The 576,716-nt window shown below is 46.4% G+C and overlaps 2 protein-coding genes, 1 long non-coding RNA gene and 1 pseudogene across 7 annotated transcripts; 2 read left to right on the top strand and 2 right to left on the bottom strand.

Annotated features, from left to right (window-relative positions):
• Window positions 1-20,010: 20,010 nt before the first annotated feature.
• LOC138674076 (uncharacterized) lies at window positions 20,011-45,011 on the top strand. The gene is made up of 4 exons (XR_011320469.1): window positions 20,011-20,056; window positions 30,857-30,878; window positions 32,116-32,134; window positions 44,915-45,011. It is a non-coding gene; the product is annotated as an uncharacterized lncRNA (long non-coding RNA).
• A 56,100-nt stretch (window positions 45,012-101,111) lies between these two features.
• On the top strand, window positions 101,112-400,429 carry RASSF3 (Ras association domain family member 3). 3 transcript variants are annotated; one of them, XM_069764674.1, is made up of 6 exons: window positions 101,112-101,466; window positions 235,287-235,411; window positions 386,401-386,508; window positions 390,020-390,281; window positions 393,013-393,128; window positions 398,452-398,738. In XM_069764674.1, exons 1-6 carry the CDS (start codon window positions 101,184-101,186, stop codon window positions 398,599-398,601), a joined length of 1,044 nt encoding a protein of 347 aa, XP_069620775.1. In that variant the 5' UTR covers window positions 101,112-101,183; the 3' UTR covers window positions 398,602-398,738. The 3 variants fall into 3 exon arrangements, with proteins under 3 accessions (XP_069620775.1, XP_069620772.1, XP_069620773.1); XM_069764671.1 differs by lacking the exon at window positions 101,112-101,466 and adding an exon at window positions 174,617-174,897 and having other exon boundaries at window positions 398,452-400,429; XM_069764672.1 differs by lacking the exons at window positions 101,112-101,466; window positions 235,287-235,411 and adding an exon at window positions 351,481-351,784 and having other exon boundaries at window positions 398,452-400,429.
• Window positions 400,430-430,134: 29,705 nt separating this feature from the next.
• Window positions 430,135-517,125, bottom strand: GNS (glucosamine (N-acetyl)-6-sulfatase). 3 transcript variants are annotated; one of them, XM_069764676.1, is made up of 15 exons: window positions 516,909-517,125; window positions 478,182-478,241; window positions 471,017-471,220; window positions 464,832-464,897; window positions 452,185-452,283; window positions 451,570-451,737; window positions 450,942-451,024; window positions 448,312-448,430; window positions 447,731-447,834; window positions 437,780-437,881; window positions 436,393-436,497; window positions 435,712-435,822; window positions 435,389-435,549; window positions 434,858-434,982; window positions 430,135-430,782 (listed from the first exon to the last, which is right to left on the bottom strand). In XM_069764676.1, the coding sequence occupies exons 1-14, from the start codon at window positions 517,047-517,049 to the stop codon at window positions 434,889-434,891; spliced, it is 1,617 nt and encodes a 538-aa protein (XP_069620777.1). In that variant the 5' UTR covers window positions 517,050-517,125; the 3' UTR covers window positions 430,135-430,782; window positions 434,858-434,888. The 3 variants fall into 3 exon arrangements, with proteins under 3 accessions (XP_069620777.1, XP_069620778.1, XP_069620776.1); XM_069764677.1 differs by having other exon boundaries at window positions 434,886-434,982; window positions 516,909-517,118; XM_069764675.1 differs by having other exon boundaries at window positions 430,135-434,982; window positions 516,909-517,105.
• Window positions 517,126-536,697: 19,572 nt separating this feature from the next.
• On the bottom strand, window positions 536,698-537,834 carry LOC138674492 (uncharacterized; annotated as a pseudogene).
• Window positions 537,835-576,716: the final 38,882 nt, after the last annotated feature.

The raw sequence follows: 576,716 nt of genomic DNA on the forward strand, positions 1-576,716 counted from the left end.
AGGGGTTTCCACTGTTTAGGCACATCAGGGGTCTCCAAACGCAACATGGCACCACCATTGATTCCAGCCAATCTCGTATTCAAAAAGTCAAATGGTGCTCCCTCACTTCCGAGCCCCGACGTGCGCCCAAACAGTGGTTTACCCCCACATATGGGGTACCAGCATACTCAGGATAAATTGCGCAACAATTACTGGGGTCCAATTTCTCCTGTTACCCTTGTTAAAATAAAAAAATGCTTGCTAAAACATCATTTTTGAGGAAAGAAAAATGATTTTTGATTTTCACGGCTCTGCGTTGTAAACGTCTGTGAAGCACTTGGGGGTTCAAAGTGCTCACCACATATCTAGATAAGTTCCTTGGGGGGTCTAGTTTCTAAAATGGGGTCACTTGTGGGGGGTTTCTACTGTTTAGGCACACCAGGGGCTCTGCAAACGCAACGTGACGCCCGCAGAGCATTCCATCAAAGTCTGCATTTCAAAAGTCACTACTTCCCTTCTGAGCCCCGACGTGTGCCCAAACAGTGGTTTACCTCCACACATGGGGTATCAGCGTACTCAGGAGAAACTGGACAACAACTTTTGGGGTCCAATTTCTCCTGTAACCCTTGGGAAAAAAAAAAATTCTGGGCTAAATAATTATTTTTGAGGAAAGAAAACGTATTTATTATTTTCACGGCTCTGCATTATAAACTTCTATGAAGCACATGGGGGTTCAAAGTGCTCACCACACATCTAGATAAGTTCCTTTCAGGGTCTAGTTTCCAAAATGGGGTCACTTGTGGGGGGTTTCTACTGTTTAGCCACATCAGGGGCTCTGCAAACGCAACGTGACGCCCGCAGAGCATTCCATCAAAGTCTGCATTTCAAAACGTCACTACTTCAATTCCGAGCCCCGGCATGTGCTCAAACAGTAGTTTACCCCCACATATGGGGTATCACCGTACTCAGGAGAAACTGGACAACAAATATTGGGGTCAAATTTCTCCTGTTACCCTTGGGAAAATTAAAAAATTCTGGGCTAAATAATTATTTTTGAGGAAAGAAAACGTATTTATTATTTTCACGGCTCTGCATTATAAACTTCTGTGAAGCACTTGGGGGTTCAAAGTGCTCACCACCCATCTAGATAAGTTCCTTTCGGGGTCTAGTTTCCAAAATGGGGTCACTTGTGGGGGGTTTCTACTGTTAAGCCACATCAGGGGCTCTGCAAACGCAACGTGACGCCCACAGAGCATTCCATCAAAGTCTGCATTTCAAAACGTCACTACTTCACTTCCGGGCCCCGGCATGTGCCCAAACAGTGGTTTACCCCCACATATAGGGTATCAGCGTACTCAGGAGAACCTGGACAACAACTTTTGGGGTCAAATTTCTCCTGTTACTTTTGGGAAAATAAAAAATTGCAGGCTAAAAGATCATTTTTGAGAAAATTATTATTTTTTTTTTTTTCATGGCTCTGCGTTATAAACTTCTGTGAAGCACTTGGGGGTTCAAAGTCGTCACCACACATCTAGATTAGTTCCTTTGGGGGTCTAGTTTCCAAAATGGGGTCATTTGTGGGGGATCTCCAATGTTTATGCACACAGGGGCTCTCCAAACGTGACATGGTGTCCGCTAATGATTGGAGCTAATTTTCCATTTAAAAAGCCAAATGGCGTGCCTTCCCTTCCGAGCCCTGCCGTGCGCCCAAACAGTGGTTTACCCCCACATATGGGGTATCAGCGTACTCAGGACAAACTGGACAACGACATTTGGGGTCCAATTTCTCCTATTACCCTTGGCAAAATAGGAAATTCCAGGCTAAAAAATCATTTTTGAGGAAAGAAAAATTATTTTTTATTTTCATGGCTCTGCGTTATAAACTTCTGTGAAGCACCTGGGGGTTTAAAGTGCTTACTAGGCATCTAGATAAGTTCCTTGGGGGGTCTAGTTTCCAAAATGGGGTCACTTGTGGGGGAGCGCCAATGTTTAGGCACACAGGAGCTCTCCAAACGCGACATGGTGTCCGCTAACGATGGAGATAATTTTTCATTCAAAAAGTCAAATGGCGCACCTTCCCTTCCGAGCCTTACCATGTGCCCAAACAGTGGTTTACCCCCACATGTGAGGTATTGGTGTACTCAGGAGAAATTGCCCAACAAATGTTAGGATCCATTTTATCCTGTTGCCCATGTGAAAATGAAAAAATTGAGGCTAAAATAATTTTTTTGTGAAAAAAAGTACTTTTTCATTTTTACGGATCAATTTGTGAAGCACCTGGGGGTTCAAAGTGCTCACTATGCATCTAGATAAGTTCCTTGGGGTGTCTACTTTCCAAAATGGGGTCACTTGTGGGGGAGCTCCAATTTTTAGGCACACGGGGGCTCTCCAAACGTGACATGGTGTCCGCTAAAGAGTGGAGCCAATTTTTCATTCAAAAAGTCAAATGGCGCTCCTTCCCTTCCAAGCCCTGCCGTGCGCCCAAACAGTGGTTTACCCCCACATATGAGGTATCAGCGTACTCAGGACAAATTGGACAACAACTTTCGTGGTTCAGTTTCTCCTTTTACCATTGGGAAAAGAAAAAAATTGTTGCTAAAAGATAATTTTTGTGACTAAAAAGTTAAATGTTCATTTTTTCCTTCCATGTTGCTTCTGCTGCTGTGAAGCACCTGAAGGGTTAATAAACTTATTGAATGTGGTTTTGAGTACCTTGAGGGGTGCAGTTTTTAGAATCGTGTCACTTTTGGGTATTTTCAGCCATATAGACCCCTCAAACTGACTTCAAATGTGAGGTGGTCCCTAAAAAAAATGGTTTTGTAAATTTCGTTGTAAAAATGAGAAATCGCTGGTCAAATTTTAACCCTTATAACTTCCTAGCAAAAAAAAAAATGTTTTTCCAAAATTGTGCTGATGTAAAGTAAACTTGTGGGAAATGTTATTTATTAACTATTTTGTGTCACATAACTCTCTGGTTTAACAGAATAAAAATTCAAAATGTGAAAATTGCGAAATTTTCAAAATTTTCGCCAAATTTCCGTTTTTATCACAAATAAACGCAGAATTTATTGACCTAAATTTACCACTAACATGAAGCCCAATATGTCACGAAAAAACAATCTCAGAACCGCTAGGATCCATTGAAGCGTTCCTGAGTTATTACTGTTGTGAATTCTGTGGCAGAGCTCCCTCCTGTGGTCACAAGTGGTACTGCGGCTTCTGAGTTTCCTTCCTCAGGTGATGTGGTGAAGTCGTTAGGTGCTGCTCTATTTAACTCCACCTAGTGCTTTGCTCCTGGCCTCCAGTCAATGTTCTAGTATTGGTCTTGCTTCCTCCTGGATCGTTCCTGTGGCCTGTCTGCTCTGCATAAGCTAAGTTTTGCTTGTGTTATTTTTGTTTGCTATTTTTTCTGTCCAGCTTGCTTAATTGGTATTTCTTGCTTGCTGGAAGCTCTGGGACGCAGAGGGAGCACCTCCGTACCGTTAGTCGGTGCGGAGGGTCTTTTTGCCCCTCTGCGTGGTTGTTTGTAGGGTTTTGTGTTGACCGCAAAGTTATCTTTCCTATCTTCGATCTGTTCAGTAAGTTGGGCCTCACTTTGCTAAATCTATTTCATCTCTGCGTTTGTATTTTCATCTCTACTCACAGTCATATGTGGGGGGCTGCCTTTTCCTTTGGGGTATTTCTCTGAGGCAAGGTAGGCTTATTTTTCTATCTTAGGCCTAGCTAGTTTCTCAGGCTGTGCCGAGTTGCATAGGGAGCGTTAGGCGCAATCCACGGCTGCCTCTAGTGTGGTTGGATAGGATTAGGGATTGCGGTCAGCAGAGTTTCCACGTCTCAGAGCTCGTCCTATGTTTTTTGGTTATTGTCAGGTCACTTTGTGTGCTCTGAACTTTAAGGTCCATTGTGGTTCTGAATTACCTATTCATAACAGCACTCCTTCTGTCCAAGACTGATAAATTAAAGCGTGATCCTTCCTATCTGCCCTTTAAATTTGTGGGTATAGGCCCATGAGAGGTAAGTGTGGAGACACGGGGGTCGGTGGGCGCCTTTGGTCGCTAGCAGGAACCTCATGGACCATCATCCCGCCGAATGTCCACTGTCATTTTAACGTGGGTATAACACTACTCAGACAACAGAGTGAGAGTTAAACAATGTGACAATGCTTTTTTGAACCACAAAACAGGCAGATAACACGTAGCACAGTCCCAGCAAAATACCCCAAGATGGTGCACATTAGAGTCTTACCCTTCCCCTGACTCCTTGGGATAATGACAGCTGTTACTTCAGCTACCCAACCTGTGGCACGCACAGAGAGGAGGTAACGACAAGCTTAGGAAGATGACAGTCCATTAAGGTACAGAGCCAATTGACCCAAGGGTCACAACCTGGCTTCTCCAAACATCTCCATGGAGCCAGCCGACCGGCGGCTCCCAATCCTGGCTTTCTCCAAACATATCCATGGTTCAGAGATGGTCAATGGAGCAGATCTGTATTATTCCAACCAGGGTCAAAAACCTCTAGGTCAGGGATGTCAAACTGCATTCCTCGAGGGCTGCAAACAGGTCATGTTTTCAGGATTTCTTTGTACTGCACAGGTGATTTAATCACCTACACAAATAATGCGTTGGTGATTAAATTATCACCTGTGCAGTACAAGGAAATCCTGAAAACATGACCTGTTTGCAGCCCCCGAGGAATGCAGTTTGACTCCCCTGCTCTAGGTTGTTTCCTGTAGAGTGATAGAGCCGTGTCCTTCATGATGGAGCCATGATGAATTCGGAGCAGTCCTGTAGGATCCCCTGGATGTTTGGATACAGAGGCATGTAACCAATTTTTATACTTCACAAGTGTCCTTCTTTCAGTATTTACATAAAGGATAAGAATGGAGATGAGATCAAGTAGCATTACTTGATTATTTAAACTATTTGCATAATGTTTCCTATGTTCTAAAAATCAACAAACTACCTGGCCTAGAGAATAATTAATTAAGCATATCAGTAAACATGACAAGTCATCAAGGATAAATGCACAATACAAGTCAATATAACAGGCTTACACCAACAAAAGTCTGTCTTGACCAGCCAGCAAGAAATGCTTAAATTCAAAAGCCAACATACAGATAACAGCCTATTCTTTTTGGTTTGCTAAAATTATGTCAAGTTAACTAAGGTACTACACTGTGTGCAGAATTATTAGGCAAGTTTGTATTTTGATCACATGATACTTTTTAAACATATCCTACTCCAAGCTGTTCAAGCTTGAGAGCCAACTACCAATTAAGTAAATCAGGTGATGTTCATCTCTGTAATGAGGAGGGTGTTGTCTAATGTCATCAAAACCCTATATAAGGTGTGCTTAATGATTAGGCAACTTCCATTCCTTTGGCAAAATGGGTCAGAAGAGAGATTTGACGGGTTCTGAAAAGTCCAAAATGGTGAGATGTCTTGCAGAGGGATGCAGCAGTCTGAAATTGCCAAACTTTAGAAGCATGATCACCGAACAATCAAACGTTTCATGGCAAATAGCCAACAGGGTCGCAAGAAGCATGTTGGGCAAAAAAGGCGCAAAAGAACTGCCCATGAATTGAGGAAAACCAAGCGTGAAGATGCCATTTGCCACCAGTTTTGCCATATTTCAGAGCTGCAACGTTACTGGAATAACAAAAAGCACAAGGTGTGCGATACTCAGGGACATGGCCAAGGTAAGGAAGGCTGAAAAACAACCACCTTTGAACAAGAAACATAAGGTAAAACGTCAAGACCGGGCCAAGAAATATCTTAAGACTGACTTTTCAAAGGTTTTATGGACTGATGAAATGAGTGACTCTTGATGGTCCAGATGGATGGGCCAGAGGCTAGATCAGTAAAGTGCAAAGAGCTCCACTCCGACTCAGACGCCAGCAAGGTGGAGGTGGGGTACTGGTATGGGCTGGTATCATCAAAGATGAACTTTTGGGACCTTTTCGGGTTGAGGATGGAGTGAAGCTCAACTCCCAGACCTACTGCCAGTTTCTGGAAGACAACTTCTTCAAGCAGTGATACAGGAAGAAGTCGGTATCATTCAAGAAAAACATGATTTTCATGCAGGACAATTCTCCATCACATGCCTCCAACTACTCCACAGCGTGGCTGGCCAGTAAAGGTCTCAAAGAAGAAAAAATAATGACATGGACCCCTTGTTCACCTGATTTGAACGCCATAAAGAACCTGTGGTTCCTCATAAAATGTGAGATCTACAGGGAGGGAAAACAGTACACCTCTCGGAACAGTGTCCGGGAGGCTGTGGTGGCTGCTGCACATAGTGTTAATTGTAAACATCAAGCAACTGACAGAATCTATGGATGGAAGGCTGTTGAGTGTCATCATAAAGACAGGTGGCTATATTGGTCACTAATTTTGGGGGGTTTTGTTTTTGCATGTCAGAAATGTTTATTTCCAAATTTTTTGCAGTTATATTGGTTAACCTGGTGAAAATAAACAAGTGAGATGGGAATATATTTGGTTTTTATTAAGTTGCCTAATAATAAGTAATAGTTACCTGCACAAACAGATATCCTAAGATAGCCAAATTAAAAAAAAAAACACTCCAACTTCCAAAAATATTAAGCTTTGATATTTATGAGTCTTTTGGGTTGATTGAGAACATAGTTGTTGATCAATAATAAAAATAATCCTCTAAAATACAACTTGCCTAATAATTCTGCACACAGTGTATGCGGTGTCTCCACATTGCTCCCCCATCTTAATTAGCCAGACTTGATAGGATTACCTCCTCCACTTATGGGAAACAGTTCAACAACATGTCTTTAAGCACAGTCACGAACGTAAGAGGTCTCACCATTATGATGCAAAACTTTGTATCATCCAGTTTCCTCAGCCCATATCCCATGTCCTTCTTGCGAAAATAAACTCCACACTTAATTGATGAGAAACAACTGGTATCTGTTGTGTTCACACATGGCATCCTCCACATTCCGTAGTTCCTGGATTAAATCCCATTCAATCTGTTGATGCTGGCACAGCTCCTGTAGTTTCTGTTGTGGCTATACATCAATTCTGGTCTTCTTCCGAAGGCTGAGTTAGAGGTAGACATAGCGTCGGAAACCAACTGTGCATGCCTCATCAATGGTCTGCTGGGTCTGTATGACTCCCTGGTTGTGGAGCCCTGTACGGTGTGTGAGAGCACCAATCCCCTGCAGCTCCCCTGGCTCCACTGGGCTGAGTAGTATCCCGCTGGTGCCACCATAGTGTGGAGACACCGGGGGGGGGGGGGAATGGTCAGCGGACGCCCAGGTCCGCTAAATGAAACTGCATGGACCATGGATCCTTCTACCGAACGCCCACTGTCCTTTTAACATGGGCATAGCGCTACTCAGACAGTACAGGGTGAGGATAAAACAGTGTGTCAATGCTTTATTGAACCAGAAAACAGGCAGCTAGGACATAGAAGAGTCCCAGCAAAATACCTAAAGATGGTGCACATTACTGAGTCTCACCCTTCCGCTGACTCGCTGGGATAATGGCAGTTGTTACTTCAGAGTTCCCAGGGTCGGCTACCCCACCTGTGGCATGCACACTGGAGGAGGTAATGACAAGCTTAGGAAAATGACAGTCCATTGAGGTACTGAGGGTCAACATCTGACTTCTTCAAACATCTCCATGAAGCCAGGCGACCGGCTGCTCCCAGTCTTGGCTTTCTTGAAACATCCATGGTTCAGCGATGGTCCATGAAGCAGATCTGTATTCTTCCATCTGGGGCTAAAAATCCCTAGGTTGTTTCCTGTAGAATGATAAACGTGTCCCTCGGGATGGAGCCATGATGAACTGGGAGCAATCCTGTAGGATCCCCTGGATGTTTGGATGTCTTAGCAGAATCTTTGGCTGGCTGTCTCTGTCAGACAATACTGAGGCATGTAACCTATTTTCATACTTAACAATTGTCCTTCATTCAGTATTTACATAAAGGATAAGAATGGATATGAGATAAAGTTGCATTACTTGATTATATAATCTATTTCCATAGTTTTTCCTCTTTTCTTGACCAGCCAGAAAGAAATGCTTAAATTCAAAAGCCAACATAGATAAAAGCCTATACTTTTTGGTTTGCTAAAAATATGTCTGGTTAATTAAGATACCATGCTGTGTCTCCACAGCAAGTTTGTTAGTGTAGACTCCCATCTACAGGGGTTACCTTGTCGCTGTCAGATGGGATCAAATTATGAGCTATATGCCTACATTTTAGAAGTATAGTCTTTGTAGCAGTATTGCAGTTCTGCATGCACATATACTTTATCACATGCCCATAGTCCAATTGTATTTGTATGTTAGTGCAATGCAGTCACAGCAAGCTGCATATTTATTTCATTTTCCTATGAGATAGTTGTCAGTTTAGTTTTTGCATTGTGCCTTCTTCATGCTTCAAATCGCTTGCTGTGGAGAGGCATAGTACTGAATTATGCCTTTGCAAATGCCAACAATAAATGTTCTGGTTCTAAATTACAGTAACCACTCCTAAATAAAAACAATCCACTAGGAGCTAGTTATCATAAGCCCTTCGGCCCCCATACACCTTGAACTAAGGTGAGAGATAAGGATCTGGCATGTCTGATTTCCGACAGCTGATCATTTTTGTTCTCTCTGAAATAAGCTGCTTGCCAGCAGTGCTCTCATAGAGAACGCAGGAGTGCTTGGCTTAGCACACCTGTGAATGGGAGAATCTGGCTGGCTGAATGATCAGTCTTACTAACAGCTGCAGACATGGACACATTGTTGAAACTCTTCTGTTTAAAGTAAGAAAACCTTACAATGGTAACTAAAATAACTCTAAATTGACAAAAGTAATTTTCAATTTAAAATAACTTAATCTCATCTAATGAAAATCAGACTTTGCTTCTAATTTGTGGTATAGCAGAAAAATGAAAACTAATAAACCTGGCCTGGACAAAAACGATGGCACCCTTAACTTAATACTTTGTTGTACAACCGTTTTGAGGCAATCACTGCAAACAAATGATTTCTGTAGAGCTCAATGAGACTTGTACTCTTGCATTTTGGCCCACTCATAGCAAAGTGCTCCAGTTGCCTCAGGTGTGAAAGTGCCTTCTCCATACTGCATGTTTTAACTTCTTCCACAGATGATCAATAGGATTTAGATCAGGTCTCCTACAAGGCCACTTCCAAATTGTCTAATGCTTTGCTATTTGGGTCATTAATCTGTTGGAGGATCTATGACAGACTCAAATCAAGCTTTCTGACACTGGGCTTCACATTCTGCTCTAGAATGCCTTGATAGTCTTGAGATTTCATTGTATTCTGCATAGATTCAAGACACAGTGTGCTAAATGTAATTATGCAGCCCTAAAACATAACCAAGCCTTCTTCTTCTTTCACAGTAAGTGCAATGTTCATTTATTTGTATGTTTCATTTCTGCTTCTGAAAACAGAGCTGATGTGAATTGCAACCTCCTACTCTCTGGTCTCCCCTCTAGCAATCTTGCACCACTCCAATCTATCCTAAACACTGCTGCCCGACTAATCCACCTGTCTCCCCATTATTCCCCAGCCTCTTCTCCCTGCCAAGACCTTCACTGGCTTCCTATTGTCCTGAGGCTGCAGTTCAAAATTCTAACTAAGACATACAAAGCCATCCACAACCTGTCTCCATACATCTGTGACATGGTCTCCCAGTACTTACCTACACGTAACCATCGATCCTCTCAAGATCTCCTTCTCTACTCACCTCTTATCTCTTCTTCCCACAATCACATACAAGACTTCTCCCGTGTTTCCCCCATTCTCTGTAACTCTCTGCCCCAACACATCATACTTTCGCCTACCACGGAATCCTTCAAAAGGAACTTGAAGACCCACCTCTTCTGACAAGCCTACAACCTGCAGTGATCCTCAATCTACTGAACTATTGCATGACCAGCTCTACCCTCTCCTAGTGTATCCTCATCCATCCCCTGTAAACTGTGAGCCCTCGCGGGCAGGGTCCTCTCTCCTTCTGTACCTGTGTGTGCTTTGTATTGCTCATGTTTATTGTACTTATCTATGTATTCCCTCTTTTTTCACATGTAAAGCGCCATGAAATAAATGGCGCTATAAAAAATGAATATTAATAATAATTTGCCAAAAAGCTCCAGTTTTGTCTCATCTGTTAAAAGGACATTCTCCCAGAAGCATTGTGGCTTTTGCAATATGCATTTTGGCAAATCCCAGTCTCGCCTTCATGTACTTTCAACAGTGGTTTCCTCCTGTGTTGTCTTCCATGAAGTCCACTTTGGCTAAGGCTGTAACGGATGGTGCGGTCTGACACTACTCATGTACGACACCAGTGACCCTGTCATAACATATTCTGCACAGTACCACTTCTCCTGTCCTGTATATATACACTGCACAGTACCATTTCTCCTGTCCTGTGTGTATGTATGTATATATATAGGATAGTACCACTTCCCCTGTCCTGTATATATACACTGTACAGTACCACTTCTCCTGTCCTGTATATATACACTACACCGTACCACTTGTACTCTATATATACACTGCACAATACAACTTCTTGTGTCCTGTATATATACGCTGCACAGTACCACTTCTCCTGTCCTGTATATATACACTACACCGTACCACTTGTACTCTATATATACACTGCACAATACAACTTCTTGTGTCCTGTATATATACGCTGCACAGTACCACTTTTCCTGTCCTGTATATATTTACTGCACAGTACCACTAATCCTGTCCTGTATATACAGTGCTCAAAAAAATAAAGGGAACACTAAAATCCAACATCCTAGATATCACTGAATGAAATATTCCAGTTGTAAATCTTTATTCATTACATAGTGGAATGTGTTGAGAACAATAAAACCTAAAAATGGTCAACGTAAATCACAATATCCCACAGAGGTCTGGAGTTGGAATGGTGCTCAAAATCAAAGTAGAAAATTAAGTTACAGGCTGATCCAACTTCAGTGGAAATGCCTCAAGACAAGGAAATGATGCTCAGTAGTGTGTGTGCCCTCCTCGTGCCTGTATGACCTCCCAACAACACCTGGGCATGCTCCTGATGAGGCGGAGGATTGTCTCCTGAGTGATCTCCTCTCAGACTTGGACTAAAGCATCCGCCAACTCCTGGTCAGTCTGTGGTGCAACATGACGTTGGTGGATTGTGCGAGACATGATGTCCCAGATGTGTTCAATTGCATTCAGGTCTGTGGAACGGGCGGGCCAGTCCATAGCTTCAATGCCTTCATCTTGCAGGAACTGATGACACACTCCAGCCACATGAGGTCTGGCATTGTCCTGCATTAGGAGGAACCCTGGGTCAACCGTACCAGTATATGGTCTCGCAAGGGGTCTGAGGATCTCATCTCGGTACCTAATGGCAGTCAAGGTACCTCTGGCAAGCGCATGGAGGGCTGTGCGGCCCTCCAAAGAAATACCACCCTACACCATTACTGACCCACTGCCAAATCAGTCATGCTGAATGATGTTGCAGGCAGCAGATCGCTCTCCACGGCATCTCCGACTCTTTCATGTCTGTCACATGTGCTCGGTGTGAACCTGCTTTCAACTGTGAAGAGCACAGGGTGCCAGTGGTGAATTTGCCAATCCTGGTGTTCTGTGGCAAATGCCAAGCATCCTGCACAGTGTTGGGCTGTGAGCACAACCCCCATTTGTGGACATCGGGCACTCAGACCATTCTCATGGAGTCGATTTCTAACTGTTTGTGCAGACATGCACATTTGTGGCCTGCTTGAGGTCATTTTGCAAGGCTCTGGCAGTGCTCCTGTTCCTCCTTGTACAGAGGCTGAGGTAGCGGTCCTGCTGCTGGGTTATTGCCCTCCTAAGGCCCCCTCCCTGTCTCCTGGTGTACTGGCCTGTCTCCTGGTAGCGCCTCCAGCCTCTGGACACTACGCTGACAGGCACAGCAAACCTTGCCACAGCTCGCATTGATGTGCCATCCTAGATGAGCTGCACTACCTGAGCCACTTGTGTGGGTTGTAGAGTCTGTCTCATGCTACCACGAGTGTGAAAGCAGAACCAATATTCAAAAGTGACCAAAACATCAGTCAGAAAGCATTGGTACTGATATGTGGTCTGTGGTCCCCACCTACAGAACCACTCCTTTATTAAGTGTCTCTTGATAATTGCCAATAATTTTCCATCTGTTGTCTATTCCATTTGCACAACAGCATGTGAAATTGATGGTCAAATAGTGTTGCTTCCTAAGTGGACAGTTTGATTTCACAGAAGTTTGATTTACTTGGAGCTATATTCTGTTGTTTAAGCGTTCCCTTTATTTTGTTGAGCTGTGTATATACTGCACAGTACCACTCGTCCTGTCCTGTATATATCCACTGCACAGCACCACTCTTTCTGGGGTTTATTGCCTCATAACCCCCCCCCACCCCCACCCCCCACCCCAAAAAAAAAAAGAAAAAATAGTGACAGAAAAACAGCCTGTCTGCCTCAAATGAAAATGAACAGTTCATACACCGTCCTGCTCAGGTCTTCTGGGACAACACATACGACAGCTCTCGCAGGAGCTGGCAATCAGGAAGCTTACTTTCCTCCACATACATAGAGGGAAAAAAACTGGCTGGACATTTAACTCCCTCCAGCCACACCCTGGAGGTGGAGATATGGTAAGTAGGCATCCTGCCCATCTCTGACCTACCCACCATAAAAGCCATGCCCATATAGCGACTGGATTGCTCTCAGCACATAACATGTTGGAGAAAAACACTTATGGCTTTTACATCACACAGGAAAGCAACCTTTGTGACACATATCTCCACTCATGTACGACACCAGTGACCCTGTCACAATACAGTATATACTGCACAGTACCACTTCTCCTGTCCTGTGTATATACACACTGAACAGCACCACTTCTCCTGTATATCTTCTATTTATTAATAAAAAATCAAAATATCATCTTTAGATATGAGTCCTGGGAAGCGCTGCCGTTCATGGGCTGGATGTGTTCGTTTTGTTTTACTTGTCCTGTGTGAGCCTGTGTTTGGCTCTTTCACTTGGATCCACCCAATGCAAGCTGCAAACCCTGTCCATTTAAAAGTATCCCAGAGGCTACATGATCTAAAGCCATATCAGTCTTCCACCAGGTGAGTGCATGAAGTTAGTGCACCCATCAAAGACTATATTGTGCTTACGCGTTTTGTCTGTTCTTCTCTCCCAAACAGGGTTTCTTTTGTTTATTTGTATATATACATTGCACAGTACCACTCCTGTCCTGTTGTCGGAGAGGCGACATTGGTCTTTGGGAGGGTTAATATTGGAAAAAAATATTGGAAAACCCATTTAAATGGATTATCCCAAGTAGTCCCCTATCTCGAGAACTTTCAAATCGCTGGGGTCCAACCGCTGGGACCTCCATGATCCAAAGAACTGGTACTCAAAAGAGCACCATGTAAATGGACCTATGGTCGATCACACACACTGCGGTTCCATTCACACATGGCTCTTCAAATAACTCCTTTACGAGGAGTGTTCAGGGGCATGACAAAGTATAGCAAAATCCACTGATCGGGTGTGGGGGGAGTGTTATAGTATGTGGGCTTGTGGTAGAGGTGTAGCTAGGGTTTTGGTTCAGGGAGGGCAAACCTTCTGAGTGGGCCCCTAACTAGGTAACCTTGATTACAAGTGGATGCCGCACCCTAATAGTGAATATTTATTATAATATATCAGAATACCTAATAGTGAATGTAGGAGAACCTCAGCAGATGACTGCGCTGTTACTGAAAATAATCTCTATATAAAGACCAACATTGATATTACCACCATGTGATCAGTGGTAGACACCAGTCCTACGGAACAAATAAGTGATTACAGCACAGTTATAGATGGTGACTTACAGTTGATGATCTTTCTGATGACAACTTCTTCTGGCCACTATATAGTATAATGTAGCCCCCCATAGGCAGATTCTATAGTATAGTGAAGCCCCCCCATAGGTGGACTATATAGGATAATGCAGCCCCCATAGGCAGTCTCTATAGTATAATGCAGACCTCCCATAAGCAGACTCTATAATATAATGCACCCCCATAGGCAAACTTTATATAGTATAATGCAGCCCCTCATAGGCAAACTCTATATAGTATAATGCAGCCCCTCATAGGCAGACTCTATACTATAATGCAGCCCCCCATATGCAGATTCTATAGTTTAATACAGCCACATAAACAATAAATAAATACAATACTCACCTCTTTTCCTCCTGGCTCCTCCATTGCTCCGAGCTCCCGCACATCTCTGAACAGCAGTGATGTTATCGACACGCCTGCTGTCAGTGAGTCTCCCTGCTCTGTCACAGAATGTAACTGCACGCCAATACAGTTACAATAGCGTACCTCCGGGTGGGCCCCCTCAGAACGCGGGGCTCGGAGCGACCACCACCTCTACCCACCTAGTAGCTATGCTATTGGCTGGTGAGGTTTGTGTGGCAGGGCTGCTTTTTTCTCCCAGTCTGGCCCTGACTAGAATGGAGATTGTGTGCCAAGACCACCCATCCAGCATCAGTGTCTGACATCACAAATGGTCTTCTGAATGAAGAAGGAAAAATTCCCCAGACTCCCAAATCATGTAGAAAGGGACAAATTCCAAATGAATACCTATGGATTTAGAATGGGATGTCATATAATTATGTATTTCTATACTTATGTCGATAGAGTATATAAGTATAATACCAATATAAGAAAATAATTGGATTATAAGACGCTTCTGCGTATATGTGTCCATGGCTCTGTGTATGTGTTCCTATAATTTCTAACAATTTACTGTCAGATTATTTACATATTTATAAACCCTCCATAGACTTTATTATACATGATTATATTGGATCTCATTGGCTCAGGGCTTGTACTAAGCGCAATTTAGAATGTTGTGACATCACAGGATCGGCGCCATGGTCACCGCTGCCTGGACGTTATGACATCATGAGGAATATATAACCAACCGCTCACCTTTAACTCCTTTGAGGGTTATAGTAGGAGTTGAGAGTGAGTATGCGTTTCTCACACTCTTATTCTGTCCTCATTATTTCCCATCTATAGAAGTTTCTGATTTTTATGACAATCTTCCTTTACGTCCCAATTCTCATGTCCCATACATGTTTCATTAGAAAACCTTATATTTGTTAATTAGCTAGTTATGGCAATATGTACTATTGATACAATTGGTATTTAACATTAGGCTATTTATTATAAGGAAACCTCTCTCTTTTTATTCAATTCAGGATTTTCTTTTCAAACGTTTTTATTGAACATTTTAACAATTTTTTAAGACATCTGCATTTTATTCATATGTGTGATAGTTCGCATTGGTGATGGGGATAGAGGGGGGTGAGGTATTGGGAAAGGGAGGGGAAAGAAGTAACAACTTTATTGGTAATATAGACAGATTTGTAACTATTTGTATAGTTGCTACAGTATTGAACTGTCTTGAGCAGATAAGCTTCCATTAATTTCTATATTCAAAACTATACACATCAAAATAGCGCAACAGCCACCTTTAACCTAAAAATAAAAAGAAATTTAACAAAATAACATTAACTAATCTAAGGCTTGGTGTTTAGTGTTCCAAATGCTCCATTTTTTGTCGTATTTATGCAAACATCCATCAGCTATTGCAAATTTTAAGTCCAGGGTATTATGCGTCTTTAGTCTGTCCACAATGTCAGAGAACCTTGGTATGTCAGTTCTTCGCCAGAAGGCGGCAATCAAGTTTTTGGTTATCAGCAACAGATGTATTATGACCTTTTTAGTTGAATGGAGTACATCTTCCATGTCTAAGAAGAAAAGTGCCGTTTGTGGAGAAAGGATGAAGTTCTTGTCAAGAAGTCCACTGATATATATGGAAATCTTTTCCCAAAGCTCTGTGAGAGCTGGGCATGTCCAAAAAATGTGTTTCAAATCTCCTTTGAGCCCACACCCTCTCCAGCATAGTGGAGATATACCAGATTTGAAATGTGCTACCCTAGACGGAATAAGGTACCATCTTGTTAATAACTTATAGAATGACTCATGTAGCTGTATTGATGTATTTGAAGAATATGAATTTTTTATTGCTCTCTCCCATTGTTCTTTTGTTGCGCAGAACTGGAGGTCCCTCTCCCATTTGACCATATACTTGTTTTTTGTGAAGTCACCATCCTTATTGAAAGAACTGTAGAGAAATTCAGTGCTCCAGAAGATTTTATGATTAGGATTAGTGTTGAGCGATACCGTCCGATACTTGAAAGTATCGGTATCGGATAGTATCGGCCGATACCCGAAAAATATCGGATATCGCCGATACCGATATCCGATACCAATACAAGTCAATGGGACATCAAGTATCAGAATGTATCCTCATGGATCCCAGGGTCTGAAGGAGAGGAAACTCTCCTTCAGGCCCTGGGATCCATATTAAAGTGTAAAATAAAGAATTAAAATAAAAAATATTGTTATATTCACCTCTCCGGTGGCCCCTGGACATCAGCGGGAGGATCCGGCGTCCGGCACGGCTTCTTTCTTCAAAATGCGCGCCTTTAGGACCTGTGGAATGACGTCCCGGCTTCTGATTGGTCGCGTGCCGCCCATGTGACCGCCACGCGACCAATCAGAAGCCGCGACGTCATTCCTCAGGTCCTAAAAGGCGCTCATTCTAGGACTTTAGCTGAGGAATTACGTCGCGGCTTCTGATTGGTCGTGTGGCGTCACATGGGCGGCACGCGACCAATCAGAAGCCGGGACGTCATACCACAGGTCCTAAAGGCGCGCATTTTGAAGAAAGAAGCCGTGCCGGACGCCGGATCCTCCCGCTGATGTCCAGGGGCCGCCGGAGAGGTGAATATAACAATATTTTTTATTTTAATTCTTTATTTTACACTTCCGAAACCGATACCCGATATCACAAAAATATCGGATCTCGGTATCAGAATTCCGATACCGCAAGTATCGGCCGATACCCGATACTTGCGGTATCGGAATGCTCAACACTAATTAGGATTGTTTAGAAGAAGGTGAATTGCTTCTGTTTTCGGAGGAACCATACTAAAGAATTTTTGAAGGTGCTCCTTAATCATGCAGTATTGCATAAAGTCTGAGGATGGTACCTTGAATTTGCTTTTAATTTCAGAAAAACTGAGTATCTTATCAGCTGCGAGAATATCTCCCAACTTACGGATGCCATTTTTTGTCCAAGTTTCAGGTACCGAGAATCCGAAAACAGAAGCAATCAGAGATATTGCGAAATTCTCTTTCAGTGTTGATTTCTCAGCTTTATTCAGTGAGGCAAGATGATCCCAAGACTGGGTAATTGCTAGAAAAATAGGGTGATTGAGTTTATATTTTTTTAAATTAAATATACGGCTGAAGAGGAGGTTTTTAAGGGGACTTGAGATGCTATGATCTCTTTCTAGATCTATCCAAGATGCAATGACAGCTTCAATTAACCAGTATTGGCTTTGTTTGATTAGGTTGGCGTGGAAGTATGCTAGAATGTTTGGAATTCACATTCCTCCGTTATATTTATGTTTATAAAGAATTGTTCTATCTACTCTAGCTCTCTTTTCACCCCAAACAAATGAGATTTTTTTGTTGCAGCTGTTAAAAAATGACATTGGGAAAGTAAGAGGAAGAGCCCTAAAAATGTATAAAAGTTTCGGTAAGATCACTGTCTTTATCGCCAGTACTCTGCCCATCCATGACAGTCCTACAGTGGGGCAAAAAAGTATTTAGTCAGTCAGCAATAGTGCAAGTTCCACCACTTAAAAAGATGAGAGGCGTCTGTAATTTACATCATAGGTAGACCTTAACTATGGTAGACAAACTGAGAAAAAAAAATCCAGAAAATCACATTGTCTGTTTTTTTAACATTTTATTTGCATATTATGGTGGAAAATAAGTATTTGGTCAGAAACAAAATTTCATCTCAATACTTTGTAATATATCCTTTGTTGGCAATGACAGAGGTCAAACGTTTTCTGTAAGTCTTCACAAGGTTGCCACACACTGTTGTTGGTATGTTGGTCCATTCCTCCATGCAGATCTCCTCTAGAGCAGTGATGTTTTTGGCTTTTCGCTTGGCAACATGGACTTTCAACTCCCTCCAAAGGTTTTCTATAGGGTTGAGATCTGGAGACTGGCTAGGCCACTCCAGGACCTTGAAATGCTTCTTACGAAGCCACTCCTTCGTTGCCCTGGCGGTGTGCTTTGGATCATTGTCATGTTGAAAGACCCAGCCACATTTCATCTTCAATGCCCTTGCTGATGGAAGGAGGTTTGCACTCAAAATCTCACGATACATGGCCCCATTCATTCTTTCATGTACCCGGATCAGTCGTGCTGGCCCCTTTGCAGAGAAACAGCCCCAAAGCATGATGTTTCCACCACCATGCTTTAGAGTAGGTATGGTGTTTGATGGATGCAACTCAGTATTCTTTTTCCTCCAAACACGACAAGTTGTGTTTCTACCAAACAGTTCCAGTTTGGTTTCATCAGACCATAGGACATTCTCCCAAAACTCCTCTGGATCATCCAAATGCTCTCTAGCAAACTTCAGACGGGCCCGGACATGTACTGGCTTAAGCAGTGGGACACGTCTGGCACTGCAGGATCTGAGTCCATGGTGGCGTAGTGTGTTACTTATGGTAGGCCTTGTTACATTGGTCCCAGCTCTCTGCAGTTCATTCACTAGGTCCCCCCGCGTGGTTCTGGGATTTTTGCTCACCGTTCTTGTGATCATTCAGACCCCACGGGGTGGGATTTTGCGTGGAGCCCCAGATCGAGGGAGATTATCAGTGGTCTTGTATGTCTTCCATTTTCTAATTATTGCTCCCACTGTTGATTTTTTCACTCCAAGCTGGTTGGCTATTGCAGATTCAGTCTTCCCAGCCTGGTGCAGGGCTACAATTTTGTTTCTGGTGTCCTTTGACAGCTCTTTGGTCTTCACCATAGTGGAGTTTGGAGTCAGACTGTTTGAGGGTGTGCACAGGTGTCTTTTTATACTGATAACAAGTTTAAACAGGTGCCATTACTACAGGTAATGAGTGGAGGAAAGAGGAGACTCTTAACGAAGAAGTTACAGATCTGTGAGAGCCTGAAATCTTGATTGTTTGTTTCTGACCAAATACTTATTTTCCACCATAATATGCAAATAAAATGTTAAAAAAAACAGACAATGTGATTTTCTGGATTTTTTTTTTCTCAGTTTGTCTCCCATAGTTGAGGTCTACCTATGATGTAAATTACAGACGCCTCTCATCTTTTTAAGTGGTGGAACTTGCACTATTGCTGACTGACTAAATACTTTTTTGCCCCACTGTATATTCCCCCATGGTTGGAGATCTTTTATGATAGTGGCCAGAAATGTCTCACAGTTTGCGTGTACTGTGTTACGTATTGTTTTTTTGAATACAATACCTAGATGTGATATTTGTTCCTCTTCCCAGCCAAACTCTGAGATGTTTTTAATAGAGTTTATTGTGGTGTTTGTAAGGAAGAATTGCAAGATTTTCGATTTGCTGTTATTAATTTTAAAGTTTGAAATTTGTGAAAATTCCCCTATTATCTCAAGCAATGTTGCAATGGATTGTGTCGGGTTTGTGAGTGATAGCAGCATATCGTCTGCAAATAGACTTATTTTAAATTGTTTAGACGGTGTATTGATCGCTGTATTTTTTTCGTTTATGCGAATTGCTTCGGCTAATGGTTCTATCGCCAGGGCGAATAGCAGTGGCGAAAGGGGGCATCCCTGTCTTGTTCCGTTATTTATATAGAATGGTTTTGATAAGGTGTTATTTATGTAAATTTTGGCGCTTGGCCGAGAGTACAGAGTGAACACCCTTCTTATCCATTTGTTGTTGAAACCAAAATTTAGAAGAACAATTTTTAAATAGGACCAGTTGACCCTATCGAACGCCTTTTCGGCGTCTAATGTTAGGAGAATTGAGGGGGTTTGAGTGGAATTAATTCTATTGATTATGTTGATAAGCCTCCTAGTACTATCCGAAGTTTGTCTACCTTCTATGAAGCCTGATTGATCGGCATTGATTAGACTTGGTAGGATTCCTTTTAGTCTTGTAGCCAATATTTTGGAAAAAAAATTTAAGTCTGAATTTATCAGGGAAATTGGGCGAAAATTCTTCACTTCCTCTAAGTCACTTGGAGTCTTGGGAATCATAATGAGAGTGGCCTCTAACATTTCCTCCGGCAAGCTCCCACCCCCTGAAACCTGGTTGAAAATTTTTGCCATGTAAGGGGTAAGCACGTCAGCAAAGTTTTTGAAATATTCATTTGTTAGTCCGTCCGGGCCCGGTGATTTTTGTAATTTTAGTGAATTTACAGTTTCTGTGATTTCTGAGATTGATATAGGTGAGTTTAGCTGTGATAATTTTGATGGGCTAATTTTTGGAAGTTGTAATTTATTAATAAACTCTATTATTTTTGGGGGGTCTGGTTGTGGGTTTGCATTTTCTCCGTTTAAATTGTATAGTTTTCTATAATAGGAAGCAAACTCTTCTACAATATCAGTCGGGTGTTGCTTTGTATCTCCGACTGCATTTCTTATTTTGTATACTCTGCTACGAATTCTCTCACTCTTCAGTTTTGACATCATAAATCTCGTTGGTTTGTTTGTCTCAGACTACACTTTAAACTTTGATACCCTAACGATTTTGTCAAAATCATCAATAATAGCCCTGTTTAGTTCCTGTCTCAAATTGAGGATTTCCCTATATGTTTGCTGAGATTTTGTATTTGTTTTAGAGAGATCATTTTCCTTTGTATTTATTTGTTTTTGAATAGATTTAAATTGTTTTCTTTTTTTGGAGTTGTGTCTTGCTGCTATTTGAATCAATTTCCCCCTTATTACCGCTTTATGGGCGCACCACACTGTGAGCGGGTTCATCTCCCCAGTATCATTTTCTCTGAAATATAGTTTTAATGTCGTGACAATTTTGTTTTTGTATTCTGGGATGTTCAATAAGAAATTATTGCACCTCCATAGAGTGGAGTTTTTAAAGAATGGGCCTATCCACATTTCTGATACAATGGGAGAGTGATCCGAAATTGACCTGTCTAGTATGGATGAATTTTTTATTTTAGTGAGGGTGAATACGTCTGTGAGAACCAAGTCAATTCTCGCAGAGGTTTTATGTACCGATGAGAAGTGTGTGTATTTTCTGGATGAAGAATTTAGACATCTGAATGTGTCGTATAGTTCGTTATTCTGAATCCATTTATTAAGGTCATTTGATAGTTGGCGAGTTGGAGAAGTGGAGTCCAAATTTCCGTCAGGCACCATATTAAAGTCTCCTAGAATGAATAAGTTGCCCTTCTTTTTTGGTTGGATTTTCCTCATTACTTTATTGAGAAAACTCAGTTGTTTTGTGTTAGGGCAGTACAAGTTGACAATTGTACATTGAGTCGAGTTAATCTCGCATATCAGAATATGGTACCTGCCGGCAGGGTCTACCACCTCCTCAATAAGTTGGAATGGCACTGTATTTTTTATTAACGTAATTACTCCTGCCTTTTTTTGTGTGATGAAGATGAGAAAGAGTGTAGAAAATCTTTGTGAGTGAAGTTTGGTTGGTTACCTTTCTTAAATTTCGATTCCTGAATGCACACGATATCTGCCTGTGAATGCTTGATTTCTTTCCACAACGTGTAGCTCTTCCATGGGCTGTTAAGCCCTCTGACATTGTAGGACATACATTTTAGCTGCATAACCTGGTATACTAAAGGAGCTGTAGGAACACAAAAAAAAAATAAAGTTAATAATCAAAAACTAACAGTTTAGTCAAATACAAAGCAATATAGCTGGTTTGAACAAGAAATTCAAAAAAACAAAAAAAAAACTGGGTCTTTTCCCTAAGGAAGTTTCGACCTTTTGGGGGAAAAGTTCGTGAAAAATTAGGTCTCCACAATTACCCTGCTATTATTGAGACAGTGATAGCCATAAATTTCCCGAAGTCACTTTAGATCCCTAAAATAAAATCAGGAGTGGGATTTAAAAAGTGTCAAGCCTTCTTCCAGGGTGTTAATCACAACAAATTTGTCTCTGTAGCTGAACATCAACTTAGTAGGGAATCCCCATCTGTACTGGATATTTTCCCTCTTAAAATATCTGTTAAAGGCTTGAAGGACCTGCGGGTGTCCAGAGTGTGTTTTGAGAGATCCGTGAATATCTTTAGTTGGTGGTAAGGTTCCGGGAGTGAACCTTTGGTTTTAACGTAATCCTGTATGTTTTCCTTAGTGCCGAAAAAGTGAAGATGAAGGATCGTGTCCCTTGGTTTGTCTGCTAGGATGCCTTTGGGTTTAGGGAGTCTGTGGATTCTGTCTATGCATAAATCCATGGCATTGAGGCTTGGAATTGTCTTTTTGAAGATAGTTTTGACAAATTCTGGAAGTTCTGATTGCCCTACTTCCTCTGGGATACCTCTAATTTTCAAATTATTTCTCCGACTCCTGTCCTCTAAATCTGCCATTTTGGTTCTGAGGTTATTAATTTCCCTTTTTAACACAATATTTTGGTTGTTTTGTGAATCTGTTTTACTTTCAAGGTCAGTTATTTTGGCTTCATAGAGTTCCAATTTTTGGGTAAAGCCTCTGCAGACCTCCTCAAAAGAGGCATTATGTTTAGCAAAGCCCTTATCCAATTTCTCGTCAATTAGTGAGGTTATTTTTTGATAGAATATTTCCTCGTGACTCATTTTTGGAGTATTTGGTTCTGGTTCTGGTCGGTCTTTATTATCTGTACTTTCAGAGTCTGAATTTCTCTCCTCCGGTGCTCCTCCTCTCTTGGCCGAGACAGTGGTGTCCATCAGCTGACTCGATGTTGAAGAGACAACTGTCGCAGAGGGTGGATTTTTGCTCCTAGTACCTAGATTTGTTTTGATAGGATTAGACCGTTGAGTTGGGGCGGCTTTTTGAGAAGTGGATTTAGCACCGTTTGGTTGCGTTGTTATTTTATGAGTTTTGCAATCGTCAGCTTTTTGGGGAGATCTAAATTTAATTGGGCTCAGCAGGTTAGGAATATCTGTGTATGATCTGGAATAAGATGCAGAGGTTTTCTTTTGGTCTTGTAGTGATTTTTTATTTTCAGACCTTTGTTCCATTTGGGAGTTGTGATGAATAGGCGATTTATTTGGATTAAATCCTCTTTTTTCAGCAGTCAAATTCTCAGCTTTAAGTACTTAAGAAGACAAGAGAAGTAACTTCCGTGTATCTCATATATATCCCAAATTCGGTACTGTCTCTTTAAATGCCAAAACTAAAAAGAAATGGAGCTATTGCCCTCAGATTCTCTGTTGTCACTGAAAAATATTTATTTAGCCACCAGGTGGAGCTGTGGTGCTGAGAGGTCACCAATCCAGGTTTAATTATAGGCACTATGTACTCTAAACTCAATAGGTTATGAAAGATTTATTCTCTGTATCCATCCACAGAGCCTGCTTTACGTTCCAAAGTGTTGCTCCCTGTCCCTCAATAAACGGCGATATCCCCTGCAGCACTTCCCTCCCTCTTTATGTAGAGCGTGTGCTCTGCAGACTACAGTTCCACAGCCTGGCTCCCAGTCCCTTGATTAGAGGGTATATGTTATACTTTGTAATGTTCCACAGCAGGCTTCCCGCCCAAACAGCACCCCTGTCTCCTCAGATATTAGCGCTGAGATGGTGGTTATATAAGCAGAGTTTATATTAACTTCCACAGCTCTGGCTCCCGCTGGCCAGCTTGGGGTAAAACCCCTTCTTTATACTTGGCCACGCCTCAGGTAGCAGTTGATCAGACGTGGGGAGGGAGCCTCAGTTAACGGCGGGGGATCCACTCACCGCTGGTCCTTGTGAGGAGTGCGGTTCCTCCTTCGGTCCCCCAACACGGCCGTCAGTGTCCTTGGCGATGCAGCCACAGGGAAACTCCCCCATTCAGGCGCCGCAGCACAGCGCTCAGCCGAGCGTCGCTGTGTAGTAAGGGAGATCAAGCCTTCACTCCTTGCCAGAGACGGACTACACCTCAACAAACCTGGGAAACACACATTCGCCAGAAGACTCGCTACACTCATCAGGAGGGCGTTAAACTAGAAGAAGAGGGGACGGGAAGAAAAACATTAGACTCGAACAAAGACGACCCAGGAAAACATACTCAGAAGGGAGGTAAGAACATTTCTAAAACAATCCACAGTGAGGAGATTGGAACAAAACAAAATCCTCTAAACTGCATGCTCGCAAACGCCAGAAGCCTGACAAACAAGATGGAAGAACTAGAAGCAGAAATATCTACAGGTAACTTTGACATAGTGGGAATAACCGAGACATGGTTAGATGAAAGCTATGACTGGGCAGTTAACTTACAGGGTTACAGTCTGTTTAGAAAGGATCGTAAAAATCGGAGAGGAGGAGGGGTTTGTCTCTATGTAAAGTCTTGTCTAAAGTCCACTTTAAGGGAGGATATTAGCGAAGGGAATGAGGATGTCGAGTCCATATGGGTTGAAATTCATGGAGGGAAAAATGGTAACAAAATTCTCATTGGGGTCTGTTACAAACCCCCAAATATAACAGAAAGCATGGAAAGTCTACTTCTAAAGCAGATAGATGAAGCTGCAACCCATAATGAGGTCCTGGTTATGGGGGACTTTAACTACCCGGATATTAACTGGGAAACAGAAACCTGTGAAACCCATAAAGGCAACAGGTTTCTGCTAATAACCAAGAAAAATTATCTTTCACAATTGGTGCAGAATCCAACCAGAGGAGCAGCACTTTTAGACCTAATACTATCTAATAGACCTGACAGAATAACAAATCTGCAGGTGGTTGGGCATTTAGGAAATAGCGACCACAATATTGTGCAGTTTCACCTGTCTTTCACTAGGGGGACTTGTCAGGGAGTCACAAAAACATTGAACTTTAGGAAGGCAAAGTTTGAACAGCTTAGAGATGCCCTTAATCTGGTAGACTGGGACAATATCCTCAGAAATGAGAATACAGATAATAAATGGGAAATGTTTAAGAACATCCTAAATAGGCAGTGTAAGCGGTTTATACCTTGTGGGAATAAAAGGACTAGAAATAGGAAAAACCCAATGTGGCTAAACAAAGAAGTAAGACAGGCAATTAACAGTAAAAAGAAAGCATTTGCACTACTAAAGCAGGATGGCACCATTGAAGCTCTAAAAAACTATAGGGAGAAAAATACTTTATCTAAAAAACTAATTAAAGCTGCCAAAAAGGAAACAGAGAAGCACATTGCTAAGGAGAGTAAAACTAATCCCAAACTGTTCTTCAACTATATCAATAGTAAAAGAATAAAAACTGAAAATGTAGGCCCCTTAAAAAATAGTGAGGAAAGAATGGTTGTAGATGACGAGGAAAAAGCTAACATATTAAACACCTTCTTCTCCACGGTATTCACGGTGGAAAATGAAATGCTAGGTGAAATCCCAAGAAACAATGAAAACCCTATATTAAGGGTCACCAATCTAACCCAAGAAGAGGTGCGAAACCGGCTAAATAAGATTAAAATAGATAAATCTCCGGGTCCGGATGGCATACACCCACGAGTACTAAGAGAACTAAGTAATGTAATAGATAAACCATTATTTCTTATTTTTAGTGACTCTATAGCGACAGGGTCTGTTCCGCAGGACTGGCGCATAGCAAATGTGGTGCCAATATTCAAAAAGGGCTCTAAAAGTGAACCTGGAAATTATAGGCCAGTAAGTCTAACCTCTATTGTTGGTAAAATATTTGAAGGGTTTCTGAGGGATGTTATTCTGGATTATCTCAATGAGAATAACTGTTTAACTCCATATCAGCATGGGTTTATGAGAAATCGCTCCTGTCAAACCAATCTAATCAGTTTTTATGAAGAGGTAAGCTATAGACTGGACCACGGTGAGTCATTGGACGTGGTATATCTCGATTTTTCCAAAGCGTTTGATACCGTGCCGCACAAGAGGTTGGTACACAAAATGAGAATGCTTGGTCTGGGGGAAAATGTGTGTAAATGGGTTAGTAACTGGCTTAGTGATAGAAAGCAGAGGGTGGTTATAAATGGTATAGTTTCTAACTGGGTCGCTGTGACCAGTGGGGTACCGCAGGGGTCAGTATTGGGACCTGTTCTCTTCAACATATTCATTAATGATCTGGTAGAAGGTTTACACAGTAAAATATCGATATTTGCAGATGATACAAAACTATGTAAAGCAGTTAATACAAGAGAAGATAGTATTCTGCTACAGATGGATCTGGATAAGTTGGAAACTTGGGCTGAAAGGTGGCAGATGAGGTTTAACAATGATAAATGTAAGGTTATACACATGGGAAGAGGGAATCAATATCACCATTACACACTGAACGGGAAACCACTGGGTAAATCTGACAGGGAGAAGGACTTGGGGATCCTAGTTAATGATAAACTTACCTGGAGCAGCCAGTGCCAGGCAGCAGCTGCCAAGGCAAACAGGATCATGGGGTGCATTAAAAGAGGTCTGGATACACATGATGAGAGCATTATACTGCCTCTGTACAAATCCCTAGTTAGACCGCACATGGAGTACTGTGTCCAGTTTTGGGCACCGGTGCTCAGGAAGGATATAATGGAACTAGAGAGAGTACAAAGGAGGGCAACAAAATTAATAAAGGGGATGGGAGAACTACAATACCCAGATAGATTAGCGAAATTAGGATTATTTAGTCTAGAAAAAAGACGACTGAGGGGCGATCTAATAACCATGTATAAGTATATAAGGGGACAATACAAATATCTCGCTGAGGATCTGTTTATACCAAGGAAGGTGACGGGCACAAGGGGGCATTCTTTGCGTCTGGAGGAGAGAAGGTTTTTCCACCAACATAGAAGAGGATTCTTTACTGTTAGGGCAGTGAGAATCTGGAATTGCTTGCCTGAGGAGGTGGTGATGGCGAACTCAGTCGAGGGGTTCAAGAGAGGCCTGGATGTCTTCCTGGAGCAGAACAATATTGTATCATACAATTATTAGGTTCTGTAGAAGGACGTAGATCTGGGTATTTATTATGATGGAATATAGGCTGAACTGGATGGACAAATGTCTTTTTTCGGCCTTACTAACTATGTTACTATGTTACTATGTTACTCCAGTCTTCACAGTCGGTTGCTTTTGAGGGGATTCACCTCCTCTCTCCTCTATGTCAGACCCCTGGAAGGGGGACTCCTCTCCACAGATGATGAGCTGCGCCTAGTGTTCTGTCAGCATGGAGGAGATTCCGGATCCAAAATGGCGGCCTCACACTTCTCAGACAGAGAAGGGCTTGTGCGATAGACCCGGTTATACTCCTGCTAGAAAGCCGGTTTTAGTCTCTTTTTTGAAGCTGTTGATAAAGGCCGTTGAATGATGTCAAGAGTTTTCAGTTTTGTCTCATTAAGTCGAGTTTTTGCCGCTTAAACTGGAGAACTGTAAGAGAGCTCAAAGCTCCTGCGACTTCACATGGCAGAAGCTAGGCCACGTCCCCCCAATTCAGGATTTTGCGGATTTTGCAGATATTTCTATTAGAGATATGGCGAGCAAAAATCAGAGACCTATGGGTGTAAGTCTCAAATAAGAAAAGCTATGTAATAGTAATGCTGTCTCTATAAGTATATATCTAATATATAATTGCCTAGAATACTACTTCCTGCAATTTGTGCCAACTTCCTGTCCGGAACTAATGTCCGGAGCTAATGTCCGGAGCTAATGTCCGGAGATAAGTGACGTCAACAGTGTCCAGTGTCTGATTGGTTGCCGCCTGCTGCGAGCGACCAATCAGAAACGTGCCGTACTGTGACACACTCCGCCCGCCATTTTGGTGTGATTTTTGAATTTTTACCTCACAGCAAGTTTCTACTGCGTGGAGGCGGGCCCAGTGACGTTGCTCTTCAAGCTCCTGCCGAATTTCGTCAAAAAAATGATAATACCATTTACCAAAACTATATATATTTAGTTGTGAAGTGGTTCAGTGACATTTTCACACCAATTTTGAACTTTTGTTTGGTGTTTTCTCCATATACTGCCTATTATTTTTGTTCTTTCTTACTATTATTTATTAATTGTATTATTCTTACATTTGAATAAATAAAGTATATATGGATTCTAGACTCCCGATTCTTTAGAATCGGGCTGCCATCTAGTATATATATAAATACATTTCTGTTGTCTTTATCTATGGCCAAATGCCTGGACCAATCAGGTCAGTACAATTACGCCGATACCAAACTTGCATTTTTTTAAAAATTTAAGTGTTTAATTGTTTTTTTTTTTTAAATTTTAGAAATTAAAAAAAAAGAACAAAAATTAACTTTGGTCGCCTTAGCTGTAACATTTTTATTTTTTCTCGATGGAGCTGAGCAAGGGCTTGTTTTTTGCATGGTGACCTGATGACCTTGGTATTTTGGGTACTTATGACTCTGATTGTTTTTAATGCATTTTATATGGGATTGTAGCAACCACAAACCTGGAATTTTGGCATTTTGATTTTTTTATTCATTATAGATTGGGTTAATTCATTTTATATTTTCATAGATTGGACTTTTCTGAACACATTGATACGAATTATGTGCATTTTTTATTTTTTATTTTCTTTAATATTAAATGGAGGAAATGTGGTTGATTCAAATTTTTATTTTTTTTTACATTTTTAAGAACTATTTTCTTTACTTTTCACTCTATTAGTTAGTTCCCTTAGGTGACTTGAACCTACAATCGTCTGATCGCTTGTGCTGTATACAACAGTATTGTGATATATAGTAATATTCACTGTCTTCTATAATCCCCAACCACAGCCTGGACTTTATAGGAGAGATTACCTGACAGGCATGAGGGGCATTTAGCTGTCCCCCCCCCCCCAGTTGTTACTGGCTCCCTGTTATCACATCAAGCTTAACTGCCGCTGTCAGCAACTGACCGCAGCTTTAAACAGGACAGCAGCAGTCGGCGGACACGCCAATCACTGCCGATAGCGGATGATGCCATCTATATGATATAGCCAACATCTGCCCAGTGTGGAGTTGGCTCTGCTTCTGAGCCCACTCCAAAGTGTCTGACACGCTCCATGACGAATATAGCAGTCATTGGGCATTAAAGATTTAAATCTATGTGGCATCCAGTACCCTGGAATATTCACAATTCTGTGACATTTAGGCAGACTTAGCAATGCATAAATACATACAAAATGGAGCAACTCATTTATTAATATATTCCAAATATTTTATACTTGAAAAGTGGAAAATAAAGTCAGATTCAGCTCTGAGTTGTCAACAGACGTGGTCCTGAGTTGTCAGGAGACTTGGCCCTGAGTTGTCAGCAGATGTGGCCCTGAGTTGTCAGCAGATGCCGGGTCATATACCAGGCGAGCTGTTTATGAGTTATATCATACCTCACAACTTTTGAAGAAGGCAAAGAGGGACAAAGGTAGCGGCACGCGCAGCACGCCTCTGCAATTTTAGGCCACACCCATGGCCACACCCATTTCATAACTAGTCACACCCATATCCACACCCCAACCACACCCATTTAGCACTGCTGATCACACTGTTCATAAACAATAATTATAAACAAAAAAGAATATGGCCACACAGTGCTCAATGCTGTATAATGGCCACACATGCTCAATACTGTCTAATGGCCACACAGTGCTCCATGCTATATAATGGCCTCACATGATGCTCCATACTGTATAATGGCCCCACATGATGCTCACTACTGTATAATGGCCACACATGATGCTCCATACTGTATATTGGCCACACAGTGCTAGATACTGTATAATGGCCACACATGATGCTCAATACTGTATAATGGCCACACATGATGCTCAATACTGTATAATGGCCACACATGATGCTCCATACTGTATAATGGCCCCACATGATGCTCCACACTGTATAATGGCCACACATGATGCTCAATACTTTATAGTGGCCACACATGATGCTCCATACTGTATAATGGCCCCACACAGTGCTCTATACTGTATAATGGCCACACAGTGCTCAATACTGTATAATGGCCACACATTATGCTGCGTACAGTATAATTGCCACACATGATGCTCAATACTGTATAATGGCACCACATGACAATGCCAGTGTACAGTCGGGGCTGTAGATGTGTCCCAGCAGCTCTGCTAACAACGCAGGCAAAAATTTCACCACCTGTCGCTGTCTACACTGCTGGCTCACAGATCCTGCACATTGCAATGTAGCCCAGCTCTGCGAACTCTGCTTGCACTCAGACAACACCACTATCTACTGGCTCCACTCCATAACTGCTGTAGTATATAAAGGTTACATATATATATGTATATATATATATATATATATACTGTGCCTATGACTAACAGGCTGCACTGGATTGCTCTAACTGCTGCCACTACTCCTGGTTATAATGCCTTGTACTGTAAGCACAGCAGAGGAGGGCCAGCAGCATGTATGTGTGCAGTACATACACACACGTACCTCAGAATGTCCTCTTCCTCTCTGAACCACCGTCCCAGAAGTAGAAGATACGGAGGGAGTGTGGTCTAGTACAAGAGGGCGTGTTGCCTGCTTCTGCTGGCTGTGTGGGAGAAGTAGAGTCTCGTGCAGGACTGCGGGGCACAGCCTCAAAATCGGGACAGTCCCACAGTATGAGGTACGGTTGGGAGCTATGGCTATATGACTGCTGCATGAGGCACGGACTGGCTCTCTGCTCATAGATTGCACTAGTAATAATAAATCTATCTTGTGCGATAATTATAGACCCCATTGATTATCCAGTGAAATAGAAGCCTATGAGTCTGTGATGTACAATGTAAGAAGATGAAATATTTCATGGACTTTATACATTTCTCTGTTTTACTATTACAGCATGCAGACAGCAACATCGGATGTAAGTACTGTCCTTGTCACCGGCATTTATACCTCGCTGTGTCCCCCGCGCCCTGCTCTGGTCTATGCAGCGTGGGGACTGAGGCTGTGCACAGCAGGCGCCATCTATTCACCTAATGGTGCCTGCTGAACTGAGTCTCAGATGCACAATGGCAGTTGAGTGGTGGAACAGGAAGCTGATGATAAAATTATGATGGCGGTTGGGTGATGGGGAACAGGAAGCTGATGATAAAATTGTGATGGCAGTTGTGGTGATGGGGAACAGGAAGCTGATGATAACATTGTGATGGCGGTTGTGACGATGGGGAACAGGAAGCTGATGATAAAATTGTGATGGCGGTTGTGGCGATGGGGAACAGGAAGATGATGATAAAATTGAGATGGCGGTTGTGGCGATAGGGAACAGGAAGATGATGATAAAATTGTGATGGCGGTTGTGGCGATGGGGAACAGGAAGATGATGATAAAATTGTGATGGCGGTTGTGGCGATGGGGAACAGGAAGATGATGATAAAATTGTGATGGCGGTTGTGGTGATGGGGAACAGGAAGCTGATGATAAAATTGTGATGGCGGTTGTGATGATGGGGAACAGGAAGCTGATGATAAAATTGCGATGGTGGTTGTGGCATTGGGGAACAGGAAGCTGATGATAAAATTGTGATGACGGTTGGGTGATGGGGTAACAGAGCCAACACTCCCCAGGACTCTCAGGCCTTGTGGTCCGCCGCTATGGATGTGACACCCCGACACTCCAGTAGTGACAGTATAGCTGAAACTTGATTGCCAGATAAGATTGATTCTAAGGAAGTGTCTGTGCAATCGCGGTGTGAAGCAAGGGCTCATTCACATGGTTGTTTTTGTACCAGGGGTGCTGTCAGTATTTTTCCCTGGCCATTATATTCTATGGGGCTAGTAACATGTCGGCTTTAGGGCGGGTTATGGACCACACTCACCCATTGACCGACTGCTGGGAAAAACGTAGGAATCTTCCATCAGCTTTTTTATTTTTGTGTACAAAATAAATGGATGACACACTAATGGTAAAAATGGACACATGGACTGAAATAAGATGACAATTGGATGCAGCACATTAATGAAAATTAGTTGCATTGGTTTTGTGCAGATGAGAAAAAAAATATGTGTGGATACGGCCTAAGAATAAGTCGTCCACTGCAGCTGAGGGATGGTTATTAAATAGTTCAGGAAATCTAATTGTAAACTGTTGTTGTTTTTCAGCTGCAGGAGGAAATCCCAGGTAAAAGTCTCTCCTCACTATATAGTGGTGCGGTGGGCATTTTTAATTTTTCTCTATTTGTTTAATTGCAGCCATTTGGTAAATTCAAAAAAGTTCATTTGTTCACATTAATGTACACTTTGTGCCCCATCTTGACTGAAAAAAAAAACAGAAATGTAGAAATGTTTGCAAATGTAATAAAAAAGAAAAGCTGAAATGTCACATGGTCATAAATATTCAGACCCTTTGCTCAGACACTCATATTTAAGTCACATGCTGTCCATTTCCTTGTGATCCTCCTTGAGATGGTTATACTCCTTCATTGGAGTCCAGCTTTGTTTAATTAAACTGATAGGACTTGATTTGGAAAGGCGCACACCTGTCTATATAAGACCTCACAGCTCACAGTGTATGTCAGACCAAATGAGAATCATGAGGTCAAAGGAACTGGCCAAGGAGCTCAGAGACAGAGTTGTGGCAAGGCACAGATCTTTCCAAGGTTACAACAGAATTTCTGCAGTACTCAAGGTTCCTAAGAGCACAGTGGCCTCCATAATCCTTAAATGGACGAAGTTTGGGACCACCAGAAGTCTTCCTAAACCTTGCTGTCCAGCCAAACTGAGCAATCGTGGGAGAACAGCCTTGGTGAGAGAGGTAAAGAAGAACCCCAAGATCACTGTGTCTTGAGTTCCAGAGATGCCCTAGGGAGATAGGAGAAAGTTCCACAAAGTCAATTATCACTGCAGTCCTCCATCAGTCGGGCCTTTATGGCAGAGTGGCCCGACAGAAGCCTCTCCTCTGTGCAAGACATATGAAAGCCCACATAGAGTTTGCTAAAAAACACATGAAGGACTCCCAGACGATGAGAAATAAGATTCCCTGGTCTGATGAGATGAAGAAATAACTTTTTGGTGATAATTCTAAGCGGTATGTGTGGAGAAAACCAGGCACTGCTCATCACCAGCCCAACACAATTGTTAAAAATGCTTATTTCGCACATTTATTTAATCAGGACTATTCACCAGGTGCTTACTCTTAAAGAAAAATGTCATGGCATTCTCATAAAAAGTATAGTGGTTTATTGAATTGTCCACAGAAAAACCACATTGCAGCAAAACATAAAAGTAGATGAAATAGTTACGAACAGATTGTCCATGTGTAAATATCAGAGGTTGTCTTGTTACTCATCTTTCCCAAGGTCCTGAATGGTAAAACCGTCTGTCTGTGTGAACGTTGAAGTCATCATGGCATGGAGTAGAATCATGGCATGGCTACCAGCTGTTGTTCCTTGTAACTTTTCTCATGTCCATGGATAATGATCGTTAAGGCAGGAAGAGGCAGCCCCCACGTGACAAAAGCCCCCCACCCTCCTTAGAGATGTTATTTATATGTCCAACACAGATCACGTGTTCCCTGTATATGGTGATAACTTATACTCTGAGCTACATACACAGAAATAGTTTTTGTAATGTCAGCAAGAAGCAATGTGCTCAGTACAGAATAAGAATAATTCAATTAATTAATATTTAACAATTCCCCCTTTTGAGGGTGACAGACATTGATTGGAACCCTCAAATTAAACATATTAATAAGATCTTCTTTTCTTCTTCTTTGGCAAAATAATTTAATAAATAATATCTATAACAATATTGTTATATTAATGATATGTAAATTAATGTTATGGTAAGCCGTGACTAATATTCATATAAAATATATATTATATTAAACTTCCCTATATCTACTTGAAGCATCTCAGGTCTGATGTCATCTGGTCTTCATCTTGGTTCTTCTTCTTGGTTCTTTTAAAACAATCTTTATTATAATTCTTTTGAAATAGATGATAGCATGTAGATATGTAGAGACTGTGTCATGTGTCAATCAAAGTCAATAAAATCAAATGATGATAAAAAAACAATGTTCATAGATTAAATGTAGCTTTAATATCTGTGCAGTGTCACCTTTAGAGACCTGGACTTACATTGGCTCGCCTTGGAAATCATCTGGAATCCTTCCATATCATCCGCATTGTTCTTGGAACAGATGTGACGTCTTTGGTCAGCACAGCAAGGGTTATTGACTCTTCCTTGCTAAACATAGCACCATAACCAGTTTTTAGTGCACAGGACACATGTCAGGGTTGTTGTAGCGTCCTGACAATTACTTGATTGTTCACCAGCTTTCATGGAAGTCTTATAGGTGATAGGATACCACTGGAACGTGATAAAAACGTGATAACACAGTTCATCTTTGATATTGTACTCATAGTTTTCAGTGATGGATGCTGTAGTTGTGAGTGGTGACATGAATTGTATTTAACACAGTCTATTATTATTCAGAAATCATAGCATTGTTACCTTGTGGAACTTCTGGATAACAGCTTTTTCTTTTTGCAACTTTTAAGAATCAATTGAATTTAGAAATATGAAAAGTCTTTATTAACGTAACTTGATTGAAGTCTTCATTCCCTATTCTATACCAAATGTGGTAATTTCCCTAACTTATAATATCACAGCATACCATAGCAGTCAATAATATCCATATAATTATTAAATCATATTAATATGGAATTTATATTTGGAAAAATAAAATAATAATAATAATAATAAATGATAATATATTATTAACCATATTCTTCATGTGATAGGACATTTTTAAATCATAGGTGTAATTTCTTTTTGAACCCATAGATGTCAGTGTGCCTTTTATGTAACAAGTATTTTTTTTCATATTTATTAATATTAAAACTTTATTAATTTATGTTCAGTAGACCAATAATATGTAAGTATGTATAGCCATGAACCAAACTAAGAATATACAGTGGGGCAAAAAAGTATTTAGTCAGTCAGCAATAGTGCAAGTTCCACCACTTAAAAAGATGAGAGGCGTCTGTAATTTACATCATAGGTAGACCTCAACTATGGGAGACAAACTGAGAAAAAAAAATCCAGAAAATCACATTGTCTGTCTTTTATCATTTTTTTTTGCATTTTATGGTGGAAAATAAGTATTTGGTCAGAAACAAACAATCAAGATTTCTGGCTCTCACAGACCTGTAACTTCTTCTTTAAGAGTCTCCTCTTTCCTCCACTCATTACCTGTAGTAATGGCACCTTTTTAAACTTGTTATCAGTATAAAAAGACACCTGTGCACACCCTCAAACAGTCTGACTCCAAACTCCACTATGGTGAAGACCAAAGAGCTGTCAAAGGACACCAGAAACAAAATTGTAGCCCTGCACCAGGCTGGGAAGACTGAATCTGCAATAGCCAACCAGCTTGGAGTGAAGAAATCAACAGTGGGAGCAATAATTAGAAAATGGAAGACATACAAGACCACTGATAATCTCCCTCGATCTGGGGCTCCACGCAAAATCCCACCCCGTGGGGTCAGAATGATCACAAGAACGGTGAGCAAAAATCCCAGAACCACGCGGGGGGAGCTAGTGAATGAACTGCAGAGAGCTGGGACCAATGTAACAAGGCCTACCATAAGTAATACACTACGCCACCATGGACTCAGATCCTGCAGTTCCAGACATGTCCCACTGCTTAAGCCAGTACATGTCCGGGCCCGTCTGAAGTTTGCTAGAGAGCATTTGGATGATCCAGAGGAGTTTTGGGAGAATGTCCTATGGTCTGATGAAACCAAACTGGAACTGTTTGGTAGAAACACAACTTGTCGTGTTTGGAGGAAAAAGAATACTGAGTTGCATCCATCAAACACCATACCTACTGTAAAGCATGGTGGTGGAAACATCATGCTTTGGGGCTGTTTCTCTGCAAAGGGGCCAGGACGACTGATCCGGGTACATGAAAGAATGAATGGGGCCATGTATCGTGAGATTTTGAGTGCAAACCTCCTTCCATCAGCAAGGGCATTGAAGATGAAACGTAGCTGGGTCTTTCAACATGACAATGATCCAAAGCACAACGCCAGGGCAACGAAGGAGTGGCTTCGTAAGAAGCATTTCAAGGTCCTGGAGTGGCCTAGCCAGTCTCCAGATCTCAACCCTATAGAAAACCTTTGGAGGGAGTTGAAAGTCCGTGTTGCCAAGCGAAAAGCCAAAAACATCACTGCTCTAGAGGAGATCTGCAGGGAGGAATGGGCCAACATACCAACAACAGTGTGTGGCAACCTTGTGAAGACTTACAGAAAACGTTTGACCTCTGTCATTGCCAACAAAGGATATATTACAAAGTATTGAGATGAAATTTTGTTTCTGACCAAATACTTATTTTCCACCATAATATGCAAATAAAATGTTAAGAAAACAGACAATGTGATTTTCTGGATTTTTTTTTCTCAGTTTGTCTCCCATAGTTGAGGTCTACCTATGATGTAAATTACAGACGCCTCTCATCTTTTTAAGTGGTGGAACTTGCACTATTGCTGACTGACTAAATACTTTTTTGCCCCACTGTATATGAATAAATGAATGAATGAATGAATAAATGAGTGAAAGAATTGAAACATTTCTTATATAATGAAACCATATGATCATTATATTTAATAAAGTAATATTCTTGTAGACATTACTTTACTAAATATTGATTTTTTCCTTCTTGAGATAAAAAATAAAAATGAAGAAAAAATGAAAAATGAAAAATAAAAATAAAAATAAAAATAAGGCCTTTATATGTTGATGAAAAAATTAAAATGAAAAATAAAAATGAGAATAAAAAATAAGAATAAGGCCTTTATATGTTGATGACAAATGCTGAGGTTATGTCTCAGTAACACATTTCCTTAATATTTTCATAACCTTGGATTACCAAAATATTGAAATTATGCAGCTTTGCATATAATACCCTTCATTAGAGGGGAAAAAAAAGACTTTTATAACACTTAATGTTATTATACCCAATAATACCTTATTAATATTTCTTCTTTATTAAAATGTATGAAGAAGAGGTATTGATGAAATGTGATGATGTGATTAGGATCAAAAACACATTTCCCGCTTTAATATCAAAAAATATTATTTTATGAAAAAATTAACTTGTAAAAACCCAAATTAAAAATGATTTTTTTTATAACTGTCATTTCAGCTTTATGACTTATATTTGTTTGAAGATGTGTACTCATCTATTTACCATAAAAAAAAACCACTGAATATCATAAAACTATCATTAGGAAAAATGTTCTAAATGTAGATTTTCTTGATAAACCATATTGATGTGTGATTGCACTAATCCACTATTAACTAAATCAAGAAATAATAATTACTAAAGAAATATAGAAATATATGTTGAGTAAATAATATTTAAATATATCTTAATATTCTAATAATTTAACTGAATCTTATTTTCTCATTAACACAAGGTTTTTTTTTTCTTTTTCCTAACATACCATAAATCATGAGGCCTGTTTCATACTTGCATATATTCCGTGCTCCACTCTTACGTTACACTTTACAGACAGATCTGGCCCTTCAGCTTTTAACCCTTTCAGAGCAAATTCTTTGATGGACTGAATCTTTTCATAGGGTTTGTAACAAATATGTAAATTTTCTTCGTTCTTCATAGATGTGATTTTGGGTCAGTTTTGGAGATTTTGATTTTAGCTTCTCATAGGATTGAATTCTGCCTGTTTTAAAAAACTTAGTATAATTTGTTTTTCTTTCAAGATTCTCATGTTTTCTAAAAAAAAATCAAGGGATTGCGTACATTCAAATAAAGAATCTTTTTGTGACGCAATAACACGAGATGCAGGATTTAAGAATTTAAATTTGTTTACAAAACAATTTATCATTGATTGTTTATTCAAATTCGTACTGACCATTCTGTACACCCTTTCAAAAATGGACATGAATGTAAAAGTACATTCTTTCCGGCAAATCGTCAATTTTAGAAGAATATCAATATCTGGATAATTTTCTTTTAATCCACAGAATATCAAAATTTTTAATCTTTCTACATCAGTCTTGTCTTCATGGAACTCGTCATTCTGCATTTTTAATGAAAATCTCCTGATAAAAGTTACTGGTAGCCACATTTTAAACAATTTATGTTTCTGCTCATTAGCCAAATCAAACTTATCAGCAAAACTCTCAAATATCTCTGAATTTCTGCACACATGGATTTTGTCATCATATGCAGGAATGATTTTGCATAATTTCAGCAAGATTTTTCTAGATTTAAGTTGGAGTTGTTGGGCCTCTGAGTCGTCTATTTTTAATGGCAATGGTACATCTGTCCCTCGTAGATCATCTTTGTCAGTTGTCATGTCTCCTACGTTCCCTCCATCTTGTTTTTCATCATGAGACACAAAGTCAAGGTCACCTTGAGTGGCCGCCAATACAGACATGTGCGTCACCTCTTGCTCACTCTTCACATTACAGTCAATCTTGGGAACATCATTAATTTCCATTTCCTTAGAAATTCTTTCTACACAGTCTTTTAGTAGTGTCATATGTAAATGAGGATGGACGTGCATGGAGGGCGGGATGATTTTGGTCTAGTGCATATATTCTCTGCACTATTCCCTGCCTAGTGCGGCCATCTTTACTATCAGGCAGGGGTCACCCTCAGCGTATGGAGATACGGTCCATTTTTTACAGGCATAATACGCAGTAATGATCCCAAAACAGTGTTCCGTATGTCATCCGTAGGCAAGGTGTGGCTGCGTATTTTGCGCATGTAAACCTCCATATGTAATCCGTATGGCATCCGTACAGCGAGATTTTCTCGCAGGCTTGCAAAATGGACATGGAATGGATCCGTGGGTTCAAATATTCTTGAAAACATATATTACAGTCTATACATAAAGTATATCTATATATATAATTGTCTAAGGGTTTTTCCGTCTGTCTGTCCTGGAAATCCCGCGTCTCTGATTGGTCGAGGCCACAAGGCCTCGACCAATCAGCGACGGGAACAACATGGCGACGATGATGTCATAAAGGTTGCCTCGACCAATCAGCGACGGGCACAGTCTGCCGCGAATTTGCCTCGACCAATCAGCGACGGGCACAGTATCGACGTAGATGTCATAATGGTTGCCATGGCGACGATGATGTCATAAAGGTTGCCTCGACCAATCAGCGACGGGCACAGTCTGCCGCGAATTCTGGAATCATCATATATATATATACTAGATGGTGGCCCGATTCTAACGCATCGGGTATTCTAGAATATGCATGTCCCCGTAGTATATGGACAATGATAATTCCAGAATTCGCGGCAGACTGTGCCCGTCGCTGATTGGTCGAGGCAACCTTTATGACATCATCGTCGCCATGGCAACCATTATGACATCTCCGTCGATACTGTGCCCGTCGCTGAATCAGAAACGTGGGATTTCTAAGTTCTTTATGACATCATTGTCGCTGTGCCCGTCGCTGATTGGTCGAGGCCTGGCGGCCTCGACCAATCAGAGACGCGGGATTTCTACGTCGATACTGTGCCTGACGCTGATTGGTCGAGGCCTGGCGGCATCGACCAATCAGGGACGTGGGATTTCCAGGACAGACAGACAAACAGACAGACAGACGGAAAAACCCTTAGACAATTATATATATAGATCATCACCATGGCAACCTTTATGACATAATCGTCACCATTGCAACCTATTATGAAATCATCATCACCATGGCAACCTGTTTGACATAACCGTCAGCATTGCAACCTATTATGACATCATCATCACCATGGAAACCATTATGACATAACCGTTACTATGGCAACCATTGACGTAACTATCACCATTGCAACCATTATGACATCATCATCACCATGGCAACCATTATGACATAACCGTCACCATTGCAACCTATTATGACATCATCATCGCCTTGGCAACCTTCATGCCACCATCATCGCCATGGCAACCATTATGACATCATCATCACCATGGCAACCATTATGACATCTGCATCATCACCACGGCAACCTTTATGACATAAACATCACCATTGCAACCTATTATGACATCATCATCGCCATGCCAACCATTATGACATAACCATTACCATTGCAACCTATTATGACATCATCATCACCATGTCAACCATTATGACATCATTGTCACCATGGCAGCCATTATGACATCATCGCCATGGCAACCATTATGACATCATCATCTCCATGGCAACCATTACGACACAATCGTCAAGATGGCAATCATTATGACATCATCGCCATAGCAGCAATTATAACATCATCATCGCCATGGCAACTATCATGACATAATCACCATGGCAACCATTATGACATCATCATCACCATGGCAACCTTTATGACATCATCGCCATGGCAACCATTATGACATCATCACCATGGCAACCATTATTACATCATCATCACCATGGCAACCATTATGACATCATCACCATGGCAACCTTTATGACATCATCATCACCATGGCAACCATTATGACATCATCATCGCCATGTCAACCATTATGACATCACAATTGCAATCATTATGACATCATCATCACCATGGCAACCATTATGACATTATCATCACCATCCAACCATTATGACATCATCGCCTTGGCAACCTATTATGACACCATCGCCATGGCAACCATTATGACATCATCACCATAGGAACCATTATGACATCATCATCACCATGGCAAACATTATGACATCATCATCACCATGGCAACCTTTATGACATCATAATCACCATGGCAACCATTATGACATCATCACCATGGCAATCATTATGACATCACAATTGCAATCATTATGACATCATCATCACCATGTCAACCATTATGACATCATCGCCACCATGGCAACCATTATGACATCATCGCCATGGCAACCATTATGACATCATCATCGCCATGGCAACCATTATGACATTTTCACCATGGCGAACATTATGACATCATCATCACCATGGCAACCATTATGACATCATCATCACCATTGCAACCTTTATAACATCATCATCACCATGGCAACCATTATGACATCATCATCACCATCCAACCATTATGACATCATCATCACCATCCAACCATTATGACATCATCATCACCATGGCAACCGTTATCACATCATCGCCATGGCAACCATTATGACATCATCATCGCCTTGGCAACCATTATGACATCATCAGCACCATGACAACCATTGAGACATCATCATTGCCATGGCAACCATTATGACATCATCATCTCCATGGCAACCATTATGACACAATCGTCAAGATGGCAACCATTATGACATCATCGCCATGGCAACAATTATAACATCATCGTCGCCGTGGCAACAATTATGACATCATCATCACCATGGCAACCTTTATGACATCATCATCACCATGGCAACCATTATGACATCATCACCATGGCAACCATTATGACATCACAATTGCAATCATTATGACATCATCATCACCATGGCAACCATTATGACATCATCATCGACATGCAACCATTATGACATCATCATCGCCTTGGCAACCTATTTTGACACTATCGCCATGGCAACCATTATGACATAATCACCATGTCAACCTTTATGACATCATCATCACCATGGCAACCATTATGACATCATCACCATGGCAACCTTTATGACATCATCATCACCATGGCAACCATTATGACATCATCATCGCCATGGCAACCATTAGGACATCACAATTGCAATCATTATGACATCATCATCACCATGGTGACCATTATGACATCATCATTACCATCCAACCATTATGACATCATCACCATGGCAACCATTATGACATCATCATCACCATGGCAACCTGTTTGACATAACTGTCAGCATTGCAACCTATTATGACATCATCATCGCCATGGCAACCTGTTTGACATAACTGTCAGCATTGCAACCTATTATGACATCATCATCACCATGGCAACCATTATGACATAACTTAATATGGCAACCATTGACGTAACTATCACCATTGCAACCATTATTACATCATCATCACCATGGCAACCATTATGACATAACCGTCACCATTGCAACCTATTATGACATCATCATCGCCTTGGCAACCATTATGATATCATCATCGCTATGGTAACAATCTATATATATAATTGTCTAAGGGTTTTTCCGTCTGTCTGTCTGTCTGTCTTTCTGTCTGTCTGTCTTTCTATCTGTCTGTCTGTCCTGGAAATCCCGCGTCTCTGATTGGTCGAGGCCGCCAGGCCTCGACCAATCAGCAACGGGCACAGTATCGACGTAGAAATCCCGCGTCTCTGATTGGTCGAGGCCGCCAGGCCTCGACCAATCAGCGACCGGCACAGCGACGATGATGTCATAAAGGACGTAGAAATCCCACGTTTCTGATTCAGCGATGGGCACAGTATCGACGTAGATGTCATAATGGTTGCCATGGCGACGATGATGTCATAAAGGTTGCCTCGACCAATCAGCGACGGGCACAGTCTGCCGTGAATTCTGGAATCATCATTGTCCATATACTACAGGGACATGCATATTCTAGAATACCCGATGCGTTAGAATCGGGCCACAATCTAGTTATGACATAATCGTCACCATGGCAACTATTACGACATCATTATCGCCATGGGAACCTTTATGACATCATCATCGCCATGGCAACCATTATGACATCATCACCATGGCAACCATTATGACATCAGCATCACCATGGCAACCATTATGACATCATCACCATGGCAACCTTTATGACATCATCATCGCCATTACAACCATTAAGACATCACAATTGCAATCATTATGACATCATCATCACCATCGCAACCATTATGACATCATCATCACCATCCAACTATTATGACATCATCATCGCCTTGGCAACCATTATGACATCATCGCCATCGCAACCATTATGACATCATCATCACTATGGCAACCATTATGACATCATTATCACCATGGCAACCATTATGCCACCATCATCACCATGGCAACCTTTATGACATCATCATCACCATGGCAACCATTATAACATCATCATCGCCATGACAACCATTATGACATCACAATTGCAATCATTATGACATCATCATCACCATGGCAACCATTATGACATCATCATCACCATCCAACTATTATGACATCATCATCGCCTTGGCAACCATTATGACATCATCACCATGGCAACCATTATGACATCAGCATCACCATGGCAACCATTATGACATCATCATCACCATGGCAACCTTTATGACATCATCCTCACCATGGCAACCATTATGACATTTTCATCGCCATGACAACCATTATGACATCACAATTGCAATCATTATGACATCATCATCACCATGGCAACCATCTATATATATAATTGTCTAAGGGTTTTTCCGTCTGTCTGTCTTTCTGTCTGTCTGTCTTTCTGTCTGTCTGTCTGTCCTGGAAATCTCGCCTCTCTGATTGGTCGAGGCCGCCAGGCCTCGACCAATTAGCGACGGGCACAGCATCGACATAGAAATCCCGCGTCTCTGATTGGTCGAGGCCACCAGGCCTCGACCAATCAGCGACCGGCACAGCGACGATGATGTCATAAAGGACTTAGACATCACGCGTCTCTGATTGGTCGAGGCAGCCAGGCCTCGACCAATCAGCGACGGGCACAGCGACGATGATGTCATAAAGGACGTAGACATCCCGCGTCTCTGATTGGTCGAGGCCGCCAGACCTTGACCAATCAGCAACGGGCACAGCGACGATGATGTCATAATGGTTGCCATGGCGACGATGATGTCATAAAGGTTGCCTCGACCAATCAGCGACGGGCACAGTCTGCCGCGAATTCTGGAATCATCATTGTCCATATACTACGGGGATCAGGCTGGTCAGGTCAGATGGGCGTGGTCACAGCGCTGTTTCTCCCCCACATCTTGCTTATGTTTCCGTTGGTGGCGTAGTGCTTCTCGCATGCGCAAGTGCCGAATGCACTGCGCAGCTGTAGAAAAAGAGCGCGCTCACCGCTATTCAGCGGTTTCTCGGTGGGCGCGGCCATCTTCCTGAGGCCGCGCGTGCGCAGATGGAGTCTCCTGCTTCCCGGGGCTTCGGGAAAATGGCCGCTGGATGCCGCGCGTGCGCAGATGGACATCGCGGCGGCCATTTTCCTGAAGCCGAGATTATTTAACCCCTTCCGTCTGAAGGGGTTAAATAATTTTACAACCAGGAGCCTGCTAATGCAGCTGTTGTTCCTGCTTGTAAAAACTGGGGAATAAATGGAAAGCAGGGGAACATAGCATCGTAGACTTGCGGTGCTGCGCCCCTTGCTGGCATAAACTGATATGAACTCTAGCGTGGGAATTTTTCTGAATATTTTCTCACGCTCGAGTTCATATGAGTTTATGCCAGCAGGGGGCAGATTGCCTTGCGCAGGCGTGTACTACGGAGGACAGAGAATGAACTGCAATCCAATATTGCGGCCAGCATGCAGCCAGTGGGTAAGGAAAGGGTGAATCAAACACCTGAAAACTCCACCCATATGACCGAAAACCAGTCCCGCCAAATTCAGGTGACAGGTTCCCTTTAAACTTACAAACTCTCCCATTGGACCATTAGAACAAGTTGACTGACAGGATTTCAGTTACCTCCTTATGCATCCAGCAATAGATATGGCAACGCAGAAGCTATAGAAAACAAACGGAGCGAACATTTTAATGAAACCCAATGAGAAGATTACTTTTTAGCCAAAAATAGATGTAGTCAAGTAATAAAAAAAATCCTTAATGTGATGTAGATGGAAAATGTGGCAAAGTATTTGGGATGGAGGCCGAGGGGAGAAATTTATTCACTAATGCTCTTCAAATTTCTGATATTTCTATATTTACATATGACTTGATGATCGATGTTAAATGAACAACAGAGTGCTCAGCAGACGAGTAGTAGACAAGAGATTAGAAGGAAAAAAGAAAGAGCTGGGCAAGATAGAGAAAGAACTGGACACGATAGAGGAAGAACTGGACAAGATAGAGAAAGAACTGGACACAATAGAGGAAGATCTGGCCAAGATAGAGGAAGAACTGGACACGATCGAGGAAGATCTGTAAGTGTTTTTCCCCCAGTAGAGATGATTTACAACCTGTCTGTACATCCTATATACCTGTCTATGCTGTCACTCGCTGTGTGACTTTCATTTCTCAGTTTAGGAGGTTTAAAGGACACATGAATAAGATGAATTAGATGAATTCTATTAATCTGACTGTTTGAATTGGGAACCAGGAAAAATATATATAAATAAATATATATATATATAAATAAAATTATTATTATTATTATTTATTATTATTATAAGTATATATACTTTCTACAGAATACCTCCTGTCTAGGATGCCTGATTTAGGAAGCTGTCACAGCCGTCGGCATATGTCCAATTGGTATCCTCATAGATATGGCTGAGTGCGATAGTGGAGCCAGAAGCCATTAGCTCCCCGCACCACCACACAAGCTGTGCTCCCCGCGCTGTCTAAGGTCTGGTGCAGAAGACATAATGATGTCACTAGATCATGCTTGCAACGCCCAGCTACACACAGCCTAGAACGGCGCACGTCTGTGTATTCATGCTTATTATGGGAACAACAATTGGGAGGGGATTTTTAGCCATTGCACTATTCTGAGTGCTGTGAGGTGGGGTATTGGGGAGGGTTTTTGAGATATTGTACTGAGAGTGAAGGAGCAGCTGGGGCATTATACTGTGCGGGAGCATCATAGTGTGAGGAGGATTCCTTGGGACAACATACTGTGTCAGGGTGCAACTTTTTGGGGCACCATGTGTAGGGGCATCGTAATGTGTGTGTTGGGGAATTATCCTTTGGGTGGGTATGCACAGTGGGGCCATCATAGTGTATGGATGTACATTATGGGGGTGTCATACTGGGGAGGGCTTACACATTTGGCGGTATGTAAGGGGGTATTGTACTTTGATGGAACACTAATTGGACCCGCAACATATGACCTTTTGGCATTCACAGTTGTGAAATACGATGTAGGAATGTGATCATAACAAAGCAATGGACCACACATGTAAACGGGAATGCAAATAAAATAGGAAATAATTGCTTAAAACCATTTACATCCCTTCTTTAATTGGTAATATTAAAGTTGAAAAAGAAAACCCAAAATTTAATTTTTATTGTAGGTTTTGAATTTATGCACATTACTCATGTGGCTAAGGTGCATTTTAACCCCTTAATTACGTTTTTAATTTAAACTTTAAGAAAAAGTTAAATTTTTCAATAGAATAAAATACTGAATCAGATTTATATTAATAGAAAAAATAAGGCCCCAATACATCAAGACCAGTGATTTTCTCACCGGTCTAGAGGAGGCATGGTGAAGTCAGACGCTCCTGTTCCATAAGTGGTGTATGCCTCATCATGAGTGAGGAGCATCTGACGGGGGGCGTGCACCCCTGTGTCCTACCCCAGAAATCATACTGGAGGGAGATTTCTGGAGTAGGGAAAAGGCCACAACTTGTCATGAATTATATGAGCTGTGGTGTGACATCCCTCTGCGCCCCTGCCCTACCATTTAGGTAAAGTAACTGATGTGAAAATGACAAAAGTTTCAACATTTTTGTGCAACTACAAGTTGTGCCAAAATTTAGCAACTTTTCAAAGTAATTTCTGGCAGCATTCTGGTTAACTTACTTTAATAAATTTGGGCCTAAAGGTACCGTCACACTAAGCGACGCTGCAGCGATACCGACAACGATCCGGATTGCTGCAGCGTCGCTGTTTGGTCGCTGGAGAGCTGTCACACAGACAGCTCTCCAGCGACCAACGATGCCGGTAACCAGGGTAAACATCGGGTTACTAAGCGCAGGGCCGCGCTTAGTAACCCGATGTTTACCCTGGTTACCATCGTTAAAGTAAAAAAAACAACCACTACATACTTACCTACCGCTGTCTGTCCCCGGCACTCTGCTTCTCTGCTCTGACTATGAGCACAGCGGCCGGAAAGCAGAGAGGTGACGTCACCGCTGTGCTTTCCGGCTGCCCGGCGCTCACAGCCAGAGCAGAGAAGCACAGCGCCGGGGACAGACAGCGGTAGGTAAGTATGTAGTGGTTGTTTCTTTTACTTTAACGATGGTAACCAGGGTAAACATCGGGTTACTAAGCGCGGCCCTGCGCTTAGTAACCCGATGTTTACCCTGGTTACCAGCGAAGACATCGCTGAAACGGCGTCACACACGCCGATTCAGCGATGTCAGCGGGAGAGCCAGCGACGAAATAAAGTTCTGGCCTTTCTGCCCCGACCAGCGACATCACAGCAGGGGCCTCATCGCTGCTGCCTGTCACACTGGACGATATCGCTAGCCAGGACGCTGCAACGTCACGGATCGCTAGCGATATCATCTAGTGTGACGGTACCCTTAGACTGTATCAAAAATTAAAGGTTCCAGGAAAGAAAACATATTACTTATCCCTCCATGATACTGAGCTGATGTAAGAGGTTGTAAGGAGATTAGCTGCTATTAGATAGTGGCACCCCCTGAAGTCACAATGCACCCTGAGTGGTGCGACCTCTCCGATAGGTCACCTTTGTCAGATCATTGTGGGGCTGAGGTCAATTTGATACATTCACTGTTGTGAAATCTTTCTCACTACTTTTCTTCCCTTCTCCAACAGACATATCCGCGACATCCAGATGACACCACTACTTTACAGGCCAAATGGGTTTGGAAAAAGTTTCTGGTGTCCACAACTTAACACCATCCAGTACGTATGTTATTTCTAGAAATATAATACTATGTGACCAGCCTGATATGTTATAGAAGGTTGTGTTTCCGCTGGTGGAGTACAGTCTTTGTAGTGATCTGCTATTTATTGCTCACACCCCGCTGGTTCAGTGCTTTCTAATACTCCCTAGTTATTATCCAGTGGTAGTTTTCCCACCGCAGGCGACCCACCGGGTTATTTCTAGTGACTTAGCTTAATAATAGCATACCTGGTATCTCAGGAATTTATATTAAACCACCTGCTTTGTAAAAACCACTTCCAATTGTGAGTAGAGATGATTGGGATATATCATTCATCTGGAATAGATACTCTTCTATATAAACTCTTCTGGTCTCTCCTGTTTGCTGTGCTCTTCAACAAAGATAAGTCCTGGCTTTGTTTTTGCTGTCCACATGCTGTGGGCCTTATAGTTCAGTGCATTTTCATGTTTTGTCTTGTCCAGCTTGTCTGTGTAAGGATTTTTTGCAGCCAAGCGGTATCTCTGGAGATGCAGATATACCCTCCATGTCTTTAGTCAGATGTGGAGTTTTGTATTTTCTCTGGTGGATATTTTCTAGTGTTTTAATACTGACCGCATAGTTCTCTGTCCTATTCTTTCTTTTTAGCTAGTAAGGCCTCCTTTGCTAATCCTGATTTCAGTCTGCGTTTGTCATTTCCCTCTCCTCTCACAGTCAATATTTGTGGGGGGCTGTCTATCCTTTGGGGATTTTCTCTGAGGCAAGATAGTTTTTCCGTTTCTATCTTTAGGGGTAGTTAGTCCTTAGGCTGTGTCGAGGTGTCTAGGGAGTGTTAGGTACATCCCACGGCTATTTCTAGTTGCGCTGCTAAGTTCAGGGTCTGTGGTCAGTACAGGTACCACCTTCTCCAGAGTACGTCACATGCTGCTCCTAGGCCACCAGATCATAACACCCATACCCCCTACTGCAGGGCTTTTAAACACACACAAACCTGTGGCCTTCAGCCACATGGAAAACCCGGACCGGAGATCCGTGACTCTCATGCACACCTATGGACTTCATCCGTCTGCATGCACATTCTGGGGAGAACAAACAGCGCCCCCTAGCTGTATCAGAGGCCACAGCCTCACAGTATGTATATAGTATGTGTATGTATGCAACCTATAGTGGGTGTTTATGTATGCAGTATGTACAGTATGCAGCCTAAGGCTACGTTCACATTAGCGTTCCGCTAATGTGCGTCGCTGTTGCGTCGGCGACGCAGCGGTGACGCAGCGGCGACGCGCCCCTATGTTTAACATAGGGGATGCGTGCGTTTTTTTGGTTGCGTTTTTCGACACGTGCGTCGTTTCCGACGCTAGCGTCGGACGCAAGAAAATGCAACAAGTTGCATTTTTCGTGCGTCCGATTTTCGTCAAAAAACGACGCACGCGTTGCAAAACGCAGCGTTTTTGCGCGCGTTTTTTGTGCGTCGAGCGTTGCGTCGACGTTGCGTCGCCGACGCACCGGCGCGCAACGCTAATGTGAACGTATATGTATATATTATGTGTATGTATGCAGCCTATAGTGTGTGTATATGTACAGTTTTTTGCAACAGCTATATTTTGCAACAGCTATTTCAGTTTCATATATCTAATAACTGTTGGACACAGTAATGTTTCTGCCTTGAAATGAGGTTTATTGTAATAACAGAAAATGTGCAATCTGCATTCAAACAAAATTTGACAGGTGCATAAGTATGGGCACCCCACCAGAAAAGTGACATTAATATTTAGTAGATCCTCCTTTTGCAAAAATAACAGCCTCTAGTCGCTTCCTGTAGCTTTTAATGAGTTCCTGGATCCTGGATGAAGGTATTTTTGACCATTCCTCTTTACAAAACAATTCCAGTTCAGTTAAGTTTGATGGTCGCCGAGCATGGACAGCCCTCTTCAAATGATCCCACAGATGTTCAATGATATTCCGGTCTGGGGACTGGGATGGCCATTCCAGAACAGTGTAATTGTTCCTCTGCATGAATGCCTGAGTAGATTTGGAGTGGTGCGTAACTTCAACTTTGTCACTGATTCATGAACATTATTGTCAAGAATCTGCTAATACTTAGAGGAATCCATGCGTCCCTCAACTTTAACCCCTCTGTGACCTTAGACGTACTATCCCGTCGAGGTGCCCTGGGCTTATCTGACCCTGGACGGGATAGTACGTCATAGCCGATCGGCCGCGCTCACGGGGGGAGCGCGGCCGATCGCGGCCGGGTGTCAGCTGCTTATCGCAGCTGACATCCGGCACTATGTGCCAGGAGCGGTCACGGACCGCCCCCGGCACATTAACCCCTGGCACACCGCGATCAAAGATGATCGCGATGTGCCGGCGGTACAGGGAAGCACCGCGCAGGGAGGGGGCTCCCTGCGGGCTTCCCTGAGCCCCCCGCAGCAACGCGATGTGATCGCGTTGCTGCGAGGGTCTCCTCACCTCCCTCCCTGCTCGAGCCCCGGATCCAAGATGGCCGCGGATCCGGGTCCTGCAGGGAGGGAGGTGGCTTCACAGAGCCTGCTCAGAGCAGGCACTGTGAAGCAGCCTGCACTCCTATCAGATCAGTGATCTGACAGAGTGCTGTGCAAACTGTCAGATCACTGATCTGTGATGTCCCCCCCTGGGACAAAGTAAAAAAGTAAAAAAAAAAATTTCCAAATGTGTAAAAAAAATAAAAAAAAATATTCCAAAATAATGAAAAAAAAAAAAAATATTATTCCCATAAATACATTTCTTCATCTAAATAAAAAAAAAAAACCAATAAAAGTACACATATTTAGTATCGCCGCGTCCGTAACGGCCCGACCTATAAAACTGGCCCACTAGTTAACCCCTTCAGTAAACACCGTAAGAAAAAAAAAAAAAAAACGAGGCAAAAAACAACGCTTTATTATCATACCGCCGAACAAAAAGTGGAATAACACGCGATCAAAAGGACAGATATAAATAACCATGGTACCGCTGAAAGCGTCATATTGTCCCGCAAAAAAAGAGCCGCCATACAGCATCATCAGCAAAAAAATAAAAAAGTTATAGTCCTGAGAATAAAGCGATGCAAAAATAATTATTTTTTCTGTAAAATAGTTTTTATCGTATAAAAGCACCAAACCATAAAAAAATGATATAAATGAGGTATCGCTGTAATCGTACTGACCCGAAGAATAAAACTGATTTATCAATTTTACCAAACGCGGAACGGTATAAACGCCTCCCCCAATAGAAATTCATGAATAGCTGGCTTTTGGTCATTCTTCCTCACAAAAATCGGAATAAAAAGCGATAAAAAAATGTCACGTGCCCAAAAATGTTTTCAATAAAAACGTCAACTCGTCCCGCAAAAAACAAGACCTCACATGACTCTGTGGACCAAAATATGGAAAAATTATAGCTCTCAAAATGTGGTATTGCAAAAAATATTTTTTGCAATAAAAAGGGTCTTTCAGTGTGTGACGGCTGCCAATCATAAAAATCCGCTAAAAAACTCGCTATAAAAGTAAATCAAACCCCCCTTCATCACCCCCTTAGTTAGGGAAAAATAAAAAAAAATGTATTTATTTCCATTTTCCCATTAGGGCTAGGGTTAGGGCTAGGGTTAGGGCTAGGGCTAGGGTTAGGGCTAGGGTTAGGGCTAGGGTTAGGGCTAGGGTTAGGGTTAGGGCTAGGGTTAGGGCTAGGGTTAGGGCTAGGGTTAGGGCTAGGGTTAGGGCTAGGGCTAGGGCTAGGGTTAGGGCTAGGGTTAGGGCTAGGGTTAGGGCTAGGGTTAGGGCTAGGGTTAGGGTTAGGGCTAGGGTTAGGGCTAGGATTAGGGTTAGGGTTAGGGTTGGGGCTACAGTTAGGGTTGGGGCTAAAGTTAGGGTTAGGGTTTAGATTACATTTACAGTTGGGAATAGGGTTGGGATTAGGGTTAGGGGTGTGTCAGGGTTAGAGGTGTGGTTAGGGTTACCGTTGGAATTAGGGTTAGGGGTGTGTTTAGATTAGGGTTTCAGTTATAATTGGGGGGTTTCCACTGTTTCGGCACATCAGGGGCTCTCCAAACACGACATGGCGTCCGATCTCAATTCCAGCCAATTCTGCGTTGAAAAAGTAAAACAGTGCTCCTTCCCTTCCGAGCTCTCCTGTGTGCCCAAACAGGGGTTTACCCCAACATATGGGGTATCAGCGTACTCAGGACAAATTGGACAACAACTTTTGTGGACCAATTTCTCCTGTTACCCTTGGGAAAATACAAAACTGGGGGCTAAAAAATAATTTTTGTGGGAAAACAAAAAGATTTTTTATTTTCACGGCTCTGCGTTATAAACTGTAGTGAAACACTTGGGGGTTCAAAGTTCTCACAACACATCTAGATAAGTTCATTGAGGGGTCTAGTTTCCAATATGGGGTCACTTGTGGGGGGTTTCTACTGTTTAGGTACATTAGGGGCTCTGCAAACGCAATGTGACGCCTGCAGACCAATCCATCTAAGTCTGCATTCCAAATGATGCTCCTTCCCTTCCGAGCCCTCCCATGCGCCCAAACGGTGGTTCCCCCCCACATATCGGGTATCAGCGTACTCAGGACAAATTGGACAACAACTTTTGTGGACCAATTTCTCCTGTTACCCTTGGGAAAATACAAAACTGGGGGCTAAAAAATAATTTTTGTGGGAAAACAAAAAGATTTTTTATTTTCACGGCTCTGCGTTATAAACTGTAGTGAAACACTTGGGGGTTCAAAGTTCTCACAACACATCTAGATAAGTTCATTGAGGGGTCTAGTTTCCAATATGGGGTCACTTGTGGGGGGTTTCTACTGTTTAGGTACATTAGGGGCTCTGCAAACGCAATGTGACGCCTGCAGACCAATCCATCTAAGTCTGCATTCCAAATGATGCTCCTTCCCTTCCGAGCCCTCCCATGCGCCCAAACGGTGGTTCCCCCCCACATATCGGGTATCAGCGTACTCAGGACAAATTGGACAACAACATTTAGGGTCCAATTTCTCCTGCTAACCTTGGAAAAATACAAAACTGGGGGCTAAAATATAATTTTTGTGGAAAAAAAAATATTTTTTATTTGCATGGCTCTGCGTTATAAACTGTAGTGAAATACTTGGGGGTTCAAAGCTCTCACAACACATCAAGATGAGTTCCTTAGGGGGTCTACTTTCCAAAATGGTGTCAATTGTGGGGGGTTTCTACTGTTTAGGTACATTAGGGGCTCTGCAAACGCAATGTGACGCCTGCAGACCATTCCATCTAAGTCTGCATTCCAAATGGCGCTCCTTCCCTTCCGAACCCTCCCATGCGCCCAAACGGTGGTTCCCCCCCACATATGGGGTATCAGCGTACTCAGGACAAATTGGACAACAACTTTTGTGGTCCAATTTCTTCTCTTACCCTAGGGAAAATACAAAACTGGGGGCTAAAAAATAATTTTTGTGGGAAAAAAATTTTGTTTTATTTTTATGGCTCTGCATTATAAACTTCTGTGAAGCCCTTGGTGGGTCAAAGTGCTCACCACACATCCAGATAAGTTCCTTAGGGGGTCTACTTTCCAAAATGGTGTCACTTGTGGGGGGTTTCAATGTTTAGGCACATCAGTGGCTCTCCAAACGCAACATGGCGTCCCATCTCAATTCCTGTCAATTTTGCATTGAAAAGTCAAACGGCGCTCCTTCCCTTCCGAGCTCTCCCATGCGCCCAAACAGTGGTTTACTGCCACATATGGGGTATCAGCGTACTCGGGACAAATTGGACAACAACTTTTGAGGTCCAATTTCTTCTCTTACCCTTGGAAAAATAAAAAATTGGGGGCAAAAATATAATTTTTGTGAAAAAATATGATTTTTTATTTTTACGGTTCTGCATTATAAACTTCTGTGAAGCACTTGGTGGGTCAAAGTGCTCACCACACCTCTAGATAAGTTCCTTAGGGGGTCTACTTTCCAAAATGGTGTCACTTGTGGGGGGTTTCAATGTTTAGGCACATCAGTGGCTCTCCAAACGCAACATGGCGTCCCATCTCAATTTCTGTCAATTTTGCATTGAAAAGTCAAACTGCGCTCCTTCCCTTCCGAGCTCTCCCATGCGCCCAAACAGTGGTTTACTGCCACATATGGGGTATCAGCGTACTCAGGACAAATTGGACAACAACTTTTGAGGTCCAATTTCTTCTCTTACCCTTGGAAAAATAAAAAATTGGGGGCAAAAATATAATTTTTGTGAAAAAATATGATTTTTTATTTTTACGGTTCTGCATTATAAACTTCTGTGAAGCACTTGGTGGGTCAAAGTGCTCACCACACATCCAGATAAGTTCCTTAGGGGGTCTACTTTCCAAAATGGTGTCACTTGTGGGGGGTTTCAATGTTTAGGCACATCAGTGGCTCTCCAAACGCAACATGGCGTCCCATCTCAATTCCTGTCAAGTTTGCATTGAAAAGTCAAATAGCGCTCCTTCCCTTCCGAGCTCTCCCATGCGCCCAAACAGTGGTTTACTGCCACATATGGGGTATCAGCGTACTCAGGACAAATTGGACAACAACTTTTTGGGTCCAATTTCTCCTGTTACCCTTGGTAAAATAAAACAAATTGGAGCTGAAGTAAATTTTTTGTGTAAAAAAGTTAAATGTTCATTTTTATTTAAACATTCCAAAAATTCCTATTAAACACCTGAAGGGTTAATAAACTTCTTGAATGTGGTTTTGAGCACCTTGAGGGGTGCAGTTTTTAGAATGGTGTCACACTTGGGCATTTTCTATCATATAGACCCCTCAAAATGACTTCAAATGAGACGTGGTCCCTAAAAAAAAATGGTGTTGTAAAAATGAGAAATTGCTGGTCAACTTTTAACCCTTATAACTCCCTAACAAAAAAAAAAATTGGTTCCAAAATTATGCTGATGTAAAGGAGACATGTGGGAAATGTTACTTATTAAGTATTTTGTGTGACATATCTCTGTGATTTAATTGCATAAAAATTCAAAGTTTGAAAATTGCGAAATTTTCAAAATTTTCGCCAAATTTCCGTTTTTTTCACAAATAAACGCAGGTACTATCAAAGAAATTTTACCACTATCATGAAGTACAATATGTCACGAGAAAACAATGTCAGAATCACCAGGATCCGTTGAAGCGTTTCGGAGTTATAACCTCATAAAGGGACAGTGGTCAGAATTGTAAAAATTGGCCTGGTCATTAACGTGCAAACCACCCTTGGGGGTAAAGGGGTTAACAAGATTCCCGGTGCCGGCATTGGCCACACAGCCCCAAAGCATGATGGAACCTCCATCAAATTTTACTGTGGGTAGCAAGTGTTTTTCTTGGAATGCTGTGTTTTTTGGCCGCCATGCATAACGCCTTTTTGTATGACCAAACAACTCAATCTTGGATTCATCAGTCCATAGGACCTTCTTCCAAAAAGAAATTGGCTTCTCCAAATGTGCTTTTGCATACCTCAGCCAACTCTGTTTGTGGCGTGCTTGCAGAAAAGGCTTCTTTTGCATCACTCTCCCATACAGCTTCTCCTTGTGCAAAGTGCGTTGTATAGTTGACCGATGCACCGTGACACCATCTGCAGCAAATTGATGCTGCAGCTCTCTGGAGGTGGTCTGAGGATTGTCCTTGACTGATCTCACCATTCTTCTTCTCTGCCTTTCTGATGTTTTTCTTGGCCTGCCACTTCTGGCCTTAACAAGAACTGTACCTGTGTTCTTCCATTTCCTTACTATGTTCCTCACAGTGGAAATTGACAGGTTAAATCTCTGAGACAGCTTTTTGTATCCTTCCCCTGAACAACTATGTTGAATAATCTTTGTTTTCAGATCATTAGACAGTTGTTTTGAGGAGCCCATGATGCCACTCTTCAGAGGAGATTCAAACAGGAGAACAACTTGCAAGTGGCCACTTTAAGTAGCTTTTCTCATGATTGCATACACCTGGCTATGAAGTTCAAAGCTCAATGAGGTTAGAAAACAAAAAAAAAGTGCTTTAGTAAGTCGGTAAAAAGTAGGTAGGAGTATTTAAATCAAGAAAATGATAAGGGTGTTCATACTTATGCAATACATGAAACTGAAATAGCTGTTGCAAAAAAAAATAATTTTTATAAAAAATTAAGCTTAAGATTAATTGGGGTGCCTAAACTTTTTCATATAACTGTATATAGTATGTGTATGTATGCAGCCTATAGTGTGTATATATGTATATAGTATGTGTATGTATGCAGCCTATAGTGTGTATATGTATATAGTATGTGTATATATGCAGCCTATAGTGTGTGTATATGTATATAGTATGTGTATGTATGCAGCCTACAGTGTGTGTTTATGTATATAGTATGTGTATGTATGCAGCCTATATTGTGTGTATATGTATATAGTATGTGTATGTATGCAGCCTACAGTGTGTGTTTATGTATATAGTATGTGTATGTATGCAGCCTATAGTGTGTGTTTATGTATATAGTATGTGTATGTATGCAGCCTATAGTGTGTGTTCATGTATGCAGTATGTACAGTATGCAGCCTATAGTGTGTGTGTATATGTTCAGTACAGACCAAAAGTTTGGACACACCTCATTTATAGATTTTTCTGCATTTTCATGACTATGAAAATTGTAAATTCACACTGAAGGCATCAAAACTATGAATTAATACATGTATATACTTAACAAAAAAGTGTGAAACAGCTTAAAATATGTTTTATATTCTAGGCTCTTCAAAGTAGCCACCTTTTGCTTTGATGACTGCTTTGCACACTCTTGGCAATCTCTTGATGAGCTTCAAGAGGTAGTCACCGGAAATGGTCTTCCAACAATCTTGAAGGAGTTCCCAGAGATGATTAGCACTTTTTGGCCCTTTTGCCTTCACTCTGTGGTCCAGCTCACCCCAAACTATCAGGTCATCTGGCGTAGCACCCCATCACTCTCCTTCTTGGACAAATAGCCCTTACACAGCCTGGAGGTGTGTTTGGGGTCATTGTCCTGTTGAAAAATAAATGATGGTCCAACTAAACGCAGACCGAATGGAATAGCATGCCGCTGCAAGATGTTGTGGTAGCCATGCTGGTTCAGTATGCCTTCAATTTTGAAAAAATCCCCAACAGTGTCGCCAGCAAAGCACCCCCACACCATCACACCTCCTCCTCCATTCTTCACGGTGGGAACCAGGCATGTAGAGTCCATCCATTCACCTTTTCTGTGTCGCACAAAGACACGGTGGTTGGAACCAAAGATCTCAAAATTGGACTCAAGAGAATGCCAAGAGTGTGCAAAGCAGTCATCAAAGCAAAGGGTGGCTACTTTGAAGAACCTAGAATATAAGACATAATTTCAGTTGTTTCACACTTTTTTGTTAAGTATATAATTCCACATGTGTTAATTCATAGTTTTGATGTCTTCAGTGTGAATGTACAATTTTCATAGTCATGAAAATACAGAAAAATCTTTAAATGAGGTGTGTCCAAACTTTTGGTCTGAACTGTATATTCCATGATAATGTTACTCTACAAGTCAAGTACAATTACACTGACAAGAAGACTTACGGTATTTATTTTTAGATTTACAAACTAAAATACTTTTCTAAGGCCACATGATATGTATTTTTTATCATTTATACAAGACATATACTGTATTTTCTGGACTATAAGATACATTTTTTTTAGCAAGAAAAAGTCATGCTTAATAAAGTGTGTGTGCTTTATAGTCCAGAAGCAGGAGAGCGCTGACACAGCACCATTCCCGGTTACTGGGAAAACTATGCAGCAGCACAGCTCTGTCTCCTCCAGCCCAACACTGAGCAGTCTGATCTGTGCAGGGCAGGAAAGGAAGTTACCAGAGCTGCACATCACTATAGCTGCACAGATGCTGCAGGTCCTTACTAGCTGAAGGTCCTTTCAGGTTACTTATGTGTATAGAAGGAACTTTAAATTGTGCTACCATATACAGTGTGCAGCAGAGGTGTGTCAGGGATGTAGCAGAGCTGTGTGTGTGCTTATGTAGCAGAGCTGTGTGTGTTTGCTGATGTTGCAGAGCTGAGCTGTGTGAGCGTGCGTGTGCATGTAGGAGAGCAGTGTGTCTGTCGGTATTGGAGTTGTGTGTGCAGCAGAGCTGTGTTTGTATGTTGCAGAGCTGTGCATGTGCATATACAGCAGAGCTGAGTGTGCATAAGCCATGCATCCTGCAGTGCTGTGTGTGTGCTGCAGAGAGTGCACATAAAGCTCTATGTGTATAATACACATCCTGCAGAGCAAAACTAAGAATACATCCATCACCTCCTTATTCTGCCCTTATGTATTACAGTTAGTGATATTATTAACCCCTACGCTTCTTTACACCAACAGGGAAGTTTTAATTAATAGGAAATATATATACTTATAGTAATTTCTTTCTATACTCTAAAAATATGTTATTCGTCCTGCCCGAGCACAGGTCTGGGAAAGTAGTTAGTAGAGTAAAAGGCTTTTCATGGACCGCAACATTCATGTCCTATCCCTAGAATACACAAGCATTGTTTAACCCCTTCAGGACATGGCCAATTTCCGTTTTTGTATTTTTCTTCCTTTCTTTCAAGAACCATAACTTTTTTCTGTCCACGTAGACATATGAGGGCTTGTTTCTGTGGGACTAGTTGCACTTTTGAATGATCCAATTTATCTTACCTCAAAGTGTACTGGAAAACAGGAAAAAAAAATCCAAGTGTGGAGAAATTGCAAAAAAATCCACAATTCTGACATTGTTTTTATGGGAAACATTATTTGCCCTGTATTGGTCGAGCTCACCTCATGAGCCCACTCCATACACCCACTACCGACTTGTCCCGCACATGTATAGTGAATGTCGTTAATGAGTTAATCGATGGCAGTATTATTCACTGGAATGGTGCGAGCTGCAGTCAGGGCCGCCATCAGGGCATTACAGCCGTAACTGGCGTATGGGGCCCGGTGAGCAGAGGGGGCCCGCATCGGGCCCCCTCTTACCTGCTCACCGGGCCCCTACCGGCAGCCGCAGGCTGAACCGGGCCCTCAGGGTGGGGGCCCAGGGCAGTAAAGCTGGACACAGGGTGGGGGCCCAGGGCAGTAAAGCTGGACACAGGGTGGGGGCCCAGGGCAGTAAAGCTGGACACAGGGTGGGGGCCGGGGGGCAGTAAAGCTGGACACAGGGTGGGGGCCCAGGGCAGTAAAGCTGGACACAGGGTGGGGGCCCGGGGCAGTAAAGCTGGACACAGGGTGGGGGCCGGGGGGCAGTAAAGCTGGACACAGGGTGGGGGCCCAGGGCAGTAAAGCTGGACACAGGGTGGGGGCCCAGGGCAGTAAAGCTGGACACAGGGTGGGGGCCGGGGGGCAGTAAAGCTGGACACAGGGTGGGGGCCCAGGGCAGTAAAGCTGGACATAGAGTGGGGGCCCGGGGCAGTAAAGCTGGACACAGGGTGGCGGCCGGGGGGCAGTAAAGCTGGACACAGGGTGGGGGCCCAGGGCAGTAAAGCTGGACACAGGGTGGGGGCCCAGGGCAGTAAAGCTGGACACAGGGTGGGGGCCGGGGGGCAGTAAAGCTGGACACAGGGTGGGGGCCGGGGGGCAGTAAAGCTGGACACAGGGTGGGGGCCGGGGGGCAGTAAAGCTGGACACAGGGTGGGGGCCGGGGGGCAGTAAAGCTGGACACGGGGGGGCAGAGTGCTGGGCAGAGTGCTGGACAGAGATGGGGCAGAGTGCTGGACAGAGATGGGGCAGAGTGCTGGACAGAGATGGGGCAGAGTGCTGGACAGAGATGGGGCAGAGTGCTGGACAGAGATGGGGAAGAGTGCTGGACACTGATGGGGCAGAGTGCTGGACAGAGATGGGGCAGAGTGCTGGACAGAGATGGGGCAGAGTGCTGGACAGAGATGGGGCAGAGTGCTGAACAGAGATGGGGCAGAGTGCTGGACAGAGATGGGGCAGAGTGCTGGACAGAGATGGGGCAGAGTGCTGGACAGAGATGGGGCAGAGTGCTGGACAGAGATGGGGCAGAGTGCTGGACAGAGATGGGGCAGAGTGCTGGACACTGATGGGGCAGAGTGCAGGACAGAGATGGGGCAGAGTGCTGGACAGAGATGGGGCAGAGTGCTGGACAGAGATGGGGCAGAGTGCTGGACAGAGATGGGGCAGAGTGCTGGACAGAGATGGGGCAGAGTGCTGGACAGAGATGGGGCAGAGTGCTGGACAGAGATGGGGCAGAGTGCTGGACAGAGATGGGGCAGAGTGCTGGACAGAGATGGGGCAGAGTGCTGGACAGAGATGAGGCAGGATTGGAAACAGATGGGGCAGAGTGCTGGACACAGATGGGGCAGGATTGCACACAGACTGGGCAGAGTGCTGGACACAGATGGGGCAGGATTGGACACAGATGGGGCAGAGTGCTGGACACAGATGGGGCAGGATTGGAAACAGATGGGGCAGAATGGAGACAGATGGGGCAAGATTGGAGACAGATGGGGCAGGATGGATACGATGGAGACAGATGGGGCAGGATGGGGAGATCATATGGGGCAGAATGGATACCCATGAGGGCAGGATGGGAGAACATATGGCTGGAGCCTGGAATGAGACACACGGGGGCTAGGAAGGCGAATATTACCATAGGGGCTAATTAAGGGATATTATTATTGCAGTGATGTATTTATTTTATTTTTTGAGTATACTGTTTTAAATGGGGGGGAGGTCCTGTTACTGTGTAGAGTGATACTATGTTGCCTTCTTCATGTGGTGTAATGTAGAAGTTGGGAAAATTAAGTAATGTGTTCTACAAGCGGAACTCGAGATAACTGTTTTATTTCCTGCAGAGACGAGTCCTGGCTGGATGAAGTGATGGCGGTCTGTGCTGGATGAAAGATGAAGGACTTCACCTAGAGACGTCACTGGTGAGTCAGTGTTACCTATACACTGACACTATACACTGTATACTATATACAGAGGTCCTGTGTACAATGTCACCAGTGATCACTGTATTACCTATACATTATATACAGAGCTCCTGTGTATAATGTCACCGGTGATCACTGTATTACCTGTACACAGACACTGCTTACTAATTACAGATCTCCTGTGTATAATGGCACTGATGGTGATAGTATTGTGGGTTTTTTTTTATTACTGATCAGTATTGTAGTATTCAGTCATTTGTGGTTATATGCGGTCTGGTCATGGTGTAGCGGTATTTGTTCCTTGTATTTTATATTATTCGATTACTGTGGTGGTAATATGTCATCTGGTCATAGTGCGGTGGTATTTGTTCCTTGTATGTAGTATTATAGGTCATTTTAAAAATTGAAAAATAAATAAAAATATACCTAAATTGTATTGCATATTTTAACAAATATTTAGTAGGTTACAGTAGAGTAGGGCCCGGCCAAAAGTGTCTACCGTGTTATGGTGGCGGCTTAAAAAATCTTTTGGCCAAAACAAAAGCTGCCGGCTATATGTGTGATCTGGTGATGGGAACTGTCAATGTGTGATAGGTGAGAAGTGGAGATTTTCCAAGAGAGAGCGGTGGGACTGTGGACAGTTCGTGGGGTGGAGCCTGGAGGCGGGGCTGGGGTGGAGCCTGGGCGGAGTTTCAAGGGGGCCCCGAAAATTTTGCCAGTATGGGGCCCCAAAATTTCTAGTGGCCTCCCTGGCTGCAGTACCAGACACTTCCATTCCTTCAGATGGTGACCGGGCACACTATAAATTGGGCTACTTGCTTACAGTCTCAGGCAGAGGCATAGCTAGGATTTTGGTTCAGGTGGGGCGAAGCTTCTGAGTGGGCCCCTAACCAGGTAACCTTGATTACAACTCAGTGACGCGCCCTAATAGTGGAGGAGAACCTGAGCAGATGACCGCGCTATTACTGAAGATAATCTCTATATAAAGACCAATATAGATATTACCGCCATATGGTCAGTGGTAGATACCAGTCCAACAGAACATATAACAGATCACAGCACAATTACAGAAAATGTCTTACTGCTGACGTCCTTTCTGATGGAATCTATCATTTTTCCAGTCTTTTCCATCTGGCCCAGACCGACAGGACAACTTCCATCCAGGATTCGTCTGCAGAGAATACAACAAAGACACATTTCACTTCTCATATTCCAGCCCCATCACCATCTATTCCCAACCTACACAAACTCCTCATCCTGCTAATATCCCAATACTGAGCCGCTGCTGCCGTATGTGTCCCTATTACTACACCTGATACCCCAATACTGAGCCGATGCTGCCGTATGTGTCCCTATTACTGCACCTGATACCCCAATACTGAGCTGCTGCTGCCATATGTGTCCCTATTACTGCCCCTGATACCCCAATACTGAGCCGCTGCTGCCGTATGTGTCTCTATTACTGGACTTGATACCCCCAATACTGAGCCGCTGCTGCCATATGTGACCCTATTACTGCACCTGATATCCCAATACTGAGCCGCTGCTGCCGTATGTGTCCCTATTACTGCACCTGATACCCCAATACTGAGCCGCTGCTGCCGTATGTGTCCCTATTACTGCACCTGATACCCCAATACTGAGCCGCTGCTGCCGTATGTGTCCCTATTACTGCCCCTGATACCCCAATACTGAGCCGCTGCTGCCGTATGTGTCCCTATTATTGCACCTGATACCCCAATACTGAGCCGCTGCTGCCGTATGTGTCCCTATTACTACACCTGATACCCCAATACTGAGCCGATGCTGCCGTATGTGTCCCTAATACTGCACCTGATACCCCAATACTGAGCTGCTGCTGCCATATGTGTCCCTATTACTGCCCCTGATACCCCAATACTGAGCCGCTGCTGCCGTATGTGTCTCTATTACTGGACTTGATACCCCCAATACTGAGCCGCTGCTGCCATATGTGACCCTATTACTGCACCTGATATCCCAATACTGAGCCGCTGCTGCCGTATGTGTCCCTATTACTGCACCTGATACCCCAATACTGAGCCGCTGCTGCCGTATGTGTCCCTATTACTGCACCTGATACCCCAATACTGAGCCGCTGCTGCCGTATGTGTCCCTATTACTGCCCCTGATACCCCAATACTGAGCCGCTGCTGCCGTATGTGTCCCTATTATTGCACCTGATACCCCAATACTGAGCCGCTGCTGCCGTATGTGTCCCTATTACTGCCCCTGATACCCCAATACTGAGCCGCTGCTGCCATATGTGTCCCTATTACTGCACCTGATACCCCAATACTGAGCTGCTGCTGCCGTATGTGTCCCTATTACTGCCCCTGATACCCCAATACTGAGCCGCTGCTGCCGTATGTGTCCCTATTACTACACCTGATACCCCAATACTGAGCCGCTGCTGCCGTATGTGTCCCTATTACTGCACCTGATACCCCAATACTGAGCTGCTGCTGCCATATGTGTCCCTATTACTGCCCCTGATACCCCAATACTGAGCCGCTGCTGCCGTATGTGTCTCTATTACTGGACTTGATACCCCCAATACTGAGCCGCTGCTGCCATATGTGACCCTATTACTGCACCTGATATCCCAATACTGAGCCGCTGCTGCCGTATGTGTCCCTATTACTGCACCTGATACCCCAATACTGAGCCGCTGCTGCCGTATGTGTCCCTATTACTGCACCTGATACCCCAATACTGAGCCGCTGCTGCCGTATGTGTCCCTATTACTGCCCCTGATACCCCAATACTGAGCCGCTGCTGCCGTATGTGTCCCTATTACTGCCCCTGATACCCCAATACTGAGCCGCTGCTGCCGTATGTGTCCCTATTATTGCACCTGATACCCCAATACTGAGCCGTTGCTGCCGTATGTGTCCCTATTACTGCCCCTGATACCCCAATACTGAGCCGCTGCTGCCATATGTGTCCCTATTACTGCACCTGATACCCCAATACTGAGCTGCTGCTGCCGTATGTGTCCCTATTACTGCCCCTGATACCCCATTACTGAGCCGCTGCTGCCGTATGTATCCCTATTACTGCACCTGATACCCCAATACTGAGCCGCTGCTGCCGTATGTGTCCCTATTACTGCCCCTGATACCCCAATACTGAGCCGCTGCTGCCGTATGTGTCCCTATTACTGCATCTGATACCCCAATACTAAGCCGCTGCTGCCGTATGTGACCCTATTACTGTATCTGATACTCCAATACTGAGCTGCTGCTGCCGTATGTGTCCCTATTACTGCCCCTGATACCCCAATACTGAGCCGCTGCTGCCGTATGTGACCCTATTACTGCCCCTGATACCCCAATACTGAGCCGCTGCTGCCGTATGTGTCCCTATTACTCCACTTGATACCCCAATACTGAGCCGCTGCTGCCGCATGTGACCCTATTACTGCTCCTGATACCCCAATACTGAGCCGCTGCTGCCGTATGTGTCCTTATTACTGCCCCTGATACCCCAATACTGAGCCGCTGTTGCCGTATGTGTCCCTATTACTGCCCCTGATACCCCAATACTGAGCCGCTGCTGCCGTATGTGTCTCTATTACTGCCCCTGCTGTGTGGTTCTCTGTGCCTTCTAAATTCTAAAGCACCCCTCTATAATATAGTAATGCCGGGTGCAAGTACCCTAGAAAACAGTGCCCATATTTTGCCCCCTAGAAAGTAATATTGCCCTGTGTGCTCCTTTGATAGTCACAGTAACCTGAGTTCCCCTATAACAATAATTTCCCACTTTACATTTAATAATGTAACATAGTAACACAGTTATTAAGGTTGAAGGAAGACTTTAAGTCCATCTAGTTCAACCCATAGCCTAATCTAACATGCCCTAACATGTTGATCCAGAGGAAGGCAAAAAAAAACAAGTGGCAAAGAGTAAGCTCCACATTGGGGAAAAAAATTCCTTCCCAACTCCACATACGGCAATCAGACTAGTTCCCTGGATCAATGCCATGTGAAGGTGATCTCTTAAAGGGAGATCAATATGATTGCTTGTACCTGACCAAATATAAGCTGAGTGCTAGCTTAGAGGCCAAGAATGCATCAGATTCACAGAGACGATACACACAGCCTCTCTAAGCGATGGCTTACTCAAAACTGCTTTATTCTGAACAAAGAAAGATACTAAAGACACAGAATAGGGGAGGTCGCACAACTTCTGAATAGTTAGTGTCACTCTGATTGGTTCATTCCAACTTCATTTTCAAATATGGTGTATTCCAGTATTTTCACTGCTGCATTCCAAAGATTCCTTCCAAGACAGTTTCAAGGATCTCCAAGATATCTTCAGACACAATCGCCATCTTGCTACACCATATCTGAACTGACTTATATAAGGTTTAATAATTGATTTCATTAGCCATTTTCTCCTTCACAGCCCTATCAAGGAATCTAGTATATATAACCTGTAACATTATACTTTTCAAAAAAGGCATCCAGTCCCCTCTTAAATTTAAGTAATGAATCACTCATTACGACATCATATGGCAGAGAGTTCCATAGTCTCACTGCTCTTACAGTAAAGAACCCGCGTCTGTTATTATGCTTAAACCTTCTTTCCTCCAGACGTAGAGGATGCCCCCTTGTCCCTGTCTCAGGTCTATGATTAAAAAGATCATCAGAAAGGTCTTCGTACTGTCCCCTCATATATTTATGCTTTAAAATAAGATCACCCCTTAGCCTTCGTTTTTCCAAACTAAATAGCCCTAAGTGTAATAACCTATCTTGGTATTGCAGACCCCCCAGTCCTCTAATAACCTTGGTCGCTCTTCTCTGCACCCACTCTAGTTCAGCTATGTCTTTCTTATACACCGGAGACCAGAACTGTGCACAGTATTCTAAGGGTGGTCGCACTAGTGACTTGTATAGAGGTAAAATTATGTTCTCCTCATGAGCATCTATGCCTCTGTTAATGCATCCCATTATTTTATTTGCCTTTGTAGCAGCTGCCTGACACTGGTCACTGAAGGTGAGTTTGTCATCCACCCATACTCCCAGGTCTTTTTCATTGACGGTTTTGCCCAGAGTTTTAGAATTAAGCACATAATTAAACATCTTATTACTTCTACCCAAGTGCATGACCTTACATTTATCCCCATTAAAACTCATTTGCCATTTATCAGCCCAAGCTTCTAGTTTACATAAATCATCCTGTAATATAAAATTTCCCTCCTCTGTATTGATTACCCTGCAGAGTTTAGCGTCATCTGCAAATATTGAAATTCTGCTCTGTATGCCCCCCTACAAGATCATTAATAAATATGTTAAAAAGAAGAGGGCCCAATACTGACCCCTGTGGTACCCCACTGCTAACCGCGACCCAGTCCGAGTGTGCTCCATGTCCTGAGTCTGCCCCCTGTGCAGCTCCCCTATACGCAGCATGATGCTCTCTTATACACATTATAATGCCCCCTCAATGTATAGTACCACCCACACAGTATACTGACCCCTTAGTAGCCCCCAAACTGATGGCTCCAACACTGTATGATGGCCCCTTCACTGCAATCCCCACACTGTATGATGCTCCCCTAGATAGTCTCCATATAGTATAATGCACCAGATAGTACTAAATGTTTTATAATGCACTCCCCATAAGCCTTCATATAGTATAATGCACTCCCCATAGGCCTACCCTATATTGTATAATGCACCCCCATAGGCAGACTCTATATTGTATAATGCACCCCCATAGGCAGACTCTATAGCACAAGGCAGCACCCATAGGCAGACCCTATAGCACAAGGCAGCACCCATAGTCAGACTCTGTAGTATAAGGCAGCACCCCATAGACAGACCCTGAAGTATAAAACAGCACCACCATAGGCAGACCCTGTAGTATAAGGCAGCACCGCCATAGGCAGACCCTGTAGTATAAGGCAGCACCCCTATAGGCAGACCATGTAGTATAAGGCAGCACCCCATAGGCAGACCCTGTAGTATAAGGCAGCACCCCCATAGGCAGACCCAGTAGTATAAGGCAGCACCCCATTGGCAGACCCTGTAGTATAAGGCAGCACTCCCACAGGCAGACCCTGTAGTATAAGACAGCACGCTGATACAGTTACAGTAGCGTAGCTCCGGGTGGGCCCCCTCAGAGCGCAGGGCCCTTGGCGACCGCCCCCTCTGCCCCTCCGGTAGCTACACTACTGTATCATAGGATTAAATCATAGGAATAATAAAAAAATAATTTTGGTGGGGTCACAGAAGAGTATAACTCAAAACTTTGCTGCCTTGTCAATGTGATTCTACTCCTATTGAAGCCCCTTAGTATTTCCCACACACTATGAGACCCCCTTTATGGCCTCCATAAAGTATGACCCAACACTGTAGGATGGCCCTCACCCACAGTATGCAGGCCCAACACAGTGCTCTCCCACAGCCAGCATAACAGTGTAATGGCACCCACACCTCTCCACACTGTATAATGGCCTGTACACGGTGTAATGGCCCTCACATAGCCCTCCATACAGTGTGATGGCCCCTACAATCCCCCACACACATTATTTTGCGTTCTAAAGCAGCAGGTTCTCCCCGTCTGAACATAGCCATACAGGAATGAGTAGTGTTAGTGCCTATAGGAAGGATCGCATGGGGTCGCCACCCCGGCCTGTAATGTAATGGACGAGGGCACGATGAAACTAAAAGCAGAGCCGGGCACCACACTGCAGTGCGGGCATCCTCTAGCACTGTGTGGCTGTGCCAGAGCTGGGGGAGGGCACGGGGTCGGCACAGCGGCGGTGCTGTGCACTCTGGACGGGTGCGGGAGGGCAAAGGGGGCAGCACAGCGGCGGTGCTGTGTACTCTGAGCGGGTGCGGGAGGGCACAGTGGGCGGCACAGCGGCGGTGCTGTGTACTCTGGGTGGGTGTGGGAGGGCATAGGGGCGGCACTGCGTACTCTGAGCGGGAGTGGGAGGGCACAGGGGCGGTGCTGTGTACTCTGGGCGGGTGTGGGAGGGCACAGGGGCGGCACAGCGGCGGTGCTGTGTTCTCTGGGTGGGTGTGGGAGGGCACAGGGGCGGCACAGCAGCGGTGCTGTGTACTCTGGGCGGGTGTGGGAGGGCACAGGGGCGGCACAGCGGCGGTGCTGTGTACTCTGGGCGGGTGTGGGAGGGCACAGGGGCGGCACAGAGGCGGTGCTGTGTACTCTGGGCGGGTGTGGAGGGCACAGCGGCGGTGCTGTGTACTCTGAGCAGGAGGGTACAGGGGGCGGCACAGTGGCGGTGCTGTGTACTCTGGGCGGGTGTGGGAGGGCACAGGGGCAGCACAGCGGCGGTGCTGTGTACTCTTGGCGGGTGCGGGAGGGCACAGCGGCGGTGCTGTGTACTCTGGGCGGGTGTGGGAGGGCACAGGGCAGCACAGCTGTAAGGAGGTGAAACACCAGAAGAGTCTGGGGGCGGTTACCTTCTCGGCTCTGTGCCTGGAACCATTGAGCTGTGCTGTGGGTTCCCCTGGGGGCAGACTTAGAGACTGGGACAGGAAGGAAGCGGGCAGAGAGCGGGAAAGGCACGGGCGCAAGGGAGAGAGCAGCGTGAGCAGCGGTCAGAGCAGGGTGCTGCTGCACTCTGGGAGAGAGAGAGCTCCCGGTCTGAGGACAAATACAGGGAGACTGCCCAGAAAGACTGCATCTTGTGAGTACTTGAAAGCGAACTCTGCTGTGACTGGAGAGGGGCGCTTTGAGACCCGTGTAGAGACATTGGCTCATGCAGAGACTTCGACTCCCTGGTCCCCGTGGTGTCAGTACAGAGACTGTGATTCCTGGTACAGAGACTTAACAGCGCAGAGCCCCTGATTCCTGGTACAGAGACTTAACAGTGCAGAGCCCCTGATTCCTGGTACAGAGACTTAACAGCGCAGAGCCCCTGATTCCTGGTACAGAGACTTAAAGCGCAGAGCCCCTGATTCCTGGTAGAGACTTAACAGTGCAGAACCCCTGATTCCTGGCTGTGCTGTAAAAGCTAAAGACTCAGAGCCTGTGCATACCACATTAACTCCCGAAACCCCAGGCAGCAGGCTCCTAGAGACTACTCAGCCCACGGACAACAGAGGGACGACAAGTGCCGCTGTTTCTCGGCGCCTACTTTGGAGAAGACGACCCTTCAAGCAAGTCCTCATCAGACTGATAAGTGTTCTTTTATCAAGAAATCTTGCTTACTTCTGTTACACTGTTTGACTTCCATATTTTTGCACTGTTTTATTGCTAGTTATTTCCCACTGCTTCCTCCCCGCGAGGAGAACCTGATTCCTGTTATTAAACCCCTCAACTGTTGGTCTGTCTGTTCCGTGGTGACATACTCAGTACCTGCATACTATTACACAGCGGCGGTGCTGTGTACTCTGGGCGGGTGTGGGAGGGCACAGGGGCAGCACAGCGGCGGTGCTGTGTACTCTGGGCGGGTGTGGGAGGGCACAGGGGCAGCACAGCGGCGGTGCTGTGTACTCTGGGCGGGTGTGGAAGGGTACAGGGACGGCACAGCGGCGGGGCTGTGTACTCTGGGCAGGTGTGGGAGGGTACAGGGGCGGCACAGCGGCGGTGCTGTGTACTCTGGGCGGGTGTGGGAGGGTACAGGGGCGGCACGGCGGCGGTGCTGTGTACTCTGGGCGGGTGTGGGAGGGCACAGGGCAGCACAGCTGTAAGGAGGTGAAACACCAGAAGAGTCTGGGGGCGGTTACCTTCTCGGCTCTGTGCCTGGAACCATTGAGCTGTGCTGTGGGTTCCCCTGGGGGCAGACTTAGAGACTGGGACAGGAAGGAAGCGGGCAGAGAGCGGGAAAGGCACGGGCGCAAGGGATTGAGCAGCGTGAGCAGCGGTCAGAGCAGGGTGCTGCTGCACTCCGGGAGAGAGAGAGCTCCCGGTCTGAGGACAAATACAGGGAGACTGCCCAGAAAGACTGCATCTTGTGAGTACTTGAAAGCGAACTCTGCTGTGACTGGAGAGGGGCGCTTTGAGACCCGTGTAGAGACATTGGCTCATGCAGAGACTTCAACCCCCTGGTCCCCGCGGTATCAGTACAGAGACTGTGATTCCTGGTACAGAGACTTAACAGCGCAGAGCCCCTGATTCCTGGTACAGAGACTTAACAGCGCAGAGCCCCTGATTCCTGGTACAGAGACTTAACAGCGCAGAGCCCCTGATTCCTGGTACAGAGACTTAAAGGGACACTGTCACCTAAATTTGGAGGGAACAATCTTCAGCCATGGAGGCAGGGTTTGGAGTTTTTTGATTCACCCTTTCCTTACCCGCTGGCTGCATGCTGGCTGCAATATTGGATTGAAGTTCATTCTCTGTCCTTCATAGTACACGCCTGCGCAAGGCAAGATTGCCTTGCGCAGGCATGTACTACGGAGGACAGAGAATGAACTTCAATACAATATAATAATAATAATCTTTATTTTTATATAGCGCTAACATATTCCGCAGCGCTTTACAGTTTTGCCCACATTATCATCACTGTCCCCGATGGGGCTCACAATCTATATTCCCTGTCAGTATGTCTTTGGAATGTGGGAGGAAACCGGAGTGCCCGGAGGAAACCCACGCAAACATGGAGAGAGCATACAAACTCTTTGCAGATGTTGTCCTTAGTGGGGTTTGAACCCAGGACTCCAGCACTGCAAGGCTGCAGTGCTAACCACTGCGCCACCGAGCCAGCATGCAGCCAGCGGGTAAGGAAAGGGTGAATCAAAAACCCCAAAACCCCGCCTCCATGGCTGAAGATTGTACCCTCCAAATCCAGGTGACAGTGTCCCTTTAAAGCGCAGAGCCCCTGATTCCTGGTAGAGACTTAACAGTGCAGAACCCCTGATTCCTGGCTGTGCTGTAAAAGCTAAAGACTCAGAGCCTGTGCATACCACATTAACTCCCGAAACCCCAGGCAGCAGGCTCCTAGAGACTACTCAGCCCACGGACAACAGAGGGACGACAAGTGCCGCTGTTTCTCGGCTCCTACTTTGGAGAAGACGACCCTTCAAGCAAGTCCTCATCAGACTGATAAGTGTTCTTTTCTCAAGAAATCTTGCTTACTTCTGTTACACTGTTTGACTTCCATATTTTTGCACTGTTTTATTGCTAGTTATTTCCCACTGCTTCCTCCCCGCGAGGAGAACCTGATTATTAAACCCCTCAACTGTTGGTCTGTCTGTTCCGTGGTGACATACTCAGTACCTGCATACTATTACACAGCGGCGGTGCTGTGTACTCTGGGCGGGTGTGGGAGGGCACAGGGGCAGCACAGCGGCGGTGCTGTGTACTCTGGGCGGGTGTGGGAGGGTACAGGGACGGCACAGCGGCGGGGCTGTGTACTCTGGGCAGGTGTGGGAGGGTACAGGGGCGGCACAGCGGTGGTGCTGTGTACTCTGGGCGGGTGTGGGAGGGCACAGGGGCAGCACAGCGGCGGTGCTGTGTACTCTGGGCGGGTGTGGGAGGGTACAGGGGCGGCACGGCGGCGGTGCTGTTTACTCTGGGAGGGTGTGGGAGGGTACAGGGGCAGCACAGCGGCGGTGCTGTGTACTCTGGGCAGGTGCAGGAGGGCACAGGGGGCAGCACAGTGGCGGTGCTGTGTACTCCGGGCGGGTGTGGGAGGGCACAGGGGCGGCACAGTGGCGGTGCTGTGTACTCTGGGCGGGTGTGGGAGGGCACAGGGGCGGCACAGCAGCGGTGCTGTGTACTCTGGAGGGGTGTGGGAGGGCACAGGGGCGGCACAGTGGCGGTGCTGTGTACTTCGGGCAGGTGTGGGAGGGCACAGGGGCGGCACAGTGGCAGTGCTGTATACCCTGGACGGGTGTGGGAGGGCACAGGGGCGGCATAGTGGCGGTGCTGTGTACTCTGGGCGAGTGTGGGAGGGCACAGGGGCGGCACAGGGGCGGTGCTGTGTACTCTGGGCGGGTGTGGGAGGGCACAGGGGCGGCACAGGGGCGGTGCTGTGTACTCTGGGCGGGTGTGGGAGGGCACAGGGGTGGCACAGCGGCGGTGCTGTGTACTCTGGGCGGGTGTGGGAGGGCACAGGGGCGGCACAGTGGCGGTGCTATGTACTCTGGGCGGGTGTGGGAGGGCACAGGGGCGGCACAGGGGCGGTGCTGTGTACTCTGGGTGGGTGTGGGAGGGCACAGGGGCGGCACAGCGGCGGTGCTGTGTTCTCTGGGCGGGTGTGGGAGGGCACAGGGGGCAGCACAGTGGCGATGCTGTGTACTCTGGGCGGGTGCGGGAGGGCACAGGGGCGGCACAGGGGCGGTGATGTGTACTCTGGGCGGGTGTGGGAGGGCACAGGGGCGGCACAGGGGCGGTGCTGTGTACTCTGGGCGGGTGTGGGAGGGCACAGGGGCGGCACAGCGGCGGTGCTGTGTACTCTGGGCGGGTGTGGGAAGGCACAGGGGCGGCACAGTGGCGGTGCTATGTACTCTGGGCGGGTGTGGGAGGGCACAGGGGCGGCACAGGGGTGGTGCTGTGTACTCTGGGCGGGTGTGGGAGGGCACAGGGGCGGCACAGCGGCGGTGCTGTGTACTCTGGGCGGGTGTGGGAGGGCACAGGGGGCAGCACAGCGGCGATGCTGTGTACTCTGGGCGGGTGCGGGAGGGCACAGGGGCAGCACAACGGCGGTGCTGTGTACTCTGGGCGCCTGGGCGGCTGTGGGAGGACACAGGGGGCAGCACAGCGGCGGTGCTGTGTACTCTGGGCGGGTGTGGGAGGGCACAGGGGCGGCTCAGCGGCAGTGCTGTGTACTCTGGGCGGGTGTGGGAGGGCACAGGGGCAGCACAGCGGTGGTGCTGTGTACTCTGGGCGGATGTGGGAGGGCACAGGGGCGGCAAAGCGGCGATGCTGTGTACTCTGGGCGGGTGTGGGAGGGCACAGGGGGCAGCACAGCGGCGATGCTGTGTACTCTGAGCTGGTGCGGGAGGGCACAGGGGCAGCACAGCGGCGGTGCGGTGTACTCTGGGAAGGTGTGGGAGGGCACAGGGGGCAGCACAGCGGCGGTGCTGTGTACTCTGAGCGCCTGGGCGGGTGTGGAAGGGCACAGGGGGCAGCACAGCGGCGGTGCTGTGTACTCTGGGCGGGTGTGGGAGGGCACAGGGGGCAGCACAGCGGCGGTGCTGTGTACTCTAAGCGGGTGTGGGAGGGCACAGCGGCGGTGCTGTGTACTCTGGGCGGGTGTGGGAGGGCACAGGGGCAGCACAGTTGCGGTGCTGTATACTGTGGGCGGGTGTGGGAGGGCACGGGGGCGGCACAGTGGCGGTGCTGTGTATTCTGGGCGGGTGTGGGAGGGGACAGCAGCGGTGCTGTGTACTCTGGGCGGGTGTGGGATGGCACAGGGGCAGCACAGCGGCGGTGCTGTGTACTCTGGGTGGGTGTGGGAGGGCACGGGGGTGGCACAGTGGCAGTGCTGTGTACTCTGGACGGGTGTGGGAGGGCACAGCGGCAGTGCTGTGTACTCTGGGCGGGTGCGGGAGGGCATAGGGGCAGCAAAGCGGCGATGCTGTGTACTCTGGGTGGCTGTGGGAGGGCACAGGGGGCAGCACAGCGCCGATGCTGTGTACTCTGGGCGGGTGCGGGAGGGCACAGGGGCAGCACAGCGACGGTGCTGTGTACTCTGGGTGGGTGTGGGAGGGCACAGGGGGCAGCACAGCGGCGATGCTGTGTACTCTGGGCGGGTGCGGGAGGGCACAGGGGCAGCACAGCGGCGGTGCTGTGTACTCTGGGCGCCTGGGCGGGTGTGGGAGGGCACAGGGGCAGCACAGCGGCGGTGCTGTATAATCTGGGCGGGTGTGGGAGGGCACAGGGGCGGCAAAGCGGCGATGCTGTGTACTCTGGGCGGGTGTGGGAGGGCACAGGGGGCAGCACAGCGGCGATGCTGTGTACTCTGGGCGGGTGCGGGAGGGCACAGGGGCAGCACAGCGGCGGTGCTGTGTACTCTGGACGGGTGTGGGAGGGCACAGGGGGCAGCACAGCGGCGGTGCTGTGTACTCTGGGCGCCTGGGCGGGTGTGGGAGGGCACAGGGGGCAGCACAGCGGCGGTGCTGTGTACTCTCGGCGGGTGTGGGAGGGCACAGGGGCAGCACAGCGGCGGTGCTGTGTACTCTGGGCGGGTGCGGGAGGGCACAGGGGCAGCACAGCGGCGGTGCTGTTTACTCTGGGCGGGTGTGGGAGGGCACAGGGGGCATCACAGCGGCGGTGCTGTGTACTCTGGGCGCCTGGGCGGGTGTGGGAGGGCACAGGGGGCAGCACAGCGGCAGTGCTGTGTACTCTGGGCGGGTGTGGGAGGGCACAGGGGGCAGCACAGCGGCGGTGCTGTGTACTCTGGGCGGGTGTGGGAGGGCACAGGGGGCAACACAGCGGCGGTGCTGTGTACTCTGGGTGGGTGTGGGAGGGCACAGGGGGCAGCACAGCGGCGGTGCTTTGTACTCTGGGCGGGTGTGGGAGAGCACAGGGGGCAGCACAGCGGCGGTGCTGTGTACTCTGGGCGGGTGTGGGAGGGCACAGCGGCGGTGCTGTGTACTCTGGGCGGGTGTGGGAGGGCACAGGGGCAGCACAGCGGCGGTGCTGTATACTGTGGGCGGGTGTGGGAGGGCACGGGGGCGGCACAGTGGCGGTGCTGTGTACTCTGGGCGGGTGTGGGAGGGCACAGCAGCGGTGCTGTGTACTCTGGGCGGGTGTGGGAGGGCACAGGGGCAGCACAGCGGCGGTGCTGTGTACTCTGGGTGGGTGTGGGAGGGCACGGGTCGGCACAGTGGCAGTGCTGTGTACTCTGGACGGGTGTGGGAGGGCACAGCGGCAGTGCTGTGTACTCTGGGCGGGTGCTGGAGGGCACAGGGGCAGCAAAGCGGCGATGCTGTGTACTCTGGGCGGGTGTGGGAGGGCACAGGGGGCAGCACAGCGGCGATGCTGTGTACTCTGGGCAGGTGCGGGAGGGCACAAGGGCAGCACAGCGACGGTGCTGTGTACTCTGGGCGGGTGTGGGAGGGCACAGGGGGCAGCACAGCGGCGATGCTGTGTACTCTGGGCGGGTGCGGGAGGGCACAGGGGCAGCACAGCGGCGGTGCTGTGTACTCTGGGCGCCTGGGAGGGTGTGGGAGGGCACAGGGGCAGCACAGCGGCGGTGCTGTGTACTGTGGGCGGGTGTGGGAGGGCACAGGGGCGGCAAAGCGGCGATGCTGTGTACTCTGGGCGGGTGTGGGAGGGCACAGGGGGCAGCACAGCGGCGATGCTGTGTACTCTGAGCGGGTGCGGGAGGGCACAGGGGGCAGCACAGCGGCGGTGCTGTGTACTCTGGGCGCCTGGGCAGGTGTGGGAGGGCACAGGGGGCAGCACAGCGGCGGCGCTGTGTACTCTGGGCGGGTGTTGGAGAGCACAGGGGGCAGCACAGCGGCGATGCTGTGTACTCTGGGCGGGTGCGGGAGGGCACAGGGGGCAGCACAGCGGCGGTGCTGTGTACTCTGGGCGCCTGGGCGGGTGTGGGAGGGCACAGGGGGCAGCACAGCGGCGATGCTGTGTACTCTGGGCGGGTGCGGGAGGGCACAAGGGCAGCACAGCGGCGGTGCTGTGTACTCTGGGCGGGTGTGGGAGGGCACAGGGGGCAGCACAGCGGCGGTGCTGTGTACTCTGGGCGCCTGGGCGGGTGTGGGAGGGCACAGGGGGCAGCACAGCGGCGGTGCTGTGTACTCTGGGCGGGTGTGGGAGGGCACAGTGGGCAGCACAGCTGCGGTGCTGTTTACTCTGGGCGGGTGTGGGAGGGCACAGGGGGCAGCACAGCGGCGGTGCTGTATACTGTGGGCGGGTGTGGGAGGGCAAAGGGGGCAGCACAGCGGCGGTGCTGTGTACTCTGGGCGGGTGTGGGAGGGCACAGGGGTAGCACAGCGGCGGTGCTGTATACTGTGGGCGGGTGTGGGAGGGCACGGGGGCGGCACAGTGGCGGTGCTGTGTACTCTGGGCGGGTGTGGGAGGGCACAGGGGGCAGCACAGCGGCGGTGCTGTGTACTCTGGGCGGGTGTGGGAGGGCACGGGGGTAGCACAGCGGCGGTGCTGTATACTGTGGGCGGGTGTGGGAGGGCACGGGGGCGGCACAGTGGCGGTGCTGTGAACTCTGGGTGGGTGTGGGAGGGCACAGGGGGCAGCACAGCGGCGGTGCTGTGTACTCTGGGCGGGTGTGGGAGGGCACGGGGGCAGCACAGCGGCGGTGCTGTATACTGTGGGCGGGTGTGGGAGGGCACGGGGGCGGCACAGTGGCAGTGCTGTGTACTCTGGGCGGGTGTGGGAGGGCACAGGGGGCAGCACAGCGGCGGTGCTGTGTACTCTGGGCGGGTGTGGGAGGGCACGGGGGCAGCACAGCGGCGGTGCTGTATACTGTGGGCGGGTGTGGGAGGGCACGGGGGCGGCACAGTGGCGGTGCTATGTACTCTGGGCGGGTGCGGGAGGGCACGGGGGCGGCACAGCGGCGGTGCTGTGTACTCTGGGCGGGTGTGGGAGGGCACAGGGGGCAGCACAGCGGCGGTGCTGTGTACTCTGGGCGGGTGTGGGAGGGCACGGGGGAAGCACAGCGGTGATGCGGTGTACTCTGGGCAGGTGTGGGAGGGCACAGGGGGCAGCACAGCGGCGGCGCTGTGTACTCTGGGCGGGTGTTGGAGAGCACAGGGGGCAGCACAGCGGCGATGCTGTGTACTCTGGGCGGGTGCGGGAGGGCACAGGGGGCAGCACAGCGGCGGTGCTGTGTACTCTGGGCGCCTGGGCGGGTGTGGGAGGGCACAGGGGGCAGCACAGCGGCGATGCTGTGTACTCTGGGCGGGTGCGGGAGGGCACAAGGGCAGCACAGCGGCGGTGCTGTGTACTCTGGGCGGGTGTGGGAGGGCAAAGGGGGCAGCACAGCGGCGGTGCTGTGTACTCTGGGCGCCTGGGCGGGTGTGGGAGGGCACAGGGGGCAGCACAGCGGCGGTGCTGTGTACTCTGGGCGGGTGTGAGAGGGCACAGTGGGCAGCACAGCGGCGGTGCTGTTTACTATGGGCGGGTGTGGGAGGGCACAGGGGGCAGCACAGCGGCGGTGCTGTATACTGTGGGCGGGTGTGGGAGGGCAAAGGGGGCAGCACAGCGGCGGTGCTGTGTACTCTGGGCGGGTGTGGGAGGGCACAGGGGTAGCACAGCGGCGGTGCTGTATACTGTGGGCGGGTGTGGGAGGGCACGGGGGCGGCACAGTGGCGGTGCTGTGTACTCTGGGCGGGTGTGGGAGGGCACAGGGGGCAGCACAGCGGCGGTGCTGTGTACTCTGGGCGGGTGTGGGAGGGCACGGGGGTAGCACAGCGGCGGTGCTGTATATTGTGGGCGGGTGTGGGAGGGCACGGGGGCGGCACAGTGGCGGTGCTGTGAACTCTGGGCGGGTGTGGGAGGGCACAGGGGGCAGCACAGCGGCGGTGCTGTGTACTCTGGGCGGGTGTGGGAGGGCACGGGGGCAGCACAGCGGCGGTGCTGTATACTGTGGGCGGGTGTGGGAGGGCACGGGGGCGGCACAGTGGCAGTGCTGTGTACTCTGGGCGGGTGTGGGAGGGCACAGGGGGCAGCACAGCGGCGGTGCTGTGTACTCTGGGCGGGTGTGGGAGGGCACGGGGGCAGCACAGCGGCGGTGCTGTATACTGTGTGCGGGTGTGGGAGGGCACGGGGGCGGCACAGTGGCGGTGCTATGTACTCTGGGCGGGTGCGGGAGGGCACGGGGGCGGCACAGCGGCGGTGCTGTGTACTCTGGGCGGGTGTGGGAGGGCACAGGGGGCAGCACAGCGGCGGTGCTGTGTACTCTGGGCGGGTGTGGGAGGGCACGGGGGAAGCACAGCGGTGATGCGGTGTACTCTGGGCAGGTGTGGGAGGGCACAGGGGGCAGCACAGCGGCGGTGCTGTGTACTCTGGGCGGGTGTGGGAGGGCACAGGGGGCAGCACAGCGGCGGTGCTGTGTACTCTGGGCGGGTTTGGGAGGGCACAGCGGCGGTGCTGTGTACTCTGGGCGGGTGTGGGAGGGCACAGGGGCAGCACAGCGGCGGTGCTGTGTACTCTGGGCGGGTGTGGGAGGGCACGGGGGCAGCACAGCGGCGGTGCTGTATACTGTGGGCGGGTTTGGGAGGGCACGGGGGCGGCACAGTGGCAGTGCTGTGTACTCTGGGCGGGTGTGGGAGGGCACAGGGGGCAGCACAGCGGCGGTGCTGTGTACTCTGGGCGGGTGTGGGAGGGCACGGGGGTAGCACAGCGGCGGTGCTGTATACTGTGGTCGGGTGTGGGAGGGCACGGGGGCGGCACAGTGGCGGTGCTATGTACTCTGGGCGGGTGCGGGAGGGCACGGGGGCGGCACAGCGGCGGTGCTGTGTACTCTGGGCGGGTGTGGGAGGGCACAGGGGGCAGCACAGCGGCGATGCTGTGTACTCTGGGCGGGTGTGGGAGGGCACAGGGGGCAGCACAGCGGCGGTGCTGTGTACTCTGGGCGGGTGTGGGAGGGCACGGGGGCAGCACAGCGGCGGTGCGGTGTACTCTGGGCAGGTGTGGGAGGGCACAGGGGGCAGCACAGGGGCGGTGCTGTGTACTCTGGGCGGGTGTGGGAGGGCACAGGGGGCAGCACAGCGGCGGTGCTGTGTACTCTGGGCGGATGTGGGAGGGCACACCGGCGGTGCTGTGTACTCTGGGCGGGTGTGGGAGGGCACAGGGGCAGCACAGCGGCGGTGCTGTATACTGTAGGCGGGTGTGGGAGGCCACGGGAGAGGCACAGTGGTGGTGCTGTGTACTCTGGGCGGGTGTGGGAGGGCACAGCAGCGGTGCTGTGTACTCTGGGCGGGTGTGGGAGGGCACAGGGGCAGCACAGCGGCGGTGCTGTGTACTCTGGGCGGGTGTGGGAGGGCATGGGGGTGGCACAGTGGCAGTGCTGTGTACTCTGGACGGGTGTGGGAGGGCACAGCGGCAGTGCTGTGTACTCTGGGCGGGTGCGGGAGGGCACAGGGGCAGCAAAGCGGCGATGCTGTGTACTCTGGGCGGGTGTGGGAGGGCACAGGGGGCATCACAGCGGCGATGCTGTGTACTCTGGGCGGGTGCGGGAGGGCACAGGGGCAGCACAGCGACGTTGCTGTGTACTCTGGGCGGGTGTGGGAGGGCACAGGGGCAGCACAGCGGCGGTGCTGTGTACTCTGGGCGCCTGGGCGGGTGTGGGAAGGCACAGGGGCAGCACAGCGGCGGTGCTGTGTACTCTGGGCGGGTGTGGGAAGGCACAGGGGCGGCAAAGCGGCGATGCTGTGTACTCTGGGCGGGTGTGGGAGGGCACAGGGGGCAGCACAGCGGCGATGCTGTGTACTCTGGGCGGGTGCGGGAGGGAACATGGGGCAGCACTGCGGCGGTGCTGTGTACTCTGGGCGCCTGGGCGGGTGTGGGAGGGCACAGGGGGCAGCACAGCGGCGGTGTTGTATACTCTGGGCGGGTGTGGGAGGGCACAGGGGCGGCACAGCGGCGGTGCTGTGTAGTCTGGGCGGGTGTGGGAGGGCACAGGGGCAGCACAGCGGCGGTGCTGTGTACTCTGGGCGGGTGTGGGAGGGCACAGGGGCGGCAAAGCGGCGATGCTGTGTACTCTGGGCGGGTGTGGGAGGGCACAGGGGGCAGCACAGCGGCGATGCTGTGTACTCTGGGCGGGTGCGGGAGGGCACGGGGCGGCACAGCGGCGGTGCTGTTTACTCTGGGTGGGTGTGGGAGGGCACAGGGGGCAGCACAGCGGCGGTGCTGTGTACTCTGGGCGGGTGTGGGAGGGCACAGGGGGCAGCACAGCGGCGGTGCTGTGTACTCTGGGCGCCTGGGCGGGTGTGGGAGGGCACAGGGGGCAGCACAGCGGCGGTGCTGTGTACTCTGGGCGGGTGTGGGAGGGCACAGGGGGCAGCACAGCGGCGGTGCTGTGTACTCTGGGCGGGTGTGGGAGGGCACAGGGGGCAGCACAGCGGCGGTGCTGTGTACTCTGGGCGGGTGTGGGAGGGCACAGGGGGCAGCACAGCGGCGGTGCTGTGTACTCTGGGCGAGTGTGGGAGGGCACAGCGGCGGTGCTGTGTACTCTGGGCGGGTGTGGGAGGGCACAGAGCAGCACAGCGGCGGTGCTGTATACTGTGGGCGGGTGTGGGAGGGCACGGGAGCGGCACAGTGGCGGTGCTGTGTACTCTGGGCGGGTGTGGGAGGGCACAGCAGCGGTGCTGTGTACTCTGGGCGGGTGTGGGAGGGCACAGGGGCAGCACAGCGGCGGTGCTGTGTACTCTGGGCGCCTGGGCGGGTGTGGGAGGGCACAGGGGGCAGCACAGCGGCGATGCTGTGTACTCTGGGCGGGTGCGGGAGGGCACAGGGGCAGCACAGCGGCGGTGCTGTGTACTCTGGGCGGGTGTGGGAGGGCACAGGGGGCAGCACAGCGGCGGTGCTGTGTACTCTGGGCGCCTGGGCGGGTGTGGGAGGGCACAGAGGGCAGCACAGCGGCGGTGCTGTGTACTCTGGGCGGGTGTGGGAGGGCACAGTGGGCAGCACAGCGGCGGTGCTGTGTACTCTGGGCGGGTGTGGGAGGGCACAGGGGGCAGCAAAGCGGCGGTGCTGTAAACTGTGGGCGAGTGTGGGAGGGCACAGGGGGCAGCACAGCGGCGGTGCTGTATACTGTGGGCGGGTGTGGGAGGGCACAGGGGGCAGCACAGCGGCGGTGCTGTGTACTCTGGGCGGGTGTGGGAGGGCACAGGGGCAGCACAGCGGCGGTGCTGTATACTGTGGGCGGGTGTGGGAGGGCACGGGGGCGGCACAGTGGCGGTGCTGTCTACTCTGGGCGGGTGTGGGAGGGCACAGGGGGCAGCACAGCGGCGGTGCTCTGTACTCTGGGCGGGTGTGGGAGGGCACAGGGGTCAGCACAGCGGCGGTGCTGTATACTGTGGGCGGGTGTGGGAGGGCACAGGGGGCAGCACAGCGGCGGTGCTGTGTACTCTGTGCGCCTGGGCGGGTGTGGGAGGGCACAGGGGGCAGCACAGCGGCGATGCTGTGTACTCTGGGCGAGTGCGGGAGGGCACAGGGGCAGCACAGCGGCGGTGCTGTGTACTCTGGGCGGGTGTGGGAGGGCACAGGGGGCAGCACAGCGGCGGTGCTGTGTACTCTGGGCGCCTGGGCGGGTGTGGGAGGGCACAGGGGGCAGCACAGCGGCGGTGCTGTGTACTCTGGGCGGGTGTGGGAGGGCACAGTGGGCAGCACAGCGGCGGTGCTGTTTACTCTGGGCGGGTGTGGGAGGGCACAGGGGGCAGCACAGCGGCGGTGCTGTATACTGTGGGCGGGTGTGGGAGGGCACAGGGGGCAGCACAGCGGCGGTGCTGCATACTCTGGGCGGGTGTGGGAGGGCACAGGGGCAGCACAGCGGCGGTGCTGTATACTGTGGGCGGGTGTGGGAGGGTACGGGGGCGGCACAGTGGCGGTGTTGTGTACTCTGGGCGGGTGTGGGAGGGCACAGGGGGCAGCACAGCGGCGGTGCTGTGTACTCTGGGCAGGTGTGGGAGGGCACAGTGGGCAGCACAGCGGCGGTGCTGTTTACTCTGGGCGGGTGTGGGAGGGCACAGGGGGCAGCACAGCGGCGGTGCTGTATACTGTGGGCGGGTGTGGGAGGGCACAGGGGGAAGCACAGCGGCGGTGCTGTGTACTCTGGGCGGGTGTGGGAGGGCACAGGGGCAGCACAGCGGCGGTGCTGTATACTGTGGGCGGGTGTGGGAGGGCACGGGGGCGGCACAGTGGCGGTGCTGTGTACTCTGAGCGGGTGTGGGAGGGCACAGGGGGCAGCACAGCGGCGGTGCTGTGTACTCTGGGCGGGTGTGGGAGGGCACAGGGGGCAGCACAGCGGCGGTGCGGTGTACTCTGGGCAGGTGTGGGAGGGCACAGGGGGCAGCACAGCGGCGGTGCTGTGTACTCTGGGCGGGTGTGGGAGGGCACAGGGGGCAGCACAGCGGCGGTGCTGTGTACTCTGGGCGGGTGTGGGAGGGCACAGCGGCGGTGCTGTGTACTCTGGGCGGGTGTTGGAGGGCACAAGGGCAGCACAGCGGCGGTGCTGTATACTCTGGACGGGTGTGGGAGGGCACGGGGGTGGCACAGTGGCAGTGCTGTGTACTCTGGACGGGTTTGGGAGGGCATAGCGGCAGTGCTGTGTACTCTGGGCGGGTGCAGGAGGGCACAGGGGCAGCAAAGCGGCGATGCTGTGTACTCTGGGCGGGTGCGGGAGGGCACAGGGGCAGCACAGCAACGGTGCTGTGTACTCTGGGCGGCTGTGGGAGAGCACAGGGGGCAGCACAGCGGCGATGCTGTGTAATCTGGGCGGGTGCGGGAGGGCACAGGGGCAGCACAGCGGCAGTGCTGTGTACTCTGGGCGCCTGGGCGGGTGTGGGAGGGCACAGGGGCAGCACAGCGGCGGTGCTGTGTACTCTGGGCGGGTGTGGGAGGGCACAGGGGCGGCAAGGCGGCGATGCTGTGTACTCTGGGCGGGTGTGGGAGGGCACAGGGGGCAGCACAGCAGCGATGCTTTGTACTCTGGGCGGGTGCGGGAGGGCACAGGGGCAGCACAGCGGCGGTGCTGTGTACTCTGGACGGGTGTGGGAGCGCACAGGGGGCAGCACAGCGGCGGTGCTGTGTACTCTGGGCGCCTGCGCGGGTGTGGGAGGGCACAGGGGGCAGCACAGCGGCGGTGCTGTATACTCTGGGCGGGTGTGGGAGGGCACAGGGGCGGCACAGCGGCGGTGCTGTGTACTCTGGGCGGGTGTGGGAGGGCACAGGGGCAGCACAGCGGCGGTGCTGTGTACTCTGGGCGGGTGTGGGAGGGCACAGGGGGCAGCACAGCAGCGGTGCTGTATACTGTGGGCGGGTGTGGGAGGGCACAGGGGGCAGCACAGCGGCGGTGCTGTGTACTCTGGGCGGGTGTGGGAGGGCACAGGGGGCAGCACAGCGGCGATGCTGTGTACTCTGGGCGGGTGCGGGAGGGCACAGGGGGCAGCACAGCGGCGGTGCTGTGTTCTCTGGGCGCCTGGGCGGGTGTGGGAGGGCACAGGGGGCAGCACAGCGGCGGTGCTGCGTACTCTGGGCGGGTGTGGGAGGGCACAGGGGGCAGCACAGCGGCAGTGCTGTGTACTCTGGGCGGGTGTGGGAGGGCACAGGGGCAGCACAGCGGCGTTGCTGTGTACTCTGGGCGGGTGTGGGAGGGCACAGGGGGCAGCACAGCGGCGGTGCTGTGTACTCTGGGCGCCTGGGCGGGTGTGGGAGGGCACAGGAGACAGCACAGCGGCGGTGCTGTGTACTCTGGGCGGGTGTGGGAGGGCACAGGGGGCAGCACAGCGGCGGTGCTGTATACTGTGGGCGGGTGTGGGAGGGCACAGGGGGCAGCACTGCGGCGGTGCTGTGTACTCTGGGCAGGTGTGGGAGGGCACAGGGGCAGCACAGCGGCGGTGCTGTATACTGTGGGCGGGTGTGGGAGGGCACGGAGGCGGCACAGTGGCGGTGCTGTGTACTCTGGGCGGGTGTGGGAGGGCACAGGGGGCAGCACAGTGGCGGTGCTGTGTACTCTGGGCGGGTGTGGGAGGGCACGGGGGCAGCACAGCGGCGGTGCTGTATACTGTGGGCGGGTGTGGGAGGGCACGGGGGCGGCACAGCGGCGGTGCTATGTACTCTGGGCGGGTGCGGGAGGGCACAGGGGCGGCACAGCGGCGGTGCTGTGTACTCTGGGCGGGTGTGGGAGGGCACGGGGGCGGCACAGCGGCGGTGCTGTGTACTCTGGGCGGGTGTGGTCGGGCACGGGGGCGGCACAGCGGCGGTGCTATGTACTCTGGGCGGGTGCGGGAGGGCACGGAGGCGGCACAGCGCCGGTGCTGTATACTCTGGGCGGGTGCGGGAGGGCACGGGGGCGGCATAGCGGCGGTGCTGTGTACTCTGGGCGGGTGTGGGAGGGCACGGGGGCGGCACAGTGGCGGTGCTGTGTACTCTGGGCGGGTGTGGGAGGGCACAGGGGGCAGCACAGCGGCGGTGCTGTGTACTCTGGGCGGGTGTGGGAGGGCACGGGGGCAGCACAGCGGCGGTGCGGTGTACTCTGGGCGGGTGTGGGAGGGCACAGAGCAGCACAGCGGCGGTGCTGTATACTGTGGGCGGGTGTGGGAGGGCACGGGAGCGGCACAGTGGCGGTGCTGTGTACTCTGGGCGGGTGTGGGAGGGCACAGCAGCGGTGCTGTGTACTCTGGGCGGGTGTGGGAGGGCACAGGGGCAGCACAGCGGCGGTGCTGTGTACTCTGGGCGCCTGGGCGGGTGTGGGAGGGCACAGGGGGCAGCACAGCGGCGATGCTGTGTACTCTGGGCGGGTGCGGGAGGGCACAGGGGCAGCACAGCGGCGGTGCTGTGTACTCTGGGCGGGTGTGGGAGGGCACAGGGGGCAGCACAGCGGCGGTGCTGTGTACTCTGGGCGCCTGGGCGGGTGTGGGAGGGCACAGAGGGCAGCACAGCGGCGGTGCTGTGTACTCTGGGCGGGTGTGGGAGGGCACAGTGGGCAGCACAGCGGCGGTGCTGTGTACTCTGGGCGGGTGTGGGAGGGCACAGGGGGCAGCACAGCGGCGGTGCTGTATACTGTGGGCGGGTGTGGGAGGGCACAGGGGGCAGCACAGCGGCGGTGCTGTATACTCTGGGCGGGTGTGGGAGGGCACAGGGGCAGCACAGCGGCGGTGCTGTATACTGTGGGCGGGTGTGGGAGGGAACGGGGGCGGCACAGTGGCGGTGCTGTGTACTCTGGGCGGGTGTGGGAGGGCACAGGGGGCAGCACAGCGGCGGTGCTGTGTACTGTGGGCGGGTGTAGGAGGGCATGGGGGCAGCACAGCGGCGATGCTGTGTACTCTGGGCTCCTGGGCGGGTGTGGGAGGGCACAGGGGGCAGCACAGCGGCGGTGCTGTATACTGTGGGCGGGTGTGGGAGGGCACAGGGGGCAGCACAGCGGCGGTGCTGTGTACTCTGGGCGGGTGTGGGAGGGCACAGGGGCAGCACAGTGGCGGTGCTGTATACTGTGGGCGGGTGTGGGAGGGCACGGGGGCGGCACAGTGGCGGTGCTGTGTACTCTGGGCGGGTGTGGGAGGGCACAGGGGGCAGCACAGCGGCGGTGCTGTGTACTCTGGGCGGGTGTGGGAGGGCACAGGGGTCAGCACAGCGGCGGTGCTGTATACTGTGGGCGGGTGTGGGAGGGCACAGGGGGCAGCACAGCGGCGGTGCTGTGTACTCTGGGCACCTGGGCGGGTGTGGGAGGGCACAGGGGTCAGCACAGCGGCGGTGCTGTATACTGTGGGCGGGTGTGGGAGGGCACAGGGGGCAGCACAGCGGCGATGCTGTGTACTCTGGGCGGGTGCGGGAGGGCACAGGGGCAGCACAGCGGCGGTGCTGTGTACTCTGGGCGGGTGTGGGAGGGCACAGGGGGCAGCACAGCGGCGGTGCTGTGTACTCTGGGCGCCTGGGCGGGTGTGGGAGGGCACAGGGGGCAGCACAGCGGCGGTGCTGTGTACTCTGGGCGGGTGTGGGAGGGCACAGTGGGCAGCACAGCGGCGGTGCTGTTTACTCTGGGCGGGTGTGGGAGGGCACAGGGGGCAGCACAGCGGCGGTGCTGTATACTGTGGGCGGGTGTGGGAGGGCACAGGGGGCAGCACAGCGGCGGTGCTGCATACTCTGGGCGGGTGTGGGAGGGCACAGGGGCAGCACAGCGGCGGTGCTGTATACTGTGGGCGGGTGTGGGAGGGCACGGGGGCGGCACAGTGGCGGTGCTGTGTACTCTGGGCGGGTGTGGGAGGGCACAGGGGGCAGCACAGCGGCGGTGCTGTGTACTCTGGGCAGGTGTGGGAGGGCACAGTGGGCAGCACAGCGGCGGTGCTGTTTACTGTGGGCGGGTGTGGGAGGGCACAGGGGGCAGCACAGCGGCGGTGCTGTATACTGTGGGCGGGTGTGGGAGGGCACAGGGGGAAGCACAGCGGCGGTGCTGTGTACTCTGGGCGGGTGTGGGAGGGCACAGGGGCAGCACAGCGGCGGTGCTGTATACTGTGGGCGGGTGTGGGAGGGCACGGGGGCGGCACAGTGGCGGTGCTGTGTACTCTGAGCGGGTGTGGGAGGGCACAGGGGGCAGCACAGCGGCGGTGCTGTGTACTCTGGGCGGGTGTGGGAGGGCACAGGGGGCAGCACAGCGGCGGTGCGGTGTACTCTGGGCAGGTGTGGGAGGGCACAGGGGGCAGCACAGCGGCGGTGCTGTGTACTCTGGGCGGGTGTGGGAGGGCACAGGGGGCAGCACAGCAGCGGTGCTGTGTACTCTGGGCAGGTGTGGGAGGGCACAGCGGCGGTGCTGTGTACTCTGGGCGGGTGTTGGAGGGCACAGGGGCAGCACAGTGGCGGTGCTTTATACTGTGGGCGGGTGTGGGAGGGCACGGGGGCGGCACAGTGGCGGTGCTGTGTACTCTGGGCGGGTTTGGGAGGGCACAGCAGCGGTGCTGTGTACTCTGGGCGGGTGTGGGAGGGCACAGGACAGCACAGCGGCGGTGCTGTGTACTCTGGGCGGGTGTGGGACGGCACGGAGGTGGCACAGTGGCAGTGCTGTGTACTCTGGACGGGTTTGGGAGGGCATAGCGGCAGTGCTGTGTACTCTGGGCGGGTGCAGGAGGGCACAGGGGCAGCAAAGCGGCGATGCTGTGTACTCTGGGCGGGTGCGGGAGGGCACAGGGGCAGCACAGCGACGGTGCTGTGTACTCTGGGCGGGTGTGGGAGAGCACAGGGGGCAGCACAGCGGTGATGCTGTGTAATCTGGGCGGGTGCGGGAGGGCACAGGGGCAGCACAGCGGCAGTGCTGTGTACTCTGGGCGCCTGGGCGGGTGTGGGAGGGCACAGGGGCAGCACAGCGGCGGTGCTGTGTACTCTGGGCGGGTGTGGGAGGGCACAGGGGCGGCAAAGCGGCGATGCTGTGTACTCTGGGCGGGTGTGGGAGGGCACAGGGGGCAGCACAGCAACGATGCTGTGTACTCTGGGCGGGTGCGGGAGGGCACAGGGGCAGCACAGCGGCGGTGCTGTGTACTCTGGACGGGTGTGGGAGCGCACAGGGGGCAGCACAGCGGCGGTGCTGTGTACTCTGGGCGCCTGGGCGGGTGTGGGAGGGCACAGGGGGCAGCACAGCGGCGGTGCTGTATACTCTGGGCGGGTGTGGGAGGGCACAGGGGCGGCACAGCGGCGGTGATGTGTACTCTGGGCGGGTGTGGGAGGGCACAGGGGCAGCACAGCGGCGGTGCTGTGTACTCTGGGCGGGTGTGGGAGGGCACAGGGGGCAGCACAGCAGCGGTGCTGTATACTGTGGGCGGGTGTGGGAGGGCACAGGGGGCAGCACAGCGGCGGTGCTGTGTACTCTGGGCGGGTGTGGGAGGGCACAGGGGGCAGCACAGCGGCGATGCTGTGTACTCTGGGCGGGTGCGGGAGGGCACAGGGGGCAGCACAGCGGCGGTGCTGTGTTCTCTGGGCGCCTGGGCGGGTGTGGGAGGGCACAGGGGGCAGCACAGCGGCGGTGCTGTGTACTCTGGGCGCGTGTGGGAGGGCACAGGGGGCAGCACAGCGGCAGTGCTGTGTACTCTGGGCGGGTGTGGGAGGGCACAGGGGCAGCACAGCGGCGTTGCTGTGTACTCTGGGCGGGTGTGGGAGGGCACAGGGGGCAGCACAGCGGCGGTGCTGTGTACTCTGGGCGCCTGGGCGGGTGTGGGAGGGCACAGGGGACAGCACAGCGGTGGTGCTGTGTACTCTGGGCGGGTGTGGGAGGGCACAGGGGGCAGCACAGCGGCGGTGCTGTATACTGTGGGCGGGTGTGGGAGGGCACAGGGGGCAGCACTGCGGCGGTGCTGTATACTGTGGGCGGGTGTGGGAGGGCACGGGGGCGGCACAGTGGCGGTGCTGTGCACTCTGGGCGGGTGTGGGAGGGCACAGGGGGCAGCACAGCGGCGGTGCTGTGTACTCTGGGCGGGTGTGGGAGGGCACGGGGGCAGCACAGCGGCGGTGCTGTATACTGTGGGCGGGTGTGGGAGGGCACGGGGCGGCACAGCGGCGGTGCTATGTACTCTGGGCGGGTGCGGGAGGGCACAGGGGCGGCACAGCGGCGGTGCTGTGTACTCTGGGCGGGTGTGGTCGGGCACGGGGGCGGCACAGCGGCGGTGCTATGTACTCTGGGCGGGTGCGGGAGGGCACGGAGGCGGCACAGTGGCGGTGCTGTGTACTCTGGGCGGGTGTGGGAGGGCACAGGGGGCAGCACAGCGGCGGTGCTGTGTACTGTGGGCGGGTGTAGGAGGGCATGGGGGCAGCACAGCGGCGATGCTGTGTACTCTGGGCTCCTGGGCGGGTGTGGGAGGGCACAGGGGGCAGCACAGCGGCGGTGCTGTATACTGTGGGCGGGTGTGGGAGGGCACAGGGGGCAGCACAGCGGCGGTGCTGTGTACTCTGGGCGGGTGTGGGAGGGCACAGGGGCAGCACAGTGGCGGTGCTGTATACTGTGGGCGGGTGTGGGAGGGCACGGGGGCGGCACAGTGGCGGTGCTGTGTACTCTGGGCGGGTGTGGGAGGGCACAGGGGGCAGCACAGCGGCGGTGCTGTGTACTCTGGGCGGGTGTGGGAGGGCACAGGGGTCAGCACAGCGGCGGTGCTGTATACTGTGGGCGGGTGTGGGAGGGCACAGGGGGCAGCACAGCGGCGGTGCTGTGTACTCTGGGCACCTGGGCGGGTGTGGGAGGGCACAGGGGTCAGCACAGCGGCGGTGCTGTATACTGTGGGCGGGTGTGGGAGGGCACAGGGGGCAGCACAGCGGCGATGCTGTGTACTCTGGGCGGGTGCGGGAGGGCACAGGGGCAGCACAGCGGCGGTGCTGTGTACTCTGGGCGAGTGTGGGAGGGCACAGGGGGCAGCACAGCGGCGGTGCTGTGTACTCTGGGCGCCTGGGCGGGTGTGGGAGGGCACAGGGGGCAGCACAGCGGCGGTGCTGTGTACTCTGGGCGGGTGTGGGAGGGCACAGTGGGCAGCACAGCGGCGGTGCTGTTTACTCTGGGCGGGTGTGGGAGGGCACAGGGGGCAGCACAGCGGCGGTGCTGTATACTGTGGGCGGGTGTGGGAGGGCACAGGGGGCAGCACAGCGGCGGTGCTGCATACTCTGGGCGGGTGTGGGAGGGCACAGGGGCAGCACAGCGGCGGTGCTGTATACTGTGGGCGGGTGTGGGAGGGCACGGGGGCGGCACAGTGGCGGTGCTGTGTACTCTGGGCGGGTGTGGGAGGGCACAGGGGGCAGCACAGCGGCGGTGCTGTGTACTCTGGGCAGGTGTGGGAGGGCACAGTGGGCAGCACAGCGGCGGTGCTGTGTACTCTGGGCGGGTGTGGGAGGGCACAGGGGGCAGCACAGCGGCGGTGCTGTGTACTCTGGGCGCCTGGGCGGGTGTGGGAGGGCACAGGGGGCAGCACAGCGGCGGTGCTGTGTACTCTGGGCGGGTGTGGGAGGGCACAGTGGGCAGCACAGCGGCGGTGCTGTTTACTCTGGGCGGGTGTGGGAGGGCACAGGGGGCAGCACAGCGGCGGTGCTGTGTACTCTGGGCGGGTGTGGGAGGGCACAGGGGCAGCACAGCGGCGGTGCTGTATACTGTGGGCGGGTGTGGGAGGGCACGGGGGCGGCACAGTGGCGGTGCTGTGTACTCTGAGCGGGTGTGGGAGGGCACAGGGGGCAGCACAGCGGCGGTGCTGTGTACTCTGGGCGGGTGTGGGAGGGCACAGGGGGCAGCACAGCGGCGGTGCGGTGTACTCTGGGCAGGTGTGGGAGGGCACAGGGGGCAGCACAGCGGCGGTGCTGTGTACTCTGGGCGGGTGTGGGAGGGCACAGGGGGCAGCACAGCGGCGGTGCTGTGTACTCTGGGCAGGTGTGGGAGGGCACAGCGGCGGTGCTGTGTACTCTGGGCGGGTGTTGGAGGGCACAGGGGCAGCACAGTGGCGGTGCTTTATACTGTGGGCGGGTGTGGGAGGGCACGGGGGCGGCACAGTGGCGGTGCTGTGTACTCTGGGCGGGTTTGGGAGGGCACAGCAGCGGTGCTGTGTACTCTGGGCGGGTGTGGGAGGGCACAGGACAGCACAGCGGCGGTGCTGTGTACTCTGGGCGGGTGTGGGACGGCACGGGGGTGGCACAGTGGCAGTGCTGTGTACTCTGGACGGGTTTGGGAGGGCATAGCGGCAGTGCTGTGTACTCTGGGCGGGTGCGGGAGGGCACAGGGGCAGCAAAGCGGCGATGCTGTGTACTCTGGGCGGGTGCGGGAGGGCACAGGGGCAGCACAGCGACGGTGCTGTGTACTCTGGGCGGGTGTGGGAGAGCACAGGGGGCAGCACAGCGGTGATGCTGTGTAATCTGGGCGGGTGCGGGAGGGCACAGGGGCAGCACAGCGGCAGTGCTGTGTACTCTGGGCGCCTGGGCGGGTGTGGGAGGGCACAGGGGCAGCACAGCGGCGGTGCTGTGTACTCTGGGCGGGTGTGGGAGGGCACAGGGGCGGCACAGCGGCGGTGATGTGTACTCTGGGCGGGTGTGGGAGGGCACAGGGGCAGCACAGCGGCGGTGCTGTGTACTCTGGGCGGGTGTGGGAGGGCACAGGGGGCAGCACAGCAGCGGTGCTGTATACTGTGGGCGGGTGTGGGAGGGCACAGGGGGCAGCACAGCGGCGGTGCTGTGTACTCTGGGCGGGTGTGGGAGGGCACAGGGGGCAGCACAGCGGCGATGCTGTGTACTCTGGGCGGGTGCGGGAGGGCACAGGGGGCAGCACAGCGGCGGTGCTGTGTTCTCTGGGCGCCTGGGCGGGTGTGGGAGGGCACAGGGGGCAGCACAGCGGCGGTGCTGTGTACTCTGGGCGGGTGTGGGAGGGCACAGGGGGCAGCACAGCGGCAGTGCTGTGTACTCTGGGCGGGTGTGGGAGGGCACAGGGGCAGCACAGCGGCGTTGCTGTGTACTCTGGGCGGGTGTGGGAGGGCACAGGGGGCAGCACAGCGGCGGTGCTGTGTACTCTGGGCGCCTGGGCGGGTGTGGGAGGGCACAGGGGACAGCACAGCGGTGGTGCTGTGTACTCTGGGCGGGTGTGGGAGGGCACAGGGGGCAGCACAGCGGCGGTGCTGTATACTGTGGGCGGGTGTGGGAGGGCACAGGGGGCAGCACTGCGGCGGTGCTGTATACTGTGGGCGGGTGTGGGAGGGCACGGGGGCGGCACAGTGGCGGTGCTGTGCACTCTGGGCGGGTGTGGGAGGGCACAGGGGGCAGCACAGCGGCGGTGCTGTGTACTCTGGGCGGGTGTGGGAGGGCACGGGGGCAGCACAGCGGCGGTGCTGTATACTGTGGGCGGGTGTGGGAGGGCACGGGGGCGGCACAGCGGCGGTGCTATGTACTCTGGGCGGGTGCGGGAGGGCACAGGGGCGGCACAGCGGCGGTGCTGTGTACTCTGGGCGGGTGTGGTCGGGCACGGGGGCGGCACAGCGGCGGTGCTATGTACTCTGGGCGGGTGCGGGAGGGCACGGAGGCGGCACAGTGGCGGTGCTGTGTACTCTGGGCGGGTGTGGGAGGGCACAGGGGGCAGCACAGCGGCGGTGCTGTGTACTGTGGGCGGGTGTAGGAGGGCATGGGGGCAGCACAGCGGCGATGCTGTGTACTCTGGGCTCCTGGGCGGGTGTGGGAGGGCACAGGGGGCAGCACAGCGGCGGTGCTGTATACTGTGGGCGGGTGTGGGAGGGCACAGGGGGCAGCACAGCGGCGGTGCTGTGTACTCTGGGCGGGTGTGGGAGGGCACAGGGGCAGCACAGTGGCGGTGCTGTATACTGTGGGCGGGTGTGGGAGGGCACGGGGGCGGCACAGTGGCGGTGCTGTGTACTCTGGGCGGGTGTGGGAGGGCACAGGGGGCAGCACAGCGGCGGTGCTGTGTACTCTGGGCGGGTGTGGGAGGGCACAGGGGTCAGCACAGCGGCGGTGCTGTATACTGTGGGCGGGTGTGGGAGGGCACAGGGGGCAGCACAGCGGCGGTGCTGTGTACTCTGGGCACCTGGGCGGGTGTGGGAGGGCACAGGGGTCAGCACAGCGGCGGTGCTGTATACTGTGGGCGGGTGTGGGAGGGCACAGGGGGCAGCACAGCGGCGATGCTGTGTACTCTGGGCGGGTGCGGGAGGGCACAGGGGCAGCACAGCGGCGGTGCTGTGTACTCTGGGCGGGTGTGGGAGGGCACAGGGGGCAGCACAGCGGCGGTGCTGTGTACTCTGGGCGCCTGGGCGGGTGTGGGAGGGCACAGGGGGCAGCACAGCGGCGGTGCTGTGTACTCTGGGCGGGTGTGGGAGGGCACAGTGGGCAGCACAGCGGCGGTGCTGTTTACTCTGGGCGGGTGTGGGAGGGCACAGGGGGCAGCACAGCGGCGGTGCTGTATACTGTGGGCGGGTGTGGGAGGGCACAGGGGGCAGCACAGCGGCGGTGCTGCATACTCTGGGCGGGTGTGGGAGGGCACAGGGGCAGCACAGCGGCGGTGCTGTATACTGTGGGCGGGTGTGGGAGGGCACAGGGGCGGCACAGTGGCGGTGCTGTGTACTCTGGGCGGGTGTGGGAGGGCACAGGGGGCAGCACAGCGGCGGTGCTGTGTACTCTGGGCAGGTGTGGGAGGGCACAGTGGGCAGCACAGCGGCGGTGCTGTGTACTCTGGGCGGGTGTGGGAGGGCACAGGGGGCAGCACAGCGGCGGTGCTGTGTACTCTGGGCGCCTGGGCGGGTGTGGGAGGGCACAGGGGGCAGCACAGCGGCGGTGCTGTGTACTCTGGGCGGGTGTGGGAGGGCACAGTGGGCAGCACAGCGGCGGTGCTGTTTACTCTGGGCGGGTGTGGGAGGGCACAGGGGGCAGCACAGCGGCGGTGCTGTGTACTCTGGGCGGGTGTGGGAGGGCACAGGGGCAGCACAGCGGCGGTGCTGTATACTGTGGGCGGGTGTGGGAGGGCACGGGGGCGGCACAGTGGCGGTGCTGTGTACTCTGAGCGGGTGTGGGAGGGCACAGGGGGCAGCACAGCGGCGGTGCTGTGTACTCTGGGCGGGTGTGGGAGGGCACAGGGGGCAGCACAGCGGCGGTGCGGTGTACTCTGGGCAGGTGTGGGAGGGCACAGGGGGCAGCACAGCGGCGGTGCTGTGTACTCTGGGCGGGTGTGGGAGGGCACAGGGGGCAGCACAGCGGCGGTGCTGTGTACTCTGGGCAGGTGTGGGAGGGCACAGCGGCGGTGCTGTGTACTCTGGGCGGGTGTTGGAGGGCACAGGGGCAGCACAGTGGCGGTGCTTTATACTGTGGGCGGGTGTGGGAGGGCACGGGGGCGGCACAGTGGCGGTGCTGTGTACTCTGGGCGGGTTTGGGAGGGCACAGCAGCGGTGCTGTGTACTCTGGGCGGGTGTGGGAGGGCACAGGACAGCACAGCGGCGGTGCTGTGTACTCTGGGCGGGTGTGGGACGGCACGGGGGTGGCACAGTGGCAGTGCTGTGTACTCTGGACGGGTTTGGGAGGGCATAGCGGCAGTGCTGTGTACTCTGGGCGGGTGCGGGAGGGCACAGGGGCAGCAAAGCGGCGATGCTGTGTACTCTGGGCGGGTGCGGGAGGGCACAGGGGCAGCACAGCGACGGTGCTGTGTACTCTGGGCGGGTGTGGGAGAGCACAGGGGGCAGCACAGCGGTGATGCTGTGTAATCTGGGCGGGTGCGGGAGGGCACAGGGGCAGCACAGCGGCAGTGCTGTGTACTCTGGGCGCCTGGGCGGGTGTGGGAGGGCACAGGGGCAGCACAGCGGCGGTGCTGTGTACTCTGGGCGGGTGTGGGAGGGCACAGGGGCGGCAAAGCGGCGATGCTGTGTACTCTGGGCGGGTGTGGGAGGGCACAGGGGGCAGCACAGCAACGATGCTGTGTACTCTGGGCGGGTGCGGGAGGGCACAGGGGCAGCACAGCGGCGGTGCTGTGTACTCTGGACGGGTGTGGGAGCGCACAGGGGGCAGCACAGCGGCGGTGCTGTGTACTCTGGGCGCCTGGGCGGGTGTGGGAGGGCACAGGGGGCAGCACAGCGGCGGTGCTGTATACTCTGGGCGGGTGTGGGAGGGCACAGGGGCGGCACAGCGGCGGTGATGTGTACTCTGGGCGGGTGTGGGAGGGCACAGGGGCAGCACAGCGGCGGTGCTGTGTACTCTGGGCGGGTGTGGGAGGGCACAGGGGGCAGCACAGCAGCGGTGCTGTATACTGTGGGCGGGTGTGGGAGGGCACAGGGGGCAGCACAGCGGCGGTGCTGTGTACTCTGGGCGGGTGTGGGAGGGCACAGGGGGCAGCACAGCGGCGATGCTGTGTACTCTGGGCGGGTGCGGGAGGGCACAGGGGGCAGCACAGCGGCGGTGCTGTGTTCTCTGGGCGCCTGGGCGGGTGTGGGAGGGCACAGGGGGCAGCACAGCGGCGGTGCTGTGTACTCTGGGCGGGTGTGGGAGGGCACAGGGGGCAGCACAGCGGCAGTGCTGTGTACTCTGGGCGGGTGTGGGAGGGCACAGGGGCAGCACAGCGGCGTTGCTGTGTACTCTGGGCGGGTGTGGGAGGGCACAGGGGGCAGCACAGCGGCGGTGCTGTGTACTCTGGGCGCCTGGGCGGGTGTGGGAGGGCACAGGGGACAGCACAGCGGTGGTGCTGTGTACTCTGGGCGGGTGTGGGAGGGCACAGGGGGCAGCACAGCGGCGGTGCTGTATACTGTGGGCGGGTGTGGGAGGGCACAGGGGGCAGCACTGCGGCGGTGCTGTATACTGTGGGCGGGTGTGGGAGGGCACGGGGGCGGCACAGTGGCGGTGCTGTGCACTCTGGGCGGGTGTGGGAGGGCACAGGGGGCAGCACAGCGGCGGTGCTGTGTACTCTGGGCGGGTGTGGGAGGGCACGGGGGCAGCACAGCGGCGGTGCTGTATACTGTGGGCGGGTGTGGGAGGGCACGGGGGCGGCACAGCGGCGGTGCTATGTACTCTGGGCGGGTGCGGGAGGGCACAGGGGCGGCACAGCGGCGGTGCTGTGTACTCTGGGCGGGTGTGGTCGGGCACGGGGGCGGCACAGCGGCGGTGCTATGTACTCTGGGCGGGTGCGGGAGGGCACGGAGGCGGCACAGTGGCGGTGCTGTGTACTCTGGGCGGGTGTGGGAGGGCACAGGGGGCAGCACAGCGGCGGTGCTGTGTACTGTGGGCGGGTGTAGGAGGGCATGGGGGCAGCACAGCGGCGATGCTGTGTACTCTGGGCTCCTGGGCGGGTGTGGGAGGGCACAGGGGGCAGCACAGCGGCGGTGCTGTATACTGTGGGCGGGTGTGGGAGGGCACAGGGGGCAGCACAGCGGCGGTGCTGTGTACTCTGGGCGGGTGTGGGAGGGCACAGGGGCAGCACAGTGGCGGTGCTGTATACTGTGGGCGGGTGTGGGAGGGTACGGGGGCGGCACAGTGGCGGTGCTGTGTACTCTGGGCGGGTGTGGGAGGGCACAGGGGGCAGCACAGCGGCGGTGCTGTGTACTCTGGGCGGGTGTGGGAGGGCACAGGGGTCAGCACAGCGGCGGTGCTGTATACTGTGGGCGGGTGTGGGAGGGCACAGGGGGCAGCACAGCGGCGGTGCTGTGTACTCTGGGCACCTGGGCGGGTGTGGGAGGGCACAGGGGTCAGCACAGCGGCGGTGCTGTATACTGTGGGCGGGTGTGGGAGGGCACAGGGGGCAGCACAGCGGCGATGCTGTGTACTCTGGGCGGGTGCGGGAGGGCACAGGGGCAGCACAGCGGCGGTGCTGTGTACTCTGGGCGGGTGTGGGAGGGCACAGGGGGCAGCACAGCGGCGGTGCTGTGTACTCTGGGCGCCTGGGCGGGTGTGGGAGGGCACAGGGGGCAGCACAGCGGCGGTGCTGTGTACTCTGGGCGGGTGTGGGAGGGCACAGTGGGCAGCACAGCGGCGGTGCTGTTTACTCTGGGCGGGTGTGGGAGGGCACAGGGGGCAGCACAGCGGCGGTGCTGTATACTGTGGGCGGGTGTGGGAGGGCACAGGGGGCAGCACAGCGGCGGTGCTGCATACTCTGGGCGGGTGTGGGAGGGCACAGGGGCAGCACAGCGGCGGTGCTGTATACTGTGGGCGGGTGTGGGAGGGCACGGGGGCGGCACAGTGGCGGTGCTGTGTACTCTGGGCGGGTGTGGGAGGGCACAGGGGGCAGCACAGCGGCGGTGCTGTGTACTCTGGGCAGGTGTGGGAGGGCACAGTGGGCAGCACAGCGGCGGTGCTGTGTACTCTGGGCGGGTGTGGGAGGGCACAGGGGGCAGCACAGCGGCGGTGCTGTGTACTCTGGGCGCCTGGGCGGGTGTGGGAGGGCACAGGGGGCAGCACAGCGGCGGTGCTGTGTACTCTGGGCGGGTGTGGGAGGGCACAGTGGGCAGCACAGCGGCGGTGCTGTTTACTCTGGGCGGGTGTGGGAGGGCACAGGGGGCAGCACAGCGGCGGTGCTGTATACTGTGGGCGGGTGTGGGAGGGCACAGGGGGCAGCACAGCGGCGGTGCTGCATACTCTGGGCGGGTGTGGGAGGGCACAGGGGCAGCACAGCGGCGGTGCTGTATACTGTGGGCGGGTGTGGGAGGGCACGGGGGCGGCACAGTGGCGGTGCTGTGTACTCTGGGCGGGTGTGGGAGGGCACAGGGGGCAGCACAGCGGCGGTGCTGTGTACTCTGGGCAGGTGTGGGAGGGCACAGTGGGCAGCACAGCGGCGGTGCTGTTTACTGTGGGCGGGTGTGGGAGGGCACAGGGGGCAGCACAGCGGCGGTGCTGTATACTGTGGGCGGGTGTGGGAGGGCACAGGGGGAAGCACAGCGGCGGTGCTGTGTACTCTGGGCGGGTGTGGGAGGGCACAGGGGCAGCACAGCGGCGGTGCTGTATACTGTGGGCGGGTGTGGGAGGGCACGGGGGCGGCACAGTGGCGGTGCTGTGTACTCTGAGCGGGTGTGGGAGGGCACAGGGGGCAGCACAGCGGCGGTGCTGTGTACTCTGGGCGGGTGTGGGAGGGCACAGGGGGCAGCACAGCGGCGGTGCGGTGTACTCTGGGCAGGTGTGGGAGGGCACAGGGGGCAGCACAGCGGCGGTGCTGTGTACTCTGGGCGGGTGTGGGAGGGCACAGGGGGCAGCACAGCGGCGGTGCTGTGTACTCTGGGCAGGTGTGGGAGGGCACAGCGGCGGTGCTGTGTACTCTGGGCGGGTGTTGGAGGGCACAGGGGCAGCACAGTGGCGGTGCTTTATACTGTGGGCGGGTGTGGGAGGGCACGGGGGCGGCACAGTGGCGGTGCTGTGTACTCTGGGCGGGTTTGGGAGGGCACAGCAGCGGTGCTGTGTACTCTGGACGGGTGTGGGAGGGCACAGGACAGCACAGCGGCGGTGCTGTGTACTCTGGGCGGGTGTGGGACGGCACGGGGGTGGCACAGTGGCAGTGCTGTGTACTCTGGACGGATTTGGGAGGGCATAGCGGCAGTGCTGTGTACTCTGGGCGGGTGCGGGAGGGCACAGGGGCAGCAAAGCGGCGATGCTGTGTACTCTGGGCGGGTGCGGGAGGGCACAGGGGCAGCACAGCGACGGTGCTGTGTACTCTGGGCGGGTGTGGGAGAGCACAGGGGGCAGCACAGCGGTGATGCTGTGTAATCTGGGCGGGTGCGGGAGGGCACAGGGGCAGCACAGCGGCAGTGCTGTGTACTCTGGGCGCCTGGGCGGGTGTGGGAGGGCACAGGGGCAGCACAGCGGCGGTGCTGTGTACTCTGGGCGGGTGTGGGAGGGCACAGGGGCGGCAAAGCGGCGATGCTGTGTACTCTGGGCGGGTGTGGGAGGGCACAGGGGGCAGCACAGCAACGATGCTGTGTACTCTGGGCGGGTGCGGGAGGGCACAGGGGCAGCACAGCGGCGGTGCTGTGTACTCTGGACGGGTGTGGGAGCGCACAGGGGGCAGCACAGCGGCGGTGCTGTGTACTCTGGGCGCCTGGGCGGGTGTGGGAGGGCACAGGGGGCAGCACAGCGGCGGTGCTGTATACTCTGGGCGGGTGTGGGAGGGCACAGGGGCGGCACAGCGGCGGTGATGTGTACTCTGGGCGGGTGTGGGAGGGCACAGGGGCAGCACAGCGGCGGTGCTGTGTACTCTGGGCGGGTGTGGGAGGGCACAGGGGGCAGCACAGCAGCGGTGCTGTATACTGTGGGCGGGTGTGGGAGGGCACAGGGGGCAGCACAGCGGCGGTGCTGTGTACTCTGGGCGGGTGTGGGAGGGCACAGGGGGCAGCACAGCGGCGATGCTGTGTACTCTGGGCGGGTGCGGGAGGGCACAGGGGGCAACACAGCGGCGGTGCTGTGTTCTCTGGGCGCCTGGGCGGGTGTGGGAGGGCACAGGGGGCAGCACAGCGGCGGTGCTGTGTACTCTGGGCGGGTGTGGGAGGGCACAGGGGGCAGCACAGCGGCAGTGCTGTGTACTCTGGGCGGGTGTGGGAGGGCACAGGGGCAGCACAGCGGCGTTGCTGTGTACTCTGGGCGGGTGTGGGAGGGCACAGGGGGCAGCACAGCGGCGGTGCTGTGTACTCTGGGCGCCTGGGCGGGTGTGGGAGGGCACAGGGGACAGCACAGCGGTGGTGCTGTGTACTCTGGGCGGGTGTGGGAGGGCACAGGGGGCAGCACAGCGGCGGTGCTGTATACTGTGGGCGGGTGTGGGAGGGCACAGGGGGCAGCACTGCGGCGGTGCTGTATACTGTGGGCGGGTGTGGGAGGGCACGGGGGCGGCACAGTGGCGGTGCTGTGCACTCTGGGCGGGTGTGGGAGGGCACAGGGGGCAGCACAGCGGCGGTGCTGTGTACTCTGGGCGGGTGTGGGAGGGCACGGGGGCAGCACAGCGGCGGTGCTGTATACTGTGGGCGGGTGTGGGAGGGCACGGGGGCGGCACAGCGGCGGTGCTATGTACTCTGGGCGGGTGCGGGAGGGCACAGGGGCGGCACAGCGGCGGTGCTGTGTACTCTGGGCGGGTGTGGTCGGGCACGGGGGCGGCACAGCGGCGGTGCTATGTACTCTGGGCGGGTGCGGGAGGGCACGGAGGCGGCACAGCGGTGGTGCTGTATACTCTGGGCGGGTGCGGGAGGGCACGGGGGCGGCATAGCGGCGGTGCTGTGTACTCTGGGCGGGTGTGGGAGGGCACGGGGGCGGCACAGTGGCGGTGCTGTGTACTCTGGGCGGGTGTGGGAGGGCACAGGGGGCAGCACAGCGGCGGTGCTGTGTACTCTGGGCGGGTGTGGGAGGGCACGGGGGCAGCACAGCGGCGGTGCGGTGTACTCTGGGCAGGTGTGGGAGGGCACAGGGGGCAGCACAGCGGCGGTGCTGTGTACTCTGGGCGCCTGGGCGGGTGTGGGAGGGCACAGGGGGCAGCACAGCGGCGGTGCTGTGTACTCTGGGCGGGTGTGGGAGGGCACAGGGGGCAGCACAGCGGCGGTGCTGTGTACTCTGGGCGCCTGGGCGGGTGTGGGAGGGCACAGGGGACAGCACAGCGGCGGTGCTGTGTACTCTGGGCGGGTGTGGGAGGGCACAGGGGGCAGCACAGCGGCGGTGCTGTATACTGTGGGCGGGTGTGGGAGGGCACGGGGGCGGCACAGTGGCGGTGCTGTGCACTCTGGGCGGGTGTGGGAGGGCACAGGGGGCAGCACAGCGGCGGTGCTGTGTACTCTGGGCGGGTGTGGGAGGGCACGGGGGCAGCACAGCGGCGGTGCTGTATACTGTGGGCGGGTGTGGGAGGGCACGGGGGCGGCACAGCGGCGGTGCTATGTACTCTGGGCGGGTGCGGGAGGGCACAGGGGCGGCACAGCGGCGGTGCTGTGTACTCTGGGCGGGTGTGGTCGGGCACGGGGGCGGCACAGCGGCGGTGCTATGTACTCTGGGCGGGTGCGGGAGGGCACGGAGGCGGCACAGCGGTGGTGCTGTATACTCTGGGCGGGTGCGGGAGGGCACGGGGGCGGCACAGTGGCGGTGCTGTGTACTCTGGGCGGGTGTGGGAGGGCACAGGGGGCAGCACAGCGGCGGTGCTGTGTACTCTGGGCGGGTGTGGGAGGGCACGGGGGCAGCACAGCGGCGGTGCGGTGTACTCTGGGCAGGTGTGGGAGGGCACAGGGGGCAGCACAGCGGCGGTGCTGTGTACTCTGGGCGCCTGGGCGGGTGTGGGAGGGCACAGGGGGCAGCACAGCGGCGGTGCTGTGTACTCTGGGCGGGTGTGGGAGGGCACAGGGGGCAGCACAGCGGCGGTGCTGTGTACTCTGGGCGGGTGTGGGAGGGCACGGGGGCAGCACAGCGGCGGTGCGGTGTACTCTGGGCAGGTGTGGGAGGGCACAGGGGGCAGCACAGCGGCGGTGCTGTGTACTCTGGGCGGGTGTGGGAGGGCACGGGGGCGGCACAGCGGCGGTGCTGTGTACTCTGGGCGGGTGTGGGAGGGCACAGGGGGCAGCACAGCGGCGATGCTGTGTACTCTGGGCGGGTGTGGGAGGGCACGGGGGCAGCACAGCGGCGGTGCTGTATACTGTGGGCGGGTGTGGGAGGGCACGGGGGCGGCACAGCGGCGGTGCTATGTACTCTGGGCGGGTGCGGGAGGGCACAGGGGCGGCACAGCGGCGGTGCTGTGTACTCTGGGCGGGTGTGGTCGGGCACGGGGGCGGCACAGCGGCGGTGCTATGTACTCTGGGCGGGTGCGGGAGGGCACGGAGGCGGCACAGCGGTGGTGCTGTATACTCTGGGCGGGTGCGGGAGGGCACGGGGGCGGCACAGTGGCGGTGCTGTGTACTCTGGGCGGGTGTGGGAGGGCACAGGGGGCAGCACAGCGGCGGTGCTGTGTACTCTGGGCGGGTGTGGGAGGGCACGGGGGCAGCACAGCGGCGGTGCGGTGTACTCTGGGCAGGTGTGGGAGGGCACAGGGGGCAGCACAGCGGCGGTGCTGTGTACTCTGGGCGCCTGGGCGGGTGTGGGAGGGCACAGGGGGCAGCACAGCGGCGGTGCTGTGTACTCTGGGCGGGTGTGGGAGGGCACAGGGGGCAGCACAGCGGCGGTGCTGTGTACTCTGGGCGGGTGTGGGAGGGCACGGGGGCAGCACAGCGGCGGTGCGGTGTACTCTGGGCAGGTGTGGGAGGGCACAGGGGGCAGCACAGCGGCGGTGCTGTGTACTCTGGGCGGGTGTGGGAGGGCACGGGGGCGGCACAGCGGCGGTGCTGTGTACTCTGGGCGGGTGTGGGAGGGCACAGGGGGCAGCACAGCGGCGATGCTGTGTACTCTGGGCGGGTGTGGGAGGGCACGGGGGCGGTGACTGCTCGGAGCTCACTACTGCTCGTGGAACTGGCGCCCAGGTGCTGTCACTACACCCGGCGCCTCTGGAGTTGGCACTGCCACTACACCCGGCGCTTCTGGTCCTTCTGCGATCTGCCATGTCTGCCCTCGCCAGAGTTCCCCCTCCCCGCGTCCTGTTCTCCCCTCTGGGTGACAGGAGGGATTCTTCCAGCAATGGCCCGGGCAGAGCGGGGGCAGTGCCAGGAGTGCCCCCAGGAGTAAGACGGAGGGTCAGAGCTCACAGACCACCGCCAGATGTCCGCTACATCTTCCAGCCTCAGAAGCCGGCAGCAGGGCACAAGTTTGAGGCCGACGCCGCTCTGAATGCCTGGTGCGACTTATGCTGCGGCTTCATCTTCTCCGTGGGCCGGCGCTGTGCAGGTAGGTGGGCGCTGTGCCTGGCAGCAATGTGCAGGACCCTATGGGCACTAATAATAATCCTCTATGGCCATGCCCTGTACTCAGGCTGAGCTCCATAAGAGGCTTACTGCACTGTCCACCATCATCTCCTCCAGTACTGAGCACGAGTCAGCTGTGAGGGGAGGAAGACCCCAATATTTGTTCTGTCTGCCACACTCCCATGGGACAGGCAGAGATGATGGGGGGATGCCACCTCCTGCTGATTGGTTGATGCCACCTCCTGCTAATAGGTTGATGCCACCTCGTGCTGATGGGGGCATGCCACCTCCTGCTGATGGGTTAATGCCACGTTCTGCTGATGGGGGGATGCCACCTCCTGCTGATGGGTTGATGCCACCTCCTGCTAATAGGTTGATGCCACCTCCTGCTGATGGGGGGATGCCACCTCCTGCTGATGGGTTAATGCCACGTCCTGCTGATGGGGGGATGCCACCTCCTGCTGATGGGGGGATGCCACCTCCTGCTGATGGGTTAATGCCACGTCCTGCTGATGGGGGGATGTCACCTCCTGCTGATGGGTTGATGCCACCTCCTGCTGATGGGTTAATGCCACCTCCTGCTGATGGGTTGATGCCACCTCCTGCTGATGGGTTGATGCCACCTCCTGCTGATGGGTTGATGCCACCTCCTGCTGATGGGTTGATGCCACCTCCTGCTGATGGGTTAATGCCACCTCCTGCTGATGGGTTGATGCCACCTCCTGCTGATGGGTTGATGCCACCTCCTGCTGATGGGTTGATGCCACCTCCTGCTGATGGGGGGATGCCACCTCTTGCTGATGGGTTGATGCCACCTCCTGCTGATGGGTTGATGCCACCTCCTGCTGATGGGGGATGCCACCTCCTGCTGATGGGTTAATGCCACCTCCTGCTGATGGGTTGATGCCACCTCCTGCTGATGGGTTGATGCCACCTCCTGCTGATGGGTTGATGCCACCTCCTGCTGATGGGTTGATGCCACCTCCTGCTGATGGGTTGATGCCACCTCCTGCTGATGGGTTGATGCCACCTCCTGCTGATGGGGGGGATGCCACCTCCTGCTGATGGGGGGATACCACCTCCTGCTGATGGGTTAATGCAACGTCTTGCTGATGGGGGGATGCCACCTCCTGCTGATGGGGGGAATGCCACCTCCTGCTGATGGGTTAATGCCACCTGCTGCTGATGGGGGGATGCCACCTCCTACTGATGGGTTGATGCCTCCTGCCGATGGGAAATGGCACCTCCTCCTGATGGGCACCTCCTGCCGATGGATTGATGCCACCTCCTGCCGCATCATTGCTGATTTCAGTACCCACATCACTGGTGATGGTTTGTTTACATGGGCATGGGATGGGTACAGTATATAGACCCACAATTAATATACCCCATACCCATTAAAGAGTGCATCCCCCACATCAGCATTATGGACAGAATTATAGCCCACAGTATCAACCAGCCCCGCAGTGTGGGGTCCTCGAGTTGGGTGTCACTCTCACATTCTGCCTTTAATGATGCCCATGTATTACCAGAGGCGGGCGTGTTTTGCTCATCTAATTTTCGGTGATGTATTGCTGTGAGCTGTATATTTTGATCAGATTGTATGAGCTCACTGGCCATGTCATGGGCAACTCTGTAGTGTAGCCCCCATAGGGCGCAATGTTGCCCTAAGAGAGAAAAGCCACCTAACTGGGCAACATCCATTAGTGTTATTTGTGCATATTTATTCTGAAAGACAATCTGTCATCAGGATTCCCTACCCCACCCTAAGGCCATGTATGTAAGGGCGCTTTACTGCGGAGTAAATCTTTCCCCTGCTTGTAGAAATCTGTTTTGCTGTTTTAGACAAATCCATAGTTGTAATTGTATGCTAATGATATGCAAGTGCAGCGTGGAGGAACAATGCACTTCAATCTCTCCTGCCTCTCACCATATTCCCACCCTTCTGCTGCCTCATGTCGCTGCCTGACAGGTCACTCCAGTCTCAGTGACCTGCCTGCCTCCTGTCACAAACTGACAGGTCACTTCGGTCTCAGTGATCTGTCTGCCTCCTGTCACTGACTGACAGGTCACTCCGGTCTCAGTGACCTGCCTGCCTCCTGTCGCTGACTGACAGATTACTCCGGTCCCAGTGACCTGCCTGCCTCCTGTCGCTGACTGAAAGGTCACTCCGGTCCCAGTGACCTGCCTGCCTCCTGTCACTGACTGACAGGTTACTCCGATCCCAGTGACCTGCCTGCCTCCTGTCACTGACTGACAGGTCACTCCGGTCTCAGTGACCTGCCTGCCTCCTGTCGCTGACTGACAGATTACTCCGGTCCCAGTGACCTGCCTGCCTCCTGTCGCTGAGTGACCGGTCACTCAGGTCCCAGTGACCTGCCTGCCTCCTGTCGCTGACTGACAGATCACTCCGGTCCCAGGGACCTGCCTGCCTCCTGTCGCTGACTGACAGATCACTCCGGCCCCAGTGACCTTCCTGCCTCCTGTTGCTGACTGACACTTCACTTCGGTCTCAGTGATCTTTTTGCCTCTTGTTGCTGACTGACAGATCACTCCAGTCCCAGGGACCTGCCTGTCTCCTGTCGCTGACTGACAGGTCACTCCTTTCTCAGTGACCTGCCTTCCTCCTGTCGCTGACTGACAGATTACTCCGGTCCCAGTGACCCTGCCTCCTGTCGCTGACTGACAGATCACTCTGGTCCCAGTGACCTGCCTGCCTCCTGTCACTAACTGACAAGTCACTTCGGTCTCAGTGATCTGTCTGCCTCCTGTCGCTGACTGACAGGTTACTCCTTTCTCAGTGACCTGCCTGCCTCCTGTCACTGACTGACAGGTTACTCCTTTCTCAGTGACCTGCCTGCCTCCTGTCGCTGACTGACAGGTTACTCCTTTCTCAGTGACCTGCCTGCCTCCTGTCGCTGACTGACAGGTTACTCCTTTCTCAGTGACCTGCCTGCCTCCTGTCGCTGACTGACAGGTTACTCCTTTCTCAGTGACCTGCCTGCCTCCTGTCGCTGACTGACAGGTTACTCCTTTCTCAGTGACCTGCCTGCCTCCTGTCGCTGACTGACAGGTTACTCCTTTCTCAGTGACCTGCCTGCCTCCTGTCGCTGACTGACAGGTTACTCCTTTCTCAGTGACCTGCCTGCCTCCTGTCGCTGACTGACAGGTTACTCCTTTCTCAGTGACCTGCCTGCCTCCTGTCGCTGACTGACAGGTTACTCCTTTCTCAGTGACCTGCCTGCCTCCTGTCGCTGACTGACAGGTTACTCCTTTCTCAGTGACCTGCCTGCCTCCTGTCGCTGACTGACAGGTTACTCCTTTCTCAGTGACCTGCCTGCCTCCTGTCGCTGACTGACAGGTTACTCCTTTCTCAGTGACCTGCCTGCCTCCTGTCGCTGACTGACAGGTTACTCCTTTCTCAGTGACCTGCCTGCCTCCTGTCGCTGACTGACAGGTTACTCCTTTCTCAGTGACCTGCCTGCCTCCTGTCGCTGACTGACAGGTTACTCCTTTCTCAGTGACCTGCCTGCCTCCTGTCGCTGACTGACAGGTTACTCCTTTCTCAGTGACCTGCCTGCCTCCTGTCGCTGACTGACAGGTTACTCCTTTCTCAGTGACCTGCCTAGGCAGTGGGCAGGCAATAAGGAGAGAACCAGGATGGCTAGAAGTGCCTGCTCTCCAACTGCACTTACACCTCATTAGCATACAACTATGGATTTCTCTAAAACATCAAAACAGATTTCTACAAGCAGGGTAAGGATTTACTCCGCAGTAATGCGCCCTTACATACATGCCCTTAGGATGGGGTATAGAATCCGGCTGACAGATTCCCTTTAAGATTACAGACATGCAGCATGTACCATATTAGTTTTGTGATTTTCTATACCAGCATTAAACATACTTTATCAATCTGTCCATGATGTTTAGTCAGGGAGTTATGTGATGGTGCTACTGGATTCCTCATCAGGTCCATAGTTAGTGGTTATCGTTTGGTGTGGGGTTAATGCCCCTATACACATTAGACTAGGGCTGATCTTTTAGCCTGATGTGTGTATGGGGGACTCGCCCTCGATAGGTGATGTCGCTGAAGAGAATGATCCAGAAGGTTGAAGTCTCACTAGAGAGGAATACGGACGAGTGCTATGCGAGAATAAATCGCATAGTTCCCCACCAATGTTAATCTATGAGGCAGCTCCCATCATCCGTTTTTTTTCTCGGCCGTATTATACATGTGAGTGAAATCGCAGCATGCTGCGATTTGCACCGTATAGCGGCCAAGAATCGCCAATGCAAGTCTATGGGTGCGAGAAAAAAATGGAGAACACACGGACCATCAGTGCGACTTGTGAGAAATATGCACCGATGTCCTTCAGAAAAGCTGGCAATTCATGGCGCTGTAATGTAAAATCACACTGACAGGTTAAAATAGAATAGATAAAATAAATGTATACACATAGTATAGGGGTATATATACTGTGTGTGTGTGTATATATATATATATATATATATATATATATATATACAGTTAGGTCCATATATATTTGGACAGGGACAACATTTTTCTAATTTTGGTTATAGACATTACCACAATGAATTTTAAACAAAACAATTCAGATGCAGTTAAAGTTCAGACTTTCAGCTTTCATTTGAGGGTATCCACATTAAAATTGGATGAAGGGTTTAGGAGTTTCAGCTCCTTAACACGTGCCACCCTGTTTTTAAAGGGACCAAAAGTAATTGGACAGATTAAATAATTTTAAATAAAATGTTCATTTTTAGTAATTGGTTGAAAACCCTTTGTTGGCAATGACTTTCTGAAGTCTTGAACTCATAGACATCACCAGACGCTGTGTTTCCTCCTTTTTGATGCTCTGCCAGGCCTTCACTGCGGTGGTTTTCAGTTGCTGTTTGTTTGTGGGCCTTTCTGTCTGAAGTTTAGTCTTTAACAAGTGAAATGCATGCTCAATTGGGTTAAGATCCAGTGACTGACTTGGCCATTCAAAAATATTCCACTTTTTTGCTTTAATAAACTCCTGAGTTGCATTGGCTTTATGTTTTGGGTCATTGTCCATCTGTAGTATGAATTGACGACCAATCAGCTTGGCTGCATTTGGCTGGATCTGAGCACACAGTATGGCTCTGAATACCTCAGAATTCATTCGGCTGCTTCTGTCCTGTGTCACATCATCAATAAACACTAGTGACCCATTGCCACTGGCAGCCATGCATGCCCAAACCATCACACTGCCTCCGCCGTGTTTTACAGATGATGTGGTATGCTTTGGATCATGAGCTGTACCACGCCTTCGCCATACTTTTCTCTTTCCATCATTCTGGTAGAGGTTGATCTTGGTTTCTTCTGTCCAAAGAATGTTCTTCCAGAACTGTGCTGGCTTTTTTAGATGTTTTTAGCAAAGTCCAGTCTAGCCTTTTTATTCTTGATGCTTATGAGTGGCTTGCACCGTGCAGTGATCCCTCTGTATTTACTTTCATGCAGTCTTCTCTTTATAGTAGATTTGGATATTGATACGCCTACTTCCTGGAGAGTGTTGTTCACTTGGTTGGCTGTTGTGAAGGGGTTTCTCTTCCCCATGGAGATTATTCTGCGATCATCCACCACTGTTGTCTTCCGTGGGCGCCCAGGTCTTTTTGCATTGATGAGTTCACCAGTGCTTTCTTTCTTTCTCAGGATGTGCCAAACTGTAGATTTTGCCACTCCTAATATTGTAGCAATTTCTCGGAAGGGTTTTTTCTGTTTTCGTAGCTTAAGGATGGCTTGTTTCACCTGCATGGAGAGCTCCTATGACTGCATGTTTACTTTACAGCAAAACCTTCCAAATGCAAGCACCACACCTCAAATCAACTCCAGGTCTTTTATCTGCTTAATTGAGAATGACATAACGAAGGGATTGCCCACACCTGTCCATGAAATAGCCTTGGAGTCAATTGTCCAATTACTTTTGGTCCCTTTAAAAACAGGGTGGCACATGTTACGGAACTGAAACGCCTAAACCCTTCATCCAATTTTTATGTGGATACCCTCAAATGAAAGATGAAAGTCTGAACTTCAACTGCATCTGAATTGTTTTGTTTAAAATTCATTGTGGTAATATCTATAACAAAAATTAGAAAAATGTTGTCTCTGTCCAAATATATATGGACCTAACTGTATATATGTATGTATATATATATATATATATATATATATATTTATGACATTGACACACGTATATATATATATATTTATATTTCATAGAGAGTTAGGTAGCAGGTGAACTGGCAGCGTCGGAAAAAGTTCCGAAACTTTCCCACGCTACAGAGTTCATGTCTGGTCAGGCGGGGAGGCTGCACAGGCAGCTTTTCATTTATTCCTCTGTGGTTTACAGCCCAGCCGGTAGCATTAGCATGGCTCCCGGTTGTAAACTATTTAACCCCTTGAGATGGATTACAGCGTCGGACTTGACTGTATGGCGATAGGTATGGGATATTGTTGCTTTTTTATTTTGTATTTTTTTACAGGAGAATGAGGGCTTCGCTTGGATTGGGAGTGCAATAAAGATGGAAAACCTGTATGTTTAATTATTTCATTAAAATACTTTATTTTTAATGTGTGTGTATTTTTTTTAACCCTTTCATACTATTGGATTAATAATGGATAGGTGTCTTATTGACACCTCTCCATTATTAACCGGGCTTAATGTCACCTTACAATAGCAAGGTGACATTAACCCCTTATTACCCCATATGCCACTGCTACTCGGCAGTAACATGAGAGAGGCTAAGTGCCAGAATTGGGGCAGCTCGGTGGCTCAGTAGCTAGCACTGCAGCATTGCAGCTCTGGAGTCCTGGGCTCAAATCCCACCAAGGACATCATCTGCAAGGAGCTTGTATGTTCTCCCTGTGTTTGCGTGGGTTTCCTCCGGTTTCCTCCCACATTTCAAAGACATACTGATAGGGAATTTAGATTGTGAGCCCCATCAGGGACAACGATGATAATGTGTGCAAACTGTAAAGCGCTGCGGAATATGTTAGCGCTATATAAAAATAAAGATTATTATTATTATTATTATGCGCCTTTTCTGGGGTGGCTGGGGGCAGGTGTTTTTAGACATGGGGGGGTCAATATCCATGGCCCCTTCCTAGGCTATGAATATCAGCCCGCAGATGTCTGCGTAGCCTTTCTGGCTATTAATTATAGGGGGACCCCCATATCATTTTCTTTGGAGGGGGGGGGGCTATTAGAATAGCCAGTAAAGGCTAAATATAGATCTGTGGGCTGATGTTCATAGACTTGGAAGAACCGTAGGTATTAACCCCTTCCCAGGCTACAAATCTCAGCCCTGGCCGTCGGCTTTCCCTCTCTGGTGAAGAAAATTGCGCTGGAGACCACGCAATTTATTTTTGCTTGTAGGATGTAACTTGTGGAGCCAATAAATAGGCTTCCACATTATTTATTCATGATTTTCTGGGATGGGATCCATTATATGTCCATTTTGCAAGCCGGCAAGAAAATCTTGCCATACGGATGTCACACGGATGCTTAGATGCAAGAAAATCGCATCCTCGCACTGCACACGGATGACATACAGATCACTGTTCAGGGAACATTTCTGCGATTCTCGGCCATGAAATACGGACCGATTTTTTTTTTTATATGGTATGTGTGACGCCAGCCTTAGGGCATGCTGAAGACACTCTGGTAACACTGAGCATGCTCAGATAACACCTTACCCGAGCATTCTCGCTCATCACTAATAGTCATACAAACGTTTCATGTGCAGATAAACATTTGTGATTGTGAGTCAGGACCGACACACACTGTTAGACAAGCGTTCTTTACAGGACGAGAATCATGAATGAAAGGGTTGAATTGTAACACTGATAATGGTGGAGAGTTCTCACAGATGATCAGTAGTGTAGGTGCGCTCAACATGCAGATCTCAAACGTCATACTATTTATTTTGAATACGTGAGTTTCATGTTGTACAAATATTTCTGCTGATACTGTAATTGAATTAGCAATAATAATAATAATCAATTTCACGGTGTTACATGGAGGCCCCAATGTTTCAGAGTCACACATGCCTGGCTGAGATCATACAGCCAGTGCCGGATACATAAAGCCCGAGGTCTGGGCAACATGTGCCAGCTGTCAGGTTCCCTTTAAAGTGCTGCTACACATTTGATGAACGTTATCACAACCTCCCTCTAATTAAGGCATCTCTGCATATCAACATGTCAGATACTTTGGGGCTGATTCACTAAGTTCAGCATCTTGTTCCCCAGTCTTAATAAGGACTAAGCATCAATAAGACGCGGCAAATTTCTAAAGAGGCGCACGCTACATAATGAATTCAACACATCTGTGCCTCGCAAGAAATGTTACGCCAGTCCTGGGACTTTAATAACATTTCTAGCCCACAAAATGCTGACACTTTTGCTCAATTTGACGGGTCCTCCCTAGCTCCGTCCATATTTGTAGAGCAGCTTCAAACTGGCATGAAAATGCTAAAAGTCCCAACATTTTTGTTTGTTTTCGCGTTGCACAAAGAAATTGAGAATTCTGGAGAAAATCATCCACATTGTCCTCAATGTAGAGGAATAGCTAAAAGGATTGTCTTGTGATGGCAATCTTGTATAGAAGTATAAATACACATATATATAATACATATAACAGACATACATATATATATACAGTATACATACACATCCATTTCTGATGGATGAACATAACGGCGTGGATTCACACACTTGGGACCTTGCTCTGTGTGCACCTTCCATAGATATTCATTATTTGAATGGCCACCCTGTAAATCATAGCTAGTTGTGCTTTTTCTTTCCTGGCAATAACTGCTATTTGCCACCTTTTTTTTTCACTCGGGTTGTCTTGGTGCCTTGGCAATATAAGGCTACGTTCCAGTGCTTTTATCGTGTAATGTAATACAGGGGCTGTTAGGCAGGGTATATACATATGCAAACACAACTGCTGATGGTTCTGGGGCACGGGGGACCTTACAGTTTCCCTTTAATAGCTTGATTTCTCCCCACTGGTACATTGGATTACTATAATATTGGATTACTACTAGATGGATATAATTTGCATTGTTGTGCTAGGACCTCTACAGCTAGACGATCTAGACTATGCCATAACAATAACAAGCTATTGTTATAGGGCAGTCCATAGTCTGACTACTCTAACTGTAAAGAACCCTTTCCTACGGTGATATCTAATCTATCTTTCCCCCACGTGTAAGGAATGTCCTTTACCTTAGGAATGGCTTTGGATAGAATAAATCTTGTTCCAGGTCTTTGCACTGACCACACATTCATGCACATCAGGTGACATCCTATTCAATAATCCAGTCTTCCACCATTGAACCTTCTCCCGTTCTATATTGTTCTAACAGTGTGGAACCCAAAACTAAATTCCATATTTGAGGTGTGGCCTTAGAAGGGATTTATAGAGGGGTCATTTTACATCAAGGACACAAGTTTTTATTTTGTAGCCACCCTTATTTGCTTTTGCTGCTGCCTAAGGGTCACTTCCGTCTTTCTGTCCTTCTGTATTTCTGTCACGGATATTCATTGGTCGCGGCCTCTGTCTGTCAAGGAAATGCAAGTCGCTGATTGGTCGTGGCAAAACAGCCATGACCAATCAGCGACGGGCACAGTCCAGAAGAAAATGGCCGCTCCTTACTCCCCGCAGTCACTGCCCAGCCCCCGCATACTCCCCTCCAGCCACCGCTAACACAGGGTTAATGCCGGCGGTAACAGACCGCGTTATGCCGCGGGTAACGCACTCCGTTACCGCCGCTATTAACCCTGTGTGTCCCCAACTTTTTACTATTGATGCTGCCTATGCGGCATCAATAGTAAAAAATGTAATGTTAAAAATAATAAAAAAACAAAAAACCTGCTATACTCACCCTCCGTTGTCCGCCGAGCCGGCCGCCATCTTCCGTTCCCGGCGATGCATTGCGAAATTACCCAGAAGACTTAGCGGCCTCGCAAGACCGCTAAGTCATCTGGGTAATTTCGCAATGCATCTTGGGAACGGAAGATGGTGGCAGCCGCGCGCTACAAGGGGCTCTCGGATCGGAAGGTGAGTATGTTTATTTTTTAACCTGTGACATACGTGGCTGGGCAATATACTACGTAGCTGGGCAATATACTGCGTGTCTGGGCAACATACTACGTAGCTGGGCAATATACTACGTGACTGGGCAATATACTACGTGGCTGGGCAATATACTACGTGTCTGGGCCATATACTACGTAGCTGGGCAATATACTACGTGTCTGGGCAATATACTACGTAGCTGAGCAATATACTACGTGTCTGGGCAATATACTACGTGACTGGGCAATATACTACGTGTCTGGGCAATATACTACGTGACTGGGCAATATACTACGTAGCTGGGCAATATACTACGTGTCTGGGCAATATACTACGTAGCTGGGCAATATACTACGTGTCTGGGCAATATACTACGTAGCTGAGCAATATACTACGTGTCTGGGCAATATACTACGTGACTGGGCAATATACTACGTAGCTGGGCAATATACTACGTGGCTGGGCAATATACTACGTGACTGGGCAATATACTACGTGGCTGGGCAATATACTACATGGCTGGGCAATATACTGCGTGTCTGGGCAATATACTACGTGTCTGGGCAATATACTACGTAGCTGGGCAATATACTACGTGTCTGGGCAATATACTACGTGACTGGGCAATATACTACGTAGCTGGGCAATATACTACGTGGCTGGGCAATATACTACGTGGCTGGGCAATATTTACGTGGCTGGGCAATATACTACGTGGTCGGGCAAAATACTACGTAGCTGGGCAATATACTACGTCGCTGGGCAATATACTACGTCGCTGTGCAATATACTACATCACTGGGCAATATACTACGTCGCTGTGTAATATACTACGTGGCTGGGCAATATACTACGTGGCTGGGCAATATACTACATAGCTGGGCAATATACTACGTGGCTGTGCAATATACTACGTGGCTGTGCAATATACTACGTGGCTGTGCAATATACTACGTCGCTGTGTAATATACTACGTGGCTGGGCAATATACTACGTGGCTGGGCAATATACTACGTGGCTGGGCAATATACTACGTGGCTGGGCAATATACTACGTGGCTGTGCAATATACTACATCGCTGTGTAATATACTACGTGGCTGGGCAATATACTACGTGGCTGGGTAATATACTACATGGCTGGGCAATATACTACGTGGCTCTGTGCTGTATACTACGTCACTGGGCAATATACTACATGGCTGTGCAATATACTACGTCACTGGGCAATATCCTTCAGTGTTCTGTTCTCTGGCTCCACTTCATCTCCTCTTCCTCTCACTGTTGGGGTACCTCAGGGCTCAGTCCTTGGCCCCCTTCTGTTCTCTCTCTACACGGCCCCAATTGGACAGACCATCAGCAGATTTGGCTTTCAGTACCATCTTTATGCCGACGACACACAACTATATACGTCATCCCCTGACCTTACCCCCGCTGTACTACAGAATGCCACTGACTGTCTGTCCGCAGTCTCCAACATCATGTCCGCTCTCTATCTGAAACTCAACCTCTCCAAAACTGAACTTCTTCTGCTCCCACCATCTACTAACCTCCCTAAATCTGACATTTCCCTCTCCGTGGGTGGCACCATAATAACACCCCGGCAGCAGGCGCGCTGTCTGGGTGTTATGTTTGACTCCGATCTCTCCTTCACCTCCCATATACAATCTCTTGCCCGCTCGTGCCGCTTACACCTAAAGAACATCTCTAGAATCCGCCCTTTTCTCACCATGGAGACAGCTAAAACCCTCACGGTCGCCCTGATCCACTCCCGCCTGGACTACTGTAACGCTCTATTAATTGGCCTCCCCCTCACTCGACTTTCCCCTCTCCAGTCCATCCTTAATGCAGCAGCCAGGGTCGTCCATCTGGCTAATCGTTACTCGGACGCATCCGTTCTTCGCCAGTCGTTACACTTGCTACCCATTCATTACAGGATACAATTCAAAGTACTTGTTCTCACCCACAAAGCTCTCCACAGTGCGGCACCCCCTTACATCTCCTCCCTCATTTCTGTCTATCAGCCTAACAGACCACTGCGCTCTGCAAATGACTTTCGGCTAACCTCTGCACTAATCCGTACCTCCCACTCCCGACTCCAAGACTTCTCCCGTGCTGCGCCAATCCTCTGGAATGCTCTACCCCAAGATATTAGGACCATCCATAATTTGCATAGTTTTAGGCGCTCGCTCAAAACACATTTGTTCAGAGCGGCCTATCACGTTCACTAATCAAAGTTATGTTATGTTTGTGTGTGTGTAGCCCATTCACTATCCCCATCTATTCCCCAACCCCTGAAGATGGCTGGACCATGATTGTAAATACATCATTGTAAATACACACCTGTACTTTGTATCTCCCCCACCTCATTGTAGATTGTAAGCTCTCACGAGCAGGGGCGTCTTATTTCGCTTTAATTATTGTATTGTTAACGTTGTTACTTATGACTTTTGTGTTTGAAACTGTTAAACTGTAAAGCGCTGCGGAATATGTTGGCGCTATATAAATAAAGATTATTATTATTATATACTACGTGGCTCTGTGCTGAATACTACGTCGCTGTGCAATATACTATGTCACTGGGCAATATACTACGTAGCTGGGCAATATACTACGTGGCTGTGCAATATACTACGTGGCTGTGCAATATACTACGTCGCTGTGTAATATACTACGTGGCTGGGCAATATACTACGTGGCTGGGCAATATACTACGTGGCTGGGCAATATACTACGTGGCTGTGCAATATACTACGTCACTGTGTAATATACTACGTGGCTGGGCAATATACTACGTGGCTGGGCAATATACTACGTGGCTGGGCAATATACTACGTGGCTCTGTGCTGTATACTACGTCACTGGGCAACATACTACGTGGCTGTGCAATATACTACGTGGCTGTGCAATATACTACGTGGCTGTGCAATATACTACGTGGCTGTGCAATATACTACGTCGCTGTGTAATATACTACGTGGCTGGGCAATATACTACGTGGCTGGGCAATATACTACGTGGCTGGGCAATATACTACATGGCTGGGCAATATACTACGTGGCTGTGCAATATACTACGTCACTGTGTAATATACTACGTGGCTGGGCAATACACTATGTGGCTGGGCAATATACTACGTGGCTGGGCAATATACTACGTGGCTGGGCAATATACTACGTGGCTGGGCAATATACTACGTGGCTCTGTGCTGTATACTACGTCACTGGGCAACATACTACGTGGCTTGGCAATATACTACATGGCTGTGCAATATACTACATGGCTGTGCAATATACTACGTCACTGGGCAATATACTACGTGGCTCTGTGCTGAATACTACGTCGCTGTGCAATATACTATGTCACTGGGCAATATACTACGTAGCTGGGCAATATACTACGTGGCTGGGCAATATACTACGTGGCTGGGCAATATACTACGTGGCTGGGCAATATACTACGTGGCTCTGGGCTGTATACTACGTTACTGGGCAACATACTACGTGGCTGGGCAATATACTACGTGGCTGTGCAATATACTACGTCACTGGGCAATATACTACATGGCTGTGCAATATACTATGTCACTGGGCAATATACTACGTGGCTCTGTGCTGAATACTACGTCGCTGTGCAATATACTACGTCACTGGGCAATATACTACGTAGCTGGGCAATATACTACGTGGCTGGGCAATATACTACGTGGCTGGGCAATATACTACGTGGACATGCATATTCTAGAATACCCGATGAGTTAGAATCGGCCCACCATCTAGTCTTACTTATAACCTCGATACCCAAGTGCAACTTTTAGCTATATTAACATTTATATACCACATTCTTCTCTACTCTGCCAGCTTTTCCAGGTCCTTATGTAATGTTTTATGATCAACCAGAATACCAAGAATCCTACAAAGTTTTGTATCATCATCAAAAACTGTTTGACTTCTGAGATGACTTTGAGGATGTCTTGTACTTTTATATTTGAAGCAAAAAATGTTTTAAAAAGAGACTCTCTTTTATGATACTTCAACACTGCAGACATCACTGGTTAGGTCACAGAGTTAAAGTAGTTTATACATACCTAGGTTAGTGGCCGTGCTAATTGCACCCTCTGCTCCAAACAGTCCCCAGTCCTTCACCTCTGCTTTGAATAGTGTCTCAGGTACTGTGGGGGACATACTGGTGCGATCTGGGCAACCGCACAGGGTTTCCAAGGGTAAGCGGCCATTACCACCTCTAAAGCAGGTGAAATTGTGCATTATGATGAGCTATTGGACTGCAAAGGGCCCATACATTGTTTTTACACAGGGGCCCTCTTCAGTCTGTGTCTGCTCCTCCTCGGCTACCTAACTAGTCGACCGCTAGAGCACAAAAAATGCAGCAGGAACTGATACCTGCGTTTTTGAAGTGTTTTTTTTTTTTTGCACAACCCATTGCTTTCAATGGGTGAAAAACACTGAAAAAACGTTGAAGGAAGTGACATCCTCCATTCTTCAAAACCCAAGGTATTGCACAAAATACTGAGGATAAAAAACCAAGCGGTGTGCATGAGATTTCTGAAATCTCATACACTTTCATGGTACTGTAAAACGCAGCTAGAATTTTCATAAAAAAAGCATAAAAAACGTAACGTGTGAACATAGCCTTACTCTTGGCCAATCAACATCTCATCTAGACCACTTTACATTGCTGAGCGTTGTTATCGGCAGGGATTGTCTTCCACCCTACAGTATGCAGCCCCATAGCTTTCCATAACGTACGAGGCACATCTGTCTGATGGCACATGAATGATCATTCTAAATAAGCAGCTATTTGAAGAAGTCATAACCCACTCCTGCACAATTTAGCTTCAATGAAATGAGATGGGGGAGCAAATTCTTTGTCAGTGCATAAGATTATTATTATTTTTTATTGATAGTAAAGTTGAGAGTAATGGCATAGCAAAGATTAGAGACGTAGCAAATGATGTCCTGTGTGATCATGTTTAGAAACGCCCTGACATAGGTAATTCCTTGTAGCCTGCTTTCTTTTAAAGTTTTGATAGCTAAGTTCATACATGCAGAGAATCGTTTAACTGATGAGTGTTGCGATCGCAACGCATGACCAGCAAACGATGCCAGACAAGTCTTTACACAGGACGAGAATTGTGAATGAATTGGCCGATTAGCGACCGTTACCAGAGGGTTTGTTTACATGTGCCAACTGGTGGCGTTAAATGCTTACTGATCGGTGGTCTTTTAAGAGTTCATTTACACACAATGAAATGATGCATTTTTAATGATCTATAGTAGATTGTTCAATGCACATAGCCTATCATAGTCATTGGTAGTACAAGTCCTGATTACACAGGATGATAACATCACTGAAAAGTATGAACTTTTGCACTGCAAGATCTTATCACCCGATAAATGAACATTTTGCTCGTTCCCTAGGTGATCAACTGACTCTTTACACTGAAATTATTATAGGGGTCTACTCAAGTTATTAAATTGCTTAAGTCAGACAGCATAAAAGTTTGAAATTGACTTGCATTTTCTATCTGTTGTCATTCTCCTGAAATTAAAGCTTTTATCTTTCATAGTGTACAGCTGGTTTCCATGGAGGTCAGCCACTAGTGCCAGCCAAGGAGTGGAATTAACTCCTGTAACTCCTAACATACCAACCATACAGCAATTAGCTGCTCACTTTCCTTCCCCTCCCTCTCATTTCCCGACAAGCTGCTGTTATAAGTTTTGGAAAATCAACAACATCAGCTGCTTTCAAAGCAGATCTCCTAATCATGGCTCTCACTGTCCGGAGTTGTAGATGAAAGAACAAACCACTGATACTGTTAGGCCGGGGTCACACTTGTGAGTGCAATGCGAGAAACTCACACTAGTCTCTCGCATCAATCACCAGCACTGCCGCCGGCACTCGGGACCGGAGCGTTCAGCTGCATAGAAATACATGCAGTCGCACGTTCCGGTCCTGAGTGCCGGTTGCAGTGCCGGGTATTGATGCAAGAGACTAGTGCGAGTTTCTCGCATTGCACTCGCAAGTGTGACTCCGGCTTTACAGCAGAACTTGTCCTGAGCTTTATAGTTCTACTATTCACCAGAGCAGTCACTAAAGTAGGCGTCCACTTTCCCTTGAAGCCAGGAAGTGAAAGAGACTGGATAGAAACAACTTGAAAATAAGCCTTTAAGGATGCGTGTTCACAATTATCTTTCAGTGTAAATGCAACTTAACCCCTTCACCACCGTTAACGAATTTGTACGTCAAAGGTAGTGTCCCTGCCTTTGATGGGCTCAGTTCACATCTTACGCCGCGCTTGATGGCTGATTTAATCAGCCATCATGTGCCTTTAACAGCCATGGATGGATTGGAACTCTACCTGTGGCTGTTATCCAATTATATCCCGCTGTCAATCATTGACATCGGGATTTAACATGTGCCAGGCGGACGTGTCCCACAATTCCTGCCCCTGTGATCACGTGTTCACGGGTCACCAATGGGTTCTCATGACATCCGGGGGTCTGCAGGAGACCCCTGTGCCGATCATAATTATAGGATATCATAATTTATGCTATAGCAGTGCTGAAGCCATGCTATACAAGCTATCAGACAATTGCAGATTAAAGTCTCCTAAGGGGACTATGGAAGACAGTAAAAAAAAGAAAAAAAACACACAAGTTGAAATCACCCCCCTTTTGCCCCACTGAAAATAAAACAAAACAAATACACATATTTGGTATCGCTGCCTTGAGAAATGTCCAATCTATCAAAATATTAAAACAATCCAGGAAAAAGAAACAAAAAGAATTACCTTTTGTTGGCTGCCACAACATTGTAATAAAATGCAATAAGAGGCGATCAAAACGTATGTACCCCAAAATGATATCAATAAAAACATCAGGTCAGGGCGCAAAAAATAAGCCCTCTCCCTACCCGAGATCACGAAAAGTCACATAAGCAATTTCATGCACTATGAATGAGTGTTTTTGGACACGTTTTCAGCCCTTAGAATCTGAAAGATTAGCGGCCAGTGTAAATACCCCTTAAGGCCGGTTTCACACGTCCAGATAATTCCAGTACCGTATAAAATCGGTACTGGAGTTATCCGTGTCCGTGTGCTCACGTGGCACATCAGTGTGGCACACGTGCGGCACACGTGTGCCCACTGGGTACCACACGCACCGTGCAGGAGACAGCGCTAAAGTTTAGCGCTGTCCCCTGCATCGTGCTGAATCCGCGATTCATATCTTCCCTGCAGTAGCGTTTGCTGCGTAGAAGATATGAATAATAGTGTTTAAAATAAAGATCTATGTTCCCCCCGCCCTCACACCCCCTGTGCGCCCCCCCGCTGTTCTGAAAATACTCACACGCCTCCCTCGTTGGCTGTCGCTGCTTCCTGGTCTGGCCGCATCTTCTCCTGTATGCGGTCACGTGGGGCCGCCGATTACAGTCATGAATATGCGGCTCCACCTCCCGCTGCTGCAGGGAAGATATGAATCGCAGATTCAGCACCAGTGGGGGGGACAGCGCTTAATGTAGCGTTGTCCCCTGCACGGTACACGGACAACGTCCGTGTGCCATACGTGTTTTACACGGACCCATTGACTTTAATGGGTCTGTGTAATCCGTGCGCTCCCACGAACACTGACATGTCTCCGTGTTTGGCACACGGAGACACGGTCCGCAAAAAATCACTGACATCTGAACAGATGCAGTGATTTTTATGTGTCTACGTGTGTCAGTGTCTCCGGTACGTGAGGAAACTGTCACCTCACGTACCGAAGACACTCACGTGTGAAACAGGCCTAAGGGGAATCTGTCAGCAGGTTTGTTATGTAATCTGTCAGCAGGTGTGCTGTGTAATCTGACAGAATGCAAATATTTGCAGCTCTTGAGTTATCAGGAGCTGCATATATTTGCTCTATGCGCTCCCTTTTTCTCTGAAGCTGCTCGCTACACTTCCCAGTGTATTAGTGTAGTGAGCAGCATAAGAAGAGAACGAATGCGGCCAGCGAAAGGCAGTGTCGGTGTGCATACGCACATGTGCTGGCAGTACTTGCTCTGGAAAGTGAGCATTGTCAATCAGAAGTGGGGGATGGCCCTAAATATACAAATGACGAGGCATCACGGTGCACCAAACTCTTGGTACTCTATGGGTGCACCGATGACTCTCATTTGCATATGAATTAAACATTATAAGGATTAAGACCCCTACAACATTGTGTAGGACATTCAAAATGCGTTTTTGGGGGTGACGGACTCCCTTTATGGCCGGGATCACACTCGCGAGTGCAATGTGACAAACTTGCATTTGTATTTCTGTGCAGCTGAATGCTCCGGTCCCGAGTGCCGGCGGCAGTGCGGGTATTGATGTGAGAGATTCGCGCGAGTTTGTCGCATTGCACACGCAAGTGTGACCCCGGCCTAAAGGTACCGTCACACATAACGATTTCTTTAACGATATCGTTGCTTTTTGTGACGTAGCAATGATATCGTTAACTAAATCATTATGTGTGACAGCGACCAACGATCAGGCCCCTGCTGGGAGATCGTTGGTCGCTGGGAATGATCAGGACCTTTTTTTTGGTCGCTGATCACCCGCTGTCATCGCTGAATCGGCGTGTGTGACGCTGATCCAGCGATGTGTTCTCTGGTAACCAGGGTAAATATCGGGTTACTAAGCGCAGGGCCACGCTTAGTAACCCGATATTTACCCTGGTTACCATTGTAAAAGGAAAAAAAAAAACAGTACATACATTCCGATGTCTCACGTCCCCCGGCGTCAGCTTCCCGCACTGACTGTGTCAGCGCCGGCCGGCCGTAAAGCAGAGAACTGCGGTGACGTCATGACGTCACCGCTGCTCTCTGCTTTACGGCCGGCCGGCGCTGACAGTCAGTGCGGGAAGGTGACGGCGGGGGACGTAACAGACACCGGAACGTGAGTATGTTGTGTTTTTGTTTTTTTTACATTTACCCTGGTTACCTGGGGACTTCGGCATCGTTGGTCGCTGGAGAACTGTCTGTGTGACAGCTCTCCAGCGACCACACAACAACTTACCAACGATCATGGCCAGGTCGTATCGCTGGTCGTGATCATTGGTAAATCGTTTAGTGTAACGGTACCTTAACACTCAGAAGCATTGGATGAGGATGAGGTCCAGCGAGTCCCTCCAATCCACATAAACAGGAGACGTGCTGCTGAGAACAATGACTGATCCTATTACTGTCTGCTCTGTGCACTTGGGAATTGTGGTCGACCTGTCTAACCAGCCTATTAATCAAGTGCCGATCGGCAGTTGGTTAACGTCTTCCATGGGCCAGTATATGCAGACTCTTATTCTTATGACTGCACAATATATCTAATCATTAATAGCTATGTTGGAGAAATGTCTCATTAAGTCTGATTTGTGGAGTGTTCATAACATTCATGATTGTCCAAAAAAAGGTGAAGACATTGGTGGGTGAATATAAGACCGGGGGCAGGGGGCTTACATCAGAAGCATCCTTTCAGCGCTGAAAAAGGAAAAACACGCTGGAGGGGTGCTTTAATGTTAATTGCACATATGTGATATTATTTTTAAAGGGAATCTGTCACCAGGTTTTTGCTACCTCATCTGAGAGCAGCATAATTTAGAGGAAGTGACCTTGATTCCAGCAATGTATCACTTACTTTAATGGGTGAAGAAGTTGGGATACAATCACAATTTTTTGATGTAGCAGAGCTCAGGAAGCTAGCCCAGCCCACACCCCTGATTAACAACCTTCTGGGTACACTGTATATCGCCAGAAAGCTTCTAATCAGTGGTGGGCGCTTGGTTGGACCACATGGCTCTTGGGAACAAGTCTGGCAGTGATAATCTCTTGCCAATTAAACACTCAATGTATTGAAACAACAGCACCCAGCCTAATAAGCGACACATCACTGGAATAAGTATTTCATGCTGCCCTCGGATTACATAGAAAACATCTGGTGACAGATTCCCGTTATTAGGAGCTAAGCTGCAGTACCAGGCAGCGGCCATTAAATACTGAGCAGAGCTGTGGTGTTCCACTCCAACCACTGTGCACATTCAGCTATTGTTGACTGCTTTGTGTGGTGGTGGGACCCCACTGATCCTAGTAATGGATCATCAATGTGAAAGTACCCTGTAAAGATGTCCCTGTAGTCTGGTTGCTACTTCAGTAACTAGTGTATTTACCACACACTGTACAATGTAATGGACAGTGTTTCCGTTGGTTTTGGGTGCAGAAGCGACCTGCCGTTATGTACACTGTACCTATTGTGTGTAAGAATAGATGAGCCATTGTGTTTTGTGGCTTACACAGACTTTCCTGCACTGAATAAACAATGCTTTTTACCTTCACTGAATACTTATGGCTTTTACAGGGAGTCTGAAAGTAAAACCTAAGCACATGCTTTGTAGGAAATATAGCAGGTTTATTGTTTATGGCCTCCATGCTGCATAAAATGTGCTACTTGATGTGGCCAAGAGGCTCAGTCACTGATCCGCCCACTGGGGCTGTGTGTCCCCGCCCCCTCAGCTGTGATTGACAGCACTGACTGGCTGGAGTGAGCACTATCTGCAGCAGAACCGCTTAGCCAGTGCTGTCAGTCACCAGTGAATAAGGTGGGGACCTGCAGAACGGTGCGCTGAGCCTCTTGGCCACACCAAGGGTGCGCCGGGCACTCTAATTAGCATATCTCATCAAACGCAGTTTTCTGCTAAATGGATGCAGCAATGAGAACACTAAAGCTGCCATTTCTACAGGGGCTATATCCCCTACAACAGGGGTGTCAAACTGCATTCCTCGAGGGCTGCAAACAGGTCATGTTTTCAGGATTTCCTTGTACTGCACAGGTGATAATTTAATCACCTAGACAAATAATGAGTTGGTGATGAAATTATCACCTGTGCAGTACAAGGAAATCCTGAAAACATGACCTGTTTGCAGCCCTCGAGGAATGCAGTTTGACACCCCTGCCCTACAAGGTTAGGTGCTTAGTTTTTGTGATGAGCTTTCCATAAGGATAGAGCGCAGTTCAGACTCATGTTGCCATGCTCGGCAGAATCATTGGCTGAGGATGAGTTATAGTAGATGACTCCAGCCAGGTTCTTGGGATGCAGTCTTTCTGACTCTCCTTGTGCTGAGTAATGGGAAACCTTGGTGATCTCGGCCACAATGAGCACAGTGACTGCGGCAGACAGATAAGTAGATCAGTTAGATGCAGCATCAGCTCCGCTGGGTTATCCTGAAGGTCCTCTGAGCAGGCAGGACAATGGTCGGGAAGATTAGCCATTACTTCTTACTAGGCAGATTTACAGCTGTGCTCGGGGTAATAGGGACGAGTGCGCATCTTCTTAGGGAATGCGGAATGTGTTTTCTATCATAAGTATATTGGTGTGCGGTATATACTATGCTTTTTATATATGTGCTCTAGACTACGAATCATATCTATTACACAGACACGTGACCCAAACGGCACACTATTGTCACACGGTTATTGTCTCTGGCATGTACGGTATGTCACTGCTTGTTTGCGTAAAACCGGTCGAGTTACTTGGGAAGATGTGCTACTTCTACTAGAAATATTTCTCTCCTTAATTCCACCTTGTATTTATGTATAGATCTGTTTCCTTATTTATACGCATCATAATTACCTTACAAATTGCTTGCATTGTATGGAGCTAATTTGATTTGTGTTTGTTCTGCAGTCAGATCCTACAGGAAAGTGTTCGGATTATCGTGGGTACGGTCATTATATGGGCATTGCCACCATTGTTGGTGTCACCATGAATTCATAGAAGATCTTTCATGATGGATTTCCTAGAAGTGACTGCTCATAATCTGCCTTCACAACTTGCCCTCGTTGACACTTGATGTCTTGACGTTCCTATTCTCCACTTATTTCATACAAAAACATTTTCTAAAGAAGACACACCTTTGTTATGGCAGGAAGTTAGCGAGTTTTCTGTTCTCCCATACTTATGTTTTCTGAAAACATGGCAATAGCTTTCTAAGTGTGAGGTGTGGGAGAAATGCCTGTAACAATGGGAAAAGTTACTGTATTGTGCCTGCACACCGTGACTTCTACGTGTTACCCTAGGAGGAAAGTCAGGAGAATCGGTTCCATTACTGTCCTCTGACATCCGGCGTTTCTCTCATATATAATAACAGAGGGAGAATTCACTAATTGCCCTTTTTGATGACAGATAAATTGTAAAACCTGTTTGTGATGAAATGTGTCATATTGCATCTCTCTAAGATCCGTTACTGGAAAGATCCGGAAATCCCAAAATTTTCAGCCATTTCTGAGACTTTATAGCTGTATGTGTGCCGGAAACGCATTCATGCTTCTTATTGACACCTGCCATGAAGATGACCTAAGCTGTGGGAAAAAAAACCTCTAAAATTAGTCTTTATATACTTGGATGAGCCTACAATGTATGTTTGTTGCCATGGGGGTAAGAAGGATAAATCATTTTTTGATGGCTCTGACAGATCTTATCTCATATGGAAAAGATGGGTTGGGTATGTTCTAATTCTGCAGGATTGAGGCTTTCTCCATCTGCTGTTGCAGAACAGTCGGGCGGCCTGGCTCCTGGAACTTTTCAGCTTCTCGCCTCCTCTGAAATGAAGTTTTCCATGTAGCCATGAATAGTCTAAGTCGGTCAGAGTCACAACTTTTAATGCTCCCATACTCTAGATAGCTGTCTGATGAACGTTGGTTCAACCGGCAGTTACGTTGCCCGACTCTATCATAGACAGAAGCACTCGCTCTGCCCGGCACTACTGTGTTCTCTACGAGACAGTCACTGGCAGACATCTCTCTAGGAGAACAAAAGGATCATCAATACGAAATCGGGCATACCGGATCCTTAACTCTACGACAATCATCTGTTGAGGCCACCATACACACTAAACTATTGGCCAAATCCATCAATATCAACGAGCTGGTTTGTTCAAAGTCAAATGTGTAAGGGGGCCTTTAGTGGCTTTCTGCTATGGCTCTGGAGATCAACTACTTTAATTACCGTGCATCTGTATCTAAGGGAACCCATACACTTTAGGAAAAAGTTGAACAAAGTGGTCTACTCTGACCATATCCAATGATCGATGGGCCAGTATGGTGAAATGAATGATAGTTCTTTCTGACCAAGGAACATTTGTAGGTCCTAACACTGATGTGGCTTGTTAGATTTTTTTGATCAATGGTGAGCAATGGCTATAATAATATGTATTGGGGCATTACGGTGCTTGATTTATTACTCTTTTATTTCGCATACCACCCTAGTGTTTGGATGAGTACAAACAAGACAAAAGAGGGGAGACCACGAAATGCGATAATGATAGTTCTAACTATTTTGTTTCTATATGACATTCTCTGTAAAAATATAACAATGAGATAAAGGCAAACTATATAGTCTGAGGTTCAGTAAAATGCTTGTATGATCACGGACATATGGCATATAGTGATGAGCCAGTGTGCTCGTTATTCGAGTTTTCTGAGCATGCTCGGGTGTTCTCCGAGTATTTTGGGTGTGCTCGTAGATTATGTTTGTGTCCCCGCAGCTACATAATTTGCGGCTGTTAGACAAGCTGAAAACATATGGGGATTCCCTAACAAACAGGCAATCCCTGCATGTATTCAGGCTGTCTAGCAGCCTCAAATCATGCAGCTGCGGGGACACAAACATAATCTACAAGCACACCCAAAATACTCGGAGAACACCTGAGCATGTTCGGAAAATCCAAGTAACGAGCACACTCGCTCATCACTAATGGCATACTATAATATCCACATAGAAATCACTAAATACATACGGTAAGTACATTTATACATTCTCTTTATAGATCTTTGTTACTTTACTTTAGAGATCTTGTCGTGGATTTTTAAAAACTTCCCTAACATGCAAATGCATACCTCGCCTACTAAATCCCCTCCAGTCTAGTGCTGCTGCTCGGGTGGTTTCCAAAAGCCTGGGATTTCTCATGACACACACTCCATGTATGTGACCGCTGCTGCCAATCACTGGCCTCATCATTCCTGTATCATACATGCTGGTATCACCTGTGTGGCCAGTGATTGGCTACAGAGGTCTAATGTGCATAGATAGCACCTCGCTGTAGTGCCAGCGCTGGACTGGCTGGGATTTAATAGGTCATTTATCGTAATTTCCTATTTTATTGCATTTGCTGCTTTTTGCGAAGTTTGAGAAATATTGGACAACCCCTCTAAGGCCTATGCTGACTGTTCTAACTGTTCTTTCTGTCTTATAAAATAGGAAAGACAGCCTTATACGTTACACAGAATTTCAGCCCAGTGACTCCTGTGTAGTCACACAATTGCTGGACAAATTAGGATGACCTTTGTATAAATCCTCAGTGTTATACTGGCTTGATATGTAAATGCCAGTGCTGTTATGTAATGGGTGCTCTTTATCATATAAATGCTATGTTTAACCTTTGTTGCCAGAGTCGGCTTCAGCAGATTGGTAAAATACCTGTGTAATGAATTGAAAAGAGTAAAAGAATGTGAAGGTCGGTGTATGTAAATAGACACGCCATACTCTTTTTTGCATATTACTAGAATGCAGGGATTCATTGCATAAAGGGGGAAATTACAAGGAACTTCGCTCCTTCAGAGAATGATAATACTGTTCCGAAGAATCCGGCCATAGAGTTTGGCTCTGAGCACCCCGCTGTTAGAATACTATAATTATTGATGTGGAGTTTCATGTATTTCTGGCTGTGACACGGCTGACTGTGTCATCCAAGCCTATTATCTCAGTATGTGCCACCGCCATATAGTCCAGGAAACCAGCGGGGAAACGTAACCGCATGGCATTTATTTTCCAATGGTAGATATTAAGTAGCTGATTTTGGTAATAATAATCATTGATGGTAAGAGTCTAAATTCAGTATAAACGCATCAGTCGCTTTCTAAACCCGTAGTGTTTCCTTAGTGTTGTATAGCCAGTATATGTATCTGAGGGTTGTCAGTGATAAATAACCCTAAAGGTACCTTCACACATAACGATTTCGTTAACGATATCGTTGCTTTTTGTGACGTAGCAACGATATCGTTAACGAAATCGTTAAGCGTGACAGCGACCAACGATCAGGCCCCTGCTGGGAGATCGTTGGTCGCTGGGAATGATCAGGACCTTTTTTTGGTCGCTGATCACCCGCTGTCATTGCTGAATCGGCGTGTGTGACGCCGATCCAGCGATGTGTTCACTGTAACCAGGGAAAAACATCGGGTTACTAAGCGCAGGGCCACACTTAGTAACCCGATGTTTACCCTGGTTACCATTGTAAATGTAAAAAAAAAAACACAACATACTCACATTCCGGTGTCTGTCACGTCCCCCGGCGTCAGCTTCCCGCACTGACTGTGTCAGCGCCGGCCGGCCGTAAAGCAGAGCACAGCGGTGACGTCATGATGTATCGCTGGTCGTGATCGTTGGTAAATCTTTTAGTGTAACGGTACCTTAAGAGGAAAGTCTTTTTTTCTGGCAATCTTAGTTACATAAGGTTTTGTTTTAAGTAGGACAATTCTTATATTTTAATCATGGTGGGCACTGTGCCCCTTTATAGTCTTTTCCTGCACAGCACCACTAGGCCACCCACTGTGCAAGGAACTAGAGCAGGGGTGGGGAACCTCAGGCCCCAGGGCCATTTACGGCCCTCGATGACCTTTTATCAGGCCCCCGAGCAGATTCTCAGGGACCGCATTCTCGGGCAGGGAGGTGTATTTTGATTACAATCAGCTCATTAATTTCTTCTTGCTCTGTTAGCACACACACAGTGTTCACTACTGAACACTGAAGGGCATGCAATGAAAGATTACGTCCTGACACCAGTGCCAGGGTCAGGCTGTACTTTGTGGGTGGAGTTTGTACAGCCCCCGAAGGATAGTATTAATATCCAAATGGCCCTTGGCAGAAAAAAGATTCCCCGCCCCTGATCTAGAGCATGACCCCCATTCAAGTGCAAGAAGAAAGAGTGAGGGGCCACAGTACTGATTCTGTGATATTGCCCTTTATTCTCACCATACATAAAATGATGGTACATCCTAATGGACTGTGGCCTTGTTGCCGATTGCAACTCTTCCAAGTTCAGGTTCTTGGACTTTTGGAAAAATGAGTGTACTTTGGTTACTATAGATGCCATATTTTTGTTGATCAATGAGATCAAAATATTAGGATATTTAATTATTTGCATTTCTGACCATTCTTTTTACATTATCCAATAGTCTATTACTGCGCAGTAGTGAACCTTCATAGTCTTAGCTTAGTCTGCCTAATTCATCAACGGGGTTGTATGCGGACATAAAATGTAATTTAGCTAATCCAAGCCTGATCCCTTCTCTGTTAAGGTTGATGTAACGACCTAGAAGGGGAATGGCTTAGGCTACGTTCACATTAGCGTTACGCTAATGTTCGTCGCTGTTGCGTCGGCGACGCAGCGGCGACGCAGCGGCGACGCGCCCCTATGTTTAACATAGGGGACGCGTGCGTTTTTTTGTTAGCGTTTTTCGACATGTGCGTCGTTTTCGACGCTAGCGTCGGACGCACGAAAATGCAACAAGTTGCATTTTTCGTGCGTCCGATTTTCGTCAAAAAACGACGCACGTGTCGCAAAACGCAGCGTTTTTGCGCGCGTTTTTGGTGCGTCGCGCGTTGCGTCGCCGTTGCGTCGCCGATGCACCGGCGCGCAACGCTAATGTGAACGTAGCCTTAGCCAATTCTCTGAGCCTGACCATCAGCCCCTTCATCACATAGGAGAAGGGCTCTCAGAGAGTCAGATTGAACGAAGAAGTGGAGCTACCAGAACGCCAATGAGGCATCTAGAATTGGGGCAACTGTTCAGATGTCATAAATAAAGGATTCTTCATGATCTGTTTAAAGGAGTTGTCCAGTCTTAAAGAAGTTGTCCACTACTTTTTCATTGATGACCTTGGAATAGCTCATCAATGTCTGACCGCTTAGGGTCCGATACCCGGAACCCCCATTGATAACAGCTGATTGGCAGGGGTGCCAGGTGTCGGGCCGTGACCGATCAGACATTGATGATCCTAAGGATAGGCTAGTGGGAAAGTAGTGGACAACCTCTTTAGCCTACAAGTCTGCAGTCACTCCTGTCGTTTGCAGACTTGTGAATATTCAGTGAGTGCTGTGAGGATTCTCTAGTGCCGGTGCGAGGAGCGGGGGGCTGTCATGTGACTGCAAATATGCAATATGCATACTGATGGCCATATTCCCAACTAGACTGTTTCCGGCATCGCTATATATACACTTGCATCGCGTGAGGCAGCACCCGTCTAGTCGGAATGTGGCCAGGAGTATACATATCACATACTTGCGGGCATATGACCTGGCATCGGAGAATCCTCATAGTGACCTCAGACTTGTATATTAAGACCAGGCAACCCCTTGAAGGTGCTCTTAGCCCAAGTTATTAATTGCCTTTATGCCCACATCAGAGGTGACCTGTCTCAGCCATGACACAATGCATTGGTCTAGGTTAGCCAGCTCCCCTTCTTCTTCCTTTTCTCAGGATTCACACTTGTTATTTTCGTCTTGTGATCATGAGAAATATTTATAGCCTAAACATTACTTGTCCTTGTTGCTGTGTGCTAGTTGTGCGTTACTATGGGAACCATATCTATGCTAAATAGCGCTCAACTTGGTGACACATACTAATTTACAAAAATTAAGAAAACTGATGATTTCTGGGAGTAGTGAAGATTTCTGCAGATGGGTTTCATAGATTTCCAGGCTTCTTATAACTAATATCATCTGCTGACTAGTCGGTAAAACCAAGGCTTTCTTTCTACAGAATTGCTAATTTGATTCAGTTTTCCACTAATCCTCATCCCGAGAGAAATTAGGATAGAATGCAAAAAAAATGTTCTAAATTCATGTTTCCAAGGGCTCAAATCCCGTGCTCAGGATGTAACGAGAGCTTCATACAATCTGACAGAGTGCTCAGTAGGAAGGTTCCCTAATTCTGATGATTCTCCTGTCCAACAGATTCCACTTCTCTATTTATTTATTTTTTTCTGAAAAGTTGGTGACAACCATGTGGCTTCCAATATGGGGCATTTGGTAGTGGCTCTTCCTGTAGCTTTAAAGAGAACCTGTCAGCACAATTTTGTGATGTAAAGTAAATGGCTGTAATATGGATTATATTGTTACCTTTGGTGAAGAAATCCATTTTGTTGTTCTTCTTTAATCACTATTTCAAATTTTCTGCAACCAAAGAGGGCATAAGTTTGTATCTATATAACCTATCTACTATATAATTGTCTAAGCTTCACTTCCGTCTGTCTGTCTGTCTGTCACGGAAATCCCAAGTCGCTGATTGGTCGCGGTCAAACGGCCATGACCAATCAGCGACAGGCACAGTAAGGCCGCGAAATGGCCCTCCAGTCAGTGCTCGCAGGGTTAATGGCAGCGTTAACGGACCGCGTTATGCCATGGTGTAACGCACTCTGTTAACGCTGCTATTAACCCTGTGTGACCAACTTTTTACTCAGCATCAATAGTAAAAAGATCTAATGTTAAAAATCATTAAAAAAAATAAAAAATCATTATATACTCACCTTCTGTCGGCCCCCGGATCCAGCCCAGGCCTTTCCCGCGCCTCGCGACGGTCCGGTCCATGCATTGCAGTCTCGCGAGATGATGACATAGCGGTCTCGCGAGACCACTACGTCATCATCTCGCGAGACCGCAATGCACTCTTGGGACTGGAGCGTCGGGAGGAGCGGGAAAGGCCTGGGCTGGATCCGGGGGCCGACGGAAGGTGAGTATATAACTATTTTTTATTTTAATTATTTTTTTAACAGGAATATGGTGCCCACATTGCTATATACTACGTGGGCTGTGTTATATACTACATCTCTGTGCTATATACTATATGAGCTGTGCTATATACAACATGGCTGTGGTTTATATTACGTGGCTGGGCAATATACTACATCGCTGTGCTCTATACTACGTGGCCTGGGTTACCATACATACTGCATGGGCAGTGTTATATACTACGTCTCTGTGCTATACACTACGTAGCTGTGCAATATATTACGTAGCTGTGCAATATATTACGTGGCTGTGCAATATACTACGTAGCTGTGCAATATATTACGTGGCTGTGCAATATATTATATGGCTGTGCAATATACTACGTGGCTGTGCAATATATTACGTGACTGGGCAATATACTACGTGTCTGTGCTATATACTACTTGTCTGTGCGATATACTACTTGCTGTGCTATATACTACTTGTCTGTGCTATATACTACTTGTCTGTGCTATATACTACGTGGCTGGGCAATATACTACGTGGCTAGGCAATATACTACGTGGGCTGTTATATACTACGTGGGCTGTGTTACACGCTACTTGGCTGTGCTATATTTCTCTGCTGTATCTGTGCATCATGAATCGTGGTATGTGTTAAAGAGGGGGGTCCACTGAGACTCTTTCGCCCTGGGCCCTCAAAAGCCTGGAGCCGGCCCTGGCTTCACTCATTGGTCACGCCCGGCCGCGAATTGGTGCGGAATTTGAACCACGCTTCGCTAATTGGTCGCGGCCTGCCGAATCCTGTGTATAAATTGCATTATTCTGAAAAATAAACTACATACATATTCTAGAATACCCGATGCGTTAGAATGCGTTAGAATCGGGCCACCATCTAGTAATATATAAACCCTGATAGCAATATGTAGAGAATATTCAAATAAGTAACTTGTCTCATGAGTTAAACAAATGAAGACATATTCTTCCACAACATGTATAATGTGTAATAGTTAAAAAAAAAAAATAATCAAGGTATAGGGAAGTGTATATCTGTGTGGAAGATGGATGTATTGATTGGCAGCAGCTGTGACTCACAGGAAATACAGGGCTTAAGACATGCTGGTATCAAAAATGTATGTCCATCTGGTCAATATGGGACGCACAGCCATACGAAGTTTGACCATATATGCTGCTAAACACCGATATTACTGTGGATATTTTTCCATTTTTGAGTTTCCGTTTTTTTGCTCCCCTTCTTCCCAGAGCCGATTATTGTGAGAGATGTTGAGCAGGCATGGCCAGGCACTTTTGATCACTTTGTTCTACCAAAGATAAGTCACTGGCAGAGATCTCTGTTGATGTATATCTCATAGAGAATAAATTGTTCGGCTGTATCAGCACTCCTGTGTATGGGAGTGTCAGCCAAGATGGCCGAAAGAATGGTTGAAGCATTGATTGACCGACAGCCATATAATGTTTATGAAAGTCTTAAGGGTTATTTCTAATACTGAAATGTACTATCTATTCATAAGATAGGTATTACATAGCTGATCAGTGGGGTCTGATCACTAGCAGTCACATACTGTTATGGCTGGCAATCAGGCAACACAGCGTGCAGTAATCAGCGCACATACAGAGATCTGGCAATAACCAAAAACAATAGGACGAGCTCTGAGACGTGGAATCTCTGTAGACTGCAGTACCTGATCTATCCTCACACAACTATAAGCAGCAGTGGATTGCGCCTATCACTACCTATGCAACTCGGCACTGCCTGAGGAGCTGACTAGCCTGAAGATAGAAATACAAGCCTGACTTACCTCAGAGAAATACCCCAATGGAATAGGCAGCCCCCCACATATAATGACTGTTAGCAAGATGAAAAGACAAACGTAGGAATGAAATAGATTCAGCAAAGTGAGGCCCGATATTCTAGACAGAGCGAGGATAGCAAAGAGAACTATGCAGTCTACAAAAAACCCTAAAACGAAAACCACGCAAAGGGGCAAAAAGACCCACCGTGCCGAACTAACAGCACGGCGGTGCACCCCTTTGCTTCTCAGAGCTTCCAGCAAAAGTTAATAGCAAGCTGGACAGAAAAAACAGAAAACAAACTAGAAGCACTTATCTAGCAGAGCAGCAGGCCCAAGGAAAGATGCAGTAGCTCAGATCCAACACTGGAACATTGACAAGGAGCAAGGAAGACAGACTCAGGTGGAGCTAAATAGCAAGGCAGCCAACGAGCTCACCAAAACACCTGAGGGAGGAAGCCCAGAGACTGCAATACCACTTGTGACCACAGAAGTGAACTCAGCCACAGAATTCACAACAGTACCCCCCCTTGAGGAGGGGTCACCGAACCCTCACCAGAACCCCCAGGCCGACCAGGATGAGCCACATGAAAGGCACGAACAAGATCTGGGGCATGGACATCAGAGGCAAAAACCCAGGAATTATCTTCCTGAGCATAACCCTTCCATTTGACCAGATACTGGAGTTTCCGTCTAGAGACACGAGAATCCAAAATCTTCTCCACAATATACTCCAATTCCCCCTCCACCAAAACAGGGGCAGGAGGCTCCACAGATGGAACCATAGGTGCCACGTATCTCCTCAACAACGACCTATGGAATACATTATGTATGGAAAAGGAGTCTGGGAGGGTCAGACGAAAAGACACCGGATTGAGAATCTCAGAAATCCTATACGGACCAATAAAACGAGGTTTAAATTTAGGAGAGGAAACCTTCATAGGAATATGACGAGAAGATAACCAAACCAGATCCCCAACACGAAGTCGGGGTCCCACACGGCGTCTGCGATTAGCGAAAAGCTGAGCCTTCTCCTGGGACAAGGTCAAATTGTCCACTACCTGAGTCCAGATCTGCTGCAACCTGTCCACCACAGAATCCACACCAGGACAGTCCGAAGACTCAACCTGTCCTGAAGAGAAACGAGGATGGAACCCAGAATTGCAGAAAAATGGAGAGACCAAGGTAGCCGAGCTGGCCCGATTATTAAGGGCGAACTCAGCCAACGGCAAAAATGACACCCAATCATCCTGGTCAGCGGAAACAAAACATCTCAGATATGTTTCCAAGGTCTGATTGGTTCGTTCGGTCTGGCCATTAGTCTGAGGATGGAAGGCCGAGGAGAAAGATAGGTCAATGCCCATCCTACCACAAAAGGCTCGCCAGAACCTCGAGACAAACTGGGAACCTCTGTCAGAAACAATATTCTCAGGAATGCCATGTAAACGAACCACATGCTGGAAGAACAAAGGCACCAAATCAGAGGAGGAAGGCAATTTAACCAAGGGCACCAGATGGACCATTTTAGAAAAGCGATCACAGACCACCCAAATGACCGACATTTTTTGAGAAACGGGAAGGTCAGAAATGAAATCCATCGAAATATGTGTCCAAGGCCTCTTCGGAACCGGCAAGGGCAAAAGCAACCCACTGGCACGTGAACAGCAGGGCTTAGCCCTAGCACAAATTCCACAGGACTGCACAAAAGCACGCACATCCCGTGACAGAGATGGCCACCAGAAGGATCTAGCAACCAACTCCCTGGTACCAAAGATTCCTGGATGACCGGCCAGCACCGAACAATGAAGTTCAGAGATAACTTTACTAGTCCACCTATCAGGGACGAACAGTTTCTCGGCCGGACAACGATCAGGTTTATTAGCCTGAAATTTCTGCAACACTCTCCGCAAATCAGGGGAGATGGCAGACACAATGACTCCTTCCTTGAGGATACTCGCCGGCTCAGATAACCCCGGAGAGTCGGGCACAAAACTCCTAGACAGAGCATCCGCCTTCACATTTTTAGAGCCCGGAAGGTATGAAATCACAAAATCAAAACGAGCAAAAAATAACGACCAACGGGCCTGTCTAGGATTCAAGCGCTTGGCAGACTCAAGATAAGTAAGGTTCTTATGATCAGTCAAAACCACCACGCGATGCTTAGCACCCTCAAGCCAATGACGCCACTCCTCGAATGCCCACTTCATGGCCAGCAACTCTCGGTTGCCCACATCATAATTACGCTCAGCAGCAGAAAATTTCCTGGAAAAGAAAGCACATGGTTTGAACACTGAGCAACCAGAACCTCTCTGTGACAAAACCGCCCCTGCACCAATCTCAGAAGCATCAACCTCGACCTGGAACGGAAGAGAAACATCAGGTTGACACAACACAGGGGCACAGCAAAAACGACGCTTCAACTCCTGAAAAGCTTCCACGGCAGCAGAAGACCAATTAACCAAATCAGCACCCTTCTTGGTCAAATCGGTCAATGGTCTGGCAATGCTAGAAAAATTACAGATGAAGCGACGATAAAAATTAGCAAAGCCCAGGAATTTCTGCAGACTTTTTAGAGATGTCGGCTGAGTCCAATCCTGGATGGCCTGAACCTTAACCGGATCCATCTCGATAGTAGAAGGGGAAAAGATGAACCCCAAAAATGAAACTTTCTGCACACCGAAGAGACACTTTGATCCCTTCACGAACAAGGAATTAGCATGCAGTACCTGGAAAACCATTCTGACTTGCTTCACATGAGACTCCCAATCATCTGAGAAGATCAAAATGTCATCCAAGTAAACAATCAAGAATTTATCCAGATACTCACGGAAAATGTCATGCATAAAAGACTGAAAAACAGATGGAGCATTGGCAAGTCCGAACGGCATCACCAGATACTCAAAATGACCCTCGGGCGTATTAAATGCCGTTTTCCATTCATCTCCCTGCCTGATTCTCACCAGATTATACGCACCACGAAGATCAATCTTAGTAAACCAACTAGCCCCCTTAATCCGAGCAAACAAGTCAGAAATCAATGGCAAGGGATACTGAAACTTAACAGTGATCTTATTAAGAAGGCGGTAATCAATACACGGTCTTAGCGAACCATCCTTCTTGGCTACAAAAAAGAACCCTGCTCCCAATGGTGACGACGATGGACGAATATGTCCCTTCTCCAGGGACTCCTTCACATAACTGCGCATAGCGGTGTGTTCAGGTACGGACAAATTAAATAAACGACCCTTAGGGAATTTACTACCAGGAATCAAATCGATAGCACAATCACAATTCCTATGCGGAGGTAGGGCATCAGACTTGGACTCTTCAAATACATCCTGAAAGTCCGACAAGAACTCTGGGATGTCAGAAGGAATGGATGACGAAATAGACAAAAATGGAACATCACCATGTACTCCCTGACAACCCCAGCTGGTTACCGACATAGAGTTCCAATCCAATACTGGATTATGGGTTTGTAGCCATGGCAACCCCAACACGACCACATTATGCAAATTATGCAGTACCAGAAAGCGAATAACTTCCTGATGTGCAGGAGCCATGCACATGGTCAGCTGGGCCCAGTACTGAGGCTTATTCTTGGCCAAAGGTGTAGCATCAATTCCTCTCAACGGAATAGGACACCGCAAAGGCTCCAAGAAAAATCCACAACGTTTAGCATAATCCAAATCCATCAGATTCAGGGCAGCGCCTGAATCCACAAACGCCATGACAGAATACGATGACAAAGAGCACATTAAGGTAATGGACAAAAGGAATTTGGACTGTACAGTACCAATAACGGCAGAGCTATCGAACCGCCTAGTGCGTTTAGGACAATTAGAAATAGCATGAGTAGAATCACCACAATAGAAACACAGTCTGTTCAGACGTCTGTGTTCTTGCCGTTCTACTTTAGTCATAGTCCTGTCGCACTGCATAGGCTCAGGTTTACTCTCAGACAATACCGCCAGATGGTGCACAGATTTACGCTCGCGCAAGCGACGACCGATCTGAATGGCCAAGGACATAGACTCATTCAAACCAGCAGGCATAGGAAATCCCACCATTACATCCTTAAGAGCTTCAGAGAGACCCTTTCTGAACCAAGCCGCTAGTGCAGATTCATTCCACAGAGTGAGTACTGACCACTTCCTAAATTTCTGACAATATACTTCTACATCATCCTGACCCTGGCATAAAGCCAGCAGATTTTTCTCAGCCTGATCCACTGAATTAGGCTCATCGTAAAGCAATCCCAGCGCCTGGAAAAATGCATCAACATTACTCAATGCAGAATCTCCTGGTGCAAGAGAAAACGCCCAGTCCTGTGGGTCGCCGCGCAAAAAAGAAATAATAATCAAAACCTGTTGAATAGGATTACCAGAAGAATGAGGTTTCAAGGCCAAAAATAGCTTACAATTATTTCTGAAGCTCAGGAACTTAGTTCTGTCACCAAAAAACAAATCAGGAATCGGAATTCTTGGTTCTAGCATCGATTTCTGATCAATAGTATCTTGAATCTTTTGTACATTTACAACGAGATTATCCATTGAGGAGCACAGAGCCTGAATATCCATGTCCACAGCTGTGTCCTGAAGCACTCTAATGTCTAGGGGAAAAAAAAGACTGAAGACAGAGCTAAGAAAAAAAAATGATGTCAGGATTTCTTTTTTCCCTCTATTGGGAATCATTGGGCGTCTCCTTGTACTGTTATGGCTGGCAATCAGGCAACACAGCGTGCAGTAATCAGCGCACATACAGAGATCTGGCAATAACCAAAAACAATAGGACGAGCTCTGAGACGTGGAATCTCTGTAGACTGCAGTACCTGATCTATCCTCACACAACTATAAGCAGCAGTGGATTGCGCCTATCACTACCTATGCAACTCGGCACTGCCTGAGGAGCTGACTAGCCTGAAGATAGAAATACAAGCCTGACTTACCTCAGAGAAATACCCCAAAGGAATAGGCAGCCCCCCACATATAATGACTGTTAGCAAGATGAAAAGACAAACGTAGGAATGAAATAGATTCAGCAAAGTGAGGCCCGATATTCTAGACAGAGCGAGGATAGCAAAGAGAACTATGCAGTCTACAAAAAACCCTAAAACGAAAACCACGCAAAGGGGCAAAAAGACCCACCGTGCCGAACTAACAGCACGGCGGTGCACCCCTTTGCTTCTCAGAGCTTCCAGCAAAAGTTAATAGCAAGCTGGACAGAAAAAACAGAAAACAAACTAGAAGCACTTATCTAGCAGAGCAGCAGGCCCAAGGAAAGATGCAGTAGCTCAGATCCAACACTGGAACATTGACAAGGAGCAAGGAAGACAGACTCAGGTGGAGCTAAATAGCAAGGCAGCCAACGAGCTCACCAAAACACCTGAGGGAGGAAGCCCAGAGACTGCAATACCACTTGTGACCACAGAAGTGAACTCAGCCACAGAATTCACAACAGTACCCCCCCTTGAGGAGGGGTCACCGAACCCTCACCAGAACCCCCAGGCCGACCAGGATGAGCCACATGAAAGGCACGAACAAGATCTGGGGCATGGACATCAGAGGCAAAAACCCAGGAATTATCTTCCTGAGCATAACCCTTCCATTTGACCAGATACTGGAGTTTCCGTCTAGAGACACGAGAATCCAAAATCTTCTCCACAATATACTCCAATTCCCCCTCCACCAAAACAGGGGCAGGAGGCTCCACAGATGGAACCATAGGTGCCACGTATCTCCTCAACAACGACCTATGGAATACATTATGTATGGAAAAGGAGTCTGGGAGGGTCAGACGAAAAGACACCGGATTGAGAATCTCAGAAATCCTATACGGACCAATAAAACGAGGTTTAAATTTAGGAGAGGAAACCTTCATAGGAATATGACGAGAAGATAACCAAACCAGATCCCCAACACGAAGTCGGGGTCCCACACGGCGTCTGCGATTAGCGAAAAGCTGAGCCTTCTCCTGGGACAAGGTCAAATTGTCCACTACCTGAGTCCAGATCTGCTGCAACCTGTCCACCACAGAATCCACACCAGGACAGTCCGAAGACTCAACCTGTCCTGAAGAGAAACGAGGATGGAACCCAGAATTGCAGAAAAATGGAGAGACCAAGGTAGCCGAGCTGGCCCGATTATTAAGGGCGAACTCAGCCAACGGCAAAAATGACACCCAATCATCCTGGTCAGCGGAAACAAAACATCTCAGATATGTTTCCAAGGTCTGATTGGTTCGTTCGGTCTGGCCATTAGTCTGAGGATGGAAGGCCGAGGAGAAAGATAGGTCAATGCCCATCCTACCACAAAAGGCTCGCCAGAACCTCGAGACAAACTGGGAACCTCTGTCAGAAACAATATTCTCAGGAATGCCATGTAAACGAACCACATGCTGGAAGAACAAAGGCACCAAATCAGAGGAGGAAGGCAATTTAACCAAGGGCACCAGATGGACCATTTTAGAAAAGCGATCACAGACCACCCAAATGACCGACATTTTTTGAGAAACGGGAAGGTCAGAAATGAAATCCATCGAAATATGTGTCCAAGGCCTCTTCGGAACCGGCAAGGGCAAAAGCAACCCACTGGCACGTGAACAGCAGGGCTTAGCCCTAGCACAAATTCCACAGGACTGCACAAAAGCACGCACATCCCGTGACAGAGATGGCCACCAGAAGGATCTAGCAACCAACTCCCTGGTACCAAAGATTCCTGGATGACCGGCCAGCACCGAACAATGAAGTTCAGAGATAACTTTACTAGTCCACCTATCAGGGACGAACAGTTTCTCGGCCGGACAACGATCAGGTTTATTAGCCTGAAATTTCTGCAACACTCTCCGCAAATCAGGGGAGATGGCAGACACAATGACTCCTTCCTTGAGGATACTCGCCGGCTCAGATAACCCCGGAGAGTCGGGCACAAAACTCCTAGACAGAGCATCCGCCTTCACATTTTTAGAGCCCGGAAGGTATGAAATCACAAAATCAAAACGAGCAAAAAATAACGACCAACGGGCCTGTCTAGGATTCAAGCGCTTGGCAGACTCAAGATAAGTAAGGTTCTTATGATCAGTCAAAACCACCACGCGATGCTTAGCACCCTCAAGCCAATGACGCCACTCCTCGAATGCCCACTTCATGGCCAGCAACTCTCGGTTGCCCACATCATAATTACGCTCAGCAGCAGAAAATTTCCTGGAAAAGAAAGCACATGGTTTGAACACTGAGCAACCAGAACCTCTCTGTGACAAAACCGCCCCTGCACCAATCTCAGAAGCATCAACCTCGACCTGGAACGGAAGAGAAACATCAGGTTGACACAACACAGGGGCACAGCAAAAACGACGCTTCAACTCCTGAAAAGCTTCCACGGCAGCAGAAGACCAATTAACCAAATCAGCACCCTTCTTGGTCAAATCGGTCAATGGTCTGGCAATGCTAGAAAAATTACAGATGAAGCGACGATAAAAATTAGCAAAGCCCAGGAATTTCTGCAGACTTTTTAGAGATGTCGGCTGAGTCCAATCCTGGATGGCCTGAACCTTAACCGGATCCATCTCGATAGTAGAAGGGGAAAAGATGAACCCCAAAAATGAAACTTTCTGCACACCGAAGAGACACTTTGATCCCTTCACGAACAAGGAATTAGCATGCAGTACCTGGAAAACCATTCTGACTTGCTTCACATGAGACTCCCAATCATCTGAGAAGATCAAAATGTCATCCAAGTAAACAATCAAGAATTTATCCAGATACTCACGGAAAATGTCATGCATAAAAGACTGAAAAACAGATGGAGCATTGGCAAGTCCGAACGGCATCACCAGATACTCAAAATGACCCTCGGGCGTATTAAATGCCGTTTTCCATTCATCTCCCTGCCTGATTCTCACCAGATTATACGCACCACGAAGATCAATCTTAGTAAACCAACTAGCCCCCTTAATCCGAGCAAACAAGTCAGAAATCAATGGCAAGGGATACTGAAACTTAACAGTGATCTTATTAAGAAGGCGGTAATCAATACACGGTCTTAGCGAACCATCCTTCTTGGCTACAAAAAAGAACCCTGCTCCCAATGGTGACGACGATGGACGAATATGTCCCTTCTCCAGGGACTCCTTCACATAACTGCGCATAGCGGTGTGTTCAGGTACGGACAAATTAAATAAACGACCCTTAGGGAATTTACTACCAGGAATCAAATCGATAGCACAATCACAATTCCTATGCGGAGGTAGGGCATCAGACTTGGACTCTTCAAATACATCCTGAAAGTCCGACAAGAACTCTGGGATGTCAGAAGGAATGGATGACGAAATAGACAAAAATGGAACATCACCATGTACTCCCTGACAACCCCAGCTGGTTACCGACATAGAGTTCCAATCCAATACTGGATTATGGGTTTGTAGCCATGGCAACCCCAACACGACCACATTATGCAAATTATGCAGTACCAGAAAGCGAATAACTTCCTGATGTGCAGGAGCCATGCACATGGTCAGCTGGGCCCAGTACTGAGGCTTATTCTTGGCCAAAGGTGTAGCATCAATTCCTCTCAACGGAATAGGACACCGCAAAGGCTCCAAGAAAAATCCACAACGTTTAGCATAATCCAAATCCATCAGATTCAGGGCAGCGCCTGAATCCACAAACGCCATGACAGAATACGATGACAAAGAGCACATTAAGGTAATGGACAAAAGGAATTTGGACTGTACAGTACCAATAACGGCAGAGCTATCGAACCGCCTAGTGCGTTTAGGACAATTAGAAATAGCATGAGTAGAATCACCACAATAGAAACACAGTCTGTTCAGACGTCTGTGTTCTTGCCGTTCTACTTTAGTCATAGTCCTGTCGCACTGCATAGGCTCAGGTTTACTCTCAGACAATACCGCCAGATGGTGCACAGATTTACGCTCGCGCAAGCGACGACCGATCTGAATGGCCAAGGACATAGACTCATTCAAACCAGCAGGCATAGGAAATCCCACCATTACATCCTTAAGAGCTTCAGAGAGACCCTTTCTGAACCAAGCCGCTAGTGCAGATTCATTCCACAGAGTGAGTACTGACCACTTCCTAAATTTCTGACAATATACTTCTACATCATCCTGACCCTGGCATAAAGCCAGCAGATTTTTCTCAGCCTGATCCACTGAATTAGGCTCATCGTAAAGCAATCCCAGCGCCTGGAAAAATGCATCAACATTACTCAATGCAGAATCTCCTGGTGCAAGAGAAAACGCCCAGTCCTGTGGGTCGCCGCGCAAAAAAGAAATAATAATCAAAACCTGTTGAATAGGATTACCAGAAGAATGAGGTTTCAAGGCCAAAAATAGCTTACAATTATTTCTGAAGCTCAGGAACTTAGTTCTGTCACCAAAAAACAAATCAGGAATCGGAATTCTTGGTTCTAGCATCGATTTCTGATCAATAGTATCTTGAATCTTTTGTACATTTACAACGAGATTATCCATTGAGGAGCACAGAGCCTGAATATCCATGTCCACAGCTGTGTCCTGAAGCACTCTAATGTCTAGGGGAAAAAAAAGACTGAAGACAGAGCTAAGAAAAAAAAATGATGTCAGGATTTCTTTTTTCCCTCTATTGGGAATCATTGGGCGTCTCCTTGTACTGTTATGGCTGGCAATCAGGCAACACAGCGTGCAGTAATCAGCGCACATACAGAGATCTGGCAATAACCAAAAACAATAGGACGAGCTCTGAGACGTGGAATCTCTGTAGACTGCAGTACCTGATCTATCCTCACACAACTATAAGCAGCAGTGGATTGCGCCTATCACTACCTATGCAACTCGGCACTGCCTGAGGAGCTGACTAGCCTGAAGATAGAAATACAAGCCTGACTTACCTCAGAGAAATACCCCAAAGGAATAGGCAGCCCCCCACATATAATGACTGTTAGCAAGATGAAAAGACAAACGTAGGAATGAAATAGATTCAGCAAAGTGAGGCCCGATATTCTAGACAGAGCGAGGATAGCAAAGAGAACTATGCAGTCTACAAAAAACCCTAAAACGAAAACCACGCAAAGGGGCAAAAAGACCCACCGTGCCGAACTAACAGCACGGCGGTGCACCCCTTTGCTTCTCAGAGCTTCCAGCAAAAGTTAATAGCAAGCTGGACAGAAAAAACAGAAAACAAACTAGAAGCACTTATCTAGCAGAGCAGCAGGCCCAAGGAAAGATGCAGTAGCTCAGATCCAACACTGGAACATTGACAAGGAGCAAGGAAGACAGACTCAGGTGGAGCTAAATAGCAAGGCAGCCAACGAGCTCACCAAAACACCTGAGGGAGGAAGCCCAGAGACTGCAATACCACTTGTGACCACAGAAGTGAACTCAGCCACAGAATTCACAACAACATACACAACGAATGGAGCTTTTCAGAGATGACATCGGTGGCGGTCCTAGTGATCAGCAGGTTATAACTGTTCTATGAATAGGCGATAACTTACAATTGGGAATAACCCTGTACAAATAGTTTCAGCTCTTAGGTGGTTACTCATTCTCCTGTGATGCCCTGCCCAGGTTTACTTTCTCTAGAATGTGAATTGAGCTGAGTGTTGTTGGCATAACCGGACCGATTCTCATGAGGGAATCCACAGCCATCTGAGGCTTGACCACATATGACCATATGACAATATGTAAACATATTAAATATATATATTTACAAGTATTTGCTGTTACTTAATTGGTATGTGAAAAATGTCATGAATTGTGGGTAAGATTTCCGCAAAGACTTCAAGTACATATGACTGATGGCACTTGCAATTAACAGAACGAGTTTGGCCCGTTCCACCACATTTCCAGTATACATGTCCTCGGAGTGACTTCTATTAAAAAAGGTGGGCTCGTTTCTCCAGTGACCCCAGAGCTTTTACATAGGCCCCTTGTATGATATATACTCCATTGTTAGTGTGCACACTCAGGAAAGCAGGTCATAATATACAATGATTTGGTGACATTATGAATTGAAAGCAATAAAGACATCTATGCAGGTGGAAATCTACATATTAGGGGTGGGGGGCAGTGAAAATGGAGCTGGAGCTCCAATCCACTGTAGCAATACATAGGGATAGGAGAGGTCTGAGTCACCATAGGGTAAGTGCCAGCTGAAATTTGCCAGTTATGTCATGAGTATCATAATTATATTCTGACTGTACCAAAGAATTCAGCCGCAAAGTTAAAAACTATAATTTAATCATCAGCTAGTTACCAATTAAAGGTTATGGGTGACACTAGGGCTCTACGGATTACATCAGCTGACCTGTCTGGAGTATTTATACATTACGGCTTACCCTCAGAGCTGCACTCTTATTACTGCAGCGTGCTACATACCTTATAGATACATGGTGCTAGAGTCCGGGGCGCTGCATTTAAGAGGTTTATTAATAAATATACTAAACTAATTCTTAAAGATAAAATATGTTTAAATTATAGTTTAGCTGGTTTTCTTACATTTCTCCCCTCTATAAAGTGGTCCGTGACTAATGCACGAGAGTTGGAGTACCGCCTCTTACCTAATAGGACCTGCAAAAATCCAGCGCAAGACCAATAAAAAAAATATTAAAATAATATACAGTACAGACCAAAAGTTTGGACACACCTTCTCATTTAAAGACTTTTCTGTATTTTCATGACTATGATAATTGTAAATTCACAGTGAAGACATCAAAACTATGAATTAACACATGTGGAATTATATACTTAACAAAAAAGTGTGAAACAACAGAAAATATGTCTTATATTATAGGTTCTTGAAAGTAACCACCTTTTGCTTTGATGTCTGCTTTGCACACTCTTGGCATTCTCTTGATGAGCTTCAAGAGGTAGTCACTGGGAATGGTCTTCCAACAATCTTGAAGGAGTTCCCAGAGATGCTTAGCACTTGTTGGCCCTTTTGCCTTCACTCTGCGGTCCAGCTCACCCCAAACCATCTCGATTGGGTTCAGGTCTGGTGACTGTGGAGGCCAGGTCATCTGGAGTAGCACCCATCACTCTCCTTCATGGTCATATAGCCCTTACACAGCCTGGAGGTGTGTTTGGGGTCATTGTCCTGTTGAAAAATAAATGATGGGCCAACTAAACGCAAACCGGATGGAATAGCATGCCGCTGCAAGATGCTTTGGTAGTCATGCTGGTTCAGTATGCCTTCAATTTTGAATAAATCCCCAACAGTGTCACCAGCAAAGCACCCCCACACCATCACACCTCCTCTCCTCCATGCTTCATGGTGGGAACCAGGCATGTAGAGTTCATCCATTCACCTTTTCTGCGTCGCACAAAGACACGGTAGTTGGAACCAAAGATGTCAGATTTGGACTCATCAGACCAAAGCACAGATTTCCACTGGTCTAATGTCCATTCCTTGTGTTCTTAAGCCCAAACAAGTCTCTTCTGCTTGTTGCCTGTCTTTAGCAGTGGTTTCCTAGCAGCTATTTTACCATTCAGGCCTGCTGCACAAAGTCTCCTCTTAACAGTTGTTGTAGAGATGTGTCTGCTGCTAGAACTCTGTGTGGCATTGACCTGGTCTCTAATCTGAGCTGCTGTTAACCTGCGATTTCTGAGGCTGGTGACTCGAATAAACTTATCCTCAGAAGCAGAGGTGACTCTTGGTCTTCCTTTCCTGGGGCGGTCCTCATGTGAGCCAGTTTCTTTGTAGCGCTTGATGGTTTCTGCAACTGCACTTGGGGATACTTTCAAAGTTTTCCCAATTTTTCGGACTGACTGACCTTCATTTCTTAAAGTAATGATGGCCACTCGTTTTTCTTTACTTAGCTGCTTTTTTCTTGCCATAAAACAAATTCTAACAGGCTATTCAGTAGGACTATCAGCTGTGTATCCACCGGACTCCTGCTCAACACAACTGATGGTCCCAACCCCATTTATAAGGCAAGAAATCCCACTTGTTAAACCTGACAGGGCACACTTGTGATGTGAAAACCATTTCTGGTGACTATCTCTTCAAGCTCATCAAGAGAATAACAAGAGTGTACAAAGCAGTCATCAAAGCAAAAGGTGGCTACTTTCAAGAACCTAGAATATAAGACATATTTTCTGTTGTTTCACACTTTTTTGTTAAGTATATAATTCCACATGTGTTAATTCATAGTTTTGATGCCTTCAGTGTGAATTTACAATTTTCATAGTCATGAAAATACAGAAAAATCTTTAAATGAGAAGGTGTGTCCAAACGTTTGGTCTGTACTGTATATAGAAAATAAAGCAGACAAGACACATTAATTAAAACCATATAAGCCAGACAAGATAAACTATGGTAAATAAAGGTAGCAGAATAACGTGCAAAAGTTATGATGTAAGGAGTGACTCGGTGATTAGGACAATATACTGTACATAATCAAAAGAAAATTGTACCGTCCTTGTAAATAATCAAAAAGTGCTTGGTTCTTCATATCCCTGCCTATGAATATAAAAATGCAGAGTGCAAAAGTAGGAACATATACAGTTGTGTGAAAAAGTATTTGCCCCCTTCCTGATTTCCTATTCTTTTGCATGTTTGTCACACCTAAATGTTTCAGATCACCAAATTAAATATTAGACAAAGATAACACAAGTAATCACAAATGCAGTTTTTACATGAATGTCTTTATTATTAAGGGAAAAAGAAATCCAAACCTACAGGACCCTGTGTGAATAGGTGATTGCCCCGTAATACCTAATAAATGGTTGGGCCACCCTTTGCAGCAACAGCTGCAATCAAGCGGGGCAAACACTTTTTCACAAAACTGTAAATGCAGCAAAAAAAAGTGCCAGTGCACAATAAAAAATGCAGCTATTACAGTATAATAGAATAAATATCATAGAGTTAAATTCAACACAGTATCAAGAATAAATAACCTAAAGCTATACAAAATTCATGGATAAAAGGGTCACCTCAATGTGACACTAATAACTGGACATAGTATCTGAGTGCACTGCTTGTCCTCCACCCCATCCTCCAACGCACGCTTCCTCAGGTAGAGGTGAGGAGGAGGGGGTAACACACAGGAATACATAAGGTAGAGCAATTACCATAGTGAGGTTTAGATGTGAACAGAACACTGCATCTTACTTACATGGCACCTACCATAGCTGTGTCCATGACCCCTGCCTGGCGTGACATCACCTAGGTCTTGCCACAACATGACATTGGCTGATGGCCTAGGACTTGTGAATAGATTAGCACCAATTCCAGTATTTAGCGTCACATTTAAAAAAAATGATTATCTCTATTTTAGCAAGTTATCAACTATCCACAAGATAACTTGTTGATAACTTGATAAGTGATAACTTGATGATCATTGGGACCCCGTCTGCTTTAGACCCTGACTATCCAGATGAGAGGACAGGTCATTGCTTTTTAGCAAGTTATCACCTAGCCACAGGATAGTGATAACTTGATGATCATTGGGACCCCGTCTGCTTAGACCCTAACTATCCAGATGAGAGGACAGGTCATTGCTTTTTAGCAAGTTATCACCTATCCACAGGATAGTGATAACTTGATGATCATTGGGACACTGTCTGCTTAGACCCTGACTATCCAGATGAGAGGACAGTTCATTGCTTTTTAGCAAGTTATCACCTATCCCCAGGATAGTGATAACTTGATGATCATTGGGACACTGTCTGCTTAGACCCTGACTATCCAGATGAGAGGACAGGTCATTTCTTTATAATTTAACCTGCTTTTTTTAATCTTTGGTGCTCCTTGCTTTGGTGTTACTTTTCCTATCCATTCTGCTCCAGACATGTATGGTTTTGGCATGTAAATACTTGGGAAAGTACAGCTTCATCTCTTCTCCATAGATCTTTGGTTAAAGAGAAATGAGTGGGGATATGGAAACCTTTACATGACGTCAGTGGGAATTGTAGACACTTCAGGATTTAGTCTTTCTTTGCTTTCTGAAGAGGTTTTAGGTCTGTGGATACAGCTCCTATTTGCCCATGGGCATCTTGAATAGAAGCGCGTTTCAGTATCTTATATCTGAGCTGTGATCAAACATTCCCTAAATCCCAAAATGGTTCCCTAAGGTTGACAGCAGTTTTTATTCACAATTATCGCTTTTTAAGGTGAGGTAGAAGCTAAGTAACTTTTGCCTCGGGGTGGAAGGGATGAGTTGAAAGTGACACGGTATTGTTAGTCTTCTCTGGTTATGGAGTGGATGCGTTTCTGCTGTCACTGTACCTCCAGAGGCCTGTTCATCTGTCTGCCAGTAATATGAGATGATGGTACCTCTCACTGCTGGATCACTTGCTGTGGAGACGTCATCTTTCTAAGAGCCTTACAAAACAAAAAGCACAGATACCAGTATTTTTCACATTCATTACAGTTACCTTTCCACCGAGAACCAGAACCCATAATTATCTGGTTGAATCCCGGCTGCCCTGACAGTTTCATCGGAAAGTGAATAAAAAAATAAAAATAAAATATTCAGGATGCTAAAAAATTATATTAAAGGGGTATTCCCATCTCCAATATCCTATCCTAATATGTAGTAGGTATAATAATACGAACAAATTCTTCCAATTAAAAATGTAGATTTTTCTTGGTAAGCTATGTCACTAACCCCATGTGCAGGGCATTGCAGTAGCTTAGGTGTCCATGGTTAAGACCACTGGCAACTAACTGTCACTATATGCCTGGTCGCAACCATGGGTAACTTACCCACATCAATGCCCTTCACATGGGTTAAGTTACATAGTGAATCAGAAGAACTAAACAACATTTTTAATGGTAGGTATTTGGTAATATTATTATTACACCCGCTACCTATTGGGGTAGGATCTTGGAGATGGGAATACTGCTTTAATTTAACATTTTAATTATTATTACAGATAAAATAATCAGCACTATAAACAATATACCCTCCGTTATGCACAGTTAAACAATGGAAGGGTTTTTATGTGTTTTTTTATTTTAACTAAACTACTATAACTGTGCCGTCCTACTAAATGTTACATTGGAAACAGATTTTCTTTATAAATATCGATGTAGTAATTGTATAGTATATTTGCATGTTAGTATATTTAGAATAGCTAAGATAAATGTCTACACATAGTATAGGGGTATATATATACATATATATATATATATACCGTATGTGTGTCAGTGAGACAAATATATGAATATATATTAAGATTTCATACAGCGCTAGATAGCTGAAAAGCCGGTAATTCAATTGCCGGCTTTTGCTATCTCCTTTCCAAACCCGACATGATATGAGACATGGTTTACATACAGTAAACCATCTCATATCCCTTTTTTTTTTTTTGCATATTCCACACTACTAATGTTAGTAGTGTGTATGTGTAAAATTTGGGCGCCCTACCTATTAATTTAAAGGGTTAAATCACGGAAACAATTGGCGTGGGCTCCCGCGCAATTTTCTCCGCCAAAATGGTAAAGCCAGTGACTGAGGGCAGATATTAATAGCCTGGAGAGGGTCCATGGTTATTGCCCCCCCCCCCCCTGGCTAAAAACATCTTCCCCAGCCACCCCAGAAATGGCACATCTGGAAGATGCGCCTATTCTGTCACTTGTCCACTCTCTTCCCATTCCCGTGTAGCGGTGGGATATGGGGTAATGAAGGGTTAATGTCACCTTGCTACTGTAAGGTGACATTAAGCCAGATTAATAATGGAGAGGCGTCAATTATGACACCTATCCATTATTAATCCAATAGTATGAAATGGTTAAAAACACACACTCACATTATTACAAAGTCTTTTAATGAAATAAATACACAGGTTTTTGTAATATTTTATTATACTGGTAATCCACCTGAAGACCCTCGTTCTGTAAAAAAGGTAAAATAAAAAAACAACAATATCCCATACCTTCCATCGTTCTGTCACATCCAACGATGTAAATCCATCTGAAGGGGTTAACTAATTTTACAAGCAGAAGCCTGCTAATGCAGCTGTGCTCCTGCCTGTAAAACCCCAGCGAATGAATGGAATGTAGGTCAATGACCTGTAGTTACCTTCAGTCGAGGTGATGCGCCCTCTGCTGGATGTCCTCATATGAACTCGAGCGTGGGAAAATATTCTGAAAAGTTCCCAGGCTCGAGTTCATATGAGGACATCCAGCAGAGGGTGCATGACCACGACTGAAGGTAACTACAGGTCATTGACCTACATTCCATTAATTTGCTGGGGTTTTACAGGCAGGAGCACAGCTGCATTAGCAGGCTTCTGCCTGTAAAATTAGTTAACCCCTTCAGATGGATTTACATCGTTGGACGTGACAGAACGACGGAAGGTATGGGATATTGTTGTTTTTTTATTTTACCTTTTTTACAGAACGAGGGTCTTCAGGTGGATTACCAGTATAATAAAATATTACAAAAACCTGTGTATTTATTTCATTAAAAGACTTTGTAATAGTGTGTGTGTGTGTGTGTGTGTGTGTGTTTTTAACCATTTCATACTATTGGATTAATAATGGATAGGTGTCATAATTGACGCCTCTCCATTATTAATCTGGCTTAATGTCCCCTTACAATATCAAGGTGACATTAACCCTTCATTACCCCATATCCCACCGCTACACGGTAATGGGAAGTGAGTGGCCAAGTGCCAGAATAGGCGCATCTTCCAGATTTGCCTTTTCTGGGGTGGCTGGGGCTGATGTTTTTAGCCAGGGGGGGGGGGGGCAATAACCATGGACCCTCTCCAGGCTATTAATATCTGCCCTCAGTCACTGGCTTTACCATTCTGGCGGAGAAAATTGCGCGGGAGCTCACGCCAATTGTTTCCGCGATTTAACCCTTTAAATTAATAGCTAGAGCGCCCAAATTTTGCACATACACACTACTAACATTAGTAGTGTGGAATATGCAAAAAAAAAGGGATATGAGATGGTTTACTGTATGTAAACCATGTCTCATATCATGTCAGGTTTGGAAAGGAGATAACAAAAGCCGGCAATTGAATTACCGGCTTTTAAGCTATCTAGCGCTGTATGATATATTAAAAAAAAAATATATATGTGTGTCTCACTGACATATATATTGACAGTATATATGTTTTTCCGATTTTTTGAGAACATGGATCCATTGTATGTCCATATGTCGGTTTTGCAAGCCTGCGAGAAAATCGCGCAGTACGGATGTCATACGGATTACATACGGAGGATGCCATGCGCAAAATACGCTGACACACCCTGGCTACGGATGAGATACGGACCACTATTTTGGGGACTTTTCTGCGTATTATGGCCGTAAATTACGGACCGTATTTTTATACTCTGAGTGTGAGGCCGGCCTAAGGCAAGATAACTAGTAGCCGATGCCTTTCCGTATCATTGCTTCTTATAAAGTTTATGTAGATTATATCCATGCATAAATTATAACATTGTGACATGTTTTTACTTCCACATGAAAACAGTCAAAAGTATTCTTGGAGAGATGCTGTGATTGAATAACCACGAAAGTTCTATTTGTAAGATTCCAGAGCACAGAAGCGTCTTCTTCAGGCATGGATACTAATAGTACAGTATATGAGGTGATAAAGTAGGGTATCATACTACATCATTTGGTTACAGATGGATGCGCAGTAGATGTGATGACCTAGTTGAGAGATCTGGACTTGCTCTGCTACCATTTTGGCTGTACATATTTGAGGCTACGTTCCCATGATGAGCTTTTGGTGAGTTTTTGATGTTGCAGAATTTTTGTACCACTTCTGCACCTATTATTTAAATTTAGTTACTTGCTTATTTTTCTTTGTGTTTTTATCACATTTTTGACTCTGCGTTTCTTTTTGTCTCTTGTTGCCATGTCGTGTTTGAAATAAAGCTGCTTTGTTTTTGATATTTCCTGGTATTTGGCTTTGACATAACTTTACTGATATACTTAGGTGCGGATTAAATGCGATTTTAATGCATTCCAATGCGGAATAGCACTAAAAACACACGTGCGTTTTTTTTATCTGCGGATTTTCCGCAGCTATGCAATTCTGTGGGTAAAATCTGCACAGAAAACTCAGTGTACCCATAACAGAAATTGACATGCTTCGGATGTGAAACCGCTATAAATCCCATCCACTTTGCTGGAACTGTAAGATTCTGCATTTTTGACGCAGATAAAATATGCAGCATCAAAGAAATGCACCAAAAGCTCATTGTGGGAACGTAGCATTATAGCGCATAAACACATCAGTTGTTCACATACCAGGGCTATTTGTGTTTTCTCACAGATAAATAGGAATCTGGAAAGGCAAAAAAGCGCAATAGGGTCTTATACAGAGAATGGTGACATTCAGAGATTTCAGGACCACTTAATGTATATTTTGTCATAATAGGGTTTCTTCAGTCATCTCGATTCCAATTTGAGAAACTCAGGCCGAGAACGTCTATTCAGCGTGCAAACATCTGCACATGGAAAGGATTTTAGAGCTTGGATGATTTCCAAATAGTTGCTCAAATATAATTGCTTCCCACAATATGAGGAATTAACCATTCTCTAACATTCTTATAAATGTATGCAGAAGATGCTGTGGTTCTTAGCATGTGGCAGGTGGGAGAATAAATCACTACTGGGGGCTTGGTTTGGCACATGCAGCAGGAAACACCGATCTTATAGTTTCTAATCTTCATTATTAGAAGTAGTTATAATATATTTTAGTAACTTCTGTATGTAATGGGGGTTAAAGGAGTTTTCCGAGAACTATACTAAATAAAATGCAGTATTATTTTAACAAAGTGATGTAACATCGGCATGGATTGAACATCTTGGCAATCGATAAAATCTGCTATCTTACGTGAGTTGGATGATCTGTTCTATGAGCAGATATTTGCTGCTGGTACATCCCTATATTGATACTGCAGCTTTAAGGCGAGAGCTGCATGGTGACATGTCATGCTAGCAGTTCTCACCAGAAACTTGTTTGCAATTTAATGTCACTCAACTATTTTAGAGCGGTGATCGTTCAGCCAATAAAGCTGCCAAAGCTCCGACAAGTCACCTGCAAGTCGCAGTATCATGCATATTGTATTGATGTCGCTTGGGACATGCAGCCAGTAACAGAAAAGCCAACATAATTAGAAATATTTGCTACTCGGTCGCATAGAAGATCATTAGATCCAATGTCGCAATGCACCACAACTACACATTTCGCAACGTATCCCCATCCTCACTTCCCCTCCTGCAGATTTTGGGTGCTTTCCTTCTTTTCTAATACAGCTTTTTACTTTGTGTAAAATATCTTCTCCTTCCCTGTTATGACCAAAACCCTGCTACTTTGATAGGGGTGAGCGGTGGACCTGAGAGAGACTCAGCCCTTAGCCAATAGCAGCCAGGAGCAGTGTGCTCAGTGTTTGACTGGAGAACACCACCAGAGAACATCATTCTTGGGGCCCACCATCCAGTAATACAGAAACAAAGGACATCACTCTGTATCTTAAAGAAGAACTTCCATCAAAGTTTTAATCCTCTTAATATATTGCAGTCATTATATTATATAGCACTGTGTACTTACAATTGCTCACTTTGCCCTTCTACCCAGTTAATTCTTTTCTTTTATCTGTTCTATGTAGAAAAAGGAAGTCTCTTTTCCCTGCAGAAATCATTCCCCTCTTCAACTCCCGACCCAGCTGCTCCCTCTTTTTCCCATTCCAGAGACTTTTGCAGTGAATCCTGGATCATACGGGGAAAATTGACCTCCTGTTTCTACATAGAACTTACAAGGTTTCAGCTATTCAGTTATTAATCATGTGATGTCATAGCTCTAATGGAAAAGAGAATAACTGAGAAGAGCAAAACGAGTAATTGTAAGTACACAGTGCTATATAATATGATGACTATGACTGCAATAAATTAAGAAAATACACATTTTGATGGGAGTGCTTCTTTATGACTAAGCATGTGAAACTAAATATCCGATTTAATTAATTTTTCCTACCACTATTTGGTCGATGTTGGATCAACGTAGGATCTAATTGGTTAAAATGGTCAAAGGGGGATAGTATTGGGTAGTGTTGTTGTTCTTTTTAGCAAAGTATTTTTGTTTTTTGTAACACTTTATTATGTCATTAGTAATGGATGTACAGTGGGGGAAAAAAGGATTTAGTCAGCCACCAATTGTGCAAGTTCTCCCACTTAAAAAGATGAGAGAGGCCTGTAATTGACATCATAGGTAGACCACAACTATGAGAGTCAAAATTGAGAAAACAAATCCAGAAAATCACCTTGTCTGGTTTGGCAAGATTTATTTTTCAAATTATGGTGGAAAATAAGTATTTGGTCACCTAAAACATGCAAGATTTCTGGCTCTCACAGACCTGTAACTTCTTCTTTAAGAGGCTCCTCTGTCCTCCACTCATTACCTGTAGTAATGGCTCCTGTTTGAATTTATCAGCATAAAAGACACCTGTCCACAGCCTCAAACAGTCACACTCCAAATTTCACTATGGTGAAGACCAATGTTGATGGACACCAGAAAATTGTAGCCCTGCACCAGGCTGGGAAGACTGAATCTGTAATAGGCAAGCAGCTTGGTGTGATGAAATCAACTATGGGAGCAATAATAAGAAAATAAAAGACATACAAGACCACTGATAATCTCCCTCGATCTGTGGCTCCACGCAAGATCTCACCCCGTGTGGTCAAAATGATCACAAGAACGGTGAGCAAAAATCTCAGCCCCACATGCGGGGACCTAGTGAATGACCTGCATAAAGCTGGGACCACCGTAACAAAGGCTGCCATCAGTAACACACTATGCCGCCTGGGACTCAGATCCTGCAGTGCCAAACGTGTCCCCCTGCTTAAGCCAGTACATGTCCCGACCCATCTGAAGTTTGCTAGAGAGCATTTGGATTATCCAGAAGAGCCTTCTGAGAATGTCATATGGTCTGATGAAACCAAAGTAGAACTGTTTTGTAGAAACAAAATTCGTCATGTTTGGAGGAGACAGAATGCTGAATTGCATCCAAAGAACACCATACCTACTGAGGGTGGCAACATCATGCTTTGGGGCTGTTTCTCTGCAAAGGGACCAGGATGACTGATCCATGTGCATGAAAGAATGAATGGGGCCATGTATCGTGAGATTTTGAGTGCAAACCTCCTTCCATAAGCAAGGGCATTGAAGATGAAAGGTGGATGGGTCTTTTAGCATGATAATGATCCCAAGCACACCGCCAGGGCAGTGAAGGAGTGGCTTCATAAGCATATGAAGGCCCTGGAGTGGCCTAGCCAGTTTCTAAATCTCAAGCCCATAGAAAACCTTTGGAGGGAGTCTGTGTTGCCCAGCAACAGGCCCAAAACATCACTGATCTAGAGGAGATCTGCATGGAGGAATGGGCCAACATACCACCAACAGTGTGTGCCAGCCTTGTGAAGACTTACAGAAAACGTATGACCTCTGTCATTGCCAACAAAGGATATGTAGCAAAATATTGAGATGAACTTTTGTTAATGACCAAATACTTATTTTCCACTATAATTTGAAAACTAAATCTTGCCAGATCAGACAATGTGATTTTCTGGATTTGTTTTCTCATTTTGACTCTCATAGTTGTGGTCTACCTATGATGTCAATTACAGGCCTCTCATCTTTTTAAGTGGGAGAACTTGCACAGTTGGTGGCTGACCAAATCCTTTTTTCCCCACTGTATCTGACAGTCACTTTTAAATTATCATTGCTGGGGGTAGTGTCAGTCAATGTTGTTTTCCAAATTGATGCCCCCTTCACTATTAATTCATTGCCTAATGCACCACTGGAATTGGGAAGCCATTGGTTATTCCCCCAGAAATAGACCATCCAATGTGACAGCTTCTGCCTGAGGCTGCTGCAAGCTATTATTTTTAGATTAAGAAGTAACCAGTTCTTTAGGTACCTTCACTTCCCAAGAGGATCAGTTGTCTGTCTGGTGCTGGTTTTGTATTCACTGGTTATGAGAATGTGTGGACCCACAAAAGAAATGTTTCACATGTAAATATTTTATCCTGTGTTAGCTTGAAAACTTAACTAAGGGTTCAAGAAGGCAAAAACTTCCTGCTTCTATTTTAAAGATATAGAAAAAATTGGCCGCGTTATTGTGAAATACAGACTATTCAATTCTGCATAAATGAAGAGTTACAGTAGAAAACAAAGCAACATGGGTTCTTTTCATGTTAAATAACCAACCCTGGTAAAATGACAGCAGCAAACTGATACTATCCGGATAGGAAGATCCATGGATATTGGTCTCTTCACTCCAGTCAGCAGTCACCCTGGAGGTGGCTTGCCACATTGCATGGTCCAATTCTGAGGGTAACCCTGCTCTTCTCAGGTAGTTAAATAAAACTGTGTGTTGGGGGGCTAAAATGGGAGTAGGGAACAGCCATTGGGCAACAAATACAGTGGGGCAAAAAAGTATTTAGTCAGTCAGCAATAGTGCAAGTTCCACCACTTAAAAAGATGAGAGGCGTCTGTAATTTACATCATAGGTAGACCTCAAATATGGGAGACAAACTGAGAAAACAAAATCCAGAAAATCACATTGTCTGTTTTTTTAACATTTTATTTGCATATTATGGTGGAAAATAAGTATTTGGTCAGAAACAAAATTTCATTTCAATACTTTGTAATATATCCTATGTTGGCAATGACAGAGGTCAAACGTTTTCTGTAAGTCTTCACAAGGTTGCCACACACTGTTGTTGGTATGTTGGCCCATTCCTCCATGCAGATCTCCTCTAGAGTAGTGATGTTTTTGGCTTTTTGCTTGGCAACACGGACTTTCAACTCCCTCCAAAGGTTTTCTATAGGGTTGAAATCTGGAGAGTGGCTAGGCCACTCCAGGACCTTGAAATGCTTCTTACGAAGCCACTCCTTCGTTGCCCTGGCGGTGTGCTTTGGATCATTGTCATGTTGAAAGACCCAGCCAAGTTTCATCTTCAATGCCCTTGCTGATGGAAGGAGGTTTGCACTCAAAATCTCACGATACATGGCCCCATTCATTCTTTCATGTACCCGGATCAGTCGTCCTGGCCCCTTTGCAGAGAAACAGCCCCAAAGCATGATGTTTCCACCACCATGCTTTACAGTAGGTATGGTGTTTGATGGATGCAACTCAGTATTCTTTTTCCTCCAAACACGACAAGTTGTGTTTCTACCAAACAGTTCCAGTTTGGTTTCATCAGACCATAGGACATTCTCCCAAAACTCCTCTGGATCATCCAAATGCTCTCTAGCAAACTTCAGACGGGCCTGGACATGTACTGGCTTAAGCAGTGGGACACGTCTGGCACTGCAGGATCTGAGTCCATGGTGGCGTAGTGTGTTACTTATGGTAGGCCTTGTTACATTGGTCCCAGCTCTCTGCAGTTCATTCACTAGGTCCCCCCGCGTGGTTCTGGGATTTTTGCTCACCGTTCTTGTGATCATTCTTACCCCACGGGGTGGGATTTTGCGTGGAGCCCCAGATCGAGGGAGATTATCAGTGGTCTTATATGTCTTCCATTTTCTAATTATTGCTCCCACTGTTGATTTTTTCACTCCAAGCTGGTTGGCTATTGCAGATTCAGTCTTCCCAGCCTGGTGCAGGGTTACAATTTTGTTTCTGGTGTCCTTTGACAGCTGTTTGGTCTTTACCATAGTGGAGTTTGGAGTCAGACTGTTTGAGGGTGTGCACAGGTGTCTTTTTATACTGATAACAAGTTTAAACAGGTGCCATTACTACAGGTAATGAGTGGAGGAAAGAGGAGACTCTTAAAGAAGAAGTTACAGGTCTGTGAGAGCCTGAAATCTTGATTGTTTGTTTCTGACCAAATACTTATTTTCCACCATAATATGCAAATAAAATGTTAAAAAAACAGACAATGTGATTTTCTGGATTTTTTTTTCTCAGTTTGTCTCCCATAGTTGAGGTCTACCTGTGATGTAAATTACAGACGCCTCTCATCTTTTTAAGTGGTGGAACTTGCACTATTGCTGACTGACTAAATACTTTTTTGCCCCACTGTAACTCTAGCTGATACAAACTTCCAGCATTGTAAAATAGTGGAAAGTTGTCTGTCTGATACATTATTAATGCATCACCGGGATATATTGATGCCCTTGCCGACTTTATCAAAGGTCCGACTAGATCCATGGCAGTGTGGTCAAATGGGACCTCTATAATAGGTAAGGGCACTAGGGGATTTCGGAAGTAAGAGACTGCGGTGGTTAGCTAGCAATGATCTCAAACTCACAAGAAAGACATGGGTCCCATATACTGAAGGATAATGTCTAATTGGCCTGGTGTACATACCCATGAAGTAACCGGACATTAAATATATACTCCCGATATTTATAGAACATTAGAAAAATGGAGTTCCAATCATATGATATTGTTTAAAAATTAGTACACTTTATTAACCCCTTAGCGACCGCTGATACGCCTTTTAACGGCGGCCGCTAAGGGTACTTAAACCACAGCGCCGTTAATTAACGGCGCTGTGGAAAAAGTAAATAGCGCCCCCAGAGTCGGATTTTCTCCGGGGTCTCGGCTGCCGGGGGTAGCCGAGACCCCAGAGAACATGATTCGGGTTTTTTTTAACCCACCCCGCATTTGCGATCGCCGGTAATTAACCGTTTACCGGCGATCGCAAAAAAACAAAACCGCAATCTTTTTAATTTCTCTATCCTCCGATGTGATCGCACATCGGAGGATAGAGAAAAGGGGTCCCAGGTAGCCCCCCAATACTTACCTATCTCCCCCGATGCTCCTCGTGGCTCCCGGTGGGCGCCGTCATCTTGAAAATGGCGGGCGCATGCGCAGTGCGCCCGCCGGCTGGCCCCGCGAGGATCTTTGGGGTCTCGGCTGCCGGGGGTAGCCGAGACCCCAAAGAGCATGATCGGGGGTCGGTTTTAGCGACCCCTGTTTTGCGATCGCCGGTAATTAACTGTTTACCGGCCACCGCAAAAAAAAAAAAAAAAAAAGCTAAGTGTAATTCTCTGTCCTCTGATGTGATCGCACATCAGAGGACAGAGAAATAGGGGGATTCGGGGACCCTACAATACTCACCTGTGTCCCTGGATCCTCCTGCTGCTCCTCCTGGCCGCCGGCATCTTCTGGGCAAAAGAAAATGGCGGGCGCATGTGCAGTGCGCCCGCCATCTGTTTCCATCTGCCGGCCGGCAGGAGAAGAGCAGTTGGGGCTAAAATTAGGGGTAGGGTTAGGGGTAGGGTTAGGGTTAGGGTTAGGGGTAGGGTTAGGGGTAGGGTTAGGGTTAGGGGTAGGGTTAGGGGTAAGGGTAGTGGTAGGGTTAGGGTTAGGGGTAAGGTTAGGGGTAGGGTTAGGGGTAGGGTTAGGGATAGGGGTAGGGTTAGGGGTAGGGGTAGGGTTAGGGCTAGGGTTAGGGCTAGGGTTAGGGGTAGGGTTAGGGCTAGGGGTAGGATTAGGGCTAGGGTTAGGGCTAAATTTAGGGTTAGGGTTGGGGCTAAATTTAGAGTTAGGGTTGGCGCTAAATTTAGGGTTAGGCTTCTTTCACACTTACGTCAGTACGGGGCCGTCGCAATGCATCGGCCCGACATACCGACGCACGTTGTGAAAATTGTGCACAACGTGGGCAGCGGATGTAGTTTTTCAACGCATCCGCTGCCCAATCTATGTCCTGGGGAGGAGGGGGCGGAGTTACGGCCACGCATGCGCGGTCAGAAATGGCGGATGCGACGTACAAAAAAACGTTACATTGAACGTTTTTTTGTGCTGACGGTCCGCCAAAACACTGATCAGTGCACTACGGACGCGACGTGTGGCCATCCGTCACGATCCGTCGGCAATACAAGTCTATGGGCAAAAAACGCATCCTGCGGGCACATTTGCAGGATCCGTTTCTTGTCCAAAATGACGGATTGCGACGGATGACAAACGACGCAAGTGTGAAAGTAGCCTTAGGGCTAGGGTTAGGGTTGGGGCTAAAGTTAGGGTTAGAGTTGGGATTAGGGTTAGGGTTTGGATTAGGGTTGGTATTAGGGTTAGGGTTTGGATTAGGGTTAGGGTTGGCATTAGGGTTACGCTTGGGATTAGGGTTAGGTTTGGGATTAAGGTTAAGGTTAGGGTTGTGATTAGGGGTGTATTGGGATTAGGGTTAGGTTTGAGGTTAGTGTTGAGATTAGGATTAGGGGTGTGTTGGATTTAGGGTTTTGATTAGGGTTATGGTTAGGGTTGACATTAGGGTTGTTTTGGGGTAAGGGTTGGGATTATCGTTAGGGTTAGTGATTAGGATTATGGATCGGGTTGGGATTAGGGTTAGGGGTGTGTTGGAGTTGGGTTGGAGCTAGAATTGGGGGGTTTCCACTGTTTAGGTACATCAGGGGGTCTCCAAACACGACAGCCAATTTTGCGCTCAAAAAGTCAAATGGTGCTCCCTCCCTTCTGAGCTCTACCGTGCGCCCAAACAGTGAGTTACCCCCACATATTTAGCATACTCGGGATAAATTGGACAACAACTTCTGGGGTCCAATTTCTCTTGTTACCCTTGTGAAAATAAAAACATGGGGGCTACAAAATCCTTTTTGTGGAAAAATATATATATATATTTTTTATGACTCTGCATTATAAACTTCTGTGAAGCACTTGGGCATTCAAAGTTCTCACCACACATCTATATAAGTTCCTTGGGGGGTCTAGTTTCCAAAACGGGGTCACTTGTGTGGGGGTTACTACTGTTTAGGTACATCAGGGGCTCTGCAAACGCAACATAACGCCCACAGACCGTTCTAACTAAGTCTGCATTCCAAAACGGCGCTCCTTCCCTTCCGAGCTCTGCCGTGCGCCCAAACAGTGGTTTACCCCCACATATGGGGCATCAGCATACTCAGGATAAATTGGACAACAACTTTAGTGGTCCAATTTCTCCTGTTACCCATGTGAAAATAAAAACTTGGGGGCTACAATATCTTTTTTGTGAAAAAAAAAATATTTTTTATTTTCACGACTCTGTATTCTAAACTTCTGTGAAGCACTTGGGCATTCAAAGTTCTCACCACACATCTAGATAAGTTCCTTGGGGGTCTAGTTTCCAAAATGGGGTCACTTGTGGGGGGTTACTACAGTTTAGGTACATCAGGGGCTCTGCAATCGCAACATAATGCCCACAGACCATTCTATCAAAGTCTGCATTCCAAAAAGGCGCTCCTTCCCTTCCGAGCTCTGCCGTGCGCCCAAACAGTGGTTTACCCCCACATATGGTGCATCAGCGTACTCGGGATAAATTGTGCAACGCAACAACTATTGCAGTCCAATTTCTCCTGTTACCCTTGTGAAAATAAAAACTTGGGGGCTACAATATCTTTTTTGTGGAAAAAAAAAATATTTTTTATTTTCACGACTCTGCATTCTAAACTTCTGTGAAGCACTTGGGCATTCAAAGTTCTCACCACACATCTAGATAAGTTCCTTGGGGGGTCTAGTTTCCAAAATGGGGTCACTTGTGGAGGGTTTCTACTGGTTAGGTACATCAGGGGCTCTGCAAACGCAACATAATGCCCGCAGACCATTCTATCAAAGTCTGCATTCCAAAACGGCGCTCCTTCCTTCCGAGCTCTGCCGTGCGCCCAAACAGTGGTTTACCCCCACATATGGGGTACCAGCATACTCAGGACAAATTGGACAACAACTTTTGGGGTCCAATTTCTCTTGTTACCCTTGTGAAAATAAAAACTTGGGGGCTAAAAAATCTTTTTTGTGGAAAAAAAAAATATTTTTTATTTTCACGACTCTGCATTATAAACTTCTGTGAAGCACTTGGGCATTCAAAGTTCTCACCACACATCTAGATAAGTTCCATGGGGGGTCTAGTTTCCAAAATGGGGTCACTTGCGGAGGGATTTCTACTGTTTAGGCACATCAGGGGCTCTCCAAACGAGACATGGCGTCCAATCTCAATTCCAGCCAATTCTACATTGAAAAAGTAAAACGGCACTCCTTCTCTTCCAAGCTCTGCGGTGCGCCCAAACAGTGGTTTACCCCCACATATTGGGTATCAGCGTACTCAGTAGAAATTGCACAACAACTTTTGTGGTCTAATTTCTCCTGTTACCCTTGTGAAAATAAAAATATGTGGGCAAAAAGATCATTTTTGTAGAAAAAATGCGATTTTTTTTTTTTCACGGCTCTACATTATAAACTTCTGTGAAGCACATGGGGGTTCAAAGTGCTCACCACACATCTAGATAAGTTCCTTATGGGGTCTAGTTTCCAAAATGGGGTCACTTGTGGGGGATTTCTACTGTTTAGGCACATCAGGGGCTCTGCAAACGCGACATGGCGTCCAATCTCAATGCCAGCCAATTCTACATTGAAAAAGTAAAACGGCGCTCCTTCACTTCCAAGCTCTGCGGTGCGCCCAAACAGTGGTTTACCCTCACATATGGGGTATCGACGTATTCAGGAGAAATCGCACAACAACTTTTGTGGTCTAATTTCTCCTGTTACCCTTGTGAAAATAAGAATTTGTGGGCGAAAAGATCATTTTTGTGTAAACAAAAGTGATTTTTTATTTTCACGGCTCTACGTTATAAACTTCTGTGAAGCACTTGGGGATTCAAAGTGCTCACCACACATCTAGATAAGTTCCTTAAGGGGTCTAGTTTCCAAAATGGTGTGACTCGTGGGGGGTTTCCACTGTTTAGGCACATCAGGGGCTCTCTAAACGTGACATGGTGTCCGATCTCAATTCCAGCCAATTCTGCATTGAAAAAGTCAAACGGCGCTCCTTCACTTCTAAGTTCTGCGGTGCGCCCAAAAAGTGGTTTACCCCCACATATGGGGTATTGGCGTATTCAGGAGAAATTGCATAAAAAAATTTATGGTTACATTTCTGTTTTTACACTTGTGAAAATAAAAAAAATGGTTCTGAATTAAGATGTTTGCAAAAAAAAGTTAAAGGGACACTGTCACCTGAATTTGGAGGGAACAATCTTCAGCCATGGAGGCGGGGTTTTTGGGTGTTTGATTCACCCTTTCCTTACCCGCTGGCTGCTTGCTGGCTGCAATATTGGATTGAAGTTCATTCTCTGTCCTCCGTAGTACATGCCTGCACCAGGCAATCTTGGTGCAGAGAATTAACTTCAATCCAATATTGCAGCCAGCATGCAGCCAGCGGGTAAGGAAAGGGTGAATCAAACACCCAAAAACCCCGCCTCCATGGCTGAAGATTGTTCCCTCCAAATTCAGGTGATAGTGTCCCTTTAAATGTTCATTTTTTCCTTCCACATTGTTTCAGTTCCTGTGAAGCACGTAAAGGGTTAATAAACTTCTTGAATGTGGTTTTGAGAACCTTGAGGGGTGTAGTTTTTAGAATGGTGTCACACTTCATTATTTTCTATCATATAGACCCCTCAAAATGACTTCAAATGTGATGTGGTCCCTAAAAAAAATGGTGTTGTAAAAATGAGAAATTGCTGGTCAACTTTTAACCCTTATAACTCCCTAACAAAAAAAAATTTTGTTTCCAAAATTGTGCTGATGTAAAGTAGACATGTGGGAAATGTTATTTATTAACTATGTTTCGTGACATATCTCTCTGATTTAAGGGCATAAAAATACAAAGTTTGAAAATTGCAAAATTTTAAAAATTTTCGCCATATTTCCGTTTTTTTCATAAATAATCGCAAGTAATATCGAAGAAATGTTACCACTAACATGAAGTACAATATGTCACGAAAAAACAGTCTCAGAATCAGCGGGATCCATTGAAGCGTTCCAGAGTTATAACCTCATAAAGTGACAGTGGTCAGAATTGCAAAAATTGGCCCGGTCATTAAGTACCAAATTGGCTCTGTCACTAAGGGGTTAAAGATATCAAAAATTACAGACGAGTAACAAAATTAACAAAAAAGACAAAAAACCCTTGTCTAGAAGCTGCTGCATCCCCGGCACAGTAAATGTATCTAGATATGCCCCAAGCATGAAAATAGTCTAGCACAACATAACTGATCCAGACTATTGCCTTACCAATATGCCCACCATAAGTATGAGGCAAAATCCGACCTCTATAAGATAGTACATACCCCAAGGATTGTCATAGTGACAAAAAGTCCATATGGGGAAACATAAGTGCAAAGTGTCAGAGTTAGATAAAAGATTCCTTACCCATGCTGGAAGACAGTTAGGTGCCGGGTTGCTAGTGTGAACCCCCCCTGACGCGCGTTTCGCGTAGGCTTTCTCACAAGAAGGGAATATGTTAAGCTAACAATATGCTGGCACTCTTATAGTGGCATTCATTATGCAGCACGCCTATAGTGCGCGTGCGCGCCGCCGCCACCGCAGGAAACAGTGTCCCCACACACCGGCATTCATCAGGAGCGCACGTCTAGGGGAAATCCCCTTGTGACGTCAATAGACATGCGCAGCTGAGTGCGTGAAGCCGGAGAGCCGGGACTCCTACAGTGGACACAGCGCGCACGCGCTAGACATCCGCCGCCATATTGGATGCTGGCAAAGAAGAGGGAAAGCGCAAGACAGACATTCCTGAGTGTGGTATAGCGCATATGGTGAGTTAAAAAATATATATAACCACTAAATGTGTATGATATTGTGAAGAGTTATATTAATGGGCATTAACAGCAAAACTAGTCCAAAATAGATACAATTGTAGATCGACTGCCCATACATCAAGTGAGACAATATAAAGTGACGGTGTGCTAATCACCAGTACTACTACTATAGCAGAGTGAAAGACTGCCCTCATGGGGAAACCTAATACAAGGAAAGTATACAATACATCTCATACAATATAAATAATAACATGAAACAGTATACATTGAAACAAGTGCAAATACAATATATAACATATTAATTTGTGTCCATAATAAAGTGTCACAGCGCAAAAACGCCACCCCCGCCCAACCAATACATAAGGGATGTATGGATGCACAGTCCTCTTGGATGAAATACGTCATCTTCCAAATTTTGGATATAATTTCCTTGCCACAGTATTGAAAAGCCACCAAAAGAAAAAGAGGCCACTCATTAAAAGCTCAACCTAAGGGTATAAACGCAAAAATGAATAAAGAGAAAAAACAAACAAGTAAAATACATATAACTTAAAATATAATGATAGATCCACCAGGATAATTCGAAACTGCACAGGCTAGGACACGCGTGGATAAGAGCAATCATAAGAATGAAGCGAAACTCAATTTTTCATTGAGTCCCACCGGGGCCATAGAGTTCAGGGTCACTATCCAGCGACACTCTGTTTGTGCCAACAATCGCTTGATGTTACCACCTCTACTACCACAATGTACCTGGTCAATTCCTAAGATTAGCTAGCAAGTAGGACAGGACGTACAATAGTTTGAAATCTCTTGGTGACATCTGGCACAGTGGAATCTTCAAAGAATCCGCTCTTGGGTCTGGGCTACACCTAGATGCCCACCCAAGACATGAGAATGGGCCAGGTTTAATATTGTATGCCAGTAGGGCCCTGGTACTACCAGTTGTTCCAATATGTCTCCCCCTAGCTTAGTCACCCGATATAGCCAATCCCCGTTTACTGCAAAGTGTGGAAACCTGGTGTCAGCCCTCGGCTCTTGTGCAACGCCATTTAACATGGTGACATTATCAAACACCCCTTTTAGTGTAAGGTCCATCAGTTGAGCAGTCCCAAAGTTCTCCCCAGAAGCCCCCAACTCAGGGATGCCGGCCTCAGGGATCGCTGTCTCATCCTCATTGCCCTCAAGCACTCACAGGGAAAATCCACCCGCCTCCTACTATGATGAGGAGTTTTTAAGGGCGACCCTGTTTTTATCTGAGTCACTTGGCACCTTCCATTTCCACCATAAGTCCCAGAATAAGGTAAAGTCCCATCCTATTATGATCGGGTGTATTAGGTCCTTGACCACTCTGACCTCATGATACTCAGTTTGTTTCTATGGTTACTCGAGTGACAGGGTAGTCCTTAGCTTCCCCCGTGTATACAGCGGACAAGCACAATCCTTCCTGGGATCAACTGGGGAGGGAGTGTGACCCTTATGAGTTTCACTAAGCTACCAGTGTCCAAGAGTCCAGACACCAGTTACTCCATTTTTGTCATGGGACATGTCTGTGGCCTCTTCCCGGGTTGACAGTCCACACTGCAGGCCAGATAGGCGTAATACGAACCGCGCCACCCTAGATTGCAGTCCATCGTTGTAGGGGGACATGGGACAATGAGCGGCTATGTGCCCCAGACCTTGACCACTATCCTCAACAACCCCTCAGTGGGTCTTTGGGACGTTGGACGCCCCCCATTTTTTTTTCTCTAGTACCCCTTTTTTTTGTCAGTCTCCTTTTGGGTACCCCAGTATGGCTGGGCGATGGAATATGGTTTCCCTAAAGACTTCTTGACCACCTGGCACCTTTCCTCTAGGCCAACCAGGTTGTCCGCATTCCGAGGATCTCCCGGAACAACCCAGGTCTGGTGAGGGCATGAATAGATTTGTCCATTACTACGTGCTCAACCATCTGGGCTGGGGTGGAGGATCCCATCTGCAATCACTTGTGAACCAGATGCAGCAAATCAAACATGTGGGAGCAGGGGGGTTTGTTGCCAAAATATGCCCAGTGGTGGACCCTTTGTGTCCTGACAGACAAAGTCCCTCCCAAGCATGCCAATATTTCTGTCTTTAGTTTGGTATATTCCTTTGCGTCCTGCAAAAGAGATAGACATATTCAATCTTCTAAAAGCACAAAATATGAACGGCACTAGGTGTTATCGCAGCAGGCGGTGTAGCCGCAGCCTGAGGATTCCACTGCAAGACTCCTATAGCACGTATATAGTCTGCAATGTTCGGGTGGTGCTCAGCATAAAAAGCAGTGAACAAATATCCAAGGAGAAAAAGGAAAATGCGGCACTCACCCAGGTAGATTGCGAATCAAAGTCCTTTATTCATTGTAACGTAACAACGGACATAGTAAGGAGAGGCGGCTGGGAGAGATCAGCGGTGCGGGGAGAAAGAACAGACCCGTGGAAGCGCACACGCGCGAAACGATCGTAGTCCTGTTCTTTCTCCCCGCACCGCTGATCTCTCCCAGTCGCCTCTCCTTACTATGTCCGTTGTTACGTTACGATGAATAAAGGACTTTGATTCGCAATCTACCTGGGTGAGTGCCGCATTTTCCTTTTTTTCCTTGGATATATATTGGATCTTCTTAAATAAAACAGCACTCACTATAGTTCTTATAACTGTGGGCTTCGCCCGCAAAGGAAATTGGATTCAGCTTTGTTTACTAAAGGTACCGTCACACTGAACTATATCGCTAGCGATCCGTGACGTTGCAGCGTCCTGGCTAGAGATATCGTTCAGTTTGACACACAGCAGCGATCAGGATCCTGCTGTGCCATCGTTGGTCGGAGCAGAAAGTCCAGAACTTTATTTCATCGCTGGACTCCCGCAGACATCGCTGAATCGGCGTGTGTGACGCCGATTCAGCGATGTCTTCACTGGTAACCAGGGTAAACATCGGGTTACTAAGCGCAGGGCCGCGCTTAGTAACCCGATTTTTACCCTGGTTACCAGCGAAAACGTAAAAAACCCAAACACTACATACTTACATTCCGGTGTCTGTCCCCCGGCGCTGTGCTTCTCTGCACTGTGTAAGCGCCAGCCGGAAAGCAGAGCACAGCGGTGACGTCACCGCTGTGCTTTCCGGCTGGCGCTCACAGTCAGTGCAGAGAAGCACAGCACCGGGGGACAGACACCGGAATGTAAGTATGTAAGTATGTAGTGTTTGTTTTTTTACATTTACGCTGGTAACCAGGGTAAACATCGGGTTACTAAGTGCGGCCCTGCGCTTAGTAACCCGATGTTTACCCTGGTTACCAGGGGACTTCGCCTAGTTGGTCACTGGAGAGCTGTCTGTGTGACAGCTCTCCAGCGACCACACAGCGACGCTGCAGCGATCGGGATCGTTGTCTAGATCGCTGCAGCGTCGCTAAGTGTGACGGTACCTTAAGACCCCAGTTCTGGAGGTCAGCTCTCCTCCAGAGTACACAGAATAATAATTAAGTTCAAAGGCTTCACTTTTACCTCTTGGATCTGTCCATAGAGTGGACATATGGTCAACAGCTGTCCTGCCCACCTCTTTAGCTGTTCATAATAGACCTTGGCCTTTCATGGCCGATTAACCCATCTTAGCACATAACATGATGGAGCAAAACTTCCAGGTTTATATCACTGAAGCTAATAACCTCAGTGAAACATATCCTCACTCCAGCACATTAACAGTGACCTTCTTGAACTTAGAAATTGTTTATTATTAAACCCTTCTCAACACTTTTTATGTTGGTGAATCCTTTGTTACTTGTTTGTTTTGAAGTTCTTTTCAATAAAAACAGATTAAATAAAAAATTATTAAACCCTTAAAGGGAATCTGTCACCACTTTTTTGGGATATCAGGTAAAAATATCATTCAATTCGGTGTCACCTATGCATTATACAAGTACTTTTGATACCCCTTGACTCCCCACCTATGATCCATAAATAATGTTTTTATTCCTCCCTCAGTATATGTAAATATCCTCGGTCCGGTCCGATGGGTGAGGCTTATTGTCCGTCTCTCCCCCCTTCTCGGCTTGCCGGGAATGATGGTGCCTGAGTGAGATGTCAATCTCTGTGACCTGCTTCCTGGCCTAAGATCTCGCACTTTGGGGCCTAAAAACCTGCTGACAGGTTCCCTTTAAATGTTTTCTCCATGTATTTATAAAAAATGATCACCTTGATGGATTACATAGCAAACGTTCACCTAAATACAAGGGTGAACAGCTTCTGTATGAGGACGAGAAATGCAGGGGTGGTGGGTAACTAAGATAAAAGGAAATTCCTTGATTATTATATCCCCAAATTCCAAGATAGATTTATGTCATGTACAGTACAGACCAAAAGTTTGGACACACCTTCTCATTTAAAGATTTTTCTGAATTTTCATTACTATGAAAATTGTACATTCACACTGAAGGCATCAAAACTATGAATTAACACATGTGGAATTATATACTTAACAAAAAAGTGTGAAACAACTGAAATTATATCTTATATTCTAGGTTCTTCAAAGTAGCCACCTTTTGCTTTGATGACTGCTTTGCACACTCTTGGCATTCTCTTGATGAGCTTCAAGAGGTAGTCACCGGGAATGGTCTTCCAACAATCTTGAAGGAGTTCCCAGAGATGCTGAGCACCAATTGGCCCTTCATTCTAAATGATGGGATGCTTATCGTATGCTGTTTTTTTGGGGTTTTATAGCGTTTTTATCGGGAAAAAACTGCGAAAAACAGCAACGTGTGCACACAGCCAAACCCTCCCTTCTCCATAGATTATTATCAGCACCAACTGTCATGTCCTATCTCAGTAATGGAAAATCTCACTGAATGCAGATTATACATATTTTACCCATGGAGGAGAAAGAAGCAGATTTCTCTGATAAGATTTCTTATTTTCATGTGTACTATTGATTTACTAGATTGTGGCCTGATTCTAACGCATCGGGTTGTGGCATCCGGGATAGGGCATCGGCATTTCCATTCTTGCGACCTGCTCGATACTTGATCTTGAAGTTGTAATTAGATAACCGGGCTATCCATCGCTGTTCTAACGCACCTAATTTGGCTGTGTCCAGGTGGGTCAACGGATTGTTGTCGGTATAGACAATAAATTCTGCAGCGGCCAGATAGTGTTTGAAACGTTCAGTCACAGCCCAAACTACTGCCAGTAGTTCCAATTTGAAGGAGCTATAATTTTCTGGATTTCTTTCAGTAGGCCGGAGCTTTCTACTTGCAAAGGCGATGACTTTCTCCCGACCTTCTTGCTTTTGTGACAGCACCGCTCCTAGTCCCACATTGCTGGCATCGGTGTAGAGGATGAAAGGCTGATGGTAATCTGGGTATGCCAGAACCTCCTCTCCGGTTAGTGCCTTCTTTAGTTGTTCAAAGGAGTCTTCCCTTTCGTCGTTCCACTGGAAAGGAGGGTTTCGGTTTGAAGGTTTCTTCGTCTGCCCTACCAAGGCGTCTTGCAATGGTGCTGCCAACTTGGTAAATCCTTTTATAAATCTGCGATAGTAACCCACCAATTCCAGGAATTGCCTCACTTCTTTTGCGTTGGTAGGTCTTGGCCAATCCCTTATGGCGCTTATTTTCTCGGGATCCGGTGCTACTCCCTCCGAACTCACGATGTGTCCCAGGTACTGTACCTTTGGCTTGAGAAGGTGACATTTGGATGGCTTGATTTTCATACCATACATGGATAAGGCTTCGAACACTTCTGCCAGGTCTTTTAAGTGTTGTTCGTAAGTCTTTGAGTAGACGATCACATCATCTAGGTACGGGAGGACGGTCTCGAAGTTCTTCTGTCCGAGGCAGCATTCCATCAGCCGCTGGAAGGTACCGGATGCGTTGCAGAGTCCGAATGGCATGCGATTAAATTCACATAGACCCATTGGTGTGGTGAATGCCGTCTTTTCCTTATCTCTCTCAGCCACAGGGACTTGCCAATACCCGCTTGTTAAGTCTAAGGTGGAAAAATAATTAGCAGATTTCAAAGCAGTCAAGGACTCTTCTATCCTAGGCAAGGGGTAGGCGTCTTTATGGGTGATGTTATTAATCCGCCGGTAGTCTACGCACATTCTCATGGTTCCGTCCTTTTTTTTGACAATCACTAGAGGGGCCGCTCAGGGGCTACAGCTGTCTCTTATTACCCTGGCTTGTTTCATCTCCCTCAGCATATCTTTTGCACATTGATAGTGAGCGGGCGGTATGGGTCTATATCTTTCTTTTATTGGGGGATGGTCGCTGGTGGGGATTGTGTGTTCTACCCCTTCTATCCGTCCGAAGTCCAATGGGTGTTTACTGAAGACTTGTTCATATTCCGTCACTAGCCTATACACCCCTTGTTTTTGATGGGTAGGTGTTGAATTTATGCCCACGTGTAGGTGTTGGCACCAATCCTCCATTTCTCCATCTGAGCCATTGCCTTTTCACCTGACAGGTTGGTTCTAAGGGCTCAATGGTTGTGATGGCATTGTTGTCAACAGTATATAGCTTTGCCACTGTAGCATACCTTGGCAAAGTGACCTCTTCCTCTCCACAGTTCAAAAGTCGTACCGGCACCCGTCCTCGGTGTACCTCGACTATCCCTCGTGCTGTGAGTATAGTGGGCCTGCTGTCGGTGTACACTGGTTCTGTTAAGGCTTGATAATCTCGTCCCTTAGTACCAATGGCTGCTCTACACCATACCAGCATTTCTGTTTTTGGTGGGATTACAATAGATGTTGGATCACTTACCCTCACACTGCCGATTTCTCCACCTGCAACTTCTACCTGTTGCCTTAACATCAATACTTTTATTTCCCTCCGGAGAACTCTCTGCTGGCAGGATTGGGCAGTTTCAGCAATTTGTTGTAAGACAGAAATAACTTTGGGAAAGCAGTTCTCTAACACATTCATTCCTATCAATACAGTTGGTTCACAGTTCCGCCGGTCAACATCAACAACAATTATACCCTGTTTCTTCAATTCTATTTTACCAATCTTTATGGTCATCTCCCTGAAACCTAGTTTCGGTACCAACTTACCATTACTGGCCCATATATCTAGTTCAACATCAGAGGGCCCTTTATCAATATCTGCATCAGCCCAGTACCTCTTATAAAGGATATACGGTATAGATGAAATCTGGGAACCTGTGTCCAGCAAAGCGTTGAGGGGCATTCCGTCCAGCACGATAGGGATAATGGGTCGTCCTCCGATATACCTGTCGTGCCAGGGTGTTGGGCCTTGAAAGTTCATTCCTGCGAAGCGGCCCGCATTCCCAGGGGATTCCCGTTTAAATCACAATCTCGTGCAAAGTGGCCTGGCTGCTGGCAACGGCGGCAAATGGGCTGTCCATCCGGTTGGTAGCGGTCGCGGGGTCGTCCTCTCCATGTCGGGTATCTCCGGGGGCTCATCCATGGAACATCTTCTCTACGGTTTGCCAACTCCATCTTGGGTCCTCTCATCTCCTGCATGGTTTTAGCCATTGAAGCAACAACATCAGTTAAAGAGTCAAGCTTTTGTTGAAGTGCCTCATTAGTACTGGGCCCCAGGGGCTTAGCAATGGCCCCGGACATAGCTGATGTCACTGGCACTCCCTGTTGTTGAGGAGCCTCTGCCATGGGTTGCGCAGGCTCCTGATCCCGAGGTGCCTCTGCCAGCTGGAGACGTATAGCGCTCTCCTTTAATTGGGCAAATGTCAATTCAGGGTTCTTAAAAACAAGCATGCTCACATGCCCCCGGTGAGAAGGGGTGTAGAGTCCCTCAATAAATTGATCTCTTAGCAGTTTATCCTCTCCGGTGTTAAAAATGGGTTCAGCCAGTGTAAGTGATTTAAGGGCTTCCTGCAGGTTTAAGGCAAAGTCTCTCACGCCCTCATTAACTTTTTGTTTGCAATTAAAGAATCGTACTTTAGCTTTGCTGCTGGCAGTGGTTTCAAATGTAGCTTTTAATCCAGCAAATATGCGTTCAACAGTGCCTTTCAGATCAGCTGCCCATGCTGTGACTTCTCGCTTAGCATGGCCACTTAACTGCATCATCAGGAGACTAACACGCTGAACTTCACCCACGGGGAACATGTCAAAATGGGCCAGCATCTTTTCTCTGAAATCGTCAAGGGTATTAGGCTCACCTTCATACATTGGAAGCCATGGGCCACCCGGGGTATATGGCATCAGCACCGGCATGATGGGCGCCACTCCTTGCACCGCTGGGCTACCGGACTCTCTATCGACACTCTGTCTTTCAGCTGCATTAGCGTCGCCGGGTGCTGCGGCGTCTCCGTGCTGCGACATTCTGTGCCCCCTTAGTTAATCCGGACCCTTCCGGTCCTCCGCTTCCGTCGGGATAGTGTAGATTCGTTCCGCTGTGCAGCAGGATCGGTTTTCCCCTTGCTCTGACGTCAGAGCGCTCAGCTTGGTGCCGCCCACAATGACACGCCCCCTGCTGCTCCCGCCCGCCGCGCGCTCTGTAATGGCGGATTCTGAAGTTTTTCAGTCAGACTGGGGTTCAGGTGATGGCGTAGCTCAATTAACAGTCTCGTGCCTAACGGTTATGAGGTGATTACCTCAGGGGATGGCGGCCATCTTTACTCCATTATAACCAATGGGGAAAAGTCACTTTCAATAGTTTTCAATGGGGAATGGATTTTTCTTTAATAAAGTCAATTTTCAAGATTTTTCATCCAAGTTTTCACAGTTTTGGGCTCCAATCACGGCACACAATACCCGGTATACGGGCTGGCTAGATCCTGTTCGTGACGCCAATTGTGACGCCCAGGAGACCGGGATACCCAGCACCGGACCAATGGGGTCTGTCTCTTGAGGGGGATGTCACGGGTGGCTTGACCCGGTGCTGTGGCCTCAGGCAATGCACAGTGTAAGGGGTATCGTGAGGGAACAGGCACTTACTTGATCAGCAGCAGGTTCTCCCAGCGGTGATGATCCCGATCCTGGATATTGGCTATTGTCCAAATGAAAGACTGAGGCACTGAAACGTTTAACCAATTTACTTCAACATCAAAGGATTTTCAACCTGTCCTGTCACCGGAGTCTGTATGGGAACTCTGAGTTACTTTGACCCTGCCGGGGTCTTCGCCTCTTATTGTACGCAATATCTGTGTGGCCCTGCTGCTGTATGTGAACTGGCTGCCGGCCCAATCTGTCCCCTCCGGGTCCTGGTTCGACGGGCAACCCGAGTCCTTTTATCGGTTTACCCCCTCTGGGAGTACCGCTGAACTCTGTGTCTGTTGCTGCATCCGACCCTAGTGAAGCTGATATCACCTCACGTTTTTCCGGATGCTGTATTATATATAATGAATACAGCCACGGATCCGGTATCCGTCTTTGCGCCTGTTCTGGGTAGTGATTAATGCTACCCGGTTCTCACAATGTCCTTTTTCTCTGTCCCTCTTCTCCTCAGGCCGGTGATTTAGGCCTGGAAACAGTCACAGGACTGTTAGAAATTCAGCTGTATGACCTCTCACTATCAGCTCCTTAGCCCAACTGCCATTTCTTCTCTCAGACCAGAATGGATCAAGGGGAGTCTCTGGAGCTCCCCCTTCTGGCCGGAGGTGGTAGTGCAGTCTTGCTATTTTAGTATTTGTATTTACTGTTAGTAACTATTTTTGTGGCAAATACCCCTAGGGGTGCCACAGGGTATTCTAGAATATGCATGTCCCCGTAGTATTAGAATTAGCGGCAGACTGTGCCCGTCGCTGATTGGTCGAGGCAACCTTTATGACATCATCGTCGCCATGGCAACCATTATGACATCTACGTCGATACTGTGCCCGTCGCTGAATCAGAAACGTGGGATTTCTATGTCCTTTATGACATCATCGTCGCTGTGCCCGTTGCTGATTGGTCGAGGCCTGGCGGCCTCGCATCGGGTATTCTAGAATATGCATGTCCCCGTAGTATATGGACAATGATGATTCCAGAATTCGCGGCAGACTGTGCCCGTCGCTGATTGGTCGAGGCAACCTTTATGACATCATCGTCGCCATGGCAACCATTATGACATCTACGTCGATACTGTGCCCGTCGCTGAATCAGAAACGTGAGATGTCTACGTCCTTTATGACATCATCGTCGCTGTGCCCGTTGCTGATTGGTCGAGGCCTGGCGGCCTCGACCAATCAGAGACGTGGGATTTCTACGTCGATGCTGTGACGGTCTCTGATTGGTCGAGGCCTGGCCTGATTGGCGGCCTCGACCAATCAGACGCGGGATATCTACGTCCTTTATGACATCATCGTCGCTGTGCCAGTCGCTGATCAGAGACGCGGGATTTCTACGTCGATGCTGTGCCCGTCGATTCTAACGCATCGGGTATTCTAGAATATGCATGTCCCTGTAATATATGGACAATGATGATTCCAGAATTCGCGGCAGACTGTGTCCGTCGCTGATTGATCGAGGCAACCTTTATGACATAATCGTCGCCATGGCAACCATTATGACATCATCGTCGCTGTGCCCGTTGCTGACCTCGACCAATCAGAGAGCCGGGATTTCCAGGACAGACAGACAGACAGACAGAAAGACAGACAGAAAGACAGACAGACAGACGGAAAAACCCTTAGGCAATTATATATATAGATGAAATAAATATGGAAACAGGTACTCTAAGTGTATGCCAACATGTAACGCAGGCTTTGCAGGGATTATTCTTCTCTCTGGTCCATGAAATTCAATAGACAGTGAAATTGTATATCTTCGGAAACAATATTATTTTTGTGTGACATTGGGGAAGTTGTCATGTGAGAATTTCAGTGTCGTGTCTGGGTATGGGGGTATTTCGTCATCCTATTAATACATCCTATGTTACAGAAGAGGGCGGTTTGGGAGGAACCAGCTGACTGCTGGCAGAGAAGAAGGAGGAGGATGCTGGACAACAGGTGGTCTTAAGACATGCTGTCTGAGGCATCGCTCGGAGCAAACATGTCACCCATCAGCGTGCAGGCGTTTGCCTTCTTACATATTCAGCTGATCCTTGACACCAGCTTAGCATGCCCATAGCGACAAGCATGGCTGTCAGACACGAGCTTGGCAAAACGATCAGGAGGATAGCACGTCTCTTTTTCTGGTTCCCAAAATCATTGCGAATCACAAGGAGTAGGAAGCTAAAGCTTCTATGGAGAACCTCTGGTAAGATGGCATGATCCCTCTGCGTTTTCAGTGCATGCATTCTGTAAATGCCATACATTGATTTTAGCTCTGCTGCCTTTCGACCATGTTTTCTCACTCCATTGAGTTTTCAGTAAAGCTGTCCTCTCATGGACTAGAGGCAGTGAAAGGGTTAGGCTATTGCTGGTGTGATGTGGGCCTGCAGAGCAGTGCATTGCAGAGCCATGCACACAATGGAGATGACATTTCTGCAGCGGCTCGGTGTCTGCTATAGATAGAATGGATTAATGGATCATCATGATGCTGCTGCTAATTCGGATCCTGTCTAGCACTTGCTATGCCGCCGCTCCAGAATGACAGGTGAATGCTTGTTCTGACTGCATGGTTATACTCTCTCCTCTGTACCGGTCTGTCACTGTAAACCTGTTTACTGTAAACGATATCTATAACCCTGTATGTAACCCCTTTCTCATGTACAGCACCATGGAATTAATGGTGCTATATAAATAAATAATAATAATAATATACCTCTGGATAGATCACCAGCTGGTAGCTTGAAAACTCTGCATCATGCTTCTGCAATCCATTACTGCTCTATATACATGGATGGGGGATTTTACCATTCATACACCCTTTTACCAAGGACACGCGCATGCTGCACCAAGGATCAACTAGGGACAGTGCGCGGTCATTAGTCCAGAGCTACTGCACGATTAATAACCAAACTAATCTAATTGGAAGGTAAATTGTCATTTTATAGGTCAGTTATTGCATGCTTTGCTAAAACATGAGAACCCTATCATCAATGATCATGAGTATGTATTATACCCACCGATACCAATTTTTCTCATTAACCTCTTTGTATAGAAATCACTTTTACATTTTGCCTTTTTACCTTGAAATCATAAAATAATTCCGTTGATAATAAGAGAATATATCAGCTTCTATGATTCTTTTCCCTTGTCAGCTGTTTTATCCAAATTTTTGCTCTCCTTTTGTTACCGTATTGGAACAGTCTGCAGCCAATGTAGTAAGCAAGAAGATTAATTTATCCTGGTGTTAAAAACATAGATCACTCCTGTGAATGCTTTCCCTTGCCTACTATATTGCTGCTTAAAGGGTATCTGTCAATAGGATTACCCCCCCCCCCCAAAGTCGTCTATATGGGCATGTAGGTCATAGGAAGCTGAATAAAATGATACCTTCATTTGAGCTATCCGATGTCATATTCCACAGAAATCCATGTTTTTCTTATGTGTAAATGAGCTGTTCAGAACTATGAGCTGGACATAGATCTCCCTGAGAATCGGCCTCCAGAGCTTACCTTTAATGAAAGGGAGAGTTACCAGTGTGAGGCAGGTAACTAAGGCTGGTTTTACATTTGCGTAGGGCAGAGCTGCAGAGGGTTGCGTACTTCCTCCGTTAAGCCCCACCCACTGCCGCTGCTCTTCCATTCAGCTCCGCCTATGTCTGCATGCATCCTGTGTAGCTATCTTTAACGTTGGGTATGCGGATGCGTCCGCATGTGTCGTTTTGACGCTGCATTGAATGCAACATGTTGCATTTTGTTGCGGTCGGCACAGCGTCAATACGACGCATGCGGAGGCATCTGCATACCCAATGTTAAAGATAGCTACACAGGACGCATGCAGACATAGGCGGAGCTGAATGGAAAAGGTGCGGCAGTGGGCGGGGCTTAACGGAGGAAGTCCGCAGCTCTGCCCAACGCACATGATGCGTGAAAACTTGGTTATTTTGTATTTTGTGCCATGTTTTGTACACAAGTGATTCTTAGTGGTACATGGTATATTTTAAGAATTACAGGTAATGGGTAAAATAGGAAACATTGTGCTATAGTGGTGGCACATATACAAAAATGTGTTTGCAACAATGTTTCTTGGTTCTGGGGATTTCATTCAAACTGACAAATTGTTTTAAAATTCTTGACTTTTAATTCAAGAGTAGAAAATCTTCCGTAACTTGTTGAGATATTAGAGGGGGAGTCTCCACATCCGTCACATTCATTATATAAGAATACCTACAAAGAGCTTCTTTCTCTCTCTCTCTCTCTTTTCGTATTTGATGTAGACAGCTGACTATGATGGACACCCGTAATACTATTCCAATGGTGATCTGTAGCACTTGTAGCCGATTTCCCACAAGACCACAAGTGATTACTGCAGGTCCCAGTTATATTATGACCAGTGAATAAATAATTTTCTATATAGAAGAAGGGACTGCCAAAACTGAACAAGAATTGCTTATGAAAGAAGAATGATATATTGCTAGACCAGTGTGTTTTAACCTTATAAATGCAAGGAAACCTCTGAAAAGTGTTGTACTCCAGAGAAACTCCTTTTCCCAATTGTACCTCAGAGGTTGAAAGGCTTGGCTAATGCAGTCTATGATTCGGCTGCAGTCTCCTCTGCTAAACATCTATGAACAGGTTAGCTGTCTATTTACTGTCTATTAAAAAGTAAGATGTTGTTCCCTGTGTTCTCCTCAATCCTTGATTGAGAAGCAAAGACACCAGAGTTCCTACAAACGCCGATCTAGAGATGGGTCTACTAGACATAGAGGAGAAATTAGTGACACTGAGTACTTTATGTCATTTTGAATTTTGCATATATCTCCAGAGAGTACACTTGGAGCCAATGTCTTCTTTTCCTCTTCCATTGTCAGTCTGTACATCTTAGGGCTTTCATGCACAACAGCCTACAGGCGACTGAACCCACCGATATTGGCGGGATTGCTCGAAAGCCTTATGTGTATGGGAGTCTGAGACGTCATTGTGAAGCTGTAATTAATGCCCGAGGCCACATGACAAATGATTAATTTATGTTGGGGTATACCCACCACTGTTGTCGGCTTTTGTTTAAATAAATTGTTTGAGATGAGAATATCCCCATTGCATGCTTCTATTTAAATGCCCTACTTTCATAATAAAATATCTCTGCAGCGTGAACTTTTTACGTGTCCCATAAATAAATCTTACGCCAGATCACACCATTAGGTGGTGTGCTCCTCTTAATGAATCAGGTGACTCTGACTTGTCCTTTCATTAAGACTAGGTTCTTAATATTGTGGAAATATATGGTGACTTTAGAAAAGGTTGTATTCTAATTCTAATCGACATTTTATTTCAGTCATTGTTATAAATTCTTTAAGCGGAAGAAAAAAATTGATCACTTGAACCCATAATTTAGAAATAACATAACCTAGTACATTACATGTGTGTTCGGAACAATAGTCATTGTTCTGAGCCTGGACGGTTAGGTTGCGCTGTATTTTTTTAATGTTAATAGCTTCTATTTCAAGTTTTATGCCTAAAAAATCTTCCAATGCAAACCTAGTGCCAAATATCAAATTTTGGTAAAAGAAATGGAAAAAGTAAAGAACAATAGCAAAGTACGAGATCATACCCTGCCAAAATCAATATGTCACTAGGGGATATTTATTATGTGAGTTTATTATCATTCCATTTGAAGTCCAGTTTATGGTTTACTAATTGGATTAACAATAGGGGGGCAGTAGAGTTATTTCAGTTATCACACTAGATGTTTTTGAAATCGTAAAGATATTGGGCCTAATTCATCACTTGCAATTTGTTTTTAAGTTACTTTTCTTTTTGAGTCTTACCGTTTTCAGCAATATCATGAAAATAGAACACGAAGTTCATGAATTTGCCAGAAAATTAAAAATGCTCTTTATTTTTGTCTTCTACCATTTTTGCAACTTTTTAGGACAAAAATTCGAATATACCTCTACAATGTCGCACGATAGTCTGCAGCTATGCCAAAAAAAATAAAAACGAAAGAAACCTTACTTTAGGCAGAGGTTGGAATAAGATGCGCCAAAATAATTGGTTTCGGTTCACAGACAACACCAATGGGAACGTGTAACATATAATTATGACCTATTTTTGTTCGGATTGCTGTTTTAATTTATTACTCCAACAAAAAATGTCTGAATGACGTGTGTTGATCAATCAATGCCATCCATGAGCCCAACTGCAAGATTTCCAAAACTCTAAATTTTTTGACACAGTCAAATGGATCATTCATAGTAACATAGTAACATAGTAACATAGTTAGTAAGGCCGAAAAAAGACATTTGTCCATCCAGTTCAGCCTATATTCCATCATAATAAATCCCCAGATCTACGTCCTTCTACAGAACCTAATTGTATGATACAATATTGTTCTGCTCCAGGAAGACATCAGATAAATGGCACCAAATAGTCATTCAGATCCAAGGTACTTTGCTTTCTACGTTGTGTCAGAGGTCTCTGGTAAATTCAGCTAATCCACTGTGCATTCTGAAAAATTATAGTGGTCCCAGTACAAGGATTTCTTGACTGTGATATCTGTCAGATCATTTTTGCCTGGATTTGGAGCAGTGATGCCTGTCTGTGAGGGACTAGGTATAGCTCCAGGAAGCTCTTAGATAAATGAATATAAATGAACAGCACAATGATGTTGAAGGTTACAGGAACTAAGAAAATTACACATTACACTGTGTGCATAATTATTAGGCAAGTTGTATTTTAGAGGATTATTTTTATTATTGATCAACAACTATGTTCTTAATCAACCCAAAAGACTCATAAATATCAAAGCTTAATCTTTTTGGAAGTTGGAGTGGTTATTTTTTAGATTTGGCTATCTTAGGAGGATATCTGTTTGTGCAGGTAACTATTACTGTGCAGAATTATTAGGCAACTTAATAAAAACCAAATATATTCCCATCTGACTTGTTTATTTTCACCAGGTAAACCAATATAACTGCACAAAACTTAGAAATAAACATTTCTGACATGCAAAAACAAAACCCTCAAAAAATTAGTGACCAATATAGCCACCTTTCTTTATGATGACACTCAGCAGCCTTCCATCCATAGATTCTGTCAGTTGCTTCATCTGTTTACGATCAACATTGCGTGCAGCAGCCACCACAGCCTCCCAGACACTGTTCCGAGAGGTGGACTGTTTTCCCTCCCTGTAGATCTCACATTTTATGAGGGACCACAGGTTCTCTATGGGGTTCAGATCAGGTGAACAAGGGGGCCATGTCATTATCTTTTCTTCTTTGAGAACTTTACTGGCCAGCCACGCTGTGGAGTAGTTGGAGGCATGTGATGGAGCATTGTCCTGCATGAAAATCATGTTTTTCTTGAACGATACCGACTTCTTTCTGTACCACTGCTTGAAGAAGTTGTCTTCCAGAAACTGGCAGTAGGTCTGGGAGTTGAGCTTGACAACATCCTCTGTTGTAAATTCAGCTTTTGGGCTCCCTCCGGTGGTTGTAGAGGGTAATGCAGTTGTGCCTGGATTGCAGGAGTGGACATGTGTATCTACTAATTGCAGGACTGATTGGGGTATATAGCTTTGCAGGATCCTTTAGTCAGTGCCAGTTGTCCATTGTTCTTGAAGGATTCACTTCCCTGCTGGTCTCTCCAGTTTGCTGTGTTTTTCTACAAAGATAAGTCCTGGCTTTGTTTTTGCTGTCCACCTGCAGTGTACTTTATAGTTTTGTGCATTTTCATGTTTTTGTCTTGTCCAGCTTGGTCTGTGAAGGATTTTTTGCAGCCTAGCTATTTCTCTGGAGATGCAGATATACCCCCATGTCTTTAGTCAGATGTGGTGATCCGTATTTTCTGCGGTGGATATTTTCTAGTGTTTTATACTGACCGCATAGTACTCTGTTCTATTCTTTCTTTTTAGCTAGTATGGCCTCCTATGCTAAAATCTGATTTCATATCTGCGTATGTTTTTTCCCTCTCCTCTCACAGTCAATATTTGTGGGGGGCTATCTATCCTTTGGGGATTTTCTCTGAGGCAAGATAGGTTTCCTGTTTCTATCTTTAGGGTTAGTTAGATCTTAGGCTGTGCCGAGGGGTCTAGGGAGTGTTAGGTACCCCCCACGGCTACTTCTATTTGCGCTGCTAGGTTCAGGGTTTGCGGTCAGTACAGGGACCACCTTCTCCAGAGTACGTCTCATGCTGCTCCAAGGCCATCAGAACATAACAGTACAACTGGCCAACAATGAGTTAATTGCATCTCAGAAGAAGGGTGGAAAGATTTTGAGCCATTTTTTTTCCTTAGCCTGTTTGGTCTGTTCCTCCCTCTTTACCTCTGGGTGGCTACGGAGTCTAGTATTAACATGAATGTTCAGGAGTTAGTTTCTCGGGTGGATCAGCTTGCTGCTAGGGTACAGGGGATTTCAAATTTCATTGTTCAGACTCCTGCCTTAGAACCTAAGATTCCCACTCCTGATTTATTCTTTGGTGACAGATCCAAATTTTTGAGTTTCAAAAATAACTGTAAACTGTTTTTTGCATTAAGACCCCGGTCTTCTGGTGATCCTATTCAGCAGGTTAAAATCATCATATCTCTGCTGCGTGGTGACCCACAGGATTGGGCATTTTCCCTGGAATCTGGCAATCCTGCTTTGCTTAATGTTGATTCGTTCTTTCAGGCATTGGGGTTGTTGTATGATGAGCCTAATTCTGTGGATCAGGCTGAGAAAATCTTGTTAGCCCTGTGTCAAGGTCAAGAAGTGGCAGAATCGTATTGCCAGAAATTTAGAAAATGGTCTGTACTGACTAAATGGAATGAGGATGCCTTGGCGGCAATTTTCAGAAAGGGTCTTTCTGAATCCATTAAAGATGTTATGGTGGGGTTCCCCACGCCTGCTGGTTTGAGTGATTCTATGTCTCTGGCCATTCAGATTGATCGGCGCTTGCGGGAGCGCAGAACTGTGCGCGCTGTGGCGTTATCCTCAGAGCAAATTTCTGAGCCTATGCAATGTGATAGGATTTTGTCTAGAGCTGAACATCAAACATTCAGGCGTCAGAATAGGTTGTGTTTTTACTGCAGCGATTCTGCTCATGTTATTTCTGATTGCCCTAACCGTACTAAGAGAATCGCTAGTTCTGTTGCCATCAGTACTATACAACCTAAATTTCTGTTATCTGTGACCTTGACCTGCTCATTATCATCATTTTCTGTCATGGCATTTGTGGATTCAGGCGCTGCTCTGAACTTAATGGACTTAGAATATGCCAGACGTTGTGGTTTTCCCTTGCAGCCTTTGCAGAACCCTATTCCTTTGAGGGGCATTGATGCTACACCGTTGGCTAAAAATAAACCTCAGTTTTGGACACAGCTGACCATGCGCATGGCGCCAGCCCATCAGAAAGATTGTCGTTTTCTGGTGTTGCATAATTTGCATGATGATATTGTGCTGGGTTTTCCATGGTTGCAGCTACATAATCCGGTGTTAGATTGGAAATCCATGTCTGTGACTAGTTGGGGTTGTCAGGGGGTTCATGATCAGGTTCCATTGATGTCAATCTCCTCTTCCCCCTCTTCTGAAGTTCCTGAGTTTTTGTCTGAGTTCCAGGATGTATTCGATGAGCCCAAATCCAGTTCCCTTCCACCGCATAGGGACTGTGATTGTGCTATTGATTTGATTCCAGGTTGTAAGTTCCCTAAGGGCCGACTTTTCAACCTGTCTGTGCCTGAACATACCGCCATGCGGAGCTATATTAAGGAGTCTTTGGAGAAGAGGCATATTCGGCCATCCTCTTCACCGTTGGGAGCGGGGTTCTTTTTTGTTGCCAAGGAGGATGGCTCCTTGAGACCCTGTATTGATTATCGCCTCTTGAATAAGATCACGGTCAAATTTCAATACCCCTTGCCTTTGCTTACTGATTTGTTTGCTAGGATTAAGGGGGCTAGCTGGTTTACTAAGATTGACCTTCGAGGGGCATATAATCTTATTCGTATCAAGCAGGGTGATGAATGGAAAACTACATTTAATACGCCTGAAGGCCATTTTGAATACCTTGTGATGCCATTCGGACTCTCTAATGCCCCATCTGTGTTCCAATCCTTCATGCATGATATCTTTCGGAGTTATCTTGATAAATTCATGGTTGTATATTTGGATGATATTTTGATTTTTTCCAATGATTGGGAGTCTCATGTGAAACAGGTCAGGATGGTATTTCAGATCCTCCGTAATAATGCTTTATTTGTGAAGGGGTCAAAGTGCCTCTTTGGAGTGCAGAAGGTTTCTTTTTTGGGTTTCATTTTTTCTCCCTCATCTATAGAAATGGATCCGGTTAAGGTTCAGGCCATTCATGATTGGATTCAGCCCACATCTGTGAAGAGCCTTCAGAAATTCTTGGGCTTTGCTAATTTTTATCGTCGTTTCATTGCCAACTTCTCCAGTGTGGTTAAACCTCTGACCGATTTGACCAAGAAAGGCGCTGATGTGACGAATTGGTCCTCCGCGGCTGTTTCTGCCTTTCAGGAGCTTAAACGCCAATTTACTTCTGCCCCTGTGTTGCGTCAGCCAGATGTTTCTCTTCCATTTTAGGTTGAGGTTGACGCGTCTGAGATTGGGGCAGGGGCCGTTTTGTCTCAGAGGAATTCTGATGGTTCCTTGATGAAACCGTGTGCCTTCTTTTCTCGGAAGTTTTCGCCTGCGGAAAGCAATTATGATGTCGGCAATCAGGAGTTGTTGGCTATGAAGTGGGCATTTGAGGAGTGGCGACATTGGCTTGAGGGGGCCAAGCACCGTATTGTGGTCCTGACCGATCATAAGAATCTGATTTACCTCGAGTCTGCCAAACGGCTGAATCCTAGACAGGCTCGATGGTCCCTGTTTTTCTCCCATTTTGATTTTGTGGTCTCGTACATTCCTGGTACTAAGAATGTTAAGGCGGATGCCCTCTCTAGGAGTTTTTTTCCTGATTCCCCTGGGGTTCTTGAGCCGGTCGGTATTTTGAAGGAAGGGGTGATTCTTTCTGCCATCTCCCCTGATTTGCGACGGGTTCTTCAGGAATTTCAGGCTGATAAGCCTGACCGCTGTCCTGTGGGGGAACTGTTTGTTCCTGATAGATGGACTACTAAAGTGATTTCTGAGGTTCATTGTTCTGTGTTGGCTGGCCATCCTGGGATTTTTGGTACCAGAGATTTGGTTAGTAGGTCCTCTTGGTGGCCTTCTTTGTCGCGGGATGTGCGTCCTTTTGTGCAGTCCTGTGGGATTTGTGCGTGGGCTAAGCCTTGCTGTTCCCGCGCTAGTGGGTTGCTTTTGCTATTACCGGTCCCCGAGAGGCCCTGGACACATATTTCTATGGATTTTATTTCCGATCTTCCTGTTTTCCAAACAATGTCGGTTATCTAGATTGTCTGTGACCGATTTTCTAAGATGGTTCATTTGGTGCCTTTGCCTAAATTGCCTTCTTCTTCTGATTTGATTCCGTTGTTTTTTCAGCATGTGGTGCGTTTGCATGGTATTCCGGAGAATATTGTGTCCGACAGAGGTTCCCAATTTGTTTCTAGGTTTTGGCGGGCCTTTTGTGCCAAGCTGGGCATTGATTTGTCTTTTTCTTCTGCATTTCATCCTCAGACAAATGGCCAGACTGAGCGAACTAATCAGACCTTGGAGACCTATTTGAGATGCTTTGTGTCTGCTGATCAGGATGATTGGGTGGCTTTTTTGCCATTGGCCGAGCTTGCCCTTAATAATCGGGCTAGCTCGCTAGTTCGGCTACTTTGGTTTCGCCTTTTTTTTGTAATTTTGGTTTTTCATCCTCGTTTTTCTTCTGGGCAGGTTGAGCCTTCTGACCTTCCTGGTGTGGATTCTGTGGTCGACAGGTTGCAGCAGATTTGGGCTTATGTGGTGGACAATTTGGTGCTGTCTCAGGAGGAGGCTCAATGTTTTGCTAATCGTCGTCGGTGTGTTGGTTCCCGGCTTCGGATTGGGGATCTGGTTTGGTTATCTTCCCGTCATGTTCCTATGAAGGTTTCTTCCCCTAAGTTTATGCCTCGATTTATTGGTCCTTATAGGATTTCTGAGATTATTAATCCAGTGTCCTTTCGCCTGGCGCTTCCGCCCTCGTTTGCTATTCATAATGTCTTCCATAAATCTTTGTTGCGGAAATATGTGGAGTCCGTTGTTCCCTCTGTTGATCCTCTGGCCCCTGTATTGGTCGATGGGGAGTTGGAATATGTTGTTGAGAAGATTTTGGATTCTCGTTTTTCGAGGCGGAAGCTTCAGTACCTTGTCAAGTGGAAGGGTTATGGCCAGGAGGATAATTCTTGGGTTTCTGCCTCTGATGTCCATGCCATTGATTTGGTTCGTGCCTTTCATCGGGCTCATCCTGATCGGCCTGGGGGCTCTGGTGAGGGTTCGGTGACCCCTCCTCAAGGGGGGGTACTGTTGTGAATTCAGCTTTTGGGCTCCCTCCGGTGGTTGTAGAGGGTAATGCAGTTGTGCCTGGATTGCAGGAGTGGACATGTGTATCTACTAATTGCAGGACTGATTGGGGTATATAGCTTTGCAGGATCCTTTAGTCAGTGCCAGTTGTCCATTGTTCTTGAAGGATTCACTTCCCTGCTGGTCTCTCCAGTTTGCTGTGTTTTTCTACAAAGATAAGTCCTGGCTTTATTTTTGCTGTCCACCTGCAGTGGACTTTATAGTTTTGTGCATTTTCATGTTTTTGTCTTGTCCAGCTTGGTCTGTGAAGGATTTTTTGCAGCCTAGCTATTTCTCTGGAGATGCAGATATACCCCCATGTCTTTAGTCAGATGTGGTGATCCGTATTTTCTGCGGTGGATATTTTCTAGTGTTTTATACTGACCGCATAGTACTCTGTTCTATTCTTTCTTTTTAGCTAGTATGGCCTCCTATGCTAAAATCTGATTTCATATCTGCGTATGTTTTTTCCCTCTCCTCTCACAGTCAATATTTGTGGGGGGCTATCTATCCTTTGGGGATTTTCTCTGAGGCAAGATAGGTTTCCTGTTTCTGTCTTTAGGGGTAGTTAGATCTTAGGCTGTGCCGAGGGGTCTAGGGAGTGTTAGGTACCCCCCACGGCTACTTCTATTTGCGCTGCTAGGTTCAGGGTTTGCGGTCAGTACAAGGACCACCTTCTCCAGAGTACATCTCATGCTGCTCCAAGGCCACCGGAACATAACAATCCTCGACCCCTTAATGGGCCGACAAGTTCATCTTTGATGATACCAGCCCATACCAGTACCCCATCTCCACCTTGCTGGCGTCTGAGTCGGAGTGGAGCTCTCTGCCCTTTACTGATCCAGCCTCTGGCCCATCAAGAGTCACTCTCATTTCATCAGTCCATAAAACCTTTGAAAAGTCAGTCTTAAGATATTTCTCGGCCCAGTCTTGACGTTTTATCTTATGTTTCATGCTCAAAGGTGGTCGTTTTTCAGCCTTCCTTACCTTGACCACCTTGCACACCTTGTGCTTTTTGTTACTCCAGTAACATTGCAGCTCTGAAATATGGCAAAACTGGTTGCAAACGGCATCTTGGCAGCTTCACGCTTGATTTTCCTCAATTTATGGGCAGTTATTTTGCGCCTTTTTTGCCCAACACGTTTCTTGCAACCCTGTTGGCTATTTGCCATGAAACGCTTGATTGTTCAGTGATCATGCTTCAAAAGTTTGGCAATTTCAAGACTGCTGCATCCTTCTGCAAGACATCTCACAATTTTGGACTTTTTAGAGCCCGTCAAATCTCTCTTCTGACCCATTTTGCCAAAGGAAAGGAAGTTGCCTAATAATTAAGCACACCTTATCTAGGGTTTTGATGTAATTAGACAACACCCCTCCTCATTACAGAGATGCACATCACCTGATTTACTTAATTGTTAGATGGCTCTCAAGCCTGAACAGCTTGGAGTAGGACAACATGTATAAAACGTATCATGTGACCAAAATACAACTTGCCTGAGGCTATGTTCACGCGCTGCTGATTTTGCTGCTGATCAACAGCATTTCTCCAGCTGCGGGTCTGCAGCACTTTCCCATGCGTTTACAGTAGAATGTAATCCTATGGGAAACGCAATCTGCATGTGCCCATGCTGCGGAACAAAACACGCGGAAACGCAGCGGTTTACATTTCACAGCATGTCAATTCTTTGTGTGGAATCCGCAGCGGTTTTACACCTGCTCCATAATAGAAAACCGCAGGTGTAAAACTGCAGTGGAATCCGCACAAAAACTGCTGAAAATCCGCTGTAATTCCGCAGGAAATCTGCAGGTAAAACGCAGTGCCTTTTACCTGCGGTTTTCACAAATGCGCTGCGGAAAAATCCGCAGAGCTCAAGAATACGTGTGCACATACCCTAATAATTCTGCACACAATGTAATTGTATTTATTAGGCTTTGGTTATATGCCATCATATTCTGCAGCACTTTGCAGACGTTATCATAACTGTCCCTAGTGGGGTTCACAATCTCAATTATTTAAACTGTTTTACCTATAAATATATTTTAGCTACAGCATATCTTTTCAGCTGAATAACAGGCACAGTATATAGCAGTATATAGTGTTTTTGACAGCTGAATAGTCAAAGCTCCTAGCACTCAATAATTAAATCCTTTATAGACATCTTGATGGCCTTTTTCATCATGCTCCTTCTTCATGACAGTGCTGAAATTTCAAGAGCAGATACAAAATGAACAGATAAAACTATTACACAGAAATCCTAGCACTTCCATGTCACTCATCACAATCAGGTAATGTGTTGGCTCTACATCGGCCTTTGCTGAAGATACAATAAGAAGAAGGAGCAGGGATCTTCTACTTGTAGATGCAGACACATCATATTAAGTGGTTACAGGAATGAGCCTGCAGGCTTTCATTTTTATTGAAGACTCTTCATTGCAGCCACTTAGTAGGACAAGTCTACATCTGCCATGCCTGCTCCACCTATGTATTCTATAGACTATCTCAGCTCCAGGTTTTGAAGGTAGTCCATGTTACATGGTGTTAGCTCATTTAGAATTGTATAAAAGCTATGTAAATAGTATAAAGCAACTAACTGTACTAGTTAATAAAAGGGTGGGCTCAGGATCCTACATTCAGAGGTACACTGCTCCCCAGCCTCCTGGCTTCATGCATGCTAGTGGTGGTGCACTCTTGGACGACAGTTTGAAATGGTGGCATTGCTCCGCTGCCCAAACTGCGCTCACTGATGAAGGTAGGAGAGACAGCCTTCCCTTTTCAGCATCGGATTAATCCAGTGACCTGAATCCCCGTCCATATTCAGAGATCCAGCAAGCTTCAGAATAGCACATGCAAACTGTATAACAAACAGTTTGCAATCAAGCACTCCTTGCCTAGGAGACCGGCCACCAATGTTGGATTGCAGAGGTGGCCGGTAATCTTGACGACAACTAGTATACCTGAGAAATGAATAAACAGCAGGATACTTTCATCTTTGTATTCACACAAGAGGGCAGTTGGTTTGTCACATATATAGAACTTACTAATATCTTAAATCTCTGTTACAAGCCACACGTATCACCACCATATATGCATGTTACAAGCTTCATTTACCACATTTCTGCCCCTGAGGAAGCCACATTTATGGTGGCAATACATGTGGAGTTCTTTCCCCTTTCCCAGCATTATTGAGTGCAGAGGGTTTTTTATCATGTCCAGATATTTATCAATATTGTATTGGAATTTATCATTGGGCTGTGCTGACAGTATACTGTTTCCTATTAGTATATGTTGTAATCATTTGTCATGGCAGGATATTTCCCTTGATTATTACATTGTGAGTGCTAGGTATTCTTGTATTTGTCTGCATACTTGATATATATCCTATCTCTGTCAGGATGAGAATGTGCAATGTAGATCCACAGACTACTAATTATTTATGTGCATAAAGATGTTACAGGTTTAATTTGCAGAATTTGCACACAGATGATGAACTTTAGCCTGCTGAATACCACACACAATAAGATGATTCTGCTGAAGAACACACACAAAAAAGCTGATCTGCTGAAGAACACACATGCTATGATGATTCTGCTGAAGAACACACATGATATGATAATTCTGCTGAAGAACACACACAATATGATGATTCTGCTGAAGAACACACACGATATGATTCTGCTGAAGAACAGACACGATAAGACGATTCTGCTGAAGAACACACACGATAAGACGATTCTACTGAAGAACACACACGATAAGACGATTCTGCTGAAGAACACACGCGATAAGACGATTCTGCTGAAGAACATACACAATAAGATGATTCTGCTGAAGAACACACGCAATATGATTCTGCTGAAGAACACACGCGATAAGACGATTTTGCTGAAGAACACACACGATAAGACGATTCTGCTGAAGAACATACACAATAAGATGATTCTGCTGAAGAACACACGCAATATGATTCTGCTGAAGAACACACGCGATAAGACGATTTTGCTGAAGAACACACACGATAAGACGATTCTGCTGAAGAACACACACGATAAGATGATTCTGCTGAAGAACACACACACGATATGACGGTGCTACTGAAGAACACACACGATAAGATGATTCTGCTGAAGAACACACACAATAAGACGATTCTGCTGAGAACACACACGACAAGACTATTCTGCTGAATAACATACACAATAAGATGATTCTGCTGAAGAACGCACACGATATGATTCTGCTGACGAACACACGCGATATGACGATTCTGCTGAAGAACACACACGATAAGACGATTCTGCTGAAGAACACACACGATAAGATGATTCTGCTGAAGAACACACACGATATGACGGTGCTACTGAAGAACACACACGATAAGATGATTCTGCTGAAGAACACACACAATAAGACGATTCTGCTGAAGAACACACACGATAAGATGATTCTGCTGAAGAGAACACACGATAAGACGATTCTGCAGAGAACACACACGACAAGACTATTCTGCTGAATAACATACACAATAAGATGATTCTGCTGAAGAACGCACACGATATGATTCTGCTGACGAACACACGCGATAAGACGATTCTGCTGAAGAACACACACGATAAGACGATTCTGCTGAAGAACACACATGATATGACGATGCTACTGAAGAACACACACGATAAGATGATTCTGCTGAAGAACACACAATAAGACGATTCTGCTGAAGAACACACACGATAAGATGATTCTGCTGAAGAACACACACGATAAGACCATTCTGCTGAAGAACACACAATATGACGATTCTGCTGAAGAACACACACGATAAGAGGATTCTGCTGAAGAACACACACGATATGACGATGCTACTGAAGAACACACACGATAAGACGATTCTGCAGAGAACACACACGATAAGACGATTCTGCAGAGAACACGATAAGACGATTCTGCTGAAGAACACACGATATGACGATTCTGCTGAAGAACACACACGATAAGACGATTCTGCTGAAGAACACACACGATAAGACGATTCCACGATAAGACGATTCTGCAGAGAACACGATAAGACGATTCTGCTGAAGAACACACGATATGACGATTCTGCTGAAGAACACACACGATAAGACGATTCTGCTGAAGAACACACACGATAAGACGATTCTGCAGAGAACACACACGATAAGACGATTCTGCTGAAGAGAACACACGATAAGACGATTCTGCTGAAGAACACACACAATAAGATGATTTTGCTGAAGAACACACACGATATGATTCTGCTGAAGAACACACACGATAAGACGATTCTGCTGAAGAGCACACGATAAGACGATTCTGCTGAAGAGAACACACAATAAGACGATTCTGCAGAGAACACACACAAGACGATTCTGCAGAGAACACACACGATAAGACGATTCTGCTGAAGAACACACACAATAAGATGATTTTGCTGAAGAACACACACGATATGATTCTGCTGAAGAGCACACACAAGACAATTCTGCTGAAGAACACACGATAAGACGATTCTGCTGAGGAACACACATAAGATGATTCTGCAGAGAACACACACGATAAGATGATTCTGCTGAAGAACACACACGATAAGACGATTTTGCTGAAGAACACACACGATAAGACGATTTTGCTGAAGAACACACGATAAGACGATTCTGCTAAAGAACACATACGATAAGACGATTCAGCTGAAGAACACACACGATAAGACGATTCTGCTGAAGAACACATACGATAAGACGATTCAGCTGAAGAACACACACGATATGGTTCTGCTGAAGAACAGACACGATAAGACGATTCTGCTGAAGAACACACGATAAGACGATTCTGCTGAAGAACACACGCGATAAGACGATTCTGCTGAATAACATACACAATAACACAATAAGTTGATTCTGCTGAAGAACACACACGATATGATTCTGCTGAAGAACACACGCGATAAGACGATTTTGCTGAAGAACACACACGATAAGACGATTCTGCTGAAGAACACACACGATAAGATGATTCTGCTGAAGAACACACACGATATGACGATGCTACTGAAGAACACACACGATAAGATGATTCTGCTGAAGAACACACACAATAAGACGATTCTGCTGAAGAACGCACACGATAAGATGATTCTGCTGAAGAGAACACACGATAAGACGATTCTGCAGAGAACACACACGACAAGACTATTCTGCTGAATAACATACACAATAAGATGATTCTGCTGAAGAACGCACACGATATGATTCTGCTGACGAACACACGCGATAAGACGATTCTGCTGAAGAACACACACGATAAGACGATTCTGCTGAAGAACACACACGATATGACGATGCTACTGAAGAACACACACGATAAGATGATTCTGCTGAAGAACACACACAATAAGACAATTCTGCTGAAGAACACACACGATAAGATGATTCTGCTGAAGAACACACACGATAAGACCATTCTGCTGAAGAACACACAATATGACGATTCTGCTGAAGAACACACATGATAAGACGATTCTGCTGAAGAACACACATGATATGACGATGCTACTGAAGAACACACACGATAAGATGATTCTGCTGAAGAACACACAATACGACGATTCTGCTGAAGAACACACACGATAAGATGATTCTGCTGAAGAACACACACGATAAGACCATTCTGCTGAAGAACACACAATATGACGATTCTGCTGAAGAACACACACGATATGACGATGCTACTGAGGAACACACACGATAAGACGATTCTGCAGAGAACACACACGATAAGACGATTCTGCAGAGAACACGATAAGACGATTCTGCTGAAGAACACACACGATAAGACGATTCTGCTGAAGAACACACACGATAAGACGATTCCACGATAAGACGATTCTGCAGAGAACACACACGATAAGACGATTCTGCTGAAGAGAACACACGATAAGACGATTCTGCTGAAGAACACACACAATAAGATGATTTTGCTGAAGAACACACACGATATGATTCTGCTGAAGAACACACGATAAGACGATTCAGCAGAGAACACACACGATACGACGATTCTGCTGAAGAACACACATGATAAGACGATTCTGCTGAAGAACACACACGATAAGACGATTCTGCTGAAGAGCACACACAATAAGACAATTCTGCTGAAGAACACACGATAAGACGATTCTGCTGAGGAACACACATAAGATGATTCTGCAGAGAACACACACGATAAGATGATTCTGCTGAAGAACACACACGATAAGACGATTTTGCTGAAGAACACACACGATAAGACGATTCTGCTAAAGAACACATACGATAAGACGATTCAGCTGAAGAACACACACGATAAGACGATTCTGCTGAAGAACACATACGATAAGACGATTCAGCTGAAGAACACACACGATAAGACAATTCTGCTGAAGAACACAATAAGACAATTTTGCTGAAGAACACACACAAGACGATTCTGCAGAGAGCACACACGATAAAATGATTATGCTGAAGAACACATACGATAAGACGATTCAGCTGAAGAACACACACGATAGGACGATTCTGCTGAAGAACACACACGATAAGACGATTCTGCTGAAGAACACACACGATAAGACGATTCTGCTGAAGAACACATACGATAAGACGATTCAGCTGAAGAACACACACGATAAGACGATTCTGCTGAAGAACACACACAAGACGATTCTGCAGAGAGCACACACGATAAAATGATTATGCTGAAGAACACATATGATAAGACGATTCAGCTGAAGAACACACACGATAAGACGATTCTGCTGAAGAACACATACGATAAGACGATTCAGCTGAAGAACACACACGATAAGACAATTCTGCTGAAGAATACACACAAGACGATTCTGCAGAGAGCACACACGATAAAATGATTATGCTGAAGAACACATATGATAAGACGATTCAGCTGAAGAACACACACAATAAAACGATTCTGCTGAAGAACACATACGATAAGACGATTCAGCTGAAGAACACACACGATAAGACAATTCTGCTGAAGAATACACACAAGACGATTCTGCAGAGAGCACACACGATAAAATGATTATGCTGAAGAACACATATGATAAGACGATTCAGCTGAAGAGCACACACAATAAAACGATTCTGCTGAAGAACACACACGATATGACGATTCTGCTGAAGAACACACACGATAGGACGATTCTGCTGAAGAGCACACATGATAAGACGATTCTGCTTGCTGAAGAACACACAATAAGACGATTCTGCTGAAGAACACACACGATAGGACGATTCTGCTGAAGAACACACACGATAAGACGATTCTGCTGAAGAGAACACGTGATACAATGATTCTGCTGAAGAACACACACGATAAGACGATTCTGCTGAAGAACACACATGACAATACAGGGCTTTGTTGAGCACTCATGTGTTTTCAATAGGCAAAGAGGCTAAAGCCCTCTCCTCTGGAAATAAAAGGATCGGGAGACTGAATTTCAACAGCCCGACCCCTATCTCCCCCAACTCTTGAGGGAGAGTTGGCTTGGATCCCTTATGCGATAGGCTACATTCAGATAGTGGTACCATTATTGACAAATGTAACCATTGTTTCCTCAGCTGTCGTCCTGGTTATTCTTGTTGTGTTTTTTTTCAATAAAGATGTGTGCTTGGAAGGTTGCATATTTTTATTCCAGTTTATCGTTAAGTAACATCAGTGCGACACAGATGCAAAATGGAAGCACATTGGAAGTCTCCTAATTTACATCTATGTCTTAAAAAATCCCATAGACTTGAATGGCCAAACTAATCTGCAGATTGGATCAGAATAGGACATGCTGAGTCTTATGGATCTCACTCTTGGATCTGTAATTTTAAAAGATGCGTGAATACATCCATTCTATTCTGTGGGTCTGAGTGCTGGCCGAGAAAAAATGTACATGTCACAAGGATGTGTGAGTGTAGGTTTAGATTGATAATCAATTACATTAAATTCGGTGGCTTTGGCCTATTTTTATCTTATGTGGAGGACAGATGCTCAACTTTCAACCACTCCCGATCCAGCATGGCCGTCACAGTTTTCAGACTCTGTCAAAAGAATACTGTGAAAATCCTGCTGCCAAACCCCCCACACACTCGCACCCACCATCACTGTGCGGCACAGTGTGAACATGTTCTACAGCTCTCTGCGCTGGGGAACCACCTGCAGTTCTGGTATAAACACTGCCTCCCAGCATACTAGATCCATTACCAGCTCCTGGCTTTCTCTCTTGTGATGATGATCACCTGAGCTAGAACAAGACACATGCAGGTTTGTGTTTCTCTGCACTCCAGGCAAGTCATGCTGCTGGGAATACAGCTCACATTATTAGCTTACAGTGCCCCACACACCTGACCCCATGGTGGCTAAATGGGAACATAGCCTGCAGATCATTGCTTCTAGTAGTGGGCACAATACTTCTCCTTTCTTCTCATAGCAATCATCTCCACGACTAATGTAAGGCGCTCATTACTAACCAGTGATCTAAGGCTTGGTGCACATTGTGTCTTAAGTATAAAGCACTATAAGCAGACAGCATAGAGGATAATGTGTCCCCCACGTTATACTCTCCTGCCCTATATTTACATCGGCATGTAGACACATCCGCACTAGGCAGCTGGGCGGCCAAAGTAACAATATAATGCTCCATGCATTTATAGAAGGGTCTAGAATTTGTTGTTATATTTATAGTAAAACATGGCACACCATCCTTTCCTATCCAATGTGTCACTTAAAAATAACATTCACCATGTGGCATACTTTTTATTTTCAATGGAACACAGTGGTGAACGTCTAGAGCAGCGTTCCCCAACCTATGGCTGCGATCCACATTCAGTGCCCACCCCCGGTTGTGACAGTCTGAAGCTATGATTCCCGGTGTCCTGATCCAAACTTCCCCACAGAAACCAGACTGACACCTTCTACCCCACTCACGTCTAGGCAGCATACTTACATCCAAGGGTTCCCACTTTAACCCTTGGTATTATCCCATGTCAGGCACACTCACAACCTTACTGCATCCAAGCATCCCTCTACTAACATCATCATATCTCCAGGGTTACAATATTTATTTCTTTCCTTCGTCCTCCCTGCTGATATATATACATCCATATTTTACTCTTCTTTGTGAAACTACTTACAATAGTCACTATCCGGAGACCTTCTCTTCATAGCTGGTTTGCTAAAACTAATACACCAAACTGGCAGACAGTCACGAGTCACACGTTACGGAACTGTGAGCCCCATGTGACTCCCACACCACAGGTTGGGGACCCCTGGTCTACAGCATATGTCAGTGACGGAAGGTTGTGTGCACTGGGCCAAACGCCTGTAATATTGGCACACTGTACATTGATAACAATTGCGGAATTTTAGTCCATTACATATCCAGGACTTTGGCTGCACAAAGACCAAAGTTGATTACACTTTGGCTAATGGGTTTGAAAAAAAAATCTTGGTTAAAGGGTTGTGCAGGCATACTCGTTCACTGATCTGACATTGGGCATCTGGCTGGGATTTATTGGGTGTATTTGGATGGAAATTGGGAGTGGTTAGAGGACTTCCTGAGCTCCAGCCTTCACGGTCCACAACAGGCCATGTTTTCAGGATCTCCTTAGTATTGCACAGGTGATGGAAGTATTATTAAGGCATCAGAAACTGCCACAGATTTTCTCACCCGTACAATCCTAAGGCCGGGTTCACATTGCGTTAACAGCAGCCTGTTCAACACATGCGTTAACGGGATGCTGTTAATGCAAATGCCGGTATGGCAGTGCGCTAACGCAGATAGAGCTAGCAGATGCTCTATCTGCGCTAGCAGTGACGGACCCGGAAATGCTGCAGCCCGTGTCCCAGGGTCCGTCACTCAATGACGGCACATCGCTAAAGCACTCCCATTTTGGGCATGCGCTAGCGATGCGTCCGACTTAGGAATTAATGGTGGCGTTAACGGACTGCGTTACACCGCGTTATGCAGCGGTGTAACGTAGTCCGTCTAACGGACGCCTGCAACGCAGTGTGAGCCTGGCCTAAGGAAATCCTGACAACATGATGTGTTGAGGGCCATGAGGACTGGAGTGTGGGAAACGCTGAGTTACAGTCTACTTATGAGGTGTAATGTGTCTTTTTTTCCATTCTTTCAAAGTTGAGCGTTATGGAGGGAGATTCGAAGGCTTATAGGAAATGTACTTTCCCGCATACTAAAGGCAGTCTGGTGTACAGTGCTGCAGAACCGCTGGCGTTGTGTGCTGCGTATGGAAGGAGGAACGGATTAACGGGAGGCTGAATGAAAGAAAAGCAGACAGAAGGCTTGTTATGGCGCGTTTCTATGTTAGTAGGTTACAAGAATTTTTTACGAGACAAGATAATGGCGGAATCTTTTTCAATTGTTTTCTTGTCACATTTCAAACCTGGTGGGTAATGAGAACATTTTGCAAATTATTTGTATTTTTTTTGTTGTATGTTGTAATTTACAACATTTTTGGCACAGTTTACACCTAAACCGATATATGCTATGTAATCAGTGTGAATCAATGTTCATCTCTGGGTACAACACCGGATTCACTAAGCGATCACCTACATGAGCCTTTGTTTTATAGTGGAGGAACAGATGATCAGTGCGGCCTGTTGGCTCCTATAGACATTACGTCTGCAGCAGGAGGATTATAGTACAATAAATAGGCCTCCACTATAAGCAAAGTTACGGAGTATGCTATTAGATTGGACAGATTGGTAAATATCTGAATAAAGGCTACAAAACTCATTATTATTAGGCTTAAAGGCAGTTACGAAATCTTTGTAGGGGATCCTTTAGATATGACAGTTTTATAGAAGCCATTTAGTTCTTAGAGAGGTGCTGAGTAATGTGAATTCAAGAATGGACACAACCCTCAGATTAGATGTTGTGAACTTAAAATCCAGTTGCCTGCTTCCTTGATCTGTCGGAACGATGCTTCATAAATCCTGCCTAGACCTGCAGAATAAGCCCGATTTGCCTCGATTTGCGCCTTACCTCGAGACTTTCCTATGATCTATAATCCGTAAATCTCTCTTTTAATGCTCTCATATTTTCTTGTTTTGACACTCATCAGCATGAAGGAGATTGTTGTGAAAGGTGACAAACATCAATCGAGTTCTTTGCCTTTAATCACTAATTTTTGCTCCAGTTTCATAGTCCTGTAAACACAAATTTCCTGCCATGGGAATGACATGACTTTTCTATGCAAATTCTCATTGTATCCATCAGTTTTGCTTAGGATTGGAAAAATATTAGGTGCTATGGATAGAGTATACAGTCCGAATACACTGGGTACGCCTTCTTGGGGAATGTGCAGACGATCCAGACCTAGCAGCGCTTTGGATGTAGCACATATCCGCTGTGTCTAAAGCGCTGCCGTCTATTGAACGCAGGTGATTCCGCATGCGTTCACTGAACCGTGAGGAATCATAGCGCCCAATACATTGTATTGAAAAGTAATAGACATGCTGTTGTCTGGTAAGACGCACCACATGTCCGTCTCCACGGGTGGTCCGCAGGCATCTGTGAACGCCTAGTGGACATGAGAGTTCTTGAAATCCCATCACTATGCTGTAACATCTGGCCGCTGCGGGTTGGACACTGCACAAGTACACAGCGTCCAACCAGCAGCGTTTACTGATCGTCTGCACATACCCTTAAGGCTTACAATCTCTGCCTAGTGGTCGCAGATAAAGTCTTATTCTACAATTTTGTGATTTTTTTGAAGAGAATAAGAGAACTTGAGATTTCTGTAAAATAAAAGCGGAGTGCTACACATTATCAGGTAAATCAGCAGAGGATTAGACAACTTGGGATTTGTGTAACATAAAAAGCAGAGCTCTGATATGACGTAAATCTGCAGAGAATTTTGGTGCAGATGAAACGATGTTCAAGGTTCTTTCTTCTTTGTCTCATTATTACTTATAGTGTAAGTTTTAACCCTTAGATTTTAGTTTTCCAGGTATGGATATATGTATGTCAACAGCCTCATCTTACAGAGACAGACTTCCCAAACAGGAAAAAATACCTCTTTGTAATTGGAAGAGGGGTTGCCCTAAATTCAAAATGTATGTGAGTTTTATGTCATGACAGATGTGTAAGATACAGTGTAACCATAGCCAAAATGAAAACTTGGCTGTTCTTCTGTAGGACGTGTGGCAGCTTTCTGATCACCATATCCTGTTAGCCATATTAGGATTAATGGAGCTATTTTTCTGCCGCCAGGTCAATCAGTGTCACAACCCTTCCTCTCTCAGGTCTTACAATTCACTGTGTGTGACCCCTCCCATCTTTAAGAGATTTGCTTTAGAGCATTTATAGTGAAACATGATCTACTATAAAGGACTACACTCCAGTGTATCTTTTATCCTAAGGGAGAACATTTCTACTTCTGTAGAGTGCCAAGCCAGCGTGAGGAGACCTAAAGGCCATGCAGTGGTCATCATATGATTTACATATGCAAATAGCCTCTTCAGAGATGAAGAGGACATGAACTCTAGTGTCACCTTTTGGGGGTAGTGGAGCGCCCCCGTAGGGCTAGGGGTACTCGGAGCCGGGCCCTTCAGTTCTCAAGGGGGATGTCATGGTGGCTGACCCGGCCCGTGGCCCTCGGTGGGGAAATGTTCGTGACGCCACCTGTGGTATTCGGTCAGGGTGACCGACGCTGCTTAGGGGTCCGCTGGGGTGATGTTATGGCAGCTAGATGGTATACCTTCCCACAGGTGAAGTATGTCCCCAGGGCTTCCCAGAGTGTAGATGGTGATGGTGTGAGGCGCAGTGAAGAACGAGGACACAAGGTTGCAGTCTCTTTACCTTTTACTGAAGGTTCAGCATCCACAGTCCAGAGCACCAGATCACAGGGTCGGCAGAGTCCGGCCGGTCTGAAGGCAGATCCAGAGTCCCCTTATCCAGGTGGAAATCAGTAGCCTTCCTCTAGCGCCTGGATGTTGTAGTACCTTACTGCTAAGCTTCTCATAAGGTCCTCACAACTGTTGTTGGTGTTCTAGATGTTATGTCTTTCTCTCTGTCGCCCAGATGGATAGGAACAACCCATATGACTGGTGGCTTGAGGCTTTTTACAGGAGCTCTAGGATACCCTGGCCTCCCATCATTGCCACCGTGCCTCCTGGGTAAAGGTCAGGCAACTAATATGGAATTAGCTGTCCTGCCGGTCTCTGGAGCCAGGCTTGGAGACGATGACTCCCTCGATGTTCCGGCTACCGGATCCTGCACCTCAGTAAGAAGGCAGCCTTTTACAGGGCAGAACTCCTTCTGGTTTCCTCTCCTTTTGCTATGACTTCGTTTCTCACTCTCTGCAACACAATTCTCCTTCAATGTCTCTTTCTTAGGATGCTGCCTAAGAAAACCCTATAACAACAATGAAAACCCTATATTAAGGGTCACCAATCTAACCCAAGAAGAGGTGCGAAACCGGCTAAATAAGATTAAAATAGATAAATCTCCGGGTCCGGATGGCATACACCCACGAGTACTAAGAGAACTAAGTAATGTAATAGATAAACCATTATTTCTTATTTTTAGTGACTCTATAGCGACAGGATCTGTTCCGCAGGACTGGCGCATAGCAAATGTGGTGCCAATATTCAAAAAGGGCTCTAAAAGTGAACCTGGAAATTATAGGCCAGTAAGTCTAACCTCTATTGTTGGTAAAATATTTGAAGGGTTTCTGAGGGATGTTATTCTGGATTATCTCAATGAGAATAACTGTTTAACTCCATATCAGCATGGGTTTATGAGAAATCGCTCCTGTCAAACCAATCTAATCAGTTTTTATGAAGAGGTAAGCTATAGACTGGACCACGGTGAGTCATTGGACGTGGTATATCTCGATTTTTCCAAAGCGTTTGATACCGTGCCGCACAAGAGGTTGGTACACAAAATGAGAATGCTTGGTCTGGGGGAAATTGTGTGTAAATGGGTTAGTAACTGGCTTAGTGATAGAAAGCAGAGGGTGGTTATAAATGGTATAGTCTCTAACTGGGTCGCTGTGACCAGTGGGGTACCGCAGGGGTCAGTATTGGGACCTGTTCTCTTCAACATATTCATTAATGATCTGGTAGAAGGTTTACACAGTAAAATATCGATATTTGCAGATGATACAAAACTATGTAAAGCAGTTAATACAAGAGAAGATAGTATTCTGCTACAGATGGATCTGGATAAGTTGGAAACTTGGGCTGAAAGGTGGCAGATGAGGTTTAACAATGATAAATGTAAGGTTATACACATGGGAAGAAGGAATCAATATCACCATTACACACTGAATGGGAAACCACTGGGTAAATCTGACAGGGAGAAGGACTTGGGGATCCTAGTTAATGATAAACTTACCTGGAGCAGCCAGTGCCAGGCAGCAGCTGCCAAGGCAAACAGGATCATGGGGTGCATTAAAAGAGGTCTGGATACACATGATGAGAGCATTATACTGCCTCTGTACAAATCCCTAGTTAGACCGCACATGGAGTACTGTGTCCAGTTTTGGGCACCGGTGCTCAGGAAGGATATAATGGAACTAGAGAGAGTACAAAGGAGGGCAACAAAATTAATAAAGGGGATGGGAGAACTACAATACCCAGATAGATTAGCGAAATTAGGATTATTTAGTCTAGAAAAAAGACGACTGAGGGGCGATCTAATAACCATGTATAAGTATATAAGGGGACAATACAAATTTCTCGCTGAGGATCTGTTTATACCAAGGAAGGTGACGGGCACAAGGGGGCATTCTTTGCGTCTGGAGGAGAGAAGGTTTTTCCACCAACATAGAAGAGGATTCTTTACTGTTAGGGCAGTGAGAATCTGGAATTGCTTGCCTGAGGAGGTGGTGATGGCGAACTCAGTCGAGGGGTTCAAGAGAGGCCTGGATGTCTTCCTGGAGCAGAACAATATTGTATCATACAATTATTAGGTTCTGTAGAAGGACGTAGATCTGGGGATTTATTATGATGGAATATAGGCTGAACTGGATGGACAAATGTCTTTTTTCGGCCTTACTAACTATGTTACTATGTTACTATGTTACTGCCGCACGTCGGGCCGACGCAGCTCTGTGGCCTTCTGTCTAGGCCTCTCACAGGATCCCACCCCTGTCAGGGACCCACTACCTGAGTGGAACTCAGATATCAGCTAACTGGGTGAAGCCCAGCTCGCTTCTGCCTTACTTCCAATCCAGACCACCAGTTTTACCTAATTGTGAAGAGTGCCCTACTAAATAGGAGCATAGCTCCCCCTGGTGGGCTGGAGTGTGAACTGTGTTGTGTAGTTTGTGATACCTGGTAAAGCGATCTCCTTTATTGCCTTCAGACGTAACATCACTCCCCCTGGTGGAAGAATGAATTACTGCAATGACCAGGACCCTGGGGCACTGCAAGTAGCAAACCTAAAAATTAATATCGACCCTTTAAAAAGCCTTGTCGCATGACTTAGGTTAAAGGGTCTATATTTACTCTTATGATTGCTGCCCCCTTTAGGTGGCACAAGAGGTCTAGTCCGATTCCTCACTGGTATTTGCACATTTAAATTCACATAGGAGCATTGCATTGCCTATAAGTTTTCTTATACTAACTTGGCTCTCTCCAAAAAGAGAAATGCTCCCCCTTAGGTCTCATGTCAGAGGCCTCTTCATTCGCCAAATCAAACCTCCCGCTTTGGACTAATGAGGAACAATCACCCAGAAATGCACGTCTGGATATGGAGTTTCTGGTTTGTTTTGTTTTTATCCTAAATTGTGTAGAAAGGCTCATGAAGGGGCTGATCATGAGTTTTAGGATTGCTGCATCCAATGGGTGGCAATAGAGTTCTGTTTCTCTTTCTCTCTGAAGAGGATACTTTCATCATTCATCCCATCTCTAATGCTATAGTATATATGGTTACTATGTTTGATACCTCTAGCTGTGCTACGGGCTGCAATGCAACCACATTCGCTCTTCGGCTGTATGACATGTGCTCATATCCCTGTGTCCCAGGCCCTAATCCTACCAGAAAAGTATAAATAGTCAACTTTGTGTTACTAGTCGGAGTGGCGTCCCTGCATAATCTTCCAATGTTCAATCAGTGCTGACATTAGCATATTAGATGAAAGGTAAAACCCAGCTGTCAATTTATACATGAAGATGGAAACTCCCTTGACTTGGTCTTCTCCCGACTTTGCTCAGTGGATGACTTCACAAACTCCCCTCTCCCGCTCTCTGACCACAACCTTCTTTCATTCTCTATCAAGAACTGCCATCCCGCTCAGGTCACCCCCACTTTCCACACCTATAGAAACATACAGGCCATTAACACCCAGAAACTTATGATGAACTTGCAGTCCTCATTGGCCCCTATTTCCTCCATCTCATGTCCTGATTCTGCATTGAAGCATTACAATGAAACCCTGCAAAGTGCTCTGGATGAAGCTGCTCCTCCTATACATAAAACAACTCGGCACAGACGGCAACAACCGTGGCACACGCTGCAAACACGTTTCCTGCAGCGGTGCTCCAGGTGCGCAGAACGTCTGTGGAGAAAATCTAATCTACCCGAAGATTTCATCCATTATAAGTTCATGCTAAAGACATACAATTCTGCCCTTCACCTCTCCAAACAAACCTACTTCAACACCCTCATCACCTCCCTGTCCAATAACCCTAAACGTCTCTTTGACACGTTCCAGTCCCTACTCAACCCAAGAGAGCAGGCCCCAACCATGGATCTCCGTGCTGACGATCTGGCCAATTACTTCAAAGAAAAAATTGACCACATTCGACAGGAAATCATCTCCCAATCTCTTCATACCATGCACTGTCCTCCCTCCCCCACTGCATCTAGTTCACTCTCTGACTTTGAAGCAGTTACAGAAGAAGAAGTAAGCAGGCTCCTTGCATCTTCGCGCCCGACCACTTGCACCAGTGACCCCATTCCGTCACATCTCCTCCAGTCCCTTTCCCCGGCTATCACCTCTCACCTAACAAAAATATTCAACCTTTCCCTCACTTCCGGTATTTTTCCCTCCTCATTTAAGCATGCCATCATACATCCATTACTTAAAAAACCATCCCTCGATCAAAACTGTGCCGCTAATTATAGACCTGTCTCTAATCTTCCCTTCATCTCTAAACTCCTCGAACGCCTGGTCCACTCCCGTCTTACCCGCTATCTCTCAGATAACTCTCTTCTCGACCCTCTTCAATCTGGCTTCCGCTCTTTACACTCTACTGAAACTGCCCTCATTAAAGTCTCTAATGACCTACTAACAGCTAAATCTAATGGTCACTACTCCATGCTAATTCTCTTGGATCTCTCTGCAGCATTTGACACTGTGGATCATCAGCTCCTCCTCACTATGCTCCGCTCCATCGGCCTCAAGGACACCGTTCTCTCCTGGTTCTCCTCCTATCTCTCTGACCGATCCTTCACTGTATGTTTTGCTGGTTCCTCCTCCTCTCACCTTCCCCTTACTGTTGGGGTTCCTCAAGGATCAGTCCTAGGCCCCCTACTCTTCTCGTTGTATACTGCCCCTATTGGACAAACAATCAGTAGATTTGGTTTCCAGTACCATCTCTATGCTGACGACACCCAATTATACACTTCTGCTCCCGATATCACACCGACCTTTTTAGAAAACACCAGTGATTGTCTTACCGCTGTCTCTAACATCATGTCCTCCCTCTATCTGAAACTAAACCTGTCAAAAACTGAACTCCTCGTGTTCTCTCCCTCTACTAACCTACCTTTGCCTGACATTGCCATCTCCGTGTGCGGTTCCACCATTACTCCAAAGCAACATGCCCGCTGCCTTGGGGTCATCCTTGATTCTGACCTTTCATTCACCCCCTACATCCGATCACTGGCTCGCTCTTCTTACCTGCATCTCAAAAACATTTCTAGAATTCGCCCTTTTCTTAATTTCGACTCTGCAAAAACTCTGACTGTTTCACTTATTCATTCTCGTCTGGACTATTGTAACTCTCTACTAATCGGTCTCCCTCTTGCAAAACTCTCCCCGCTCCAATCTGTCCTGAATGCTGCAGCCAGGATCATATTCCTCACCAACCGTTACACCGATGCCTCTACCCTGTGCCAGTCATTACACTGGCTACCCATCCACTCCAGAATCCAGTACAAAACTACTACCCTCATCCACAAAGCACTCCATGGCTCAGCACCACCCTACATCTCCTCCCTGGTATCAGTCTACCACCCTACCCGTGCCCTCCGCTCCGCTAATGACCTCAGGTTAGCATCCTCAATAATCAGAACCTCCCACTCCCGTCTCCAAGACTTTACACGTGCTGCGCCGATTCTTTGGAATGCACTACCTAGGTTAATACGATTAATCCCCAATCCCCACAGTTTTAAGCGTGCCCTAAAAACTCATTTGTTCAGACTGGCCTACCGCCTCAATGCATTAACCTAACGATCCCTGTGTGGCCTATTTATAATAAAAAAAAAAAAAAAAAAAGAAAAAAGGTTCCTCGCATCATGTTCTCATACACTTTATGCAGTATTAGCCCTCTGTGTCTGTACTGCTACATACTTAGGCAGGTAACTGGTTCATGCAGCTTTACATGAACACCTGAGCCTTACACTATAGCTGGTCCGAATAACTAAAGCAATTGTTACCATCCACCTCTCGTGTCTCCCCTTTTCCCCATAGTTTGTAAGCTTGCGAGCAGGGCCCTCACTCCTCCTGGTATCTGTTTTGAACTGTATTTCTGTTATGATGTAATGTTTATTGTCTGTACAAGTCCCCTCTATAATTTGTAAAGCGCTGCGGAATATGTTGGCGCTATATAAATAAAATTATTATTAAAATTATTATTATTATACATCAGTTTCTATGAGAATGAACGGCGGTCTGGCAGACGTGAGCTTTCAGACTGGAAAGAGAACTTTCACGCGAGAAATTGAGTACTTACACGCATAGTATGAAGCTTTCAGCTGATCTTTCTTCTTAAATATCTCTTTATTAGATTTTTGAAAGAATTAGAACATTAACATAACATGGTATCCTTCAATAAATCATAGCAAATTACATGGTGGATTTTGTCAAGTTAGGAGTCATAATTGCTCATTCCAATGCAGTTTGTCATCATTTCTCCTACCACCTTAAAAAGGAGGATATTAATCCAATACTTTCATACCTATAGAGCAAATATGAAAAAACATTAATACAGTTAGACAGATAAAGAAAAGTAGAGAAAGGAGTATAGGGGGTGAGTAATGGTATTGGCGGCTGATGTCCTATGATTTCATGAGAATATTAGGATCCAGTTATAGCTTGCTGAGTGGAAACCAGACCATCACCAATTCTTTATTTATAGGGCTATTGGCTTGTTGCCTTTAGATATTCATCAGACTCTCTCTATTAGTGGTGTCAAACTGCATTCCTCGAGGGCTGCAAACAGGTCATGTTTTCAGGATTTCCTTGTACTGCACAGGTGATAATTTAATCACCAACTCATTATTTGTGTAGGTGATTAAATTATCACCTGTGCAGTACAAGGAAATCCTGAAAACATGACCTGTTTGCAGCCCTCGAGGAATGCAGTTTGACACCCCTGCATACCCATGGAGTCCAGATGACCTCAAATTTGTCTTTTGAGAAATGTGTGTAAGCTCCAATTTCCCCTATATAATAAAGCTGGTCAACGCTTTGGATCCATTCAATTGAGAGTCCTCAGTGGTTGATACCTTTTAATGGCTAACTGAAAAGATGGTAACAAATTGCCTTTTAAACTAAAAGGTATCAACCACTGAGGACTCTCAATTCCAAATATTTTTCAATCTACTGGCTAACACGGTACCAAGATATATATCTTTCCTGATCCATTCAATAACACTCGGGCAGTTCTGAGAGTTCCATTTCGTAGGAATAATTAATTTGGCTGCTGCTAACAAAAATAGAAGCAGTGATTTGTGTTTGAACGCTGAAATATCGCTAGACCAGTATAAAAAAAAAATGAGATGTGGCTGAAGTGGTTTCGGAAGTTTGCACAGCTTGGTTATAATTTTCAGAACATTATCCCAAAACGGTTTTATTTTATGGCATGACCACCAAATATGCAGGAACGTCCCGTTATCTCTAGTACAGCTCCATCAGGTTGGGGGTATATTGGAGTACCATGTATGTGTCGCTACTGGGGTGTTCTACCATCTTGTAATGATCTTATGATCTTATTTCTTGGACTCTTACACATCTGGATGGGCCGAGCGTATTTTTATTTATGTCCTGCAGTTTAATATCAGGTTCTTTCTCCCATGCTAATATATAGGCCCGTTTAATAGGTATTGGAACGGTCAGGAGAGTCTGGTATAGTTTTGCTAAGATTCCTTTAGGCTGTTTGTGTTGGGTTAATAATGATTCGAAAATCGTTAATCTTTCAGCTGATCTTTATGTGACATCTAGTGGTTATCAGAGGAATAGCAGGAGTCCAAATTGCATGACATAATTAAAGGGATGGTCTAATAAATATATTGTTAAACTATTGTTTGGTTTAGTCGTCTGGATACATATTAGCAGACAAGCACCAAACGTTAGTATAGTTTGCATTTCTGCCATATTGTACTCTTTTAGCCATTATAGGATTGTGATTACCGTATATATTTTTCAAATTATTAAAGGAAACTACCTTGGAATTATTTTAGAGCTTTTCATACATGTTATCTGAGAATTAAATAAAAAATGTGTCCTGATTCCAGTGCTTTTTATCACTGTAATATGAAAAGCTGTCTGTATTTCATCTATAATGTGTATCCTCGTGTTTGCGTGGGTTTCCTCCGAGTTCTCCGGTTTCCTCCCACATTCCAAAGACATACTGATAGGGAATTTAGATTGTGAGCCCCATCGGGGACAGTGATGATAATGTCTGTAAAGCACTGCGGAATATGTTAGCGCTATATAAAAATAAAGATTATTTATTGACAAGAGCATGGCCGATAAATATAGCTGGGTGACCACCAGTAACTGCAGGGTGCCAAAAGGTCGTCATAGCGGTCGGCCTAATAATGCGCTAATAGCCTAACAAAAAGTGATAAATAGTCAAAAATTGTACCAATATAATCAAATGATCAGGAAAAAGACAAGTGCTCACACATATTGGGTGATGGAAAAATATGGCAGCATAAAACAACTGTTTTGTTTTTATGGTGGTTTTATTGTGTAAAAGTACTAACAAAATAAATATGTAAGTTTGGCATTGCAGTAATTGTGTAGCGCCACAGAATAAAGGAAACATGTCATTTATACTGTTTGGGGAAAGCTGTGAAAATTAAACCCAAAAAATAATGACTAAAACTTTGCAGAATTGTTTGTTTTTCCATTTCATACCAAAAAATATATAAAGATTTTTCAAAATTTTGTTCCTTACATATCCTAAAATGGTGCCATGCCACCACAGAAAATAAGCCTCCATAAGGCGACATCAACAGAAAAATTGAAAAGTTAGGGCTCTAATAAGGCAGTAATGAATATAAATAATAGCTGTGTCCTTAACCTGAAGAGGTAAAGAGAATCTGTCAGCAGGATTTCATCCTTCAAACTAGTTTATGAACATGTAGCTCTTACCGTCATGATCCAGGTCGGGGTTTGCTTTTTGGCAGGGGTTAATCTTTCTGCCTCTCTCTGGTGTGTGGGTGGCTATTTCCCTGCCCTGTTGCTGGCAGCTGATGTCAGTGATAGTTCATGTCTCCTGTGAGAGCAGCTGACCTAGCGTACCCTGAGTGTGCTCTTGCTTCCTGTCTGCCCGTATTTGTATTTGCCCCGTTCTCTACCTCTGACTTTGTGTTTTCTGTGTTACGGTTCCCCACAGTGTATGACCCGGCTTGACTTCTTACCTACTCTTCCGTCTTCTGTTCTTGTTTTGGATTGATTTGTCTGGCTCTGACACTTGGTGTGTTTCTGGCTGTGCTTTCGTCTTGTCCTTTTGTTACCATGCTCCTGACCAGCTTTTTGACACCTGGCTTGCTTCAGACCATCTACTGCTTGCTTCTCTGACACCACGTTCCTGGCTGTTGCTGACTTGGCTTGTACGATCTCTCTCTACTGCCCCCTAGCGGTCGTTGCTCTTGCCTTCTGGGTATTCTCTTGACATGAGCTCCTGTTACCTCAATTGTTCGCCCTCTGGTGGTTGTCCCTTTATTGCACGGCACTTGCAAAGTCAAGTCCAGCAATACCTTTACATGACCAGTCCGTAACTCTGTTACTGAGAAATCAGCGTTTGAATTTATATGATATTGAGGCTGAAAAGCTACTTGTAGATCTCGAGGCTCTGTCACTCCAGTTCTATTCCCTCCTCCTGCCTAACTGAGGGCTTCTTTGCCTGATTTCTCATTAATGGAGTATCGGACTGACCAGGTATGCTGGTCTTGTATTTGAAACAGTTACGTGCTCATATAGTTTGGGGTTCAAATCCTGCTGACAGATTCCCTTTAAAGGGAAAATTACATCAGAAAAAGGATTTTTTTTAACCACATTTATGTAAAGTTGTTTTTTCTTGTTTCTGTCAGCAGAGGGTGTTATCAGCATTCCAGATTCCCTCGTGTCTATGAGTTCTGCCCTACAAATGTCCAACTAGTTCAATTGTATTTCAGAACAAAGAAAGTGGCTTAAACCTTCAGGTATCACTCTCAGGACTGCCATAAATTGGTATTTGTGGCATTGAATCAACTGCTTTTGGGTCCAGCAAAAGGGATTGTGTAAAAAAGACCCCAGTAGGTTTTCGGTCTTTTCATTACTGTATAGGGTGCAGATTATTTCTATATTCAGTATTGAAGAAAAAGCTATATGGATATAACATTACAGTGTATTTACACGCTAAATTCTGCAAACAAAATCAACAGTCATTTTAAGACGAAGTCCAGGTAATTTTCTTCCATCCCGGCCCACCACCCCGGGATTGTTTATTACTATGTGCACTTCTTTTACACATGGAATACTCACTTTCCAGCAGTTCAGTCTTCTCTTTCTTCTCTCCAGCCTCCATCTTGATTCATAGATTTTACTTTGCATTTTATTTCACATTGCTTTGTCATCAAGAAACAGTGTAAAATTCCATAACCGCATACACTGAGTGGGATAACACAGTCGTAGGAGATAATCAGACATAACATGAAGAAAAGGGGGAGTAAAGGATTTGGGGAAGGGGGTTCAAAGATGGGACCCAAGGATTACAGGCCCATGTTCCAGGATTACAGGCTCAGTTTAAAAATTGTGCTTGTATATAAAAGCATTCCTGATCCATCTTGAGCAGTTTACCTGTACCGACTGTACAAGTTTAGGAAAGTTAAGAGAATATGTCAAGCTTATGTTTCTCAGTAACGGTATACCTAAGAATTGTATAGCGGAATTAGCCCATTTAAAGCTGAAGGCGGCTTTCAGAGATGTCAAAATAGAGGGGGGAGGTGTTGATGTTCAGGGACTCTCATTTGGAAAGGTTGATTTTAAAATTAGATAGACCATTGTACAAACTTGGGAATCAGGTAGCCAGTTTATTAATAAAAAAGCAGATTATCTGCGTAGATCACAAGCTTTAAAGGAGACCTGCATATAAAAGGGACCATAATATTAGTGTTGGACCGAATCATTCGGAGGAAAGGCTCTAGTGTAAGTATGAAAATGAAAAGAGATAGCCGACACCCATGACGTGTGCCATTGTGTATAGCGAATTCCTGTGATAATACCCCATTTACTTTTACGCTGGCAGTTGGCTTTGTATATAAGGCGGAAATCCAATGTAGCATGTTAGATTCTAGGCCTACACCATGGAGTGTCTCATTCATGAAGGTCCAGTTTACCCTATCGAAGCCTTTTCTGCATCCCTAGATAAAAGCATAAGGGGCTGGGATTTCACTCTGGCTCTGTGTATGAGGCTCAGTGCTCCAGTTGTATTGTCTCTGGACTCGATACCTCTCATGTAACCTGCCTGGTCCAGGTGGATAATATCTGTTAAAGGCAGGGATAATCTGAATGCGAACATTTTTGCAAGCAACTTAATATCCTCATTAAGGAGTGAGATAGGTGTCATGAGGGTAACTGTGACATTGAGGGGCCAAAAGATTGCAGCTTCTGGTCACACAAAATCCTTCACTGATTAGAACTGCTTCTCCACCCTATTAAACAGTGCAGGTTTTTCCTTTGCTCTGTCATTCCATAGGTTACTCAGTTCAGTTGATCTCCTGGAGCTCTCCATTCTTCATTGCCTCAGCTGTTCTGTGTTTGCCACTCTCCTCTGGACTGGTATATATGAAGGATATAATGGAACTAGAGAGAGTACAAAGGAGGGCAACAAAATTCGTAAAGGGGATGGGAGAACTACAATACCCAGATAGATTAGCAAAATTAGGATTATTTAGTCTAGAAAAAAGACGACTGAGGGGCGATCTAATAACCATGTATAACTATATAAGGGGACAATACAAATATCTCGCTGAGGATCTGTTTATACCAAGGAAGGTGACGGGCACAAGGGGGCATTCTTTGCATCTGGAGGAGAGAAGGTTTTTCCACCAACATAGAAGAGGATTCTTTACTGTTAGGGCAGTGAGAATCTGGAATTGCTTGCCTGAGGAGGTGGTGATGGCGAACTCAGTCGAGGAGTTCAAGAGAGGCCTGGATGTCTTCCTAGAGCAGAACAATATTGTGTCATACAATTATTAGGTTCTGTAGAAGGACGTAGATCTGGGGATTTATTATGATGGAATATAGGCTGAACTGGATGGACAAATGTCTTTTTTCGGCCTTACTAACTATGTTACTATGTTACTATGTTACTGGCACTTGGGAGGTCTTCCAAAGAGTCAAATTTTTCAATTCAAACAAACTAATACAATCCACCACCCCCTCCCCCTCCCAATAACATTTTATATTCATACTATTTTTTATGATGTATATAGGTTAGAATATCTGCCATTCAGTTATAATAATTAGTTTGCATGTATAATGACCATACCTATACCATTTAACTTCAAATGATCATATCACAAGTGTTCCTGAGGCCAGAAATTGCCATATGTTATCTATCAGGAGTACTCCAGATGGCAGGCCTGGAACATTCGAATAAATATGGTCCCCAAATGTCAAATTTCTTGATTGCTTTTGTCTTTCTATATACTTTCTATATTGTCAAACCAAATAATATTGTTTAGCTTATTTATTAACTCACTGTCGGTGGTTGAGCGTCTAGCTAGTGTTGTGCAATAAGTTTACGTGCATGATACAATGTTTGCGAAAGACCTATAGCCATCGGGGATTCAAAATCGACCAGTTCTCCCAAATATCCAAATATTCATATTTTGGGGTCTGCTTGGATTCGCACACCAAATACCCTTTTTATTAAAGATAATGTGCTTTTCCTGTAGGAGCCCAATCTACTGCACTCCCAAAACATGTGCAACAAATGTGCATCTCCAGTTCCACATCTTGAATAATCTGCATCTGGACGTACCCCAATTCTAAATATAACCCCTCAGTGTTCTATAGACTCTATTAATAATTTATATTTACAAGAGCCTTTGAGATTCACAAGGGGACAGTTTAGGTGTGAGTTCACCATTTACCACTGTTCTTCCGTAATCGGCCCCACGTCTGCTTCCCATTTTTTTTTTTTTAATTCGTTTATTAATTGCAGAATAAATCAAATAATACACACATTTGCATTCATGTCCATCATTTACAAATAATCACAATGCATCGTCACTTCAGGAGTATTACAAAGAAATAACAAATGGTGTATGTCAATCATTAACATCCTATAAATCTCCTATTATATAACCTTAACTACATTAACTACTAACAGTACGCCGCCTTAAAAGAGAATTCCGCATAAATTTCACTCTGTAAGTGATGCCCCCAAAACCAAGAACCCTACTTCTTACATAGATATTAAGTTAGTGTAGACTATAAAGTGTGATGAGAGGAATTCCATCTACCCCATATTTTCTCAAATTTATTTGGACATCCTCTATTCTGATATAATGTTCGTTCATATGGGATAATTGAATTTACCAAATCCACCCAAGCTCTAAGAGTTGGGCAAGAGCCACCCATCCATCGTAACGCCAACACCTTCCGTGCCAAAAAGAGTGTCTTTCGCAGAAAAATCCCAGTGTAATGATCCCAGGATTCAGCATCCCACACTCCAAATAAACAGATCAGGGGCTCAAGTGGGACAGGAATCAACAACAAGGATGACAGTAATGTCGTCACCTCTCCCCAATAATGAAAAACAACAGGGCACCTCCAGATCATATGAATGAAATCTGCATCGCTAGAATGACATCTCAGACAATCTGACGAGTGAAGACGGCCCATTTTAAAAAGACGAATCGGGGTCAGATAGGATTGGTATATGATGTACAATTGAATCATCCTATTATTAATTGATGGGGAGACTTTAGTTGGAGATTCCAAAATATCTTCCCATTCTTCCCCTAGTGTATCAGGAAGAAGCCCCTCCCATTTCCTTTTAATAAAGTCTATAGTAGATCCCTCTCCTATGGATAACAGATATGTATATAAAGAGGATATAAGACCTTGAGGACCCTGCGAATTAAGAATTCCTATTAAAGGTAAGGAAGAGATAGCTCGACCCGCACCCCCATTCCGCATGTGAGATTGAAAGGCTGACCTTAACTGTAGATAACGGAAAAATTGGGATCTCGGGATGTTATAAGTATTTTGTAATTGGTCAAAGGACATAAAAACCCCCTGTATATGTATATTGCCCACCGAAAGAACACCATGCGATCTCCAAAAATCCGCGGACGGGTGGTCTAACAATCCCGGGAAATAACTGTTACTCCACAGCGGCATTTCCGCCACTATATCTACAAATTTAGTGATTTTTTTAATTTGCCCCCATATTAATCGTGCCAACCGGAGCAGAGGCAGCAAGCGAGGAACACCAACCTTCTCCAGCTCCAAAAACCCCAGTGGACAATCAATTCGGGCAGAATAGAGTAGATGGCTCTCTGAGTTAGGAAGAGGATTAGAATTATTGGGCATCCAGTTATTTATCATCCTAGCCTGCCCGGCAAGATAATATGAGTAAAAGTCTGGCAAAGCCGCCCCGCCCCCCTGCCTCGGTCTCTGTAGAGTAGATAACTTAAGTTTGGGCCTAGCCTTCCCCCATATGAAAGATGTGATTAGGGAGTTTAGGGTCGCAAAGAAGGATTTGGGTATAGGCACAGCGCTGTGTTGAAGGCAGTAGCTCAATTTGGGAAGCAGTATCATTTTAATCAGATTGATGCGACCAGCCACAGAGAGTGGAAGTTTATCCCAAGCAGCAAATTTGGATTTAACCAGATCTAACAGTGGGTAAATATTAAATTGTAAATCAAACTGACTACTTTGAGACATATGAATTCCTAAATATTTAAAATTGGAGACGGTGGGCAACAGCGAGAGAGTTTCAAGGCGTGCCATTGGGATATGAGAAAGAGGCATCAGGGCAGACTTATCCCAGTTTATATAGAGACCAGAGAATCTGCTAAATTTATCTATAATCGTTATTACTTTCGGCAATGTGTCCTCTGTTTGATCCATGAACATCACCATATCGTCAGCATAGAGACCAATGATGTCTGTTCGATCCGCAATACGTATTCCCTTGATATCAATGGAGGACCTCATCCGTATTGCTAAAGCTTCTATCGCCAGGGCAAATAGAGCCGGGGAGAGAGGACATCCCTGACGAGTTCCCCTATGTAAAGAAAAAAGCTCAGAAATAGAGTTATTCACAACCATACGTGCCCTGGGTTTCGTATATAATGTACCTATCCCTCTCAGAAATTTGTTCCCAAAACCATACTTCTGTAAACATGCAAAGAGGAAGGGCCATTCAAGGGAGTCAAAAGCCTTAGCCGCGTCCAACGATGCTAGTGCCCACTTATTATCTGGTTCTAGAGAGCTATACTGAATGACCGACTGAACCCGCCTAATATTGATGGAAGTACTTTTCCCTGGCATAAAACCAGTCTGGTCTGGGTGTATAAGATCCAATATGATGGTGTTCAGCCTAGTAGCCAGAATTTTAGTAAAAATTTTATAATCTACGTTCAATAGAGATATGGGTCGATACGATCCACAGTCTAGAGGATCCTTCCCCTCTTTCCTGAGCACAACAATATTGGCATCATAGAAGGTTTCAGGCATAGGCTCCCCCTCCCATATTCCCCTGAGTACCTTCAATAGAAGTGGTGCCAATTTCTCTCGGTATTTCTTATATAACTCAATGGGAAACCCATCGGGTCCCGGGGCCTTCCCAGCAGTCATATCCGTTATAGCTTGTTCTACCTCCTCCAGAGTAAACTCTGCATCCATAAAGGCCTGTTGGGATGGGCTCAACGATGGGAGTGTTATATCTGATAAGTAATCTAAGCATTCATAGACGTCAAGACCACTGCGAGATTTATATAATGACTTATAATAATCATGGAAACATTGTAATATCTCATCAGTGGAGGACACCAATGAGCCATCAGGTGCACGAATCTGCAATATTGTGTTGGAGGTGTTATGTTGGCGTACTAAGAAAGCCAGGAGTGTACTGGCCTGATTCCCCAGCTCAAAGTATGACTGACGGGTAAAAAATAATTTACGTTTCGACTTAACGTCTGCATGCTGGGTATACAACCTTTGGGAAGTAAGCCACTCAACCCTATTACCACTAGTCTGACTAGCTATATACAGTTAGGGCCAGAAATATTTGGACAGTGACACAATTTTCGCGAGTTGGGCTCTGCATGCCACCACATTGGATTTGAAATGAAACCTCTACAACAGAATTCAAGTGCAGATTGTAACGTTTAATTTGAAGGGTTGAACAAAAATATCTGATAGAAAATGTAGGAATTGTACACATTTCTTTACAAACACTCCACATTTTAGGAGGTCAAAAGTAATTGGACAAATAAACATAACCCAAACAAAATATTTTTATTTTCAATATTTTGTTGCAAATCCTTTGGAGGCAATCACTGCCTTAAGTCTGGAACCCATGGACATCACCAAACGCTGGGTTTCCTCCTTCTTAATGCTTTGCCAGGCCTTTACAGCCGCAGCCTTCAGGTCTTGCTTGTTTGTGGGTCTTTCCGTCTTAAGTCTGGATTTGAGCAAGTGAAATGCATGCTCAATTGGGTTTAGATCTGAAGATTGACTTGGCCAAAGCAGAATGTTCCACTTTTTGGCACTCATGAACTCCTGGGTAGCTTTGGCTGTATGCTTGGGGTCATTGTCCATCTGTACTATGAAGCGCCGTCCAATCAACTTTGCAGCATTTGGCTGAATCTGGGCTGAAAGTATATCCCGGTACACTTCAGAATTCATCCGGCTACTCTTGTCTGCTCTTATGTCATCAATAAACACAAGTGACCCAGTGCCATTGAAAGCCATGCATGCCCATGCCATCACGTTGCCTCCACCATGTTTTACAGAGGATGTGGTGTGCCTTGGATCATGTGCCGTTCCCTTTCTTCTCCAAACTTTTTTCTTCCCATAATTCTGGTACAAGTTGATCTTTGTCTCATCTGTCCATAGAATACTTTTCCAGAACTGAGCTGGCTTCTTGAGGTGTTTTTCTGCAAATTTAACTCTGGCCTGTCTATTTTTGGTATTGATGAATGGTTTGCATCTAGATGTGAACCCTTTGTATTTACTGTCATGGAGTCTTCTCTTTACTGTTGACTTAGAGACAGATACACCTACTTCACTGAGAGTGTTCTGGACTTCAGTTGATGTTGTGAACGGGTTCTTCTTCACCAAATTAAGTATGCGGTGATCATCCACCACTGTTGTCATCCGTGGACGCCCAGGCCTTTTTGAGTTCCCAAGCTCACCAGTCGATTCCTTTTTTCTCATAATGTACCCAACTGTTGATTTTGCTACTCCAAGCATGTCTGCTATCTCTCTGATGGATTTTTTCTTTTTTTTCAGCCTCAGGATGTTCTGCTTCACCTCAATTGAGAGTTCCTTTGACCGCATGTTGTCTGCTCACAGCAACAGCTTCCAAATGCAAAACCACACACCTGGAATCCACCCCTGACCTTTTAACTACTTCATTGATTACAGGTTAACGAGGGAGACGCCTTCAGAGTTAATTGCACCCCTTAGAGTCCATTGTCCAATTACTTTTGGTCCCTTGAAAAAGAGGACGCTATGCATTACAGAGCTATGATTCCTAAACCCTTTCTCCGATTTGGATGTGGAAACTATCATATTGCAGCTGGGAGTGTGCACTTTCAGCCCATATTATATACCGTATATACTTGAGTATAAGCCGACCCGAGTATAAGCCGACCCCCCTAATTTTGCCACAAAAAACTGGGAAAACTTATTGACTCGAGTATAAGCCTAGGGTGGAAATGCAGCATTTACCGGTGAATTTCAAAAATAAAAATAGATCATTATTTCCCCATAGCTGTGCCATATAGTGCTCTGCACCGTTCATTGTGCCCCATTGCTGTGCCATATACGGTGCTCTGCACCGTTCATTGTGCCCCATTGCTGTGCCATATACAGTGCTCTGCACCGTTCATTGTGCCCCATTGCTGTGCCATATACGGTGCTCTGCACCGTTCATTGTGCCCCATTGCTGTGCCATATACGGTGCTCTGCACCGTTCATTGTGCCCCATTGCTGTGCCATATACGGTGCTCTGCACCGTTCATTGTGCCCCATATCTGTGCCCATATACGGTGCTCTGCACCGTTCATTGTGCCCCATTGCTGTGCCATATACGGTGCTCTGCACCGTTCATTGTGCCCCATATCTGTGCCCATATACGGTGCTCTGCACCGTTCATTGTGCCCCATTGCTGTGCCATATACGGTGCTCTGCACCGTTCATTGTGCCCCATTGCTGTGCCATATACGGTGCTCTGCACCGTTCACTGTGCCCCATAGATGTGCCATATACGGTGCTCTGCACCGTTCACTGTGCCCCATAGATGTGCCATATACGGTGCTCTGCACCGTTCATTGTGCCCCATAGATGTGCCATATACGGTGCTCTGCACCGTTCATTGTGCCCCATATCTGTGCCCATATACGGTGCTCTGCACCGTTCACTGTGCCCCATTGCTGTGCCATATACGGTGCTTTGCACCGTTCATTGTGCCCCATTGCTGTGCCATATACGGTGCTCTGCACCGTTCACTGTGCCCCATAGATGTGCCATATACGGTGCTCTGCACCGTTCATTGTGCCCCATTGCTGTGCCATATACGGTGCTTTGCACCGTTCATTGTGCCCCATTGCTGTGCCATATACGGTGCTCTGCACCGTTCACTGTGCCCCATTGCTGTGCCATATACGGTGCTTTGCACCGTTCATTGTGCCCCATTGCTGTGCCATATACGGTGCTTTGCACCGTTCATTGTGCCCCATTGCTGTGCCATATACGGTGCTCTGCACCGTTCATTGTGCCCCATAGAAATCTCTGCCGCCGCTGCTGCAATAAAAAAAAAAACCACATACTCACCTCCCTTGATTGCAGCTCCCGGCGTCTCGTTCCGGCGCCTCCATCTTCCCGGCGTCTCTGCTCTGACTGATCAGGCAGAGGGCGCCGCGCACACTGTATGCGTCATCGCGCCCTCTGCCTGAACAGTCAGAGCGCAGACGCCGGGAAGATGGAGGCGCCGGCCGGGAAGATGGAGCGGCGCCCGGCGGCTGGAACGAGGACAGGTGAATATGCTATACTTACCTAGTCCTGGCGATCCTCGCGCTGTCCTTCTGCCTGGTCTTCGGTGCCGCAGCTCTTCCTGTCAGCGGTCACCGGCACCGCTGATTAGAGGAATGAATAGGCGGCTCCGCCCCTATGGGAGGTGGAGCCGCTTATTCATTTCTGTAATGAGCGGTCCCACGTGACCGCTGAAGAGGGGAAGAAGCTGCAGCACAGAAGCCCGTGGGACGGCAGGGACAGCGCGAGGATCGCTGGGACTAGGTAAGTATACCTCAGCGCCCTCACCCCCTCACCCGCCGACCCTGCCACCTACATTGACTCGAGTATAAGCCGAGAGGGGCACTTTCAGCCCAAAAATTTGGGCTGAAAATCTCGGCTTATACTCGAGTATATACGGTATATAATTATTTCTGAACATGTTTTTGTAAACAGCTAAAATAACAAAACTTGTGTCACTGTCCAAATATTTCTGGCCCTAACTGTATGTGGCCTCCGAGTCCTTTAACCGCTGCTCCATCTCATCATCCTCCCTCGTCGTTATCCTTTTAATATAAGAGATTGTAGAGGACAGGCACCCCCTTAAATATGCCTTTAGGGTATCCCAAAATAAACCAAGATTCTGGGGATCCGAATGGGTTAGAACAAAACAATTTAACTGATTGATCGTCCTATCACTAGAATCTATTAATTTCATCCAAAAGGGGTTCAATTTCCAGGATCTGTTATTATTGGATTGCCCATATTTAAGTTTTAGAATAACTGGACTATTGTCCGAAATCCCCCTGTTGCCATGTTCAATACTATCCACCCATAATGCCAGGCCACTAGATCCAAATATATAATCTATACGAGATAGAGTTCTCCTAGTAGATGAATGGCAAGTGTACCCCTTATCCTCCGAATGACTCACTCTCCATAGATCTAGCCAACCGCTGCCTTCCATAAATAGTGCCAATTGGGTAGGGGGCTGAGGTAAGGACTCCCCGGATGTTGTGTCATCTAATCTCAATCTGTCCATGGAGTTATCCATAATGAGGTTAAAGTCACCAATACAAATAACATTCGCATCTGGATATTTTAAGGAGAAGCCCATTGCCATACGGAGAATTGATATGTTAGCAGGAGGAGGGTTATAAATACACAATATGACATATTCACACGAATTAATAAATGCATGCACAAAGACAAAGCGACCCTCAGGATCTCGTCGTGCCTCCCTGGCCTCCCATCTAACCTCCCTGTGTATTAGTAGAGAAACCCCTCTTGAGTAGCTGGTATGGAATGCATGGAGGGACCACTGTACCCACGGCTTCTGTAGACATCGAACTGTATCCCTGGTCAAATGTGTCTCTACTAGTGCTACAACATGGGGGCGATACCTTTTAATCTGCGAAAATACCTTAATTTTCTTCCGAGGAGTTTTAATACCCCGTATATTCCAAGTCATACATACAGTCTCAGACCCCATATTTATATGCAGAGGGAGAAATAATGTACAATATTATTATCCGGGTGAGGTCCAGAGACATCCCACAGAGCAGAAAATTCGTATTGGCGGCGACCATATACATCAAACAATCAAAACTGGTGTATAAAACCAACCCAAACAAAACTTGAACAATGGAGGAGTAAAGTCTCATACTCGTGTGGTCAAATAGAAAAAAGGGGATACCCTCACTGAACCCAGCGTCCGGTATTGTTGACATCTTTTGTACCCATTCATAGAGCTCCGTTTATTTTGCCGTTAGACCAGGAACCCAAATTAGGAGTCTTTCACATTAGACCCCTTAAGAGATCACAACCATTCAGCTACCTCCGCTGGATCCGTAAAGAATAAAGAGGAGCCCTCATGAACAATGCGGAGTCGGGCTGGATAGAGCATGGAATAGATAATATTCTTATCTCTGAGTTGTTTCTTGATATCCATGAATCGCGCCCGTTGCTTTTGAAGCTCCATGGAGAAATCCGGAAAAATCGATATGGTAGCATTGTTAAATTTGATAGGGCCCTTCTGCCGCGCCAGACGAAGAACAGTGTCCCTGTCCCTACAATTAAGGAGACGTGCCAGAAAAGGTCGAGGCGGAGTTCCAGGGGGAGAAGGTCTCGTTGGGACCCTATGGGCCCTCTCCACTGATAATGTTGAGGAGAATCCGTCCCCCAGGGAGGTCTTAAGCCAGTCTTCCAGAAATTGTTCAGGTTGCTGACCCTCCGAACGCTCCGGCAGACCGATAATACGAATATTATTGCGGCGCAATCTTCTGCTTCCCATTTTAATTTAGCTGTCAGGCGATGGTCTCCCATGTGAGACTGTAAGAGTTGCTGATAGATTTTTTAATTTAAACCGATTGTGTATTTTTAGTCAGATATGCTTTTTTAGTCACATTCACATGCCTATTTTGTAGGTATTGAAAGAAGAGGCAGTGAGGCAATCCAAAGTCTTGTTGTAGTTTGTTAAAGCTTTTTTTAAGTGTTTCATTTTCTATTAACTGATTTAAAATCTGAATTGCCCTTGATTCCCAACCTCCGAAACCAGTCAGGTTGTTAAACTCTACCAGTTGCTGAATTTGCCATAGTGAGGCAAAATTTATCCCCAACAGTCTCTTTCCCATGTACCACACCTTGTACATGATTGCTAAGGTCGGTCTCTCGCCAGTGATAGTTCTACTTCCTGGTTAGATGTTGGAGAAGATATTCAATGTTTGGAGTAGGTGGTTGGAGAGTTGTTCGGGAGATTTCTGCTTGGAGTTGGTTTGCATGATTATCCTCTTCCGATCCTATTTGGTTTCTCCTACCTATTCCTCCCCTGTATTCCACTCTGTTGTTATCGAGTATATTTATATGATTGTAGTTTTCTTTCAACCACGTCTTTCTACCCTTGTCTATCTGGTTGTTGTAATACTATACACTTCAGCCTCACACCTCCCTGGAAGGGGGACGGAACAGATAAGGTTTAAGATAGGAGCATAGCAAGGTACTTGACCCCGGCATCTCCTCCATCTGGGATAATCCGGGGGACAGGGATAGACTAGGGCGCCCCTAGTTCAGGGGTCAGGTAGGCACCCACCGTCTCTAGTCACTTTGCGACAATAGGTCTATATCTTAGACATTGGGATGGATCTTTCTCTTCCTTATGGATAACTGATATATGAGCTTGTAAGGAGCCCTTAGATATTGCACTGAAGCTATAAATAAGGTGTGGGGAACGAGACTCCATGAACTGTTTATAATAGGGTAAGGAGAACCCATTTGAGCCAGGGTTTTTCTCTGATTTGGACTTTTTTGTGACTGTCTGTAGTTCCCCTTCAATAAAGGGCAACTCAAGGGATTTTGTGTCTGTGTCAGACAAAGTAGGTAAACCTGACTCTTTTATGTGTGTTTGGATGACGTAGGACTTAAAGTCAGCATTATGTGTTGCAGGATTAGTTGAATCCACAGAGTACAGGAAGGAGTAAAAGCTTTTAAATGTATGGGCAATGTCAGGTCGAAGGTGTTTGCGACATTGCGACTGGCCCATGATAGAAGGGAAATAAGTGTTAGCTCTCTGTACCCTTAGATCACTAACTAATGACTTGCCACTTTTATTGCCATGTTCCTAGTAATGGCAATGACATTTGCTTTATGCAGGAGTAAAGAATAGAGCGATTCCCATCTAACAATCAGGGACTTCCTTATGTCATCGGATGGAGGACTTTTTTGTGATCTTTCCAGGTCACTCATCTTCCTCAGCAGACAAGTGATCTTCTGAACGCGTTCACGTTTTATACGAGCCCCATGCTTAATAAGAACCACGCTGATCAGTGCCGGGAACAGCAGTCATATGACCGCAAGTATACAATACACATGCTCCTGGCCATATTCCAACTAGATGGACACAGCCTCAGTCACTGCAAGTGTATTGAGTTAGGCCTGAAACAAGCTAGTCAGAATGTGACCAGGAGTATGAGTATCGCTGTATTGGCCCTGACCTCAGAGAATTCTCACAGCATGCATTGTGCGCGATATGAGAATTCACAAGTCTACAGTCACATAAAGTGACTGCAGACTTGTAGTTTTACACCGGACAAACCGTTTAACAAAGAGCAATATTACCACTACAGACAGTGTACATTGACTTCTTAATTATAGAAGCTGCGGTCCAAAAAAGACATTTGTTGACGGGAACTCTAGTGTTCTGCACTGAGCCCCATCGAACACCTTTTGGAATGAACTAGGATGGCCAGCCAGTGGCTCTCATCTCACATCAGTGTCTGATCCCACAAAATGCTGTTTTGCACAAACATTGCAGCACATACACAAAAAAGCCTTCCCAGAAAAGCAGAAGCTGTTAATACCATATTTCCTCTGCAGATTTTAGTTATACAGGCTTCAGTATTTCATGGGCAGAAGTCCACAGACTCTGAACCAATTATATAAAAGGAGTAAGTCGCATTACATGTAAAGCCCCATGGAATAAATGGCGCTATAATAATAAATAATAGTAATAATTAGGGTGAGTTAAAACGTAAAATCCATTTGCATTTAAGATCCATGATAAATTTCTGTAGTGTTGATTTGACAATCTGCAATATGCTTTCTAATCTTCAACCAAAAAGGAGAATAGGGTTATAGGTTTATAAGAAATCTCTTTACCGTGTATTGTACATGTATTATCATATCAGCTGTCAGTAAGTAGTAGTAGTAAGAGCTGTCACTTACCGACAATATTACTCCTCCCCGGCAGCAAAGACAGCATTTTATACTAGCATTATTATACTTATTTTCTATAAGCTCTAACTTTATATAATTCTTTTTCTACAGCCCCTAATTTAGTCCCTTAGACTTGACATCATTGATGATGACCTCTACACCTGGTAGGTTAATTTTAACTAGTGTTACTGCAGTTGTCCCCAAGCCCATATGATAAGACCTACCTGTAATAATTAGGGGCCCTGTTGGAGAGTTTGCCTTGAGTCCACAAGATTCAAGTTACACTACTAATTTCAGCTAACGATGTGAGCAATGTACGCTACCTCATTGGAAGTGGAAGAAAACTGTGCAGGTTGGGTATCGGGATATGAAATATAAGTACGGTACTTCTTAAAATGGAAGTACATTGCAAATTACCTTCTTTTAGCACGCTGTCTCAACAGTGGGGTTCAAAGTTTAAATGATTAATCTCATCTTAAATGGATGAAATTGTAAAGTGCTTGTAAAATCAAGCAGCTTGGAATTTACTTGTTTTTAAAGGTCCTCTCTGTTCTCAAGAACGCAGGGGTATTTAATTTTTTTACTGCTCATTGCCCAAGAGTGCTAGCCAAACAAGCTAGCCAAACACCCTACTCTGAAGCTGTCCGGATTGGGGTTAGTACGCGGTTAGCTCCAGATCTTCAGCGCAACTGCACTCTTCCAATCCTGCAGTGGCAAAGATGCCTCTACTGGCAGCACCAGGGATTGCACAGTTTCAGGCCAGAGGTGACTTGATGGCGCTAGCCCAAACTGTCATTTAAATAGGAGTGCACCACCTCCAGCAAACAAGAAGCTGGGAGGCAGGGGAGCGGTGCGCTCCTGTTCAACAAGATGAGAGAAGCCCCGTAATCTCAAAAAACCTCTTTAATTAAAAGAACTTGTCCATCCCCATGAGATATCTATAACACAGTTTACAATTGTTTAGAACCACAAAAGGAGTAATACTCCTTGTAAGGCCGGGGTCACACTTGCGAGTGTGATGCAAGAAACTCACGCGAATCTCTCGCATCAATACCCGGCACTGCCGCCAGCACTCGGGACCGGAGCGTGCGGCTGTATGTATTTCTATGCAGCTGCACGCTCTGGTCCCAAGTGCGGCAGCAGTGCTAGGTATTGATGCTCGAGTATTACACTCGCAAGTGTGACCCCGGCCTAAAACACATCTGTGCTACAGCCATTGATTTACTTAAGTGGTGAGATGGCATGACTACACTCCAAATCATTTCTGGAGTAGGATCACAGAGACTGGCGGGGCACCAAGGAAGTGTCGGCACAGGAGTGGTAAGAGACTGGTAAAGTATTATCTTTTTTTGTTTTTATTTTACACCATTTTTTAGCGGATTCTAAAAAACAATTGAGATCAGACAACTTCTTTAACAGTAACTAGATGAGAAAACATTGATTTTTAGCATTTCAGGTATACTTGTGAGGCAAAACAAACAAGTATAATATCATAAGGCAAAAGCCAAAGAGAAACTTCATCCTTATTAGCAGAATAGTCTACTAATGTGCTGCTGGCTTCCCGTGCAGACATCTCATCTATAAAAATAGTGGCATCAGCTAATTATTAATTTATGTGTTGCCGGGCTCTAATCTTCCTGCAGTTAATGATGTCCGTTCAGAAACTGGCAAATCTAGTTACAGTGCATATAGTACGTCACCAGATCCTGGCAACAGAGCTGAGAAATACTGTTCAAGGCGGATCGTAGACTTTCCCCAGCTTCTTTCTACAGTTGAACCAGCAGAATAGACCTATTTGTTGACAATGTCATGGTGAACCAAATCTGTAGGAATTCTTAATTCTTAGGGAGAGACCCATCTAGACTGACATTCTATACTCCAGTCTACAAAAAATTCAGACTAGACTAAATTGCAGCATTTTGGATTGTTTAAACGTCAGAAAATTAAATCTATGCTAGAAGCAGGCATAGGATTGCATCCACGGCCGGATTGGCCATCTGGCAATTCTGGTATATGCCAGAAGGGCTGGTCTGGTTGTGGGCTGCCTTGTCTGCTAGATTACTAACAGAATCGGTGTTCTCAAGACTCCTATACTGTTAAGAGCTGTGATGGAGCACAAAGTCGCTGACACCGTCACTTACCCCAGCAGGCCACGGGTATCATTAGAAATATTGGTCTTGTAGTAAATCTTCCTTTCCTCCATCCAGGGTAATATTAGTAATATATCCCATCTGGTTCATGGGGACGGGGACAATATGGGCCTGTGTGACTTCAAATGCCAGGGCTGAATTTCTTCCCCAATCCGTACCTGATTGCATCAGAATGTTCAACAATTTCTAGCTTTATTCCTCCGCCTCCTGCTTGACTGACCGTATCTATCAGTGTTGGTGCTGGTCAGGGAGTAGAGCCGGAGTGACAGAGGTTTCTGATCTACAGCCTCATTAACATGATTTCACAGGAACGGACTGGCCATGTAAAGGTATTGCTGGACTTGTCTTTGGAAGAGCTACATGTCCTTCTTGGAAACATTTGGCTGATTATATTTTGCTTGTTTTGTGACCCTACGTAATGGCACTGTCCAATCAATGCTACTACTATAAGAATATTCAGACAAACCTTAATGGAAAGGGGAATGGTAACGCATTTTCAGGAAGAATAACAGAGGGTTAGGATAACTCAGAGCTCTAAGAGAATATGCAATTGTTTTTATGCGTTTTTCTAGAGGAGACATTTTAAGGAAGGATAAGTCCTTTTAAATCTGACGTATTGCTTTAGAGATGTATACCTTTTAATTTAGAGTACGTAGTATGCTAATAGTGTAATAATACAGAACCGAATAAGAACATACCCCCAGAGAATCATGTGAGCAACGCCCCATTGCTAAAAAAAAGAAGTAAAAATTAGTACACTATATACGGTACATGCAAAAACTAAAGATAATCCCAGTTATAGACAAATCCAGTAGTAAGGCTATAAAAAGTAATACATTCATTGTGATTTATATATATAAAATATATATTAGTGATTTTCTAATTTTTCTTTAGTTTTTGTTAGAGTAAGACGCTTCCCTAATACACAGTGATGTTGTCGCATTGAGGTCCGTGTGACATGTGCTGCTGACTTACCCATTCTTGTGGAGTCGTGCCCTATTTCTTACAGATATTGCAGGCGTAGTTTGATGACTTAGGGGCTTGGTAATTTTGTCCAGACTGATCTGAGCAAATGTCTATTCACTGTGACAGCACTTCAGAGAAATCATGTGTGCCCATATGACCTTCCTGAGACATCTATTCATGGCGCCGCCTTGTGAATTGGTGACCTGGAATGAAATCTGTTGAAAGCCAAGTCCACTAATCCAGCCTGTCTGTGTCTTTACCGTTAGTAAGAGGCAAACTATCAATATGTTCTTCTCTTTAACAGCAAGAGCTAGACATAATTGGTGCCATTAGTGGCTTTAAACGAAAAGTGGAATATAATTAATTTTTATGAGTCACTTCATTGCTGCATGCCCAAACGTATTAATACCTGTAATTAGTCAAATCTACATGTTCACTATATGCAGTGATCCCAAAAAAATAAAGGATTATTCCCATGTTCTCATATGGGAAAAATTGCTAAATGCTTATAAAAACTAAGTTAGTGGCCACTGCTGCATTCTATCAGCAGTGATCGAATGTGTGCAGTGCTTACAAGCTCTTTCCAGTAGAGCATGTAAGTGCTGCTCTGATGCTGGCTGGGATCACTGGAGCCCACTGTTGGTTCCCAATCCCAACCAGCTTTAGGGCGGCTGTGCTCTTCCGATACTGCAGAGATCAAGCTGCCTCATTATTGGTGAGTGCACAGCGGTGATTCGATGCCTCTAGTCCTGCCACTGACGCAAAAGAGCACTTTCCAAAATAAGAAGTTGGGAGGCTGAAAAGCAGTAGTAACCCTTTAAGGGAACACTTCCGTATTTCATTACAATCTCAATTTAATGAAACTTTAGGGATATCAATATGACCAGTTAGAGAAAGGTCATGCACTGCTCTTTCGATGCAATCAACAACTGAATAGAGTTTTTGCATGCGTATTTTGCATAACAGTGTTGATGGTACATTTTCTGACTATATGCCGTTTAGCAGGAACATTGGAAAGGGTGATCCACCTTGATTAAATTTGGGTCACGCAGTCAAAAAATGTATTGTCAAAGCCTTGCTTGCTTATGCAAAACTGTATGAAATTTTGGATTGCGTCAGAACTGCACTGTGAGGCCTTACCCTTAAGGAGGCACCTGTTTGGGCAGAAATGTAAGTGACAACAGGTGCACTGGAGAGGTAACACAAGATAACCCCATAAAAAGGGAATGGTTTTGCAGGTGATGGCCCAAATTACCTTCTCCTTATCCTTCCTGATTTGTCTCCAGTTTTCATTTTACTGGTGTCCTTGTCACTACTGGTAGCATGAGATGGTACCTGCAGCCCATTGCACATGTAGTCCAGCTCCTCCTGGATTGTACGTCCATACGTGCTGTCACAAGAAGGTTTGTTGTGTCTCCCAGCACAGTCTCGAGAGAATGGAGCAGATACCAGAACATGGGCCATTACAGAAGAGCTGTTAAAAGCCATAGAAGGGCATCAACAAAGCTGCAGGATCGGTATTTGTGCAAGGAGGAGTAGGTGAAGATCAGCAAAATGACTTCTAGAAGGCTACTGGTGCTCATTTTCTGACCAAACTGCCAGAGACAGATTTCTTGACTCCTGTGTTCAAGGTCCAAAACTGTGCAGCATGATTGGCATTCGCCAGAGTACACCAAAATTCCCAGGTCTGCTATTGATGCTCTATTCTTTTCATAGATGAGAGCAGGTTCATTTAGTACATGTGGTGGATCAAAGATAGCCTGGAGAGGCATATGCTACATGGTAGCCAAAGGTACTCTGACTTCTGGTATGTACCATGATAAACTCCTCAGAGCTATGGTTGCTCAAAGTTTTGTTGGTACAGTGGGGCCCTAGGTTCCTCCTGGTGAAGGACATGTCCAACCTCATGTGGCCAGACTTTGTAAACATTTACTGGATGATGAAGACATTGAAGCCATTGACTAGCTCTTACCTTTGCCACACAAATCTAAATGAGTACTTCTGGGATATTATGTATCCGTTCGTCTGACACTCACGAGTAGCATCACTGACTATCCAGAAGCTCACTAATGCATGTCCAGAAGAAGATGCCCAGGATATCATCTTCTGCCTCATCAGGAGTGTGCCCAGATGTTGTTGGGGGTGCATACAGGCTTGTGGGTCTATACATTACTGAGTCTCATTAGTTGATGTGATGAAATTAGTAGAAATTGGATCTTCCTGTGATTTTAATTCTTTACATTGACTTTTGGGCTGATTTGGAATGCAGTCTTCAAATGGTTGATGAGTTTCGTTTCCAGTTACCCTTGATATGTCATTTTGTTCTAAACATATTACACAATTTATTTTCATAAATATTTTCATCTTGAATCTTTTTTCTTTGTGATCCAATATATGATTTAGTTGTTCCCATCATTTTTTCAGAAGTGTATGTAATCCGCAAAGGTTAGAAGCAATTAAGCACTTGCATTACCAAACTGGAATGTGGTGCTAAATCACATCTTATGGATAAGGACAAAGTTTTCATGGTCTGCTTTGAAAAATTAAGGACATAAAATGAGCCCTTGAATTCTAAGCAAAAGCTGAGTTGTCACTTAAAGGGAACAAGAAACCATGAAAATGCAGTCCTATCTGCAGGCACCATGTTATAGAGCAAGTGGAACAGAGTGGATTGATATATAGTTTTTTTGAGAAAAGATTCAGTATAACCTGAGTTTTCCTCACTTAATCCTCTGCTGTTTTTTGGATTTCCAGTCCAATGGACGGTCACATCAGCAATTGACAAGTATCTCTGTATGTACAAAGAAAGATGATGGGACCGCCCACTGGACCAAAAATCCCGGAAAGCGCAAAGGTTTAAGTGGGAAAAACACAGGTTATGCTGAATATTTTCTTTAAAAACTATATATCAATCTGCTCAGCTCCCCCTGCCCTATAACATGGTGCCAGCAGCTTTCACTGCATTTTCATGGCAACAGGTTCCCTTTAAGTGACACTATAAGAGAAGGAGTTTGGTAGTTCCTCCTATCTAACTGACATTTACTTGACAAGTTGCCTTATTTGTTTTCATACAAGCTGTGCATACCATACAATTAAATTTACATAAAAGGGAATCTGTCACCCCCGGGACGTATATGACCTACTAGGATGGGCATACAGGTAATGGAAATGTTACACTAGTCCTATCTGTATGCTTCCTATTAATGGTCTTGTTGTGGAGAAATGTTATTTTCTGTCTTTATGCTAATTATTTCTACCAGGCTCTGGAGCATGTGGTGCCTTGAAGAAATCCCTGCCTCCTGTCTTCATTACAATACTACTCCCTCCCATAAACATCAGTTACGGTCCTGGAATCTTGCGTATGTGCCCTGCAGTCCCTCAGAAATACATATCTCATCCTCCCCTCTATTGGCACTGTATTCAGGGATCCTCTGCGCCGGAGAGTCACTGTGACCTCCTGTGTGCGTGCCGATAAGATGCTCTCCCCACTTCCTCCATGCATAGTCGTCGCTAGGAACCATGTGTACATGGCGATGACTATGCAGGGAGGAAGTGGGGACAGCACCTTATCAGCACGCACACTGGAGCAGAAGTCAACTGCGCGTGCGGTGAAGATCCCTGAATGCAGTGCCCACAGAAGGGAGGATGAGGTTCGTGTTTCTGAGGAAGTGCAGGGCGCAGGATTCCGGGGCCGTAACTGATGTATATGAGAGGGGGTAGTATTACAATGAGGACAGGAGGCAGGGATTTCTTCCAGGCACTTAGCGATCCGGAGCCTGGAAGAAATCATTAGCATAAAGACAGAATATAACAAGATCATTAATATAAGGCATACAGGTAGGACTATTGTAACATTTCTATCACCTGTATGCCCATATTAATAGGTCATATATGTCCCGTGGGTGACAGATTCCCTTTAACATAATAATTGTTACATTGCCCAAAAGACTGTCATGCTTTTGTGCCAATGACCTAAAGCTGATCTATCATCATTTTGTGTTTCCCCAAGTATGGTGACAGGTTCACTCTTCAATGACCCAGAGTGGCACACAAAATAATGTGCTGTTGGATAATAGGAGCAATCAGAGAGTGCAGTAGGATAGTGGTAGTATTAGTTGTACAGTATGGTAGTGAGTTCAGTGCATTCCTGAGAAGGGACCCCCACCGCACCTTGTCCCTGTAATGTGCTGCATTTACAAGTGTGTACAGAAATAATATTCCCTTAAAATGGGCAGTGCGTAACCTAGCAAGGACAAGTGGTGCCACAGGATGTGATTTCTGGGAAGTGCAGCTGAAGGTGCTTTATTACAACACAAAAGGTAGAAAGTCCCCGGCATGTGCAGAACATATGACGTCTAGGTATAAATGCTTCCTACTGTGTGACTTTATCCAGTAGTATTTGAATGGCAAATGCCCTAGGAATACGCGTAGTGAGACCTAGACTTCCTTGTGCGGCAGCCGGTCAGACACAATGCTGCGGTAGAGCTGCCTCTTCAGCATCAGCAGCACTCAGCCTGATCAGTCTGAGTCAGTGCATTACATTTACCATAGCCTGCTGGTTATGTGAGCAGCACAGCTCCCTGGCTTCACAGTCACACACACTGTCTGGGATGGGAACTGCAATTTATAAGCTTTCCAGCAAGATCAAAGTCCAGGTCAAGAAGAGCAAAACCTCAGGTAGGTGTCCAGATGAGTGTTGGTCGTAGAATAATAAGATGCTAGAAGAAGAACAGTAGCACCACCAATGGGATCACCGCTAATCCCTGCGTGTTACTATCGGGGTGCTGTCTGATTTATCGCTTCCCTCAATAGTAGATGTGTTCTGATGGTATATTGTAGTGTGGTAGTTACTGGGCTGGCGATCTAGAAGGGAAGTCATGTTATATATGTTCTCTCCATACACTAATATACTCTTCATCATGTTGGGCTCCATTTAAACCATCACAAACACGTATGTAGGATGTCTACTCATTGCTTTGTATCCAGTGTCCCCAAATATTGCGAGTGATGCTCTGATGTGCTGTTACCCCGCAACTAATTGCATGTCGGCTTCTATGACTATTAAAGGCTGGAGTAAACTTTTAGGAAATGGGAATATTAATGACATAGAAGGAATATGCAGAATCATCCCTGCCATATTTCTGTGTATCCCATAGTCTTACATATTTGTTGTATTCAATATAGAGCAACGCATAGTTGGAAATGAATTATTCACTAGAAACAAAATATTACTGGGTAGTACATGCTTACTGTATTTCCTGATGTCATCCATTATGGCGAATCCTGAATATGTACCTGGTAAGCAGTTGTCTGAGCTATTAATCCACCACATATGTGACTTCTATACAATACCTACTGTAATTTTAAACATTATTGAAAAATAAAAATGTTTATATTCCCAATTTATTGATATTGTATTTATTATTTATTATTGATATTGTATTTTGCTAATATAGTGCTATCATATTCCACAGCACTATATAGACATCATCACTGTTCCCAGGGGGGTTACCATCTAAATTCCTTCTCAGTATGTCTTTGGAGTGTGGGGGAAGCCGGAGATCCCGTAGGAAAGCCACGCAAACATGGGGAGAACATAACAAACACCTTGCAGATGTTGTCCTTGGTGGGTTTTGAACCCAGGACCCCAGTTCTGCAAGGCTGCTGTGCTAACCACTGAGCCACCGTGCTGCCTTACAGTGCTGCATTGTTGGTGAGGGTCTACCTAGCTTTAAGAAATGAAGCCAAGGAGCTAGGCCTTGTAGAAGTGGCAACATACTACTTAGTCAGTTCCAACGAATACCAAAGAGGATGACTACTTTTTTTGTGTCTGTTTATTTGTGTCTGGCACAATAATGGCATAACAACATGCACAAACCGAGTTTGCCAGCACACAAACTTCCTGAGGCTTCATGTCGTGGACCAGTAGACACTGAGCTACCAGTGCATAGTGTAGTCTACCCTTGTGGTCTTGTTGCTAGAAGTCATTGCTATCACGTAGGGGAGCACAATATTACTGCTTGAGTTTCCAACTAGAAAACATTACACGATTCATTGAAGTCAGTAGTTTTCAATTGTCTTCGGTGGATATGATCACAGAAAAGAGGCTGATGACAGTTATAAGGGACAGCACGTTTAGGATATCTACAGCAATGTCTGTGTTTATCTCAGTAGTCGTGTTCTTTCCACCATTCAGACTTGGATGAGTGCATTCATTGGTTCCGTATAAACACTGTCTGAATTTTGTGTGAACAAAATTGCATGCAGAGATTACGCAGGGACATTCCAGATGGTGGCAGAAGCTATGTGGTAGGTGATCCCATCACAACTGGTCTAGACGTGTAGTTTCTATGCAAGCAATTTCTTGTCTCCTGTGGTTATACAGTCTCGTGTTAGAACCAGTTGACTCACCTGTACATACACTGGTTTATTATCAGATGTTTATTAGCAAGCAGCAGGGCGCTTTAGCTACTAACATGAAGCATACATCCAACAGCGGCCACAGGCTGTGACATCTGTCCACCATAGGGGTCTATTGTAAAATAAATTTAGACTGCTTGATATACTTCTTTTTGAGGTGGCTTTCTTTGTAAGAAATCTCATCATTATGCACTCTTGTATACATTTAAATAGATACTATGCATTAGCAAACTGGTCACCTGGAAGCCAAAAGGACACTCTTCTGACCTCCATCTAGTGCAGTGGTCCCCAACTTTTCTTGCCTTGAGAGCCACATTTTGCCGTTCCACAGTAGAGACACACGGAGCGCTCCAATTATGTCAAAGCTTCCCAAGACAAAGCACACCAAAAACTTGTGTCCCCGTCCCTTATAGACAGTATACGTACATGCAATGGTTCCAACTCCAGCCCATTTGGTATTCTCGCATCAAGCACACTGCCACCACACTATCGCTTCAAATACCCCTCTAACTGGCAGTTTCAGCCTATCTCTGTCTTACCATATTTATCTCTTCATCATATTTTCTCTTCTGTGAAGGACTCCTCAGAAAAATATATATTTGTTACCTGGAATGGTTTTTTAAAAGTATATATCAGAAATTTGTATCAACTTCTATTGTGGTGATTGCAAAAATGGATAGTAATAAATGGTCTTCTACTATAACTGCATCGTAACACTAATTTCAGATTGGAAGTTTGCTTCCAGCCTAAGATGTGATATCTACAAAATTATTGGAAGCAAAGTTATACTTAATTAGGACCTCCCATGCTAGTGGTTGATCATGTCATGACATTTCTGCATCTGGAGACAAATGGGCAAAATAAAGCTGGCCATCCACATTAGATGGCTGTTGACCATCTAACTAACAAACCATTTGGCCGTCAGCCATCTAAATTGACACTTCTGTTCTCTATGAGAAAGCCACCGACTGACACATCGGCCGGCGGCTTGTCTTAGGGAAAACATCATCAGTCGGTTGGTGCCCCATACATATTTGACCGTCAGTGGAGCGCGTTAATATCAGAGGCGTCAGCCAACTTTAATCTGATGTGTATGGGGGTTTTAAGTTACAAATAAATAGCATTATAGTACATACCCAGATTTGCTCTTGAGCACTTCAGAAGTCAAGTTAGACTACAGTTGTTCTACCTTTTTTGGTCCAAGAGCCACATTATTGCATTGCAACACTCTAGGGTCCCAGAAAAAAAATGCAAAAAGGGGTATTCCAAACTGACAATATATCACAGTAATATATGATAATTCGGGGAGACTTTCACCAACTTGAAGAATAGGGTTTCCCAGAGGAAAGGAGTCGATGACTAAGCAAGACCACAGCTATCTCCACGTAGATATGCCACATAAGCAGCCAAGCGTTACACACCCCTCAAACTATGAAAGAGAGAGCCACATTCAGGCACAAATTTGTTTTTTTTTCTCTGTAGTACTGAACGGAGAGTAATTCCAAATATGAGGGTTCTAAAGATGTCTATTACCACACGAAAAGACATTGCAGGCCCCATGTGGCCCTCGGGCTGCAGATTGTACACCCCTGCATTAGAGGAAATGTTTAGCCTTCTGATGGTCACCCAAATAAGCCATGATTGTTGGAAAAGATCTCTCCCCCCAGCTCAATTAGACCTGTGTCACAAATTGCCTTCCATAACATACAAAATAACCACATAGTGAACCGGCTAATAAACAAGGAATATTCTAAAGCAAACACATACCTGTCCTGTACGTCATCTATCTACACAGGGTCGGCGAACAGCACAATATGGTGGTTCGATTTGTGCACATGTCCAGGTTATTCCTGCCACTGTGCTGTATATTTGTGTACCAAGATAGAAGTGGCTTTGTCTATAAAGGGAAGTAAAGCGGTTAGATAAGTACACCCTTTAAGTCAAGATCTGCCACATTGTATAATGATAGCCTTCTTTACTATGCTGTTCTTCCTGTGTTATATAATCTAGTAGCACAATCGCTACTGGATTCAATACAGAATCTGTTCAGAAAAAATAATTTTAAGGTAATGGCTAAAAAATTTAATTTTGTGGCTCATTTACATGGATGATTTCAGGTTGTTAATGAGCAACAATTACATATATTCATGTTGTTCGGCCTTTGCTTTCTGGCCTGTTTACACAGGCTGACACGCAATGATAGGGATAGAAAGATAGCTAATACCGTTGTTATGTCCCAAAGTACAGTGTCATGTTATCAGCAAGACATCGCCTGTTTGTATGGAGTGATGTGCTGTCGATAATGATTATTTTTATGCGTATAGAACAATGAAAACACCTTGGAGGCAAGTGTTTTGCTCTTTTGTGGGGTGATTGCTGGTGCAGTCTAAAATATAAACCAAGCCATAACTCGTAAACGCAAGCTATCAACAGAAAAATACCTATTGGTTTGTTTTTTTTACATATCATAATCTGCATTAAGAATACAAAATAGGAATCTTGCAATTTTCACACTGACCACTGGGGCTTTTTTAGACTATAACTTCCTATTGTTTCAGGAAACAACACATGTGCATAGCCACAATGGTCAGACTACTATCTTTTGTATTAAAGTGTCTAATGAGCGTGTGCAAAGGTCATTGTGAAGAGAGTGGTTATATCAATTAATGTGATTGTTGGATTCTGTGTTATCAACTTTTTCTAGAGGTGTTATTTGTAATTATAACCCTGCTTCTGATGATAAGGAAACTGCTGTAAAAACTTCCTGAAAGAACAGGACTTGTGTGTCTATAAAAAAAAAAAAACAGTGTCCAGTGTAAAAATTGCAAGATTACTAATTTTGTTTTAAAAAGAAACATGAAAGGAAAAAATATATTACCAATTAATCTAAAAATTGGATTTAAACATTAAACATTAGATCGTTTTTTGATGATAGTTTTTATTTAAGATAAGTCTTATCCAGGCATCCATTTGGACATTTAATATTATGTAACATTGGACTTGGAATGGAATGGTTTTAGTCCGTTGTACATGAAAACTAGGGTGATTCTGTGGCAGTGATACTTATATTTTTATACATATATTGAATTGTTTATACCCATAAAACACATTTTCGCTTCATGTATCTAAAAGTGCTTAACGTTCCTTCCATCTTCTTGACTATTTCAGATTGTAAATACACATGCCACTCTCATTGCCAAGGACAGGTGCAATTAAATTGTGAGCCGAATGGAAAATTAATGGAATGTTTACCTGCGTACGACACATTGGACCACTCCAATAACAATGATAAGGTAATCGTTTTATTTTATAAAAAGCTGTACATGTATTGCCAAGCATATTCTTTTTTATTGTCCCAAAAGTTGCTGGTTTGTGATGCTCCTGCTTTTCTCTCTTTTGTATATACAGACCATCCAAAGCTATGCTTGGGTAATTGCTATTTGATAATTCCTCTCTACCTCTATTTTGCCCATGCACTTTATCATATCTGTATACCCTGTACATTCAAGGACTAGTGACTGCACTTTTACCATTACGTATACCTTTCCCAAGCATTACCTTTTGTGTTGTGCACCGCTGCATTGGTTTCAGCTGGACTATTGTGTCAGTATTTTGTTACTTATTACTATCTAATAGCAATTTTACTATTTATCTCTGACAGCTTAACTAAAAATATATACGGTAATAAAAAAAGTTAATAAATTGTAAAAATGTAGAATATTAACTGTTTACTTTTTAAAATATATGTATTATTTATGGTATAAAATCTGAAAAATTATCAAAAACATTTTGTTATTTAAACTCTTAAAGGGAACATGTCAGCAGTGCTCAGTAAACTACAGACACTGTCAGGTTGGCAAGTGATAGATGCTACTGTGCATGTGCCGTTTTGATGAAGTTATTTTATTTTTTAACCCTACAAATATTATATGCATAATGCGATACATGCTACTGTTCAGCCGGCACCATTTTGCTGAATGTATTTTTTTTAATAATCTCGCAATATTATATGCAGTATCTAAAATAGGGGGGCAGGTCAGTGAGGGATCAGTAACCTGCCATAGACCAGAAGGATGCATATCTAAGCAGATCACCACATGAAGACCTCCCCATAGGCCGCCCTGGAGCATGAGAATCTCATCTGAAAATAAAGATTAAACAACAACCACAAGACTGATTTCATCACCCAAGGTATTATATTAATCAGTATAACGGCGCCGACCTGACTCTGTCAGTAGTTTACTGTGCACAATCCTGCTGACAGATTCCCTTTAAACACTAGTGGGAGCAGTTGCTGACATTTGACATTAAAACGTAGCGCGCTGCTATCTCGCTTTACGACTGCAGTAAAAGTAGGCTGGATTTACAAAAGGAGGTGGGAGAATAAAGTTTAGGATCACACTGCAGCGTCATTTTGTTGGTGGCGGCAACGTGATACTGACATATGGACAGTGTCAATCCATTATCTTTGAAATTGTTGTTATGGCATCTATTGTATGGTAAAATTGACCTGGTATCTTGATTCTCTAAATCTGTATGATTGTATTAGCAATAATAAGCTTGTATAGATTTTTTTTATTGTAATGTTAACAAATTCATTAGTTTGTTAAAAAACAATGGTTTGTGTGTGTCTCTATTTTCAGAGACCCGTTATGGTTTTATTTTATTGTCAATGTAGATATGTGAAGGATGTTTTGTTTGCTTATTATTTCATTTTCTTAGGAAGGTGTTTTTCAGTTCATGGCATTTCCTATAAGAGTTCATTAATTTATATAGTGATAGACCGGACATTTACTGATGCAGCGATCCCAATTATGTATATTTTTACGCAGCAGTGAATTTTATTTCATTTATTTTTCATAGCGGTGACCAAGGTCGGCGTTAGGCAGGTCAGGCGCAGGGACGGCTGTGTCCGAGGGAAAGTTGTTCCTGGTTAAGCTTTTCCAATAATGGATGCAACCTAATTTTACAGCAACCTAAGAACCTATCTGTCCTTGGGAGAGCTTGCCACCCAAAGCTTTCCAATTAACCGATATAACTAAGAGCAGTTTAAAAATCATAATCATAGTGATTAGAGTGTAATTTAGTGTAATTTGCACTACCCTGCTGATGAGGCATTATAGAGCAGGTGGTGTTATTTGCACCCCCATCGCCGGTTCTGGTCATCGCGCACTGGCAATTACAGTGATCTGAGTGGAGCTATCATGTCATTGCTAGCTGCAGCACTCTGATCACAGTAATTATTGGCTTGTGATCTGTGACCGCAGGGCTGTGGCGGTGACTTCAATCAGTGTCCTGGTCTAGCCACTGGATGAAATCATCACCACAGCCCTAGTGCCCAGACCTCACTAGTTAATACTGTGACATGAGCTGTGGCTGTGAATGATTTGACTGCTCTGCTCTGATCACGGTAAGTGGAACTGATGGAGGGAAATTGTAGCTCAGTGCACAGCCGTTGAGCTACAGTAAAATGGCGCCGGAATACACCTACAGCTGTGAGCTGGACATGCCAGCATAGGAGATGGAGTTTGACACTGAGTGCATTCCCCCATGGCCTGTGTCTGCCACATTTATTTTATGTAAGTGCCGCACTCTGACACTTACACATCAGAAAATAAAATTGGCAGCCTCCAGTGGACAAAGTGGTAAATAATAATAATAAAAAAAAAAGAAATATTAAAACAGCTAATTTTAAACAGTTCTAAGTAAACATTTTTACATAAATACAAAAGAGAAAAATAATTGTGAAACATTTCCTTTAATCATTTATTAATCACTCAGTGTCTGAATTCGCATGTCATGCCTGGAAAGGGCTTTCATAGAGGAGCCGTGCATTACCAATTTCTGGTAAATCAGTAGTGGAAGAGAGAATGACTCTTGTTTTATCCGAGAGACCTAGGCAATATCAGCAGAGAAGACAAAGAACGCATCAACATATGATTAGTGATTCTTCCTTCAGAACGATCAATAGCCACAAAAATAAACAGGTAATTGCTTTAAGGACATCACAGATTTTCCATTAGCCATGGTCGGCTTCCTTTCCTATAAGCTTAGTAGCGTAATAATTACAGGAGTAATAAAGAAAGCCAAGTTGTGCTTTGTCTGCAATATAGCTTCGATTCTGCTGAAAAAAAGCAAGAAGGTTTTTCTGCTATGAAATCAATGGCATGTGCGGGGTTTAATGTTAAACCCATGTGCGGTATATTAACTGTTTCTCCTATACTATATATAATATCTCATGCTATATCTCAGCAGATGCCCTCTTGTTCCGGTTGTTGGTCATTGTCACGAACAATCACATGATATAAGATAAACCATGGCTAAAAACAGCAAAGCATCCCATAGCCACCAAATGGGAGCTATACCAGCTGTCTCCTACCTGCTGCATTCCTAGCCCCTTTTCTGATTTGTAGGTGCCCAGAATGTCATCGTAATGGATGACCCACTATTCAGAAGAGATGCAAATAAGGGGGGACATGTAAAATCCATACCTGAGATTAGATTTCTTGTGAAAAAAAATCTGCATTTCACCTGCGAAAATCCCTATGTAAAATTCACTGTTCCTACTGGTGCTTAGATCCATAGACTCTCAGGCTACGGTCACACTATCAGTATTTGGTCAGTATTTTACATCAGTATCTGGGTGATAAATACAGAAGTGGTGCATATGTTTCTATTCTACTTTTCCTCTATTTGTTCCACTCCTGGTTTTGGCTTACAAATACTGATGTGAAATACTGACCAAATACTGATAGTGTGACGGCAGCCTAACACTGAGGCCACATTCAAACGATCAGTATTTGATCAGTATATTACATCAGTATGTGTAAGCTAAAACCAGGAGTGGAACAATCAGAGAAATAATAGAAACACGTCACCACTGATTTTGGCTTACAAATACCGAGGTAAAATACTGACCAAAATACTGATACTGTGAACATGACCTCAGACTTATAAACACTTTGGCCCCTTATAAAAAAATGTACATTAGCTTCGATTATATGCAAATGATCTTTCGAAGGAACGCTCATTTAATCGGTCAATGTAAACAGGCTGCCAGTCACCCAGCGAATGAGCAAACAGCTCATTTGTCGGGGGAAATGATTTTTAAGCTTGTGTACAAGTCATCTTTCTTAGTAGCACATCATCCTATGTACAGTAAACCGCACATGTGCTGCCGAGAACAATGATATTCTATATGCACAGAATGATCTATACGGATCATCGTCTTGTGCGCACTGGAAGTACAGTCATCCTGTCGAAACATTTTATGAAACATAAGCCTACGTTTTAAGCCTAGCAGGACATGAAGTGTAAGCTCACCCTTAGGATAGGTTCACATGAGCATATAAAAAAAGCATATAAAAAAATCATTCAGAGTTTCATCCAGAAAATCGGGCCAATTTTTTTTCTCCCTCGTCATCCGTGTGCTGTCCGTATACAATCCGTTTTTACAGCAGCAGCTATTAATCATTTACAGTACCAATCAATGTTTCCTATTCTACAGATCTACAATGTATATGTAAAAATCGGATGTTATTCTGTGACTCTGTTTGGCAAACAATATGTTTTGCGCATCCAAAAAGATACTTAAATGGGTCCGATTTACTGGAGAAACTTGTGAACACTGCAATTTTTTTTCTCATGAAGATTTAGGGCTCATTCACACTTCAGTAATTGTGCATCAGTGTTTGTATGCCAAAACCAGAAATGGAACATTCATACAAAAACTATAATTGAAAGAGTTACACCTGTTCTGTGATTTGGAGACACTCCTGGTTTTGCCACAAAAATACTGATCAAAATACTGATGTGTGAATAAAGCCTTAGTCAGTGAAAAAAATTTTTTTCTGTCAATATAGCCATGTGAGGGCTTGTTTTTTGCAGGACAAGTTGTACTTTTGAACGACACCATTGGTTTTAACATATTGTGTGCTGGAAAATGGGAAACAAATTCCAAGTGCTGTGAAATTGCAAAAAAAAGTGCAATTCCACAGTTGTTGTTTTTTTTTTTTTTTGTTTTTTTTTACCCTGTTCACCAAATGCTGAAACTGACCTGCCATTATGATTCTCCAGGTCATTACGAGTTCATAGACACAAAACATTTCTAGGTTCTTTTTTATTTGTGGTGGAAAAAAAAATCCAAAGTTTGGTAAAAAAAAAAAGAAAAACATGTTATTTTCCGAGACCTGTAGCGTCACCATCTTTCGGGCACCTGTGTAGCAGAAATTCTCACTTGCTGTGAACGCCAACCACCGGGCGACACTCATAGCAATCCGGCTATGACAAACAGAGGTCTGCTGGAGACCTTTGTTTGGCATGCCAACCCATCGGTGCCCCACGATCATGTAACGGTATCACCGATGGGCGGGATTAGTGACACGCTTCCGATGAGTGCGAGTTAAATGCCGCTGTCAGAGATTGACAGTGGCATTTAACTAGCTAACAGCTGTAGGTGGATCACGATTCCACCCATGGCTGTTGCGGGCACATGTCAGCTGTATACTGTATTTCAACTGTCATGTGCCCGGGAAGGTGTGAGCTCATCGCCGGAGCCCGCACCAAACAGGAGGAGTCTGACATCGGCATACTATTACGCCCAATGTTGGAAAGGGGTTAAGTAAGTTTGCTTTTTATTTTAGCAAATTTTCATATTATTTTTGTTTTATTTTATCTTTTTCTTCCTAGATTCTTTTTTTTTTCTCTTCTAAATAAAAAAAAAAGTTTACACCAAGCACACGCACAAATAAAAGTTGGTACACATACAAACACCACATATGTGAAAATATGTCCTGCTCGTCCCAATCACAGTAGTCAGCGGAGGAGGCATACGTTTTTCTTGTTGATAATGAAGGAGAGGGTGCCACCTTCTTTTATTTTTCATCCTCCTCTTCTTCCTTAAGTGATCACGAACTGCCACGCAGATGTCCCAGGACAGAAAATGAACTAGCACCCACTGTTATTGACCCCATATGGACCACACCTTCCAAAGATTATGAGTCACAGATTCCAGATTTTGTGGCGCAATCAAGAATCCAATTTGAAACCACCGGACTCACAGAAATAGACTATTTCAAAGTCATTTTCTCTGAGGATTTTGTAAACCTCATCGTGGCAGAGACAACTTTGTACGCACAGCAATTTTTTGCCCAAAGCACCACTGTCATGATATGTACTTTTGCCCTGTCCTGTATTTGAATAATATGCCATTTGATGTATGTAACTGTTCTCTGGTTTCTATTAGCTGTAATTTATGTATTTTCTTGTGCTGGGAGTTCACCTGTAACAATATGTTTCCTTCCCCCAATACTTGCAGCCCTAAGCTATAATGTAATTAAGCTTTGTCAACACCACTAGTGAAGAATAGCCATTCTTCCTCACAGCAGGTGGCTAGTCATATGTACATACTAGATAGACTAAGCGGAGCCGACCAGTCTAGAATCTTCTGGTGGACCCAACCATTGAATAGAAGGTGTGACCCCTACTCCCCTTCATGGGCGGATCCCAGGAGCTCAGACAATCCATTCTTATTTTTGAGATCAGATGTGAGTTGATCCTTAAAGGAGAAGGAGTGGGGATTCTTAGCTGAGGCAAGACCCCATGTCCATCTGTGACTGCGGAAGCGAACGGGGCGAGACTTGAGCTGAGGACATATCTCGTCGTTCGTGAGATTGTTTTGGGATCCCTTGGACTCGTGTGGACTATTGCTTTGTTAGCTGGCACAAGGATTATCGGGAGGTGCCCCCGAATCTGTTCCGTTGGACTAATTGTGGACTCTGTAGATCTACCTGCATGTGTTGTTCCAGCGTTCTTGATAATAAATCTGTTGAATCATCCCTCGGCCTGTTGTCCCTTCTTGCTCTGCCGTACACCCCGTCACAAACTGGTGGCAGCAGTGGGATCAGAGCAGAAGGAATGGAGGACAAAGGCCAATCAACATCGGGAACCAGCACCGCAGAGTACCAGAACTGGACTTTGGGGAGCCTACAATCAAAGGCCCGTGAAGTAGGAGTCCGTTTTAAAGGACTCTCCAAGGAGCAGCTTATTGAGGCTTTGGAAGGAGTTCACCTGCAAGATTACGCTGAGGAAGGATCCCCACAGCAAATAGAGGAAAGACGGCAGCCGGAGGTAAATACCCAAAAAGTCAGTGGGTTGTGTGGTACAAGGAGGAGTTGGCATTGCTGGGAGAAGAGGCCACCATAGACGATAAGAGGGAGGCCATTCACAGAGCTCAGGAGAGGGAGGCCATTCACAGAGCTCAGGAGATGGCATTGCTGGAGAGGCAGATCGCTTTGGAAGCAGCTAGAAGCTCCAGACAGACTGTAACCTCAGCACCCACCATGAGGGAACTCCCCATAGTGTCCCGCAAAGACTTTAAGCCCTTTAATGAGGCTGCAGGCGACATTGAGGGCTTCTTCCAGGACTTTGAGCATCAGTGTCGATTAATGGAAGTCCCGGATGGAGCATTAGTGAGCCCGAATGGCATCACAAGGTATTCAAAATGGCCTTCGGGCGTATTAAACGCAGTTTTCCATTCATCACCCTGCTTAATACGAATAAGATTATATGCCCCCCGAAGGTCAATCTTTGTAAACCAACTAGCCCCCTTAATCCTAGCAAACAAATCGGAAAGCAAAGGCAAAGGGTATTGAAACTTGACCGTGATCTTATTCAAGAGGCGATAATCAATACAGGGTCTCAAGGAGCCATCCTTCTTAGCAAAAAAAAAAAATCCCGCTCCCAACGGTGAAGAAGATGGCCGAATATGCCCTTTCTCCAAAGACTCTTTAACATAACTCCACATGGCGGTATGTTCAGGCACAGACAGGTTGAAAAGTCGGCCCTTAGGAAACTTACAGCCTGGAATCAAGTCAATCGCACAATCACAGTCCCTGTGCGGTGGAAGGGAACTGGACTTGGGCTCATCGAATACATCCTGAAAATCAGACAAGAACCCTGGAATTTCAGAAGAGGAAGAAGAGGAGATTGACATCAAAGGAACATCATTATGAACCCCCTGACAACCCCAACTAGTCACAGACATAGACTTCCAATCCAACACAGGATTATGTACCTGCAACCACGGAAAAGCCAGCACGATAGCGTCATGCAAATTATGCAACACCAGAAATAGACAATCTTCCTGATGGGCTGGCGCCATGCGCGTGGTCACCTGTGTCCAAAACTGGGGCTTATTTTTAGCCAAAGGTGTAGCATCAATGCCCCTTAAAGGAATAGGGTTCTGCAAAGGCTGCAAGGGAAAACCACAATGCCTGGCAAACTCAAAGTCCATTAAGTTCAAGGCGGCGCCTGAATCCACAAACGCCATGACAGAAAATGATGACAATGAGCAGATCAAGGACACAGATAACAGAAATTTAGGTTGTACAGTACTGATGGTAAATGAACTAGCGATCTTCTTTGTCCGCTTAGGGCAGACTGAAATGACATGAGAAGCGTCGCCACAATAATAACACAACCTATTCTGACGTCTGAATCCTTGTCGTTCCGTTCTAGACAGAATCCTATCACACTGCATTGGCTCAGGAATCTGCTCTGAGGACAACGCCACAGCGCGCACAGTTCTGCGCTCCCGCAAGCGCCGGTCAATCTGAATGGCCGGAGACATAGAATCACTCAGACCGAAAGGCGTGGGAAACCCCACCATAACATCTTTAACGGATTCAGAAAGACCCTTTCTGAAAATTGCCGCCAAAGCATCATCATTCCATTTAGTCAACACAGACCATTTTCTAAATTTCTGACAATACAATTCTGCCGCCTCTTGACCCTGAGACAGGGCCAACAAGGTCTTCTCCGCTTGATCCACAGAATTCGGTTCATCATATAATAATCCTAAAGCCTGAAAAAAGGAGTCTACATTAAGCAAAGCCGGATTCCCAGATTCCAGGGAAAATGCCCAATCCTGTGGATCGCCACGCAGCAGGGAGATGACGATTTTAACCTGCTGAATGGAATCACCGGAGGATCGAGGTCTCAGAGCAAAAAACAGTTTACAGTTGTTTTTAAAACTCAAAAAATTGGACCTGTCACCAAAAAATAAATCAGGAGTAGGAATCTTCGTCTCTAAAACAGGAGTCTGAACAATATAATCAGAAATACCCTGTACCCTAGCAGCAAGCTGGTCTACACGAGAAGCTAATTCCTGAACATCCATGCTAGCACAAGACTCCTCAGCCACCCAAAGAAAAAGAGGAAAGAGAAGAAAAAGCAGACTGCAGAAAAAAAAGGCTCAACACCCTTCTTCCCTTCTTCTGAGATGCATTTAACTCATTATTGGCCAGTTGTACTGTTATGATCCGGTGACCTTGGAGCCGCATGAAACTTTCTCTGGAGTAGGTGGAACCTGTACTGACCACAAATCCTGAACTGACACCGCAACTAGAAGTAGCCATGGGGTGTGCCTAACAAACCCTAGACACCTCGACACAGCTGGAGGACTAAATACCCCTATAGATGGAAATAGGAATTCTACCTTGCCTCAGAGCAGAACCCCAAAGTATAGGCAGCCCCCCACAAATATTGACTGTGAGAAGGAGAGGAAAGACACACGCAGGCAGAAAACAAGATTTAGCAAAAGAGGCCACTCTAGCTTAAAAGGAAAGGATAGGACAGAATACTAAGCGGTCACTATTAAAACCCTTCCAAAAATATCCACAGCAGATAATACAAAAAATTCCACCATCTAACTAAAGACGTGGAACGTATATCTGCAACTCCTGAGAATCCAACAAGACTGAGAAAATACTGACACAATCTAAGCTGGACAAGAAAAAAAACAAATGAATAGCACTGAATTATCAAGCACACAGCCTGTGTGCCACAGAAACAAAACCAGACACTTATCTTTGCTGATTTGGCAGCAAGGCAGGAGGAACCAGACAAAGGTCTAAAACCTCCCAACAACCATGGACAACTGGTAAGGACTAATGAATCCTGCAAACCTAAATAACCCAGTCAGAACTGCAATTAGCAGATACACCTGACCAGGACTGCAATCCAGGGACAACTGCATTACCACCTACAACCACTGGAGGGAGCCCAAAAGCAGAATTCACAACAGCTAGGTACCTGCCAGGTTCCCACGCCTGACAGGCACCCCCCTGAATCTTCTCCCTGCAACACCCCCCTGCCACGGGATGTTGCCTGAATCCAACCCAGTCAACTTCTGACTAACTTCTTATCCAACCCCTAGTTTTACCAGTGTGAGGAGTGGCCCAATAAATAAAGCCTTTTTCTCCCCCTAGTGGCCGGAGTGTGAAGTGTAATGTGTGCTGGTGATACCTGGTCAGTAGAATTCCTTCAGTGCCATCAGACGTACCATCACTCCCCTTAGCGGCAGAGTGTCATTCTGCAACGATCAGGTCTCTGGGGCGCTGCACTCCCTCCCGGTTAAATCCAGTACTCCTGGACTGGAAGAAGAACAACAATACATATCAGCAAAAGACATACAAAATTTTGAAATGCTTGAAACAAGTAAATATAACAAGGCTTCCCTTTATGGGAGGTGAGGACACTTGAACGTTACAAACAAAACAATGTTAAATATTTTTAAATAACATTCTGACTATAAATAACTTCTAGTACCCTTCCGGGTATTCTACTAAGTGCAAATTCTGAACAATAATTTAACTTTTCCTTTAAGGGCATATAAGCTGAACCCACTAAAGGCCTACTATAAAGTACTATAAGACCAACTCAACTTTTTCTTTTCTTTCTAGCTTCACCAATGCAGGACCGCCTAGCTCCTTGGCTGGGCCTACTGTCATTGTCTTTCTATCAGCAACCAACTATCGTTCTACGGTTCTCAGGAAGACTCTCTCTCTAACCCCTACGGGTTCACTTTCAATCTTTAAAACAGTTTAAAAAAGTGCAATAACAGACGATTAAAACATCATATCTGCACAGGAATGTATCATTAAAAATGACAGCTTGGCACGCAAAAGATAAGCGCCCACCCGACCCAAGATCACGAAAAATGGAGATGCTACGGGTCTCAGAAAATGACGCCCTTTTATTTTTTTGGAATTTTATTTCACCATTTAGATAAACAAGAACCTAGACATGTTTAGTGTCTATGAACTCGTAATGACCTGGAAAATCATAATGGCAGGTCATTTTTATCATTTAGTGAACCTAGCAAAAATGCCAAACAAAAAATAACTGTGCGATTGCACTTTTTTGCACTTTCACCGCATTTAGAATTATTTTCTTGTTTTATGTTACAAGAGATGGTAAAACCAATGGTATCTTTCAAAAGTACATCTTGTCCTGCAAAAAATAAGCCCTCACATGGCCATATTGACTGAAAAATAAAAAAGTTATGGCTCTGGGAAGAAGGGGAGAGAAAAATAAAAACGAAAAAAGCTCAGGTCATGAAGGGGTTAAGAACATCAGGGGCTCTCCAAATTCGACATGGTGTCTGCTATCGATTCCAGCCAATTTTGCGTTCAAAAAGTCAGACTGTTCTTCCTTTCCAAGCCAAGCTGTGCGCCCAAACAGTAGTTTAATCCCAGATATGGGGTATCAGCGTACTCAGGAGAAATTTTTGTTTCCGTTTTCTTCTGTTACCCTTGTGAAAATAAAAAATATGGGTCTAAAGTAAACTTTTTGTGAAAAAAAGTTAAATGTTAATTTTTTCCTTCCACATTGCTTCAGTTCCTGGGAAGCACCAGAAGGGTTAATAGATTTCTTGAATATGGCTTTGAGCACCTTGAGGGGTGCAGTTTTTAGAATGGTGTCTCTTTTGGGTATTTTCTGTCATATAGGACCCTCAAAGTCACTTTAAATATGAGATGGTCCCTAAAAAATGGTTTTGTAAATTTTGTTGTAAAAATGCAAAATCGCTGGTCAACTTTTAACCCTTATAACTTCCTAACAGAAAAAAATGTGTTTCAAAAATTGTGCTGATGTAAAGGAGACATGTGGGAAATTTTCTGTATTAACTATTTTGTGTGACATAACTCTTTGATTTAAGGACATAAAAATTCAAAGGCTGAAAATTGCTAAATTTTTCTAATTTCCTACATTTTAACAAATAAATGCAAGTCATATTAAACAAATTTTGCTACTATTATGAAGTACAATATCTCATGAAAAAACAGTCACAGAATCAGTGCGATACTTTGAATTCTTCCAGAGTTATCTAATATATAAAGCTGAATGTGTGTATGTGTGTATGTCCGGGATTGGCATCTGCACCGTCGCAGCTACAGCCACAAAATTTTGCACAGTCACACGTCTGGACCCCCAGAGCGTCATAGGCTATGTTGTGAGGCGAAATTTTAACCCCGCGCATTCCAATTCACCAAACAATTTTGCCCCTATCTACATAATGGGGAAAAAGTGAAAGGAAAAGTGTTGGAGGCAAATTGACTGCTGCCAGATGTGAACAAGGGGGACTTAAAGAGTGAGAGCGACGGCGCCAAAGAGTATATACCGTACAGATGCTAAGGTGGGGCCCCGACATGGGATACTCACCACACATGGGGATATGAACACCCACACAAAATGTCCACACACTACCACGTGCTTGAACACATATACCACCCTCAGCACACATTTCACCACACATACACCAACCTCGCCACATAAAAGTCAAAACACAAAAGTCACAGCTCAAAACTCGCCACGCGCAAAACTCGCCACATGCAAAACTCGCCACGTGCAAAACTCACCATGCGCAAAACTTGCTGCACACAACTTGCTACACTAACCTGTCACATGCAACTTGACACACAAAAAGTTGCTACACGCATGTTGCCACAGAAAACTCATCTCACAAAAGTCGCTACATGCATGTCGCCACATGCAACTCAACACACACAACTTGACACATGAAACTCGCCCTAAAACACACAAGTCTGGTATTATCCTTCAAAAATAAAAATCTGATTATTAAGCAGACAAACTACCAGAGCAACAAATGTACCATATAGGAAATCCGGCAGCTGTCAGTCACATGACCTGTCTATTATGTGTATGTGTGAGCTAATATATACTGCCAGGGGGGAGGGCTTCCTGTTGGCTGGGGATTTATCAGGCTGCCAATGTAGCTTACAAATACTGAGGTAAAAATACTGAGCAAATAATGTGTGAACGAGGTCTAATACAGGAGGAGATGACACACAGATATTTACTATATACAGGAGGAGATGACACACTGGTATATACTATATACAGGAGGAGATGACATACAGGTATATACTATATACAGGAGGAGATGACATACAGGTATATACTATATAGAAGAGGAGATGACACACAGGTATATACTATATACAGGAGGAGATGACATACAGGTATATACTATATATAAGAGGAGATGACACACAGGTATATACTATACACAGGACGAGATGACATACAGGTATATACTATATAAAAGAGGAGATGACACACAGGTATATACTATATACAGGAGATGACATACAGGTATATACTATATATAGAAGGAGATGACATACAGGTATATAGTATATACAGAAGAGATGACAAACAGGTATATACTATATACAGGAGGAGTTGACACATAGGTATATACAATATACAGGAGGAGATGACATACAGCAGGTATATACTATTTACAGGGGAGATGACATACAGGTATATACTATACATAACAGACATGACAAACATGTATATACCGAGGGGAAAATGAGAGGTGTGAGGTGAAAATGAGAGGTGTGAGGTGAAAATGAAAAGGTGTGAGTACAAATTGAGAGGAGTGAGGGAAAATAGTGGAGTGATCGGAAAATGACAGATGTGAGGTCGAAATTACAAGTGTTGGGGGGAATGAGAGGAGTGAGGGGGGAATGAGACGAGGGGGAAAATAAGAGGAGTGAGGGGGAAAATGAGAGGTGTGAGCAAGAAAATGAGAGATGCGAGGGGGAAAATGAAAGATGTGAGGGGAAAATGAGAGGCGTGATGGGAAAATGAGGTGGGAGGGGGGGGGGCGCACCGGGGGTGGGAGGGGATGGCGCACCGGGGGTGGGAGGGGGGGGGGGCGCACCGGGGGTGGGAGGGGGGGCGCACCGGGGGTGGTAGGGGGGGCGCACCGGGGGTGGGAGGGGGGGGGCGCACCGGAGGTGGGAGGGGGGGGGGGCGCACCGGGGGTGGGAGGGGGGGGGCGCACCGGGGGTGGGAGGGGGGGGCGCACCGGGGGTGGGAGGGGGGGGGGGGCGCACCGGAGGTGGGAGGGGGGGGGGCGCACCGGGGGTGGGAGGGGGGGGGCGCACCGGGGGTGGGAGGGGGCTGACCTGGATCTGCATTTTAAACACTAATATTCATATGTTCCCTGCAGCAAACGCTGCTGCAGGGAACATATGAATCGCGGCTTCAGGACCAGTGGGGGGGACAGCGCTTAATGTAGCGCTGTCTCCTGCACGGCACACGGACTGCACACGGACAATGTCCGTGTGCGGTACGTGTTTTACACGTCCAGCACAGCCGCCCCCAGCACAGCCACGCACAGCCGCCCCAGCACAGCCACGCACAGCCGCCCCAGCACAGCCACGCACAGCCGCCTCAGCACAGCCACGCACAGCCGCCCCAGCACAGCCACGCACAGCCGCCCCAGCACAGCCACGCACAGCCACCCCAGCACAGCCACGCACAGCCGCCCCAGCACAGCCACGCACAGCCGCCCCCAGCACAGCCATGCACAGCCGCGCCAGCACAGCCACGCACAGCCGCCCCAGCACAGCCACACACAGCCACCCCAGCACAGCCACAGCCACGCACAGCCGCCCCCAGCACAGGCACGCACAGCCACCCTAGTAAAGCCACAGCCACGGACAGCCGCCCCCAGCACAGCCACGCACAGCCGCCCCCAGCACAGCCGCCCCCAGCACAGGCACGCACAGCCACCCCAGCACAGCCACGCACAGCCACCCCCAGCACCGCCGCCCCCAGCACAGCCACAGCCACGCACAGCCGCCCCAGCACAGCCACGCACAGCCGCCCCAGCACAGCCGCCCCCAGCACAGCCACAGCCACGCACAGCCGCCCCAGCACAGCCACGCACAGCCGCCCCAGCACAGCCACGCACAGCCACCCCAGCACAGCCACAGCCACGCACAGCCGCCCCCAGCACAGCCGCCCCCAGCACAGGTACGCACAGCCGCCCCCAGCACAGCCACGCACAGCCGCCCCCAGCACAGCCGCCCCCAGCACAGCTGCCCCCAGCACAGCCACGCACAGCCGCCCCCAGCACAGCCGCCCCAGCACAGCTACAGCCACGCACAGCCGCCCCAGCACAGCCACGCACAGCCGCCCCAGCACAGCCGCCCCCAGCACAGCCATGCACAGCCGCCCCCAGCACAGCCGCCTCCAGCACAGCCACGCACAGCTGCCCCAGCACAGCCACGCACAGCCACCCCAGCACAGCCACGCACAGCCGCCCCAGCACAGCCACGCACAGCTGCCCCCAGCACAGCCGCCCCCAGCACAGCCGCCTCCAGCACAGCCGCCCCCAGCACAGCCACAGCCACGCACAGCCGCCCCAGCACAGCCGCTCCAGCACAGCCACAGCTACAGCCACACACAGCCGCCCCAGCACAGCCACGCACAGCCGCCCCAGCACAGCCACCCCAGCACAGCCACGCACAGCCGCCCCCAGCACAGCCACAGCCACGCACAACCGCCCCCAGCACAGCCGCCTCCAGCACAGCCACACACAGCCGCCCCAGCACAGCCACCCCAGCACAGCCACGCACAGCCGCCCTCAGCACAGCCGCCCTCAGCACAGCTGCCCCCAGCACAGCCGCCTCCAGCACAGCCACGCATAGCCGCCCCCAGCACAGCCGCCCCCAGAACAGCCGCCTCCAGCACAGCCACAGCCACGCACAGCCGCCCCCAGCACAGCCACAGCCATGCACAGCCACCCCCAGCACAGCCACAGCCACGCACAGCCGCCCCTAGCACAGCCGCCCCCAGCACAGCCACGCACAGCCGCCCCCAGCACAGCCGCCTCCAGCACAGCCACGCACAGCCGCCCCCAGCACAGCCGCCTCCAGCACAGCCACAGCCATGCACAGCCGCCCCCAGCACAGCCACGCACAGCCGCCCCCAGCACAGCCACAGCCATGCACAGCCGCCCCCAGCACAGCCACGCACAGACGCCCCAGCACAGCCACAGCCACGCACAGCCGCCCCAGCACAGCCATGCACAGCCGCCCCCAGCACAGCCACAGCCACGCACAGCTGCCCCCAGCACAGCCACGCACAGCCGCCCCCAGCACAGCCACAGCCACGCACAGCCGCCCCAGCACAGCCGCCCCCAGCACAGCCACGCACAGCCGCCCCCAGCACAGCCACAGCCGCCCCAGCACAGCCACACACAGCCGCCCCAGCACAGCCAGAGCCACGCACAGCCGCCCTCAGCACAGCCACGCACAGCCGCCCCAGAACAGCCACGCACAGCTGCCCCCAGCACAGCCGCCCCCAGCACAGCCACGCACAGCCGCCCCCGCCACAGCCACGCACAGCCGCCCCCAGCACAGCCACGCACAGCCGCCCCCAGCACAGCCGCCCCCAGCACAGCCACGCACAGCACAGCCACGCACAGCACAGCCACGCACAGCTGCCCCCAGCATAGCCACGCACAGCCGCCCCAGCACAGCCACAGCCACGCACAGCCACCCCCCAGAACAGCCACGCACAGCTGCCCCCCAGCACAGCCACAGCCATGCACAGCCGCCCCCAGCACAGCCACGCACAGCCGCCCCCAGCACAGCCACGCACAGCCGCCCCCAGCACAGCCACGCACAGCCGCCTCTAGCACAGCCACGCACAGCCGCCGCCAGCACAGCCACGCACAGCCGCCCCCGCTACGCACAGCCGCCCCCAGCACAGCCACGCACAGCCGCCCCCAGCACAGCCACGCACAGCTGCCCCCAGCACAGCCACGCAGAGCCGCCCCCAGCACAGCCACGCGCAGCCGCCCCCAGCACAGCCAAGCACAGCCGCCCCCAGCACAGCCGCCCCAGCATAGCCACGCACAGCCGCCCCCAGCACAGCCGCCCCCAGCACAGCCACGCACAGCAGCCCCCAGCACAGCCACGCACAGCTGCCCCATGCACAGCCATGCACAGCCACGCACAGCCTCCCCCAGCACAGCCACACACAGCCGCCCCCAGCACAGCCACACACAGCGCCCCCAGCACAGCTGCCCCCAGCACAGCCACGCACAGCACAGCCACGCACAGCACAGCCACGCACAGCTGCCCCCAGCATAGCCACGCACAGCCGCCCCAGCACAGCCACAGCCATGCACAGCCACCCCCCAGCACAGCCACGCACAGCTGCCCCCCAGCACAGCCACAGCCACGCACAGCCGCCCCCAGCACAGCCACGCACAGCCGCCCCCAGCACAGCCACGCACAGCCGCCCCCAGCACAGCCATGCACAGCCGCCCCCGCTACGCACAGCCGCCCCAGCACAGCCACGCACAGCCGCCTCTAGCACAGCCACGCACAGCCGCCCCCAGCACAGCCACGCACAGCCGCCCCCGCTACGCACAGCCGCCCCCAGCACAGCCACGCACAGCCGCTTCTAGCACAGCCACGCACAGCCGCCCCCAGCACAGCCACGCACAGCCACCCCCAGCACAGCCGCCCCCAGCACAGCCACGCACAGCCGCCCCCAGCACAGCCACGCACAGCCGCCCCCAGCACAGCCACGCACAGCCGCCCCCAGCACAGCCAAGCACAGCCGCCCCCAGCACAGCCGCCCCAGCATAGCCCCCAGCACAGCCACGCACAGCAGCCCCCAGCACAGCCACGCACAGCAGCCCCCAGCACAGCCACGCACAGCTGCCCCATGCACAGCCACGCACAGCCGCCCCATGCACAGCCACGCACAGCCTCCCCCAGCACAGCCACACACAGCCGCCCCCAGCACAGCCACACACAGCACCCCCAGCACAGCTGCCCCCAGCACAGCCACGCACAGCCGCCCCCAGCACAGCCACCCGCACTCGGGCAGTAGAGCCGGAAAGAGAAAGATGGGAGCAACATATGGCAGAATGGAAACAGGAACAGGCAGAATGGGTGCAGCACATTACAACAGAATGGGGGCACAGGATGGCAACAGCACATGACAGAATGGTTGCGCACCATGGGAGCAGCACATGACAGAATGGGGGTGCACGATGGGAGCAGCATATGACAGAATGGGGGTGCACACATGACAGGATGGGGGTGCAGGATGGGAGCACATGACAGGATGGGGGTGCAGGATGGGAGCACATGACAGGATGAGGGTGCAGGATGGGAGCACATGACAGGATGGGGGTGCAGGATGGGAGCACATGACAGGATGGGGACGCAGGATGGGAGCACATGACAGGATGGGGATGCAGGATGGAGCAGCACATGACAGGATGGGGGTGCAGAATGGGAGCAGCCCATGACAGAATGGGGGCGCAGGATGGGAGCAGCACATGACAAGATGGGGGCGCAGGATGGGAACAGTCCATGACAGAATGGGGGCGCAGGATGGGAGCAGCACATGACAGGATGGGGACGCAGGATGGGAGCAGCACATGACAGGATGGGGGCGCAGGATGGGAGCAGCACATGACAGAATGGGGGTGCAGGATGGGAACAGCACATGACAGGACGGGGGCGCAGGATGGAGCAGCACATGACAGAATGGGGGCGCAGGATGGGAACAGCACATGACAGGATGGGGACGCAGGATGGAGCAGCACATGACAGGATGGGGGCGCAGGATGGGAACAGCACATGACAGGATGGGGACGCAGGATGGAGCAGCACATGACAGGATGGGGACGCAGGATGGGAGCAGCACATGTAAGGATGGGGACGCAGGATGGTGCAGCACATGACAGGATGGAGACCATATACTAATATAAATGCTCGCCACCCGGGCATAGAACAGGTTCAATAGCTAGTCCCCATATAGTGCCCACAGACGCCATAACGCATGTCAGACACACCTAATTAACACGGCTTTGTGTACTCCTCCATCATACTTGTGGGCTGCCAGTTGTGTCTGTCCAAGTGAAGTATTGTCTAGAGCTCATACTAACAGTCACATCTGACAGCGGTGTTTAATACGTTACTAGAAATACGAGTTGAGAATGGAAAATGAAGCTGTCAGACACGAGTGTGAATAAGTGACTGGTTGCAGTGATACTCTTGGCAGGGATGTCATCCTTGGAGCAATAAGTAGAGATCCCCAATAACCCAGGAGGCATGGGAATCGGAGTGGCTCAGAATCGGTAAGCATGGTTCCTTTTGTTATTTTAGACCATTCTATACTGTTTTTGAAATAAGTTTGCCTGACTAGATACCAACTTTAATGGAGTTTTACAGGGCTTAGATATTGATGACCTATTCTTTGGAAAGACTATTAATATTAGAACATGGGAATCCAACTATTGGCATCTCCACTGATCAGGTTAGGTTGTCAGACACCCTATGTCACCTTCATTGTTTATTTGTCACATTTTGTAATTGCTGTGCCTGGTACTGCAGATATCCTCATCTCATTATCTCATTCTCATCCATAGAAACAGGGCTATGCCTTGTCTGAAGCTATCCTCATCTCATTCTCATCCATATGAATAGGGCTGTGTCTGGCACTGAAGCTATCCTCATTCTCATCTATATGAATAGGGCTATGCCTGGTACTGCAGCTATCCTCATCTCATTCTCATCCATATGAATAGGGCTATGCCTGATACTGCAGCTATCCTCATCTCATTCTCATCTATATGAATAGGGCTATACCTGGTACTGCAGCTATCCTCATCTCATTCTCATCTATATGAATAGGGCTATGCCTTGTCTGAAGCTATCCTTATCTCATTCTCATCCATATGAATAGGGCTGTGTCTGTCACTGAAATCCTAATTCTCATCTATATGAATAGGGCTATGCCTTGTACTGAAGCTATCCTCATCTCATTCTCATCCATATGAATAGGGCTGTGTCTGGCACTGAAGCTATCCTTATCTCATTCTCATGTATATGAATAGGGCTGTGCCTGGTGCTGCAGTTATCCTCATCTCATTCTCATCTATATGAATAGGGCTATGCCTGGTGTTGAAGCTATCCTCATCTCATTCTCATCCATATGAATAGGGCTATGCCTGGTACTGCAGCTATCCTCATCTAATTCTCATCTACATGAATAGGGCTGTGTCTGGTGTTGCAGCTATCCTCATCTCATTCTCATCTATGTGAATAGGGCTATGCCTGGTACTGCAGCTATCCTCATCTCATTCTCATCCATATGAAAAGGGCTGTGTCTGGCACTGAAGCTATCCTTATCTCATTCTCATCTATATGAATAGGGCTGTGCCTGGTACTGCAGCTATCCTTATCTAATTCTAATCTATATGAATAGGGCTGTGCCAGGTACTGCAGCTATCCTCATCTCATTCTCATCTATATGAATAGGGCTGTGCCTGGTACTGCAGCTATCCTCATCTCATTCTCATCTATATGAATAGGGCTGTGCCTGGTACTGCAGCTATCCTCATCTCATTCTCATCTATATGAATAGGGCTGTGCCTGGTACTGCAGCTATCCTCATCTCATTGTCATCTATATGAATAGGGCTATTCCTGGTGTTGCAGCTATCCTCATCTCATTCTCAGCCATATGAATAGGGCTATGCCTGGTACTGCAGCTATCCTCATCTCATTCTCATCTACATGAATAGGGCTGTGTCTGGTGTTGCAGCTATCCTCATCTCATTCTCATCTATATGAATAGGGCTATGCCTGGTACTGCAGCTATCCTCATCTCATTCTCATCCATATGAATAGGGCTGTGTCTGGCACTGAAGCTATCCTTATCTCATTCTCATCTATATGAATAGGGCTGTGCCTGGTGCTGCAGTTATCCTCATCTCATTCTCATCTATATGAATAGGGCTATGCCTGGTGTTGCAGCTATCCTCTTTTCATTCTCATCCATATGAATAGGGCTATGCCTGGTACTGCAGCAATCCTCATCTCATTGTCATCTACATTAATAGGGCTATGCCTGGTGTTGCAGCTATCCTCATCTCATTGTCATCTACATGAATAGGGCTATGCCTGGTGCTGCAGTTATCCTCATCTCATTCTCATCTATATGAATAGGGCTATGCCTGGTGTTGCAGCTATCCTCATCTCATTCTCATCCATATGAATAGGGCTATGCCTGGTACTGCAGCTATCCTCATCTCATTCTCATCCATATGAAAAGGGCTGTGTCTGGCACTGAAGCTATCCTTATCTCATTCTCATCTATATGAATAGGGCTGTGCCTGGTACTGCAGCTATCCTTATCTAATTCTAATCTATATGAATAGGGCTGTGCCTAGTACTGCAGCTATCCTCATCTCATTCTCATCTATATGAATAGGGCTGTGCCTGGTACTGCAGCTATCCTCATCTCATTCTCATCTATATGAATAGGGCTGTGCCTGGTACTGCAGCTATCCTCATCTCATTCTCATATATATGAATAGGGCTGTGCCTGGTACTGCAGCTATCCTCATCTCATTCTCATCTATATGAATAGGGCTGTGCCTGGTGCTGCAGCTATCCTCATCTCATTCTCATCCATATGAGTAGGGCTATGCCTGGTACTGCAGCTATCCTCATCTCATTCTCATCCATATGAATGAGGCTGAGTTGCAATACCATGCACAGCCCCTACTAAATGCACAGTGTTGTGCCTAGTTAACGTCAAGGCTAATGCTACATGGAAACTTTGGATAGGCCATCAATTCCAAAGTTCCAGAAAACCCGTTTACACATCATATTAAAGACTGAGAGGCAGCTGAAGCAGTAGCACTTAGCAACAGCAGTTCCTGGCAGAATATGTCCCGAAGGCATTTGCAGTTATAGCTGCCAATATTATGTTTGTCCTCTAAGGGCTGAGACAGCCGGTGAAAGTTATATTAAATGTCACTACTGATTTATGCTACTATTAAAATATGCTCTTTGTATTAATCTGCACGGAGTTGATGTAGCCAGACTATCAGAAAATACACATGGTCCACATGATTTATGTCCTTTCAAGGTTCCTGCTCAAAAGGTTTAATCATTTAGATGCATCTTGTTAGAACATGCAAGTGTGACAATTAGGTTTAGGACACTACAACTCATCACATTGGCTTATATACTACTCTGACAAAGTCACTGGTAAAGTGCTGGAGGGGAGATATATTTCACTATCACTGCCCCTAATGGCGTTAGTGTTATAAAACCCAAAGTTTTTCATCTAGCACACTTAGGCTATATTCACACTTTGCGGATTTTGCTGCGGATCCGCAGCGGATTTGACCGCTGCGGATCCGCAGCAGTTTCCCATGAGTTTACATTTCAATGTAAACCTATGGGAAACAAAAAACGCTGTGCACATGCTGCAGAAAAATCCACGCGGAAACGCTGCGGATTACATTCCGCAGCATGTCACTTCTTTTCTGCGGATTTTCAGCTGCTCCAATAGAAAACTGCAGTTGAAAATCCGCAGAAGAAAACGCAGTAAAAACCGCGATAAATCCGCAGTAAAAACCGCGATGGGTTTTCACTGCGGATTTTGCAATTCCGCTGCGGAAAAATCCGCAGTGGAATCTGCAAAGTGTGCACATAGCCTAAGTGTTGTGAGGGGCTAAGCTAATTTGCATAATGGGCTGTGTCACTCAGTCCTTCTCCAGTATCACACAATCTACAGAGCTAGAGTAAAGTAAATAATTCCAAAACCTTTATTTAGGCAAAAATATGAAAGGTCCATATATAATCCACCACACAAAGGATGAAATAGTCCAGAAGCCGAATGCAGTTCAGTAACAGGATAAAAGTCCAACAATCCAGCAGACAGAGGATAGCATAGTCCATATACTCTTCTTTCTCTCCTACATGCTGTGAACACATCACCATTCCACACAGGACTCCTCCCTGATATTTTAAGTCTCCCTCCTCATTCACAGGTCAGGAGGGGGAAGGTCTCAGGGGCTCATTGTTTCAACAAGCTAGGTTAATATGTCATTAGCATATTAGCAAACAATACAGTACTGTGGGGGCTGATATCAAATGGCAGCAACAGCCATTCATCAATTAGCAAATAACTCCTACAAGAGAACACCATGAAAATAAGTAAAATAGAAATATACACAAAAATTATACCCACATAGCATATTACACTATCACAGGCTGGCTTTTATGTGGACATCCATAGAGCGGGTGGGAGGATGTCCACCTTATCTCCACCCCAGGCTGTGGTCTGGGCTTACGTAGCTGGCCTCAAAAGGCAGCAGTGGACAGTGTCTGGAGAGGAATACTCCAGAGAAGTGTTTTATGCTTTTGTTTATGTCTGAACTGTGTGTCTTGCTAACCCTGAGTAGGCTGATCCCCGCTAATGTAAGGATTGTACCTAGTGCTACCGTTTTATTTTGTTTTGCTGTTTTGCACAGAGGGCTGTATTTCTTGGTTTATGCTGTATTTAATAAACCTTGTACATTCCTCCAGCCGCAGTGTTCCCGTGTCTACCTCCGTGTGCAGCCGAGTGAGACGATCTACCACAATACATACATCTATTACAAATTAGGCCTCTTGGAATAGCTCTTTCCAACTCAAGACGATTTGCAATAACTAACAATCAGATGCTAAGGGCCCACATACAGCTTAAACCTAGTCAGCCGAACTTGCTGATTTCAGTGGGACTGGCTGATTATCTTATGTGTACAGAGTTACCCCCAACTCTTCACCAATATATGATGCCGGGGGGGAAGAAAGATTAGACATATTGAATCTCAAACCTTTTGTTGACACGGGATATAAACTGAATTCCCATCTTGCCATTGCAAATATATCCATGCTTGTCCAAGCTGAGTGTGCATGTAGGGGGCAGTCAGAAAATAACTGTTGGTCAAATGGCCAACAGCTATTTAGGATATAAGAGCAACTTAAGACTAACCTTAAAGCGAACCTGTCATCAGGATATTGCTAAGTAAACTTCAAGCATTGCCATTGTCGCTGTTACACTGATTAAAATGGTACCTGGGTTACAGAAATCTGTCTTGTGGTTCTTGTTTAATCTTTGTTTGCAGTTCTGAGATAATTATATGCTTGTGCTTCGAGGTGGGCTTGTGGGCTGGTCTGTTTTTGGTGCTCTGGCCTCATTGCCATCATTCTGGGCTTAAATGACAAGTCACTGAACCTTCAGTGACCTGCCTCATATTTTAAATACTGCGCCTGGACATTTAATATTGTGTTATATAACAAAAAAAAATTGCTGCAACAAAATGGCGCCGTTGGCAGCGCAGTAGCATCTATTGGCCAGCGATGCTCTAAATATGCTCATGCACTACCCACTGTGTTCCGATGACCTTGAGAGTTGAAGGGCAGAGTTGTATGTTTTAAGCATAAACTTATAATGGATGAAATCTTCGGCCAGACTGGATTTTCTTCACAGACGTTTGGCGCACCTAGAGCACCGCTACAGAAGACATGTTTGCAGCGTGTGCCAGGGTTGCTGTCTTCTGTGCAGAATTGTTCTATGTACAGCTTCATCCAGGGCACTTTTCAGTATTTTATTATTATTTTGTTTCAGAGCTGGTGACTAAACCAGCGCCGGCGCCGCCCCGTTACTGAAACCGAATGTTGCCTGGGAAAATAAAGTTAGTTTTCTCACCACAGCATTCGGCTGGCGCTGGGCAGATTAGTAACGCTATTAAATTGCAGATTATCCCCATATCTGCATATTAATAGAGTTTTTTTCTGGTGACAGGTTCCCTTTAGTAAAGGCTTGTAAAGATGGGAGCGAGGGTGCAGGCTTTAAAGGAATACATTCAGCAGGTGAATGAAATATATACCTGTATGAAGAGAAGAGAGATAAGTGTTAGATTCATGCCATGTTTAAGTGCTGTGGCACTTTGAAAACTATGGCACTTGGATAAAATCTGCACAAGCGTCCCGTGCACAAGGTCCACCATTTCTTTGAATGCTGAGTTCTGTATAACCCCAACCCCACCTCTGACTGTCAGCTGTGTACACTGTGCATAGGCAGGAATGGTAGTAAGTAGACATGAGCGAATTTGATCGGGTTAGGGATTAATTGGCAAGCTATAGCGCTTACCGAATAAGGCTAGGTTACCATTGCGTTAGGGCAATCCGTTAAGCACATAGCGCTAGCGGATTGCGCTAACGCAATGTTTATTTTGTGGCTGCGTTCGCCGTCCCCGCTAGCGCAGATCCCCGATCTGCGTTAGCGAGGGACGGACCTTGGACGCTGCAAGCAGTGTCCGAGGTCCGTCACAAAAGAACGGCACATCGCTAGCGCGTGCCGAAAATGGCACGCGCTGCGCTACAGGCAAAAATAACATTGCTGTCAATGGGTGCGCTAACGGACCCGTTGCACGACGTTAATTGCGACATTTTCGCCGTGCAACGCTGTCCGTTAGCACTAACCCATTAACGCAATGGGAACCTCGCCTAAGAGGCAGAGGGAACTTGGATACCTGGATCGCTCTGGTTGATCAGCTGATTGGCGCCGCAGCTGCATGTGTCGCAGCTGTGTGAGAGTCATAACACATGCATGGAGAGCCTGTGTGTTGGGCTCTCCATACATTTGTTGTGACAGTCATCTCTAGTAGTAAGGTTATACAGTACTCATGACTATGGAGGACTATCTGGCTGCAGGTTTAGTAGACCTCCAGTGATAATCTCCTGCTAAAATAGTGATTTTTATCAAAACTTCAGCAAGCAGCCCAGTAAGTGACACATCACTGGAATCAAAGTTTCTTTTTCTATGTAATGCTGCTCTCAGATTAGGTGGCAATAACCTGGTGACAGATTCCCTTTATACTGGTTTGCATCAATAAAAATCATAGATGTATTTTTTTCTTTTCTGTTGCTTTTGTCAGCATTAATGATCAATATTTTCACAGATCTGATTATAAATTGATATTGTAAAGCCTAGTGAAATGGTTTTTTGTGTACATGTGTTAGGAGTTTCAGTGATACATGTCTCTGCATTTACAACAATGTCCATTTCCTTATGTGTGTGAGCCAGTTGATGGCACTGTTGTTGTTCCACAAAGTAATTCACGTTCACATCTAACCTCGTATAACCGATTTAGGTTCAGTACCTCTACATAGGAACAACTGATCAAACTAGGGGGCCATTTCTCTGCAACACCTAGAAGACCATTCTAAATCTTATTAGCCTAGAGTGCTGCAACAGAAGTGCCGAGGATTAGCGAGGTGTAAGGAGATTTATGAGCCGCTCGACTTAGTCTGAGCGCTTCTTAATAGTGAAATCTACTGTAGAGGTATTTTATTCTGAGTCTTAATTCATTGATAAATGCAATGGCAAATAATGATCTCATCTAACCTATTGCGCAGCTGATCTAGCTATCTATCTATAGATCTATCTATCCATAGATCTATCTATCTACATAGAGTCATCTTGTGGTTGTCTACTTCCACAAGACAGCCTCAGCAATGACCATCAAGAAATACTTCTAAAAAAAAAGTTCTTTATATGACTATTATGATGTTTCCATTGTATTGTGATTTGCTACCTGTCCGTCATTTTCCCAGTAATTGGCATATGTCTGTTTAATATTATATAAGGTAATCTGAATCTAGAAGGATTCCCATTCATTCACTTCTATGTGCAAATTGCCTCTTCAGAGAAAAAGAGGACTTAAACTCTATAGCGCCACCTGTTGGAAGTAGCGATCCTACAAGTTACAATCAACCCTTTAACGAGTCGTGCAATATGACTTAGGATAAAAGCCAAATCAAAATCTCAATTTTGCAAAAAAGAAAAAAAAAAAGAGCATGAACCGCACATCCCAAAATCATACGTTGATCTAAAGCCGCTAGGCAAAAATTAATATAACTGAATATGAGGTTTTCTGATCAGACTGTATGAAGCCCACTGCCCCTTCACGGCAAACCTCGAGGTGGGTCCAAGGGCGTTAGGACCCACTACGAGGTTTGCCGTGAAGGGGCAGTGGGCTTCATACAGTCTGATCAGAATGTTAAACTGAAAACCTCATATTCAGTTATATTAATTTTTCTTTTTCTTTTTTGCAAAATCTCAATTTGCAGACACGGTGTTTCGGGCTATTGGCCCTCGTCAGTGCAAAGTATGAGGTGGCACAATAGAGTTCAAGTCCTCATCTTCTCTTTTAATATTACATTTCCCAGAGGAGCATTGCACGGCTAATAAGCCTCCTTACCTTGGCATGCCAGAGACGGTATGTCACTCTCCATAAGGAGAAGCGTTACCCCTTTCACTTCTATACTTTCATACTATCTAGAGAGTCTCACATGCACAACCACTTTTTTCACAAGATGGTTACAGACTCCAGAGTTTGGGCCTCTAGTTATCAAATATTTATGGGAATCCCCTTTAAAGAAGCACTCTTATCAAAGTTTATATCCTCTTAATATTTTTGCGGTTATCATATTATATAGCACTGTGTAGTGTACTTACAATTACTCTTTTTGCCTTTCTACCCAGCAAATTGTTCTCTTTTCTATTAGGTACATGACATCACATGGTTAAAAACTGACTCGCTGAATCCTTCTAAACATTAGCCATAAACAGGAAATCTCTTTTCTCTGCCTGAGTCAGCATTAGAACTACAATTCTACATCAATGAAAAGTCCCCAGCTGGGGGGAGGAGCGGGGCAGCTGGGTCAGGAGGTGGAGCTGGGCTGCCAGGGACCTTGTAGTGAGGTGGAATTGTAGTTCTAATGATGGCTCATGTAGGGAAAATAGACTTCCTGTTTCTACATAGAGCTTAGAAGGTTTCAGCTTGTCTGCTTTTAATCAACTTTAATAAAGAACCAGTTATTAACTACAAAAATGTTGGCCTGGGAAGAACAAGCAAATACATCCATTACAGGGACAGTCCATTCATTTTCTGTGGTGGCACTGTCATAGAAATGAACACGTGCCACCAGATCCCTCCTAGGTAACAGATAAATTGTTGGGTGACTCAGGAACGGGACACAGTCAGAGATTAGATGTGGAGGGACGGAAGAAAAACTATGCCAGTGCAGAAGATAGAATAACATTATAGACAGAGCTGTGGAGTCGGTAAGCCAAACCTCCAACTCCACCAAAATGGGCTCCGATTCTGACTGCACGACTCCGACTCCATAACCCTGGCAGGGCTGTGGAGTCAGTAAGCCAAACCTCCGACTCCTCCATTTCCATGCCACCGAGTCCACCAAAATGGGCTCTGGCTCCACAATTCCACCGCCCTGAGATTCATAGCTCTTTATTAAATCCTCTAAAATAACAATGAGCCAAATGAAATATAGCGCGTAGAAGCCATCCGATTAGGCGTTTCGAGCCATTACGATCCTTAGTAGTATAGTATTTGTGTTTTCGACAATTTTTAGCCACAGACATAATATTGCAAGATAAAAGATAAGTATTAATTCTGATATAAGTTCTTCACGGTGATCGGCAGCTTAGTAGCCGTCTCCTGCACTATCCCCTCCACTTATACTGTACAGTCCTGGGTGTAGCTCACGTCGGCATTCCATGTTTCTCAGCAAGAGGTAATCTTCCCATACATTGGAATGTGATTAGTGTGGATCGTTCGCTCCCTAGATATGGGATCGCACGGAATATGAATTTCACCTAAGAGGCGGTGGACGTCACTAATATGTGTGCGTAGTGCACGCTTTGTGCTTTTATAGAAATGAACACATGGAATCTCAGTTATGAGAGCAGTAGTTGCACGGGGTACAATGGGCATGTTTGCACTCGTGTATGTCTGAGGCCAAAGCAGGGAATGTACATTGCCACCCTCTGTGCTTGGAAACACCCCTGCAGATGAGAGGAGCCACCACACAAGATGTTATAAAACTCTGCTCAGACAATATCAGTTAAAGGGAACCTGTCACCCCGTTTTTTCAAGAAGAGCTAAAAATAGCGTTAAATAGGGGCAGAGCTGGGCTTTACATTAGTGTATTTTGTGAGCCTTTATTCCCCACCTATGCTGCCGAAATACCTTTGTAAAGTCGCCGTTTTGGGCTGTCACTCACGCTGGTCAGGTCAGGTGGGCGTGGTGACAGTGCTGTTTCTCCCCCAGATCTCCGTTGGTGGCGTAGTGGTGTGCGCATGTCCAACTGGCGAATCCACTGCGCAGCTTGAAGGAAAATAGCGCGATCTGCGCTATTCAGCCGTTTATCGTGGGCGCGGCCATCTTTGTGAGGCCGCGCGTGCGCAGATGGTTCTTCTCGGCTTCCCGGGGCTTCAGGAAAATGGCCATGGGATGCCGCGCGTGCGCAGATGGAGATTGCGGCGGCCATTTTCCTGCAGCCGAGATGCGAACTCGGCTTCAGGAAAATGGCCGCCGAGATCTCCATGTGCAAAAAACGAAAATGCAAGAAGCAAAAATATCTCTGGTTAAGTAGAGTTAATGGAGCTGCAGTATTTTTTATCAGATATGCCAGACATGATGAAAAAGCAATATGAATAGAGAGTGAGACCAATAAAGATGTGCACACTTTTTTCAGTTTCGGCCCTTTTGAGATTATGAAAAGTAAGAACAACCACATGTTTAGCATTGTGGACATTTGCAGGCAAAATCATGAAGACACAACTGCAGGAGTCTTTGACCTTGGCACTTTACAATGGTGTGGAAAGCTGTGTGCTTAATAACAATGAAGACTTTCTGATCTTTTACAGGTTTCCTTCCTTTCATTATGGCACAAGTAAGCACAACACTGATGTCAGCTGAGGTTGGGGATCTGACTGTGTTGTGATTTTACTTTATTTCCTCATTATTCATATGGTACCAACATATTACATTGCAGTACTCCGAGAATACCCCTATATTAGCCACTGGCACAATTGGACCCATTGATAACAAGCACTTACATACACTTCATGACATCTGCATAAAAAAACAAAAACAAAGCAAGAACATTAGTGCAATGTTTGAAAAAAGAGGCATAATTCTGACTATATGTTCAGTGCCTCCTATAACAATACCAACCACACAGTGCCTCCTACATCAGTACCAACCAGACACTGCCTCCTACATCAGTACCAACCAGACACTGCCTCCTACATCAATACCAACCACACAGTGCCTCCTATATCAGTACCAACCACACAGTGCCTCCTATATCAGTAGCAACCACACAGTGCCTCCTATATCAGTACCAACCACACATTGCCTCCTATATCAGTACCAACCACACAGTGCCTCCTATATCAGTAGCAACCACACAGTGCCTCCTATATCAGTACCAACCACACAGTGCCTCCTATATCAGTAGCAACCACACAGTGCCTCCTATATCAGTACCAACCACACATTGCCTCCTATATCAGTAGCAACCACACAGTGCCTCCTATATCAGTACCAACCACACAGTGCCTCCTATATCAGTAGCAACCACACAGTGCCTCCTATATCAGTACCAACCACACATTGCCTCCTATATCAGTACCAACCACACATTGCCTCCTATATCAGTAGCAACCACACAGTGCCTCCTATATCAGTACCAACCACACAGTGCCTCCTATATCAGTACCAACCACACAGTGCCTCCTATATCAGTACCAACCACACATTGCCTCCTATATCAGTAGCAACCACACAGTGCCTCCTATATCAGTACCAACCACACAGTGCCTCCTATATCAGTACCAACCACACAGTGCCTCCTATATCAGTACCAACCACACAGTGCCTCCTATATCAGTACCAACTGTTATGATCTGGTGGCCTAGGAGCAGCATGTGACGTACTCTGGAGAAGGTGGTACCTGTACTGACCGCAGACCCTGAACTTAGCACCGCAACTAGAAATAGCCGTGGGATGTACCTAACACTCCCTAGACACCTCGATACAGCCTAAGGACTAACTTCCCCTAAAGATAGAAACGGAAAACTATCTTGCCTCAGAGAAAATCCCCAAAGGATAGACAGCCCCCCACAAATATTGACTGTGAGAGGAGAGGGAAATGACAAACGCAGACTTAAATCAGGATTAGCAAAGGAGGCCTTATTAGCTAAAAAGAAAGAATAGGACAGAGAACTATGCGGTCAGTATTAAAACACTAGAAAATATCCACCACAGAAAATACAAAACTCCACATCTGACTAAAGACATGGAGAGTATATCTGCATCTCCAGAGACACAGCTTGGCTGCAAAAAATCCTTCACAGACAAAGCTGGACAAGACAAAACATGAAAATGCACTGAACTATAAGGTCCAGAGCATGTGGACAGCAAAAACAAAGCCAGGACTTATCTTTGTTGAAAAGCACAGCAAACAGGAAAGACCAGTAAGGGATGACTAAAGGATCAAGCAGGACTAAATAGCTGAGTCCAAATTGCAAAAAGTGAACACGCCTGATAAATGCTGCGATCCACAGACAGCAGCACTACCACTCATAACCACCGGAGGGAGCCCAAGAGCAGAATTCACAACAACCAACCACACATTGCCTCCTATATCAGTACCAACCACACAGTGCCTCCTACATCAGTACCAACCACACAGTGCCTCCTACATCAGTACCAACCACACAGTGCCTTCTACATCAGTACCCACCACACAGTGACTTCTACATCAGTACCAGCCACACAGTGCCTTTCTCCATCAGTACCCACCACACAGTGCCTTCTACATCAGTACCAACCACACAGTGCCTCCTATATCAGTACCAGCCACACAGTGCCTCCTATATCAGTACCAGCCACACAGTGCCTCCTATATCAGTACCAGCCACATTGTGCCTCCTATATCATACAGTATCATGTTAATCCCTTTCACACAGTGTGATGTGCTGCAGCTAAAGGCCAAGTTCAGCACTTGAACCAATATTATCTAATTGAGCTGTTCAGATATGCATTTTTTATGGACCAAATTTGCGCTTGAAAAAAATCACAGCATGCACTAGTTTCTTCAGTATATCAGGTGCTGTATGGTGGCAAGAATGAGTAGCCCCAAAGTACACATGGAGGACCACATGTAGATCAGTGGAACAAAAGGAACAAAGTCCTCCAACACCAATAAACTTAAGTATAAAGAAATTTTATTCAAATACAAAATTTGTTTAAAAAACAATAAAAGTAGGAAATGCCAGTAACCCATACATGTGATGGAGGTGCACCCCTTCTGAGGAAGATATAAGATCGAAACGCGTGTCAAGGGGTTACGCTGGACCTGCACTCATATAGGGTAATTATAACAACTTTGGACACTTTACGTCTGATACTTTCATTCCTATATTTGGGTACCCTAAAGTTATGGTGTGCACATTAGTATTTTTTGGTCACTTAGCTTGATATTGTAGTCATAATGGTATTTACTTAATGTGTATTGATTTTTGCCTTTGGATATACAGTTATATGAAAAAGTTTGGGCACCCCTATTAATCTTAAGCTTAATGTTTTAGGAAAATTGTTTTTTTTTTGCAGATTGCACATTTTCTGTTAGTACAATAAATTTCATTTCAAGGCAGAAACATTACTGTGTCCAACAGTTATTAGATATATGAAACTGAAATAGCTGTTGCAAAAAAAAACAATTTTTATAAAACATTAAGCTTAAGATTAATAGGGGTGCCCAAACTTTTTCATATAACTGTATTATAGCCACATGAATTAACTTACGGTAACTATCTTTGCACTATGTACTTTATGTTCTGTATTTAGTTTTGTTTATACTGTGATTGATACCGGTCTGTGGTTTCCTATAAATGGCATACCCTATATATATACATTGCCTTATTTAAGGCATAATTTTATTACTTAACGTCCAGCGTTTGCGTTTTCTCCATCACATGTATGGGTTACTGGCATTTCCTACTTTTATTGTTTTTTAAAAAAATTTGTATTTGAATAAAATTTCTTTATACTTAAGTTTATTGGTGTTGGAGGACTTTGTTTCTTTCGTTCCACTGTATGGTGGCAGCTGGACAGGTCCTGGATGAAAGGAATGTGTCACCGAGGTGACAAGCGTCGGTGATGTAGGACCAAGAGCAGCAGGCTCCAGAAGGTATAGTGCTGACGGGTGTTTTTAATGGGTCGGGTCTGGGTTTTAGGAATGGCCAAAGAGCTGAGTGGGACTGGCTGTTCCCTTACCTTCTGTTCCAGGACTTTAGAATGGGCTATATCTGGTAGTTTTTGATAGATGCCAATATATCACACCAAGATATAGGGGAACTATATATCTATATCTTGGTGTGATATATTGGCATCTATCAATGTGCATGTGAATATCATATGCCATACATAAGGCAACAATATTAAGCATCCTGCATAGTGTATATGACTTTTTTTGTTTCCATATGATAAGACATATCAGTCTTGATATACATAAATATGTCTGACACAGAGTAAACATATCGGTATCTCTGCTCACAGTTCGCACCCCAGTTATTAGATGTTAGGATTCATATCAAGAGAATCCTGAATAATTAATGGGTATATGATAAACACTGAATATACCCTGCAGGTGTCATCCAAGCACTTTAGCACATTTGCACTTTAATCATTATTATATATATTTTTGGTGTTGGTGGTGGTGTTTTCTTTAAGTAGTCCCCCTTAGGGTCTTTAAGGGAGAGCCGTCGTTGAGTGGGGGCGCCATGTCGACTTTAGGGTGCCAACCTCCGCGGTAAGGTAGGGTGAGATAGGGAGAGAGCACCCCCTCACCTAGATACCTCTATCCTTTTTTAGTATTAAGTTATATGGTTAAGTAATACTGTCTCCTGACTCTAGTAGGTCATTTTACCGCTAATTAATAAAAGTTATATTTTAGGGGCATTTTTTGTTTCTCTCTTGCTTGTTACTAATTCTTTAATATACAAAACTGTATGTAAAATGTAAATGCCCCTGCTGTATGTAAACAGATGCCTTATGGATAACAATTGAGATAAAAATCGCTCATATTTTGTGAATATGACTAGGACACTTTTTTTATACACTTGCCTGAACTTAGCCTAAAAATAATTTTGTTTGCCAGCATAAACTACCCATCATGTGGGGGTGATTGTTGGCATTCTTACAAATGCTTGTTCACCGTTTTCTCGGCTCATGTAAATGCACTTTTTTTTGTGATGCTTGAGTCACGATTTACACTGTCAGTGTTGTATTGTTTCTTGCCTATGCTGTATTGAGGAAGAATTGTAATATAAGCACTAGTGACATTTTGGCTAGCTGCACAGGTGACCTCCATGTAATGCTGTTCAAGCAGTTTGACAGCTGACTTGTCTCTCCTATGATCCTCTGGATCAGTGATGCAAGTCTACACTTGACCGCTTATGGCCAATAAAGGATCCTTTCCGTAAAGCATCCCCCACCCCCAACTACCTTGCCCCTCTTAACCCCTCCATCTATTACCCAGGAAAACACACCACCACGTTAATTTCTTTTTGGATAATTTGGCCACAGCGGCCATTTAATTAACAAACAAATACATAAATAACAACATGTAAACAGTAAATATATAAAACCTCGAGGGGGGGGCTCTTGGAGCTAAAAAATCTGGCTCATAATAGGCAGAGAGCCTACCCAAAATTTTTACAAAAAACACGTATTTACCCTCAGCCGTAACCACCAGCTCGAGGGCACCATGTAACCCATTTCGGGCAAACCAACCACAAAGCTCCCGAGGTAAACACCCCGTCCAGAGCCCGTACCAAAAGCCAGATCAACCCTATCAGCATCATCACCAACTCCAAGAACCCCACCCCCCGCCACACACGAACAGCCCTGACCACCTCAGGCTCGTGAGTGCCCCACCACCGCCAAAGCTCTTTCAATTCCTTCCTGTAGACCGAGCGCCCATAAATCCATCCCGATCTCGTTAAGATGCACTCCATCATCCCTCCAAAAATTACCGACCCCGGCCTCCAGCTCGAAATGCCTCACGGCAATACCCCCATTTCGGGACACAAAACTCGCCACCATCCTGTTCAATTTTACCCTGGCTCTGTTAATCCCTTTATGGGAACGGGCCTCCCGCCACGTCTTCCGCGGCACAATGTCTGACCACACAGTCAGCATACCGGGAAAAGATACCCACAGCCTCAACAAGTCATAACGGATATCCCGAATGAGTTCCCTCACGGGTTTTGCCCCCAAATCATTACCCCCCAAGTGAACCACTAAAATATCCGGAGGGCGATCCAGACGGGCGGCGCGGGAGAATTCCGGCAAAAAACTACGCCACGACATACCACGAGTCCCCATCCAACGGATGATCACTGCCTCTCGGCCGAAACCCAGTTGCCTACCATTCGCGCGCGCATCGGCCCGGAGGGCGCCCCAATAAACGAAAGAGTGTCCGACAATCCACGCCAAAAGAGGGGTACGACCTGAAAAACACAACCATAATTAACAATCCACAAAGACGTCCCTCTTCACCCCGCATTGTTGATTTAATGCCGCACATAAGACAGGTAACGATTAGAACTCCATCTGCCTATTTTCTTGATCACCTCCGGCCCAAGGCCCAAACCATCGGCCTCAGATGCGGCCCCAATCCTAAAAGAATGCGAGCCGAAATTTTCCGGGTTAACACCCAGCAAACCCAAGCCCTTCTTCAAAATGGCTACAAACTGGAAACGTGACAAGAAATCCCCCTCTTGGTGTTGCAACAGAGGGCCTGACCTGACTGATGACAAATTCCAATATGCCTCTAAGCAGCGTTGCGGACACATCCCGCTACCCGCCACCCTTCCTAGCACTACTTTCTTTCCCCTACCTAGCTGATCCGTCTTTGAACGCCTTATCCAAAAGGCAACTCCCCCTTCCCAAAAAACCACGTCTTCCGCCAAAAGACCACCTGACCTGTCCTTGCTCGGGGAAACCAATTCACCCAGACGCAAAGCACCAAAAAAACGCTAGAGAAAAGGCCAATTGAAACAGTACCACCTCAAACTGAGATGAACAAATTACGCCCAAGGCCTCCCCTAACCGCTGCAACAACCCAAAAGAAATGGGCCTGCGCTTATCAAAAGTCGAATTACCCTTACGAAAACCTTTCAACGCCTGCCGTATAACAAAGTCCTTTGTGACGTCCCTCAATCCTTGCAACTGAAAACCAAAAGCCAAACCTGCTATAAACTTGTTTAACCTAGACACGGACCAACCCCACTCCACGACCTTACCTACCAGTGCCAATAACGCCATTGCCCTGTCGCTATCTGACTCAGCCGAGCCGCATTGAAACAACCAACTTTCCCACATGGCCCATGACGCCGCATAATCTGACCATGTCCTGTTTGACACCGAGGCTTGGATCAATCGGCCTCCCCTTCCGTAACCACCTGCCACAGATGCAAAGGACATGCTGCTCCTGCCGCCTCCGAATCTGGAGCCAAATCCCGGAATCGGTCCCACTGCAAACGAGACAAAGCTTCAGCTATATTGTTCTGAACTCCTGGCACGTGCACCGCCGTAATCCATGCATTCAACTCCAAGCATCTCAGTACCAACTCCCTGACCAACCTAATTACTGGAGGGGAAGAAGAAGATAAGCTGTTAATCACGGCCACCACGCTCGAGTTATCGCAATGGAAACGTACTCGCCGATCACGAAAGCTGTCACCCCAAACAAACACTGACACCACAATCGGGAACAACTCCAACAATGCCAAATTCTTGGTGAGCCCCTTCTTTCGCCAATCCTCTGGCCACACCCCGACGCTCCATTTTCCTCCACAGTAGGCCCCATAACCAACTCCACCTGCTGCATCTGTGTAGATCTCGCAATCAAAAGCATTCAGATCCTCCTGCTGAATAAGCGACCTGCCATTATAGCCTTCCAAAAAACGTTGCCAAACAAGAAGGTCCTCCTTATGCTCTCTACCCAAACGAATAAAATGATGAGCCGACCGAACTCCAGTCGTCGCCCTGGACAATCTGCGGCAAAATATCCTGTCCATTGGCATAATACGACAAGCAAAATTCAGGCGGCCCAGCAGCGACTGCAACTCCTTCAATGAAGTCTTCCGCAATTTTCCAATCCGACTCACCTCTCGCTTAAGCAACTCCAACTTATCATCAGGCAACCTACACTCCATTTTCTCAGAATCAATGAGAATCCCTAAGAAACTCAAGACCGTGCAGGGGCCCTCCGTTTTTCCCTGTGCCAAAGGAACACCAAACTGTCCGGCCACCCATTCCATGGTCCCAAGTAAATGACAGCACACTGCTGAATCCGGTGGACCAACAAACAAAAAATCATCCAAATAGTGAATGACAGAAGGAACGGCCGATACATCTCTCACTACCCACTCTAAAAAGGTACTGAAAGTCTCAAACAATGCACAGGAAATAGAACATCCCATAGGCAAACACCTATCCAAGTAAAAACCACCCTCCCACCAACAACCTAACAAAGGAATGCTCTGCGGGTGCACCGGCAAGAGCCTAAATGCCGACTCGATGTCCGTTTTTGCCAGCAATGCTCCAGGCCCGTACATTCGCACCGACCGAACAGCCGCATCAAACGATGTGTAAACAACGGAGCACAACTCCTCCGCAATCCCGTCATTAACCGAGGATCCTTTGGGATATGAAAGATGCTGAATTAGCCGGAACTTGTTCGGCTCCTTCTTGGGCACCACCCCAAGCGGGGAAACAATTACACCCGCCATGGGCAACGAACTAAAAGGCCCCGCCATTCTTCCCAGCTCAACCTCTTTTGCCAATTTAGCCGAAACCACCTCCGCATGCAAGCCAGCTGATCTCAAATTTTTTGTAGAAAAAGGAACAACATGCATCGGGTGAGGGATCTTAAACCCCTCAAGAAAACCGTCCCTAATAACCTCCGCCTTTTTAACATCCGGGTATCTACTTAGATAGGGGGCCATCTTTTGAACCCTCACCGGAGTCACCCCCTTGACCGCCACCCACTGATGGCTTACCACGTGATTTCTTGAAACACTTAGCGGCTCCGTGAGAGGCCCCGTTGCAATGGGAGCACACGTGTTTAAATTTACAAGTGGTGCCATACCTGCACTGGCCCTCATTAAACTGCCAGCATGTCCCAGATTTTTCCTTTGAACCCTGAGACCCGTGTCCTCCACTTTGTCCTGACTGCTGACTGCTACCCCCCCTCCCCCCTGAAAGGACTGCCCATAACGCACCGGAGCCATCACCTTCAGCCACAACCCGATGTCTTTTTGGTCCCACCTTATCTCCGGCCTCACTGCTTTTCGCTGCCTGAACTGTTCATCGTATCTCAGCCAAGCCTGGCCCCCGTAGGTACGATGCGCTTCACCAATAGCATCCAAATAACAAAACAGGCCCGAGCAATTCTCGGGGAATTTCTCCCCTATAACACTCGCTAGAATGGCAAAGGCCTGCTGCCAGTTAACGAACGTCTGAGGAATAAGGCGCCAACGCCTCTTTTCTTCCTCTTCCTTTTTGCTGTCGTCTTTCTTTCCTTCATCCAAGTTAAATTTTTCTAAAGGAAGGAGAGAGAAAATCTCTACGTATTCATCTTTCCAAATCTTTTCCTTGACTTCTTTCTTCAAATGGGCCCCCAGCGGACCCTCAAAACACACATATACCTCGCCTTTTGCCCTGTCGTCTAACTTAACGGTATCACCTTTTCCCGTTTCCGTTTGTACCGACACCGACACCCCCGCCACAGAAACAGGTGTCCCGCTACCCGAGCTCGCAATCTCGTTCGAACCCCCTGCTACGCCCCCGGCAACTGACACCCAGGCACCAGCGGGCGACGATCCCACACTGTTAGCAACTGAGCTACCCCCGCCCCCATCCAATCTACGCAAAATCTGCGACATACCCGCTAGAAGTTCTCTGACCCCCGGGACCTCATTACAGCCCCCACCCCGCTCCACCACACCCGAAACACCCGGCACTGGGGAAAGACTGGACATGTACTCACGTGGCTGCGCAGGTGCTGTGTCCCCACCAGCCGTGCTTCCTGAATCCTGCTGGTCCATTTCGTCGCGATGTTCGTTCCCGGAATCATCGCTGCCGCTCATCTGCCCCAGGCCCGCGCCCCTGGCCTCCACGTCACCAGGGGGGACCGAGACTGGCGAAGGCGACCGGTCCCTCGACCTCCTGCTGGATCTGGATCTGTCCGGCTCCGTGATTCCTCTGCCTCCAGCCGCTGGACTGTCTCCTCTGGACGCCGCTCCTGCGGCCCGACCGCGACCCGCTCCTTGCCGTGATGCCGCCGCTGTCCTGCCCGATAGTCTGCTCTGCCGTCCTGTCGCAGAGCCAGGTGCACTGGGGGGATGGGATCCGCGTGCCCCCGCCGCAATTGCGCCCGCCGCGATACTCCCCGGCTCCTGCCTGGTGGATGCTGCCGCCGCCGCTGGGCTCCTTCCCCGTCCCCCTGCTCGTGTTGCCGCCACCGCGGGAGGTGCTCCCCGGCGGGTAGAAGCTGCTGCTATCGGTGCTGCGGCGCCGCCGCGCCCTCTGCTAGGCCGCACCGGAAGTGCGGCCCTGACATCCTGTGCAGCGCCGGCGTCCTGCCGCGTCTGCACCGCTCGCCCAGCACCGCGCCGCCTCGCGCCGGCAGGGCCGCCAGGTGGATTCCTGCCGGGGGAGGGGGCGGGCAAGGTGGATCGGCCGCGTCCCCCAGCCCCCGCAGGGTCCCTGGAGGGGCTCCGCGGCCTGCGCCTGCCGCGCGGTGTAGTGTCGGGGGACAGCCTGTCTGGCGGCCTAGACCGCCTGGTTCTGCTGCCCCGGCTCCCGCTGTCCTGGCTCCCACTGCCTCCGAGCAGCCCTGTGAGCTGCTCCTCCAGCCATCCGGCCCTCCTGGAACTGGCCTCCCGACGAAGCTGAGCTACCAGGCTGTCCACAGAAGACATGGTGAGAGGGATGTGGCAGCAGGTTCACTCACTTCGCCCGTCTAAGGTAACTGATCTCCCCTTTTCCCGCACTTTCCCAAGCCCCCACCTCCCTTTTTGCATAAATCCCCACCCCAAATCCTACTCTTCCAATCCCCGGGCTCCTTTACTCAATAACACCTTTATTTTTTAAAAGAAAACCTACTGCACTGCTCCCATGGCAACGCAGTCATGTGGGGGCCTCCTTTTAGCTGCGCCCCATACAGCCCCCCCTCTATCCCATTGTATCACCGCCATGGCACACCTTACTTGTTCAGAAACAGACATGACACAGTAGATAGAACTCTATTCATACTTCTTTTAATTGCTCTTGTGTTGTTCTTTATTTGAATAATTTTTATTAAGGGGATTTTACATTAACCGGAAAGAGGGAAAATTAGCATGACATTGCCTTTGAATATCCAATAAGTAACAACAAAATTATAACATGTTACAGCACATAAAGATAAGATATATACATGTATGTAGTGTTTCTTAAAACCTAAACCAGGAAGGGAATACCAAAGGGGCAAACTTGCAAGCCGGAGAGGTAGGGAAGGGAAAGGTACGAGGGAGAAAGGGGAACAGCGAAAGTAAAGGGATAAAGCTGAAGGGAAGGTGGCAGGGAAGGAAATCATAGAAGAGAAGTCCGCTGTGGGTTAAGATCACAGAATGTAAAGAGTATATGTTTCAGAGTAAAGTATGATAACAAGACAAAAACTGTGCTGGTTAGAAGTCTAAAATAAGTCTAAGATGCACTTAAATAATACACCCTGCATTGAAAGTAAAATGAGAATTCCATAAAGACCATTTAATGTCAGCATGCGTGTTATTCTTTAGCATACGCATGCTGCGCTGTTTTATTTACAAAAAAATGGAAAGTGTATATGCTCCTTATAAGTTGATGGGGTAAAAAAACATCATAACTAATCCTAATGAAACAATCTAATCGATCATGACGAATCCACCCTACCTATTAGTAAGAACTAACAGTGTATGCTACCTATGGTAGATGAATCTGATTAAAATTCATTGAGGGCCCTTTAACCATTGTAAAATATAACAATTTTCATCAGACGGTTCATGCTTTACAGGTTGGTAACCGAAAGTTAAAGGAGATGCTAGAAAAAAAAATAGTCAAGTAATAGTAAAGGAAGACAAGATAAAAGGAGCTGGAGTGGCAAGTGAGCCGAGATGCCAGGGTGAGCTACCAAAACAGTAAGGCTAGACAAAATAAAAGGAGCTGGCCTGGCAGGTGAGAGCCAAGAAGCCAGGGTGAGCTAGCCAAATAGTAAAGGTAGACAAGATAAAGGGAACTGGGCTGGCAGGTGAGCCGAGATGCCAGGGTGACCTACAAAAATAGTAAAATTAGACAAGATAAAGGGAACTGGGCTGGCAGGTGAGCCGAGATGCCAGGGTGACCTACCAAAATAGTAAAATTAGACAAGATAAAAGGAGCTGGACTGGCAGGTGAGCCGAGATGCCAGGGTGACCTACCAAAATAGTAAAATTAGACAAGATAAAAGGAGCTGGATGGCAGGTGAGCCGAGATGCCAGGGTGACCTACCAAAATAGTAAAATTAGACAAGATAAAAGGAGCTGGATGGCAGGTGAGCCGAGATGCCAGGGTGAGATATCAAGCTTCCAATGAAGCAATACATTCTGGAGAAGAAAGGATAGTTTATTTTTACAACCATAATGACTGGTAAGAGGAAACTGAGCAGGTTTCTTGGCTGCACACCCATCATTGTGTAATGCCGCTTGCTTTGGAAAAAGCTTCCAAGTCTATATGACGGCAAGGCAACAAACTATAGGATATTCACTATTGTAAGGTAACTGGTTAATCCTGTTTATGGTCCCAGCTATGAGGTCATTACATGCTTAGATAAGTGTACCTAATGGTATTATCTTATTTAAGCCAGATGGAAAGAAGAGAAACAAAAACCTTGTGGAAGTTAGACAGCTGCCTTGCATCAGGTGCCTGCTGGCTGCAGAAAGACATGCACATTTCATGAGGTCTAAGTCTCTTTCAGCATACTAAATTCAATATACTTTTCCCATATAGCGCCCAGGGCTTTGCTGTTATGATCCATTCATGTTGACATCAGTCGTCTTTCCAGCAGATTGTGGTAAGAGCTGCCTTTTGTAGACTGAGCCTAAAATGTCATTTTTGGCACTTCATGGTTAGTACGACCTTTACATTGATGCCCTATCGATGGTCGGGGTCCGGCACTTGGCACCCTCGGTGATCAACTGTTATGGGTGCTGGTGGAGGCCGCTGGCCGGAAATACTTGCAGAGCTTGGCTGTCTACTTGTAATGGCCGGGGCTTGCTACTGCACATCTGCCTCCTATTGAATTAACTTGGTTATGTTATGATTGGGCACCTGTAGGGTACGCGCACTCCATGTCTTGTAGATGCTATAGAAAGGCGCTTTTCTGACGTTTTCTGTGGTTTTATTTATATTCTATATATAAAATAATTGTAGCTTACAAGTTGAAGCCTCTAGAAGAATGGACTGATCAATAATTTTAGTCACTTGAAGCCTGAAGTGGTTAAAAGAAGTGACAAAAGATGGAACATACAGTATGCACAGCTAGTTGATTTGACATTGCTGGGAATACAGTTATATGAAAAAGTTTGGGCACCCCTATTAATCTTAAGCTTAATGTTTTATAAAAAATTGTTTTTTTGCAACAGCTATTTCAGTTTCATATATCTAATAACTGTTGGACACAGTAATGTTTCTGCCTTGAAATGAGGTTTATTGTACTAACAGAAAATGTGCAATCTGCATTCAAAAAAATTTGACAGGTGCATAAGTATGGGCACCCCACCAGAAAAGTGACATTAATATTTAGTAGATCCTCCTTTTGCAAAAATAACAGCCTCTAGTCGCTTCCTGTAGCTTTTAATGAGTTCCTGGATGAAGGTATTTTTGACCATTCCTCTTTACAAAACAATTCCAGTTCAGTTAAGTTTGATGGTCGCCGAGCATGGACAGCCCTCTTCAAATGATCCTACAGATGTTCAATGATATTCAGGTCTGGGGACTGGGATGGCCATTCCAGAACAGTGTAATTGTTCCTCTGCATGAATGCCTGAGTAGATTTGGAGCAGTGTTTTGGATCATTGTCTTGCTGAAAGATTCATCGCCTGCGTAACTTCAACTTTGTCACTGATTCATGAACATTGTTGTCAAGAATCTGCTGATACTGAGAGGAATCCATGCGTCCCTCAACTTTAACAAGATTCCCGGTGCCGGCATTGGCCACACAGCCCCAAAGCATGATGGAACCTCCACCTAATTTTACTGTGGGTAGCAAGTGTTTTTCTTGGAATGCTGTGTTTTTTGGCCGCCATGCATAACGTCTTTTTGTATGACCAAACAACTCAATCTTGGTTTCATCAGTCCACAGGACCTTCTTCCAAAAATAAATTGGCTTCTCCAAATGTGCTTTTGCATACCTCAGCCGACTATGTTTGTGGTGTGCTTGCAGAAACGGCTTCTTTCGCATCACTCTCCCATACAGCTTCTCCTTGTGCAAAAGTGCGTTGTGTAGTTGACCGATGCACAGTGACACCAACTGCAGCAAGTTGATGCTGCAGCTCTCTGGAGGTGGTCTGAGGATTGTCCTTGACTGATCTCACCATTCTTCTCTGCCTTTCTGATGTTTTTCTTGGCCTGCCACTTCTGGCCTTAACAAGAACTGTACCTGTGTTCTTCCATTTCCTTACTATGTTCCTCACAGTGGAAATTGACAGGTTAAATCTCTGAGACAGCTTTTTGTATCCTTCCCCTGAACAACTATGTTGAATAATCTTTGTTTTCAGATCATTAGACAGTAGTTTTGAGGAGCCCTTGATGCCACTCTCCATTTTAAGTAGCTTTTCTCATGATTGCATACACCTGGCTATGAAGTTCAAAACTCAAGGAGGTTAGAAAACCAAAAAAAAGTGCTTTAGTAAGTCAGTAAAAAGCAGGTAGGAGTACTTAAAACAAGAAAATGATAAGGGTGCCCATACTTATGCACCTGTCAAATTTTGCTTGAATGCAGATTGCACATTTTCTGTTAGTACAATAAACCTCATTTCAAGGCAGAAAAATTACTGTGTCCAACAGTTATTAGATATATGAAACTGAAATAGCTGTTGCAAAAAAAAACAACAATTTTTATAAAACATTAAGCTTAAAGGGACTCTGTCACCCCCTCCAGCCGTTAGAAACTAAAAGAGCCACCTTGTGCAGCAGTAATGCTGCATTCTGACAAGGTGGCTCTTTTAGTTATTGGTGCAGTCAAAGCAGAAATAAAGCGTTTTATAATTTTGCAAAAATACCTGTCTTTAGTCCCGGAGGCAGGTCTTAACCCCCCTGCTGCACACGCCACACTGCCGTCACTCAAGGCTTCTTCGGCGCCGGGCGCCGCCCCCTCCGCGCTATTTTCAAATCAAATCCGGTGCCTGTGCTGTTTTGTCCTGCGCAGTGAGCTCTGCCCGTCTGACCTCAGATGCAGTCTCGCAGACTGCGCCTGTGCGGCCACCTAGCTTGTGAATCCCAGCCCCGCACTGTGCATAATGCATAACACACTGCGGGGCTAGGATTCACAAGCTGGGTGGCCGCACAGGCGCAGTCTGCGAGACTGCATCTGAGGTCAGACGAGCAGCGCTCACTGCACCTGCCCCAGGCAGAACTAAACAGCGCAGGCGCTGGATTTGATTTGAAAACAGCGCGGAGGGGGCGGCGCCCGGCGCCGAAGAAGCCTTGAGTGACGGCTGTGAGGCGTCTGCAGCAGGGGGGTTAAGACCTGCCTCCAGGGCTAAAGACAGGTATTTTTGCGAAATTATAAGACGCTTTATTTCTGCTTTGACTGCACCAATAACTAAAAGAGCCACCTTGCCAGAATGCAGCATTACTGCTGCACAAGGTGGCTCTTTTAGTTTGTAATGGCTGTAGGGGGTGACAGAGTCCCTTTAAGATTAATAGGGGTGCCCAAACTTTTTCATATAACTGTATGTTCATTCTTTTTAGTGCCTTTTCAGGCAGAAAAGATGGCTGTTGCCAAGCGAGAGGTGGTTTGCTACTGTTCAATGTGCAAATCATCAGGACAAAAACTGATAAAAAAATCTTTTCAAAGTGATAGAGGGCACAAGTCTTAATCTTGCAGCGTTAGATGCCGATGCAAAAAAAAACAACAACAGGAGACGCACAGTGGCACGAAGTTAGCAATATTTGCTGGCAACACTGGGGTCCTGGGCTGGTATCCAACCAAGGGCACAATCTGCATGGAATTTGTATGTTCTTTGTCTTTGTGTGGGTTCTGCAGGTTCATCACCCACTCCAATTAGTGATAGGTCATTGGTTTCTTTTAAAATTGCCCGTGGTAGATTCTGTGGGTATTGAAAGTCTACACACCCCTATTAAAATGCCTGGGTTTTTGTCATGTAAGAAAATCATACCAGAAAGAATAATTTCAGAACATTTTTCACTCTTATCACCGACAATCTGTACAAATCCAAACAAACAAATCATTTGGAGGGGCCAATAAAATAACCAAACTAAAATAAAGCATCTGCATAAGTGTAAACGGCCTCCTTTAAATGTGGATATGGTTGTGTTCATAATTAGCCAATCACATTTCAACTTGTGTTAAATAGACATCATTTAAAGTGATTCTGATTAACCTGATATAATATTTAGCTGTTCTAGTTTAATTTTCCTGACATTATTTTAGTTGCATTTTACTGAAAAATCCATAGTCTGTGAACAGCTTGCAGCACAACAAAGGGATCTCATTTTTGAAAGTTATCAATCAGAAGAAGGATACAAAAAAACTTTACAAAGAATTTGATATTCCATAGAACACTGTAAAGCCTGTCATCAAGAAGTGGCCTAAATTTGACACGCTAGTGACATTACCTAAAATTTGACGCCCTTAAGACTTTATGAAAAGACAAGATGAAAATTGGTCAATGAGGCTAGCTACCAAGAGTACCTACGGCAACATTAAAGGAGCTGCAGGAATAGCTGGCAATTACTGGTTGTGCGCTGCATGACAACAGTCTCCCGTATTTTTGCGCTACAGCAAGGAAGAGTGGACAAACATTGCCAATTCTAGATGTGCCATGCTCAGTCCTAACCAACAAAAAAAAAAGAATGCTGTCATACATTCAAAGGGTACTTCAACAAAGTATTAGTTTTAGTGTGTGCGTATTTATTTTATTTCTTCATTTTTCTTTTTTCATTTTAATTGTACATTAATTGTATTTATATGTGATATTAAAGGTGGATAAAGTTCTTAAATGATTCTTCTTGGTATGATTTTTACATGACAAAAAGAGTATGTAGACTTTTGTATGCACTTTATGTATGAAATAACAGGGAAATTACGCTGATGATAGGAGCTAATATGAATGGTGACAATCATTGTATTGCGTTCTGGAATATTTTTGGTTCTATGTAAGCAAGGAGAAATAAATGGAAACTCCGAGTGTTTTTACCCTGGGTCAGTGTTGGTTGCCTCAGGCAGAGTGACCCCTGGTATGATGAAGTAGGCTGTTACCGACCTCTCTTTTAATGAATGTGAGAGCAATGCTGCTTCTGATAAGATTACAGGGAGGTTTATTGAATTATTAACTACCTTGGGGGAGGGTAACTGTTTTGGTAGCGCTGCTTCCTACTTACTGAACTTCTCATTGGCATGACCTTGCATACTGTGCCTGTGCACCTAGTCTATTGCATATGTTGGGAGCTTTTTCTGACATATGGTGCATCCTGACCACAGGTCATCAGATGGAGGATAAATGTTATTTCTGCCTCCATCTGGCAGGTATTCATTGCATATTGTTAACTGTATATGAAAGCGCAGCAAAGTTTCCTATACAAGGGCCTCATACGTTTCTTTACAGTGCGTCCCCACAGTGGACGTATGCCTTGGCATCCATCCTGAATGTGCACACCATCGGGTGCATACCTCCTGAACATGTGTGCCCGATAGTGGGCACAGACCCAGCGTGAGCTGAGGCTGACATGCTTCACCGCATACTAACATGCGTGCTATACAATCAGTAGATCCTGTGTACATCGGCTGCCATTGTTCTCGCCAGGTCACATTTACCCAGGACAATGTGTTGCCGAGAGCAATGATGTTTTGGACAAAACAAGATATTTCACCCAACTATCGAGTGCTGTGCTTGTTCGTCGGGCGAGTCAGGCTGTTTAGAATACATGGTTATCAGGAAAAAGGCGTTCTTAAAATGCGCATTCCCAATAATCATGCAAAGTAACTGCACATTACCATAAGTTGGCGTACTTTGCGCCAGTAATATGTACTCCAATTTAGGCTCATATTTGATGCATGATATTGTGTTTTTCACCATACCTTTCTTCTATACGACACTTTTTAGTGAGTCCATGTCTCCTGGCCTTAAAATGTGCCTAAAACACATCATAAATTTGGTGCAAATCATGAGACTGTTTTGTGATGCAAATTACTCCAAAATTCTGACACATTTAGCTTGATAAATATACCCCATTGTGTAAATCATGTTTCCTGGTCTACACCTGAAATACACAGTTGAAGTCAGAAGCTTGCATACACCTTAGCCATATACTGTACACTAAAACTCCGTTTTTCACAATTCCTGAAATGTTATCCTAGGACACTTACCCTCTCATAGGCCAGGTAGGATCACTATTATATTACTGGAGTGTGATATGTCAGAATAATACTAGAGACAATGATTTATTTCAGCTTTTATATCGTGCACCTCGTAGTTAGTATTTTGTAATATTGCCTTTTAAGGGAACCTGTCACCAGGTTTTTAAAATGAGAGATAAGACCAGTACCTGTAAGCCCTCATATACAGCATTCTAATATGTTGTATATTTGCCCTCAATCCGGCCAGCAGGATGAGATAAAGACACTTTATTATACTTACCTACAGGTCGGTCTGGTCCAATGGGCATCTCTGGTTGTGATCCAGCACCTCCTCTCTTCTTGTCATCGCCATTCGTCCTGCTTGGTGTGGATGACTTGTCCTACATCCTCCACACAGTGTCCTCCATCGTGTTCCTGAGCAGGTGTACTGCTCTCTGCGCTGTCGAGGACAGAGTAAAGTACTGCAGTGCGCATGCGTTTGTGCTCTTTGGTCTTTTCCTGCTCATGCGCACTGCAGTACTATGCTCTGTCCTGTCACGAGTAGTACGCCTGCACAGGAGTGCGACGCTGGACACTGTGTGAATGACATAGGACGCGTCATCCACACAAAGTAGCGCAGGAGAGCAAGAAGAGAGGAGGCGCCAGATGAAGACCAGCGACTCCCATCAGACCGGACCGCCCCGTCGGTGAGTATAATAAAAGGTCTTTCTTGTCTTGCAGGCCAGATTGGGGACATATATACATCATATTAGAATGCTGTATATGAGGGCTTATAGGTACTGCCCTTACCTCACATGGGAAAAACCTAGTGACAGGTTCCCTTTAAATTGTCTAACTTGGGTCACACATTTCGGTCAGCCTACCACAAGCTTCTCACAATGAGTTGCTGCAATTTTGTCTCATTCCTCCTGACAGAACTGTGGTATCTGATTCAGGTTTAGGGGCCTCCTTGCTCCCACACGCTTTTTAGATTCATCCATACATTTTCTCTAGGACTGAGGTCAGGGCTTTGTGATGGCCACAGTATTGACTTCGCTCTGTCTTCTTTTTTTTTATCACACCTTCGGTTGCATGCCATCTATTTGGAAGGCCCATTGGCTATCAGACTTTAACTTCTTAGCTTATGTTGTAAGATGCTTCAATATCCCAACAGCCTTTCCCTGAGGTGCACCGGACCCTCCTGGAAAGCATCCACACAACATGATGCTGCCATCCCAGTGCTCCACAGTTGGGATGCTGTTTTTTTTTCTTTTAATTAAAACCTCCCCTTTTTTCTTCATAGATAATAAGATAATGATGTTGATTTTGTCTCATCAGACCAAAGGACATTGCTCCAAAAATATCTTTGTCCCCATGTGCAGTTACAAAGTGGTGCCTTTTTGTGGTGGTTTTGGAGCAGTGTGTCCTTACTGAGCAGTTTTTCTAGTCATGTAGATATGTGTCATGTTTTACTGCTGATGTAGATACTTTTTCCTTTAGTATCTTCACAAGGCCTTTTGCTGTTGTTCTTGGATTAGTAATTTTTGCACCAAATTACATTCATGTCTAGAAGACAGAACCCAACTCCTTCCTGAACGATGTGATGGCTGTGTGGTCCCACGGTGGATATACAGTGGGGCAAAAAAGTATTTAGTCAGTCAGCAATAGTGCAAGTTCCACCACTTAAAAAGATGAGAGGTGTCTGTAATTTACATCATAGGTAGACCTCAACTATGGGAGACAAACTGAGAAAAAAAATCCAGAAAATCACATTGTCTGTTTTTTTATCATTTTATTTGCATATTATGGTGGAAAATAAGTATTTGGTCAGAAACAAAATTTCATCTCAATACTTTGTAATATATCCTTTGTTGGCAATGACAGAGGTCAAACGTTTTCTGTAAGTCTTCACAAGGTTGCCACACACTGTTGTTGGTATGTTGGCCCATTCCTCCTTGCAGATCTCCTCTAGAGCAGTGATGTTTTTGGCTTTTCGCTTGGCAACACGGACTTTCAACTCCCTCCAAAGGTTTTCTATAGGGCTGAGATCTGGAGACTGGCTAGGCCACTCCAGGACCTTGAAATGCTTCTTACGAAGCCACTCCTTCGTTGCCCTGGCGGTGTGCTTTGGATCATTGTCATGTTGAAAGACCCAGCCACGTTTCATCTTCAATGCCCTTGCTGATGGAAGGAGGTTTGCACTCAAAATCTCACGATACATGGCCCCATTCATTCTTTCATGTACCCGGATCAGTCGTCCTGGCCCCTTTGCAGAGAAACAGCCCCAAAGCATGATGTTTCCACCACCATGCTTTACAGTAGGTATGGTGTTTGATGGATGCAACTCAGTATTATTTTTCCTCCAAACACGACAAGTTGTGTTTCTACCAAACAGTTCCAGTTTGGTTTCATCAGACCATAGGACATTCTCCCAAAACTCCTCTGGATCATCCAAATGCTCTCTAGCAAACTTCAGACGGGCCCGGACATGTACTGGCTTAAGCAGTGGGACACGTCTGGCACTGCAGGATCTGAGTCCATGGTGGCGTAGTGTGTTACTTATGGTAGGCCTTGTTACATTGGTCCCAGCTCTTTGCAGTTCATTCACTAGGTCCCCCCGCGTGGTTCTGGGATTTTTGCTCACCGTTCTTGTGATCATTCTGACCCCACGGGGTGGGATTTTGCGTGGAGCCCCAGATCGAGGGAGATTATCAGTGGTCTTGTATGTCTTCCATTTTCTAATTATTGCTCCCACTGTTGATTTCTTCACTCCAAGCTGGTTGGCTATTGCAGATTCAGTCTTCCCAGCCTGGTGCAGGGCTACAATTTTGTTTCTGGTGTCCTTTCACAGCTCTTTGGTCTTCACCATAGTGGAGTTTGGAGTCAGACTGTTTGAGGGTGTGCACAGGTGTCTTTTTATACTGATAACAAGTTTAAACAGGTGCCATTACTACAGGTAATGAGTGGAGGAAAGAGGACACTCTTAAAGAAGAAGTTACAGGTCTGTGAGAGCCAGAAATCTTGATTGTTTGTTTCTGACCAAATACTTATTTTCCACCATAATATGCAAATAAAATGTTAAAAAAACAGACAATGTGATTTTCTGGATTTTTTTTTCTCAGTTTGTCTCCCATAGTTGAGGTCTACCTATGATGTAAATTACAGACGCCTCTCATCTTTTTAAGTGGTGGAACTTGCACTATTGCTGACTGACTAAATACTTTTTTGCCCCACTGTATTTGCAGATTATCGCATGAACAGATGAATATGGTACCCTCAGATGTTTGGAAAACGCTCACAATGATGCACCAGACTTGTGGAGGTCCAGAATTCTGATGCCTTGGTTGATTTTTTTCTGATTTTTCCACAATGTCAAGCAAAAGGAAGTAGGTCTTGAGGGAAGGCCTTAGAATACTACCACATGTACCGCGCCTAATGATATCATTTGAAAGAATTAGCATATCAGAAGCTTTTAAAGCCATGACATTATTCTCTGGCTAGAATTTTCTAAGCTATTTAAAGGGAATCTGTCAGCAGGATGTCACCCCCCCCCCAAACTATTTACAAATGTAGCTCTTTCAAAGCCAAGTCCACCAATACCTTTACATGGCCAGTCCGTTTCTCCATTTCTATGAAATCAGCGTTTGAATGGATATGCAAATGAGTCACTCCAGCTCTATTCTCTGCCCAGTGCCACTTCCTCCTGCTTGACTGAAAACCCCTTTGCCAGAACTCACAGCATAGGTCAAGCAGGAGGAGGGGAATAGAGCTGGAGTAAAGGTACCTTCACACGTAACGATTTCATTAACGATATCGTTGCAACGTCACGCTTTTTGTGACGTAGTAACGATCCCACTAACGATCTCGTTATGTGTGACAGCGACCAACGATCAGGCCGCTTCTGGGAGATCGTTGGTCGCTGGGGAATGATCAGGACCATTTTTTGGTCGCTCATCACCCGCTGTCATCACTGGATTGGCGTGTGTGACGCCGATCCAGCGATGTGTTCACTTGTAACCAGGGTAAATATCGGGTTACTAAGCGCAGGGCTGCGCTTAGTAACCCGATATTTACCCTGGTTATCATTGTAAAAGTAAAAAAAAAACAAAAACAGTACATACTCACATTCCGATGTCTGTCACGTCCCCCGCCGTCAGCTTCCCTGCACTGACTGACAGCGGTGACGTCACCGCTGTGCTCTGCTTTACGGCCGGCCGGCGCTTACACAGTGCAGGGAAGCTGACGCCGGGGGACGTGACAGACACAGGAATGTGAGTATGTACTGTTTTTTTTTTTAACTTTAACAATGGTAACCAGGTTAAATATCGGGTTACTAAGCGCGGCCCTGCGCTTAGTAACCCGATATTTACCCTGGTTACCAGTGAACACATCGCTGGATCAGCATCACACACGCCGATTCAGCGATGACAGCGGGTGATCAGCGACCAAAAAAAGGTCCTGATCATTCCCCAATGACCAACGATCTCCCAGCAGGGGCCTGATCGTTGGTCGCTGTCACGCTTAACGATTTTGTTAACGATATCGTTGCTACGTCACAAAATGCAACGATATCGTTAACGAAATCGTTATGTGTGAAGGTACCTTTACATGTGTCAAAAGCACTTTAGCCTCATTTACACATCCATTCAAACACTGATTTTCCAGGAATGGAGGAACAGAGTGCCTTGATAAATGTATTACAGGATTTGCCTTTGAAAGAGCTACAGGGAGAAATGAGTTTTAATTACTTCACCCTAAGTGAAGGTAAACTTATGACTTCCAGTGTAAAGGTACTGTCACACTAGACGATATCGCTAGCGATCCGTGACGTTGCAGCGTCCTCGCTAGCGATATCGTCCAGTGTGACAGGCAGCAGCGATCAGGCCCCTGCTGGGAGATCGCTGGTCGGGGAAGAAAGTCCAGAACTTTATTTCGTCGCTGGACTCCCCGTAGACATCGCTGAATCGGCGTGTGTGACACCGATTCAGCGATGTCTTTGCTGGTAACCAGGGTAAACATCAGGGCCGCGCTTAGTAACCCGATGTTTACCCTGGTTACCATCCTAAAAGTAAAAAAACAAACAGTACATACTTACCTACAGCCGTCTGTCCTCCAGCGCTGTGCTCTGCTCTCCTCCTGCTCTGGCTGTGAGCGTCGGTCAGCCGGAAAGCAGAGCGGTGACGTCACCGCTCTGCTTTCTGGCTGCCCGGCGCTCACAGCCAGACCAGAGAAGCAGAGCGCCGAGGACAGACAGCGGTAGGTAAGTATGTAGCGTTTGTTTTTTTACTTTTTAGGATGGTAACCAGGGTAAACATCAGGTTACTAAGCGCGGCCCTGCGCTTAGTTACCCGATGTTTACCCTGGTTACCGGGGACCTCGGGATCGTTGGTCGCTGGAGAGCTGTCTGTGTGACAGCTCTCCAGCGACCAAACAGCGACGCTGCAGCGATCCGGATCGTTGTCGGTATCGCTGCAGCGTCGCTGTGTGTGACGGTACCTTAAGTGGTAGATGCTATTTAAGGGTACGTGCACGGAACATCTTTTATTCGCCAGCGGTGTTTTTTCTGTAGCTTCTTTTTTTTTTTTTTACTAATTTCCTGACACTTTTGGAATGGGTTTGCAGCTAGCGTTCTTCTTTTAAATCTAATATATAAAGCTGAATGTGTTTGTGTGTGTATGTATGTGTGTATGTCCGGGATTGGCATCTGCACCGTCGCATCTACAGCCACAAAATTTTGCACAGTCACACATCTGGACCCCCAGAGCGTCATAGGCTATGTTGTGAGGCGAAATTTTAACCCCGTGCATTCCAATTCACCAAACAATTTTGCCCCTATCTACATAATGGGTAAAAAGTGAAAGGAAAAGTGTTGGAGGCAAATTGACAGCTGCCAGATGTGAACAAGGGGGACATAAAGAATGAGAGAGATGGCGCCAAAGAGTATATACCGTACAGTTGCTAAAGTGGGGCCCCGACATGGAATACTCACCACACATGGGGATATGAACACACACACAAATGCGCCACACACTACCACGTGCTTGAACACATATCACCCTCAGCACACATTTCACCACACATACACCAACCTCGCCACATAAAAGTCGAAACACAAAAGTCGCCGCTCAAAATTCGCCACGTGCAAAACTCACCACATGCAAAACTAGGCGAACGCAAAACTCGCCACACGTGCAAAACTCACCTCATGGAAAACTCGCCACACGCAAAACTTACACGGAAAAATTGCCACATGCACAAAAGTTGCAACACATGCAAGGAGTTGCCTCACACAAAACTTGCACATACTCAAAACGCACCACACATAAAACTCGCCACGCGCAAAACTTGCTACACACAACTTGCCACACTAGGGCTAGTTTCACACTAGCGTTTCCCTGATGTGCGGAGGCCTGCGGACTTCCTCCGTGAAGCCCCGCCCTCAGCCGCACCTCCGCTTGTAGCTCCACCTACATGCGGCCCGCATACCTATATTTAACATTAGGTATGCAGGTCGTGCGGCTGTATGCGGATGGTGCCGCATGCGTCGTTTTGACAATGTGAAAAAAAAATGCTACGTGGCTACGTCTCCGCTGGTCGCCGCATCGTCAAAACGACGCATGCGGCACCATCCGCATACAGCTGCACGACCTGCGTACCTAATGTTAAATATAGGTACGCGGGCCGCATGCAGATGTAGGCGGAGCTACAAGCGGAGGTGCAGCTGAGGGCGGGGCTTCACGGATGAAGTCCGCAGCCCTCCGCACATCAGGGAAACGCTAGTATGAAACTATGTAATGACCAGAGGTCCGAATAAGATCCAGTGAGTCACAAACCAAGACCAAGGCAGAAATCTCCAACGGTATTTACTCAAAGGCAAATTAATCAAGGTAATATGGAGAATATTAAGGCAGATGCACCCCAAAGATACACTAATTCAGCAGCAGCTGAAATCACTGTGCCACTCAAAGGTCTTCTGAGAACTGTGTACTACAACAGACTAGTAAGAAATTTACCTAACAGGCAACTAAAAACAGGAACAAGTGTAAATTGAATGTAGTGTTATTAAGGGAGCCCCTGGAATGGCACATTGAGTATAACTTACACAACTCTAATATAAGATACACCTCTAAAGTAACAATTTAACACTCTGAGCAGAGATACCCGGGTATCTATAACTATGGTACCGTATCCTGAGATAGATTTCCTCTCAGGCAGGAATCCGCACAGGCTGTAGCCAGTCCATATCTTCAGCGCCAATAAGTTACAGCAAGCTCCTCTTGTCTTGTCGGCCGATGCCGAGCCCAAACGCCGGGGACTTAGTTAGTGGTCTCACGATGTAGTCTCTGCTTCTGTAGCTCCTAGGAATGCTTCCACGACAATCCATCCGTCTCTGTATCAGCAGTCTGTCCAGACTTGTTTCTCCACTCAATGCACAGGGAATCCACAGACTTCCAAATTCGTACTGGGTTCTTAGCAAAGTCTCCGTCTTTTCTTAGATAAAGGGTTAGCTCCTCTCCAGGAAACGTTAGCAACACAAGTCTCTCACAGAGTTAAACAAAAGGTTAGCTCTTCTCCAGGGGAACGTTAGCAACAAAAAGTCTCTCAAAAGCTTCTTTTCCTCCAAAAACACTTGCAGTAAATCCACACAGTCTCTTTTTAAGATCTCACAGCAGCCTCTCCTTTTCTTCCCGCCTTTTCTCTCTCAGCTCTCACTTCCTACTTTCACTTTACACTCGAGACACTAGACCCCACCCCGCAGCACACATTGTCTCTGGGAGGTCTGTCCTCTGCTGCAACAGGCAAAAACCACAGGGTCCTAGTGCCCTCTCAGTGGGACTACAGTTCACCCTCTTACATGCCACCCCACTAGAGGTTGGCGTCCTCGACATACCTTCCCACTCAAATTCATCTTGAGCATATCGCTGAGGCGGTATTCCTGCCGTAGATCGTGTAGTTCTCCTGAGTCCTACATCAACAGGTGCGACCTTAGAGGGAGCTAGAGTCTCTTCCGTGGTCGTGTTAGTGGGCGTAAGTGGAGTTGTCTCCTCCTGCGGCTCGATGTCCTGTGATACAGCGTCAGGACCAAGCAGTTGACCTGATGCACTCTCCTCAACAACATCCTCCATATCCCCAACATTCTCATCACCCGAGGCCAGATCGGTCACAGGGGGCAAATAAGCAGGCGCAGGAGTAAGCACACCATCAAACTCAAGATCATTCAGAGCTTCCGCCCCTTGGAACATGGCCTCTGGCTCTAGGGGGGTAGGCGCCGAATCTTCAAACCAGCACCGTTGTAACATGTTACGATGCAAATTACGGGTTGGCCCCCCTGTCCCCACCGGTTCGACCTCGTACACTGGAATCTCAGGGTTCACCTGTTTTTTTATCAGATACGGTATCGCCTCCCATCGGTCACTCAGCTTTCCTGACCGTCGTTTTGTCCTCACCAACACTCTGTCCCCCGGAGAGAACAGCTCTGTTTGTACAGGTCGCGTGTCCTTATGGACCACCTGTCGAAGGCGGTCGCCCACCACCTGATGCACCACCCTCAACCGCCGCCGATGCTCTCGTACCCACTCGGATGCAGTCCGAAGGGGGGTGGAGGAGGGATCTGGCATGTTCAAATCCTCAATGTCTCGGCCAGGTCTACCAAACATCAACATGTGTGGTGAGTAACCATTAGTACTGTGCACCCTGTTATTGTAAGCCCACATCAATTCGGGGAGATACTCAGGCCAGCATGTCTGTTGCTGACTCTCTAAGGACCTCAACATTTGCAACAGGGTCCGATTAAAACGCTCACACGCCCCGTTACCCTGAGGGTGGTAAGGCGTTGTTCTCGACTGCTCGATACCATAGAGCTGGTGCAACTCTTTCATCAGCGTCCCCTGAAAGCAGGCCCCTTGATCTGAATGTATTCTCTGCGGACACCCGAACACTTGGAAGAAATGTCGGCACACTGCCTCAGCCGCCGACTTGGCCGTCTGATCTCTTGTCGGCACCGCTACAGCATACTTGGTAAAGTGATCTGTCATCACTAGGCAATAGGAGTACCCTGACGTAGAGTACCCTATCAACACGTAGTTAATCATGAGTAGCTCCAGTGGAGTTGAAGTCTTAATAGACTGTGTGGGAGCCCGCTGCTCAGGGCTTTTGTTGAGCCCACAAATTCGGCACTGCCGACACGCGTCGGCCACCATCCCTCCCAACTCAGGGCAGTAGAGGACTCGCTGCAACCACTGAAGTGTCTTTTCACTTCCAAAATGGGCCCCCTTCTCATGCGCCTCACGAGCGACCACTGGCCCCATCCCCACAGGAATTATCAGTTGGTACCGATGCTGCAGCTCCGATGGCAGGTACACCTTACGATACAAAAGACCTTGCTCCACACACAATTTATCCCATTGTCGAAGGAGTTTCATTCCTTCCATGGACAACTGAGCCTTGTCCTCTGCACTGGGCCAGGCCTTGTTTTGTACCCAACGGCGCACAAGTGCAATGTCCGGACACTCATCCTGGACTCTTGTCCAATCTGAGGGTGTTTTACCCAGGACACAGGGCATCCCGGTGGCCACCCCACTTGAGTGTACCACACTTTGGAAGATAGGTATCTGCCCCAAAGCTGGAGTTTCAGTATCCTCAAGTTGTTCGTCAACATCTTCCCCGGATGACCCAAGGGGCACCCTTGACAATGCATCTGCATTGCCGTTCTCTCGACCAGAGCGAAATTTAATGCGGTAATTGAACTTGGCCAGTCTGGCGACCCACCGCTGCTCCAACGCCCCCAGTTTTGCATTCTCTAAGTGAGCTAGCGGGTTGTTATCTGTCATGACTAGCACCTCAGCTCCTGTTAGATACTCGGCGAAGCGTTCTGTCATTGCCCACACCAGGGCCAGCAATTCCAGCCGGAATGAGCTGTAGTTAGCCGGATTTCGCTCGGAGTCTCTTAAAGATCTGCTGCCATAAGAAATCACTCGTTCTCGGCCGTCCTGCACCTGTGCTAGTACTGCCCCCAACCCATGAAGACTACCATCGGTATACAACAAAAAAGGGGTGTCAAACCGGGCGTAGGCCAGCAATGGGGCACTCGTTAGGGCGGTTTTCACTCCATCAAATGCCTTTTTCTGTAGGGGCCCCCATGGAATGGGGCGATTTCGAGGACCCAGCGCTGTCCCTCTCAAAAGTTCATTCAAGGGACTCACCACTTGTGAGAATTTAGGCACAAACCGCCGATAGTATCCTGCTAGGCCCAGGAAGGCCCGCACTTCTCGCAGGTCACAAGGAGGTGGCCACTCTTGTACCGCCTTAATCTTACTGGCTAAAGGTAGTACCCCGTCCGGGGTCACCAGATGCCCCAAATATTCAATCTGGTTTCGTAACAGTTGACATTTTTTTGGCTTTATTTTCAGGCTGTAGCTCTTGAGCCACCGGAGAACTTGACGCAGCTTCTCCAGATGATCTTCAAATGAGGTTCCGAACACCACAATGTCGTCTAGATATATCAGGACTGATTCAAAATTTAGATCGCCCAAGCAATGTTCCATCAGGCGTTGGAAGGTTCCTGGGGCGGTAGCGAGGCCAAAGGGCATCCGGTTGAACTCAAAGAGCCCCATTGGCAAGACAAACGCCATCTTGGCCCGATCTTTTTCAGCCATTGGGACCTGCCAGTACCCGCTTGCCAAATCCAACGTTGAGAAATACTTGGCCCGACCCAGGGCCGACAGGGATTCTTCAATACGGGGTAAAGGATATGCGTCCCGTACGGTGTGGGCATTCAATTTCCGATAGTCCACACAAAATCGGAGTGTCCCATCCTTCTTGCGGACCAAGACTACAGGGGCCGCTCAGGGACTCCGGCTCTCTCGGATCACTTGGTTGTCCAGCATACTGGCCACTATGCTCTTCACCTCTTGATAGAGCGCCGGAGGAATTTGACGATATCTTTCTCTAATGGGTGGAGTATCCCCCGTTGGAATCTCATGCTCAATCGTCTGGGTACACCCGAAGTCCTCTCCATGTCGGGAAAATGTCTCTTGATGTTCCCACAAAACTCTTTCCAACTGCTCCAACTGCACAGGGGTCAGCTTCTCCCGATCCACTCCCATCTGCTCCATGATCACATGAACATTCCATTCCTCCGTAGGAGGTTCAGTCCGGCCTACCTCGACCGCGAATGTCCAGGATGACTGTTGGTCTGGTCGCAATTCGAACCCTGCATTTTCCGGCACCTTCTCTGCCGGCACGAACAGTTCAGCCAGTATGGTCCCAGCGGGAATTGCAACAGCTTCATCTAAAACATTGATGCATCGGACCGGCACTCGTCCATTCTTCACAATCGCCAAAGACCGGGCCACATGTACCTTGGCAAATGAGGAACCCTCTCAGGCGGGCTCAAGTAGCACTTCAAGCCCATTCAATCTCTGTGCAGCTCCCACAGGCAGCATTAAGAGTTCCTCTTGTCTGGGTCCCAGCAGGATCGGGGCCCTCGAAGTCACTCGGACCCGGCCCACCCGGCCACCTGGGACCGCACTTTTCAGCAAGTCGCAACTCAGCACTAGACGGTGTAGAATTCTCTGTGTGGGTCGGTGTCTTGTCGCACGGGCCCAGTATCGGGGTCCTTCACTGGCATACATCTGGTGATTCAAATCTCGCAGCACGTTCATTCCGAGCGTCACTTCCATCCCTCTTCTAGGGGGGTGATCCACCAGTACTACCCCTTTCTGCCCCAGCTCTTGACCAAACATTTTTAGTTGCATCCACACGATCCCTTTGACTGACAATTGACCATTATTTGCGGTGGTCAGTCGTATCACTCGGCCATCCTCTGGAATCACTAGTCGACTGAAGTATCTCTCATATACTTCTAGAGGCATTATAGTACATTCGGATCCCGTGTCAACCAAGCACCTCATCTTCCGCCCTTCAAACTCTGCTTCTATCACTGGACTACATGCAAACAAATCTTGTTCATTCCGTCGAGGGCTTTGTGTGGGTGGGGCCGCTGCTGCTTGCCCTCTCATGGCAGCGGCCGGAAGTTTAAAGCCGGCGATGGGGTTTCTGGGGCTGTAAGCGCCCGGCAGTAGCGCGAGATGTGTCCTTGGCGGCCACACTTCCAGCAGGTGATTGTTCCTCGTGGGCGAGGGCTTGACTCATTCTGATAGGACGACCTGGCCATTTGCGGGGTCACCGTTCCAGGGGGTGGGGCAGGAGGTTCCCGTGAGGGGATAGAGGCGGAATCAACTGTCAGTTGAGACAATTTCAGCTTCAACTCCTTCACCTCAGCACGCAAAGCTTGTACCACGCTTACAAGCCCCTCTCCCCCCGACCCTGATGACACACCTTCCTCCAGCTGGGCACTGTTCACTGACCCCTCGGGAACATAGGCTGATTTCTCTTCCCATTCCACTGCAGCTCGGTAAATCTGCCAGAAAGATAACTCTGGTGCAACCCGGGCCATTTCCAACAGCTTGTCCCGGAGAAGTCTATGGGCTAAACCGGTGATGAATTGGTCCCGGAGCAAGCGGTCTACCTCCCGGAACGCCCCCATGGCCCCCGGGTCTAGTCGCTGCATCTCGTTCAACATCTCTTGTAAAATATTAGAGTACTGCATCAGGGACTCACACTCTCTCTGGGGACGATTAAAGAATAGGGACCGAAGCTGGGCCACACGCGCTCGGCCCCCCAAACTCCCCTCTAACAGTTCCAAAATCTTTTCTAATGTATCCCTCTCTGATTCTGGGCGCACCATCACCATACGCCTAATATCACCCTCCAGTGCATTTAATGCCAGCTCAGCGCGTAACGCTGGGGTCAAATTACACATGCGCAGAATACTCCGGATTCTCTCAGCCCAATCTTGCAACGCCATATTGCGCCCATCGTATTTCGGCATGTGCTGAAGTAAAGCTCCTACAGGCACATACCCTCCCGGAGTCGCAGCGGCTGCCAGGGGAACCCCAACCCCCGAGGAGGATGCGGATACAGCGGGGTCATTTCCACCCTCGCCCTCGTCCATGACAAACACTGGATCCTGCCGACTACGCCAAAAATGTAATGACCAGAGGTCCGAATAAGATCCAGTGAGTCACAAACCAAGACCAAGGCAGAAATCTCCAACGGTATTTACTCAAAGGCAAATTAATCAAGGTAATATGGAGAATATTAAGGCAGATGCACCCCAAAGATACACTAATTCAGCAGCAGCTGAAATCACTGTGCCACTCAAAGGTCTCCTGAGAACTGTGTACTACAACAGACTAGTAAGAAATTTACCTAACAGGCAACTAAAAACAGGAACAAGTGTAAATTGAATGTAGTGTTATTAAGGGAGCCCCTGGAATGGCACATTGAGTATAACTTACACAACTCTAATATAAGATACACCTCTAAAGTAACAATTTAACACTCTGAGCAGAGATACCCGGGTATCTATAACTATGGTACCGTATCCTGAGATAGATTTCCTCTCAGGCAGGAATCCGCACAGGCTGTAGCCAGTCCATATCTTCAGCGCCAATAAGTTACAGCAAGCTCCTCTTGTCTTGTCGGCCGATGCCGAGCCCAAACGCCGGGGACTTAGTTAGTGGTCTCACGATGTAGTCTCTGCTTCTGTAGCTCCTAGGAATGCTTCCACGACAATCCGTCCGTCTCTGTATCAGCAGTCTGTCCAGACTTGTTTCTCCACTCAATGCACAGGGAATCCACAGACTTCCAAATTCGTACTGGGTTCTTAGCAAAGTCTCCGTCTTTTCTTAGATAAAGGGTTAGCTCCTCTCCAGGAAACGTTAGCAACACAAGTCTCTCACAGAGTTAAACAAAAGGTTAGCTCTTCTCCAGGGGAACGTTAGCAACAAAAAGTCTCTCAAAAGCTTCTTTTCCTCCAAAAACACTTGCAGTAAATCCACACAGTCTCTTTTTAAGATCTCACAGCAGCCTCTCCTTTTCTTCCCGCCTTTTCTCTCTCAGCTCTCACTTCCTACTTTCACTTTACACTCGAGACACTAGACCCCACCCCGCAGCACACATTGTCTCTGGGAGGTCTGTCCTCTGCTGCAACAGGCAAAAACCACAGGGTCCTAGTGCCCTCTCAGTGGGACTACAGTTCACCCTCTTACAACTAGCCTAACCTGTCACATGCAACTCGACACACAAAAAGGTGCTACATGCATGTCGCCACACAAAACTCATTTCACAAAAGTTGCTACATGCATGTCGCCACATGCAACTCAACACACACAACTTGACACATGAAACTCGCCCAAAAACACACACAAGTCTGGTATTATTCTTCAAAAATAAAAATCTGATTACGGTAATAAGCAAACAAAGTACCAGAGCAACAAATGTACCATATAGGAAATACAGCAGCTGTCAGTCACATGACCTGTCTATTATGTGTATGTGTGAGCTAATATATACTGCCAGGGGGGAGGGCTTCCTGTTGGCTGGGGATTTATCAGGCTGCCAATTTAGCTTACAAATACTGAGGTAAAAATGCTGACCAAATAACGTGTGAACGAGGTCTAATACAGGAGGAGATAACATACAGATATATACTATATACAGGGCAGATGACACACAGGTATATACTAAATACAGGAGGAGATGACACACAGGTATATACTATATACAGGGGAGATGACACACAGATATATACTATATACAGGAGAGATGACACACCGGTATATACCTTATACAGGAGGAGATGACACACAGGTATATACTATATACAGGGGAGATGACACACATATATATTATATACAGGGGAGATGACACACAGGAATATACTATATACAGGAGGAGATGACATACAGGTATATAGTATATACAGGAGGAGATGACACACACATATACTATATACAGGGGAGATGACACACAGGTATATACTATATACAGGAGGAGATGACACACAGGTATATACTATATACAGGAGATGACATACAGGTATATACTATATACAGGAGATGACACAGGTATATACTATATACAGGAGGAGATGACACACAGGTATATACTATATACAGGAGGAGATGACACACAGGTATATACTATATACAGGAGGAGATGACACACAGGTATATACTATATACAGGAGGAGATGACATACAGGTATATACTTTATAGAGGAGGAGAAGACACTGGTATACTATATACAGAGGAGATGACATACAGGTACATACTATATACAGGGGAGATGACACAGGTATATACTATATACAGGGGAGATGACACACGTATATACAGGAGGAGATGATACACAGGTATATACTATATACAGGAGGAGATGACACAGGTATATACTATATACAGGAGATGACACACAGGTATATACTATATACAGGGGAGGTGACACACAGGTATATACAGGAAAAGATGATGCACAGCTATATACTATATACAGGAGATGACACAGGTATATACTATATACAGGAGGAGATGTGTTGTGAAGTCTGTTGTCGAGCTCCCTCCTGTGGTCGTGAATGGTACTTCGGCGAGTTCTGTCTATGGGCTCCCTCTGGTGGCTATGAGTGAAGCTGCGGCTTCTGAGGTTCCTTACACAGGTGACGTGGTTTATCCTTTGGTTGGCTGCTCTATTTAACTCCTCTCAGATCGTTACTCCATGCCAGCTGTCAATGTTTTTGCATTTGTTCAGTTCGCTCCTGGATCTCTCTGGTGACCTGCCTTCTCCTGCAGAAGCTAAGTTCCTGATAGTCATTATTTGTTCTTTGTTTTCTTGTCCAGCTGGTTATCATGATTTTGTCTTGCTAGCTGGAAGCTCTGGGATGCAGAATGGTCCCTCCGCACCGTGAGTTGGTGCGGAGGTCTTTTTTGCACACTCTGCGTGGTCTTTTGTAGGTTTTTGTGCTGATCGCAAAGTTACCTTTCCTATCCTCTGTCTATTTAGTAAGTCTGGCCTCCCTTTGCTGAAACCTGTTTCATTTCTGCGTTTGTGACTTTCATCCTACTCACAGTCAATATATGTGGGGGGCTTCCTTTACCTTTGGGGAATTTCTCTGAGGCAAGGTAGGCTTTATTTTCCTTCTCTAGGGCTAGATAGTTCTTAGGCTGTGACGAGGTGCCTAGGTCTGGTCAGGAGCGCTCCACGGCTATTTCTAGTGTGTGTGATAGGATTAGGGCTTGCGGTCAGCAGAGTTCCCACATCCCAGAGCTCGTCCTGTATGAGGTTTAACTATCAGGTCATTCCGGGTGCTCCTAACCACCAGGTCATAACAGAGATGACACAGGTATATACTATATACAGGAGGAGATGACATACAGGTATATACTATATAGAGGAGGAGATGACACACTGGTATATACTATATACAGGGGAGATGAGACACTTGTATATACTATATACAGGGGAGATGACATACAGGTACATACTATATACAGGAGGAGATGACACACAGGTATATACTATATACAGGAGGAAATGACACACAGGTATATACTATATACAGGGGAGATGACACATGTATATACTATATACAGGAGGAGATGACACACAGATATATACTATATACAGGAGCAGATGACACACAGGTATATACTATATACAGGAGGAGATGACACAGGTATATACTATATACAGGAGGAGATGACATACAGGTATATACTATATACAGGAGGAGATGAGACACTGGTATATATTATATACAGGGGAGATGACATACAGGTACATACTACATACAGGTACATACTATATACAGGGGAGATGACATACAGGTATATACTATATACAGGAGATGACACACAGGTATATACTATATACAGGGGAGATGACACACAGGTATATATTATATACAGGGGAGATGACACACAGGTATATATTATATACAGGAGGAGATGACACACATATATACTATATACAGGGGAGATGACACATATATACTATATACAGGGGAGATGACACAGGTATATACTATATACAGGAGGAGATGACACACATACATACTATATACAGGGGAGATGACACACAGGTATATACTATATACAGGAGGAGATGACGCACATATATTCTATACACAGGGGAGATGACACAGGTATATACTATATACAGGAGGAGATGACACACGTATATACTATATACAGGAGGAGATGACAGGTATATACTATATACATGAGGAGATGACATACAGGTACATACTTTATACAGGAGATGACACACAGATATATACAGGAGGAGATGACACACAGGTATATACTATATACAGGGGAAATGACACATGTATATACTATATACAGGAGATGACACACAGATATATACTATATACAGGAGCAGATAACACACAGGTATATACTATATACAGGAGATGACACATAGGTATATAGAGGAGTTGACATACAGCAGGTATATACTATATACAGGGGAGATGACATACAGGTATATACTATATACAGGAGATGACATACAGGTATATACTGTATATAGGAGGAGATGACATACAGGTATATAGTATATACAGAAGAGATGACATACTGGTATATACTACATACAGGAGGAGATGACACATAGGTATATACAATATACAGGAGGAGATGACATACAGCAGATATATACTATTTACAGGGGAAATGACATACAGGTATATACTATATACAGGAGATGACATACAGGTGTATACTATATATAAGGGAGATGACAAACATGTATATACTGAGGGGAAAATGAGGGGTGTGAGGTGAAAATCAAAAGGTGTGAGTGCAAAATGAGAGGAGTGAGGGAAAATAGTGGAGTGATCGGAAAACAACAGATGTGAGGTCGAAATAACAAGTGTTAGGGGGGAATGAGAGGAGTGAGGGGGGAAATAAGAGGAGTGAGGGGAAAATGAGAGGTGTAAGGGAGAAAATGAGAGATGTGAGGGGGAAAATGAGAGGCGTGATGGGAAAATAAGAGAAGTGAGGTGCTATAACTAACCACAGATATTTACTATGCCCAGGCAACGCCGGGCTCTTCAGCTAGTTATATATATTGATAGTGAGCAGCTTCCAAAAGAATGGTTAGGTGATTGCTTGAAAAGAAATGACAAAACATGGAACATCTGCACAGCAAGTTGTTTTCACATTGCTGGGCAGATGTGCATTTTTTGGGGTATTGTTTTAGCACTTTTTCAGGTGGGTTCCAGGTGGGTGGGTTCCAGGTGGGTCGGTTCCAGGTGGAGGCCACCTGAAAAAAACATTGTGTGAACATGCACTCATCGTTTCATTCACTGGTAGACTACATCCACTATTCATTTTAGTATAAGGCGGAGTGGACTGAGAATTGACTCGTGGCAACCCTTCACTTCCACTCAGATAGAAGCCTTGATGAATAGAGCAGACCTAGAACAAGCAGACAGTGCTCTGCTCTCCACAGTAGGGTAGTGAGACCGCTGCACAGGGAACCCCAGGGCATTGAACCCCCATCCCAATGAGACTAATTCTTGCATTTTAGAATTTTTCCTTAGCATGTGAATTGGGTTTTGTAAAACGCTACTCACTTCTATTGTACTGGGTATATTATGGTTGTTTTATATTAATAATTGTTTTATTACCCTGTTTTAGTCTCATTACTGACATGTTTCCATAGTCGTGAGGACGTGTGAGGGAGGTAAAGGTTATACAGACAGTACAGTGTTGTCAGGGGGCTGCAGCAGCCTCAATGCGCAGGCTGTACACAGGAGACACCACACATCTCTGTTACACTAGATTCACACAGGTGGGTTGTGGCGCATGGAAAAACTCGTGGCTTGGGGGCTATGCTGATCGTAGTGCAGGTCAGTAGCGGACTCCAGAGAGGAATGATGTATCAAGGAATTTTTACAGTTTTTTGTTTTCAAAAAGTTACATTCTATATTTGCACAAAAATCTTGTGCAATGTCTTTGCTATTTTATTCTTTTTTTTGCATTTTTAGAAAGCAGATGTTATGTAATCCACATGATTACTGGCGGTCTGACTGCTGAGACCACCCTGATCCTAAGAATTGGCCTTTGCAAATTGTGGTCTAAATGAAGTTGAGGTTCAAATACTCAGCGCTGTGCCCCGCTTTCTCCGACAGTCTTAGGCCGGTTTCACACGTCAGTGGCTCCGGTACGTGAGGTGACAGTTTCCTCACGTACCGGAGACACTGACTCACGTAGACACATTAAAATCAATGTGTCTCTGCACATGTCAGCGTGTTTTCACGGACCGTGTGTCCGTTTGAAAAACACGGAGACATGTCAGTGTTCATGGGAGCGCACGGATCACATGGACCCATTAAAGTCAATGGGTCTGTGTAAAACACGTACCGCACACGGATGCTGTCCATGTGCAGTCCGTGTGCCGTGCAGGAGACAGCGCTACAGTAAGCGCTGTCCCCCCAGCTTGTGGTGCTGAAGCCCCATTCATTTCTTCTCTCCAGCAGCGTTCGCTGGAGAGAAGGAATGAAAAATCATTTTTTAAATTTTTTTTGTTGTTAAAATAAAGTTCCCGGTAATCTCCTCCCTCCCTCCCCCTGTGCGCCCGCCCGCTGGCATTAAAATACTTACCCAGCTCCCTGGGCGCTTCCTCTCAGCGTCGCAGCTCTTCCTGTATGAGCGGTCACGTGGTGCCGCTTATTACAGTGATGAGTATGCGGCTCCACCTCCCATAGGGTTGGAGGAAGATTCCACTTATCACTATACTATGGATAGCAGGTAACTTCCATACTTGATACAACACCTAAAGGGGCTGTCCAACCTTAGGCTACAAGTGTGCTGCCGCTCTATGTGATTGCAGACTTGTTAATGTTCACATTGCGCACTGAGAGGATTCTCCGGCGCTGGGAGAGTGACCGCAGGTATGTTATTTGCCAACTAGATGAGTGTGGCCTACGCAAGTGTATTAAATGAGGCCAGAAAAGTCTAATCGAAATGTGGCCAGAAGTATGCAAATTGCATTATTGCGGTCACATGACCGCCTGCTCTCGGCGCCAGCAGCAGAGAATCCTTACAGTGCTCAGGGCACACGATGTGAGGATTCGCAAGTCTGTAGTCGCATTTTTATGCAGTAAATGTGTATAAGGCCGGAGTCACACTACAGTGTGCGGCTCCATGTATTGCTGTGAGGCTGCACGCTCCGCTCCGGAGTGCCGGTGCCAGAGCTGGGTTTTCACCTGCGAGACTCGGCCGTATCTCGCTGTGTGTGATCCCGGCCTTAATCTACTCTCCTACCACATCACCACATCACCACAATTGCGACTAGCCAGCTCCCTATATGCGCTATGCATGAGCCAGAAGTTGCCGTTACAATGAATTCCTATGGAACCTCGTACTGACGCTTCATATGCTTTCATTATAAAAGAGACTTCCAGAGCGGAGTGTGAACCAGCCAGTCTGCAGAGGGGTGACGTCGCTGAGGAGAGCAGAACGACGCTGGACACCGGCGAAAGCAGCAGTAGGTTATATTAATACACTGACACTACATTACATGCATGTATGCACACATTTAGTGCATAAAAAACATTAGTGGGAGTGCTTCTTTAAGACGGGGCAATCCCTTTAAGGCAAATTTACAAATTGTGACATTTTAGAATGTTGCACAAAACTTACTCTAGTAGATGGGAGGAGTAAAAACTGGAAAATCAACTCTGCACAAAGGAGTTATATCTAAAGATATTGTAAATGTATTACACATTGTAAGATGTATACATATACAAAATATGCGAGGCATGTACACAGAGTATTAGTGTTTCCATTAGGTGTGTCCATAAAGCGACATACATCTCGAACATAGGTGAGAACTGTGCAGGCAGAATATTAGTGTGTCAATGTGAGGAGTCTAAATATGGATATGAAAAGTCTACACACCCCTGTTAAAATAACAGATTTTTGTAGTGTAAAAAAAATCATACCAAGAAGAATCATTTCAAAACATTTTCCACCTTTAAATGTCACCATAATATGTACAAATCCACTGGTGCAGTGCTGTGCACAGCACATATCACACAGCTCTATATGTGCAGTGCTGAGTGTATATAGGTTCAGTGCTGAGTGTATATAAGTGCAGTGCTGAGTGTATATAGGTGCAATGGTGAGTGTATATAGGTTCAGTGCTGAGTGTATATAGGTGCAATGGTGAGTGTATATAGGTTCAGTGCTGAGTGTATATAGGTACAATGGTGAGTGTATATAGGTTCAGTGCTGAGTGTATATAGGTGCAATGGTGAGTGTATATAGGTTCAGTGCTGAGTGTATATAGGTGCAATGGTGAGTGTATATAGGTTCAGTGCTGAGTGTATATAAGTGCAGTGCTGAGTGTATATAGGTGCAATGGTGAGTGTATATAGGTTCAGTGCTGAGTGTATATAGGTGCAATGGTGAGTGTATATAGGTTCAGTGCTGAGTGTATATAAGTGCAGTGCTGAGTGTATATAGGTTCAGTGCTGAGTGTATATAAGTGCAGTGCTGAGTGTATATAGGTGCAATGGTGAGTGTATATAGGTTCAGTGCTGAGTGTATATAGGTGCAATGGTGAGTGTATATAGGTTCAGTGCTGAGTGTATATAGGTGCAATGGTGGGTGTATATAGGTTCAGTGCTGAGTGTATATAGGTGCAATGGTGAGTGTATATAGGTTCAGTGCTGAGTGTATATAGGTGCAATGGTGAGTGTATATAGGTTCAGTGCTGAGTGTATATAGGTGCAATGGTGAGTGTATATAGGTTCAGTGCTGAGTGTATATAAGTGCAGTGCTGAGTGTATATAGGTTCAGTGCTGAGTGTATATAGGTTCAGTGCTGAGTGTATATAGGTTCAGTGCTGAGTGTATATAAGTGCAGTGCTGAGTGTATATAGGTTCAGTGCTGAGTGTATATAGGTGCAGTGGTGAGTGTATATAGGTTCAGTGCTGAGTGTATATAGGTGCAATGGTGAGTGTATATAGGTTCAGTGCTGAGTGTATATAGGTGCAATGGTGAGTGTATATAGGTTCAGTGCTGAGTGTATATAAGTGCAGTGCTGAGTGTATATAGGTTCAGTGCTGAGTGTATATAGGTTCAGTGCTGAGTGTATATAGGTTCAGTGCTGAGTGTATATAGGTTCAGTGCTGAGTGTATATAAGTGCAGTGCTGAGTGTATATAGGTTCAGTGCTGAGTGTATATAGGTACAGTGCTGAGTGTATATAGGTTCAGTGCTGAGTGTATATAGGTTCAGTGCTGAGTGTATATAAGTGCAGTGCTGAGTGTATATAAGTGCAATGGTGAGTGTATATAGGTGCAATGGTGAGTGTATATAAGTGCAGTGCTGAGTGTATATAGGTGCAATGGTGAGTGTATATAGGTTCAGTGCTGAGTGTATATAAGTGCAGTGCTGAGTGTATATAGGTTCAGTGCTGAGTGTATATAGGTTCAGTGCTGAGTGTATATAGGTGCAATGGTGAGTGTATATAGGTACAGTGCTGAGTGTATATAGGTTCAGTGCTGAGTGTATATAGGTGCAATGGTGAGTGTATATAGGTACAGTGCTGAGTGTATATAGGTTCAGTGCTGAGTGTATATAGGTGCAATGGTGAGTGTATATAGGTTCAGTGCTGAGTGTATATAGGTGCAATGGTGAGTGTATATAGGTTCAGTGCTGAGTGTATATAAGTGCAGTGCTGAGTGTATATAGGTTCAGTGCTGAGTGTATATAGGTGCAATGGTGAGTGTATATAGGTTCAGTGCTGAGTGTATATAGGTGCAATGGTGAGTGTATATAGGTACAGTGCTGAGTGTATATAGGTTCAGTGCTGAGTGTATATAGGTGCAATGGTGAGTGTATATAAGTGCAGTGCTGAGTGTATATAGGTTCAGTGCTGAGTGTATATAGGTGCAATGGTGAGTGTATATAGGTACAGTGCTGAGTGTATATAGGTTCAGTGCTGAGTGTATATAGGTGCAATGGTGAGTGTATATAGGTTCAGTGCTGAGTGTATATAGGTGCAATGGTGAGTGTATATAAGTGCAGTGCTGAGTGTATATAGGTACAGTGCTGAGTGTATATAGGTGCAATGGTGAGTGTATATAGGTTCAGTGCTGAGTGTATATAGGTGCAATGATGAGTGTATATAGGTACCGTGCTGAGTGTATATAGGTTCAGTGCTGAGTGTATATAGGTGCAATGGTGAGTGTATATAGGTACAGTGCTGAGTGTATATAGGTTCAGTGCTGAGTGTATATAGGTGCAATGGTGAGTGTATATAGGTTCAGTGCTGAGTGTATATAGGTGCAATGGTGAGTGTATATAAGTGCAGTGCTGAGTGTATATAGGTGCAATGGTGAGTGTATATAGGTTCAGTGCTGAGTGTATATAGGTTCAGTGCTGAGTGTATATAGGTTCAGTGCTGAGTGTATATAAGTGCAGTGCTGAGTGTATATAGGTTCAGTGCTGAGTGTATATAGGTTCAGAGCTGAGAGTATATAGGTGCAATGGTGAGTGTATATAGGTTCAGTGCTGAGTGTATATAAGTGCAGTGCTGAGTGTATATAGGTTCAGTGCTGAGTGTATATAAGTGCAGTGCTGAGTGTATATAGGTGCAATGGTGAGTGTATATAGGTTCAGTGCTGAGTGTATATAGGTGCAATGGTGAGTGTATATAGGTTCAGTGCTGAGTGTATATAAGTGCAGTGCTGAGTGTATATAGGTTCAGTGCTGAGTGTATATAGGTTCAGTGCTGAGTGTATATAGGTGCAATGGTGAGTGTATATAGGTTCAGTGCTGAGTGTATATAGGTGCAATGGTGAGTGTATATAGGTTCAGTGCTGAGTGTATATATGTGCAATGGTGAGTGTATATAGGTTCAGTGCTGAGTGTATATAAGTGCAGTGCTGAGTGTATATAGGTTCAGTGCTGAGTGTATATAGGTGCAATGGTGAGTGTATATAGGTACAGTGCTGAGTGTATATAGGTTCAGTGCTGAGTGTATATAAGTGCAGTGCTGAGTGTATATAGGTTCAGTGCTGAGTGTATATAGGTTCAGAGCTGAGAGTATATAGGTGCAATGGTGAGTGTATATAGGTACAGTGCTGAGTGTATATAGGTTCAGTGCTGAGTGTATATAGGTGCAATGGTGAGTGTATATAGGTTCAGTGCTGAGTGTATATAAGTGCAGTGCTGAGTGTATATAGGTTCAGTGCTGAGTGTATATAGGTGCAATGGTGAGTGTATATAGGTACAGTGCTGAGTGTATATAGGTTCAGTGCTGAGTGTATATAGGTGCAATGGTGAGTGTATATAGGTTCAGTGCTGAGTGTATATAGGTGCAATGGTGAGTGTATATAGGTTCAGTGCTGAGTGTATATAAGTGCAGTGCTGAGTGTATATAGGTTCAGTGCTGAGTGTATATACAGTTAGGGCCAGAAATATTTGGACAGTGACACAATTTTCGCGAGTTGGGCTCTGCATGCCACCACATTGGATTTGAAATGAAACTTCTACAACAAAATTCAAGTGCAGATTGTAACGTTTAATTTGAAGGGTTGAACAAAAATATCTGATAGAAAATGTAGGAATTGTACACATTTCTTTACAAACACTCCACATTTTAGGAGGTCAAAAGTAATTGGACAAATAAACATAACCCAAACAAAATATTTTTATTTTCAATATTTTGTTGCAAATCCTTTGGAGGCAATCACTGCCTTAAGTCTGGAACCCATGGACATCACCAAACGCTGGGTTTCCTCCTTAATGCTTTGCCAGGCCTTTACAGCCGCAGCCTTCAGGTCTTGCTTGTTTGTGGGTCTTTCCGTCTTAAGTCTGGATTTGAGCAAGTGAAATGCATGCTCAATTGGGTTTAGATCTGGAGATTGACTTGGCCATTGCAGAATGTTCCACTTTTTGGCACTCATGAACTCCTGGGTAGCTTTGGCTGTATGCTTGGGGTCATTGTCCATCTGTACTATGAAGCGCCGTCCAATCAACTTTGCAGCATTTGGCTGAATCTGGGCTGAAAGTATATCCCGGTACACTTCAGAATTCATCCGGCTACTCTTGTCTGCTCTTATGTCATCAATAAACACAAGTGACCCAGTACCATTGAAAGCCATGCATGCCCATGCCATCACGTTGCCTCCACCATGTTTTACAGAGGATGTGGTGTGCCTTGGATCATGTGCCGTTCCCTTTCTTCTCCAAACTTTTTTCTTCCCATCATTCTGGTACAGGTTGATCTTTGTCTCATCTGTCCATAGAATACTTTTCCAGAACTGAGCTGGCTTCTTGAGGTGTTTTTCTGCAAATTTAACTCTGGCCTGTCTATTTTTGGTATTGATGAATGGTTTGCATCTAGATGTGAACCCTTTGTATTTACTGTCATGGAGTCTTCTCTTTACTGTTGACTTAGAGAGAGATACACCTACTTCACTGAGAGTGTTCTGGACTTCAGTTGATGTTGTGAACGGGTTCTTCTTCACCAAATTAAGTATGCGGCGATCATCCACCACTGTTGTCATCCGTGGACGCCCAGGCCTTTTTGAGTTCCCAAGCTCACCAGTCAATTCCTTTTTTTCTCAGAATGTACCCAACTGTTGATTTTGCTACTCCAAGCATGTCTGCTATCTCTCTGATGGATTTTTTCTTTTTTTTCAGCCTCAGGATGTTCTGCTTCACCTCAATTGAGAGTTCCTTTGACCGCATGTTGTCTGCTCACAGCAACAGCTTCCAAATGCAAAACCACACACCTAGAATCCACCCCTGACCTTTTAGCTACTTCATTGATTACAGGTTAACGAGGGAGACGCCTTCAGAGTTAATTGCAGCCCTTAGAGTCCATTGTCCAATTACTTTTGGTCCCTTGAAAAAGAGGACGCTATGCATTACAGAGCTATGATTCCTAAACCCTTTCTCCGATTTGGATGTGGAAACTATCATATTGCAGCTGGGAGTGTGCACTTTCAGCCCATATTATATATATATAATTGTATTTCTGAACATGTTTTTGTAAACAGCTAAAATAACAAAACTTGTGTCACTGTCCAAATATTTCTGGCCCTAACTGTAGGTGCAATGGTGAGTGTATATAGGTTCAGTGCTGAGTGTATATAGGTGCAATGGTGAGTGTATATAGGTACAGTGCTGAGTGTATATAGGTTCAGTGCTGAGTGTATATAGGTGCAATGGTGAGTGTATATAAGTGCAGTGCTGAGTGTATATAGGTTCAGTGCTGAGTGTATATAGGTGCAATGGTGAGTGTATATAGGTACAGTGCTGAGTGTATATAGGTTCAGTGCTGAGTGTATATAGGTGCAATGGTGAGTGTATATAGGTTCAGTGCTGAGTGTATATAGGTGCAATGGTGAGTGTATATAAGTGCAGTGCTGAGTGTATATAGGTACAGTGCTGAGTGTATATAGGTGCAATGGTGAGTGTATATAGGTTCAGTGCTGAGTGTATATAGGTGCAATGATGAGTGTATATAGGTACAGTGCTGAGTGTATATAGGTTCAGTGCTGAGTGTATATAGGTGCAATGGTGAGTGTATATAGGTACAGTGCTGAGTGTATATAGGTTCAGTGCTGAGTGTATATAGGTGCAATGGTGAGTGTATATAGGTTCAGTGCTGAGTGTATATAGGTGCAATGGTGAGTGTATATAAGTGCAGTGCTGAGTGTATATAGGTGCAATGGTGAGTGTATATAGGTTCAGTGCTGAGTGTATATAGGTTCAGTGCTGAGTGTATATAGTTTCAGTGCTGAGTGTATATAAGTGCAGTGCTGAGTGTATATAGGTTCAGTGCTGAGTGTATATAGGTTCAGAGCTGAGAGTATATAGGTGCAATGGTGAGTGTATATAGGTACAGTGCTGAGTGTATATAGGTTCAGTGCTGAGTGTATATAGGTGCAATGGTGAGTGTATATAGGTTCAGTGCTGAGTGTATATAGGTGCAATGGTGAGTGTATATAAGTGCAGTGCTGAGTGTATATAGGTGCAATGGTGAGTGTATATAGGTTCAGTGCTGAGTGTATATAAGTGCAGTGCTGAGTGTATATAGGTTCAGTGCTGAGTGTATATAGGTTCAGTGCTGAGTGTATATAGGTGCAATGGTGAGTGTATATAGGTTCAGTGCTGAGTGTATATAGGTGCAATGGTGAGTGTATATAGGTTCAGTGCTGAGTGTATATATGTGCAATGGTGAGTGTATATAGGTTCAGTGCTGAGTGTATATAGGTTCAGTGCTGAGTGTATATAAGTGCAGTGCTGAGTGTATATAGGTTCAGTGCTGAGTGTATATAGGTACAGTGCTGAGTGTATATAGGTGCAATGGTGAGTGTATATAGGTTCAGTGCTGAGTGTATATAAGTGCAGTGCTGAGTGTATATAGGTGCAATGGTGAGTGTATATAGGTTCAGTGCTGAGTGTATATAGGTGCAATGGTGAGTGTATATAGGTTCAGTGCTGAGTGTATATAGGTGCAATGGTGAGTATATATAGGTTCAGTGCTGAGTGTATATAGGTGCAATGGTGAGTGTATATAGGTTCAGTGCTGAGTGTATATATGTGCAATGGTGAGTGTATATAGGTTCAGTGCTGAGTGTATATAAGTGCAGTGCTGAGTGTATATAGGTTCAGTGCTGAGTGTATATAGGTTCAGTGCTGAGTGTATATAAGTGCAGTGCTGAGTGTATATAGGTTCAGTGCTGAGTGTATATAGGTACAGTGCTGAGTGTATATAGGTGCAATGGTGAGTGTATATAGGTTCAGTGCTGAGTGTATATAAGTGCAGTGCTGAGTGTATATAGGTTCAGTGCTGAGTGTATATAGGTTCAGTGCTGAGTGTATATAGGTGCAATGGTGAGTGTATATAGGTACAGTGCTGAGTGTATATAGGTTCAGTGCTGAGTGTATATAGGTGCAATGGTGAGTGTATATAGGTACAGTGCTGAGTGTATATAGGTTCAGTGCTGAGTGTATATAGGTGCAATGGTGAGTGTATATAGGTTCAGTGCTGAGTGTATATAGGTGCAATGGTGAGTGTATATAGGTTCAGTGCTGAGTGTATATAAGTGCAGTGCTGAGTGTATATAGGTTCAGTGCTGAGTGTATATAGGTACAATGGTGAGTGCATATAGGTTCAGTGCTGAGTGTATATAGGTGCAATGGTGAGTGTATATAGGTACAGTGCTGAGTGTATATAGGTTCAGTGCTGAGTGTATATAGGTGCAATGGTGAGTGTATATAAGTGCAGTGCTGAGTGTATATAGGTTCAGTGCTGAGTGTATATAGGTGCAATGGTGAGTGTATATAGGTACAGTGCTGAGTGTATATAGGTTCAGTGCTGAGTGTATATAGGTGCAATGGTGAGTGTATATAGGTTCAGTGCTGAGTGTATATAGGTGCAATGGTGAGTGTATATAGGTTCAGTGCTGAGTGTATATAAGTGCAGTGCTGAGTGTATATAGGTTCAGTGCTGAGTGTATATAGGTACAATGGTGAGTGCATATAGGTTCAGTGCTGAGTGTATATAGGTGCAATGGTGAGTGTATATAGGTACAGTGCTGAGTGTATATAGGTTCAGTGCTGAGTGTATATAGGTGCAATGGTGAGTGTATATAAGTGCAGTGCTGAGTGTATATAGGTTCAGTGCTGAGTGTATATAGGTGCAATGGTGAGTGTATATAGGTACAGTGCTGAGTGTATATAGGTTCAGTGCTGAGTGTATATAGGTGCAATGGTGAGTGTATATAGGTTCAGTGCTGAGTGTATATAGGTGCAATGGTGAGTGTATATAAGTGCAGTGCTGAGTGTATATAGGTACAGTGCTGAGTGTATATAGGTGCAATGGTGAGTGTATATAGGTTCAGTGCTGAGTGTATATAGGTGCAATGGTGAGTGTATATAGGTACAGTGCTGAATGTATATAGGTTCAGTGCTGAGTGTATATAGGTGCAATGGTGAGTGTATATAGGTACAGTGCTGAGTGTATATAGGTTCAGTGCTGAGTGTATATAGGTGCAATGGTGAGTGTATATAGGTTCAGTGCTGAGTGTATATAGGTGCAATGGTGAGTGTATATAAGTGCAGTGCTGAGTGTATATAGGTGCAATGGTGAGTGTATATAGGTTCAGTGCTGAGTGTATATAGGTTCAGTGCTGAGTGTATATAGGTTCAGTGCTGAGTGTATATAAGTGCAGTGCTGAGTGTATATAGGTTCAGTGCTGAGTGTATATAGGTTCAGAGCTGAGAGTATATAGGTGCAATGGTGAGTGTATATAGGTACAGTGCTGAGTGTATATAGGTTCAGTGCTGAGTGTATATACAGTGGGGCAAAAAAGTATTTAGTCAGTCAGCAATAGTGCAAGTTCCACCACTTAAAAAGATGAGAGGCTTCTGTAATTTGCATCATAGGTAGACCTCAACTATGGGAGACAAACTGAGAAAAAAAATCCAGAAAATCACATTGTCTGTTTTTTTGACAATTTATTTGCATATTATGGTGGAAAATAAGTATTTGGTCAGAAACAAACAATCAAGATTTCTGGCTCTCACAGACCTGTAACTTCTTCTTTAAGAGTCTCCTCTTTCCTCCACTCATTACCTGTAGTAATGGCACCTGTTTAAACTTGTTATCAGTATAAAAAGACACCTGTGCACACCCTCAAACAGTCTGACTCCAAACTCCACTATGGTGAAGACCAAAGAGCTGTCAAAGGACACCAGAAACAAAATTGTAGCCCTGCACCAGGCTGGGAAGACTGAATCTGCAATAGCCAACCAGCTTGGAGTGAAGAAATCAACAGTGGGAGCAATAATTAGAAAATGGAAGACATACAAGACCACTGATAATCTCCCTCGATCTGGGGCTCCATGCAAAATCCCACCCCGTGGGGTCAGAATGATCACAAGAACGGTGAGCAAAAATCCCAGAACCACGCCGGGGGACCTAGTGAATGAACTGCAGAGAGCTGGGACCAATGTAACAAGGCCTACCATAAGTAACACACTACGCCACCATGGACTCAGATCCTGCAGTGCCAGACGTGTCCCACTGCTTAAGCCAGTACATTTCCGGGCCCGTCTGAAGTTTGCTAGAGAGCATTTGGATGATCCAGAGGAGTTTTGGGAGAATGTCCTATGGTCTGATGAAACCAAACTGGAACTGTTTGGTAGAAACACAACTTGTCGTGTTTGGAGGAAAAAGAATACTGAGTTGCATCCATCAAATACCATACCTACTGTAAAGCATGGTGGTGGAAACATCATGCTTTGGGGCTGTTTCTCTGCAAAGGGGCCAGGACGACTGATCCGGGTACATGAAAGAATGAATGGGGCCATGTATCGTGAGATTTTGAGTGCAAACCTCCTTCCATCAGCAAGGGCATTGAAGATGAAACGTGGCTGAATCTTTCAACATGACAATGATCCAAAGCACACCGCCAGGGCAACGAAGGAGTGGCTTCGTAAGAAGCATTTCAAGTTCCTGGAGTGGCCTAGCCAGTCTCCAGATCTCAACCCTATAGAAAACCTTTGGAGGGAGTTGAAAGTCCGTGTTGCCAAGCGAAAAGCCAAAAACATTACTGCTCTAGAGGAGATCTGCATGGAGGAATGGGCCAACATACCAACAACAGTGTGTGGCAACCTTGTGAAGACTTGCAGAAAACGTTTGACCTCTGTCATTGCCAACAAAGGATATATTACAAAGTATTGAGATTAAATTTTGTTTCTGACCAAATACTTATTTTCCACCATAATATGCAAATAAATTGTTAAAAAAACAGACAATGTGATTTTCTGGATTTTTTTTTCTCAGTTTGTCTCCCATAGTTGAGGTCTACCTATGATGTAAATTACAGACGCCTCTCATCTTTTTAAGTGGTGGAACTTGCACTATTGCTGACTGACTAAATACTTTTTTGCCCCACTGTAGGTGCAATGGTGAGTGTATATAGGTTCAGTGCTGAGTGTATATAGGTGCAATGGTGAGTGTATATAAGTGCAGTGCTGAGTGTATATAGGTGCAATGGTGAGTGTATATAGGTTCAGTGCTGAGTGTATATAAGTGCAGTGCTGAGTGTATATAGGTTCAGTGCTGAGTGTATATAGGTTCAGTGCTGAGTGTATATAGGTTCAGTGCTGAGTGTATATAGGTGCAATGGTGAGTGTATGTAAGTGCAATGGTGAGTGTATATAAGTGCAGTGCTGAGTGTATATAGGTTCAGTGCTGAGTGTATATACAGTGCCTACAAGTAGTATTCAACCCCCTGCAGATTTAGCAGGTTTACACATTTGGAATTAACTTGGCATTGTGACATTTGGACTGTAGATCAGCCTGGAAGTGTGAAATGCACTGCAGCAAAAAAGAATGTTATTTCTTTGTTTATTTTTTTTTTAAATTGTGAAAAGTCTTTTCAGAGGGTCATTTATTATTCAACCCCTCAACCCACCAGAATTCTGTTTGGTTCCCCTAAAGTATTAAGAAGTAGTTCAGGCACAAAGAACAATGAGCTTCACATGTTTGGATTAATTATCTCTTTTTCCAGCCTTTTCTGACTATTTAAGACCCTCCCCAAACTTGTGAACAGCACTCATACATGGTCAACATGGGAAAGACAAAAGAGCATTCCAAGGCCATCAGAGACAAGATCGTGGAGGGTCACAAGGCTGGCAAGGGGTACAAAACCCTTTCCAAGGAGTTGGGCCTACCTGTCTCCACTGTTGGGAGCATCATCCGGAAGTGGAAGGCTTATGGAACTACTGTTAGCCTTCCACGGCCTGGACAGCCTTTGAAAGTTTCCTCCCATGCCGAGGCCAGGCTTGTCCGAAGAGTCAAGGCTAACCCAAGGACAACAAGGAAGGAGCTCCGGGAAGATCTCATGGCAGTGGGGACATTGGTTTCAGTCAATACCATAAGTAACGTACTCCACCGCAATGGTCTCCGTTCCAGACGAGCCCGTAAGGTACCTTTACTTTCAAAGCGTCATGTCAAGGCTCGTCTACAGTTTGCTCATGATCACTTGGAGGACTCTGAGACTGACTGGTTCAAGGTTCTCTGGTCTGATGAGACCAAGATCGAGATGTTTGGTGCCAACCACACACGTGACGTTTGGAGACTGGATGGCACTGCATACGACCCCAAGAATACCATCCCTACAGTCAAGCATGGTGGTGGCAGCATCATGCTGTGGGGCTGTTTCTCAGCCAAGGGGCCTGGCCATCTGGTCCGCATCCATGGGAAGATGGATAGCACGGCCTACCTGGAGATTTTGGCCAAGAACCTCCGCTCCTCCATCAAGGATCTTAAGATGGGTCGTCATTTCATCTTCCAACAAGACAACGACCCAAAGCACACAGCCAAGAAAACCAAGGCCTGGTTCAAGAGGCAAAAAATCAAGGTGTTGCAGTGGCCTAGTCAGTCTCCTGACCTTAACCCAATTGAAAACTTGTGGAAGGAGCTCAAGATTAAAGTTCACATGAGACACCCAAAGAACCTAGATAACTTGAAGAAGATCTGCATGGAGGAGTGGGCCAAGATAACTCCAGAGACCTGTGCCGGCCTGATCAGGTCTTATAAAAGACGATTATTAGCTGTAATTGCAAACAAAGGTTATTCCACAAAATATTAAACCTAGGGGTTGAATAATAATTGACCCACATTTTTATGTTTAAAATTTATAAAAATTTAACTGAGCAACAAAACTTCTTGGTTTGTAAGATTTATGCATCTGTTAATAAATCCTGCTCTTGTTTGAAGTTTGAAGGCTCTAACTTATTTGCAACTTATTAAACCTGCTAAATCTGCAGGGGGTTGAATACTACTTGTAGGCATTGTAGGTTCAGTGCTAAGTGTAGAGGTGCAGTGCTGTGTATATAGGCACAGTGCTGTGTGTATAGGTGCAGTGCTGAGTGTATATATAGGTGCAATGATGTGTATATAGGTGCAGCGCTGAGTGTATAGGTGCAGCGCTGAGTGTATAGGTGCAGGGCCGTGAGTGTATAGGTGCAGGGCCGTGAGTGTATAGGTGCAGGGCCGTGAGTGTATAGGTGCAGGGCCGTGAGTGTATAGGTGCAGCGCCGAGTGTATAGGTGTAGGGCCGAGTGTATAGGTGCAGTGCTGTGAGTGTAGAGGTGCAGCTCTGAGTGTATAGGTGTAGGGCTGAGTGTATAGGTGCAGCGCCATGTGTATAGGTGCAGCGCCGAGGGTAGAGGTGCAGCTGTTGTGAGTTCTGTTTTTGGGCTCCCTCTGGTGGTTACTGATGGTACTGGGTGACTTGTCTTTCCTGGGTTTCTGGGTTCCACCTGTTCCATCAGCATATGGGAGTTTCCTATTTAACCTGGCTTTGCTGGCATTTCCTCGCCGGTTATCAATGTATCCAGTGTGTCTTGTTACCTCTGCTCCCTGCTCCTAGAACCTTCTGGACAAGCTAAGTTTGGATTTTCCTGTTTTGTGTTTTGCTTAATTTGGTTTTTAGTCCAGCCTGCAGATTTGTGATTCTCTGCTGCTGGTTGCTCTAGTGGGCTGAAATTGCTTTTCATGTACCATGAGTTGGCACATGAGTTCAAGTAATTTCAGGATGGTTTTTTGAAGGGTTTTTCGCTGACCGCGCAGTTCACTTTTGTATCCTCTGCTATCTAGCTTTAGCGGGCCTCATTTTGCTGAAACTGTTTTCATACTACGTATGTGCTTTCCTCTCATTTCACCGTCATTATATGTGGGGGGCTGCTATTTGCTGTGGGGTATTTCTCTGGAGGCAAGAGAGGTCTGTGTTTCTTCTGATAGGGGAAGTTAGATCTTCGGCTGGAGCGAGACGTCTAGGATCATCGTAGGCACGTTCCCCGGCTACTTTTATTTGTGTGTTAGGTTCAGGGTCGCGGTCAGCTCAGGTTGCATCGCCCTAGAGCTTGTTTGTATCTGTGCTTGTCCTTTTTGTGATTCCCTGCCATTGGGATCATGACAGTATAACCGGCCTACAAAGTGTTAATTGTATTGGCTGAAGTAGGAGGATAAGTAGTCTGAGGAAGTTTTTTTTTTTTTTTTCCCCTCAGAGTTTGCTGCCTAGCCTTATTGCAGCCTGGCTGCTTCCTCCTCCTCTTAATCTTTGAATGGCTCTGATCTCAGCTGTTTATCATGGACGTCCAGAGTTTGGCTTCCAGCCTGAATAATCTTGCCACTAAGGTTCAAAATATACAGGATTTTGTTGTACATGCTCCTATGTCTGAACCTAGAATTCCTGTCCCAGAGTTTTTTTCTGGAGATAGATCTCGTTTTCTGAATTTTAGGAACAATTGCAAGTTGTTTCTTTCTTTGAAATCTCGCTCCTCTGGAGACCCTGCTCAGCAAGTCAAGATTATTATATCTTTCCTGCGGGGTGACCCTCAGGATTGGGCATTTGCATTGGCACCAGGGGACCCTGCGTTGCTTAATGCAGATGCGTTTTTTCTGGCATTGGGTTTGCTCTATGAGGAACCTAACCAAGAGATTCAGGCTGAAAAAGCTTTGTTGGCCCTCTCTCAGGGGCAAGATGAAGCAGAAATTTATTGTCAAAAATTTCGGAAGTGGTCGGTACTTACTCAGTGGAATGAGTGCGCTCTGGCTGCAAAGTTTAGAGATGGCCTTTCTGAGGCCATTAAAGATGTTATGGTGGGGTTCCCTGCGCCTGCTGGTCTGAATGAGTCTATGACTATGGCTGTTCAGATTGATCGGCGTTTACGGGAGCGCAAACCTGTGCATCATTTGGCGGTGTCGTCTGAACCGTCACCTGAGATAATGCAATGTGATAGAATTCAGTCCAGAAGTGAACGGCAAAAGTATAGGCGGAAAAAAGGGTTGTGCTTTTATTGTGGTGATTCAGCTCATGTTATATCAGCATGCTCTAAACGCACAAAAAAGGTTGATAAGTCTGTTGCCATTAGTACTTTACAGTCTAAGTTCATTCTGTCTGTGACTCTGATTTGTTCATTATCATCCATTTCCGTTGATGCCTATGTGGATTCAGGCGCTGCCCTGAGTCTTATGGATTGGTCATTTGCCAATCGCTGTGGGTTTAGTCTGGAGCCTCTGGAAGTCCCTATTCCTTTGAAGGGAATTGACTCTACACCTTTGGCTATGAATAAACCTCAGTACTGGACACAAGTGACCATGCGTATGACTCCCGTTCATCAGGAGGTGATTCGCTTCCTGGTACTGTATAATTTGCATGATGTTCTAGTACTTGGTCTGCCATGGTTACAAACTCATAATCCAGTCCTTGACTGGAAATCAGTGTCTGTGTTAAGCTGGGGTTGTCAGGGGGTTCATGATGATGCACCTCCGATTTCTATCGCTTCATCTACTCCTTCTGAGATTCCTGTGTTTTTGTCTGACTATCGGGATGTTTTTGAGGAGCCTAAGCTCAGTTCGCTTCCTCCTCACAGGGATTGCGATTGTGCTATTAATTTAATTCCGGGCAGTAAATTTCCTAAAGGTCGTTTGTTCAATCTGTCAGTGCCAGAGCATACTGCTATGCGGGATTATGTTAAGGAGTCCTTGGAAAAGGGACATATCCGTCCATCTTTGTCCCCTTTGGGAGCAGGTTTTTTTTTCGTGGCCAAGAAAGATGGTTCCTTGAGGCCTTGTATAGATTATCGTCTTTTGAATAAGATTACCGTAAAATATCAGTATCCTTTGCCATTGTTGACTGATTTGTTTGCTCGCATTAAGGGGGCTAAATGGTTCACTAAGATTGATCTTCGGGGTGCGTATAATCTTATACGAATAAAGCAAGGTGATGAGTGGAAAACCGCATTTAATACGCCTGAGGGCCATTTTGAGTATTTGGTAATGCCTTTTGGACTTTCTAATGCTCCTTCAGTCTTCCAGTCCTTTATGCACGATATTTTCCGTGAATATCTGGATAAATTTATGATTGTGTATTTGGATGATATTTTGGTTTTTTCTGATGACTGGGAGTCTCATGTTCAGCAGGTCAGGAAGGTGTTTCAGGTCCTGCGGGCCAATTCCTTGTTTGTAAAAGGCTCAAAGTGTCTCTTTGGAGTCCAGAAGATTTCTTTCTTGGGGTATATTTTTTCCCCTTCTACTATTGAGATGGATCCCGTCAAGGTTCAGGCTATTTGTGACTGGACGCAGCCTACATCTCTTAAGAGTCTACAGAAGTTCTTGGGCTTTGCTAATTTCTATCGTCGTTTTATAACTAATTTTTCTAGTGTTGTTAAGCCTTTGACGGATTTGACTAAGAAGGGTGCTGATGTTGCTAATTGGTCTCCTGCGGCTGTGGAGGCCTTTCAGGAACTTAAGCGCCGGTTTTCTTCTGCTCCTGTGTTGCGTCAGCCAGATGTTTCGCTCCCTTTTCAGGTTGAGGTTGATGCTTCCGAGATTGGAGCGGGGGCGGTTTTGTCACAGAGAAGCTCCGATGGCTCAGTGATGAAGCCATGCGCGTTTTTTTCTAGAAAGTTTTCGCCGGCTGAGCGGAATTATGATGTTGGTAATCGGGAACTTTTGGCCATGAAGTGGGCATTTGAGGAGTGGCGTCATTGGCTAGAGGGTGCTAGACATCGTGTGGTGGTCTTGACTGATCACAAAAATTTTATTTACCTTGAGTCTGCCAGGCGTCTGAATCCTAGACAGGCTCGTTGGTCACTGTTTTTCTCTCGTTTCAATTTTGTGGTTTCATACCTGCCAGGTTCAAAGAATGTGAAGGCGGATGCTCTTTCTAGGAGTTTTGTGCCTGACTCCCTTGGAAATTCTGAGCCCTCTGGTATCCTTAGGGATGGGGTGATTTTGTCTGCTGTCTCCCCAGACTTGCGACGTGCTTTGCAGGAGTTTCAGGTGGCTAAACCTGATCGTTGTCCGCCTGAGAGACTGTTTGTTCCGGATAATTGGACCAGTAGAGTCATCTCCGAGGTCCATTCTTCTGCGTTGGCAGGTCATCCTGGAATATTTGGTACTAGAGACTTGGTGGCCAGGTCTTTTTGGTGGCCTTCCTTGTCGAGGGATGTGCGTTCTTTTGTGCAGTCTTGTGAGGTTTGTGCTCGGGCTAAGCCTTGCTGTTCTCGGGCCAGTGGATTGTTGTCACCTTTGCCTATCCCGAAGAGGCCTTGGACGCACATTTCCATGGACTTTATTTCGGATCTTCCTGTCTCTCAAAAAATGTCCGTCATCTGGGTTGTGTGTGATCGCTTTTCTAAAATGGTTCATCTGGTACCCTTGCCTAAGTTGCCTTCCTCCTCTGAGTTGGTCCCTCTGTTTTTTCAGAATGTGGTTCGTTTGCATGGGATTCCTGAGAACATCGTTTCTGACAGGGGATCCCAGTTTGTGTCTAGATTTTGGCGGACTTTCTGTGCTAAGATGGGCATTGATTTGTCCTTTTCGTCTGCATTCCATCCTCAGACGAATGGCCAGACTGAACGAACTAATCAGACCTTGGAAACTTATTTAAGGTGTTTTGTTTCTGCTGATCAGGATGACTGGGTTACCTTTTTGCCGCTGGCCGAGTTTGCGCTTAATAATCGGGCTAGTTCTGCTACCTTGGTTTCTCCTTTCTTTTGTAATTCGGGGTTTCATCCTCGTTTTTCCTCTGGTCAGGTGGAACCTTCTGATTGTCCTGGAGTGGACATGGTGGTGGATAGGTTGCATCGGATTTGGAGTCATGTGGTGGACAATTTGAAGTTGTCCCAGGAGAAGGCTCAGCAGTTTGCTAATCGCCGTCGCCGCGTGGGTGCTCGACTTCTTGTTGGTGACTTGGTGTGGTTGTCTTCTCGTTTTGTTCCTATGAAGGTCTCTTCTCCTAAGTTCAAGCCTCGGTTCATCGGTCCCTATAGGATCTTGGAAATTCTTAACCCTGTGTCGTTTCGTTTGGATCTCCCGGCATCGTTTGCTATTCATAATGTGTTTCATCGGTCGTTGTTGCGGAAGTATGAGGTACCTGTTGTTCCTTCTCTTGAGCCTCCTGCTCCAGTGCTGGTGGAGGGAGAATTGGAGTATGTTGTGGAGAAGATCTTGGATTCTCGTGTTTCCAGACGGAAACTCCAGTATTTGGTCAAGTGGAAGGGTTATGGTCAGGAGGATAATTCTTGGGTGGTTGCCTCGGATGTTCATGCTGATGATTTGGTTTGCGCTTTTCATAGGGCTCATCCTGGTCGCCCTGGTGGTTCTCGTGAGGGTTCGGTGACCCCTCCTCAAGGGGGGGTACTGTTGTGAGTTCTGTTTTTGGGCTCCCTCTGGTGGTTACTGATGGTACTGGGTGACTTGTCTTTCCTGGGTTTCTGGGTTCCACCTGTTCCATCAGCATATGGGAGTTTCCTATTTAACCTGGCTTTGCTGGCATTTCCTCGCCGGTTATCAATGTATCCAGTGTGTCTTGTTACCTCTGCTCCCTGCTCCTAGAACCTTCTGGACAAGCTAAGTTTGGATTTTCCTGTTTTGTGTTTTGCTTAATTTGGTTTTTAGTCCAGCCTGCAGATTTGTGATTCTCTGCTGCTGGTTGCTCTAGTGGGCTGAAATTGCTTTTCATGTACCATGAGTTGGCACATGAGTTCAAGTAATTTCAGGATGGTTTTTTGAAGGGTTTTTCGCTGACCGCGCAGTTCACTTTTGTATCCTCTGCTATCTAGCTTTAGCGGGCCTCATTTTGCTGAAACTGTTTTCATACTACGTATGTGCTTTCCTCTCATTTCACCGTCATTATATGTGGGGGGCTGCTATTTGCTGTGGGGTATTTCTCTGGAGGCAAGAGAGGTCTGTGTTTCTTCTGATAGGGGAAGTTAGATCTTCGGCTGGAGCGAGACGTCTAGGATCATCGTAGGCACGTTCCCCGGCTACTTTTATTTGTGTGTTAGGTTCAGGGTCGCGGTCAGCTCAGGTTGCATCGCCCTAGAGCTTGTTTGTATCTGTGCTTGTCCTTTTTGTGATTCCCTGCCATTGGGATCATGACATGCAGCGCTGTGAGTGTAGAGGTGCAGCGCCGAGTGTATAGGTGCAGCGCTGTGAGTGTAGAGGTGCAGCTCTGAGTGTATGGGTGTAGGGCTGAGTGTATAGGTGCAGCGCCATGTGTATAGGTGTAGGGCTGAGTGTATAGGTGCAGCACCGTGTGTATAGGTGCAGGGCCGAGTGTATAGGTGCAGCGCTGTGAGTGTAGAGGTGCAGCGCTGTGAGTGTAGAGGTGCAACTCCGAGTGTATAGGTGCAGGGCCGAGTGTATAGGTGCAGGGCCGAGTGTATAGGTGCAGGGCCGAGTGTATAGGTGCAGGGCCGAGTGTATAGGTGCAGGGCCGAGTGTATAGGTGCAGGGCCGAGTGTATAGGTGCAGGGCCGAGTGTATAGGTGCAGGGCCGTGTGTATAGGTGCAGCGCCGTGTGTATAGGTGCAGCGCCGTGTGTATAGGTGCAGCGCCATGTGTATAGGTGCAGGGCCGAGTGTATAGGTGCAGCGCCGTGTGTATAGGTGCAGGACCGAGTGTATATGTGCAGCGCTGTGAGTGTAGAGGTACAGGGCCGTGTGTATAGGTGCAGGCCGAGTGTATAGGTGCAGGGCCGAGTGTATAGGTGCAGGGCCGAGTGTATAGGTGCAGCGCCGAGTGTATAGGTGCAGCGCTGTGAGTGTATAGGTGCAGGGCCGTGTGTATAGCTGCAGGGCCGAGTGTATAGGTGCAGGGCCGTGTGTATAGGTGCAGCGCTGTGAGTGTATAGGTGCAGGGCCGTAGGTATAGGTGCGGCGCTGTGAGTGTATAGGTGCAGCGCCGTGTGTATAGGTGCAGCACCGAGTGTATAGGTTCAGCGCCGAGTGTATAGGTGCAGGGCCGACTGTATAGGTGCAGCGCTGTGAGTGTAGAGGTGCAGCGCTGTGAGTGTAGAGGTGCAGTGCTGTGTGTAGAGGTGCAGGGCCAAGTGTATAGGTGCAGGGCCGAGTGTATAAGTGTAGGGCCGAGTGTAGAGGTGCAGGGCCGAGTGTAGAGGTGCAGCGCCGAGTGTATAGGTGCAGGGCCGTGTGTATAGGTGCAGCGCTGTGTGTAGAGGTGCAGCGCCGAGTGTATAGGTGCAGGGCCGTGTGTATAGGTGCAGTGCTGTGTGTATAGGTGCAGGGCCGAGTGTATAGGTGCAGCGCTGTGAGTGTAGAGGTGCAGGGCCGAGTGTATAGGTGCAGCGCCGAGTGTATAGGTGCAGTGCTGTGTGTAGAGGTGCAGCGCCGAGTGTATAGGTGCAGGGCCGTGTGTATAGGTGCAGTGCTGTGTGTATAGGTGCAGGGCCGAGTGTATAGGTGCATCGCTGTGAGTGTAGAGGTGCAGGGCCGTGTGTATAGGTGCAGGGCCGAGTGTATAGGTGCAGGGCCGAGTGTATAGGTGCAGGGCCGAGTGTAGAGGTGCAGGGCCGAGTGTAGAGGTGCAGGGCCGAGTGTAGAGGTGCAGCGCCGAGTGTATAGGTGCAGGGCCGTGTGTATAGGTGCAGCGCTGTGTGTATAGGTGCAGGACCGTCTGTATAGGTGCAGTGCTGTGAGTGTATAGGTGCAGTGCTGTGTGTATAGGTGCAGTGCTGTGAGTGTATAGGTGCAGTACTGTGAGTGTATAGGTGCAGTGCTGTGAGTGTATAGGTGCAGGGCCGAGTGTATAGGTGCAGGGCCGAGTGTATAGGTGCAGGGCCGTGTGTATAGGTGCAGCGCTGTTTGTATAGGTGCAGGACCGTGTGTATAGGTGCAGTACTGTGAGTGTATAGGTGCAGTACTGTGAGTGTATAGGTGCAGTGCTGTGAGTGTATAGGTGCAGGGCCGAGTGTATAGGTGCAGGGCCGAGTGTATAGGTACAGGGCCGTGTGTATAGGTGCAGCGCTGTGTGTATAGGTGCAGTACTGTGAGTGTATAGGTGCAGCGCTGTGAGTGTAGAGGTGCAGCGCTGTGAGTGTAGAGGTGCAGTGCTGTGTGTAGAGGTGCAGGGCCAAGTGTATAGGTGCAGGGCCGAGTGTATAAGTGTAGGGCCGAGTGTAGAGGTGCAGGGCCGAGTGTAGAGGTGCAGCGCCGAGTGTATAGGTGCAGGGCCGTGTGTATAGGTGCAGCGCTGTGTGTAGAGGTGCAGCGCCGAGTGTATAGGTGCAGGGCCGTGTGTATAGGTGCAGTGCTGTGTGTATAGGTGCAGGGCCGAGTGTATAGGTGCAGCGCTGTGAGTGTAGAGGTGCAGGGCCGAGTGTATAGGTGCAGCGCCGAGTGTATAGGTGCAGTGCTGTGTGTAGAGGTGCAGCGCCGAGTGTATAGGTGCAGGGCCGTGTGTATAGGTGCAGTGCTGTGTGTATAGGTGCAGGGCCGAGTGTATAGGTGCATCGCTGTGAGTGTAGAGGTGCAGGGCCGTGTGTATAGGTGCAGGGCCGAGTGTATAGGTGCAGGGCCGAGTGTATAGGTGCAGGGCCGAGTGTAGAGGTGCAGGGCCGAGTGTAGAGGTGCAGGGCCGAGTGTAGAGGTGCAGCGCCGAGTGTATAGGTGCAGGGCCGTGTGTATAGGTGCAGCGCTGTGTGTATAGGTGCAGGACCGTCTGTATAGGTGCAGTGCTGTGAGTGTATAGGTGCAGTGCTGTGTGTATAGGTGCAGTGCTGTGAGTGTATAGGTGCAGTACTGTGAGTGTATAGGTGCAGTGCTGTGAGTGTATAGGTGCAGGGCCGAGTGTATAGGTGCAGGGCCGAGTGTATAGGTGCAGGGCCGTGTGTATAGGTGCAGCGCTGTTTGTATAGGTGCAGGACCGTGTGTATAGGTGCAGTACTGTGAGTGTATAGGTGCAGTACTGTGAGTGTATAGGTGCAGTGCTGTGAGTGTATAGGTGCAGGGCCGAGTGTATAGGTGCAGGGCCGAGTGTATAGGTACAGGGCCGTGTGTATAGGTGCAGCGCTGTGTGTATAGGTGCAGTACTGTGAGTGTATAGGTGCAGTGCTGTGAGTGTATAGGTGCAGGGCCAAGTGTATAGGTGCAGGGCCGAGTGTATAAGTGTAGGGCCGAGTGTAGAGGTGCAGGGCCGAGTGTAGAGGTGCAGCGCCGAGTGTATAGGTGCAGGGCCGTGTGTATAGGTGCAGCGCTGTGTGTAGAGGTGCAGCGCCGAGTGTATAGGTGCAGGGCCGTGTGTATAGGTGCAGTGCTGTGTGTATAGGTGCAGGGCCGAGTGTATAGGTGCAGCGCTGTGAGTGTAGAGGTGCAGGGCCGAGTGTATAGGTGCAGCGCCGAGTGTATAGGTGCAGTGCTGTGTGTAGAGGTGCAGCGCCGAGTGTATAGGTGCAGGGCCGTGTGTATAGGTGCAGTGCTGTGTGTATAGGTGCAGGGCCGAGTGTATAGGTGCAGCGCTGTGAGTGTAGAGGTGCAGGGCCGTGTGTATAGGTGCAGGGCCGAGTGTATAGGTGCAGGGCCGAGTGTATAGGTGCAGGGCCGAGTGTAGAGGTGCAGGGCCGAGTGTAGAGGTGCAGGGCCGAGTGTAGAGGTGCAGGGCCGAGTGTAGAGGTGCAGGGCCGAGTGTAGAGGTGCAGGGCCGAGTGTAGAGGTGCAGGGCCGAGTGTAGAGGTGCAGCGCCGAGTGTATAGGTGCAGGGCCGTGTGTATAGGTGCAGCGCTGTGTGTAGAGGTGCAGTGCCGAGTGTATAGGTGCAGGGCCGTGTGTATAGGTGCAGGGCCGAGTGTATAGGTGCAGCGCTGTGAGTGTAGAGGTGCAGGGCCGAGTGTATAGGTGCAGGGCCGTGTGTATAGGTGCAGGGCCGAGTGTATAGGTGCAGGGCCGAGTGTATAGGTGCAGGGCCGAGTGTATAGGTGCAGCGCCGTGTGTAGAGGTGCAGGGCCAAGTTTATTGGTGCAGGGCAGAGTGTATAGGTGCAGGGCTGTGTGTATAGGTGCAGGGCCGAGTGTATAGGTGCAGGGCCGTGTGTATAGGTGCAGCGCTGTGTGTATAGGTGCAGGGCCGTGTGTATAGGTGCAGGGCCGAGTGTATAGGTGCAGCGCTGTGAGTGTAGAGGTGCAGGGCCGAGTGTATAGGTGCAGGGCCGTGTGTATAGGTGCAGGGCCGAGTGTATAGGTGCAGGGCCGAGTGTATAGGTGCAGCGCCGAGTGTATAGGTGCAGTGCTGTGAGTGTATAGGTGCAGGGCCGAGTGTATAGGTGCAGGGCTGTGTGTATAGGTGCAGTGCTGTGAGTGTATAGGTGCAGTGCTGTGAGTGTATAGGTGCAGTGCTGTGAGTGTATAGGTGCAGTGCTGTGAGTGTATAGGTGCAGTGCTGTGTGTATAGGTGCAGTGCTGTGTGTATAGGTGCAGTGCTGTGTGTATAGGTGCAGTGCTGTGAGTGTATAGGTGCAGTGCTGTGAGTGTATAGGTGCAGTGCTGTGAGTGTATAGGTGCAGTGCTGTGTGTATAGGTGCAGGACCGTGTGTATAGGTGCAGTGCTGTGAGTGTATAAGTGCAGTGCTGTGAGTGTATAGGTGCAGCGCTGTGTGTATAGGTGCAGGACCGTGTGTATAGGTGCAGTGCTGTGAGTGTATAGGTGCAGTGCTGTGAGTGTATAGGTGCAGCGCTGTGTGTATAGGTGCAGGACCGTGTGTATAGGTGCAGTGCTGTGAGTGTATAGGTGCAGTGCTGTGAGCGTATAGGTGCAGCGCTGTGTGTATAGGTGCAGGACCGTGTGTATAGGTGCAGCGCTGAGTGTATAGGTGCAGTGCTGTGAGTGTATAGGTGCAGCGCTGTGTGTATAGGTGCAGGACGTGTGTATAGGTGCAGTGCTGTGAGTGTATAGGTGCAGTGCTGTGAGTGTATAGGTGCAGCGCTGTGTGTATAGGTGCAGGGCCGTGTGTATAGGTGCAGTGCTGTGAGTGTATAGGTGCAGTGCTGTGAGTGTATAGGTGCAGCGCTGTGTGTATAGGTGCAGGACCGTGTGTATAGGTGCAGTGCTGTGAGTGTATAGGTGCAGTGCTGTGAGTGTATAGGTGAAGCGCTGTGTGTATAGGTGCAGGAACGTGTGTATAGGTGCAGCGCTGAGTGTATAGGTGCAGTGCTGTGAGTGTATAGGTGCAGTGCTGTGAGTGTATAGGTGCAGCGCTGTGTGTATAGGTGCAGGACCGTGTGTATAGGTGCAGCGCTGAGTGTATAGGTGCAGTGCTGTGAGTGTATAGGTGCAGCGCTGTGTGTATAGGTGCAGGACCGTGTGTATAGGTGCAGTGCTGTGAGTGTATAGGTGCAGTGCTGTGAGTGTATAGGTGCAGCGCTGTGTGTATAGGTGCAGAACCGTGTGTATAGGTGCAGTGCTGTGAGTGTATAGGTGCAGTGCTGTGAGTGTATAGGTGCAGCGCTGTGTGTATAGGTGCAGGACCGTGTGTATAGGTGCAGCGCTGAGTGTATAGGTGCAGTGCTGTGAGTGTATAGGTGCAGCGCTGTGTGTATAGGTGCAGGACGTGTGTATAGGTGCAGTGCTGTGAGTGTATAGGTGCAGTGCTGTGAGTGTATAGGTGCAGTGCTGTGTGTATAGGTGCAGTGCTGTGAGTGTATAGGTGCAGTGCTGTGAGTGTATAGGTGCAGTGCTGTGAGTGTATAGGTGCAGTGCTGTGTGTATAGGTGCAGGACCGTGTGTATAGGTGGAGCGCTGAGTGTATAGGTGCAGTGCTGTGAGTGTATAGGTGCAGTGCTGTGAGTGTATAGGTGCAGTGCTGTGAGTGTATAGGTGCAGTGCTGTGTGTATAGGTGCAGTGCTGTGTGTATAGGTGCAGTACTGTTAGTGTATAGGTGCAGTGCTGTGAGTGTATAGGTGCAGTGCTGTGAGTGTATAGGTGCAGCGCTGTGTGTATAGGTGCAGGACCGTCTGTATAGGTGCAGTGCTGTGAGTGTATAGGTGCAGTGCTGTGTGTATAGGTGCAGTGCTGTGAGTGTATAGGTGCAGTACTGTGAGTGTATAGGTGCAGTGCTGTGAGTGTATAGGTGCAGGGCCGAGTGTATAGGTGCAGGGCCGAGTGTATAGGTGCAGGGCCGTGTGTATAGGTGCAGCGCTGTTTGTATAGGTGCAGGACCGTGTGTATAGGTGCAGTACTGTGAGTGTATAGGTGCAGTGCTGTGAGTGTATAGGTGCAGGGCCAAGTGTATAGGTGCAGTGCTGTGTGTATAGGTGCAGGGCCGAGTGTATAGGTGCAGGGCCGTGTGTATAGGTGCAGTGCTGTGAGTGTATAGGTGCAGCGCTGTGTGTATAGGTGCAGGACCGTCTGTATAGGTGCAGTGCTGTGAGTGTATAGGTGCAGTGCTGTGTGTATAGGTGCAGTGCTGTGAGTGTATAGGTGCAGTGCTGTGAGTGTATAGGTGCAGGGCCGAGTGTATAGGTGCAGGGCCGAGTGTATAGGTGCAGGGTCGTGTGTATAGGTGCAGCGCTGTGTGTATAGGTGCAGTACTGTGAGTGTATAGGTGCAGTGCTGTGAGTGTATAGGTGCAGGGCCAAGTGTATAGGTGCAGTGCTGTGTGTATAGGTGCAGGGCCGAGTGTATAGGTGCAGGGCCGTGTGTATAGGTGCAGTGCTGTGAGTGTATAGGTGCAGCGCTGTGTGTATAGGTGCAGGACCGTCTGTATAGGTGCAGTGCTGTGAGTGTATAGGTGCAGTGCTGTGTGTATAGGTGCAGTGCTGTGAGTGTATAGGTGCAGTGCTGTGAGTGTATAGGTGCAGGGCCGAGTGTATAGGTGCAGGGCCGTGTGTATAGGTGCAGTGCTGTGAGTGTATAGGTGCAGTGCTGTGAGTGTATAGGTGCAGCGCTGTGTGTATAGGTGCAGGACCGTGTATATGGGTGCAGTGCTGTGAGTGTATAGGTGCAGTGCTGTGTGTATAGGTGCAGTGCTGTGAGTGTATAGGTGCAGTGCTGTGTGTATAGGTGCAGTGCTGTGTGTATAGGTGCAGTGCTGTGAGTGTATAGGTGCAGTGCTGTGTGTGTATAGGTGCAGTGCTGTGTGTGTATAGGTGCAGTGCTGTGTGTATAGGTGCAGTGCTGTGAGTGTATAGGTGCAGTGCTGTGTGTATAGGTGCAGTGCTGTGTGTGTATAGGTGCAGTGCTGTGTGTATAGGTGCAGGACCGTGTGTATAGGTGCAGCGCTGAGTGTATAGGTGCAGTGCTGTGAGTGTATAGGTGCAGCGCTGTGTGTATAGGTGCAGGACCGTGTGTATAGGTGCAGTGCTGTGAGTGTATAGGTGCAGCGCTGTGAGTGTATAGGTGCAGCGCTGTGTGTATAGGTGCAGGACCGTGTGTATAGGTGCAGTGCTGTGAGTGTATAGGTGCAGTGCTGTGAGTGTATAGGTGCAGCGCTGTGTGTATAGGTGCACGACCGTGTGTATAGGTGCAGTGCTGTGAGATTCAAGATTCAAGATTCAAAGAAGCTTTATTGGCAGGACCAAATACACATCAGTTTTGCCAAAGCAAGTGTATAAAGGCAATAGGGATAGGAACTGTGGGGATGTTGGGTAGGAGCTGTGGGGGGAGGTGGATGGGGCAGATCCAGGGTGGGGGCTATAGTCCATGGCATAGGGGAGATGGATGGGGCAGATCCAGGGTGGGGGCTATAGTCCATGGCATAGGGGAGGTGGATGGGGCAGGTCCAGGTTGGGGGCTATAGTCCATGGCATCATAGTTCTCTTTCTCGTAGTCTATGACATTCGCTCACATACCGCGCTGCTATCTCCACCGCTCTCTCTTCTTCTCCCAGCAAGATATAGGTTTTCTCTTCCTCCTTCATGGTGATGAAGTCTGGGAAGAGATGTGAGAGTCTCCTGAAGTGAGTGTCCCTCACTGCTGAGTATTTGGAGCAGTGTAGCAGGAAGTGGGTTTCGTCCTCTATGGCCTCCTGATCACAGTGTTGGCACAGTCTTTCCTCCCTGGGCTTGTAGCTCTGCCTGTGTCGGCCACATTCGATGGCCAGACTGTGGGCACTGAGTCTATATCGGCTCAGGATCTGGCGGTCTCTGGGGTCCGGGAGTTTCTCCAGATATGGGGCCAGTCTGTAGTCTCTCTGTAGGCTCCGGTACATGGTCAGTTTCTGTGAGCTGATGATATCATTCTTCCAGTCACTGACATACCTCTCCTGGCCTTCATCTGCCATCTTCCTAATTCCGGCTTTTGTCAGGTTGTTGTGATTGGTGTTCTGCTCCGGTTGGGTTTGGCTGGGCTGTTCCGGGGGTTTTTCTGTTTCACCTTCATGTATCAGGGCTTTATGGTGGTGGGAGCTTGGATTGCTCCTATGCAGGTGAGCCCGGAATGACAGCGCCCTCTTTAGAACTGTTAGGTGTAGAGGGAATCTGCCCAGCTCGGCCCGACAAGCACTGTTGGAGGTGCTCCGATGGACCTGGAGAAGGTGCTTGCAGAATTCCAGGTGGAATATTTCTGTTGGACTGGAGTCCCACTTTGACCAGTCTGGGTAGGTGTGAGGACCCCAGACTTCGCTGCCATACAGGAGGATTGGGGCGATGATGGAGTCGAAGATTTTTAGCCAGACCCTCACTGGTGGCTTCAGATGGTAGGGTGTCCTTCGGATGGCATAGAAGGTGCTGTGAGTGTATAGGTGCAGTGCTGTGAGTGTATAGGTGCAGCGCTGTGTGTATAGGTGCAGGACCGTGTGTATAGGTGCAGCGCTGAGTGTATAGGTGCAGTGCTGTGAGTGTATAGGTGCAGTGCTGTGAGTGTATAGGTGCAGTGCTGTGTGTATAGGTGCAGTGCTGTGTGTATAGGTGCAGTGCTGTGAGTGTATAGGTGCAGTGCTGTGAGTGTATAGGTGCAGTGCTGTGAGTGTATAGGTGCAGTGCTGTGTGTATAGGTGCAGGACCGTGTGTATAGGTGCAGCGCTGAGTGTATAGGTGCAGTGCTGTGAGTGTACAGCTGCAGTGCTGTGAGTGTATAGGTGCAGTGCTGTGTGTATAGGTGCAGTGCTGTGAGTGTATAGGTGCAGTGCTGTGTGTATAGGTGCAGTACTGTGAGTGTATAGGTGCAGTGCTGTGTGTATAGGTGCAGGACCGTGTGTATAGGTGCAGTGCTGTGAGTGTATAGGTGCAGCGCTGTGTGTATAGGTGCAGGACCGTGTGTATAGGTGCAGTGCTGTGAGTGTATAGGTGCAGTGCTGTGAGTGTATAGGTGCAGCGCTGTGTGTATAGGTGCAGGACCGTGTGTATAGGTGCAGTGCTGTGAGTGTATAGGTGCAGTGCTGTGAGTGTATAGGTGCAGTGCTGTGAGTGTATAGGTGCAGCGCTGTGTGTATAGGTGCAGGACCGTGTGTATAGGTGCAGTGCTGTGAGTGTATAGGTGCAGCGCTGTGTGTATAGGTGCAGGACCGTGTGTATAGGTGCAGCGCTGAGTGTATAGGTGCAGTGCTGTGAGTGTATAGGTGCAGTGCTGTGAGTGTATAGGTGCAGCGCTGTGTGTATAGGTGCAGGACCGTGTGTATAGGTGCAGTGCTGTGAGTGTATAGGTGCAGGACCGAGTGTATAGGTGCAGGGCCGTGTGTATAGGTGCAGCGCTGTGTGTATAGGTGCAGGACCATGTGTATAGGTGCAGTACTGTGAGTGTATAGGTGCAGTGCTGTGTGTATAGGTGCAGGGCCGAGTGTATAGGTGCAGGGCCGTGTGTATAGGTGCAGTGCTGTGAGTGTATAGGTGCAGCGCTGATTGTATAGGTGCAGGACCGTGTGTATAGGTGCAGCGCTGAGTGTATAGGTGCAGTGCTGTGAGTGTATAGGTGCAGTGCTGTGAGTGTATAGGTGCAGTGCTTTGAGTGTATAGGTGCAGTGCTGTGTGTATAGGTGCAGGACCGTGTGTATAGGTGCAGCGCTGAGTGTATAGGTGCAGTGTTGTGAGTGTATAGGTGCAGTGCTGTGAGTGTATAGGTGCAGTGCTGTGTGTATAGGTGCAGTGCTGTGTGTATAGGTGCAGTGCTGTGTGTATAGGTGCAGTACTGTGAGTGTATAGGTGCAGTGCTGTGAGTGTATAGGTGCAGTGCTGTGAGTGTATAGGTGCAGTGCTGTGAGTGTATAGGTGCAGCGCTGTGTGTATAGGTGCAGGACCGTCTGTATAGGTGCAGTGCTGTGAGTGTATAGGTGCAGTGCTGTGAGTGTATAGGTGCAGTACTGTGAGTGTATAGGTGCAGTGCTGTGAGTGTATAGGTGCAGGGCCGAGTGTATAGGTGCAGGGCCGAGTGTATAGGTGCAGGGCCGTGTGTATAGGTGCAGCGCTGTGTGTATAGGTGCAGGACCGTGTGTATAGGTGCAGTACTGTGAGTGTATAGGTGCAGTGCTGTGTGTATAGGTGCAGGGCCGAGTGTATAGGTGCAGGGCCGTGTGTATAGGTGCAGTGCTGTGAGTGTATAGGTGCAGCGCTGATTGTATAGGTGCGGGACCGTCTGTATAGGTGCAGTGCTGTGAGTGTATAGGTGCAGTGCTGTGTGTGTATAGGTGCAGTGCTGTGTGTATAGGTGCAGTGCTGTGAGTGTATAGGTGCAGTGCTGTGAGTGTATAGGTGCAGTGCTGTGAGTGTATAGGTGCAGTGCTGTGAGTGTATAGGTGCAGTACTGTGTGTATAGGTGCAGTGCTGTGTGTGTATAGGTGCAGTGCTGTGAGTGTATAGGTGCAGTGCTGTGTGTATAGGTGCAGTGCTGTGAGTGTATAGGTGCAGTGCTGTGTGTATAGGTGCAGTGCTGTGAGTGTATAGGTGCAGTGCTGTGTGTATAGGTGCAGTGCTGTGTGTATAGGTGCAGTGCTGTGAGTGTACAGGTGCAGTGCTGTGTGTATAGGTGCAGTGCTGTGAGTGTATAGGTGCAGTGCTGTGAGTGTATAGGTGCAGTGCTGTGAGTGTATAGGTGCAGTGCTGTGAGTGTATAGGTGCAGTGCTGTGAGTGTATAGGTGCAGTGCTGTGTGTATAGGTGCAGTGCTGTGTGTATAGGTGCAGTGCTGTGTGTGTATAGGTGCAGTGCTGTGTGTATAGGTGCAGTGCTGTGAGTGTATAGGTGCAGTGCTGTGTGTATAGGTGCAGTGCTGTGAGTGTATAGGTGCAGTGCTGTGTGTATAGGTGCAGTGCTGTGAGTGTATAGGTGCAGTGCTGTGAGTGTATAGGTGCAGTGCTGTGAGTGTATAGGTGCAGTGCTGTGTGTATAGGTGCAGTGCTGTGTGTATAGGTGCAGTGCTGTGTATATAGGTGCAGTGCTGTGTGTATAGGTGCAGTGCTGAGTGTATAGGTGCAGGGCTGTATTGTGTATGGGTGCAGTGCTGTGAGTGTATAGGTGCAGTGCTGTGAGTGTATAGGTGCAGTGCTGTGTGTATAGGTGCAGTGCTGTGTGTATAGGTGCAGTGCTGTGAGTGTATAGGTGCAGTGCTGTGAGTGTATAGGTGCAGTGCTGTGAGTGTATAGGTGCAGTGCTGTGTGTATAGGTGCAGTGCTGTGTGTATAGGTGCAGTGCTGAGTGTATAGGTGCAGGGCTGTATTGTGTATAGGTGCAGTGCTGTGAGTGTATAGGTGCAGTGCTGTGAGTGTATAGGTGCAGTGCTGTGAGTGTATAGGTGCAGTGCTGTGAGTGTATAGGTGCAGTGCTGTGTGTATAGGTGCAGGGCTGTATTGTGTATAGGTGCAGTGCTGTGAGTGTATAGGTGCAGTGCTGTGTATATAGGTGCAGTGCTGTGTGTATAGGTGCAGGGCTGTATTGTGTATAGGTGCAGTGCTGTGTGTATAGGTGCAGTGCTGTGAGTGTATAGGTGCAGTGCTGTGAGTGTATAGGTGCAGCGCTGTGAGTGTATAGGTGCAGCGCTGTGAGTGTATAGGTGCAGCGCTGTGAGTGTAGAGGTGCAGCGCTGTGAGTGTAGAGGTGCAGCGCTGTGAGTGTAGAGGTGCAGCGCTGTGAATGTAGAGGTGCAGCGCTGTGAGTGTAGAGGTGCAGCGCTGTGAGTGTAGAGGTGCAGCGCTGTGAGTGTAGAGGTGCAGCGCTGTGAGTGTAGAGGTGCAGCGCTGTGAGTGTAGAGGTGCAGTGCTGTGAGTGTAGAGGTGCAGTGCTGAGTGTAGAGGTGCAGTGCTGTGAGTGTAGAGGTGCAGTGCTGTGAGTGTAGAGGTGCAGTGCTGTGTGTAGAGGTGCAGTGCTGTGAGTGTAGAGGTGCAGTGCTGTGTGTGTAGAGGTGCAGTGCTGTGAGTGTAGAGGTGCAGTGCTGTGTGTATAGGTGCAGTGCTGAGTGTAGAGGTGCAGTGCTGTGAGTGTAGATGTGCAGTGCTGTGTGTGTATAGGTGCAGTGCTGTGTGTATAGGTGCAGTGCTGTGAGTGTAGAGGTGCAGTGCTGAGTGTATAGGTGCAGTGCTGTGAGTGTATAGGTGCAGTGCTGTGAGTGTAGAGGTGCAGTGCTGTGTGTATAGGTGCAGTGCTGTGAGTGTAGAGGTGCAGTGCTGTGAGTGTATAGGTGCAGTGCTGAGTGTATAGGTGCAGTGCTGTGAGTGTAGAGGTGCAGTGCTGTGAGTGTAGAGGTGCAGTGCTGTGTGTATAGGTGCAGTGCTGTGAGTGTAGAGGTGCAGTGCTGAGTGTAGAGGTGCAGTGCTGTGAGTGTAGAGGTGCAGTGCTGTGAGTGTAGAGGTGCAGTGCTGAGTGTAGAGGTGCAGTGCTGTGAGTGTAGAGGTGCAGCGCTGTGAGTGTAGAGGTGCAGCGCTGTGAGTGTAGAGGTGCAGCGCTGTGAGTGTAGAGGTGCAGCGCTGTGTGTGTAGAGGTGCAGCGCTGTGAGTGTAGAGGTGCAGCGCTGTGAGTGTAGAGGTGCAGCGCTGTGTGTGTAGAGGTGCAGTGCTGTGAGTGTATAGGTGCAGCGCTGTGAGTGTAGAGGTGCAGTGCTGTGTGTATAGGTGCAGTGCTGTGAGTGTAGAGGTGCAGCGCTGTGAGTGTAGAGGTGCAGCGCTGTGAGTGTAGGTGCAGCGCTGTGAGTGTATAGGTGCAGTGCTGTGAGTGTAGAGGTGCAGTGCTGTGAGTGTATAGGTGCAGTGCTGTGAGTGTAGAGGTGCAGCGCTGTGAGTGTAGAGGTGCAGTGCTGTGAGTGTAGAGGTGCAGCGCTGTGAGTGTAGAGGTGCAGCGCTGTGAGTGTAGAGGTGCAGCGCTGTGAGTGTAGGTGCAGCGCTGTGAGTGTAGAGGTGCAGCGCTGTGAGTGTATAGGTGCAGTGCTGTGAGTGTATAGGTGCAGTGCTGTGAGTGTATAGGTGCAGTGCTGTGTGTATAGGTGCAGTGCTGTGTGTATAGGTGCAGTGCTGTGTGTATAGGTGCAGTGCTGTGTGTATAGGTGCAGTGCTGTGAGTGTATAGGTGCAGTGCTGTGAGTGTATAGGTGCAGTGCTGTGAGTGTATAGGTGCAGTGCTGTGTGTATAGGTGCAGTGCTGTGTGTGTAGAGGTGCAGTGCTGTGAGTGTAGAGGTGCAGTGCTGTGTGTGTATAGGTGCAGTGCTGTGTGTATAGGTGCAGTGCTGTGAGTGTAGAGGTGCAGTGCTGTGAGTGTAGAGGTGCAGTGCTGAGTGTATAGGTGCAGTGCTGTGAGTGTAGAGGTGCAGTGCTGAGTGTAGAGGTGCAGTGCTGTGAGTGTAGAGGTGCAGTGCTGTGAGTGTAGAGGTGCAGTGCTGTGAGTGTAGAGGTGCAGTGCTGAGTGTACAGGTGCAGTGCTGTGAGTGTAGAGGTGCAGTGCTGTGAGTGTAGAGGTGCAGTGCTGTGAGTGTAGAGGTGCAGCGCTGTGAGTGTAGAGGTGCAGTGCTGAGTGTAGAGGTGCAGTGCTGTGAGTGTAGAGGTGCAGTGCTGTGAGTGTAGAGGTGCAGTGCTGAGTGTACAGGTGCAGTGCTGTGAGTGTAGAGGTGCAGTGCTGTGAGTGTAGAGGTGCAGTGCTGTGAGTGTAGAGGTGCAGCGCTGTGAGTGTAGAGGTGCAGCGCTGTGAGTGTAGAGGTGCAGCGCTGTGTGTGTAGAGGTGCAGCGCTGTGAGTGTAGAGGTGCAGCGCTGTGAGTGTATAGGTGCAGTGCTGTGTGTAGAGGTGCAGCGCTGTGAGTGTAGAGGTGCAGTGCTGTGAGTGTAGAGGTGCAGTGCTGTGTGTATAGGTGCAGTGCTGTGAGTGTAGAGGTGCAGTGCTGTGAGTGTAGAGGTGCAGTGCTGTGAGTGTAGAGGTGCAGTGCTGTGAGTGTATAGGTGCAGTGCTGTGAGTGTATAGGTGCAGTGCTGAGTGTATAGGTGCAGCGCTGTGAGTGTAGAGGTGCAGTGCTGTGAGTGTAGAGGTGCAGTGCTGTGTGTATAGGTGCAGTGCTGTGAGTGTAGAGGTGCAGTGCTGTGAGTGTAGAGGTGCAGTGCTGTGAGTGTATAGGTGCAGTGCTGTGAGTGTATAGGTGCAGTGCTGTGAGTGTATAGGTGCAGTGCTGAGTGTATAGGTGCAGTGCTGTGTGTAGAGGTGCAGCGCTGTGAGTGTAGAGGTGCAGCGCTGTGTGTGTAGAGGTGCAGTGCTGTGTGTGTAGAGGTGCAGTGCTGTGTGTGTAGAGGTGCAGTGCTGTGAGTGTAGAGGTGCAGTGCTGTGTGTGTAGAGGTGCAGTGCTGTGAGTGTATAGGTGCAGCGCTGTGAGTGTAGAGGTGCAGCGCTGTGTGTATAGGTGCAGTGCTGTGAGTGTAGAGGTGCAGTGCTGTGAGTGTAGAGGTGCAGCGCTGTGTGTATAGGTGCAGTGCTGTGAGTGTAGAGGTGCAGTGCTGTGTGTAGAGGTGCAGTGCTGTGAGTGTAGAGGTGCAGCGCTGTGTGTGTAGAGGTGCAGCGCTGTGAGTGTAGAGGTGCAGCGCTGTGAGTGTAGAGGTGCAGCGCTGTGAGTGTAGAGGTGCAGCGCTGTGAGTGTAGAGGTGCAGTGCTGTGAGTGTAGAGGTGCAGTGCTGTGAGTGTAGAGGTGCAGTGCTGTGAGTGTAGAGGTGCAGTGCTGTGTGTATAGGTGCAGTGCTGTGTGTATAGGTGCAGCGCTGTGAGTGTAGAGGTGCAGTGCTGTGTGTAGAGGTGCAGTGCTGTGAGTGTAGAGGTGCAGTGCTGTGAGTGTAGAGGTGCAGTGCTGTGTGTAGAGGTGCAGTGCTGTGAGTGTAGAGGTGCAGTGCTGTGAGTGTAGAGGTGCAGTGCTGTGTGTAGAGGTGCAGTGCTGTGTGTAGAGGTGCAGTGCTGTGAGTGTAGAGGTGCAGCGCTGTGAGTGTAGAGGTGCAGCGCTGTGAGTGTAGAGGTGCAGCGCTGTGTGTAGAGGTGCAGTGCTGTGTGTAGAGGTGCAGCGCTGTGAGTGTAGAGGTGCAGCGCTGTGAGTGTAGAGGTGCAGCGCTGTGAGTGTAGAGGTGCAGCGCTGTGAGTGTAGAGGTGCAGCGCTGTGAGTGTAGAGGTGCAGTGCTGTGAGTGTAGAGGTGCAGTGCTGTGTGTAGAGGTGCAGTGCTGTGTGTAGAGGTGCAGTGCTGTGAGTGTAGAGGTGCAGTGCTGTGTGTAGAGGTGCAGTGCTGTGTGTAGAGGTGCAGTGCTGTGAGTGTAGAGGTGCAGTGCTGTGAGTGTAGAGGTGCAGTGCTGTGTGTAGAGGTGCAGTGCTGTGTGTAGAGGTGCAGTGCTGTGAGTGTAGAGGTGCAGTGCTGTGTGTAGAGGTGCAGTGCTGTGTGTAGAGGTGCAGTGCTGTGAGTGTAGAGGTGCAGTGCTGTGAGTGTAGAGGTGCAGTGCTGTGAGTGTAGAGGTGCAGTGCTGTGAGTGTAGAGGTGCAGCGCTGTGAGTGTAGAGGTGCAGCGCTGTGAGTGTAGGTGCAGCGCTGTGAGTGTATAGGTGCAGTGCTGTGAGTGTAGAGGTGCAGTGCTGTGAGTGTATAGGTGCAGTGCTGTGAGTGTAGAGGTGCAGCGCTGTGAGTGTAGAGGTGCAGTGCTGTGAGTGTAGAGGTGCAGTGCTGTGAGTGTATAGGTGCAGTGCTGTGAGTGTAGAGGTGCAGCGCTGTGAGTGTAGTGAGTGTAGAGGTGCAGCGCTGTGAGTGTAGGTGCAGCGCTGTGAGTGTAGAGGTGCAGCGCTGTGAGTGTAGAGGTGCAGTGCTGTGTGTAGAGGTGCAGTGCTGTGAGTGTAGAGGTGCAGTGCTGTGAGTGTAGAGGTGCAGTGCTGTGAGTGTAGAGGTGCAGTGCTGTGAGTGTAGAGGTGCAGCGCTGTGAGTGTAGAGGTGCAGTGCTGTGAGTGTAGAGGTGCAGCGCTGTGAGTGTAGAGGTGCAGCGCTGTGAGTGTAGAGGTGCAGCGCTGTGAGTGTATAGGTGCAGTGCTGTGAGTGTAGAGGTGCAGTGCTGTGAGTGTATAGGTGCAGTGCTGTGAGTGTAGAGGTGCAGCGCTGTGAGTGTAGGTGCAGCGCTGTGAGTGTAGAGGTGCAGCGCTGTGAGTGTAGAGGTGCAGTGCTGTGTGTAGAGGTGCAGTGCTGTGAGTGTAGAGGTGCAGTGCTGTGAGTGTAGAGGTGCAGTGCTGTGAGTGTAGAGGTGCAGTGCTGTGAGTGTAGAGGTGCAGCGCTGTGAGTGTAGGTGCAGCGCTGTGAGTGTAGAGGTGCAGTGCTGTGAGTGTAGAGGTGCAGTGCTGTGTGTATAGGTGCAGTGCTGTGAGTGTAGAGGTGCAGTGCTGTGAGTGTAGAGGTGCAGTGCTGAGTGTAGAGGTGCAGTGCTGTGAGTGTAGAGGTGCAGTGCTGTGAGTGTAGAGGTGCAGTGCTGAGTGTACAGGTGCAGTGCTGTGAGTGTAGAGGTGCAGCGCTGTGAGTGTAGAGGTGCAGCGCTGTGAGTGTAGAGGTGCAGCGCTGTGAGTGTAGAGGTGCAGCGCTGTGAGTGTAGAGGTGCAGCGCTGTGTGTGTAGAGGTGCAGCGCTGTGAGTGTATAGGTGCAGTGCTGTGTGTAGAGGTGCAGCGCTGTGAGTGTAGAGGTGCAGTGCTGTGAGTGTAGAGGTGCAGTGCTGTGTGTATAGGTGCAGTGCTGTGAGTGTAGAGGTGCAGTGCTGTGAGTGTAGAGGTGCAGTGCTGTGAGTGTAGAGGTGCAGTGCTGTGAGTGTAGAGGTGCAGTGCTGTGAGTGTATAGGTGCAGTGCTGTGAGTGTATAGGTGCAGTGCTGAGTGTATAGGTGCAGTGCTGTGTGTAGAGGTGCAGCGCTGTGAGTGTAGAGGTGCAGCGCTGTGTGTGTAGAGGTGCAGTGCTGTGTGTGTAGAGGTGCAGTGCTGTGTGTGTAGAGGTGCAGTGCTGTGAGTGTATAGGTGCAGCGCTGTGAGTGTAGAGGTGCAGTGCTGTGAGTGTAGAGGTGCAGCGCTGTGTGTATAGGTGCAGTGCTGTGAGTGTAGAGGTGCAGTGCTGTGTGTAGAGGTGCAGTGCTGTGAGTGTAGAGGTGCAGCGCTGTGTGTGTAGAGGTGCAGCGCTGTGAGTGTATAGGTGCAGCGCTGTGAGTGTAGAGGTGCAGTGCTGTGAGTGTAGAGGTGCAGTGCTGTGAGTGTAGAGGTGCAGTGCTGTGAGTGTAGAGGTGCAGTGCTGTGAGTGTAGAGGTGCAGTGCTGTGAGTGTAGAGGTGCAGTGCTGTGTGTATAGGTGCAGTGCTGTGTGTGTATAGGTGCAGCGCTGTGAGTGTAGAGGTGCAGTGCTGTGTGTAGAGGTGCAGTGCTGTGAGTGTAGAGGTGCAGTGCTGTGAGTGTAGAGGTGCAGTGCTGTGTGTAGAGGTGCAGTGCTGTGAGTGTAGAGGTGCAGTGCTGTGAGTGTAGAGGTGCAGTGCTGTGTGTAGAGGTGCAGTGCTGTGTGTAGAGGTGCAGTGCTGTGAGTGTAGAGGTGCAGTGCTGTGAGTGTAGAGGTGCAGCGCTGTGAGTGTAGAGGTGCAGCGCTGTGAGTGTAGAGGTGCAGCGCTGTGAGTGTAGGTGCAGCGCTGTGAGTGTAGAGGTGCAGTGCTGTGTGTAGAGGTGCAGTGCTGTGAGTGTAGAGGTGCAGTGCTGTGTGTAGAGGTGCAGTGCTGTGTGTAGAGGTGCAGTGCTGTGAGTGTAGAGGTGCAGTGCTGTGAGTGTAGAGGTGCAGTGCTGTGAGTGTAGAGGTGCAGTGCTGTGAGTGTATAGGTGCAGCGCTGTGAGTGTAGAGGTGCAGCGCTGTGAGTGTAGGTGCAGCGCTGTGAGTGTATAGGTGCAGTGCTGTGAGTGTAGAGGTGCAGTGCTGTGAGTGTATAGGTGCAGTGCTGTGAGTGTAGAGGTGCAGTGCTGTGAGTGTAGAGGTGCAGTGCTGTGTGTAGAGGTGCAGCGCTGTGAGTGTAGAGGTGCAGCGCTGTGAGTGTAGAGGTGCAGTGCTGTGTGTATAGGTGCAGTGCTGTGAGTGTAGAGGTGCAGTGCTGTGAGTGTAGAGGTGCAGTGCTGTGTGTATAGGTGCAGTGCTGAGTGTAGAGGTGCAGTGCTGTGTGTAGAGGTGCAGTGCTGTGTGTGTAGAGGTGCAGTGCTGTGAGTGTAGAGGTGCAGTGCTGTGAGTGTAGGTGCAGTGCTGTGAGTGTATAGGTGCAGTGCTGTGTGTGTAGAGGTGCAGTGCTGTGAGTGTAGAGGTGCAGCGCTGTGTGTAGAGGTGCAGTGCTGTGTGTAGAGGTGCAGCGCTGTGAGTGTAGAGGTGCAGCGCTGTGAGTGTAGAGGTGCAGCGCTGTGAGTGTAGAGGTGCAGTGCTGTGAGTGTAGAGGTGCAGTGCTGTGAGTGTAGGTGCAGTGCTGTGAGTGTATAGGTGCAGTGCTGTGTGTGTAGAGGTGCAGTGCTGTGAGTGTAGAGGTGCAGCGCTGTGTGTAGAGGTGCAGTGCTGTGTGTAGAGGTGCAGTGCTGTGAGTGTAGAGGTGCAGTGCTGTGAGTGTAGAGGTGCAGCGCTGTGAGTGTAGAGGTGCAGTGCTGTGAGTGTAGAGGTGCAGCGCTGTGAGTGTAGAGGTGCAGCGCTGTGAGTGTAGAGGTGCAGTGCTGTGAGTGTAGAGGTGCAGTGCTGTGAGTGTAGGTGCAGTGATGTGAGTGTAGGTGCAGTGCTGTGAGTGTAGAGGTGCAGCGCTGTGAGTGTAGAGGTGCAGTGCTGTGAGTGTAGAGGTGCAGTGCTGTGTGTAGAGGTGCAGTGCTGTGTGTAGAGGTGCAGTGCTGTGAGTGTAGGTGCAGTGCTGTGTGTAGAGGTGCAGTGCTGTGAGTGTAGAGGTGCAGTGCTGTGAGTGTAGGTGCAGTGCTGTGAGTGTAGAGGTGCAGCGCTGTGAGTGTAGAGGTGCAGTGCTGTGAGTGTAGAGGTGCAGTGCTGTGAGTGTAGAGGTGCAGTGCTGTGAGTGTAGAGGTGCAGTGCTGTGAGTGTAGAGGTGCAGTGCTGTGAGTGTAGAGGTGCAGTGCTGTGAGTGTAGAGGTGCAGTGCTGTGAGTGTAGAGGTGCAGTGCTGTGAGTGTAGAGGTGCAGTGCTGTGAGTGTAGAGGTGCAGCGCTGTGAGTGTAGAGGTGCAGCGCTGTGAGTGTAGAGGTGCAGCGCTGTGAGTGTAGAGGTGCAGCGCTGTGAGTGTAGAGGTGCAGCGCTGTGAGTGTAGAGGTGCAGCGCTGTGAGTGTATAGGTGCAGCGCTGTGAGTGTAGAGGTGCAGCGCTGTGAGTGTAGGTGCAGCGCTGTGAGTGTATAGGTGCAGTGCTGTGAGTGTAGAGGTGCAGTGCTGTGAGTGTATAGGTGCAGTGCTGTGAGTGTAGAGGTGCAGTGCTGTGAGTGTAGAGGTGCAGTGCTGTGTGTAGAGGTGCAGCGCTGTGAGTGTAGAGGTGCAGCGCTGTGAGTGTAGAGGTGCAGTGCTGTGAGTGTAGAGGTGCAGTGCTGTGTGTATAGGTGCAGTGCTGAGTGTAGAGGTGCAGTGCTGTGTGTAGAGGTGCAGTGCTGTGTGTGTAGAGGTGCAGTGCTGTGAGTGTAGAGGTGCAGTGCTGTGAGTGTAGGTGCAGTGCTGTGAGTGTATAGGTGCAGTGCTGTGTGTGTAGAGGTGCAGTGCTGTGAGTGTAGAGGTGCAGCGCTGTGTGTAGAGGTGCAGTGCTGTGTGTAGAGGTGCAGTGCTGTGAGTGTAGAGGTGCAGCGCTGTGAGTGTAGAGGTGCAGCGCTGTGAGTGTAGAGGTGCAGCGCTGTGAGTGTAGAGGTGCAGTGCTGTGAGTGTATAGGTGCAGTGCTGTGAGTGTATAGGTGCAGTGCTGTGAGTGTAGAGGTGCAGTGCTGTGAGTGTAGAGGTGCAGTGCTGTGTGTAGAGGTGCAGTGCTGTGAGTGTAGAGGTGCAGTGCTGTGTGTAGAGGTGCAGTGCTGTGTGTAGAGGTGCAGTGCTGTGTGTAGAGGTGCAGTGCTGTGAGTGTAGAGGTGCAGTGCTGTGAGTGTAGGTGCAGTGATGTGAGTGTAGGTGCAGTGCTGTGAGTGTAGAGGTGCAGTGCTGTGAGTGTAGAGGTGCAGTGCTGTGAGTGTAGAGGTGCAGTGCTGTGAGTGTAGAGGTGCAGTGCTGTGAGTGTAGAGGTGCAGTGCTGTGTGTAGAGGTGCAGCGCTGTGAGTGTAGAGGTGCAGCGCTGTGAGTGTAGAGGTGCAGTGCTGTGAGTGTAGAGGTGCAGTGCTGTGTGTATAGGTGCAGTGCTGAGTGTAGAGGTGCAGTGCTGTGTGTAGAGGTGCAGTGCTGTGTGTGTAGAGGTGCAGTGCTGTGAGTGTAGAGGTGCAGTGCTGTGAGTGTAGGTGCAGTGCTGTGAGTGTATAGGTGCAGTGCTGTGTGTGTAGAGGTGCAGTGCTGTGAGTGTAGAGGTGCAGCGCTGTGTGTAGAGGTGCAGTGCTGTGTGTAGAGGTGCAGTGCTGTGAGTGTAGAGGTGCAGTGCTGTGAGTGTAGAGGTGCAGCGCTGTGAGTGTAGAGGTGCAGTGCTGTGAGTGTAGAGGTGCAGTGCTGTGAGTGTAGGTGCAGTGCTGTGAGTGTATAGGTGCAGTGCTGTGTGTGTAGAGGTGCAGTGCTGTGAGTGTAGAGGTGCAGCGCTGTGTGTAGAGGTGCAGTGCTGTGTGTAGAGGTGCAGCGCTGTGAGTGTAGAGGTGCAGCGCTGTGAGTGTAGAGGTGCAGCGCTGTGAGTGTAGAGGTGCAGCGCTGTGAGTGTAGAGGTGCAGCGCTGTGAGTGTAGAGGTGCAGTGCTGTGAGTGTAGAGGTGCAGTGCTGTGAGTGTAGGTGCAGTGATGTGAGTGTAGGTGCAGTGCTGTGAGTGTAGAGGTGCAGCGCTGTGAGTGTAGAGGTGCAGTGCTGTGAGTGTAGAGGTGCAGTGCTGTGTGTAGAGGTGCAGTGCTGTGAGTGTAGAGGTGCAGTGCTGTGTGTAGAGGTGCAGTGCTGTGTGTAGAGGTGCAGTGCTGTGTGTAGAGGTGCAGTGCTGTGAGTGTAGAGGTGCAGTGCTGTGAGTGTAGGTGCAGTGATGTGAGTGTAGGTGCAGCGCTGTGAGTGTAGAGGTGCAGCGCTGTGAGTGTAGAGGTGCAGTGCTGTGAGTGTAGAGGTGCAGTGCTGTGTGTAGAGGTGCAGTGCTGTGTGTAGAGGTGCAGTGCTGTGAGTGTAGGTGCAGTGCTGTGAGTGTAGAGGTGCAGTGCTGTGAGTGTAGAGGTGCAGTGCTGTGAGTGTAGGTGCAGTGATGTGAGTGTAGGTGCAGTGCTGTGAGTGTAGAGGTGCAGTGCTGTGAGTGTAGAGGTGCAGTGCTGTGAGTGTAGAGGTGCAGTGCTGTGAGTGTAGAGGTGCAGTGCTGTGTGTAGAGGTGCAGTGCTGTGTGTAGAGGTGCAGTGCTGTGTGTAGAGGTGCAGTGCTGTGAGTGTATAGGTGCAGTGCTGTGAGTGTAGAGGTGCAGCGCTGTGAGTGTAGAGGTGCAGCGCTGTGAGTGTAGAGGTGCAGCGCTGTGAGTGTAGAGGTGCAGCGCTGTGAGTGTAGAGGTGCAGCGCTGTGAGTGTAGAGGTGCAGCGCTGTGAGTGTATAGGTGCAGCGCTGTGAGTGTATAGGTGCAGCGCTGTGAGTGTAGAGGTGCAGCGCTGTGAGTGTATAGGTGCAGTGCTGTGAGTGTAGAGGTGCAGTGCTGTGAGTGTAGAGGTGCAGTGCTGTGAGTGTAGAGGTGCAGTGCTGTGTGTAGAGGTGCAGTGCTGTGAGTGTAGAGGTGCAGTGCTGTGTGTAGAGGTGCAGTGCTGTGTGTAGAGGTGCAGTGCTGTGTGTAGAGGTGCAGTGCTGTGAGTGTAGAGGTGCAGTGCTGTGAGTGTAGGTGCAGTGATGTGAGTGTAGGTGCAGCGCTGTGAGTGTAGAGGTGCAGCGCTGTGAGTGTAGAGGTGCAGTGCTGTGAGTGTAGAGGTGCAGTGCTGTGTGTAGAGGTGCAGTGCTGTGTGTAGAGGTGCAGTGCTGTGAGTGTAGGTGCAGTGCTGTGTGTAGAGGTGCAGTGCTGTGAGTGTAGAGGTGCAGTGCTGTGAGTGTAGGTGCAGTGATGTGAGTGTAGAGGTGCAGTGCTGTGAGTGTAGAGGTGCAGTGCTGTGAGTGTAGAGGTGCAGTGCTGTGAGTGTAGAGGTGCAGTGCTGTGAGTGTAGAGGTGCAGTGCTGTGAGTGTAGAGGTGCAGTGCTGTGAGTGTAGAGGTGCAGTGCTGTGAGTGTAGAGGTGCAGTGCTGTGAGTGTAGAGGTGCAGTGCTGTGAGTGTAGAGGTGCAGTGCTGTGTGTAGAGGTGCAGTGCTGTGAGTAGAGGTGCAGTGCTGTGAGTGTAGAGGTGCAGTGCTGTGAGTGTAGAGGTGCAGTGCTGTGAGTGTAGAGGTGCAGTGCTGTGAGTGTAGAGGTGCAGTGCTGTGAGTGTAGAGGTGCAGTGCTGTGAGTGTAGAGGTGCAGTGCTGTGAGTGTAGAGGTGCAGTGCTGTGTGTAGAGGTGCAGTGCTGTGAGTGTAGAGGTGCAGTGCTGTGTGTAGAGGTGCAGTGCTGTGTGTAGAGGTGCAGTGCTGTGTGTAGAGGTGCAGTGCTGTGAGTGTAGAGGTGCAGTGCTGTGAGTGTAGGTGCAGTGATGTGAGTGTAGGTGCAGTGCTGTGAGTGTAGAGGTGCAGCGCTGTGAGTGTAGAGGTGCAGTGCTGTGAGTGTAGAGGTGCAGTGCTGTGTGTAGAGGTGCAGTGCTGTGTGTAGAGGTGCAGTGCTGTGAGTGTAGGTGCAGTGCTGTGTGTAGAGGTGCAGTGCTGTGAGTGTAGAGGTGCAGTGCTGTGAGTGTAGGTGCAGTGATGTGAGTGTAGGTGCAGTGCTGTGAGTGTAGAGGTGCAGCGCTGTGAGTGTATAGGTGCAGTGCTGTGAGTGTAGAGGTGCAGTGCTGTGAGTGTAGAGGTGCAGTGCTGTGAGTGTAGAGGTGCAGTGCTGTGAGTGTAGAGGTGCAGTGCTGTGAGTGTAGAGGTGCAGTGCTGTGAGTGTAGAGGTGCAGTGCTGTGAGTGTATAGGTGCAGTGCTGTGAGTGTATAGGTGCAGTGCTGTGAGTGTAGAGGTGCAGTGCTGTGAGTGTAGAGGTGCAGTGCTGTGAGTGTAGAGGTGCAGTGCTGTGAGTGTAGAGGTGCAGCGCTGTGAGTGTATAGGTGCAGCGCTGTGAGTGTAGAGGTGCAGCGCTGTGAGTGTAGGTGCAGCGCTGTGAGTGTATAGGTGCAGTGCTGTGAGTGTAGAGGTGCAGTGCTGTGAGTGTATAGGTGCAGTGCTGTGAGTGTAGAGGTGCAGTGCTGTGAGTGTAGAGGTGCAGTGCTGTGTGTAGAGGTGCAGTGCTGTGAGTGTAGAGGTGCAGCGCTGTGAGTGTAGAGGTGCAGTGCTGTGTGTATAGGTGCAGTGCTGTGAGTGTAGAGGTGCAGTGCTGTGAGTGTAGAGGTGCAGTGCTGTGTGTATAGGTGCAGTGCTGAGTGTAGAGGTGCAGTGCTGTGTGTAGAGGTGCAGTGCTGTGTGTGTAGAGGTGCAGTGCTGTGAGTGTAGAGGTGCAGTGCTGTGAGTGTAGGTGCAGTGCTGTGAGTGTATAGGTGCAGTGCTGTGTGTGTAGAGGTGCAGTGCTGTGAGTGTAGAGGTGCAGCGCTGTGTGTAGAGGTGCAGTGCTGTGTGTAGAGGTGCAGTGCTGTGAGTGTAGAGGTGCAGCGCTGTGAGTGTAGAGGTGCAGCGCTGTGAGTGTAGAGGTGCAGCGCTGTGAGTGTAGAGGTGCAGTGCTGTGAGTGTAGGTGCAGTGCTGTGAGTGTATAGGTGCAGTGCTGTGTGTGTAGAGGTGCAGTGCTGTGAGTGTAGAGGTGCAGCGCTGTGTGTAGAGGTGCAGTGCTGTGTGTAGAGGTGCAGCGCTGTGAGTGTAGAGGTGCAGCGCTGTGAGTGTAGAGGTGCAGCGCTGTGAGTGTAGAGGTGCAGCGCTGTGAGTGTAGAGGTGCAGCGCTGTGAGTGTAGAGGTGCAGTGCTGTGAGTGTAGAGGTGCAGTGCTGTGAGTGTAGGTGCAGTGATGTGAGTGTAGGTGCAGTGCTGTGAGTGTAGAGGTGCAGCGCTGTGAGTGTAGAGGTGCAGTGCTGTGAGTGTAGAGGTGCAGTGCTGTGTGTAGAGGTGCAGTGCTGTGAGTGTAGAGGTGCAGTGCTGTGTGTAGAGGTGCAGTGCTGTGTGTAGAGGTGCAGTGCTGTGAGTGTAGAGGTGCAGTGCTGTGAGTGTAGGTGCAGTGATGTGAGTGTAGGTGCAGTGCTGTGAGTGTAGAGGTGCAGCGCTGTGAGTGTAGAGGTGCAGTGCTGTGAGTGTAGAGGTGCAGTGCTGTGTGTAGAGGTGCAGTGCTGTGTGTAGAGGTGCAGTGCTGTGAGTGTAGGTGCAGTGCTGTGTGTAGAGGTGCAGTGCTGTGAGTGTAGAGGTGCAGTGCTGTGAGTGTAGGTGCAGTGATGTGAGTGTAGGTGCAGTGCTGTGAGTGTAGAGGTGCAGCGCTGTGAGTGTATAGGTGCAGTGCTGTGAGTGTATAGGTGCAGTGCTGTGAGTGTAGAGGTGCAGTGCTGTGAGTGTAGAGGTGCAGTGCTGTGAGTGTAGAGGTGCAGTGCTGTGAGTGTAGAGGTGCAGTGCTGTGTGTAGAGGTGCAGTGCTGTGTGTGTATAGGTGCAGTGCTGTGAGTGTATAGGTGCAGTGCTGTGAGTGTAGAGGTGCAGTGCTGTGAGTGTAGAGGTGCAGTGCTGTGAGTGTAGAGGTGCAGCGCTGTGAGTGTATAGGTGCAGTGCTGTGAGTGTATAGGTGCAGTGCTGTGAGTGTAGAGGTGCAGCGCTGTGAGTGTATAGGTGCAGTGCTGTGAGTGTATAGGTGCAGTGCTGTGAGTGTAGAGGTGCAGTGCTGTGAGTGTAGAGGTGCAGTGCTGTGTGTAGAGGTGCAGTGCTGTGAGTGTAGAGGTGCAGTGCTGTGTGTAGAGGTGCAGTGCTGTGTGTAGAGGTGCAGTGCTGTGTGTAGAGGTGCAGTGCTGTGAGTGTAGAGGTGCAGTGCTGTGAGTGTAGGTGCAGTGATGTGAGTGTAGGTGCAGTGCTGTGAGTGTAGAGGTGCAGCGCTGTGAGTGTAGAGGTGCAGTGCTGTGAGTGTAGAGGTGCAGTGCTGTGTGTAGAGGTGCAGTGCTGTGTGTAGAGGTGCAGTGCTGTGAGTGTAGGTGCAGTGCTGTGTGTAGAGGTGCAGTGCTGTGAGTGTAGAGGTGCAGTGCTGTGAGTGTAGGTGCAGTGATGTGAGTGTAGGTGCAGTGCTGTGAGTGTAGAGGTGCAGCGCTGTGAGTGTATAGGTGCAGTGCTGTGAGTGTAGAGGTGCAGTGCTGTGAGTGTATAGGTGCAGTGCTGTGAGTGTATAGGTGCAGTGCTGTGAGTGTAGAGGTGCAGTGCTGTGAGTGTAGAGGTGCAGTGCTGTGAGTGTATAGGTGCAGTGCTGTGAGTGTAGAGGTGCAGTGCTGTGAGTGTATAGGTGCAGTGCTGTGAGTGTATAGGTGCAGTGCTGTGAGTGTATAGGTGCAGTGCTGTGAGTGTAGAGGTGCAGTGCTGTGAGTGTAGAGGTGCAGTGCTGTGAGTGTAGAGGTGCAGTGCTGTGTGTAGAGGTGCAGTGCTGTGTGTGTAGAGGTGCAGTGCTGTGTGTAGAGGTGCAGTGCTGTGAGTGTAGAGGTGCAGTGCTGTGTGTAGAGGTGCAGTGCTGTGAGTGTAGAGGTGCAGTGCTGTGAGTGTAGAGGTGCAGTGCTGTGAGTGTAGAGGTGCAGTGCTGTGAGTGTAGAGGTGCAGTGCTGTGTGTAGAGGTGCAGTGCTGTGAGTGTAGAGGTGCAGTGCTGTGAGTGTATAGGTGCAGTGCTGTGAGTGTATAGGTGCAGTGCTGTGAGTGTAGAGGTGCAGTGCTGTGAGTGTAGAGGTGCAGTGCTGTGTGTAGAGGTGCAGTGCTGTGAGTGTAGAGGTGCAGTGCTGTGTGTAGAGGTGCAGTGCTGTGTGTGTAGAGGTGCAGTGCTGTGTGTAGAGGTGCAGCGCTGTGAGTGTAGAGGTGCAGCGCTGTGAGTGTAGAGGTGCAGTGCTGTGAGTGTAGAGGTGCAGTGCTGTGAGTGTAGAGGTGCAGTGCTGTGTGTAGAGGTGCAGTGCTGTGTGTAGAGGTGCAGTGCTGTGAGTGTAGAGGTGCAGTGCTGTGTGTAGAGGTGCAGCGCTGTGAGTGTAGGTGCAGTGCTGTGTGTAGAGGTGCAGTGCTGTGAGTGTAGAGGTGCAGTGCTGTGAGTGTAGAGGTGCAGTGCTGTGTGTAGAGGTGCAGTGCTGTGAGTGTAGAGGTGCAGTGCTGTGTGTAGAGGTGCAGTGCTGTGTGTAGAGGTGCAGTGCTGTGTGTAGAGGTGCAGTGCTGTGAGTGTAGAGGTGCAGTGCTGTGAGTGTAGGTGCAGTGATGTGAGTGTAGGTGCAGTGCTGTGAGTGTAGAGGTGCAGCGCTGTGAGTGTAGAGGTGCAGTGCTGTGAGTGTAGAGGTGCAGTGCTGTGTGTAGAGGTGCAGTGCTGTGTGTAGAGGTGCAGTGCTGTGAGTGTAGGTGCAGTGCTGTGTGTAGAGGTGCAGTGCTGTGAGTGTAGAGGTGCAGTGCTGTGAGTGTAGGTGCAGTGATGTGAGTGTAGGTGCAGTGCTGTGAGTGTAGAGGTGCAGCGCTGTGAGTGTATAGGTGCAGCGCTGTGAGTGTATAGGTGCAGTGCTGTGAGTGTATAGGTGCAGTGCTGTGAGTGTATAGGTGCAGTGCTGTGAGTGTAGAGGTGCAGTGCTGTGAGTGTAGAGGTGCAGTGCTGTGAGTGTATAGGTGCAGTGCTGTGAGTGTAGAGGTGCAGTGCTGTGAGTGTATAGGTGCAGTGCTGTGAGTGTATAGGTGCAGTGCTGTGAGTGTAGAGGTGCAGTGCTGTGAGTGTAGAGGTGCAGTGCTGTGAGTGTAGAGGTGCAGTTCTGTGAGTGTAGAGGTGCAGTGCTGTGTGTAGAGGTGCAGTGCTGTGTGTGTATAGGTGCAGTGCTGTGTGTAGAGGTGCAGTGCTGTGAGTGTAGAGGTGCAGTGCTGTGTGTAGAGGTGCAGTGCTGTGAGTGTAGAGGTGCAGTGCTGTGAGTGTAGAGGTGCAGTGCTGTGAGTGTATAGGTGCAGTGCTGTGAGTGTAGAGGTGCAGTGCTGTGTGTAGAGGTGCAGTGCTGTGAGTGTAGAGGTGCAGTGCTGTGAGTGTATAGGTGCAGTGCTGTGAGTGTATAGGTGCAGTGCTGTGAGTGTAGAGGTGCAGTGCTGTGAGTGTAGAGGTGCAGTGCTGTGTGTAGAGGTGCAGTGCTGTGAGTGTAGAGGTGCAGTGCTGTGTGTAGAGGTGCAGTGCTGTGTGTGTAGAGGTGCAGTGCTGTGTGTAGAGGTGCAGCGCTGTGAGTGTAGAGGTGCAGCGCTGTGAGTGTAGAGGTGCAGTGCTGTGAGTGTAGAGGTGCAGTGCTGTGAGTGTAGAGGTGCAGTGCTGTGTGTAGAGGTGCAGTGCTGTGTGTAGAGGTGCAGTGCTGTGAGTGTAGAGGTGCAGTGCTGTGTGTAGAGGTGCAGCGCTGTGAGTGTAGGTGCAGTGCTGTGTGTAGAGGTGCAGTGCTGTGAGTGTAGAGGTGCAGTGCTGTGAGTGTAGAGGTGCAGTGCTGTGTGTAGAGGTGCAGCGCTGTGAGTGTAGGTGCAGTGCTGTGTGTAGAGGTGCAGTTCTGTGAGTGTAGAGGTGCAGTGCTGTGTGTAGAGGTGCAGTGCTGTGTGTGTATAGGTGCAGTGCTGTGTGTAGAGGTGCAGTGCTGTGAGTGTAGAGGTGCAGTGCTGTGTGTAGAGGTGCAGTGCTGTGAGTGTAGAGGTGCAGTGCTGTGAGTGTAGAGGTGCAGTGCTGTGAGTGTATAGGTGCAGTGCTGTGAGTGTAGAGGTGCAGTGCTGTGTGTAGAGGTGCAGTGCTGTGAGTGTAGAGGTGCAGTGCTGTGAGTGTATAGGTGCAGTGCTGTGAGTGTATAGGTGCAGTGCTGTGAGTGTAGAGGTGCAGTGCTGTGAGTGTAGAGGTGCAGTGCTGTGTGTAGAGGTGCAGTGCTGTGTGTAGAGGTGCAGTGCTGTGTGTAGAGGTGCAGCGCTGTGAGTGTAGAGGTGCAGCGCTGTGAGTGTAGAGGTGCAGTGCTGTGAGTGTAGAGGTGCAGCGCTGTGAGTGTAGAGGTGCAGTGCTGTGAGTGTAGAGGTGCAGTGCTGTGAGTGTAGAGGTGCAGTGCTGTGTGTAGAGGTGCAGTGCTGTGTGTAGAGGTGCAGTGCTGTGAGTGTAGAGGTGCAGTGCTGTGTGTAGAGGTGCAGCGCTGTGAGTGTAGAGGTGCAGCGCTGTGAGTGTAGAGGTGCAGTGCTGTGAGTGTAGAGGTGCAGTGCTGTGAGTGTAGAGGTGCAGTGCTGTGTGTAGAGGTGCAGTGCTGTGTGTAGAGGTGCAGTGCTGTGAGTGTAGAGGTGCAGTGCTGTGTGTAGAGGTGCAGCGCTGTGAGTGTAGGTGCAGTGCTGTGTGTAGAGGTGCAGTGCTGTGAGTGTAGAGGTGCAGTGCTGTGAGTGTAGAGGTGCAGTGCTGTGTGTAGAGGTGCAGCGCTGTGAGTGTAGGTGCAGTGCTGTGTGTAGAGGTGCAGTTCTGTGAGTGTAGAGGTGCAGTGCTGTGTGTAGAGGTGCAGTGCTGTGTGTGTATAGGTGCAGTGCTGTGTGTAGAGGTGCAGTGCTGTGAGTGTAGAGGTGCAGTGCTGTGTGTAGAGGTGCAGTGCTGTGAGTGTAGAGGTGCAGTGCTGTGAGTGTATAGGTGCAGTGCTGTGAGTGTATAGGTGCAGTGCTGTGAGTGTAGAGGTGCAGTGCTGTGTGTAGAGGTGCAGTGCTGTGAGTGTAGAGGTGCAGTGCTGTGAGTGTATAGGTGCAGTGCTGTGAGTGTATAGGTGCAGTGCTGTGAGTGTAGAGGTGCAGTGCTGTGAGTGTAGAGGTGCAGTGCTGTGTGTAGAGGTGCAGTGCTGTGTGTAGAGGTGCAGTGCTGTGTGTAGAGGTGCAGCGCTGTGAGTGTAGAGGTGCAGCGCTGTGAGTGTAGAGGTGCAGTGCTGTGAGTGTAGAGGTGCAGCGCTGTGAGTGTAGAGGTGCAGTGCTGTGAGTGTAGAGGTGCAGTGCTGTGAGTGTAGAGGTGCAGTGCTGTGTGTAGAGGTGCAGTGCTGTGTGTAGAGGTGCAGTGCTGTGAGTGTAGAGGTGCAGTGCTGTGTGTAGAGGTGCAGCGCTGTGAGTGTAGGTGCAGTGCTGTGTGTAGAGGTGCAGTGCTGTGAGTGTAGAGGTGCAGTGCTGTGAGTGTAGAGGTGCAGTGCTGTGTGTAGAGGTGCAGCGCTGTGAGTGTAGGTGCAGTGCTGTGTGTAGAGGTGCAGCGCTGTGAGTGTAGGTGCAGTGCTGTGTGTAGAGGTGCAGTGCTGTGAGTGTAGAGGTGCAGTGCTGTGTGTAGAGGTGCAGCGCTGTGTACAGTTGCTCGCACATCACCTGGTGTGCTGGGGGCGGGGCCCCGGTTGTCGGGGGCGGGGCCCGCCGGGTGGATGGGAGCAGTGCAGGAAGCAGTCAGTCCTCAGCAGTTACGGATTACTTTTGGACGTGCAGGGAGTTTTGTGCCGCACTTCGCCCTCTCCCGCCCGGGCACAGCTACCTAGGGCACCGCCCGGCAGTCTGCACACGGTTTGCCATGTGAGAGGCGCTCAGTCCAGGGAGTCACCGGCGGAGAGGAGCATGTAGCGGACGTGGGCGCTCTGTGCACCGGAGGGGCAGCAGCATGAGCAGCGGATACAGCAGCCTGGAGGACGACTCCGAGGAGTTCTACTTCACCGCCAAGACCTCCATCAAGAAGAGCCCGTGGCGGGCGGCCCGGGGCCAGCATGTGAGTGGCGACTGGTGCCATGCCCACTGTCCTATGTTCTCCTCGTATTAGGGGCACTACCTGGTGTAAGGGGGCGGAGACCCTGCTGTGCCCTCTCTGGTACAGATTGGCATCGTATGGTGCCCTCAGTGGCCATTAGCCCTTACTGAACATTTTATGCCTTTGGCGATACTCCGGGGCTATATGGCGGCACACTTGTTTTTGGGGAACAGAGAGGCCATGGCCTGCGTGATAGACGGAGAAATATAAGCCATTTATATTAAGATATTGGGGGTAGCATATTAGCAATGATGCAGTGTCCACTGGCTGCTGGTATTAGGGGGTCAGTGATGCAGTGCCCATAGGCCGCTGGCATTAGGGGGTCAACAAATCAGTGCCTGTAGGCCGCTGGTATTGGGAGGTCAATGATGCGGTGCCCGTAGGCCTCTGGCATTAGGGGGTCAACAAATCAGTGCCTGTAGGCCGCTGGTTTTGGGAGGTCAATGATGCGGTGCCCGTAGGCCGCTGGTAATAGAGGGTCAATGAATCAGTGCCCTTAAGCCGCTGGTATTAGGGGGTCTATGATGCGGTGCCCGTAGGCCGCTGGCATTAGTGGGTCAATGATGCAGTGGCTACTTGTATTAGGGGGTCAATGATCCGGTGCCCATAGTCTGCTGGTATTAGGGGGTCAATGATGCGGTGCCCATAGTCTGCTGGTATTAGGGGGTCAATGATGCGGTGCCCATAGTCTGCTGGCATTAGGGGGTCAATGATGCGGTGCCCATAGTCTGCTGGCATTAGGGGGTCAATGATGCGGTGCCCATAGTCTGCTGGCATTAGGGGGTCAATGATGCGGTGCCCATAGTCTGCTGGCATTAGGGGGTCAATGATGCGGTGCCCATAGTCTGCTGGCATTAGGGGGTCAATGATGCGGTGCCCATAGTCTGCTGGCATTAGGGGGTCAATGATGCGGTGCCCATAGTCTGCTGGCATTAGGGGGTCAATGATGCGGTGCCCATAGTCTGCTGGCATTAGGGGGTCAATGATGCGGTGCACATAGTCTGCTGGCATTAGGGGGTCAATGATGCGGTGCCCATAGTCTGCTGGCATTAGAGGGGTCAGTGATGCGGTGCCCATAGTCTGCTGGCATTAGAGGGGTCAGTGATGCGGTGCCCATAGTCTGCTGGCATTAGGGGGGTCAATGATGCGGTGCCCATAGTTTGCTGGCATTAGGGGGTCAATGATGCGGTGCCCATAGTCTGCTGGCATTAGAGGGGTCAGTGATGCGGTGCCCATAGTCTGCTGGCATTAGAGGGGTCAGTGATGCGGTGCCCATAGTCTGCTGGCATTAGGGGGTCAGTGATGCGGTGCCCATAGTCTGCTGGCATTAGGGGGTCAATGATGCGGTGCCCATAGTCTGCTGGCATTAGGGGGTCAATGATGCGGTGCCCATAGTCTGCTGGCATTAGGGGGTCAATGATGCGGTGCCCATAGTCTGCTGGCATTAGGGGGTCAATGATGCGGTGCCCATAGTCTGCTGGCATTAGAGGGGTCAGTGATGCGGTGCCCATAGTCTGCTGGCATTAGGGGGGTCAGTGATGCGGTGCCCATAGTCTGCTGGCATTAGGGGGGTCAGTGAATCAGTGCTCGCTGACTGCTGGCATTAGGGGGGGTCAATGAATCAGTTCCCGTAGGCCGCTGGTATTAGGGGTCAATGAATCAGTGCTCACTGGCTGCTATGGACATAGTTTGTGTCTTTGGCCTTCTGTTGCTGACCCGCATGGTGGGAGTACAGACACAGTGGTCCTCCGCACATCATGTCCTGTCACTATGACAGAAGGCTGACACTCGGTGAGCGACCATGTCTCTTTAAGGGCCTAGTCTCACTTCAGTGTTTGATCAGCATTTATCATTCTCCCTTTATGTGCAAGGTCCACTTAAAAAAAATAAATAAATACTGAGATGTAAATGTGGTCCTAAACTGATCAGTAGGACCCCATGTGCTGTGATGAAGAGGTTGTGATGTTGATGGGCTTGCTCTGGCATGGAGTAGTTTTGCCCATCTGTGTATTGCCATTGATTAAAGCACTTGGCCAAATACGGTAACTATTGCTATGAAGTCTGAAATTATTATTATGGGTAACATTTACTTTCCTGGTGTTTTTTAAAGTATGGACACAAAAGGCAAGTATTGTGCGTCCATAAATGGTGGTTCCACGCTTGACCTGTTTTTTTTTTATTTTTGGGCAAACAGGTATTTTAGTCAGAGTTTTTAGGCCATTAAAATCCTACAAAAAAAATGTCTTGACCATGTGATGACACCCAGGTGTGATACTGTAGCTGTGGAATCCTGCACTTGTGCCAAACACCATTATAAGGCTGGTCATAAACTCTTCTGTCTATAAATGACCCAGTAAAGCAGGCTACCCCTGGTCCCCCTCCATGTAGCGCTGTGCTTGCCCTCAGTCACCCCCTTACATCCTGACAATCCTGATATCACATGGAGCCATAGAACATAATCAGATCAATGGAGAGGTCACAGGATCAACACTCAGCGGATCAGAAGGACTAGGAACAGGTGACGGCTGTCACAATAAGGGAGTCCAAGGCTAGTCCGGGACACGGCATGCTGCTTACTAGCAAGTCCTGGATTACAGCCTGTAGGCATTGTGATGGCCACTCTCCAGATCCAGCGAAAGACAGAACTGCATCGCTGTTCCTTTTGTTATAGAATGGACCATACTGGCATTATTGGCATATTTGTAGGCGCTATACCGGTCCTGGCAGCAGGAGTCTCGCAGCCTGTGTGACTGGTGCTGCCATGTATACCCGTGACCAATGTGTCGGTCTCTGCACTTATCAGTCGCATACTAGTGACTGGAGCAATCTTCATGCACACTACTGCACACAGTGGGGGGACACCGCAGTGGTTGGACCCCTCGCAGTGATCATTTATCCACTATACAGTTCTATCCAGACTAGTTGCATGAAGATATTTGTGTGAAGCTGCCCCTCAATGCCAAATCATGGTCTTCGAGGACATTGTCTTGTGGGGTACTTCCCCACGCTGTACCTCTACACTATATATTTTCTGCTCACATGCCAATTTTTGGTGCCTCTTCCACTGTGTCTATGCACCATATGTGTCCACAGGCTGGGCAACTGTGCTGGGGTACGCTCATATTTCTGTATTTTGGGATTATTTGCTGGAAGCTTTGTGTCCTCACGCCCTGAAATCACCCAAGGACACAAGCCTTTAGTAATCTCCTAAGGCTCTTTCATTCCTAGGAGACATATGTTTCCTCTTGAGTTTGGGGCATTTGTAGCTTTTGGCTTGTGATCAGTTATTCAATAGTTCAGGACACTGGTATATCTACATTGTCCACTGTCCACACTATGGTGCCCGGAGCCATGAATTATGAATATATGAATGGTTATGGGTTGGTGTCAGCTTTTCTGCCTTCTTGACCTCAGTGATGTTGTAGGCTCTATGTTCTCATAGAGTCTCGCTTGTGTGGTGCTTTCCCTGTGTTCTGTCACTTATTCACTTGGATGGCACTGCCAAACATGATAAGGGTGAAGTAATGTTGGAGCCGAGGTCGGACCCAGATGAAGGTGTGTCGCTCGCCTTATGAGCTCATCTGATCCAGTCATTGTGGCTCGCACCCTTTTCTGGGTCTGACTCATTACTTATGTGATAGCACACTTTCCCTGCAAGGAGTAAAAGAACGTCCTATTTCTCTTCCGGATAATACATGACCTTTCTGGATGTAACACCAGCTATGTCTGCAGGGTGGCAGCTCAGGCCTAAATGTGGATATTCTGCGCTGTTTGTGATCGTGGGATACTTTATACACTGGTGACGTCTGGATTCTTTTCCAAGAAGCCCTGTCGTCCCTCTACTGGCATATGTTACCATGCATTAAATATTTACCATCCCCGCGACTCCATAGTGACCCGTGCATACATAAGCTGGCAGTGTTACCATGGCTTATACCTGGGTGTGAGGCTGCACCATGAACATTATGTTGGAGTATTGGCTTTCTTGCTTGTGGCTATATGGCCTCTAGCCCAACACTACATTACTGGCCCAGCCTGTCCTCCAATGTTTTTTTTTTTTTCAGCCATTTACTTTCAAAGCTGCGAACTTGATAGCCCTGTCCTGGTAAAGAGCATGGCCACCACTTGTTTCCTTTCATTCCTATGACCTCAAGTCTACGCTTGTACAGACAGTGACGTTCAGAAAAAAATACTGTACATCTGGCTATAGTGATTTTTTATTTTTTATTCTAAACAAAGAGGCACAGAAAACGCAGCTGAAAACAAAGTGCGTAACACATCCAGCCTCTCATAATGCCAGACATGGCTGTGCTTTCTCTTCCTGCCTGTAAGGATGGGTATGCTGGAGTTGGCAGGAGTGGGCTATGCCAGGACTCTGGATTTCCTGTCCGTTACTTTCACTTCTCTGAAATAACAATAAAGCCTAAACCTCAGCAATTGTGTGTTCTCCTGATGTTTCCTGCCTCTGGCTGCCCTAAGATTGCTGATTGTGCACAAGTGTACTCGCTACATGCCAGCTCTCCGACCAGTTAGCCTGATATCCAGTGCTGAACTTTTAGCCTCCTTTATGATTTCTCTGCTTCACTATTATTATTATACATTTTTATAGTGCCATTTATTCCATGGCGCTTTACATGTGAAAAGGGGGCAAATATAGACAAATACAATAAATATGAGCAAAAAATAAGGCACATAGTGTTGTGAATTCAGCCTTTGGGCTCCCTCCGGTGGTTGTAGAGGGTAATGCAGTTGTGCCTGGATTGCAGGAGTGGACATGTGTATCTACTAATTGCAGGACTGACTGGGGTATATAGCTTTGCAGGATCCTTTAGTCAGTGCCAGTTGTTCATTGTTCTTGAAGGATTCACTTCCCTGCTGGTCTCTCCAGTTTGCTGTGCTTTCCTACAAAGATAAGTCCTGGCTTTGTTTTTGCTGTCCATCTGCTGTGGACCTTAATAGTTCTGTGCATTTTCATGTTTTTGTCCTGTCCAGCTTGGTCTGTGAAGGATTTTTTGCAGTCTAGCTATTTCTCTGGAGATGCAGATATACCCCCCCCATGTCTTTAGTCAGATGTGGTGATTCGTATCTTCTGTGGTGGATATTTTCTAGCGTTTTTATACTGACCGCATAGTACTCTGTTCTATTCTTTCTTTTTAGCTAGTATGGCCTCCTACGCTAAAATCTGATTTCATATCTGCGTATGTTTTTTCCCTCTCCTCTCACAGTCAATATTTGTGGGGGGCTATCTATCCTTTGGGGATTTTCTCTGAGGCAAGATAGGTTTCCTGTTTCTGTCTTTAGGGGTAGTTAGTTTCTTAGGCTGGGTCTAGGGAGTGTTGGGTACCCCCCACGGCTGCTTCTAGTTGAGCTGCTAGGTTCAGGGTTTGCGGTCAGTACAGGGACCACCTTCTCCAGAGTCTGTCTCATGCTGCTCCTTGCCACCAGATCATAACAACATAGGTACAGAAGGAGCGAGCACCACTAAAAAATTTATTTTCAGCAGTGTTTGGTCGGTGTCACTTTTTACCCTCCGTGTTTGGTCGGTGTCACTTTTTACCCTCCGTGTTTGGTCGGTGTCACTTTTTACCCTCAGTGATTGGTCGGTGTCACTTTTTACCCTCCGTGTTTGGTCGGTGTCACTTTTTACCCTCCGTGTTTGGTCGGTGTCACTTTTTACCCTCCGTGTTTGGGCGGTGTCACTTTTTACCCTCAGTGTTTGGGCAGTGTCACTTTTTACCCTCAGTGTTTGGTCAGTGATTTTCTCATATTAAAAATATACACTGCAAAGCATCTTCTACTCATTGCAGTGTTAATCCCGGTCAGTACACAGATGAGATCGTCAATGATTTTCACATCCATAGAATTGTATGGGTAATTGTGATCCGTGACTCCATTAAATTTAAATGTTCTAGTTTCCAGAGTGATCCATTTAGAAGAGTTTTGTGAATTCTTAGTGCACCCGTTGGCATGTAGCAAGCCATATGCTGCCCTGTGGCCTGGAACAGGTGTTCCCTGTTTGTGCTGAGAGCATGTCGCCGCCTGTAGTTTCCCAGGTAAACACTTCACCTCTTGTACACAATGACAGCATGATTACATTGCCGCAATATTTCCTGTTTCATTAGGCTCCATAAGTCTATTACACCATGTGTGGAATATAATATCTTAGTATAGATGTGGGGTGTATCTATTTTCTCATTGATGCCTGTTGTAAAGAATAAATGTGTTTTTGAGGTGACAATACTTTATCTGACATTTGCTAAATATATGCCTCCTAAGCTAAATGATCAAACGAGTACAAAAAATGTACAGTCATGGCCAAAATTTTTGAGAATGACACCAAAATTATATTTTCACATGATCCACTGCCCTCTGGTTTTTATTCGTGTTTGTCTAATGTTTATATCACATACAGAAATATAATTGCAATCATATTATGAGTACCAATAGGTTATATTGACAGTTAGAATGAGTTAATGCAGCAAGTCAATATTTGCAGTGTTGACCCTTCTTCAAGACCTCTGCAATTCTCCCTGGCATGCTCTCAAATCAACTTCTGGACCAAATCCTTACTGATAGCAGTTCATTCTTGCATAATCAATGCTTGCATTTTGCCAGAATTTGTTGGTCTTTGTTTGTCCACCTGTCTCTTAATGATTGACCACAAGTTCTCAATGGGATTAAGATCTGGGGAGTTTCCAGGCCACGGACCCAAAATCTCTGTTTTGTTCCATGAGCCATTTAGTTATCACCTTTGCTTTATGGCAAGGTGCTCCATCATGCTGGAAAAGGCATTGTTGGGCGCCAAACTGCTCTTGGATGGTTGGGAGAAGTTGCTCTTGGAGGACATTCTGGTACCATTCTTTATTCATGGCTGTGTTTTTAGGCAAGACTGTGAGTGAGCCGATTCCCTTGGCTGAGAAGCAACCCCAAACATGAATGGTTTCAGGATGCTTTACAGTTGGCATGAGACAAGACTGGTGGTAGCGCTTACCTCTTCTTCTCCGAATAAGCTGTTTTCCAGATGTCCCAAACCATCGAAAAGGGGATTCATCAGAGAAAATGACTTTGCCCCAGTCTTCAGCAGTCCACTCCCTGTACCTTTTGCAGAATATCAGTCGGTCCCTGATGTTTTTTTCTGGAGAGAAGTGGCTTCTTTGCTGCCCTCCTTGAAACCAGGCCTTGCTCAAAGAGTCTCCGCCTCACAGTGCGTGCAGAAGCACTCACACCAGCCTGCTGCCATTCCTGAGCAAGCTCGGCACTGCTGGTAGTCCGATCCCGCAGCTGAAACAGTTTTAAGATACGGTCCTGGCGCTTGCTGGTCTTTCTTAGGCGCCCTGGAGCCTTTTTGACAACAATGGAAGCTCTCTCCTTGAAGTTCTTGATGATGCGATAGATTGTTGACTGAGGTGCAATCTTTGTAGCTGCGATACTCTTCCCTGTTAGGTCATTTTTGTGCAGTGCAATGATGGCTGCACGTGTTTCTTTAGAGATAACCATGGTTAACTGAAGAGAAACAATGATACCAAGCATCAGCCTCCTTTTAAAGTGTCCAGTGATGTCATTCTTACTTAATCATGACTGATTGATCGCCAGCCCTGTCCTCATCAACACCCACACCTGTGTTAATGGATCAATCACTAAAACGATGTTAGCTGCTCCTTTTAAGGCAGGACTGCAATGAGGTTGAAATGTGTTTTGGGGGTTAAAGTTCATTTTCTGGGCAAATATTGACTTTGCAAGTACAGTAATTGCTGTTAAGCTGATCACTCTGACATTCAGGAGTATATGCATATTGCCATTAGAAAAAATGAAGCAGTAGACTTTGGAAAAATTAATATTTATCTCATTCGCAAAAACTTTTGGCCATGACTGTATGTAATAGTGGACATATTCTGCAAATTATCATTTTTGCTGGCCAGCACCTTAATCTATGACTGATGAAAAGGTGATCTAAAATGCTAAGTGTACATTAGCAATATAATTTGCCATAAGTTTTCCAAATGGGCCGGATGACGTATTCCCTACAATCGATCTGATCATCCAGTTCAGGTACGGTCACTTTTCATTTCTGTTCACCAGTGTGGAACAAAAGTAGGGTTGGATCTCTGTTGTGCTAATGCAATCCACCTGTCACAAGGAATTTGTTTCAGTAGGGACAACCCTCCTAAGCTGTCTATATGGTCATGCAGGTAGTAGGAATAACATGATACCTTGATATCTCCTCTCTGATAGTATATTCCAGAGCAATCCACTTTTTACCTAATATGTAAATGAGCTTTTAAAATTTGTGGGCCGGACACTGATCTCCCTTAGTCTGCCTGGAGAGCTCATTCCATACCAGTGTGATATGTAATGGCTGATCTCAGCTCTCCTGATCTCACAGCAGAATGGTGTGTAATTAAAGCTCATACAGTACAGCTAAGTGTTGTCTCATTACAAACACATCTGCAGCTCTCCTCTTACAGTGCTGTTAGCTCTGCTTTACTCTCCTGTCCCCACGCTGCCTGTGAACCGGGAGCTTAAGAAGTGTTAAGGTACCGTCACACTTAGCGACGCTGCAGCAATACCGACAACGATCCGGATCGCTGCAGCGTCGCTGTTTGGTCGCTGGAGAGCTGTCACACAGACCGCTCTCCAGCGACCAACGATGCCGGTAACCAGGGTAAACATCGGGTAATTAAGCGCAGGGCCGCGCTTAGTAACCCGATGTTTACCCTGGTTACCATCATAAAAGTAAAAAAAAAAAAAACACTACATACTTACCTACAGCCGTCTGTCCTCCAGCGCTGTGCTCTGCACTCCTCCTGTACTGTCTGTGTGAACACAGCGGCCGGAAAGCAGAGCGGTGACGTCACCGCTCTGCTTTCCGGCTGACCGACGCTCACAGCCAGTACAGGAGGAGAGCAGAGCACAGCGCTGGAGGACAGACGGCTGTAGGTAAGTATGTAGTGTTTGTTTTTTTTTTACTTTTAGGATGGTAACCAGGGTAAACATCGGGTTACTAAGCGCGGCCCTGCGCTTAGTTACCCGATGTTTACCCTGGTTACCAGGGAAGACCGCTGAATCGGTGTCACACACGCCGATTCAGCGATGTCTGCGGGGAGTCCAGCGACGAAATAAAGTTCTGGACTTTCTTCCCCGACCAGCGACAGCACAGCAGGGGCCTGATCGCTGCTGCCTGTCACACTGGACGATATCGCTAGCGAGGACGCTGCAACGTCACGGATCGCTAGCGATATCGTCTAGTGTGACGGTACCTTTAGTTGTAAACTGGCCCAGCTCTGCTGTAGAGCTGAGAGCTCTATGTGAGAAGAGCTACAACTGCAGATGTTTGTAATGAAACGAAGCTCAGCTCTGCTGTACTGTTGTAATCGCACACAGCTCTGCGGTGAGATCAGGAAAGCCTTCTTCCAGTCGTTACATGTCTTGCACTGGTAACGACCTCTTTCATTTCAAATAAGTTTGAGGGGCAGATTCTCATTCAGGTCAGTGTCCTCTCCATAGATCTTAATAGCGTATTTACATATTTAGAAAAATGTGAAATAAGACATTGGATCGCAGATATTAACTTCCTATGATCTGCATATGCCCTTATAGATGATTTAGGAGGGTTGATCTTACTGACAAAGTCCCTTTAATCTAAAAAGATGTAAAGGAAATCTGTCATGTGAAAGGCCGTAATCTCATAAAATCATGGGACATGCTTAAAGGAAGTTCTCCCATTTATATATAATATATACATGTATGTGCATATTTATCATAATCTCGTAGTTTCTATTTTCTCCCAAACTCCAGTGCTTCGTCTGTGTTTCTCAGGGGAAGTACGTGTCTATTCTTGGCCAGAAATACTTGTGAATTCCTGAAGAACAAGTGCAGCATAGCTTTACTTTGCAATGTCTGTTAAGTGCAAATGATGGGGTTGTCTCTTATTCTTTCCTTCCCTCTCCTTCCATTTGTGATTGATGCTTTTACAGATCTGACATGCCAAGCATGTAAGGTATTCAAAGAACTTCGAAGAAATCATTTGGGGTGGGGGGTTGTGCGAGTCCAGTAATTTTATAGAATATCTTATGAAGATCTGGAATGAATAATATCCTAAAATAAAGCACTGCAGGAGTGGCCCTCTAATTGTGTCCTTTGTCCTTTAGATAATTTGCATTCTGAAGGGATTATCATTTGGCAGTCTGACTGAATACAAAGACTGTGGAAGACGACAAAAGTTTTATGTTTTGTATGAAGGGATTTTTTCTGTTATGGTGTACGGTAATTGTTTTTGGTATTTTTATCTCCTGGTTATGGATTTGGGAGGAGCAAAAGGCCATTATGGTGTATCTAAATTGTCCATTTATCTTTATTATGGGATGCAAATAATGTTTAAACCAGTTGGCCGAGCTTAACCCTCTGTCCTCTGACCTGGTGTCCTTCCTTCTGCACTTCTTATCAGTTTGTAGTGAAAAGCTCCATATTATATAGCTAAAGGGACCGTTCACATTAGTGTGTGTGTGTATGTATAATATATCAACATAAAAAAATAAATATATTAATGTAAATCGCCATGGAATAAATGGCGCTGTATAAATTAATAATAATAATTTGAAAACTATTGACTATGTGCACACATTTTTTTTTAGGAGGGTTTGGATAAGAAACAGCAAAAACTCTCCAAGTCCTCATCTTAAATCCTTAAAAAAATAATAGGATTTCTGCTTTGAAAACTGAGTACAAAGACTCTGTGTACGGATAGCCAGTGGTGGTTTTCATTAGGTTAAGAAAGTAGTAATGGTCCATCACACTATACTGAATGTGCGCAGACTTTGCATCCCCCTTTCCCCACCGATGTCGTTATGGTAAATGTGGTGCAGCAGAAGCCGGACACTAGGAACCCTTCATGGCAAATGTCTTGTCTGTTTTTTACTTTCCAGAATATATTGAGCAGTAACAAGCAGTAATTCTAAAATTGCTCCATTAAGTGAACATTAACACAATAAAGACAGGGTTCTTTGAGGTCAGTCTGCAGTGCATGAGGTTGTTCCAATCTAGAGACTTTAAGCTCTACTTTCTGGTAATACAACATAGCTGGCCATAGACCTTGTATAGATCAGCATTAGTGTGCAGCGAATGTGCTGGGTGTTATCTGAGCATGCTTGTGTGCTAATAGTCTTGCAGGACGTCAAAGATCCTCTATGTTCAAGTCCCCGCGGTGGCTGCATGGCTCGCGGCACAACACATGCAGGGATTGCTTGTTTGTAAAGGCCCCATCACACATAGCGATCTCGCTATGTGTGACACGGAGCAGCGATCAGGCCCCTGCTGTGAGATCGCTGGTCGTGTCGGAATGGCCTGGGCCATTTTTTGATCGTTGAGGTCCCGCTGACATCGCTGAATCGGCGTGTGTGACGCCGATTCAGCGATGTCTTCGCTGGTAACCAGGGTAAACATCGGGTTACTAAGCGCAGGGCTGCGCTTAGTAACCCGATGTTTACCCTGGTTACCATCGTTAAAGTAAAAAAAAACAAACGCTACATACTTACCTAACGCTGTCTGTCCCCGGCGCTGGGCTTCTCTGCTCTGGCTGTGAGCGGCGGGCAGCCGGAAAGCAGCGGTGACGTCACCGCTCTGCTTTCCGGCCGCTGTGCTCACAGCCAGAGCAGAGAAGCCCAGCGCCGGGGACAGACAGCGGTAGGTAAGTATGTAGCGTTTGTTTTTTTTTACTTTAACGATGGTAACCAGGGTAAACATCGGGTTACTAAGCGCGGCCCTGCGCTTAGTAACCCGATGTTTACCCTGGTTACCCGGGGACTTCGGCATCGTTAAAGACAGTTTCAACGATGCCGAAGTCTTTCCCCTGATCGTTGGTCGCTGGAGAGCTGTCTGTGTGACAGCTCTCCAGCGACCAAACAGCGACGCTGCAGCGATCCGGATCGTTGTCGGTATCGCTGCAGCGTCGCTAAAGTGTGACGGTACCTTTAGGCAGCAGACACTCTATTAGCACACAAGCATGCTCAGATAACTCCTTATCCAAGCACGTTCACCAAACACTAGTCAGCATTTTTTTTTGGTCATCCACTAGAATAATTTCATGAACTCATATCACCAAATATTAGTAAGGGCTGGCACGAAACACTTAAAGTATGTTTATACGGTCCGGATTGGCAGCCCTTTGGACGCAGCTCCGTCCTAAGCACTGCCAGCTTTTGTACGCATGTGTCCACGGTGATATTTTTCTTGTGGAGACTGAGGGTCTCCACAAGATAAATAGACATGCTGCGGTCTAGAAAGACGCACCGCATGTCTGGTACGCAGGGAAGCAAGAGGCGTCCCTGCACTCGTAGTGGAGACGGGATTTCATAAAATCCATCCACTATGGTGTAACATCTGGACGCTGCGGCTGTACGCAACATCCAATCCACAGCGTTTACTGACCGTGGGAACAAACCCTAAATGTCAGCATGTTCGTCCAAACTGAAGGAATAAACTAGGCAAGTAGCCTTGCAGGGGGATATAGCTCCTATAAAATCATACTTTTATTGATCTAATCTCTGCATGTGCAGAAATTGAAGTTTTATCAGTTTTGCTAATTACGGTTCTTTATTGCACCATTACTTACCTCCCGCTGGGTTTTCCTTACAGTGCTGTCACTCACCAGTGATGTAAATGGCAAGATGCAAAACCAGTGGGTTAATCGGTGCACTGAGCCTTTTGACCACAACAAGGGTTTACCGAACCTCCTAATTAGCTCCCTCTGTTCTGAAAAAACTGAAGATTGATCAAATACGCTATTAGAACACTATGGAGGCCGGGGCTAGACAATGACTGGCCCTGACACTTCCTGCGTAGACAAAGGTGGCACTGTGCCACTGTATACATCACAGGTGACTGGGTTTGTGTTGTGGCCAGCTAGGTACTGCGAGAAGCAAATTGTAAAAATTGTAACTGGTTCCAACTTTCTACGACTGGCTTGTCAAGGTGCCCTGTGGGTGGCAATGGTACCCCATTCAACTGTCATGCAGCGGTCCACAATGCAATCTTTAGCCATACGACCCATATCATGACCCAAGCTGCAGTGTAGCCCCAGACATTGAAAATCTCAAATCTGTATGATTTCCTGAGGCTTCCTTTTCGGGAGGCATACAGAGGGAAGAACATAAACCGTGGTTTAGGGCTCCTTAATTGCCTGTGAAAAGTATCAGGCTTGCTAATGGTCTAAATACATGAAGATGAAAGCTCTTTTCATGTACAAGTGCACACCTGAGATTGTGTCAGAGCTATTCTGTAATTACAGGCTAAATGGCCTACTTCATATACGTCTTAAGAAACATTGTCCTCCAGGTTACCTATTGCCAAAAGGAGTAGATGTGTCATTCCTTAGAAATGAGCAAATGAATTTCACCTAATAATATAATTCTTGGCTGTAGGACGTTCTCACTTGTGCAGATTCTGGTGACTAAAAGGCTGAATCAAATGGCGCATATGATGGCACTAGGCAGCATGGTGGCGCAGTGGTTAGCACTGCAGCCTTGCAGCGCTGGGGTCCTGGGCTCAAATCCCACCAAGGACAACATCTGCAAGGAGTTTGTATGTTCTCCCTGTGTTTCCTCCGGGTTCTCTGGTTTCCTCCCACACTCCAAAGATTTACTGCTGGGGAATCTAGATTGTGAACCCCAATGGGGCTGGAATTAATAGTGCTATGTGAGTAAAATAAATGACCATGTTGCTGCCTGGTGGGAGCACTCCTTACCGAGTCTACTGCACACTGTCCTCTATTGTACCTGTACAGCTGTCCTTGGACCGTGAACCACTCCATCATGTCCTGACACACTGTGAGGCTGTCATGACCTTTGGGTTTCTGAACTGGTGCTGTGGTACAAGGCTGAGTCCTGCCGCTTTTCATCTTGATGTTAGCAGAGATGTGGAGATAAAATGTGGCCTGTGTGGTGCTAGACTTTCCACAGTTGTAGTGAAGGTCATGGACGCTGCACTGTTGACTACAAATCATGGTGAGATATGACAAGGCGTGCACTGTAGATCACTAATTCCCGCTGGCGCTGACTGCCAATGTTGGTTTCTTCTGGCTTTCCCCTCTTCTGTGCATGTCTCGTTACTTACCAGACCTGATTTTCAAGCTTTTTTTTTTTTTTTTTTACAACAGGGCCGTGTAACCCAGAACTAGTTCCAATCTTATTATCTGTAGGCAAGCACAGAAATTACTGCGTGTCCCTATTATCCATTACCTGGGAATGTATTTCAGCCATTCCAGACTGGTACATTGACTACAGGATGACTTGGCATCCTTCAGGACTACAACTCCCAGCACGTCATGGCAGGATTCCAGATTTTTCAATCCACAACATGTTCATTTGTGTTTTGCATTTTCTCCATTGACTTCAGGCAATCCTTCCTCAGTGAAGTGTACTGAGCTGCAGCAAAGGCAGAATTCACACCCAGATATTTAGTATCACACATGTAATAATATTTTTATTTCTATAACGCCAACACGTTCCTCACTCTTTATCTTTACATACAGCTTCTATTATGTTTGTGAAGGGCTGTGGAATTAATGGCGCTATATAAATAAAATAAGCTTCTGGCGCAGGTTCTGCAGCCAAACTTTGGAGTGGATTCGTCCAGGATGAGATGTATAAAGGAAGACCTTGCACCTCTGCTTCCTGCAGGACCCATTTCTCTCCAATAACGGCATGTGTTTCCTTCCTTGGAGCTGGTGCAGACATACAGAACTGACAGCGGCTGTCTAGTACAGTAACCTCACACTGCTGGGTGCTGGTATAGTGGTGTAGACCTGTGCCTAGGTCTGCTGTAAGGCTGCTCTGGATGTACTCCGACTCCAGCTGATGGCCTTGTAGATGGACGCCAGCAGCTGTGGAAAGGAATCTGTAGCAGCTGTATTCTTTGGGCGTCCAGAAGTGGTTCACAGAGCACAGGGGCTGCCCTGCCTTGTGTTTCCATGCTGCCACCCTTTTCTGCGGGCTCATGCAGTTTGGGTTAAGGCTTTCTATTTTCGTAATGCCTGGACTATGTAAACAGTCTGCTTTTATTAGAGCGGGCATGCCGTCTCCATTTCCAGTTGGTTGGGTATGAGGCTTATGTAACTGCAAACCTGCTGGGGTACGAGTTTTCTAACGCTGCTGGGAAAGCCGTGATTTGCGATCAGGTTCCCACGGTACAGAATCCTTTGTTGCATGTGAATCAGAGATTAGATAAAATGTTCTGTAACAGTCTTATCAACACACAAATATAGACACATAACTGTATTCATTCCTGTTTAAAAACTAAAACTGGACTAGAACAAGAACTGTGACTGATAGAGGACGTCCAACACTGTATGTCACTGGAGGTACATTAGCGAGAACTCGTGACTATTCTGGCCAGTAAGAACAATGAAATCCTTGCTCTGAATGTGGAATTGGTGACGTGCTATTAAAAATGAAATTGGACCTTTTATCTATTACGGTGTTCACCACAGACAGTACACAGACTGAACACTGATGCCATTTGTGTGCCATCTGTAATATTTATAGGCCCATAATTATACAGTAGTAGTACTTTTCATCCATGGTACTGGTAAATGAACATGTCTCCATGATATTTGCAAAAAACATGGACATATGAACAGCTCCATGGACTATAATGGGCATGTTTTATCTGGGAGAATAATGGCTAGAACACCTACTGTATTTTTCGGACTATAAGACGCACCGGACCATAAGATGCACCCCAAATTTTCAGAAGGAAAATGGTGAAAAAAATTAATGCGTCAAATGGGGGTTTGTCTTACTGTCCTAATTCAGCTTACCGGGAGGGGGATCGGCTGCATTGGTGGAGCAGGGTCACAGGAGGTGTTTGGTGGTCCGGTGATGATATGACTCCCATCCTAGACTGTTGCAGCAGGTTCGGTGGTACAGGGGTCTCCACCAACATTTTGTGAAAGCCCGGAGCCCCCATACTTCCATTGCTGAAATGCGGTGGCCTCCGGGAAAATGACTGTTGGAGGCTTTACATGCCCAGATTGAGATCTTGTTGCCAAGATCTCAATCTGCACATGCGCCGCCTCCAGCAGCAACTTTCCCGGAGGACATCGTATTGCAGCAATGGAAGTATGGGGCTCCGGGCTTTCACAAAATGTCAGTGGACCACCGAATACTGCCACATCACCGAATACTGCGACACCAGTCTGAGATGGGAGTCATATCATCACCATGCACTGTCAGACCACTGAACACCCTCTCCTGCTGCCACTCCTGGTAAGTACATTCAGATTATAAGACACAACCCCATTTCCCCAAAAAAAATTTGGGAAAAAGTGTCTTAGTCAGAAAAATACGGTAGATTAAAAACTGTTGTCTGAATGAGACCTTGACATAAAGTTTGTAGATATAGAAAATAATAAACTGAGCGGTTACCCCTCCCCCCAGCTCCTCTGCCATTACTCCAGACTTTGGCTGCAGCGGTCATGGGCACTGCAGTGGTCATGGGCACTGCAGTGGTGGAAGGTTTTTATAAGTATATCTCTAGATGCCAACAAATGACAGAGGAATTTTAGTTACTTTTTTTTTATTATATCGGTGTTCATGTGGATGGGGAATCATGTATTGTCTAAGAACTGTTCTAATGGTCAGCAAACAAGGATATGCCATCATGCATGACACCAATGACGCCTACCTTGGCATTTTGTTGCAGTATGCCATCCACTTATGTAGGACCTGACAGGTCTTTCTTAGTAAACACTTGTATTCTCGATAAACTAACAATTATGGAACATTAGAGTTCTAAGACATGATAGTGTTCTTATATCCTTGCTATAACAAGGTTACTAGAAATGGGGTCCCATCATTCCCGACAATAATGAATGTTCATAAGAATTCTAGTTTAGAAGTCTGTGACCGTAGGATCAGAGTCTTGGAAGCATTCCCGGTGCATCCTCCTTCTAGTAGTGCAGTGCAGCATTGTAGCTACAGCGAGGTGCAGGTATGATGTCCTACTGCGCCTACTAATTATAAATGGGGTACTGTCAGGTTGGAGCAGCCACGGACTACCAACATGGCAGATAGACCAATGTCCTGTGAGAGTTGTTACTCACTTTCTAAGATATTAGATTATTGGCTTGTGTAAACCTGCTGGCAACCAAACATGCTTGTTCATTGATTCAATCATTTTCGTATGAACAGGGATCTACTGCTGACCATAGTCATATTCTGTGGGGACTTGCATTGTGAAAGAGCTGTTATTGAGCACTGAGCATCTTGTCCTATCTCCCCATGTAGAGTCATTGTGCCCGCTTGGAACAGTGTGTTGTCATTCATGTCTCTAGAAATTGCTGGTATTTTTGATAAAAGATTATTTGTAGTATTCTTTCCAAAGGAAAACCCATGGGGTTAATGTCTTATCACAACATTGTTTTTTTTCTTTTTTTAAATCGTGGGAACAGTTTTTGCAGTTTGAAGAGTTCACATTCTCTGCTGAACAGGTTGATTCCAACTGTGGCGAGGCCTCCATACATCCTCTCCTGCGGAGGTGCTACTAAACCTAGGCGATCCTTCTGTGTGTACTCCACTCCCTCTGCTTCCTAGAGATGTATATGTGCCGTGAAAGCCAGCACTTCCCTCCTGAGGTCTCACTGGATGAAGGAAAGGCGGATAGCCGCACAGCTTCCTGAACGTTCATTGAAGGGAAAAGCCCAAAGAATGTTTTGATGTTAAACGCATTGTTCTGTGCCGAATCTGAGCTGTGGGACCAAGTCGTCTCTCCAGGGGTAAAGAACGTCTTGTATCTTTCATCAGCAGTAGGTCACCGCATTCCAGAGAAGTCCATGCCATTCTCCAGTGGGATAGCTGGACATTCTGCAAATTAATATGGTGTAATGGAGTGAGTAACATTGGAGAGACATCTGAAGTATCTCGGATTTTACATGGCAGGGGCCAAGGTGCAGGGGAATGAAGTGGCCCCCTCCTCTTCTCACAGAAAAGTGACGGATTGGATGTATAGAGTAGAAATGAATGTATTGCTGACCTGTCTAGAGGCTGTAATGGCTCTGTGAGACATCAGGACCGTTCACATGCTGTCATAGAAGCTGTGTGACTATTTTTTTTGAATCCTGTAACATCTGAACATAAGGGCTAAAACACTAGAGAATGAATAGCCCAGTTACTCCCAGAAAATGTGCATCGCCTCTTTTGGCACATGGGGAAAAAAGGTGTCCAGCTGAAGTATTTAGGCTGTGTCCTACAGTCTCCCATGCAATTCACCCCTGTAGATGTATAATCCCTTTCCTGCTCCAGATCGGCTTTACACCATGCTCATGTGGCACATGGTGCAAACCTCTCCAACATAAAGTGAAAGGAATGTGTTTTTGTTTAAAAATTTTTTTTTTTTTTTTTTTTACTGCATACACTAATCAAGTAAAAATAACAAAAATACATAGTCATAAAAACATGTGGCAGGACTGATCCTCAGCCTTAGGCCTGGTCAGACAGCCGTATACAAAGCATGGTGCAGCTCCTTGTGCTTCTCCGCATCACTGAGCTGCCTTCCTTTGCATTCACTTTTCTGGACCCTAAAATGGACCAGACTAGTATATGGCGAGTTTTATTCACATTATCCAATGGTTATTGTTGGGTCAATGTGTTGTTTCACGTGCACACAAAGCAGAAATGGCTGTCTGAAGAAAGCCTTGTATAGCCTGCCTGGAGTGTACAGGTGGTGGATGGCCACCGATGATGATAGCATTGTAAAAGGTGAAGGTCTCAGTATCTTGTACTGTCAGCCATATGTATGCCTTGAACTTTTGCATATTACAGTTGCAGACGATCCAGACCTAGCAGCGCTATGCACACAGCACATGTCCGCTGCATCCAAAGCACTGCCGTCTATTGAACGCAGGTGATTGCGCATGTGATCACTGAACAGTGAGAAATCACAGCGCCCTATACATTGTACGGGTGACATTTCTCTTGTGGAGATTCGTGTCTCCGCAAGAGAAATAGAAATGCTGCGGTCTGGAAAGATGTGCCGCATGTCCATCTCCGCGGGTGAGCTCGGCCGTCTGTGGATGCATAGTGGGCATGGGATTTCATGAACTCCAATCAGCTATGCTGTAACATCTGAACGCTGTGGGTTGGACCATGCACAAGTACACAGCGTCCAACCCGCAGCATTTACTGATCGACTGCACATACCCTAAGGAGTTTTGTTTCCAATAGAAACAAAACCTATCACTAGATGAGATTTAACAAGCTTCATGCACCAGAATGCCAAAAAAGTATATTAGTAATATTGCACTATATTTGTTTTTCTCTGACGGCACCACGGAGAGAGGGGATCCGCCCACCAAGGACAGGAAACCTACAGATAAAAAGGTGGTACCTCTCCCGCATCAGTTGGTTTCCTGTCCTTGATGGGAGACCTACAGACTCACCTACAGAAGATGACATTGTCGTGGGATTCCCGGGGCCAATCAGTCCGACTCAGGCAGCGGGGGTCCCCCTGCCTTGGCCCGAAGCGCCACCACTGGGGCTAGTGGACCTCTAGGGTGCACAAGGAGAGGTGGCAAGGCTGTTCTCAGAGTCTGATGGAGGTAACCAAATCGATCTTCCATATAGCCGAAGGCAACATTCAATCTCTGTCAGGCCTTCATATATAGGGGGTGGACAATTACAGAGCGGATTTCCTGAGTCGTTCCCGTCTAAAGCAAGGGGAATGGGAGTTAAATCAATCAGTGTTCATCCAAATCTCAGAAAAATGGGGGGTACCGAGCATAGACCTCTTCGCAAACAATCTGACCAAAAAAGTGGACACCTTTTGCTCCATAACACCATTAGGGAGCCCTGTATCACTAGATGCATTCCTGATTCCTTGGCACCATCAACTAGCATATGCCTTTCCCCCAATTGCTCTGCTGAGGAAGATTTGGGAGGACGGGGCTCACGTAATCTTAATAGCCCCATTCTGGCCGAAGAGGCCTTGGTTTTCTTGGATGATGAGAATGTCCATCTCCGACCCTTGGGTACTCCCAAACCTCCTCTCCCAGGGTCCAGTTCATCATCCGCAGGTTGCAAGTTTACACTTGACAGCCTGGCATTTGAAAGGGAACTACTAGAAAACAGAGGATTTTCTCCGGGGCTGGTATCTACACTACTACAAAGTAGGAAACCCGTTACAACCAAACAATACGGGAAAATATGGAAATAATTCCTATCATCCTCAGGCGCCAAAATAGATGGAGTCCCTCTTAAGGTCATACTAGAATTCCTGCAAAATGGATTAGAGATTGGTCTGGCCACAAGTACCCTGAAAGTCCATGTAGCAGCTTTGGGAGCTCTATTCAACTATGACTTGGCAGGAAATTGGTGGGTTTCCAGGTTCATCAGGGCAGCTGGTAGAACAAGACGTCTTCCTGTAAAGATTACCCCTCAGTGGGATTTAAATTTAGTCCTTAAAGCCCTGACTAAACCTCCCTTTGAACCCTTAGCGGATGTCCCACTAAAAATCTTATCCCTCAAAACATCTCTGCTGGTCGCTCTCACCTCTGCATGTAGAGTTAGCGACATACAGGCTCTATCTGCTAACCCCCCTTTCACTAAATTCCTGGATGATGGGGTTGTTCTCAAAACAGACCCAGCGTATCTCCCAAAAGTAGCATCCCAATTCCATAGGACACGAGAGATATATCTTCCCTCCTTTTGTCCTAACCCCAAAAACAAGGAGGAAGAGTCCTTACATACATTGGATGATAGGAGATGCCTGATGCGTTACATAGAAGCCACCAGAGAGTAGGGAGGATGGCTCTCTTTTTGTGTGCTTTTAGGGTTCCCATAAGGGAAAGAAAGCCTACAAAGGCACTTTGGCAAGATGTGTTATGACCTGGTGGTTAAGAAGCCACACTGAAATGACCTGGTGGCTAAAACGCAACATGGAACGAGCTCTGAGAAGGTGGTATCTCTACTGAACGCAGTCTCTAATCCTAACAACACAACTAGAAATAGCCGTGGGATGTTCCTGACACTCCCTAGACACCTCGTCACAGCCTCAGATATAACTACCCCTAAAGAAGGAAATAGAAAGCTATCTTGCCTCAGAGAAACCTCCAAAAGGAAAGACAGCCCCCCACAAATATTGACTGTGAAAGGAGAGGGAAATGACTAACACAGAAATGAAATTAGATTTCAGCAAAGGGAGGCCAAAACTAAACTAGATAGACAGAGAGCAAAGGATACTGTGCGGTCAGTATTAAAAACTACAAAATCCACGCAGAGTTTACAAAAATGAACTCCACACTGACTCACGGTGTGGAGGGGCAAATCTGCTTTCCCAGAGCTTCCAGCTAGCCTGAATAAGACATAGTGACAAGCTGGACAAAAGAGACAAAATGCAAAGCAATGGACAAACAAAACTAGCAAAACTTATCTTTTGCAGACAAGGACTGGCCATATGAGAAATCCAAGGGAAGAATCAAATCCAACCAAGAACATTGACAGCAGGCATGGACTAAAGCCCAGAGCAGGTTTAAATAACAAACCCAGGCAAGGCGATTAGTGAAGGCAGCTGCTACAGCCACCCAATGGAGCAGCAGTTCCACTTGAAACCACCAGAGGGAGCCCAAGGGCAGAACCCGCAAAAATACCATTAGCAACCACAGGAGGGAGCTCCAGAACGGAACTCACAACAAAGATGGATCATGGACGCCATCAGCTTATCGTACTCATCAAGTGGGGTACCCGTCCCGGGGAACATCAGGGCTCACTCAACGAGAGCAGTTGCAACCTCATGGGCGGAGAAGGCCGGAGCCTCAATCGATCAGATATGTAGAGCTGCTACCTGGTCTTCACCATCTACATTCTATAAGCACTATAGATTGGACCTTATCTCCTCTTCGGACCTTACCATCGGTAAAAGGGTTCTGGAAGCAATGGTCCCTCCCTAAATGTACAATCTCTGCAATTCTCTCCGTGGTGCCGTCATGGGCGTCAGAGAAAAATATAGTTCTTACCGATAACGGTATTTCTCTGAGCCCATGACGGCACCCGTACATTCCCTCCCTTCACTTATGGGTGTGCACATTAATATAGTGCCCTAGGCCAATTATGTAAATAGTCACGCGGTATCTCAATTAAGTTTTCAAGTAATGTGAAAATTAAGACTCTATTCCTTAGTCTCCCATCATTCTCTAGTAAACAACTGATGCGGGACAGAGGTACCGCCTTTATCTGTAGGTTTCCTGTCCTTGAGGGGCGGATCCCCTCTCTCCGTGGTGCCGTCATGGGCTCAGAGAAATACCGTTATCGGTAAGAACAATATTTTGGAGGGGTATAGTTCGATTTGGCTTTACTGGAGTGTGGCATGACATAAAGGTGACCTGGCATGACATAAAGGTGACCTGGCATAATGTGGGACACTGTGTGACAAGGAATTGCACCATTTTCATGTAAATTTTAGCCACAAAAAGCCAACTAAGGCTATGTTCACACGTGTTTTTTCCGCAGGAAAAAAAATGCTCTCTTGGCAGTAAAGAAGCTACTTACAAAAAGCAGGTTTCCTGCGTTTTTCAGGATCCCAAATTTTAGCATTGCTTTCACCACAGAAGCATGAACACAGGTCACCAATGCAAGACACGTGTGAATCCATAAAAATAAAATTTTGGGGAAAAAGGGTAATTTGATCAAATTTAGTGGAAAAAGACTTATGTCCGAAAAAAGTTCACATGAGTTCATGAAAAAAATACACAATTACAAATGTAACGGTGGGGGAAGGGGGTGAATTGGTTGGTAATAGTTTACCTAAGACATTAGCAGTGCATTGCTTTTTTTTTAGGACACTATTCACCCTTTTGGTGAGCCATTGAGTTGGTCAGGTATTGTTCAATCTTACACCTTGTTCTGCCAATGGTTACTTGACACAAAACCCTAATGTATTGAAACTGCACTAATCCTAACTGCCATTCTCCGGTGAGGAGACCAAGACACTATGCTTTAAACTTGGGAAAATCACAAAAATGTTTCAAATACTGCTGTATGGTTGTTGTTTTTTCTGCGTTTCTGCTGTGTTTTTGCACTTTTTGCTTTCTCTGGGTGAATAACGCTGAAAGAAGTGACATGTTGCAGTTTTCAAAAACAGTTTTCCAATTCAGTCGGAAAAAAAAAAACTGTGTGTGCATGAGACTTCTGAAATATTATAGCTTTAAACACCGCTTAAAACTTGCCTAAAAAAAAAAAAAAAGGCAATTGTAGGAAATATGCTGCAGTGTCAGAATGTTTTCTAAAATAGAAGTGTTAATAGTTCACTTTTCATTTTATAATTAAAAAAATAAACGATCAAAACAGAAATTGAAGTCAAATTAATATTTAGTGTAACCACACGTTGTCTTCTTCAAAACTGCATTAGTTCTTCTAGATTCACTTGCACACAGTTTTTGGAGGCATTTGGTAGGTAGATTGTTCCAAACATCAAGGAGAACTAGCCACAAATCTTCTGTGGATATAGGCTTGTGCAAATTCTTTGTCTTTTTATGTAATCAGACTTCATGATGTAATGATGTTGAGATTAGGGGCCATATCATCACTTCCAGAACTCCTTGTTCTTCTTTACACTGAAGATAGTTCTTAATGACATTGGCTGTATGTTTGGGGTCATTTTCCTGCCGCAGACACTTAACTGGTGGTATTGCTTGATGGATACCTATTGGCCTGTATTTCTTCCCATTGAGGACACAATAATCTTGTCCAAATTCCCAACTCCATTTGGTGAAATGCAGCTCCAAACTTGGGGAACCTCCACCGTGCTTTACTGTTATCTGCAAACTCATTATTGTACCTCTCTCCAGCTGTTTGGGAGCAATCTTTCTTCTGTTGGTTAAATATTTCAACTTTTGACCCCTCATTCCGGAGCAGCTGTTTCCTTTTGTCCTGCACCACAGTTCTTAGGTTTTTGTGTATAGTTGAGCCATTTGGCTTTGTTTCCATGTGGAAAATATGGTTTTTGGTCCCAATTCTTCCACGACTACTTCCGGCCTGACTTCTTGAAACAGTCTATGGGTGGTGCTGGGCCCCATTGAGCTGATGGCTCTACTGGGCATCTTCCGATGCAGAAAGCAAGTACAGTAAGCATGATGTGTCTTTCATCAGTTGCATTGTTTACTTGCTGCCCAATTCCAACTACCGTCCTCCATATTGTTCATTTTTTTTGATGTTCTTAATGCTGAGAAATAGACTTGTCTATTATGGAGGCGTCTGGCTCCAAATGTATTCTGCAGCAGGACAGAGACCCCCGAACTGTGTAAAAAGAAAACTCATTCCAAGAATTACGGTATTTCAGAACAGTTTTCACCTTTTAATCAGGCGTGGAAAAAGTTCTGAAATTATTATTTTTCGTATTTTTTCCTTTTTTTTTTTTTTTTTTTTCTTTTTTACATGACTTTTGCATTTTAACACATTTTAACAGGGGTGTGTAGACTTTTTACAGCCGCTGTATATAGATGACACATTGTCCACCTTTTAGACATGCCTAGACATCTCCCCCATTTAAAGGGAACCTGTCACCCCTAAAATCGCGGGTGAGGTAAGCCCACCGGCATCAGGGGCTTATCTGCAGCATTCTGTAATGCTGTAGATAAGCCCCCGATGTTACCTGAAAGAGGAGAAAAAGACGTTGATTATACTCACCCAGGGGCGGTCCCGCTGCTGGTCAGGTCGGATGGGCGTCTCTGGTCCGCTGCGGCGCCTCCCATCTTCTTTCCATGACGTCCTCTTCTGATCTTCAGCCACGGCTCCGGCGCAGGCGTACTTTGCTCTGCCCTTTTGAGGGCAGAGGATAGTACTGCAGTGCGCAGGCACCGGAAAGGTCAGAGGCCCGGCGCCTGCGCACTGCAGTTCTTTGTCTGCCCTCAACAGGGCAGAGCAAAGTACGCCTGCGCCGGAGCCGCGGCTGAAGATCAGAAGAGGAGGTCATGGAATGAAGATGGGAGGCGCCGCAGCGGACCAGAGACGCCCATCCGACCTGACCAGCAGCGGGACCGCCCCTGGGTGAGTATAATATAACGCAGGGGTGTCAAACTGCATTCCTCGAGGGCCTCAGACCATGCGTGTTTTCAAGATTTCCTTTGCATTACACAAGGTGCTGCAATCATTCTGTGCAGGTGATTAAATTATCACCTGTGCAGTACAAGGAAATCCTGAAAACATGACCTGTTTGCGGCCCTCGAGGAATGCAGTTTGACACTCCTGATATAACGTCTTTTTCTCCTCTTTCAGGTAACATCGGGGGCTTATCTACAGCATTACGGAATGCTGTAGATAAGCCCCTGATGCCGGTGGGCTTACCTCACCCGCGATTCTCGGGGTGACAGATTCCCTTTAAGTCCATCTCCAGTATATTCTTTACCGTGGCCATGTGGCAGCTGTTAGCGGCTCAGGGAAGATAGCTGACCCCCTAATCATGTACACAAAATAGAATAAATCTCCTACAATCAGAAAATAAAAAACTACGTTACTATATCACAATCTGGCTTTAATGAGTAAATGTATACTTAGTTTAGGTGATACTTTCCTTTTGAAAGCTCCGTGCATCTTGAGGCTACTAGTCTGTAAGCCCTGTGTAGCCTGATCTTTCTGCTAATCATCCTTTTTTTCTTTTTGTTGGCATAACACACGTAGTTGCCAATCCACATGTTATGTTTTTTTTCCCCCAAGCGTTTTTTGCAGCTGTGTTCACATTAGATCTGCTTCTCGATATCAAACTACTTAGATGTGTGTAATGAGTTTACAAGAGGGGAAGTGTTATGGGTAAGCATGTGACACGGTCACGCTTTCCATGCTTAAAGTTTCTTGGAGTACGGAAAATGCTTCATCTCTGTAAGGATGAAGACTTTGGATACAATGTACACATTCATGACTAGATACTTTCTGCTCATTTTAATTTTTCCTTCTCTATTGTGCCATTCCTGTGTTAATTCTCCCCGGTAATGTATAAAATACTCAAGAAAATCTACATCTGATGCATACAGGTATAAATCTCCAGCTCCTACACAAGAGTAGATCATCAAACTATAGTTCAACTTGACATCTTGGGGGTCCAAATCTTTTCACATGGATTGCTGATTCTTCTTTTCCACTGGTAGTAATTTTATTCAGAGGAGTAATCGCCACTTCTATCATGAGGGATGGCTGTCTCCACCATCACACCATATGGAGTGACCATAGCTATATGTTACAGAAATTTGAAAGGACCTTTTGTAATTCTGGTTGGCTGATCTTCCAGTTAATTGTAGGGGACAAATCTACTGTTATGTCTATGGTTGAAGATATCAGATGGGAGATGTTACTCCAAAATCTCTGAAGTAGGTCAGCTCCATCACATGTGGAGGTGGGTGCCACGATCAGTACATCCTTGGAAAAAGAGGTGCGAAACATCTTGGCACAGATTATTCTGGCATCGCCCATATTTGTATGTAGTTCAGTGTGTGAAAAGATGAGCCAGTACATGGAAGAGTGAAGGAACATATCTATATGAGACGCCTTTAGCATCCACTATAATACAGGATCATGGGGCTTATCATAGCACTACATAATCTTTACATATTTCTGTGTCTGTAAATGCCATCCATGTAGGTCAGGGCATCTTGTGTCAGAAACAATAGGTTTCCTCTCCTAGCAGCAGACAGTGCCTCAGGCATGTATATCCAAGTGCTAGTCTGTCTTACCATTGGCATATCGCTCCCTTTTACAGCACAGCCTTGTAGGGTAACACGAGATTGGTAGAGATGTTGGAGAGGATGAGGTCACTACACATTCGTGAAATAAACAGAAAGCTATTTGTTTTGCATACTGTGACCCCTGTATAGCCAAGTCTAACCTTATACCTGGTAAGCATTATTTGCTTTCACTTGCTGATCTGTGATTCCAGCAGTTTCCGAACATTGAGCTGGATTCACTTACCAGTCTTGCATCAGAAGACCCAGCCTGATTGTGGGGTCTCCCGACCGGAGCTTACTGCTTCATTGGCATACATGAAGCGGTTAGGTCATCCGATGTGAGAACCGTATGTGTTTCATGGATGTATGGAACCAGACTACATGCTTTACAGATGGTATTTTTCATTTATCATACCTCAAATTTCTTGATCTGACAAGCATGTCTGCCGCAATAAGGTAAGGGAGAAGCGTGTATGTGTAAGGTAAGGGAGAAGCGTGTATGTGTGTGTGTGTATATGTGTGTGTGTATATATATGTATATGTATGTGTATATATATATATATATATATATATATATATATATATATATATATATATATATATATATACATACACACATACACTTTATGCAGTATTAGCCCTCTGTGTCTGTACTGCTACATACTTAGGCAGGTAACTGGTTCATGCAGCTTTACATGAACACCTGAGCCTTACACTATAGCTGGTCCGAATAACTAAAGCAATTGTTACCATCCACCTCTAGTGTCTCCCCTTTTCCCCACAGTTTGTAAGCTTGCGAGCAGGGCCCTCACTCCTCCTGGTATCTGTTTTGAACTGTATTTCTGTTATGCTGTAATGTCTATTGTCTGTACAAGTCCCCTCTATAATTTGTAAAGCGCTGCAGAATATGTTGGCGCTATATAAATAAAATTATTATTATTATTATTAATATATATATATATATATATATATATATATATATATATATATATATATATATATATATATATATATATATATATATATATATATATAACCTGACCGAACAGCAATCTAATCTGAACTGGTGCATAACCAAAAAAAGTCATATAGCAAATAGATTAATGGCTGCACTCAAAATGAATCTGTGCTAGAGCAAGGAAATGTGTGATACATGAAATGGGAATAGCATAATGGCTTGTGAAATATTTGAAAAAACACATGAGATTCTTAGCACAAGATTTGGCCAAAAGTTGTGAGCCCATCCACCAATCGTCAAGGTAATCTCAGAACGGATGGGTACCTGAGCTGACTGCCTAGTGTGAACACTTACCTATGGCTAATAACGTGGTAAAGCCTGCTTATATAGGAAGCTCAGAACCAACTGTGTTAGGATGTAGTTAAAATCACAGCATGGTGAAGGGCGGGGCGTTCAAGTCAGAAAAAATAGTACATAATAAATATAGAAAAACTGACTGAACAGCAATCTAATCTGAACTGGTTCACACTAGGCAGTCAGCTCAGGTACCCATCCGTTCTGAGATTACCTTGACGATTGGTGGATGGGCTCACAACTTTTGGCCAAATCTTGTGCTAAGAATCTCATGTGTTTTTTCAAATATTTCACAAGCCATTATGCTATTCCTATTTCATGTATCACACATTTCCTTGCTCTAGCACAGATTCATTTTGAGTGCAGCCATTAATCTATTTGCTAATATATATATATATATTGTCTAAGGGTCACTTCTCTTTATCTGTCACGGTTATTCATGGGTAGCGGTCTCTATCTGTCATGGAATCCAAGTCACTGATTGGTCTCACCAGCTGCCTGTCTTGGCTGCCACGACCAATCAGCGATGGCCACAGTCCGATTAGTCCCTCCCTACTCCCCTGCAGTGAGTGCCCGGCGCCTGCTTCATATTCCCCGCAGTCACCGCTCACACAGGGTTAATGCCAGCGGTAACGGACCGCGTTATGCCGCGGGTAACTCACTCCGTTACCGCCGCTATTAACCCTGTGTGACCAAGTTTTTACTATTGATGCTGCCTATGCAGCGTCAATAGTAAAAAGACCTAATGTTAAAAATAATAATAATAAAAAAAAATCATTATATACTCGCCTTTCGCGACGCTCCAGTGACCGCTCCATGCAAGCGGCAGGTTCCGGTGCTAAGGATGGTATGCGACAAGGACCTGCCATGACGTCACGGTCATGTAACCGCGACGTCATCACAGGTCCTGCGCGAGAAGAACCTGCCATGGCGTCATAGTCATGTGACCGCGACGTCATCACACCCTGGGACCGGAAGCTGCCGCGTGCACCACGCACAGGCGACAGAACTACAAGGGGCCCTCGGATCGGAAGGTGAGTATATGTTTATTTTTTATTTACCTGTGACATACATGGCTGGGCAATATACTACGTGGCTCTGTGCTGTATACTACGTCACTGGGCAATATACTACGTGGCTGGGCAATATACTACGTGGCTCTGTGCTGTATACTACGTGGCTGGGCAATATACTACGTGGCTCTGTGCTGTATACTACGTGGCTGGGCAATATACTACGTGGCTGGGCAATATACTACGTGGCTCTGTGCTGTATACTACGTGGCTGGGCAATATACTACGTGGCTCTGTGCTGTATACTACGTGGCTGGGCAATATACTACGTGGCTGGGCAATATACTACGTGGGCTGGGCAATATACTACGTGGGCTGTGCAATATACTACGTGGACATGCATATTCTAGAATATCTGATGCGTTAGAATCGGGCCACCATCTAGTGTGTGTATATGCATGAGATTCCCCCGTAGACATTGTACTGTAAGTGAAAACCATAAGTTTCGGCCACTGTCACTGTTTCAACACACTTTTGCATAATCAATAGTAAAACAAATATAGGAAACTTGGTAATGCATCTGATCAGAGAAATAAGCTTTTTTTAGTTCTTGCCCTACCTCCGGAACTTCTCATTCATTTTGAGAAACTTATAAAATTAGTCTTGGCCAAAGCGAGACAGACTTCTAGCTCAGTAAGGGATCGGATTACAGCCGCCTAATCCAGTCTTTGAGGAGGAAGGAACATAAGGACAGTGCAGCTGTTTTTTAAAAAGTGTTTCACATCATTGCTGGATTCACAGCTACATTGCTCAGTAGTAATCCTGATTGAATACACATTGTTGCCATCAGATGGCTTTATGCTTTTTTAAAAAAAAAAAACATTTTTTACTTGGCAATATTTACTGCAGTGTACCTATGCATTTGTTTATTATAGTTTGTATTTGCTTGTCAATGGGCACAGCATACATGTGGAGCTGCAAATTACACTTAAACTAAGGCCACGTTCACATATTCAGTATTTGGTCAGTATTTTAGACCAATATTTGTAAGATACATATATAATCTTTATTGAAACAATCATTAAAAACATACAATGAATAAATAATGCGACAGTAACCACTGATGCAGGACAAAAACAGTGGGACCCATGCAGGAACCAACCTAACAACAACAGTAGTACAGTAAAAATAACAGGCTGGGTATAAGATAATGAACATATGTAACTAAGTAAAATACACCTGAATAAATACGAGCCCTATAAGAAAAAATGGGCATGTATAACAAATAGACAAAAGATCTAAGGTAAACCCAGACACATGATGGAAATACAGACTACTGCAAATGAAATGATAAAGGCATAGTTACCTAGAGGAGGAACCCAGGGACCCACCACACCCGACGCGCGTTTCGCACTGAAATGCTTCGTCCAGGGGTGGTTGGGTACTGGCCAGCCTGTTATTTTTACTGTACTACGGTTGTTGTGAGGTTGGTTCCTGCATGGGTCCCACTGTTTTTGTCCTGCATCAGTGGTTACTGTCGCATTATTTATTCATTGTATGTTTTTAATGATTGTTTCAATAAAGATTATATATGTTTTTTATTTTTCGGTCTTTGTGTGAAGGTTCTTTGTCGGTAGTATTATGTGATTTCCTTCATGACCCTAGTAGGAATATTATTTGGTGTTTCCAATATTTGTAAGCCCAAATCAAGGGATGGGTGTAAAATAGACGTGGTAATGTGCTTCTATTATATTTTTTGTCTGACTGTTCCATTCCTGGTTTTGGCTTACAAATGATGATGTAAAATACCGACCAACGTGTGCACATGGTCTAATAGGTACTGGCTCTTGTTTTTGCTTTTTCTTCTTGAAGGAAGGAGAAAAGTGACAGCAGCTGCTTTTTAGAAAGTGTTTATTTCACACGCTAGCTGAATTCACAGCTACACTGCTCAGTACTGCTGAAAGAATATTCTGCACCCTGCTTCTGAATATCTTCTAAATATAACATGGATGCTTGAGATTAGGATCTCCTGTTCTGCGTATGGAAGACCTCATGGCAGCTAGCCTCCACCTGTTAGCTGTAGTTTAGAGAGTCTACACAGTGAAATCTGGTGAAAATTACAGAAGTCATATAGTGGGCAGATGCATCATGTACTTGTATAACAGCTTATTCTGAACAGTTATCTGAATTGACAGGTAAGCTTCATTTTGGGTAATCTCAAAACTGTAAAGAAATCCTAGACGAAATTTGGGGCACATCCCTTGTATTATTTCTTTTTTGTTTGTTTTTAAACAAACACTTAGAGATCCAATGTAGTTTGTATTACAAGTATCCACAAAAGGTTTCCTTCCATCTAGTGTGTTGTGGCTGAGTGATTGTGTACTTATGTCGACCTTCAGCTAGGGAATACCGTGAACTTGTAGAGCAGATGGGTCATATGGAAACACATTCTTGCATTAGACGTGATATGTTTGTGAGCTGGTACTTGTACAATTGCTGCTCTGGTTAGTTGCTCAGCTCTTGGGGCACCGTGCTGTCTGCAGTTAAGGTGGCTATGGGGAAGATCACAGCCTCGGACTATATATGGGCCTTAAGTGCGTGCCTGTGATTTATTTATATCGCTAGGCTGCTCGAGGAGCTGCACAGTCAGGACAAATGTTGTTTTGGAAGCTGTCCAGCCCTGAAGGCAGATTTTTACAGTTCCATCCTATTAGGCATAACATAGTAACATAGTAACATAGTTAGTAAGGCCGAAAAAAGACATTTGTCCATCCAGTTCAGCCTATATTCCATCATAATAAATCCCCAGATCTACGTCCTTCTACAGAACCTAATAATTGTATGATACAATATTGTTCTGCTCCAGGAAGACATCCAGGCCTCTCTTGAACCCCTCGACTGAGTTCGCCATCACCACCTCCTCAGGCAAGCAATTCCAGATTCTCACTGCCCTAACAGTAAAGAATCCTCTTCTATGTTGGTGGAAAAACCTTCTCTCCTCCAGACGCAAAGAATGCCCCCTTGTGCCCGTCACCTTCCTTGGTATAAACAGATCCTCAGCGAGATATTTGTATTGTCCCCTTATATACTTATACATGGTTATTAGATTGCCCCTCAGTCGTCTTTTTTCTAGACTAAATAATCCTAATTTCGCTAATCTATCTAGGTATTGTAGTTCTCCCATCCCCTTTATTAATTTTGTTGCCCTCCTTTGTACTCTCTCTAGTTCCATTATATCCTTCCTGAGCACCGGTGCCCAAAACTGGACACAGTACTCCATGTGCGGTCAAACTAGGGATTTGTACAGAGGCAGTATAATGCTCTCATCATGTGTATCCAGACCTCTTTTAATGCACCCCATGATCCTGTTTGCCTTGGCAGCTGCTGCCTGGCACTGGCTGCTCCAGGTAAGTTTATCATTAACTAGGATCCCCAAGTCCTTCTCCCTGTCAGATTTACCCAGTGGTTTCCCATTCAGTGTGTAATGGTGATATTGATTCCTTCTTCCCATGTGTATAACCTTACATTTATCATTGTTAAACCTCATCTGCCACCTTTCAGCCCAAGTTTCCAACTTATCCAGATCCATCTGTAGCAGAATACTATCTTCTCTTGTATTAACTGCTTTACATAGTTTTGTATCATCTGCAAATATCGATATTTTACTGTGTAAACCTTCTACCAGATCATTAATGAATATGTTGAAGAGAACAGGTCCCAATACTGACCCCTGCGGTACCCCACTGGTCACAGCGACCCAGTTAGAGACTATACCATTTATAACCACCCTCTGCTTTCTATCACTAAGCCAGTTACTAACCCATTTACACACATTTTCCCCCAGACCAAGCATTCTCATTTTGTGTACCAACCTCTTGTGCGGCACGGTATCAAACGCTTTGGAAAAATCGAGATATACCACGTCTAATGACTCACCGTGGTCCAGCCTATAGCTTACCTCTTCATAAAAACTGATTAGATTGGTTTGACAGGAGCGATTTCTCATAAACCCATGCTGATATGGAGTTAAACAGTTATTCTCATTGAGATAATCCAGAATAACATCCCTCAGAAACCCTTCAAATATTTTACCAACAATAGAGGTTAGACTTACTGGCCTATAATTTCCAGGTTCACTTTTAGAGCCCTTTTTGAATATTGGCACCACATTTGCTATGCGCCAATCCTGCGGAACAGACCCTGTCGCTATAGAGTCCCTAAAAATAAGAAATAATGGTTTATCTATTACATTACTTAGTTCTCTTAGTACTCGTGGGTGTATGCCATCCGGACCCGGAGATTTATCTATTTTAATCTTATTTAGCCGGTTTCGCACCTCTTCTTGGGTTAGATTGGTGACCCTTAATATAGGGGCTTTGTCTTGCCCCTCCCTATATATCCAAAATATATGCCCTAATAATTGTGCACATATGCCTAGCACCGAGAATGAGTGGATCTAGATCAACCTGGAAGTTGCATGTGCTGATAAAATCCAGTCTGCCCAAAAAGCAAAACCACCAATTAACCTATATGGAATGTTTATTAAATCTGGGCTGGCTAGGACATAGACACCCAGTTACCCAGGAGTGGAATAATGTCCATCAATAAATGGGCCAAGTAAGAGGCCAAGAATTATGGTACTACCTTAATAGAACAGCACCATAAGGTTTCATAAAGTTTGCCCTGTGGGCTAGAAATGTCCCATAATCAGAAGATGTGGAAAGAAGGGAGAAAGCAAGACGGTACTTGTCCGACGCGTGTCACCAGAGACTGGCTTCCTCTGGGGCTTCAGGTAGAGTTGTGTTGGACCAGTATAAATAAAATCAATAATCCAAAAGTAGTTAAAACATCTGATCGACTTTCTCGGAGTCTCGGGCTCACAGGAAGTCCTGATCGCGCTCCACTGGAAGTGACGTATCGCCAGTACGTAGCTTGGCAACAAAGGGAACTGTTTGGCGCATGCGCATATCACATTATATTAAATATACGCTGTGCTACTTGATGGTCCATGAGTGCATATGGTAACGAAGAAAAGCATCAAGGCTTGCGCTTGTGCCGTTACTATCTTTAGAAGGTATTCACTTAACACTTGCGCACAGCAAGCATGGCTAAATGTGTGCTGCACTTATTACTGGTCAGTCCATATCATAAGGGGGAGAGAAAGGAGTAAAAAAAAAAAATGCGCCTGCGCAGATGGTGCTATTGAAAGACTACGGTCTGATGCAGATAGAACGGCCGTTCATCTGGTGCTGTTACACAAGGGACCCATTTGGAGAACGTGGTGTCCCGGTGTCCCACAGTATTGTCATTGCAAGTATCATCTGTAAAATGTGGGTGTCACCCAAAAGAGCATCATAACAATAGAAAAACATCTGAAGATGCCCATAAGACAAACATGACTCATCCAATCAGAGAGGACAACAACGACTATCTGTAATGTGCAGTGGAATCAATGGCACTATATATGTAGACATAATAAAGTCTGTATTATTATGGACCATCTCTCTTGAGTTTCCTTTTTTGCTTAAAACTGTTGTTCTTTAATTATTTTGTTTAGGATGTTGAGAAGGAAAGAGATCCTTTGTCGTACCTCAGTAAGGAAGAAACCAAAGAGAAGATCCAGCTTTATAATGCAGCAGTCACCGACAAATTAAAAATGACCCTGGTGAGTGGAATGGTGCCTGTGTACCAACCTGATGCCTGGAAATGATCTGTTTACATAGCCTCGTATATATATGCTTTTAGTCCGTTACATGTCATTATGGTACGTAATACTAATTGGCTTACTAATGTATGATCCAGTAATTGCCCTTTAATGCCAGTTTAGTAATCTTGTGGAAATGCATTAAGGGTTTAAGCATCAGTTTGGATTGTATGTCCTCTCGCGGCCTTTACGATTGCAGATCTCCATGTGACACACAATAGCTTAAGGCTGGTTTCACACTTGCGTTTCAAAACGCATGCGTTTTAAAAAAAAAACGCATGGTGAAAAAACGCATGTAAACGCTTGCAAATGCTGCGTTTTTTTGATGCATGCGTTTTTGCATGTGGTGAAAAAAACGCAGCGTTTTGATGCGTTTACATGTGTTTTTTCCTGCGTTTGCGTTTTTTAAACGCATGCTGAGAAATGTGTGACAGCTGCCAATCATCAAAATAAAGTAAAAAACCCACTATAAACAGAAATAGTTAGAGTTTGGGTTAGGGATCATAACCATAACCCTAAAGGGATCCTAACCCTAAGGGGATCCTAACCCTAACCCTCAAGGGGTTAGGGTTAGGATCCCCTTAGGGTTAGGGGTAGGGTTAGGATCCCGTTAGGGTTAGGATCCCTTTAGGGTTAGGGTTAGGATCCCTTTATCACCTTTATGGTGGGGGGTGGCATATCAGTGTGTTTTCTGTTTTTTTTTTTTTTTTTTTATAAAAACGCATGCATTTTTAAAGCAAACAAAGGCATGTGCTTAAAAACGCATGCGTTTCCATTGACTCCAATGTATTTTTTGACACAATAAAAACGCATGCGTTTTTATGTGTCAAAAAAAGCCTCTCAAAAATACTACAAGTTGCATTTCTGAAAAAGAACGCATGCAGCAAAAAAACGCATGCATTTCAAAACGCAACCAAACGCGTACAACAAAAAAACGCATGCGTTTTCAATGTTAAATATAGGGAAGAAACGCATGCGTTTTTTTGTGCAAAAAACGCTGCAGACAAAAACGCAAGTGTGAAACCACCCTAAGACTTATATTTCTGTTGGAGCAGTATAGCACTACCATTTGGTGTAGCTGTGTAGAATGCTCTCCTAATGTGCCACATTAGCCATGGTAGAATAAAATGGCTTGCACTGGGCTACACATAAGCTGTGCCCAGATATTGCATCTGATTTTTTTATTTATTTATTTTTCCGCACAATTTTCCAAAATCATGGCAGAACTATAGCCATTTTGTTCATGTTTGAAGAAAATGCAGCTAAGTGTACTGCATGTTTTAGACCAGGGATCCCCAACCCGTGGCTTGCGGGACCATGTTTGGCTCGTGGATGACTGCCACTTTGGTGCATGAACATACAGCTATGAAGACCAGGTGTACAGATGGTGACTTCTGTGAATAGCCCCACACTCGGAAGAGCATATCTGGATGTGCATATACTGTGTTCCCCCCTCGCCTCCCCCCCCCCCCCAAAAAAAAAGACCTACCCAGAAACTAAGCCCTAGCCATGATTTTACAGTTTGTTTTTTTTAAGTTTGTTTGAAATATAAGGCCTAGTTACAGTCAGGGCCTGTGTTGAGGAGACCTGGGGACAATTGCGCAGGACCTCCACTCTCTTAGGGGCCCCCTGCATTTACATTTGGAGGTTATCACCAAAAGTCCTCTAACTGCGGGAGTCTGGAGGAAATAGGTTGCGGTGTTGGGTGTGTGTAACATTATTGTTCATGGCGAGAAAAAGACGTTCCCTGAACATAAGGCCTAACCCATCTCTCAGATCAAAAAATAATATAAGACCCATTCTCATTTTTGGGGATATACAGTACTGACCGTGCGGTTGGAGAGATAAAGGGAATCAGTCACCAGGTTTTTGCCACCTAATCTGAGAGCAGCATAATGTAGAGACAGAGACGCTGATTCTAGTGGTGTCAGTTACTGGGCCACTTAAGGTACCGTTACACTAAACGATTTGCCAACGATCACGACCAGCGATACGACCTGGCCGTGATCGTTGGTAAGTCGTTGTGTGGTCGCTGGAGAGCTGTCACACAGACCGCTCTCTCCAGCGACCATCGATCCGGGGAACAACTTTGACATCGTTGAAACTGTCTTCAACGATGCCGAAGTCCCCGGGTAACCAGGGTAAACATCGGGTTACTAAGCTCAGGGCCGCGCTTAGTAACCCGATATTTACCCTGGTTACCATTGTAAAAGTAAAAAAAAAAAAAAAACAGTACATACTTACATTCTGATGTCTGTCACGTTCCCCGGCGTCAGCTTCCCTGCACTGTGAGGGCTGGCTGGCCGTAAAGCAGAGCACAGCGGTGACATCACCGCTCTGCTTTACGGCCGGCGCTTACACAGTGCAGGGAAGCTGACGGCGGGGGACGTGACAGACATCGGAATGTAAGTATGTACTGTTTTTTTTTTTTACTTTTACAATGGTAACCAGGGTAAATATCGGGTTACTAAGCGCGGCCCTGCGCTTAGTAACCCGATATTTACCCTGGTTACCAGTGAACACATCGCTAGATCGGCGTCACACACGCCGATTCAGCGATGACAGCGGGTGATCAGCGACCAAAAAAAGGTCCTGATCATTCCCAGCGACCAACGATCTCCCAGCAGGGGCCTGATCATTGGTCGCTGTCACACATAACGATTTAGTTAACGATATCGCTGCTACGTCACAAAAAGCAACGATCTTCTTAACGAAATCGTTGTGTGAAGGCACCTTTAGTGTAATTTTATTAAAGTCACTGTCATCAGCAAGAGATTATTTCTAGTCCTCCATGCTCATGAGCTGTGCATAACCCCACCTCTGATATGCAGTTTTCTGTGGTGTACACTGAAAATGGCAGAAAGCGGTCAATCGATGGTGTGGGAAGGTTTAGACAGAGCTCAGCAGTCAGAGAACTATTGGATCAAAGCCAATGATTTTATCACAATGACAGCAAGCAGCCCAGTAACTGGCAACCTCTGGAATCTGGGTCTTTACTTCTTAATCATGCTGCTCTCAGATGAGGTAACAAAAAGCTGGTGATGCTACATAGGATGATATTGCCAGACAAAGGCTGTTCTTGGAGCTGTATGTGATACTGTGGTAGGATGCCAGAATACCAAATACTTGTGTGGTGAGAGCCCCTGGAGGAACGTATACAGCCTCAGTGTGCGTGTGATTTCTGTGGGGAAGGTTTGGCTGTCATACTGATAATGGGGGACTCTGGGTGTCACTATAGTGGGGAAGGTGGGAAATCGGTGTCACTACTCGGGAGAGTGGCGGTTCTGGATATGGCTCATGACCCTTTTTCAAAAATGATTGTGGCTCACAGGGTAAGAAAGGCTGGCGACCGCTGTTATAGATAGACAAAACATGAGCTGGCCTATTGGGATTCTACCACTGGACTAAGCATAACATGAATACCAATCTAATTGTCATGAACTTATATCTAGATTCTGTTTGTTTGTAACAGAACTCCTCCAGTGGGATATATACAGGCTTCATCAAAGTACAGATGGAACTCCGAAGACCGATCACTGTACGGACACAAACACATGCCAACGGCAATGGAAATGATACTGCCTTCTACTTGCCCAAGGGCAGCATAAATATTTTACACATTAGCAGCACCAACACTGTTCGAGAAGTTATTGAGGCCTTGTTGAAAAAGTTCTTAGTTGCGGACAATCCTGCCAAGTTTGCACTTTATAAGCGCTGTCAGAAGGAAGATCAAGGTAAGATATTGGGCTTAAAACCTGCAAAAAATAAGTGCCGGATGTGTATGGAGGGGTGAGGATTAATAGCTGTTTATGTTCAGCCAACCGTTTTCTTAGGCCGGTTTCACACGTCAGTGGCTCCGGTACGTGAGGTGACAGTTTCCTCACGTACCGGAGCCACTGACACACGTAGACACATTGAAATCAATGCATATGTCATTGATTTTTTGCGGACCGTGTCTCCGTGTGCCAAACACGGAGACATGTCGGTGTTCGTGGGAGCACACGGATTACACGGACCCATTAAAGTCAATGGGTCCGTGTAAAACACGTACCGCACACGGACGTTGTCCGTGTGCAGTCCGTGTGCCGTGCAGGAGACAGCACTACAGTAAGCGCTGCCCCCCCCTTCCCCCCCCCCCCCCCCCACTGGTGCTGAAGCCGCAATTCAGATCTTCTCTGCAGCAGCGTTTGCTGTAGAGAAGATATGAATATTCCTTTTTTTTTTTTTTTTTTTTTTTTTTTTGTTTCTCGTGTTTACAGTAAAGATCCATGTCCCCACCCCCCTCCCATTCCCTGTGCGCCTGCCCGCTGTTCTTAAAATACTCACCCAGCTCCCTCGCTGGCACTGCTTCCTGTCCTGGCCGCACCTTCTACTGTATGAGCGGTCACGTGGGGCTGCCGATTGCAGTCATGAATATCCGGCTCCACCTCCCATAGGGGTGGAGCCGCATATTCATTACTGTAAATGAGCGGCCCCACGTGACCGCTCATACAGTAGAAGGTGCGGCCAGAACAGGAAGCAGCGCCAGCCAGCGAGGGAGCCGGGTGAGTATTTTAATAACAGCGGGCGGGTGCACAGGGGGTGGGGACATGGACCTTCATTGTAAACACGAGAAACCAAAAAAAAAAAAAAGGAATATTCATATCTTCTCTACACCAAACGGTGCTGCAGAGAAGATATGAATGGGGCTTCAGCACCAGATGCGGGGACAGCGCTAAACTTTAGCGCTGTCTCCTGCACGGTGCGTGTGGTACCCAGTGGGCACACGGGCAGCACACGTGTGCCACACTGATGTGCCACAGAAACGCAGGGGCACACGGACACGGATAATTCCGGTACCGGAATTATCTGGACGTGTGGGACTGCCCTTAAGGTGTATGGCCACCACGAGGGGTATTGACATCTTGGTAATTGATGGCGTATTACAGGAATGTGTAATCGCTTAATGATCACTGGGGGTCCAAACACTGTGACCCTCCCGGATCTTGAAAATGAAAGTGCTGCAGCCATTCCCATTCATTTGAATGGAGTAGTCCTGCAGCCACTGTCACTGCAAAAACTGAAAGGCATCCAGTGCAGAAGCTGGGGACATTGAATTTTTAGGACTAGTGGGATCCACAGGTGGGCCCCCTACTAAGTGATAGCATATTGTACTGAGATGCAGGATTCACATTCCGATTGTACATTTCGCCAAAGCCCGCTGTAAAGTACTCCCACCATTTTGGAACTGCATCTTCTTCTTCTCGCACGTTATTGGATTGAGGTAGATTGAGAATGAACAGATTTTGCTTACAAACAAAATTTCTCAATGCACAAGTGGGAATATTGTGATAACAGAAACACGTGGCCATGGACCATGTCTGAGGCCGCTCTGTTTTACTGATGGATTCTTGGGGGTACAGGCTTCCTACAAGGTGAGACCTGAAATCTGTGTTGTGCTATGTCACAGATGTGGTAATAAGTAAACTAGGTGAATTGCTGGATGTGATTATCTTGTATCACGCAGATATGCCAGCGTACGGCTATACACTTGAAGAGAATTTCTCACCAGGTTGTTCCTCTCCTTGAAGGGCAGCAGAATATTGGGGCAGAGACCTTGATTTCAGCAATGTATCACTTACTAATCTGCTTACTGGGCTGCTAGTTACCAGTTCTCTGAATGCTGAGCTCTGTATAACCCCATCCACATCACTGATTGGCAGCTTTCTGCCAGTGCACAGTGTACAAAGAAAGCCGCCAATCGGGTGGGGGCGGGGTTATGCAGAGCTCATGAATATGGAGGACTACAAGGTTGCAGGTTCAATAGTCGTCTTGTGATTTTCTGCTGATTAAACCAGTGACTTTATCAAAACCACAGCAATCAGCCCAGTAAGTGACACATCTCTGGAATCAAGGATTCTGTCTCTCCATCTTTCTGCTTTCAGGTGGCAAAAACCTAGTGACAGATTCCCTGTAAAGGGAACTTGTCATGTCTTTTGTAGCATGCAAACTGTCCTCAGTGCATTGATACACTGCGCGAGACTTTCTAATCTGATGTGTGACGTTGGCTCAACCCTGGGCACATCATTCTAATTGCATGGGTGGCAACAACAGTGACTGAATACAATGAAGCACTCACCTATGACTAATTGAGCAGGTACGATCTAACTATATAAAGTGCTTTTTCCACATGACCAGACTGGTGGTGTTTTTTTGTGTTGTTTTTTTTTTTTAATGAAAACTTATTGGTGATGCACATTGCATCACTGACAACACACTGGGGACCGTTTACATCCTATAGGACATGACAGGTTCCCTTTAATGTTTGTTGTATTGCCACTTGTATACACAAACTTGGTCTCCCTTTCACAAACGCCTCTTAGATAATGTGGTGCTGAAGAATTAGGCCGTTTCTTCCATCCTGAATTCCTTACTCTTGTCCCAAATCTTGGTAGAGTTAATGATTTGTATGTCTCTCCTTTCCAGTCTACATGTGCCGCTTGTCCGACAGAGAGCACCCACTCTACCTTCGACTGGTAGCTGGACCCAATCTGGAAACCCTAAGTTTTGTCTTACGAGAACACGAAACTGGAGATGTTATGGTAAGTAAATGCAAATTATTGTGTGGAGCAGAAGAAAAATTTGGATTTTTTTTTTTTTGTCGTCTTTGGTCTTCAGAACAAAATATAACTGCGCCGTAACCCGTTACTGCCATATGACTTACTGGTACGTCACGTGCCAGCTCGCTGACTTTGATGTGGGCTCAGTAGCTCTCCAGATGGTGGTTTAGTTAATCAGCCATCATCAACCTCTAACAGTCACTCGTGAATCCAAGCTCCGCCTGTGGCTGTTAAATGCCACTGTCAATCTGTGACGCGGCATTAATAGTGCGTCAGCAGAGGGGCACATGTTCTAACCGACCTTCCATGATCTAGTGATGCGATCACGTGACACTGATGAGTAGCTGTGACTGCCAGGGTTCTGCTGAAGACCTCTGCTCCAGCTTTGCTACATACACAGCTCAACTACATATGCACATACAGTGGCTTGCAAAAGTATTCACCCCATCTTTTTACCTATTTTGTTACATTACAACCTGTGTTTAAATATTTTTGTAATCCGATTTGTGTGTGATGCATCAGCACTAAATTGTCTAAGTTGGTGAAAGGAGAAAAATATAGGCATACATTAAATTTATGGGATCAAATAACTAAAAATTGGCATGTGTGGAAGTATTCACCCCTTTTGCTATGAAGCCCCTAAAAATTTCTGGTTCATGCAATTACCTTCATAAGTCACATGCTTAGTGAAAGGAAGTCCACATGTGTCCACATGGTCTGTCAGTATATATATACCCTGAAGGAGCTGCAGAGTTCCCAAGCAGAGACTGGGGTGCCTGTCCATACGACCACAATAAGTCGTACACTCCATAGAAGTGGCCTTTATGAAAGAGTGGGCAGGAAAAAAGCATTTACTTACACACAAACATTGTAAGGCTCGTTTTGAGTTTGCCAAAAGACATGTGCAACACTCCCCAAATGTACGGAGGAAAATGCTGTGGTCAGATGACACCAAAATTTACCTTTTTTTGGCCAGCAAGGTAAACGCCATGTCTGGCTCCAAACCATTACAGCGTATCACTTCAAGAACACCATCCCCACAGTGAAGCATTGTGGTAGCATATCATGCTATGTGGGTTTTTGGCACCAAGGACAGGGAAAATGGTCCAAATCAAGGCAAATATAGATGGTGCGAAATACAGGCATAGTCCTGAGCAAAACCTGTTTGTCTGTTAGTGATTTGAAAATGGGATGGCGGTTCACCTTCCAAGACAACAATGACCCAAAGCTTACCGCTAAATCAACACTTGATTGGTTAACCCCTTCATGACCCAGGGTGTTTTCGTTTTTCGCTCCCTCCTTCGCAGAACCATAACTTTTTTATTTTTCTGTCAATATGGCCATGTGAGGGCTTATTTTTTGCGGGACGAGTTGTACTTTTGAACAGCATCATTGGTTTTAGCATGTCGTGTACTAGAAAATGGGGAAAAAAGTTCCAAGTGCGGTGAAATTGCAAAAAAAGTGCAATCCCACTTTTTTGGCTTTTTTGCTAGGTTCACTGAATGCTAAAACTGACCCAGCCATTATGATTCTCCAGGTCATTACGAGTTCCTAGACACCAAACATGTCTAGGTTTTTTTTTTTAATCTAAGCGGTGAAAAAAAAAATTACAAACTTTGCTGGAAAAAAAAAAAAAAAAAAGCGCCTTTTTCCAATACCCGTAGCGTCTCCATTTTTCATGATCTGGGGTTGGATGAGGGCTTATTTTTTACGTGTTGAGTTAAAGTTTTTATTTTTACCATTTTGGTGCAGATACTTTCTTTTGATCGCCTGTTATTGCATTTTAATGCAGTGTTGCCGCGACCAAAAAAAACGTAATTCTGGCGTTTCGCGATCAGATTAATCCTTTTTTTTTTTTTTTTTTTTTGATCGGGCGATTCTGAACTCGGCAATACCAAATATATGTGTGTATTTTTTTTATTTTATTTTATTTTTTTTTGAATGGGGAGGAAGGGGGTGATTTAAACTTTTATTTTAATTTTTTTTCAAAACATTTTTTTTTTACTTTTGCCATGCTTCAATAGTCTCCATGGGAGGCTAGAAGCTGGCACCGCTCGATCTCCTCTGCTACATAGGAGCGAAGCTCAGAATGCTCCTATATAGTAGAATTGTTGCATTGCTATGAGCGCCGACCACAGGGTGGAGCTCATGGCAATCTGGCATAAACAACCAGGAGACCTCTGGTTGTCATGCCGACGCATCGCTGACCCCCGATCACGTGACCGGGGTCAGCGATGCGCTCATTTCTGTCAGCGGCATTTAACTAGTTAATAGCGGTGGGTGAATCGCGATTCCACCCACCGCTATTGCGGGCACATGTCAGCTGTTCAAAACGAGGAGGGGATCGGACCTCAGATGTACTATCTTGTCCGAGGTCAGAAAGGGGTTAAAGGGGAAATGTCTAAATATTTTGGAATGGCCTAGTCAAAGCTCAGACCCTAAGGCTAGGTTCACATTGTGTTAGTGCAATCCGTTTAGCGCATACGCGCGTACGCAATGTACAAAAAGGGATTGCGTTTAGCGATCCCGCTAGCGCAAATGCCAGATCTGCGCTAGCGAGAACGGGCCTCGAACGCTGCAAGCAGTGTTCGAGGTCTGTCAGAAAATAACGGGACATCGCTAACGCATGCCAAAAATTGCATACGTTAGTAATGCGTTAGATACATTGCGGTCAATGGGTGCGCTAACGGATCCGTTACATTGCGTTAGTGGCGTTATGTAACAGATCCCGTTAGCGGACTGCCACGAACGCAATGTGAACCCAGCCTAATCCAATTGAGAATTTGTGGTCAGACTTGAAGATTGCTGTTCACCAGAGGAAACCATTAGGGATGAGCGAACTTGCTCGAATAAGGTGTTATTTGGGCATGCTCAAAAATGTTTGAGTCCCCACAGCGGCACATCTCTCGCCGTTTTTTGACAGCCGCAACACATGCAGGGATTGCCTGTTTGTTAGGCACAAGCGGAATCACCGCATCCTATACATAGACTGTTATTTATCTTGCGGAGACGGAGCGTCTCCACAAGATAAATAGATATGCTGCAGTATCAAGACGCGCCACATGTCCGGTTTTGCAGGTCTGTCACCTGCGTCTTTGTATGCATAAAATCCCCTCCATTATGCTGTAACATCTGGATGCTGTGGATTGGACGCTGCGGCTGCAGCAAATGCTGAAGGAATATGCCCCCAGGAAACATACCTTAAAGAAAATCAGGTCTGTGAGAGCAGAAATCTTGCTGGTTTGTAGGTGATCAAATACTTATTTCATGCAATAAAATGCAATTTAATTTTTTAAAAATCATTAGAATGTGATTTCCTGGATTTTATTTTTAAATTCTCCCACAGTTGAAGTGTACCTACTATATAAATTACAGACCTCTCCATTCTTTGTAAGTGGGAAAACTTGCATAATCGGCAGTGTATCAAATACTTACTGTATTTTTCCCACTGTATTTTACTATGTCTTGTAGTTCCTTCCAGCCATACGACTGATCGCAAGACCTGAAAGTTCCTTCAGCTGCTCAGGCCCTGCAACCTCCATGCAGGTCCTGGTTGCTTCCTCTTTCTTTGCACTGATTACATAAATTACCGTATAAGCCGAGATTTTCAGCCCATTTTTTTTTTATCTGAATGTGCCCCTCTCGGCGAGGTCTCTGCACCTCCCTGCTTCTCAGATGGTCTCTGGTGCCTGCAGCTCTTCCTGTGTTCAGCGGTCACGTGGCACCGCTCATTGAAGCAATGAATATGGACGCGACTCCACTCCCATAGGCATGGAGCGTATATTCATTACTTTAATGAGCGGTACCATGTAACCGCTGAACACAGGAGCAAGCTGCCGGCGTGCATCGGAGACCATCAGAGAAGCAGGGACTTGCAGAGAGGCCGTGCCAGAATGGGGTGAGTAGGACGGGGAAGAATGAGCCATGCGATATTCACCTATCCCCGTTCCACCGCCGGGCTCCGTCTTCCGCGTCCTCTGGCTGTGACATTCAGGTCAGAGGGGGCGATGATGTGTTTAGTGCGCGCTCTCTGCTTGAACAGTCACTGCAGAGACCTGGAAGACACAGCGGTGCACGGCGGTGGAACGGGGACAGGTGAATAAAGCAATTGCCGCTGGCACAGGCCCCCGACACCACCGGCACCTGAACCCATAGCACGCTAGTGTCCCCGCTTGCTCAGGACCCCGGCACCCAGCAATGAGCAGTGAGTACGTCTTTTTTTTTTTTTTTTTTTTTTTTTTTATATAGCAGCATATGGGCATATTATGCTATGGAGCATCTTATGGGGCCATCAACCTTTATGGAGCAGCATATGGGGCATATTTCTGTATGGAGCATCTTATGGAGCTCATCATGAACTGTATGGAGCATTATATGGGGCTCCTGATTCAATATGGATATTCAAAAACACTTAACATACTGATGTCTCAATCAGTTTTACTTTTATTGCTAACTATTTTTATTTTTTAAATTTACCGGTAGCTGCTGCATTTCCACCCTAGGCTTATACTCGAGTCAATAAGTTTTCTCAGTTTTTTTTGTGGCAAAATTAGGGGGGTCGGCTTATACTCGGGTCGGCTTATACTCGAGTATATATGGTAGTTTGGGCCAGGAGGAGAGAGAGCAGTTCTCTGTGATCGGGAAGGATGCAGTTTCTGCGGTCTTCTTCATCACAAGTTGCAACTTCCAGACTGTTAAGTTGTGCACACCTTTTTAGTAAGCGTTTTTCTTGCTAAAAAGTGCGTGTTATAGTCTGAAAAATATGGTAAGATAATTATTAAAGGGTTTTTCCCATGGATAAAGTACATTTTAATCAATAGATCTTGGAATAATAACAAGTTCCACAATTGGATGTGTTAAAAAAAAAAATGTTCCTGTGCTGTGAAAATCTGATAAATCTGCCCCTGCTATATGCGGTGTCAGATCATACTGCAGCTCCTTCCCAGGATAGGCAACCATACAGCACATACAGACAGGACACTATGGGATCACAGCTCTTTTTGTTTGTTTGTTTTTTCCTGTGAAGTAAAATCTTTCCCTGCCTGTTTTCTCACAGGAGTGAGTGTTGATGCCTCGTCTCCAGTACCCTGAGCTCATCTATGTAATCACTTATTCTGCTATTGTTTTAGGACCATTTCCTTTTTACATTTGTAGTTGGCTGATCTGGGTGGATACTCAATGCATCGTTGTCATCTGGTTAGACACCGACTTTTGTAGTTTCCATATGTCCTGTCCTAATAAACCCAGCAAACTGTCTTACAGGTTTTTCCAAGTTTGTCTAAGTATTTTCCTATCTTTGTTGCAGTGGGAAGCCTTCACAATCCCAGAATTGCAGAATTTCCTTCGCATCCTGGACAAGGAGGAAGATGAACAGTTGCAGAGTTTGAAGCGGCGCTATTCATGCTACAAGGAGAAACTAGAGGAAGCGCTGAGCGGAGTGCGCAAACCCGGCTAGGGCTCCGGCCACAAGGACCTGTGTATTACAGCGTGGCAGAGCAACTTGCACATGTGTGGCTCTGTCCAGAGGAGACTTGGTTGCAAGGGAACATGTCCATGGGAAGACACTTGTGTGGCTTGTCGTAAACTGGCCATATGGATATGATGGATTGACTTATACTGGGACTATAAAAGCTGCCACAGAACATGTGGTTTTTGCTGCAGACAATCCAAATATCAAAATCATTTTTAGATTATTTTTTTTTAGTTAAATTATATTTCTTATAAATTATTCAAGCTTTAATTCTAACAAAAAAGATTGTTTTAACACATCAGGATTTTATTTAAGTTTTTTTTTTCTACTTTTTTATTGTTTCAAAAATGTGACGAATGTCTGATATAGAGATGGGCTGATTGAGATCAGCACCTGAAGATTCGCAAGAATTCATGAAGGTTCTATGATTGTTCAGTCCAGCAAGCAGAACAGCTAGTGATGATCCTGGAGGCGCAGATAAGCGGGGCTCCTCCGATGCTCTATAGTGTTGGGAGGGTATGTTTCAGAGGGACAGCGGATAGGCTTTTACTAAAGGAAAGTGTGACAGTAAGGTTGGGTTTCTCTTTTGTAGGCATATAGTACGTTTAGACGCTCTGTAATGATTGGAGGAACCCTCCGCATTTCAGATGCATAATGAATGAGATGGAAAAAGTAGGTGAAAAGACAGTCTGTATTGATCTGTAATCCATTGGCAGGTACAATAAAGGCCGCTCTGGAAATCTGCTGTGTGCTCTGGTAAGGAGGTCTGCTTGCCAGAACGATCACACAGGTAAGAATGTGATAGAAAAGGTAGAAGTCATGGTAGGACTGTAGGGTGCTCCGAAACGCAGCACCGTTACTACGTGGAAGAGAGTTGTATGAATAGTGCATGTTCCAAGAAAACCAAAGAACAATCGGATCACAGACAGCGTTATTTGTGTTACTGTATTTTAGATTTGTCATTTTAGGTTCATGTTAATTCAGCGCTCTTGGGATCTGTCAGAATGCCTAACAAAAAATCACCCCCCACGGACGTATTGTTCACCGTAGAGGGCGGCATGAAATATGAACCTAGCCTAAGAAGTATTGTTGTACAATTTTCCGTTTTCTTATGTTTACGATCAGTCACTACGGTTGGGTTTCTCGTTTACCTATCTCTGCATTGTAACCTGGTGCATATAGCTAGTGCTACTGATGACACGTGGATAGAGCGACCCCTAGTGGTCCGACATCAGGTTTTTACTTTTACCACTTCATCTCATAGTAGAGAAACCTCGGCTTATAATATCTTTTATTCACATCTGGAATGTGGGGCACTAGACAAGTGTGGGGTGTTTTTTTTTTTTTTTGTCAGTTAATCACATATAAGGAATCCCTATGTATCATTTAAGGGACAGTTTTGTAATCTGAGAAAATGGCTTTTGATGATTTTAGAGGTTAGAAGACCCTAATTTTGAAGGGTTGGGTTGTAGTCATATCCATTTGCTCAGACTTTTCTTTTGTTTTTTTAAATCTTTTTTTGCGTGAATGTTACCTGGATATCGGGAAAGCCTGCATAGTGGTGTCGTTTCCCACTGCAGCAAAATGGATGAAATGACCCATTTTATTTTTAAGCTATCTAAAGTTGTATTTAATGAAATGGTCAACTGTGAATGTGTTTTTTCTTTTTTTTTTTTTTTTTTTACTTGAAATGTATTTTAATGGGCATATCCAGTACTTTAGACTAAATGATACAATGTCTTATGCACTACACATGGTCTTTGAGGACAGATTACTGTATTAATGTCTATATACATAAATTTTACCTTTTTTTTTTTTTAATTTTATTATTTAAAAGAAGAAAATTTATAAATTCCCTTTTGGAGGGGAATCAGATTCATGCTACTATGTGCTTATTTGCATGTCTTACCCATAGCCCATCGTGACCACAATGTGTGTTCACTGTGTGAGATCTTTTACAAGACTTGGCACTGGAATTATTTTTTCTTTTTAAATTGAACACACTTAAAGGGAACCTGTCACCCCGTTTTTGAAAGATGAGATATAAATAGTGTGAAATAGGGGCAGAGCTGGGCTTTACATTAGTGTCCTTTTGGTGCCTTTATTCCCCCGGGATGCTGCTGAAATACCTTTGTGAAGTGTCCGTTTTGTCCTGTCAGTCAAGTTGGTCAGGTCGAATGGGCGTTGTAAAATAGCGGTTCCTCCCCCACCTCATGCAATTCCCTGCGAAGTTTAGTTCCGCCGTTGGCGTTATGTTTAGCGCTTGCGCAGTGAATTTGCCTCCGGCAATCTGTGGGCAAAGCATAATTGACATCATTGCGCATGCGCGGGCCTTCACTTTAGCCGGGGTGCCCCGGAAGTTGTCATATCGGCAAAGTGTTATTCTGGATGCCGTATCTCATCCCACACTGCGAGCGTAAGTTTTGTGCCAAGATCGCTCGCCTGCCTTACGCTCGCAGTGTGGGATGAGATACGGCATCCAGAATAACACTTTGCCGATATGACAACTTCCGGGGCACCCCGGCTAAAGTGAAGGCCCGCGCATGCGCAATGATGTCAATTATGCTTTGCCCACAGATGGGCAAAACATAATGCGCAGGCGCCGGAGGCAAATTCACTGCGCAGGCGCTAAGAAAAAGCGCGATCTGTGCTATTCACAGATCGCGTTTACGAAAGACAAGCCGAGAATCAGGGGGAGGAACCGCTATTTTACAACGCCCATTCGACCTGACCAACTTGACTGACAGGACAAAACGGACACTTCACAAAGGTATTTCAGCAGCATCCCGGGGGAATAAAGGCACCAAAAGGACACTAATGTAAAGCCCAGCTCTGCCCCTATTTCACACTATTTATATCTCATCTTTCAAAAACGGGGTGACAGGTTCCCTTTAATTGTAGAAATTAGATATAAGGACTAGAATATATAAGGTCTTAAGTACTTCTGCCAAACAGAAGAGTGCTGCAATGCAGACACTGCTTCTAACATATGCTTGATGGTACCAGAAAGTTACAATTACAGGATGAAATTGGGTTCGTAAAGTCTTCTAATAAAGTTCTATTTATGAATTTGGATATGGTTCTTTTTTTTAAGAATGGTTTTAATACTTTTGCTGTTTGTTAAGTTGAAGTTGAGTAGTGTACTTTTGTGCATGCACAGCATTCATCTCAAGAGATTTTTCTGTTTTAAGAGCTACATCAGATCTCTAGGAGGTCACTCTTGAAATGTTGTGTGTGTCACGACCACAAGGGTCAGTCCAGCGGACTGCACAACAAACACCAACAACGGGATGGGAAAAGGGGGAAGAAGGCCCTAATAGTAGTTAGGCGGTGCCCTGTCCCTCTTTCCTCAGCCTGTGCCTATCCCTAAGCTCCTCTAACGCCCTATGCTGGTCCTTCCCCTGTCGCCATCACGAACCTGGTCCCTAGTTGTCACCTCACCACTGCAGAGGGTACAAACACGGGATAGTGACAAGCACGAAACAGACAGGGAAAATACACAAGTAACTTAGCTCCAGTCACCACTGCCAAGCTCCACACCGCAGAAGACACGGAAACAGGAACCCGAACTCCACAGAGGTAGCAGATTCAGTGCTAACACCATATAGCTGCAACTCCACGACTGGTCTCCAGAGAAAACTATCCGCAACAGGCAGCTAAAGCATCATGCGACTATTTAAAGTATGGTGGGAGTGGTCACCACCCACATCAGCTGACCTAGCAACTCAGCAGCTTGCAGCAAGGAAAACTGACATTAACCCTTGCTAGTATGAAAGCAAAAAAACAAAGTTTAAATTAAAGCAGAGCCAGAGCTATCATGAATCCAAAAATAGATCGGGACATTGTTATCCAGTAAAATAAAGTCACGGTCGGCAGGCTTTTTATTGTAATTGCCGAATCGCTATGTGGAAAATTGTGTGGGTTGATATTTATTGTGGAATTTACACTTCCCAACACTCAAATTGCAACACCAAGTAGAAAAAGTGGAGGAATTGTGAAAATAGCCAAATGGATGGGCAAGTTTATGAAAATTATCAAAATGTTTTCAAAATACCTCGAATGACTTAGGCTGTGGTCACACTAGAGAGGAATACAGACGAGCGAGAGGCGCAAAAACAACGTATTGCACACGGACCAATGTTTCTCTATGGGGCAGCCTCCATCAGCCGTTTATTTCTTGGCTGTATTTTACGAGCATGTTGCGTTTGTCAGCGTATTGCTCAAAACATCCACCAATGAAAGTCTATGAGGACAAGAAAAATACGGATTACACACGAACCATGTGTGTGACTTGCGAGAAATACGCACCGGTGTTCTGTAGAAAAGCCGGTAATTCAGTGCGGTGTACAGTAAAATCACACTGACGGGATAGAATAGATAAAATAAATGTCTACACATAGAATAGGTAGATATATAGATAGAGAGAGAGAGAGATACATATATTTTACAGAGTTGGCTAGCTTAAAAGCCGGTGATTCAATTGCCGGCTTTTGCTATCTCCTTATCAAAACCGACAGGATATGAGACATGGTGTACATTCAGTGAACCATTTCATATCCGTTATACTTTACATATTCCCCACTAATAATGTTAGTAGTGTGTGTGCAAAATTTGGGAGCTCCAGATGTTAAAATAAAGGGTTAAATCACGGAAAAAAGTGGCGTTGGCTCCCACGCAATTTTCTCCGCCAGAGTGGGAAAGCCAGTGACTGAGGGCAGATATTAATAGCCTAGAGAGGGACCATGGATATTGCCAACCCCCCCCCCCCCCCCCCAGCTAAAAACATCTGCCCCCAGCCACCCCAGAAAAGGCACATTTGTTAGATGCGCCTATTCTGGCACTTAGCTTCTCTCTTCCCACTCCCGAGTAGCAGTGGGATATGGGGTAATAAAGGGTTAATGGCACCTTGCTAATGTAAGGTGACATTAAGCCAGGTTAATAATGGAGAGATGTCAATAAGACACCTATCCATTATTAATCCAATAGTAATAAAGGGCTATTACCGGCCTTTCTGCTACCTAGCGCTGTATGAAAATATATATATATATATATATATATATCTATATCAGCACAATGCTCACCGGTGGGTGCCTGGCCTCCTGGATAGAATGGTCCACTCATCTACCCAAAATGTATACCAAATAGAAAAAAGAAGGCAGCACTCCAAGTCCTTTTCATGGTGAAAAAGTGTGTAGTTTATTCAAACCCACATCTCTGCGACATTTCGGCTCACACCGAACCTTTCTCAAGCCTTGAGATATATATAAAAGTTTGGACACACCTCATTTAAAGATTTTTTTTTTTTAAAGATTTTTCTGTATTTTCATGACTATGAAAATTGTACATTCACACTGAAGGCATCAAAACTATGAGTTAACACATGTGGAATTATATACTTAACAAAAAAGTGTGAAACAACTGAAATTGTCTTATATTCTAGGTTCTTCAAAGTAGCCACCTTTTGCTTTGACTGCTTTGCACAATCTTGGCATTCTCTTGATGAGCTTCAAGAGGTAGTCACCGGGAATGGTCTTCCAACAATCTTGAAGGAGTTCCCAGAGATGCTTAGCACTTGTTGGCCCTTTTGCCTTCACTCTGCAGTTCAGCTCACCCCAAACCATCTCGATTGGGTTCAGGTCTGGTGACTGAGGCCAGGTCATCTGGCATAGCACCCTATCACTCTCCTTGGTCAAATAGCCCTTACACAGCCTGGAGGTGTGTTTGGGGTCATTGTCCTGTTGAAAAATAAATGATAGTCCAACTAAACGCAAACCTGATGGAATAGCATGCCACTGCAAGATGCTGTGGTAGCCATGCTGGTTCAGCATGCCTTCAATTTTGAATAAATCCCCAACAGTGTCACCAGCTAGGCACCCCCACACCATCACACCACCTCCATGCTTCACGGTGGGAACCAGGCATGTAGCGTCCATCCGTTCACCTTTTCTGCGTTGCACAAAGACACGGTCTGAGGAGTCCAAACTTGAGATCTTTGGTTCCAGCCACCAACGCACAGATTTCCAATGGTCTAATGTTCATTCTTTGTGTTCTTTAGCCCAAACAAGTCTCTTCTGCTTGTTGTCTGTCCTTAACAGTGGTTTCCTAGCCGCTATTTTACCATGAAGTCCTGCTGCGCAAAGTCTCCTCTTAACAGTTGTAGAGAAGTGTCTGCTGCTAGAACTCTGTGTGGCATTGACCTAGTCTCTAATCTGAGCTGCTGTTAACCTGCAATTTCTGAGGCTGGTGACTTGGATAAACTTATCCTCAGAAGCAGAGGTGACTCTTGGTCTTCCTTTACAGGGGCGGTCCTCATGTGAGGCAGTTTCTTTGTAGCGCATGATGGTTTTTGCCACTGCACTTGGGGACACTTTCAAACTTTTCCCAATTTTTCAGACTGACTGACCTTCTTTTCTTAAAGTAATGATGGCCACTCGTTTTTCTTTACTTAGCTGCTTTTTTTCTTGCCGTAATACAAATTCTAACAGTCTATTCAGTAGGACTATCAGCTGTGTATCCACCAGACTTCTGCACAACACAACTGATGGTCCCCACCCCATTTATAAGGCAAGAAATCCCACTTATTAAACCTGACAGGGCACACCTGTGAAGTGAAAACCATTCCCGGTGACTACCTCATGACGCTCATCAAGAGAATGCCAAGAGTGTGCAAAGCAGTTATGAAAGCAAAAGGTGGCTTCTTTGAAGAACCTAGAATATAAGACATACAGTAATTTCAGTTGTTTCACACTTTTTTGTAAAGTATATAATGCCACATGTGTTAATTCATAGTTTTGATGCCTTCAGTGTGAATGTACAATTTTCATAGTCATGAAAATACAGAAAAATCTGTAAATGAGAAGCTGTATCCAAACTTTTGGTCTGTACTATATATTAGACCAAAAGTTTGGACACACCTTCTCATTTACAGATTTTTCAGTATTTTCATTCACACGAATATTTGAGCCCATGGATCCATTCTATGTCCATTTTGCAAGCCGGCGAGAAAATCTCGCCGTATGGATGACTGGATGACACACAGATAATTTTTGGAGAAAAAAAAAAATCTCATCCTCGCATTGAATACGGATCACTGTTCAGGAAATTTTCTGCGTATCTCGGCTGTAAGGACCGTATTTTGATACGTTAGGTGTGACGCCGGCCTCAGTGTCAGGAACCACACACAAATTCATGAACTTATGCACCTCCGTATACTATCAATGATGTTAATAACACTGGTCAACGCAATTTTTCTGGCAAAAGGTTTTAATACATTTAAAGGGAAGGTACCGCGTTTGTAGATCATTAATAAATCACTGTAATGTAGCATAACATGCTGCTATAACCAAGTTTTAAATGCATGTGAAACAGATTACGTGTGTAATATGAGTTTAAAGAAGGCACTGGGGGCTGACATCTTGGTTTCACAACAGTTCACGACACTATCAGTGTCATTTTACGGCACCCCAAGGACATAGGAAATAATAGACTGGCGCTGACCCTATCTCTAACATTGTAGCTGCTTTAGCAGTGAGCTGGGCACGCCTCTGTGGGCTGCACAACTCACTGCTGTAGGTGTGACTGGCCGCCATTTTATAATAGCCCTGTGTTATCTGCCGAGCTCCACTTACTTTCTATCGCAGGAGAGAAGCACTCACTGGAACCGGAGGATGTGGAGTGCGGGTGATTTATCTCCATGCTGCATGTCTTGGGCAGACATCTTCTGCTCTCACACTCTGCCCTGTGTGCTTCTCCTGCTCTGTCTCCGCCTCCTCACACACAGACCCTGTCATCTCTGGTAAGCTGCATTCACAGCCTGCCTCTCTCTCTGCCATACAATGTATCTCTCCCCTCCCTCCACAATGCCTGGCCATTCTCTGTGGACCTGGATCTCCTCACAGACAGCTCTGCTCAGATAATGCTGCTCCATACATAAACACCACATGTCTTCACTTTTCCTCCAGTCCACCATGCTGCTGAGCCCATTGTGTTCTGCTTTTTTGTAAACTCTGTAGCTGTGTTTCTGATGCAGTAACTGCTGGTGATAGCAGATCACAGGGCAATCACACACAAAATGGCGCTTCCCTATGATGCTGCTCTTCATTCTGCCCCAGGGATATTGGACCACCCAAAAGGAGAGGGAAATGGTGATGTCAGCAGTTACTGCCCCAATTTTCCAGCAAAGAGTAAAGCTGGTAAGTCTTACTATAGCTGCTTGAGGTCTAAAACGGAAAATGCTCCCCCTAGTGGTCAATATATATAGTTGTAAGAAAATATATAATATTTTTCATATAGAAATGTTTGCAAACATTGCATTAATACATTTTATTTACTATTTTAAGCTTAATTTCACAAAAAAACAAACTACAAAAAAAACTGGTGGCACCTTCCCTTTAAGTCAATTTTGGCTGCTGATTAAGAATATGAACTCCACTTTTGGCTATCACATCAGGATTGAGATATTTTCAATTTTTGATGAAAATTACTCCTAATGTTTTATGATATAAACACATGATTTTCGGTACTATGTTTTGCATATTTTTAATCAAGGAATAACAAAGATTACAAAGTCTATGTAATCAAATCAAATATACTTACAGAATTAAACTACAAAATTTAAAAACACATATATATAGCACACAGATGAATGGCAAATAGCAGTTATTTGAACTTTCTTTTCTTGGCTGATCTGTGATGTACAGCTTCTGGGTTGTCTCTCATCAAGCTCCAGCAATAGTCAGCCATCATATGTGAGTCCCACCGGCCTTGATACCGTTCTTCCATTGTTTTAAAGGGACTCTGTCACCCCCTGCAGCCGTTAGAAACTAAAAGAGCCATCTTGTTCAGCAGTAATGCTGCATTCTGACAAGGTGGCTCTTTTAGTTATTGGTGCAGTTAAAGCCAAAATAAAGCGTTTTATAATTTCTCCAAAATACCTGTCTTTAGACAGGGAGGCAGGTCTTAACACCCCCTGCTGCAAACGCCACACTTCAGTCACTCAAATCTTCTTCCGCGTCGGGCGTGCATAATGCATAACACACTGCGGGGCTAGGATTCACAGGCAGGGCGGCCGCACAGGCGCAGTCTGCAAGACTGCATCTGAGGTCAGACGGCCAGAGCTCACGGCGCCTGCCCCTGGCAGAACTAAACAGCGCTGGCGCCGGATTTGATTGGAAAGCAGCGCGGAGGGGGCGGTGCCTGGCACCTTAGAAGATTTGAGTGACTAAAGTGTGGCGTTTGCAGCAGGGGGGGTTAAGACCTGCCTCCCTGTCTAAAGACAAGTATTTTGGCGAAATTATACAACGCTTTATTTTGGCTTTAACTGCACCAATAACTAAAAGAGCCACCTTGTCAGAATGCTGCATTACTGCTGCACAAGGTGTCTCTTTTAGTTTCTAACGGCTGGAGGGGGGTGACAGTCGCTTTAATGTCCTGATGAAAACGCTCCCCTTGTTCCTCGCTCACATCCCCAAGGTTGGAAAAAAGTCCAAATGGCTGTATAAATAGTGAATCTTGATACTCATTCTACATCCAAGATTTCGCAGACTCATTAGTAGCTCTTCCACAATCTCTTCATAGTTGTCTGATTTCTTATTCCCTAGAAAATTCTGCACCACATTACAAAATGCATTCCAAGCTCTTTCTTCTGTCTCATTCATTGATGTGATAAAATTTGGGTCTCTCATAAGTGTTCTTATTTGAGGTCCATCAAATATTCCAGCCTTTTTCTTCTCTTCACCAAGACCAGGAAAAGTTGAACATATATAGTTAAAGGGACACTGTCACCTGAATTTGGAGGGAACAATCTTCAGCCATGGAGGCGGAGTTTTTGGGTTTTTGATTCACCCTTTCCTTACCCGCTGGCTGCATGCTGGCTGCAATATTGGATTGAAGTTCATTCTCTGTCCTCCATAGTACACGCCTGCGCAAGGTAATCTTGCCTTGCGCAGGCGTGTACTATGGAGGACAGAGAATGAACTTCAATCCAATATTGCAGCCAGCATGCAGCCAGCGGGTAAGGAAAGGGTGAATCAAAAACCCCGCCTCCATGGCTGAAGATTGTTCCCTCCAAATTCAGGTGACAGTGTCCCTTTAAAGCATTCTCCACTGTGATTGAGAGCTTTGACGAACTGCTTCATCAATCCAAGATTTATGTGTAAGGGAGGAAAGACAATGTCCTTCCTATCCACTAGAGGTTCATGGATAACGTTCTTATCGCCAGATGCCAAACTCTGTCGCTGAGGCCATTCAGTTTTCACCCAATGCTCTGCTGTAGCTTTACTGTCCCAGTAGCACAGAAAAGAAGGGTGTTATCATAACAAATGGGAATTATGCATGTTCAAAGAAAAGAAATATATTCTCACATTTATTGGGAGACTAAATGAAAACTAAATTTACCTTAGTGAACCGTATAAACTGGCACTTTTCATACACTACTTATATTTATCATGGAATTCATGAAAATGGGCTATATACCTATAGCGCAAAAACGTGATGTGATAGAGAAATTATAAGATCAGATTTGAATTCAGCACCCTCAAATTAGTCTAAAACTGTTCTTAAAGTTCATGCCAGAAAATTTATTTTTTTTGTAGACCAGTGAATAGGTGCCTGAGGAATGTTCTGCCAGATTGAATGCAATTGGGCATACAAATCGGCAAAATCCGCTGCCAGCAGCTTCTTTTGTAATTGCCAGCCAATGATGTCTCAGATGTGCTTGATGGGACACAAATCTAGAGATGCTGAATGCCATGGTGACACATTTAGGCTGTGTGCACACGTTCCGGATTATTCGCGGATTTTTCGTGTTTTTTCGCAACCAAAACAATTAAAGCTTAAAAAACGCATACATATGCATCCCATCATTTATAATGGTTTCTGCTATTTTTGTGCACATGTTGCGTATTTTTACACGAAAAAAAAAAGCATGCGGAAAATTGTGCAGCATGTTCATTAATTTTGCAGATTTTAAGCGGATTTCCCACTATATTATTGCATTGGAAACCTCCGGAAAAAAAATGCAAAAATCCGCACAAAACACGCGCACAATACGCGACAAAAATGCGTGCAGAATTCCTGTGGAAAACCTCAGGATTTTCTCAGGAAATTTCTGCATACTTTCCGGACGTGTGCACATACCCTTAGGGTATGTGCACACGTCAGGATTTTTCCTGACAAAATCCTGAGAATTCTGCCAGAAATCCGCGTTCTTTTTTCGCGCAGATTTCTCGCGGAATTTGCGCGGATTTTTTGCGTTTTTTTTTTTTCCGGAATGTCCTTTTTGATAGGAAATCCGCAAAAAATCCAGAAAAAGATAGAGCATGTCTGGATTTTTTGCGGTATGCGTTTTTTTTGCGGAAAAAAACGCTAACATCTGCACAAAAAATGCGGAATGCATTCTAAAAGATAGGATGCATAATGTTAGCGTTTTTTTACCGGATTTATAGCGTTTTTATGGCGAAATTCCGCAAAAAAAACGCTAAAAATCCTGACGTGTGCACATACCCTTAGACTATGCAGGGTGCTCACAGTAACAAGAAACATGTGGGCTGTCGTTGTGTTGAAAAACGTCTACTGGGGCTCTTTCATATTTCCTCTTCACGGCATTGACTGCGTAGTCTCTAGACATATCTCCAGTGTCACGGTGTCAAAGACAAAAGAGGACTCCTCTCTGCTGAGTAAATAGATATCTTTTGAAAATAATGAATCTGAATCCAGAGGTTATATTAAATGAAAGGGGTGTTACTTGTCTGAGACATGCAATGACTAATTACTGACAGTCTGTTTTCCTGATCTACATCTCACACTGATAACGCCCCCTTTAATTTATAGGGCTTGCCTGGCGTTGGGGCTCGTGTTTGCAGTCACTCTATGTGACGACTTGTGGAGCTTTAAGGCCCCGTCACACATAGCGAGATCGCTGCTGAGTCACAAGTTTTGTGACGCAACAGCGATCTCAGTAGCGATCTCGCTATGTGTGACACGTACCAGCGATCAGGCCCCTGCTGTGAGATCGCTGGTCGTGTCGGAATGGCCTGGGCCATTTTTTGATCGTTGAGGTCCCGCTGACATCGCTGAATCGGCGTGTGTGACGCCGATTCAGCGATGTCTTCACTGGTAACCAGGGTAAACATCGGGTAACTAAGCGCAGGGCCGCGCTTAGTAACCCGATGTTTACCCTGGTTACCATCCTAAAAGTAAAAAAACAAACAGTACATACTTACCTAACGCTGTCTGTCCCTGGCGCTGTGCTCTGCTCTCCTCCTGCACTGGCTGTGAGCGTCGGTCAGCCGGAAAGCAGAGCGGTGACGTCACCGCTCTGCTTTCCGGCCGCTGTGCTCACAGACAGTACAGGAGGAGTGCAGAGCACAGCGCTGGAGGACAGACAGCGGTAGGTAAGTATGTAGTGTTTGTTTTTTTTACTTTAACGATGGTAACCAGGGTAAACATCGGGTTACTAAGCGCGGCCCTGCGCTTAGTTACCCGATGTTTACCCTGGTTACCGGCATCGTTGGTCGCTGGAGAGCGGTCTGTGTGACAGCTCTCCAGCGACTAAACAGCGATGCTGCAGCGATCCGGATCGTTGTCGGTATCGCTGCAGCGTCGCTATGTGTGACGGGGCCTTTACAGTGCACAGTGTGCACGCTGTCAGGATTTGCTGGTGGGTGTGTAACCGCAAGTATGTAATTTGCAGACATGCAGTTATGTGCCTACTTTACCTGCATGACCTCACTCAATGCAAGTGAATTGAGCAATGCTGCATCAAGTCCGTCTAGTCCGAAGGTCACATGACCACTTTCTCACAGCATTTGAGAATTCTGACTTCGTTCACTGTGAGGATTGACAAGTCTGCGGCCACATAGAGTAACTGCAAAATTGAGACCCAGAGGCATAGCTAGGGTTTTGTTCCAGGGGGGGGCGAAGCTTCTGAGTGGGCCCCTAACCAGGTAACTTTGATTACAACTGGGTGACGCGCCCTAATACTGGAGGAGAACCTCAGCAGATGACCGCGCTGTTACTGAAGATAATCTCTATATAAAGAGCAATATTGATATTACCGCCATATGGTCAGTGGTAGATACCAGTCCTACAGAACATATAAGAGATCACAGCACAGTTACAGATAATTACTTACCGCTGACGTTCTTTCTGATGGAATCGTTCCCTTTTCCCGTATTTTCCTTCTGACCCAGATCGACATGACAACTTCTTCCAGCCAGGACTCGGCTGCAGAGAAAACAACAAAGACACATTTCACTTCTCATATTCCAGCCCCATCACCATCTATTCCCAACCTGCACAAACTCCTCATCCTGCTGATATCCCAATACTGAGCCACTGCTGCCATATGGGTCCCTATTACTGCCCCTGATACCCCAATACTGAGCCGCTGCTGCCGTATGTGTCGCTATTACTGCCCCTGATACCCCAATACTGAGCCGCTGCTGCCGTATGTGTCCCTAGACTGCGTAGACACGCGTGTCGTAAATAGTGCCTTCCCCCCTACCACCAATCCCAAAAAGACAACAAAAACAGGCTTAGATGGGTTGAACTAGTCGGTCACAGTTTATTAATTTGATAAGCAGGGAGGGGCAAATTACATTTCGCAACGGGCTCACAGCCGTGGGCCCAGTCTGCGACCGACGGGCGGCCAGCCAGCCAATGAGCGGCTATGAAGCTTCGCCCCTCCCTCCACTTCTGCTGTGACTTAAAAATTAACAGTATTATTATTGTCAGCTTTAAGGTTCAAATATTAAGAACATTTTTTAAACGGCACAAAAAAAAAGAAAACATCAGTAAATATGTAAGGGAGGGAGGGTGGGACAATTCCAGAGGGTCAGCCGGGGAGAGAGAGGAAGGTGCTGACCCCAGCACCTGGATTTAACCCTTGTGGGTGTGGCCAGACGCCCCTTCCTCTCTCTTCCTGCTGGTCAGCTGGGCGTCCCAATTAGTGCATCACCTGAGGGAGTAGTGTGAGGGGGGAATAGGCACTGCACGGTGTCTCTTATTAGCTTTTCCCATAAGGGCTCCGCAGTCCGAGGCACATTCCCTATGCTGTACCGTGCCTGCCATTACTGCCCCTGATACCCCAATACTGAGCCGCTGCTGCCGTATGTGTCCCTATTACTGCACCTGATACCCCAATACTGAGCCGCTGCTGCCGTATGTGTCCCTATTACTGCACCTGATACCCCAATACTGAGCCGCTGCTGCCGTATGTTTCCCTATTACTGCACCTGATACCCCAATACTGAGCTGCTGCTGCTGTATGTGTCCCTATTACTGCACCTGATACCCCAATACTGAGCCGCTGCTGCCGTATGTTTCCCTATTACTGCACCTGATACCCCAATACTGAGCTGCTGCTGCCGTATGTGTCCCTATTACTGCCCCTGATAACCCAATAATGAGCCGCTGCTGCCGTATGTGTCCCTATTACTGCACCTGATACCCCAATACTGAGCCGCTGCTGCCGTATGTGTCCCTATTGCTGCATCTGATACCCCAATACTGAGCCGCTGCTGCCGTATGTGTGCCTATTACTGCCCCTGATAACCCAGTACTGAGCCGCTGCTGCCGTATGTGTCCATATTACTGCACCTGATACCCCAATACTGAGCCGCTGCTGCCGTATGTTTCCCTATTACTGCACCTGATACCCCAATACTGAGCCGCTGCTGCCGTATGTGTCCCTATTACTGCACCTGATGCCCCAATACTGAGCCGCTGCTGCCGTATGTGTCCCTATTACTACACCTGATACCCCAATACTGAGCCGCTGCTGCCGTATGTGTCCCTATTACTACACCTGATACCCCAATACTGAGCCGCTGCTGCCGTATGTGTCCCTATTACTTCACCTGATACCACAATACTGAGCTGCTGCTGCTGTATGTGTCCCTATTATTACACCTGATACCCCAATACTGAGCCGCTGCTGCCGTATGTGTCCCTATTACTGCACCTGATACCCCAATACTGAGCCTCTGCTGCCGTATGTGTCCCTATTACTGCACCTGATACCCCAATACTGAGCCGCTGCTGCCGTATGTGTCCCTATTACTGCACCTGATACCCCAATACTGAGCCGCTGCTGCCGTATGTGTGCCTATTACTGCCCCTGATAACCCAGTACTGAGCCGCTGCTGCCGTATGTGTCCATATTACTGCACCTGATACCCCAATACTGAGCCGCTGCTGCCGTATGTTTCCCTATTACTGCACCTGATACCCCAATACTGAGCCGCTGCTGCCGTATGTGTCCCTATTACTGCACCTGATGCCCCAATACTGAGCCGCTGCTGCCGTATGTGTCCCTATTACTACACCTGATACCCCAATACTGAGCCGCTGCTGCCGTATGTGTCCCTATTACTACACCTGATACCCCAATACTGAGCCGCTGCTGCCGTATGTGTCCCTATTACTTCACCTGATACCACAATACTGAGCTGCTGCTGCTGTATGTGTCCCTATTATTACACCTGATACCCCAATACTGAGCCGCTGCTGCCGTATGTGTCCCTATTACTGCACCTGATACCCCAATACTGAGCCTCTGCTGCCGTATGTGTCCCTATTACTGCACCTGATACCCCAATACTGAGCTGCTGCTGCCGTATGTGTCCTTATTACTGCACCTGATACCCCAATACTGAGCCGTTGCTGCCGTATGTTTCCCTATTACTGCACCTGATACCCCAATACTTAGCCGCTGCTGCCGTATGTGTCCCTATACTGCACCTGATACCCCAATACTGAGCCGCTGCTGCCGTATGTGACCCTATACTGCACCTGATACCCCAATACTGAGCCGCTGCTGCCGTATGTGACCCTATTACTGCATCTGATACCCCAAATACTGAGCCGCTGCTACATGTATGTGTCCCTATTACTGCACATGATACCCCAATACTGAGCCGCTGCTGCCGTATGTGACCCTATACTGCACCTGATACCCCAATACTGAGCCGCTGCTGCCGTATGTGTCCCTATTACTGCACCTGATACCCCAAATACTGAGCCGCTGCTACATGTATGTGTCCCTATTACTGCACATGATACCCCAATACTGAGCCGCTGCTGGCGTATGTGACCCTATTACTGCATCTGATACCCCAAATACTGAGCCGCTGCTGCCGGTGCAGATAAGGGGAGGGGAAAAAAATAATAAATTACTGATAGGGGTTTGTTATAAATCTCCAAAAATAATGGAAGCAATGGAGAATATCCTCGTAAAGCAAATAGATGAAGCTGCGACTCAAGGAGAAGTCATTATTATGGGGGACTTCAACTACACTGAAATAGATTGGGGAACAGAAACCTGCAGTTCCAGCAAAGGTAATCGGTTTTTGACAACTATGAGAGACAATTACCTTTTACAACTGGTTCAGGACCCAACAAGAAGGGGGGCACTGCTAGACCTAATATTAACCAACAGGCCAGACCGCATATCAAATATAAGGGTTGGGGGTCACTTGGGGAATAGTGATCACAAAATAACAAGTTTTCATGTATCCTTTAATAAGATGTGTAGTAGAGGGGTTACAAGGACACTAAACTTCAGGAGGGCAAATTTCCAATGGATGAGAAATGATCTTGGTGCAATTAACTGGGACGATATCCTGTGACATAAAAATACACAAAGAAAATGGGAGACGTTTATTAGCATCCTGGATAGGACCTGTGCACAGTATATACCGTATGGGAATAAACATACCAGAAATAGGAGGAAACCAATATGGCTAAATAGAGCTGTAAGGGGCGCAATAAGTGACAAAAAGAAAGCATTTAGAGAATTAAAGGAAGTAGGTAGTGAAGAGGCATTAAATAAATACAGAAAATTAAATAAAGTCTGTAAAAAGCAAATCAAGGCAGCAAAGATTGAGACAGAGACTCATTGCCAGAGAGAGTAAAAATAATCCCAAAATATTTTTTAACTACGTAAATAGTAAGAAACTCAAAAATGATAGTGTTGGCCCCCTTAAAAATAGTCTGGGTGAAATGGTGGATGAGGATAAGGAAAAAGCCAATATGCTAAATGACTTTTTTTCATCAGTATTTACAAAAGAAAATCCCATGGCAGACAACATGATTAGTGCTAACAAAAATTCCACATTAAGTGTCACCTGCTTAACCCAGCAGGAAGTACGGCGGCGTTTAAAAATCACTAAAATTGTCAAATCTCCAGGCCCGGATGGGATCCACCCCCGAGTACTGCAGGAATTAAGTACAGTCATTGATAGACCATTATTTTTAATCTTTAAAGAGTCCATAACAACAGGGTCTGTACCACAGGACTGGCGTATAGCAAATGTGGTGCCAATATTCAAAAAGGGGACAAAAACTGAACTCGGTAATTATAGGCCAGTAAGCTTAACCTCTACTGTGGGTAAAATCCTGGAGGGCATCCTAAGGGATGCTATGCTGGAGTATCTGAAGAGGAATAACCTCATGACCCAGTATCAGCACGGGTTTACTAGGGACTGTTCATGACAGACTAATTTGATCAGCTTCTATGAAGAGGTAAGTTCCGGACTGGACCAAAGGAACCCAGTAGATGTAGTGTATATGGACTTTTCAAAAGCTTTTGATACGGTGCCACACAAAAGGTTGATACATAAAATGAGAATAATGGGGATAGGGGAAAATATGTGTAAGTGGGTTGAGAGCTGGCTCAGGGATAGGAAACAAAGGGTGTTTATTAATGGAGCACATTTGGATTGGGTCGCAGTTAGCAGTGGGGTACCACAGGGGTCAGTATTGGGCCCTCTTCTTTTTAACATATTTATTAATGACCTTGTAGGGGGCATTCAGAGTAGAATTTCAATATTTGCAGATGACACTAAACTCTGCAGGGTAATCAATACAGAGGAGGACAATTTTATATTACAGGATGATTTATGTAAACTAGAAGCTTGGGCTGATAAATAGCAAATGAGCTTTAATGGGCATAAATGTAAGGTCATGCACTTGGGTAGAAGTAATAAGATGTATAACTATGTGCTTAATTGTAAAACTCTGGGCAAAACCGTCAATGAAAAAGACCTGGGAGTATGGGTGGATGACAAACTCATATTCAATGGCCAGTGTCAGGCAGCTGCTACTAAGGCAAATAAAATAATGGGATGCATTAAAAGAGGCATAGATGCTCATGAGGAGAACATAATTTTACTTCTATACAAGTCACTAGTTCGACCACACTTAGAATACTGTGCACAGTTCTGGTCTCCGGTGTATAAGAAAGACATAGCTGAACTAGAGCGGGTGCAGAGAAGAGCGACCAAGGTTATTAGAGGACTGGGGGGTCTGCAATACCATGATAGGTTATTACACTTGGGGCTATTTAGTTTGGAAAAACGAAGACTAAGGGGTGATCTTATGTTAATGTATAAATATATGAGGGGACAGTACAAAGACCTTTCTGATGATCTTTTTAATCATAGACCTGAGACAGGGACAAGGGGGCATCCTCTATGTCTGGAGGAAAGAAGGTTTAAGCATAATAACAGACACGGGTTCTTTACTGTAAGAGCAGTGAGACTATGGAACTCTCTGCCGTATGATGTTGTAATGAGTGATTCATTACTTAAATTTAAGAGGGGACTGGATACCTTTCTGGAAAAGTATAATGTTACAGGTTATATATACTAGATTCCTGGATAGGGCGCTGATCCAGGGAACTAGTCTGATTGCCGTATGTGGAGTCGGGAAGGAATTTTTTTCCCCAATGTGGAGCTTACTCTTTGCCACATGGTTTTTTTTTGCCTTCCTCTGGATCAACATGTTAGGGCATGTTAGGTTAGGCTATGGGTTGAACTAGATGGACTTAAAGTCTTCCTTCAACCTTAATAACTATGTAACTATGTAAGTGTCCCTATTACTGCCCCTGATACCCCAATACTGAGCTGCTGCTGCCATATGTGTCCCTATTACTGCACCTGCTGTGTGGTTCTCTGTGTCCTCTAAATTCTAAAGCAACTCGCTACAATATAGTAATGCCAGGTGCAAGTGCTCTAGAAAACAGTGCCCATATGTTGCCCCTAGAAAGTAATAATGCCCTGTGTGCCCCTTTGATAGCCACAGTAACCTGAGTTCCCCTATGACAATAAGTGCCCACTTTACATTTAATAAAGTCCCGAGTCTCCTCCTGTACAGCTCCCCTATACACAGAATGATGCTCTCTTATAAACAGTATAATGCACCCACACAGTATACTGACTCCTTAGTAGCCCCCAAACTGTTTGATGGCTCCAACAATGTATAATGACCCCCCCACTGTAATCTCCATACTGTATGATGGCCCCCTAGATAGCCTCCATATACAGTAGCATAATGCACCAAATAGTCCAAAATATAGTATAATGCACTCCCCATAGGCAGACTCTATAGCATACGGCAGCCCTCATAGGCAGACACTGTAATAAGGCAGCACCCCCATATAGGCAGACCCTGTAATAAGGCAGTACCCCCATAGGCAGACTCTGTAGTATAAGGCAGAACCCCCACAGGCAGACCCTGTAATAAGGCAGCACCCCCATAGTCAGATCCTGTAATAAGGCAGCCCCCATAGTCAGACCCTGTAATAAGGCAGCACCTCCATAGTCAGACCCTGTAAAAAGGCAGCCCCTGTAATAAGGCAGCACCCCCCATAGTCAGACCCTGTAATAAGGCAGCACCCCTATAGGCTGACCCTGTAATAAGGCAGCACCCCCACAGTCAGACCCTGTAATAAGGCAGCCCCCATAGTCAGACCCTGTAGTGAGGCAGCCCCCATAGTCAGACCCTGTAATGACGCAGCACCCCTATAGTCAGACCCTGTAATGAGGCAGCCCCCATAATCAGACCCTGTAATGAGGCAGCCCCCATAGTCAGACCCTGTAATAAGGCAGCCCCCTTAGTCAGACCCTGTAATGAGGCAGCACCCCCATAGGCTGACCCTGTAATAAGGCAGCACCCCCACAGTCAGACCCTGTAATAAGGCAGCCCCCATAGTCAGACACTGTAGTGAGGCAGCCCCCATAGTCAGACCCTGTAATGACGCAGCACCCCTATAGTCAGACCCTGTAATGAGGCAGCACCCCTATAGTCAGACCCTGTAATGAGGCAGCCCCCATAATCAGACCCTGTAATGAGGCAGCCCCCATAGTCAGACCCTGTAATAAGGCAGCCCCCTTAGTCAGACCCTGTAATGAGGCAGCACCCCCATAGTCAGACCCTGTAATAAGGCAGCACCCCCGCAGGTAAAATGCGTTTTACCTGCGGATTTACCGCAGTTTTTATGCAGATTTTGTGCGGATTCCACCTCCGGTTTTACAACTGCGAATTCCTATTGTGGAGCAGGTGTAACTGCAGCGGAATCCGCACAAAGAATTGACATGCTGCGGAATGTAACCCGCAACGTTTCCGCTCATTTTTTTCCGCAGAATGGGTGGTTTCTATAGGTTTGCATTGTACTGTAAATGCATGGAAAGCTGCTGCGGACCCACAGCAAAATCCGCAACATGTGCACATAGCCTAATAAGGCAGACCTTGTAATAAGGCATCACCCCCATAGGCAGACGCTGTAATAAGGCAGCACCCCTATAGGCAGACCCTGTAATAAGGCAGCACCCCCGCAGAATGTAACTGTATCGTAACTCCGGGTGGCCCACCTCAGAGCACCCTCTGCCCCCAGTAGCTACGCTACTGCTGAGACCCATGCCTGGACAACTTCTTTAATATGAGCTCTATAGGCAGATTCCCAGGGAGATTTCTGTCTGTCCCATAGATCTTAACAGCTCATTTAGGGTGGTTTCACACTTGCGTTTTTGTCTGCAGCGTTTTTTTTTTTAAAAACACATGCGTTTTTTTTTCCTATATTTAACATTGAAAACGCATGCGTTTTTGTGTGTACACGTTTGGTCGCGTTTTGAAACGCATGCGTTTTTTTACTGCATGCGTTCATTTTCAGAAATGCAACTTGTAGTATTTTTGAGAGGCATTTTTTGGACCAAAAAAAAACGCATGCGTTTTCATGCGTTTTTTTGGGGTCAAAAAAATACATTGGAGTCAATGGGGACGCATGCGTTTTTTTGTGCATGCGTTTTTTTGCATTAAAAATGCATGCGTTTTTCTATTAAAAACCCAGAAAACACACTGATATGCCACCCCCCAACATAAAGGTGATAAAGGGATCCTAACCCTACCCCTAACCCTAACCCTACCCCTAACCCTAACCCTACCCCTAACCTTACCCCTAACCCTAAACCCTAAGGGATCCTAACCCTACCCCTAACCCTAAGGGATCCTAACCCTAACCCTACCCCTAACCCTAAGGGATCCTAACCATAACCCTAACGCTAACCCTACCCCTAACCCTAAGGGATCCTAACCATAACCCTACCACTAACCCTAACCCTACCCCTAAGGGATCCTAACCCTACCCCTAACCCTAATCCCTTTAGGGTTAGGGTTAGGGTTAGGGGTAGGGTTAGGGGTAGGATCCCTTAGGGTTAGAGGTAGGGTTAGGGGTAGGGTTAGGATCCCTTTAGGGTTAGGGGTAGGGTTAGGGGTAGGGTTAGGGTTAGGATCCCTTAGGGTTAGAGGTAGGGTGAGGGTTAGGGGTAGCGTTAGGGTTAGGATCCCTTAGGGTTATGGTTAGCGGTATGATCCCTACCCCTAACCCTACCCCTAACCCTAACTATTTCTGTTTATAGTGGGTTTTTTACTTTATTTTGATGATTGGCAGCTGTCACACATTTCTCAGCATGCGTTTAAAAAACACAAACGCATGAAAAAACGCATGTAAACGCGTCAAAACACCGCGTTTTTTTCACCACATGCGTCAAAAAAACGCAGCGTTTGCATGCGTTTACATGTGTTTTTTCACCATGCGTTTTTTTTGCGTTTTTTACCGCAAAAACGCACCCAAAAAAACGCAAATGTGAAACCAGCCTTACATATTAAGAAAAACGTGAATTTCTCTGGAATAAGGCTGCCGTCACACTATCAGTATTTGGTCAGTATTTTACATCAGTATTTGTAAGCCAAAACCAGGAGTGGAGCAATTAGAGGAAAAGTATGCTGTATTGATCACCCACTCCTGGTTTTGGCTTACAAATACTGATGTAAAATACTGACCAAATACTGATTGTGTGACGGCAGCCTAAGACCTCCTACTGCAAATATCAAGGAATTATTTTATTCAGCTTTCTATTACCTACATGATCATATAGAAGGTTGATCTTACTAATGGATTCCCCTTGACTCTTATGAGCTGCATATTGTAAATGTTGAAGTGCCAATACATATTCAATGATCTGCTAATTGAATTTGGCAAAATCAGACAACCATTGTAAGTCTGTGTTGGGGACCAATTCCATGGCAAATATGCCTCATTTTCAATAGGAAATCTGCATTATAATAATCTTTATTTTTATATAGCGCTAACATATTCCGCAGCGCTTTACAGACATTATCATCACTGTCCCCGATGGGGCTCACAATCTAAATTCACTATCAGTATGTCTTTGGAATGTGGGAGGAAACCGAAGTGCCCTGAGGAAACCCACGCAAACACGGAGAGAACATACAAACTCCTTGCAGATGTTGTCCTTGGTGGGGTGTGAACCCTGGACTCCAGTGCTAACCACTGCACCACCGTGTTGCCCTATTATACCATTCATATGGACATATCATTTATTAAAGGGTTTTTTCTCTATTTAAAAGTTATTGACAATGGGCCTAGAGTGGGGTGAGGGAAGAAAAAAAAAAAAAAAACTTAGTCTGACCTCACAGATCGGCACCAGTCAACTGTACTAGCAACTGTGTCCACCACCGATTTCAGAGCATCAACATTTAAAAAGGCATCATGTGACCACTGCACCCAATCATTGTCCACTGCTTGGCTGCAACCTTCACATTCTGTCCCAACTGGCAGCTTCTGCTTGGATGGAATGTGGAGGCAATGGTGGTCCCATGACGCCTATGTGCATGCCAAGTCTTAAAGGTGCTGGTTGATCTGCTGTGCTTATCAAGGTGAAGACACTTCTGGAAAATTATTGAGGGCAGTCTTTTTCTTTTAGCATCTTTGGTGTCCTCCTTAAACTATAAATATCAAACATCTTCCAAGCAGAAGCCGCCGGAAGAATGAACAGGTTACCTCTTTTAGCCACTTAACTGCTTTCAAAGTTAACATAGATTACAAAAAAACAAATTATGCACAGCAGTGCGAGTATGACATTGTTGTGCATTATATTGATTTTTTAGGTGGGTTCCAGGGACAATCCAGCTGAAAATGACTATACACATACCATTAGGCTGCCCTTATTTTATACTAGAAATCTTGCAATTTTCACACTGGTACCTGGGGCCATTTTAGACTCATACTTCAAGCCCTTTCAGGAAGAGTTTTTATATGCATGAGATCTAATGTGGGGCCTATATACAGTGTGGAAACTACTGTGGGACCTTTATACAGTGTGGTAGCTACTATTGGGTGGCAGTCAAACTGAGGGCCACGATACTGTGTGTGGGGCTATTATACAGTGTGTGGACCATTATGCGGGGTTTTGGGGGAACAGTGGGCCCATCATACTGTGCATAGGGGAGCTGTGGGCCCAGTATACAGTATATAGGGAGCTGTGGGCCCATCATACTGTGCATAGGGGAGCTGTGGGCCCATCATTCTGTGCATAGGGGAGCTGTGGGCCCATCATACTGTGAATAGGGAGCTGTGGGCCCATCATACTGTGCATAGGGAGCTGTGGGCCCATCATACTGTGCATAGGGGAGCTGTGGGCCCATCATACTGTGCATAGGGGAGCTGTGGGCCCATCATACTGTGCATAGGGGAGCTGTGGGCCCATCATACTGTGCATAGGGGAGCTGTGGGCCCACCATACTGTGAATAGGGAGCTGTGTATGGGGGGGGGGGGGGTCTCAGGACATTATTAAATGCTAAGTGGGCACCTAACCATTATTGTTATAGGGGCATTCAGTATCGTGACTGTCAAAAGTGTACATGGGGCATTATTACTTTCTATGGGCAACATGTGGACACTGTTTTCTAGGACACTAGCACAGGGTATTACATTTTTCTAGAGGGCACAAAGGAAACATTTTACTATGTAAGGGGCACAGTGGTGGGCATTATTATGTAGGGCACTTACAGGATCACTGCTTTTGTACCACACAGCAGGGGCAGTAATAGGGACACATAAAGCAGCAGCGGCTCAGGATTGAGGTATCAGCAGGAGTTTGTGCAGGTTGGGGATAGATGGGGACAGTGCTGGAAATGTGAGAAGTCAACTGTCTCTTTATTGTAATCTCTGCAGAAGAGCATGGCTGGAGGAAGTTGCCATGTCGGTCTGGGCCAAATGGAAAAATGAGACTCATACGAAAGAACGTCAGCTGTAAGTCACTAAATATATAACTGTACTGTAATCACCTGTATGTTCTGCAACGTTTGTATCTACCACTATATGGTCACCATATGGCGGTAATCAGTGTTGTTCTTTGAGTAGAAATTTTTCCAAGTAACAGCACGCTCACCTGCTGCAGTTCCCTTATACACACAAATATACACACAATAGGCTGCGCCACAGTAGTTGTAATTATTATTATTATTATTTATTTATATAGCACCATTAATTCCATGGTGCTGTACATTAGAAAGGGGTTACATACAGGGTTATAGATATCGTTTACAGTAAACAGGTTTACAGTGACAGACTGGTACAGATGGGAGAGGACCCTGTCCTTGCGGACTTACATTCTATGGGATAGTGGGGAAGAGACAGAAGGTCAGGGGCGAGGCGGCGGCTCTGGCGAGGCGGCAGAATGGTTATTGCAGGCTGTAGGCTTTCTTGAAGAGATGGGTTTTCAGGTTCCGTCTGAAGGAGCCGAGGGTGGTGGATAGTCGGACGTGTTGAGGCATGGAATTCCAGAGGATGGGGGATATTCGGGAGAAATCTTGGAGGCGGTTGTGTGAGGAACGAATAAGTGTGGAGGAGAGTAGAAGGTCTTGGGAGGATCGGAGATTACGTGAGGGAAGATATTGGGGGATTAGTTCAGAGATATAGGGAGGGGACAGGTTGTGGATGGCTTTGTAGATCAGTGTTAGTAGTTTGAACTGGATTCGTTGGGGAATTGGGAGCCAGTGGAGGGATTTGCAGAGGGTGAAGCAGGGAAGTAGAGAGGAGAGAGGTGGATTAGTCGAGCAGCAGAGTTGAGGACAGACTGGAGTGGTGCAAGAGAGTTAGCGGGGAGGCTACAGAGGAGAGTGTTGCAGTAATCGAGGCAGGAGATGATGAGGGCATGCACAAGAGTTTTGGTAGATTGTGGGCTGAGGAAGGAAAGGATTCTGGCAATATTTTTGAGTTGGAGGCGTCAGGAGGTGGCAAGAGTTGGACGTGCGGTTTGAAGGACAGGGCAGAGTCGAGAGTTACCTCGAGGCAGCGGATTTCAGGTGCTGGAGAGAGCGTGATGCCGTTTACCATAATAGATAGGTCAGGTAGGGGGGATACGTGAGATGGGGGAAAGATGATGAGTTCGGTTTTGTCTAGTTGTAATCAGGGTTACCAGTTAGGGGCCCACTTAGATGTATTGTTCCTCCCTCCCCTCCTCTGAGCTGAACCCCAGCTACGCCGCTGGAGCATGTTTAATTCTATGGAGAAGTCAGGATGCATATAGATGGTGATCTAATGTGATGCTTTGTGTCCCAGTATAAATTCTGTCCCACCCCAACTATTGAGTAATTTCTGGTATTGGTCTCAGTGGATAAGAGCAAAATTTCCTTCACCCTAAAGGCGAGTTAAGGAATAATGTAGACGGCTGTATTTTCTCTCATCCGAGAGAATTGGGTTGATCGTGCAGATCATAGCCTGTCAGAAGAGTGCTTCACTGGCGGCGGACACAGACCGAAAAGGGCCCCTGCGCAAGAGCAATATAAGGGGCCTTTGCATCCCAAGAGCTCCTGAAAATGCTAATTTGCACCTACTTTGGAAGTATAAAGGGGCGCACAAGATGCATCAATGTTATGTCCGCCCCTGCTGTGCTCGGATTCTCTTGGATGAGAAGATAAACTTTTTTTCAATCCATTTTCTCCATTTTGTCTGTAGAAATAGGACTACCCACAGCTGTCATCTCAGTGCAGTCCGATGTCTTCCATGCACTAAGTGATTTGCATGGCCAAGTGTGGTCCGAATGTGGCGTAGAGGTACGCAGGACGCATGCAGAAGTAGGCAGACCTAAACGGAAGAAGTGCGGAAGTGGGCGGAGCTTCAGGGAGGAAGTACACAGCCGTCCACAAAGCGCTGGTACGCAATGTGAGCGTAGCCTTAGTCATAGGATCCTATGACTAAGGGTGCCGTGGTGTGCCAGAAATGCGTCAGGCAGAGTGTCTCTCAATTTTAAAAATTGTTTTCTAAAATCTATGTACAGGAGTATATGTGTCTGCATTAGCCACGCCCACTCAGACCCAACCAATCACTAAGCATGTGTGTGTGTGTGTGTGTGTCAGCCACGCCCACTCCACATAGCCCCAACCAATCACTAAGCATCTTTCATTTCACCAGAGCTGTTTATAAGAAGCTGAGCTATGATTGGTTGCTATGAGCAACAGTTTTCCTTGTAGACAGTTGTGGTAACGGAGTCCTATTATTCTTATCATTTCTATGGTGTTATCGTCCTTCTGTAAAGCTGGAAATAATAATTTATTACCGTGCCGACACAGATCACCATCTGCCATAGACTGCAGGGGAGCCCAGAATCAGGAACGTCTCTTTGGCATGAAGCACCTCATTAACTTAAAACTTCAAACACAAATTTAAAAAAGAAACACAAGACGAATTTCTCCAACCCAGGTATCATTTTAATCGGTGTAACAGTGCCAACCTGACAATGTTGGCTCTGATGGGATGATGTGGGATATTAGGGGTAGTAGTCTGGAGGCTCTGGCTGATGTGGGATATTAGGGGTAGTAGTCCAGTGGCTCTGACGGGATAATGTGAGATATTAAGGAAAATAGTCTAGTGGCTCTGGCTGATGGGATGATTGGGATATTAGGGGTAGTAGTCCGGTAGCTCTGGCTGATGGGATGATGTGGGATATTACTGGTAGTAGTCAAGCTGCTCTGGCTGATGGGATGATTGGGATATTAGGGGTAGTAGTCCGGTGGCTCTGGCTGATGGGATGATTGGGATATTAGGGGTAGTAGTCCGGTGGCTCTGGCTGATGGGATGATTGGGATATTAGGGGTAGTAGTCCGGTGGCTCTGGCTGATGTGGGATATTACTGGTAGTAGTCTTGTGGCTCTGGCTGACGGGATGATGTGGGATATTACTGGTAGTAGTCTGGTGGCTCTGGCTGATGGGATGATTGGGATATTAGGGGTAGTAGTCTAGTGGCTCTGGCTGACGGGATGATATGGGATATCACTGGTAGTAGTCTAGTGGCTCTGGCTGACGGGATGATGTGGGATATTACTGGTAGATGATGATTGGGATATTAGGGGTAGTAGTCCGGTGGCTCTGGCTGATGGGACGATTGGGATATTAGGGGTAGTAGTCCGGTGGCTCTGGCTGATGGGATGATTGGGATATTAGGGGTAGTAGTCTAGTGGCTCTGGCTGACGGGATGATGTGGGATATTACTGGTAGTAGTCCGGTGGCTCTGGCTGATGGGATGATTGGGATATTACGGGTAGTAGTCCAGTGGCTCTGGCTGACGGAATGATTGGGATATTAGGGTAGTAGTCCGGTGGCTCTGGCTGACGGGATGATGTGGGATATTAGCTTGTGTCGGCTTTCCCCATTTTGCCACCAACGCTAGAGTCTAGGACCTAGGATTGCGGCCCCCGCTGCGCTACCAATGGAAGTGAGCTAATCAACCACTACAGATAAGTCCTTCTCATCTTTATATCCAGTTATTCTTAGCAATTCATTTGCGTTTTTTCAGACCTAAGTATCCACAAGTCTGGGCAGGTGTGCACATACGGCGCCAGCACCACTGTGTACTTTGTATTATACCCTAGCCCTGCGGGCTCAACACCACACGGGCAAGTATTGTGTATTCTATATTCTGTGGGATTGATGTTACCCATAGTATCCAATCGGAACTGTTCTAGCATTTGTTCTTATATATATTTGTGTTGCAGTAACCCCTCTTTTTGGGTAGATGGTAGCTATACACCATCTTGGATATCCTCTATTCAGCTTACTGGCCATATACTCCTACATAGGGTAAATATCTATCTGTATGTCTTTATCCCTTTACGCCATGGATCAATGGAAATAACTGCAGAGGCAGTTTACTGTAACGCACTAGGGACTAAGAGTTTGCCCAATGTCTGGGGGTTATTCATATACACTTATAGAGTGTCTTTAAGCTAGCTCTCATCTTTTTCTATTACCTTAAAGGGACACTGTCACCTGAATTTGGAGGGAACAATCTTCAGTCATGGAGGCGGGGTTTTGGGGTTTTTGATTCACCCTTTCCTTACCCGCTGGCTGCATGCTGGCTGCAATATTGGATTGAAGTTCATTCTCTGTCCTCCATAGCGCACTCCTGCGCAAGGCAAGATTTCCTTGTGCAGGCATGTACTACAGAGGACAGAAAATTAACTTCAATCCAATATTGCAGCCAGCATGCAGCCAGCGGGTAAGGAAAGGGTGAATCAAAAACCCCAAAACCCCGCCTCCATGGCTGAAGATTGTTCCCTCCAAATTCAGGTGACAGTGTCCCTTTAAACAGGCTATGCTTTGGGCCAGCCTCCCCTTTGATTACCCTCGAGCAACATAAACATATACGAACCACCACACAGGGTATGTGCACTTGTTTTATTGTCCTGAATATGTTTTATTGTCCTTAACATGTGACATTTAATTTCTCTTGGATAGTCCGACCCAATCCTTTTAAACCAGTCTCGTGCTTAATGTCCATAATGAACATAGGTCTCAACACTATGGGTCCACATTGTTTTTTGGTCATCTGAGAACTCGGACATGTATTTCTAAGAGTGTATATTAATATTTTTTGGTATTGTAAATAGTTTACCTAATATTTATTGTTTTTTGTTTATTTTTTGCATATATTACTATGGGGTTTTGTTCATTATATGTATATATATTTTCTGTTACAGCACTTTTGTGATCAAGGCCACTGGGTGTCCGAAACGTTAAAGTTTGCCTAATTAGAATACCTCACTGAGATTGTCGCTTCGTTTTCACTACCGTTTTTTCAATAAAAGTTTCATATAGGCAACTCCTTTTGAATTGGATGAGTGCAGTGATCTTCCTATTTCAAGTGCTTATGGTTCCTTTCACTTGCACCGTCAAGAAACCGTTTTAAGTGTCAAGTGCTTATATGAGCCGTACTTGGCACAATATACTTGAATCACTATGTACAAAGGCAACATCTTATTCATTTAACAATCTACCCAGTTCATTGTTATATAAATTTGTGATTGAGGAAAATGTCACATTTGCATGTAATTGAAAAGTTAAGCCCTGGAGTTGGTTACTGATGGGCCTTTGGCACCCCAGTCCGACACTGCTCCACAGATTTACCCTTGAATGCTGATTTGTCGTGTTGTTGTTTTTTTTTTTAACATATCTTTCTGAGGGGGTGGGGAGGGGCAGGGGTGAGAAATTGTAACTTTAGCTCTTCCCTTATTGTGTCTAATATCCAAGGGCTTAGGTCGGTTTCACACGTCAGTGGCTCCGGTACGTGAGGTGACAGTTTCCTCACGTACCGGAGCCACTGACACAAGTAGACACATTGATATCAATGCATCTGTGCAGATGTCATTGATTTTTTGCGGACCGTGTCTCCGTGTGCCAAACACGGAGACATGTCAGTGTTCGTGGGAGCGCACAGATTACACGGACCCATTAAAGTCAATGGGTCCGTGTAAAACACGTACCGCACACGGACGTTGTCCGTGTGCAGTCCGTGTACCGTGCAGGAGACAGCGCTACAGTAAGCGCTGTCCCCCCCACTGGTGCTGAAGCCGCCATTCATATCTTCTCTGCAGCAGCGTTTGCTGTAGAGAAGATATGAATATTCCTTTTTTTTTTTGTTTCTCGTGTTTAAAATAAAGATCCATGTCCCCACCCCCTGTGCGCCCGCCCTCTGGCAATGCCTTGTGCAGGTATGTACTACAGAGGACAGAGAATGAACTTCAATCCCATATTGCAGCCAGCGGGTAAGGAAAGGGTGAATCAAACACCCGAAAACCCCACCCCTATGGCTGAAGATTGTTCCCTCCAAATTCAGGTGACAGAGTCCCTTTAATTTAAATGTGGTTTTTACTTTTGGGCCAGCAAGGGTTAATGTCAGTTTCCTTGCTGGCAGCTGCTGTGTTGCTGGTCAGCTGATGTGAGTGGTGACCACTTCCACCATCCTTTAAATAGTCACATGACGCATCAGCCGACTGTTGGTAATAGTTTTTCTCTGGAGATCAGCCAAGGAGTTGGGAGCTCTCTGGTGCCATCAGTGTATCAGCTGCTTGAGGTCCTGGTTGCCTATACTCTGCTGTGTTGAGCTTGCAGCAGAAGCTTGAGCTAGGTTTTTCGTTGTACCTTTCCTTGCCTGTCTCGTGCTTGTCACTACCCCATGTTGATACCGTCTGCAGTGGTGAGGCTAGTGTCCTTTCCGGCCCGTGCAATAGGCAGGGTATAGTGAGGTGATAGCTAGGGACTAGGCACGTGACGTCAGCAGGGAAAAGGACCTGCATAGGGCGTTAGGGGAGCTTAGGGATAGGCACAAGTTGTTGTTTAGGAGGTGCCCCATTCCGCTCCCTTTTTACATACCGTTGTGTGAGTGTTGTGCTGTCCGCTGCACCGACCCCTGTTGGGCCATGACACCTTTGTTTGTTTTTTTGGAAACACAGATTAAAAAAAAAATTTTTTTTAAATGATCCCCTTACGAGATCTTTCCTTTATTTCTGGACTTCGTCCATTTTGTGTCTTTTTGTTTAGAAACCCCTTAATTTTCTCCCTTAGTGATGGGAGAAAAGGTATTTTAAATTTTGGGGTGCTAGTCTGGGGGAACATTCCTTGTTCTAGGTTTAAAATTTTGCTTTCCTAGGCTTGTTCTATGAAACATAAAATAAAAATACAGGTAGTTAGAAAGGTTTTTCTCCAGGGATTTAACCATGGTCGGAGGGGCTGCTTCTGTAGGTTCTCCAGGTTGTTTGAGGTCTTCCATCTGCAATATCTCCCAAAGTATGGTTCAGAGGTAGGGGGAGGTTTTTATTCTGTATAGCCATCAGGTCCCGCCCCCGGATCGAGCCAGGAACAGGGAGTGGCCTCAGCCCTATTCCTGGATCTGTCGTTGCTGCAATTGTTGCTGGGGATGCATTACGCCATTACAGGTCATGCCCCCAGAAGACACAGCTACATTTCCCCCATACATATGTAGGCTCAGCAGAGGTATAGTAACTGCGCAGTGTATACACAAATATAGACCGATGTGTGGCAGATTTTAGCAAAGCAATAATGAGGCAACTATGAAATACACAATAACTACGAGAAAATGTTTAAAACTGACAGAAATTAAATTTTATTGAAAAGTGCAGCAGTGAACAGGGTCAAGTTAAAGGTCACTTTCTAAGTAAGTTAACCAATTCCACACAGGGAAAAGTAAATTACAGACTGAAAGAAAACAAAGGCAAACCATACAATTCTGCATCAAGCAGCTATAAAATACCAGTGCAAAGTATCTTTAAATGACTGTATATATTGGGCAGTAAAACTGGCCTTGTTCTCTTACTTTGTTCTTTGTTTGCAGTCAGTAAATTCTCACAGTAAGTGGATAACAGTATAGAACTTAACAGACAAGACTTTTCATCATTGCTATGGCATTAAAGGGGTTTTCAGGACTGGAGAAAAAAAAAAAGCTTTTCTCTCTCAAAAACGGACATGGACACAGGCATATATGTCCTCATATTCCAGTTTAGTCTCATCAGCTTATAAAGACCAGATATGGCATGATTTCCACATTTCAAAAGAAAAATAAATTTCAACTTCATTGCAAATACTTGTGTTCCATAATATCGACTGAGCATGATCCATTCCACTGTTGGCATTTTCTCCAAGAGTCGGGTATAGCCGCCATAGCCACACAGTTGCAGTCACACTGGCAAATCATGAGCTTCTCTGACAGTTTTTGACAAATATCTATATACTGCGGTTAAAAAAAAAAAAAAAAAAAAAAAAAAGTTGCTAAGGCCGTGTTCACAAATGTACAGTGCTACTGCATGAGCTTTTTTTTTTTTTTTATTTGACTTAAATTCAGCATTGCCATCACCACAATTCCCCCCAGAGCTCTGGAACAGGGAATCTCATGTCAGCAAGTAGTGCGCAGTTTGTTTTTATGTGGAACAACCCATGCTATTTTATTAGACCGTACTAGAACACTTTCCACCACTCTTTTTCCACGGGAAAATATTTTGGATTTTATTGTAATAGTCATTCTGTGAAACCATTTGCTAATGTTCAATTTAAAATGAATATTTTTTTTATACAACTGCAGTCTATTCGATTTTAACTGTAATTTGTGCTGGTTCCTCCATTTATCAGTTATCATACCAGTGATGGGATACAGAGCTTCATTCCTATATCATACAAATCTCAGCACGATGCTGGGTGCATCCATCTTTTACACTGTGGCTGTATTCATAGATTATGTTGTATGGACAAGCACTTCGGAATACAGCATATTTCCACTCCGTAAATTACAGCATCTATGTAGATTTATTTAATGAGGACATAAAAATAGAATGCAATCTCCATAATAATTTTCCATGTATACAATTGTGTAAGATAAGTTTAAATAAATATAAAACTTGGAATACTTCATATACTAACCTAATTACTTTGAGTTCCTTTACAGACGTTTGTATACAATGTGATGCATTACTTACAAACATATCATTGTTCATAATAATGCACTAAAATAACCATGATCAACCTAAGGGTATAATAAATCACAAACATAAAAAAAAAACTTATCATTGCCACAAAGTAACGTTTTTAGGACATTTATCATCAAGTCTGATGTCCATACTGAGAAAGAACAGAGTACCATTACTACATATCTTTAATGTGAACCTACTTAACCAAGAGTAAGAAATAACCTAAGAATAACCCTTGTGTCTTATATACTAGTTGCTGGGGAAAAGGAGGGGTGCAGACATACCTCTTTGTGTGACAGTTCTGGTCAGTTTCCTTCTACTACAGTCATTGTTCTGAGTCTACACTTATCAATATCTTAACAGAGATAATGGTGCATTTGAACAAGCACAAGGCTCAGGAAATTGAGAACAGTAAATAGTTATCTTAATCTGGAAACTGCCCATGCTGTGGGATAGGGATTGTGATTATGCAGGACTGATAAGAGCAGCTCAGTCAGGAGCTGACAAGGATAGGGGCAGGAGGTGAGCAATTAACAGCTCTATAGAAATCAATGGGCTGGAGAGAGGCAATTGGGATCTCAGGAGTTAACTCAGCCTGCATGTAACTACTGTGCATAATTGGCAGGGTTCTGGTAGTTGATCTCCTTGGAAAAAGCTGTACCTATGCAAGAAAAAACTCAGCAGGGGCATGAAAGTAAATAGAAAATCAAGTCAATTGCAACCTGTTTAATTTTCATGCTGTCTAAAGTGATTTAAGAACACAAGAATACCCTTTTAAAACCTAGTGGTTTTCATTCTGGATGATATTTGAAATTTCAACTAATAGGGAAAAACGTTTACAAAGTGCTACTAGACAGTACAGTGATGAGAAACAACTGGCTGTGGATTTTTAGCTCACTCCCAGTTCCCTTCTGCATTTGTCTTTTTACCTTTTGCTAAAAATAAGTTACAGATCCCAGCAGGAGAATTTAGGAATATACTTCCTGTAGGACAGATTTATCTTTCAGTCACAAATATTTCTATGTACCGTAATCTTGGCAAAAAAAAAAAAAATCAAAAGAGAAATGTGCATACTATATGCTAGTAAGTAGTGATGAGCGAATATACTCGTTACGCGAGATTTCTCGAGCATGCTCGGGTGTCCTCCGAGTATTTGTAAGTACTCGGAGATTTAGTTTTCTGCGCCGCAGCTGAGGGATTTACAGGTATTAGCCAGCATAAGTACATGTGGGGGTTGCCTTGTTGCTAGGGAATCCCCACATGTAATCAAGCTGGCTAAGGCCTCCTTCACACTTCCGTCGTTTGCAATCCACCGCAATCCGTCATTTAGGGCACAAAAAAGGATCCTGCAAATGTGCTTGCAGGATGCGTTTTTTGCCCATAGACTTGTATTAGCGACGGATCATAACGGATTGCCACACATCGAGTCCGTCGTGCACTGGATCCGTCGTGTTTTCACGGACCGTCGTCACAAAGAAGGTTCAATGTAGCATTTTTTTTGTGCGTCACGTCCGCCATTTTCGACCGCGCATGCGCGGCCAAAACTCCGCCCCCTCCTCCCCGGACTGCAGAATGGGCAGCGGATGCGTCGAAAAACTTCATCCGCTGCTCACGTCTTGCAGAGAATTCACAGCGTCCGTCGGTACGTCGGCCCGACGCATTGCGACGGGCCCGTACCGACGGAAATGTGAAAGAGGCCTAACAGATGTAAATCATTCAGCTGAGGTGAGGAAAACAATCTCCGAGCAGTCAAATACTCAGAGGACACCCGAGCATGCTCGGGAAATCTCGAGTAACGAGTATATTTGCTCATCACTACTAATAAGCCATGCCATCAAGTTTCACTAGAAGGTGAGTAGATGGCCATAATTTTCTCCAAGTTATAGAGGACGTTTTACCAGTCTGAACATTGTCAGTATATGAGATGTAATTTTGTCTTTATGTAACGGAGTGGTCATATATTCAATAGCTATGCCTAGAATATCCACCAGGTCAAGCACACATCTAAATGCATATGACCACATGATAAAGACCATAGGATTGAAAGGAATATAAAATAAAGTGATGATTAAGAAATTTGAGAAAAACTAGTGCCGATGTCTTTTGAGGTCATGAAAGCCTGATATGTGTTCAGCATTTCTAAATAGCAAAAACCAAGAAATTGGGCGCACTGCTATATAGTATGAAAAGTATATAGAGGGTGCAATATCAGTAATAAAGACAAATTTAAACAAAGAAAGGAGAAAAAAGCATTACTGCAAAAACATTGCATACCATCAAATAACAGAAAACATTTTATTAACACTTCAAAAACACCACAAACTGTTAAAACATAATTAAAAAATATATACAAACACCATCCAATACACTCAGGTAATAGAGACCATGACTCAGTGTAGTAATGTAACCCAAGTATAACCTAGTGGCTCATGAGGTAGTGCGCAAAAAAATTGGACAATACCATAAATAGCCCATAAAAGCACATAGGGCAATGCAGCAAAAAGAATAGCAGGCAAAAATGGTTGTCCAATATAGTAAAGGACTAACGAACCAACTAACAGGCTTACAGGTCACCTGTACATGATAGTACCACTGGGCCTCACAATATAAACAGAAGAAAACCTCCCATGAGAATACAACCTGGTGAAGTGATGCATCACATTGGGCATCACTTGGGCATAACCTCATGAGCCACTAGGTTATACTTGGGTTACATTACTACACTGAGTCATGGTCTCTATTACCCGAGTGTATTGGATGGTGTTTGTATATATTTTTTAATTATGTTTTAACTGTTTGTGGTGTTTTTGAAGTGTTAATAAAATCAGCCTGTTATATTTTTATATAATTGTTTTCTATTATTTGATGGTATGCAATGTTTTTTTGCAGTAATGCTTTTATTCTCCTTTCTTTGTTCAGCATTTCTAAATAGAAAAAAATATTTTTTTTTACAAAAATAATCTGATTACAAGACATTAGTGCCAAGCATTAGAGTTTAGTTTGGATATCTAGATCAGCTCGTAATCAAACAAAGCTTCATTGCTTTTTAGACTGGCTAAAATACTAGAATATGACTAGTTCTGTTCCCTTTATCTCAAAAAGCATCGCCATTACAATAATCCAGCCAACCATCCAGAGCGGTGACATGTCAGCCACATGAGGCCCACACAGTAACAGTTCTGGGAAGAGAACAAACATCGACATGGCCAGAGTTGCCATAATTCACAGATTTCAACACAGATAGCCAGGTTTTGATTAAGTCCTGCACAAAAAATGACAGCAATAAAACAGATCGTGGCAATCTGCAAGGCTGCCCATTGGCAATCAAGAGGCCAGCTTCATTACTTCAAAGTGACGGTCGCGAAAATCCCACCCTCTAAAGCAAGGTGCTCTGCTTCAAAGACTTTCTCCGCAGCATATGGCCCAGGTCATCTTGATTTCTGAACATCAACATTGGGTCAAACTGGTACCTGCAGGAAGAATATTGTCATATTAGTTTAAGGTTTCTTTCGATATATTGGATGGCTGGTCTGTGTGTTCTTGGTTCTTTTTCTGTGCTGCTTTGCTTAGTACATGCATAAAACACAATAGTGAAAAACAATTGATAAATCTAAAGAGCTGGCCACAATTGTCCTGGAAAAACTTCTATTTTAACGGATTTATGAGATCACACCTGCCAAAAAAAGAATTGGCAAACTGAGTATGTTCAATGTTCTGGGGTAAAACTGCAGAAAAACTGCTAAATATTGTAGGGTATGAATTTGGGAATTTTTATTTGATCTTCATTAAATGGACAACTAAAGTCCCATAATGAAGAAATAGGTTTCCAACCAAAATATATCTCCAACTGTTGATAGCCTAGTAGAGATGCATTACCTAGGATCAAAGACCCCTGGACTTCGACAGGAAACTCCACAACAGGACTGCAAGACCATAAGCCGATGGTTCATCTTTTCTAGGATCTCTTGGTCTATGGTTTTAGCAATGTTTGTCAACTGGTTTGGATCTGCCGTCAAATTATAGACTTCAACAAAAACCTGAAATTCAATATTTAAGACATAAAAATATTTAAAAAACACAAACTCTTCCTACATTTTTTGGGTGGTGGCTTATTACTAACATGTATAACAAAATAAAAATAATGGTTCTACCAGATCTTCGCATATTTTACAAAACGCAAGTTGTGCGCATCAACCCACCTCTGCATCATCAAACTCACAATACTGCAAGTCGTGGTCTTTAGAAATCGTCCTCACACAGGCATAAGTGTTGTTATACGCATCTTCACACACACAGTCTGGGAAACATTGCTGGAAGTCATTGAAATTAAAGAGTTAAATAACAGAAGTTTAGAGGCCAGGAGCGAGCTCTCTATGACTTACAGAAACCTACGAGACATCCCTTGCCCTCATCTGCACAAAAATTAGGCAGTCGGTTTGTCAAAAACTAGAATGTTCTCCATGTTATGTAAAAGCACATTAGGTATGCCCTAGAACAAAATGTATGCATATAGTTTTAAAATATATAAGAACATGTAGGCATTCAGTTTTGTTTTTTTGCATTCAGATTCCATAATAATCCCATTAAAAAAAATAATCATGCCATATTTTGTTGGATACTTATTTAGTAATTATGTAAAACATAACGATTGCCTAAAATACCATCAGTGGCATTAATTGTACCTGCAGCTCTGAAGAAAAAGACAAAAGGTACTCCATGTGTCACCATATGGCCACACAGTACTGCAACATAAGTTTACACAATTGCCGTCACCATAATTATTACAAGGATAGGGTTAACATGGGTGAATGTTGACCTAACCTAGGGAGCCAACACCACAATAGGTCATTTCTCAACATTAGGTCATTGATATTACATACAGACACTCCAGGCCCATAAGCAGGACATGACGGATCAGTACGATTAACACCTTCTCCTTGATATTCCACCAAAAGATCAGTTCTCCAGGTGCCATTGCTGTTCCTCTGAAAACAGAAGCACATATCTTGTTCAGAACAAGTCCGAGGCATAGTGAACATGCAGGTGGAATGACTTGGCGTTATGGACTTGTGGACCCTTGTTGGTTTATACTTCCATTACATCTCCATAGAGCTCTGTTCACATGTTTTTTTTCTTTTAGAACAAAAGAAGTTTTGCATCTGCATTCAGAATGATTTTCCAATCTATGAGACAAACCCTAAATGAAACATCTGAACAGACACGTGAACAGAGCTTTGCAAGGGAAACTATCTGTGAACATACAGTTACACTTAAAGGGGTATTCCCATCTCTAAGATCCAATCCCAGTATGTATTAGGTGTAATATGGTAATATTCGCAAATACCTCCAATTATAAATGAATAGTTTTTCTGATTCGCTAGGTCTCTTTCCTCATGTGGAGGGCATTGCGGGACCTTAGGTATCCATGGTTACGACCATTAGCAACTAAGTCACTATCAATGGTCGTAACCGGCATAGCAATCAGAAACACTGCTACATTTCTAATTTGAGGTGTTTGCTAATATTATACTACATGTTGGGATAGCATCATGGAGATGGGAATACCCCTTCAACATGCGTCTTGGCTTCCATGGCCCAAAAGTGGACAGAATAGCATAATGTTTTCCTTCCCTAATCCCCTAAACATATTGGAAGCTTCCTGGATTGTGATATGTGACTGTAGAAACAGGAAAGAGAGGGATGATAGTTTATGTTACTGGTAGTTTTCAGAAAGAAAATGTATAAAATTACATCATTTTTTTTTCAGGGCTTCAATAACTGGCAGGTAGGGGTCTGGCTCTGCCAGCAATCGGCTGTTTACGGATCCACAAGTGGTTGGATGTACACGGCTGAACAGCACGGCTCTGTACATTGTAGTGGCTGCTCTCGGGTGCTGCACATCATCTACTACTGAAGTGAATGGGAACAGAGTTGCAGAATCTGAGAACGGCAATTACACAGCGTTCTGAGCTGTATTATTGCTGATCTGTAAACCTGGCCAAACAGCTGATCAATGGGGGTGCCAACTGTTAGATCTTCACTGATCTGATATGGATTACCTATCCCAGGAATGAGCTGTTCATGGAAAACCCATTTATTATAAATAATTTTTCATACCATTCTACTTTTAATCTACTCAAAACCAGACAAGAAGCCTCACAAATTCACTTTTTAATCTTGAACCAATCTTTGTTACTACGATTATTACTGCAGCACTAGTTGATGGTTTCAATGTTTGACATAATACAAGACAACGCCTCTACTTGCCAAAATAGGGAAGTATGACATCCCATCCATCTGGGTCTTATTAAGGTCAAATCCAGCAATATCCAAGATGGTTGGACCAAGATCAATGTTTGCAACAAGTGCCTAAAATAGAAGAAATAACAAATCAGGTATAGAGGATGTGCCGATAAACATCTGCTAAAGGGAACCTGTCAGCAGGATTGTGCACCATAACCTACACACAGTGTCAGGTCAGCGCCATTAGGGTATGTGCACACGTTGCGGATTCCATTTGTGGATCCTGCGTTTTACCTGCGGATTTTATGCAGATTTTGCCTGCGTTTTTACACCTGCGGAATAGGTGTAAAACGCTACAGAATCTGCACAAAGAATTTAAATGCTGCGGAAAATAAACCGCAGCGCTTCCAAGCGAAATTTCTCACAGCATGGGCACTGCGGATTTGGTTTTCCATAGGTTTACATGGTACTGTACACTGCATGGAAAACTGCTGCGAATCCGCAGGGCCAAATCCGCTGTGGATCCACAGCCAATCCGCAACGTGCACACGCACCCTTATACGGATTACAATGATACCTTTGTTGATGAAATCTGTCTTGTGCTTCTTTTTTAATCCTTATTTTCAGTTTTTAGTTAAATGATATGCTCTTCTCCTAAGGCGGAGTAGGTGCTACTGTGCAAGCGCCTCCGCCCGCCCCTTGTTGCTGCAGCCCCCACAAAAATTTACACTACAACAAAAAAGGGCTGGAGGCGGCGCATACACAGTAGCATATATTGGTATGCAATAGATGGTAATGGCGACGTCGGCTGTGCCTGCGCCATTTTGATGTAGTGTAAATTTTTTTTGGCTGCAGCAACAAGGGGCGGGCGGAGGCGCTTGCACTGTAGCATCTATCGGCACGTGATAGATGCTAATGCGCAGGCACAGCTGAGGGTGCCATTTTGATGGTGATTTTTTTTTTTCTTTTCAACACGGCAATATAATAGTCACTAACTGACAAGTGATTGGTGGCGCCTGCACACTTTTTGATGAAGTGACATGTTTATTTAAAAAAAAAAAAAAAATTAGTATATTCATTATGCAAACTAGGGGGCAGGTCAATGAGGGATCGGTGACCTGTCAGCGGTCTGCATTATGAATACCTAATCAGAGCACCACATACACCTACCCCACCTTAGGACACGAGCATATCATTAACTAAAAACTGAATATAAGGATTAAAAAAGAAGCACAAGACAGATTTCATCAACAAAAGTATCATTGTAATCAGTATAACAGCGCCGACCTGACACTGTCTGTAGGTTACTGTGCACAATCCTGCTGACCGGTTCCCTTTAAAAATAAAGGTTTGTGGAATGATGTCCAAACAAACCAACAGACTGATCCCGGAGCAAGGTGAAATGGTTTATCACTTCAAAAAGGTGCCCTGAAATCTGTGGTGTTTTTAAGATTACTTAATAAAGAAGATTTCATTCACCTTGCCCTAAGATCTGTCTATTGTTTGGACAATGTTCCACAAACACTTATTCTTTAAATTATTGCCTCATGGCCGCATTTGACACACTCAGCCATGGAATAAGGACAGTGGCAGCATCGGGTTTTGTGCTGATTTGGCATAACCACAAGTGAGTACCTCCACCACTTTAAAAGGTACCGTCACACATAACGATATCGTTAATGATATCGTTGCTTTTTGTGACGTAGCAACGATAACGATTTCCTTAACGATATCGTTGCTACGTCACAAAAAGCAAAGATATCATTAACGATATCGTTATGTGTGACAGAGACCAACGATCAGGCCCCTGCTGGGAGATCGTTGGTCGCTGAGGAAAGTCCAGAACTTTATTTCGTCGCTGGATCTCCCGCTGACATCGCTGGAACGGCGTGTGATGCCGATCCAGCGATGTCTTCACTGGTAACCAGGGTAAACATCGGGTTACTAAGCGCAGGGCCGCGCTTAGTAACCCGATGTTTACCCTGGTTACCAGTGTAAACGTTAAAAAAACAAACACTACATACTTACCTTCAGCTGTCTGTCCCCGGCGCTGTGCTTCTCTGCACTCCTCCTGCATCCTGTTTCAGCGCCGGCCAGCCGGAAAGCACAGCGGTGACGTCACCGCTCTGCTTTCCGGCTGACCGGCGCTGACAGTGCAGAGGAAAGCAGAGCTCCGGAGGACAGACAGCGGAAGGTAAGTATGTAGTGTTTGTTTTTTTAACGTTTACGCTGGTAACCATGGTAAACATCGGGTTACTAAGCGCGGCCCTGCGCTTAGTAACCCGATGTTTACCCTGGTTACCGGGGACCTCGGGATCGTTGGTCGCTGGACAGCTGTCTGTGTGACAGCTCTCCAGCAACCAAAGAGCGACGCTGCAGCGATCGGCATCGTTGTCGGTATCGCTGCAGCGTCGCTGAGTGTGAAGGTACCTTAACTTATTTCACCACTGTCGTAACGCATTTACCCTACGTACGCCTCTCTTCAAAGAAGAAGACGACTTGACCTCTAGTGATACTCGTTAGAAGTAACAATTCTAAAAGTCATTATAAATCATTTAACAAGCCTTGCCACATAACTTGGGATAAAAACAGGATTTTTGGTTGCTTACCGTAAAATCTGTTTCTCGGAGCCTTCATTGGGGGACACAGGAACCATGGGTGTATGCTGCTGCCACTAGGAGGCTGACACTATGCAAATAAAAAAGTTAGCTCCTCCTCTGCAGTGTACACCCTACCGACAGGAAGTAGGATATTCAGTTAGTGAGAAAGCAGTAGGAGAAGCAACGTGTAAAAGAGAAAGAATAATAATAATAATATAATAAACTTTATCTACATAGCACCAACAAATTCCACGGCGCTCCATAGATTAACAGTTTCAAACACTCAAAGAGTGTTCAAAGAACTCAAACATAAACAGTAAACAGAGCTGTTCAACTTGGGAGGGTGCTGTGTCCCCCAATGAAGGCTCCGAGAAACAGATTTTACGGTAAGCAACCAAAAATCCTGTTTTCTCTATCGCCTTTCATTGTGGGACACAGGAACCATGGGACGTTCCAAAGCAGTCCCTGGGGTGGGAAAAAAAAGACTTCCAGCAGGTCCGAGGACTCACCACTGCCGCCTGCAGGATCCTTCTGCCCAGGCTGGAGTCCGCCGTAGTTCGGTGCAACGTGTGGATGGAAGACCAGGTTGCCGCTTTGCAAAGCCGTCGGCGAAAGCCCCGTGACGTACCGCACTGAAAGCGCCGACTGCCCGGGTAGAGTGAGCCTTTATCTCAGGAGGGGGCACTCTTGTTCTTGACCCGGTAAGCTTCCAAAATTGCCGTTCTGATAGAGCGAGCAATAGTCTTGGAAGCCAGCAGGCCTCTACGCACGCCATCAGGGATGGCGAAAAGAGAATCCATATTTCAGAAAACGGCCGTGCTAGCCAGGGAGATCCTCACTGCCCTGACGAGGCCCAGCCTGTTCAACGATCGCTCCAGAGGATGAGTCGGAGCTGGACAAAAGGAAAGGTAGAACGATGTCCTCGTTGAGGTGGAAAGATGAAAACCACCTCGAAAAAAAAGGAAGGAAGGCGGAGGCCTGGGACCACCTTGTCCTGGTGGAAAATCAAGAAAGGAGGTCGGCAAGAAATGGCCGCCAACTCAAAAACGCGGTGGATCGAAGAGATGGACCTGAGAAAAGCCACCTTCCGAGATAGAACTGACAGGGAAAACTCCCTGAAAGGCTCAAAGGGGGGGAACCCCTAAGAACAACCAACACAACCTTTAAATTCCCATGAATCCATAGAGGCCCTGTACGGAGGGACCGCGTGGGCTACTCCTTGAAGGAAGGTCTTAACCTGTGGCTGAGAAGATAAAGTCTTCTTAAAGGGAAGAAGAGCGCAGGAACCTGGCCCTTTAGGGAACTGAGAGCGAAGCCCGAATCCAGTCCTGCCTGAAGGAAAACCAAATGGAAGGCAGGGAAAAAGGACATAGGTGAAAAGCGGTTGGACTCGCATCAACGAAAGTAAGCCTTCCAGGTATGATAGTAGATCCTGGAAGAAGACGAAGGCTTCCCAGCCTGGATTATAGAGTGACTCATCTGGGCCGAAAGGCCGGACGCTCTTAGAACTGTGGAGTCCACAGCCACGCCGTTAAACTGAGCGACCGATAATTCGGGTGGCGGATCGGACCCTGAGACAGCAGATCGGGTCCGTTGGAAAGGCACCCGGGGTGTCCGCGAGAAAATTGACGATGTCTGCAAACCAAGACCTCCTGGGCCAATCCGGGACGATCAGAATGACCGGCATCCATCCAGCCTTGATCTTTTTCGACAGCTTGGAAAGCAAGGGAAGGCGTGGGAACCGATAGGGGAGCACGAACTGCGACCAAGGAATGGCCAGAGTGTCAACACCACTGTGAGAGGATCACGGGACCCTGGGCCGACCCGAGGGGCCTTCCTGTTCAATCGGGACGCCATGAGGTCCACCTCTGGAGTCCCCAATGGAAGAGCAATCCGATAGGAAACCTCCTGAAGTACCATTCCCCTGCCGCGAGGCCCTCGCGGCCGAGGAAGTCGGCGGCCTAAATGTCCACGCCGGGGACAAGCACTGCGGAGCTCACCAGGACCGTTGCCTCTGTCCAAAGGAGGATCCTGGAATCTCGGCCGAGGCCAGAGAACGCCAAGTCCACCCCTGGTGGTAGACATATGCCACTGCTGTGTCATTGTCTGTCTGGATTCGAATTGGCAGGCTGCTGAGAATCCATACCCAGTGAAGGAAAGACAGAAAGATGATCCGGAACTCGAGGACATTGATCGGCAAAGAGGACTCCTGCGCCGACCAACAACCCTGAAAGAACAGGAGACAAAGCCCCGCGCCTCCGCCGAGCGGGCTGACGTCCGTCGTCACCACCTGCCAGGGAACTGGAAGGAAGGATATGCTGTGAAGGATCTACTCTGGGATAAGAGAAGTGACCTCGGCCACCAGTCGAGGAACCGTTTGACCCGGGAGAAAGCCGGATCGGACGATGCAGGGAGAAGACAGACCTGTCCCCTGTGATAGAATAGCCTGCTGAAGAAGTCTTGAATGAAACAGGCGAAGGGAAAATTGCTTCCGATGTTGCAACTAACCTCCTTAGGGCCTTTAAGGCCCATCGGAAAGGAGGGGAGCCGAAAACCCTGGAGCAAGCGAACTTCCTGACAAAGGAGGGATATCCTGTCTTCGGGAAGGAAGACTCTGGTCCGACAAGTGTCGAAGCACATGCCCGGAGATACGAGGCGCTTAACTAGACGGAACTTCTTCCTGTTGACGAGCCACCTGCAACGGCTAGAATGTCGGGAAAGATGGATAGACATTTTCGGGAGCCTGAAACCGAAATTCCTGAGCCTCCATGGAAGCGATTACTGAATGAGGTAATATCATCCTGAAGTGTCTCCGACGAAACTTCCTGTTCAGCAAATTGAGATCCAGACTGGGACGAACCTTGTCGTCCTCTGTCAGTACAAAAAGATTTGAAGAGAAGCCTGTGAACTGTTGAACCGTTCCTGTTCTGGGACGGGAACGATTACCCCGGATTTAAGGAGGGAAACAATGGCTGTAAAGAAACCCGGGACCAGAGCGGGGTCTCTTGGAGGTTGGGATTCGAAGAAAACGATCCCAGGACCGTGAAATGAAGATTTTGTATCTAGAGGATACAAGTGCCCTGGCCCATGCGTCCTCTACTGAGGAGACCCAGACGTTCCTGAGGAACAGGAGACGGTTGCCCAGCCTGAGAAACGGGCTGGGGTCTAGTCGTGGGTCATGCCTAGGTGGAATTTCCAGTCCAGGACCTGGAGAATCCACCTTAGGAGTAGCGGGCACGCCAGGAAAGAGTGAGTCGAAGAATACCTTCTCTTAACGTGCCTGTGGCCTCTGCTGTTGCGAAGAGGAATCTGATGCCGCAAAACTACGAAAAAGGTCGAAAAGACCGAAGTAGCTGCCTAAGGGGAAGTAGGCGAGGTCTGGAGAAGGGTGACTGGTGCCGCCAGTGGCGTCCTTAATAATTTGGTCCAGCTTGGAACCGAAAGGACCTTTGGGGAGTGCATACCATTCTTTTGGTCTTGTCTTTTTCTCTCTGTGCCTTGTCTGGAACCGAAAGGACGTGAACCTTGAAAAGGCAGGCTCGTAAGGGACTTTGGTGACTCTTGAGCCAAACAGTGCGACGGCTGGCAGCAACATTACTGGGCGCCTGTGCGGCAGAAGACGCGACGTCCAGGGAACAAATTATTCCCCGGCGTGAGTAATCTGGGTGGCAAGTTCCGCCAGCCGGCCTGATGGAGCTCCAGCTTGAATGCCCCAACGGAGTTGTTTAGCCCCTCGGATACAGACTTCGAAACCCAAGTGGAAGCCAAAGGCGGGCATTGGGATGATGCGGCAGTTTCGAAAGCCGACTTCACGAAGGATTCCATGATCCTATTGATGGAATCTTTCAGAGCCGCCCCACCGGACAGCGTAAGGACTGTGTTGGTGGCAAGTCTAGCAGCCAACAGATCCACAGGGGGAGAGGCCGTTCTTTAACGCCTCTCATTCCGGTTGGCAATGAGATCCGGAGGAAAGAGATATGAGACTCCAAGATGCTTGTCTCTTTGAGAACGTCTGGTCGAATTCGCTCTTTCTCTGGCCAGACGCTCCTCGAATTGAGGATGAGGAGCCAATACCTTGGGAGGTAGTTTAAACCATCTAAATGAAACCGCCTGATCTGCGGGTTTCGTAGAGGAATCTTTGATGCCACAGGTCTGATTGGTCGCTCCAATGAGGCTTTGAACCATATCCCTCATGTTAGCGATTTGGTTCGAATCCGGCCCCAAATTATCCTCTGAAGGCGCCTCAGAGAAAGCCTCGCCTGACTCCGGGGGTAAAGACCAGGGGGAAGTCGACCACAGAGAAGGACCGTGGGGCGAAATGGACCGAGAAGAGAACTCAGACCGGCGTTCCTGTCTGGATCTTTCGCGGCCTGTATTAGAAGACTCGGACGGAGCTTCTTGCGACCCGCTGGCTACTACAGAAGTCTGCAGGGGCAACCGATCAGGCACGGACACAAGTGTCTAGGACACCCGTGTGAGATCCGCTACTGATAGAGACAGAGAGGATGGGGACTTTGCTCTGAGGCGGAGCAGCAGTGGGGGTTCCTGGGCGGTGAGCATAATGTGGGTTGCTGCAAGCCTGCCTGAGAAAAGGTAGGAGGCCGGAAGCGACCTCCCTTAAAATTAGACCGAACGGGTCCGAGGAAAAAAATCAGATGGGGAGAGTATCAGTCCGCGGTGCAGAGCTACTCACGGCAGACACTGCGGTGGGCATAAGGCGAACACGCAAGGTGTTAGACTAAGGTAGAAGAGGGAGGACAAAAGCGACTTCCCTTAAGATTAGACATGGCGAAGGAACCCCTGAAGAAGCCAGAAGGTTAGGGGACAGGAAAGCAGAGGAGAGTGTCAGTCTGCAGCAGAGCTACTCACGACAGGTGATGGTTGGAAAGCTGCACTTCATGATGTCGATGGTCCTTAACGCAGGGGTGCAGGCAGACAGAGCAGACTTCTGGGACACTTCTGTCCGGGACCGGCTGCAATGCTGAGCCGCAAGGGATGAGAACGCCAGGCTAAGCGCTTTGAGGAGCCAGCGCAAGGCGGTCCTGATGCCTAAAAACCACTTCAGGGGCGCAGGAAAAGTGGGCGGGGCTAACCGCCAGGCCAGGAGCACCAAGATGGCGCCGATGGGCGGAGCTCGCCAATGAAAGCCGGGCGGGAGAAAAGCCCGCCTGAGGGAAAGGAAGTGAGGAGACGCGGCGCCGGAAGTAGGCCCCAGAAGAAGCCGGGGCCTAAATTTGGGGCCGGCGGCCGCCGGGGTGGGACGCGGTCGTCGGGAAAAATGGTGCGGTGACCTTGCAAAAACAAGGAAACAGCTGTCTGTGGATTGATACCATGCTTGGCATAGGTGGTTTTCCTTTATTGGATGTTTTCCTTTATTGGATGCTGCCCTTCCCGTGGTTGTTCCTTCCCGGGGAAAGGCCTGGCTATTCATTGCTTGCGTTGAGAAACACGTGATGGTGTCTCCGCAGCTTACTTTACATGCATTTGCATATTTCCCATAAGGGATGGGGGCAGTGTTCTGGATCACTGCGTTGAGAAACACGTGATGGTGTCTCCGCTGTGTTGGATGTTTTGGTCTCCCCGAGGTCATTCATCTGTACCTTCACAGCCTTTTACTAGGCACTGCTCCTAATAGCCAGTTTCCTACTCCACACTGATGAGGGGCAAAAACCCCGAAACAGCTGTCTGTGGATGGATACCATGCTTGGCATAGGTGGTTTTCCTTTATTGGATGTTTTCCTTTATTGGATGCTGCCCTTCCCGTGGTTGTTCCTTCCCGGGGAAAGGCCTGGCTATTCATTGCTTGCGTTGAGAAACACGTGATGGTGTCTCCGCAGCTTACTTTACATGCACTTGCAAAAACAGGCGCAGCGCGGCCGCAGGAGAAGGCGGCGCGGTTGCCTGCAAGGCCGCCGCTGCGGGAGAGAAAGTGCGGCCACAAGAAAGCGGCGCAGCTGCCTGCAAGGCAGCCACGCTGTGATAGAAAAGAAGTGCGGCTGCAGGAGGAAGCCGGTGCGGCTGCCAGAAAGGGGGCAGCGCCGGGGAAGGAAACGGCGCGGCTGGCTGCACGGCCACGGCGCCGCGTCAGGAAAAAGGCAGCGTGGTTACCTATAAGCCAGGCTCAGAGATGCGGCCACCAAGGCGCCAACCAGGCCAAGGCAGCCTGGGGAAAAACTGCGCAGCACTGAACTAGGACTGCTCCAGTGACCACCCCAGATTAGTGGAGGCTCTCAGGCGGAACAGCATGGGGGGGGGGGGTATGTGGAATACTCACCTAAAATATCCCACGCCGTTCTGACTAACCTCAATCCGGGGGAGATATCAGACGTCCAGGGAGCTGATGGACGCCCTCGTCTCCTCCAACCGACAGGCTCTGGTGGGCGAGTGGGTGGGGGACGGAGCCAGGACCGGACTTCTGAGCACGCTTGTGTGCTAGGATCTTGGTCCTGGGGAAGGATCTATAAGGATACGGGGTGGCAGTACACGCCGTACTCATAGTCCGTATGGTGGGACTACAGGTGTGACTGCTCACCCTGTATCCCTTCCGGAAAACCTGAAAAGAAACGACACACATTGAGGTATATAAAGATGAAAGACCCGTGTCCACCTCCTACTGACACTAAGCTAAACTGAATATCCTACTTCCTGTAGGGTGTACACTGCAGAGGAGGAGCTAACTTTTTTATTTGCATAGTGTCAGCCTCCTAGTGGCAGCAGCATACACCCATGGTTCCTGTGTCCCCCAAAGAAAGGCGATAGAGAAAGTCAAACCAGAATCTCAATTTGCAGACACGTGTTTCAGGATGTTGCCTCCCTTCAGTGTAAAGCATGAGATCTGATTTGGCTGTATGACCTGCCTCTCACTGGCATCTAAGGCTACTTTCACACTTGCGTTGTGTGACGCAAGTCGCAATGCGTCGTTTTGGGGAAAAAACGCATCCTGCAAAGTTGCCAGCAGGATGCGTTTTTTCTCCATAGACTTGCATTAGCGACACATTGTGATGTATGGCAACACGTCGCATCCGTCGTGCGACGGATGCATCGTGTTTTTGGCGGACGCGACGCACAAAAAAATCGTTCAATGTAACTTTTTTTGTGCGTCGTGACCGCCATTTTCAACCGTGTCTGCGTGGCCGAAACTCCGACCCCCTCCTCCCCGCTCATCACAATTGGCAGCCGATGCGTTGTAAAAACCTGAATAGAACATACGCAGGAAAAATGGATGTTTGAATGAGGATTTAGCTCCTGCAGAGACAACTGGAACACAGTTTGTTATCAACGGCAGCACCTTTATTGGATCTCCCCATCCAGAACTTCTGGGTAGAATACATAAATGCACACAAGTTTAAAACTTACTCTAGTCCATTGAATTTACCTGGCTTGTCTGGTTAGGCTTTACCCCAGGCCCACGGACAAGTAATGGGACCTTAATGTCAAACTCATAGAGTTGTCTTTTATCGATTGGCAAGGAGAACTGCCCTACAACAAAGACAAGAAATACATGGTACAGTAGATACTATGACCAGAGCTTACGGACCATACAACAAACCATATTCACAGTGTAAAAATTTTGTAGTCGATGTGGCCAGTATTTTTTTGTATGTAGTATACTGTAGTCATTTTCATTTCTTATGCAATATAAAACTATACTGTATACTAGACCCAACACTATAAATTGATTGGATATTTTAACCTTGCCTGGAATACCTATAAAATTGGAGGATACTGAAAATTGCAGAAAATATTTCCTAGTTCAGCTCCCTACATTCCAATTTTGTATGTACTTGTAGGTCTAGGACTAGGAGTATATTAAGCTGATGGGATTTCTGGAATAATAGCTGAACTAGGGAAAGGAGTTTCTAATAACTTGTCTAATACTATGGATTCTAAAATTGTGCATTTTAGAATCCATACCCCCGCCAGAGAGACAATTTAAAAAACAAACCCAGTGTTTACCTGTGTGGTAGCCATTGTCAGACGTGAAGAAGATGAAGGTGTTATCCAGTTCTCCACGTGCCTGCAGTTGCTTGAGGAGTTTCTCCACCAGGTCATCAACAGACAGCAAAGTCTGCCACCTGTTCAGCGCACCACACAGTATGAATGTCAGACCGCCATACACAGCGCCAATGTAGGTTAAAATACGTTACATTATTCATTGCTATACTACATAGGCAGGGAGATCTAGATCCGGGTGAATAAGAAAAAGGAATCTATGTCTGTTAAAGTATTCACCAGCTTTATTCTTGGAAAGAAGATCGCAGAACTAAAAACTATTGGAAAGCGCAAAATGCCGATATAAATAATAATTGATTATGTAAAGCAGGAGTGTAACACTAGGTGATTCAGAACTCAAATTCCTAAACTGGATTCACTCAAATTAGGTGGACATGCCAAGATGTAGTCAGGTTTCCAAAATAACATTATAAATATATACAACTTTGGATTTATGAAATTAATGTAAGGCTTTTTTAATTAGTGCTGGATACTATATGCCCTTTAAATTTGTAGACTTGATAAATATTAGGGGGGGAAAAAAAATGTAGATTCTCCAGCAAAACCACCTCAGGTAAGTAAAACATGAAGTTTATTTCACAAACATTAAAATCCAGAAATGATAGCACATAGCAGGCCAGACTACAGGGAGATGATGTTTCACTTACCCAAGGACATTTCCCTACAGAATCTACATTATGTATCCTACTTGCTGCTGCAGCCCTGGCGGCTCCATTCCTCCTCGTGGCACAGGTGTCTTCATCGTTGGTGAGCCGACTTCTGTTTTTTTTATGTTGATAAATATTAGGTTTAGAGTCCCACCAGAGCATGGTCTTCTCATTCATCACAACAATGCCAGGCCTCATATTGCTCATGCTAACTGCAAGTAGCTTGCATGTCCTACACCTGCTACCATGACCTGCAGCCTCTCCAGATGTTTGCCATCGAGAACATCATTGGTCAGCACTTGTAATAAGCGCTGCCAGCAGAGAACCTTGAGGATTTGTGTGCCCAAGTGCATTCAGTGTGGCAGAACGCTCATCTGACAACCATTAATAACCTCACTGATAGTATGGCTAGGCGTGCAAGTGCATGTATTTCTCTATGTGGGGCTCATACTCTATGTGAAATAAAATTGAGATATTTTGATCGTGGTTTCCTTTTTTCCCATCATTTGCATATTAACATGTTTATTGATCCTGTGATTTCCATAACTTTTCCCTTCTTGGTGCTGCAATTTCAATGTTGAAGAGTGGAAAATATTATCCTCGTGACATTTATGGGGGGCGGCGCTGGTCTAGGCTTTTCCAGCACACTGACTACCCTTTTTACAATGTGCACTGACAGTGCACTCATGTGCCAACTACTTAATTCTGATCAGAATCGCCAAGCGAGTGCACGGTCACTGTGCATACAGCACAGTGACTAAAATCTACCGAGCATACGTCAGAATTGACAACCGGCACATACAGGTGTCAGTAAAGTCACTTTGTTTCTTGTAGGGGGGTAAATATTGAAGCAGTGACCACAGCCTCCACACCCTGACGATAACTCATTTGACTATCCCAGTATGCACTGGGGTTTTCAAACAAAGCATCATTAAAACCAGTAAAAATCCTTAGCCCACAAATTGGACTACTCATGTATGCCCACCAGCCATGACAAGGCGACTGTTCTCTGATGGAACCCTAACCTTTATCAGTCATACCTCTACCAGGTCAAAAGCCTACACACTTAAAGGACAGGTGGCCTCCAACACTAATTAAAAACAGCCATAGACTCAAGGGAGGTGTGCTCAACCAAATTATACATATTTATTATAAAAAATAAAAAAATGAAACACCACTAGTAGTATATTACCGGGTTCACAGGGGATAGGCAGCACTCCAAAAGTTAACTATACAGAATAAGCTGTCCAGTGTGTACATGAGAACTAACACTATTTCTGGCCATTATATGACTTGATCCTGCATTTTCACCAGTTGAATTTTTATTAGAGTGTATTGGACTTTGTACTCCATGGAGTCTTTGTAGGATTAATGCTTTTGGAGTGTCCTGGTTACCATGTCCTAAATGATATGGGATGTTATCCCGGAGTATATCTCTAAACTATGTATCAATGGTATTTGTTCTTAAGTCTTACTCAGAGTTAATGACTGGTTCAGGAAGCAGGGGAGAGGAAGAAGTGGCTGATGAGTGGGGAAGGAAATTGATGTGTGATATATTCCAATGTTTCTTATATTTACCTGTACTATTCATTTACATAAAGTTTATTGTTCTTTATATACAGGAACGCAGCAATGATGTCCCATCTACAATATGTCATTGTTGCAGCCAGTAACTGAGGTACAGAATGAAGCTGCTGAGCCAAGCGATTGGCTGCAGCGTTCAGATGCTGTAGATGAGACATCATTGCTGCATCCCTGTAAATAAGAGATCAGAGAGGCAGCACTAGAATGGAAAAAACTTCAGCAGATATAAATTATTTTTATTTTTTAGGGCATTGGAAGCTTTTTTATGAAAACCATTTTATACCGTCAGTTGTTTCTTATGATAGAGACAGATACTAGTCAAAGTCATATCAACAATCCTACCTCTTGCGATAAGCATCGTCCAGGAACTGTATGGAATCATTAGACATTGGCGTCTTGGCTTGTCGTATTAGCCAATGTTTATCCTGAAAGATGAAAGATCACATCAGTTTTCAATAATTCCCACATCTCATTGTAGGTATACAATATATTGTACTCATTTCCTTATTATCGCACATGTAACCTGTATGAACAGGCATTCTTGGCTTACATATGCCACAGGGGCAGACACAAACTGCAGAAAGCCCCATCACAGAATAGTATGGCTTCTTCCCGGTAATTATTAGCTACAAATTCATTAGGCTCTTATAGGTGATCTACTAAACAGTAGGAAGCCACTTTATGGGGAGAAGGAGACCTCGCACACATCGATGTATGGGGCCAATAGGAAGTCTTTGAGCCCACAATCCACACTATGTACAGACTTTCTATTGTGCCTGTACAGCACTCGCTTATGTAGGGGCTCATCGCTTCTGTCTGAGCACAACTCTACTGAGTTTTTGTGAGCAATCGATGGAAAATCTAAGATTGGAAGTATCAATCGACAACACTAAGGACCGCAGATAATAAGAGGTCAGATACAACTTTTACACCTGGGTGCACCTTTTCCTACACACCTGTTGATACTAACCTTGCCATGGACATTGAAATTGCTGTTTCGAGGTGCAGTGACAGTCTTGAAGGAGCTTTCATATTGAGGGGCCGGAGTCCAAGGAGAGTGCGGAGCTGGAGTGGCAATCATCATGAAGAAAGGCTCATTATTTGATTTGTAGCTGAGAAAGTCCAAGGAGATGTTGGCCTATTCATAAAAAGAAATGACAATTTATATAATCCATAATGCAGCAAGATCCTCCACTTTTTCCAGTAGCATCATATCAAAGTGACTCCTCATCCTCCATTTACATCAGGAACGGATAGAGCCAATATACCAGAATCAGACAGAATTTATAGGAAAAATAGTGATGCATGCTGCCCCACTTTTCATGACTAAATGTCCCTATACAACAGCCAATTTCTTTCTACAAAGATAATAAAGAATAGTGACCATTGTCATTCTAATTCTTTTTAACTTATTAACCAATTTGGAAAAAATGAACAGAAAAATTATCTTTTACAGCCAAATCAATGAAAAGGATGTTCTCAGGTTCTGGACCCTCAACTCATTTATGACCCCCCCCCCCCCAAAACCCGCATCATATATATTCATTCCGGGAAAACCACTTTAAAAGTAAAAGAAAGAACTCACCAAGACATCTGTCAGGTAATCCACACTGTAGTTCTGGCCATAAGTCCGCGCCTGTCCGTTTTCTGAGAGAGTATAGTTATAGTACTTAGAGTTCTTTTCCTAGGGTAAAAAAATATATATATATATATATATATATATATATATATATATATATATATATATATATATATATATATATATATATATATATATATCTATATCAATAAAACAATTGTCTCCAGCCATGTTTCTCCAATTCATACGACTCAGTGGTTTCTAATATGTATCAAGTAAAGTGCGAGAACTGGTTAATCTGACACAGCCCCTGCCCCTCCCTGAAACGAAGCACCATCGGGGGCGGAGGCTGCGGTCAATCATTGCCCCTGCCCCTCCCTGAAATGAAGCATCATCAGGGGGTGGAGGCTGCGGTCAGTCACAGCATCTGCCCCCCCTCCCTGAAATGAAGCATCATCAGGGGGTGGAGGCTGCGGTCAGTCACAGCATCTGCCCCCCCTCCCTGAAATGAAGCATCATCAGGGGGCGGATGCTGCGGTCAGTCACTGCTCCTCCCTGAAATGAAGCATCATCAGGGGGTGGAAGCTGCGGTCAGTCACAGCATCTACCCCCCCTCCCTGAACCGAAGCATCATCAGGGGGCGGAGGCTGCAGTCAGTCACTGCTCCTCCCTCAAATAAAGCATCATCAGGGGGTGGAGGCTGCGGTCAGTCACTGTCCCTCCCTGAAACAAAGCATCATCAGGGGGTTGAGGCTTCAGTCACTGCCCCTGCCCCTCCCTGAAACAAAGCATCATCAGGGGGTGGAGGCTGCGGTCAGTCACTGCCCCTGCCCTGAAATGAAGAGTCATCAGTGGCGCTCGTTACAGAGGCTAGTCCCTGTTCTGTCCCCGAGCGTCACCTCCTTGAGTAGCGTCTCCCCATCGCCCTGTGCAAGGAGTGCAGCGTCCGGTCTGTCTGCTGTTGTGAATTCGGTTGTCGGGCTCCCTCCTGTGGTCGTGAATGGTACTTCGGCTGGTTCTGTCCATGGACTTCCTCTGGTGGGTGTTTCTGAGTTTCCTTCCACAGGTGACGAGGTTAATTCGTTAGCTGCTGCTCTATTTAACTCCACTTAGATCTTTGCTCCATGCCACCTGCCAATGTTCCAGTATTGGTCTAGTTCACTCCTAGATCGTTCTTGTGACCTGTCTTCCCATCAGAAGCTAAGTTCCAGCTTGTATTTCTTTGATTTGCTATTTTTCTGTCCAGCTTGCTATTTAATTTGTTGTCTTGCTTGCTGGAAGCTCTGGGACGCAGAGGGAGCGCCTCCGCACCGTGAGTCGGTGCGGAGGGTCTTTTTGCGCCCTCTGCGTGGTCTTTTTGTAGGTTTTTGTGCTGACCGCAAAGTAACCTTTCCTATCCTCGGTCTGTTCAGCAAGTCGGGCCTCACTTTGCTAAATCTATTTCATCTCTGTGTTTGTATTTTCATCTTTACTCACAGTCATTATATGTGGGGGGCTGCCTTTTCCTTTTGGGAATTTCTCTGAGGCAAGGTAGGCTTTATTTTTCTATCTTCAGGGCTAGCTAGTTTCTTAGGCTGTGCCGAGTTGCATAGGGAGCGTTAGGCGCAATCCACGGCTATTTCTAGTGTGTTTTGATAGGTTTAGGGATTGCGGTCAGCAGAGTTCCCACGTCCCAGAGCTCATCCTTATTATCAGTAACTATCAGGTCATTCCGTGTGCTCTTAACCACCAGGTCCATTATTGTCCTGACCACCAGGTCATAACAGTCTGCTTTGCTAAATAGTAATAAGCTGGCAGCGATATCCAGCGTGCAGGAGGACTAGCGCTGCTCCCGCCGGTGACATCACTGGTCTCCGCCACCACACGCATTGCACAGAGCACTGGGGGAGATACTACACAAAGGAGACGTGCAGGGACAATTTAAGGTCTAGCCGCTGAAACAAGGGTCACTGATGATGCTTTCTTTCAGGGAGGGTGATGCGACAATGACCACAGCCTCTGCCCTCTAATGATGGTTTGCTTGATTATCTCACCATACACTGGGAATACTCAAATCGTCATCAGAACTGAAATAGAAAAAAAAAATTACAAAAAGTTAGTGTAGTTAGGGAATGGTAGGGAACTTTTAAAGCAAGTATATTAGAAAATAATGGGAATAAAATAGATACGGAAAAATGCATTGCCTTCGGATCACCCCTTTAACCACGTCTCACACTTTGCTTGATACACACAAATAGTAAACCCCACTGGTTGATGTTACTTTCAAATACTAAAAAGTAAAACTCCTTCAGGATACGTCATTATTTTGCGATTTTTAATTGTGCCCAGAGTGAAGACCTGGTCTTTGGGTGGGCATACAACTAGCTGACCACCGCATGCCATGGCTCTCACTGTGGTGCATGTACATAGAGAAAAATACACAGATGGGACTCCTTCCTGCTGCGCGTCTCCTCCCATGGAAAATCCCCTCTAAAGATGAAAATCGAAGTAATAAATTCACTAGCAGAGTAAGGCTAATACAAGGAAACCATGAATAATAGATCTATTTCAGAAAGCTTTTACTCTAAAATCTGTGGATGAAGTCATTCTGCATCATTCTGTACTCTGAGTAGCGCAAACACTGGAGCAATCACAGTCTACCTGTTCAGTTACCTGTTCTACAAGGTTCTGTCTGCTTCTTAACCCCTTCCCACTGCACAGTGTTTTAGTTTTTTTTAATCCTCACTTTCCAAGAGTCTTATTTCCATCAATCTTGCCAAAAGAGGGCTTTTATTTTGCAGGAGTTGCAATTTATAACCCTTCCTCTCTCCATGATATGTATACATCCATCATGGAGTGTGTGGAGCCCCCCAGGCAGGTGCAGGCTGTTTTACCCACCCAACACCTGCCTTTTACAGCAGCGATCAGAGCTGCGATCGCTGTCATTTAGTCTCCTACATGCAGCCGCTGACAATCACGGACAGCAGCATTTAAGTTGAACCGTTCTGGCTCCCGTGAATCCTGGCATCCTAATGTGTTGCCATGTCAGCTGAGGGCCTGCCGAAGACCCCAGACGCTGCCATCTTGGTGCTCCTGCGAAGCCAAGCCACCAGGCTGGGCTTCCCAGGCAACTGGAATTTGTTGTATGTATTGCAGTATAATGAACAAATGATCAAACAATCATAGGGCAATTCTTATGAAGGCTAAAAATAAAATTTGCAATGTAAAAATGTTTTTTTTATTTTTTTAAACCGCATAGTTAAGCAAAGAAAGAAAAATTTTTTTTATAGTCCAATCCATGAAATCATAAAATTATTCATCCACATTTTTCAATGGGAAAAGTAAATGCCCTCCCCTATATACAAAGAAAACAAACTAAAAAAAATAAACAAAAACAAAACTGTACGTCAGATATTGTTGTAAATCATACCTTTTTACTTTTAATGATGAAGCTGTGTGAGGGCTTGTTTACGTGATAACTTTTTTATATTTACATTTTTAGCCTCTTTCTGGGGAGGTGACCATATGGCAGCAATTTTCCTTTTTATTCTTTATCAGTTGTATGGGCCTCCTGCATCTACCCTATCCCTGAAGGAACCTTAGTTGGAAAACTAGGCTCTAATATTCCAGACCTATGCTCCTCAAGAGCAATACCCCAGAAACAAGACCACACCCAGGTAAGGGCCAAGTATTTTGAAAGGGGTTTGCCACGTTGGACCCCTCCACTCGGGCATTCTAACAAACCACAACACAAATGATTTATGTTAATACTAGCTGAAGAGCCCGGCATTGCCTGGGCATAGTAAATATCTGTGATTAGTTATAACACCTCACTTCTCTTATTTTCCGATCACGCCTTTCATTTTCCCCATCACATCTTTCAGTTTCCCTCTCACATCTCTCATTTTCTCCCTCACTCCTTATTTTCCCCGTCACTCGTCTCATTCCCCCCTAACACTTGTCATTTCGACCTCACATCTGTCATTTTCCGATCACTCCACTATTTTCCCTCACTCCTCTCATTTTGCACTCACACCTCTCATTTTCACCTCAGTATATACATGTTTGTCATCTCCCTTATACAGTATATAGTATATACCTGTATGTCATCTCCCCTGTATATAGTATATACCTGCTGTGTGTCATCTCCCCTGTATATAGTATATACCTGTATGTCATCTCCTCCTATATATAGTATATACCTGTATGTCATATCCTCCTATATATAGTATATACCTGTGTGTCATCTCCCCTGTATACAGTATATATCTGTGTGCCATCTCCTCCTGTATATAGTATATACCTGTATGTCATCTCCTCCTGTATATAGTGTGTACCTGTATGTCATCTCCTCCTCTATATAGTATATACCTGTGTGTCATCTCTCCTGTATATAGTATATACCTGTGTGTCATCTCCACTGTACAAAGTATATATCTGTGTGTCATCTCCTCCTATATTAGACCGCGTTCACACGTTATTTGGTCAGTATTTTTACTTCAGTATTTGTAAGCTAAATTGGCAGCCTGATAAATCCCCAGCCAACAGGAAGCCCTCCCCCTGGCAGTATATATTAGCTCACACATACACATAATAGACAGGTCATGTGACTGACAGCTGCCGTATTTCCTATATGGTACATTTGTTGCTATTGTAGTTTGTCTGCTTATTAAACAGATTTATATTTTTGAAGGATAATACCAGACTTGTGTGTGTTTTAGGGCTAATTTCGTGTGTTAAGTTGTGTGTCTTGAGATGCATGTGGCGACATGCATGTAGCGACTTTTGTGAGATGAGTTTTGTGTGGCGACATGCATGTAGCAACTTTTTGTGTGTCGAGCTGCATGTGACAGGTTAGTGTAGCAAGTTGTGTGCAGCAAGTTTTGCGCATGGTGAGTTTTGCGCGTGGTGAGTTTTATGTGTGGTGCCTTTTGAGTATGTGCAAGTTTTGTATGAGGCAACTTTTGCATGTGTTGCAACTTTTGTGCATGTTGCAATTTTTCCACGGGTGCAAGTTTTGCGTGTGACGAGTTTTCCCATGAGGTGAGTTTTGCATGTTTGGCGAGTTTTGCGTGAGCCTGGTTTTGCATGTGCCAAGTTTTGCGTGTGGCGAGTTTTGAGCGGCGACTTTTGTGTTTCGAGAGCCTATGACGCTCTCGGGGTCCAGACGTGTGACTGTGCAAAATTTTGTGGCTGTAGCTGCGACGCATCCAACACTTTTCCTTTCACTTTTTCCCCATTATGTAGATAGGGGCAAAATTGCTTGGTGAATTGGAACGCGCGGGGTTAAAACACCAAGGTTACTTCCGGGTAGCCGGTTTTTCCGGAGCCCATGACGGCACACCTGAGAGAGAGGATCCGCCCAGCCAGGACAGGAACCCCTACTGAAAATAAAAGGGCGGTACCTCTCGGTCGCTTCAGTTGGTTTTCAGAGCATGAGAGGCCCCCCTGGTTAGTACACATGGCAATCCAACACCACATTATAATAACTAAAAGCACCCAAAACAATAGTGCACACCGAAAAGGTGATAAAAGGGGGGGGAATATACGGGTGCCGTCATGGGCTCCGGAAAAACCGGCTACCCGTAAGTAACCTTGGTGTTTTCCCTTCCCCCATGACGGCACACCTGAGAGACTTTTGTAGAAAGAAAAAACCTTAGGGAGGGACCACCGCTTGAAGCACCCTTCTACCAAAGGTTAGGTCAGCAGAGGAGGAAAGGTCTAGCCGGTAGCGGCCTTGCAAATTTGGTCAATTGATACCTGAGCCTTCTCTGCCCAGGAGGTAGCCATAGCTCTGGTGGAGTGAGCCTTGATGCCGTCAGGAACCGGAGTGCCACTTGCAGAATAGGATAGACTAATGGCCTCCCTGATCCATCTAGCAATGGTACTTTTAGCTACCCCACATCCCTTTTTATTACCCTGAAAGGCTACAAATAGGGTTTGATCTTTCCTCCACTGACTAGTCATGGTCATGTATTGTAACATGGATCTCCTCACATCTAACATATGGAACCTTTGTTCCCCCGGATTTTTAGGATTACTACAGAATGAAGGTAACGTAATCTCCTGACTCCTATGAAATTTTTGGACTACTTTGGGGAGATACGCTGGATCTGGTCTTAGGATTATCCTGTCATCAAGAATCTGAGTGTAAGGAGGGCATATCGATAGAGCTTGTAAATCACCTACCCTACGGGCCGATGTTAGGGCTACTAGTAGGACTGTTTTCAGGGTGAGTAATTTAGGTGATATGTCCTGCAAGGGCTCAAAAGGATTTTTGGTTAAAGCCTCCAATACTAGATTTAGATCCCAAGGGGGAATTTTGGGGATAATAACCGGTCTAGACCTGCCACAGGATTTTATAAATCGTGAAACCCACCTATTAGATGCTAGGTTGCAATTATATAGGGCCCCTAAGGCTGAAACTTGTACCTTAAGGGTGCTAGTTGCTAATCCTAATTGCAAACCTGTTTGTAGAAATTCTAGGATGGGACCCACTGGAGCTACATCCCCTAACGGTTCACCCAAGAAGTTTAAAAATTTCTTCCAGGTCCTACCGTAGATTCTGGATGTTATAGGCTTTCTGCTTTTTAACAAGGTGGAGATTAAGCCCGGAGAGAATCCTTGGCGACTTAGTAGTGCCCTCTCAAATTCCAGGCTGCCAGATGGAAGCCCTTCACCTGAGAGTGGGTCACTGGTCCCTGGGTTAACATCTGGCAGAATCCATGGGTCTGTTAACGACATCTGCCTTAGAAGGGAGAACCAAGGTCTTCTTGGCCAGAATGGAGCTATGACTATTATTTTCGCTCGGTCTTCCCTGATTTTCCGGACTACTGCTGGAATCAACACTATCAGGGGAAATGCGTAAGCCAGAGAGAATTTCCACGGTATTAGTAGAGCATCTACCGCGAAAGGATGTTCCTTTGGGTTCAGTGAGCAGAATTTTTTCACTTTCTTGTTGTGTGAGGTAGCAAATAAGTCTATCTCTGGTGTACCCCAGGTCTGTATTATTTGTTGGAATACCCCGAGATTCAGGGACCATTCCCCTTGTCTCAGAATTCTGCGACTCAGAAAATCTGCTCGTGAGTTTTCTACACCTCTTATGTGTAGTGCTGTTAGGGAAGATCGGTGTTTTTCTGCCCAATGGAATAGTAAGTTTGACACCTTCATAAGGTTCCAAGACCTCGTCCCCCCCTGGTGATTGATGTAGGCCACTACTGTTCGATTGTCCGTCATAATTCGAGCATGGCGCCCCTGGAGTAGGGGAAAAAAATGTTTCAAGGATTTTTCTACTGCCCATAGTTCTTTCACGTTTGAGCCAGAGCTCCTTTCTTGGGAGGACCAAGTTCCTTGAACTGAATGGGATCTCAAGTGAGCTCCCCAACCTGACCCGCTTGGATCGGTCGTGATGACGTCTTCGACCGGTTTCTGCCACTGGACTCCCATAGTGAGATGTTCCTTTATGGTCCACCAAACTAAGGAATCTCTTACATCCTGATGAAGACATAGATTTCCTTCCAAACGCCCTTTTAACAGTCTTTGAGCTGACAGAACTTCCCACTGTAGTTGTCTCAGGTGGAATTGTGCCCACCCTACAGCCGGAATGCAAGATGTTAACGAGCCTAGTAGGGACATTGCTTTTCTCAGGGTCATCTCGGGTTGGTGTATTGCTGCAGTGGTCAAGTTGATTATTTTGGCTACTTTGTTCTCCGGAAGGAGGCAGAGTTGACGTTCTGAATCTAGTATTAAACCTAGGAAGGACTGTATCTTCACTGGGACCAACTTCGATTTGGGAACATTTATCATCCAACCCAGCTCTATTAGAGTTGCTATCACAACCGTTATCTGATGGGAGCAATCGGCCTCTGTCTTCCCTATCACCAGAAAATCGTCTAAGTATGGGACGATGACGACATTTCGGGAATGAAGGTATGACATTACCTCTGCCATCACCTTGGTAAAAACCCTGGGAGCTGTGGATAGGCCGAATGGAAGGGCTGTATATTGGTAATGTTTCACTTGGTCTTGTATGTAGAGTGCCACTCAAGTATCTCCAGTATCCGCGATGTATTGGAACATGATAATATGCGTCCTTCAAGTCTATTACTGCCATGAAGCAGTGAGGGAACAGAAGCTTTGTAGTTGTATTGATGGACTCCATCTTGAAGGAGTGGTTGTCTATCGAGTGGTTGAGTTTTCTTAGGTTGATTATGGTTCTCCAAGAGCCATCGGGTTTTTGTATCAGAAAGAGGGGGGAGTAAAACCCCCTTCCTACTTCCTGAACCGGGACTTCTTGCAAAACATTTTTTTGAATTAGACCAAGGACTTCTGTTTCTAGAACTAACTGTTCCTGCTGGACTTTCCTCCGAGGAGTCATTATAAAATTGTGACTGGGTGGACGGATAAATTTTATTTTTAGGCAGTCTTTTATAATATTCAGAACCCAGGTGCTCGGGGCGATGTTTATCCAGGCTGGATAGAAGAGGGAGAGTCTTCCTCCAACCTCTGATGTAATGTCATTGGGGGGACTTTTTTGCTGAGGTAGAGGGCCCTTTGAACATATAGCCCGTTCTCCTTTTATCTTTGAAATCCCAATTTCTCCTATCTCCCGGAGGTCGGCCTCTGTTAAATCTCCTCCGAAAAAAAGGTTTTTTAGGATCTTTAGGGAAGGTTGGAAAGGCTTTCTTTTTTTTTGTCTCCTGCCTGTTCCAATATCTCTTCTAACTTCTTCCCAAAGAGGAGTTGACCGTCACATGGGATGGAGCAAAGCTTATGTTTTGATGGCAAATCTCCCGGACATCCTTTAAGCCATAAGGCCCTCCTGGCCGCGTTGGACAGGCCAGCTGCCCTAGCCGTTAATTTCGCAGAATCCACGGAAGAATCTGCCAAGAAGGCTGCTGCCCCTTGAACTAGGGATATGTTTGCCAGAATATCATTCCTAGGAACTTTATTTCTTAGCTGGTCTTCAATTTGCTGTAACCAGACCATAAGGGCGCGAGCTGTACACGTTCCAGCTATAGCTGGTTTCAAGCCCCCTGCCGCGGCTTCCCAGATGTGTTTCAAGAAGCCATCCGCTTTCTTGTCTAGTGGATCTTTTAGGACCCCTGAATCTTCCAACGGAAGGGATGACTTTTTCAAAGATTTGGCTACCGCACCGTCAATCTTAGGGATTTTTTCCCAGGATTCAGAATCTTTTTCTTCAAAGGGATATCTCCTTTTTGATGAAGAAGGTAGGGTACCCATTTTTTCGGGTTTCTTCCATTCTTTTTCGATCAATGCTTTGATTTTTGCATTGACCGGAAATGTTCGTTTTCTTTTCTCTTCTAGACCGCTAAACATGACATCCTCAATTGATCTAGGCGTCTTTTCCTCTTTAAGACCCATAGCAGTCCTGACCGCTTTAACTAATTTTTCTACATCCTCAGTCGGGAAACATGGACGCCCCCCCGTATCACTATCTGAGGAGGAATCTGAGGACTGGATAGAGGCGGAAGAGGTAGAGGGAGACTGAAATGATTTCTGAGAGGCCTCCGAATCCGTAGGCACCTTACGGCTTTTCCTCCCCGCTTTTTTGAGGGCCAGTTTTAGGGAGTCTTTTATCTCTGCCTGAATTATGGTTTTAAGGCTAGAGGCAAAATTAGGGGTCTCTTCCTGAATAGTTCTATTAATGCAGTCAGCGCAGAGGTCTTTCTGCCACTGAACTGCAAGCGGAACTTTACAAAGGGCACATTCACGGTTCTTTGTTTTGCCGCTAGATTTCCTCGACCCCTAGTGATCAAACAGAAAAAATGGACCCTGTTACCATAAGGTCGACATTCACGTAGATCACTCACCACCGCCGACAGTCAAGGGTACCGATTTTGGAGGCTGGACAGATGCACGTGTAGTGTCCTTCCTGGACGCTGAAGAATCTTGCCGAACAGGACGGCTGCCACTTCTACCACTTGAGCGACTGCTCCTGTGCTGGTGGCTCGGCAAAGCATCTGATGAGAGCTCCTGGCGCTGCTGCTGCTGCTGCTGTGATGGCGGCGGCTGCTGCTGCTGCTCCTGTTGTCCTACTTCCATATTGAAGTTTATGGACATGAGCGCGTCTTCTGTGGTCAGGCACCCTTTTATGGGGGACCACTGCACTCCCCGCCTCCTCCGGTGCCCAATAGTGGCCCCTCCCCTCCTCTGCCGCGCCGCCGGAGACCTTATTCCACCGGCCGGCGTTTCTTCATGGGCGCCGCCATCTTGGATCCGGCGCCCGCCCCCGACATCACACGGGCACGCCCATTCCCAGCGTGACGTCAGACGGGCGACCCGGAAGCGGCCACCGCACCTGGATGCCGGCAGAGGGAGGAGGGCGGCGTGGCAGCCACGGAAGGACCCAGGATATCCGACCGTGCTGCAACAACGCCCGCTCGGACGCAGAGACCCGGGGGACCTGCGGACGGCGCATCCAGACTCCCGAACCCGACGCACAGGCGCTGCCTGTTTCTTCCACGCCGGGACGGGACCTGGGTAAGTGGAATCACCGCCGTGTTCAGCACGAGGGTCCCTGTCAGGACAGGAAACCCAACTGAAGCGACCGAGAGGTACCGCCCTTTTATTTTCAGTAGGGGTTCCTGTCCTGGCTGGGCGGATCCTCTTTCTCAGGTGTGCCGTCATGGGGGAAGGGAAAATTTCACCTCACAACATAGCCTTTGACACTCTTGGGGTCTAGACGTGTGACTGTGCAAAATTTTGTGGCTGTAGCTGCGACGGTTCAGATGCCAATCCCGGACATACACACACACATACACACACACATTCAGCTTTATATATTAGATTTTTAGCCTCTTTCTGGGGAGGTGACCATATGGCAGCAATTTTCCTTTTTATTCTTTATCAGTTGTATGGGCCTCCTGCATCTACCCGATCCCTGAAGGAACCTTAGTTGGAAAACTAGGCTCTAATATTCCAGACCTATGCTCCTCAAGAGCAATACCCCAGAAACAAGACCACACCCAGGTAAGGGCCAAGTATTTTGAAAGGGGTTTGCCACGTTGGACCCCTCCACTCGGGCATTCTAACAAACCACAACACAAATGATTTATGTTAATACTAGCTGAAGAGCCCGGCGTTGCCTGGGCATAGTAAATATCTGTGGTTAGTTATAGCACCTCACTTCTCTTATTTTCCCATCACGCCTCTCATTTTCCCCCTCACATCTCTCATTTTCTCCCTTACACCTCTCATTTTCCCCCTCACTCCTCTCATTCCCCCCTAACACTTGTCATTTCGACCTCACATCTGTAATTTTCCGATCACTCCACTATTTTCCCTCACTCCTCTCATTTTGCACTCACCCCTTTTCATTTTCACCTCACACCTCATTTTCCCCTCAGTATATACATGTTTGTCATCTCCCTTATATATAGTTTACACCTGTATGTCATCTCCTGTATAAAGTATATACCTGCTGTAGGTCATCTCCTCCTGTATATAGTATAGTATATACCTATGTGTCATCTCCTCCTGTATATAGTATATACCTGTGTATCATCTCTCCTGTATATAGTATATATCTGTATGTCATCTCCTGTATTAGACCACGTTCACACGTTATTTGGTCAGTATTACCTCAGTATTTGTAAGCTAAATTGGCAGCCTGATACATCTCCAGCCAACAGGAAGCCCTCTCCCCTGGCAGTATATATTAGCTCACACATACACGTAATAGACAGGTCATGTGACTGACAGCTGCTGTATTTCCTATATGGTACATTTGTTGCTCTTGCAGTTTGTCTGCTTATTAATCAGATTTTTATTTTTGAAGGATACCACCAGACGTGTGTGTTTTAGGGCGAGTTTCATGTGTCAAGTTGTGTGTGTTGAGTTGCGTGTGGCTACATGCATGTAGCGACTTTAGTGAGATGAGTTGTGTGGCGACATGCGTGTAGCAACTTTTTGTGTGGCGAGTTTTGCGCGTGGCGACTTGTGTGGTGCGTTTTGAGTATGTGCAAGTTTTGTGTGAGGCAACTTTTGCAACTTCTGCATGTGGCATTTTTTTTGCGTGTGCCGAGTTTTGCGCGAGCCGAGTTTTGCGCGAGCCGAGTTTTGCGCGAGCCGAGTTTGGTGTTTCGACTTTTACGTAGCGAGGTTGGTGTATGTGTGGTGAAATGTGTGCTGAGGGTGGTATATGTGTTCAAGCACGTGGTAGTGTGTGGCGCATTTTGCGTGGGTGTTCATATCCCCGTGTGTGGTGAGTATCCCATGTCGGGGCCCCATCTTAGCAACTGTACGGTATATACTTTGGCGCCATCGCTCTCATTCTTTAAGTCCCCCTTGTTCACATCTGGCAGCTGTCAATTTGCCTCCAACACTTTTCCTTTCACTTTTTCCCCATTATGTAGATAGGGGCAAAAAATGTTTGGTGTATTGGAACGCGCGGGGTTAAAATTTCGCCTCATAACATAGCCTATGACGCTCTCGGGGTCCAGACGTGTGACTGTGCAAGATTTTGTGGCTGTAGCTGCGACGGTGCAGATGCCAATCCCGGACATACATACATACATACATACATACACAAACACATTCAGCTTTATATATTAGATTGGATTCAGGTCCTACAACTGCAATGTATGTCAGGTAGATTGAGTGCTTACCAGATTTTATTAATGAGGTATTTTTGATACTAATCTGATACTCACCAATGCAAACCAGTAGCTCCATCCAGGAGGAACATGACCGATTCCACCCGCATCTTCTGATCCATACTACACAACATTAAAAAATAGTAAGACAGCTTTATAAGGGAAGCATGTAAAAACAATGATATACAAAACAGCATAACTGTCACTTCAAATTTTTACATTCGGCTATAACAACATTTCCCCACAAGTGAATGTGATCTAAAGTGAGCTAAAATAGACGGCTCCATACCGAAAATGGAATTCTTCATATCCCTTCCCATGGTGGAGCAGATGCCAACACACATCGAGGTCAAAATCTTTAAAATGGGGCAACTCAATATTTTCACAATGAGCTATGACAATGGTGTAAACTTCATTAAGATATTGGATGTTTTAAACGAACGCTAACCCTACAAACCACCGAGAAACAAAGACGCAAACACGCTATTCTTGGTCAGTATGCAGGATTCTCTGCATGATCCTGAAACAAACAATGTAGTAGAATTATTATTATTATTTATATAGCACCATTGATTCCATGGTGCTGTACATGAGAAGGGGTTACATACAAATTACAGATATCACTTACAGTAAGCAAACTAACAATGACCGACTGATACAGAGGGGCAAGGACCCTGCCCTTGCAGAGAACACAGGGGTTAAACTCCAGTAGCATTTTCAGCCCCAGAATGGCTGAGGGGTAGGATTCAAAGTCTTTTTCCTATCCTAAACATGGACATGGGGGAACCTCCTGCTGCAGGGAGTTGTCTTACAGCCAGACACCGGGACATTGAGGGACACTACTTTTTTTTTTCTTTTTACATTTTTCTCAGTTTTAATTGTAATTTGAGGCAAAATATGATAAATCAAAAAAAGGGATTTTTGGTTCTTACCGTAAAATCTCTTTCTTGGAGCCTTCGTTGGGGGACACAGGTAACCATGGGTGTATGCTGCTGTCGCTAGGAGGCTGAGACTATGCAAATAAAGATGATAACTCCTCCCCGGCAGTATACACCCTCCGACAGGCACCAGGCAACTCAGTTGGTGCAAAAGCAGTAGTAGGAGCAAGTATAAACAACTCACCTATGTACCAACCCCAAAAAACGGCACGTTGGCCAACACGGTACAAACTAAAGGGAAGGTGCTGTGTCCCCCAATGAAGGCTCCAAGAAAGATTTTACGGTAAGAACCAAAAATCCCTCTTTCTCGCTTCATTGGGATTCACAGGCAACCATGGGACGTCCCAAAGCAGTCCCAAGGGCGGGATAATATGAAGAGAGACTTAGGTCGGCCGGTGAGAAACCGCCACCTCCAGTATCTTCCTACCCAGGCCTGCATCTGCAGAAGCCCGAGTGTGCACCTTGTAGAATTTCACAAAGGTGTGGATGGACAACCACGTTGCGGTCTTGCAAACCTGCAAGGCCGAAGCTTGGTGACTGACTGTCCAGGAAGCTCCCACAGCCCGGGTAGAGTGAGCCCTCACCCCCGGGGGAGGCTGCTTGTTTTGGACATGGTATGCCTCCAAACCGCCGAACGGCTCCACCGAGCAATTGTGGACTTCGAGGCGGGAAGCCCCTTCCGACGACCTTCCGAGACGACAAACAGAGGATCGGACTGACGAAAAGGAGCAGTTCTGCAGAGACTAGGATAGCCCTTACCAAATCCAGATTGTGGAGAGATTTCTCCAAAGGATGAACTGGAGAAGAGCACAAAGAAGGAAGGACGATGTCCTCATTGATGTGAAAGGCTGAAACTACCTTTGGCAGAAAGGAAGGAACAGGCCGAAGGACCACCTTGTCCTGATATAGAATAAGGAAAGGAGAACGTCAGGACAATGCCGCCAACTCGGAAACTCTCCTAATTGAGTTGATGGTGACCAAGAAAGCCACTTTCCAGGAAAGAAGGGAGAAAAATGTCCCGAATGTCAAAAGGCACGCACTGGAGGGCGCCGCGCACAAGGTTGAGGTCCCAAGGATCAACCGGAGGATGGTAAAGAGGTGCTATATGAGCGACCCCCTGAAGGAAGGTCTTCACCTGGGGAAGAGCAGCCAGGTCTCTTTGAAAGAGAACTGACAGAGCAGAAACCTGACCCTTTAAGGTGCTCAGAGAGAGGCTCAAATCGAGACCTGATTGAAGAAAACCAAGAATTGAAGGAAGGGAAAAGACCATAGGGAACAGACTGTTGTCATCGCACCATCGGAAAAAGGCCTTCTAACATCTATGGTAGATACGGGAAGATGCCGGTTTCCTAGCTCTTATCATGGTCTGTATGACACGTTGGGAAAAACCTGCGTCCTTCAGAACTGCGGCCTCAATGGCCATACCATTAAATTCAGAGACCGAGAATTCGGGTGGAAGAGGGCGCCCTAAGATAGAAGATCCGGACGGTCTGGAAGTCTCCAGGGGACGACCGATAGCATGTTCACTAGCTCCGCATACCAGGGCCTGCGTGGCCAATCTGGAGCTACTAAGAGAACGGGAACCCCCTCTGCCTTTATCTTTTTTTTACAACCCTTGGGAGCAAGTGAAGAGATGGAAACAGATAAGGCATCTGAAATTGGGCCCACAAGATCACGAGAGAGTCGCAGCCGATGGCCATCGGATCCCGCGACCTGGATAAGTACTGGGAAACCTTGTGGTTTGCTCGGGAGGCCATTAGGATGACGTCTGGAACGCCCCACCTTTGGCAAATCTGATTGAAAACTGTGAGGAGAAGAGCCCACTCGCCTGACATGAGCCACTGACGGCTGAGGAAGTCGGCTTCCCAATTGTCCACCCCTGGGATGTGGACAGCTGATATGGAGGGAATGTGGTTCTCCGCCCACCGTAGGATCTGTGCCCTCGTCCCTCATGACCTGCTTGCCTAGAGTCCCTCCTTGGTGGTTTATGTAAGCCACGGCTGTGGCGTTGTCTGACTGGATGCGCACCGGTTTCCCCGAGAGGAGGGACTGCCAGCGGAGGAGAGCTAGGAAGATAGCTCTGATCTCCAAGAGATTGATCGGGAGACGTGCCTCTTGAGCAGTCCAGTGGCCCAGGGCTGTGAGGTTGAGAAAGACCGTACCCCACGAGACTGGCGTCCGTGGTGATGACCTGCCAGCGGAGGGGGAGAAACGACCTCCCGCGCAGAATGGAAGAGGATAGCGTCCACCAAGTGAGAGACTGCCTCACATTGAGAGGGAGGCAAATTGGGTGGTCTAAGGAAAGTAGACTCCTGTCCCAAGCAGACAGAAGGGCCAGCTGGAGAGGGCAAGAGTGGAACTGGGCATAAGGGACCGCTTCCATGGAAGTGACCATCTGTCCCAGAACACTCATGCCGAGCCGTTGACGTGCAGGGAGCTTTAGGGCTTTGATGCCCCTCTGAAGAGGAAGGAACTTCTCCCTTGGGAGGAAAACCTGGGCCTGAATAGTGTCGAATTCCATGCCCAGGAATTCTAGACGATGGGTTTGAATCAAGGTGGACTTCGGTTTGTTGATTATCCAACCGAGGTGAATTAGCGTGTCCAGAGTGATCTGGAGACTCTGAACGCAGTCCCGGCGAGATGCCAAAACCCTGTAAGGAAAAAATAAAGCGGATCTGGTGTTAGTTTTTGCATAGTGTCTGTAGGAGGCGGACCTGGATCTGAGTTGCCTGGTGCCTGTCGGAGGGTGTATACTGCCGGGGAGGAGCTATCTTCTTTATTTGCATAGTGTCAGCCTCCTAGCGACAGCAGCATACACCCATGGTTACCTGTGTCCCCCAATGAAGCGAGAAAGAAAGGAGATTTTTAAAGGAGGAATTTGCTGGTTTATTTTTCGTTCATTCTGGATATTTAGTGTTTCTTTAAAGCTGGGGCCAAACCTGTCATTTTGATCTGCAGGCAGAATGTTCTAGAGCAGTAACAGCTGATCAGATTGATGTACATTTTTGTGTGAAACGTTTCAGTATATCTTGCATTTTAGTTATTGAAATCCCTGGTGTTTGTATGCATACGGGTCAAGTGGGTGGTCCTAATCAGTGCTTGGAAGTCTTCTCTATTTGACTGTGCATGTAGAGATAGCTGGCAATCAGGTGAAGGACCGCCCACTGGACTCTATACACTATATGCATGCACACACCAGTGTTTTCAAATCGGTAAAATACAATTACACTGAAGCTTTTCCAACAAACCTATGTACCAATCTGCTCGGTTTTTATTTCTCTATACTGTACTGTGAATAGATTGGACTGCATGTACAGGACACGTTCGCTTTAAGACCGCATCATGAATGAATAAATACTCTAAATAACTCAGGCTACCTTTTAACATAGTAACATAGGTAGTAAGGCCGAAAAAAGACATTTGTCCATCCAGTTCAGCCTATATTCCATCATAATAAATGCCCAGATCTACGTCCTTCTACAGAACCTAATAATTGTATGATATAATATTGTTCTGCTCCAGGAAGACATCCAGGCCTCTCTTGAACCCCTCGACTGAGTTCGCCATCACCACCTCCTCAGGCAAGCAATTCCAGATTCTCACTGCCCTAACAGTAAAGAATCCTCTTCTATGTTGATGGAAAAACCTTCTCTCCTCCAGACGCAAAGAATGCCCCCTTGTGCCCGTCACCTTCCTTGGTATAAACAGATCCTCAGCGAGATATTTGTATTGTCCCCTTATATACTTATACATGGTTATTAGATCGCCCCTCAGTCGTCTTTTTTCTAGACTAAATAATCCTAATTTCGCTAATCTATCTGGGTATTGTAGTTCTCCCATCCCTTTTATTAATTTTGTTGCCCTGCTTTGTACTCTCTCTAGTTCCATTATATCCTTCCTGAGCACTGGTGCCCAAAACTGGACACAGTACTCCATGTGCGGTCTAACTAGGGATTTGTACAGAGGCAGTATAATGCTCTCATCATGTGTATCCAGACCTCTTTTAATGCACCCCATGATCCTGTTTGCCTTGGCAGCTGCTGCCTGGCACTGGCTGCTCCAGGTAAGTTTATCATTAACTAGGATCCCCAAGTCCTTCTCCCTGTCAGATTTACCCAGTGGTTTCCCATTCAGTGTGTAATGGTGATATTGATTCCTTCTTCCCATGTGTATAACCTTACATTTATCATTGTTAAACCTCATCTGCCACCTTTCAGCCCAAGTTTCCAACTTATCCAGATCCATCTGTAGCAGAATACTATCTTCTCTTGTATTAACTGCTTTACATAGTTTTGTATCATCTGCAAATATCGATATTTTACTATGTAAACCTTCTACCAGATCATTAATGAATATGTTGAAGAGAACAGGTCCCAATACTGACCCCTGCAGTACCCCACTGGTCACAGCGACCCAGTTAGAGACTATACCATTTATAACCACCCTCTGCTTTCTATCACTAAGCCAGTTACTAACCCATTTACACACATTTTCCCCCAGACCAAGCATTCTCATTTTGTGTACCAACCTCTTGTGCGGCACGGTATCAAACGCTTTGGAAAAATCGAGATATACCACGTCCAATGACTCACCGTGGTCCAGCCTATAGCTTACCTCTTCATAAAAACTGATTAGATTGGTTTGACAGGAGCGATTTCTCATAAACCCATGCTGATATGGAGTTAAACAGTTATTCTCATTGAGATAATCCAGAATAACATCCCTCAGAAACCCTTCAAATATTTTACCAACAATAGAGGTTAGACTTACTGGCCTATAATTTCCAGGTTCACTTTTAGAGCCCTTTTTGAATATTGGCACCACATTTGCTATGCGCCAATCCTGCGGAACAGACCCTGTCGCTATAGAGTCCCTAAAAATAAGAAATAATGGTTTATCTATTACATTACTTAGTTCTCTTAGTACTCGTGGGTGTATGCCATCCGGACCCGGAGATTTATCTATTTTAATCTTATTTAGCCGGTTTCGCACCTCTTCTTGGGTTAGATTGGTGACCCTTAATATAGGGTTTTCATTGTTTCTTGGGATTTCACCTAGCATTTCATTTTCCGCCGTGAATACCGTGGAGAAGAAGGTGTTTAATATGTTAGCTTTTTCCTCGTCATCTACAACCATTCTTTCCTCACTATTTTTTAAGGGGCCTACATTTTCAGTTTTTATTCTTTTACTATTGATATAGTTGAAGAACAGTTTATGTCCTCGATTATTTAAATAATCGAGGACATAATCATACACAAAGTCGGAGTGAGCATTCCTAATCCTGATCGTATACACACACAGTACCTGATTTAAGTATTTCCCAGCAAAAAATGTCTGGTAACCAGATGAGTGGAGGAGCGCAGGGAAGGTGTACGGCTCTTGTGTCTTCTGCCACGCTTTACTGCTGCAGTTTCCTTCTATTGTGTTGTTGACGACATGATGATTATGGGGGTATCGCCCGGACAGAATACTGGCTCTACTTGGACAGCAAAGGGCGCTACTAACATACTGGAAAGAAAAACGCAAACGTCATACACAGCCTTTACCTCCTCAGTATCATCTAATACCTGCATTACGGCAAGTTCACACTTTTTAGGCTAATTTTAAGCTGCTTTTTACAGTACCAGCAAAGCCTATGAGATTTCAGAAATCTCATGCACACACTTTTTTTGGTCATCAGGATTTTGTGCTTTGCTGAGTTTTTTTTTTTTTTTTTCACATAAAGCATGTACCGTAAATTTCAGCGTTTTTCACCCATTGACTTGAATGGATGATAAAAAAAATGCTGCAAAAACACCAAGTGAGAACATACCCTTAGTGTTCTAACACGACTTATTGGAAGCCCAATGGTAAAATACCACCATACAGGCTCTTACTGCAGTAGAAGGCAACGAGTTTAGTACATCTGTCATTCTTTTCTTATCTGATTTACGTTAACCTCTTCCCACACAGATTGTGGTTATCTAGTCAATAACTTAGCAGGCCATATGCTGCACACAGGAAGCCAAAAGTATTAAACAAATACATCATCTTTCCCTTCCCAGATGTTTCGGTTATCAGCTCTTATATGTCCACTAGCTATAGGTGCCGTGTATGTTAGTAGAATCTGCAGGGAAGCTCTGGCGTATACGTCAAAAGTATCCATACACAGTTTTAAAATTGGACAGAACTCGCCCATCTGCAGCCACCTTCATCCTTTTCCAGCGAAAAGTGACCTGCTGTTAGCTCCAGTGTTTCATGGAGCGCACCAGAAGTCACTTTCCAATATATCTCTATGAAAGGCTCATTCTGGCTCTCATAGACTTGCATTGCGCTCTTGCAACGGAACTTCTGACTACGAGCACAAGCTGGAGCTACGGAACTGGAGTGGCGTCAGGAAAAGGTGAAGCAGCCAGAAGGCGACTCCAAGAACAGGGACAGGGAGCTTACATTTAAAGTACCACAGCAGTGCTGGGGGAACAAAACAAAAAAAACAAAAACACCTTGATTGAGTGGGGCTTTAACTTAACCCCTTAGTGACAGAGCCAATTTGGTACATAATGACCGAGCCAATTTTTACAATTCTGACCACTGTCTCTTTATGAGGTTATAACTCGGGAACGCTTCAACGGATCCTGCTGATTCTGAGAATGTTTTTTCGTGACATATTGTACTTCATGTTAGTGGTAACATTTCTTCGATATTACTTGCGTTTATTAAAAAAAACGGAAATATGGCGAAAATTTTGAAAATTTTGCAATTTTCAAACTTTGAATTTATATGCCCTTACATCAGAGAGATCTGTCACGAAAAATAGTTAATAAATAACATTTCTCATATGTCTACTTTACATCAGCACAATTTTGGAAACGTTTTTTTGTTAGGGAGTTAAGGGTTAAAATTTGACCAGCAATTTATTTTTACAGCAAAATTTACAAAACCATTTTTTTTTTTTTAGGGACCACCTCACATTTGAAGTCATTTTTAGGGGTCTATATGGCAGAAAATGCCCAAAAGGGACACCATTCTAAAAACTGCACCCCTCAAGGTGCGCAAAACCACATTCAAGAACTTTATTAAAGCTTCAGTTGTTGTACAGGAACTGAAGCAATGTGGAAGGAAAAAATGAACATTTAAACTTTTTTTCACAAACATTTTACTTCAGAACCAATTTTTTTTATTTTCACAAGTGTAAAAAGAGAAAATGAACCACAAAATTTATTTGTCCGGAGAATGTTGATACCCCATATGTGGGGGGGGGGGAAGGGAGGGAACCACTGTTTGGGTGCACAGCAGAGCTCAGAAGGGAAGGAGCGCCATTTGACTTTTTCAACACAGAATTCCATGGAATGGAGATCGGACACCATGTCGCATTTGGAGAGCCGCCGATGAGCCTAAACAGTGGAAACCCTCCACAAGTGACCCCATTTTGGAAACTAGACCCCCTAAGGAACTTATCTAGGTGTGTGGTCAACACTTTGAACCCCCAAGTGCTTCACACAAGTTTATAATGTAGAGCTGAAAAAAATCAAAACTTTTTTCTTTTTTTCACAAAAATGATCTTTTCACCCCCAATTTTTTATTTTCCCACGGGTAGCAAGACAAATTGGACCCCAAAAGTTGTTGTGCAACTTGTCCTGAGTATGTCGATACCCCGTATGTGGGGGTAAACCTCTGTTTGGGCGCACTGCGGAGCTCGGAAGGGAAGGTTCGCCGTTTGACTTTTTAATCTCTTAATTGTGAGAGCGGACGCCATTTTATGTTTGTAGATGTGCCTAACAGCAGAAACCCCCATAACTGACCCCATTTTGGAAACTACACCCCTCAAAAGATTTTAATCAGGGGTATATTGAGCAATTTGAAACCACATGTACGACACAGTTTGATAACATTAGGTCATCATATTGAAAAAAATTCATTTTTTCCATGAAAATCTTGTTTTAGACCTGAATGTCTCACTTTTTTCAGAAAAATCATCAAAAAGTGGACCCCACAATTCGTTACCCACTTTATTATGAGCGCAGCGATATCCCATATGTAGTCAAAAAGTTCTGTTTGGACAAATGGCAGGGCTTGGACAGAAAGGGGCACAATGTGACAAATTTGGCTTTATTTGAAATTGAAGATCCAGGACCCATTCAAAGCTTCTAGAGACATTGAGCAAAAAAGAAAATCCTTCCAGGAATTATTACTCACAGAGGGTGGCATGCTCCTAAAACACATTGGCTGACTATAAAATTGGTCTTGCTAACAAAACAGTTGTCCCGCATTTGCGTATATTGTAGCAGGAAGAATAAACTGTACTGGAGTGAAGGGCAAAATGTGTAGGAAAATGCAGCCAACTATGTGGCAAAGCGGAGTTTGTTCCAAAGATGAAAGAACACCATCAGGGCTAGAATGGCAGACACTTTCAGAAACTGGTCGTACAACGTCCTTTTAGCTCCATCAATCCTTATATGAGAGACGAATGTACCAATAGACGTGGTACACCATAGCAAGCTCCCACCCGCCAAGGTCAGAACCGCTATATGCACAAAACAACCAGTTCTCTATAGAAAGTATTGTCTGGTACCAGAGGTTCGGCAAGAACCATAAAGTAAAGCCCATAGTGTATAAGTACGGAACTTCCTAATTTTTTAGAAATCCTACAATAAAATGATCATGCCCGTATCATCAACATAAATATAAGTAACTAGATGGCAGCCCGATTCTAAAGAATCGGGAGTCTAGAATCCATATATACTTTATTTATTCAAATGTAAGAATAATACAATTAATAAATAATAGTAAGAAAGAACAAAAATAATAGGCAGTATATGGAGAAAACACCAAACAAAAGTTCAAAATTGGTGTGAAAATGTCACTGAACCACTTCACAACTAAATATATATAGTTTTGGTAAATGGTATTATCATTTTTTTGACGAAATTCGGCAGGAGCTTGAAGAGCAACGTCACTGGGCCCGCCTCCACGCAGTAGAAACTTGCTGTGAGGTAAAAATTCAAAAATCACACCAAAATGGCGGGCGGAGTGTGTCACAGTACGGCACGTTTCTGATTGGTCGCTCGCAGCAGTCGGCAACCAATCAGACACTGGACACTGTTGACGTCACTTATCTCCGGACATTAGCTCCGGACATTAGCTCCGGACAGGAAGTTGGCACAAATTGCAGGAAGTAGTATTCTAGGCAATTATATATTAGATATAAATGGAAGCCAAAGTTTTGTGTAGTAAGACAGTCGTAAAAACAAAGTTAGATAAATGGTCAAAAATGTTTGTGAGTAATCAAGTCCTAGAATTCATTTTCAGATTACCTCACTTTTCAAGATCATTTCTGGGGTCCACATTCTAACGCTTTTTGACGTGGGTACGTTGACGAGAATTTGTTGGAATAGTAGTTTGGTATGGGATTGATCGAGTCCTACAATTTTCAGATGACCTGACTTTGCAAGAACATTTGTGGGGTCCACACTCTAGAGTGTACAGACGTGGGTACGTGGATGAGAATTTGTTGAGATAGTAGTTTGGTATGGGATTGATCAAGTTCTGGAATTGTGAAATGGGGTAAAATGGGATCTACTAATTAAAATATTCTTTATCAATTGTTCAAAATTGTTCTACTTGGGCCACTAAGCAGAAAATAAGAATTATTGAAAAAAACAAAAACTAATAATAGTAGGTGGTGTGGTAGGTCTCAAAACAGGGGGAGATACAAAGGCCTGGTTGGGATGGGCATGTGGGGCAATAGAATCGGGAATCACTCCGTCTGCCATGCTTTCTGCAAACTCAGCATCTTTTTTGAGGATACCTTTGGGTGGGAGTGACAGGGACAGGGTGAGGAAAATGGCGTTCTGAAAGTCTCCGGGAATCCTCAGAGTCGAAGGCTTCCCCCGGTGCCATTGACTCAAATATGAGGCTCTCTACAACTTTTTCCTGAAAGTGCAGGAACGTAAGTGGTCCTTGGGATTTTTTTTTATATAGGACAAAACTGTTATATGTGGCAGTTTGAATGAGATAGATTGCCACCTTTTTATACCACGCCCTGGTCTTCCTCTTGACCAGGTATGGTTGCAGAACCTGGTCTGACAAGTCTACGCCACCCATATGTTTGTTTTAGTCTGTGACGCAGACTAGTTTTTCCTTGTCCCTGGTGGCACCCCTCTCTCTGACCGTCACAGTGGTGTCCGTATGCAGTGTGGAAAGCATGTAGACGTCCTTCCTGTCTTTCCACTTCACTGCAAGAAGTTGGTCGCTTGCGAGTGAGAATGACGCTCCCCTCTCCAAACGTCTGGACACCAACTGTGACGGAAACCCCACTCTGTTTTTCCTCACTGTCCCACAGGCCCCTGTATTTGCAGCATGGAAGGATTTGTATAGGGGGATGCTCGTGTAGTAGTTGTCAGTATACACGTGGTACCCTTGATTGAGAAAGGGTATTTTCCCTGGGATACCAATTGTCTGGGGGCAGTTTGGGGGGGTTTATTTGGCGGTACCTACCTTCATAAATTAGGAAGGTGGACGTGTACCCTGATGAGCTCTCGCAAGTTTTGTATAATTTTATGCCGTATTTGGCTCTCTTGGAGGGAATAAATTGGCGGAATGACCGATGGCCCTTGTAGCTCATCAAGGACTCGTCGACTGCCACATTTTGCTCTTGGGTATAGGAATTTAGAAAGGAAGTTGTTAGGAGGGAAATTAGTGTTCTTAATTTATTTAGCCGATCGTAGTTGGGGTCAGTTCTTGGGAGAGCTTGGGAATTGTCACTGAAGTGGAGGAATCTCATCAGGGCTTCGTAACGGACTCGGGACATGACGGCTGCAAATACAGGGGTGCAGTGGACAGCTTTTGTTGCCCAGTAAGGCTGCCGTTACACGCTCAGTATTTGGTCAGTATTTTACATCAGTATTTCTCAGCCAAAACCAGGAGTGGGTGATAAATGCAGAAGTGGTGCATATATGTTTCTGTTATACTTTTCCTCTATTTGTTCCACTCCTGGTTTTGGCTTACACATACTGATGTAAAATACTGACCAAATACTGCTAGTGTGACGGCAGCCTAAGAGTGGAGTGTGTTTTTTTTTTTTTACTAAACCCATATTCAAGGTGAGGCCTAAAAATTTTTTTATTTCGGGGACATTTGTGGGGATCCAGGAACGGGAATGAAAGGCAGTGGGTTTTTGGGAAATATATTGCCAGGCATATAGGTTTGTTTGGTGGACGATTAATTGCAGGACTTCGGGGCTAATGAAAATTTGAAAAAAAATCAATAGGAGTAAAATTGGCGACATCTACTCTTATTCTAGGGGCTGCAGAAAAAGGGGGAATTTGAGGGGAAAATGAGGTGTCATTATACCACAGCGGTGGGGAGACTGCGGTACTTGGTCCTGCCTCTGAAGCTTCAGCAGTGATGACCGACTCCACTACCACCGGGCTGGGGGATCCCGTGGAGGAAGAGTCGTCACTGTCTGAAAGCTGCTCAGCTTCAGAGGCAGATTCTGTTTCACTGCCGGAGCTGCCGGAGCAAAGCAGGCTGTAAGCTTGCTCCGCGCTGAAAGTTCTGTGGGCCATTTTATTTATTTCCTCTGCTAACCCTAAAAAAAGATTTTAAAAAAATTAGAAATTTATTTATTTTTTTTATAATCCTCTGCTGATGATGCAGGGATTACGGAGAACGGGAGTGGGTAAATTGGATGCTGGTGGATGCAGAAATATGTTTTTGTTAACTGACAGGGCAGCACTTGAAATGTAGTCTCTCTCTCTTCTCTCCCAGAACAACTACAAGGAGAGAAGAGAGAGGTACAGCCCAAGTGTTGCCATATTTATCAAATATTAGGGGTTTTGATCACTGTCATAGGACATATCACAGTAATCAAAACCCAGCAGCCAATGAGAAAATTCTCACTGGTTGCTGGGTGTCTGCTGGCAGATCTTGGCGGGCACTAAAAACGCTATAAAAACTCATTAAAACTGCATACATTATGCATTCTATCATTTAGAATGCATTCTGCATGTTTTGTGCATATGGATGCGTTTTTTTCCGCGAAAAAAACGCATCGCGGTAAAAAATGAGCATGTTCATTATTTTTGCTGATTTTCTGCATTTTCCTGCAATTCTATGCATTTGGGAAAAAACGCACCAAAAATGCATCAAAAACGCGTGAAAAACGCGGCAAAAACGCATGCGGATTTCTGGCAGAAATGTCCGTTTTTTGTCAGGAAAATTTCTGCAAGAAATCCTGACGTGTGCACATACCCTTACGGTGTACCATCATAAAATCAACGGGCGTCCATTCTCGGTTAAACTGTAAAGCACTGCGGAATATGTTAGCGCTATATAAAGATTATTATTATTATTATTAATAATAATAAATATGTCCCCTTGGTAGGATCCACAACAATCATACATTTATCATCTAACCCTTGTATAGGTGATAAATGTATTTGGGAGGAAATAATTTTAATAGAATTGTAACGCAGAACAATATACTTACAGCATTTGTAAATGTTACACCATGATCAGCAAGGAGTTCTTTAGTCTTTTTTAATGGCGTCTAGAAGAAGAAAAAAAAAAGTTTATTTATTATATATATATTTTTTTTTTTTAGAGATATTTCAGCATTGTTCTTGTTTGGATTATATGGCAGGTATTAAAATAGGAGAAAAAAAATAATATTTAAAGCTTGAACAAAGATTATCAATCTTCATAAAAATCCTGATCATTATGACTACATTAGTGTAAAAAAGTATGTCACCTTACACTGTGCTCAATATCCAGCACAATCTATTGTGTGCACATCGCTGTGCTCCTCGAATGACTAATATTGCTAAATTCCATTCCCTTCCGAGCTGTGCCGTGCGCCCAGTGGGGTATCAGCGTACTCAAGACAAATTGTACAACTTTTGGGGTCCATTTTCTCCTGTTACCCTTGGTAAAATAAAACAAATTGGAGCTGAAGTAAATTTGTGAAAAAAATTTAAATGTTCATTTTTTAAAACATTCCAAAAATTCCTGTGAAACACCTGAAGGGTTAATAAACTTCTTGAATGTGGTTTTGAGCACCTTGAGGGGTGCAGTTTTTAGAATGGTGTCACTCTTGGGTATTTTCTATTATATAGACCCCTCAAAGTGACTTCAAATGTGATGTAGTCCATAAAAAAAAAAATGGTGTTGTAAAAACGAGAACTTGCTGGTCAACTTTTAACCCTTATAACTTCCTAACTGAAAAAAATGTTGGTTCCAAAATTGTGCTGATGTAAAGTAGACATGTGGGAAATGTTATTTATTAAGTATTTTGTGTGATATATCTCTGTGATTTAAGAGCATAAAAATTCAAAGTTGGAAAATTTTCAAAATTTTGCCAAATTTCCGTTTTTTTTTCACAAATAAGCGCAGGTAATATCAAAGAAATTTTACTACTAGCATGAAGTACAATATGTCATGAGAAAACAATGTCAGAATCATCAGGATCCGTTGAAGCGATCCAGAGTTATAACCTCATAAGGGACAGTGGTCAGAATTGTAAAAATTGGCCCGATCATTAACGTGCAAACCACCCTTGGGGGTGAAGGGGTTTCAAAAAAAAATAAAAAATAAAAAAAATAAAAAAATGAACATTTAACTTTTTTTTCACAAAAAATTTACTTCCGCTCCAATTTGTTTTATTTTACCAAGGGTAACAGGAGAAATTGGACCCCAAAAGTTGTTGTACAATTTGTCCTGAGTACGCGGATATGTGGGGGTAAACCACTGTTTGGGCGCATGGGAGATCTCGGAAGCGCCACTTGACTTTTCAATGCAAAAGTGACTGGAATTGAGATGGGACGCCATGTTGCGTTTGGAGAGCCCCTGATGTGCCTAAACATTGAAACCCCCCCCAAGTGACACCATTTTGGAAAGTAGACCCCCTAAGGAACTTATCTAGATGTGTGGTGAGCACTTTGACCCACCAAGTTCCTCACAGAAGTTTATAATGTAGAGCCGTAAAAATAAAAAATAATTTTTTCACAAAAATGAACTTTTCGCCTCCAATTTTTTATTTTCCCAAGGGTACCAGAAGAAATTGGACTCCAAAAGTTGTTGTGCAATTTGTCCAGAGTACGCCGATACCTCATATGTGGGGGAGAACCACCATTTGGACGTATGGCAGAGCTCGGAAGGGAAGGAGTGCCGTTTGGAATGCAGATTTAGATCGATTGGTTTGCAGGCGTCACATTGCATTTGCAGAGCCCCTAATGTACCTAAACAGTAGAAACCCCCCACAAGTGACCCCATATTGGAAACTAGACCCCCCAAGGAGCTTATCTAGATGTGTTGTGAGAACTTTGAACCCCCAAGTGTTTCACTACAGTTTATCAGTTTATAACGCAGAGCCGCGAGAGCCGTGAAAATGAAAAAAAAATTATTTTTTTTTTCCACAAAAATGATTTTTTAGCCCCCAGTTTTGTATTTTCCCCAAGGGTAACAGGAGAAATCGGACCCCAAAAGCTGTTGTCCAATTTGTCCTGAGTACACCGATACCCCATATGTTGGGGTAAACCCCTGTGTGGGCGCACGGGAGAGCTCGGAAGGGAAGGAGCACTGTTTTACTTTTTCAACGCAGAATTGGCTGGAATTGAGATCGGATGACATGCCGCGTTTGGAGAGCCCCTAATGTGCCTAAACAGTGGAAACCCCCGAATTCTAATTGAAACCCTAACCCAAACACACCCCTAACCTAATCCCAACCCTAACCATAACCACACCCCTAACCCTAATTCCAACCCTAACTTTAGCCCTAACCCTAACGGGAAAATGGAAATAAATACATTTTTTAAAAATTGTATTATTTTTCCCCTAACTAAGGGGGTGATGAAGGGGGGTTTGATTTACTTTTATAGCGGGTTTTTTTTTTAAGCAGATTTTTATGATTGGCAGCCGTCACACACTAAAAGACGCTTTTTATTGCAAAAAATAGTTTTTGCGTCTCCATATTTTGAGAGCTATAATTTTTCCACAGAGTCATGTGAGGTCTTGTTTTTTGTGGGACGAGTTGATGTTTTTATTGGTACTGTTTTCAGGCATGTGACATTTTTTGATCGCTTTTTATTCCGATTTTTGTGAGGCAGAATGACCAAAAACCAGCTATTCATGAATTTATTTTGGGAGGCGCTTATACCGTTCCACGTTTGGTAAAATTGATAAAAGCAGTTTTATTCTTCGGGTTAGTATGATTACAGCGATACCTCATTTATATCATTTTTTGTATGTTTTGGCGCTGTTATACGATAAAAATTATTTTATATAAAAAAATAATATTTTTGCATCGCTTTATTCTGAGGACTAACTTTTTTTATTTTTTTGCCGAGGATGCTGTATGATGGCTCGTTTTTTGCGGGACAAGATGACGTTTTCAGCGGTACCATGGTTATTTATATCCGTCTTTTTGATCGCGTGTTATTCCACTTTTTGTTCGGCGGTATGATAAAGCATTGTTTTTTGCCTCTTTTTACGGTGTTCACTGAAGGGGTTAACTAGTGGTACAGTTTTATGGGTCGGGTCGTAACGGACGCGTCGATACCAAATATGTGTACTTTAATTTTTTATTTTTTTTATTTAAAGAAAAATATTTTATTGGAATAATATTTTTTTTTCTTTATTTAGGAATTTTTTTTTTAATTTTTTTACTTTGTTCCGGGGGGACATCATACTATAGTGTCAGATTGCTGATCTGACACTTTGCAAAGCAGTGTGTCAGATCAGCGATCTGACAGGCACTGCAGGAGGCTTCCCGGCGCCTGCTCTCAGCAGGCGCTTGAAAGCCACCTCTCTGCAGGACCCGGAAGGCCCTCCGCGGCCATTTTGGATCCGGGCCAGCAGGGAGGAGGATGTAGGAGACATCACATCGCTTTGCTCCAAGGGTCTCAGGGAAGCACACAGGGAGCCCCATCCCTGCGCGATGCTTCCCTGTGCCTCCGGAATGCCACGATCATGTTTGATTACAGTGTTCCGGGGGTTAATGTGCTAGGAGCGGTCCGTGACCGCTCCTGGCACATAGTGCCGGATGTCAGCTGTAATAATCAGCTGACACCCGGTGGCGATCGGACGCACCCCCCGTGAGCGCGGCTGATCGCGCTGGATGTACTATCCCGTCACTGGGAATTAAGTCCCAGGTCACCTCGACGGGATAGTCCAATGGGATTAAGGGGTTAAAAATGGGTTGTGACAGGGTGTTCTAGCAAGACAATGACTCAAAACATACAGCCAAGGCAACAAAGCAGTGGCTCAAAAAAACAAAAAAAAAAAACACACATTAAGGTCATAGAGTGGCCTAGCCAGTCTCCAGACCTTAATCCCATAGAAAACTTATGGAGGGAGTTGAAGCTCCGAGTTGCCAAGTAACCGAGTTGCCAATCTTAATGATTTAGAGATGATCTGCAAAGACTAGTGGACAGAAACTCCTCCCGACATGTGCGCAAACCTCAACATCAACTACAAAAAACATCTGACTGCTGCGCTTGCCAACAAGGGTTTTGCCACCAAGTATTAAGTCTCGTTTACCAGAGGGATTAAATACTTATTTCTCACTGCAAAATGCAAATAAATTTATATAATTGACACAATGTGATTTTCTGGATTTTATTTTTGATATTCTATCTCTCAATGTTAAAATTAACCTACCCTTAAAATTATAGCCTGTTCATGTCTTTGTCAGTGGGCAAGCTTACAAAATCAGCAAGGGATCAAATACTTATTTCCCCTCACTGTACAAAATGGTCAGATAGGCAATTACAGATAGTGGTATGACAAAAGATATAAGCAGAATATATGGGTCAGTTACCAGTAGATGAAAGGCCTGGCTTGCCGGGGAGGGGCTGCCACAATGGAGGCTTGTGGTCCCCTACGTTCCAGTGACTTCTCCCCACACGATGTGATGTCGCGAACCCTCCCAGAGAAAAAGCACTAGGCAAAGCTCTACACAAGCATTGATTACTTGTTTGGTCACGTCCTTTTCCACCCATAGGATGTCCTTATCCCCCTCCCCTGAAGGTTTGAAGCTAAAATTAAAAAAAAAAAAAACACTATGAAAGATCATAACTAGTGATGAGTGAGTGTACTCGTTGCTCGGGTGGTCTCCGAGTATTTGCAACTGCTCGGAGATTTAGTTTTCATCGCCTCAGCTGCATGATTTACGGCTGCTAGCCAGCCTGAGTACATGTGGGGATTGCCTGGTTGCTAGGGAATCCCAACATGTATTCAAGCTGTCTATCAGCTGTAAATCATGCAGCTGAGGCAACGAAAACTAAATCTCCAAGCACTTACAAATACTCGGAGATCACCAGAGTATACTCGCTCATCGCTAATCATAACCCCTTCTAGACAGTCCTAGGGCGGCGGTTCTGGCACCATGGGATAGGGCCACGCTCCTGATACGCATTGAGAGCAAACACAGCTTTACTACCTGCCTTCTAGTAGCTGTTCTATGTATCTTCACACCCATAGGTGTTAGAACGTTGAGACCCTGGAAGCATTCAGGTCCACAGGTCTCGGAAATCTAGACGATGTATGGCTAGGCTGTATAGCATCTCCATAACTCCTTATGGAATCATAGCTCACTTAAAGAAATTTTGACTGCATGCTCTCCACACGGCAGCAAAACTTTTGTTCTGCTCTGAGATAGTCAAGTTGTGAGTTCTGTCACTCACAGCCCTGAGTGATCACGCTGCAAAATTATAGTGGCACTTAAGTTAAAAGCCACGGGCTCGGCTGCGCTCCACTCATGGCTGTCAGAATAGGCTTGCCAACATTACTTACCGGTATTTTTACTGGAGTGCTAATTTAAAAAAAAAAAAAAAAAAAGACCTTTTTTTTTTTTAATGGACACATTGTAAAACCATAATAAAACATTCTGATAATAAGTGATACATATCTACAGCCCAAAATTCTGATACGAAGAGATTACCTGCATTCACTGAAAGCTTTCTTCAGTTTCAAAAAAAAAAAAAAAAAATTCATAAGCCTCAAACTTTTTTACGGACATGGCAAAAGTGCCCTATTTTTACAGTGTGTTCAGGAATTTCTGAATAGTTGGCAACCCTGAGTTAGAGGCAGATGATAGCTGTATGACACAGCCATCTGCTGGAAATGTGGTGGGCTCAACTCCTCAGCACTCTTCATCCTCTGCCGACCATTAGTGTACATGTACGGTGCTGGTGGTTAAGGAGTTAAGGCACAGTTTTCTTGTATGACAATACGGTTAACGACAGTTCCTCATTTAGTACAAATGTCTCACGTAAATAATTGTACATAGATTGCAATTATGTAGTCGAACCTCTTCCTTATAATAAAAACAAAAACTGTTGGTACTAATCCAAAAAAAATGTCCTAAGTACGTTACTTTCAGGATGAAGTAGCATCCATTAATGTGCACACAAAACATTCACAGTAAAATGACACTTATCTTTCTGCACTTCCATATAGGCCAGAATCCAAGTGCAATTAATGATTATATAACTTCAGGTTTACTTTGGCCAAAAAAAATTTGACACACTGCAGACTTTGGACTTTAGCTATTAAAAAGTTAATGCAGTTGAAGGGGTTGTCTGGTCTCAAAAGACAAGTCTGCAGCCACAGGAGTTATGTGACCATAATATAGGCTGCTCTAAAGTTCCATTTCCCTAATTGTTAGCTAAATCTAGAAGAGGTTGTTATGTATCTTCTGTAGCCGTCCTTATGTACATGGAGACTCCCTCCTAATCTCATGCTTAATCTGACAATTATTCCAAACTGTACAACCTGTCCAGCAGAACCATGGACCTAGATTACAGAACTGAATCTGGAGGACTGAAGTGTGTATGCAGAAGTTGGTTTAAGCTGGCCTAGACACAACAGGGCAGTTTATTTTATATATCTGCCATGAAAACAAGGCCAGACCCACCATAAGCTGCCATGTATAGAGCCAACATAAAGTTCTATCCTCTCCCACCACATAAAGCCCCTCCACAGGATGCCCAAAGCACAAGAAGCTCATTAACTGAAAAACTACAAATACAGATTAAACAACCAAAAGACAGATTTCATCACACCTGGTATCATTTTAAACAGTATAACGGCACCAACCTGACTGTCTGTAGTTTACTCAGCACAATCCTGCGGACAGGTTGCCTTTCAGCAAGTTGAAGATTAAATGATCTCTAAATGCCTAAGGGTACCGTCACACAGTGCCATTTTGATCGCTACGACGGTACGATTCGTGACGTTCCAGCGATATCCATACGATATCGCTGTGTCTGACACGCAGCAGCGATCAGTGATCCTGCTGAGAATCGTACGTCGTAGCAGATCGTATGGAACATTCTTTCGTCGCTGGATCTCCCGCTGTCATCGCTGGATCGGTGTGCGACACCGATCTAGCGATGCGTTCGCTTGTAACCAGGGTAAACATCGGGTTACTAAGCACAGGGCCGTGCTTAGTAACCCGATGTTTATCCTGGTTACCATCGTAAATGTAAAAAACAAACAAACAGTACATACTTACATTTCGGTGTCCGTCAGGTCCCTTGCCGTCTGCTTCCCGCACTCACTGACTGCCGGCCGTAAAGTGAAAGCAGAGCACAGCGGTGACGTCACCGCTGTGCTTTCACTTTACGGCCGGCAGTCAGTGAGTGCGGGAAGCAGACGGCAAGGGACAGACACCGGAATGTAAGTACGTACTGTTTGTTTGTTTTTTACGCTGGTAACCAGGGTAACCATCGGGTTACTAAGCGCGGTCCTGCGCTTAGTAACCCGATGTTTACCCTGGTTACCCGGGGACCTCGGCATCGTTGGTCGCTGGAGAGCTGTCTGTGTGACAGCTCTCCAGCGACCACACTACGACTTACCAACGATCACGGCCAGGTCGTATCGCTGGTCGTGATCGTTGGTAAATCGTATAGTGTGACGGTACCCTAAAGTTAAAGACTACACAATTCCCTTGCTATTTTAGGCAAGAAGAATATTCATCTGTTACCTTTTAAAAATTACAAAAAGGAAAATTGGCTGATGCAAACTTTAGTAATCCGCATGGTTAGTACCTAGCAGCATCACCTTTTTGAAAGTATCACAGCTTGTAAACACTTTTTGTAGCCAGACAAGAGTCTTTCAAATCTTGTTGAGGGATTCTCACCAATTCTCCTAGTTCTGTAAGATTCCTGGGTCGTCTTGGCTGAACTGTTATTTTGAGGTCTAGCCACAGATTTTCAATGATGTTCAGATCAGGGGACTGTGAGGGCCATTGTAAAACCTTCACCTTGCGCCTTTTGGAGGTGAGGTGGTCTATTGTGTATTTTGATGTGTGTTTAGGATCACTATCCCTTTGTCAAAGCCATCCACTTTTTAACTTCAGGTGTTTTTTTTTTTTTTAACAGATGCCATGTTTACATCAAGTATTTGCTGAAATTTAATTGAATCCCTTCTTCCCTCTAACCGTGAAGTGATCCCCGTGCCAGTGGCTGCAACACAACCCCAAAGCATGATTGATCCAACTCCATGCTTAATGGTTGGCGTGGTGTTCTTTTCCTGAATTCCTGTGCTCTTTTTTTCTCCACCCATACCCTTGATCAGTGGCCAAAGAGTTCTATTTTAATCTCATGGATCCACAGGACATTATTCCAAAATGTTTAAATAAATAAGGCAGCACACTGCAGCGCTAGAACATACAAACTTGAAATACGAAATTTGAACTGCATTACTGCACTAGAAATATGAAAGATGAGAGCATTTAGCGCATAAAAATGGCCAATTTTATGTGTACCTGGTAGCCACCTTACAGCATCTCTCTTATACCAGGTCCTACGCTTGCCTTACCTCGCTGAGAATAAACGTCTCCATCTGAATGGGTACATGTGAAACCTCTTCCTAGACTAAAATTCTCTCTCTCTATGGAGGGGTATTGGACCTGCTGTAATTAAAACACCTGTGGCTAGAAGGCGGAGTGCACGATCAGAAGGCTAGAGAATACATTTCAAAAACCTGACCTGCACATCCAAACATAGACTAAGTGTGAACAGGTGCTGAACTGGCGACTCTAGGTTCAGCACCTGTTCACACTTAGTCTATGTTTGGATGTGCAGGTCAGGTTTTTGAAATTATTCCAAAATGCATCAGGCTAGGTTAGCTATTTAGATGCTCTTTTTGAGGACGCAGGAGAGGTTGTCTTCTGATGACTCTTCCATAAAGGCCATATTTGTGCAGGTGTCTGAACAGTAGAACAATGTAACACAACTCCAGAGTCTGATAAAGACTGACGGTCGTTTGCAGTCAAGTGGGGGTTCCGATTTGCCTCTCTAGAAGCCTACTAACACTCCTCACTGCAATTGAGCTTGGTCTTCCAGACCGTTATCTTGACCTTCACTGTTCCTGTTAATCACCATATCTTAAATTACATTTCAAACTGAGGAAAGGGCAACTTGAAAAGGCTTTGTTCTCCTCTTATAGCCTTCTTTGTGGACCTCCACCATTTTCAGAGTGCTAGGCAACTGCTTAGAAGAACCCATGGCTGCTGTTTTCTGGTACAAGGCTAGAGAAGGCTGGGACATTTGCATTACCTGGCTTTTCTAATGATGACAGTGAACAAGTCTTAACCCTTAACCCTAACAAGCTAATTAAGGTCTGAAACTTAAGGTACCGTCACACTTAGCGACGCTGCAGCGATACCGACAACGATCCGGATCGCTGCGTCGTCGCTGTTTGGTCGCTGGAGAGCTGTCACACAAACCGCTCTCCAGCGACCAACGATGCCGGTAACCAGGGTAAACATCGGGTAACTAAGCGCAGGGCCGCGCTTAGTAACCCGATGTTTACCCTGGTTACCATCCTAAAAGTAAAAAAACAAACACTACATACTTACCTACAGCCGTCTGTCCTCCAGCGCTGTGCTCTGCACTCCTCCTGTACTGTCTGTGTGGGCGGCTGGAAAGCAGAGCGGTGACGTCACCGCTCTGCTTTCCGGCTGACCGACGCTCACAGCCAGTACAGGAGGAGTGCAGAGCACAGCGCTGGAGGACAGACGGCTGTAGGTAAGTATGTAGTGTTTGTTTTTTTTTACTTTTAGGATGGTAACCAGGGTAAACATCGGGTTACTAAGCGCGGCCCTGCGCTTAGTTACCCGATGTTTACCCTGGTTACCAGTGAAGACATCGCTGAATCGGTGTCACACACGCCGATTCAGCGATGTCTGCGGGGAGTCCAGCGACGAAATAAAGTTCTGGACTTTCTTCCCCGACCAGCGACAGCACAGCAGGGGCCTGATCGCTGCTGCCTGTCACACTGGAAAATATCGCTAGCGAGGACGCTGCAACGTCACGGATCGCTAGCGATATCGTCTAGTGTGACGGTACCTTTAGAGTTATCTGAGCACACAAATCTCCAAAGTTGTCCAAACTTTTGCATTGGCCCATTTTCCTTTTTTTAATTTAAAAAAACAAAAATTACATATACAGTTGTGTGAAAAAGTGTTGTCCGCCTTCCCAGTTTCCTTTTTTTTGGCACGTTTGTCACACTGCAATGTTTCAGATCACCAAACAAACTTAAATGTTAGAGAAATATAACAAGATGGATCTTTTAAAAAAGAGGGTATTTAACCCCTTCATGACCCAGCCTATTTTGACCTTAAAGACCTTGCCGTTTTTTGCAATTCTGACCAGTGTCCCTTTATGAGGTAATAACTCAGGAACGCTTCAACGGATCCTAGCGGTTCTGAGATTGTTTTTTCGTGACATATTGGGCTTCATGTTAGTGGTAAATTTAGGTCAATAAAATCTGCGTTTATTTGTGATAAAAACGGAAATTTGGCGAAAATTTTGAAAATTTCGCAATTTTCACATTTTGAATTTTAATTCTGTTAAACCAGAGAGTTATGTGACACAAAAAAGTTAATAAATAACATTTCCCACATGTATACTTTACATCAGCACAATTTTGGAAACAAAATTTTTTTTTGCTAGGAAGTTATAAGGGTTAAAATTTGACCAGCGATTTCTCATTTTTACAACGAAATTTACAAAACCATTTTTTTAGGGACCACCTCACATTTGAAGTCAGTTTGAGGGGTCTATATGGCTGAAAATACCCAAAAGTGACACCATTCTAAAAACTGCACCCCTCAAGGTACTCAAAACCACATTCAAGAAGTTTATTAACCCCTCAGGTGCTTCACAGCAGCAGAAGCAACATGGAAGGAAAAAATGAACATTTACCTTTTTAGTCACAAAAATTGTCTTTTAGCAACAATTTTTTTATTTTCCCAATGGTAAAAGGAGAAACTGAACCACGACAGTTGTTGTCCAATTTGTCCTGAGTACGCCGATACCTCATATGTGGGGGTAAACCACTGTTTGGGCGCACGGCAGGGCTTGGAAGGGAAGGAGCGCCATTTGACTTTTTGAATAAAAAAATTGGCTCCACTCTTTAGCGGACACCATGTCACGTTTGGAGAGCCCCCGTGTGCCTAAAAATTGGAGCTCCCCCACAAGTGACCCCATTTTGGAAACTAGACGCCCCAAGGAACTTACCTAGATGCCTAGTGAGCACTTTAAACCCTCAGGTGCTTCACAAATTGATCTGTAAAAATGAAAAAGTACTTTTTTCACAAAAAAATTCTTTTAGCCTCAATTTTTTCATTTTCACATGGGAAACAGGATAAAATGGATCCTAAAATTTGTTGGGCAATTTCTCCTGAGTACACCAATACCTCACATGGGGGGGTAAACCACTGTTTGGGCACATGGTAAGGCTCGGAAGGGAAGGAGCGCCATTTGACTTTTTGAATGAAAAATTATCTCCATCGTTAGCGGACACCATGTCGCGTTTGGAGAGACCCTGTGTGCCTAAACATTGGAGATCCCCCACAAGTGACCCCATTTTGGAAACTAGACCCCCCAAGGAACTTACCTAGATGCCTAGTGAGCACTTTAAACCCCCAGGTGCTTCACAGAAGTTTATAACGCAGAGCCATGAAAATAAAAAATAATTTTTCTTTCCTCAAAAATGATTTTTTAGCCTGGAATTTCCTATTTTGCCAAGGGTAATAGGAGAAATTGGACACCAAATGTTGTTGTCCAGTTTGTCCTGAGTACGCTGATACCCCATATGTGGGGGTAAACCACTGTTTAGGCGCACGGCAGGGCTCGGAAGGGAAGGCACGCCATTTGGCTTTTTAAATGGAAAATTAGCTCCAATTGTTAGCAGACACCATGTCGCGTTTCGAGAGCCCCTGTGTGCCTAAACATTGGAGATCCCCCAGAAATGACCCCATTTTGGAAACTAGACCCCCAAAGGAACTAATCTAGATGTGTGGTGAGGACTTTGAACCCCCAAGTGCTTTACAGAAGTTTATAACGCAGAGCCATGAAAATAAAAAAACAAAAATTATTTTCTCAAAAATGATCTTTTAGCCTGCAATTTTTTATTTTCCCAAGGGTAACAGGAGAAATTTGACCCCAAAAGTTGTTGTCCAGTTTCTCCTGAGTACGCTGATACCCCATATGTGGGGGTAAACCACTGTTTGGGCACATGCCGGGGCTCGGAAGTGAAGTAGTGACGTTTTGAAATGCAGACTTTGATGGAATGCTCTGTGGGCGTCACGTTGCGTTTGCAGAGCCCCTGATGTGGCTTAACAGTAGAAACCCCCCACAAGTGACCCCATTTTGGAAACTAGACCCCGAAAGGAATTTATCTAGATGTGTGGTGAGCACTTTGAACCCCCAAGTGCTTCACAGAAGTTTATAATGCAGAGCCGTGAAAATAATAAATACGTTTTCTTTCCTCAAAAATAATTATTTAGCCCAGAATTTTTTATTTTCCCAAGGGTTACAGGAGAAATTGGACCCCAAAAGTTGTTGTTCAGTTTCTCCTGAGTACGCTGATACCCCATATGTGGGGGTAAACCACTGTTTGGGCACACGTCAGGGTTCAGAAGGGAAGTAGTGACTTTTGAAATGCAGAATTTGATGGAATGGTCTGCGGGCGTCACGTTGCGTTTGCAGAGCCCCTGGTGTTCCTAAACAGTAGAAACCCCCCACAAGTGACCCCATTTTAGAAACTAGACCCCCCAAGGAACTTATCTAGATATGTGGTGAGCACTTTGAACCCCCAAGTGCTTCACAGACGTTTACAACGCAGAGCCGTGAAAATAAAAAATCATTTTTCTTTCCTCAAAAACGATGTTTTAGCAAGCATTTTTTTTATTTTCACAAGGGTAACAGGATAAATTGGACCCCAGTAATTGTTGCGCAGTTTGTCCTGAGTATGCTGGTACCCCATATGTGGGGGTAAACCACTGTTTGGGCACACGTCGGGGCTCGGAATTGAGGGAGCACCATTTGACTTTTTGAATACGAGATTGGCTGGAATCAATGGTGGCGCCATGTTGCGTTTCGAGACCCCTGATGTGCCTAAACAGTGGAAACCCCTCAATTCTAACTCCAACACTAACCCCCCCACACCCCTAACCCTAATCCCAACTGTAGCCATAACCCTAATCACAACCCTAATTCCAACCCTAACCCTAAGGCTATGTGCCCACGTTGCGGATTCGTGTGAGATTTTTCAGCATCATTTTTGAAAAATCCGCGGGTAAAAGGCACTGCGTTTTAGCGGCGGATTTTCCGCGGATTTCCAGTGTTTTTTGTGAGGATTTCACCTGCGGATTCCTATTGAGGAACAGGTTTAAAACGCTGCGGAATCCGCACAAAGAATTGACATGCTGCGGAAAATACAACGCAGCGTTTCAGCGCTGTATTTTCCGCACCATGGGCACAGCGGATTTGGTTTTCCATAGGTTTACATGGTACTGTAAACCTGATGGAAAACTGCTACGAATCCGCAGCGGCCAATCCGCAGTGTGGGCACATAGCCTAAAGGCCCCTTCACATTAAGCGACGCTGCAGCGATACCGACAACGATCCGGATCGCTACAGCGTCGCTGTTTGGTCGCTGGAGAGCTGTCACACAGACCGCTCTCCAGCGACCAACGATGCCGGTAACCAGGGTAAACATCGGGTAACTAAGCGCAGGGCCGCGCTTAGTAACCCGATGTTTACCCTGGTTACCATGCTAAAAGTAAAAAAAAACAAACACTAGATACTTACCTTCCGCTGTCTGTCCTCCAGCGCTGCGCTCTGCTTCTCTGCTCTCCTCCTGTACTGGCTGTGAGCCGGAAAGCCAGTACAGGAGGAGTGCAGAGCACAGCGCTGGAGGACAGACAGCGGTAGGTAAGTATCTAGTGTTTTTTTTTTTTTACTTTTAGCATGGTAACCATCGGGTTACTAAGCGCGGCCCTGCGCTTAGTTACCCGATGTTTACCCTGGTTACCAGTGAAGACATCGCTGGATCGGTGTCACACACGCCGATCCAGCGATGTCAGCAGGAGTCCAGCGATGAAATAAAGTTCTGGACTTTCTTCAGCGACCAACGATCTCCCAGCAGGGGCCTGATCGTTGGTCGCTGTCACACATAACGATTTCATTAACGATATCGTTGCTACGTCACAAATAGCAACGATATCGTTAACAATATCGTTATGTGTGAAGGTACCTTAATTCTAAAGGTATGTGCACACGCTGCGGAAAACACTGCGGATCCGCAGCAGTTTCCCATGAGTTTACAGTTCAATGCAAACCCATGGGAAACAAAAATCGCTGTACACATGCAGCGGAAAAACTGCACGGAAACGCAGCGGTTTACATTCCGCAGCATGTCACTTCTTTGTGCGGATTCCGCAGCGGTTTTACAACTGCTCCAATAGAAAATCGCAGTTGTAAAACCGCAGTGAAATGCGCAGAAAAAACGCGGTAAATCCGCCATAAATCCGCAGCGGTTTAGCACTGCGGATTTATCAAATCCGCAGCGGAAAAATCCGCAGAGGACCAGAATACGTGTGCACATAACGAAACCCTAACCCTAGCCCTAACCCTACCCCTACCCCTACCCCTATTCTAACATTAGAGGGAAAAAAAAAAAATTATTTATTTTTTTTATTGTCCCTACCTATGGGGGTGACAAAGGGGGGGGGGGGGTCATTTATTATTTTTTTATTTTGATCACTGAGATATAATCTATCTCAGTGATCAAAATGCACTTTGGAACGAATCTGCCGGCCGGCAGATTCGGCGGGCGCACTGCGCATGCGCCCGCCATTTTGGAAGATGGCGGCGCCCGGGGAGAAGACGGACGGACCCCGGCAGGATCGGTAAGTATGATGGGGTGGGGGGGGGGTGGGGAGATCGGAGCATGGGGGGGTGAATCGGAGCGCGGGAGGGGTGGAACGGAGCACGGGGAGGGTGGAACGGAGCACGGGGAGGGTGGAACGGAGTGCAGGGGGGGGTGACTGGAGCACGGGGGGGTGATTGGAGCACGGGGGGGAGCGGAGCACAGGACGGAGGGGAGCGGGGCAGTGTACCGGGCAGATCGGAGGGCTGGGGGGGGGGAAGGGCGATCGGTGGGGTGGGGTGGGGGCACATTAGTATTTCCAGCCATGGCCGATGATATTTCAGCATCGGCCATGGCTGGATTGTAATATTTCACCTGTTATAATAGGTGAAATATTACAAATCGCTCTGATTGGCAGTTTCACTTTCAACAGCCAATCAGAGCGATCGTAGCCACGGGGGGGGTGAAGCCACCCCCCCTGGGCTAAACTACCACTCCCCCTGTCCCTGCAGATCGGGTGAAATGGGAGTTAACCCTTTAACCCGATCTGCAGGGACGCGATCTTTCCATGACGCCACATAGGCGTCATGGGTCGGATTGGCACCGACTTTCATGACGCCTACGTGGCGTCATGGGTCGGGAAGGGGTTAATATTAAGGGAAAAAGAAATCCAAACCTACAGAGCCCTGTGTGAAAAAGTGATTGCCAACCCCCTTTAAAACATTAACTGTGGTTTATCACATCTTTGGGAAGCGGAGTTCAAATTCCCTAGCCACACGCAGACCTGATTAATGCCACACCAGTTCTAAATTTAAAAAAATCACTTAAATAGGACCTGCCTGACAAAGTGAAGTAGACCAAAAGTTCCTCAAAAGCTAGACATCCAAAGAAATTCTGGAACAAATGATAAACAAAGTAATTGAGCTCTATCAGTCTGGAAAAGGTTATAAAGCCATTTTTCCAAGCTTTGGGACTTCCGTGAACCACAGTGAGAACCATTACCCACAAATGGCGAAAACATGGAACAGTGATGAACCGTCCCAGGACTGGCCGGCCGACCAAAATTACCCCAAAAGTGGAGTGGAGGCTCATCCAAGAGGTCACAAAAGAACCCACAACAACATCCAAAGAACTGCAGGCCTCACTTGCCTCAGTTAAGGTCAATGTTCGTGGCTCCATCATAAGACTAGGCAAAAATGGCCTACATGGCAGAGTTTCGAGATGAAAACCACTGACTTTTGGGAGAATACTCTGTGGACTAAAAACAAAAGTTGAACTTTTTGGAAGGTGTATGTCCCATTACATCTGGCATAGAAATAACAGCATTTCAGAAAAGGAACATCATACCAACAGTAAAATATGGTGGTAGTAGTGGATAGTCTTGGGCTGTTTTGCCATTCCAGGACCTGGAAGACTTGCAGTGGTAAATGAAATCATGAATTCTGATAAAAAAAAAAATCCTGAATGAGAATAATTTGGCCATCTGTTCGCGACCTCAAGCTGAAGCACACACTTAGGATATGCAGCAGGACAATGATCCAAAACACACTAGCTAATCCACCTCTGAATGGCTTAAGAATAACAATCAATACTTTGGAGTGGTCTAGTCAAAGTCCTGACCTTAATCCAACTGAGATGCTGTGGCATGACCTTGAAAAGGCGGTTCATGCTCGGGAACCCGCCAGTGTGTCTGAATGACAACAATTCTGCAAAGATAAATAAGCCCAAATTCCTCCAGAGCGTTGTAAAAGACTCATTGCCAGTTATCGCAAATGCTTGACAGTGGCTCAACCAGTTATTAGGTTTAGGAGGCGATCACTTTTTCACACAGAGCCCTGTAGGTTTGAATTTCTTTTCCCTTAATAATAAAAGACCTTCATTTAAAAACTGCATTTTGCATTTACCGTATTTTCTGGTGTATAAGATGACCCCAAACTTTTCAAGTTAAAATATAAAATCTTCTCAGAAGTCAGGGGTTCTCTTATAAGCCGGATGTCGTCTTATAGGGCGGGTGCAGAGCAATCTGCGGTTAACTCATATGGTGGGGGGGCGGTCCAAATGACAAAGTGGAAAAAAAAAGGCGGCACTGAGCCCAGAAAAATACGCCTCCTTCACCCGTCTGGCCCACCCTTGTATCCTAAATATATATTTATTGAGATTAACTTTTGTTAATCACCAAATACTTATTTTCCACCATAATTTACAAAATAACTCTTGCCAAATCAGACAAGATGATGTTCTGGATTTGTTTTCTCATTTTGATTCTCATAGTTGTGGTCTACCTATGATACCAATTACAGGCCTCTCTTTTTTTTTTTTTGTGGGAGAACTTGCACAATTGGTGGCTGACTAAATACGGTACTTTTTTTCCCACTATACGTATAACAGTGTCAATAGAAAGAATACAAAGCAGTCACTAAATCAAAGTAATGTGGAAATCCATTGAATAGATCACTCCAGTTACACAATAGCCAAAAATTAAAAAAAAAAAAAAAAAAAAGTAGAATATCCGCGTGCCAATAATCCACTCAATTCAGACAAGGAAATTGTGGCTTCGTTTTGGCTTACAGAGTATCCTGGAGTGGATTTTTGTTATGTTCATATCCTGAATTTTTAAATTTTGCAAGAGACCAAACATGTCATTGCTAAAGGCCAGACTAGACAGACGAGCAGAGGACCAGGGAAATTTTGACGAAAAGCAGTTAGGTTAAGTGAAGGGTGTTTTTTTTTTCTTTTTTCTTGTGGGCGGTGGGTTGCTTGTTAGGCTGGTTTTTCTGGAGAAATATGCAAAAGATTCACAACAAAATCTGAACGTATGTTCTGCAACTTTCCCAGTACATGTTAGCATTCTTAAAGTCTCCCCCCATTTCAATTAGATTTGTAAACTGGTCAGACTGGGGAAGCAGGGAGCAGGCAACAGGCCAGGGGTCAAAAATATTGTTTACTGCAGTTTATGGAGGGCTTGGAGAGGAGAGAAAACTCAAGCAGAACCAAGAACAGAACAGAGCATACAGATGCTTCTCACTAAATTAGAATATCAAAAAGTTAATTTCAGTTCTTCAATACAAAAAGTGAAGCTCATAGTAAATAAAGTCATTACAAATAGAGTGATCTATTTCAAGTGTTTATTTCTGATAATGTTGATGATTATGGCTTACAGCCAATGAAAACCCAAAAGTCATTATCTCAGTAAATTAGAATACTTCATAACACCACCTTGAAAAATGATTTTAAAATCCGAAATGTTGGCCTACTGAAATGTATGTTCAGTAAATGCACTAAATACTTGGTCGTCGCTCCTTTTGCATCAATTACTGCATCAATGCGGCGTGGCATGGAGGCGATCAGCCGGTGGCACTGCTGAGGTGTTATGGAAGCCCTGGTTGCTTTGTTAGCAGCGTTCAGCTCGTCTGCATTGTGGGGTCTGGGGTCTCATCTTCCTCTTGACAATACACCATAGATTCTCTATGGGGTTGAGGTCAGACGAGTTTGCTGGCCAAACAAGCACAGGATTATAGTTTTTAACCCCTTAACCGCCAATACACATTTTAACGGCAGCAGTTAAGGGTACTTAAAGGGACTGTCACCTGAATTTGGAGGAAAAAAATTTTCAGCCATAGGGGGCGGGGTTTTCGGGTGTTTGATTCACCCTTTCCTTACCCGCTGGCTGCAATATTGGATTGAAGTTCATTCTCTGTCCTCCGTAGTACATGCCTGCACAAGGCAATCTTGCCTTGCGCAGGCGTGTACTATGGAGCAGGGGTCCCCAACTCCAGTCCTCAAGGCCCACCAACATGTCATGTTTTCAGGATTTCCTTAGTCTTGCCCAGGTAATAATTGCATCACCTGTGCAATGCAAAGGAAATCCTGAAAACATGACCTGTTGGTGGGCCTTGAGGACTGGAGTTGGGGACCCCTGCTATGGAGGACAGAGAATGAACTTCAATCCAATATTGCAGCCAGCATGCAGCCAGCGGGTAAGGAAAGGGTGACTCAAACACCCAAAAACCCCGCTTCCATGGCTGAAGACTGTTCCCTCCAAATTCAGGTGACAGAGTCCCTTTAAACCACAGCGCTGCTTTTTAACGTCTCTGAGGAATAAGGGTATAGCTGAGACCCCAGATAACATGATTTGAGTCGGTTTTTACTGACCCCGATGTTGTGATCACCGTTATTAACGGTGTAAAGGCTGCTGCAAAAAAGTCAGATTTTCAATTTAATTTCTCTCTCCTCTGATGTGATCACATCAGAGGAGAAATAGGGTCCCCCTATCCCCCTCGGGACCTCCACTGTCCCTGCAACCCCCCGTGAAGACCCCCGGGCTACCAGCGTCTTCTTCCTGGAGAAAATGGCTGAGATCTGCCAGCGGCACCTGGCAACAGGAAATTTTTCCTATTGCATTATTTTGATCACTGCGATAGGGTCTACCACAGTGCTCAAAATTAAAAAAATAAATAAAATTGTAAGTCAAACCCCTCTTTATCACCCCCTTGGTTAGCTAAAAATAATAAAATAAAATTAAAAAGTATTTATTTCCATTTTCTATTGGGGTAAGGCTGGCGTCACACTAGAGAGTTTTACGGACGTATGAGAGGCGCAAAAACTACGCATTGCTCACGGACCAATGTTTCTCTATGGGGCAGCTCCTATCTGCCATATATTTCTCAGCCGTATTTTACGGGCATAGAAAATCGCAGCATGCTGCGTTTGTCAGCGTATTGCGCAAAAAATCTGCCAATAAAAGTCTATGGGGGTGAGAAAAATACGGTAAACCATTTCATATCCCTTCTTTTTTACATATTCCTCACTACTAATGTTAGAAGTGTCTGTGTGTAAAATTTTGTGTCTCTAGCTGTTAAAATAAAGGGTTAAATCACGGAAAAAATTGGCATGTCTCCGCCAGAGTGGTAAAGCCAGTGACTGAGGGCAGATATTAATAGCCTAGAGAGGAACCATGGTTATTGCCGTCGCCTCCCCCCCCCCCTCCCGGCTAAAAACATCTGCCCCCAGCCTCCCCAGAAAAGGCACATCTGTATGATGCGCCTATTCAGGCACTTAGCCTCTCTCTTCCCACTCCCGTGTAGCGGTGGGATATGGGTAATAAAGGGTTAATGTCACCTTGCTAATGTAAGGTGACATTAAGCCTGGTTAATAACGCAGAGGTGTCAATAAGACACCTATCCATTATTAATCCAATATTAATAAAGGGTTAAAAAACACACATTTGGAAAAAAGTATTTTAATGAAATAAATACACATGGTGTTGTAATATCTTTATTATACGCTCAATCCAATTTTGTTTCCAAAATTGTGCTGATATAAAGTAGACATGTGGGAATTTTTTTTTTTTTTTTATTAAGTATTTTGTCGGATCTCTCTCTGATTTAAGGGCATAAATATTCAAAGTTTGAAATTTTCAAAATTTGCCATATTTCTGTTTTTTTCATAAATAATCGCAAGTCATATCGAAGAAATTTTTCGAGCAGAGTACTGCAGTGCGCAGGCGGTGGGCGTCTCTGACCTTTCCTGGTGCCTGAGCACTGCAGTACTTTGCTCTGCCCTCAACAGAGCAGACAAAGTACACCTGTGCAGGAGCCGCGGCAAGAAGAGGATGTGATCATATGAAGATGTGGCTCGGTCCGGCGCCTCCCAACGCCCATTGGACTGGGGCCGGCCCTGGGTGAGTATAATATAACCTGTTTGGCTACGTTCACACTAGCGTTGTGCGCCGCTGCGCCGTTTTTCGACGCGTGCGTTGTTTTTTGACGAAAATCGGACGCAAGAAAAATGCAACTTGTTGCGTTTTCTTGGTCCGACGCTAGCGTCAAAAAAGACGCACGTGTCGGAAAATGCAACAAGCAAAAACGCATGCGTCCCCCATGTTAAACATAGGGGCGCATGACGCGTGCGTCGCCCGATGCTAGCGCGACGCACACTAGCCGAACGCTAGTGTGAACGTAGCCTTTCTCTTATCTTTCAGGATACACCGGGGGCTTATCTACAGCATTACAGAATTCTGTAGATAAGCTCCTGATGCTGGTGGCCTTAGTTTATAGGCCATTTTTGGAGTGACCGATTCCCTATAAGGCTCTGTGCACACGATGCGGGTTTTGCTGCGGATCCGCAGCAGTTTTCCATGAGTTTACAGTACAATGTAAACCTATGGGAAACCAAAAACGCAGTGCCCATGCTGCGGAAAAAAAACCGCACGGAAACGCAGCGGTTTACATTCTGCAGCATGTCAATTCTTTCTGAAGAATCCGCAGCGGTTTTACACCCGCTCCATAATAGAAAACCGCAGGTGTAAAACCGCAGTGGAATCCGCAGAAAAACCGTTGTAAATCTGCTATAAATCCGCAGGAAAAACGCAGTGTTTTTGCCCTGCTGATTTATAAAATCCGCTGAGGAAAAATCCGCAGTGGACCATTCTACGTGTGCACATACCCTAACAATTTTTTCAAGGTTGCGGTTATCCCGATTGCTTGTGCACCTTTTTCTACCATACTTTTTCCTTCCACTCAACTTTCCATGTTTGGATACAGCACTCTGAACAGCCAGCTTTTGCAGGTGTTTTTTTTTTTGATGATTATGCTAATTTACTGAGCTAATGACTTTTTGGTTTCCATTGGCTGTAAGCCATAATCAACATTAGCAGAAATAAACACATGAAATAGATCACTCTGTCTGTAAGGCCGGTTTCACACGTCAGTGGCTCCGGTACGTGAGGTGACAGTTTCCTCACGTACCGGAGACACTGACTCACGTAGACACATTGAAAGCAATGTGTCACTGCACATGTCAGCGTGTTTTCACGGACCGTGTGTCCGTGTGCAAAACACGGAGACATGTCAGTGTTCGTGGGAGCGCACGGATTACACGGACCCATTAAAGTCAATGGGTCCGTGTAAAACACGTACCGCACACGGACGCTGTCCGTGTGCCGTGCAGGAGACAGCGCTACTGTAAGCGCTGTCCCCCCCACGTGATGCTGAAGCGGCCAGTGATATCTTCTCTCCAGCAGTGTTCGCTGGAAAGAAGATATGAAAAATCCCTTTTTTTTTTTTTTTTTTTGTCCTCGTGTTTAAAATAAAGATCCCTGTCGCCACCCCCCTCCCACCCCCTGTGCGCCCCCCAGCTGTTACTAAAATACTCACCCAGCTCCCTCGCAGTGTCCTGTCCTCGCCGCACCTTCTCCTGTATGAGCGGTCACGTGGTGCTGCCGCCGATTACAGTCATGAATATGCGGCTCCACCTCCCATAGGGAAGTTATAAGGGTTAAAATTTGACCAGCGATTTCTCATTTTTACAACGAAATTTAACCCTTCAGGTGCTTCACAGCAGCAGAAGCAACATGGAAGGAAAAGATGAACATTTAATTTTTAATTACAAAAGTGATCTGTGGCAATAATTTTGGGTAAAAACAGAAACTGGACCCCAAAAGTTATTGTACAATTTGTCCTGAGTACGCAAATACCCCATATGTGGGGGGAAACCACTGTTTGGGCGCATGGCAGGGCTCTGAAGGGAAGGAGCACCATTTGACTTTTTCAATGAAAAATTGGCTCCAATCTTTAGCGGACACCATGTCGCGTTTGGAGAGCCCCTGTGTGCCTAAACATTGGAGCTCCCCCACAAGTAATCCAATTTTGGAAACTAGACCCCCCAATCAGCTTATCTAGATGCACAGTGAGCACTTCGAACCCTCAGGTGCTTCACAAATTGATCCGGAAAAATGAAAGTGTACTTTTTTTCCCCCCCACAAAAAATTTATTTTAGCCTCAATTTTTTCATTTTCACATGGGCAACAGGATAAAATGGATCCTAAAATGTGTTGGGCAATTTCTCCTGAGTACACCGATACTGCATATGTGGTCACAAACCACTGTCTGTGCACACGGCAAGATTCGGAAGAGAAGGAGCGCCATTTGACTTTTGAATGAAAAATTAGCTCCAATCGTTAGCGGACACCATGTCGTGTTTGGAGAGCCCCTGTGTACCTAAAGATTGGAGCTCCCCCACAAGTGACCCCATTTTAGAAACTAGACCCCCCAAGGAACTTATCTAGATGCACAGTGAGCACTTTGAACCCCCAGGTGCTTCAAAAATTGATCCGTAAAAATGAAAAAGTACTTTTTTTTTTTTTTTTTTTTTTTCACAAAAAATTTCTTTTAGCCACAATTTGTTCATTTCCACATGGGCAACAAGATAAAATGGATCCTATAATTTATTGGGCAATTTCTCCTGAGTACACCGATACCTCACATGTGGGGGTAAACCACTGTTTGGGCACACGTCGGGGCTCGGAAGGGAAGTAGTGACGTTTTGAAATGCAGACTTTGATGGAATGGTCTGCAGGCATCACGTTGCATTTGCAGAGCCCCTGATGTGCCTAAACAGTAGAAACCCCCCACAAGTGACTACATTTTGGAAACTAGACCCCACAAGGAACTTATCTAGATATGTGGTGAGCACTTTGAACCCCCAAGTGCTTCACAGACGTTTACAACGCAGAGCCGTGAAAATAAAAAATCATTTTTCTTTCCTCAAAAATGATGTTTTAGCAAGCATTTTTTTATTTTCACAAGGGTAACAGGATAAATTGGACCCCAATAGTTGTTGCCCAGTTTGTCCTGAGTACACAGATACCCCATATGTGGGGGTAAACCACTGTTTGGGCGCACATCAGGGCTCGGAAGGGAGGGAGCACCATTTGACTTTTTGAACGCAAGATTGGCTGCAATCAATGGTGGCGCCATGTTGCGCTTGGAGACCCCTGATGTGCCTAAACAGTGGAAACCCCTCAATTCTACCTCCAACACTAACCCCAACACACCCCTAACCCTAATCCCAACTGTAGCCATAACCCTAACCACAAGCCTAATCTTAACCCTATTTCCAACCCTAGCCCTAATTCCAACCCTAATTCCAACCCTAACCCTAAGGCTATGTGCCCAAGTTGCGGATTCGTGAGAGATTTTTCCGCACCGTTTTTGAAAAATCCGCAGGTGAAAGGCACTGCGTTTTACTTGCGGATTTCCAGTGTTTTTTGTGCGGATTTCACCTGCGGATTCCTATTGAGGAACAGGTGTAAAACGCTGCGGAATCGGCACAAAGAATTGACATGCTGCGGAAAATACAACGCAGCGTTTCCGCGCTGTATTTTCCGTCCCATGGGCACAGCGGATTTGGTTTTCCATAGGTTTACATGGTACTGTAAACCTGATGGAAACCTGCTACGAATCCGCAGCGGCCAATCCGCAGCGGATCCGCAGCTAAATCCGCACCGTGTGCACATAGCCTAATTCTAACCCTAACCCTAGTGGGGAAAAAAAAAAAAAAAAATTATATATATATTTCTTTATTTTATTATTGTCCCTACCTATGGAGGTGAGATTCGGCACTGCGCATGCGCCCGCCATTTTGGAAGATGGCGGCGCCCATGGAGAAGACAGACGGACACCGGGAGGCTCGGTAAGTATGAGGGGGGGGGGGGGGGGGAGGAGATCGGCGCATGGGGGGGTGGTATCGGAGCACGGGGGGAGCAGACAGGAGTACGGGGGAGCAGACAGGGTGACGGAGGGGAGCGGAGCACAGGACGGAGGACTGGGAAGGAGATCGGCGACGGTGGGGGGCCAGATCAGGGTTTCCAGCCATGGCCGATGATATTGCAGCATCGGCCATGGCTGGATTGTAATATTTCACCAGTTTTCATATGTGAAATATTACAAATCGCTCTGATTTGCAGTTTCACTTTCAACAGCCAATCAGAGCGATCGTACCCACGGGGGGGCGGTTAAAACAACCCCCCCCCCCGGGCTGAAGTAGCACTCCCCTTGTTCATGCAAATCGGGTGAAATTGGAGTTAACCCTTTCACCCCATCTGCAGGGACGCGATCCCTCCATGACGCCAAATAGGCGTCACAGGTCGGATTGGCACCGACTTTCATGATGCCTACGTGGCGTCAAAGGTCGGGAAGGGGTTAAATTATGTTTGATTTGTAGCAATGAGAATACATAATGCATATCAGGTATTTACATTCCGAATCATAACTGTAGCAAAATTACAGTTACGAAGTAGCCACCAAAATTATATTTTGGTTTGGGGTCACCGCAACATGAGGAACTGTATTGAGGGGTCACGGCATTAGAAAGGTTGAGAACCACTGACGTAGTATATAGCACTGTGGGCACCATATCCCTGTTGAAAAAAAAATTAAAATAAAAAAAATAGTTATATACTCCTCTTTTGGCCTTTAGCGATGCTCCCGCCAGGACCGTTCCCAGTGATTCTTTGCGGCAATAACCAGTGATGATGTAGTGGTCTCGCAAGACGCTACGTCATCTGTGGTCATTACAGCAAAGCACTACTGGGACCGGAGCATCGCAAGGAGTAGGAAAAGCTGTCGGGGACGCCGGAAGGTGAGAATGTTACGATTTTTTTTTTTATTATTATTTTTAACATGATATCTTTTTACTATTGATGCTGCATAGGCAGCATGAACAGTAAAAAGTGAAGCGGTGTTTAAATCCCGCCCCAATATCACTGATCAGCCGGCCGCGACCAATCAGCGACGCGGGATTTCCGTTACAAACAGACGGAAGTGGACCTTAGACAATTATATATATAGATGGGGATCAGCATAAACTGTGTTGAGCATTATATTGGCATCTACAGGCCCATCTTGAACTTTATGGAGCATTATATGGGGTGTATTTTGTATGGAGCATCTTATGGGGCCCCATCATCAACTTTATGGAGCATTTACCAGTAGCTGATGCATTTCCCACCCTAGGCTTATTGACTGGAGTATAAGTTTTCCCAGTTTTTGGGGAAGTGGGACGATTCTAGTGATGAGCACAAGTGCTCGTTACTCCAGTTTGCCTAGGGAGCTCGGGTGTTGTGAATTCTGTGGCAGAGCTCCCTCCTGTGGTCACAAGTGGTACTTCGGCTGATTCTCTCTGTGAGCTTCCGTTGGTGGAGGAGAGTGGTACTGCGGCTTCTGAGTTTCCTTCCTCAGGTGATATGGTGAAGTCGTTAGGGCTGCTCTATTTAACTCCACCTAGTGCTTTGATCCTGGCCTCCAGTCATTGTTCTAGTATTGGACCTGTTTCCTCCTGGATCGTTCCTGTGGCCTGCTGCTCTGCATAGCTAGTTCCTCTTTGCTATTTGTTTGCTGTTTTTTTTTTTTCTGTCCAGCTTGTCAATTTGTTTTTTCCTGCTTGCTGGAAGCTCTGGGACGCAGAGGGTGTACCTCTGTGCCGTTAGTTCGGTACGGAGGGTCTTTTTGCCCCCTTTGCGTGGTTTTTGTAGGGTTTTGTGTTGACCGCAAAGTTACCTTTCCTATCCTCGCTCTGTTCAGAAAGTTGGGCCTCACTTTGCTAAATCTATTTCATCTCTACGTTTGTCTTTTCATCTTAACTCACAGTCATATGTGGGGGCTGCCTTTTCCTTTGGGGTATTTCTCTGAGGCAAGGTAGGCTTATTTTCTATCTTCAGGCTAGCTAGTTTCTCAGGCCGTGCCGAGTTGCATAGGGAGCGTTAGGCGCAATCCACGGCTGCCTTTAGTGTGGTTGGAGAGCATTAGGGATTGCGGTCAACAGAGTTCCCACGTCTCAGAGCTCATACTTGTTTTTTGGGTTATTGCCAGGTCACTGTATGTGCGCTGACCTCTATGTCCATTGTGGTACTGAATTACCTTTCATAACAGTACTGGAGGCCGTAAGTACTAATGATTCTCTATAGAGGGAAAAAAGAAGTTCTGAGACCATTTTTTTTTCTTTGCACTGTGTTTTGCCTTTTTTTCCCCCTAGACATTTGGGTGGTTCAGGACACAGGTGTAGCAATGGACATTAAAGGTTTGTCTTCATGTGTGGATCAGCTCACGGCAAGAGTTTCAAAAATAATTGTAAACTATTTCTGGCTTTGAAACCTCGCTCCTCTGGTGACCCAGTTCAACAAGTCAGGATCGTTATTTCTTTTTTGCGTGGCAACCCTCAGAACTGGGCATTTTCTCTTGCGTCAGGAGATCCTGCATTAAGTAATATCGATGCGTTTTTCCTGGCGCTCGGATTGCTGTACGATGAGCCTAATTCTGTGGATCAGGCAGAGAAGAATTTGCTGGCTCTGTGTCAGGGTCAGGATGAAATAGAGGTATATTGTCAGAAATTTAGAAAGTGGTCCGTACTCACTCAGTGGAATGAAGGTGCGCTCGCAGCTATTTTCAGAAAAGGTCTCTCTGAAACCCTTAAGGATGTCATGGTGGGATTTCCTATGCCTGCTGGTCTGAATGAGTCTATGTCTTTGGCCATTCAGATCGGTCGACGCTTGCGCGAGCGTAAATCTGTGCGCCATTTGGCGGTATTACCTGAGCTTAAACCTGAGCCTATGCAGTGCGATAGGACTTTGACCAGAGTTGAACGGCAAGAACACAGACGTCTGAATGGGCTGTGTTTCTACTGTGGTGATTCTACTCATGCTATCTCTGTTTGTCCTAAGCGCACTAAGCGGTTCGCTAGGTCTGCCACCATTGGTACGGTACAGTCAAAATTTCTTCTGTCTGTTACCTTGATCTGCTCTTTGTCATCGTATTCTGTCATGGCATTTGTGGACTCAGCCGCTGCTCTGAATTTGATGGACTTGGAGTATGCTAGGCGTTGTGGGTTTTTCTTGGAGCCCTTGCAGTGTCCTATTCCATTGAGAGGAATTGATGCTACGCCTTTGGCCAAGAATAAGCCTCAGTACTGGACCCAGCTGACCATGTGCATGGCTCCTGCACATCAGGAGGTTATTCGCTTTCTGGTGTTGCATAATCTGCATGATGTGGTCGTGTTGGGGTTGCCATGGCTACAAGTCCATAATCCAGTATTGGATTGGAAATCCATGTCTGTGTCCAGCTGGGGTTGTCAGGGGGTACATGGTGATGTCCCATTTCTGACTATTTCGTCATCCACCCCTTCTGAGGTTCCTGAGTTCTTGTCTGATTACCGGGATTTATTTGATGAGCCCAAGTCCGATACCCTACCTCCGCATAGGGATTGTGATTGTGCTATCGATTTGATTCCTGGTAGTAAATTCCCAAAAGGTCGACTGTTTAATTTATCTGTGCCTGAGCACGCCGCTATGCGGAGTTATGTGAAGGAGTCCTTGGAGAAGGGGCATATTCGCCCGTCATCGTCGCCATTAGGAGCAGGGTTCTTTTTTGTAGCCAAGAAGGATGGTTCACTGAGACCTTGTATAGATTACCGCCTTCTAAATAAGATCACGGTTAAATTTCAGTACCCTTTGCCATTATTATCTGATTTGTTTGCTCGCATTAAGGGGGCTAGTTGGTTCACCAAGACAGATCTTCGTGGTGCGTATAATCTTGTGCGTATTAAGCGAGGCGATGAGTGGAAAACTGCATTTAATACGCCCGAGGGCCATTTTGAGTATCTTGTAATGCCGTTCGGACTTGCCAATGCTCCATCAGTGTTTCAGTCCTTTATGCATGACATCTTCCGAGAGTACCTGGATAAATTCCTGATTGTGTACTTAGATGACATTTTGATCTTCTCGGATGATTGGGAGTCTCATGTGAAGCAGGTCAGAACGGTGTTTCAGGTCCTGCGTGCCAATTCTTTGTTTGTGAAGGGATCAAAGTGTCTCTTTGGTGTTCAGAAGGTTTCATTTTTGGGGTTCATCTTTTCCCCTTCTACTATCGAGATGGACCCTGTTAAGGTCCAAGCCATCCATAATTGGACTCAGCCGACATCTCTGAAACGTCTGCAAAAGTTCCTGGGCTTTGCTAATTTTTATCGTCACTTCATCTGCAATTTTTCTAGTATTGCTAAACCATTGACCGATTTGACCAAGAAAGGTGCTGATGTGGTCAATTGGTCTTCTGCTGCTGTGGAAGCTTTTCAAGAGTTGAAGCGTCGTTTTTCTTCTGCCCCTGTGTTGTGTCAACCAGATGTTTCGCTTCCATTCCAGGTCGAGGTTGATGCTTCTGAGATTGGAGCAGGGGCTGTTTTGTCGCAGAGAAGTTCTGATTGCTCGGTGATGAAACCATGCGCCTTCTTTTCCAGGAAGTTTTCGCCTGCTGAGCGAAATTATGATGTGGGCAATCGAGAGTTGCTGGCCATGAAGTGGGCATTCGAGGAGTGGCGTCATTGGCTTGAAGGAGCTAAGCATCGCGTGGTGGTATTGACTGATCATAAGAACTTGACTTATCTCGAGTCCGCCAAGCGGTTGAATCCTAGACAAGCTCGTTGGTCGTTGTTTTTTGCCCGTTTTGACTTTGTGATTTCATACCTTCCGGGCTCTAAAAATGTGAAGGCGGATGCTCTGTCTAGGAGTTTTGTGCCCGACTCTCCGGGTGTATCTGAGCCGGCGGGTATCCTCAAAGAGGGAGTAATTGTGTCTGCCATCTCCCCTGATTTGCAGCGGGTGCTGCAAAAATTTCAGGCTAATAAACCTGATCGTTGCCCAGCGGAGAAACTGTTTGTCCCTGATAGGTGGACGAATAGAGTTATCTCTGAGGTTCATTGTTCGGTGTTGGCTGGTCATCCTGGAATCTTTGGTACCAGAGAGTTAGTGGCTAGATCCCTTTGGTGGCCATCTCTGTCGCGGGATGTGCGTACTTTTGTGCAGTCCTGTGGGATTTGTGCTCGGGCTAAGCCCTGCTGTTCTCGTGCCAGTGGGTTGCTTTTGCCCTTGCCGGTCCCGAAGAGGCCTTGGACACATATCTCTATGGATTTTATTTCAGATCTTCCCGTCTCTCAAAAGATGTCAGTCATTTGGGTGGTCTGTGATCGCTTCTCTAAGATGGTCCATTTGGTACCCTTGTCTAAATTGCCTTCCTCCTCTGATTTGGTGCCATTGTTTTTCCAGCATGTGGTTCGTTTACATGGCATTCCAGAGAATATCGTTTCTGACAGAGGTTCCCAGTTTGTTTCGAGGTTTTGGCGAGCCTTTTGTGGTAGGATGGGCATTGACTTGTCTTTTTCCTCGGCTTTCCATCCTCAGACTAATGGCCAGACCGAACGAACCAATCAGACCTTGGAAACATATCTGAGATGCTTTGTTTCTGCTGATCAGGATGACTGGGTGTCCTTTTTGCCTTTGGCTGAGTTCGCCCTTAATAATCGGGCCAGCTCGGCTACCTTGGTTTCACCGTTTTTCTGCAACTCTGGGTTCCATCCTCGTTTCTCTTCAGGGCAGGTTGAGTCTTCGGACTGTCCTGGTGTGGATACTGTGGTGGACAGGTTGCAGCAGATTTGGACTCATGTAGTGGACAATTTGACTTTGTCCCAGGAGAAGGCTCAACGTTTTGCTAATCGCAGACGCTGTGTGGGTGCCCGACTTCGGGTTGGGGACTTGGTTTGGTTATCTTCTCGTCATATTCCTATGAAGGTTTCCTCTCCTAAGTTTAAACCTCGTTTTATTGGTCCGTATAGGATTTCTGAGGTTCTTAATCCTGTGTCTTTTCGTCTGACCCTTCCAGATTCTTTTTCCATACATAACGTATTCCACAGGTCATTGTTGCGGAGATACGTGGCACCTATGGTTCCATCTGTTGATCCTCCTGCCCCGGTTTTGGTGGAGGGGGAGTTGGAGTATATTGTGGAGAAGATTTTGGATTCTCGTGTTTCAAGGCGGAAACTCCAGTATCTGGTTAAGTGGAAGGGTTATGCTCAGGAAGATAATTCCTGGGTCTTTGCCTCTGATGTCCATGCTCCCGATCTTGTTCGTGCCTTTCATATGGCTCATCCTGGTCGTCCTGGGAGCTCTGGTGAGGGTTCGGTGACCCCTCCTCAAGGGGGGGGTACTGTTGTGAATTCTGTGGCAGAGCTCCCTCCTGTGGTCACAAGTGGTACTTCGGCTGATTCTCTCTGTGAGCTTCCGTTGGTGGAGGAAAGTGGTACTGCGGCTTCTGAGTTTCCTTCCTCAGGTGATGTGGTGAAGTCGTTAGGTGCTGCTCTATTTAACTCCACCTAGTGCTTTGATCCTGGCCTCCAGTCATTGTTCTAGTATTGGACCTGTTTCCTCCTGGATCGTTCCTGTGGCCTGCTGCTCTGCATAGCTAGTTCCTCTTTGCTATTTGTTTGCAGTTTTTTTTCTGTCCAGCTTGTCAATTTGTTTTTTCCTGCATGCTGGAAGCTCTGGGACGCAGAGGGTGTACCTCTGTGCCGTTAGTTCGGTACGGAGGGTCTTTTTGCCCCCTTTGCGTGGTTTTTGTAGGGTTTTGTGTTGACCGCAAAGTTACCTTTCCTATCCTCACTCTGTTCAGAAAGTTGGGCCTCACTTTGCTAAATCTATTTCATCTCTACGTTTGTCTTTTCATCTTAACTCACAGTCATTATATGTGGGGGCTGCCTTTTCCTTTGGGGTATTTCTCTGAGGCAAGGTAGGCTTATTTTCTATCTTCAGGCTAGCTAGTTTCTCAGGCCGTGCCGAGTTGCATAGGGAGCGTTAGGCGCAATCCACGGCTGCCTTTAGTGTGGTTGGAGAGCATTAGGGATTGCGGTCAACAGAGTTCCCACGTCTCAGAGCTCGTACTTGTTTTTTGGGTTATTGCCAGGTCACTGTATGTGCGCTGACCTCTATGTCCATTGTGGTACTGAATTACCTTTCATAACACTCGGGTATGCACCAAGTATCGCGGGTGCTCCAGTGAGATGTTAGAGTCCCCGTGGCTACGTTTCCCTGCTGTTAGACAGCCACAGAATACACAGGGATAGCCGTGTGTGTCCAAAACGTTTTGCATATTTTGTGGCTGTGTAACATGTCCCGCGAGCACCCACAATACCAGAACATACACGAACAGCCTTAGCTGCTAATACAATGGTTCTATCTCCACACAGCCCCATGTTATCGGCAGCACATCCTCTATTTGGGCCTAAGTGCTGCAAAAAATAACTGAACACCCAATAAATGAGTGTTCTGCTTTTACCCCATATTTAGTCTTCTCAAACTGGACCTCAATTATTGGTCAGCTTAACAACAAATCCACCATACTCCATGATGAAGCGGTAGCGAAACACACGGAGTAGCATGAGGGGGTTGTGACATGCCCTCCATGGCCAGTATTTGATATAAATATATAACACTACATGGAGCCACTGTTTTAGAATTTATATATCTATATCTGGCACTTATCTATGGTAGAGTGTATAATGGTACATGACACGTATGTACCCCGTGTATACCTGCGTCACAGTGTATGATGGTATATGACATATGTACTCCGTGTATATCTATGGCACAGTGTATAATGGTACATGACATGTATGTATCCCATGTATATCTATGGCACAGTGTACAAGGTGGGCCATGTGTATGGATACACCAAAATAAAATGGGAATGGTTGGTGATATCAACTTCCTGTTTGCGGCACATTAGTATATAGGAGGGGGAACTTTTCAAGATGGGTGGTGAGGTGACCATGGCGGCCATTTTGAAGTCAGTCATTTTGAATCCAACTTTATTTTTTCCAATGGGAAGACGTTCATTTGACACATCAAACTCATTGAGAATTTTACAAGAAAAACAATGGTGTGCTTGGTTTTAACGTAGCTTTATTCTTTCACGAGTTATTTACAAGTTTCTCTTCATTTACAGCCATTGACATGTCGCAGAGGTTAACAGGTGAGGAGCAGATAGAAATTGTGTTGCTGTCTGGTGAACGCAGTACCCGGGTCATTGCAGCAGATTTGTCAATTTATGTCAATGGCTGTAAACAAAGAGAAACTTGTAAATAACTCATGAAAGAATAAAGTTATTTAAAACCAAGCACGCCATTGTTTTTCTTGTGAAAATAGAATTAGAACTTACCGGTAATTCTCTTTCTAGGAACCTTCCACGACAGCAGTATCGGAGGATGTCTCCCCGCCCTAATAGGGGACAGGAAACAGAAAGAGGTTAAATACCCCTCCCCTTCCTGCAACCACCAGTGTTTTTTCTGGACACAGTAGCATGTATAGTTACCACTTAAGTGCAGGAAACATCTAATATATAAATCAGATAGGGAGGGAAATTAGTGCTGTCGTGGAAGGTTCCTAGAAAGAGAATTACCGGTAAGTTCTAATTCTATTTTCTCCAGTCACCTTCCACGACAGCAGTATCTGAGTGATACCAACTGCTAATTTCTTTAGGGAGGGACAACAGCTTGGAGAACTCGTCTGCCAAACGATCGGTCCCTATTGAAGTTGAGTCTGTAGTGTCTGGTGAATGTATGGACTGACGACCAGGTGGTGGCTCTGCATATCTGCTCCGATGAAGCGTTACCCCTCTCTGCCCAGGAAGTTGAGACTGAACGGGTGGAGTGAGCTTTTAGAGAAGCTGGAGAAGTCAGATTCTGGGATGAGTATGCAAGGTTAATTGCCTGTTTAATCCAATTTGCTATTGTGCTTTTGGCTGCCTTCTTGCCTTTATTTCGTCCTGTCCACTGGACGAACAGATTATGATTCACTCTCCAACTTTGTCTGCTGAAGATAGAACAGGACCACTCTACGGATGTCCAGGGTATGAAAAACCTCCTCTTTTGGATTAGAGGGATTCGGACAGAATCCTGATTCCTATGGAATTCTGAGACTACTTTAGGCATAAAGGAAGGATCTGATTTGAGGATTATGCTGTCCATAGTTACGGTCAGGAATGGCTCCTGGATTGACAAAGCCTGTATCTCCCCTATACGCCTGGCGGTAGTGATAGCCACCAGGAAGACGGTTTTAAGGGTCAAGATTTTTAGGTTGGAGCCTGAAAGGGGTTCAAATGGGACACCGGTCATACTCTTTAGAACAAGATTCAAATCCCACGGAGGAGTGTGGATAAGACGTCTCGAACGGATTCTAGTTGCCGATGTTATGAACCGTTTGATCCATCGGTGATTTGCCAGATCTTGGTCGAAGAAAGACCCCAGAGCTGACACCTGAACCTTTAGGGTACTAAGTGAGAGCCCCAACTCTAAGCCCTTCTGGAGGAATTGAAGGATTTGATCAATATCTGGGTTGAATGGATCCGGTTTGTTCGGGAAACACCATGAAGAAATTTTTTTTTCCATATTTTGCCATAAATGGCATTAGTTATCGGTTTCCTAGTTTTTTGTAGGGTTTCAATCAGGTCTTGAGAGAGACCCCTGGCTTTTAGGATCTCGGCTTCAGAAGCCAGGCTGCTAACTTCAGCTTGTGCAGGTCTGGATGAAGTAGGGGACCCTGTTGAAGCAGGTCGCGTCTCTGGGGAAGCAGGATCGGATCCTCTAGACATGTCTTAACGCGTTGAACCAGCTTCTTCCTGGCCATAATGGAGCTATCAGAATCGTTGTGACCCGATCTATCCGGATCTTTTGTAATGTTCTGGATAGCAATGGGATTGGCGGAAAGGCATATGCTAGGGCGAATTCCCAAGGATGGGAGAATGCATCCAGCCCCTGTGCTTCATTTGAGGTGCTTAGGGAGAAGAAGGTGTGACTTTGTATTTTGCCTGCTGGCAAACAGGTCCACCTCGGGGGTTCCCCACCTCTGGACCAAGGATAGGAATACCTCCTGGTTTAGGGACCATTCTCCTGGATGTTGGGGATTTTTGGCCTCTGAACCTGGAGATCCTGTTAACAAGATCGATCCGACGGTCCTTGGGTAGGAAGGACATTCTCCTCTGAGTCCAGAAGAACTCCTAGGAATTTCTTCTGTGGAGACGGCCGGAGATCTGATTTTGCCAGATTCGGAATCTACCCAAGAGATGTTAAAATATCGAGAACCTTCGTCACGTCCTGATTGAGGCGTGAAGCTGATGGTGCGATGAGGAGGAAGTCGTCCAAGTATGGGATGACACAGACCCCCTGTTGTCGGATAAAGATTATCACTTCTGACATAATCTTGGTGAAGACACGTGGAGCCGATGATACTCTAAAAGGAAGGGCACTGAACTGGTAATGGCTGATCCGTTTGTTGTGGGAGATAGCGAACCTGAGAAACTTCCTGTGGTCCGGGTGTATTGGCACATGGTAGTATGCGTCCCTCAGGTCCAACGTGGCCATTACCCAGTTCTGCCCAATCAGCGGGATTGCTGATCTGATGGAGATTCAAGATGGAATCTGATATCTTATCACCTGATTCAGAGGTTTCAGGTTTATTATGATACGGTGTTTCCCGGAGGGTTTCTTCACCAGAAAGAGATGGGAGTAATGACCTTCTCCTCTTTCCCGACGTGGAACATGGGAAATTACCTTTGCTTGAAGCAGGCTTAGAATATCCGACCTCAGGGCTTCCTGAAGTTTTGGAGATTGTGGAGAAGTGATCGTTAGCCGGTGAGAGGGAGGACTCTCGAATTCCAACCTTAGTCCATCCTGTATGGTACACAGGACCCACCGATCCCTGGTGATCTCTTGCAACCGGGAAAAAAAAAAATCCGAGAGTCGACCCCCGACCGGGGAGCAGTCATTGCTTCTCAGAGGACTGCTGGGGTTGGGGGACCAGAATATTTCTGGCTTTCCCACCTTTGGGGTAGCTCCATCGTCCCGATTTGCCCTTACCCCTAAAATTCTGTTGGGGTGGTTGGTCACGAGGGGAACAAAAAAAACGCTTCCTAGGGTTCCTTTGTTCTGGAAGAACTTTCTTTTTGTCTGAAGCCTTGTCCAGGATGTCATCCAAGGCTGGCCCAAAAACGTGATGACCTTGGAAAGGAATACCACAAAGTTTGGACTTTGAGGTAATATCTCCTCCCCAGGACTTAAGCCACAAGGCCCTTCTCGCTGAATTTGTGAGGACAGCGGATCTAGTGGCTACCCGAACTGATCCTGCGGAGGCGTCCGCGAGGAATCCAGTTGCTTTTTGAAGCAGCGGGAGAGAATTAAGGATGTCTTCCCTGGAAGTACCCTGTATGAGGTGATTTTCCCAAGGTACGAAGCCAGAGAAACAACGATCTGGCTACACATGTTGAGGCTATGTTAGATCTCAATAAGTTAGTTGAGGTTTCCCAAGATTTCCTCAATAAACTCTCAGTTTTACGATCCATAGGATCTTTCAGCTGAGAGGAATCTTCAAAGGGCAGAGCCGTTTTCATGGTTACCCTTGACACCTGCACATCCACTTTGGGCATTTCAAATAAAGGACAGTCTCCCTTCCAGGGGGAAACGATTTTTAAACTCAGATGGGATGTTCAACCCCTATTCCGGCAGTCCCCACTCTTGGAGGAGAAGGTTTTCAATGTTTTCATGTATGGGAAAACCCTTTACTGACTTAGGTTTCAGACCCCCGAACATATCATCCTGTACGAAATGGCCCTCTGCCTCCTCTTCTACCCCCATGGTGCCTCTCACCATGGAAATTAATTCCTCCACATCCTTAGAGGAGAAGAGGTATTTTTTACTGTCAGATTTGGGAGCAGAAGTAGAAGTAGAACCCTCGTTTTCCCAGCTATACTCTGAACCCAAGGTATGTATCTCGCCTGAGTCAGAGTCTGAGACAACCGGACCCATCTTCCTTTTTTTAGGAGGGGAAGGCTACGGAGTCGGGGCCTGAGAGAAGGCCGCCATAGAGGACTGAACCTCCTGTCTAATGAGGGTTCTGATGCTGTCCATCAGTGAAGGCTGTTCGCTACGCAGCACTTTGTCTGTGCATGGTTGGCAGAGCTTCTTTTTATAGGTCGAGGGAAGCTTGGACGCACAGATGCGGCTGGGCATCTTAACTTTCTTGGGGTCAGAAACCTTGTCTCCCTGCAACGAGAAAGGAAGGTGGACTAAGTTGCTTAATTAAAACAAAAAATGGACTGCAAGGGACATCAACCCACTACTTACGGTAGAGGGGTGCGCGCTGGGCTCTGCAGAAGCAGAGTGTAAGGGTTTATCGCCGTCCATAACGTTAGTGGTCCAGAGAGGGTCACAGACAGACGTCTTACCTGGAGGCTTCCCCAGTCAGGAATAAGTAAGCTTATTGAGGCTCCAGCGAGTTTGGTGCTCCTCCCCCTCGAAAGTGTCCTTGGGAGGGTGGTCAGAGACGCCCGCCATAGCCGCCGCTGTTCATCCAGAGCCAGGACGCCGGCCGCCGCGCGCCGGAGCTCCAGCCCGAAAAAAACGGAAGTTCGGGTGAGCGTCATTTCCAGTGCGCACGCGCCAACCCCAGCAGCAGCGTGGAAGAGAGAGGAAGCCGGGGAGCTGCAGGAGGACACCGGAGCACTACACCGCTCTGCATTGCCACCCGAAAGTGGCGCAGGAAGAGCGGGTGAAGGTACCAAGTCACGCGACGAACGCGGAGATGGGAGCAGTCTGGAGAAGGAGGAGAGCAGAGCTCCCGACCGCGACTGCCTGGCTCTCAGGTAACAGCACTCCCGTTCGCCGACAGCACTATCGACGAACCTCTTCGTGCCCCATAGGGGACAGGAAAAACACTGGTGGTTGCAGGAAGGGGAAGGGTATTTAACCTCTTTCTGTTTCCTGTCCCCTATTAGGGCGGGGAGACATCCTCCGATACTGCTGTCGTGGAAGGTGACTGGAGAAATTCTCAATAAGTTTGATGTGTCACATGACCATCTTCCCATTGGAAAAAATAAAGTTAGATCCAAAATAGCCGACTTCAAAATGGCCGCCACGGTCACCACCCATCTTGAAAAGTTTTCCCCCTCCCAAATATAATGTGCCACAAACAGGAAGTTGATATCACCAACCATTCCCATTTTATTTAGGTTCATCCATATACATGGCCCTCCCTGTATAATGGTATATGACACGTATGTACCCTGTGTATATCTACGGCACAGTGTATAAGTGTACATGACACGTATGTCCCCGATGTATATCTATGACACAGTGTATAATGGTACATGACATATTTACCACTTGTATACCTATGTGTTCCTTATGTATACCTATGGCACAGTGTATAATGGTACATGACACGTATGGACCCTGTGTGGCACCGTGTATAATGTTACATGACACGTATGTCCCCAGTGCATACCTACAGCACAGTGTATAATGGTACATGACATATTTACCACTTGTATACCTATGTGTTCCTCATGTATACCTATGGCAAAGTGTATAATGGTACATGACACCTATGTCCCCCGTGTATACCTATGGCACAGTGTATAATGGTATATGACGCGTATGTCCCCCGAGTATAACTACGGCACAGTGTATAATGGTATATGACACGTATGTCCCCCGTGTATACCTACGGCACAGTGTATAATGGTATATGACGCGTATGTCCCCCGAGTATAACTACGGCACAGTGTATAATGTTATATGACGCGCATGTCCCCCATGTATACCTACGGCACAGTGTATAATGGTATATGACTTGTATGTCCCCCGTGTATACCTACGGCACAGTTTATAATGGTACATGACGCGTATGTTCCCCGAGTGTAACTACGGCACAGTGTATAATGGTATATGACACGTATGGACCCTGTGTGGCACAGTGTATAATGGTACATGACACGTATGTCCCCAGTGCATACCTACGGCACAGTGTATAATAGTACATGACATATTTACCACTTGTATACCTATGTGTTCCTCATGTATAACTATGGCACAGTGTATAATGGTACATGACACGTATGTCCCCCGTGTATACCTATGGCACAGTGTATAATGTTACATGACACGTATGGACCCTGTGTGGCACAGTGTATAATGGTACAAGACATGTATGGACCCTGTGTGGCACAGTGTATAATGGTACAAGACATGTATGGACCCTGTGTGGCACAGTGTATAATGGTACATGACACGTATGTCCCCCGTGTATACCTATGGCACAGTGTATAATGTTACATGACACGTATGGACCCTGTGTGGCACAGTGTATAATGGTACAAGACACGTATGGACCCTGTGTGGCACAGTGTATAATGTTACATGACACGTATGGACCCTGTGTGGCACAGTGTATAATGTTACATGACACGTATGTCCCCGATGTATATATATGGCACAGTGTATATCTATAGCACAGTGTAGAATGGTACATGACACGTATGTCCCCCGTGTATATCTATGGCACAGTGTATAACAGTACATGACACGTATGTCCCCCGCGTACACCACTTAGCCTGGGCTGAATAGTTACCATGCCACCGAGGGTCACATCCTGGTCATCAGTCAGGATCAGCACTACGTTGGGTCTCCGGGACTCTCCCAGTCCCGGCACCAGCGCAGGGAACAGGAGCAGCAGGCAGAGCCAGGCGGGAGATGGGCCGCGCTCACACATGGTCCTCCTGCGCAGTAATGTCAGCCCTCCGTCTATCTCATCGCTCCTCACTCAACATAAAGAGGAAGTGGAGGGAGCAGGTCAGCTGATCTCCGCGGTCACGTGCCTGCTCACAACAGGAAGGGCGGAGCCTGCCGGGGGTCGCCCCACGCTCAGCTGTCGCCCCTGGCCTGTGCACATTGTCGCCCCACGCTCAGCTGTCGCCCCTGGCCTGTGCACATTGTCGCCCCACGCTCAGCTGTCGCCCCTGGCCTGTGCACCTTGTCGCCCCACGCTCAGCTGTCGTCCCTGGCCTGTGCACATTGTCGCTCCTGCTGCGACATAGTAGTTGCGTTTCCAGAGACGGCTCTAGCAAACGTCCAGTTTACGTTTTTAGCGTCTTTACATCAGTCTCCAAATGTGAAGAAGGCGACAGCTTCCCTGCCTCCTTTTGGTCGCTATAGCACATACTGGAAAACTGGAGCCATAAAATGGTTTCCATAAGGCAAACACCGCGGTAAGGCTATGTGTACACGTTGCGGATCTGCAGCTGTTTTCCATGCGTTGTACCATGTAAACATATGGAAAACAAAATCCCCAGTGCACAAGCTGCGGAAAAAAAACGCGTGGAAACTCTGTGTTGTATTTTCCGCAGCATGTCACTTCTTTGTGCGGATTCCTCTGCGGTTTACACCTTCTCAATAGGAATCCGCAGGTGGAATCCGCACAAAAACCGCAGGAAATCCGCGACAAATCCACTGGTAATCTGCAGTGCGGTTTACCTGCGGATTTTTCAAAAACTGCGGAAAAATCCACACACTATTCCGCAACGTGTGCACTTAGCCTATTATGGCTATAGGTGACCTAGCATGTGAAGGCTTATTAGTGAACTGTTAGGCCAAATTTCATTTTTTACAGGTTTCTGCTGCTTTGGATGAGATTACAGAAGGTAGAGATCCTTATAACAGAAGGAAAGATGCGACAGCGGTGGAATATTCCATCAGCGCTCGTATAGCCTCCATCAGCGCTCCAATAGCCTCCATCAGGGCTCCGATAGCCTCCATCAGCTCTCCGATAGCCTCCATCAGCACTCTGATAGCCTCCATCAGCTCTCTGATAGCCTCCATCAGCACTCTGATAGCCTCCATCAGCACTCTGATAGCCTCCATCAGCACTCTGATAGCCTCCATCAGCACCCTGATAGCCTCCATCAGCACCCTGATAGCCTCCATCAGCTCTCTGATAGCCTCCATCAGCTCTCTGATAGCCTCCATCAGCTCTGATAGCCTCCATCAGCTCTCTGATAGCCTCCATCAGCTCTCTGATAGCCTCCATCAGCTCTCTGATAGCCTCCATCAGCTCTCTGATAGCCTCCATCAGCTCTCTGATAGCCTCCATCAGAGCTCCTATAGCCTCCATCAGAGCTCCTATAGCCTCCATCAGCTCTCCGATAGCCTCCATCAGGGCTCCGATAGCTTCCATCAGGGCTCCTATAGCCTCCATCTGCGCTCGTATAGACTCTATCAGCGCACCGATAGCCTCCATCAGCTCTCCGATAGGCTCAATCAGGGCTCCAATAGCCTCCATTAGCTCTCCGATAGCCTCCATCAGGGTTCTGACAGCCTCCATCAGGGTTCTGACAGCCTCCATCAGGGCTCCGATAGCCTCCATCAGGGCTCTCACAGCCTCCATCAGGGCTCCAGTAGCCTCCATCAGGGCTCTGATAGCCTCCATCAGCTCTCCAACAGCCTCCATCAGCTCTCCAACAGCCTCCATCAGCTCTCCGACAGCCTCCATCAGCTCTCCGATAGCCTCAATCAGCTCTCCGATAGCCTCCATCAGGGCTCCGATAGCCTCCATCAGGGTTCCGACAGCCTCCATCAGCTCTCCGATAGCCTCCATCAGCGCTCCGATAGCCTCCATCAGCTCTCTGACAGCCTCCATCAGCTCTCCGATAGCCTCCATCAGGGCTCCGATAGCCTCCATCAGGGTTCCGATAGCCTCCATCAGGGCTCTGATAGCCTCCATCAGGGTTCCGACAGCCTCCATCAGGGTTCCGACAGCCTCCATCAGCTCTCCGATAGCCTCCATCAGCTCTCCGATAGCCTCCATCAGGGCTCCGATAGCCTCCATCTGCTCTCCAGTAGACTCCATCAGGGCACCGATAGCCTCCATCAGGGCTCCAATAGCCTCCATCAGCACTCCGCTAGCCTCCATCAGCTCTCCGACAGCCTCCATCAGCTCTCCGATAGCCTCAATCAGCTCTCCGATAGCCTCCATCAGGGCTCCGATAGCCTCCATCAGGGTTCCGACAGCCTCCATCAGCTCTCCGATAGCCTCCATCAGCTCTCCGACAGCCTCCATCAGCTCTCCGATAGCCTCCATCAGGGCTCCGATAGCCTTCATCAGGGCTCCTATAGCCTCCATCTGCGCTCGTATAACCTATATCAGGGCTCCTGTAGCCTCCATCAGGGCTCCGATAGCCTCCATCAGCTCTCCGATAGCCTCCATCAGCGCTCAGATAGCCTCCATCAGCGCTCAGATAGCCTCCATCAGTGCTCCGATAGCCTCCATCAGCTCTCCGGTAGCCTCTATCAGGGCTCTGGTAGCCTCCATCAGGGCTCCGATAGCCTCTATCAGCTCTCTGATAGCCTCCATCAGTGCTCCGATAGCCTCCATCAGGGTTCTGATAGCCTCCATCAGGGCTCCGATAGCCTCCATCAGGGCTCCAGTAGCCTCCATCAGGGCTCCGATAGCCTCCATCAGCTCTCCGATAGCCTCCATCAGCGCTCCGATAGCCTCCATCAGCTCTCCGACAGCCTCCATCAGCTCTCCGATAGCCTCAATCAGCTCTCTGATAGCCTCAATCAGGGCTCCGATAGCCTCCATCAGGGTTCCGACAGCCTCCATCAGCTCTCCGATAGCCTCCATCAGCGCTCCGATAGCCTCCATCAGCTCTCCGACAGCCTCCATCAGCTCTCCGATAGCCTCCATCAGGGCTCCGATAGCCTCCATCAGGGTTCCGATAGCCTCCATCAGGGTTCCGACAGCCTCCATCAGGGTTCCGACAGCCTCCATCAGCTCTCCGATAGCCTCCATCAGCTCTCCGATAGACTCCATCAGGGCTCCGATAGCCTCCATCAGGGCTCCGATAGCCTCCATCAGGGCTAGAAGTGCTGACATTCCGACCACCACATGACCACTGATGCCACTGACTTGCGGCTGGGGACTAGTGGAGCTTTAGTTTCTGAAAGGTTTCCTATCCAATGTAAACTTTTTAAAAGTTGCTGAAAACTCTTTTATATACATGGGTGTCACAGATCCCATCGTGCTGCCACCAATTGTCATGGATCCACTCTCAGCACGCGACTTGAGGTTGCGCCTGCAAGGGTTAATCTATCTCCCCTCTCTCAGTCCAGCATTCAAACTCTGTCCTATGCTGTAATGGGAGCATAAATCACACACCGACCCAGGCCACACACCCGCTCATACACGCTGCCACCACTCACCGAACACACGATGAGTCCCGGAAATATTACTACTACTGTCTGCTAATCATAAGGATCAAACACTTTAATGCTATGGATTCTTTAGAACATACAAAGTTCAACTTGTTAAAGTTTTATGTTTTAATACAAAAAGGTACAGTGCTTGCAATAAAGAAACAGGTATAAAAAATATGGTAATAAAAAGACATACAAATATGCAAAACATTTATAAAATAAACAGGAGAAAACTTACAGAAATGGCTAACTTTGTAGTTTGCTTTCTGCTCCCTGAGAGTGGGGGGTGAATATGGACTGGACCACATCAGCTAGGCTGCCCTTCAATCTGTGAACACAATTTTATGTATATAGGCCTGATTTATAGAGTCACCCTGGAGGGTCAGATTTCTAGATCAGCCTCTCAGGTTGATATTATAATTGCTTGTTTTTTCATTGGCCCATGGCCACTCCACCTATTAATATATTATTTTCTCTGAAATTCTTGGTGTAAAGTTTCCCACAGATAGATAGTGTCAGGCTGTAATTGACATCTCTCTTCAAAAGAGCTAGAAGGTGTGAAATGTTTCCCCTTCTTCCTGGTTCCCAGCACGACCCCCTGACGAGATTGGCGACAGTAGACTGCCTTCTCAAGATACATACAGTCATGGCCAAAAGTATTGACACCCCTGCAATTTTGTCAGGTAATACTCATTTTCTTCCTGAAAATGATTGCAAACACAAATTCTTTGGTATTATTAACTTCATTTAATTTGTCTTAAATGGAAAAACACAAAAAGAATTGTCATAAAGCCAAATTGGATATAATTCCATATCAAACATAAAAAAGGGGGTGGACAAAAGTATTGGCACTGTTAGAAAAATCATGTGATGCTTCTCTAATTTGTGTAATTAACAGCACCTGTAACTTACCTGTGGCACCTAATAGGTATTGGCAATAACTAAATCACACTTACAGCCAGTTGACATGGATTAAAGTTGACTCAACCTCTGTCCTGTGTCCTTGTGTGTACCACATTGAGCATGGAGAAAAGAAAGAAGACCAAAGAACTGTCTGAGGACTTGACAAACCAAATTGTGAGGAAGCATGAGCAATCTCAAGGCTACAAGTCCATCTCCAAAGACCTGAATGTTCCTGTGCCTACCGTGCACAGTGTCATCAAGAAGTTTAAAGTCCATGGCACTGTGACTAACCTCCCTAGATGTGGACGGAAAAGAAAAATTGACAAGAGATTTCAACGCAAGATTGTGCGGATGGTGGATAAAGAACCTCGACTAACATCCAAACAAGTTCAAGCTGCCCTGCAGTCCGAGGGTACAACAGTGTCAACCTGTACTATCTGTCGGCGTCTGAATGAAAAGAGACTGTATGGTAGGAGACTGTTATGACCTGGTGGTCAGGACAATAATGGACCTGGTGGTTAAGAGCACGCGGAATGACCTGATAGTTACTGATAATAAAGGACGAGCTCTGGGACGTGGGAACTCTGCTGACCGCAATCCCTAATCCTATCAAACAGACTAGAAATAGCCGTGGATTGCGCCTAACGCTCCCTATGCAACTCGGCACAGCCTAAGGAACTAGCTACATAGTAACATAGTTAGTAAGGCCGAAAAAAGACATTTGTCCATCCAGTTCAGCCTATAGCTAGCCCTGAAGATAGAAAAATAAAGCCTACCTTGCCTCAGAGAAATTCACCAAAGGAAAAGGCAGCCCCCCACATATAATGACTGTGAGTAAAGATGAAAATACAAACACAGAGATGAAATAGATTTAGCAAAGTGAGGCCCGACTTACTGAACAGACCGAGGATAGGAAAGGTTACTTTGCGGTCAGCACAAAAACCTACAAAAAGACCACGCAGAGGGCGCAAAAAGACCCTCCGCACCGACTCACGGTGCGGAGGCGCTCCCTCTGCGTCCCAGAGCTTCCAGCAAGCAAGACAACAATAAAAATAGCAAGCTGGACAGAAAAATAGCAAACCAAAGAAATACAAGCTGGAACTTAGCTTCTGCTGGGAAGACAGGTCACAAGAACGATCCAGGAGTGAACTAGACCAATACTGGAACATTGACAGGTGGCATGGAGCAAAGATCTAAGTGGAGTTAAATAGAGCAGCCAGCTAACGAATTAACCTCGTCACCTGTGGAAGGAAACTCAGAAACACCCACCAGAGGAAGTCCATGGACAGAACCAGCCGAAGTACCATTCATGACCACAGGAGGGAGCCCGACAACAGAATTCACAACAGTACCCCCCCTTTGAGGAGGGGTCACCAAACCCTCACCAGAGCCCCCAGGCCGACCAGGATGAGCCAAATGAAAGGCACGAACCAGATCGGCAGCATGAACATCAGAGGCAAAAACCCAGGAATTATCTTCCTGACCATAACCCTTCCACTTGACCAGGTACTGGAGTTTCCGTCTCGAAACACGAAAATCCAAAATCTTCTCCACCACATACTCCAACTCCCCCTCAACCAACACCGGGGCAGGAGGATCAACGGATGGAACCACAGGCGCCACGTATCTCCGCAATAACGACCTATGGAACACATTATGGATGGCAAAAGAAGCAGGAAGGGCCAAACGAAATGACACAGGATTGATAACCTCAGAAATCTTATACGGACCAATGAAACGAGGCTTAAACTTAGGAGAGGAAACCTTCATAGGAACATAACGAGACGACAACCAAACCAAATCCCCAACACGAAGTCGGGGACCCACACAGCGCCGGCGGTTAGCGAAACGTTGAGCCTTCTCCTGGGACAATGTCAAATTGTCCACTACATGAGTCCAAATCTGCTGCAACCTATCCACCACAGTATCTACACCAGGACAGTCCGAAGACTCAACCTGCCCTGAAGAGAAACGAGGATGGAAACCAGAATTGCAGAAAAACGGCGAAACCAAAGTAGCCGAGCTGGCCCGATTATTAAGGGCGAACTCAGCCAACGGCAAAAAGGACACCCCAATCATCCTGATCAGCAGAAACAAAGCATCTCAGATATGTTTCCAAAGTTTGATTGGTTCGTTCGGTTTGGCAATTTGTCTGAGGATGGAAAGCCGAGGAAAAAGACAAATCAATGCCCATCCTAGCACAAAAGGATCGCCAAAACCTCAAAACAAACTGGGAACCTCTGTCAGAAACGATGTTCTCCGGAATACCATGTAAACGAACCACATGCTGGAAAAATAATGGCACCAAATCAGAGGAGGAAGGCAATTTAGACAAAGGTACCAAATGGACCATCTTAGATAAGCGATCACAAACCACCCAAATGACCGACATCTTTTGAGAGACGGGGAGATCCGAAATAAAATCCATAGAAATATGCGTCCAGGGCCTCTTCGGGACCGGCAAGGGCAAAAGCAACCCACTGGCACGAGAACAGCAGGGCTTAGCCCGAGCACAAGTCCCACAGGACTGCACAAAAGAACGCACATCCCGTGACAAAGACGGCCACCAAAAGGATCTAGCCACCAAATCTCTGGTACCAAAGATTCCAGGATGCCCAGCCAACACTGAACAATGAATCTCAGAGATAACTCTACTAGTCCATCTATCAGGGACAAACAGTTTCTCCGCTGGGCAACGGTCAGGTCTATCAGCCTGAAATTTTTGCAGCACCCGCCGCAAATCAGGGGAGATGGCAGACAAAATTACCCCCTCTTTGAGAATACCCGCCGGCTCAGAAACACCCAGAGAGTCAGGCACAAAACTCCTTGACAGGGCATCAGCCTTCACATTCTTAGAGCCCGGAAGGTACGAAACCACAAAATCAAAACGGGAGAAAAATAACGACCATCGAGCCTGTCTCGGATTCAACCGTTTGGCAGACTCAAGATAAGTCAAATTCTTGTGATCTGTCAAGACCACCACGCGATGCTTGGCTCCTTCAAGCCAATGACGCCACTCCTCGAATGCCCACTTCATGGCCAACAACTCACGATTACCAACATCATAATTACGCTCAGCAGGCGAAAACTTTCTAGAAAAGAAAGCACATGGCTTCATCACCGAGCCATCAGAACGTCTTTGCGACAAAACAGCCCCTGCTCCAATCTCAGAAGCATCAACCTCGACCTGAAACGGGAGCGAAACATCTGGCTGGCACAACACAGGGGCAGAAGAAAAACGACGCTTCAACTCCTGAAAAGCTTCCACAGCCGCAGAAGACCAATTGACCACATCAGCACCCTTCTTGGTCAAATCAGTCAACGGTTTAACAACAGTAGAAAAATTAGCGATGAAGCGCCGATAAAAATTAGCAAAGCCCAGGAACTTTTGCAGGCTCTTCACAGATGTCGGCTGAGTCCAATCGTAAATGGCCTGGACTTTAACAGGGTCTGTTGTGAATTCTGTGGCAGAGCTCCCTCCTGTGGTCACAAGTGGTACTTCGGCTGATTCTCTCTGTGAGCTTCTGTTGGTGGAGGGAAGTGGTACTGCGGCTTCTGAGTTTCCTCCCTCAGGTGATCTGGTGAGGTTGTTAGGTGCTTCTCTACTTAACTCCACCTAATGCTTTTATCCTGGCTTCCAGTCAATGTTCCAGTGTTGGTCTTGCTTTTCCCTGGAACATTCCTGTGGCCTGCTGCTCTGCATAGCTAAGTTCTTCTTTGCTATTTGTTTGCTATTTTTTCTGTCCAGCTTGTCTAATTTGTTGCTGGAAGCTCTGGGACGCAAAGGGTGTACCTCCGTGCCGTTAGTTCGGTACGGAGGGTCTTTTTGCCCCCTTTGCGTGGTTTTCTTTATGGTTTTGTGTAGACCGCAAAGTTACCTTTTCTATCCTCGATCTGTTAAGAAAGTCGGGCCTCACTTTGCTGAATCTATTTCATCTCTACGTTTGTCTTTTCATCTTAACTCACAGTCACTATATGTGGGGGGCTGCCTTTTCCTTTGGGGTATTTCTCTGAGGCAAGGTAGGCTTATTTTCTATCTTCAGGCTAGTTAGTTTCTCAGGCTGTGCCGAGTTGCATAGGCAGAGTTAGGCGCAATCCACGGCTGCCTCTAGTGTTGTTTGGAGAGGATTAGGGATTGCGGTCTGCAGAGTTCCCACGTCTCAGAGCTCGTTCTATGATTTTGGGTTATTGTCAGATCACTGTATGTGCTCTGACCGCTATGTCCATTGTAGTACTGAATTGCCTTTCATATCAGTACAGGAAGCCCAAAGTACTAATGATTCTCAATAGAGGGAAAAAAGAAGTTCTGAGACCATTTTTTTTTGTTTACACTGTGTTTTGCCTTTTTTTTCCCCTAGACATTTGGGTGGTTCAGTACACAGGTGTAGCGATGGACATTAGAAGTCTGTCTTCATTTGTGGATCAGCTCTCGGCAAGAGTACAAAAGATTCAAGACACTATTGATCAGAAAGCTATTTGGAACCAATAATTCCTATTCCTGATTTGTTTTTTGGAGATAGAACTAAGTTTCTGAGTTTCAAAAATAATTGTAAATTATTTCTGGCCTTGAAACCTCGCTCCTCTGGTGATCCAGTTCAACAGGTTTTGATTGTTATTTCTTTTTTGCGCGGCGACCCTCAGGACTGGGCATTTTCTCTTGCGCCAGGAGATCCTGCATTGAGTAATATCGATGCGTTTTTCCTGGCGCTCGGATTGCTGTACGATGAACCTAATTCAGTGGATCAGGCAGAGAAAAATTTGCTGGCTCTTTGTCAGGGTCAGGATGAGATAGAGGTATATTGTCAGAAATTTAGAAAGTGGTCCGTGCTCACTCAATGGAATGAATCTGCGCTGGCAGCTATGTTCAGAAAGGGTCTCTCTGAAGCCCTTAAGGATGTCATGGTGGGATTTCCTATGCCTGCTGGTTTGAATGAGTCTATGTCTTTGGCCATTCAGATCGGTCGACGCTTGCGTGAGCTTAAATCTGTGCACCATTTGGCGGTATTACGTGAGCTTAAACCTGAGCCTATGCAGTGCGATAGGACTTTGACCAGAGTTAAACGGCAAGAACACAGACATTTGAATGGGCTGTGTTTTTACTGTGGTGATTCCACTCATGCTATCTCTGATTGTCCTAAGCGCACTAAGCGGTTCGTTAGGTCTGCCACCATTGGTACGGTACAGTCAAAATTTCTTCTGTCCGTTACCTTGATCTGCTCTTTGTCATCGTATTCTGTCATGGCATTTGTGGATTCAGGCGCTGCCCTGAATTTGATGGACTTGGAGTATGCTAAGCGTTGTGGGTTTCTCTTAGAGCCCTTGCAGTGTCCTATTCCATTGAGAGGAATTGATGCCACGCCTTTGGCCAAGAATAAGCCTCAATACTGGACCCAGCTGACCATGTGCATGGCTCCTGCACATCAGGAGGTTATTCGCTTTCTGGTGTTGCATAATCTGCATGATGTGGTCGTGTTGGGGTTGCCATGGCTACAAGCCCATAATCCAGTATTAGATTGGAAATCCATGTCGGTGTCCAGCTGGGGTTGTCAGGGAGTACATGGTGATGTTCCATTTCTGTCAATTTCGTCATCCACCCCTTCTGAGGTTCCAGAGTTCTTGTCTGATTACCGGGATGTATTTGATGAGCCTAAGTCCGATGCCCTACCTCCGCATAGGGATTGTGATTGTGCTATCAATTTGATTCCTGGTAGTAAATTCCCAAAAGGTCGACTGTTTAATTTATCCGTGCCTGAGCACGCCGCTATGCGCAGTTATGTGAAGGAATCCCTGGAGAAGGGGCATATTCGCCCGTCATCGTCACCATTAGGAGCAGGGTTCTTTTTTGTAGCCAAGAAGGATGGTTCGCTGAGACCTTGTATAGATTACCGCCTTCTAAATAAGATCACGGTTAAATTTCAGTACCCCTTGCCATTGTTATCTGATTTGTTTGCTCGGATTAAGGGGGCTAGTTGGTTCACCAAGATAGATCTTCGTGGTGCGTATAATCTGGTGCGAATCAGGCGAGGAGATGAATGGAAAACTGCATTTACTACGCCTGAGGGTCATTTTGAGTATCTAGTGATGCCATTCGGACTTGCCAATGCTCCATCAGTGTTTCAGTCCTTTATGCATGACATCTTCCGAGAGTACCTGGATAAATTCCTGATTGTGTACTTGGATGACATTTTGATCTTCTCGGATGATTGGGAGTCTCATGTGAAGCAGGTCAGAACAGTTTTTCAGGTCCTGCGTGCTAATTCTTTGTTTGTGAAGGGATCAAAGTGTCTCTTTGGTGTGCAGAAGGTTTCATTTTTGGGGTTCATCTTTTCCCCTTCTACTATCGAGATGGATCCTGTTAAGGTCCAAGCCATCCATGATTGGACTCAGCCGACATCTCTGAAAAGTCTGCAAAAGTTCCTGGGCTTTGCTAATTTTTATCGTCGCTTCATCTGCAATTTTTCTAGTATTGCCAAACCATTGACCGATTTGACCAAGAAGGGTGCTGATTTGGTCAATTGGTCTTCTGCTGCTGTGGAAGCTTTTCAAGACTTGAAGCGTCGTTTTTCTTCTGCCCCTGTGTTGTGTCAACCAGATGTTTCTCTTCCGTTCCAGGTCGAGGCTGATGCTTCTGAGATTGGAGCAGGGGCTGTTTTGTCGCAGAGAGGTTCTGATTGCTCAGTGATGAAACCATGCGCTTTTTTTTCCAGGAAGTTTTCGCCTGCTGAGCGAAATTATGATGTGGGCAACCGAGAGTTGCTGGCCATGAAGTGGGCATGCGAGGAGTGGCGTCATTGGCTTGAAGGAGCTAAGCATCGCGTGGTGGTATTGACTGATCATAAGAACTTGACTTATCTTGAGTCTGCTAAGCGGTTGAATCCTAGACAGGCTCGTTGGTCGCTGTTTTTTGCCCATTTTGACTTTGTGATTTCGTACCTTCCGGGCTCTAAAAATGTGAAGGCGGATGCTCTGTCTAGGAGTTTTGTGCCCGACTCTCCGGGTTTGTCTGAGCCGGCGGGTATCCTCAAGGAAGGAGTAATTGTGTCTGCCATCTCCCCTGATTTGCGGCGGGTGCTGCAAAAATTTCAGGCTAATAAACCTGATCGTTGTCCAGCGGAGAGACTGTTTGTCCCTGATAGGTGGACCAATAAAGTTATCTCTGAGGTTCATTGTTCGGTGTTGGCTGGTCATCCTGGAATCTTTGGTACCAGAGAGTTGGTGGCTAGATCCTTTTGGTGGCCGTCTCTGTCGCGGGATGTGCGTGTTTTTGTGCAGTCCTGTGGGATTTGTGCTCGGGCTAAGCCCTGCTGTTCTCGTGCCAGTGGGTTGCTTTTGCCCTTGCCGGTCCCGAAGAGGCCTTGGACACATATCTCTATGGATTTTATTTCTGATCTTCCCGTTTCTCAAAAGATGTCAGTCATTTGGGTGGTCTGTGATCGCTTTTCTAAGATGGTCCATCTGGTACCCTTGTCTAAATTGCCTTCCTCCTCTGATTTGGTGCCATTGTTCTTCCAGCATGTGGTTCGTTTACATGGCATTCCAGAGAATATCGTTTCTGACAGAGGTTCCCAGTTTGTTTCAAGGTTTTGGCGAGCCTTTTGTGGTAGGATGGGCATTGACTTGTCTTTTTCCTCGGCTTTCCATCCTCAGACTAATGGCCAGACCGAACGAACCAATCAGACCTTGGAAACATATCTGAGATGCTTTGTTTCTGCCGATCAGGATGACTGGGTGTCCTTTTTGCCTTTGGCTGAGTTCGCCCATAATAATCGGGCCAGCTCGGCTACCTTGGTTTTGCCATTTTTCTGCAATTCTGGGTTCCATCCTCATTTCTCTTCAGGACAGGTTGAGTCTTCGGATTGTCCTGGTGTGGATACTGTGGTGGACAGGTTGCAGCAGATTTGGACTCATGTAGTGGACAATTTGACCTTGTCCCAGGAGAAGGCTCAACGTTTCGCTAATCACAGATGCCGTGTGGGTCCCCGACTTTGTGTTGGGGATCTGGTTTGGTTATCTTCTCGTCATATTCCTATGAAGGTTTCCTCTCCTAAGTTTAAACCTCGTTTCATTGGTCCGTATAGGATTTCTGAGGTTCTTAATCCTGTGTCTTTTCATCTGACCCTTCCAGATTCTTTTTCCATACATAACGTATTCCATAGGTCATTGTTGCGGAGATACGTGGCACCTATGGTTCCATCTGTTGATCCTCCTGCCCCGGTTTTGGTGGACGGGGAATTGGAGTATATTGTGGAGAAGATTTTGGATTCTCGTGTTTCTAGACGGAAACTCCAGTATCTGGTTAAATGGAAGGGTTATGCTCAGGAAGATAATTCCTGGGTTTTTGCCTCTGATGTCCATGCTCCCGATCTTGTTCGTGCCTTTCATATGGCTCATCCTGGTCGGCCTGGGGGCTCTGGTGAGGGTTCGGTGACCCCTCCTCAAGGAGGGGGTACTGTTGTGAATTCTGTGGCAGAGCTCCCTCCTGTGGTCACAAGTGGTACTTCGGCTGATTCTCTCTGTGAGCTTCTGTTGGTGGAGGGAAGTGGTACTGCGGCTTCTGAGTTTCCTCCCTCAGGTGATCTGGTGAGGTCGTTATGTGCTTCTCTACTTAACTCCACCTAATGATTTTATCCTGGCTTCCTGTCAATGTTCCAGTGTTGGTCTTGCTTTTCCCTGGATCATTCCTGTGGCCTGCTGCTCTGCATAGCTAAGTTCTTCTTTGCTATTTGTTTGCTATTTTTTCTGTCCAGCTTGTCTAATTTGTTGCTGGAAGCTCTGGGACGCAAAGGGTGTACCTCCGTGCCGTTAGTTCGGTACGGAGGGTCTTTTTGCCCCCTTTGCGTGGTTTTCTTTAGGGTTTTGTGTAGACCGCAAAGTTACCTTTTCTATCCTCGATCTGTTAAGAAAGTCGGGCCTCACTTTGCTGAATCTATTTCATCTCTACGTTTGTCTTTTCATCTTAACTCACAGTCATTATATGTGGGGGGCTGCCTTTTCCTTTGGGGTATTTCTCTGAGGCAAGGTAGGCTTATTTTCTATCTTCAGGCTAGTTAGTTTCTCAGGCTGTGCCGAGTTGCATAGGCAGAGTTAGGCGCAATCCACGGCTGCCTCTAGTGTTGTTTGGAGAGGATTAGGGATTGCGGTCTGCAGAGTTCCCACGTCTCAGAGCTCGTTCTATGATTTTGGGTTATTGTCAGATCACTGTATGTGCTCTGACCGCTATGTCCATTGTAGTACTGAATTGCCTTTCATAACAAGGGTCCATCTCGATAGTAGAAGGGGAAAAAATGAACCCCAAAAATGAAACCTTCTGAACTCCAAAGAGACACTTTGACCCCTTCACAAACAAGGAATTCGCATGAAGGACCTGGAACACCATTCTGACCTGCTTCACATGAGACTCCCAATCATCCGAAAAGACCAAAATATCATCCAAATACACAATCAGGAATTTATCCAGGTACTCTCGGAAGATGTCATGCATAAAGGACTGAAATACTGATGGAGCATTGGAAAGCCCGAATGGCATAACCAGGTACTCAAAATGGCCCTCGGGCGTATTAAATGCTGTTTTCCATTCATCGCCTTGTTTAATACGCACAAGATTATACGCCCCTCGAAGATCTATCTTGGTGAACCAACTAGCCCCTTTAATACGAGCAAACAAATCAGACAGCAACGGCAAAGGATACTGAAATTTGAATGTAATTTTATTAAGAAGGCGGTAATCAATACAACGTCTCAAAGAACCATCCTTCTTGGCCACAAAAAAGAACCCTGCTCCTAACAGTGATGACGATGGGCGAATATGGCCTTTCTCAAAGGATTCCTTTATATAACTCCGCATAGCGGCGTGTTCTGGCACAGATAAATTGAACAATCGGCCCTTAGGAAACTTACTACCAGGAATCAAATTAATTGCACAATCGCAATCCCTATGAGGAGGTAGGGCACTGGATTTGGGCTCATCAAATACATCCCGATAATCCGACAAAAACTCTGAAACTTCAGAAGGAGTGGAAGACGAAATAGACAAAAATGGAACATCACCATGTACCCCCTGGCAACCCCAGCTGGACACAGACATAGATTTCCAGTCCAATACTGGATTATGAACCTGTAGCCTTGGCAACCCCAAAACGACCACATCATGCATATTATGCAACACCAGAAAGCGGATATCCTCCTGATGTGCAGGAGCCATGCACATGGTTAATTGGGTCCAGTACTGGGGCTTATTCTTGGCCAAAGGCGTAGCATCAATTTCTCTCAATGGAATAGGATACTGCAAGGGCTCCAAGAAAAAACCACAGCACCTAGCATACTCCAAGTCCATCAAATTCAGGGCAGCGCCTGAATCCACAAATGCCATAACAGAATAGGATGACAAAGACCAAATCAGAGTAACGGACAATAGAAATTTAGACTGTACCGTACCAATGGTGGCAGACCTAGCGAACCGCTTAGTGCGCTTAGGACAATCGGAGATAGCATGAGTGGAATCACCACAGTAAAAACATAGCCCATTCCGACGTCTGTGTTCTTGCCGTTCAGCTCTGGTCAAAGTCCTATCACATTGCATAGGCTCAGGCCCATGCTCAGATAGTACCGCCAAATGGTGCACAGATTTACGCTCACGCAAGCGTCGATCGATCTGAATGGCCAAGGACATAGACTCATTCAGACCAGCAGGCATGGAAAATCCCACCATGACATCCTTAAGGGCTTCAGAGAGACCCTTTCTGAAGATTGCTGCCAGGGCACATTCATTCCACTGAGTGAGCACAGACCACTTTCTAAACTTCTGACAATATATCTCCGCTTCATCCTGACCCTGACACAGAGCCAGCAAGATTTTCGCTGCCTGATCCACTGAATTAGGTTCGTCATAAAGCAATCCAAGCGCCAGGAAAAACGCATCAACATCACGCAATGCCGGATCTCCTGGCGCAAGGGAAAATGCCCAGTCTTGAGGGTCACCACGTAACAAAGAAATAATGATCTTTACTTGTTGAACAGGGTCACCTGAGGAGCGAGGTTTCAAGGCAAGAAACAATTTACAATTATTTTTGAAATTCATGAACTTAGATCTATCACCAAAAAACAAATCAGGAATTGGAATCCTAGGCTCTGACATCGGATTCTGAACCACAAAATCTTGAATGCTTTGTACCCTTGTAGTGAGATTATCCATCCAAGAGGACAGACCTTGAATGTCCATGTTTACACCTGTGTCCTGAACCACCCAGAGGTAAAGGGGAAAAGAGAGACAAAACACACTGCAAAGAAAAAAAAATGGTCTCAGAACTTCTCTTATCCCTCTATTGAGATGCATTAGTACTTTGGGCCACCTGTACTGTTATGACCTGGTGGTCAGGACAATAATGGACCTGGTGGTTAAGAGCACACGGAATGACCTGATAGTTACTGATAATAAGGACGAGCTCTGGGACGTGGGAACTCTGCTGACCGCAATCCCTAATCCTATCAAACACACTAGAAATAGCCGTGGATTGCGCCTAACGCTCCCTATGCAACTCGGCACAGCCTAAGGAACTAGCTAGCCCTGAAGATAGAAAAATAAAGCCTACCTTGCCTCAGAGAAATTCCCCAAAGGAAAAGGCAGCCCCCCACATATAATGACTGTGAGTAAAGATGAAAATACAAACACAGAGATGAAATAGATTTAGCAAAGTGAGGCCCGACTTACTGAACAGACCGAGGATTGGAAAGGTTACTTTGCGGTCAGCACAAAAACCTACAAAAAGACCACGCAGAGGGCGCAAAAAGACCCTCCGCACCGACTCACGGTGCGGAGGCGCTCCCTCTGCGTCCCAGAGCTTCCAGCAAGCAAGACAACAAAAAAATAGCAAGCTGGACAGAAAAATAGCAAACCAAAGAAATACAAGCTGGAACTTAGCTTCTGCTGGGAAGACAGGTCACAAGAACGATCCAGGAGTGAACTAGACCAATACTGGAACATTGACAGGTGGCATGGAGCAAAGATCTAAGTGGAGTTAAATAGAGCAGCCAGCTAACGAATTAACCTCGTCACCTGTGGAAGGAAACTCAGAAACACCCACCAGAGGAAGTCCATGGACAGAACCAGCCGAAGTACCATTCATGACCACAGGAGGGAGCCCGACAACAGAATTCACAACAGGAGACCCAGGAAGACCCCACTTCTTACCCCGAGACATAAAAAAGCCAGGCTGGAGTTTGCCAAAACTTACCTGAGAAAGCCTAAAACATTTTGGAAGAATGTTCTCTGGTCAGATGAGACAAAAGTAGAGCTTTTTGGGCAAAGGCATCAACATAGAGTTTACAGGAGAAAAAAAAGGGGCATTCTAAGAAAAGAACACGGTCCCTACAGTCAAACATGGCGGAGGTTCCCTGATGTTTTGGGGTTGCTTTGCTGCCTCTGGCACTGGACTGCTTGACCGTGTGCATGGCATTATGAAGTCTGAAGACTACCAACATATTTTGCAGCATAATGTAGGGCCCAGTGTGAGAAAGCTGGATCTCCCTCAGAGGTCATGGGTCTTCCAGCAGGACAATGACCCGAAACACACTTCAAAAAGCACTAGAAAATGGTTTGAGAGAAAGCACTGGAGACTTCTAAGGTGGCCAGCAATGAGTCCAGACCTGAATCCCATAGAACACCTGTGGAGAGATCTAAAAATGGCAGTTTGGAGAAGGCACCCTTCAAATATCAGGGACCTGGAGCAGTTTGCCAAAGAAGAATGGTCTAAAATTCCAGCAGAGCATTGTAAGAAACTCACTGATGGTTACCAGAAGCGGTTGGTCGCAGTTATTTTGGCAAAAGGTTGTTTAACTAAGTATTAGGCTGAGGGTGCCAATACTTTTGTCTGGACCATTTTTGGAGATTTGTGTGAAATGATCAATGTTTTGCTTTTTGCTTCATTCTCTTTTGTGTTTTTTCATTTAAGACAAATTAAATGAAGATAATAATACCAAAGAATTTGTGTTTGCAATCATTTTCAGGAAGAAACTGAGTATTATCTGACAGAATTGCAGGGGTGTCAATACTTTTGGCCACATCTGTATACATATTTCACTACACCTCCCTCCTTATTAACGTGCATGGGGGTTGACTTACAGGTCAGCTCCCGAGTGCGTATCTGATTCTGCCCCACCTTGGTGAGATAGGCCATCGGCATTGCCATGATCGATTCCTTTCTTATGCTGAATTGTGAAATCATATTGCTGTAATATCAGACTCCATCTAAGCATTTTCCCGTTGTCCACAACTACTCTGTTGAGTCAACTCAGTGGGTTATGATCTATGATCTGTGATCACGGTGAAGTTGCACCCATAGAGGTATGGTTGCAGCTTCTGCAGAGCCCACACAATTGCCAAACATTCCTTCTCAATGGTGTCATAAGCCACTTCTCTGGGCAGGAGTTTCCTGCTTAGGTAAAGAATTGGGTGCTCCTCATCTTGTTGGTTCAGCATCTCCTCTACCTGTTCCCTCATTTGTGCCTTCACCTCTGCTGACACCCTGTATGCAGACTGCCGTACTGGGGGACCAGTACCAGTGGCCACATGGTAAGTTGCTAAGTGTGTCCTCCCAGGCTCCCCTGTGAAGACTTCGGTGAACTCGTTGAGCACCCCCATCAGTTCAGACCTCTGACTGTGGGATAACTCAGGGTTAAACTCTGCTGACTCCAGGGACTCCATGTACTGAGTCCCAGCCCCCACATCTAGTAACAGATCAGCCTCCCACTCTTCAGGCAGGCTACAGACAGGTAAGACACAGGTCTCCCTGTCATGATGAGCCTTCAGCATATTCACATGAAATACTTTCTGACACTTTGCATGCTCAACTAGTGTCACCACATAATTAACATAATTTAGCAGCTTGTGTACAGTGTATGGTCCCTCCCATGCGGACTGTAATTTATTCTGTAACATAGGGACCAACACCCAAACCTTCTGCCCCTCCTCTGGGCCCTCAGTCTGGCATTACAATCATACCAGACCTTCTGGTTGATTTGGGCCTGGGTCACGTTCTCATGGGCCAGGTTACTCAGTTTTTGCATTCATTCTTTGAGCCGCAGTACATATTCAACCACTGAGACTCCCGTAGTTTTGGGGTCGTCCTCCCAACAGTCCTTAATCAAATCAAGTGGCCCCCTGACCCTCCTCCCATAAACCAGTTCAAAGGGGGAGAATCGTGTAGACGCCTGGGGTACCTCGCTGTATGTAAACAACAAATGGGGGAGGTACCACTCCCAGTCTCTCCCTTCAGTGTCCACAAGCATTTTCAACATTTGTTTTAATGTTCCGTTAAACCGCTCGCAGAGTCCGTTGGTTTGGGGATGATAGGCGCTGGCCACAAAATGCTGCACTTGTATTTTCTCGCAGAGGGTTTCCATCAGATCGGACATGAATGGGTTCCCTGATCGGTTAACATTTACATGGGGAAACCCACACGAGAGAAAACAGTCAGTAAAGCATCCGCCACTTTGTCTGTTCGGATGGAGGACAGTGCCACAGCTTCAGGTTATCGTGTAGCATAGTCCACCACTGTGAGGATGTACTTTTTGCCAGAGCTGCTAGGAATTGCAAGTGGCCCTATGATATCCACATCCAATCGCTGGAAAGGCTCATCGATCACAGGCAGTGGTATCAATGGAGCTTTCTGTACATTCCCAGACTTTCCAACTCTCTGACAAACTACACATGATCGACAGTAATTGGCAATATCTGTCCCCATCTTGGGCCAATAGAAGTTATGTGTCAGGCGAGCTTTAGTCTTTTGCATTCCAAGGTGTCCAGCCAGAGGAACTTCATGAGCAATTCTCAATAATTGCTCCCTAAATGGATAAGGAACGACCAGCCGCTTTTCACAGTCCCAAGGTTCTGTAGTATCCATAGGGAGAGTCTCTCTGTACAGTCTGCCCTTGTCTCAGTATACTCTCTCTTTGTCAGAAGCAGTAGGGGGCTGGCCTGCAAAACATCTGAGCTTCTCCAGACTGACATCTGTCCGCAGGGCCTCCTGGAAGCTCTGACTGTCAGTCTGCAGGCCCTGGCCTAATGTGAATGCCAGGCCCTGATCTGAAGCTGAGTCTTCAGTGCTGGTTATCAGGGACCTTGGTGGGTCTGCCATGTGAGGAGGCTCCGGGGCCACAGTATGGGCCTCCTGTCCTGGCAGTTCTGTCTGAGACTCATCCTCGAATCTCTGGGGTTGAGTCTGAGCAGCAGCCTGACTTCAGGTCACAGCTGCCACATACGTACAGTCCTATGCAGTGGTGCATTCTCCCTCCTCGCACGGGATCTCAGGTGGGTCATTTGCTTCCACCTTCCCTGTAGCATTTACTTGCAGGGGAGAAATATAGTGGGACGCCATTCTCCCCAGGTCCGTGCCTAGCAACACATTGTTTGGAATAGCCTCTGATACTCCCACTTCTCTCAATCCTTTCCTTGCTCCCCAGTCCAGGTACACACGGGCCATGGGCACGGCAGGGCTGACCCCTCCAATCCCGGTTATAGACATAGTCTTTCCTGGTATGATATCACCAGGGGTTACCATTGATGGACGCACCAGAGTCACCTCTGCCCCAGTGTCTCTGAGACCAATGGCGACTTTATTGCCAACAGTGACAGGTTGACAGTTCTCATTAGCCCTCGCATCAGAGCCGGCCACAAAGAGGACAGACGGTGGGGATACAGACGGTTTTGTGGTTGTAGTTGGGCGTTTCTCCCTATCAGGGCAGACAGCGCTAACATGTCCCACTTTGTTGCAGGAGAAGCACCAGCGTGCATCACCTAAAGAATGTCTGTTCCCCGGGACCCCATAGGAGGTGGGCTTGGGCAGCACTGGTGATCGGCCTGCAGAAGGAGAAGGGTCCACGTTTGGCTTACCTCCCTTCCAGCTGAATTCCGATGGCTTCAGCTCCTCAGGCATCCTGTTAGCCACATAACAGTCTGCAATCTTTGCAGCCTGATCCACAGTTTGTGGCCCCCGATCACACACAAATTGTCGTACATCCGTGGGACACATGTGAAGAAATTGATCATTGACCATAAGATCCGTTAAGTCCCCAAAACTGTTAACAGAAAGTCCCCTGATCCATTGGTGGAACGTGGTCCTCAAGATGCTCACAACATCCGCGTAGCTGTCAGTTGATCCACGTTGTAGGTTCCGGAACTTTCTCCGGTACACTTCTGGTGTTAGGTTGTATTTCCTGATCAGGGCCTCTTTTATTTCTTCATAGTTCCCATCTAAGTCTGGTGGGAGGCCAGCAAAAACTTCTAGGGCTTTGCCTCTCAACCCTGGGGTTCGATACTGCGCCCACTACTCACGAGGTTGATGGTTTTGCCTGCAGGTTTTTTCAACCCCCCGAAGGAAAGTATCCAAGTCTGTATCCTTCACCATCACAGGGAAGTTTTCTAGATGGGGTCACCTTGGATTCATGTCCAGGGAGGGGGTTAGCTGAGGACTGATATCCCTCTCTATTTGAGCCACCTGAAGCTGGAAAGCTCTCGCCTCCCGGCGTTCTGCAGCAGCAGCCTCTCGGTACTGTAGAATAAGCTGCAGGCGCAGATTGGGATCACTTGTAAGGCCATTTGTAAAGTAAAGTACATAGGCTCCTCAGCACTGGCATTGCTGGCACTTCCATCAGGTATCTGCTGGCATTGCTGGGTCTCTCTGAAGTGGACTCTCTCCTTGGCCAGATGTTCTAGTACTTTGCTCTATGTCCTGCTCGACCAAGGCGCGTATCAGCAGTTCCTTGGATTTGTCAGCCGTCTCTATTCCTCTCTGCTCACAGAGGTCGGTCAGAGCCTCTTTGCTCTGCTTCTTGTACTGGGATATAACGATGAACTCCGGCACTCAGAAATAAGGTTCATATAATTCTTTAATTTGAAAACCATAATTTTCCATAATCAGCAAACTTCATATGATGCCATTGAAAATGTAGACATGATGATTTTGTTTCACAGACAATTTATACAATGTTTCGGCTATATGCCTTTATCAAGTTAAGTCTGTATTTCTGAAACATACAAAAAGAAAATTACATTATAACCGCTGATATGGTAAACAATGAAGGGAAAAAGGAGAAAAAAAAAGGTAAAAAACGGAAAGGAAAAAAAAAAAAAAGATGGACCATCCAGGTCAAAGAGAATATGTGCATTCATGGCTGCACCCCAAAAGGAGTAAGAGACCAACACCCAGGTAAGGAAAACCACTCTGAGGTTACACACCACATACATACATATAGGAGGGGTCTCCATAAGCATATACTTTACTGGTATGTAAGTTGCTCTATAAGAAGAGGAACGGTATCCCCCTATAAAAAATAATAATATAAGCATAATTGCCACATAGGCTGGAGAGTCTGGCAGAACGGTCACAATCTAAGCGGTAAAATAAACTACCTGGAAATAGTAGTAAGACCGGACAAACTTGCCGGAAAGCTTACGGAGCTGTGAGGCTACAGGAGCCAAGTTGAGTCCGGAACGCGGTCTCGCCGTAATCCGAAGTGAGAGTGAGGAAACTAGGTGCGCCCTTCTTAACAAGACCGTGCGGTACGAAGCACTTCCGGGACGCAATAGGTAGTGCGCACGCGTTAATCCGATGCCGGTGAGAGTGAAAAGTTCGCATGCGTCCGGCTCCTAAGAAAAAATCCCTGGCGTGCGTGAATTGTGATTCACAAAGAGGAGATGGCCTAGTAAAGGTGCGCAAGTGTCCAGAGAGATCCGGAGACCCAGTTTTATCGGTTCTCTGCTCCTGCATGCTAAAAATAAAGAAAAGAATAGGTAAATGAGTAAAAAGAAACTGCCAATACAGAGCAACATAATGAAGGAAAAGGGAAGGGGAGAAAAAAGAGAGGGACACACAAATAATAATACTACATATGACATATAACTATGTGTCCATACTAATGGAATCTAAAGGAGCAGCAACCTGAAAAAGAGACCATAAGCTATAAATGTAGTACCCTGATAAATGGAAAAGATAATCAGAAAAAGGTAATCAATGTGAAAACTCATATTCCCTATTCAGACCCAACGGGGATAAAGTCTGCAGGGAATAAATCCAGAACGACTCACGCTCCTTTAATTTTTTAATACGGTCTCCTCCCCTTCTCATAATGGGCACATGATCAATGATTTGATACCTCAACTGAGAAACCTGATGTTTACATTCCAAGAAGTGGGCAGGAATAGGGAGTAAGGTACGACCACAGCGTATTGTGGATTTGTGTTGGGAAATGCGGTCTCGGATATGTTGGGTAGTCTCACCAACATATCCGAGACCGCAAGGGCACTTAATGAGGTAGATGACGTATGTAGAGTCACAGGTATAGTGACCTTGTATTGGAAATCTCCTTCCTGATCTTGGGTGTGTAAAGGAATCACCCTTGGTAATGTTAGAACATTGGAGGCAACTTAAGCATGGGAAGGTACCATTCCGTGGAGTAGAGAGAAATTCTTGTTTTAGTTCTCTAGAAGGGCCCACATCAGCCCGTACCAGATGATTCCTGAGGTTCTGTGTTCTTTTGTGACAAATAATCGGTTTATTGAGAAATTCAGGAACCTGGGGATATGTGTTATGTTTGCTAATGACAGGTGTTATGAAGGCAATCCAGAAACACAGTGTGCTTAGCGATCAGAGCGCACACAGTGATCTGACAAATACCCAAAAATACAAGAACGAGCTCTGAGACGTGGAAACTCTGTAGACTGCACACCTGATCCTATCCTAAACACAACTAAAAGCGGCTGTGGATTGCGCCTAACAACTACCTAGGCAACTCGGCACAGCCTAAGAAACTAGCTAGCCTGAAGATAGAAAAATAGGCCTGACTTGCCCCAGAGAAATTCCCCAAAGGAAAAGGCAGCCCCCCACATATAATGACTGTGAGTAAGATGAAAAGACAAACGTAGGGATGAAATAGATTCAGCAAAGTGGGGCCCGATATACTAGGACAGAGCGAGGACAGTAAAGCGAACTTTGCAGTCTACAAAAAACCCTAAAGCAAAACCACGCAAAGGGGGCAAAAAAAACCCACCGTGCCGAACTAACGGCACGGCGGTACACCCTTTGCGTCTCAGAGCTTCCAGCAAAACAAAAGACAAGCTGGACAGAAAAAAAGCAACAAAAAAGCAAAAAGCACTTAGCTATACAGAGCAGCAGGTCACAGGAACAATCAGGAGAAGCTCAGATCCAACACTGAAACATTGACAAGGAGCAAGGATAGCAGCATCAGGCGGAGTTAAGTAATGAAGCAGTTAACGAGCTCACCAGAACACCTGAGGGAGGAAGCTCAGAAGCTGCAGTACCACTTGTGACCACAGGAGTGAATTCAGCCACAGAATTCACAACAGATATGCCCTCTGTAGAACATTCCAAAGTTTCAAAATACAACGGTTGATCTGAGAATTAAAAGGATGAAAAGTATTGACAAAGGCCAGCCGCTGTAATTTAGGACGTCTAAACTCAGACTGTGCTCCAAAATTCATCGACCCCAAGATTTTGTTGGGATAACCCCTACTCTTAAATTTGTTGTCCATCTCCCTATGACATCTAAATTGAATTTCTGGATCCGAGACAATTCTATTGATCCGATCATGTTGGGATTTCGGTAGAGCCTTTTTAGTATGAGAGGGATGACTACTGGTATATAAAAGCAGACTGTTACGATCTGTAGTCTTAACATATAAATCAGACTCTAACGTGCCATTAGACATGATGGTTATAGTTGTGTCCAAAATATTAACCGAGTGCTGATCAGAATGAATGGTAAATGACAAACCAGAAATAGATGAATTAAGATCAGTCCAAACAAAGAAAATATCATCGATAAAACGTCTCCAGTAAAGAATATGTGCTGTAAGAAGAAAATGAGGGTACACAAATGATTTTTCAAAATAGTCCATAAATATATTTGCATATGGGGGCGCCACATTCGACCCCATAGTGGTACCTTTGATTTGAAAGAAAAACTGATCCTCAAAAAGGAAAACATTTTTGGTCAAAATTAATGAGAGTAGGTCCCTGCAGAAAGCCAGTTGATCATTAGAAAAATTGGTATGTTGCATAAGAAATAATTTAACAGCTTCCATCCCCTTTTGATGTTCAATACTGGTATTGAGGCTATTAACGTCCATGGTCACCAATGTGCACCCCTTAGGAAGGACCCCTAAGTCTCTCAAAGATGTAAGAAAATGAGTAGTATCCTTTAAATAAGACTGTGTAAGGGGAACAAGAGGCGATAGAATCTTGTCCATTGTAATCGCCAAAGGAGACAAAAGGGAATTAGTTGAAGCCACAATTGGGCGGCCTGGTGGTCTGGCTAAATCCTTATGCACTTTAGGAAGAGTATAAAATACCAGAATAACAGGGTGCTGATTGTTCAAAAATTCCACAAGTTTCTGATTAATGATACCTAGTTGGAAATAATGGCTGGTTAAGTGTTTAATTTCTCTCGCTATATCAAAAGATGGGTTACTAGAAATAGGTAAGTACGTATTAGTATCTCTCAACTGGGATCGTATTTCATCCATGTAATATGTCCTATCTAGTACTACTATTGCACCCCCTTTATCTGCAGGCTTAATGATTAATTCTTTCCTAGCTTTCAATGACTGCAGGGACCGGAATTCTTCAATTGACAAGTTATGCTTAATACGCAGATTACCATTCTCAATAGATTCCAAGACAACCTTTATATCTTTTTTAACAAACTCTATAAATGTTTCCACCGGGTGATACGTTACGAGGATATAGTCCTACATCTACTAGTTCGGACAGCGATTTTGGCTCTTCACGTCGCTCTTTTTTAGAGCCCCTCCCAGTATGAACCCACCGAGGAAGACAAGGAGGTCGAGGCGACATCGGACAGGATCAAGGCAAAATGATGACCAGATCGCAGGTACGGAGACCCCCAATATTGTCTATAATATCTCCTCGTATTGTCTATCACCATCAGAAATGAACCTTTTACAAAAGGGCTTGACCTTTTGTCCAGTGTCACGCTTCAATTCTTTTTTATTGGACCAAGAATTACATCAATTCTTTAGAACATTGAGACTGAAAGCCCATTTTTTGGGCCTTCCGTCCATACCTCTGGTCGAAGCTTCCTTACAAAGCTCGTTTGCTCTTAAGGACTTGAATCTCCGTATACCTAGCTCTTTTCAGCCACCTAGAACGTATCACCCGGTGGAAATATTTATAGAGTTTGTTAAAAAAGATATAAAGGTTGTCTTGGAATCTATTGAGAATGGTAATCTGCGTATTAAGCATAACTTGTCAATTGAAGAATTCAGGTCCCTGCAGTCATTGAAAGCTAGGAAAGAATTAATCATTAAGCCTGCAGATAAAGGGGGTGCAATAGTAGTACTAGATAGGACATATTACATGGATGAAATACGATCCCAGTTGAGAGATACTAATACGTACTTACCTATTTCTAGTAACCCCTCTTTTGATAAAGCGAGAGAAATTAAACACTTAACCAGCCATTATTTCCAACTAGGTATCATTGATCAGAAACTTGTGGAATTTTTGAACAATCAGCACCCTGTTATTCCGGTATTTTATACTCTTCCTAAAGTGCATAAGGATTTAGCCAGACCACCAGGCCGCCCAATTGTGGCTTCAACTAATTCCCTTTTGTCTCCTTTGGCGATTACAATGGACAAGATTCTATCACCTCTTGTTCCCCTTACACAGTCTTATTTAAAGGATACTACTCATTTTCTTAAATCTTTGAGAGACTTGGGGGTCCTTCCTAAGGGGTGCACATTGGTGACCATGGACGTTAATAGCCTCTATACCAGTATTGAACATCAAAAGGGGATGGAAGCTGTTAAATTATTTCTTATGCAACATACCAATTTTTCTAATGATCAACTGGCTTTCTGCAGGGACCTACTCTCATTAATTTTGACCAAAATTTTTTTCCTTTTTGAGGACCAGTTTTTCTTTCAAATCAAAGGTACCGCTATGGGGTCGAATGTGGCGCCCCCATATGCAAATATATTTATGGACTATTTTGAAAAATCATTTGTGTACCCTCATTTTCTTTTTACAGCACATATTCTTTACTGGAGACGTTTTATCGATGATATTTTCTTTGTTTGGACTGGTACCAGTGAGGATCTCCTCCTCTTCCATAATGACCTTAATTCATCTATTTCTGGTTTGTCATTTACCATTCATTCTGATCAGCACTCGGTTAATATTTTGGACACAACTATAACCATCATGTCTAATGGCACGTTAGAGTCTGATTTATATGTTAAGACTACAGATCGTAACAGTCTGCTTTTATATACCAGTAGTCATCGCTCTCATACTAAAAAGGCTCTACCGAAATCCCAACATGATCGGATCAATAGAATTGTCTCGGATCCAGAAATTCGATTTAGATGTCATAGGGAGATGGACAACAAATTTAAGAGTAGGGGTTATCCCAACAAAATCTTGGGGTCGATGAATTTTGGAGCACAGTCTGAGTTTAGATGTCCTAAATTACAGCGGCTGGCCTTTGTCAATACTTTTCATCCTTTTAATTCTCAGATCAACCGTTGTATTTTGAAACTTTGGAATGTTCTACAGAGGGCATATCCCCAGGTTCCTGAATTTCTCAATAAACCGATTATTTGTCACAAAAGAACACAGAACCTCAGGAATCATCTGGTACGGGCTGATGTGGGCCCTTCTAGAGAACTAAAACAACAATTTCTCTCTACTCCACGGAATGGTACCTTCCCGTGCTTAAGTTGTCTCCAATGTTCTAACATTACCAAGGGTGATTCCTTTACACACCCAAGATCAGGAAGGAGATTTCCAATACAAGGTCACTATACCTGTGACTCTACATACGTCATCTACCTCATTAAGTGCCCTTGCGGTCTCGGATATGTTGGTGAGACTACCCAACATATCCGAGACCGCATTTCCCAACACAAATCCACAATACGCTGTGGTCGTACCTTACTCCCTATTCCTGCCCACTTCTTGGAATGTAAACATCAGGTTTCTCAGTTGAGGTATCAAATCATTGATCATGTGCCCATTATGAGAAGGGGAGGAGACCGTATTAAAAAATTAAAGGAGCGCGAGTGGTTCTGGATTTATTCCCTGCAGACTTTATCCCCGTTGGGTCTGAATAGGGAATATGAGTTTTCACATTGATTACCTTTTTCTGATTATCTTTTCCATTTATCAGGGTACTACATTTATAGCTTATGGTCTCTTTTTCAGGTTGCTGCTCCTTTAGATTGCATTAGTATGGACACATCGTTATATGTCATATGTAGTATTATTATTTGTGTGTCCCTCTCTTTTTTCTCCCCTTCCCTTTTCCTTCATTATGTTGCTCTGTATTGGCAGTTTCTTTTTACTCATTTACCTATTCTTTTCTTTATTTTCAGCATGCAGGAGCAGAGAACCGATAAAACTGGGTCTCCGGATCTCTCTGGACACTTGCGCACCTTTACTAGGCCATCTCCTCTTTGTGAATCACAATTCACGCATGCCAGGGATTTTTTCTTAGGAGCCGGACGCATGCGCAGTTTTCACTCTCACCGGCATCGGATTAACGCGTGCGCACTACCTATTGCGTCCTGAACTTTATACCCGGAAGTGCTTCGTACCGCACGGTCTTGTTAAGAAGGGCGCACCTAATTTCCTCACTCTCACTTCGGATTACGGCGTGACCGCGTTCCGGACTCAACTTGGCTCCTGTAGCCTCACAGCTCCGTAAGCTTTCTGGCAAGTTTGTCCGGTCTTACTACTATTTCCAGGTAGTTTATTTTACCGCTCTCCAGCCTATGTGGCAATTATGCTTATATTATTATTTTTTATAGGGGGATACCGTTCCTCTTCTTATAGAGCAACTTACATACCAGTAAAGTATATGCTTATGGAGACCCCTCCTATATGTATGTATGTGGTGTGTAACCTCAGAGTGGTTTTCCTTACCTGGGTGTTGGTCTCTTACTCCTTTTGGGGTGCAGCCATGAATGCACATATTCTCTTTGACCTGGATGGTCCATCTTTTTTTTTTTTTTTTTTTTTTCCTTTCCGTTTTTTACCTTTTTTTTTCTCCTTTTTCCCTTCATTGTTTACCATATCAGCTGTTATAATGTAATTTTCTTTTTGTATGTTTCAGAAATACAGACTTAACTTGATAAAGGCATATAGCCGAAACGTTGTATAAATTGTCTGTGAAACAAAATCATCATGTCTACATTTTCAATGGCATCATATGAAGTTTGCTGATTATGGAAAATTATGGTTCATCGTTATAGACTATTTATATTTCTCCAGAGCACCTACATTAGTACTGTGAGCACCCCATTAGCTGTGTTTCTTGTACTGGGATGCCATATCGATGAACAGCCTTTGCTAAATAAAAGATAGAAAAGAAAAACGGGGAAGGGAAACTGTTTGCAAGTATGTCTAAGTAAGCACTGAGTTGATCCTTGTAGAACTGGTGCACTCCTCGCAAGGATACCAATTCTTTAGTACAGGGAATAATTGCTTAAAGGGAACCTGTCACCCTCCCCCAGGCGTTTTTAACTAAAAGAGCCACCTTGTGCAGCACTAATACTGCATTCTGTCAAGGTGTCTCTTTTAGTTGGGGTCCCTGCCAACGCTGAACTATTCGTTTTTAGAATTTCCCTTTCCTACCTGTATTTTGTCAGGGGGGCATGTCTTATTTCCCCTGACACAACGCCTCCCAGCCATCACTCAGGGCCTCCGTGCGCCGCCTCCACTTCCTTCATTAACATCTCCAACGCCTGCGCTGTAAGGTTTTTTTTCGGGCATGCGCAGTTTACGCTGCCCTTCGACTCCCATCACATGATGGGAACTTACAGCGCAGGCGTCGGGGACGTTAATGAAGGAAGTGGAGGCGGCGCACGGAGGCCTTGAGTGATGGCTGGGAGGCGTTTGTGTAAGGGAGGAAAAGACATGCCCCCCTGACAAACTACAGGTAGGAAAGGCAAATTGTAAAAACTAATAGTTCAGCGTTGGCAGGGACCCCAACTGAAAAACCCACTTTGACAGAATGCAGTATTAGTGCTGCACAAACTGGCTATTTTAGTTAAAAACGCCTGGAGGGGGTGACAGTTTCCCTTTAAACCATGCATTAATGCTCTAATAGAAATAATTCTATCCCACCGCTCTGCCACCAATTGTCACGGATACCACTGTGCTGCAACCAATTGTCATGGATCCGCTCTCAGCACGCGACTTGGGGTTGCGCCTGCAGGGGTTAATCTCTCTCCCCTCTCTGGGTCCAGCATTCAACCTCTTCCTATGCTGTAATGGGAGCATAAATCACACACCGACCCAGGCCACACACCCGCTCATACACGCTGCCACCACTCACCGACCACACGGGTGATGAGTCCCGGAAATATTACTACTACTGTCTGCCAATCATAAGGATCAAATACTTTAAGGCTATGGATTCTATAGAATATACAAGGTTCAACTTGTTAAAGTTTTATGCTTTAATACAAAAAGGTACACTGCTTACAATAAAGAAAAAAAAGGTATAAAAATATAGTAATAAAAAGACATACAAATATGCAAAACAGTTATAAAATAAACAGGAGAAATAGCCAACTTTGTAGTCTGCTTTCTGCTCCCTGAGGGTAAGGGGGTGAATATGGACTGGAACACATCAGCTAGACTGCCCCTCAATCTGTGAACGTGATTCTATGTATACAGGCCCGATTTATAGAGTTACCCTGGAGGTCAGATTTCTAAACCAGCCTCTCAGGTTGATATTATAATTGCTTGTTTTTTCATTGGCCCATGGCTGTTGTGAATTCTGTGGCAGAGCTCCCTCTTGTGGTCACAAGTGGTACTTCGGCTGATTCTCTCTGTGAGCTTCCGTTGGTGGAGGAAAGTGGTACTGCGGCTTCTGAGTTTCCTTCCTCAGGTGATATGGTGAAGTCGTTAGGTGCTACCCTATTTAACTCCACCTAGTGCTTTAATCCTGGCTTCCAGTCAATGTTCTAGTATTGGACCTGTTTCCTCCTGGATCGTTCCTGTGGCCTGCTGCTCTGCATAGCTAAGTTCCTCTTTGCTATTTGTTTGCTGTTTTTTTTCTGTCCAGCTTGTTTATTTGTTTTTTCTGCTTGCTGGAAGCTCTGGGACGCAGAGGGTGTACCTCCGTGCCGTTAGTTCGGTACGGAGGGTCTTTTTGCCCCCTTTGCGTGGTTTTTGTAGGGTTTTGTGTTGACCGCAAAGTTACCTTTCCTATCCTCGCTCTGTTCAGAAAGTTGGGCCTCACTTTGCTAAGTCTATTTCATCTCTACGTTTGTCTTTTCATCTTAACTCACAGTCATTATATGTGGGGGCTGCCTTTTCCTTTGGGGTATTTCTCTGAGGCAAGGTAGGCTTATTTTCTATCTTCAGGCTAGCCAGTTTCTCAGGCCGTGCCGAGTTGCATAGGCAGCGTTAGGCGCAATCCACGGCTGCCTCTAGTGTGGTTGGTTAGGATTAGGGATTGCGGTCAACAGAGTTCCCACATCTCAGAGCTCGTTCTTGTTTTTTGGGTTATTGCCAGGTCACTGTATGTGCACTGACCTCTATGTCCATTGTGGTACTGAATTACCTTTCATAACACATGGCCACTCCACCAATGAATATATTATTTTCTCTAAAATTCTTGGTGCAAAGTTTCCCACAGATAGATAGTGTCAAGCTGTAATTGACATCACTCTTCAAGAGAGCTAGAAGGTGTGAAATGTTTCCCCTTCTTCCTGGTTCTGAGCACGACCCCCTGGCGAGATTGGAGAAAGTAGACTGCCTTCTCAAGATACATATGTTGTGACCTTTGTGAGACCTGCAGTTTCAGGACAGATGTTAAACTACTGCTGGTTACACATATATACCTATACATATTTCACTACAATGGGTTATGTTAAAAAATACTTTTGTAGTAGGGATTAAAGAAATATCTTGGACTGTTTGCAGAGGCTTACATAGAAATCACTGGAAACCTTAGTCCTATCCCCCCCAACCCCCACCCCCCCCAAAAAAAAATATTCAGAGGGGGTCACAGAAAAGTATATCTCACAACTTTGCAGCCCCTATTAAAGCCCCTTAGTGTTCCCATGCACTAATGTACTCCTTTCATGGCCCCCATAAAGTATGATGCCAAAAAATATGCTCCCAAACACAATAAGATAACCCCACAGTGAATTTCTCCACATGCACGATGACCTTACAGTACCCCTCACTCACAAAGTATGATGCCTCCACAATGAGCCTAACACAGTATGATGCCCCTACCAGGGCCGTATTTAGAGTTTCTGCTGCCCTAGGCACTTTTAGTGCTGCCTCCCACTTTGGTGAGTAAGACACTATCGGCAGTCACCTTTTGCATCAGATCGGCAGTTTTTCTGCATCTGCCGCGTAGCGGATCACTTACGGCAACACTGCGTTCAACCTCATTCATTCCCTATGGGATTTGCGGCACTTGCCATGATCTGGCAAATGCGGTACCATACCTCCCAACTTTTGAAAAAGGGAAGGAGTGATGAAGTTTGCGGCGCACTAAGTGCGCCGCGGCAAATTTTAGGCCACACCTCTGACCACACCCATTTCACAACTATTCACACCCATATCCACGTCCCAACCACAGCCATTTAGCACTGCTGATCACACTGTTTTATATACCATAATTATAAACAAAAAAAATATGGCCACACAGTGCTCCATACTGTATAATGGCCACACATGATGCTCAATACTGTATAATGGCCATTGGCCACACATGATGCTCCATCCTGTATAACGGCCACACATGATGCTCCATCCTGTATAACGGCCACACATGATGCTCCATCCTGTATAACGGCCACACATGATGCTTCATCCTGCATAACGGCCACACATGATGCTCCATCCTGTATAACGGCCACACATGATGCTCCATCCTGTATAACGGCCACACATGATGCTCCATCCTGTATAACGGCCATACATGATGCTCCATCCTGTATAACGGCCACACATGATGCTCCATACTGTATAATGGTCACACATGCTCCATACTGTATAATGGTCACACATGCTCCATACTGTATAATGACTGCACATGATGCTCCATACTGTATATTGGCAGCACATGATGCTCCATACTGTATATTGGCAGCACATGATGCTCCATACTGTATAACGGCCACACATGATGCTCCATACTGTATAACGGCCACACATGATGCTCCATACTGTATAACGGCCACACATGATGCTCCATACTGTATAATGGCCACACATGATGCTCCATACTGTATAATGGCCACACACTGCTCCATACTGTATAATGGCCGCACAAGATGCTCCATACTGTATAATGGCCACACAATGCTCCATACTGTATAACGGCCACACATGATGCTCCATACTGTATATTGGCCACACATGATGCTCCATACTGTATAATGGCCACACACTGCTCCATACTGTATAATGGCCGCACAAGATGCTCCATACTGTATAATGGCCACACACTGCTCCATACTGTATAATGGCCGCACAAGATGCTCCATACTGTATAATGGCCACACAATGCTCCATACTGTATAATGGCTACACATGATGCTCCATACTGTATAATGGCCACACATGATGCTCCATCCTGTATAACGGCCACATGATGCTCCATACTGTATAATGGCCACACATGATGCTCAATACTGTATTATGGCCACACACAGTTCTCCATACTGTATAATGACCCCCCCTCTTGTATGCATGGCTCATATTCCCCACCCCCCTGTATGCATGGCTCATATTCCCCACCCCCCTGTATGAATGGCTCATATTCCTCCACCCCCCCCCGTGTGCATGGCTCATATTCCTCCACCCCCCACACCTGTATGCATGGCTCATATTCCTCCACCCCCCATCTTGAATGGCGCGGCTTACCGTCCTCCTTCTTCCCCCCTCCCCTGTCCCCCCATCCCTCATACTCACCTGCTCCTCACATCCCTCTGGCTGTCCCGACTCCCGGCGCGCTGCACCTTCTTCCTGCGTGAGCGGTCAGGTGATACCGCTCTGCTCATTAAGGTCATGAATATGCGCATATTCATTACCTTAATTAGCGGTACCACGTGACCGCTCATTAAGGACGAGCTCCAGACGCCGAGACCAGGCATCGCTGGAGCAGCAGGGTGAGTATTGTCTTCAAGGAGGGCAGGTGGGAGGTGGGCGAAAGGGAGGGTGGGCAGGTGGGAGGTGGGCGAAAGGGAGGGTGGGCGGGTGGGAGGCGGGCGGGAGGGAGGGTGGGCGGCCAGTTGGGGTGGGGGGGCGGGGTCGTTCGGGAGGTGACCCAGCTTTAAAAAAAAACCTTGCTCAGGTGCCGCCCCCTGCATTGTCCCCGCCCTAGGCACGTGCCCTCCCGTGCCTAGTGGCAAATACGGCCCTGGCCCCTACAGTACCTCACAAACAGTATGATGGCCCCAACACAGCCCTCCGTACAGTGCGATGGCCTCTATAGCGTATAGTGGCATAATGGCCTGCACACATTATAATGGCCCCCACTAGTCCTCCAAACAGTATAAATAGCCTCCCCACAACCCTTCACACATTATAATAGGCCCCACACTAGCTTCCCCACAGTATAATGGACCCCCACATTAACGTACCACCAATGGCGGCAGAACACGCAGCTTCTATTTGGCTCGTGAGTTGGGGGGCTCCCCTGCTCCATACTTTCAACCATTTCATCATACTGGTCATACTGTATGGAGCACTATATGGGGCCCATTATACTGTATGGAGCACTATATTGGGCCCATAATACTGTATGGAGGACTATATGGGCCTATAATACTGTATGGAGGACTATATGTGCCCATAATACTGTATGGAGGACTATATGGGTCCATTATACTGTATGGATGACTATATGGGCCCATAATACTGTATGGAGGACTATATAGGCCCATTATACTGTATGGAGGACTATATAGGCCCATTATACTGTATGGAGGACTGTATGGGCCCATTATACTGCAGGAAGGACTATATGGGCCCTCTTTTTATGTTCTTTACTAATGGGGCGTGGCTACAGGATTATCTGGGGTGTGTCTTTAGGCTGCTCTGTATTATTACTCTATGAACCACAGCCCCTTAGGCTTATAACTCTGGAACCAGATGGTGGATTAAAAAAAAAATTACGGAATACTCAGGCGAGCAACAGGAATAAAATAAGATAAACATATCTGGCCACTTCTGACCTGATGATCGGGCCACTTTAAGCACCATTATGCAATTGTATAACAAAACTGTAAATGTATTGATGGTAATGTGAAAATCCCAAAACATAAGTTATTATTGATTGTCAGTGAAGGACGCTCTCACTTGGAGAACAAAATGATTTACTATGTTAAATGGTCTTTAATGTCAAAGATATAATAAAGCTGTTAAAATAAATGTTGTGATGCCTGGGTGGGGAATGCTAAAGGAAACAAGGATTCTTTGTTACAAGCCCATTTCTGTATAACTGGCCTGGGAGACTACAGTAAACAGTATTTAAATCATTGACAGACTTGTGTTCAGGGGTTAATACAAATAATATAATGAGGGAAGACAAACAATATAATCTAAGCAGACTAAATGGCGGAAACCTACAAGAGGAGTGTCCTTCCAAGTAGACCATTATTTCATCCCCAGTCTGCTCAGTGTTTGTTTAACTCCATAGACCTTGGCAAAAGTATTTACATCACATCTTCCATAGAACTGTGAAATATTCTTACACAAACATAATCATAAAAATAATAAGACAAACACAAAATATACTTACTGTATATGTAGATGTGCTAAAATGTGATCTTAGATTTGTGATCTTAGGACAAATGTGACAACAACAAATTTGAAGAGGGAGGGTAACAGGGGATAGGAAACTGCAGCATTAACTCCTTAACTCTCGGGCCATTTTCCGTTTTTGCTTTTTCGTTTTTTGCTCCCCTTCTTCCCAGAGCCATAACTTTTTTATCTTTCCATCAATATGGCCATGTAAGGGTTTGTTTTTTTGCGGGACCATTTGTACTTTTGAGCAACATCATTGGTTTTAACATATAGTGTACTGGAAAACAGAAAAAAAAATTCCAAGTGCGGTGAAATTGCAAAAAAAAGTGCAATTTCACAGGTTTTTTTAACCATGTTCACTAAATGCTAAAACTGACGTGCTAATATGATTGTCCAAGTCATTACGAGTTCACAGACACCAAACATGTATAGGTTCTTTTCAGAGGCGTAGCTAGGGTTTTGGTTCAGGGGGGGCGAAGCTTCTGAGTGGGCCCCTAACCAGGTAACCTTGATTACAATTCGGTGACGTGCCTTAATAGTGGAGGAGAACCAACATAGATATTACCACCATAGGGTCAGTGGTAAATACAGTCCTGCAGAACATATAAGAGATCACAGCACAATTACAGATAATGTCTTACCGCTTATGTTTTCTGATGGAGTTGTTCACTTTTCCCATCTTTTCCATCTGGCCCAGACTGACCTGACAACTTCTTCCAGCCAGGACTCGTCTGCAGAGAATACAAAAAAGACACATTTCAGTTCTCACATTCCAGCCCCATCATAATCTATTCCCAACCTGCACAAACTCCTCATCCTGCTGATACCCCAATACTGAGCTGCTGCTGCCGTATGTGTCCCTATTACTACACCTTGGAGCGCCCCCAGACACAGGGCCACAGGTTACTCGATACCGGTCCTTTCTGTCTCAGTTCTGGGGTTGTCACAGTGGCTGGACCCGGTCCGTGACCCTGCTAAGGGGCGTCCAATAAAAGGGGGTGATGATAGTTTGTCAAGGTTTCGTGACGCCACCTGTGGTGTTCGGTCAGGGCGACCGACGCTGCTTGGGGTCCGCTGGGGTGATGGAATGGCAGCTGGATGGTATACCTTCCCACAGGTGAAGTATGTCCCCAGGGCTTCCCAGTAAGGTGGATGGTGATGGTGTGAGGTGCAGACAATAACGAGGACACAAGGTTGCAGTCTCTTTACCTCTTTACTGAAGACTTCAGGATCCTCAATCCAGAGCACTGTTAACAGGGCTGTCTGAGACCGGCCGGTCCGAAGGCACATCCAGAGTTCCCTTTGCAGGTGGAAATCGTTGCCTACCACTAGCGCCTGTGTGTTGTAGTGCTTCCCTGCTGAGCATTCAGGATAGTCCTCACAACTTCTATTCTCGTTCTTTCTAATTCGTTCCAGTTCTTTCTAGTTCTCCGTCCCTCAGGTATGTTATGGCTAGGACGCACCCGTTTGACGGGGAGGCTCGGAGTTCTTCTGGGACCCTAGAGACGCCCCTCTCCACACATTGCCCCCTATGTCTGCTTAGGTGATGTAAGGTAGACCGCCAACCTATAATTAACTGTCCTGCGGAGTTTGAAGTAAGGCATAGAGTCAGTTACTTCCTTGGTGTTCCAGCCACCGGCTACGCGCCTCAGTAGGATGTTGCCGTTCTCCGGGCACGACTCCTACTGGCTCTCCTTTGTGCTTGATCTCGTTTCTCACTGTCCACAATATCCTTCGCTTCGTGTCTCTTTCTTAGGATACCGCCGCGCGGGTGTGCAGGCGCGGTTCTGTAACGTTCTGTTCTAGTCGCTAGGTACCTGCCAGGTTCCCACGCCTGACAGGGACCCCCCTGAATCTTCTCTCTGCAACACTCCCTGCCACGGGATGTTGCCTGAATCCAACCCAGTCAGCTTCTGACTAACTTCCTATCCAACCCCCAGTTTTACCAGTGTGAGGAGTGGCCTAATAAATAAAACCTTTTGCTCCCCCTAGTGGCCGGAGTGTGAAGTGTAATGTGTGCTGGTGATACCTGGTCAGATGAACTCCTTTAGTGCCATCAGACGTACCATCACTCCCTTTAGCGGCAGAGCGTCATACTGCAACGACCAGGTCTCTGGAGCGCTGCACACCTGATACCGCAATACTGAGCCACTGCTGCCGTATGTGTCCTTATTACTGCACCTGATACCCCAATACTGAGCCGTTGCTGCCGTATGTGTTCCTATTACTGCACCTGATACCCCAATATTGAGCCGCTACTGCCGTATTTGTCCCTATTACTGTCCCTGATACCCCAATACTGAGCCGCTGCTGCTGTATGTGTTCCTATTACTGCACCTGACACCCCAATACTGAGCCACTGTTGCCGTATGTGTCCCTATTACTGCCCCTGATACCCCAATACTGAGCCGCTGTTGCCGTATGTGTCCCTATTACTACACCTGATACCCCAATATTGAGCCTCTGCCATATGTGTCCCTATTACTGCACCTGATATCCCAATACTGAGCCGCTGCTGCTATATGTGTCCCTATTACTGCACCTGATACCCCAATACTGAGCTGCTGCTGCCGTATGTGTCCCTATTACTACACCTGATACCCCAATACTGAGCCGCTGCTGCCGTATGTGTCCCTATTACTGCACCTGATACCCCAATACTGAGCCGCTGCTGCCGTAGGTGTCCCTATTACTGCCCCTGATACCCCAATACTGAGCCGCTGCTGCTGCCGTATGTGTCCCTATCACTGCCCCTGATATCCCATTACTGAGCCGCTGCTGCCGTATGTGTCCCTATTACTGCACCTGATATCCCAATACTGAGCCGCTGCTGCCATATGTGTCCCTATTACTGCACCTGATACCCCAATACTGAGCCGCTGGTGCCGTATGTGTCCCTATTACTGCACCTGCTGTGTAAATTCTAAAGCACCCCCTCTATAATATAGTAATGCCAGGTGCAAGTGCCCTAGAAAACACTACCCATATTTTGCCGTTAGAAAGTTATATTGCCCTGTGTGCCCCTTTGATAGTCACAGTAACCCGAGTTCCCCTATAACAATAAGTGCCCACTTTACATTTAATAATGTCCCGAGTCTCCCCCTGTACAGCTCCCCTATATACAGCATGATGCTCCTTCACTGTATAGTACCACCCACACAGTATACTGACCCCTTAGTAGACTCCAAACTGTTTGATGACTCTAAAGGTACATTCACACTGAACAATTTAACAATGATATCGCTAGCGATCCGTGACGTTGCAGCGTCCTGGATAGCGATATCGTTGTGTTTGACACGCAGCAGCGATCTGGATCCTGCTGTGACATCGTTGGTCGGAGCAGAAAGGCCAGAACTTTATTTAGTCGCTGGACCTCCCGCAGACATCGCTGAATCGGCGTGTGTGACGCCGATTCAGCGATGTCTTCACTGGTAACCAGGGTAAACATCGGGTTACTAAGAGCAGGGCCGTGCTTAGTAACCCAATGTTTACCCTGGTTACCAGTGTAAATGTAAAAAAAAACAAACACTACATACTTACATTCCGGTGTCTGTCCCTCGGCGCTCTGCTTCCTGCACTGACTGTGAGCGCCGGCCGGCCGTAAAGCATCTAGCTGCCATAACATCACCCCAGCGGACTCCTAGGCAGCGTCGGTCATCCTGACCAAATACCACAGGTGGCATCACGAACCCTTTAAAGACCTTTCCCCCCCTATTATTAACGGACCTCCCGAGGGCCACAGACCGGGTCAGCCACCGTGACATCCCCCTGAGAACCGAAGAACCCGGTACCGAATACCCCACTGCCCTTTGGGGCGCTCCAGATGCAGCAGTCTTGAAATTGCCAAACTTATAAAGCGTGATCACCGAACAATCAAGCGTTTCATGGCAAATAGCCAACAGGGTCGCAAGAAGCGTGTTGGGCAAAAAAGACGCTATTTGAATTCACTGCCCATGATTTGAGGAAAATCAAGCATGAAGCTGCCAAGATGCCATTTGCCACAAGTTTTGCCATATTTCAGAGCTGCAACTTTACTGGAGTAACAAAAAGCACAAGGTGTGCGATACTCAGGGACATGGCCAAGGTAAGGAAGGCTAAAAAATGACCATCTTTGAACAAGAAACATAAGATAAAACGTCAAGACTGGGCCGAGAAATATCTTAAGACTGACTTTTTAAAGGTTTTATGGACTGATGAAATGAGAGTGACTCTTGATGGGCTAGATGGATGGGCCAGAGGCTGGATCAGTAAAGGGCAGAGAGCTCTTCTCCGACTCAGACGCCAGCAAGGTGGAGGTGGGGTACTGGTATGGGCTGGTATCATCAAAGATTAACTTGTGGGACCTTTTCGGGTTGAGGATGGAGTGAAGCTCAACTCCCAGACCTACTGCCAGTTTCTGGAACACAACTTCTTCAAGCAGTGGTACAGGAAGAAGTCGGTATCGTTCATGAAAAACATGATTTTTATGCAGGACAATGCTCCATCACATGCCTCCAACTACTCCACCACGTGGCTGGCCAGTAAAGGTCTCAACGAAGAAAAAATAATGACATGGCCCCCTTGTTCACCTGATCTGAACCCCATAGAGAACCTGTGGTCCCTCATAAAATTGAGATCTACAGGGAGGGAAAACAGTACACCTCTCGGAACAGTGTCAGGGAGGCTGTGGTGGCTGCTGCACGCAATGTTGATCATAAACAGATAAAGCAACTGATAGAATCTATGGATGGAAGGCTGTTGAGTGTCATCGTAAAGAAAGGTGGCTATATTGGTCGGTCACTAATTTGTTGGGGTTTTGTTTTTGCATGTCAGAAATGTTTATTTCTAAATTTTGTGCACTTGTATTGGTTTACCTGGTGAAAATAAACAAGTGAGATGGGAATATATTTGTTTTTTTATTATTATTATTATTTATTGTTGTAGCGCCATTTATTCCATGGCGCTTTACATGTAAGGAGGGGTTTATATAATAAAAACAAGTACAATAATCTTAAACAATACAAGGCAAAACTGGTACAGGAGGAGAGAGGACCCTGCCCGCGAAGGCTCACAATCTACAAGCGATGGGTGAGAATACAGTAGGCGAGGGAAGAGCTGGTCATGCAGCGGTATGGTCGATCGGTGGTTACTGCAGGTTATATTAAGGTTTTATTAAGTTGCCTAATAATTCTGCACAGTAATAGTTACATGCACAAACAGATAGCCTCCTAAGATAGCCAAATCTAAAGAAAAACCAAAAATATTAAGCTTTGATATTTATGAGTCTTTTGGGTTGATTGAGAACATAGTGGTTGATCAATAATAAAAATAATCCTCTAAAATACAACTTGCCTAATAATTCTGCACAAAGTGTAAGTGATGAAAAAAAAATCCGAAATTTGTTTAAAAAAATGACGCCATTTTCTGAGACCTGTAGCCTCTCCATTTCTCGAGATCTGGAGCTGAGTGAGGACCTATTTTTTGCTGACGGATTTATTGATAAACTCCGTGTAGATACAATGTTTTGATCGCAGTGACCAAAAAAATGGAATTCTGGAGTATAGAATTTTTTTCTTGCTATGCAGTTTAGCGGGTTAATTCTTCTTTATATTGATAGATCGGGCAATTGTGAATGTGGCGATACCAAATGTGTATATTTGAATTTTTTTTATTGTTTTATTTTGAATGGGGCGAAAGGGGGATGATTTGAGCTTTTATATTTGTTATAGTTCCTTAAATATTTTTTTAAACTTTTTTTTACTTTTTGAATGCTTCAATATTCTCCATGGGAGACTAGAAGCTACAGTACTTTGATTGCCTCTGCTACATACAGGCGATAATCAGATCGCCTGTGTGGAGCAGAGATGCTCACACAGGGCCAGACTGGGACTAAAATTCAGCCCTGGCATGTGAAGTTTCACAGGCCCACTTGTCACATGGTGACTGTATAATATCTTTGTACACTTGTAGGCAGGGCCGGTTTTAGGCAAAGTGGGGCCCTACGCCTAGACAAAGTTTAAAATGGGGCCCCAAATGCTAACATATTGCACATCACACAAAAGCATTTCGATTGTATTTACATGCGCTGAGTTCAGGCCACTAAATGGGATTGATCAACAATACTGAAGTTGTTCAACGCTTGTTTCCCGGCCTCTTTCCACCAGCTGAGGAATAATAATGGGACAGAACGGTCACTAATAGATCACTAACAGATTAGCATACAGTATCATGTTATCAGCAGCACAGCTACAGTTTACGCTGGCGATGCGCTGCTGAGAACAATGATTTTTGTTCCAGCAAAAACAATCTGAATATGCAGCATTTTACTTGTTTAGTAAAATACACCCCACAGGCCTCCATATATTATAATGTGCACCACAGTCCTCCATATAGTACAATACACTCCCTATAGTCCTCCATATATTAAAATACACTGCTCAGTCCTCCATATAGTATAATACACTCCTTATAGTACTCCATATAGCATAATACACTCGTCATAGTGCTCCATATAGTATAATGCACCGCCATAGTCATCCATGTAGTACAATTCACTTCCCATAGTATAATGCACCCCATAGTTCTTCATATAGTATAATGTATTCTCCTTAATCCTCGATACAGTATAATGCAGCCCACATATAGTATAATGCAGCCACCACCCTACAGAATATAATGCAGCCACCCCAGTGTACAATGCAGCCACCCCATAGAATATAATACAGCCCACCTCCCCATAATATATAATGTAGCCCCCACAGAATATAATGCAGCCCCCATAGCATAACACAGCCTCCCCCATAGAATATAATATACCCCCACAATAGTATATAACAGCCACATCTACTATATAATTGTCTAAAGGTCACTTCCGTCTGTCTGTCACAGATATTCATTGGTCGCGGCCTCTGTCTGTCATGGAAATCCAAGTCGCTGATTGGTCGTGGCAAAACGCCCACGACCAATCAGCGATGGGCACAGTCTGGCGGCAAAATGGCCGCTCCTTCCTCCCCGCAGTCAGTGCCCGCTCCATACTCCCCTCCAGTCAGCCCTCACACAGGGTTAATGGCAGCGTTAATGGACCGCGTTATGCCGCAGTGTAACGCACTCCATTAACGCAGCTATTAACCCTGTGTGACCAACTTTTTTACTATTGATGCTACATATGCTAAACGATCTAATGTTACAAATAATAATAATAAAAAGGTTATTCTCACCCTCCGACGTCGCGTTGTCCTCGGCAGTGCAAGCGGCAGGTTCCGGTGCCAAGGATGCTATGCGAGAAGGACCTTCCATGACGTCACGGTCATCTGACCGCGACGTCATCACAGGTCCTGACCTCATAACAACCCTGGGACCGGAAGCTGCCGCGTGCACCGCACACTGGCGCCAGGACTACAAGGGGCCTTCGGAGGGTGAGTATATGTTTATTTTTTATTTTAAGTGTTTTTTTAACCACGCATATAGTGCCCACATTGCTATATACTATTTGGGCTGTGTTACATTCTGCGTGGGCTGCTGTTATGATAGGCAATTCAGTAACACAATGTACATAGCGATCAGAGCACATACAGTGATCTGACAATAACCCAAAATAATAGAACGAGCTCTGAGACGTGGAAACTCTGTAGACCGCAATTCCTGATCCTCTCCAAACACAACTAGAGGCAGCTGTGGATTGCGCCTAACGCTCCCTATGCAACTCGGCACAGCCTGAGAAACTAACTAGCCTGAAGATAGAAAAATAAGCCTACCTTGCCTCAGAGAAATACCCCAAAGGAAAAGGCAGCCCCCCACATATACTGACTGTGAGTAAGATGAAAAGACAAACGTAGGGATGAAAAAGATTCAGCAAAGTGAGGCCCGATATTCTAGACAGAACGAGGATAGGAAAGATAACTTTGCGGTCTACACAAAACCCTAAAGAAAACCACGCAAAGGGGGCAAAAAGACCCTCCGTACTGAACTAACGGCACGGAGGTACACCCTTTGCGTCCCAGAGCTTCCAGCAAAACAAATAGACAAGCTGGACAGAAAAAATAGCAACAAATAGCAAAGAAGCACTTAGCTATGCAGAGCATCAGGCCACAGGAATGATCCAGAGAAACACAAGTCCAACACTGGAACATTGACAGGAAGCATGGATCAAAGCATCAGGTGGAGTTAAGTAGAGAAGCAGCTAACGACCTCACCAGATCACCTGAGGGAGGAAACTCAGAAGCTGCAGTACCACTTTCCTCCACAAACGGAAGCTCCCAGAGAGAATCAGCCGAAGTACCACTTGTGACCACAGGAGTGAACTCTGCCACAGAATTCACAACAGTACCCCCCCCTTGAGGAGGGGTCACCGAACCCTTACCAAAGACCCCAGGCCAACCAGGATGAGCCACATGAAAGGCATGAACAAGATCGGGAGCATGGACATCAGAGGCAAAAACCCAGGAATTATCTTCCTGAGCATAACCCTTCCATTTAACCAGATACTGGAGTTTCCGTCTTGAAACACGAGAATCCAAAATCTTCTCCACAATATACTCCAATTCCCCCTCCACCAAAACCGGGGCAGGAGGCTCAACAGATGGGACCATAGGTGCCACGTATCTCCGCAACAATGACCTATGGAATACGTTATGTATGGAAAAAGAATCTGGAAGGGTCAGACGAAAAGACACAGGATTAAGAACCTCAGAAATCCTATACGGACCAATAAAACGAGGTTTAAACTTAGGAGAGGAAACCTTCATAGGAATATGACGAGAAGATAACCAAACCAGATCCCCAACACGAAGTCGGGGACCCACACGGCGTCTGCGATTAGCGAAAAGTTGAGCCTTCTCCTGGGACAAGGTCAAATTGTCCACTACCTGAGTCCAAATCTGCTGCAACCTGTCCACCACAGTATCCACACCAGGACAGTCCGAAGACTCAACCTGTCCTGAAGAGAAACGAGGATGGAACCCAGAATTGCAGAAAAACGGCGAAACCAAGGTAGCCGAGCTGGCCCGATTATTAAGGGCGAACTCAGCCAAAGGCAAAAAGGACACCCAGTCATCCTGATCAGCAGAAACAAAGCATCTCAGATATGTTTCCAAGGTCTGATTGGTTCGTTCGGTCTGGCCATTAGTCTGAGGATGGAAAGCCGAGGAAAAAGACAAGTCAATGCCCATCCTACCACAAAAGGCTCGCCAAAACCTCGAAACAAACTGGGAACCTCTGTCAGAAACAATATTCTCTGGAATGCCATGCAAACGAACCACATGCTGGAAGAACAAAGGCACCAAATCAGAGGAGGAAGGCAATTTAGACAAGGGTACCAGATGGACCATCTTAGAAAAGCGATCACAGACCACCCAAATGACTGACATCTTTTGAGAAACGGGAAGGTCAGAAATAAAATCCATAGAGATATGTGTCCAAGGCCTCTTCGGGACCGGCAAGGGCAAAAGCAACCCACTGGCACGAGAACAGCAGGGCTTAGCCCGAGCACAAATCCCACAGGACTGCACAAAAGTACGCACATCCCGCGACAGAGAGGGCCACCAAAAGGATCTAGCCACTAACTCTCTGGTACCAAAGATTCCAGGATGACCAGCCAACACCGAACAATGAAGTTCAGAGATAACTCTATTCGTCCACCTATCAGGGACAAACAGTTTCTCCGCTGTGCAACGATCAGGTTTATTAGCCTGAAATTTTTGCAGCACCCGCCGCAAATCAGGGGAGATGGCAGACACAATTACTCCTTCCTTGAGGATACCCGCCGGCTCAGATAAACCCGGAGAGTCGGGCACAAAACTCCTAGACAGAGCATCCGCCTTCACATTTTTAGAGCCCGGAAGGTACGAAATCACAAAGTCAAAATGGGCAAAAAATAACGACCAACGAGCTTGTCTAGGATTCAAGCGCTTGGCAGACTCGAGATAAGTCAAGTTCTTATGATCAGTCAATACCACCACGCGATGCTTAGCTCCTTCAAGCCAATGACGCCACTCCTCGAATGCCAACTTCATGGCCAGCAACTCTCGGTTGCCCACATCATAATTTCGCTCAGCAGGCGAAAATTTCCTGGAAAAGAAAGCGCATGGTTTCATCACTGAGCAACCAGAACCTCTCTGTGACAAAACAGCCCCTGCTCCAATCTCAGAAGCATCAACCTCGACCTGGAACGGAAGAGAAACATCTGGTTGACACGGTTGACAGGGGCAGAAGAAAAACGACGCTTCAACTCTTGAAAAGCTTCCACTGCAGCAGAAGACCAATTGACCAAATCAGCACCCTTCTTGGTCAAATCGGTCAATGGTTTGGCAACAGTAGAAAAATTGCAGATGAAGCGACGATAAAAATTAGCAAAGCCCAGGAACTTTTGCAGACTTTTCAGAGATGTCGGCTGAGTCCAATCATGGATGGCTTGGACCTTAACGGGATCCATCTCGATAGTAGAAGGGGAAAAGATGAACCCCAAAAATGAAACCTTCTGCACACCAAAGAGACACTTTGATCCCTTCACAAACAAAGAATTAGCACGCAGGACCTGAAAAACCGTTCTGACCTGCTTCACATGAGACTCCCAATCATCCGAGAAGATCAAAATGTCATCCAAGTACACAATCAGGAATTTATCCAGGTACTCACGGAAGATGTCATGCATAAAGGATTGAAACACTGATGGAGCATTGGCAAGTCCGAACGGCATCACTAGATACTCAAAATGACCCTCGGGCGTATTAAATGCAGTTTTCCATTCATCGCCTTGCCTGATTCTCACCAGATTATACGCACCACGAAGATCTATCTTAGTGAACCAACTAGCCCCCTTAATCCGAGCAAACAAATCAGATAACAATGGCAAGGGGTACTGAAATTTAACAGTGATCTTATTAAGAAGGCGGTAATCTATACACGGTCTCAGCGAACCATCCTTCTTGGCTACAAAAAAGAACCCTGCTCCTAATGGCGACGATGACGGGCGAATATGCCCCTTCTCCAGGGATTCCTTCACATAACTGCGCATAGCGGTGTGCTCAGGCACGGATAAATTAAACAGTCGACCTTTTGGGAATTTACTACCAGGAATCAAATTGATAGCACAATCACAATCCCTATGCGGAGGCAGGGCATCGGACTTGGGCTCATCAAATACATCCTGGTAATCAGACAAGAACTCTGGAACCTCAGAAGGGGTGGATGACGAAATTGACAGAAATGGAACATCACCATGTACCCCCTGACAACCCCAGCTGGACACCAACATGGAATTCCAATCCAATACTGGATTATCGTCTTGTAGCCATGGCAACCCCAACACGACCACATCATGCAGATTATGCAACACCAGAAAGCGAATAACCTCCTGATGTGCAGGAGCCATGCACATGGTCAGCTGGGTCCAGTATTGAGGCTTATTCTTGGCCAAAGGTGTAGCATCAATTCCTCTCAATGGAATAGGACACTGCAAGGGCTCCAATAAAAACCCACAACGTTTAGCATAATCCAAGTCCATCAAATTCAGTGCAGCGCCTGAATCCACAAACGCCATGACAGAATACGACGACAAGGAGCATATCAAGGTAACGGACAGAAGAAATTTTGACTGTACAGTACCAATGGCGGCAGACCTAGCGAACCGCTTAGTGCGCTTAGGACAATCAGAGATAGCATGAGTGGAATCACCACAGTAGAAACACAGCCCATTCAGACGTCTGTGTTCTTGCCGTTCAACTCTGGTCATAGTCCTATCGCACTGCATAGGCTCAGGTTTAATCTCAGGTAATACCGCCAAATGGTACACAGATTTACGCTCACGCAAGCGTCGACCGATCTGAATGGCCAAAGACATAGACTCATTCAAACCAGCGGGCATAGGAAATCCCACCATGACATCCTTAATGGCTTCAGAGAGACCCTTTCTGAAAATGGCTGCAAGCGCAGATTCATTCCATTGAGTGAGCACGGACCATTTTCTAAATTTCTGGCAATATAGCTCTATCTCATCCTGAGCCTGACAAAGAGCCAGCAAATTTTTTTCTGCCTGATCTACTGAATTAGGCTCATCGTACAGCAATCCAAGCGCCAGGAAAAACGCATCGCTATCACTCAATGCAGGATCTCCTGAAGCAAGAGAAAATGCCCAGTCCTGAGGGTCGCCACGCAAAAAAGAAATGACGATCCTAACCTGTTGCGCTGGGTCACCAGAGGAGCGAGGTTTCAAAGCCAGAAACAGTTTACAATTATTCTTGAAACTCAGAAATTTAGTTCTATCTCCAAAAAACAAATCTGGAATAGGAATTCTCGGTTCTAACAAAGAATTCTGAACCACAAAATTTTGAATATCTTGAACTCTTGCCGTAAGCTGATCTACACATGAAGACAGACCTTTAATGTCCATTGTAACACCTGTGTCCTGAACCACCCAAATGTCTAGGGGAAAAAAAAGACAAATCACAGTGCAAAGGAAAAAAAATGGTCTCAGAACTTCTTTTTTCCCTCTATTGAGAATCATTAGTACTTTGGGCTTCCTGTACTGTTATGATAGGCAATTCAGTAACACAATGTACATAGCGATCAGAGCACATACAGTGATCTGACAATAACCCAAAATAATAGAACGAGCTCTGAGACGTGGAAACTCTGTAGACCGCAATTCCTGATCCTCTCCAAACACAACTAGAGGCAGCTGTGGATTGCGCCTAACGCTCCCTATGCAACTCGGCACAGCCTGAGAAACTAACTAGCCTGAAGATAGAAAAATAAGCCTACCTTGCCTCAGAGAAATACCCCAAAGGAAAAGGCAGCCCCCCACATATAATGACTGTGAGTAAGATGAAAAGACAAACGTAGGGATGAAAAAGATTCAGCAAAGTGAGGCCCGATATTCTAGACAGAACGAGGATAGGAAAGATAACTTTGCGGTCTACACAAAACCCTAAAGAAAACCACGCAAAGGGGGCAAAAAGACCCTCCGTACCGAACTAACGGCACGGAGGTACACCCTTTGCGTCCCAGAGCTTCCAGCAAAACAAATAGACAAGCTGGACAGAAAAAATAGCAACAAATAGCAAAGAAGCACTTAGCTATGCAGAGCAGCAGGCCACAGGAATGATCCAGAGAAACACAAGTCCAACACTGGAACATTGACAGGAAGCATGGATCAAAGCATCAGGTGGAGTTAAGTAGAGAAGCAGCTAACGACCTCACCAGATCACCTGAGGGAGGAAACTCAGAAGCTGCAGTACCACTTTCCTCCACAAACGGAAGCTCCCAGAGAGAATCAGCCGAAGTACCACTTGTGACCACAGGAGTGAACTCTGCCACAGAATTCACAACAGGCTGCGTTATATACTAAATGGCTGCTATGTTCTATGTGGGCAGTGTTATATACTATCTGGGCAATGTTATATACTGCGTGGGCTGCGTTATATACTACATGGCTTCTATGTACTATGTGGGCAGTGTTATATACTATGTGGGCAATGTTATATACTGCGTGGCCTGCGTTATATACTACATGGCTGCTATAGACTACGTGGGCAGTGTTATATTCTGTGTGGGCTGCGTTATATACTACATGGCTGTTATATACTACGTGGGCAGTGTTATATACTATGTGGGCAGTGTTATATACTGTGTGGGCTGGATTATATACTGTTAGGGCTGTGTTATATACTGCGTGGCCACTGTTATATACTGCGTGGCCTGTATTAACGCATCGGGATACCTGTTCATACAGGTACTATACAGATGATCAGGTTTTTAAATACATCAGATAGGGATTATATACATTAGACAGGACTGCTCTATTATGGGTATACCTTGTCGATTGGTGGAGCAGCTTAACATACTTTTTTTTGCAAAAAAAAACGTATTAACTAAATACCCTGTATTTTTTCATTTTTTGACTAGCACTTGCTTATTTACTGTGACTTTTTTACAACAGAGTATTTTTTGACCTCTCTGTGCGCTTTTGTGTCTTCAAGTTCTTTGGTGGTGTGAACATGTTTCTACAGACTTGTTCGCTATGCAGGTGGCCCATGTGTTTTTGGTTTTATAATTGTTCTCTTGTTTCTACAAGACTGGGGAGTTCACCACTCCTCTGTGGGTCATTTGCATTGTAGCTGTTCCATCTCGCATGTTCTACGTGGATATTTTCTCTCTGAGCCCTGTTCATACAGGTACTATACAGATGATCAGGTTTTTAAATACATCAGATAGGGATTATATACATTAGACAGGACTACTCTATTATGGGTATACCTTGGCGATTGGTGGAGCAGCTTAACATACTTTTTTTGCAAAAAAAAGTATTAACTAAATAACCTGTATTTTTTCATTTTTTGACTAGCACTTGCTTATTTACTGTGACTTTTTTACAACAGAGTATTTTTTTACTTCTCTGTGCGCTTTTGTGTCTTCCATAATTTATAACGTAGCCCCCACGGAATATAATGCAGCCCCCATAACATAACACAGCCTCCCCCATAGAATATAATATACCCCCACAATAGTATATAACAGCCACATCTACTATATAATTGTCTAAGGGTCACTTCCGTCTGTCTGTCTGTCACAGATATTCATTGGTCGCGGCCTCTGTCTGTCATGGAAATCCAAGTCGCTGATTGGTCGTGGCAAAACGCCCACGACCAATCAGCGATGGGCACAGTCTGGCGGCAAAATGGCCGCTCCTTCCTCCCTGCAGTCAGTGCCCGCTCCATACTTCCCTCCAGTCAGCCCTCACACAGGGTTAATGGCAGCGTTAATGGACCGCGTTATACTGCGGTGTAACGCACTCCATTAACGCAGCTATTAGCCCTGTGTGACCAACTTTTTTACTATTGATGCTGCATATGCAAAACGATCTAATGTTACAAATAATAATAATAAAAAAAAGGTTATTCTCACCCTCCGACGTCGCGTTGTCCTCGGCAGTGCAAGCGGCAGGTTCCGGTGCCAAGGATGCTATGCGAGAAGGACCTTCCATGACGTCACGGTCATGTGACCGCGACGTCATCACAGGTCCTGCACTCATAATAACCCTGGGACCGGAAGCTGCCGCGTGCACCGCACATTGGCGCAAGGACTACAAGGGGCCTTCGGAGGGTGAGTATATGTTTATTTTTTATTTTAAGTGTTTTTTAACCATGCATATAGTGCCCACATTGCTATATACTACGTGGGTTGTGTTATATACTGCGTGTGCTGCGTTATATACTACATGGCTGCTATGTACTATGTGGGTAGTGTTATATACTATGTGGGCAATGTTATATACTGCGTTGGCTGCGTTATATACTACATGGCTTCTATGTACTATGTGGGCAGTGTTATATACTATGTGGGCAATGTTATATACTGCGTGGCCTGCGTTATATACTACATGGCTGCTATAGACTACGTGGGCAGTGTTATATTCTGTGTGGGCTGCGTTATATACTACATGGCTGTTATATACTACGTGGGCAGTGTTATATACTATGTGGGCAGTGTTATAAACTGTGTGGGCTGGATTTTATACTGTTAGGGCTGTGTTATATACTGCGTGGCCACTGTTATATACTGCGTGGCCTGTATTAACGCATCGGGTATTCAAGAATATGTCGTGGCCTGTGCTATATACTATGTGGCTGCTATATACATACGTATTCTAGAATACCCTATGCGTTAGAATCGGGCCACCATCTAGTAGTATATAACACGGCCTCCCCATAGAATATAATATACCCCCATGGTATATAGCACAACTCGCATAGCAGATAACACAGCCCACATAGCAGTATACAGCACAGCCCATGTAGCAGTATACAGCACAGCCCACATAGTAGTATATAGCACTGCTCACATAGTATACAGCACTGCCCACATAGTAGTATACAGCAGAGCCCACATAGTAGTATATAGCACAGCCCACATAGTAGTATACAGTACAGCCCACATAGTAGTATACAGCAGAGCCCACACAGTAGTATATAGCACAGTCCACATAGTAGTATACAGCACAGCAAACATAGAAACACAAAGAAAAACCGAGACAAAAGTCCAAAATAAGGTGTAAATAACACTGGGGTTGGGGTTCGGCACATCCCAAGCATCTACACTCCATATAGCAGGTAATATCTGTTGGCTGGTTTTGACCTTTAGTATTTGTACTCTATTTAGTTTTGGTTGTGCTAGCTTGGTGCCTTATACCTAACTGGTCACTCTGTCCATCATGTCTTAATTTAGCTTATTTAGCACCAGCAGCTTGTACTAGTACTAATATTTCTGCCAGCACTTTACTTGGCCTCCTTCAGCCACCCATTAATATTAGTCTGCACATGCACTTTACAACATCGTATTATTATATCTGCTTTTTACACCTCTATATGGCTTACTGACACTGTTATATATATTTTTGCCAATTTTTACACTGTGGTTGTATAGTTAATTAATTTATTATTTTTTGTGCTATCTATATGTCCCTGGTGGTGTGCTTTTTATGGTATTCTTCCCCACCGTTCCACTTTATATTTTAATAAATATTGTTATTTACACCTTATTTTGGACTTTTATCTCGGTTTTTCTTTGTGTTTCTATGTGGTTTCCCGATCTGTCCATTATATTTTCCATTGGTGCACATTGGTGGATATACTATTTCATCCTTATATATTTATTTTGTGCATCGTGCCTTGAGATTTATTTATTTATTTATTTAGCACAGCCCACATAGTAGTATACAGCACTGCCAACATAGTAGTATACAGCACTACCCACATAGTAGTATATAGCACTGCCAACATAGTAGTATACAGCACAGCCCACATAGTAGTATACAGCAGAGCCCACACAGTAGTGTATAGCACAGCCCACATAGTAGTATACAGCACTGCCCACATAGTAGTATACAGCAGAGCCCACATAGTAGTATACAGCACTGCCCATATAGTAGTATACAGCACAGCCCACACAGTAGTATACAGCAGAGCCCACACAGTAGTATACAGCACTGCCCACATAGTAGTGTATAGCACAGCCCACATAGTAGTATACAGCAGAGCCCACATAATAGTGTATAGCACAGCCCACATAGTAGTATACAGCACAGCCCACACAGTAGTATATAGCAGAGCCCATATAGTAGTATATAGCACAGCCCACATAGTAGTAATAATAATAATAATAATAATCTTTATTTATATAGCGCCAACATATTCCGCAGTGCTTTACAGTTTAAGGCCGGCGTCAAACTCAGCGTATAAAAATACGGTCCGTAATTTACGGCCGTAATACGCAGAAAAATCCTCAAAATAGTGGTCCATATCTCCTCCGTAGGCAGGGTGTGTCAGCGTATTTTGCGCATGGCATCTGTTGTGAATTCTGTGACCAAGCTCCCTCCTGTGGTCGTGAGTGGTACTTCGGCTGGTTCTGTCTATGGGCTTCCTTTGGTGGATGAGAGTGGTACTGCGGCTTCTGAGTTTCCTTCCTCAGGTGATGAGGTTAAGTCGTTAGGTGCTGCTCTATTTAACTCCACCTAGTGCTTTGATCCTGGCCTCCAGTCAATGTTCTAGTGTTGGTCTTGCTTTCTCCTGGATCGTTCCTGTGGCCTGCCTATCCTGCATAAGCTAAGTTTTGCTTGTGTTATTTTTGTTTGCTATTTTTTCTGTCCAGCTTACTATATTGGTTTTTCTTGCTTGCTGGAAGCTCTGGGACGCAGAGGGAGCACCTCCGTACCGTTAGTCGGTGCGGAGGGTCTTTTTTCCCCCTCTGCGTGGTTGTCTGTAGGGTTTTGTGTTGACCACAAAGCAATCTTTCCTATCTTCGGTCTGTTCAGTAAGTTGGGCCTCACTTTGCTAAATCTATTTCATCTCTGCGTTTGTACTTTCATCTCAACTCACAGTCATTATATGTGGGGGGCTGCCTTTTCCTTTGGGGTATTTCTCTGAGGCAAGCTAGGCTTATTTTTCTTTCTTAGGGCTAGCTAGTTTCTCAGGCTGTGCTCGAGGCGCATAGGTCTGGTCAGGAGCGCTCCACGGCTACCGCTAGTGTGGTTGGATAGGATTAGGGATTGCGGTCAGCAGAGTTCCCAAGTCTCAGAGCTCGTCCTATGTTTTTGGTAATTGTCAGGTCACTTTGTGTGCTCTGAACTTCAAGGTCCATCGTGGTTCTGAATTACCTGTTCATAACAGGCATCCTCCGTATGTAATCCGTATGGCATCCGTACTGCGAGATTTTCTCGCAGGCTTGCAAAACCGACATACGAACATACAATGGATCCATGTTCTCAAAAAATCATAAAAACATATATACTGTCTATATATATATATATATATATATATATATATATATACAGTATAGCAGAGCCCACATAGTAGTATACAGCACAGCCCACATAGTAGTATACAGCAGAGCCCACACAGTAGTATATAGCAGAGCCCACATAGTAGTGTATAGCACGGCCCACATAGTAGTATACAGCAGAGCCCACATAGTAGTGTATAGCACAGCCCACACAGTAGTATACAGCACAGCCCACACAGTAGTATACAGCACAGCCCACACAGTAGTGTATAGCACAGCCCACATAGTAGTATACAGCACAGCCCACATAGTAGTATACAGCACAGCCCACATAGTAGTATACAGCACAGCCCACGTAGTAGTATACAGCACAGCCCACATAGTAGTATACAGCACAGCCCACACAGTAGTATACAGCACAGCCCACACAGTAGTGTATTGCACAGCCCACATAATAGTATACAGCACAGCCCACATAGTACGGTAGTATACAGCACAGCCCACACAGTAGTATACAGCACAGCCCACACAGTAGTGTATAGCACAGCCCACATAGTACGGTAGTATACAGCACAGCCCACACAGTAGTATACAGCACTGCCCACATAGTAGTGTATAGCACAGCCCACATCTCTCCCCCCCCCCTAGAATGGCCCCACAGTCCAGTAAAAAAAAACACTCCTCACTTCCCCTCGTGCCTGCGGTGCTCCCTGCTCCTGTCTCTGCGGCTGCCGCTGCTCTGCCTGGGACACAGTGAGTGCGCGCACACCCGCAGTGTCAGAGGCAGAGCGGGGAATGATGGGAGAGGGAGCGACAGGTGGCGCTCTCTCCTCCATCATTGCATTCAACTGTACCGGCGTTATAGACGCCGGTATAGTTGAATGCGGCAGTGGCGGCGCTGGGGGGGGAGGGTGAGTCGGCGTGCAGCTGCCCACTACTGGCACCGGCCCTTCTGGCATTTGCCAGAACTGCCCGATGGCCAGTCCGGCCCTGTGCTCACATGTTATGAGTGCTGACCACAGGGTGGCACCCATAGCAATCTGGCAATGACAACCATAGAGGTATTTTGCAGACCTCTGGTTGTCATGCCGACCCATGATCATGACTCATGATTATGTGATGGGGTCACAGATGGGCAGAGCCAGTGATGTGCTGTCAGAGATTGACAGCAGCATTTAACTAGTTACCAGCCGCGGGTGGAGAGCACCTTTGCTGCAGAATAACAATAAACATTGCAAGCTTGCAAGGCTTAGGGAGATAAACATATAGCATGTAGGTCACAGGGAGAAGGAAAAGGCAGAAGGGAGCTGCTGACTGGACACACAGTGGCCATTATTAGTTTTACTTTCTTATTTACATACAGTAAATGTTTATTTTTTAAAAGGACTTGTCCATTCAATTGTTAAAAGTCTGCAGTCACTTTTTGTGACTGTAGGCTTCTGAATCCTCCCAGAACACGCAGTGCACGCTGTCAGTATTCTCAGGTGTCAGCAGCGAGAGCGGGTGGTCATGTGATACCTCCTGCGACATTCCGACTAGATGTGCACGGCCCACTCAATACAAGTGAATTGAGCGAGTCTGAGCCAGTCGACTCAGCACGTGATCGCATGTAGGAAAATCACATACTTGCAATCATGTTACTGCCCACTCTCACTGTCTACACCAGAGAATCCTGACAGCATGCAGGCTTGTGGCTTTACACTGGACAACCCCTCTAACCCCTTCACCCCCAAGCCTCTTTTCACGTTCATGACCAGGCCAAATTTTACAATTCTGACCAGTGTCACTTTATGAGGTAATAACTCTGGAACGCTTCAACAGATCCCGCTGATTCTGAGATTTATCATACTTCTTGATAGTGGTAAAATTTCTTCAATATGACAATATAGCGCCACCTGTTGGAAGTAGCGATCCTACAAGTCACAATCAACCCTTTAACGAGTCTTGCAATATGATTTAGGATAAAAGCCAAATCAGAATCTCAATTTGCAGACACTGTGTTTCAGGCTGTTGGCCCTCGTCAGTGCGAAGTATGTGATCTGATTTGTCTAGGTGAGAGGCTCTGGACTGGGGTGCCATAGATTTCAAGTCCTCTTTCTCTCTGAAGATGTAATTTGCATATAACATTTCCCAGGGGAGCATGGCACGGCCAATCAGTCCTCCTCACGTCGACAAGCCAGAGCTGGTATCTCACTCTCTACAAGGAGAAACCTTACCCCTTAGACTTCAATATTACTTGCTTTTATTTGTGAAAAAAAGGAAATTTGGTGAAAATTTGCAATTTTCAAAATGTTGATTTTTATGCCCCTAAATCAGAGCATTATATCGCACAACATAGTTAATAAATAACATTTCTCACATGTCTACTTTACATCAGCACAAGTTTTGAAAGATAATTTTTTTTTTAGTTAGGAAGTTATACTGTATAAGGGTTAAAAGTCGTCCAGCAATTTCTCATTTTTACTAAAAATTTTCAAAATAATTTTTTTAGGGACCACATTACAGTTGAAGTTACTTTGAGGGGCCTATATGACAGAAAATACCCAAAATGACACCATTCTAAAAAACTGCACCCCTCAAGGTGCTTAAATCCGCATTCAAGAAGTTTATTAACCCTTCAGGTGCGTCACAGAAATTAATGGTATATGGAAGTAAAAAATAACATTTAACTTTTTTTTTTTACAGAATTTTTCCTATAGACCCAATTTTATTTATTTTTGTAAGGGTAACAGGAAAAAAACCTTGTGGCAAATGTGTTGCGTGTCCTAATATTGTAAAAGCACTGACTTTTTGTAATTCTAATGGGACGAGCACATTTAAAATCAGACATGCCATTACATGCACATCCAAGGCTGTGATTTACTATGCCACTTGCCCGTGTCCTTTAATTTATGTTGGTATGACAACGAGGCAACTGAAAGTACGCATTCGTGAACACATGTTAGGGATACAAGCCGCTAGGGAGGCTGAGGACATTTCGCTTTTGAAAACTATCCCTAAACACTTCAGGATCCATCATAACTGTGATGAATCCCAATTGAAAGTGATTGGCATTGATACCATTGAACGGGGAGGAGAAATCAGTACACGGCTGGCGAAGATGGAGACTAAATGGATCTGGACCCAAGGGCTCCTTTCCACTTGTGAGATAAACGTTCGTGTCTCGCATGTGAAAACCAAGCTCTGGCGCCGGCACTTGGGAGCGGAGCGTGCGGCTCCATGTGTTGCTATGTGGCTGCACGCTCCGCTCTGGAGTGCCGGCGCCAGAGCTTGGTTTTCACATGCGAGACACGGACGTTTATCTCACAAGTGGAAAGGTACCCTTAGACACAGTATTATTTGTTTATTCATCTGCTTCTTATTTATTATTTTTTTGTCATTACACTACTTATTAATTTAATTATTATTTATATTCATTATTATTTACTTATTTTATTTATTTTTATATTTTATATTTTATTTTCGTGATTTTTTTTATTTATTATTATTATTATTTTTTTCTTACTTATTAATTTTTGGTAAAAAATTTCTTTATATTATTATTTTTTCGTTTATTAATTAATGAACTATATATCTGATGTTATACTATGGTATGTATTAGATGCAGTTATACATTCTTATGCATTTATATATGCACTATGATTATAAGATCATGTTTGTTGAGCATAGTCGATCCGTTTCCATTGATACTATATGCTATTTCCTTATTACTTAAGTATCCTCCCATTTTATCTAATAGTATGAGGCATAGGATCCTCTTGCTTATCAATTATATGTGATATACCAGCAGACTCTATATATATGGCTTGCTGCATAAATGCACTTAGTATTTTTTGCGATTTTACACATACTTCCGGTTACCAACCCTCCTAGACTGGGCTCTTGGTGGTGTGCATGCGCGGTCTGCGGTCCGGAGTCCCGGCGTGCCGTGTCCTCGTGTCCTTGGTAACGTCAGGTACTCAGCCCCCGTACGTCCGGTCACGTGACGCGGGCGCTGGAACTTCCGGATCCTCCTGACCGCGGCCACACACCAGATATGCCCGGGCCACAGTGATAGGAGGATGGATGCTATAAAAGAACCTTAGATTTAACAATAGCTACCCCCTGACGAAGGATAACTTCCGAAACGCGCGTCGGGGTGCGCAATTAGAGGACGTGGCGACCCCATCAGGTAGATAATGATCATTTTCTAACCCTCTTTTTTTGCACTTTTGCACTTGTGTTCTATTGAAACATTTGATTGTGTGATCAGATTTTCATCACTGCTTTTTGCACACTGCACATTGCACTTTGCACAGTTGCATATTTGCATATTGCAAATGGTGCACCCTGCACCTTGCATATGATATTACTTTACATTTGCATTTGATACACTCCTTATATATTTTTTGAAGCCTTTGAGCACACAATTATTATATATTTGCACTTTTTTTTTTGAGACTCATTTATTTATATATATGTAGGGTCAACCATTATTTCCTTTCTTTTATGAAGCAACTATATATGTTGTTTTTTTTATCCTGTTATGCGCACAGATATTTGTTTTTTTTAATATTGCCATCAATAATTAATAAAGGCATTTTATAATCTATTTCCTGTGTGGTACTTCTCTGGTGATCCATTGATCGGTTGTTTGGGTTGTTCTTCTTGGTTTGGAGGGATCAGAAAGGAAGGAGTGAGGTTTTGGAACACAGACTGATGGAATGGTCTGCGGGTGTGATGTTGTGCTTGGAGAGCCCCTGATGTGCATAAACAGTGGAAAAAACCCACAAGTGACCCCATTTTGAAAAATAAACCGCTCAAGGAATGTATGGCATGTGTGGTGAGCATTGATTCACAGAATTTTACAATGTTGATCTGTGAAAATGCCCCCCTTTTTTTTCATTTTCACAAGGATGAGAAAATTGACCCAAAAATTTGTTGTGCAATTTCTACTCAGTATGCCGATACCCCATATGTGGTCAAAAACTACTTTTGAGGCGCAATGCAAGGCGCAGTGCAAAGCTCAGAAGGGAAGAAGCGCCATATTGCAGTTCAGATTTTGCTGGACTAGTTTGATGGTGCCATGTTACATTGGCAGAGCCCCTGAGGTGCCAGAACAGCAGACCCCATAAGAGACCCCATTTTACAAACTACACCTCTCAATGAATTCATCTAGTAGTGCAGTGATCATATTAACACCACAGGTGGGTCACAAAATTTTATACCATTGGGCAGTGAAAAAATATATATATTTTTACCACCAAAATTTTATTTTAGCCCCAAATTTTACATTTTCACACAAGAAGTAGGTAAACTTGGCACCAACATTTGTCCCATAATTTGTAGTGAACTTGGTAATACCCCTTATGTGGCATTTATGCACAGTGTATGTGCACACACTATACATAGTACTACATTGGCTGTCCTTTCATTGATATCATAATTGCACAAAGCACTTTATGCATTTATACGATTGCAATCATGACTATATGGTGACAGAGAGGCCCACTACTATCCTACCCTGATATATTGTTGATGATCCGCTGTCCTAAACACCTTAGCTTTTTCTATTTTTGACTTTTATGATTTTTTTTATCATATGTATTTATGATATTGATACATAAATACATATGTATCACTTATATCCACTTAGATCCACTTTTTTTGATCTTATTACATATTGGTGGACCTGGACTCCATGTTTTGTGTAGGAAAAATGTGTATTGGGACTGTTCTAATGGATTGTATGCTATGGCCATTTTTATAGGCGTATGGCCATATTAATACTATATCCAAGATGTCACTAATTCAGTTGATATTGATTCTAATCTATATAGATCACAGAATTTAGAGGGTTGAAGTGCCGGGTTTGGTGACGGCACTGCTCCTGGCACTGAGTGTCAGCTGTCAGAAACAGATGACAACCACCGGCAATCACCCGCTCACAGCCTCCTGTGTGCGGGAGATCGCCATGACGTATATATACTGCATCAGTCGACCATTACATATGTATACTGCAAATGTCAGGAAGGGTTTAAGGGCTAGAACCCATTGAAAGCCTAAGTTCACATTTGAACTTGGTTTTAAAAAATTGTTATGTTCATATGCTATAGAGAACAGCAGTCTTCAGCTAGCTGACCGCAGCCATTATCTGGCTCAGAAATGCCTAGGGTGTCATACTATCTAAGGGTGGTTTCACATTTGCGTTTCTGTGCCCAGTGTTTCATCCGCATCGA

This window comes from Ranitomeya imitator, chromosome 4 (genome assembly GCF_032444005.1).
Source record: "Ranitomeya imitator isolate aRanImi1 chromosome 4, aRanImi1.pri, whole genome shotgun sequence".
Classification (NCBI taxonomy): domain Eukaryota; kingdom Metazoa; phylum Chordata; class Amphibia; order Anura; family Dendrobatidae; genus Ranitomeya; species Ranitomeya imitator.

Coding starts and splice junctions, on each gene's coding strand:
- GNS (XM_069764676.1), bottom strand. CDS start 517,049: ATGTGTGAGCGCGGCCCATCTCCCGCCTGGCTCTGCCTGCTGCTCCTG. Junction 464,898..471,016: donor CTGGGAAATACTTAAATCAG/GTACTGTGTGTG, acceptor AATGTTGTGTAG/TATGGATCAGAAGATGCGGG. Junction 451,025..451,569: donor ATTTCAATGTCCATGGCAAG/GTTAGTATCAAC, acceptor TTCATCTTTCAG/GATAAACATTGGCTAATACG.
- RASSF3 (XM_069764674.1), top strand. CDS start 101,184: ATGTCTGCCCTCGCCAGAGTTCCCCCTCCCCGCGTCCTGTTCTCCCCT. Junction 390,282..393,012: donor CTGTCAGAAGGAAGATCAAG/GTAAGATATTGG, acceptor TCTCCTTTCCAG/TCTACATGTGCCGCTTGTCC. Junction 393,129..398,451: donor ACGAAACTGGAGATGTTATG/GTAAGTAAATGC, acceptor TCTTTGTTGCAG/TGGGAAGCCTTCACAATCCC.